General features: G+C 45.3%; 2 protein-coding genes and 1 pseudogene across 3 annotated transcripts; 1 reads left to right on the top strand and 2 right to left on the bottom strand.

The window, feature by feature from the left end:
• Nucleotides 1–9,563: 9,563 nt before the first annotated feature.
• Nucleotides 9,564–268,376, bottom strand: FBXO41 (F-box protein 41). Its single transcript, XM_082268572.1, has 13 exons — nt 268,250–268,376; nt 141,536–142,511; nt 80,364–80,589; nt 71,727–71,809; nt 62,158–62,498; nt 61,391–61,623; nt 46,383–46,498; nt 41,803–41,955; nt 37,579–37,674; nt 32,513–32,631; nt 27,762–27,920; nt 21,819–21,934; nt 9,564–10,814 (listed from the first exon to the last, which is right to left on the bottom strand). Exons 2-13 carry the CDS (start codon nt 142,270–142,272, stop codon nt 10,752–10,754), a joined length of 2,442 nt encoding a protein of 813 aa, XP_082124698.1. The 5' UTR covers nt 142,273–142,511; nt 268,250–268,376; the 3' UTR covers nt 9,564–10,751.
• On the top strand, nt 180,353–182,150 carry LOC309544299 (zinc finger MYM-type protein 1-like; annotated as a pseudogene). Its single transcript has one exon. The product of its transcript is annotated as a zinc finger MYM-type protein 1-like (transcript).
• Nucleotides 268,377–415,348: 146,972 nt separating the features above from the next.
• Nucleotides 415,349–420,512, bottom strand: EGR4 (early growth response 4; the record flags this gene model as incomplete). The annotated part of the gene is given in 3 exon segments (XM_082274409.1): nt 415,349–417,898; nt 420,223–420,460; nt 420,462–420,512. Coding segments are annotated over 3 exon segments (1,581 nt in total). The 3' UTR covers nt 415,349–416,606.
• Between the last annotated feature and the right edge of the window lie 40,174 nt (nt 420,513–460,686).

The raw sequence follows: 460,686 nt of genomic DNA on the forward strand, positions 1-460,686 counted from the left end.
TGGGGCATTGTTGCCGACGCCAGGACATTTTCTACTCTCATTGGCAACAGTGCGGTCCCTCTAAAGTCTGAAGGATAGCAAACTGGCCCTTTTAGAAAGCTTGGTCTGTTTAGAAAGCTTTGAGACTGCAGGTCTAGAAGATACGATGACCTTGTATTTTGATGCATGTTCTCATTTTAGACCATAAACAATAAAAAAAAAATACAGTTTCAAGCCATTAAAATAACCACCAACTATTTTTCATCTGTGGAAGTCACAAATTCCACAGATGCCTCTTAAAACACATTAGCCAGATCTGTGCCCTGAGCTGCAAGAGAACCTCCTGTGCCCAAATCTAACACATTAGCAGAACTTGCCTGAGTCAACAAATTGGAATTGGAATAGCAAAGCCATAAAGTAACAGGTCCCTAACCTATACCTATTAAACCATTGGCAAATAAAAGGTTACACTGTCACATGTCAAGGTTTAGGGTCAATTGCATCTTTGTCTTCTAACATAAATCTTTTTTTTTTTCCAATACATACTACATAGAGAGTTTTCTATAAAAATAAAGATAACAAGTGCTATGTGTTCTACCTAGACAGACATCCATCTAAGGGTTAGAATAAAGGAAAGTAGTGCAGCAGGTACTATGTTCAAGTCTACAGCACTCTCCTCTAAACCTAAAATAGACAATTAATACCAGAAAGGGCACACAAAAGTCAACCTGGAGGTGAGGCTGCAGTAGACAAAAACACCATCCGCATCATTTTAATTTCTCTACTCTCAGCACTGCTTGGAGAAAGAAGCTAGAGAATTCCAGTCAAGCCTCCCCTCTTCTGCTGCCATGGACTTAAGTCCTCCCTGTGGTATTTCAAGATGTTCCAAGACTAGCTGAGAGGTCTAATGCCACCTGTATGTTCTAAGTCCACCCCACAGCTTCCTCTAGGGCAAGTCCTGCACCTCTCTCTCAGGGCACCCTGCTTCCCCCTTTCCTTGTTTCCTTGTTTAATCCTACTTTCCAACTGGAAGTCCACTTTACAGTCCCAGTTACAAGCCTTTCCCATTTCTATACATCAGTTATTCTCAACTGTGGTAGATGTACCAAAGTCCCTGTTTGGTTATCTATGAAGGATTGCATTTAGCTAGGTCAGGGGTCTCTAGACTTTCTACACAAAGGGCAGGTTTACTGTCCTTAAGGCTTTTGGGGGGGGGGGGGGCAGACTATGGCCAGTGGGCATAAACAATGCCGCATCATTGGTAATAATGAGAGAAATAGTACCCCATTGTTGGTACCAATGGGAGGAATAGTGCCCCACTGTTGGGTGTCAGCGGGAGGAATAGTGCTCCATCGATTGTATCATTGGGAGGAATGGTGTCCCATTATTGGTGTTAGTAGGAGTAAAAGTACCCAATTGTTGGTGTCAACGGGAGGAATAATGCCCCATTGTTGGTGTCAGCAGGAGGAATAGTGGCCCATTGTTGGTTTCAGTGATAGGAATGGTGCCCCCAACTATAGTAACAGTGGGAGGAATTGTGCCCCACTGTTGGTATCAACAGTCGGAATAGTGCCCCCCTGTTGGGTGTCAGCGGGAGGAATACTGCTCCATTGATTGTATCATTGGGAGGAATGGTGTCCCATTATTGGTGTTAGTAGGAGTAAAAGTACCCAATTGTTGGTGTCAACGGGAGGAATAATGCCCTATTGTTGGTGTCAGCAGGAGGAATAGTGGCCCATTGTTGGTTTCAGCGATAGGAACAGGGCCCCATCAATAGTAACAGTGGGAGGAATTGTGCCCCACTGTTGGTGTCAACAGGAGGATTAGTGCCCTACTGTTGGTGTCAGTGGAAGGAATAGTGCCCATCGATTGTATCAATGGGAGGAATGGTGCTCAATCATTGGTATCAGTTGGTGGAATAGTACCCCAAGGACCAGGTAAAGGCAAGCAAGTCAGGCCACAGTTTGGACACCACTGATCTAGGTCATGGTAAAGCTAGTAGTAGTCACCTTCAACTGGACTTGTTCTGTTATGTTAATTATGTTTTGTAGTTTATCTAAGCCACCTCTTTCATTACCTTTAAAGCATCTGTACGGGGTTGGCGGCCTTTGAAACCATCTGTCTTCCACATATATTGCCTATTTAATATCTCTACCCCAGCAATTTGACACCAGGTTTCACATTCAGCCAAGTGAATTGAGTGATTAACAAATGCAGACTTCCTGACACCAAGGATGGTATTATACAACCAGAACAGGGTGGTGTCACAACTTTCATCCTGTTCTTGGACAATCAACACCTGTCTTGACACATTCCATGGTGATCAGGTTGAGGACTCTGTGCTACTTGTGTGAAATATAAATGTTGGTGTATGTTCCTGACATTCATTAAAACGGATCCTGGAGAAGCTACAAAACATTTTCAAAATTACAGAACAAATCCATTTTAAGTTGACTACTACTACTAAATGTACCATGACCTGGATAAATGAAAACCTTCACACACAACCAAACAGGTATTTTTGTTTTCTGAACTTTGGGGAGATAAAACTGGCATCCCAGTCACAACATCCAGAAGTCCAATGGACAGTTGGGCATTTACTCCGTGCTTAGTCACACTGGTGGACCTCTGGGACCTTCTAAAAGCTCCTCTCTAGTCTGACCAACCTCTGTATACAGCGTCTGCCCACTAAAAAGTCTCTTACTTTTTTACATTGAGAAGGAGGAAATGGAATTGTTTTAAGCATACCCTCCTGTCCTCCTCCATCACAACTTTGGCTTTAATACATTGAAAACCCCCTGGACACCACCTCTTCACTCAACACACAGGACTAGACAAAGACAGAAACTGTAGATGGCAACATGACTACTTCCTCAGACCCCATTGGCCTGCGCACTCCATGACACTCCATGACACTCCATGACACAACATAGATCATACTGACGTTGCTTGTGGCAACCTCCCAGCTGATGTTCATGTCCATATGAGTACATGCTGCATACATACATTGCATAAGTATGAAGTAAATCAGTTTTTATAATTTCATTAATATGGTAAAATTACAAATAACAAAATATTTTAAAGCTGTTTTTTGGTATCAATGGAGTGGAGCAGGTTCTGGATTTCTGCCAACAGATTTTAGATAAACAAAAATCTCAGGCCAATGTAAGATGTAAGTTTCAAAACTGACTGATGGTGGAAAGGCCAGGCCTCTCTTTCCACTCTCATATGTCTCTTTTTGCTCATCACTATTGCAAAGTCATGCAGCCATCGGCATGTGGTTTGGTAGATCACTGACACTGAAGGGGTCCATGTAAAGACTATGTGGACACCTGAGCAGCACACCTACCGATATAGCCAAAATTATGTGAACGCCCCTTTAAATAGTTCACGTGTTTCCAGTCAAGGGTACTTTTAATACTACAGGATACAAAGACATTTCCAATCTTGTAGACACAGTTTGAGGAAGACCCTTTTTTTCCATTATAACTGTGCACAAAGCTAGCTCCATAAAGACATGGTTTAACTAGTATGGTGTGGATGAACTCAAATGACCTGCACAGAGCCCTGATCTCAGTCCTAGTGAACACAGAGCCCTGACTTTAACATTACTGAACACAGAGCCCTGACTTTAACATTACTGAACACAGAGCCCTGACCTCAACCCTACAGAGCCCTGGCCTCAACCTAACTCAACACAGATCCCTAGCCTTATATGTACTGAGCACAGAGCCCTGACCTCAACACTATTTAACACAGAACCCTGACCTCAACTCTACAGAGCCATAGCCTAAACCTTACTCAACACAGAGCCCTGACCTCCACCCCACTAAACACAAAGCCCTGACCTCAACCCTACTGAACACAGAGCCCTGACCTCAACCCCATCAAACACAAAGCCATGACCTCAACCTTACAGAACACAGAGCCCTGACCTCAACCCTACCGAACACAGAGCCCTGACCTCGACCCTACCGAACACAGAGCCCTGCCTCAACCCTACCGAACACAGAGCCCTGACCTCAACCTTACCGAATACAGAGCCCTGCCCTCAACCCTACCGAACACAGAGCCCTGCCCTCAACCCTACTGAACACAGAGCCCTGACCTCCACCCTACCGAACTCAGAGCCATCACCTCAACCCTAGCAAACACAGAGCCCTGCCCTCAACCCTACTGAACACAGAGCCCTGCCCTCAACCCTACCGAACTCAGAGCCATCACCTCAACCCTAGCAAACACAGAGCCATCACCTCAACCCTACCTAACACAGAGCCCTGACCTCAACCCTACTGAACACAGAGCCCTGCCATCAACCCTACCGAACTCAGAGCCATCACCTCAACCCTACCTAACACAGAGCCCTGCCCTCAACCCTACTGAACACAGAGCCCTGCCCTCAACCCTACCGAACTCAGAGCCATCACCTCAACCCTAGCAAACACAGAGCCATCACCTCAACCCTACCTAACACAGAGCCCTGACCTCAACCCTACTGAACACAGAGCCCTGCCATCAACCCTACCGAACTCAGAGCCATCACCTCAACCCTAGCAAACACAGAGCCATCACCTCAACCCTACCTAACACAGAGCCCTGACCTCAACCCTACTGAACACAGAGCCCTGCCATCAACCCTACCGAACTCAGAGCCATCACCTCAACCCTAGCAAACACAGAGCCATCACCTCAACCCTACTTAACACAGAGCCCTGCCCTCAACCCTACTGAACACAGAGCCCTGCCCTCAACCCTACCGAACTCAGAGCCATCACCTCAACCCTAGCAAACACAGAGCCATCACCTCAACCCTACCTAACACAGAGCCCTGACCTCAACCCTACTGAATACAGAGACCTTAGCTTAACCCTACTGATCACTCAAGTTTTTAATATCAGTACCTGACCTTTATAAATGCTCCTTTTGGCCAAAGGGGCACAAATTCCCACAGGCACACTTTAAAACCATACAGAAAGCCTTTTTAGAAGAGTTAAGGCTGTTAAACCTGCAAAAAAAAGGGGCAGGTCACTGGAATGTCTATAAGGCTCATTTACTGTAGATGTGATGATCCTGAATCCACAAACTCACGCCATTTTACTGTACATGAAGGCATCAGTTACTCCTGCAGAAGTAACACTCACAATCATTCATGTATAAATGGATGCAGACACTGCAGCTTTTCTCACTACAACACCATGACTGCTCAGGTAATAATAATGAAAGCAGACCTTTCCATTTAGAACATGATGAAACAAACAACAGATTTTTTAAAACTGAGAAGAGCAAAAAGCATCAACAAAATTTGCTAAAACCTTAACAATTAGCCTGCTGTGACTGTTTTTTTATTCCAACAAAACTGGAGTTACTCTAAAGCCCCGTACACACGTACCGATGGTCGGCATACAAATGTTCCTCTTTTCTCCCCGGGATGTCGGTGTCTGCTGAAAAGTGCAAAGACAGCACAAGGACAGCACAAGAATTTTGTCCGCCGACTGCAGAAGTGATGTCATGTAATGGTTAACTTTCCCTGTGTTTTCTATTTTCTGAGCATGCCCAGTCTTGCAAATCTGCGGTCTGTCGGCCGAATTGTGTACTGACAGGCGAACAATCGTCCGTTCTGGTGTCGGCATACAAAAATTTTCATGTTTGCAAGAAAGACTTTTGTCCGCGGATTGTGCGCAGACATCTGTCGGAGGCACCATACTAACACGCATACAATCGGCAGATCCTTCGTCCACCGACGTTTGTATGCCGACGATCGGTACGTGTGTACGGGCCTTTACTTACAAGTTCGGTTCTGAACAATTTGTACCATAAGATAGCTGCAATATTGGAAGGTCTGGGAGTATAGGATGTAGCTTTATGATGTTATCTGTCTTCTGATGTCCTTAACTAAGGACCATTACACCTACTTCTCCAAGAGACCCTGTCACTTTTCCCATTCAGGACAAACATTTAGAGCTCACCCCTAGACTACCTTAAACCTATCTTCACAGCACTCTCCCGATGTTCCTTCCTCCATTGCAAGCTTCGCAAAATACCTGGTGACAGCTGGTGTTGGCACTCTGACCTATTGCACTTGGAGTTCTGTTCACTTCCCCAACTCACGTGACTTCCTGTTTGGCCCATAATCCCTTGCTCCCAGCCCATAATTTGCATATATGTCCACTGTAGACCTAGCAGATGGCCTTCTACATGCTCATTCCAGCCCAAAATGTACATGCATGCCCACAGTAATACAATCAGGTGGCCTGATGTTTCCTTGTGCCCAGCCCATAAATTGCATGGCCTCCCATTGTAGTACAATCAGGTGGTCTCCTGTATCCTTGCGCCCATAATGCACGCCTGCCGTATATATTAAAGCTGGATACACACTATACAATTGTCTTCAGATTTTTTTCCTTTAGATTCACCAAAACCATATAATATGAGGACATACCTAAACACTTTCAATTTGAATGCAGTCGGGCCTGCCCTTGCACTACATGAGGGTAAATCTAAAGGAAATCTAACAACAAAAGTTGTATAGTGTGTATCCAGCTTAAAGCCTTGTACACATGCAACGATTATCGGCCGACCAATCGGCCGTCTTTTGTCCAGTGTTGTTGTGTTGGTTGAAATGTGCTCTAGACTGCACACAAATTTTCTTGGCCAACAAAAACCAACTTCAGAAGTGATGTCATGTGATGGTTGACTTTCCATGTGTTTTTTCATCTCTGAGCATGCCCAGTCTTGTTCATCTGATTTTTGTCTGCCGAAATCTGTACTGACTGACGGAAAATCGGCCGTTCTGTTGACGGCCAACAAAAATTTTATAGCATGCACACCAGATTTTGTTCGGCCGAAAAGTCGGAGTCGGTTGTCGGAAGCATCATACTAATCCCGCGTACACACGCAACGATTGTTGGCCGTGAATTTTCGGTCAACGTCCGATCGGCTGATTGTCGGCTTCTTCCGACAACCGACTCCGACTTTTCGGCCGAACAAAATCTGGTGTGCATGCTATAAAATCTTTGTTGGCCGTCAACAGAACGGCCAATTTTCCGTCAGTCAGTACAGATTTCGGCAGACAAAAATCTGATGAGCAAGACTGGGCATGCTCAGAGAAGAAAAAACACATGGAAAGTAAACCAGTACATGACATCACTTCTGAAGTTGGTTTTTGTTGGCCGAGAAAATTCGTGTGCAGTCTAGAGCACATTTCAACCAACACAACAACACTGGACAAAAGACGGCCGATCGGTCGGCCGATAATCGTTGCGTGTGTACGAGGCTTAACAACCCGAAAATCGGCCGATCGGACGTTGGCCGAAAATTCACGGCCAACAATCGTTGCGTGTGTACGAGGCATTAGACTTCAGAAAGTCCCTCTTTTCAAACCTTCATAGTCTTAGCTCATGCCAGGATTCTGGACATCAGAGGGGTTCCGTGGAGACCCTGCATACAAGTTTGGCCACTCTATAGGCAGAAATATTAGGGCCATAGACTTTGCTGCAAATACAGGCTGTAGAGATAAAGGAGACAGTAAACGTACCATGTACTTTTTTTTTTTTTTTTCTTTAACAAGTAATATTTTAGGTCTCCTTCCAAGTTGTTATACCTAATCAGCAAGTCAGTTTACATAAACAGATTTATAAATGACATTTGCAGATATCTATGAAATAACTACAGGTATATTGTACCCAATATGATGTTTGCCACAATATTACTATTGTAGAGACAATATTTTCCTGTGTACCATTCTTCTCCCAATCGGGGTGCAAGATGCTGTTCAGAGCCTGACATGGCACTCGGCTAGAAAAATGTTAACAAAATTCCAAATATTCGAAGCCCCATCTAAGTAGGGGACATTAACTTCTGCTACGATGACCACTCATGGTTCATTTTATTAGGTACACCTATACAGTGCCCATAAAGGGCGGTTGTACTTGGCAAGGATGTAGTGACCTTTAAATCATGCTCAATCATTGTTAAGGGACATAATGTGTACCAAGAAATAATAAGCAAAGCGCTGTCCCTTTGTACCAGTACCACCAGCCTAAACCCTGGACACAGGACATGTACATGCATTCTTGCTGTATACCCCAAATTCTGACCCTGTCGTCTGCCTGTCATGGTAGAACTTTGGACTGGTCAGTCCAAGTAGAGCTTCACCAGTGATCCATTTCAGGTGCCTACTATTGGCTGATTTTTCTGGTATGGTCTTGTACTTCTATGGCTTGTCCTCTTCGAGGATTGATGTGTTCAGCATTCAGATTTGGCCAGAGCCATGTGTGACGGGGCCCCAAAGACGACAAATTATTAAAAATGAAAAACAAAAAAAAAACAAGACCAGCTTTTGCTGCAATACTGAACTTCATTCCAGACATTTCCTCTGCAGTTGTTTTTTTTTTTCTGCCACTAGAGGCCCCTGGTCTCATGGCCATTATTCTTCAGCCCACTTCCTCTGGGCTCATGTCATCCTGGTCATGCCTCCAGCCTGTGACTGGACAGTGAAAGGAGAAGCAGCACAGTGATGAGTTCATCTCTCTGTCGCTCTGCTTTCTCCTCCTATCAACATGCTTCTTGTCAGCACATGAACTGATTGACTGCTTCTTCTTCTCCTCACACTAATGATGATGCACTAATGATTACAGAGCTGTATTAATGTATGTCTTTTATATCAGCCTAGAGTTCAGCTTTAAGGGCGCCCCTGTCACTCACCTCCATCTCAAAGACAATTATTCTAATGTCCATGAAAAGGGTCCATAAGGATTGGGGCACCGTGAATGTAGAGTAAGGAGGTGCTGTGGATGTAGGAGGAAGGGGTGAAGTGGATGTAGAGGGTTTGGGGTGCAGTTGTTGTAAGGGGAAGGGGTGCTGTGGGTATAGGGGAAAGGGAACACTTTGGATGTATGGGAAAGGGTACTGTGGACATATGGGCATTGGTGTAGAGTGGATGTAGGGGGATTGGGATGCAGTGGATGTAACGATATTAGGGTGCTGTGGATGTAGGGGGTTTGGGGTGCAGTTGTTGTAAGGGGAAGGGGTGCTGTGGATATAGGGGGAAAGGAACACTTTGGATATATGGGAAGGGGTACTGAGGACGTATGGGCATTGGTGTGGAGTGGATGTAGGGGGATTGGGATGCAGTGGATGTAATGATATTAGGGTGCTGTGGATGTAGAGGGTTTGGGGTGCAGTTGTTGTAAGGGAAAGGGGTGCTGTGGATATAGGGGGAAGGGAACACTGTGGATGTATGGGAAGGGGTACTGTGGACCTATGGGCATTGGTGTGGAGTGGATGTAGGGGGATTGGGATGCAGTGGATATAACAATATTAGGGTGCTGTGGATGTAGGGGGTTTGGGGTGCAGTGGATGTAGGGGGAAGATTGCTTCCATGGCAATCTTCTACAGGTATACAAACCATGTATACTCTTTTTTTGCCAAGTGCAATTGCTACCTGCATATAAGGCTGTGTAACCAGGCAGCTCTAGGCCCTATGGATATAGCTACACTTGGATGTGGCCTTCTGCACAGTAGTGCTGTAAACAGTGGTTGTTGGTGCAAGTCTAGACTTCTGGCCAGCTTAACCAAGTCCGAGTGTTTTCCTCACCACTTTCTGTAAACTCTGGACACCACAATGCCTACAATCTCGGAACAATGTCTACGATGTCTCTGACTCCAATACCTATTCTTCGTTCAAGGGTAGTTAAATTGCACACCTTCCACTTGTGCTAGAACAAAAGAACCTCTTGACCATCTACTGAACTTCTAGGTGTACCTAATAAAGAAGCCAATGAGTTGAGTGGCTTTTTCTGATGTTTTGAAGGTTGATGGTCCTTTCCAACTTCATGAATGTTTCACCATAAAGTGCTAATGTTCCCATCTGTCACTTGAACCCCAACTATCTGACCAACAGAACACCGTCTGCCATCTATGAAAAATAAGTCGGGTAATGAAGAAAAGAGGTCTGTTATAGCACCATGTACATATGAAGGCCGCAAAGTCCTTGTAGAGAGCTTGACAAAACACTGAATGTATGCATGCTTCACGAAGGCTTCTTGAAAAGTTAGTAAACTGTTTTTCTTGGCTTGTAGCTCCATGAAGACCGAGGCCGTAGCTTTATGTGGATACACAGGATTCTTGAGGGTGATACATTGTATTATATAACTGTCAACAGGTCTTATTGCACTGTAGCTCATTCGGGGCTTTTTGCACGGTGGACAGCCGATGGCCTTCATCCAAAACAAGGCTTCCTCTCTATATACTCTACCTCTGAACATAAATTAACTGGAATACCAACTGGCTTCCATTGATGCTTTTTTTCTTAAATAATAGCATATATTTATATATTTATCTTTAAAATATTGATATATATTAATATACAGATTTATAAGTATATCTCACGTGACAGAAACACAAAGAATACGATCCACACAGACATTAGGAAAATCTCGGAATCGCCTGCAGTGCTACATAAACCGGGGGCAGACCCGTCGGACGCCGCTCATTATTGGGCTGCTGCAGAGAAATTACACTGAAAATGAATGATAAAGACTCTGTCTGAGAACCCTGGAGGTTAGTGTTACCCTTTCGGCGCCAAGGGAGGGGCCCTGTTGGGCGTGTCCCTCTATTGCACTGCTGTAGTCAGATGTTCCAAAGACACTTTCTTGGAAGCAGGTTTTTTGGCAATTGGTCTTGGTGGCACTTCCCATGATGAGACGGCACGGTTCAGTCTAGGTGTCGGAGGAGACTTGAGGATCACAAAGTCTATTTCCTATAAAGCAGGATTAGCAGCCTTCTTCCACCTTAATGTGTAGAATCTTTGAGAAGCCCGGCCTCTTTTTAAGAGCCTAAAATACAGGAAAATAGGGTCACTAAACTTGAACACTGTTACCCATAATTTCAGGCTCCATGTATGGAATCTGGCAGGTTAAAGTGTATGTAAATTATGTAAATCCTAACACTGATTTTTGTTAATTGTTCCATTTTGGTCTGTTTAATATACCATTTAAATAGCAGTTTGTTATACAGTGCCTTGCGAAAGTATTCGGCCCCCTTGAACTTTGCGACCTTTTGCCACATTTCAGACTTCAAACAAAGATATAAAGCTGTAATTTGTTGTGAAGAATCAACAAGTGGGACACAATCATGAAGTGGAACGCAATTTATTGGATATTTCAAACTTTGTTAACAAATAAAAAACTGAAAAATTGGGCGTGCAAAATTATTCAGCCCCTTTACTTTCAGTGCAGCAAACTCTCTCCAGAAGTTCAGTGAGGATCTCTGAATGATCCAATGTTGACCTAAATGACTAATGATGATAAATAGAATCCACCTGTGTGTAATCAAGTCTCCGTATAAATGCACCTGCACTGTGATAGTCTCAGAGGTCCATTTAAAGCGCAGAGAGCATCATGAAGAACAAGGAACACACCAGGCAGGTCCGAGATACTGTTGTGGAGAAGTTTAAAGCCGGATTTGGATACAAAAAGATTTCCCAAGCTTTAAACATCCCAAGGAGCATTGTGCAAGCGATAATATTGAAATATTAAAAAAGAATAGCGCAACCATGCAAAAGAAATGACTATCAAATATGGAGACAATCCATAAATAAAAATGGGGATTTAGTTCCACCATATGGCCATATCGTGCTCAAGCCCACCACTGCGTCAAAGTACCCCATTATCAGTGGGTCCTACACTATCCATAAAAAAGGGGTGAATACAGCCTCTCTTACCCTTGGAGACAACACTCCTTGCTGTGAAGGTGTGCTAATGCACTGCAGGGGACTCCTCCTATATCTACTTGATAGAGGACACCAATAGAGTACAGGTGTGTGTGGGGGATGGGATGCTCAACCTCAGAAGTCTGGTCAGACCGAATACATAATAAACAAGCAAAAAATTGGGGGAGCAAACCCTGAACATGTATATCTAAAGCCGGTGCAGCTATGGATCAAGCAACATGTATATTAAAAAAGAATAGCGCAACCATGCAAAAGAAATGACTATCAAATATGGAGACAATCCATAAATAAAAATGGGGATTTAGTTCCACCATATGGCCATATCGTGCTCAAGCCCACCACTGCGTCAAAGTACCCCATTATCAGTGGGCTTGAGCACGATATGGCCATATGGTGGAACTAAATCCCCATTTTTATTTATGGATTGTCTCCATATTTGATAGTCATTTCTTTTGCATGGTTGCGCTATTCTTTTTTAATATACATGTTGCTTGGTCCATAGCTGCACCGGCTTTAGATATACATGTTCAGGGTTTGCTCCCCCAATTTTTTGCTTGTTTATAATATTGAAATGGAAGGAGTATCAGACCACTGCAAATCTACGAAGACCTGGCTGTCCCTCTAAACTTTCAGCTCATACAAGGAGAAGACTGATCAGAGATGCAGCCAAGAGGCCCATGATCACTCTGGATGAACTGCAGAGATCTACAGCTGAGGTGGGAGACTCTGTCCATAGGACAACAATCAGTCGTATACTGCACAAATCTGGCCTTTATGGAAGAGTGGCAAGAAGAAAGCCATTTCTTAAAGATATCCATAAAAAGTGTAATTTAAAGTTTGCCACAAGCCACCTGGGAGACACACCAAACATGTGGAAGAAGGTGCTCTGGTCAGATGAAACCAAAATCAAACTTTTTGGCAACAATGCAAAACGTTATGTTTGGCGTAAAAACAACACAGCTCATCACGCTGAACACACCATCCCCACTGTCAAACATGGTGGTGGCAGCATCATGGTTTGGGCCTGCTTTTCTTCAGCAGGGACAGGGAAGATGGTTCAAATTGATGGGAAGATGGATGGAGCCAAATACAGAACCATTCTGGAAGAAAACCTGATGGAGTCTGCAAAAGACCTGAGACTGGGACAGAGATTTGTCTTCCAACAAGACAATGATCCAAAACATAAAGCAAAATCTACAATGGAATGGTTCACAGATAAACATATCCAGGTGTTAGAATGGCCAAGTCAAAGTCCAGACCTGAATCCAATCGAGAATCTGTGGAAAGAACTGAAAACTGCCGTTCACAAACGCTCTCCATCCAACCTCACTGAGCTCGAGTTGTTTTGCAAGGAGGAATGGGCAAAAATTTCAGTCTCTCGATGTGCAAAACTGATAGAGACATACCCCAAGCGACTTACAGCTGTAATCGCAGCAAAAGGTGGCGCTACAAAATATTAACTTAAGGGGGCTGAATAATTTTGCACACCCAATTTTTCAGTTTTTTATTTGTAAACAAAGTTTGAAATATCCAATGCATTTCGTTCCACTTCATGATTGTGTCCCACTTGTTGTTGATTCTTCATAAAAAAATACAGTTTTATATCTTTATGTTTAAAGCCTGAAATGTGGCAAAAGGTCGCAAAGTTCAAGGGGGCCGAATACTTTCGCAAGGCACTGTACATTATTTCACATATGTGAGTACACCCCTCACATTTTTGTAAATATTTTATTCTATCTTTTCATGTGACAACACTGAAGAAATTACACTTTGCTACAATGTAAAGCAGTGAGTGTACAGCTTGTATAACAGTGTAAATTTGCTGTCCCCTCAAAATAACTCAACACACAGCCATTAATGTCTAAACCACTGGCCACAAAAGTGAGTACACCCCTAAGTGAAAATGTCTAAATTGGGTCCAAAGTGTCAATATTTTGTGTGGCCAGCATTATTTTCCAGCACTGCCTTAACCCTCTTGGGCATGGAGTTCACCAGAGCTTCACAGGTTGCCACTGGAGTCCTCTTCCACTCCTCCATGATGACATCACGGAGCTGGTGGATGTTAGAGACCTTGCGCTCCTCCACCTTCTATTTGAGGTTGCCCCACAGATGCTCAATAGGGTTTAGGTCTGGAAACATGCTTGGCCAGTCCATCACCTTTACCCTCAGCTTCTTTAACAAGGCAGTAGGTGGTTTGGGGTCGTTTTTATGTTGGAATACTGCCCTGCGGCCCAGTCTCTGAAGGGAGGGGATCATGCTCTGCTTCAGTATGTCACAGTACATGTTGGCATTCATGGTTCCCTCAATGAACTGTAGCTCCTCAGTGCCGGCAGCACTCATGCAGCCGCAGACCATGACACCCTCACCACCATGCTTGACTCTACTCTTTGTACTCCTCACCTGGTTCCCGCCACACACGCTTGACACCATCTGAACCAAATACGTTTATCTTGGTCTCATCAGACCACAGGACATGGTTCCAGTAATCCATGTCCTTAGTCTGCTTGTCTTCAGCAAACTGTTTGAGAGCTTTCTTGTGCATCATCTTTAGAAGAGGCTTCCTTCTGGGATGACAGCCATGCAGACCAATTTGATGCAGTGTGCGGCGTATGGTCTGAGCACTGACAGGCTGACCCCCCCCCCCCCACCCCTTCCACCTCTGCAGCAATGCTGGCAGCACTCATAAATCTATTTCTCAAAGACAACCTCTGGATATGATGCTGAGCATGTGCGCTCAACTGGTCTTGGCCATCGTGCTGCAGCTCAGTTCCAGGATTTGGGCAATCTTCTTATAGCCTAGGCCATCTTTATGTAGAGCAACAATTCTTTTTTATACAGATCCTCAGAGAGTTCTTTGCCATGAGATGCCATGTTGAACTTCCAGCGACCATTATGAGAGAGTGAGAGCGATAACACCAAATTTAACACACCTGCTCCCCATTCACACCTGAGACCTTGTAACACTAACAAGTCACATGACCACCGGGGAGGGAAAATGGCTAATTGGGCCCAGTTTGGACATTTTCACTTAGGGGTGTACTCACTTTGGTTGCCAGCAGTTTAGACATTAATGGCTGTGTGTTGAGTTATTTTGAGGGGACAGCAAATTGACACTGTTATACAAGCTGTACACTCACTACTTTACATTGTAGCAAAGTGCCATTTCTTCAGTGTTACCACATGAAACACATTTACATTCTAAAAATATTTTTAGCAACTATTGAAAATATCTGTTCATGCAGTCTCCCTTCAGAGACTGGGCAACAGGGCAGTATTCCAAAATGATAAAAGTCCAAAACAATCTTCAAGACAACCAATTGCTTGCTAAAGAAGATGAGGGTAAAGGCCAAGCATGTCTCTAGACCTAAACCCTATTGAGCATCTGTGGGGCATCTTCAAATGGAGGGTAGAAGAGCGCAAGGTCTCTAACATCCACCAGCTCCGTGATTGTCATCATGGAGGAGTGGAAGAGGATTCCAGTGGCAACCTGTGAAGCTCTGGTGAACTCCATGCCCAAGAGGGTTAAGGCAGTGCTGGAAAATAATGGTGGCCACACAATATTGACGCTTTGGGCCCAATTTAAACATTTTCACTTAGGGGTGTACTCACTTTTGTTTCCAACGGTTTAGACATTAATGGCTGTGTGTTGATTTATTTTGAGGGAACAGCAAATTTACATTTACTTTACATTGTAGCAAAGTGTAATTTCTTCAGTGTTGTCACATGAAAAGATATAATAAAATATTTACAAAAGTGTGAGGGGTGCACTCACTTTTGCGAGATACTGTATTTGCTGGCCCTGCGTTCTGCAGGCTCCCCCACAAGCTGGGTGGGCTTGTTTAAATGGCCATTAATTGAATGGCTGAGACACAGCAGTGGTGCCATTGGCTTCCGTTGCTGTCTTAGTACATAGGGTTCAATATTGAGTTGGCCCATTATTTGCAGCTTTAGCAGCTTTAACTCTTCTTGGAAGACTGTCCACAAGGTTTAGGAGTGTGTCTATGGGAATGTTTGACCATTCTTCCAAAAGCGCATTTGTGAGGTCAAACACTGATGTTGGACGAGAAGGCCTGGCTTGCAGTCTCCACTCTAATTCATCTGTTGGGTGTTCTGTTGGGTTGAGGTCAGAACTCTGTGCAGGCCAGTCAAGTTCCTCCACCCCAAACTCACTCATCTGTGTCTTTATGGACCTTGCTTTGTGCACTGGTCCAAACCATTTGGTGAAGGGGGAATTATGGTGTGGGGTTTGTTTTTCAGAGGTTGGTTTGGCCTTTCGTTTCAGTGAAGGGAAGTCTTGAGGCGTCAGCATACAAAGACATTTCGGACAATTTCATGCTCCCAACATTGTGGGAACAGTTTGGGGATGGCCCCTTCCTGTTCCAACATGACTACACACCAGTGCACAAAGCAAGGTCCATAAAGACATGGATAAGCGAGTTTGGGATGAAGGAACTTGACTGGCCTGCACAGAGTCCTGAGCTCAACCTGATAGAACACCTTTGGGATGAATTAGAGTGGAGACATTCTCGGCCAACATCAGTGCCTGACCTCACAAATGCGCTTCTGGAAGAATGGTCAAACATTCCCATAGACACACTCCTAAACCTTGTGGACAGCCTTCCCAGAAGAGTTGAAGCTGTTATAGCTGCAAAGGGTGGGCCAACTCAATATTGAACCCTACGGACTAAGACTGGGATGCCATTAAAGTTCATGTTTGCCAAAAGGCAGGCGTAACAATACTTTTGACAATATAGTGTGTGTGTGTATATATATGAGACACACGTAGACTGCAGTTCTCAAGAGATATAATGTTGTATAACAATTATGTTTTTTAGAATTACTGTATTGGATGTTCATAACTATGAATATTGTGACAGGAAGTCAGGTAAATCTGTGGATGTAGTCACAGACAGGAGATACATTTCCACCTGGTTTAGAAAATTCACCAATTACTATAGGGTGTCGGCTGCAAAGGTAGCCAGAACTGGCTTAAGGAAGTTGAAAGGCCTTCAGCTGTTTGGAATGAGGAAGTTAAGGCTTCTATAATTTGTCCAAAGGAAGTCTAAGGATTGCTGCCTCCTGACGCTGTGTGGGCATGGGGAGAGGAGGACAGTCAGATGTGTGCCCCCTGAAAGCTGTGTGAGCATGGGGAAGACCTCCTGGAGCGATGTGCGCTGAGGAGGGTAAAAAGTGTGAAGACTACTCAAGTGTGAGGTCTTGGATCGTTTCTCTGTGAAAAGAAACCAATGGACATTTCCTGTGTGAAGGGGAAATTAATCAAGATTGAAGACTTCTCAAGGTGAGAAAATGAACTATTTCTATGTGGAAGAAATAAATGAACTGTTTGCTATGTGAAGAGACAAGCAAAGGGACATGTTCAATGTGAAGAGGAAAAGGGACATGTTCAATGGACATTTGTTGTGTGAAGAAAAAACATGGACTATTGAGTGTCTGCTGTGGGATCAGCAAAGTTTGCCCAACAGTAGGTTGGAGACAGAATCCGTAGGTAGGTTCCTGTATGTGAGAAGGTAGCCGCCCACAGTGGCAAGGATTTATTTTGTGTTTTACTTTATTTTGGATGTTTTTGAAGCTTGCACTTGTGTGAAGAAAAATTGCATGAATAAACCATACTGTTGTTTGCAACCACTTCTCGGCTATCTCCCTGTGTAACGAATCCCCCCAAGGGGTCATCCACGCCCGCCACCGAGCTAATCAACCTCACATATGGTGGAGGTATGCATTGGGCAGAAGCAGAGATCCCTGCAAAGAAGTGCATATGTTCTATGAACTTTGTCTTGTGCATGAGATTGCACAATCTATGTGTGCAGGAGAGGAAATCCTGAATGAGAGAAAAACTACGTGTTTTAAAGAGACAGTGGTCTCAAAATTTTTGATGAACTTTGTCTGGTGCATGAAACTGCACAAACTGTGTCTGCAGGAAAGGAGAGCCTGCAAGAGAGAGAAAAGCTACTGGCTTTAAAGAGACAGTGGTCTCAAAATTATTTGCTGGACTGTGAAAAAATTTATTGTGGAGTTATTGAAGATGGGGCGGTCAAAACGCCTGAAAGATGCAAAGATAGCTGAAATGAGAGACCGGATTCTATGGATGGAGGGGATGTTACCGCCTGAACGAGCCCCATCCATGCCTGAACGGAGTCTGCTAAAAAGAGAGGTTGTTGTCCCTAGCAACACTGAGGCAAATGCGGATATTCAGCTGAGCTTTGCAGCTCAACAAAAGGCTCACCAAGAGAGCATGGCAGGCTGGAAACAGAGACGCCAGCAGCAAATGGAGGTCATTGGTTTGGAGGAAACCGAGTATGTGTGCAGGGCTGAGCTGGATGCCTTGCAACGGAAAATGGAAGAAAAGGAACACGCCCTGGAGTTGTTTAGTATGGAGCATAGAAACTTGCAGACTCAGGTGTTACAGTGGGAAGAATCCACTGCTCTTCTTTTTTCTGAGTTACAAAAACGTGGAGAGACTATAATGGAGAAAGATGCCATCCTCATGGAAAAGGAAATTGAAATTCAGACTTTGCAGAAGCAAAGTATGCGTGATATGTTGGAGTTGCGTAATCAGCTGGAAAAAAGTCTTCAGTCTTTGGAAGCTACCAAAATAGACCTGCAGGGGGCGCAGAAACAGAATGTCGCTCTGAAAACGACATTTTCTCTCAGCTACAAGGAGAAAAGTTAGAGAGAGGCTAAATTACTGAGTACTGTGTATGAGCTCACCACTTTGAGAAGTGTGGTAGATGAATTGCGTACGGACTGTGAAAGTTGGAAAGATGAAGTCCAACGTGTCCAGCAGCAGCTAAAGGAGAAAGAAGCCTGTGTGGCAGAATTACAGTCTCATTCCCAGAAACTAGCCAATGAGGTGAAGGCTCTTATGCAGGGAAAAGGAGATTCTGAACACAAGAGAAAAAAAGTAGAGGCACAGCTGCAGGAATCGCAAGTCAAGGTGTCAGAAGGTGACCGATTGTGTGCTAAGCTGTCAGAGAAGGCAAACCGACTGCAGGTTGAGTTGGACAATGTCACAAAACAGCTTTCTCAAGCAGACACCAGATCTAGAGAAATTGCCAAAGATTTCTCTATCTTGGAATTGCAGCTGCAAGACGCTCAGGAACTCTTACAGGAAGAGAGGTGTTAAAAGGCTGAGCTTTAGCACAAAGCTCAAACAAATGGAAGATGTGAAAAATGGCGTCCTGGAACAATTAAAAGAGGAGGAAGAAGCAAAGAAAAACCTATCAGAGCAAGTCGCAACACTGCAAGCTCAGATAACGGATATGAAAAAATGCATGGAAGAAAGCGTTGGTTCATTAGAGAATGTTGAAGATGTGAAAAAGAAGTTTGATCAGATGCTTGGTGAGGAGAAGACTGTGTCTGCAAAATATGCAGAAGAACGCGACCGTGCAGAAGCGGAGGCGTGTGATAAAGAGAGCAAAGCCCCGTTCTTGGCTCGCTCCTTGGAGGAAGCTCTAGAGTGTAAGGTTGAACTAGAAAGAGTTAACCAACAGCTGTGTACAGAGATGGACGATTTGGTCAGATCCAAGGATGATGTTGGGAAAAGCGTTCAGGAGCTAGAAAAGTCTAAGCGAGCCTTAGAACAGCAAGTAGAAGAGATGAAGATTCAGTTGGAAGAACTTGAAGAGGAATTACAGGCAACAGAGGATCTGTCCCAAAGAGGGGATAGTGTGCCTGATGCAGTTTATAAAAGGATCAGTGTTTTGGGGTCTGTCCTGAGTGAGCATCAGAAATTTGATGACATGTTGTTTGAAGCACCCCTCTGGATTAAACAGTTCCTTCAAAAACTTCAAGCACTGGAAAATGTATCATTAGAACTTCAGCAAACAAAGGAGCTGTGTAAGAAATGTGATGATTTCTCAGTTCAGGCTGAAAACCTAGTGGAGAAAACTAAGGCAAGTGATATAAAACTTGGAGAAAAAAGCAAACACCACCTAGTGGAGAAAACTAAGGCTGTTGGTGAAAACGTGAAGCAAATGAATACGTGCCTTTCAGGGAATATTTCCAAAATGGAACTGGTGAAAGACAGGTGGCAGAAGTTTGATCGTGATCTTGAGATACATTCCATGTGGAGTTCAGATAAAGAAAAGGAACTAGGTGACCTTGAGCGGTCAAATAGTTCAGCAGAGATGCACTTCAACCAAAGCAAGGAAATGCTAAAGAAGCTACAAGGGAAAAGTAGTGCAATTGCAGAAAGTGCATTGAAGAAACCTGTAATAGACTGTGTTGTTGCCTTTGACCCATATGATGGTGGAAGGAAAGTTGATGAGGTCGCTGGAAAAATGAACAGGGGTCACTTTGAAGAAATGTATGACAGCCTGTTGTCGCAAATGGAAGGCCTTCTGCACAGCATCTTAGAGCAAGCCAAGCTCAAGAAGGCATTTCTTGGAACAAAGCCAAGTGAAGCAGAGGTTCTCAAAGTGTTGTGGAAATCATTTGTTGATTGCAGAGAGAGGCGGCTCAAGAATGTTGAAGACTTTAAGACTAGCACAATTGAGTTGCCTATGGATCACGGTCCTCCTTGGTGGATAAGACAGATGGTTATGCAGGACAAACCTGAGAAGGAGCAAAATGATGCCAAAAATGCAGTTGAAGAATGTGTATATGAGATGAGGGACAAGTTGTCTGACATTTTTGAGAAATCTGTCAATGAAGATGACAGAAACAGTTTCATCCTGAAGCTTGAAGATACAGAGAATTGGCTATATGAAGATGGAGAGGATCAGCCAAAACAAGTGTGTATAGACAAGCTAACGGACTTAAAGAAAGAGCCACCCCTACAAGCATTTCAACAAAGGTTAGCAGTTGTTAATGAACTGGGGAGGGAAGATACTAGGAGGCTTATCAGTGAGAGTCAAGAACAGTGCCTGACACATGCGTGTCTGGAAATCTGTGTCCCAACCCTAGGGTTGAAAAAAGAGGGGGGGGGGTATGTGACAGGAAGTCAGGTAAATCTGTGGATGTAGTCACAGACAGGAGATACATTTCCACCTGGTTTAGAAAATTCACCAATTACTATAGGGTGTCGGCTGCAAAGGTAGCCAGAACTGGCTTAAGGAAGTTGAAAGGCCTTCAGCTGTTTGGAATGAGGAAGTTAAGGCTTCTATAATTTGTCCAAAGGAAGTCTAAGGATTGCTGCCTCCTGACGCTGTGTGGGCATGGGGAGAGGAGGACAGTCAGATGTGTGCCCCCTGAAAGCTGTGTGAGCATGGGGAAGACCTCCTGGAGCGATGTGCGCTGAGGAGGGTAAAAAGTGTGAAGACTACTCAAGTGTGAGGTCTTGGATCGTTTCTCTGTGAAAAGAAACCAATGGACATTTCCTGTGTGAAGGGGAAATTAATCAAGATTGAAGACTTCTCAAGGTGAGAAAATGAACTATTTCTATGTGGAAGAAATAAATGAACTGTTTGCTATGTGAAGAGACAAGCAAAGGGACATGTTCAATGTGAAGAGGAAAAGGGACATGTTCAATGGACATTTGTTGTGTGAAGAAAAAACATGGACTATTGAGTGTCTGCTGTAGGATCAGCAAAGTTTGCCCAACAGTAGACTCCTTAGATAGGTTCCTGTATGTGAGAAGGTAGCCGCCCACAGTGGCAAGGATTTATTTTGTGTTTTACTTTATTTTGGATGTTTCTGAAGCTTGCACTTGTGTGAAGAAAAATTGCATGAATAAACCATACTGTTGTTTGCAACCACTTCTCGACTATCTCCCTGTGTAACGAATCCCCCCAAGGGGTCATCCACGCCCGCCACCGAGCTAATCAACCTCACAATATGTATTTAAAAAAAAAAGTTTTTGAGCTCAATATCGAAAGAATAAAGTCAAATTTTTCTTCAGATACGGAGACGCAATTATTTCCCCACTCTTCATAGAAAGGACACATACGGCTCAATTCACACAGCTAACACATCAGGATAAGTATCTCTATTTTTATGAAAGTGAGCTATTTTGGGTGGTGCCCAATGAAATGTAAAATGGCAGTTACATGGCTATAAATAGCGTGCTTTAGGCTCCTGTGAAAGCTTTGTGAATGGGGACTACAGGCTTCACATTAGGAAAGAGGTCATAGATGAACCGAGTAGCTACCTGTAACTTATTGACCATCTCCTCAAACAGTTTTCGGGCTTCAGGACTGCTTGGATCCTTAAAATAATCCGCAATGCCCACTTGTACCACAATGGACTTCAGGTTGCGACAGACACCTAGAGATATACAGAGTGAGATGCAGAGGTCAGTCACTGTTTAATGGATGCCCATTAACTACCCCCCCTTCATGACCAGGCCATTTTTTGCGATACGGCACTGTGTTACTTTAACTGATAATTGCGCGGTCGTGCGTCGCTGTACCCAGGGGAGGACTGGGCCAGGGGGAAGGGGGCAATTGCCCCCCAGGCCGCTCTGATGCACCATAAAAAGGCTGCACCGCTTATGCCACAAACATGCCTAAAGGATTCCTGGTGAAGAGAAGTAAAAAGTCTCATCCGCTGACCTACTGAGTGCGGGATAAAGATAAGGACAGAGCGCAGCCCCCCCCCCCAGCATGGATGGTATAAACTGTGTCTGAACAGAGGCCAGTTCCATGCACTACTGGAGACTCCCAGATTGAGCTGTCCCAACTCCCCCCAACCACCCCCTGCTGGCCAGGTCAGGAATTTAGAATTGGCTGATGAGTAGAGAGAACCTGGGGCAGAGGTTCAGCCTGGAATGGGGGTCAGGAGGAGGCCGGGAAGAGGGATAATGAGAGTGGGGCCGATTCGCTGCACCATGGGCTTCTGGTTTGTACTTGCCCCCTGGGCCGAAGGTTGCCGGTCAGCCCCTGGCTGTACCCAAATAAAAATGTTGTCCTTTTTTCCCCCCACAAATAGAGCTTTTTTTTGGTGGTATTTTTTATCACCTCTGCAGTTTTTTTTTTTTTTTGTTTTTGTTTTTTGCGCTATAAACAAAAAAACAACCAACAATTAAAAAAAAAAAAAACAATATTTTTTACTTTCTGCTATAAAACATGTCCAATAAAAAAATACCTAACCATCTAACAATATTACAATATATACAAGATGAGAAAGGAGGATAAATGGCAAGCAGCATTAGATTTAGCACAGCAAAGCAAAAGACTGATGTGAATTGGACACTGAAACTACAACTTTCTTCTCTGGGAAACACAGTGCCACCAGCAGGTGACCCAGGTCCTGACACCCTTTTTAAATAAACATACACTATATTACCAAAAGTATTGGGTCGCCTGCCTTTACACACACATGAACTTTAATGGCATCCCAGTCTTAGCCCATAGGGTTCAATAATGAGTTGGCCCACCCTTTGCAGCTATAACAGCTTTAACTCTTCTGGTAAGACTTTCCACAAGGTATAGGAGTGTGTCTATGGGAATGTTTGACCATTCTTCCAGAAGCGCATTTGTGAGGTCAGGCACTGATTTTGGACAGGAAGGCCTGGCTCACATTCTGCACTTTAATTCATCCCAAAGGTGTTCTTTCGGGTTGAGGTCAGGACTCTGTACAGGCCAGTCAAGTTCCTTCACCCCAAACTCACTCATCCATGTCTTTATGGACCTTGCTTTGTGAACTGGTCCAAATCATTTGGTGAAGGGGGGGTTATGGTGTGGGGTTGTCTTTCAGAGGTTGGGCTTGGCCCCTTAGTTCCAGTGAAGGGAACTCTTAAGGTGTCAGCATACCAAGACATTTTGGACAATTTCATGCTCCCAAATTTGTGGGAACAGTTTGGGGATGGCCCCTTCCTGTTCCAACATGACTGCGCACCAGTGCACAAAGTAAGGTCCATAAACACATGGAAGAGCAACTTTGGGGTGGAGGAACTTGACTGGCCTGCAACCTCAACCATGACTGCAACCTCAACCCGATAAAACACCTTTGGGATGAATTAGAGCGGAGACTGTGAGCCAGGCCTTCTCGTCCAACACCAGTGCCTGGCCTCACAAATGCGCTTTTGGAAGAATGGTGAAACATTCCCATAGACACACTCCTAAACCTTGTGGACAGCCTTCCCAGAAGAGTTGAAGCTGTTATAGCTGCAAAGGGTGGGCCAAATCAATATTGAACCCTACGAACTAAGACTGAGATACCATTAAAGTTCAAGTGTGGAAGCGGGATACAGTCTCCTTCAATTAGCTAAGAGGAAAATTTCCTGGCTCATGACCCAGGAGAAATTGGCTAGCATACTACTTGATAAAAAGGACACATTTGAGAAAGTTTGGGAGCCTTGGGCAGTATATACAAACACCCCCCTTTATCCGGGTCATTTATCGTCAGATGCTGGGAATCTCTGATCTGCCTGCACTATCATAACCCCTCCTCCCTCTTTCTCTTCTCCCCTGCCTGATCTAAGACGAGCCTTTCTATCCCTCCTTTTCTTCTTTCCCCTTTCTCGCTCCCCCTTTTTTTTTTTCTTGTTCTCAGTATCCTGAGAACCCTATAAGCATAGACCGCTGTTCTTGGCTGATTGATTGTTGGCCGCACTCTTTCCGATTTTTCACTAATGCACAGATAATGACTGTTATCCATGAGGTCACTTTGGTTTGTTTTACCCCTGGAATCGCTGACACTTCACATTACGGCACTCATATATTTAGCTGTCTTGTGTCCCCCCCCCCCTTTTTTTTTTTTTAATATATTTTCTTCCTCACTTCACGGAATCTCTATGGTTGAAAGCTGGTGGTAGAGGTCCCCCCCCTCTCTCTGGAGACAGTTAGTGATCCCAATGGGGGTCTCCTGGGACTGGGGAGGGCCTTCCCCGCCCCCTATATGATAAAAAATGTCTCCCCCTTTTTTTTTTTTCCTTATGCGGTCCAACATGACTGTTTTGTTCTAACTTCTGCCTCATGATAACATTCTGGTTAAGTTACTATTTGATTGTATTGGTGTTCTCTTGTGATACCCTCATGATCTGTATTGTTCTCAGAATTGATCCTGTTTTTGTTCACTGATTAATGAAAAATAAAAACTTTTTGCAAGAAATAAAGTTCATGTGTGTGTACAGGCAGGTGCCCCAAAATTTTGGGTAATATAGTGTACCCTGTAGAGGCACAAGATGGTCTGACGCGACATGTTCCACATTTAGGGCTCAGGCACTTGGGAGCTTTTGGGTATACAACATAAATTGCAGGCATATTTCTGTTCCTGGGATTAGGCTTGTGACGGTATCAGATTTCCATGCTGCGATTAATTGATTAAGGTTTTGCCACGGTATACGGTATTATCACGGTATTCTATTATTAAATTTAAATTATTAAATTTCCACCTCACTTCAATTTCATTGCTGAATTTAGGGGCTTTGGTTCACTTATGCACATTATTATATAGTCAGTCAGTACAGACTCTGTGAACCAGGCCTAAAATAGGTCATCAAGCAGTGTCTGGCCTAACTGGTGATAACTGGTCCTGGCGCTCGGCTCCGATCCGATGGCCTGGTCATTAAGAGGGCAAATCCTTGTGGTCAAGAAGTGGTTAAACCTGAATGAGGTGTTGTTTATAAATTACTTTACTATTGCTTTAGGCCTGGTTCACATGTATGCGGGTTGGCGGTTCACATGTATGCGGGTTGGCGGTTCACATGTATGCGGGTTGGCGGCCCACATTTACACAGGCATAACAGCCCATTGATTTGAACGGGCTGCTATGCCCTCATTTTCCGCAGAAAAAAGGTGCATGCAGCATTTTTCTAAAATTCAGTGGCCTTGAAATCCATCCTGCTTTTGCACCATGCGACTAACCTGCAGTTCCTGCTCTGGCAAGCTTTCTGCATTTTTTGTATACGTGGGCACGGCATTTAAAAACAGTTTGCGTGTGCAGCAACGGCAGGTAAGTCGCATGGTGCAAAAGAAGGATGGATTTCATGGTCACTGCATTTTTTTAAATTCTGCATGCACCTTTTTTCAGCTGAAAACGCAGGCATAGCAGCTCAAGCCCATTCACATCAATGGGCTGCTATGCCTGTGCAAATGTGGGCCCCCAACCCGCATACATGTGAACCACCAACCCGCATACATGTGAACCACCAACCCGCATACATGTGAACCAGGCCTAAAGCAATAGTAAAGTCATTAATAGATAAAAACACCGGTCCTCCTGCAGGTTTAACCACTTCTGGATCGCAAGGATTTGCCCCTTTAAAGACCAGGCCATCGGATCAGAGCGCCAGGACCAGTCATCACCAGGTAGGCCAGACACTGCTTGATGGCTATATAATAATGTAATGTGGGCTGCTATGCGTGTGTGTGTGTATATGTATATATATATTAGAGCTGCACGATTCTGGCCAAAAGGAGAATCACGATTTTTTAGCTTGGAATAAAGATCACGATTCTCTCACGATTCTCTGTGTAACAAAAAAAAAAAATTGGGTAAACTTTACTGTTACGTTTTTTTTTTTTTTTTTATTCATTAAAGTCTATTAATTGCGTTTGAAAGACTGCTGCGCAAATACAGTGTGACATAAAATTTTACAATAATCGCCATTTTTTTCTGTAGGGTCTCTGCTAAAAAAATATATAAAATGTTTGGGGGTTCTAAGTACTTTTCTAGCAAAAAAAAAACTGATTTTAACTTGCAAGCAACAAGTGTCAGAAAAAGATCCAGTCTTTAAGAGGTTAAACTTCCTTTCTCCCTGGCAGAGGGAAGGAAAAGATACAATGTAATCATTTTTGTTTATAGTTACTGGGAGAGCTGTGTGAGTGAATGAGTCATCCAGCTCACTGAAATGTATTGATTCACAAGTCAGACCCAGGAGCAGAGAAACTCGGTATTTTAAAAATGCCACAATAACAATACCGTGGCTATGCAATACCGCGATATATCGAATTACCGAAAACCGGCATATGTCTACCTGGGATACACAGCAGCTTCATACAGCCACCCATAGTAACGAATGGCTGAGTGTTGCTGTGGACAGGTTTGCACTGCTACTTTGCTACTTGCGTAAACCTGTGCAAGTATACTGCTTTACGCATGCGCGTGTTTACACAAGTAGGTACATACACCCGCCCACAGCTACTGTATTTACAGCCTTTCATTACTATGCTATACATCCCGGGCGTATTTCCATAATTTACTTTGTATGCTCAAAAGCACCCAAGTACATGAGTCCTTACTGGTAAAGGGGAGAGGAGAGCACAATTTCAAGCCCCCCCCAGCCAACAACCGTGTCTGTACCCCCACTTCCCAAACATACTGTCACCACTGCACCTTCCACCAGGGGCGTAACTACAGGGGTTGCAACTGCAAACGGGCCCCATACTCCAGGGGGTCTGTGCGGCTCCCCTGTACATCTGGATAGGAGGGGGGCAGGGGTGGCATGTAGAGAAATCACTGTCCTCCTTTTTCCTCATGTAGCTGCAGGAGGAAAATAGAAGAGATTGGTTCCTCTGTATGCTGCCCCCGCCACTCCTCATATCCAGTTCACTTGTGCTCTGCTGTCTCTGGGCCCCTGTGTGCTCCCCTGGTCCCCCCCCCCTACTGTGCTCCCTTCCCTCCCCTGATGGCTGCTGCAGGGGATGTGTCACAATAGAGAACCAGGAAGGGGGTCAGTAAATATGTAATTTACCAGCTCCTTCCTTTTCTGAATGGACAGAGTCATAGTCAGTGACATTGTAAAAAAATAAATTAAAATTATAAAAAATAATACAATTAAAATACCAAAAAATAAAAACTACTGACACCAGTGGGTGAACTTCCAGGATCCACTTCTGACCGGGCCCTGGCATTCCACCGCCGAGGGGAGGCCCCAAGTTGGCAGGAAGGGGGCCCACTGCAGAACTTGTGATAAAGGGCCTCCGCAATGAGACTGAAGGGCCCCAGGATCAGTGGGAAGAGCCCCAGGCTTGAAGGGAAGGTCCCCGGCCAGGGGTCCGGGGGCCCTTCATGGTTTCTTGCACCGGGGGCCTTGAAGGTTCGAGTTGTGCCTCTGCTTTCCACCACCTCAATCAGCCTGCTGTCACCATCCCAACCTACCCCCTCCCCTTGCCCGTTCTGGACCGGACACAGGTCTGCTAGTACTTACTGTTAAAATGTAGAAGAGCTTTTGGCGTGACCGGCGTGGATGTTAAAACCAACATCTCCAGTCCCTTCAGGCCCTCCCTGCAGACCTCTGCTGCCACCTCTTGGTTGATCTCCGTCACGTGATCCAGCTCGAGCACCTGCAGGCGCATGCAGTTCCGGGCTGTGGGATCACATGATTAACATTCACTTTAAAGTCAAAATACAAGGCAATGTGTTATGTACAAATTTTATAACACTAGAAATAAGTTGCATTTAATCTATTATCAGCAGGTCTAAACCAGCCAAGTTTGGTTTGTCACCTCTTATATCAGGGATCCTCAAACTACGGCCCTCCAGCTGTTGCGGAACTACACGTCCCATGAGGCATTGTAAAACTCTGACATTCACAGACATGACTAGGCATGATGGGAATTGTAGTTCCTGAACAACTGGAGGGCTGTAGTGTGAAGACCCCTGTTTTATATGGTCACTTTTAGTATGCAATATATGAAGCCAACTGATACTGGGTAAAGTAAAAGACTTTCCTGGTGCCTGCATGGCAGCCTACTTGTGATATTTTAAAAAATGCCACCAAAATATGGGGCAAACAAGGACACCAAGCACCCAAAATTCCCAAAGTATTGCTAAAAGTCAATATGAAAAGACCCTCAAAATAAGTATCAGAGTCCATAAATATAGATGAGTTCACTGCATCAGTGGCTTGCAGAGACAGAAGAAATCTCTGTAATACAAGCAAAAAACAGCAGGGGTCACCAACTAAGTGTAGCATTAACCTAGTACTACTAACGTATTTTAATGCTGCACTTAGTTGGCGCCCTCTGCTGTTTTGTACCTGTGATATTCTGTATGCTGCCATGGATAGGCACCAGGAAAGGAAAATTACAGTAAGTATTTGATACAATTTTTTCATTTTTTTGTAGGAACCACTAAAGCTGAACTCCAGGCTAAATTTTTATTGCATCTTATAAAAAGCAATACCCTACTGAATCTCCAGGAATCTTTTGAATACCAGTAGTGGTGCCTGAATAAACCACGGTGAAAGATGACATCCACAGGACTTGATAAGTCTATATTCTGGTGCATAGGACTGATCCACCATCCTTTCCTGTTTAACCATGATACCGCTAACAGGAGCGTCCTCATATAGTCTTTGTAAAGCACTGCCAATGTCCTTACATCAGAGGTGCCTGCAATGGGTGGATCTAGTTTGTGATGCTCCCCGGTTTGTCCCATCTATGCAGATCCTTTCCTCCTCATAGACAGCATATGTCAGTGTTCCACCCATGCGTTACCTTACCTCTTGATGGACAGCATATGTCAGTGTTCCACCCATGCGTTACCTTACCTCTTGATGGACAGCATATGTTAGTGTTCCACCCATGCATTTCCTTACCTCTTGATGGACAGCATATACATATGTCAGTGTTCCACCCATGCGTTTCCTTACCTCTTGATGAACAGCATATGTCAATGCTCCACCCATGCTTTTCCTTACCTCTTGAAGGAGAGCATATGCATATGTCAGTGTTCCACACATGCGGGGGGGGGGGGGGGGGGTGTAAATTATAGCACTAGGTGGTTACTTTAGGAAGGAATTGCAGAAAATTTAGTTCTCTGAGAGTTAATGGGGGGGGGGGGGGGGGATTTGGAAATGATATTTGCACATCTAAGATCCCTTTACCAGGCTGCTGGATATTAAAGGATGGGAACCCTATAGTGACATCACAACAACCTAAAGTGTAACCCTAGGGGGAAAAAAAGCAATTTTTAGAAGTTAGACTGGGCCAGGTTAGTTACCTCTAATGGTTAATATCTAATGTCCGAAGACCTGTTGGGAATACCGGATACATTGTGAGCTTTGATTTTTCTTTTTGCTGCTGCGCCATGGGTATAGTGAGTCATGCGCTTTGCACCTCATCCATTTGTAAGACCTCTTGCATCCTTTGCAATGCAGAAAATATATTCTGTGACTTGATGAGGGTAGACTATGGTATTCATTTGCCCCCCCATCCCCATCCCCTCCACCTTGTCTAATGACAAAATGCATTGTATTTATTTAACAGCATACAAAAGGTTTAATAAATGTATGAGGTGCTGGGTGAGCGCCCCCTATCATTACTCTATGCAAACTCCAGAAGACTAAAACTCACACTGCATCTAGCAAGGGATACAACTGAGTAGGACCACTGATGGGGGGACCACCAGTCCTCCTGTAGGGTGTTCGGGCACACAGTGGGGCCCCAACCGCACGGGGAATCAGTGCGGTTGGGCAGAGGGGCAATTACAGAAGGAAGCCCTGTGCGGCTCTCTGCAGCAGCTGAAAGCCAGTTTCTCCCACTCCTGCCAGCTTTCAGCTACTGCAGGGAGAGACACAGACACAAGGCATCATTCCTGTAATTGCTTCTCCGACACCGATCCCCCCTAACTGTTCTGCCTGCTTCTGACCCTCCCTGCCCTCCCTGTGTGCCCCCCTTTCACTGTGCCCCCCCCCCCTGCAGCGCTGCAGGCTTCCCTGTCCTGTAAAAAAATAACAAATTGTAAAAGAAAATAAAAATAAAAAAATAATAATTAAACATTGTAATAAATAAATTTAAATAAATTGTAAAATAAATAATTGTAAACATTTTCAACCTTTTGTAAAATAAATTATAATTTTTTTTCCTCAATGTAAAAAACAATAAAAAGGGCTAATTCACACAAGTTCACTGTTATGTTTGTGTCCGCCAGAGATGTATAGTAACTAAGTAGAACTACTTCACTACTGTACTTAAGTACCGAAAGGCGGTATCTGTACTTTCCTAGAGTAGAATTTTTTTCCCCTACTTCCACTTTTAATTCACTACATTTTTTCGATGATTTCAATACTTCTACTCCGATATTTTTCTTTGTGCTGCATAGTTACTCGTTACAATTATAAAAATTACCACTGCCAGAACAGTAGATGGCAGGTTTCATGAAGCTCAAAACATGTGTATTATCAGCGCATACGAAAATAAATGCTACTGTATGTATAAATAAAAGCTGCATTTGAAATAATAAAAAACAATATGATGTTCAAACTTTTGACTTCTTTCTTTAATAACTACATAACACAGTACTTGTACTTTTACTTTCAGTACTTGAGTAGCAAAATTTTAAAAAAAACTACTTGCAATACTTAAGTAGAAAAAATGTTGAATACTTTAGTACTTCTACTCAAGTCACTTTTTGATTGAGCACTTGTACTTTTACTCAAGTATGGGTTTCGAGTACTTTATACAACTCTGGTGTCCGCTAATAATGATTTTAGTGTATTTTTTGTGAAAATACTGTGATATATTTGGGGGGGGGGGGGTCCTACCAGGTAGGCTGTACGGGGCCCCTGAGTGTTTAGCATCTCCAGCAGCTCTCTGAATGTTAGGTACCAATCATTAGAGGTAACTAAGCTGGCCTAATCCTAAATAAAAAATCTATACAGTGCCAAACAATTTCATAAACTTACACCAACATTAATTCATCAATCGATACCCAAAAAAGGTGAATATAAAAAACTTTTTGCAGTGTCCAAAAATTAGATCATCAATTTAATTTTTGTCTTATCTTCAATTTTTGTCTTAGCTTCGATAAATACAGCAGCGACAGCATGTACATCAAGGATCCTCTCCAGGCATATAAGCACCGGTCTCAAGCTGTTTCCCCTTGATGATACCAGGGTCCGATCCCAGCTGTGGTAAATAAAGCTCACCCAGGAGCCAATAGATGTTGACAATAGTGTAGTATTTTATTACAACAATGGGCATAAAAACAGCACCAATACAGATTTAGCTGAAGGCCAAACTGTTAAAAGCAAATCCAAGACACACAGAAAGCCGTGCAGTGGAATGACATCAGCAAAGAGTCTCCACCCCGATGTGTTTCGTCCAATTGGACATTTTCAAGTGGTCCCAAACAGCTGGCCCAATCTAACTTCTAAAAATCTTTTTTTTTCCCCTGGAGTTCCACTTTAGTTCACCATTTATCTCAGACATGTTGTTAATGATTTATATTATTTTTTGTCCATTTTGTTGAACATGGGGAGCATCCAGTAAGTTTATCTTGGAAATTCATGGTCATCCAGGAGTTCAGCTTTAGCATGCAGACCTATCCCTCAGTGTTGTGCTGATGCCAAAACACTACATTCTGAGGTTGGTCTTCTGGGTCAGAATAGGTCTTTTATATTACTCTCAAGCTCAATAAATTACTTACAGGATTGCCATGTGAAAATTTCATTTACCCAGGACTCATTTCTTTACTATATAAGATTATGTATATGTTTTGGAATAGTTCATATTCCCATCGCACACCTGGATATAGTCACATCGGTTGTGGGTGCTGCAGCGATCACCAGCTGGACACTGGATCTATCACAGATACATACATATTCGCCAGCACACCAAGGATCTTGCACAGAAGTCCAAAGAAACTTTTTATTGCAAAAGGGTCACATCAGAATAGGTGCAACGTTTCGGAGTCACGCAGGATTTGGTGACATGCCTGACGAAGGGGTCCTGCGTGACTCCGAAACATTGCACCTATTCTGATGTGATCCTTTTGCAATAAAAAGTTTCTTTGGACTTCTGTGCAAGATCCTTGGTGTGCTGGCGAATATGTATGTATATGTTTTATCACCAGAATTTTCCTGAGTTAGTAATAAAATTTTCATAAATAAAAGCGCAAATACAATATAATTTTTATTATTACTAATATCACAGAAGGTAAGTGATGGTTTCTTACCCAGTGAGGACAGCCCTTGCACCCCGCAGCCAGCTCCCCCGACGCCCAGCGCCCTCAGGTGAGGCCAACATCGTCCAATCATCTGCAGGCACCGGTTACTGAAACGCGTAGGCTGTTGGCTGTATGCAGAGGAAGCAGAGGTATTATCAAGTGTATAAGAGTGATAGCAGTGTTTAACAGTATTATTTATTTATGTAATTATTTATTTATTACAGGTACTTATATAGGGCCAACAATGTATGCATTGCTTTATATACTACACTGCTCAAGAAAATGAAAGGAACACTTTGAAAACACATCAGACCTCAATGGGGAAACATATCATGGTGGATATCTATAATGTACACAAGAAAAATTAGGCAAATAGAAAGAGTAGCCTAAAGTACCATATCTGATACTCGGATATACAGTATATACTGATATGGACTGGGTAATGTGTTAGGATCTATACTGTTATGGACTGGGTAATGTGTTAGGATTTATACTGGTATGGACTGGGTAATGTGTTAGGATCTATACTGTTATGGACTGGGTAATGTGTTAGGATTTATACTGGTATGGACTGGGTAAGGTGTTAGGATCTATACTGGTATGGACTGGGTAATGTGTTAGGATCTATACTGTTATGGACTGGGTAATGTGTTAGGATCTATACTGGTATGGACTGGGTAATGTGTTAGGATCTATACTGGTATGGACTGGGTAATGTGTTAGGATCTATACTGGTATGGACTGGGTAAGGTGTTAGGATCTATACTGGTATGGACTGGGTAATGTGTTAGGATCTATACTGGTATGGACTGAGTAATGTGTTAGGATCTATACTGGTATGGACTTGGTATGTGTTAGGATAATATGGACTGGGTAATGTGTTAGGATCTATACTGGTATGGACTCTGTAATGTGTAGGATGGTATGGACTGGGTAATGTGTTAGGATCTATACTGGTATGGACTGGGTAATGTGTTAGGATCTATACTGGTATGGACTGGGTAAGGTGTTAGGATCTATACTGGTATGGACTGGGTAAGGTGTTAGGATCTATACTGGTATGGACTGGGTAATGTGTTAGGATCTATACTGGTATGGACTGGGTAATATGTTAGGAATGAAAGGATGCCACATCGTTTGATGGAAATGAAAAATTAACACCCTACAGAGGGCTGAATTCAAAGGACACCCCGAAAATCAAAGTTAAAAAATGATGCAGCAGGCTAGTCCATTTTGATTAATTTTCATTGCAGCAACTTAGAATGGTACTCAGTAGTTTGGATGGCCCCCAGGTGCGTGTATGGATACCTGACAAAGTCGGGGAATGCTCCTAATGAGATGAGGGATGGTGCCCTGGGGTATTTCCCCCAGATCTGGACCAGGGCATCACTGAGCTCCTGAACAGACTGAGATGGATTGAAACATAATGTCCCAGAGGCATTCTATTGGATTTAGGTCAGGCGAGCGTGGGGGCCATTCAATGGTATCAATTCCTTCACCCTCCAGGAACTGGTTGCATACTCTCATCACATGAGGCCGGGCATTGTCGTGCACCAGGAGGAACCCAGGACCCCCTGCACCAGTGTAGGGTCTGACAATGGGTTCAAGGATTTCATTCTGATACCTAATAACAGTCAGGGTGCCATTGTCTAGCCTGCAGAGGTCTGTGCGTCCCTCCATGGATATGTCTCCCCAGACCATCACTGCCCCACCACCAAACCGGTCATGCTGAATGATTTTACAGGCAGCATAACGTTCTCCACAGCGTCTCCAGACCCTTTCACGTCTGTCACATGTGCTCAGGGTGACCCTGCTCTCATCTGTGAAAAGCACAGGCCACCAGTGGTGGGCCTGCCAATTCTGGTGTTCAATGACAAATGCCAATCGAGCTCCACAGTGCCGGGCAGTGAGCACAGGGCCCACTAGAGGACGTTGGGCCTTTAGGCCACCCTCATGAAGTCTGTTTCTGAATGTTTGGTCAGAGACATTCACACCAGTGGCCTGTTGGAGGTCATTTTGTAGGGCTCTGGCAGTTCTCATCCTGTTCCTCCTTGCACAAAGGAGCAGATACCGGTCCTCCTGATGGGTCAAGGACCTTCTATGGCCCTATAATCTTAAGGATTATAAGAGGTGCATGAAAGTCAGTCAGTCAGACTGGAGGGTGAGTACATCAGACTGGGGGCTGGCTGACTTTCATGCACCTCTTATAATCCTTCAACCTCATTTTTTCTTAATACAGGGATGGAGACGCCGGGCACTACCTGCTGGGGTCTCACTTAAAGTCCCACCTAGCCTTTTGTGTCTATGGCCCTGTCCAGCTCTCCTAGAGTAACTGCCTGTCTCCTGGAATCTCCTCCATGCTCTTGAGACTTTGCTGAGAGACACAGCAAACCTTCTGGAAATGGCACGTATTGATGTTCCATCCTGGAGGAATTGGAATGCCTGTGCAACCTCTATAGCAGTGATGGTGAATCTTGGCACCCCAGATGTTTTGGAACTACATTTCTCATGATGCTCATGCACTCTGCAGTGTAGGTGAGCATCATGGGAAATGTAGTTCCAAAACATCTGGGGTGCCAAGGTTCGCCATCACTGCTCTATAGGGTCCAGGTATGTCCTCATGCTACCAGTAGTGACACTGACCCTAGCCAAATGCAAAACTTGTAAAAAACAGTCAGAAATGAAGAGTAGGTTGAAAAAAATGTTGGTGGCCTCCACTTGTAAAACCATTCCAGTTTTGGAGGTTGTGTCATTGTTGCCCATCTAGTGTACCTCTTGTTAATTTCATTAACACCAAAGCAACTGAAACTGATTAACAATCCCCTCTGCTACTTAACTGACCAGAACAATATCCCAGGAGTTTAATTGACTTGATGCTATACTCTGATTAAAACGTGTTCCTTAATTTTTAAGCATTATATACAGTATATATATATATATATTGTATTAAACCCAAAAACATAAATGTAATAATGCAGCTTACCAATCCTTAAATGTGGTGGCTGCATTCATTTTTTATTGTTAGGATTTCTTTCCTTTGTTTTCACCAGGTATCTCCACTCTGGGTGAAGGAGCAACGGAGACACCCTTGGGCAGCAGCATAGTAAGTTTGGTGGGGGCTAGTGTTTGACTAGCAGATTTAAGTGGGCTTCACTAACAAATGAAAGTCAAACTCCAGATAACAATTTTTACGCAGTTACAGCAAGCATTTGTTTTTTTGGGACAAAGGTTTTACATAAATTAATAAAAGCTGATCATTGTAAGCACCCCAGTCAGTGGTCTCAACCCCCTAACTGCCACTTTTGCTAGACAGCTTGGTCTGATACAGGAAGTGAAAAAATAACAGCAGGATTACCATGTGAAAATAAAAAAAAAAGCCTAAAGAAAGAAAACTAATGCAGCCTCCACATCTAAGAACAGTTAAGCTGCAAAACCTTACACTTTTGTCTTTGGGTTGAATACTGCTTTAAGACAACAAAGCAATACATACATTGTTTTGGGGGATGGAGACATACTAGACTAGACTCTCTTTTGGCAATATTGTTTTGCAAAAGGACTTAAAAAAACCCCAAAAAACTCACACTTGTCAAAGCCGAAAAAAACGAGTTTCCCCTTTATTACATCTTTTGTCTTTTCTCTATAGATTCTAATAAATAATAACAAATAGTAATAAAATAATTTGACTGTAAATAAATATTATACTTTTTTCCCCATTTAAAATGACACTAAAATGATGTTTCTGCATGCAAATGAAAGATAGGCATTTTTTTTTCAATTTTTCACATTTTCTTTTTATGCAACACAAAAAAAAAAAAAAATGAAAAATATATTAACAGCAACAAAAAAAGAAAGAAATAATCAAAAATCAGTGGAAAAGGCTAGTTTCTGGTTGTCATGCTCAGTTTCTGGCTTTGAGTCCCTGATCCCTACTCCCCCCCCCCCCCCATGCATCCCTTGCAGCTCATACATATCCTATCCTCCACTATATTGTCCCTCTGTGCCATCCCACGCCCCCACTATCCCCTCCATACAACCTCTGTATTCCCCCATACACCCCCGGTATTCCAATATACCCTCTGTATCCCTCCATACACCACCGGCATTCCAATATACCCACTGTATCCCCCCATACACCCCCTGTGTTCCAATATACCCTCTGTAGCCCCCCATACACCCCCTGTATCCCCCCATACACCCCTGGTATTCCAATATACCCTCTGTATCCCCCCATACACCCCCTGTATTCCAACATACTCTCTGTATCCCCCCATACTCCAATATACCCTCTGTATCCCCCCATAAACCACGGTATTCCAATATTCCCTCTGTGTCCCCCCATACATGCCCTTTATCCCCCATACATTCTCTGTATCCCCTCCATACACCCCCTATTATTTCCCATACATCTCCTGTATCCCCCATACACCCCCGGTCCTCTCATATATTCCCCCATATTCCCTGTATTTCATTCCATACACCCTCTGTATCCCCCATACACTCTTGTATACACTCCTTGTATTCCCCTCTCACACCTCCTGTATCCCCCTATATACCCATTTTATCCTCCTATACACCCAATTTATCCTCCTATACATTTATTGTACCCCCCTATACACCCCCTGTATTTCATACACTCCCTGTATCCCCATACACCCCCTAAATTTCTTCATGCATTTACCATATTCCATCATTCACCTTTTGTAACCCCCCCCCATACACCCCACTTATCCCCCTCAAGCACCCCCCTATATCCCTATTACACCCCCTGTATCCCTCTACACCATGCATCTACTGTATTCCCCTATACACTCTCTAAATCTCTCCATACACCCCTCATATCTCCCCATTGAACTTCTGTATCCCCCTATACACCCTTGTGTTCCCCCTAACGCTATTTAAACCTCCCTGTACACCCCTACAGATATGCAGATTAGAGCTTCTGACTTTACCCCGCCTTTCCTCATCTCTATACTTGTTTTAGGTCTGTATTGAAGGCATAATAGCCAGGCAACTAAGTATTTTCAGGTTAGCAGTGGCAGCCCCTATTTCTGGTGGTGTCAGGTGACTTCTCTTACCACGGATGTAATGGTGCCACCTGGAGGGAGATGATGTCTCTGCAGCCAGCTCCTAGTGCCCAGATCACCTCGTGACCCACCGGATCCGTGGAGCTCCTGGAAGTGAGATGAAGGTACCAATGGTTAGTGATTTCGAGTTTAAATTATAAAAGTCTCTGAAATATATATAAATGTCATAATGTAATGATGTTAGTTTTGAAGGTTACTTCAATATGTCTCTTTCAAGGATAGGGAAGCCATTTTGCTATGTATTTATATTATTTATTTTTGAACCTTATGTCAGTATGTTGGGTAGAGTTATGTGTCCTACTATAGACTCAAACCATATATATGCAAGAGTGGGTGTTACTTTTATATTTAAAATTACTACCTTCTTGGGACACACTTTTTGCTGACATCGTCTTTACATATATTATAAAAGACAACTATATCTACAGATCAAGCAGAGATGAGAAAAGAACATCCTAGACTCTGAAGACACGCAACACCTCTCTCTCTCCTTTTGACGCATTAAACCTTTCTGTTTTGTACTGTTTTGTTATGTTTTACTTTACTTTAACAAAATAAACAACTTTCCTGATGTATCGTGACAGCTGAGAAGTCTATTTCGAACATCAATAAGAACAAAGACCAGGCAACAAATATACCAGAGCACTGTACAGGGAACTGAATGTACTAAGAGCCGCCAAATGTTCTACTACCATTAGTGGATGTGGTTGGGAATGAAGTCTAAAGCTGAACTCCAGCAGATATTTCACTGCCCAATCGCAGGCTGGAGGTGGGACAAGACCTGTGTTACTGCATCACAGAAAATCAGGACAACTGCCCTGCTAGACAGGGTTGTGTTGTGTGGCAGAGCTGGGTAAATGTCAGAACTGGATGTGCAGGGATACAAATTCTTTGGCAGGCAAAACAGCAGCCACATACACAATATTACACAATAAATGGTAAAATCAGCGCAACAAACTATTCTTGAAATTAAAAGCAGTTGGACAACTTAGGTCATTATTACAACATCCCAGAGATCAATATAAATTACAATAGTGCAGCGCTGGGAAATAGATTAAATGGAAAAAAATGAGTTCATAGACATAGGACACAAAGGCTCCAAACAGTGTAAAGATCTGCATCGAAACAACCACTCCATGGCTAAATCTGTGCAAAGCCTCCACCTCAGAAACTACTAGCCGCTCACCTCAGATATAGGACCCCTGAGTTAACAGGTAGGTCATACACGCCTTCCCTTAAAGGGTATATATCCTTAGCGATGCAGTCATGGATAATCTCCCAATGTAGTTGTAGGGTTCATGTAAGTGTGGCCAAGCATTGTTCAGATAGAAGTATCACATCAGCATGCACAAATAGACTTCCCTTGAAGTTGACATGGAGATGATCACCAGTGACAGGTGGTCCGGTATATGCAAATGAATAAAAGAAATGTAGTGCTCTCACTACATGTAAAACACTTACAAAGCCGGCACTTTAAGTGCAAGTAACGAGCGCTCGGTACAGTCAGATACGGAGAGATGGCCGCTGGTGACGTCACATGACTCCTTCCCGTACGCGTTACGTACCAGAGGCGGGACTTCATCAGCCCCGTCAGTCAGAAGTCCCGTCCCTTGGAATGTAACGCGTACAGAAAGGAGTCATGTGACGTCACCAGCGGCCATCTCTCCATATCTGACTGTACCAAACGCTGGTTACTTGCACTTAGTTGAAGTGCCGGCTTTGTAAGTGTTTTACCTTTGATTACAATAAGTCAAGTTTTTATCGGAGAGCACTATATTTCTTTTATTTATTTGCATATACCAGACCACCTGACACTGGTGATCATCTCTGTGCTAACTTCAAGAAAAGTCTATTTGTGCATGCTGATGTGACACTTCCATTTGATCTATGCTTGGCCACACTTGCCCGGATCCTACATCTACATTGGGAGATTATCCCTGACTGCATCAATAAGGATATATACCCTTTAAGGGCAAGCCTGTATGACCTACCTGTTAACTCAGAGGTCCTATATCTGAAGTGAGCAGCTGGTAGATTCTGAGGTGGAGGCCTCGGACTGATTTATCCATGGAGGGGTTGTTTTGATGCAGATCTTCACACTGTTTGGAGCCTTTGTGTCCTATGTCTATGAACTCCTTTTTTTCCCATTTATGCTATTTTCCAGCACTGCACTGTTGTATTTTATACATACAAAAGTATTAGGACGCCTGCCTTTACACACACATGAACTTTAATGGCATCCCAGTCTTAGTCCGTAGGGTTTAATATTGCGTTGGCCCACCCTTTGCAGCTATAACAGCTTCAACTCTTCTGGGAAGGCTGTCCACAAGGTTTAGGAGTGTGTCTATGGGAGTGTTTGAGCATTCTTCCAGAATCACATTTGTGCTGTCAGGCACTGATGTTGGACAGGAAGGCCTGGACCTTGCTTTGTGCACTGATCCAAATCATTTGGTGGAGGGGGGGTTATGGTGTGGGGTTATTTTTCAAGGGTTGGGCATGGCCCCTTAGTTGCAGTAAAGAGAACTCTTAAGGTGTCAGCATACCAAGACATTTTTGAACAATTCATGTTCCTAACTTTGTGGGAAGAGTTTGGGGATGGCCCCTTCCTGTTCCAACATGACTGCGCACCAGTGCACAAAGCAAGGTCCATAAAGACATGGATGAGCAAGTTTGGGGTGGAGGAACTTGGCCTGCACAGAAACCTGACCTCAACCTGATAGAACACCTTTGGGATGAATTAGAGCGGAGACTGAGAGTCAGGCCTTCTCATCCAACATCAATGCCTTGCAGAAAAATACATTTCTGGAAGAATGGTCAAACATTCCCATCAACACACTCCTGAACCTTGTGGACAGCCTTCCCAGAAGATTCGAAGCTGTTATAGCTGCAAAGGGTGGACCAACTCAATACTGAACGGATACACACTATACAATTGTCTATAGATTTTTTCCTTTAGATTTACCAAAACCATATAATATGAGGTCAAACCTAACCACTTTCAATTTGTATGCAATCAGGCAGGCCCTTGTAGTACATAGTAAAGGTAAATCTAAAGCAAATCAAACAACAAAAGTTGTATAGTGTGTATCCAGCACTTTAGCCCCGGAGGATTTGGCTGCTCAAAGACCAGGCCCTATTTTGCGATTCAGCACTGCGTGACTTTAACGAGCAATTGCGCGGTTGTGCGATGCTGTACCCAAACAAAATTGACGTCCTTTTTTTCCCACAAACAGAGCTTTCTTTTGGTGGTATTTGATCACCTGTGCGATTTTTTTTTTTTTTTGCGCTATAAACGAAAAAAATAGCGACAATTTTGAAAAAATAACAATATTTTTCAATTTTTTTTATATGAAATTCTCAAAAAAAAATTAAAAATCAACATTTTTTAACATTTTATGCCAATTTGTTTTCTGCTACATATTTTTGGTAAAAAAAAAAAAAAATCGCAATAAGCGTATTTTGATTGGTTTGTGCAAAAGTTATTGCGTTTACTAACTACGGGAAAGATTTATGTCATTTTTATTAAACTAGTAATGGCGGCGATCTGCAATTTTTTTTTGTGGGACTACGACATTGCGGCGGACAGATCGGACCCCTGACTGACATTTTTGACAGTTTTGGGGGCACCAGTGACATTACTACAGTAATCAGTGCTAAAAATATGCACTGTTACTGTAAAAAATGACACTGGCAGGGAAGGGGTTAACTTTATTGGTGATCAAGGGGTTAAGTGTGTCCCTAGGGGCGTGATTCTAACTGTTAGGGGGCGTGGCTAGTGAAGTAATTACAGAGACATACGATCCTACATAGCAGGATCGCATAGCCTCTGTTCTTACATCAGGGAGAATGACAGACGGCTGTGTTTACATCAGCCGTCTGTCTTTCTCCCTCTCCTGCGGGAGATCGCAAGTGGCCGGCGGACATCGGAGCCGCCGGTCACACGTGCTGGCTAGGCAGGGAACGAGCGGGGGCGGGAGCGCGCCACGCGCTCGTCCCCTACAGGCTCGTAGGCGAGTGACGTAGTACTATGTCACTTTGCCCAGGAGAGGCTGACTGCCGCAGTAAATAGTCGTGCGGCGGTGGGCAAGTGGTTAAGACTGGGATGCCACCATTAAAGTTCATGTGCGTGTAAAGGCAGGTGTCCCAATACTTTTGACAATATAGCGTATATATTTAATTTGTGAATGTAGATGTAGTGTCCCCCTGCTTCTGTACCTGTATGTGACAGCTTGCAGTGCTCGGCAGTAGCAGCTGGCCAACCAGAGGGAGCGGTCGGTCAGGATGTTGGGACAATGGGAGATTCGCAGGATCAGCAGGTTTCCTCCTGTGGCTTTAAGAAGAGCTTCCAGTCCGGCCTCCAGGCAGCCCCTGTAGATCAGCACACACAGATACACCAACAATCACTATGGCTTTTCATATTAGGAGACACTCAGCAGTCAGGAAGAACCATTTCATATATAATTTCAGCCCGACAGTTTTGTTGGGGAGGTCTTACCTTACTTCTTGTCCCAGCGACAACACTGGCCCTCAGAACTGAAGGGAACATCCCCGGTGGGGACACAATACCACTGCTCCCAACTGTCCCTGATTTCGAGGGACTGTCCCTGATTTGGAACAAAGTCTTTCTGTCCTCCTCATTTGTCCCTCATTTAGGTCTGATCTATATAGTTGTATATAAAATACACTATTTAACTTTCAAAAAATGTTTCCCAGTGCTAAACCTTTCATCCAATTTCTACATTTGTAAATTTTAAAAGCCAATATACAGAAATAGTATTTGGAAAAATAGAAATAGTTTAATAAAAGACCACATAGATGGTCCCAGCGCTGGCCGCCACTGCCCTCAGTCTGGTTGCCAGGATCGCCTGGCATCTAGCAACCAGTGACATCACGTAATGCAGAGAGAGGCCCCAGCGTTCAGAGCGGAGGAGGATGTAATTTCCTCCTCCTCATCCTAGTGCTCAGCTCTGGCATCTAGCAACCAGTGACATCACGTAATGCAGAGAGAGGCCCCAGCGTTCAGAGCGGAGGAGGATGTAATTTCCTCCTCCTCATCCTAGTGCTCAGCTCTGGCATCTAGCAACCAGTGACATCACGTAATGCAGAGAGAGGCCCCAGCATTCAGAGCGGAGGAGGATGTAATTTCCTCCTCCTCATCCTAGTGCTCAGCTCTGCCCACCTTCTCCAGCCTCTGAAGTGGCGGCCCCTTGCTCAGAAGGGGAATGGAAGAGGATTTGAGAGTCTGAGGTGGGGTCGGGGATGGAACCAGTTGGGCTGTCATGAGGGAGCAGGGCAGAGATGCAGGGGCACAGAGGGTGGTAGCTAAGCTGGTGCTGGATGACCCTCAGAGGGATAGAAAGGGGAGAAGGAGGTCACATCCTTAGATCTCAGGGGATCATGCTGGGACTTGCAGTACTTCACTTTTAGGGGATGTGACTTACATGGAAATACAAGTCCCAGCATGAACCCCTTTAGAGCTGAGGACGTTACACCCCCCCCCCCCCGCACTAGTGAAGGACCACATGTCCCAGCATTAACCCCTAGGATCTAAGGTGTTACATCCTTGGATCTCGGGGGTTCATGCTGGAACTTGTAATCCTTCACTTTTGGGGAGGGGGGGGGGGGTTACATCCTTAGATCTCAGGGGTTTATTCTGGGACTTGTAGTCCTTCACTTTTGGGGGATGTGACCCTGCCAAAAGTTAAGGAATACAAGTCCCAACATGAACACCTCAAAGTGGAGGATGTGACCTTCCCACCCAACAACTAGTGAAGGACTACAAGTCCCAACATGAACCCCTCAGAGCTGAGGATGTGACGTTCCCACCCCCCAACTAGTAAATGACTACAAGTCCCAGCATGAACCCCTCAAAGTGGAGGATGTGACCTTCCCACCCCCAACTAGTGAAGGACTACAAGTCCCAGCATGAACCCCTAAGATCTAAGGGGTCACATCCTTAGATCTGAGGGGTTTATACTGGGAGGGTAGCCCTTCACTTTTGGGGGGTCACATCCCTAGATCTCAAGGGTTCATGCTGGGTCTTATAGTTCTTTACTTTTGGGGATGTGACCCCCATAAATTAAGGAATACAAGACCAAGCATGAACCCCTCTGAGCTGAGGATGTGACCCCTCCCCCCCAAATCAAAAAGATGCTGGCTGCCATACAGGGGACGAACCTAGGCACCCCGCAAGAGATGCGGGGAAATTACCCCAGGTGCCCAAGCCAGTGCCCCTGTGCCAGGCAAGTTAGTGGAGCCAAGTTCCGGGCACTAGGTTCCAGGGCTGGTTCATACCATGTTCAGGGAGGGACAGTAGGCTCATACCCTAAGCAACCCATCGGAGGAGGAATAAAGATGTATCCGGCATCGCACATCACGTAGGATACGCAACATACTTAGGATACACTATGGATGTAGGCAGATACTGTCTTTATTCTTCTTCCCTGGTGCTGTGCTGGTCTGCCACTCTCCAATAAGCCCACAGGGGTCTAGGTCCTCCTCTAACAGTAAGGATTTTGTAAAAAAAAATTTAATAAACGGTCGGCTCAGACTAAAATGCCCAGGTCTATTTTTTGTCCCAGTCCGGGCCTGAAGGTGACTACCTACTACTTGCTGAATAAAAGTTCTTATCAAACAAGTTCAATCTGCGCCCTTGCTGAACATTGCTGAGATAAAGCCATTTATACCTACAGACTGGGAGAAACCATGGGGATGATTACTTTTGGTGGGTCTTATTAACCATCATTATTAATATCACTTTCCCATACATCTGTGAACACCAGCTAACATTTCCAATGAAGCTCGCAGTGCAGCTGAAATGCAATCATACAGTGCCTTGAAAAAGTATTCACACCCCTTGAAATTTTCCACTTTTTGTCATGTTACAACCAAAAACGTAAACGTATTTTATTGGGATTTTATGTGATAGACCGACACAAAGTGCCACATAATTGTGAAGTGGAAGGAAAATGATAAATGGTTTTCCAAATTTTTTTCACAAATAAATATGTGAAAAGTGTGTATTTTGTACACTTTTCACCCCCCTGAGTCAATACTTTGTAGATCCTCCTTTCCCTGCAATTACAGCTGCAAGTCTTTTTGGGGATGTCTCTACCAGCTTTGCACATCTAGAGAGGGACATTTTTGCCCATTCTTCTTTGCAAAATATCTCAAGCTCTGTCAGATTGGATGGAGAGCGTCTGTGAGCAGCAATTTTCAAGTCTTGCCACAGATTCTCAATTGGATTTAGGTCTGGACTTTGACTGGGCCATTCTAACACATGAATATAGTTTGATCTAAACCAGTGATGGCGAACCTTGGCACCCCAGATGTTTTGGAACTACATTTCCCATGATGCTCATGCGCTCTGCAGTGTAGTTGAGCATCATGGGAAATGTAGTTCCAAAATATCTGGGGTGCCATGGTTTTCCATCACTGATCTAGACCATTCTATTGTAGCTCTGGCTGGATGTTTCGGGTCGTTGTCCTGCTGGAAGGAGAACCTCCGCCCCAGTCTCAAGTCTTCTGCAGACTCTAACAGGTTTTCTTCTAAGATTTCCCTGTATTTGGCTCCATCCATCTTCCAATCAACTCTGACCAGCTTCCCTGTCCCTGCTGAAGAAAAACATCCCCACAACATCATGCTGCCACCACCATGTTTCACAGTGGGGATGGTGTGTTCAGGGTGATGTGCGGTGTTAGTTTTCTGCCACACATAGAATTTTACTCTTAGGCCAAAAAGTTACATTTTGGTCTCCTCTGAGCAGAGCACCTTCTTCCACATGTTTGCTGTGCCCTCCACATGGCTTCTTAAAAACTGCAAACTGGACTTCTTATGGCTTTCTTCCAACAATCGCTTTCTTCTTCTCACTCTTCTATAAAGGGCAGATTTGTGGAGAACACGACTAATGGTTGTCCTGTGGACAGATTCTCCCACCTGAGCTGTGGATCTCTGCAGCTCCTCCAGAGTTCCCATTGGCCTCTTGGCTGCTTCTCTGATGAATGCTCTCCTTGCCCGGCCGGTCAGTTTAGGTGGACGGCCATGTCTTGGTAGGTTTGCAGTTGTGCCATACTCTTTCCATTTTCTGATGATGGATTGAACAGTGCTCCGTGAGATATTCAAAGCTTGGGAGACTTTTTTATAACCTAACCCAGCTTTAAACTCTTCCACGTACAGTTGGCTCATCCGACCCCCTTCCGTTGGGTGTCGGAATCCTGATACCTGGGGGTGCAAGTGACCAAGCCTCTATCTGCAAACTCTTCCACAACTTCACCTCTGACCTGTCTGGTGTGTTCCTTGGCCTTCATGATGCTGTTTGTTCACTAAGGTTCTCTAACAAACCTCCGAGGGCTTCACAGAACAGCTGTATTTATAATGAGATTAAATGACACACAGGTGGACTCTATTTACTAATTAGGTGACTTCTGAAGGCAATTGGTTCCACTAGATTTTAGTTAGGGGGCATCAGAGTAAAGGGGGGTGAATACAAATGCCCCCCACACTTTTCACAGATTTATTTGTAAAAAATGTTAAAAAAAAACATTTATAATTTTCCTTCCACTTCACAGGTATGTGCCACTTTGTGTTAGCCTATCACATACTGTAAAATCCCAATATAATACGTTTACATTTCTGGTTGTAACATGACAAAATGTGGAAAATCTCAAGGGGTGTGAATACTTTTTTCAAGGCACTGTATTTCAGGCGCTGGGTGCGAGTATGGAAGGTGTTCTTCTGCGGGTCAGCATATTTGAGTCACTAATGGGGAAGCTTATAGGGGAAGCAAAAGGCTCACCTTGTGCTTTTCATGTACTCTTCCTTGGTCTCTTTCTTCCCCCTCTGGCGAGGTTTGAGGTTCTGCATCGTCAGGGAGTGAGTCTGTGTGCACCACTGAGATAGAGTGAGCAGAAACTGTGGGAAGAGCGGGAATGCATTAGAGAGGGTGCACAGAGAATATACATATATCGTTATTAGAGACAAGGCTGTAAAGCTCTAAGGCTGCATTCACATGTTAGCGTATGGATCGCGGGCAGAATCGCCGCGATTCCGCCCGCGGTCCGGAAATCATTGCAAATCGCGGGACGCTTGTGCGTTGCCCGTGATTTGCAATAGCACCCCAAACGCTGAGCGATGTTGCCGCGATTTCCGCCTGCCGAATCGCGGTAACATCGCGCAAAAAAAATCGCGGGACGCATTACGCCCAAAAAAGTACAAGAGCTTCTTTGGAGCATAATGCGTCCCACAATTTTTTTTGCGCAATGTTACCGCGATTCGGCAGGCAGAAATTGCGGCAACATCGCTCAGCGTTTGGGGTGCTATTGCAAATCACGGGCAACTCACAGGCGTCCCGCGATTTGCAATGATTTCCGGATCGCGGGCGGATTTGCGGCGATTCTGCCCGCGATCCATACGCTGACATGTGAATGCAGCCTTAGAGTGATCTCAAGGCTCTCAGAGTCAGTGCATACATGTGCAAGTAGACCCCAGTATTTATTTTTCCTAATTCTTTATTTATACAAATAATAGGCATGTGCAGAGTAAAACAGAACAGAATACAAAATAAAATAATAGAATAGAAAATAAAGGGATAGAATAGAAAATAAAAGAGTACAGTAAAACAGAACAAAATAAAATAACATAATAAAATAGAATAGAAAATAAAGGAATAGAATAGAATGAAAATAGAATAGAATAAAATAGAATATAACCATCTTCTAAAATGTGAATATCAAATAGAATACATTTGAATACAATAGAAAATAATAGAACAGAAAAAAAGAAGAGAATAAAATAGAAAAAAAAGAATGGAATAGCATAGAATTAGCGTAGAATAGAATAAAATAGAAAGAATATAACTTTTTTCTGAAATTCGAATTTCAAATAGGATAAATTCAAATAGAATAGAAAATAAAAGAATATAATTGACTAGAATAGAAAAGAACAGCATAGAAAAAAGAATAGAATAGAATAAAAAGAATATAACCATCTTCCGAAAATTCGAATTTCAAATAGAATAAATTTGAATTTGGATAGAACAGAAAAGAATAAAATAGAAAAGAATAGAATAGAAAATAAAATAATAGAATTGAATAGAATGGAATATAATAGAATGAACACTAGAAAAGAATAGACTAGAATAAACCATAGCATAGAATAGAATAGAAAGAATATAACAATATAACCATTTTCCAAAATTTGAATAGAAAAAAAATGGAATTAGAATAGAATAGAAAAGAATAGAAAATAATATAATATAATAGAATAGAATAAAATAGAATAGACATTAGAGAAGAATAGAATAGAATAAACTATAGAAAAGAATGTTATACAATAGCGCTGATTTACTCACAAATTGCACTTTAATCCTACTGTATGTGGTGACACTACGTGAATTAGCTGCTATATTCCTTTAACACATTTCTCCTTTGTATTACCTTTATATTTATCCTCTCACTCTCTCTATTAGTTAGCACATGGTTCATTACCCCCTAATATTATACAACCATTTTCCGAAATTCGAATTTCAAATAGAATAAATGCGAATTCGAAAAGAATAGGAAAGAATATGTTATAATCGAAAAGAAAAGAATACTAAATAAAATAATAGAATAGAAAAAATAATAGAATAGAATGGAATATAAAAAAATAAAATCATCTTCCAAAATTCCAATTTGGAATTGAGTAAATTTGATTTCGAATGGAATTAAATTCATATGCAATTTGAATGGAATTCGAATCGATTCAAAGTTTCAAAATTCGGACGAATTGAGTTCATTTCGACTGAATTCGGAAAATTTGAATTTATTTGAATTCAAATAAACGAAACTAATTCTGAAAACGAATTAAACATATTAAACTAATTTACCTAAACAAATTTATGTAAATAACAAATTGAGAGGAAATTAAACACATTTTTTTCCGTTCTGCACATGTCTAACAAATAAGTATCCAACAAAGCAATGCATGATAGAACACCTGAAATGTCTCATCACAGGTTATGTGTCATACAAGAATGAGACACACAGAAAATGTTTACAGTATACAAGGTGCAAGAGTACCAAATGAGTTTCAAATACTGTATGCCCGTAAGGAAGGGGTTTTCGGGTACAAATATTTTACTCAATTTTTTAAAGAATAACAAAGAAGCATCCAATCTGCCTGCACAGGGGCATCCAATCTGCCCGCACAGGGGCTTCCAATCTGCCCGCACAGGGGCATCCAATCTGCCCGCACAGGGGCTTGGAGTGGCGTCATAACTCAGAGTAGGACGTCACATCCTGTCAACCAAATAAAAGAAAACAGTGGCATTGGTTGTATGCAAAAAACATAGACAGCTAAAGCAAGATCCAGGAAAATCCGCAAGGATGGCAATGTCAAACCTGGACAGGCTAAATCCCTGAGAGGGATGAAGTAATTACGTACTCAAGGAGTACGAGGTAAGCACAAAGAAAAGAAGGAGGGGATGTGAGCCCCAGGAGTAAGGGGTAGAAGAAGAAGACAAAACGAAAGAGAAAGGAAAGGGGAGAAGAAGAAAGAAGCCAAAAGAAGGAGAGGAAGGACAAAGGGGATATATAGAATCGGGATCGTAAGGAAGGTGTTTTTAAATATGGAGAGGACCCGCTAATGGAAAGAACAAACTTGAAGGTGGGGAGAATAACCTGAATAACGGCTATAACGTTAGAGGAACCTGAATAATGGCTATAATGTTGGAGAGGAACCTGAATAACGGCTATAACGTTGGAGAGGAACCTGAATAATGGCTATAACGTTGGAGAGGAACCCTAATAACGGCTATAACGTTGGAGAGGAACCTGAATAACGGCTATAACGTTGGAGAGGAACCCTAATAACGGCTATAACGTTGGAGAGGAACCCTAATAACGGCTATAACGTTGGAGAGGAACCTGAATAATGGCTATAACGTTGGAGAGGAACCCTAATAACGGCTATAACGTTGGAGAGGAACCTTAATAACGGCTATAACGTTGGAGAGGAACCCTAATAACGGCTATAACGTTGGAGAGGAACCCTAATAACGGCTATAACGTTGGAGAGGAACCTGAATAACGGCTATAACGTTGGAGAGGAACCTGAATAACGGCTATAACGTTGGAGAGGAACCTGAATAACGGCTATAACGTTGGAGAGGAACCTTAATAACGGCTATAACGTTGGAGAGGAACCTGAATAACGGCTATAACGTTGGAGAGGAACCTTAATAACGGCTATAACGTTGGAGAGGAACCTGAATAATGGCTATAACGTTGGAGAGGAAGCACCTCTAGAGGTTGAGGTAGTAAGCAGAGAGGTCTCCAAATTCCAGTGCAGTCAGTTACCAATCAATTGACATGCTCACTTAGATACCCAATTTTCTAAGAAGCAGAGGAGAGGGTCAAAAGAAAACAAAAAGTGTGAATGTACAGAATAAGAATAAGACGGAGGGGGGCGTGTCCAAGATGGCGACTTGAACAGACGTGCCTGCTGTGAGCTCCGAGAGCATTCTATCCTGGCGGTAATCCGTGGCTTGATTCTACTCACCTGTACCCCGCTCCGGCGTTCTGCATGCCCTACAGGTCCTCCGGAAGGTCCCAGAGGGGGAAGAAGCTTCACTTTCCTCCTTCTACAGCCTCACCCGAGATCGCTGCTCCCGCGCGGACTAGGCCACAGCCCGCTCTGCGCTCTACTAACATGGCCACGCAGACGGACCCGAGTGAGGGGGCTGCTGCTAATCCCCCTGGCATCCCGGAGGTGATGGCGGCCATCGTGTCCTGTCAAACGGCCCTCACCACCAAAATCGAGGAGGTTCAGCTGGATGTGGGCTTGCTGAGACAGGACTTTGACAAGATCCGCTCCCGTCTTACCGTGGTGGAACAGCGTGTAGGCCCTGTCGAGGACACCCTTGCTGCACACTCTGCCTCCCTCCGGGTCCTCCGTTCCCGGGTTCGGGCCCTGGAATATCGTGCTGAGGATGCCGAAAACCGTAATAGGCGCAACAACCTCCGGATCGTTGGCCTCCCGGAGGGCGCGGAGGGTAAGTACCCGACGTTGTTCGTGGAAGACCTGCTGAAGTCCCTCTTACCTGCAGCCCGCTATTCCCCGCACTATACTGTGGAACAGGCTCATCGGGTCCCCCCGCGCCCGGGTCCGGAGGGTGCCCCCCCTCGCACGCTGATCCTTCGGCTTCTCAATTTCCGGGACCGGGATGAGACCCTGCGGGCGGCCCGGGTCGCGGGCTCCTTGTCGTTCCAAAATGCCAGGCTGATGATTTTCCCTGACTATACGGTTGAGACACAGAAGCAACGCCGCTCCTTTGATGCTGTGAAGGCGGCTCTCCGTGCCCGAGGAATCAAGTATACCATGCTGTTTCCCGCCAAGCTGAGGGTGGTCGATGGCAAGACCACCCGCTTCTTTGTGGATCCGAAGGATGCCTCGGACTGGCTGGATCAGCTGCCCCCCGGGGGTGAGTACTGCTTTGGGCGTGTGGATGCCTCCCTGGAAGCGACTGCCCTGCCTGTCTTGTGCTGTCCTTGTCCTGCTGAGGTCCTGAGTTCTCACCCCTTGTGCCTGGCGGCCTACCCTGCTGGTCTTTCCTGGACCTGGGGCATGGACTAGCTCCTAGGATTCTTGGGACTGTTGCCTGTTCAGCGATGCTGCGTTACCATCCTCCTGTTTTGCGTGGATTTATTTTTTTATCTGCTCTTCCCCCCTGTTTGTTGGGGTGCAGAATGTCACTAGACCTTTTTTTTTTTTTCCCTTTTGTGTTTCAAGCTGGAAGGATCCTTCTTGTTTTTTTTTTTTTTTTTTGTTTGTTTGCTCTCGGATGCGCCATGCAGCTGCACTGACTTGGTACCTGTTGTGCCTTACACAGCTGAGCTACCCTGGTGCCCGTTGGCCCTTGGTTACATGCCACTTCTTTGACTGGTTGATTGTTGGGGTTTGGGGTTCCATGCCTGCCTCTGGGATGGGGTCGGGCAGGGTGGGGGGGGGGGGAGATCCCAGCCGTTGCTGGTTTTTACTGTTTTTTGTGTTTTTCTAATGTTGTTGCTCTTTATTTACATTGTTGTGTGGCTGCCTGGTGGAGTGGGGGGGAATGTGATTTGTGTGCCCCTTCTGGCGCGGGTGGCGGGGTGGTGGGCGCCCGCCCGCGTGGTGCTATGTCTCTTGTGTCTCTATGGCTAAGGTTGACGTGATATCATGGAATGTGCGGGGGTTGAATTCGGCTGTTAAGCGTTCGCTGGTGTTTAATTTACTACGCCGATTCGCCCCTCACATTTGTGTGTTACAGGAGACGCACCTGCTGAGCTCTCGTGTTTTGAGCCTGAAGCGGGCCTGGGTGGGCGCCCACTACCATGCTACGTACTCTAACTACGCCAGGGGGGTCAGTATCTTGGTTCACAGGTCATTGCCGTTCCACTTGTTGGAGGTCCGGACCGATCCGGCTGGCCGCTATGTGCTATTGCACGCCACTATATACTCTGTACCCTTTGTTATTGTAGGATTATATCTGCCTCCCCCGGTTGACCCCGCATTTCTGTACATGCTTATGCAGCTTGTTATTTCTTATGATGTGCCTAATGTGCTCTTGTTGGGGGACTTTAATCTGTCCCCCACTCCTGATCTGGCCCGCTGGATGTCCATGTTTTCCTTGGTGGACGTCTGGCGGTGCTTTCACCCGTCGGATAGGGAATATACCTGTCACTCGGCCTCCCACCGGACCATGTCTCGTATTGACCTGGCCCTGGCCTCCACCGAGGTGTTGAGAATGGTTACATCTGCCTCTATCTTACCTAGGGGCATATCCGACCATGCCCCCCTATTGCTCTCACTTCGGGTGGCGGATGGGAGGTTGGGTGGGCGTTGAAGGCTGTCCAGGTACTGGATCATGGAGCCCTCGATCTTGGCGGCGTTGCCGGCTGCACTGTCTCAATTCTGGTTGAGTAATGAGGGCCACCCTAATCCTCTGATACTGTGGGATGCCTTTAAAGCATGGTTGCGGGGTGTGTATATGACTCAAATCGCTGCGGCCCGTAGGAGTTCTGTGCAGTCTCTGGAGCAGCTGGAGGCGGCCCTCCCTTCCGCGGAGGGTGCCTACGTGGCCTCTCCGGATGCTGCTCACTATGCCTCCTTCCAGTGCGCACTTCGTGATCTGGCGGTGTGCAGGACTGCTGCCACTGAGAAGTCGCTTCTCTCGACGGCTCAACGCATTTTTGAATATGGTGATAAGAACGGGCGCCTTCTTGCTTGGCGGTCGAGGGAACAGGTTCCGGTCACGCACATTGGTCGGATTCGCCTGTCATCGGGGGTTTTACTGACTGACCTGGGCGACATCAATGATTGTTTTAGTGACTACTACCGTGCTCTGTATGCCTCTAGGGTGACTTATGGCGCTGAGGAGTTGGATAGCTTTCTTGACGGTATTGTGCTCCCTGAGCTGGACGCTGCTGCTAGGAATAGGTTGGATGGTCCCATTACGCTGGAGGAAGTTCAGGTTGCTCTGACTAAGATGCAGTCCGGTAAGGCTCCGGGCCCTGATGGCATTCCGATTGAGTTTTTCTCCTGTTTTCAGGAGCAGCTGGCCCCCCGTGTGGTGAAATTGCTGGCCAGGTTTGCGGACCTGGATGCCCTGCCGGACTCCTTCTCTGAGGCCCTCATTGTGCTTATACTCAAGCCTGGTAAGGACCCTGAAGACTGTGCCTCCTATCGCCCCATCTCCCTGCTGAACGCAGATGCCAAGCTCCTGGCCAAAATCTTGGCTCTTCGTTTGGCATCGGTCATTGAGGATATTGTCCATGTGGACCAGACCGGTTTTATGCCGGGGAAGGGGACGGACATTAACCTCCGACGCCTTTTCCTTAATCTCTCTGCTTCACATCTTAATCTGGGACAAAGGGTGGTGGCGTCTCTCGACGCGGAGAAGGCTTTCGATTCGGTCGAGTGGCCTTACCTATGGTGCGTTCTGCGTCGCTTTGGGTTTGGCCCCAAATTCCTGAGTTGGCTGCGCTTGCTCTACCGTCGACCCATGGCCCGTGTTCGTACCAATGGTGATGTCTTGGGGGCCTTCCCGTTGAGCAGGGGGACGAGGCAGGGGTGCCCTCTCTCACCGGGGCTGTTTGCCCTGGCGCTGGAGCCCTTGGCTACCCTGCTCCGTTCCTCAAGGGAGGTGTGCGGATGGCGGATCCGTCCCCTGGAAGAGAAGGTGTCGCTGTACGCCGACGACACCCTACTGTATTTGGCGGATGCGTCCTCCTCTCTGCGGGCGGCCCTGGATATTTTTGAGTCTTTTGGGAGGTTCTCGGGGAAACGTATTAATTGGAGCAAATCTGTTTTGTTTCCCCTGGACCCGGACGCCCGAGCCCTGGCTGCCCCCTCCCCCTTGCAGTGGGTGAACGAATTTAAATATTTGGGTATTAGGGTTTCTGGGGATCCGGGGGCGTACGTCCCACGTAATGTGACCCCTGTCCTGGAGCGGTTGCGGGCGCGCTGCGCTGGGTGGGCCTCCCTGCCCCTTAACCTTCTGGGTCGTATCAATATCATCAAAATTATTTTTTTGCCTAAATTCCTTTACGTTTTTCGCAAACTCCCGGCCTGGCTCCCCGCCGCTTTTTTTTGTGATCTAGACAGCTGTATCGGCGCGTTTTTATGGGCCGGAGCACACCCCCGGTTGGCGCGTTCTACCCTGCAGCTCCCGGTGGACTCGGGAGGACTGGCCTTGCCGCACTTTAAATTTTATTTTTGGGCAGCTGTGTTAGTTACCGTTCACTAGTGGTTTGCCGGCTCTCGTTCTAATGCTGCGACGTGCCTGGAGGCGGCTTGCCTGGGCTCCTTAGCTGACCTCGGCAACCTGCCCTACAGGGGCGCGGGTGCATACCCCTCTCTTCCCCTCCCCACTATGACTACGCTGCGGGTCTGGCGGGTGGCCAGGGCCCGGTTTCTCCAACCTAACACCTGGTCCCCCTATCAGCCCCTGTGGGGCAATCCGTCGCTCCCTCATCTGCGGATGCTTCCTGACCCGCAGGTGTGGGGCCGGTGTGGTGTACAGCGCTGTGGGCGAGCTACGCTCGCTCCGGGACCTTTAGGGGTCCTTTGCCTTGCCCCGCTGGATAGGCTTCCGTTATCTCCAGTTGCGCCATGCGGTCAGTGCTCAGTTCCCGGTCACCCCTGTCATACAGACTGATCGTCTGGAGGATGTGCTGGCGCAGGCGGACCTCCCTAAGCCCCTTTCTGCCCTATACGCTACCCTGCTTGTTGTAGACTCCCCTGCGTTGGAGCGTCTTTGGCAGAAGTGGTCTTCGGACATCCCCGACTTGGATAGGGAGGACTGGGAGGACTGCTAGGGGAATGGCTCCAGACTGGTCATTGCCTCCAGGGACAAGCTTATTCAAGTCAAGTTCCTACACAGGGTCTATTACACTCCTCAGCGACTGCACAGAATGTTTCCTGCGAGGCCGGCAGATTGTCCTAAATGTTTTACTGCAGAGGGTTCGTACTTCCACATGTTCTGGGCATGCCCACGGGTGGCGGAGTTCTGGGGGGCGGTGTTCGAGGTCATGAACACCCGTCTTCACCTCTCGGTCACGTGCGCCCCGGAGCTGGCGCTCTTGGGCATCCCCGATCAGGTTAGGCGCAATAAGTATTCCCGTTTACTGATTTCTCTATTGCTGTATTACGCTAAGAAGGAGATTGTCCTTCGGTGGGTCTCCCCCTCCCCTCCCACGCTGGTGCATGGGGCTCTCCCAATGTATAAGCTCACCTACATTAATAGGAACTGTCCCCATAAATACGAGAAGGTTTGGCAGCCCTGGATAGATGGCACGGGTTGATCCTCTGTTCTGTTTGATGCTATCTGTCTGTGTTCCATTTGTTTTTCCTTTCTTTTTTGTTTTTTAGTAGACTTGCATCTAGCCCCACCGTGCCTTTTACCGTGTTCTTACTGTTGGATCCCCCACTGTATAGGTTTTGTTGCCTTCGGCACATCTGTTTTTCCCCTGTGGTCTGATGATGTACAGCAGCTACACATGTACTGTATATTGTATATTGTCCTGTGTTTTTTTTTCAATAAAGAGCAACCTTGTTTGTAAAAGAATAAGACGGAGGGGGGAAATAAGGATTAAGGAATGTCCTGCTGGAGAATGCACTGAAGAGGTAGAGGCTTGAGAGAATGCAATCCCCAGAACAGGTTTCCAGATGGACCTTGCCCTCGTCAGAGTAAATGAACATGTTTCAGTAGAACCATGTTTTCGTATATTGCTCTCATCAATTCTGGGCGGTGAGGACCAAATCTTCCAGCTTATTTACATTCTTAACCTTGTTAAGCCACATCCAGATGGAAGGAGGGTTTGGATCCTTCCATTTTAGAGCAATGCAACCTGGGTCCCAAGGCACAATGATGTAGCTATAGAGCAGTGATGGCAAACCTTGGCACCCCAGATGTTTTGGAACTACATTTCCCATGATGCTCACCTGCACTGCAGAGTGCATGAGCATCATAGGAAATGTAGTTCCAAAACATCTGGGGTGCCAAGGTTCGCCATTACTGCTATAGAGTCTGCCAGAAATTCAAGGCGAAGCGACAGTCAGGTGCATCAATATCAAGATCAGAGGCCAGGTATCAGAAGCAAGAAAGTGGGAAACTTGAAAGTAACCCCTCTCAAGAAACTTGTGAAACAGGCCTTCTTCGAAGCTTGGAGGGAAGCTAGAGTTGCCTAAGATGGGGTATAACGGGGATTGACTGGAGGATACCGCGGGGTTAAGACAAGCCAGTGGGGCATACATGGACCGTGGAGCCTATGGTCAGGTGTGTCTTAAGTGATGTCGGTATAGCTGCATAACACCACGGAGCCCTGCGGAGGGGGATGGTACTATACAGTTGTTCAATATGCATCCATAGCTGTAGGTCACTGTGTCTGCACCAGTGAATAACCATCCCTAGATGAGCGGTCTGATAATATTTCAACGGTTCTGGTGCTTCAATGCCCCCATGTAGTTCAGGTAAAGTTAGAAGACGCCGACAAAGTTTGGGTTGCTTATGAGCCCAAATAAACCTGGTAAACTCATCATTCATTTTGTGAAAAAAATGATGAGAATATGAATAGGCAAAACCTGGAAAAGATACAGAAACGTGGGCAAGATACTCATCTTGATAATGTTGCAACGCCCAAACCAAGAGTGTAGGACTTTATGCCATTTATTTAAAAGGGGTCGGACTTTACTGAGTAGGGGTGGGAAATGCAGTGTAAAAGTGTCAAGACAGGACCAGGGGAATGCGAGCACCCAGGTACTTTAACGCTCTAGAGGTCAACTTGAGATTAACGTTTAGTACTACTCCCATAGCTTCTGATTTATTGAAATTAATTTTCAGGTTCAAAAAAGCACTAACGGTGGAGCTCTTCCAAGAGGTTCTGTAGGGAGATATGAGGGTCCTTCAGAGAGAAGAGCATATCATCCATGTAAGCAGATACCTTCTGCTCTGAAGCTCCCACCTGCAGACCCATAACGTCCTCATTCAGCCTAACCCTACTCAAGAAGGGTTCCAATGTGAGGGCCAAAAGCAGTGGCGAGAGGGGGCAGCCCTGGCGGGTTCCATTGGATATAGAGAAAAGGTTCTGAATGCACGCCGTTTGTCTTAACCGGTTGCCGACCACCGCAAGTACATATACTGCGGCGGTCAGCCCCGGCCAGGCAAAGTGACGTATCGGTACGTCACTAGCCTGTCACGTGCTTGTGAGCCAATAGCTGGCGAGCACGCGCCCGCGGAGGCGCGCTCCCGCCCCGGCTCATTCCCTGGGAAGTCCGTGCGTGTGACCGACAGACCCAATGTCCGCCGGTCACTTGCGATCGTCCGCCGTGAAAGGAGAAAGGCAGGCGGCTAATGTAAACAAGCCGCCTGTCATTCTCCCTGTGTAGGAATAGTGATCATACGGTTCTACTATGTAGGACCGTTGATCACTGTTCCTACACCAGTAGCCATGTCCAATCACAGTTAGAATCACGCCCCTAGGGACACACTTAACCCCTCCTTCCCCAATAAAGTTAACCCCTTCCCTGCCAGTGTAATTTTGCAGTAACAGTGCATATGTATAGCACTGATTACTGTAGTAATGTCACTGGTAACCCCAAAAGTGTCAAAAATGTCGGTCAAGGGTCCGATCTGTCCGCCGCAATGACGCAGTACCGCAAAAAAAATTGCAGATCGTCGCCATTACGCGTTAAAAAAAACCACCAAAAATGACAAAAATCTTTTCCTCAGTTAGTAAACGCAATAACTTTTGCGCAAGCCAATCAAAACACGCTTTTTGCGATTTTTTTTTTACCAAACATATGTAGCATAAAACAAATTGGCCTAAAATGTTAAAAAAGTTTGATTTTTACATTTTTTTTGGGGAATTTCATATAAAAAAATGTGAAAAATATTGTTACTTTTGCAAAATTGTCGCTCTTTTTTTGTTTATAGTGCATGATCAAAAAATCGCACAGGTGATCAAATACCACCAAAAGAAAGCTCTGTTTGTGGGAAAAAAGGACGTCAAATTCGTTTAGGTACAGCGTCGCACGACCGCGCAATTGTCCGTTAAAGTCACGCAGTGCCGAATCGCAAAATAGGCACTGGTCAGGAAGGGGGTAAAATCTTCCGGGGCTTAAGTGATTAAACAAAGCTCTCTGAACCGAGTATACATTACATATCCACTGAATCAGCCAGGGTCTCTAAAGTCCACATTGTGCAAAACCACAAAACATGAAATTCCAATTTACCCTGTCAAAGGCCTTTTTTGCGTTGGTATTCGAAAACACACAGAGGGTTTTAGTATGGTTAGCCAGATAAACCAGATTAAGGAGATTGATGGTGTTGTGGTCTGCAGGATACGTTTCCTGGCACCAGGAGGAACTGAGGAGGTGCCAGTGGAGGTATCAGAGCCCGGTTCTTGGGGGACATTGAAGTCTTCTCCCAGGAACAACTCACCTTCCCGAAACTCCATACGAGTGGAAATAGTATTACAGAGAAATGAGTCTTGGTGGAGTTTCGGAGCATATATGGTAGCCAACATCACCTTAACACTGCCAATATTACCCTGAAGAAAGAGGTAATGACCTCCAGCATCTGAGCTCATGTCTACAAGTGTCCAAGGTACACGTCTAGAAATAAATATGAAAACCCCTTGGATTTGGCTTCCTGGTTGGAAACATGATAAATGTAAGGGTAAACCTGTTCTGAAAGAAAGGAAGTCTCCCCGCCTTAAAATGAGTTTCTTGCATAAACGCTACATCAGAGCGCAAAAGTTTCAGATCATGCAGGAGCATCTATCGTTTCTCTGGGATGCTGAGCCCTGTCACAATGAAGGAAGTAAGGCACACCGTGTTCATGACACCACCGACATGCAAAAAAAAAAAAAAAAAAAAAGGGGGGGGGGATCCTGGTGGCCATAATAAAGCATTATGAGCAAACAGGTAAGGCAGCAGAAATCATAGATCAGTTGGGCAGCCAAGTAAAAGTTAAAGGAAAGCTCTTCAAGCATAAATCATGGTAGCATGTCATGGTCCCATGCGCTGCCGCCAGATTGCTCACACACACACCCCCGGTACCGGCGCCTACCCACATGGGCGACCCTCTCCATGTTTTCCGGTCTCTGCTTGCCCATCTTCGGGCCCAGGACCGACATGGTGGGTGCCAATGGCTGGGGGCGAGAAGACGAGAGATCTATGACATCACTTCCAGGTCAGCCTCTCGGTGTCCCCTGTATGTCTCATTAAAGAGGACCTGTCACCTTAAAAAACAAGTTACACCCAAGCACAAAAAAATCTCCCCAAGGCCCCCCACTTTCACATATATATACGTACATACAAATGTAAATGCATGCGTCAGGGGGCGCTTTCACATGAAAACGTTGATTGCGATACACATGTTACATATCAATGCGCACGCCAAGGTGAGATCAATAATACTAGCATCAGACCTCCTCCGTAACACTAAATCGATACCTATAGGGGGCTTTTAAAGCTTCGCCTATAGAAAATATAGGGTACTGAAGTTTGTCGCCATTTCACAGGCACGCGCAAAATTTAAGGTTTGGCATGTTGGGTATCTATTTACTCGGCGCAACCTTGTCTTTTATATTTTACTAACCATTTGACTAATTGATTGCATTTTTTTGCCCCAAAATGCACAAATAGTGTGTTTTTTTACTGAAATTTTACATTTTCTAGACCTTTGCGGTAATATCGTGTGACATACAAAATTGGAACTACCACTATTTTATTCTCTAGGGTGTCTGGTCTTAGAAAATTATGGGTTTTAATATCATCTTCAGGACTAAAATGATTTTTTAAATGTGTGCAAAAAAATGCAAAAACGGCTCAGCAAGAAGGTTAAGCACGTATGTATGTGCGTTTACGTGCGTATGGCATTGAGCATTAAGGCATTCTTCTTGCCAGAATATTAATTTATTTTGGCCATTGGAATATAGTTACACGTATGTGCGTGTTTACGCACATACGTGAGTAAATTATGCTCACAACAAGCTCCTCCCTGTATGCACCTTTTTTTTATATGCCTCTAAATGCTGCACTTAAAATACCGATCTAAGTACTGGATGTACATGGCCACATAGGCTAACATAGAACTTTATTTAGAGGCAAACTAAAAAAAATGTCAGACGCCTCTAACAGCGGCATTTTTTCTGCCCGTGTGCATGAAGCCTGTACTCATTGCTGTACTGCTTATCTCTACGCAGCTGTTTGCATATATTCATAGACAACAATGCATCTATATTAAGATCAGTGTTTTTTTACTCCCGCGTGGAACTCCAGCATACGGGAACTCCAGCATACAGGCTATTCACAGCAGGGGCGTAACTACAGGGGTTGCAATTGCAACCGGGCCCCATGCTCCAGGGGGCCTGTGCGGCTCCCCTGTACACCTGGATAGGAGGGGTGGAGGGGGCAGCATGTAGAGAAATCACTGTCCTCCTTTTTCTTCCTGTAGCTGCAGGAGGAAAATGGAGGAGATTGGTTCTTCTGTATGCTGCCCCTGCCACTCCTCCTATCCAGTTCACTTGTGTTCTGCTGTCTCTGGGCCCCTGTGTGCTCCCCTGCTCCCACCCCCCCCCCCCCACTATGCTCCCTTCCCTCTCCTGCCAGCTACTGCAGGGGATGTGTCACAATAGAGAACCAGGAAGGGGCCGGTAAATATGTAATTTACCAGCTCCTTCCTTTTCTGAATGGACAGAGTCATAGTCAGTGACATTGTAAAAAAATAAAATAAAATTATAAAAAATAATACAATTAAAATACCAAAAAATAAAAACTACTGACACCAGTGGGTGAACTTCCAGAATCGCAAAGGTCACACTTGCAACCGGCCCTGGCATTCCACCACCGTGGGGAGGCCCCAAGATGGCAGGAAGGGGGCCCACTTCAGAACTTGTGAAAGGGTCCCGCTGCAAGACCATAATAAATGGCCCCACAACGAGAGTAAAGGGCCCCAGGATCAGTGGCAAGAGCCCCAAGCTTGAAGGGAAGGGCCCCCGGGCAGGGGTCCGGCGGCCCTTCATGGTTTCTTGCACTGGGGCCCTGAAGGTTCTAGTTATGCCTCTGATTCACAGCATAGTAGTAAAACATCTGGTGCCCAGGTGGCTCTGTTGCCTCATATTTTCAGGTGGGTAGATGCAGGCATCCAACACACCAAAAAGCACCTGCTTTATTTGTTTAGAATACAGAGAGACAAAGAATTGCCCGTAGCTATAGTAGCTGTGGCGCACCCATACATGACAATCCTGCAGCCATGATCTGAGCAGAATCTGACGTGCTTACCTTTGGAGACACCCTGGTGTTCTCCAGGAAAACCCGAGTCCAGACCGCCGGATGTCGGGCCACGAACTTCCAATCGCGGCTGACCTCAGCCGCCCGCAGCAGAGTTTTAGTATCGAGGTAGGTGAATATACAGAACAGCGCTGCCCTCATCTTCAGGATCTCTGGGCTGATGACCTCATTAGCATGAGATGGACTCCCCTTCTCCGGCCTCAACATCCTGCCTTCGCAGCGGCCTAAGGGGGTGTACAAAAATAAGTTTACACTCCAATGAGAATGGATCGGTCTGTAACTGTTATTGCCTGCAGCATTGGAGTTCTAGCTATCCCAGATAAGCTGGCCAATTTATTGGTTTCTGGATCCTGGATCTCAGTCATGTTCCTCCACAGATCTATAGATATATATATACTTTTCTTTCTTTCCTGATCCACATCAGAGCCCCAAGAAAACTCTTACCACTTCCCTTTGACTCCCCCAACTCATCACTTACTTAATGCAGACAATCATCAGGTCACATGGGAGGGTGGGTGCATGCCTTAAATCAGGGGTCCTCAAACTATGGCCCTCCAGTTGTTCAGGAACTACAATCCATCATGCCTAGTCATGTCTGTGAATGTCAGAGTTTTACAATGCCTCATGGGATGTCTAGTTCCGCAACAGCTGGAGGGCCGTAGTTTGAGGATCACTGCCTTAAATGATGCCAATGCTGACTTTAAGAAAGTCTGAGATTTTTTCTCTCCAGTTTGTATAAATCGATGCCCAGGACCCACCTTTTGGTCTGGAGCCCCCTGACGCCCGACCGGAATTGAAATCTGCAGAGCCGATACTCTCCTGCTCCCAGACCTCGGCGTCAGATTCTGTGGTCCGGGACCCGACATCCGAGATGTCCCCTTCTTCCCCCTCGCTATTGCGGTACGGCCGGCGGTGCCAGTTCTGGATGGCTTGGCGCCGCAGCCCTGAGCTGCGGCTATTGTTGTTCCTCTCAAAGCTGCTGTCTCTCTGGTGGTTGTTCCCGGAATAATGGGGATCTAAGGCCTCGTCAATGGCCACCGGTTCCACTCCGTCGCTGTCGTAGCAGCCGGAGCTCTGAGAGACGGTCTTTATTCTTCCTCTGTGAGCGAGACATGGAAAAAAAAAAAAATACTAAAAAACAACTAGGAAATGTTCTCAACACAATATTTTTGCTATAAACTGTTTGTCTGGATAGTTAACAATTACCCAATTTACAGGGGATCAGCATTATAAAAAATCACCATGTCCTAACTATGTACCCATTGGGGAAGACCCAAAAAGGAAGGACACTGGGGACTTTTTACTGGTGCGAAAGGATGAAGAAAAAAATATTTTTTTATGACCTTTATTCACATGTAGTTAATTAACCACTTGCCTACAGTGCACTTTCACCCCCTTCCTGCCCAGACCGATTTTCAGCTTTCAGCGCTCTCACACTTTGACTGAGAATTACTCAGTCATGCAACACTGTACCCATACAAAAACTGTGTCCTTTTTTTCACACAAATAGAGCTTTCTTTTGATGGTATTTGATCAATACTGGGTTTTTTATTTTTTGTGCTATAAATAAAAAAAGACTGAAAATATCGTGAAAAAACGCATTTTTCTTTGTTTCTGTCATAAAATTTTGCAAATTAGTAATTTTTCTTCACAAATTTTGGCCAAAATTTATACTGCTACTTATCTTTGGTAAAAAAAACCCAAATAAGTGTATATTATTTGGTCTTTGTGAAAGTTATAGAGTCCACAAGCTATGGTGCGAATCATTGAAAATTGATCACACTTGATCACACCTGATGTACTGAAGGCCTATCTCATTTCTTGAGACACTAAAAAGTCAGGAAAGTACAAATACCCCCCGAATGACCCCTTTTTGGAAAGTAGACATTCCAAGGTATTTAATAAGGGGCATGATGAGTTTTTTGAAGTTGTAATTTTTTCCCACAATGCTTTGCAAAATGAAGATTTTTTTTTTTTTATTTTTTTTTTTTACAAATTGCCGTATTAACAGGTTATTTCTCTCACACAGCACATGTATACTTGCAACTACACCCCAAAACACATTCTACTACTCCTCCTGAGTATGGCGATACCACATGTGTGAGACTTTTTCACAGCCTGGCCACATACAGAGGCCTAACATCCAAGTAGCAGCGTCCGGCATTCTAGGAGCACAAATTACACATATCATTTCCTGACAACCTATCGCACTTTTGAAGGCCCTGGAGCACCAGGACAATGGAAACCCCCATAAAATGACCCAATTTTGGAAAGCAAACAGCCCAACGTATAATTTTTGAGGCATAATGAGTCTTTTGAATATGTCATTTTTTTCCACAAGTTTTTGGAAAATGTGGAAAGAAAATGAAAACACATTTTTTTTACACAAAGCTGTCCATTTATGCAATATTTCTAACACATCGCATGTACATAGCAAAACTTGCACCCCAAAATACATTCTGCTATTCCTCCTGAGTATGGCGATACCACATGTGTAACACTTTTTCACAGCCTGGCCACATACATAGGCCTCACATCCAAGTAGCGCTTTACACAAAGTTGTCCATTTATCCACTTTAAGACTGGGCCTATTTTTGACACTTGGTGTTTACAAGCTAAAATCATTTTTTTTGCTAGAAAACTACTTTGAACCCCCAAACATTATATATTTTTTTTTAGCAGAGACCCTAGAGAATAAAATGGAGATCGTTGCAATATTTTTTATCACACCATATTTGCGCAGCAGTCTTCCAAATGCGATTTTTTTGAAAAAAATTCACTTTTTTGAACTAAAAAATAAGAAAACAGTAAATTTAGCCCAATTTTTTTCCATAATGTGAAAGATAATGTTACGCCGAGTAATTAGATACCGAACATGTCATGCTTCAAAATTGCGCATGCTCACAGAATGGTGCCAAACATTGGTACTTAAAAATCCCCATAGGCAACATTTTAAAAATTTCTGCAGGTTACTAGCTTAGAGTTACAGAGGAGGTCTAGGGCTCAAATTATTGCACTCGCTCTAACGATCGCGGCGATACCTCACATGTATGGTTTTAACACCGTTTACATATGTGGGCGGGACTTGCGTATGCGTTTGCTTCTGCGCGCGAGCTAACGGGGACAGGGTGCTTTAATTTTTTTTTTTTTTTTTTCCTATTTATTTTATTTATTATGTTTTTATTTTTACACAGTTTAAAAAAAAAAAATGTTTTGATCATTTTTATTCCTATTACAAGGAATGTAAACATCCCTTGTAATAGAAATAGGCATGACAGGTCCTCTTTATTGTGAGATCTGGGGTCAAAAAGACCTCACACCTCACAACTACACTAAAAAAGAAAAAAAAAAAAAATTGTTGAAAGAGGAAAAAAAAAAAGCAAAAAAAAAAAAGCGGCCCTTTAAACCGGTTGCTAGGCAACGTCTTTTGACGTAGCTCCGGTCCTCCAAGACCATAGAGTTGAATGAGGGCCATTTTGCCCTCACTCGACTTCCTGTCTCTGAGGATCCGGGATCGGATAGTTTTCCCCGCTGCCGGCGGGTCCGGTAAGCTGGGAAAACGTCTGGGACGTGGCAGGAGGGGGGCACCTCTTCCCCTGCACCGTAAGGGTAATTCCGCGGCGAATCCGCCACTGGGACCACCCTTATCTGAAAGCCGACCGCCCGCCGTTTCAAAAAATACCGGGGTTATGGGGGCTATCTGCTGCCATAACCCCAGTATTTAGCTTTTAATGGCCGACGCATATAGTCGTTAGGCGGTCAGTAAGTGATTGCATGTATATAGCAAACAGGTGACGATGACTGATGGGGTGACAGGTGACGATGACTGATGGGGTGACAGGTGACAATGACTGATGGGGTGACAGGTGACGATGACTGATGGGGTGACAGGTGACGATGACTGATGGGGTGACAGGTGATGATGATTGATGAGGTGACAGGTGACGATGATTGATGGGGTGACAGGTGACGATGATTGATGGGGTGACAGATGACAATCACTGACGGGGTGACATGTGACGATGATTGATGGGGTGACAAGTGACGATCACTGATGGGGTGTCAAGTGACGATGACTGATGGGGTGAAAGGTGACGATGACTGATGGGGTGACAGGTGACGGTGATTGATGGGGTGACAGGTGACGGGCGATGGTGACTGATGGGTGACAGGTGACGGGCGATGGTGCACGGCGGTACTGATGGCAGTCTTTGGTGACCGGTGAACTTTAGTCTACGTTCACATGTGAGCGTAGCGATCACGGGCAGAATCACTGCGATTCTGCCCGTGATCCAGAAATCATTGCAAATCGCTGGACGCCTGTGCGTTGCCCGTGATTTGCAATAGCACCCCAAAGGCTGTGCGATGTTGCAGCGATTTCCGCCTGCCGAATCGCGGTAACATCGCGCAAACAACGCATGACGCTCCAAAGAAACTCTTGTACCTTTTTTGGGCGTCATGCGATGTTTGCGCGATGTTACCGCGATTCGGCAGGCGGAAATGGCGGCAACATTGCACAGCGTTTGGGGTGCTATTGCAAATCAGGGGCAACGCACAGGCATCCCGCGATTTGCAATGATTTCCGGATCGCGGGCAGAATCGCTGTGATTCCGCCTGCGATCGCTACGCTCACATGTGAACGTTATGGGTGTCAATTTCTGGGCACTGATGAGGTGACTGTTGGGTGACAGGTGACATTGGGGGGGGACTGAGGACTGTGTGGGGACCTTTTATTTGTGTGATTTTACTGTGCTTTTACATTTTACAGGTACACAGAGCAGTAACTCAGTGTTTCTAGCTCTGCTCCCCTCATACTGGAAGCTGTATGAGGAGAGAAGAGCTAGTAACACTGAGTTACTGCTCTTTGTTTACATTTTGTGATCGGCTGTGAATGGATTCACAGCCGATCACATAGTAAACAGTCACTGTCAGTGACTGTTTACTACCGCCGGTGACAGCTGTGTTCCTACGGAACACAGTGCCACCGACATGACCGCGCTGCGCGCTCCCGATCGCGCATGCGCGGTCATCTTGTGGGCGCCTTCATTGTGATCGGCTGTGTCATTGGAACACAGCCGATCACGTGGGAAACAGCCACGCCCATTGGCTGTTTCCCCCCTGCCAGTGACGGGGGGTGTCCCGGGGACACCCCGACACCGGCAGTGCAGGGCGGCGCGCACGCGATCGCGCGCCTGCCCTGCTTAAAGTGCCGCCGTCATATGACGGCGGCCCAGGATAATGGTCGCACCGCTCCGCCGTCATATGACGGCGGGCGGGCGACAAGCGGTTAATGAACACATGTAGCGCACCCCACGTAGGAGCCACTGGTGAATTGGGATCCCCCACCCTGCATAGCCAGGCACACCGAATCTTCACAGTATCCCAGAATCAAGAAACAGTCCAGTGCTTGTTTTTATGTTTTATTGAGGGGATTAAACTTGGATAGGGAATAGAGAGATTATGGGATGCCCACTTGACTGTAGAACTCTTCAGGGACAACTCTCCTATATACAGTCTATATACACTCCCCTTCCTCCAGCACTCGCTTCCAGGACAAAGACACAGACCCAGCTGGAACACTGGCAAAGCACCCAACTAGATCAAGCAAAGGCCCTCTACAGGCAGGGACCCCAGGCCCTTTTGGTTGTGTAGCAAAGTTCAGTGTCCAGCTTACATTCCTCCTGTGGCTACTGATCCCAGCACCACTTCTTTAGGCACTGCCAACCCGCCTGGCTGCAGCTGCCTCTCGCACTAGCCCTCATGGCTACTTCCCACAGTCCTCCCAGACTGCACACTCAACAGTCCACCTGGCTGTCTTCTCATGGAGACCTCCTGGACGTGCTGACTCTCTCTCCTGCTGTCCTCAAACTTGCTTCCGTGCCTCCAGGCAAGGATTCCTCCATGTGTTGTGTAGGATCCCTCCAGCACCTGAGCCCCAGGGCCAAGGTCACTCCCCCCTCCAGACTACAGGGTTATCCTCAAGGGCCTCTGACAGCCTCCTCAGCACTCTATCTCCATCTTCCACCCGACTGCCCCTGCTGGCATGTTCCAGGAGAATTTAAGAGGTACCTTCCCCCTGCCAGCCAACTTAGCCAGGGATTGGATGGCTGGGGCCTTCATCAATGCTCCAAGCAGCCCCTCCTAACCTCCCACCTAATCTTCTGGAAGCTTCTCCAAGGTTCCAGAAAGTAGGGAGAGGTACTGGAGGTGCACAAGAAAAAACAATCAGCGCAAAACAAACCTATAAAAATGTAATAAAGCAGCTGTGCACTCAGGATCAAATGATCAAGTTCCAACAGAAGTCCATAGTAAAATATCAGTGCAGTGCTAATAAATTGAAAGAACAGCTAGATAATAATAAGAAATGAAGGATGGTGCAAGAACACACAACAGTCCCAGAGGGAGATGAGTCGTGCTCATGATACAGTGATACAGTGCAAACAATCCTCCGCCACTGGTAACTCAAGCAGCTCACCCCACTGAAAGACCTCTGAATCAACAGGTAGGTCAAACACCCTTTTCCCCTCCGGGGTAGAAAAGTGAATGAAGATGGGTTTTCCTGCACGCATCTACCACAGTAGAAGGGATATCCAGGGACCATAAAAGACTGAAACAAGCCAATCTGTCTCTCTAAGAAATCCGACTCTAAAATCTTCAATGTATGTCATATGAAAAAGTAAAACATTAATATAGTGCTCTCTGCTCGTATCTCTTTAATAAGGAATTAAAAATGCACTTACAAATCTAGCACTATAACCCAGTACTCGGTAACATCAATGCGGAGGAGAGGAGTTACATGACGTCACCCGCGGTCATACTGGAAGTATGTGTACATACACGCTGCCTTCATGTTGATGTTACCGAGCACTGGGATACAGTGCTAGATTTGTAAGTGCATTTTTAATTCCTTAGTAAATAGATACTAGCAGAGAGCACTATATATATATGTTTTACTTTTTCATATGACATACGCTGAGGATTTCAGAGTCTGATTTCTTAGAGAGACAGATTGGCTTGTTTCCGTCTTTTACGGTCCCTGGATATCCCTTCTACTGTGGTGGATTCTTGCAGAAAAACCCATCTTCATTCACTTCGCTACCTCGGAGGGGAAAAGGGTGTTTGACCTACCTGTTGATTAAGGGGTGTTTCAGTGAGGTGAGCTGCTTGAGTTACCAGTGGTGGAGGATTGTTTTGCACTGAATCACCTGTGAGTTTTACCCAGAAGCACGACTCATCACCCTCTGGGACTGTTGTGTGTTCTTGCACCATCCTTCCTTTCTTATTATTATCTAGCTGTTCTTTGAATTTATTAGCGCTGCACTGATATTTTACTATGGATTACTGAGGTACTGGAGGTGGAGGTGCTGCTTGATGAGTCATTCAGCCTCCCTGAGTCACCCAACCCTGACCCAGATTCAACACAGGCCTGGCTGCCAGCCAAGCCAAATCTACTTACACTAGCAAAACAACGACTACACTAAAGCCCAGTACACACGCGTCGAAAATTGGCAGGGAATTTTCGGCCAAAGTCCGATCTGACGATTTTCGGCTTGTTAGTATGATGCTTTCGACAACCGACTCCGACTTTTCAGCCGAAAAAAATCTGGTGTGCAGACTATAAAATTTTTGTTGGCCGTCAAAAAACATCCGATTTTCATGCAGTCAGTACAGATTTCGACAGGGAAAAATCTGATGAGCAAGACTGGGCATGCTCAGAGAAGAAACACATGACATCACTTCTGAAGTAGATTTTTGTTGGGCGAGAAAATTCGTGTACAGTCTAGGCACAATCCAACCAACAAAAAACCACTCTGGACAAAAGTCGGACGATCGGTAGGCCGATAATCGTTGCGTGTGTACGGGGCTTAACACTTAGCTAGAGGGTTCTACATACATCAGTATTAAAATGAGCACAAAAAAAATCCCTATTAACATAGTGGACACCTCTGTGCTTTATTCGTATCATACACACAGTGTGTGCTGTGTAGGGGGTCTTTATCAACATTGTTAGGGGCATCCTGTGAAACGCGTAGAGACAGTAACAAGGATAAGGACCCCCGACACACACCATATATTGTGTGTTCAATACTGATAAAGCACAGGGGTTTCTATAATGTTAAAGCGGAGTTCCGGGCACAGAAGTCATTTTTTACTAAACATACCCCCGGGACAGTCAGGGCTAGCACATTCCACAATGGCTAGCCTCTGATCTGTCCCGGTTCACACTTACCTTTTAGAAGAAATACTTACTTATAAAATTTCTTCCACAGCGTTTCCATCTCTCTTGTGGGCAGCTGAAGCCGGCGCGGTCCTCTTCTGTGTCTTCTTCCGCGTCTTCTTGTCCCAGAATGCGCCTGCACCGGCCCCTCTCGTCACTTCCGGCGCGGCGCCGCATTCCTCCACAGCTTCTGGGCATGCCCAGAAGCTGTTTAGCAGGGGAATGCGGCGTCGCCCGGAAATGACGAGCGGGGCCGGTGCCGTCGCATTAATTCCTGGGAGCTATGACGTTCAGCTCCCAGGAATCATAGCGAGACAGGAAGTGACGGGGTGAGCCGCGGCTCCGAGGGAGGAAGTACTCTGAGGTGAGTATCTTCGATCTTCAATTACAAGGTAAGTAAACAAAAAAAAAAAAAATAACTATCCAATTCCTTTTCAGGTGAGGTCTACCTAGCGGAGGGGCATCGCTTTAATAGAGATTTTTATTGTGCTCATTTTAATAATGATGTATACCGTGCATCTGGAAAGTATTCACAGTGCTTCACTTTTTCCACATTTTGTTATGTTACAGCTTTATTCCAAAATGAGTTAAATTCATTGTTTTCCTCAAAATTCTACAAACAATCCCCCATAATGACAATGCGAAAGAAGTTTGTTTGAAATCTTTGCAAATTTATTAAAAATAAAAAACAAAAAAATCCCTTGTACATAGCCTTTGCCCAAAACTTTGGTGAAGCTCCTTTGGCACCAATTACAGCCTCAAGTCTTTTTGAAAATCATGCTACAAGCTTGGCACACCTATTTTTGGGCAGTTTCTCCCATTCTTCTTTGCAGGACCTCTCAAGCTCCATCAGGTTGGATGGGGAGCGTCCGTGCACAGCCATTTTCAGATTTCTCCAGAGATGTTCAATCAGGTTCAAGTCTGGGCTCTGGCTGGGACACTCAAAGACATTCACAGAGTTTTCCCATAGCCACTCCTTTGTTGTCTTGGCTGTGTGCTTAGGGTCGTTGTCCTGTTGGAAGATGAACCATAACCCCTATCTAAGGTCAAATGCGCTCTGGAGCAGGTTTTCATCAAGGATGTCTCTGTACATTGCTGCATTCATCTTTCCCTCGATCCTGACTAGTCTCCCAGTTTCTGCCTCTGAAAAACATCCCAACAGCATGATGCTGCCACCGCCATGCTTCACTGTAGGTCTGGTATTGGCCAGGTGATGAGCAGTGCCTGGTTTCCTCCAGACATGACGCCTGCTATTCAGGCCAAAGAGTTCGATGTTTGCTTCATCAGACCAGATCCCATTGGCTCCCGCTGCTGTCAATCAAATCCAGTGACACGGGAGCCAGGGACGGGGCCGTGTCCTGCTGTCTGTGTCAATGGACGCAGCAGCGGGACTTTTGAGCGCGCCCGTACAGGTGCCCCCACAGAAAGTGACTCTTTGTGGGGGCACCCGATGATGCGGAGGAGCAAGGAGGCTCCAGCCGCTGTCTCGGGTCCTCATCGCATAGATTGATAGCAGCTGTCAATCAAATCCACTGACACGGGAGTCGGGGGCAGGGCCGAGTCCTGCTGTCTGTGTCAATGGATGCAGTAGTGGGACTTGTGAGCGCACCCGCACAGGTGCTCCCATAGAAAGTGGCTCTACATGTGGCCTCCCGATGAATGGATGGAGCCAGGAGCGCCGCTGGGGCACCCCAGAAAAGGAGGATCAGGGGGCTGCTCTGTGCAAAATCCTTGCACAGAGCAGATAAGTAAACATTTTTGTTACTTGAAAAAAAAAAAAAACTCTACAATAACTTTAAGTTTGTTTGTCCTTGTACATCGGAAAAAAGTCCACAGTGTCCTTCCCTTTTGAGACTTTTCTATTGGGATAGGTGACAACACTGGAGAAAAATTCAAAGGCTGTACCCAAGTGTTGTCACTGATCCAGAGCAGCCATAATGAACTTCATGGCAGGACTGACTGATATGTTTGGGGTGAAAGAGAGCATTCTATAAAGCAAGGTTTAATGCACGGTGCACAAATCATAAACCGTTCACATTTTTAACCATGGATACACTTTAAAAACACCTGATGATGCTGCTGTTAGTAAGTATTAAATAACAAACTCACCCGATACAAGAGGAAGCTCGCTGATTGGACACAGGATATGAACCGTGGGTGGAGGAACCGGGCCCCTGGTGCCTGTCTATCCTCTAGGAGAAGAGAATAAACACGCAGGTCAATAATATAGATTGATATTCCGCACTGGAAGAATGAAAGAAAAATATATGATTTATTAGAAACAATAACAGTGTGATTTGTGAGATTGTTTGTGATGTGTATCTATCCTATTCCCTGTTATACCTCTGCAGAGGCAATTGAAGCATCCACTATGGCCAAGGTGAGAATGCTTGCTCTATAAGTGCATGATTTTTTTACTGTTAGTCACCTTAGCCATTCAGGGGCACCCATGCCCACATTATGGAAAGTAATTTAGATATTAACACACAGTAAATGAGCTATAAAACAAACCCTCACTCACCTCTCTACCTGCTTGTACTGTGAGGTAATTCATTCTCAAACATCCTTAAGGATAGTTGATCCTAAGGTTGGCTCCATGGCCAATTAGAAGTGATTAATGGCTTTGTGTTCAAGCAACGTGTCACTATGCTTCAGCTGGGCCCCCCTCCAGCTGCAGAACTCCCCTGTACTGTTTATGCCTGCTTCCAACTGCCATACTCATTTGTACCCTCTGTGTATCCTGGTGACTCCAAGTGCACTCTCAGGCCACAGGTGTTTCCAGTCTATGTGTCATCGTGTACCCTTTATGTCCCTTCCAACTGCAGTACTCACCTGTGTCCCAGTGAATCCAAGTATGCTCCCAATTTATGTGTCATCTCAAAACTCCAGTGTGACTCCAAGTGAGCTCAGTCTAAGTGTTATCTCGTGACTCCAAATACATTTCCAATCCATGTGTCATCTCATGACTCCAGTGTGCCCAGTGACCTCAAGTACACTCCCAGTCCTTGTGTCCATGCATAACTCCAGTGTGCCCAGTGATCTCAAGTACACTCCCAGTCCATGTGTCGTTGCATAACTCCAGTGTGCCCAGTGACTCCAAGTATGCTCCCAGTCTATGTATCATCTCATGACTCCAGTGTGCCCAGTGACCTCAAGTACGCTCCCAGTCCATGTGTCATTGCATAACTCTAGTGTGCCCCATGATTCCAAGCACGCTACCAGTCCTTGTGTCATTGCATAACTCCAGTGTGCCCAGTGACTCCAAGTATGCTCCCAGTCTATGTATCATCTCATAACTCCAGTGTGCCCAGTGACCTCAAGTACGCTCCCTGTCCTTGTGCCATTGCATAACTCCAGTGTGCCTAGTGACCTCAAGTAAGCTCCCAGTCCATGTGTCATTGCAGAACTCCAGTGTGCCCATTGACTCCAAGTATGCTCCCAGTCTAAGTATCATCCCATGACTCCAGTGTGCCCATTGACCTCAAGTAAGCTCCCAGTCAATGTGTCATTGCATAACTCCAGTGTGCCCAGTGACCTCAAGTACACTCCCAGTCCTTGTGTCCATGCATAACTCCAGTGTGCCCAGTGATCTCAAGTACACTCCCAGTCCATGTGTCATTGCATAACTCCAGTGTGCCCAGTGACTCCAAGTATGCTCCCAGTCTATGTATCATCTCATGACTCCAGTGTGCCCAGTGACCTCAAATAAGCTCCCAGTCAATGTGTCATTGCATAACTCCAGCGTGCCCAGTGACCTCAAGTACACTCCCAGTCCTTGTGTCCATGCATAACTCCAGTGTGCCCAGTGATCTCAAGTACACTCCCAGTCCATGTGTCATTGCATAACTCCAGTGTGCCCAGTGACTCCAAGTATGCTCCCAGTCTATGTATCATCTCATGACTCCAGTATGCCCAGTGACCTCAAGTAAGCTCCCAGTCCATGTGTCATTGCATAACTCTAGTGTGCCCAGTGACTCCAAGTATGCTCCCAGTATATGTACCATCTCATAACTCCAGTGTGCCCAGTGACCTCAAGAACGCTCCCTGTCCTTGTGCCTGTTATATTCTCCGTGTTGTGAGAGACACAGGACTGGAACAACGGATGTTTATTCAGTACTCACTGTACACTCCAACATGCATTACAGGACAGCTCGGTATATCAATGCATCTCTTCCATGTGTCTAAAATGGCCACTCTGCCCCTTGACCCTTGTCATCATTCCTGGGTGGAGCCAGCCTTAAAGTAACAGTACATGTGAAACCCTTCAGGTATAACAACTTCCATCCATCCCTAAAAAAAAAAAAAAAAAAAACAAAAAAAAAAACACAACAAAACGAGAACAGGCATAAAACAGTAACTAATAATTGTCCTCCAACTCAGGAGATTTACATGGCTTCTTCCGCGTCTGGATGTGAGAACAACTTCCAGGGACGCTACGGGGAGAAAATGGCAGTGTATCACTTTCGGCGGGCCCGTCTAAAGTCTCGTAACCGGTCTTGCAGCTGAAACCGGTCAGGAGGGCGACAGCGTAGTTGAGGACGGGCACCCAGCGACTCGGGGCTGGAGGAAGCAGGGCTGGCCGGAATGCACACCGGCGGGGCCAAGAGGGGATCCCCTAGCTCAGAGGGTGAACAGACCTCTGGACCAGGGCTGGAGGGCTCTGTTGGAGCTGAGTTCAAAAGTTCAGTGTCCCCCCAAGCATCAGTCTCAATGCATCCTGATCTGGTAGGAGCAGATCCTTGAGACACTGAAGGTGCAGCCAATGTCAGGGATTCGGGCAGCTGAGAACGAGGACGCAATTGGTCCACATGCCGTCTGCAAATGGAACCATCTTCCAGGCAGACCCTATACATTTTGGGTCCCAAAGTCTCTGCGACAATAGCAGGAAGCCAACGAGTGTTGGAAGCGCCATAAGATCGAGCCCATACCTTTTTGCTGGGCTGTAAACCGGGGAATCTCGTCGTGTTCGACCCTCTTGTCTTGGGACTGCCGTACATGTTCCTGGACCGTTTGAGGGTGGAGCATGTCCAAAGCAGTCCATGGCTGCCGACCCAAAAGAAGTTCAGCTGGAGTTTTCCCAGTGATTGCATGTGGTGTGTTTCTGTAAGCAGAAAGGAAGGAGTCCAGCTGCTGGGGTGACAGGGGCTGTTGTTTACTTGTAGCCACAATAGCTTTGACATAGCGTTTGAAGGTCTGTACAAACCTTTCTGCTTGACCATTTGTAGCTGGGTGGTAAGGTGCAGTCAACTTGTGTTTGATGTTGTGGGCAGTCAGGAAACTCTGAAACTCCTGGCTTGTGAATTGTGCAATGTTGTCTATGACAATTTCTCTGGGGTATCCAAACATAGCAGCGAGATGTAACAGCATGGAAATCGTCTTAGTCGTCGGATGGGTAACAGGAATGACCTCAGGCCACTTTGAATGGGCATCAATTATAATCAAAAAGGTTTGTCCTCTGATCGGGCCTGCAAAGTCCAAGTGTAGGCGAAACCAGGGAACCGTGGGCCAAGTTCAGGGCTGGACGCACCCTCGAGGAGGGTCTCTCGCAGTTTGTGCACATCCAGCACACGCATTCACATATGTCGTGATATCTGAGTCTAGGTTCGGCCACCACACATAGCCTCGGGCTTTTTGTTTCATACGTGTGCCCCCGGGATGACCAGTATGTAGCAAGGCCAGAATGTGTCTCCGGAGGGTCTGTGGAACGATCACTCGGTCTCCCCATAAAACACAGTTGCCAGCCACAGTTAATTCCAGACGCCTACGGAAGTAAGGTTCATAATCCTGTGTGACAGTTGCAGGCCAACCGTACCGTACCCAGGAGAGTATTGTCTTAAGGAAGGTATCCTTGGCTGTATGGGCTGCTACCTCCCCAGAAGACAAAAAGGACAGGCTGGTGTAACGACAACTCTTGACTGGCAGAGAAGAGTCTGTTAATCTCCTTGGCAGACGGGACATGGCGTCCGCATTAGCATTGGCATCATGGCTGCGATACTGGATTTTGTAGCTATTTGCTCCCAAGAATAGGGCATAGCGTTAAAGACGGGCCGCAGTCGTCTGGGAGATGCCTTTGTCAGGGCTAAAGATCTGAAGGAGTGGTTTACGTTCTGTCAGTATGGTGAATTCCCTACCATACAGGTAAAGATGAAACTTCTTAATTGCCCATATGAGCGCCAGAGCCTCTTTGTCAATGTGAGAGTAATTGCTTTCTGATTTTGTCAAGGACCTGCAGGCGAATGCCACTGGTTTCTCTGACCCATCTGGTAAAACGTGAGATAGTACAGCCCCTAGACCATAGGGTGAGGCATCACAAGCCAAGGTAAGAGGCCTGTGGAGGTCATAGTGCACGAGCAAGCGTGACGCCAACAGTTTTCGCTTAGAAACTTCAAAAGCACGTTGGCATGCTGCCGACCAGTTCCATCTGGAGTGTTTCTTCAAAAGCTTGTTTAACGGAAACAAAGTGTGTGCTAGATCTGGCAGGAATTTGTGGTAATAGTTCAGCAAGCCCAGGTATGATCGCAGCTGTTGGACGTTGGTTGGGGCTGGAGCTTTTACTAAAGCATCAACTTTGGCTTCCGTGGTGTGTATACCCTCTGCATCCACAAGGTGGCCACAAAACTCCAATTTAGGTACCATGAATTGGCATTTCGCTAAGTTCACTTTCAGACCCTGCTCTTGGAGTCTCGTCAACACAAGCTCCACGTTCCGCTTGTGTTCCTGGTCCGTCAGGCCCGTGATGAGCATGTCATCTAACAGGCACTGTGTAAAAGGAATGTCCGCCAAAATCTCATCCATTTTGCGTTGCCAAATGGCTGGGGCGGAGGCTACATCAAACATCATCCGATTGTATTCATACAGTCCCTTGTGAGTGTTGATGGTTAGAAGCTTGCGGGACGAAGGGTGGACCTCAAACTGTAAATATGCTTGCCTGAGATCAAGCTTGGTGAACTATTGACCTCCTGCAAGAGAGGCAAAAATGTCATCTATTCTGGGTAGGGGATACTGGTCTATCTCCAGTTGAGAATTTAGTGCCATGCGGAAGTCTCCACAAATGCGTAAGTCCCCATTCGCTTTCTTTACTGGTACAACCGGTGATGCCCACTGGCTGTGCTCCACCTTTGCGATGACACCTTGTTCCTCCAGCCGGCTTAGTTCAGCTTCCACTCCTGCTCGGAGTGCGAAAGGTACCGTCCGAGCTTTGAAGAACCTAGGCTGGGCGTTGGGTTTCAGCCTAAGTCTCACACAGTCATGCTTTATTTTCCCCAAATGGTTATCAAAGACTTGTGGGAATCGCTGTTTCAGGGATTCCACCCATCCCTCTTTATCTCCTGATGGGGTGGCCACGGTGTTGCAGGGGTTTATGGCGATGTCTGGAGTGAGCAATCCAGTCTCTCGAAAAGAGAGGGGGTCCCCCATGTTCTAGGATATATACTGGCATTCTTTTCGTCTGACCCTTGTAGGATACCTGTACTTTCACGTAACCCAGTGGGTGGAGTATCTGCTTTGAGTATGTCTGCAGTTTGATTAGTGTTGGACGGACAGTTGTTCGGATCAGAAGTTTTCTCCATTGTTTCTGGGTGATAACTGAAACTGCTGCTCCTGTGTCTACGTCCATTTTGAGTTTCTGTCCTTCCACGGTTACCTCTACAGTCATTGCTGAGGGTGCTGAATGCATATGATGTATGTCCAATCTGTGGAGCACTTCCTCATCCTCTGATTCAGATGATGATGTATATCTTCCCACCATATATGCCTTTGTCCTGGGGTTCAAAGGTTGTTTATTTCGCACCTTCTAACTACGGCAGACTCGTTTTAGATGGCCTGCCTTACCACAATTATGACAGAACTGATCCTTAAACCGGCAGACTTTGTGATCATGGTCTGTATTCCCACAACGGTAGCAAGCTGACTCCCGGCTTGGTGAGGGTCTATATTTCCAGTTTGCTGCAGTTGGCTTGACTGCTGTTCTGAAAACTTCCTATTTTACCTCTTCCTTTCTGCTCTGGGGGTTCAATGCCTCCATCACTGAAGCTATCTCAATTGCCTTTGTAAGGGTAAGGTCTTTCTCTGTTAACAGTCTCTTTTGGCTAGACTCACTATTTAGTCCCATGACAAACTTATCCCTCAGTGCAGTTGGTAAGTACTCCCCAAAAGAACAGGTTGAGGCTAGTCTGCGAAGGGCGAGCACATAAGCCTTAATATCTTCACCCGGCTGTTGCTGTTGGTGATAGAACCGGAATCTTTCTGCAATCTCTAGTGGTTTAGGCTGGAAGTGATTTCCTTACAGTGTCAGGAGCTCTGCCACAGTCTTAGTTGCTGGTTTTTCAGGGAAAAGGAGATCCCTAAGAGTGTCATATGTCCTAGCACCAACCACTGTCAGAAATACTGCTACTTGCCTGTCACCTGGGATGGTATTTGCACCAAAATACTGTTCCAGTCTCTCAACCCAGGAACTCCAGGATGTCTGTTCTCCATCAAATTCACTTAATGTCCTGATCAATAACATTTTCCTGCTGGGCTCTGTGGGTGTTTGTATCCAGGTGACCATCCAGAGTTTTTTGTTTTTTCTCACACGGATAGTAACCTTGTAAATCCCATCCTCGTCACCACTGTTATATTCTCCGTGTTGTGAGAGACACAGGACTCTGATCTGGAACAATGGATGTTTATTCAGTACTCACTGTACACTCCAACATGCATTACAGGACAGCTCGGTATATCAATGCATCTCTTCCATGTGTCTAAGATGGCCACTCTGCCTCTTGACCCTTGTCACCATTCCTGGGTGGAGCCAGCCTTAAAGTAACAGTACATGTGAAACCCTTCAGGTATAACAGTGCCATTGCATAACTCCAGTGTGCCTAGTGACCTCAAGTAAGCTCCCAGTCCATGTGTCATTGCATAACTCCAGTGTGCCGCGTGACTCCAAGTATGCTCCCAGCCTATGTATCATCTCATGGCTCCAATGTGCCCAGTGACCTCGAATATCTTCCCAGTCAATGTGTCATTGCATAACTTCAGTGTGCCCCATGATTCCCAGCACGCTACCAGTCCTTGTATCATCTCATAACTCCAGTGTGCCCAGTGACCTTAAGTATGCTCCCAGTCCATGTGTCATTGCATAACTCCAGTGTACTCTGTGATTCCAAGCATGCTCCCAGTCCTTGTGTCATTGCAAAACTCCAGTGTGCCCCGTGACTTCAAGTATGCCCCAGTCTATGTATTACATGTATCACCTCACAACTCCAGTGTGCCAGGTGACCTCAAGTATGCTCTCAGTCCATGTGTCATTGCATAACTCTAGTGTGCCCACTGACTCCAAGTTTGCTCCTAGTCTATGTATCATCCCATGACTCCAGTGTGCCCAGTGACCTCAAGTAAGCTCCCAGTCCATGTGTCATTGCATAACTCCAGTGTGCCCAGTGACTCCAAGTATGCTCCCAGTATATGTACCATCTCATAACTCCAGTGTGCCCAGTGACCTCAAGTACGCTCCCTGTCCTTGTGCCATTGCATAACTCCAGTGTGCCTAGTGACCTCAAGTAAGCTCCCAGTCCATGTGTCATTGCAGAACTCCAGTGTGCCCATTGACTCCAAGTATGCTCCCAGTCTAATTATCATCCCATGACTCCAGTGCGCCCAGTGACCTCAAGTAAGCTCCCAGTCCATGTGTCATTGCATAACTCCAGTGTGCCCAGTGACCTCAAGTACACTCCTAGTCATTGTGTCCATGCATAACTCCAGTGTGCCCAGTGATCTCAAGTACACTCCCAGTCCATGTGTCATTGCATAACTCCAGTGTGCCCAGTGACTCCAAGTTTGCTCCCAGTCTATGTATCATCTCATGACTCCAGTGTGCCCGGTGACTCCAAGTGAGCTCAGTCTAAGTGTTATCTTGTGACTCCAAGCACAGTACATTCCCGATACATGTGTCATCTCATGACTCCAGTGTGCCCACTGACCTCAAGTACGCTCCCAGTCCTTGTGTTATTGCATTACTCTAGTGTGCCCCTTGAATCTAAGTTTGCTCCCAGTCCTTGTATCATCTCATGTCTCCAGTGTGCCCGGTGACTCCAAGTGAGCTCAGTCCATTTGTCATCTAGTGACTCCAGTGTGCCCAGCGAGGAGCTGGAGCTGGAAATGGGACTAGAGCTGTTCTTGTGGATGGAGTGGGGGTGAGACCTGACCTATAAACTTTACCTACCCCAGACTCATGCACTTTGTACGTCATCCAACCTGGATCCATGCACTACGTACGTTACCTACCTCATATCCTTGCACTATGTACATAACCCAAACTGGACCCTTGCACTATGTACGTCACCTTACTTGGAGCCTGTGCACATACTTCTGACTCCCGCACACTGTACATAGGCTCAGGCTTTAAGCCCCTCCCGATGTTAGCGCAATTTTGCCACACTCACCATATGTTGAAGGACTCTACGTGTGCTGGTGTTTGCCTTGCCCCCTACTCCACCCCTATTTTCAGAAAATGTTTTTTTTTTTAATTTCCTAGATATACGTATGCCTATTTGCATTATAACAATTTATTTAGCTTATCGCTTGAAGCTCAGCTTCAACGTTTGCACTTTTTTTCTGCCAATCATCACTTTACACTTTACACATCTGTACACTGGCAGAAATTTTAACAGTGAAATAGGTTGGAATACTTAAAACAACAGCAACTTTCAGCAATAATACAGAGCGTGATGTAGACTGGCAGTGTGTTCATCTACATGGCCATACCTGCCTGGATCCCTGGATGCGTGGCTCCTGTGCTTTGTATCCAGGGATGCTACACCTCCCCAAGCTGCCGTTCGGAGTCGACCCGCAACTACTGATAATCTGCAGCTGCTTCTCGGCCCGGTCCGCTCGATCCAGGAGCTCTTCGATGAACTGTTGGAGGCGCACCTTGGCATTTGCTTCTCGGCTCGCCGTCTCTTTCAGGAACAGGTCGATCTCTACCACCTCCCTGCATGACAGGGCCAGAAAAGAGAGGAGCTGTGAGGATGGTAGTATTTAGGGCATTTGTTGTCAACTTTCGCCTCACCTTAAGTGCGGCCCCTGTCATCACCAAAGGGCCACACATAATATTCAGTGAAAATAATGCTACCAAAAGCTCTCAGAGAATGCATGCATGCAACAAAAGCTGACCAGACATGCTACAGGAGTTGTTGGAGACTGGGACACGTTATATGGGACTGCTTGAGATCCCTTATATGGCATTTCTCTCAGTAAGAAAACATAAAAAGGCAAAATAAATGGACAGTACAACAAAAAGTGAGAGACTGAGAAAGAAATAAACCATTTACCCACTAGAACTCAGTCTAAAGAAGTTCTAGGTACGGAAAACACTAAATTCAGTCTAAAGGAGCCTTGAGGGTCACGCAATATATGCCAAAGGGCCACATGTGACTCCTGGGCCACAGGTTAGGCTTTAGGGATCTAATGTCAGTCCACTCTATTGGTGAGTTCTGGATCTGCACACCTGCTGTGATCATTACAAAGGGTTCCCACCATTGCCGAGCTGAGTTCCTTGGTCTATACACAAGATGTGCATATTATGAGGGGTTCCCACCATCCCTATACTTAGTTCCTGGGTCTGGACACCTGCTGTACTCATTAGGAAGGCTTCCAACCATCTCTGAGCTGAGTTCCTGGGTCTGTACACCTGCTGTGCCCATTATGAAGGGGTTCTATACACAAGATGTGCATATTATGAGGGGTTCCCACTATCCCTAAACTGATTTCCTGGGTTTGTATACCTACTGTGCCCATTATGAGGGATTCCCACCATCCCTGTGCTGAGTTCCTGGGTCTGTACACCTGCTGTGCCCATTATGAGGGGTTCCCACCATCCCCGTGCTGAGTTCCTGGGTCTGTACACCTGCTGTGCCCATTATGAGGGATCCCATCATCCTTACACTCAGTTCCTGGGTTTGTACACCTGCTGTGTATTATAAAGGGGTTTTACTTAATGTTTTTGATTTTCAAATCATAATATATTATGGAAAATGCAGCAGAAAGAGTGGAAGCACCCAAAGGCTATTAATGGGAACAGTGCCAGGAGCTATGTACAAGAGATCTCATTGCCGTAGTCCACAAAACACAGAAGCCAAGTGACTGACTCAGTCTGTTGACATCTAACTTTTGGGTGGATTGACCCTTAAATCAGCCTTTCTCAACCTTTTAACCCCAGAGGAACCCTTGAAATAATTTTTTGATCTCCGGGGAACCCCTGCTGAAAAATAGTTTATCTGTGGTCAGTAAGGAAATGCCCTTTACATTGGAGGTCAGTGGGAAGAATGCCCCTTACATTGGTTTTCAGTTGGAAGAATGTTCCTTACATTGGTGGTCAGTGGGAAGAATGTTCCTTACATTGGTTTTCAGTTGGAAGAATGTTCCTTACATTGGGGATCAGTGGGAAGAATGTTCCTCACATTGGTGGTCAGTTGGAAGAATGCTCCTTACATTGGTGGTCAGTGAGACGAATGTTCCTTACATTGGTGGCCAGTGGGAAGAATGCTCCTTACGTTGGTGGCCAGTGGGAAGAATGCTCCTTACATTGGTGGCCAGTGGGAAGAATGCTCCTTACATTGGTGGTCAGTGGGAAGAATGTTCCTTACATTGGTGGTCAGTGGGAAGAATGTTCCTTACATTGGTGGTCAGTGGGAAGAATGTTCCTTACATTGGTGGTCAGTGGGAAGAATGTTCCTTACATTGGTGGTCAGTGGGAAGAATGTTCCTTACATTGGCTGTCAGTGGGAAAAATGCTCCTTACATTGGTAACCAGTGGGAAGAATGCTTCATACATTTGTGGTCAGTGGGAAGAATATTCTATTAAATGGTTGGTCAGTCAGCCACAGCTCAGGTAACCCTTAGCAACCTCTGGAGGAACCCTAGAATTCAACACAACCCTGGTTGCGAATGGCTACATTAAAAGCTACAACTATTCTAATATTAGTAAAATGTTGTAAAAATCAAAATGACAGTAGATAGGGTCTCAGCCCTACCAGACACATTTTTGAATTCCTCGCCTGCTCTACCCCCTTTCTTTCTCCATCTCTATGCTAAAACGTTCCACTACTTTATTTGCTTCTTTAACTTCCATCATATGACGGATCCTGGTAATACCCACTTATTTTAGACCTATAATCAGTAAACCCATTTTATCGTATACACTGGACTATGGCATTCCTCCCTACGTTCTGGGATGGGAAAGAGGGAGACCTTGTAGCATAAAGTGCGGGATTCAAGTGGCTGAACCCGGAAGAAAGACAGAGAGAGGATGGAAGCACCCAAGTGTTGGAGGGCTTCCTTTGACAGGTAAGTCTGTCATAATGTGCTAATAGGCTGTGCACATTATCTCATAGACCTCTAGGGGGCATATTTAATAAAAAAAATGTGGAGTTTTATATCACTTTAATGTAATATAACACTTTTTATAGTTAAAGTGTCACCAAACCCACATTTTAAAAAACGATCAATAAATGGTGTATTACATGCTGTTCATACTCACTCAAAAACCTGGTTGAACCTGCTGCTCTCTGTCTCCCCCTTCTGTTCATGTCCCCAATTCAGCTAGGGATTTTGCAGCTGTGGTGGCAGCCCTGCACATGCTCCATTTTCAGTGAGTTTCAATGCTGAGCATTTCCTCCCGATCACATCTGAACAGCCCATGTGACTATAGAAAGTGACCACACACAGTGGTAAATGGCAGCCCACTCCCTCCCTCATCCTCCATGCCCACTATCCAGCTAAACACAATGGGGGTGGGATATTACATGTAGGTTAATGGAGGCTTCACCTCCCTCTTATTCTAAGACATAGCCTGGGAGAGTGGGACATAGCCTGTGACTGGCAGAAATCCACCCACGCTGTTTTTTTTATTTTTATTTTAAACATGTGACTAGCAACAGAGGACTAGAAGCTCCTCCTGCTTATTTTTCCCTGCAGACAGGCTGGGAATGATCTCGGTCATATGACATGGATATATTGATTAGGAAACAGGTACTTTTTATAAAAATAACTACAGCGCCATCATCCATATACAGAAATAGAAGGTGGGTGGCACTGATAGATGGCATTGATGTTCAGAACTGATGAGGAGGGCACTGACAGGCTCCCTGAGTACTGATTGGCATCCCTGGTGGCATGGGTGGGCATCCCTGGTGGCTCTAGTGGCACCCCCCCAAGGGTCTGCACTTGTAATCAAAGCTCTGATTACCAGCACAGACCCCCCCTGTCAGGAGAGCCGCCAATCGGCTACTGTCAGGCGCGAGCTGAGGAAAGCCGATCAATGGCACTTCCTATTTACTATGTGACCAGCTGTGATTGGACACAGCTGGTCACATGGTAAAGAGCCTACATCATAGGCTCTTTACCAGGATCGGAGATGCGGTGTATCAGAATGACACACCGCACCACTGATCGCCACTCTGCGCGCCCCCCCTCCTCTCTTTAATCAAGTTTAGTATATGCACCGGTGCTCAGGCTGTCGGCCGCTGTGAGCCCTGTACAGACTGATTCTCAATATGACAGCCCTTCGGTGAAATCCACAAGCAAACAGCCTCTCGTTAAAAAGTACAAAGCATTAATTCCTCGCAAAGGGCCAACGCGTTTCGGCCATTGGGCCTTAATCATTGGCTTATGCCTAACGGTTGAAACGTGTTGGTCCTTTGTGTGGATTTTATGCTTTTCTCTTCTTAAATAAAGGCTACTTGCTTGTGGATTTTAATGAAATGCTGGCATTCTATCGAGATTTAGAAGATACAAGTCCTTGGAAAGGTGAGCTTTCTACCTCCACTTTGCAGGGCAATTTTTTAGGCAACAACAGAGTCGCTTTAGGGTCAAAATTTCTTTTTAACTTTTTTAAAGTTTATTAAAGTCCCAATATCCCCAACCCCTACCCCCTCCATGTACATGTAGGAACCCAAATATTTATATTATCCCATTCCCTTGTTATCTGTCATTTGTTAAGTCCTTTTTAGACCGCATTCACACTGCCGCGACCATAAGTCGCCCCATGTCGGAGCGACTTTTTACCGCGACTTTACAGCGACTTCAGCGCGACTTGTGAATTAATTAAAGCGACTTATATGATAGACGACTTTGTATTTGGCCAATCAGAATATGATGTGTTGTGACCTAATTCCCCTTTTCTGTTTTTTTTACTCATTTCCTCATTGCCCACCAGTGCCACGTATCAGTGTCCACCAGTGCCATGTATGTGTCCACCAGTGCCACTGCCCACCAGTGCCACATATCAGTGTCCACCAGTGCCACTGCCCACCAGTGCAACGTATGTGTCCACCAGTGCCACTGCCCACCAGTGCCATGTATCAGTGTCCACCAGTGCCACTGCCCAAAAGTGCCACGTATCAGTGTCCACCAGTGCCACTGCCCACCAGTGCCACGCATGTGTCCACCAGTGCCACTGCCCACCAGTGCCACGTATGTGTCCCCCAGTGCCACTGCCCACCAGTGCCACGAATCAGTGTCCACCAGTGCCACGTATCAGTGCCACGTATCAGTGCCACAAATCAGTGTCCATCAGTGCCACGTATCAGTGCCACAAATAAGTGCCACAAATCAGTGTCCACCAGTGCCACATATCAGTGCCATGAATCAGTGTCCACCAGTGCCACAAACAAGTGCCACGAATCAGTGTCCACCAGTGCCACGTATCAGTGCCACGAATCAGTGTCCACCAGTGCCACATATCAGTGCCACAAGTCAGTGTCCACCAGTGCCACGTATCAGTGCCATGTATCAGTGCCACGTATCAGTGTCCACCAGTGCCACTTATCTGTGTCCACCAGTGCCACTCACACAGACCAGGCAGAGATAATGGTATATAGCAGGGGTCTTCAAACTACGGCCCTCCAGTTGTTCAGGAACTACAATTCCCATCACGCCTAGTCATGTCTGTGAATGTCAGAGTTTTACAATGCCTCATGGGATGTGTAACTATATAGGAACTGTAGGCATGGCTGCAATGTGGGGAATGCCTGGCTAATCTCTTTCTTCTTCCTGGAAAGTCTGATAACAATTTGCTTCAAATAAGATAAGGTTCCGACTTGGAGGCGACTCCCATTGAAGTCTATTGGCACAAGTCGGATACAAGCCGTCTCAAAGTAGTACAGGACCCTTTTCTGAAGTCAGAGCGACTTCAGTAGTGCAAATTAAGACGACTCTCATTCATTTACATCGCATTTGTTATGACAAGCGACTTGGGGCGACTTGAGGGCACACAAGTCGCCTGACAAGTCGCGGCAGTGTGAATGGAGTCTTACTTTTCCCCTTTATTTTTTTTACTTTTTGGTGGAGGTTGGTAAGGTTGGAAAAGTTTTTTTTGTTGTCGGGAGTGTAGGTAAAATAAATAAATAAATAAATAAAAAATTCCCATAGCTGTTCATCCATCAAAACAACATGTAAATTAAAGGCCCGTACACACGTACCGATCGTCGGCATACAAACGTCGGTGGACGAAGGATCTGCCGATTGTACGCGTGTTAGTATGGTGCCTCCGACAGATGTCTGCGCACAATCCGCGGACAAAAGTCTTTCTTGCAAACATGAAAATTTTTGTCTGCGGACACCAGAACGGCCGATTGTTCGCCTGTCAGTACAGAATTCGGCCGACAGACCGCAGATTTGCAAGACTGGGCATGCTCAGAAAATTAAAAACACAGGGAAAGTTAACCATTACATGACATCACTTCTGCAGTCAGCTGAAGTCTGCAGACAAAATTCTTGTGCTGTCCTTGTGCTGTCTTTGCACTTTTCAACAGACACCGACATCCCGGGGAGAAAAGAGGAACATTTGTATGCCGACCATCGGTACGTGTGTACGGGGCTTAAGTCTGTGCAAAATCAAATGTTTTCAGTCTGTATTCTTTGCAGCCTAAATGTTATGGATTGAAAAAAAAAACAAAAACCAGTGTGAATGGGGAAAATATTATGGCCACAAAATGGACCTAAGGACCTACTTATTTCCTATGATATTTTTTTTTTTTTAAATGCTTATATTTTTTTATATGCTAATATATTTTGCCCCACCCCATTAGATTGTAAGCTCTTCTGAGCAGGGCCCTCTAAATCCTCTTGTATTTTATTGTATTGTATATGTACTGTCTCCCTCTATTATTGTAAAGCATTGCGTAAATTGCTGGCCCTATAGAAATCCTTAATAATAATAATAATAATAATAATAATAATAATAATAATATTTTAATTGTATTATTAATTATTACTTATTAATTATTAAAATTATTAATTTTAAATTTTATATTTTTTAATATGCTAATATATATATATATATATTTTTTTTTTTTAAAGCTACCTATTTTTTTTAAAATGGAGCTACTTATTTCCTTTGATATTTAGAGCTATCTAGTGGCCATAACGCAGTATTTTCTCATTCAAACTTTTTTTATTTTTTTTTCAATGAATAACATTTGTTCTGCAGAGAATATAGCCTAAGAATATTTGATTTTGCCCAACTCGCACAGAATTAATTTAGATGCAGCTTCAATGGAGTAACAGCTTTATGGTTTTTTTTTTTTTGGTTTTTTTAATACACCCCCTGGTGTCTTTCTGCTTATGCTCTAATGTCCAAACATAGTCATATTTATATACAGTACCTCTGACATATTTCATCGTGCTGTACAAAAAGCATTAAGCCAGTCATATCAGTCTGTGTACCAGAGAAGCTTACACTCTAATGTCCTACAACAGTCACACACTATTATTATTATACATTTATATAGCTCTGACATATACCGCAGTGCTGTACAGAGAACACTGAGCCAATCACATCAGTCTCTGTACCAGAGGAGCTTACACTCTAATGTCCCCCCACAGTCACACACTATTATTATTATACATTTATATAGCTCTGACAAATACTGCAGTGTGACTGAGCCAGTCACATCAGTCTCTGTCCCAGAGGAGCTTACACTCTAATGTCCCCCCACAGTCACACACTATTATTATTAGACATTTATATAGCTCTGACATATACCGCAGTGCTGTACAGAGATCACTGAGCCAGTCACTTCTGTCTCTGTACCAGAGGAGCTTACACTCTAATGTCCCCATCACAATCACACAATCTATTACAGAATTGTGTAGCTCTAACATATTCCGTAGCGTTGTACAGAGAACACTAAGCCAGGATTCACATTACAGGGTTAATGCTCCTTCTGTATAAAATGGCAGCACCGGTTGAGTATTTTTAAACCTGTGAAGCACGCGCTCACAACACATACTGCAGGAACACTCTGCCACCTAGGCTTCTTAGTGATATTTTATTCAGACGTAATGAGTCGAGATCCCTCAGTCACCTTCCTTATCTCTTTAAAGGAGAACTCTAGCTGAGCAGTAATACCTTCTAATGGCCATGTATAGACAGGGGTGAATTGATTGTGCTGCAGGCCCTGGGCTGCTTTCAGTCCATGCTTACCCTCCTCACACCATTCCCATGGGCTCTCCTGTTGTGTGGGTCTCTCGGCAGCCACCCATTGTGCCCATGTTATATTCCACTACTACATGTTAGCTAAGATGGCCATGCTGCATATCTGCCAGTTAGAACTCCCAAGTGGCTACTGCAATGAAACTCTAGCTCCATGGGGCTCTAGAAACTCCAGCTCTAAAGGGGACCAGAAACCCCAGCTCCAGGTGGCAATACAGACCTGTATTCTAGGTGGCTCCCGAACCCTAACCATCCCATTTCTAAGAGGTTCTAGAAACCCCACCATCAGAAGTTTCAGAGACCCTAACTCTGGAAGGTTTCAGAAACCTCTGTTCTAGGTGCTTCAAAAGCTCTAGCTTGGGGTTAGACCAGGCTCCAATGGACCTGGAGGTTTACGTTCATTATTTGCACTTGTTGACCACAATTGCTATGTACCATGCCTGTCTTCTCTAAATGTTTGTTATCGTTTCTGCTCTTCCCCATACTCTGTAAAAATGATTTCTTCTTCAATAAACTAAGATTGAACTAAAAAACTCTAGCTAAGTTGGGTGGCCCCAGAAACCTCAGCAATCTTGGATCTAGGCATTTATAAAACCCCCAAGTTCCAGGTTCCCCTCTAACCCCACTACCAGGGCCTTCAGAAACCCCAGAAATGGGTAACTCCAGAAATCTCAGCTCAAGCTGTTGGGGCTCAAAAAAAAAAAAAATTTTTTCAGTAATCCCAGCTCTAGGATGTTCTAGAAACTGAAGATCCAGGTTCTCCAGTAATCTCACCACCAGAGGCGGTTCTAGAAACCCTACCATCAGAAGCTTTAAGAATTCCATCTCTGGGAAGTTCCAGAAACTCCAAGCTCTCGATTGAGTGACTCCAGAAACCTTAGCAATCTTAGGTATAAGCATTTCTAAAATGCATTTCAAAGATCTAGGTTCCACTTTAAACCCACCATCAGGGCATTCAAAAACCCCAGCATCGGGTAATTTCCAGAAACTCCAGCTCTGGGAGGCTGCAAAAACCCTAGCTGCCGGGGCTAACAAAATCCAGCAATCCCAGCTCTAGGAAGTTCTAGAAGCTGAAGATCCATGTTCTCCAGTAACTTTACCACCAGGGGCTTCAGAAATCCTAGTGCCAGGTGAGTCTTGAAAATCTAGCTATAGGAGGCTGAAAATAACCCAGGTGCTTCAAAAACGTAAGCTCCAGGTGGCTCCAGAAACCCCAGCCATCCTTGGTCTATAGCTATTCAGTCGAAAGGATTGCATGAGGACTCGAGGGCATACAATGCGATTGGAGGAGAAGCGTTTTAACCTCAGGCAACGTGGGGGGTTCTTTACTGTTAGGGCTACAAGATTGTGGAATTCTCTACCACAAGAGGTGGTTTCTGCGGGAAGTATGGTGGCTTTCAAAAGACTCTTAGACTTACATCTCAAGGATCAGAACATTCAGGGCTATGTGAGATGATTACAGCCACACACACCTACACAGGTTGAACTGGATGGACTATTGTCTTTATTCAACCTCACCTACTATGTAACTATGTAACTAGGTTCTAGAAACTCCATCACCATGAGCTTCAGGAATCCCATTTCTTGGAGGTTTCAGAAACTCCTGCTCTAGGTGCTTCAAAAGCTGTAGCTTTGGGGGGATAAGGGCTCCTGAAACCCCAGCAATCTTAGCACCATGCATTCCTAAAACTCCAAGCTTCAGGTTCTGCTGTAACCTCGCCACTTGGGGGCTTCAGAAATCCAAGCACCAGGTGACTCTAGAACCCCAGCTCTGGGAAGCTGCAAAGAATCCAGCTCTGGGTGCTTGAAAAGTTCCACTACTTGGGGCTCAAGAAAATCCAGCAATCCCAGCTCTAGACCAGTCTGGAAACCTAAGATCTATGTTCTCCAGTAACCTCACCACCAGGGGCTTCAGAAAAAACAATGCCAGATGATTCCTGTAAAAACATAGCTATACAGTAGGGGTTGAGAAGACCCCAGCTCTAGGGGCTTCAATAACTCCAGCTTCTAAGTGTAGCACTACTCCCGTGGGAGCTGCTGAGAGCGGATTCCCCTGGGTTACCCATAGCAACAACTTGGTAATTCAAAGTACTCTAAGGCTCAGTCAGAAAACAGTCCAGGGGATTTGGGTTTTGTTGTTTTATTGTAGAACTTGGATAGGAGAAGAAGGGATGAGTGGGATACTCCAACTGAAAGAACTATGCACAATTTTAGGACTTCTAACAATGCTGAGTGTGGCAAGGCCGCTGCTTCACCTTGCCACTGAAGTGAAGTAGTTAATAAGCGAACCATATAGTGAATTACTCTTCAGGGCCCAGCTTGGCACCCCCTTTACCCCTACTCTTTAGGGTTCTACTTGGCACCCCCTCTACTCTGGCAATCTGTGTGTGCTGACCTTCTGTCCTCTGTGGAAAGGGGGGTTTTGATCTCAGTTGAGCCCTATAGTCATTTTTTGTCACCGTCCCGAAGATTATGTTTGTGGTTTTGGTGCCTCATGCCAGGTAGTTGGGACTTTATGGGCAAGAGTAAGGCAAATGATATGGTGTAAATCAAACAATTTATAAAATTTTTACAGTATCATACAAGGTTTTTAGTGAATGGGTGAAGGCCCATTGTGTTAACCGTGAAAAAGTATAGAAAGGTAAGTGACAAGTGAAGAAATAGGTGACATTTAACAGGACATTCTGCTCTGTTGTTCCATGTATCTTTGGAACTTGATTCAGAGGAGAGGTCCAATGAGTTATCCGACGCGTTTCGGCCGTACAGGGCCTTTTTCAAGGATATATCACCATTTCTATAAATGACAAATGATATGGATGATGAATCTTGCATAAAATCAAAATAGATTCATGCAATATATTTCATATTTTGTGTGTTACATACGTCTTTTTTTGTCCATTTCATGCATGTATGCCTTTCCCGGATTGCTAAAGATGCTACGGGAACTTGTGCTGCTTCTGAAGTGATATATTACAGTATGAGTTATTTTAAACCTCCTGCTTGGAGGAAAGAATAAGGTTTTAAAACCATAAAACTTATAAAAAAGGGTGCATACTAGGTATGTAAATGTGAATAATGAATAAATAATTTGAGTCATACATTTACTAGGGCTAGACCAATAGCTTTTAGCCTTCTGTCCTCTGACTTCACTGGAGTGGTCCCCCTTTCCTGGGCAGATCCCTTGGCAAGCCCCCTGGTACTCACAGACGCTGTTTTTCCCAGAAGACTCTGCCAGCAGCTCCACCGTCAGTTTTACAGGATTCTTCAGGCTCAGCTCCACACCTGGCTCACTAGGCTGACCGCCTGTGACCACCTTCCTCAGACAGCAGGAGGAGAGACAGCCGTCACCCTCCTCCTGGGACTCTGCTTCCTGCCAAAGACGCCCTGTCACATGTGCCCCCAGCCTTTATGGTCAATCCCAGTATGCACTGCAGTGGTGCCCTCCCACTGGGACTGCCACAAAAGCCTGTTTGCCACTGGATAGGTTTCCTCCACTGTCCAACAGGCTCCCCTATTGGATACAGTGGGTAAACTCCCTCAGACCAAGTGACTCACACCTGGACACATGTAACAGGCAGAACTAACAGATCAGGTTCCCCTGATAAGCAGATGGAGCAATACAATGCTTTTAACCTAGCACCTATCTAGGAGGGTGCTACGTAAGGCTCAAGAAACCCCCTCAATTCCAGCTCTAGTCAGTTCTAGAAACCCTAGATCCAATTTTCCTGTAATATTACCACCAGGGGCTTCATAGTTGACTCCAGGAACCTTAGCTCTAGAAGGCTCTCCGAACTCTATTAACCACAGCTCAGCTCTAGAGGCGGTTCCAGAATCCCCTGCTCCAAAAAGTTCCAGTTGGTATCCAGAATGCCCAGCTCCAGGTACTCAAGGTGATTCCAGAATCCCCATCTCATCTCTGTAACCGCTTATAAGGTACAAAATGTAAAACATTTCCATTTCCTGCATTCCTTTTTCAAGAATGGTACACATACAGAAGGTAGAATCAGAATTGGAACACCTTCACATGGGGGACTTTCATAAAAGGTGGACTAAGATAACTCTATTGATATCCACTAAGATTATAACCATATATCCAAAAACATTCATTCATTTCTTTATTTCAGATATTCAGAAATTTTAAGTTAAAGAAAAACTCCAAAGACTCCCATCAGCAGGTGGCCAGCGAGGCTGGAGGCTCTCATACACATTAAATGGTTGCCTGATCTGAGGGAAACTATTCCGGTCAGGCAACGGTCATCCAACGCCAATGGCTACCTTAACCACTTGCCGACCGCTCACTGAGCTGGTACTGCGGCAAAGTGGCTCGTTATCATCTAGCGACGTAGACCTACGTTGCTGGATCCCGCCCCCTCTCGGCGGCCTCCGGAGGCTCGCTCCCCCTGTATTCAGACACAGCGGGAGGCGGGCCAGGGGAGGAGATGCGGTGATCACCCCCGCTCTTCCCCGATCGTCGGGGATCGAGTGAGGAAATCCGCCCGCTTGTGTAAACAAAGTGGCGGATCTCCTATGTGACAGGCAGGGACAGATTACAGGATTCAGCATAGCTGAACCTACGATCTGTGTCTGTGTCACACAATCCCCTCCCCCCACACACCTCAGTAAGCATGAGGCATACATTTAACCCCTTGATCACCAATAAAGTTAACCCCTTCTCTGCCAGTGTCATTATTACAGTAACAGTGCATATTTTTAGCACTGAAGTAATGTCACTGGTACCCCCAAAAGTGTCAAAAATGTCAGTTAGGAGTCCGATCTGTCCGCCGCAATGTCGCAGTCCCACAAAAAAAATCGCAGATTGCCGCCATTACTAATAAAAAAAAAATAAACAATAAAAATGACAAATCTTTGCCGTAGTTAGTAGCTGCGATAACTTTTGCGCAAACCAATCAAAATACGCTTATTGCAATTTTTTTTTTACCAAAAATATGTAGCAGAAAACAAATTGGCCTAAAATGTTAAAAAATTTAGATTTTTACATTTTTTTTGGGAATGTTATATATCAGAATGTAAAAAATATATATTTTTTTTTTTCAAAAGTAAAAATCTCACAGGTGATCAAATACCACCAAAAGAAAGCTCTGTTTGTGGGGAAAAAAGGACATAAATTTAATTTGGGTACAATGTCACACGACCGCGCAATTGTCCATTAAAATAACGCAGTGCCGAATCGCAAAATATAGCCTGGTCAGGAATGGGGTAAAATCTTCTGGTCTTAAAGTGGTTAAAATACGCTCATTGAGGATTTTTTTGTCAAAGACATGTAGCTAAATACATTTTGGCCTAAATATATGACAAAAATTGAATATATTGGATATTTTTTAACTGTCAAAGTAGAAAATTTTAATTTTTTTCTCAAAATTTTCACTCTTTTTTTTATAAATATCGCAAAAAAAGGAAAGTGCAGAGGTGATCAAATACCACCAAATGAAAGCTCTGTTTGTGGGAAAAAAAGGACTTAAATTTCGTTTGGGTATGGCATTGCATGACCACGCAATTGTCAGTTAAATTCGTACAGTGCCAAGTTGCAAAAAGTGGCCTGGACGTTAAGCAGGAAAATCCTCCGGTGGTAAAGTGGTTAAGGTGTAGAAAAATCCTAACAACGAACTTCTATTATTCGCTCCTCTTTGGTCTGTTACCACTGAAAGCATTTTATTATATTCGTTTGCTAAAGCGACTTGTGCATTCTGCATCTTAATTAGCTCTCTCATTGAACTACAGAAAACCTCCCCCTACGTTATAGAAATGAAGGAGGGATGTACTTCACTTGACTGCACTTCTTCCAGCACCATCAGGTATTTCTCTGTACTTGCAGCACCTTAACCACTTTAGGACCGGAAGGATTTGCCCCCTTAATGACCAGTCCATTTTTTGCGATTCGGCACTGCGGTATTTTAACTGATAATTGAGCGGTCGTGCGACGCTGTACACAAATAAAATTGACGTCCTTTTTGTCCCACAAATAGAGCTTTCTTTTGGTGGTATTTGATTACCTATGCAATTTTTATTTTTTGTGCTAAAAACAAATAAAAGAGCGACAATTCTGAAACAAAAAAAAACAATATTTTTCACATTCTGCTATATAACATTCCCAAAAAATTTAAAATCAAATTTTTTTCATTCTGTTAGGCCAATTTGTTTTCTGCTACATATTTTTGGTAAAAAAAATCCCAATAAGCGTATTTTGATTGGTTTGCGCAAAAGTTATCGCGTCTACAAACTAGGGGAAAGATTTATGTCATTTTTTATATATTTTTTTCTACTAGTAATGGCGGCGATCTGCGATTTTTAGCGGGACTGCGACATTTTGGGGGACAGATCGGACCCCTAACTGACATTTTTGACACTTTTGGGGGTACCAGTGACATTACTACAGCAATAAGAGCTAAAAATATGCACTGTCACTGTAATAATGAAACTGGCAGGGAAGGGGCTATCCCAGGGCTGATTAAAGGGTTAAGTGTGAGCCTAGGGGAGTGTTTTCAAACTGTATGGGGCGGGGCTTGTGAAATGAACATAGAGACCTGTGATCCTATATAGAAGCATCACAGGCGCTCTGTGATCATTTAAGAGAGAAGAACGGACGGCTGTGTTTACAACAGCTGACCGTTCTTCTCTCTCAGCGGGGAACGATCGCGGGTGTCAGGCGACAATTGCGGCCACCGGTCCCGTGGATCGGCTTCTCCGCTTCCTAATGGAGGCAGGCGCGTGCCTTCGGTGGCGCGCATGCGCCCCCAGGAGTGCTCCCGCTAACGGTCGTACTGGTACGGCAGTTCGCGCAGCCGAGTCAGCCTGCCGCATTATATCTGCAGCGGGCGGCCGACAAGTGGTTAAACAAGTTGCGGACCGCCCTCCCGCAATGTACTGTGGACTGGCGGCCTGTTCAGGCAAAGCCCTGTACGTCGCTGCCTGCTTCAGGGTTTAGGGCCCCCCTGCCGACACCTGCTGTGATTGTACACAGCGGGAGCTTGTCAGCAGGTCCCAGCCAAAGATTCATAGCTGAAACCTGCTGATCGGCTGTGACCAATCACTGATCAACACAGGGCTCTGTACAGAGGGAACAATCTCCATCTGTTTTTTAGCCCTGCAAAGCAGGGATAAGAGATAAAGAGATATTAATAAAAATAAACACACATTACACATATTTAGGCACATATTTAACCCCTTGATCACCCTAGATGTTAACCCCTTTCCAGCCAGTGTCATTAGTACAGTGACAGTGTATAGTATTAGCACTGATCACTGTATTAGTGTCACTGGTGACGTCAGTGTCAGTTAGTCATTCCCCCCCCCCCCCCCAGCATCAGTTAGTGTCAAATTGTCCACCACCGTATCACAGTCCCATTATAAATCACTGATCCCCACCATTACTAGTATAAAATTCCTGTATACATACCATAGTTTGTAGACGCTATAACCTTCAAGTTACCCGATCAATATACACTTATTCGGATTTATTTTTACCAAAGACATGTAGCAGAATACATTTTGCCCAAAATTTATGAAGAAATTACATTTTTTTAAATTTGTTATTGGACATGTTTTATAGCCGAAAGTAAAAATATATATATATATATTTTTTCAAAATGTTAGTTTTTTTTCCTGTTTATAACACAAAAAATGAAAAACCCAGTAGTGATCAAAAACCACTAAAGGAAAGCTCTAATTGTGTTAAAAATATATATAATAATTTTGTTTGTGTACAGCATTGCATGACCGTGCAATTGCCACTTAAAGTAGCGCAGTGCTGAATAGAGAAAAAATGGCCTGGTCATGAGGGGTGTAAAATCTTCCAGAGCTGAAGTGGCATAGAGCATGGGGAAATGTGCAAATATTGCTGAGATTTTTATTTATTTTTTTTTTCATTTTGTCCTGAAATTTATTTTAAAACATATAAATACTCAAATAAAATGGACAACATTCCTGGATGAATACTTAAGACATTTCTATTTTTTTTTTTACTAATGCACAAATAAAGGTAACAACATTTTTAGATCAAATTTGATAAAAACAGGCTGTAGACTGAAGCAGTACCATATTACGCCCACTAGATGTCAGCAGCTGTCACAGAAAGACTATATAACAGTCCAATACAGGATATTAGACTTATTGTGGATCTCTTGGGACTGATGTGATCCCAGTGTTATTCACCCCTGTAAACAAAAATGTAAACGTTAGCAGCTACAAATCCTGTAGCTGCTGCCTTTTAAAAAAAATGTCTCTTTCTGGCACATCGCTCCATTGGAAATTCTGAAGAATCATTTGATATTCTTCCCAAATTCCACAATCTATGTGCCAGAAAGAGACATCAGAATTGTCGCTGTCCTCACTTTCCGTACCTGATGACGAATTTTCCCACCAATCGCTATCGCTCAGTTGTTCAAGTAACTCAGTTTCGCTGTCGCTGTTTTCCAGTTCGTCTAAAAGCGGTTTTGCGCAAAAAGAACGCTTTTTGGACGCCATGGTCGTTCTCTATTTTCCAGGCACAAAGCACTGGAAAAGCACAGGCAGGGCACTGGAAAAGTCACCAGGTGAAATCCTGTGGTGAAATGGGATGATACAGTGTAATCCATTAGGATCACAGCTTTCTATCATCTCATTTGGTGTATTTACATTTTTGAATTTACCACCGGTTCCACCCCCCTGCGTCACAGGGAAGGTAACCGGAAGACAGGTGGCAGCATCTGCCGAGCACACAGCGGGAGGAAGGACGGCGGGGGAGGACGGCGGGGGAGGACAGCAGAGGAGGACGGCGGGGGAGGACGGTGGGGGAGGACGGTGGGGGAGGACGGCGGGGGAGGACGGCAGGGGAGGACAGCGGTGGAGGACGGCGGTGGAGGACGGCGGGGGAGGATGGCAGAGGATGAGGGCGGGGGAGGACGGCGGGGGAGGACGGCGGAGGAGGACGGCGGGGGAGGATGGCGGGGAGGATGGCGGGGGAGGACAGTGGGAGGACAGCGCCAGAGGACGGCAGGGGAGGATGGCGGGGGAGGACAGTGGGAGGACGGCGGGGGAGGACGGCGGGGGAGGACGGCGGAGAGGACGGCGGGGAGGACGGCGACCGAGGACAGCGGGGAGGACAGTGAGAGGACAGCGGGGGAGGACAGTGGAGGAGGACGGTGGGGGAGGACGGCGGAGGAGGACGGCGGGGAGGATGGCGGGGGAGGACAGTGGGAGAACAGCGCCGGAGGACGGCGGGGAGGATGGCGGGGGAGGACAGTGGGAGGACAGCGGGGAGGATGGTGGGGGAGGACAGTGGGAGGACAGCGGGGAGGATGGCGGGGGAGGACAGTGGGAGGACAGAGCCAGAGGACAGCGGGGAGGACGGCAGGGGAGGACAGTGAGAGGACAGCGGGGGAGGACCGGGGGGACAGCGGGAGGACGGCGGGGGAGGACAGCGGGAGGACGGCGGGGAACGACGGCGGGGGAGGACGGCAGGGGAGGAGGGTGGGGGAGGAAGGCGGGGGAGGACGGCGGGGGAGGAGGGCAGGGGAGGAGGGCAGGGGAGGATGGCGGGGGATGACAGGGGAAGGTGAGTGTGATTCTGGGGTAATCCCGAGTGTGGTGTTGCCTTTGGTACACTATATGAACCCTGAGCCACACTTGGGAATACCGCTAGGGAGGTTAATGTATAAAAACATCCAACAAAGAAAATCAAGGAGACTTCATGACACACATCAAAGGAGCGTAGTTGACATGTTTCACTAAATGAATTGCTTAATCATAACATGTTACCACTAATGATGTAGTCTCTTAAATAGCCCAAAGTCCGCTGTAAGTAATCAAGTGCTGAACAATCTCGCTCTATACAAATACATTCACTAAATGTTCGAGACACCATAAACACATGTAAAGAAAACATATTAGTTTAAAAAACATGATACATATGTGTAAAATAAACAAAGAATTACAGAGATAGCAAAAAATACTTGTATACAAAACACCCCACTGTGTGACAGTTGGAATATAAATATACCCAGTAAACTCATCTAATAAACGGAAACCATACCTGCACACTGTGGATGAGAACGAGAAAGAAACAAAAAGCTGTACAATATACAATAATATAAAAAATATATATGTGTATATCCAATATGAAAAAATAATGACTTTTCATAGAAAACCTTGAATCCATAACATCATCAAGGAAAAAGAGAGAAAATACCCCATACCCCAGCCTAACCCATGTATATAGCACATATATCAAGGTAACATGGGCATGCATCCAAAAGAATACAGACGAGAACATACCTCCCCCTTACAGGGTGCCAGGCAAGTTACACATATCTTGATATAATATATAGAAAATAATTCCATGTAGTAAATATATGTAAAACCCAAAAATCCGGAAGAACCCCACATACATACATCCAAGACTCCTTACATACCAAGGGCAGATTGACAACTTTCGGCCCAGGGGGCAAATATAAACCAGAGTCCCATGGTGCAGTGACTCGCCCTCCCCCCCCTCCACTCTGCCTCTTCCCGTCCTCCTCCTGACCCCCATTCCAGGCTGAAGCCCTGCTCCAGGTACTCTCTACTCACGGCTGGATCCGGGTTCCCAACCTGGCAAGCAGAGGGCGGTTGGGGGGAGCTGAGACAGCTCTGTTGGGATTGGCCAGGGGAGGAGAGTCCAGTGGGGCATGGAACCGGCCTCTGCTCAGACACAGTTTACACCATCAATGGAGGGGGGGGGCTGTCCTCTGTCCTTGTCTTCATCCCGCACTCAGTAGGTCAGTGGCAGAGACTTTTTACTTCTCTTCACCAGAAATCCTTTAGGCATGTTTGTGGCAGAAACAGTGAAGTCTTTTTACAAGACATCAGAGCGGCCCAGGGAGCGATTGCCCCCCTGGCCCAGTCCTCCCCTGTTACATAGAGAACATGAAAACAAATGTAATAAAAAAAAACAAAAAGGAGAAAAGAGATCCCAGTAATCAGTGCTTGCTACCAGGAGAGTCGCTCTTCTGCTGATACACATTGCATCAATTTCTTTGTTTGCTTGCTGTGCTAAGTCTGATGCTGTTGCCATTGGTCCTGCTCCTGATCTTACTCTATCCCTGCACCCTGCTGCCTTACATCTGCTCCCCTTGTTCCTGATCTCAGTCCTGATTCTCCCCTTCCTTGCATTCCTGGTATTCCCTGTTACCTGTGTTCTTCATCGTGTACATACAGTATATTGTACATATTGTATATAGTTAGTTTGTTGGGCTTCCTGTTAGGTATTTAGGCATTTTGGTTATATGGTTGTAGTTCACTTGTATCTTCACGTTTGCTTGTTTCCTGTTTGCTGGTGCGTGGATGTTTTTTGTTTTACTATTAATAAATTACTTAACTATATATATATATATATATATATATATATATATATATTGTAAGGGATTAGCTCGGTGGCGGGTGTGGATGACCCCTTGGGGGGTGCGTTTTCCCAGAGAGGTAGCCGACAAGTGCTTGCAAACAAACAGTGTGGTTTATTAAATGGTGTTTTCTTCACCAGGCTGTATGCAGCAAAACATCCAAAATAAAATAAAACAGAAAATAAATCCTTGCCTCTCTGGGCGGCTACCTTCTCACAACTGGAACCTGCCTAAGTGTCTGTCTCCAACCTACCGTCGGGCAGACTTCCTTGTCCTACAGCGGACACTCAATAGTCCTTTTATAATAGCTTCACAGGGCAACACAGTCCTTTGTTTCTTTCACATCAACAGTTCGTCTTCTCACCTTTGAGACGTATTCACCCTTGGTTACCGTCCCGGGCACACATCACTCCGGGGGGTCTTCTCCCAGGCCCACACATCCTGTCGGGAGGCACACACTGACTGTCCTCCTGCTCCCAGCCCACATGGCTTCAGGACACAGCTTCTGGAGGCAGCAAACAATAGGAATTTCTCTGAACAAATTATAGAGCCTTAACTCCCTCATTCTGAACAGGTGAAGGCCTTTCAACTTCCTGCTGGCTAGCTCTGTAGCCAACACCCTAAATTAATTAATGGACTTTCTAAATCAGGTAGAAATGTATCTCCTTCCTGTGACTACATTCCCAGATTTAGCTGACTTCCTGTTACATACCCCCCCCTCTTGTTTCAACCCTAGGGTTGGGACACAGATTTCCAGGCACGCATGTGTCAAGCACTGCTGACTCACTGATAAGCCTCCTATTATCCTCAAGCTTCCGGATGAAACTGTTTTGTCATCTTCATTGACGGATTTCTCATAAATGCCACACAGTTTGTCTCTCATCTCATATACACATTCTTCAACTGCATTTTTGGCATCATTTCGCTCCTTCTCGTTTCTGTCATCTTCATTGACAGCTTTCTCATAAATGTCAGACAGCTTGTCCCTCATAACCGTCTGTCCAATCCACCATGGAGGACCATGATCCATAGGCAACTCAATTGGGCTAGTCTTAATGTCTTCAACATTCTTAAGACGCCTCTCTCTGCAATCAATAAATGTTTTCCACAAAACTTTGAGAACCTTTGCTTCACTAAGCTTTGTTCCAAGTAGGGACTCTTGACATCCCTCTGTGACTTGAGTTGCCTCTCCATACAGCTGTACACAATCATTGACTTTTTGTTGTAAAAGGGAATGATCTTCCTTCTTGAGCTTTGCTTGCTCTAAGATGCTGTGCAGAGGATTTTCCAATTGAGACAACAGGCTGTCACACATTTCTTCAAAGTGACCCCTGTTCCTTTTCCCAGAGATATCAATATCATTCACCAAACATTTCATATTCATAGGCAGATCTGAAGCATTTGCACTCATCAACTTCTTAAACTTTTCGCCCTCCTGAGCGAGTCGCAGTAAAGGCCTACTATTTGATTTGATATTGAGTTTATATTTCTTGCCAAACTCTTCACAGAAGTAGCCAACCAGAACATCATCAACTTTCCTTCCACCAACATAGGGTTTAAAGGCAACAACACAGTTGAACCCAGCGATCTGGGTGGTATCCATTATAGACCTCCTCTCTGCATCAGTGAAGAAGCATGGAACTGCAACACATTCTTTTACAGGTTTCTTCAATGCACTTTCTGCTGAACTATTTGACCGCTCAAGGTCACCTAGTTCTTTTTCTCTATCTGAATTCCACATGGAATGCATCTCAAGATCACGATCAAACTTCTGCCACCCGTCTTTCACCAGTTCCATTTTGGAAACACTCCCTGAAAGGCACTTATTCATTTGCTTCACGTTTTCACCAACAGCCTTAGTTTTCTCCACTAGGTTTTCAGCCTGAACTGAGAAATCACCACATTTCTTACTCAGCTCCTTTGTTTGCTGAAGCTCTAATGATACATTTTCCAATGCTTGAAGTTTTTGAAGGAACGGTTTATTCCAAAGGGGTGATTCAAGCCACATGTCGTCACATTTCTGAGGCTCACTCAGGACAGACCCCAAAACACTGATCCTTTTAAAAACTGCATCAGGCACACTATCCCCTCTTTGGGACAGATCCTCTGTTGCCTGGAATTCCTCTTCCAGTTCCTGCAACGGAATCTTCATCTCTTCTAGTTGCTGTTCTAAGGCTCGCTTAGACTTTTCTAGCTCCTGAACGCTTTTCACAACATCATCCTTGGAGCTGATCAATTCTTCCATTTCTGTACGCAGCTGTTTAACACTTTCTAGTTCAGCCTTACACTCTAGAGCTTCCTCCAAAGAGCGAGCCAAGAACAGGGCTTTGCTCTCGTTATCACGCACCTCCGTTTCTGCACGTGCGCGTTCTTCTGCATATTTTGCAGACACATTCTTCTCTTCACCAAGCATCTGATCAAACTTCTTTTTCACATCTTCAACACACTGTAATGAACCAACGCTTTCTTCCATGCGTTTTTTCATAACCGCTATCTGAGCTTGCAATGTTGCGACTTGCTCTGATAGGTTTTTCTTTGCTTCCGCCTCCTCTTTTAATTGTTCCAGGAAGCCATTTTTCTCATCTTCCATTTGTTTGAGCTTTGTGCTAAAACTCAGCCTTTGACACCTCTCTTCCTGTAAGAGTTCCTGCGTGTCTTGCAGCTGCGATTCCAAGATAGAAAAATCTTCCGCAATTTCTCTAGATTTGCTGTCTGCTTGAGAAAGCTGATTTGTAACATTGTCCAACTCAACCTGCAGTCGGTTTGCCTTCTCTGACAGCTTAGCACACAATCGGTCACCTTCTGACACCTTGACTTGCGATTCCAGAAGCTGTGCCTCTACTTTTTCCCTCTTATGTTCACAATCTTCTTTTCCCTGCATAAGAGCCTTCACCTCATTGGCTAGCATCTGGGAATAAGAATGTAATTCTGCCACACAGGCTTCTTTCTCCTTTAACTGCTGCTGGACACGTTGGGCTTCCCCTTTCCAACTTTCACAGTCCGCACGCCATTCATCTACCACATTGCTTAAAGTAGTGAGCTCATACACAGTACTCAGTAATTTAGCCTCTCTTTCACTTTTCTCTTTGTCGCTGAGAGACAATGTCGCTTCCAGAGCAACATTCTGTTCCTGCGACTCCTGCAGGTCTATTTTTGTAGCTCCCAAAGACTGAAGACTTTTTTCCAGCTGATTACGCAACTCCAACATATCAGCCATACTTTGCTTCTGCAAAGTCTGAATTTCACTTTCCTTTTCCATGAGGATGGTATCTTTCTCCATTATAGTCTCTCTGCGTTTTTGCAACTCGACCAAAAGAAGAGCAGTGGATTCTTCCCACTGTGACACATGAGACTTGAGTAGTTCATTTGTTTCCTGCAAGTTTCTATGCTCCATTTTAAGCAATTCCAAGGCTTGTTCCTTTTCTTCCATTTTCCGTTGCAAGGCATCCAACTCAGCCCTGCACACATACTCGGTTTCCTCCAAACCGATGGCCTCCATTGGCTGCTGGCGTCTCTGTTTCCAGCCTGCCATGCTCTCTTGATGAGCCTTTTGTTGAGCTGCAAAGCTCTGCTGAAAATCCGCATTTGCCTGCTGTTGAGCTGCATTTGCTTGCTGTTGAGCTGCATTTGATATAATCAGATGTTTCAACATCTCCTCCATTTTGAGTTTACTTTTCATCTGAGCACACTGCGTCTCCATAGCAGTTTCATCAGTGTTGCTAGGGACAACAACCTTCCTCTTTAGTAGACTCTCTTTAGGCATGGATGGGGCTGGTTCAGACGGCAACATCCCCTCCATCCATAGAATCCGGTCTCTCATTTCATCTATCTTTGCATTTTTCAGGCGTTTGGACCGCCCCATCTTCAATAACTCCACAAACAAATTTTTCACAGTCCAGCAAACAATTTTCAGACCACTGTCTCTTCAACACATGTAGTTTTTCTCTCTCTTGCAGGATCTCTTTTCCTGCGCACACAGTTTGTGCAGTCACTTGCACCAGACACAACAAAGTTCATCAAAAAATTTTTGAGACCGCTGTCTCTTTAAAACACTTTTTTTTTTCTGTCAGGATCTTCTCTCCTGCACACATAGATTGTGCAATCTCATGCACCAGATAAAGTTCATCAAACATTTGCACTTCCTTGCAGGGATCTCTGCTTATGCCCGCATCCTCCACCATATGTAAGGGATTAGCTCGGTGGCGGGTGTGGATGACCCCTTGGGGGGTGCGTTTTCCCAGAGAGGTAGCCGACAAGTGCTTGCAAACAAACAGTGTGGTTTATTAAATGGTGTTTTCTTCACCAGGCTGTATGCAGCAAAACATCCAAAATAAAATAAAACAGAAAATAAATCCTTGCCTCTCTGGGCGGCTACCTTCTCACAACTGGAACCTGCCTAAGTGTCTGTCTCCAACCTACCGTCGGGCAGACTTCCTTGTCCTACAGCGGACACTCAATAGTCCTTTTATAATAGCTTCACAGGGCAACACAGTCCTTTGTTTCTTTCACATCAACAGTTCGTCTTCTCACCTTTGAGACGTATTCACCCTTGGTTACCGTCCCGGGCACACATCACTCCGGGGGGTCTTCTCCCAGGCCCACACATCCTGTCGGGAGGCACACACTGACTGTCCTCCTGCTCCCAGCCCACATGGCTTCAGGACACAGCTTCTGGAGGCAGCAAACAATAGGAATTTCTCTGAACAAATTATAGAGCCTTAACTCCCTCATTCTGAACAGGTGAAGGCCTTTCAACTTCCTGCTGGCTAGCTCTGTAGCCAACACCCTAAATTAATTAATGGACTTTCTAAATCAGGTAGAAATGTATCTCCTTCCTGTGACTACATTCCCAGATTTAGCTGACTTCCTGTTACAATATATATATAATCTGGTCCTAGTTTCTTAAGTGTAGCCATGCAGATCTGGCCATCTCTGCTGTTGGTTCCTGACAGATAGACCCAGTCAGCATCACCAGGTAGTATGCAGAACAGATCAGCAAATCAGAGTTAAGTGAGATGATAGACATCTCAGGTGACAGATGGCCCAAGAATCGGATTTTCAAAGCAGCTGGAACGCTAGTGATGGATCACCAAGTCACCGTCTTAGACCTGTGAACAGACTCAGCCATGTCTCAACCCTACGCATTCCTAACATTTGAGAGAGTCATTGCAGAGTATTTTGAGGACACAAATCTACAGCTGGCAGATGACCTCGAAGCCCAGTGGATCCAACTGGGACAGGCAACAAGCAACTCAGAGAGTTCAAGTCCGCCAGCTTCAAAAGAAGGTGAAGAGAAGGGAATTTATGTGCCAGCACCCATGGCCATGATATGGCCGGAATTCATTGCCGCCTTGGGAGACATTGTGGCAAAATGCAAAAGGGGTATCCCCACCTACACTGAATTTTGCTCTCAGAAGTTGGGAACTGCCTCAAGAATTCAGCCCATGGCTGCAGGGGAAGAGAGCTTTGAGGAATGGATGAAGCAGGATATTCAGACACTGAATGAGTGGGATGCTTAAGAGCATACCTTCTCTCTGTCAAGACCAGGATCTGAACCCACGACCTCTGTTGAGTCCAGCAGTAGCTCTTCTTGCTGAGCCACCTGAGATGCTGGACAGCATCCTGTCTGGACCCTTGGATAATCTTTCAATGTACCTTGTCTCTGGTAAATGCTGAACTCCTTGTTCCTCCCATGAACTTCCTATTTAAGCCATGCCTTCGCACTTCCTGTACGCCAGATTATTGTTCTCTCTCCAGCCGATATTTTCCAACTTAGTATACCTGCAGCTGTCCTTTTTTTCCACTACCACTCATTACCAACCTTTGGCTTGTTTACTGACCACGCTTCTGCTTGATCCCTAACTTCTATATCTGCTGCTGGGCTGATCCTTGAAGACAGTGACCTGGTACTAACGCAGCAAAACCTATCTCCATCATCAGGAGCTCTGGTGAATACTGGTTATTGTTTAGCAGGTCTTTTTTCTCAGAGAATAGGTTCAGGAACTCTTCTCTTTTAAGTCACCCTTCGCCTCTGCCCCTTACCCACCTCCAAGAACCGTTCCTTGGTTCTGCCCCTTACCCACCTCCCAATACCGCCCTTTTTAGAGAATATAGACCCAAGTATTATTTTGTGGCGCTAAGTAATTTGTATGGAATTTGTTAATGATAACAAGAAAGACCGTGAAATAGATCTAGCAACAATGGACACTCCGACTACAATATATCCACCCCAGAAACAATAGACTTCCAACAGCCATCATTAATAGACCCTCCAGCTGCAAGCGACAAAGACTCCTCCCTCAACAGTACATCCCTCCCAGCAACAATTGACCCCCTGCAACATAAGATTCACCCCCAGCAACAATGGATCCCTACCAGCAGCAATAGACCCCCCCTGCAAAAATAGATCCCTTCCAGCAACAAAAGGTTCCTCAGTAGCCAGCATCAATAGACCCCTTCCTCTACAGTACCTCCCTCCCAGCAACAACTGACCCCCAGCAACATACATTATATACATACATTCAGTTCTGGAGGTGCCGGAACTGCGTTCCCCCGCGTTCCCGCTGAAAAAAAGCCCTGTTGTTTAGACTCCGCACCTCAGGTGAGCCCACTTCATCCGCCAGGGTGATCTGCTTGTATATTCACGCAGCTGGTTGGTGGGAGCCTCTCTACTGCTATAGCTACTGGTCTCCGAGCCTGACCATGACACTCTCCTAAAATAGGACAGAAGTTGTCCAAGTACATCAGGTGTCTTGATAAGATCCTATGCCTGTTTTTGAAGAATAGCATACATCCTAAGATAGTAGACATAGTCAGATTGCAACAGGTGCTAAGAGGAGAACAGCCTTTAGACCCCATCATGATCCAGTTGAAAACAGGGGGAGGTAGTGAGAACCTGAAATCCCTGAGTTTATAAGATTGATTTGAGAAGAAGCCATGTAAGCAGAAAAGGAAAAAGGCAAAGTGCAGGAACTTTTAGGGCGAGTTAGACTAGCAAGTGTAGCCAATGTCAACTCAGAAATAGATGTGCTAAAATGATAGAGATGATGACCTTACTAGCAAAAAAGGACACCAAGCAACTTGGGGAGAGGTCAAGAGCTACTCCGACAGAGCAGTCTTTAAGTTTAGTGACCTGCTACAATTCCAAAGGTGTAGGACAGTACAAGTGTGAATGCCCAAGTCCATCAAGGGATGAAAAGAGTCAGTAGAGGTTGAAAAGAAACTAGAGCCAGTTAGGTGCCTGACAACTTTAGCCAGCTTCAGATCATGTTGTGATGCAAGAAATAGGTAGATGTCTGAGCCTCTAAGAAGAGCCTTACCTGACACCTTAAAGAGACAATTGAAGATGCCTGAGTCATTGAGTGTTGTCCATTAATCTCTAAAATGTCATCTGAAACATTGCTTTACGCACTGTGGAAGAAGAGAACAAGTCCAGTCAACTGCTACACAGTGGCGGCCCGCCCATAGAGGGCGCAGGGGCGCCGCCCCCCCCAAACACAAGCAGGAAAAAAAAAAAGATTAAATAAAAAAACAAAAAAAAAAGTTAATTTTTCGCCTACTAGGGGCGCCGGACTTAGTGCTGGGTATGGGGGGGGGGGTGGGGTTTTTGACCCCACCCTCGCCTGGCAGAGGCGCCGATTGGCGCTCTTCTGGGGGTGTGTCGGGGCGCAGAGCAATGCGCCCTGACACACCCCACTTTAACGATGTCCGGGCTGTGATTGGCCCAGAGTCCAGCCTGGACCAATCACAGGAGGACATCGGACCTGGTGAAGTGACGCCTGGGGGCGCGCCGGCATCACGATCACCTTCCGTTCCCGCCCGCGGCCCGACGCAGAGAGAGAGGACTCGGAACGGCGATCGACTCGCAATCAAGAGCAGCGTGACCGGCGTGGAGGAGCTGACAGTCGGACGGATTGGACATCGGAGAGCGAAGAGGAGTGAGTGAGCCATAGCCGCCCGCGGCCAGGACGGTAGGAGACGTCCTGAATCCTGGCTCACCCCACCACAGACCGGCAGTCGACTTCAGGCAGTCCGCAGGCGCAGCCAGGGAGGGTGAGTAGACACATGCCTGTACATTGAGCTGTGCCATCATGCCTGTACATTGAGCTGTGCCATCATGCCTGTACATTGAGCTGTGCCATAATGCCTGTACATTGACCTGTGCCATCATGCCTGTACATTGACCTGTGCCATCATACCTGTACATTGAGCTGTGCCATCATGCCTGTACATTGACCTGTGCCATCATGCCTGTACATTGAGCTGTGCCATCATGCCTGTACATTGACCTGTGCCATCATGCCTGTACATTGACCTTTGCCATCATGCCTGTACATTGAGCTGTGCCATCATGCCTGTACATTGACCTGTGCCATCATGCCTGTACATTGAGCTGTGCCATCATGCCTGTACATTGACTTGTGCCATCATGCCTTTACATTGAGCTGTGCCATAATGCCTGTACATTGACCTGTGCCATCATGCCTGTACATTGAGCTGTGCCATCATGCCTGTACATTGACCTGTGCCATCATGCCTGTACATTGAGCTGTGCCATCATGCCTGTACATTGACCTGTGCCATCATGCCTGTACATTGAGCTGTGCCATCATGCCTGTACATTGACTTGTGCCATCATGCCTTTACATTGAGCTGTGCCATAATGCCTGTACATTGACCTGTGCCATCATGCCTGTACATTGAGCTGTGCCATCATGCCTGTACATTGACCTGTGCCATGCCTGTACCATGATTTCAAAGTCACGCAATTTTTTTTACCGCGTCTTTTGCCGCAAAGCAATACCTATTACTTTTTTCTTTTTGCGCCCCCCCAAAATTTTTGAGCACCAGCCGCCACTGCTGCTACATAACCCGATACTACCAAAGTCCCTGTTGATTTGTGTCCTTGCTTGACCAAAACATTGCAGAGGTAGAGCAGCCCCACACACTGACAATGTCACCATGTAAATCTTTATTCAGCCAAATCAGCATTCCTACAACAGCTCAATCAGGAACCCTTGACGCACCAGCCATTGTGTGTTCTCGCCCACCACAGTACACAAGAAATTTGTTGATCATGAGGACCAACATGGATCTGGTGAAATAGCTATTAGCTTCTGTTACCTACAGATTTGATTCCTCAATAAAGAATGTTTAACCTCATGCTGTGGACAGTGAACAGGTACAAGAGAAATAAACTTCAACAGAGAAAGTGTCACAGAGGATAGAGGTTCCCCGCTGACCTGAGAAGCCTCAGGACAGAAAAGCACATTGGAAGCCCACAAGAAGCAAAATCGAGTCCTGAGCTCTTCCATGGCCCAAACAGCTGGAAATGAAGCAGGAAGCTGCAATGGTGAACAGCCATGTTGGCTATGCATTGTAGCACTGGCAGGCATATGTGAATCACAAGACTGGCAGAACAGATTCACTAATATTGGGCTAAGTAAAGTATTTCTCTTATAGGTATTTCAGCTGTGTGTATGGTTCTTTGTCTGGAGTGCCCCATTAACTATATATATATATATATATATATATATATATATATATATATATTCTCCAAAATTGTTACAGTTTCACAGTTTGCAGATTGTAATTAAAGATTCTTATGTGACAGGACGCTGGCTGCAGGCTTATACACTATCACTATTCCCATTATCCGGCTCAGTGTGGAATTACTGTCGGTCTCAGTAATAAGGAGTAAGATATTCTAATTCTGATTAAATTATATTTTATTCAAGCTGAGTCAGCAGCCTCTGTAGATGAAGCAAGAAGAGACAAGAATCTCTCCCTTGGAATGGAGCCAACTACAGGGATTCCAGGACAAGATGGCGGCTCCACTACTGTCTGCTTTAATAAAGAATTACAGAGCCACTCATATGATAGAGGCTCAAATATATTTTTTCCCCATGATCACTATTTTGATGAATAGATATGTTAAAGGTTATGCCTTTTTTACAATTTGCACTAACTTTTCTCAATCCTGGAGGAACCCTTGAAAATAATCTGGCCATACAGAACCCCTGCGAAAACCAAGTAATGGGGTCAGTTGGAAAAATGCTCCTTACATTGGTAGACAATGGCAAGAAAACTGATTACTTTGGTGGTCACTGGGAAGATTCCTCAATATATTGGTAGCCAATGGGAAGAATACCCCTTACACTGGTGGCAAGTGGGAAGAATACCCCTTACATTGGTGGTCAGTGGGAAGAAAGCTCCTTACTATGGTGGTCAGTGGGAAGTATTCCCCTTACATTGGTGGTCAGTGGGGAGAAAGCTCCTTACTATTGTTGTGGAAATTTTGATTTTAGTTTAAATAGTCATTATGTCTCCCAGTGTCCGTTTTATCGATAATCGCTATTCACAGCGATTATCACTTTAACTGTCATTGTAGGAAAGACTTGCTGGTGAAAATCTTCCAATGGATGAGATGGCAAAATACTTGTAGTAAAGAGAGTCCATCGCATAGGTCTATGTCTGCGGTTCAGGGCCCTGCGCTGCTGAGATAGGTCTGTGATGTGGAAAACTCTTATTTTACCAAGATTAATAGACGTTTCCTTATGGTCGCATTCGATCGGTGTGACTGGGGGGGGGCTGCTGCTATTATCTTATGCAGATAAAACCTCATCAACTGGAACAAATAGAATGGTCACTATCAAAATTGGTTTATATATATGAATCATGTTTGATGGAAACCCACCAACAGGTAATGGACTCATGTTTATGGATTGACATGAATGAACAATGAAAAGCCATGTGCTTTTCTGGCAGTTTAGTCTTTTGTTCACTCTTGTCCATCTATGGGCGTGTACTCCACAGCTTCTATTGTGCTTTTTGAATGTATACGTATCTGTGATTGGTGGCCATGAAGCCACTCCCTGTAACTCACTTACTTGCTGTAAATAAACAAGCCCTGCTCAGAACACATCAGAACTCAGAAGGAGGCACACACACTGATACTCTCACACACACACACACACACACAGACACACACACACAGACACACACACACACACACAGACACAAGCTCACATAACAGCTCACATAACAGCAGCTAACACATCATTCGTCCATGAAGAGACACATAAACTCTCACACACAAACACTAGCTCTTATACACATACACATGCACACACATACATATCCAATGGAGAGAGACCTGGCAGATGGCATCGAAATGATCCAGCGCGTTTGTTCCTTTCTTTATCGCCGAGTGCTTGGTAAATCGTTATGCAAAAGAGCGGGCCATTTGTACTTTTCAGTACAAGCCTATTTATTTTCCACCACATATGGCGAGCTTGGTAGCCCTAACAGTTCCTAGCATTCTCAGCGGACAAACAGGAGGGAAGTGAGTCCAGTTTTGTTACAACAAAGGCACCGTGTGGTAAGACATTTCATTTCAGTTTTTGAAAATTTGTTGTGGTTTTAAACCAAGGCTTACTTTCTTTGTCCGCTGTGGAAGTTAGAAACAAAAGCTTAGCAAAAGAACCTTTTCATTTGCAGCGTTCGCTCTTTTATACAACGATGGGGTTATTTCCTTTTAATATTTGTGGCTAGGGATCAGGTCTGTTACGTTCTCAGTTAATACATCCTGGGGTTGTGATATATGTGTTAAATATTGCCTTGTAACATCTGTTGTAATATATGCTTTGTTCGATGAGATAACAATATATTCCGCAGATTGGTTGGTGTGTGTGCTGGATTGGTTTTTGGCGGGAACTCGTTTATTAGTGAAACTGGTTTTTGCTTTGGACTCTGATGTTTGAATTGAGCATATAGCAGACAGTTTTGGACTGAGTTTCTGTTTTTAAGTAGCAGATTGTATTGTGCAGCCCCAAAACCAGCATTTCCACCAGGATAGCTATTGTCTGAATACAGCTGACCCTGTAAAACCTGTTTTTCCTGTCTTTTGTTGTTGTGTACAAAGAAGCACATGGTTGCTCAAACTCTTTGTTTTGTGCAACTCTTTTGTGTGGGCCATGTGCTCGGATGGCAGCCATTTTGTCCATGTGGTTATGATGTAATTTCCTTTGTGTGGACCATGTGCTCGGATGGCAGCCATTTTGTGATGTCATTTCCTTTGTGTGGGCCATGTGCTCGGATGGCAGCCATTTTGTGATGTCATTTCCTTTGTGTGGGCCATGTGCTCGGATGGCAGCCATTTTGTGATGTCATTTCCTTTGTGTAGACCATGTGCTCGGATGGCAGCCATTTTGTGATGTCATTTCCTTTGTGTGGACCATGTGCTTGGCAGCCATTTTGTTAAATGGAGTTGAGACTCATGTGGCTGAAATGCTATTTTGAGCTTTAAAACATTTTTCTCTTTTTTGGTAGTTTTAAAGGGCAACTTTGTGATGTTATTTTTGCACTGTATTTCAGTTTAAAAGTAATGTTTTTTTCATTTTGATTGAAATCTGGCATCTAGGAAGATTTTCTTACAGGATCATTGCAGTGTTTTTCTAGCTAGCTTTGGTCATCTTTTTGTTCATATTTAGCACAGATATATACATATCCAACCCATCAGTTTTTGTTTTTTGTGTTTTTGTCTGTTTTCAGGGGTAACTATTTTTTTTTTTTTTTGTTTTGTAACTTTTTGGTTAAGCTGTTTTTGTGGTGTATTTTGTCTCATTTTTGTTGTAACTAAGTTTTTTCCGATGATAAGAGTACATTGTGGAGTGACTAATATTGGATTCAGTTTTTTCAGGGTTGTTTTGTACTGAGCTGTGGTTTCTCACAGAGGTAGTTTTCGGTACTGCAGGTTGGATTTTAGGTAGAGAGGTTATATCTTCCAGTGTGCAATCAGTAACCGGCATCTCAATTTAATTTCTAATGCAACATCCAGGAATAGACTGAAGCCAAGGTTTGTATAGGGAGGACTTTCATTGGACTTTCGGGGGTTGTTTGGCTGCACGGGTTAGGTCGAAACGAACGTGTGTACTTTGAGCCGTCTACGTGAAACGGGTGATTGCGACACGCTTGTTTCAGCCTTCAACGTGTGAGGAGTAGATACCGAAACCCGCCCCACATTAGGCCGTGTAAGATAACCGGAAGTTGGGGTACGTGTGGGGGTTGATGAGCTGTATAGCCGTACGAAGCCACCGGGTTGAAGTCTTCTAGCTGACCGGCGCGTGAGTCCGGAAGCAGGCCAACACTGTCAAAGTTGGCACCTGACAGTGTTGCTCCTAAACCAGGTGCAAAGAAAGCGATTCGAATCGTCATGGTTAATGGTTTATCCATGCAATGGGGGGTAACACAGGTCCCCCAGGCTAGCCAAACAGTTTCGCGGTACATGAAGTCTGAGTTTGGGGCTCGGGCCATGAGACCCCTCAGGAAGGGGAATAACCAAGGGAAACAGTTGGTACATCCCTTTTTGGAAGGTGTTTTTGATGTCTGGAGATGGGAGGAGTTCGTTTTTGAATTCAGAACTAGGCTCCAGGCGACAGAGATGCAAAGTGTAGCACAATTGTGGCTTCAGAGATCTATTATGGTCAATCAGCAAGGAGTGCATGAGGCGGGTTCAGTCCGGAAGAACCGCATTATGTACGCTTGGCCTGATGAGATAGCCGAGTACAGCGATCTGGTGAGAGAAGTGGAGGAAGCGCTTCCTGGGCTAACTTTACCAAGATGAGCCAGATCCGCTGACACTGAACCTGTCTCTGCACTTTAATCTCCGTTTTCTTCAGTTCACGGTGCAGACTTTGGTACTGGTAACGCCCTCCCACCTCACAGTGTCTCTTATCTCTCAACAGCCTATCGTAACAGCTGAACCCTCTCCTTCTAACTCTTTGGCAAACTAGAAGTTCATTTAACAGGTCTGCTATGGATGTGGAAAGTCAGGGTACATCAGGCATAATTGTCCTACCAACCCGGCTGGTCCGTGGGGTAAGTGGCAATTTATTCCGGAGGATCCGGAAAATTCAAGGTAGGTATGGTCAGAAACGACTATGACTTATCATAGGGCATTGATAAACCGGTGTCAGCTCACATCCTAGAGGAATTAAAATATCCCCTCCCTTGCCTCGCTGACACCGATGCAGCCAACACGGTTTTAAGATCTCAAAAACCTAGAGGCAAGGTTCCCCTTCCAGGGAAGACAACTCCCACTGTAGGTCTCACAGGCCAGACAGTGTCAGTGACTGAACCTCTCTATTGCAGGCTAGGCCAGCTTTGCAAGGAGAAGCTTGTTTTTTTTTTTTTTAGGTCATTGCATTTCTCTAGGTACCCAACATCTAACCACTCAGAGAATACAGACATTGAAGGACCCCCAAAGTCCTCGTAACCTTAAACGATGCACTATTTTGGAACCCTGCGTCTCTTCTTCCTGTTAAGGATGAAGAGAAGGGGGGAGAAGGCCGTGCAGAAAAATGGTAATTTTCAAAACTTAATCTCGCTTTCTTTCTCTTTTTCTCTCTCTCTCTCTCTTTTTCTCTCTCTCTCTCTCTCTCTCTCTCTCTCTCTCTCATCAATTTCCAACTTTAGTAGGGACAACATGATTGTCTTTCTTTGATGGAGTGGCAATCAGCGGCTGTCAGTCCAGTGAATGAGACCCCCATTAACCTTTTTGTCGATGGTTCCAGGTACTACACCCCAGATGGTAAGACATAGAGATCAGGGGATCAATTTCTATACAGATTTGAGAAACGCTTTTTGGACTGGCACATGATTGTGGTCCTGTCTGGAAGGCAAGAGGGTTCTTGACTAGTTTGGGGAGGTCGGTGAAACGTGCGGGGTTAATAGAGCTGTTCATTGCCTTTTGCTTGCCACACGTGATAACCATTCTGAAGGGAAAGGCTCATACTACTGAGACGACTATGGAAGCCAATGGAAATGCCTTGGCAGATAGAGCTGCTAAGGAAGGTGCTCTGAGCCCTGTGACAGAGGCCCTGATGCTAGCCATCCCCTCTGAAGAAGCTGCAGTCCCAAGCGGAAGTGCAGGAAAAGAGGAGATGGATGGTTTTGGGGACTACACAGGGTCCAGATGACATCTGGTGTCTTGATGGTAAATGGTGTTTACCCAGATCCCTTTTTCCAATGATGGCCCACTCGACTCATTACCTTGGGCACCAGTCAAAGATGGTTATGTGTGCATAGGTGGAGGAGCATTGGATTGGCCCTGGCTTTACTACCGCAGCCAAGAAGGCACCCACCCAAACCGGAATATCCCTTTTAGCGCATTCAGATAGACTATATCACTTTGCCGGGGAACGAGCGTGTTTTGGTCTGTCCGGATGTTTTCTGGGTGTCCAGAGGCTTGGTCCGTGCACAATGCCATTGCCACTGCCACCACGAAAAAGATCCTGTCTGAGATAGTTTGTCGCAAGGGGGCTGCCTGGAACGATCGAGTCAGATCGCGGATCACACTTCACTGGTCAGATCTTTTTAGAGGTATGTACGGCGCTTCAGGGATTAGCGGTAAGGTTGAACGGCTAATTAGAAAGAGCCACGGCTCGAATGTTTTCTCATTGCTCTTTACCCCAACAGGAATGTCCCATGGGTTATCACCCTACAAAGTTTTGTTTGGGAGTCAACCAGAGCCTGGATTGTGCTTTCCTCAGCAGCTGTCATTTTTACATTCTCAGCTGACGGGGTGGGTGCAGTCCTGGCAACGGGAGCTCCAAAAGGTCCATCATAGGGTTCGGGAGTCTCTCCCGGACCTTGACACGATAACCGGTGTACATTCTGTCCAAGCAGGTGACTGAGTAAACGTCAAGGGACAGGATTGGAGCGGAGGAATTACCAGGTTCAGCTGAAAACGCCGACTTCCTTGAGGTTCTGGATCCATGCCGACCACTGCAAAAAGCTGCTCAACTCCATCCAAGAATGATAATGAGGAGTATCGGTTTTATATTTACATATTTAGCAAGTGTGTTTTAGCAAGGGTAATGCATTTTCAGCTGGCCAAGACGGCAAACGGGTCTAATGGCTGGGTGTGCTCCAAACCCCCACCTAGCTATTACACCCCAGCAATGGCAGACATTCGTATCATCATGAAGACAACCAAGAGACACTTGTCCACAGAATTTAATGACACATTCCTAGAGGGTAACATCAGTTATAGTTTTAATGTTAGCTCTGGCTCCTGTTCTTTTCTGGTCAATACAATTTGGGTATCGGGACAATCAGGTAGTCCACGGCTGGGCTTTAATTTTAGTTTTGGCACTGGAACTAGATTTGTAGGATCTACAACCTGTGGGACAGGTATAGCAGTCATCTCACCAATGAAACTCCGGGTGTTTTTACTGTAGGAGAAAATGGGACTAGATTTTCTGTTAGCTTCCAAGGGGGGTTTCTGTAGGGGAAGACTGCTGTTCCGGCATAGCAATAGCAGTGATAAGGTCCAAGCCCATATGGCTAAGGTAACTTCATTGCAAGGCAGAGCCAGAGCTATAGCTAATGAGGGTTGGAATCCTTTTAATGCTTTGGGAGGTTCTGGGGATTTTTTTGTTGGTTGAAGGAAATAGAAGTATATATACTTATGTTGTTCTTATTTCTATTCCTCCTATATGGTCCTGTTTTCTGGTCAACCGAGTCACCAAAGATCGAGCAGATGACCTCGTCCTGATTGCTGAGACGAGACGCCCCAAGATTCCGCCCCTGCATCCGACGCCAAGGACTCCAGCCTGACCGCTGGTCAGCGCATCCCATCATCTCATGCCCTCCCTTCTGAAGTCATCTCCCGAAGAACGGAACCCAAGTGTCGTTTCCTTTCGATGGATTGTTTTTACCCGTTATCTTTTTCTTTTTATAAACTTTTTGAAATGGATTGTTTTTATCGTGGGATTATTTTTATCGTGAGAAGAACTGTTCTGTTTTTTTGGAAGAAGAAGAAGAAGAAGAAGATTCATCAAGGGACACATGGGAGCATATGACAAAGAGGAGGAGCTGTTGTGGAAATTTTGATTTTAGTTTAAATAGTCATTATGTCTCCCAGTGTCGGTTTTATCGATAATCGCTATTCACAGCGATTATCACTTTAACTGTCATTGTAGGAAAGACTTGCTGGTGAAAATCTTCCAATGGATGAGATGGCAAAATACTTGTAGTAAAGAGAGTCCATCGCATAGGTCTATGTCTGCGGTTCAGGGCCCTGCGCTGCTGAGATAGGTCTGTGATGTGGAAAACTCTTATTTTACCAAGATTAATAGACGTTTCCTTATGGTCGCATTCGATCGGTGTGACTGGGGGGGGCTGCTGCTATTATCTTATGCAGATAAAACCTCATCAACTGGAACAAATAGAATGGTCACTATCAAAATTGGTTTATATATATGAATCATGTTTGATGGAAACCCACCAACAGGTAATGGACTCATGTTTATGGATTGACATGAATGAACAATGAAAAGCCATGTGCTTTTCTGGCAGTTTAGTCTTTTGTTCACTCTTGTCCATCTATGGGCGTGTACTCCACAGCTTCTATTGTGCTTTTTGAATGTATACGTATCTGTGATTGGTGGCCATGAAGCCACTCCCTGTAACTCACTTACTTGCTGTAAATAAACAAGCCCTGCTCAGAACACGTCAGAACTCAGAAGGAGGCACACACACTGATACTCTCACACACACACACACACACACACACACACACACACACACACACACAGACACAAGCTCACATAACAGCTCACATAACAGCAGCTAACACATCATTCGTCCATGAAGAGACACATAAACTCTCACACACAAACACTAGCTCTTATACACATACACATGCACACACATACATATCCAATGGAGAGAGACCTGGCAGATGGCATCGAAATGACCCAGCGCGTTTGTTCCTTTCTTTATCGCCGAGTGCTTGGTAAATCGTTATGCAAAAGAGCGGGCCATTTGTACTTTTCAGTACAAGCCTATTTATTTTCCACCACACTATGGTGACCAGTGGAAAGAATGCTTTCCTACATTAAAGTCATTGATAAGAATGCTCCTAACTCTGGTAGTCAATTGGAGGAAAAATGCTCCTTACATAGTGGTAATTGGAAAAATTGCTCTTACGTTGGGAGAAATGCTCCCTACATCGGTAGTCAGTGGGAAGAATGCTCTTTACATTGGTGGTCTTTGGGAAGAATGCTCTTTACATTGGTGGTCTTTGGGAAGACTGCTCCTTACAATGGTGGTGATTGGGAAGAGTGATCCTTACATTGGTGGTCATTTGGAAGAATGCTCCTTGCACTGGTGGTAAGAATGCCACCCTTGTGGACAACTGGGTCATACAGCTGACTATGCTAAGTGGCCTTGTCCCTAGAACTATGCAGTTACCATTGGATCCCAAGGAACCCCCAGCAACCTCTAAAGAGCACTCTAGGATGTCATGGAACTGTGGTTGAGAATAGAATCTATGTTGATGCTGTAGATTTGTGCTTTTATGACTTGCTTGTTAAACCTAAAGTATAAACTAAGCCAAAACTCTGTATGGATGGGGTTATATCTTCGGTCAGGTCTTATCTGATGTTCTTATTTCTGGAGTTTCATCCCCTCCATTTGCCTTGGCGAACCAATGATGTCAGGATGGAAAATCTAACATTTTAGAGTGTCTTTAGAGTAGGGGGTCAAAGGAAAGCTTCCAAAGGGGACACTTGTGCTTTGCCTGTAAATATCAAGACTGGCCTGCCAATCCCACACCTCCATATCAGATCTTTTATTGTCATGGCCAACCTTTGCAGTGACCAATAAGCAGGCTCTGAAGATGGGGGGGGGGGGGGGGGTAGGCAAACTCAGCGCTTCCAAAAATGTAGAGCTTTGCTTAGAACTTCAGCTGCCTATGTTTACCTCACTATAGGTAACTTCTACTTATGTATTTACTGTAACCATAATGTGTTTAAATTGCTTAAGTTTGTGGTGTTTTTAAAGAGGACCTTGCACCTAAATAGCAAGGTGTACTTTTTAATTGCCTCCTCTCCTCCCTCCAGCAAGGAGGAGCTTAGAAAAATATCACATTTTGGGGGAAAAAGTTTGATAATATATTCTCCTGTCATCTGCCCGCTGCGCCTGGGTGAAGATGACCCCTTCCTCCTTCCAGCAAGATCTGGGGAACGTTGTGTAGCTCAGTTCGAAAAAGCTCTAAATAACGTCTCCCAAATGTAGTGTGACAATGTTTGAGCAATCACCAAGCAACAGCACGCATTCTACAAATAAGATCTATTGCAGAGCAAAACACATCAGCTGGAGGAGCTTACGCAGGCTGTGCTTTAACTCCTAGTCAATAAAATTATTTATGCAGGATTATGAAAGGTTAGGGCCAGGGTGGGTTAGGGTTTGGGCTAGTGCTAGGGTTCGAAGAAGCTCTAAATCACAAACATGTCACAGCTTGAAGCTTATATGGAGCTGAGGACTTTCTCCCCACTCCAGTTTGACAGTGCTTGACCAATCACCAAGCACCAGCACCCATTTTAAGACCAAAGTGCTTGACCAATAACCAAGCACCAGCACCTATTTTAAGACCAAAGTGCTTGACCAATTACCAAGCACCAGCACCTATTTTAAGACCAAAGTGCTTGACCAATCACCAAGCACCAGCACCCATTTTAAGATCAAAGTGCTTGACCAATCACCAAGCACCAGCACCAATTTTAAGACCAAGATCTTTTGCAGAGTGAAACATCAGCTGAAGGAGCCTAGGCAAGCCGTGCTTTGACTCATAGTCAATAAAGTTATTTATGAAGGGTGAGGATTAAGTTGGGTTGGCGTAGGTTTGGGTTAGGGTTAGAGTGGGTTAGGGATAAAAGTAAGGGATTAGGGTTAGGGATAGGGCTAGGGTTAGGGTTTGAAAAAACACTAAGTAACATCAAAGTCGTGACTTGAAGCTTACACGGAGATGAAGACTTTATTAATACTCGAAAGGGACAGTGCTTGACCAATCACCAAGCACCAGCCCCCATTCTACGACTAAGATCTATTGTAGAGTGAAACATGTCAGCTGAAGGAACCTAGGCAAGCCATACTTTGACTCCTATTTCATAAAGTTATGTATGCAGGTTTATGAAGGGTAAGGGTAGGTTAGAGTTAGGGGTTTGGGTTAGGGTTAAAGTGGGTTATAATTAGGGATAAGAGTTAGGGATTAGGGTTAGGGTTAGAGTGGGTTAGAGTTAAGGATAATAGTTAGGGATTAGGGTTAGAGAATGGGTTAGGGTTAAGGATAAGTGTTAGGGATTAGGGTTAGAGTGGGTTAAGATTAGGGTTAGAGTGGGTTAGGGTTAAGGATAAGAATTAGGGATTAGGGTTAGAGTGGGTTAGGGTTAAGGATAAGAATTAGGGATTAGGATTAGAGCTGGTTAGGGATAAGAGTTGGGGATTAGGGTTAGGGTTAGGGATAAGAATTAGGGATTAGGGTTAGAGTGGGTTAGGATTAGGGATAAGAGTTAGGGATTGGGGTTAGAGTGGGGTAGGATTAGGGATAAGAATTAGGGATTAGGGTTAGAGCTGGTTAGGGATAAGAGTTGGGGATTAGGGTTAGAGTGGGTTAGGGATAAGAGTTGGGGATTATGGTTAGAGTGGGTAACGATTAGTGATAAGAGTTAGAGATTAGGGTTAGAGTGGGTTAGGATTAGGCATAAGAGTTAGGGATTAGGGATAAGAGTTAGGGATTAGGGTTAGAGTGGGTTAGGATTAGGGATAAGAGTTAGGGATTAGGGTTAGGGATAAGAGTTAGGGATTAGAGTTACAGTTTGTTTAAGATTAGCGATAACAGTTAGGGATTAGGGTTAGAGTGGGTTAGGGTTAAGTATAAGAGTTAGGGATTAGGGTTAGAGTGGGTTAGGGTTAAGAGTTATGGATTAGGGTTAGAGTGGGTTAGAGTTAGGGATAAGAGTTTGGGATTAGGGTTAGAGTGGGTTAGGGTTAAGTATAAGAGTTAGGGATTAGGGTTAGAGTGGGTTAGGGTTAAGAGTTATGGATTAGGGTTAGAGTGGGTTAGAGTTAGGGATAAGAGTTTGGGATTAGGGTTAGAGTGGGTTAAGGGTTAGGGATAAGAGTTAGGGATTAGGGTTAGAGTGGGTTAGGGTTAAGGATAAGAGTTAGGGATTAGGGTTAGGGATAAGAGTTAGGGATTAGGGTTAGAGTGGGTTAGGGTTAGGGATAAGAGTTAGAGATTAGAGTTACAGTTTGTTTAAAATTAGCGATAACAGTTAGGGATTAGGGTTAGAGTGGGTTAGGGTTAAGTATAAAATTTAGGGATTAGGGTTAGAGTGGGTTAGGGTCAAGAGTTATGGATTAGGGTTAGAGTGGGTTAGAGTTAGGGATAAGAGTTTGGGATTAGGGTTAGAGTGGGTTAGGGTTAAGGATAAGAGTTAGGGATTAGGGTTAGAGTGGGTTAGGGTTAGGAATAAGAGTTAGGGATTAGGGTTGGGGCTAATGCTAAGGTTCGAAGAAGCTCTAAGTACCATCCAAGTTGAAGCTTGTATAAAGCTTTCTCCCTACTCCAATGTCACAGTGATTGGCCAATCACCAAGCACCAGCACCCATTCTACTACTAAGAGCTATTGCAGAATGAAACGTGTCAACTGGAGGAGCGGAGGTAGGCAGTGCTTTGACTCCTAGTCAGTAAACTTAATAATACAAGGTTATGAAGGCTAAAGCTGGAAAAAGAGATTATTTGCCTTTATCTTCATCAGCATGGTCCCCCTGGTGACCCAAAGGTAGGTTCCCGATGTGGAAAGGTCTCAGCCTCGGTGATGCTGGGTTATCAGAGCTGCAATGCCGCTCTCTATAAATATAACTCGGAATAAAGGAGGGAATTAGCACCTCTGAGCCTCCTGCGTCATGCAAATAAGGTGAAGTCGCACTCGCCTCGGCTGGGAGGAAATGTCTGGCGTTTATTAACTGTTTCGCAGGAGCAGCCAGTGGCCGGGGTTACCTGATGGTATACAAGTAGGGCAGGTTAAAGGTTCATTCACACTTCCTATGCCATACACGTGTTAGAGTGTCGCGTGCCATTCATCTTCAATTGCACACCAACGCACACATGTGTCACAGCGCAATGCATGGTAACGCACTACGGTACGATGGCGTGCGCTGCAATGATAAAACGATGCATGCCTATCTTTCTTTGCTTGTTGCTGGCCAGTTCAAATGTGTGGGGTTAATGTGCGACAAGCAATGGACCCCAATGGAAAGATATGAATGGGCCTTTAATGCCGAATCACCCTTTTGTTTATGTTGCATTGGTGCGACCCGGTGTCATTTATTTTGAATGCCACTCCACCTCCCCCGTATTGTAGTGCATTGCCATATGTTCCATTCCAAACGTAGCACTACTCCCTTGGGAGCTGCTTGAAGCGGATTCCCCTGGGTTACCCATAGCAACAATTTATAGATTCTTAGTACTTTAAGTGTTTGGCTCAGTCAGGAAACAGTCCAGAGGATTTGTTTTTTGTTGTTTTATTGTAGATTTGGGGATGGGAGAAGGGATGAGTGGGATACTCAAACTTTACATAAAGTTGTGATTCTCTAAAAGGTCCAAAACAAAAAGGCTTAACAGCCGAAACGCGTCGGACGTTACAGACGTTTTCTCCCAGACTTGTGTACAAGCACGGAATACAGAGAAAAACTCTTTAAGTCACCATATCACCTATGTCACATACTTTCCAATCTCTTATCACCTCCTCACCACAGGGTTCCTAAGCCCTGCACAATGTATATACCCTGTACTGTAAAAAGACTTCACTCTAAATTGTTACATTTTTATTATGTTACCTACCTATTTGCCTAAAAAAATCCCAAACCTCTTTGGCCTGAGGCACCAAAAAAATACCTATATTCGGATACTCCAACTTTATGAACTATGCACAACTGAAGGATTTCTAACTAAGTTGAGTGCGGCAAGGCTGCTGCTTCACCTTGCCACTAAAGTGAAGTGTTTAATAGGCAAACTATGTAGTGAGTTACTCTTCAGGGCCCCACTTGGCACCCCCTTTACTCTTACACTTCAGGGTTCTACTTGGCACCCCCTTTACTCTTACTAAGTGTGTGAGCTGACCTTCTGTCCTCTGACTTCACTGGAGTGGTCCCCCTTCCTGGGCAGACCCCTTGGCAAGCCACCTGATACTAACGGACGCTGTTTTTCCAGTTGACTCTGCCTGCAGCTCCACCGTCAGCTTTCCAGGACCCTTCAGGGCTCAGCTCCACACTTGGCTCACCAGGCCGACTGCCTGTGACCACCTTCCTCTGACTGCAGGAGAAGAGACACCTGTCTGCCTCCTCCTGGGACTCTGCTTCCCACCAAAGACGCCCTGTCACATGTCCTCCTGGCTTTTATGAGCAATCCCAGGATGCACTGCGGTGGTGCACTCCCACTGGGATTGCTACAAAAGCCGTGTGTCACTGACTGGGTTTCCTCCACTGTCCAACAGGTTCCCCTATTGGATACAGCGGGGACACATGCAACAGGCATAACTAAAAAATCAGGCTCCCCTGATAAGCAGATGGAGCAATACAACGCTTTTAATCTAGCACCTATCTAGGAGGGTGCTACACAAAAAAAGGCCGTGCCTGCTTTTGGATGTGCTGTGGTGCGTTGGCTGCCCATTTATAATGAAAAGGCTGCCGATAACGTGCAATAACGCACGTGCCTTTATGCAATGCACAAATGCAAATAGAACCTCAAAGCTGAGCTCCAGGAATATGAAAAAAAAAACCATAGGGCTCCCTCCTGCACTGCAAGGAGTCATTTTGATTAATTTTTGCAGGCAGCCCATGTAAGCGTATGAGGGCACGTCGGCTGCACGGACACATCCACACATCTTAAGTTGACAAGCGTGCGGGTGAGCGGCCCCGAGCACAGACAGTGTTCATTTGCTCATCTGCACGCCTGTCAAATTAGGATGAGTGACCGTGTTCATGCAGCCCCTATGTCCCCATACACTTTACATGGGCTGCCTGCATGCAGCACCCGATGGCTCAAGCTGTATAAACAGATGGCCCAATGTATGGTCTACGGGCCTCCGCACCCGTGTGAATGTCTATAGGTCTTTATAGTTTATATAGAATATAATCTATAGGACTCAGTAATGATGGTAAATTCAACAGACACAACCAGTAAGAACTGTAAGAGCTAGTTTACACTTGCTTTGACTTCAACACACATTAAATGCTTGCCGACCACCCGCCGCATATATACTGCGGCAGGCTGCGCAAATCGCCATACTTGTATGGCGATCGTGGGGGCACGCGCCGCCGCAGACGAGCGCCCACCCCCATTAGGCAGCGGGTAAGCTGATTCACGAGGGCCGGCGGCCGCGATTGCCACCCGGCACCCGCGATCGCTCCCCGTGGAGTGAGAACGGCGGTCAGCTGTTGTAAACACATCAGACCGTTGTTCTCTCAGGAATCAGCACAGAGCTCCTGTGATCCTCCTATTTAGGAACACAGGTCCCTGTGTTGATTTCACAAGCCCACGCCCCTCACAGTTAGAAAACACCCCCTAGGCATACACTTGACCCTTTGATCGCCCCCTGAGTTAACCCCTTCCCTGCCAGCGTCATTATTATAGTAATAGTGCATATTTTTTTTTTAGCACTGATTACTGTAGTAATGTCACTGGTCCTCCCAAAAATGTCAGTTAGGTGTCCGCCGCAAAGTCGCAGTCCTGCTAAAAATCGCTGATCGCCGCTATTACCAGTAAAAAAATGAATAAATAAAAATGACATAAATATTTCCCCTAGTTTGTAGACGTGATAACTTTTGCGCAAAGCAATCAATATACGCTTATTGGGATTTTTTTTTTTTTACCAAAAATATGTAGCAGAATACAATTTGGCCTAAAATGATGACAAAATTAGATTTTTATATTTTTTTTATTGGAAAGTTATATAGCAGAATGTGAAAAATATTGTTTTTTTTTTTTCAGAATTGTCACTCTTTTTTTTTTCATAGCGCAAAAAATAAAAATCGTACAGGTCATCAAATACCACCAAAAGAAAGCTTTATTTGTGGGGAAAAAAGGATATCAATTTTATTTGGGTACAGCATCGCACGACCGCGCAATTGTCAGTTAAAGTAACGCAGTGCCGAATCACAAAAAATGGCCTGGTCATTAAGGAGGGAAAATCCTTCCGGTCCAGAAGTGGTTAAAGCGCTTACCACTTAAACTTGCGTTTTGATGCTTCCGTGATGCTTTTCTGAAACTTTAACAACTTCCCTCAAACCGACGTACCTGTACGTCGGCTCAGAGAAGTGGTTAAAGCGGGGTGATATGCAGCTGCAGGCACCCCAGTACCGTTCTTTAGAGTCGGCAGGTCGGCTTTCAGGAGATAACAACCGATGCGGCTCAGCAGCCCCTCGGCCGTTATCCCACCGAGCGAGAGGGGATGCCCCCCCCTCCCGTGGCTCTGCCCGGGTCTCCCGTCCCACAACCAGCTGACACGTCCGCTCCAATCAAGTAACCAATCAAAGGGCCCTTTGAAGAAGTCGTAAATGACGAAACGCGTCAGTGCGTGAACCTTACGGCGACCGGAAGTACCCGGATGACACCGACGGAGGCTTTGGAGGTCTCTGACACCAGCGTGGAGAGGGTGAGCTTGACCGATATCGCCCGCAAGTGCACCCGTAGTACTGACGCCTAGCCAATCCCTGGAGGGGTGTGTCCAGATAATGGCTGGTGGAGGTTTTAAATAGTTTGGGGCCCTGAGAAAATTGTCCTCCCTCCTGAGGGAATGGACCAGTGAGCTGAAAGGAAGAGGGGGTTACTTGCCCCTGGCACCCCTAGGAATGGATGCTGAGTAGCTTAAAATGTGCTGCGCCTATGGACTGACCCTGTTCTTGGAATCTGAGGGTGGAGCCTCATATCTGTTCTGCAAGCTACTTCATGGTCCCCAGCCATGAACCTATAGACTGTTCCAGTTTAGGTTATTTGTCCTGCAAACTATATAAAATATAGACTATAAACTATATAAAATATAAAAAATAAAAATAAATAAATAAAATTGTTTTATATTGTCCTGCAAACTACTTCATGGTCCCCAGCCGTGAACCTATAGATGGTTCTAGTTTAGGTTATTTGTTCTGCAAACTACTCCACGGTCCCCAGCTGTTACCTATAGACTTTTCCAGTTTAGGTTATTTGTTCTGCAAACTACTTCATGGTCCCAAGCCGTGAACCTGTAGACTGTTCCAGTTTAGGTTATTTGTTCTGCAAACTACTTCATCGTCCCAAGCCATGAACCTGTAAAATGTTCCAGTTTAGGTTATTTGTTCTGCAAACTATTTCTTGATCCCCAGCCTTGAACCTAAAGACTGTTCCAGTTTAGGTTACTTGTTTTTCCAAATACTTCATGGTCCCCAATCTTAAACCTAAACACTGTTCCAGTTTATATTATTTGTTCTGCAAACTACGTCATGGTTCCCAGCCTTGAACCTAAAGACTGTTCCAGTTTAGGTTATCTGTTCTGCAAGGTACTTCATGGTCCCCAGCCATGAATCTAAAGACCGTTCCAGTCTTGCTGCATCAGCATTAACAAAATATCTCACGGTCCCCAGCTGTGAGTGAAAGGAAACTGCTCTGCTTAGAGAATTGTCCTCGGAAGACTTATGTTATGTTTGGGGTATTCCGCATCACACCTAATCCCATCCCCAGTTCCTTTAATAAATAAAATCCAGAAAAAGACAAAGACTGATCAATGACCCGGACTGAATGGACTGTTGCTGTGTGCCTGGCTGCCTCTGTACTGTCAAGGGCATAACCTGTCACATCTAAGTGGCCTTTGTGTGGGAGACCTTACATAAAGTTGATCTCTTACAGTGATATCTAAAAATCATTGTACATACCGTACATTTGCTTGAAGAGGTTAATGGACATTCTCTACATCTTCAAAGAAAAGTGCATTTTTCCTCACTTTAAAATAAATAGTAAAAAAAAAAAACACCCTATGGGAATGTCAGCTCCTCAAGTTGAGGTCTGGTCCTCCGAGGCCGAGCTGAGTCTTCGTATTTATAGACATGCCAGGCGATGGTGGTATCTTGGGGCGGTCGGGTGCCTCGGAAATCTACTTTATCATGCATGGCTAGCTCTAGAGTGCCACTAAAATATATAAAAAAATAATGTTCCCTGCAAAGACACTAAATGCTCATCTCTCCTCCTGCTGCCAAAAAGGAACCACTTGGTAACGTATATTCAGAATCCGACACTTCCGGGAGTGTCAGGTGGCATGCTTACCATTGTATGCTGTGGTTTCTCCCATTGACTCTCCTGGAACCAATAGTGACACAGGGGCACACAGATCGAACCACTAAACGCAGCGGGGGGGGGGGGGGGGGGGGGACTGCCCAACACTCCTGGAAGTGTCAGAGACTGAAGGTTCTTCAGGCTGCAGTGGAGATTGGAGGAGGGAGAGGTAAGTATTCTTTCTTTCCTTTCATAAGCCAACCACAGGCCCTGCTACAGAAGACCTCCTTTAGGCCCTGTTGTTCACACTTGGGCATACAGTAGAGGAAACGAGCGTTTCTGCAAATGTGTGAAAAACACACTAAACCGGACAATGCACTTGCAGTGCTATTATTTGTTAATAGAGCCCCAAATGCGGGTAACAGCCGCACATTTGCTGTGCGTTTTCTGCATGACAAAACATGTAACACGCAACGTAAAACATGCTTGGCTCGTGTTCAAAATGTGGTACATGGGCTTCTTTTACCGTGTTTTTGGAGCGGGGGGAGGCCCATTCCAATGAAAAGTACTGTACAAAAAAAAATGTGATGTGGTAGCATCGTTCCAGTGTGAAGCGGAACTCCGAGCTCAAAAATAAAGTTCATAAGGTTGAAAAGAGAGAGAGGGGGAAGAGGGGGAGAAAGAGAGATAGAGAAGAGAGAGGGGGGAAAGAGAGAAGAGAGAGAGGGGGGAGCAAGAGAGAAGAGAGAGAGAGAGGGAGAGAGATGGGGGTAGAGGGAAGGAGAGGGGGGGAGAGGGAAGGAGAGAGAGGGAGAGAAAGAGAGAGAAGAGGGAGAGAGAGGGAGAGGGGGGTGAAAGAGAGGAGAGAGAGAAGGGGGGGAGAAATAGAGAAAGAGAGAAGAGAAGCGAGAGAGGGAGAGAGGGGGAGAAAGAGAGAGAGGGGGGAGAGAGAGGGGAGAGGGGGGGAGAGGGGGGGAGAGGGGAGAGAGAGAAGGGGGAGAGGGGGGAGAGAGACGAGAGAGAGAGAGAGGGGGGAAGGGGGAGAGAGAGGGGGGAAGAGAGAAGAGAGAGAAGGGGGAGCAAGAGAGAAGAGAGAGAGGGGGAAGGGAAGGAGAGAGAGGGAAAGAAAGAGAGAGAAGAGGGAGAGAGGGGGTGAAAGAGAGGAGAGAGAGAGGGGGGAGAGAGGGGAGAGAAAGAGAGAGAGAAGAGAGAGAGAAGGGGCTGAAAGAGAGGAGAGAGAGGGGGGGAGAAAGAGAGGAGAGAGAGAGAGGGGGGGATAGAGAGAAGAGAGAGAGGGGGGAGAAAGAGAGAGGGGGGTAAGAAAGAGAGAAGAGAGAGGGGGGGTAAGAAAGAGAGAAGAGAGAGAGGGGAAGAGAGAGAATGGGAGGAAGAGAAAGAAGAGAAAGAGAGAGAGGGGAGGAGAAAGAGAGAAGAGAGAGAGAGAGGGGAGGAGAAAGAGAGAAGAGAAAGAGAGGGGGGAAGAGAGAAGAGAGAGAGAGAGAGGGGGGAAGAGAAAAGAGAGAGAGAGAGGGGAGAGAGGGGGAGAAGAGAGAGAGAAGAGTGAGAGAAGGGGAGAGAGAGGGAGAGAGAGAGGGAGAGAGAGAGAGGGAGAGAGAGAGGGGGGAGGGATAGAGAGATAGAAAAGAGGGGTGAGAGGGAGAGAGAGAAGGGGGGGGGATTGGGGGAGGGAGAGAAGAGTGGGAGAGAGGGAGAAATAAGAGAGGGGAGAGGGAATAGAGAGAGGGGAGATAGAGAGAGAAAAGGGAGAGAAGAAAGAGAGAGAGAGATTTCCTGCATTATAGGTATTTGGGAGGGTATACTAATCAGTACTATCTGGACAAAGGCTTCTAAAAGAAAACGCTTATGAACGTCGCCAGGTGAAAGTGGCAAAACGGACGTTTTTAAACATCGGTTACTAGCTGCCAAGTTCCAGCTTTCAGAAGAAGTTTTGAAACGTCCCATGTACATGAAGCATGCAAAACGCTGTTTCTTTGGCTTTTTTGGTTCAACAGACATCAACGGAGAAGCTGCAGAAATCATATAGTGCATTTTTCCTGCGATTTTGCAGCGATTTGCATTTTTAAATCTATCCAACAACAAATCCCCCTCCCCCAAAAAAAAGAAAGCATAAAAAACGCAAATCACAGTAAAGTTGCAGTGAAAAAAAATAACGTGGAAAGCAAAAGCTAAAAGCCCTACAGAAATGCTCAAAAGCAACATGCACAGGTGTGAATTGAGCCTTACTGATCTAAAATGCAGTCCATTGTTTACAATGTGCCTGGCACATAAACAAGTGCTGCGTATATTTGTGTTAAAAAAATTTTTTTAAAAAAAATCGGTGTTCTCTGTTAGTTTTTTTGCGCGACGGTGCGCGCATATGCGTGCAAATACGCACATATGAAAATAAATAATAACCACTTGAAGACCAGGCTTCCTTTGGCACTTTGTTTACAAGTTTAAGTCAGTATTTTTTTGCCAGAAAATTACTTATAACCCCCCAAACATTATACATTGTTTCAGAGACCCTAGAGAATTAAATGGCGATCATTGCAATTTTTTATGTTCCACGGTATTTGCGCAGTTTTTTTTTTTTTTTAAATAATCTTTAGAGAATTAATAAACCCAACTCACAATAGTTTCCACAATTTATATATGCGTACGTGACTTACGTAGGCGTTCACTTCTACGTGCGAGCACGGAAGGATAAGAGCGCTTTACATTTTTTACCTCCCCAGTAAAGATTCCCCAACTTCCCAGTACAGACCTGTCCCCCTGCTCCCCAGTACAGACCACCAATCCCCCCAAGTGCAGACATTTCCTTCCAGTACAAAAAAAGACCCACACAGCACAGACCTTCAACCTCCCCCCCCCCCTTTTCCCTGTGCAGACCACAGAACACCCAGTACAGACCTTTCCCCACCAATACAGACTTCTGCCCTCTAGTACAGACTTTTCCTCCACCAATACAGACTATTCCCCTCATGTTACAGACTTTCCCTCCACCAATACAGAGCTCTCCCCTCCTAGTACAGACTTTCCCTCCACCAATACAGAGCTCTCCCCTCCTAGTACAGACTTTCCCTCCACCAATACAGACCTCTCCCCTCCTAGTACAGACTTTTCCTCCACCAATACAGACCTCTCCCCTCCTAGTACAGACTTTCCCTCCACCAATACAGAGCTCTCCCCTCCTAGTACAGACTTTTCCTCCACCAATACAGAGCTCTCCCCTCCTAGTACAGACTTTTCCTCCACCAATACAGACCTCTCCCCTCCTAGTACAGGCTTTTCCTCCACCAATACAGACCTCTCCCCTCCTAGTACAGACTTTTCCTCCACCAATACAGACCTCTCCCCTCCTAGTACAGACTTATCCTCCACCAATACAGACCTCTCCCCTCCTAGTACAGACTTTTCCTCCACCAATACAGACCTCTCCCCTCCTAGTACATACTTTTCCTCCACCAATACAGACCTCTCCCCTCCTAGTACAGACTTTCCCTCCACCAATACAGAGCTCTCCCCTCCTAGTACAGACTTTTCCTCCACCAATACAGAGCTCTCCCCTCCTAGTACAGACTTTTCCTCCACCAATACAGAGCTCTCCCCTCCTAGTACAGACTTTTCCTCCACCAATACAGAGCTCTCCCCTCCTAGTACAGACTTTTCCTCCACCAATACAGACCTCTCCCCTCCTAGCACAGACTTTCCCTCCACCAATACAGACCTCTCCCCTCCTAGTACAATCCTTTCCTCCACCAATACAGAGCTCTCCCCTCCTAGTACAGACTTTCCCTCCAATACAGACCTCTCCTCCCCTAGTACAGACGTTCATTCCACCAATACAGATCTCTCCCCTCCTAGTACAGACTTTTCCTCCACCAATACAGACCTCTCCCCTCCTAGCACAGACTTTCCCTCCACCAATACAGACCTCTCCCCTCCTAGTACAATCCTTTCCTCCACCAATACAGAGCTCTCCCCTCCTAGTACAGACTTTCCCTCCACCAATACAGACCTCTCCCCTCCTAGTACAGTCCTTTCCTCCACCAATACAGAGCTCTCCCCTCCTAGTACAGACTTTTCCTCCACCAATAAAGACCTCTCCCCTCCTAGTACAGACTTTTCCTCCACCAATACAGACCTCTCCCCTCCTAGTACAGACTTTCCCTCCACCAATACAGAGCTCTCCCCTCCTAGTACAGACTTTTCCTCCACCAATACAGAGCTCTCCCCTCCTAGTACAGACTTTCCCTCCAATACAGACCTCTCCTCCCCTAGTACAGACGTTCATTCCACCAATACAGATCTCTCCCCTCCTAGTACAGACTTTTCCTCCACCAATACAGACCTCTCCCCTCCTAGCACAGACTTTCCCTCCACCAATACAGACCTCTCCCCTCCTAGTACAATCCTTTCCTCTACCAATACAGAGCTCTCCCCTCCTAGTACAGACTTTCCCTCCACCAATACAGAGCTCTCCCCTCCTAGTACAGACTTTTCCTCCACCAATACAGACCTCTCCCCTCCTAGTACAGTCCTTTCCTCCACCAATACAGACCTCTCCCCTCCTAGTACAGACTTTTCCTCCACCAATACAAACCTCTCCCCTCCTAGTACAGTCCTTTCCTCCACCAATACAGAGCTCTCCCCTCCTAGTACAGACTTTTCCTCCACCAATACAGAGCTCTCCCCTCCTAGTACAGACTTTTCCTCCACCAATACAGAGCTCTCCCCTCCTAGTACAGACTTTTCCTCCACCAATACAGAGCTCTCCCCTCCTAGCACAGACTTTTCCTCCAATACAGACCTCTCCTCCCCTAGTACAGACTTTCATTCCACCAATACAGACCTCTCCCCTCCTAGTACAGACTTTTCCTCCACCAATACAGACCTCTCCCCTCCTAGTACAGACTTTCCCTCCACCAATACAGAGCTCTCCCCTCCTAGTACAGACTTTTCCTCCACCAATATAGAGCTCTCCCCTCCTAGTACAGACTTTTCCTCCACCAATACAGAGCTCTCCCCTCCTAGTACAGACTTTTCCTCCACCAATACAGACCTCTCCCCTCCTAGTACAGACATTCCCTCCACCAATACAGACCTCTCCCCTCCTAGTACAGTCCTTTCCTCCACCAATACAGAGCTCTCCCCTCCTAGTACAGACTTTTCCTCCACCAATAAAGACCTCTCCCCTCCTAGTACAGACTTTTCCTCCACCAATACAGACCTCTCCCCTCCTAGTACAGACTTTTCCTCCACCAATACAGAGCTCTCCCCTCCTAGTACAGACTTTTCCTCCACCAATACAGAGCTCTCCCCTCCTAGTACAGACTTTCCCTCCACCAATACAGAGCTCTCCCCTCCTAGTACAGACTTTTCCTCCACCAATACAGACCTCTCCCCTCCTAGTACAGACTTTTCCTCCACCAATACAAACCTCTCCCCTCCTAGTACAGTCCTTTCCTCCACCAATACAGAGCTCTCCCCTCCTAGTACAGACTTTTCCTCCACCAATACAGAGCTCTCCCCTCCTAGTACAGACTTTTCCTCCACCAATACAGAGCTCTCCCCTCCTAGTACAGACTTTTCCTCCACCAATACAGAGCTCTCCCCTCCTAGCACAGACTTTTCCTCCAATACAGACCTCTCCTCCCCTAGTACAGACTTTCATTCCACCAATACAGACCTCTCCCCTCCTAGTACAGACTTTTCCTCCACCAATACAGACCTCTCCCCTCCTAGTACAGACTTTCCCTCCACCAATACAGAGCTCTCCCCTCCTAGTACAGACTTTTCCTCCACCAATATAGAGCTCTCCCCTCCTAGTACAGACTTTTCCTCCACCAATACAGAGCTCTCCCCTCCTAGTACAGACTTTTCCTCCACCAATACAGACCTCTCCCCTCCTAGTACAGACATTCCCTCCACCAATACAGACCTCTCCCCTCCTAGTACAGTCCTTTCCTCCACCAATACAGAGCTCTCCCCTCCTAGTACAGACTTTTCCTCCACCAATAAAGACCTCTCCCCTCCTAGTACAGACTTTTCCTCCACCAATACAGACCTCTCCCCTCCTAGTACAGACTTTTCCTCCACCAATACAGAGCTCTCCCCTCCTAGTACAGACTTTTCCTCCACCAATACAGAGCTCTCCCCTCCTAGTACAGACTTTTCCTCCACCAATACAGAGCTCTCCCCTCCTAGTACAGACTTTTCCTCCACCAATACAGACCTCTCCCCTCCTAGTACAGACTTTTCCTCCACCAATACAAACCTCTCCCCTCCTAGTACAGTCCTTTCCTCCACCAATACAGAGCTCTCCCCTCCTAGTACAGACTTTTCCTCCACCAATACAGAGCTCTCCCCTCCTAGTACAGACTTTTCCTCCACCTATACAGAGCTCTCCCCTCCTAGTACAGACTTTTCCTTCACCAATACAGAGCTCTCCCCTCCTAGCACAGACTTTTCCTCCAATACAGACCTCTCCTCCCCTAGTACAGACTTTCATTCCACCAATACAGATCTCTCCCCTCCTAGTACAGACTTTTCCTCCACCAATACAGACCTCTCCCCTCCTAGTACAGACTTTCATTCCACCAATACAGATCTCTCCCCTCCTAGTACAGACTTTTCCTCCACCAATACAGACCTCTCCCCTCCTAGTACAGACTTTTCCTCCACCAATACAAACCTCTCCCCTCCTAGTACAGTCCTTTCCTCCACCAATACAGAGCTCTCCCCTCCTAGTACAGACTTTTCCTCCACCAATACAGAGCTCTCCCCTCCTAGTACAGACTTTTCCTCCACCAATACAGAGCTCTCCCCTCCTAGTACAGACTTTTCCTTCACCAATACAGAGCTCTCCCCTCCTAGCACAGACTTTTGCTCCAATACAGACCTCTCCTCCCCTAGTACAGACTTTCATTCCACCAATACAGATCTCTCCCCTCCTAGTACAGACTTTTCCTCCACCAATACAGACCTCTCCCCTCCTAGTACAGACTTTCATTCCACCAATACAGATCTCTCCCCTCCTAGTACAGACTTTTCCTCCACCAATACAGACCTCTCCCCTCCTAGTACAGACTTTCCCTCCACCAATACAGACCTCTCCCCTCCTAGTACAGACTTTCCCTCCACCAATACAGAGCTCTCCCCTCCTAGTACAGACTTTTCCCCCACCAATACAGAGCTCTCCCCTCCTAGTACAGACTTTTCCTCCACCAATACAGAGCTCTCCCCTCTAGTACAGACTTTCCCTCCACCAATACAGACCTCTCCCCTCCTAGTACAGACTTTCCCTCCACCATTACAGAGCTCTCCCCTCCTAGTACATACTTTCCCTCCACCAATACAGACCTCTCCCCTCCTAGTACAGACTTTTTCTCCACTAATACAGAGCTCTCCCCTCCTAGTACAGACTTTCCCTCCACCAATACAGACCTCTCCCCTCCTAGTTGTAACGCTCCTGCGTTTTTAGTATAGGCTGGATTTACAGCTGCAAAATCTCCACTCAGTAGTCATGTAGAGATGTGTTGAATACCAGATCCAACTCTCCAGGACTCATCACCGTGGGCCTGTCAGCTTCAACATACAGATATATACACACTCAATGAGATGTTCCTGGAGTGATAGTATGTATATGATAGTATGAAGGTGATGTGCTGAAGGGACAGGTGTGAACAGTGACAAGGATGGTAATCACTTGATAGGGTTTGTATAGGAGAGTTCAAGATGGTATTAGGAATGCAGATAGGTTAGTATTGAGTATGCTAACAGGTGGTGAGGACAGCAGATGACAAATACAGGATAGACTAACCCAGTGCAAGGATAGATAGTAGTAGACAGGAGAGCCAGCAATCTATGCAGCAGTGCAGATGATAGATGGTAGTAGGCTGAAGAGCTAGCAATCTATGTAACTGTGCAGATGATAGGATAGTATAGATAGGTAGTAACAGTCCTTAATGTGCATAGGTAGATAGTGCAATAAGGTTATGGAGGGTTCCCCTGCGGGGTACTTATCACTTGTAATGTTAGTAGTTTAGAGAGGTCCAGTAGATGAGGAATGATCCGGTAGCGAGATACAGGGATCAGTAGCGAGGTTCCGGTCTGCTCCAGGTAAAGGGAATGGCTGGAGGTTCCGATCGAGAGAAAGGCTTGAAAGCATGTGGGTAACAAGGCAGGTTGAACGAACAATGTGAGTGAGACCGCCGGCGGTTGAAATAGCCGCTCTGCGACGCTCAGCAGTGACATCATCGTTCTTAAAGGTATATGCGTACCACCTGAAGAGAAAGGTGGGACGCATTACAGAGGAAAGTGGTGATTAAGGGTACCGGAGGTACCAGAATCTTACACTAGTACAGACTTTCCCTCCACCAATACAGACCTCTCCCCTCCTAGTACAGACTTTCCCTCCACCAATACAGACCTCTCCCCTCCTAGTAAAGACTTTTTCTCCACTAATACAGACCTCTTGCCACCCAGAAAGGCTCCACTGTCATGGCAGCCGCTATTTCCAATTCCGGACTACCGCAAAATAGCCACCGGACTACATAAACATAGCCATCGTGCATTACAGTCCACAGGCTTCATCAAAATGGCAGCCCCATTCTAAGAAGATCAGGAGCGGTGTCCATCAATGAACGAAAGGGAAACACTGATTTTAATTTGTAAGCAACAAGTGTCAGAAAAAGGCTTAGTCTTTAAAGCAGAGTTCCACTCAAAAGTGGAACTTCCGTTTTAAGTGGTCCTGACCCCCTGACATGCCACATTTGGCATGTAAGTTTTTTTGATAGGTACCCACTCCCACTTCCGCTCGGGCCGCCTAGGGATAGGGGGGGTTGAATTAAGATTGCGATTTTTTTAACGATTAATCATGCAGCTCTAATTTGTCCTAATAAAAAGATATCCTCTATGTGTTACTTTGTTATCTTAAGTAATGACAAAGTTGTTGCCGAATAATCAGGCCCAGTGTGGATATACAGTATAAAATTTGCTCTGGTCCAGAAAAGCTAAAGTTTTCCGTGTGAAGTTTTAACATTGTTAGCAAAAGAGTCATTTGTATCTCTAATAAAACCCGCAGAGACGGGAGCTGTGACTCAGACTCTGTAATGAAATGATACATTATGTATTCAGAGCATTGTACACAGGGAGCGCTCTGTGACTGGTACCCATCGCCGGGGTACAGATCATCCCAACGTCTCTACAACTCCCTATTGTTTTCTTGCAGTGTCACTCCGAGATCACCACCAAGATCACGACCCCGCTGCTTCTATTGTTTCTGTAAGCCAGCTGAAAGTGTATTTTACTGCAGATAATGTGAATAATGAGAATGTGGAGTAAGGAGGGTCAATTTTTCTGTATTCTGATATAAATTGCCGATTCATACCAAGAACCAAGCAGGGCCTTAAGGTACACAACCTTTGGTGCCCAAAGCAAACCCCCACTGCTAGCATCATCTTTTATACTCTCAATTTACTGGTTCTATATTGGTTAAGTAGATAGCAAAGTTATCCAAATACGTTTCTATGAGATCACTATTTCTATTGCTGATGGGAAAAACATGGTGTTGGTTGATCAGTGCTTTAAGTGGGCCGGAATGCACTGGTACTCAGTACCGCCACTTCCAAATATGGCTCTTGAGCATACCGCCGCCTCTCCGTGTGCCTTAGCATACCAGTACGCTCATCTTGGACATTTGCGCCCTCAATCCCCCCCCCAATAATATTTCCCACTCCAGAGCCAGACCAGTCACCACCAGTGAGTCCCCCTGCTCCCGAGTCCCAGCTAAGGCCAGGGGGGGGTGCTCTGTGGGGACCCTGATGTGGGGTGGGGGGGGGGACAAAATTTATAGGCTATAATAGAGTACCGGCACCTCTTTTGGGCCACCTAAAGCACTGGTGTTGATAACTTTTGTGTTCACAGCTTAATGGTAAACGTGTCTCTGGAGTATGGTTGCCATTCGTCCTCGTTTTACCGGGAACAGCCGTCGTTTTGAGTAATCGTCCCTGGTTGTGGTGAAGTATAGAGGCATTGATAGCATTGACACTTTGACAGCCCAGCTTTGCATTGCAACCGCTGATAATTCAGGCTTCAGGTACAGCAACTTTTACAGAGCAGAGGAAGGTTCCCTCCGAGGTCCTCCTCGGGTCTCTGATGTGCGGGGTCACATGGCTTCCCCTTCACTGTGCCCTGTTGCTGTATGTGGACTCTGGTAAGGGAACATTGGGGAGTGGGGGGAAGATTTGCACTGTGGGGGTCTGTGGTCTGTACTGGGAGGGGGGGTGCCAGGGAGTAATGTTTGCACTTGGGGAGAGGTCTGTACTGGGTGCTTTGTGGTCTGCACTGGAGAGGTCTGTACTGAGGGGAAAGGTCTGTAGTGGGGAGGAAAGATCTGTATTGATAGGGGGAAGTGTCTGTACTAGATGGTTTGTGGTCTGTACTGGGGAGGAAGGTCTGTACTAGAAAGCGAGGTCTGTATTGGTGGGGGGAAAGGTCTGTACTGATGAGAAAAGGTCGTACCAGAGGGAGAGGTCTAAACTTGGAGTCTGTGTTCTGTACTGCGGAGGAAAGCTCTGCACTGGGGAGGAAAAATTGTACTAGAGGACGTGTGTCAAACACAAGGCCCACGGGCCTAATGCGGCCCTCCAGGCCATTTCATGTGGCCCTCGCACCTCTCCTGCAGCTACCCCCTCATCTCTGTTCCTACCTTGTCTCAGCAGTCGGCAGCAGAGAGGAGAACAGAACTCCTCATACAGATTCTGTACCTCTCTGTTCAGCTGCAGCACCACCTCATCTCTACCTCCCCTGGTCTCAGCATTCAGCAAACTCTAGCCCTCCTCTGGTTCTCCTCCAGACATTGCACTTTCTGCTTCCCAGCTCCATTCAAAGCAGCACAAAATAAAGAGGGTACACTGTGATGTAAGGGAGGGTGGGGGACTTTTCACTTCTGATAGTGGGGGCTCTTGACATCTGATGTAAGGTGAGGTGCTCTTGACATCTAGTCTTACAGATACAACCAGCCCTTTGAGGGCACCCATAATGCTGATGCGGCCCTCGATGACATTGGGTTTGACACCCCTGTACTAGAGGAACAGGTTTTAACTGGGGGTCTCTGTTCGGTACTGCGCAGGAGAGGTCTGTCCTGGGGGGAAGAGGTCTGTATTGATGGGGGAAAGGTCTGTACTGGGGGTCTGTGGTCTTTACTGGGTGTTCAGGGGAAGGGCGGGGGTTGAAGGTCTGTACTGTGTGGGTCTGTTTTTTGTACTTGGAGGAAAAGTCTGTACTGGGGGGGATTGGTGGTCTGTACTGGGGAGCATGGGGACAGGTCTGTACTGGGAAGGGGAGGGGGGCTTTACTGGAGAGAAAATGTCTGTACTAGAGGAAGAGGTCTATATTGGTGGGAGGGAAAGGCCTGTACTGGGGATCTGTGGTCTGTACTGGATGCTTTGTGGTCTGTACTGCGGAGGAAAGCTCTGTACTGGGGAGGAAAAATTGTACTAGAGGAACAGGTTTGGACTGGGGGTCTGTGTTCGGTACTGCGCAGGAGAGATCTGTAATGGGGGGGAGAGGTCTGTATTGATGGGGAGAAAGGTCTGTACTTGGGGTCTGTGGTCTTTACTGAGTGTTCTATGTGTACAGGGGAAGGGCGGGGGTTGAAGGTCTGTACTGTGTGGGTCTGTTTTTTGTACTGGGAGGAAAAGATCTGTACTGGGGGGGATTGGTGGTCTGTACTGGGGAGCACAGGGACAGGTCTGTACTGGGAAGGGGAGGGGGGCTTTACTGGAGAGAAAATGTCTGTACTAGAGGAAGAGGTCTATATTGGTGGGGGGAAAGGCCTGTACTGGGGATCTGTGGTCTGTACTGGGGAAGGAGGGGGGTGGAGAGGTCTGTACTGGGGAGTATGGGGACAGGTCTGTACTGGGAAGGGGGGGCTTTACTGGGGAGAAAATGTCTGTACTAGAGGAAGAGGTCTATATTGGTGGGGGGGGAAAGGCCTGTACTGGGGATCTGTGGTCTATACTGGGGAAGCAGGGGGGTGGAGAGGTCTGTACTGGGGAGTATGGGGACAGGTCTGTACTGGGAAGGGGGGGAGCTTTACTGGGGAGAAAATGTCTGTACTAGAGGAAGAGGTCTATATTGGTGGGGGGAAAGGCCTGTACTGGGGATCTGTGGTCTGTACTGGATGCTTTGTGGTCTGTACTGGGGAAGGAGGGGGTTGGAGAGGTCTGTACTGTGTGGGTCTGTTTTTTGTACAGGAAGGAAAGGTTTATACTAGGGGGATTGGTGGTCTGTACTGGGGAGTGGGGGCAGAGATCTGTACTGGAAAGGAAAAGGTCTGCACTATAGGGAGAGATTTGTACTGGGGAGTCTGTGGTCTGTACTGGTGGATGGGGATCTGTGATCTGTATATCTGTTTATACAATGGGTAAAAAATCTGCGCGAAAAAATAAAATAAATATTCTTATAAAAGCTGCCAGCTGTATACAATTATTGACAATAATGTAGAAGTAAAACATATAGAGTTCATAAGCGGCGCTAGAACCAAGGACGCAGAAGGATCCGTCACCAGCTTCAGTGAAAATGAACACCGGAACTCAAGGTGAGAATTTCAAACTGCTTACCAAACATAAGAGAAGAAAACGCCTATCAGCAAATTTCCTTTGATAATCTAAGATCACTTTATATAGGGCGATGAAGCTGAACGTCCAGCACTCCACTTTAGGGAAACAGGGTGATCGAAATCCGACATAAATGATAAAAGAAGCTCATAGTGCAGTAAATAATGATGGAAATAATCTTAAACCAGAGTAGCACATGCAGAAAGACCATCACCAAATGTCTGTGCCGAAGTCACTCAGCACCGCAATGTGTCTATCTTAACCGCTTACCAGACAGACAAACTTTCAAGGCAATGAGACAGTGATGGCTTGGCAAGCTGGATCCACTCATATGACATCGATCATCCCATTAACACAAACATGACAAGTGTATTCAGCGGTTAATCCAGGAAGAGACCAACAGGAACCCAAAAAATTAAAAAGCTCATAGTGTAGTATGTAAATCAATAAGAGGAAGTTTACTGAAAGCTACTTACAATAAAATAGAAGTAAAAGAGCAGTGTACACATTCAGATCAGGATCCGCAGTTCTTGGCGTGTCTTTGATTCTGCGGAAGGGTCAGCTGACGCGTTTCGGCCAATCAGCCATCGTCTGAGGTGATCTGTATATCTGTACTTAGAGGAGGGGGGTGAGAGGTCTTACCAGGAGGAAAAGGTCTGTACTAATATGAGAGGTCTGTACTGGGGGGTCTGTGGTCTGCACTAGGGAAGGAGGAAGTGGGGGGAATCTGTACTGGGAAGAAGTAGAGGTCTGTTCTAGGGGGAGAGTTCTGTATTGGTTGGGGGAAAGGTCTTTACTGGGGGTCTGTGATCTGTACTGGATGACGTGTGGTCTGTACTGGGGAACGAGGGGGGGGGGGGGGGGCTGGAGAGGTCTGTACTTTGTGGGTCTGTTTTTTTCTGCAAGGAGGAAAAGTCTGTACTGGGGGGATCTCTGGTCTGTACTGTGGAGCGGTGGGAAAAGTCTGTACTAGAGAGGAAGGGTCTGTACTAGAGGGAGAGTTTTGTACTTAGAGAGGTCTGCGATTTGTATATCTGTACATGGAGGAGGGAGGAGAGGTCTTTACTGTGGAGGAAAGGTCTGTACTAGGGTGAGAGGTCTGTACTGGGTGCTCTGTTGTCTGCACTGGGAAAGGGGGGCAAGGTGAAGAGATCAGTACTGGGAGGAGAGGTCTGAACTGTGGGGGGGGGGGGGGGGGTCGGTACTGGGAAGGAAAGGAAAGTCTGTACCAAGGGGAGGGGTTTGTATTGCTGGGGTGAAAGGTTTGTACTTGGGGTCTGTGGTCTTTACTGGGTTTTCTGTGGTCTGTACTGGGGTAGATGGGGTTGGGAAGGTCTGTACGGGGGGGGGGGGGAATCGGTGGTCTGTACTGGAGAGCGGGGGAGAGGTCTGTACTGGAGAGGAAAATTCTGTATTAGAGGGGGAGGTCTGTATTGGGGAGTCTGTGATCTGTGTATTTGTACTTAAAGAAGGGGGGAAAGTCTGTACTAGGGTAAGAGGTCTGTACTGGGGGGTCTGTGCTCTGTATTGGGGATAAACAGTCTGTACTGAGGTTGAAAAGGTCTGTTTTGGAGGGGGGTAATGTATTGTATGCACTGAGAGGTATTTGCATTGGCAGTCTTCACCGGGGGGGGGGGGGGGAAGATTTGTAGCAATGGATGGGGTAAAGTAAACTGAACTGCCATTCAGATAAAATTGAATGGACATTGGCAATTCTGAAGCCCAACCACACTCCAGAATTCACCAAAATATGTTTTCCTGCCTCACTCAGACTTCTTATTTTTTTGCATTGTGAAAGGAAAGCTTTTTTTTTCATTAGGAAATGCTGCACTGGTACAGCTCAGGCTAGGGGTGGGAAATGGGAATCAGCCATCGCAGTGCACCTCAGAGAAAGGTTCACCACTAGACCCAGTACCACCGGTTTAATCTTACTGTAACTATACTATGAAGAATTCTGTTATTCTTGTATCGTTATATTGGCCAAATGTTGTGGTTACCCACATTATCACTCCAAAAATAAAGTAAAAAACAAAGATACTTCACAGCACATTTAGAGTTGACCACAGTGACCAGAGAAAGATAAAAGGAAAAAAGTCGAACTAAAAAAAAAATCTAAGGCTGCCATTGTTGGGGTCTTTTTCTGATAATGACAATTATTTGGCTGTCATGCTGATCCAATGACTTCACTTTCTGAGGCACTGACCTAGAAGGAAGTCAGATCTCTGACTTTCAATCTGAATGCTTGTTACAAGTCAATGGCTCAAAAAGTTCTCAGAAGGTCAGCAATGGCAGCCATATTTTTCTCCATTTCCATCGCAAAGTTATAAAAAACAACTCCTCAGATAAATACTCACTGCTGTTTCTTGTTCAGCTCCTGCTCCTTCTGGACCAGGTCCTGCTTGAGGGACGCCAACATTTCCACACTAACGTCAACCTGCCTTGTGAGCTCTGAGGCCCGGTCCTCCAGTTCCTGCTTTTCCTGCCCTAGCCTCAAACTCTCCTGCTTGGCCTTTTCCAGCTCTGAACTTTTCCTCTCCAGCTCCACCTGCAGCCTCCCAACCTGTGTGGCGATCTTCTGCTCCACCTCCTCCGTCAGCTTCTCCAGTCGCTTGTCCACCTCGAGCTTCTCGAAGGCCCTCACCTTCAGCCGTGCTAGGCCTTCTTCGTAGGCCGCATCCACAGCAGCGGAGGCTGCGGCAGCAGCTGCCACAGCCGCTGGTGGCGGGGTGTGAGAAGTTGCCATGGTCGTTTTGGTGAATATCTCTCCAAGTGGGATCTCCACCTCCTGGGTATATCGAGGGGATGTTGGGCTGAATTCCTCAGACTGTACTAGGTCCCGAGTGAACCTCTGCTCTTTGCCTTGGAACGATGTGCTTTCAAAGACTTCCCGGCGGTGGGCTGGGGTCAACAAAGCGGCCTCGCTGGTCAATGGGAAGACGGTAGCATCGCAAATGCTGTTGGTCTTGGACAGAACGTAAAGGGTCTCATAGGTGTGGTTGTATTCCAGGTGGGCCCTCAGTGAGGACAGGCTCCTGAAACGCTTGTGCTCTCCGCACCTCGGACACCGATAAGGCAGGTCCAAAGAGGCCATCCCTCAGCTCCTAATATGGCGACTGTCCTTTAGCCCTAAACAGAGCAGGCAGATAGTAAGGGTCATGGCGTGCCAGGGACTCGGGAGAAGTCAAAGATCGGGGGCAAACACTCTCTTAGAAGGCTTTGGGTCAACGGAATCATCTTCTGTGGTCAACGGTCAGCTCCTCTATTCTGGTATTGAATAAGATATTAAAGCTGGTAAACTTCTGAGACCGTATCATCCAAACGATCACCAGACTATGGAGAAGAAAAAAAGCCATCGTCAGGTACAATGAATGTAGACATTTGTATAAGAAACAATTTGCAACAATAACTTTCAATTCATATAACAGTTTTTTTAAAGCGGAGGTCCGGGCACAAAAACAAACTTTATTTTTTGTGCCCATCCGCTTGGTCTCCTTCACCTGAAAAGGAATTGGATAGTTAGGCATTTTTTTTTTTTCACTCACCTTGTAATTGGAGATAGAAAATACTCACCTATTCTGTACTTCCTCCCTCTGTGCCGCGGCTCCGACGTCACTTCCTGTCTTGCGATGATTCCTGGGAGCTGAACGTCATCGCTCCCAGGAATCAATGCGATGGCGCCGGCCCCGCTCGTCACTTCCGGGGCGACGCCGCATTCTATGCGAAACAGCTTCTGGGCATGCCCAGAAGCTGTGGAGGAATGCGGCGCCGCACCGGAAGTGACGAGAGGGGCCGGTGAAGGCGCATTCTGGGAGAAGAAGACGTGGAAGAGGACGCAGAAGAGGATCGCGCTGGCTTCAGCTGCCCACAACAGAAATGGCAACGCTGGAGAAGAAATGTTAAAAGTGAGTATTTCTTCTAAAAGGTAAGTGCAAACCGGGACAGATCAGAGGCTAGCCATTGTGGAATGTACTAGCCCTGACTGTCCCGGGGGTATGTTCACTGAAAAAAAATTTTCGTGCCCGGAACTCCGCTTTAAGTAGATCTAAGCTAAATGACCAAACTCTCATATAAATTTTACATACATGTTAAAATAGTTTAATAAAAATGTATTCTTTCTAAATCTGCAGCTTTCCCTAAAATAATACCAGGTGATCCTGCCATGAGGATCCTCTTGCAGGCACTTATGTGACAAATTACATTATGGTGTGACAACTGTCTTCTAACTGTGCCCCAAGCTGTCAACCTATCTTAGGCTTTACTGGTGAAGACTACATGTGGCCAAGACACACATTGCTCAACCATGGTCCACTGTTGTCACTATCAGGTAGCTGTTGCAGAGCAAACAATCACTTTGATGGCTGGAGCTCTACTTTAAACAATTAAGCACCACTCCAAACCATTAAAGGACAGCTCTAGTTTCTTTTAACATTTAGGTTACGGTACTTTTAGAACTACAACAATGACTGTAACTTAAAGCATATATAAACCCAAAACAGGTGATTCAGATGATTTTTCTGCTGGATGATAACCTAGAGGTAGAGGTCAAGGGAAGAACCAAGAACATCCTCCAACCCCCTCGTCTTTTGAAGCATTCTTCTATTATTACTAAATTACAGGTGTTCTTTAACCACTTAAGCCCTGGAAGATTTTACCCCCTTCCTGACCAGGGGGTATTTTGCGATTCGGCACTGCGTGACTTTAACTGACAATTGCGACGCTGTACCCAAAACAAAATTTATGTCCTTTTTTTCCCACAAACAGAGCTTTCTTTTGGTGGTATTTGATCACCTGTGCGATTTTTACTTTTTGCGCTATAAACAAAAAAAAGCGTAAATTTTGAAAAAATAATATTTTTCACATTTTTTTATATGAAATTCCCCAAAAAAAAAAATGTAAAAATCACATTTTTTTAACATTTTAGGTCAATTTGTTTTATGCTACATATGTTTGGTAAAAAAAAAATCGCAAAAAGCGTATTTTGATTGGTTTGCGCAAAAGTTATCGCGTTTACTAACAAAGGGAAAGATTTTTGTCATTTTTGTTGTTTTTTTTTAACGCGTAATGGCGGCGATCTGCGATTTTTTTTTTGCAGTACTGCGACATTGCGGCGGACAGATCCGACCCTTGACTGACATTTTTGACACTTTTGGGGTTACCAGTGACATTACTGCAGTAATCAGTGCTATACATATGCACTGTTACTGTAAAATGACACTGGTAGTGAAGGGGTTAACTTTATTTGAGAGGGAGGGGCTGTGTGTGTCCCTAGGGGCGTGATTCTAACTGTGATTGGCTGTGGCTTGAGGTGTAGGAACAATGGTCAACGGTCCTACATAGTAGAACCGTATGATCACTGTTCCTACACAGGGGAGAATGACAGGCGGCTTGTTTACACTAGCCGCCTGCCTTTCTCCCGCTGTCACGGATGATCGTGAGTGAGCGGCAGACATCGGGTCCGCCGCTCACACGCGCGGGGGGGTCCGTGACCGCGTGGGAGCGTGCCTCTGGCGGCGCACGTTCACTCCCCAGAGCCTCACAGGCTAGTGACGTACCTATACGTCACTTTGCCTGTGAGGGGCTGACCGCCGCAGTATATGTACTTGCGGCGGTCGGCAAGTGGTTAAACATCATTTAGATGCCCGAAAGTGCGGCGTTACTGGATACGAATCTATAATCTTATCTATTCTTTGACCCACGTGAACATGCGGAAGTCCCCGCGACAGGCGCTGCTGGGGGAGGCGGTGATGGACGCCCCCAAAGGAGCCAAATTACTTATACGATTTATTTTTGTGGCGGCGAGAATAGTGATAGCAAGGTCCTGGCGCTCGGCAACGATACCTCTTGAAATGTTTAGAGCAAAATTGACTTGGCTGATGATTAATGAACGTTTATCGGCTGTGTTGAACGATAAGGTAAAGCTGTTTGAGAAGGTTTGGCACCCATGGCTGCGATATTTGGAGGGAGACCCCCGGACCGACTTGGGTTGATTGGTACCTCTTGGGCTTCTTGGATCTCTCTGGAGATGGAATGGGGTATGGCACGCACCCCCCCTGGGGGTGGCCCCCTAATTACGCCAGCTGGGCTTTTATGCACTGATTCTGTGTTCCCCATCCCACCCCTCTTTCCCTATCTCTCCTTCTCTCTCTTTCTTTTCTTTCCTTTATCTTTATCTCCCTTCCCCCTCAATGTGTTACCTTAATGGTCCCTCCATAGGGACGATGGTTAATTGCGGCCCTCAGGCCTGAGTTTGTGGGTCCCCCCAACCCCCCTACTCTCTTTTCTCTTAAGATGGTATAAGGTCGGGGATGTTTGGGGTGGGTGGGGTGGGGGGGGGTGCGCATTCTGTGATTGCTTTTATCATGCTTACCCATAACCCCACATTGCATTATTGTGTTTTCAGCTGCTGACGGCCCCTGTCACCATGGACCTTTTTGATACTGTCAGTTTATAATGCTGTTCTCTGTACTTGGGCCTTTTCCTCGCTCTTTCCCATGATCCCCCCCCCCTTTTTCTTCTCTTTTCTACATATATTGTTGTATTTTATTATGAAACTTTCTAATAAAAATTATTGAACTAAAAAAAAAAAAACATAATTTTTAGATGTGAGAGATCTACTAAAATTTAAGAGCTGACATTAAACAAAGGCAGCCAATCACAAAAATGTGTATACATTTGCCTTTAATGGGCAGCCTGAAACTTTTATTAGATAGCTTAGAATAACTGAGCATGGCTTTCATTTTGTGTCATAACCCCAGGGCAGCCATCAGAAATTTTGGTAGCCATCAGAAAATTTAAAGCTCCTTACACAGCTTTAGGCCTGGGCCCCCCTGGGCCTAACCACCTGGCCACTGAATGCCTGTGGGAGGGAGAGGGGGAGAAGTGAGCATTTAGCGGCTGCTGGAGGTAAATGGAGTGATTGGTTCCTCTATATGCTGGCCCCACCGCCCCCCCGGGTGTACAGGGGGCCACACAGGGCCCCCTGGAGCATGGGGCCAGGTTGCAAATGTGTCCCCTGTAATTAAACCCCTGGATAGGGTCAGTGGCAGCGGTGGTGGATGGGATCAGTGGTGGTGGTGAGGGGGGAGCGGGATGATGCCGGCCTGTTACGGCACCAGGCCCCGCTCCCATGCAAGGAGAATTCCTGCACATGCACATGCCTAAACAATAGGCCGTCACTGATATGGGTGGGAATCCAAACAGAGCAGCCATACATCAAAACTAGAAGAAGCAGCGAGCAGCGGGCGCAGCCCCCCCCCCCCCCCACAGTGGGCCCCTCGGAATGCCTGGGCCCCCTACATGTGTATGGGCTGTCCCCCCCTGACGGCGGCCCTGCATAACCCCATTCAGTCCTTGTGTGTGTTGGTGGCAGATACGCTTTAGGAAGTACAGAAGAAGCGTATAGAAATGGACTCTGGCTTACAAAGCTCCAGCTACCATATTAACAGAAGGCAGAGAGACAGGAAGAGGTATGGAGCCTGGTCACCTACCCAGACCAACCAAAAATTGACTCCACCCTTGCCATTCTCAACCAGATATCTGTGAAACCCTATTATTCCTCCAAAGTTGTTAGGGATTCCTTGAACTGTGTCTGAATGACCAGCCATCTGATGGTACCTGCTAGTTCCAGGACCAACAAAACTTGACAGAGCATGCAGCCTGAACCCAATGATCCTTTAGCTGTCTGTAGGATGGCATTCTGAACTACAGACCACCAATGTAGGGGACATTTTTTCCATTGACCTTTAATGCATTGGTTTTAGTAAGAGTTCCCAAGACCTGAAAATTATTTTAGGGGTTCCTCAGGGGAAAACATGTTATGAAAGACTGATCTAACTCAAATAAATATTCCGTCTGGAATGCTTCCAACCTAAATAGGATGACAGCTTAACCATTCTTAACCAGGGTTCCTCGAGGGGTTTTTAGAGAAAGGGACTCTGGCTTACAAAGCTCCGGCTATTAACAAAACGGAAGAGAGAGAGAGAGGAAGAGGTATGGAGCCTGCTCACCTACCCAGACTAACCCAAATAAGACTCCAGCCTGGCCATTCTCAACCAGGTTTCTATGGAACCAAGGTTGTTAGTGGTTCTTGACCTCCCATCTGATGGTGCTGGCATAGTTCCAGGGCCAACACCACTTGACAGAGCCAGGAGCATAATACCAGTTATCTTTTTAGCTGTCTGTAGAGTGGCATTTTGAACACCACTATAGGGGTTTTATTTGTCTTCCTTCCCTGAAAGCTGAAAATTATTTTAGGGGTTCCCCTGGGGTAATTAGGTTATGAAAGATTGATCCAACTCAACAGAAATCCCATCCGGAATTCTGCCCACCCAAATAAGACTCCATCTCAACCACTCTCAACCAGGGTTCAGTGGAATCCTAGGGTTCCTCTAGAGCAGTGTTTCCCAACTCTGGTCCTCAGGGCACAGTAACAGGCCAGATTTTAAGTATTACCTTGGGGAGATGCAGACTAGTATATTGCAATCACTGAGCAGCAAATGATATCACCTGTGATGTATTTCAGTTTTCTTGCAAACCTGGCCTGTTAGTGTGCCCTGAGGACCGGAGTTGAAAAACACTGCTCTAGAGCACATATGTCAAACACAAGGTCCATAAGCTGAATCCGGCCTAACAGGCCTTGTCATGTGACCCTTGTACCCAGTTTTGCAGCCACTACGTGGCGGAACCCTACTCCGCCACCTCTAGCTCTCGCCCTCTGCTCCCCTCTGTTACTTATAAACACTGAAGCTTTGCCCTCAGCTGTTCCCGGATGTAACAGATCCCTGCACGCACTCATGGTGGGGACAGATTTCCAGAGGGAGAGAGAGAATGATCTCCTTGCAAGGCACCATAAACCCTGCACTCTGTACACAGTGTACCCCTGAACTCTGCACTCTGTAGGTAATGCACTCCTGAACCCTGCATTCTACACATAGCGCACCCCTAAACCCTGCATTCTGTATATAGCGCACCCCTGAAATCTGCACTCTGAGCATAGGACACCCCTGAACTCTGCATTCTGTATATAGTGCACCCCTAAACCAGGCACTCTGTGCATAGAACACCCCTGAACTCTGCAATCTGAATGTAGAGTACTCCTGAACCCTGCACTCTGTACGTAATGCACTCCTAAACCCTGCACTCTGTACACAGCACACCCCTGAACTCTGCACTCTGTACATAATGCACTCCTGAACCTTCCATTCTATATGTAGTGCACTCCTAGACCCTGCACACTGTATGTAGCAAACCCCTGAACTCTGCACCCCTAAACCCTGCATTCCGTATATGTTGCACCCCTAAACCATGCACTCTGTGCATAGAACACCCCTGAACTCTGCAGTCTGTATGTAGAGTACTCCTGAACCCTGCACTCTGTACGTAGAGTACTACTGAACACTGCACTCTGTACGTAACGCACTCCTAAACCCTTAACTCTGTACATCATACACCCCTGAATTCTGCACTCTTTACATAATGTACTCCTGTACCTTCCATTCTATATGTAGCGCACCCCTAGACCCTGCACACTGTATGTAGCAAACCCCTGAACTCTGCACTCTGTGTATAGGGCACCCCTAAACCCTGCATTCTGTTCATAGTGCACCCCTAAACCATGCACTCTGTGCATAGAACACCTCTGAACTCTGCACTCTGTACGTAACTCACTCCGAAACCCTGCACTCTGTACACAGTGCACCCCTGAACTCTGCACTCTGTATGTAATGTACTCCTGAATCCTGCATTCTATACGTAGCATACCCCTAAGCCCTGTAATCTGTATCTAGTGAACTTCTGAACTCTGCACTCTGTGCACAGGGCATCCCTAAATCCTGCATTCTGTATAAAGCACACCCCCCGAACTCTGCACATAGGACAACCCTGAACTCTGCACTCTGTACGTAGAGTACTCCTGAACCCTGCACTCTGTACATAATGCATTACTAAACTTTGGACTCTGTATGTAACGCACTCCTGAACCCTGTAAGTAGTGCACCCCAGATACAACCGGCCCTTCGAGGGCAACCATACTGCTGATGCTGACCACAATTAAATTAGGTTCAACACCCTTGGTCTAGAGGTTTGTAGGGGTTCATTGAACTGTGGCTGATTGACTTCCCATTTGATGGTACCTGCATAGTTGAAGGACAAATGCCACTTGGCAGAGCCAGGGGCATGACACCAATTATCCTCTGTATAGAGACATTCTCACCACCACTGGATCAGGATCATACCATGGATACCATATCAAGGATCAGTGCATACCATGTGCCCCAAAACAACTCACCAGCACTTTATCCATCCTAAACTCCAAACAAATTAGCAAATAAAGGACACGATGAATGATTCCAATGAGAAATATGTTGGAGAACGTAGAAATTAAATAAAGGAACTCTCAAATCTCAAAGGAGGACCCCTTGCCTTCCTGACTTTTCACACACGTCGTCCATTGGATTCCCCCCTTTCTAGGGTTGTTGACCGAGTCGCCAACACCTCTTCTCCCTCTCTTTTTTGAGTAGTCCTTTTTGTGTTGGTTACCATAGTCGTAAGTTTAGGCCATCCAGCTAGTCTATCTATGCAGGGTTGGTATGGATGAATATATGTTCCCAGCATGGGTCATCTTTGCCCCGATACACTCCCCTTTCTTCCTTTCCTTTCGCTTCTTTTCCTCCCCCTTCTCTATATCCCCCAGACCTATTGTTTTGTTATTATTATTACTATTCTTATTGTTACCAGTGGGGGACCGTCCATTGGGTGCGCAGGGGCACCGCCCCCCCCATCCATGCATCCGGCCTCCTAATCTACATGCAGGGTGCATGGATTCCAATGGGTTTTTTTTTTATTTTTTAAGGAAGCACGTGATTAGAGCCAGAGGCTCTAATAGGCTTCAAAAAAAGGGTGGGCTCGGGGCGCAGAGCACTGCACCCTGAGCCCACCCAGTTGTGTAACAATAGCGAATGAATATTCGCTATTGTTACACGGATTCTCCTCCTGGTCAATCAGGAAGCGGGTCCTGAGACCCATTTCCCGAGAGAAGCCATGCTATTGGCCAAGGAGGAGAAGATGGGAGGAGACGCAGGGGAAGCCACCGCCACTGCTGCCTGCCCTCCATATGTCAGTCCAGGGTGAGTGAGCAGGCGACCGCGTTATGGTGTGCGGGCTGGGGCTGGAGCTGATGTGGTCCGGGGGGAGGGGGTATGGTGTGCGGGCTGGAGCTGGTGTGGTCCGTCTGCCGCCCACCGTCTCCCCCCCCCCCCCCCCCTAGCCCATGGAGCACCAGCCGCCACTGATTGTTACCATTACTATTGTTATATGTTATATCATGCAGATTCTCTCATCTCAGCTTATCAACACACATGTTACTAATTGCTAAAATTGTAAATTTCGACTGCTGTCGAAGTTGTATACTTTGTATCGGTAAATTATTTAAATAAAAATGTAATTTAAAAAAAAACACGTCGCAGGTGCGTTTTGGCTACATTTTCCATTGCTTTCAATGGGAAGGTGCGTTTTTTGGTGCAGTTTTTATAACTCCACAAAAGTACTCCAAAGATGCTGCAAGCATTATTTTTTTCACCTCAACAGAAGCGCACAGCCCCAGTGCAAACACATTCTTTGATCTTAAAGGGAAGCATTTTTCTTGAGCTTTTCAGGCGCTTTTTTTTAAGGCAAAAGCTCTGAAAAAAACTCAGTGTAAAAAAGGCCCCTAAAGAAACTTCCAGAGACTTTCCCCTCTCACCCTGGACTTCACTTCCATAGAAAAAAAAAAAAAGAGGAAGGCCCCATTCATATTAGGCAATTTGGGATTACGGGCAGAATCAGCGTGATTCTCCCTTCAATTCTATATAATAGCACCCCAAACGCAGTGCAAATCTGCAATTGAATCCGATGAATAGCATAGATGGGCACAGAAGAGTCAGGCTGGGGAGGAACGTGCCAGATGATGCCGGACATCATCCAGGCAGGAAGCTCACAGTGTGCAGAGAAATCAGAGTAAGCCGTTTCAGTGCAGGATAGGAGACGGTACAACTAAATGATGGAGTTCAGCCTTAAAGTGTCTCTAAACTCACATCATAAAAAACTATCAATAAATGGTGTGACATGCTGGTCATACTCATTCAGTCATTATGAGAGGTGGATCCTAAACAGGAAGGGGTGGGACAAAAAAGGGCTTCTCCAGTAGAAGGTTCGGAGATAGGGAGCGCCACCCAAGACCAGCCGGTGCAGGTGCTGAAGAAGGCGGTGAAAGGAGGTGACCCTTGAAGGTGAGGAGCCTAGCCACAGACCCTTCCTACCTGCTAATACATGCCACACCTACCTCCTCCATCTCTCTTTCACCCCCCTCTTCCCCCTCTATCCCCCCCCACCTCTCTCTCCCCACCTCTGAAGAGGTGGAGCTCTAATAGGAAGGGGTTGAGACTAAATAGTAAGGGGTGGTGTTGGATCGTAAACAGGAAGGGGTGGGAGCTCTGATAGGAAGGGGTTGAGCTTAAATAGGAAGGGGTGGGGTTTACACATGAAGGGGTGGATCTTAAACAGGAAGGAGTGGGTCAAATAACGGCTTCCCCAGTAGAAGGTTCAGAGATAGGGAGCGCCACCCAAGACCAGGCGGTGCAGGTGCTGAAGAAGATGGAGAAGGAGGTGACCCTGGAAGGTGAGAACCTAGAGGTGGAGCTCTAATAGAAAGGGGTTAAACCCAAATAGGAAGGGGTGGGGTTGGATCTTAAACAGGAAGGGTTGGGACAAATAAGGGCTTCCCCAGTAGAAGGTTCAGAGATAGGGAGTGCCACCTATGACCTGGCGGTGCAGGTGCTGAAGAAGATGGAGAAGGAGGTGACCCTGGAAGGTGAGAACCTAGAGGTGGAGCTCTAATAGGAAGGGGTTAAACCCAAATAGGAAGGGGTGGGGGTGGATCTTAAACAGGAAGGGGTGGGACAAATAACGGCTTCCCCAGTAGAAGGTTCAGAGATAGGGAGTGCCACCTATGACCTGGCGGTGCAAGTGCTGAAGAAGGCGGTGAAAGGAGGTGACCCTGGAAGGTGAGGAACCTAGCCACATACCCTTCCTACCTACTAATACAACCCCCACCTACCTCCCCCCCTCTCTCTTTCACCCCCCCTCTCTCTCTCTCCCCCACCACCTCTGAAGAGGTGGAGCTCTAATAGGAAAGGGTAGGGTTTACAGACAGAGGGGTGGATCTTAAACAAGAAGGGGTGGGATAAATAACGGCTTTCCCAGTAGAAGGTTCAGAGATAGGGAGCGCCACCCATGACCAGGCGATGAAGGTGCTGAAGAAGACGGAGACGGAGGTGTCCCTGGAAGGTGAGAAGCCTAGCCACAGACCCTTCTTACCTACCAATAAACCTCCCCACCTACCTCCCCCCCCTCTCTCACCCACCCCCCTCTTCCCCCTTTCTCTTACTACCCCTCTCTCTCCCCCCCCCCTCTGAAGAGGTGGAGCTCTAATAGGAAGGGATGAAGCCTAAAGAGGACAGGGGGGGGGGGTTACAAATGAAGGGGTGGATCTTAAACAGGAAGAGGTGGGACAAATAACGGCTCCCCCAGTAGAAGGTTCAGAGATAGGGAGCGCCACTGATGACCATGTGTTGCAGGTACTGAAGAAGGCAGGGAAGGAGGTGACCCTGGAATGTGAGGAGCCTAGACACAGACCCTTCCTATCTACCTATCAATACACTCCCCCCCCCCACCTCTGAAGAGGTGGAGCTCTAACAGGAAGAGGTGGAGCCTAAAGAGGAAGATGTGGAGTTTACAGATGAAGGGGTGGATCTTAAACAGGAAAGAGTGAGACAAATTTAGATGGGGGGAGGGGGGTGCCTGATCTTAGTCTTGCCTAGGGCAGCACAAAACCAATATACACCAGTGGATGTGACACAGCCTGTGACTGGCAGAAATCCGCCCACACCATGTTATTGTCAAAAAATATTAAAAATGTTATTTCAAATACATATTTTGTGACAATTTAAAACTGTTTATTGATAATAATTTCTTTTTACTCTGTATCCCAAAGGCTGTTTTTATATTTCAAACGTGACCAGCTGCAGATAACCTAGAGGCTCCTCCTGCTTCTGTTTCCCTGCAGACAGGCTGGGAGAGAGCTGGGTCATGTGACAGCTGGATATCCATTAGGAAAAATGTACTCAAATTATTTAATTAACCAATTCTCGATCTGAAGATTTTCCCCCTTAATGACCAGGCAATTTTTTGCGATTCGGCACTGCGTTATTTTAACGGACAATTGCGCGGTCGTGCGACGCTGTACCCAAATAAAATTGATGTCATTTTTTCCCCACAAATAGAGCTTTCTTTTGGTGGTATTTGATCACCTGTGCGATTTTTGTGCTATAAACAAAAAAAGCGCAACAATTCTGAAAAAAAAATAAAAATTTTATACTCTCTGCTATATAACATTCCCAATAAATCCCCATAAATCCCCCCAAATGTTTTCATCATTTTAGGCCAACTTGTATTCTGTTACATTTTTTTGGTAAAAAAAAATCCCAATAAGTGTATTTTGATTGGTTTGCGCAAAACTAGGGGAAAGGATTTATGTCATTTTTTTTTTTTACTAGTAATGGCGGCGATCTGTAATTTTTAGCAGGACTGCGACATTGCAGAGGACAGATCAGACCCCTTAAGGCTCACTCTTAACCCTTTGATCACCCCTAGGTTAACCCCTTCCCTGCCAGTGTCATTATTACAGTAACAGTGGCATATTTATAGCACTGATTCCTGTAGTAATGTCAGTGGTACCCCCAAAAGTGTCAAAAATGTCAGTTAGGGGTCCGATCTGTCCGCCACAATGTCGCAGTCCCGCTAAAAATTGCAGATCACCGTCATTACTAGTAAAAAATAAATAAAAATTACATAAATCTTTCCCGTAGTTAGTAGACGCAATAATTTTTGCGCAAACCAATCAAAATACGCTTATTGCGATTTTTTTTTTACCAAAAATATGTGCAGAAAACAAATTGGCCTAAAATGATGACAAAATGTGTTTTTTTAAAGTTTTTTTGGTAATGTTATATAGCAGAATGTGAAAAATATAGTTTTTTTTTTTTTTCAGAATTGTCCCTTTTTTTGTTTATAGCGTAAAAAATAAAAATCGCAGAGGTGATCAAATGCCACCAAAAGAAATCTCTATTTGTGGGAAAAAAAGGACATAAATTTTATTTGGGTACAGCGTCGCACGACTGCGCAATTGTCCCGTGTGCACAAGGTATTACTAGTAAAAAAAAAAAAAAGACATAAATCTTTCCCGTAGTCAGTAGACGCGATAACTTTTGTGCAAACCAATCAAATTACGCTTATTGGGATTTCCTTTTTACCAAAAATATGTAGCAGAAAACAAATTGGCCTAAAATGATGAAAAAATTAGTTTTTTCAAGTTTTTTTTGGGAATGTTATATAGCAGAAAGTGAAAAATATTATTTTCTCTTTTTTTTTTTTTCAGAATTGTCGCTCTTTTTTTTTTTTTTTTTTTTACCAAAAATTGGCCTAAAATGTTAACAAATTTTTATTTAAATTTTTTTTTTTTTTTTTTGGGAATGTTATATAGCAGAAAGTAAAAATAAATATATATATATATTTTTTTTTTTCAGAATTTTCGCTCTTTTTTTGTTTATAGCGTAAAAAATAAAAATCGCACAGGTGATCAAATACCACCAAAAGAAAACTCTATTTGTGGGAAAACAAGGACTTCAATTTTATTTGAGTACAGCGTCGCACGACCGCGCAATTGTCCCGTGTGCACAAGGTATTACTAGTAAAAAAAAAAAGACATAAATCTTTCCCCTAGTTTGTAGACGCGATAACTTTTGCGCAAACCAATCAAAACACCCTTATTGGGATTTTCTTTTTACCAAAAATATGTAGCAGAAAACAAATTGGCCTAAAATGATGAAAAAATTAGTTTTTTCAAGTTTTTTTTGGGAATGTTATATAGCAGAAAGTGAAAAATATTATTTTCTCTTTTTTTTTTTTTCAGAATTGTCGCTCTTTTTTTTTTTTTTTTTACCAAAAATTGGCCTAAAATGTTAACAAATTTTTATTTATTAGCAGAAAGTTATATAGCAGAAAGTAAAAATAAATATATATATATATATATTTTTTTTCAGAATTTTCGCTCTTTTTTTGTTCATAGAGCAAAAAATAAAAATCGCACAGGTGATCAAATACCACCAAAAGAAAGCTCTATTTGTGGGAAAAAAAGGACATCAATTTTATTTGGGTACAGCGTCGCACGACCGCGCAATTGTCCATTAATGTAACGCAGTGCCGAATCGCAAAAAAATGGCCTGGTCATTAAGGGGGCAAATCCTTCCGGTCCAGAAGAGGTTAATATCAGCAATTGTTACATAGTTACACAGTCAGGATGAAAAAAGATACAAATCCATCTGATTAAGGAATAGAATTGGATACAATCCGATGGACTGATTGATGGGGGGAGGGGTCGGCGGTGTCCCTGGAGGTGCCAGAACATACAAGGATCCATGTTCATCACGTACTTCACGTGTTTTCTTCCAGCCTCACGGATGGAGAACGTGTCACACTGTGCGGTTGCTAAGCAGCGCGCGTTCACCTGAATCCTCACGTACCATGGCGGCGTTTCTCACACACGCCGGCCTGTGATTGGATATCACCGGGCGGACTCATTACATGGAGGTTAAGTAAGTAATTGGTGCCGCTGCGGATGATCTGAGACGGCTGCCGATCAGAGCTGCGAGAGCGCCTTCCTGACGCTGCGGCGGAGGCTTTTATGTCTTGTTAGTCTACCCAAGAATCACGGAGGGGGACACGTCTGCGGATGACAATCGCCGCACGCCGCGCACGGCTCGAATAATAACATCCCTTTGCTGCATATCTCTTTTATGTTGAGTGCAGCGGGAACGCGTGTTTTTTTTTTTTTTTTTAGCGTTTGCACTCGCCGCGCACAGGGCAGCCCATCCACTTGAAATGCCCCAAGGAAACCCCGTTCACACCTCAGCGTTTTGTAGCTGGAAGTTCCAAAACGCTAGAAGAGAAAAAAAAAACAAAAAAAAAAATCAATTATTCTCTATGGAGACGGCTCAAATCTTCACTGCAAGTCGCCGGACACTCAAAAAAAGTTCTGAAGTTTTTTTCATAGCTTCAATTGGGCAGATTTGAGCATTTTTGCCAGATTTTTATTTCCACAGAAATAATTGTAATGGCGTCATTTGCGTGTTTTGTCACATGTTTTTGCGTGATTTTATGCTCAAATGAAAAAATTTAACAAATAAAATAGTAGAAATATATGAATAAAAAAATTTAAACTAAATACACAAATCACTATCATAAATGGGAAAAAAATAAAATTAATAATATGCAATAATACATAAGTAAATAAAAATTAACCCCCTAACCTTAAAAATATATTAAATCAATTATTATTATTAATAATATTAATAAGAAATAAAACACCCAAACCTGAACAGAAAATACAAAATAAATTATTATTACTATTATTAATAATATTAATAAAAAAAAAAAACCCAAACCTAAAAAAAAAAAAAATGTAATCAAGTATTATTTCCAATAATAATATTAATAATAAATAAGACACCCAAACCTGAACAAAAATACAAAATAAATTATTATTATTATTATTATTATTAATATTCATTAAAAAAAAACGCCGAAAACCTAAACAAAAAAATTAAATCAATTATTATTTCCAATAATAATATTAATAATAAATAAAATGCCAAAACCTGAACAAACAATACTAAATAAATTATTATAATTATTATTAATAATATTAATAACTAATAAAACACCCAAACCAAAATAAAAACAATATTAAATAAATTATTATTATTAATAATAATATTAATAATAAATAAAACACCCAAAAAATTATTTATTTTCTCTATTTATTATGTGTTAGGGTGTTTAGATATTTATTATTATTATTTTTTTTTTTTTTAAGGGTTAGGGGTTAATTATTTATTTATTAATTTATTAATTAATTAAACAATTGGTACAGTGGTGTAGTGGTTAGCACTTTCCCCTAGCAGCAAGAGGGTCGCTGGTTCGAATGCCAACCACGACACTACCTGCCTGGAGTTTGCATGTTCTCCCTGTGCCTGCATGGGTTTCCTCCGGGTACTCTGGTTTCCTCCCACACTCCAAAGACATGCTGGTAGGTTAATTGGATCCTGTATAGAATTGGCCCTACTATGTATGTATGAATGTGAGTTGGGGACCTTAGATTGTAAGCTCCTTGAGGGCAGGGACTGATGTGAATGTACAATGTATATGTAAAGCGCTGCGTAAATTGACAGTGTTATATAAGTACCAGAAATAAAATAAAAAAATAATAACAAATGAAACACCCAAATAAAAATGTATCTATTTCTTTTTTTTTTTTTTCATCAATTTATTATGTGTTAGGGTGTTTAGTTATTTATTATTATTTTATTTTTAATTTGTTTAAGGGTTAGGAGATAATTATTTATTAAACCTGAACAAAAAAAAAAAAAAACAATTAAATAAATTATTATTATTAACAAATAAAACACCCAAACTCAATTTTTATATTTATTTGTATCTATTTATTATGTGTTGGGGTGTTTAGTTATTTATTTATTATTATTATTTTTTTATTTTTTTAAGAGTTAGAGGTTAAGGTTAGGGGTTAAATATTTATTTATTATTACTTAGTATTCATCTGTTGAATTTATTTATTATTTATTAATGATTTTTATTTATTTGTGCATCATTTATTATTATTATTATTACTATTAGTAGTAGTAGTATTACCACCTTACCCTAGCAAAATAAATAAATAAATAAATAATAATAATAATTATAAATAACCCCTAATCTTAACCACAACTCCTAATCCTCACCCTAACCTAATCAAAACTCTAACCCTTTACCCTAACAAAACAAAAAAACAAAAAAAAAAAAAAATATTAATTAAAAAAGAAACAAAAGCTGATGGAAAACCCTAAAAAAAAATCCTTAGATTTTTAAGGATTTTTTTAGGGTTTTCCATCAGCTTTTGTTTCTTTTTTAATTAATATTATTTTTTTTGTTTTTTTTGTTTTGTTAGGGTAAAGGGTTAGATTTAATCTAGCAACAAATGATAACAGTTTTCTCTATCGGCTGACAAAAAAATACCCGCCAAGGCTCAAGAACCCTATATAAAAACGTGCAAGCCGCCCGTAAAAACACGCCAAAGTCACGCATAAAAAAACACCTAAAAGCCGCTACGCTCAGGTGTGAATGCAGCTTTTCAGGAGCGGAGCGCGGCATTTTTTTCACTGCGCATTTGTAGCGCAATTGCCATGCAGCAAAATGCGCACCCACCTCCCATTAACGAGCAATGGTGCTGCAAGCAGACCATGCATTTGCAGAGCGCTTCCGTTCACTTGAAAGCACTGCGACAAACGCCGATTTTACTGGGACTGAGGGCTCTGGAGAGGAGTGCTGAGACCGGGTGGGCTGTGAGGTTTTCAGTAAGGCATGTACAGCACTCTGCCGGCCCCTCCCACCAGCCATGATCTGCCTGCATTGAATAGAGAAGCACAGAGACCCAGTGATGATGTCACTGGGGTTTAAAGGAATTTAATGAAAATGGAAAGATTTTAATTAAAAAAAATGTCATTATCATGTTGATGGGGGAGGGGACGGGAAGGCAAAAGATAATAAGATGGAACTTCAGCTTTAATAATGTGAAAGGCGTTTCTCTGATTACATCCCCAGAGGAGAGAAAAAGAAAGATCCCAATACTGATCCCCGCTGCTGATCCCCACTACTGATCCCCACTGCTGATCCCCACTACTAATCCCTGCTGCTGATCCCCACTACTGATCCCTGCTGCTGATCCCCACTGCTGATCCCCACTACTAATCCCTGCTGCTGATCCCCAATACTGATCCCTGCTGCTGATCCCCGCTGCTGATCCCCAATACTAATCCCTGCTGCTGATCCCCACTACTGATCCCTGCTGCTGATCCCCACTACTAATCCCTGCTGCTGATCCCCGCTGCTGATCCCCACTACTGATCCCTGCTGCTGATCCCCACTGCTGATCCCCGCTGCTGATCCCTGCTGCTGATCCCCACTGCTGATCCCCACTACTGATCCCTGCTGCAGATCCCCGCTGCTGATCCCCACTACTGATCCCCGCTACTGATCCCCCTACTGATCCCCGCTGCTGATCCCGCTACTAACCCCCGCTGCTGATCCCCGCAACTGATCCCCCTACTGATCCCGCTACTAACCCCCGCTGCTGATCCCCACTGCTGACCCCCGCTGCTAAACCCCGCTGCTGATCCCCGCTACTGATCCCCCTACTGATCCCCGCTGCTGATCCCGCTACTAACCCCCGCTGCTGATCCCCGCTGCTGATCCCCACTACTGATCCCCGCTGCTGATCCCCGCTACTGATCCTGCTACTAACCCCCGCTGCTGATCCCCGCTGCTGATCCCCGCTGCTGATCCCTGCTGCTGATCCCCGCTGCTGATCCCGCTACTGATCCCCGCTGCTGATCCCCGCTACTGATCCCCGCTACTGATCCCCTCTACTGATCCCCGCTGCTGATCCCCGCTACTAACCCCCGCTGCTGATCCCCACTGCTGATCCCCGCTTCTGATCCCCGCTGCTGATCCCCCACTGCTGATCCCCGCTGCTGACATTTCCAGGACCCGAGGGAGACCGGATCCTGCCGTTCATTCTGCAATGAGTCGCTGACAGATCACCAGTTATTATTTCCAGCGAGGCAGCAATGTGCTGCTCCCACCCTCCGGGACCCTCCCCCGCTCCCACCCTCCGGGACCCTCCCCCGCTCCCACCCTTCGGGGGACCCTCCCTCGCTCCCACCCTCCGGGACCCTCCCCCGCTCCCACCCTCCGGGACCCTCCCCCGCTCCCACCCTTCGGGGGACCCTCCCTCGCTCCCACCCTCCGGGACCCTCCCCCGCTCCCACCCTCCAGGGACCCTCCCCCGCTCCCACCCTCCGGGTACCCTCCCCCGCTCCCACCCTCCAGGGACCCTCCGCCATATACAAGACATGTGACTCTACGATCAACACCTGCACAGACACCAGGCTGGAATCCCTCCATACATACAGAATAAGAACAGATACTGAGAATTACTAATAGAGAAGTAGTACTGTGCAGAGAAGTGGGTGGTGTGTTGGGCACAGTGGCGTGCTGCTGGTATATCTCAGGTGTGTGCAGTGTGTGGATTGCTGGCTCCGGGCTGTCAGGGAGGATTTCTCCAATCTTTATCATAATAATATTTATAGACGGGCGCAGAGAGGGGGATGGGAGTCCTCGGGGTGAAGATATTGTGTGTGACAAGCGGGGAGAGGAGAATATAACAATTTATCGCTCTGTCCTTCCTTATCAGCCACAGGGGGGTCCCCTGTCACCCCAATCACACTGACAGAGCGCTGAGCTGCTTGTCTGTACAGTATGGTGGTTATGGGGGGGCTCCTACCAGAATACAGAGAGAGGGGAGACCTGGTCATAGAATTCCAGTGCTCAGAATATTTTATACATCTCCTGCACCCCAATATCTCCTCCATTAACCAGTACAGGCACCCCCTGCATCCCACTATATCTTCCATCGTCCAGTACTGACACCCCCTGTAATCAAATATCTCTTCCATTATCCAGTACAGACACCCCTGCACCCCAATATCTCCTCCATTATCCAGTACAGGCACCCCCTGTACCCCAATATCTCTTCCATTATCCAGTACAGGCACCCCTGCACCCCAATATCTCTTCCATTATCCAGTACAGGCACCCCTGCACCCCATTATATCTTCCATTATCCAGTACAGGCACCCCCTGTATCCCATCCAGTAAGGCATCCCCTGCACCCCCAATATCTCTTCCATTATCCAGTACAGGCACCCCCTGCACCCCAATATATCTCAAATTATCCAGTATAGGTATCCCCTGCACACCATTATCTCTCTCATTATCCAGTATAGATACCCCCTGCACCCCATTATCTCTCCCATTATCCAGTATAGATATCCCCTGCACCCCGATATCGCTCTCATTATCCTGTATAGGTATCCCCTGCACCCCATTATTATCTCTCTCATTATCATGTATAGGTATCCCCTGCAACCCATTATCTCTCCCATAATCCTGTATATACATCCTTTGCACCCCATTATCTCTCTTAGTATCCAGTATAGGCATCTCCTACACCCACATTTTTACTCTTATTATCCAGTACACACATCCCCTGCACCCCATTATTTCACATTACCCAATATAGCCAACCCCTGCACCCCATTATCTTTCCCATTATCCAGTATAGACATCCTCTGCACCCCATTATCTCTCTCATTATCATGTATAGGTATCGCCTGCACCCATATTTTCTCTCTCATTATCCAATATAGACATCCCCTGCACCCCATTATCTCTCCCATTATCCAGTATAGACATCCCCTGCACCTTATTAGCTCTCTCATTATCCAGTATTGGTATCCCCTGCACCCCATTATCCCTCTTATTATTTAGTATAGATATCCCCTGCACCCCATTATCTCTCCCATTATCTAGTATAGACATCATCTGCACCCCATTATCTCTCTCATTATCCAGTATAGGTATTCCCTGTACCCCATTATCTCTCTCATTATTCAGTATAGGCATCCTTTGCATGCAATTATCTCTCTCATTATCCAGTATAGGTATCCCCTGCACCCCATTATCTCTCTCATTATTCAGTATAGGCATCCTCTGCACCCCATTATCTCTCCCATTCTCCAGGATAGACATCCTCTGCACCCTATTATCTCTCTCATTATCCAGTATAGGTATTCCCTGTACCCCATTATCTCTCTCATTATTCAGTATAGGCATCCTTTGCATGCAATTATCTCTCTCATTATCCAGTATAGGTATCCCCTGCACCCCATTATCTCTCTCATTATTCAGTATAGACATCCCCTGCACCCCATTATCTCTCCCATTACCCAGTATAGACTTCACCTGCACTCCATTATCTCTCCTATTATCCAGTATAGACATCCCCCGCACCCCATTATATCTCCCATTATCCGGTATAGACATCCCCTGCACCTCATTATCCCTCTCATTATCCAGTATAGACATCCCCTGCACCTCATTATCCCTCTCATTATCCAGTATAGACATCCCCTGCACCCCAATATGTATATCATTTTCCAGTATAGTCATCCCTTGCACCCCATTTTCTCCCTCATTATCCAATATAGTGTACAGTACAGGCAATTCCTGCACCCCAATATCTCTCTTTGTATAGTGCACATTATCCATTATAGGCAACCCCATGCAGCCCATCATGTCCCACGTTATCCAGTACAGTATACACTACTAGTATCCCCTGAACCCCATTATCTCACAATATCCAATATAGGCATCTCCTGCTCCCCATTATCTCACTTATTGTTCAGTACAATATATAGTGCAGGCACTCCCTGCACCCCATTATCCCTTTCATTATTCAGTATTGGCATCCCTTGTACCCTATTATCTACTTTATTATCTTGTATAGTATATAGTACAACCATCACCCGTACCTCATTTTCTCTCTCATTATGCAGTATAGGCACCCCCTGCACGCCATTATAACCCTCATTATCCAATACCACCGGGGTCCTAAAGACTTCAGACTTAAGATGGCTCTGACTGTGGCCAGTAGGAGTATAAAACCACCCTGGCATCAGTGAGAGTAAAAAAAATCTCAGACTCAGAGAAGTGAAAAATAAGCCCCAGTTGGTAGTTAGTGGGATTAAAAAGTGACATAGTGCCTGTGTTCTGTAGAAGGGGCAATAATATACCCCACCACTGGTGTCAGTGGGAGGAATAGTGCCTCATTATTGGTGTCAGTGGGAGGAATAGTGCCACATTTTTGGTGTCAGTGGGAGGAATAGTTCCCCCTAGTTGATGTCAAAGGGCAGAATCGTGCCCTTTAGTTGGTGCCAGTGGGAGGAATAGAGACCGATCATTAATGTCAATGGGAGTAACAGTGCCCCCTAATTGGTTTCAGTTGAAGGAACAGAGACCCATTATTGGTGTCAGTGAGAGAAAGAATGCCCCCTAGTTGGTGTCAGTTGGGCAGTGCTTTAAGTGAGCCGGTATGCACTGGTACTCAGTAACGCCACTTCCAAATATGGCTCTTGAGCATACCGCCACCTCTCCGTGCGCCTTAGCATACCAGTATGCTCATTTTGGACATCTGCACTCTCAATTGCCCCCCCCCCCCAAGAATATTTCCCACTCCACAGCCAGACCAGTCACCACCAGTGAGTCCCCCTGCTCTGGAGTCCCAGCCCAGGCCAGGGGGGGTGCTCTGTGGGGACCCTGATGTGGGGAGGGGGGGGGGGTATTTATAGGCTATAATAGAGTACCTGCACCACTTTTGGGCCACTTAAAGCACTGAGTTGGAGGAATAGTGCCCCATTATTGGTGTCAGTGGAAGGAATAGTTTCCTCTAGTGGGTGTCAGTGTGAGGAACAGAGGCCCATCATTGGTGTCAGTGGGAGGAATAGTTCCCCATCATTGGTGTCAGTGAGAGGAATAGTGCCCAATCATTGGTATCAGTGGGAGGAATAGTGCCCAATCATTGGTATCAGTGGGAGGAATAGTGCCCCATCATTGGTGTCAGTGGGAGGAATAGTGCCCCATCATTGGTGTCAGTGGGAGGAATAGTGCCCCATCATTGGTGTCAGTGGGAGGAATAGTGCCCCATCATTGGTGTCAGTGGGAAGAATAGTGCCCCATCATTGGTGTCAGTGGGAGGAATAGTTCCCCATCATTGGTGTCAGTGGGAGGAATATTGCCCCATCATTGGTGTCAGTGGGAGGAATAGTTCCCCATCATTGGTGTCAGTGGGAGGAATATTGCCCCATCATTGGTGTCAGTGGGAGGAATAGTGCCCCATCATTGGTGTCAGTGGGAGGAATAGTGCCCCATCATTTGTGTCAGTGGGAGGAATAGTGCCCCCTAGTTGATGTCAATGGGAGGAATAGAGACCCATCATTGGTGTCAGTGGGAGGAACAGAGACCCATCATTGGTGTCAGTGAGAGGAATAGTTCCCCCTAGTTGGTGTCAGTGGGAGGAACAGAGACCCATCACTGGTGTCAGTGGGAGGGATAGTTCCCCCCTAGTTGGTGTCAGTGGGAGGAATAGTTCCCCCTAGTTGGTGTCAGTGGGAGGAATAGTTCCCCCTAGTTGGTGTCAGTGGGAGGAATAGTTCCCCCTAGTTGGTGTCAGTGGGAGGAATAGCACCACAAGGGCTGGATAAAGGCAAGCAAAGACCACATCCAGGCAACCAACAGGCTGCCTTTTGAGGACCCCTGTAATACAGTGTATAGTACAGGCACCCTCTGCACCCCATTATCTATCTAATGATCCATTTGGTTTTGAGTAGATACTATAAACAGGAACAATTATACATTTAGTTTGCTAAAACTGTCATATCATAAACAATGGCCATGTTTTTTTCCATATAATTCTATTTTCACCTTTTTTCTCAGTGCTGCTTATCTCTTCTGCATTGCGTGAGTGTGGCTGATTGTAGCCTCCTCCAGGGGGTGCAACAATGCAGGGGGACCACTGGAATGTTTAGGGTGCCCTTACCTTTCTAGTGTGAGTTTCATAATACTAGTGATTCATTGGTACAGATAAGTCTAATTAAACCCCATTTTTCGAGGATATGGGGACATCAGAGGTTGTTCCGGACGTCTTATGTCTGGTTGGGAGGTTTCCTCCAGAAGCTCCCTGGTCAGGAGAGATAAGGACAGAGCCATATTACTGCCTAATTCCCATCCGCATTACGTGGTGACTGTTCTGCGCAGCCAGGACCGGCTCTACCCTGCGTAGCGCTGGGTCCATTGGACCCAGGCAGAACTTGGAGTGGGTCAGCAAATTGACTCCCAAGATTTTTTTACCAGCAGTTTTGTGGGTCTTCAGTTTGTGGGGTGTTACGGGCGGCATTTCCCCATCTCATACTGCCTACCGTAGTGCAAACTGATGAGTATGAGGAGGCGGAGTGTCTCATTCGGGGAACGTCCCTCACGTGATCATGCTGTGCACAATGACGTCAGACATCAGCGCACTCCATCTCACGCAGGGCAGGCTGGATCTTCTAGGGTGGTGGGCGCGGCAGACACAGGAGTGACAGGAGGACGCAGTGGGTGTTTGGTGGACCGGTCCGGTGGTGAGTTTTGGAAGAAGATAGCAGTATATATAATATTTTCAAAATGTTATATTTATCAGTGGCGGCTGGTGCACTGGGGGCGCAGGCCCCCCTATCCATGCGTCCTAATCTACATGCAGGGCGCCGGACGCATGGATTCCAATGGGGTTTTTTGTTTTTTGAAGCACGTGATTAGAACCAGAGGCTCTAAAAGGCTTAAAAATAAGGGTGGTCTCGGGGCGCAGAGCACTGCGCCCTGAGCCCACCCAGTTGTGTGACAATAGCGAATGAATATTTGCTATTGTCACACGTATCCTTCTCCTGGCCAATCAGGCACAGAAGACTGAGGGGGAAGCCCCTGCTGCTGCTGCCTGTCCACATATCCAGGGTGAGGGGTGAGTGAGCCGGCAATGGGTGTGCTGGCCGGTGTGGTCCGGGGGGGGGGGGTATGGTGTGGTCCATCTGACGCCCCCGGCCCATGGAGCACCAGCTGCCACTGATATTTATATAATTATATAAACTAATGGATGTGGGGGGCCTTTTGTTGGGTGTAATTTTTTTTTGTGGGGGTGGGGGCAGCATTTAATTCTTGGTCCCAGGCAGCACAATGTCTTGGTCTTGGGCCAGCCCTGCATGCAGCATCCAGATAAAACACTCCTCAGCTATTATCACCTGCCGGATACCATATCCATGGGGCGCAGAGGGTGGCAGCCTCTGATCAGCAGCACCCATACTGGTGAAGGTTTCCAATCTGACACATTAGTTGCAATTCCCAAAGACTAATACTTAAAGCGTAACTCCACTTTTGTTAAAAAAAAAAACATCCCCCTCTGGGTGATCTCTGTACATTGCAGGGATTATAACAAACTTTGTTGCCGATTCCTACCTTTTGTTATTCTGTAGAAATCATTGTTTGTTCCTCTGTGCTGAGTGGGTCTAATGGGAGTGGTTTCATAATTATCTATCAGCTGTGGCTGCTGCAGGGCTCTAATGGGGGGAAGCAGCTGGGCCTGCATCCCTTTAGACGTGCTCCTATTGGGAGTATCTCACCAAAAATTAAATTCTTGTTGCAGGGGATGCCAGAAATCTGACTTGTATCTTAGTGCAGACTTCTGGGAAAATTGGTGAGCCAATCACACAAGCAGGAAATTATGTTTCTGGGGGTGTGGTCAGTACACATACAGGCAGTCATATTGGATTGCATTTTCAGAAAAATACAACAGCTGTAGATTGAAATGGAAAGTTCATTTTTAATAACATTCAATTACAATATGATTTATGTTGCAATTGTATACACTATATTTTTTTCCTTTATTTGCTGATTTTTGCAGATTTTTTCGCCCACTAAAGTGGAGTCACCCTTTAACTCTGGTAGGATATAACAGATACAAACTGCAGTAGTCATGTATTCATTAATACATCATGTATTTTTTAATGCAAGCATTGCACCTGATTTGACCTGGAGTCAGTCTATTCCGATTCCTGTACAACAGAGCTCAGACTAGGAGAGGCAGAAGCAGCATAAGGAGCTGAACAGTTGTGCTGCCGTGCTCCTGTGGGCGGGGCATGGCGTTTCCTAGTGGGGACACCGTGAAACTGCACTCGATAATGAGTTTGGAGTCATGTGAAATCAACATTGATGCAGTATTCCAGACTTGCACAGTTAACTCTTTTGTAACCCATGGCCAAACTCCTCACACTGTTGACATTAAGCACTCTGGACCCAGCTACTGTTAGAGAACACCACTTCCCCAGGTGTGCAGCATTTCTGAGCCAGTACCGCCGAATATGTATAGGTCTCCACCAACTTAGCAATCCCGTCACCTTTCTCCCAGCGACATGTCTAACTGTTGCTACAGGATACAGTGAATGCACTATTATGGTAACTCCAAGGTTGCATTCCTCCCAGGGGCTCCGCTATGTCTCTCCTGTAACTCCTGGCTAGATCCCTAGGCACTTGGTGCTGCAAATTCTAAGTAGTGGGAAACCAGCTGCTAGTGAAGGGGCCAGGCTTAACACCCCTTCACTACCAGAGTAACTGTCACCTTTGCCATGTCACCCATTTCCTGGCTGGTTGGCTGCTTTACCAAGTGACAGAGATACAGTAGTCTTGAGCATTGCCATTTTAGCTTCCTCTGGACAGCATTCTGCTTGTTAGACCTCTGTATTGTATCTTCTCTAAAAAGTCACGCATGCGGCCCTATAGACACTTCAGGCCAGGCATTTTAGATGAACAATTAAAGATCCTTTACTGAGGTAGTTACAAGTAACAAGTAACAGTTCCCAAAGACATCTTCCATGCAGTTTCTTATACAAATCTCTCTAGTGCCCTACAAAGTGACTTACATTAGGTAGATGGCTATATCCATACAAGCAATCCTAAAGGCAGGAGTTCATGACAGGCAGTAATGTTCATAACTGGCAGCTATAGGTCCATGAGGGTCCAAAGGTTCTAGAACCCTCATGGAAGCCCACTGGGCTCCCCATACCCCCTGCGGCCAGAAGTCAACAAAGTAGACAACGCTCTATAACCTGGATGATGATGACAGGTTCAGGGAACCACGGAAATCAAACCCGGATGGTGCTCACAAGAAGCCAAATAGATAACACTGCCAGTTGTCCACCATGTGGAGAATAAAGATTAACAATTAAAATCAAAGTACGATGCCACGCTGGAAGCCTGTGGGCGTTAAAGGGCTAATCCTCTCAGGTCCAGTATGCAGAGGTGTATGGGGAAGGCGCCAGTACCCATACACTAGAACATGGATCCTCAAACGATGGCGCTCCAGCTGTTGCGGAACTACACGTCCCATGAGGCATTGTAAAACTCTGACACTCACAGACTATGACTAGGCATGATGGGAATTGTAGTTCCTGAACAACTGAAAATCCCTGCACTAGAAGGTAAACCTAGACAGCACTGAGGGTCAGGCCAAGGAGCCACCGGTGCACTCAAATGACTTCACAGAAAGCCGGGTAGTGGGAGCTTGGGACCAATGATGGATGCCTCACAGGGATCAGGGTGGAATGCAATCTTGTCCGTTGCCAGAAGTGCCCTTTCCTTCTGAGGCTGTCCCTAAACCACATAGCTGGCCTATGAGGAGGAGGGACCTTCGGTGCTCCTGACTGACGTGCACTCTAGGCCGGCGCTTGCCTTGCCTATAGGTAGCCCCTGCCCTGACACTGCCCATGAGGACTAGCAAAGGGGCAGGAGCATTTAAAAAGCAAAAGCCTGGGAACATGGGGGGTAGATGGGAGACACTGTGTTGGAGGTTGGACATGAGAGAGAGAGCAGAGTGGATCCATGCGGGTCCAGGCCAGATCGGGTGGGGTTGGGAAGTTGCAAAAGCCACCAGAGAAGCTGATCATCCTGAGGAGGCTAGTAGCAGAACCTGCAGGCAGACAGACTGGGTTATTTCCACTCCAGAGGAGGACAAAGGGGGCACCTCTCTTCATTGAAGGACATCACTTTGCCCTGCTGCGCTGTGGAACTGGGCGAGAAGATTCTTAAGCCACACAATGCTGCCATTACACTCAAGTCTGTTATTTGCATCCAATTGCTAGAGTCTGGAACAGTTACAGTGTACAGGCCTATATCTTTAGGCACAGATTCTATAACCCAGGGGCAGACTGGCAACTTTCAGCCTAGGGGGCAAGTACAAACCAGAGGCCTGTGGTGCTGCGACTCAGCTGCTCATACTCTCCCTCTTTTTGTCCTCCTCCTTACCCTCATTCCAGGCTGAAGCTCGGCTCCTGGTACTCTCTCCTCACCGGCTGAATCCCGGTTCCCAACCTTGCCAGCAGGGGGCAGTTGGGGGGAGCTGGGACAGCTTGGTTGGGGCTGGCCAGGGAGGAGAGTCCCCAGTGGGGCATTAAACTGGCCTCTGCTCAGACACAGTGCCAGGGGAGGGACGGCTCCAGGAAGAAGGGGGGCCATAACTCAGGAAAGGTTACAAAGGTTGTGGTAGTGGGGGACTCAATTATCAAGAGGACAGAGAGGGAAATCTGTAAGAAAGATCTCGGTAACCGAACAGTATGTTGTTTACCGGGCGCCCGCATTCGGCACATCGCAGATCTGACAGACAGATTGTTTTGTGGGGCTGGGGATGACCCAGCGGTCATGGTGCATGTGGGCACTAATGACAAAGTAAAAGGTAGGTGGAGGATCCTAAAGAACGATTTCAGGGACTTAGGTAATAGATTGAGGAATAGGACCTCCAAGGTGGTTTTCTCTGAAATACTGCCCGTACCTCGAGCCACACAGGAGAGGCAGAAGGAGATTAGGGAACTTAACAAGTGGCTGAGGAATTGGTGTAGGAAGGAGGGGTTCAGGTTCATGGAGAACTGGGCTGACTTCTCAGTCGGCTACCGGCTCTTTAGTAAGGATGGGCTGCACCTTAATGGGGACGGTACAGCTCTTTTGGGGAGAAAGATGGCCACCAAGTTGGAGGGGCTTTTAAACTAGGAGACAGGGGGGAGGGCTCAGAAGTAGAGTCAGTTAGGAGGGAGCAAAGGACTGAAGGCTGTTGTAGGGTCAGCAGCGACAGTAGGTCGACAACGTCAATTGGCGGGTCTGTGCGGGAGAACCTCAGACCAAACAGGAATAAACATAACCGCCAATCACGTTTAACTTCCGTAAAACTAAGAGGGGTATATGCTAATGCCAGGAGCCTAGCTAATAAAATGGATGAATTGGAAATGTTAGTACATGAGGATGACATAGACCTTGTGGGAATAACAGAGACTTGGTTCGACCCCTCACATGACTGGCTTGGCAATATCCAAGGGTATTCGGTGTACCGGAAGGACAGGGTAGGAAAAATAGGGGGAGGGGTATGTCTCTAGGTCAAGAACAATATAAAGGTGATAGAAAGGAGTGACATTACGGATGGGATGAGCATGGATTTAGAATCTGTGTGGGTTGAACTAGATAGGGAAGAAGATAAGGGAAAAGTAGTTGTGGGGGTTTGCTATAGGCCACCTAACCAAGGGGAGGAGGTAGAGCTGGAATTTTTAGCACTAATGGGTAAAGTGGCAAAACTGGGATCAGTCATCGTATTGGGGGACTTCAATTATCACGACATTGACTGGGAAGAAGGGACTGCACACTCACAGAAGGCCCGTCTATTCATGGAAACCTTACAGGATAATTACATGTCACAGTTGGTGGATTCCCCTACCAGAGAAAACGCAGTCCTGGATCTATTGATCACTAATGACCCAGACCTAATCTCGCAGGTAGGAGTCCAGGACAACCTGGGCTCTAGCGATCACAAGATGATCACATTTAGTATAAATAACAATATAACAAGGCAAGTGGGGAACATAAGAACCCTAAACTTCAGAAGGGCAAACTTTCCAAAATTGTACTCATTGATGGAAAGGGTGAACTGGGACCAAACCTTGGGATCACTGACCACAGAGGAAAAATGGGAATGCTTTAGGAACATATTAGGCAAAGGCATCTTGCAGTGCATTCCTATGGGAAATACATTTAGAAGAGACAAAGCCAAACCTGGCTGGCTAAACCGTAGCATTAAAAAACTTATTAGGGGAAAAAAATTGGCCTTCAAGAAATATAAATCAGAGGGCACAGTATCGGCCTTCCAGCAATACAAGGAGGCAAATAAGAAAAGTAAACAAGAAATCAAGATGGCTAAAATCAACTTTGAGAGACAAATAGCGGAGGATAGTAAAAAAAACCCAAAGAAATTCTTTAAATATATCAACAGCAAAAAAACTAGGGCAGAGGATATTGCACACATAATTAACGATGATGGGAGGATGGTTACAGAGGACACTGAAAAAGCAACCGTGCTGAATGCTTTTTTCTCGTCAGTCTTTACACAGGAAAAGGAGGGGTACACTGACCAACCACTATATGGTTAGTAGTAATACACAGGACTTGCCTCTATGGCTAACAGAGGGTGAAATCAGGGAAAGGCTGGATAAACTTAACACAAACAAATCACCAGGCCCGGATGGCGTACATCCGAGAGTACTCAAGGAACTCAGTAAGGTTATATCCAGACCACTGTTCCTGATCTTTGCTGACAGTATTAGGACAGGAGATGTACCAGGGGATTGGAGGAAGGCTAACGTGATTCCGATATTCAAAAAGGGCCAGAGGCATATCCCGGGAAATTATAGGCCTGTCAGCTTGACATCAATAATATGTAAACTTCTGGAGGGGATGATAAGGGACTATATCGTAGAGTTTCCTAAAGACAACAACATCATCAGCAGTAATCAGCACAGGTTTACAAATGGGCGTTCTTGTCAAACCAATCTATTAGCATTCTACGAGGAGGTGAGCTGTGAGCTAGATAGGGGGAGACCAGTGGATGTGGTGTACTTGGATTTCGCTAAGGCGTTTGATACAGTTCCCCAAAAGCGCTTAATTTATAAAATAAGGTCTGCAGGTATCGACAGCAGGTTTTGCTCTTGGATACGGAACTGGCTAAAAGGGCGTGTCCAAAGGGTGGTAATAAACAGCGCATACTCAGACTGGTCTGAGGTGGTAAGTGGGGTCCCCCAAGGCTCAGTCCTGGGACCAACCTTGTTCAATTTATTCATAAACAGCATTGAGGACGGGATCAGTAGTTCGATATCAGTTTTTGCAGATGACACAAAATTGGGCAGGGCAATAACTGCACAGCATGAAGCAGATATCCTACAGAATGACCTGGACAAAATTACGGAGTGGGCAGCGACATGGCAAATGAGGTTTAACGTGGAGAAGTGTAAGGTTTTGCACTTGGGGACTAAAAACATAAAAACACAATATACGTTGGGAGGGGAGCCCTTGGGGGAATCAAAAATGGAGAAGGATCTGGGAGTCTTGGTTGATGATAGATTAGGCAACAGCATGCAATGTCAAGCGGCAGCTGCCAAGGCCAGCAGAATATTAGCATGCATAAAGAAAGGGATGTATTCCAGAGATAAGACTATAATCCTTCCACTTTATAAAACTCTGGTCCGACCGCATCTGGAGTATTCTGTCCAGTTCTGATCGCCAGTCCTCAGGAGGGATGTGTTGGAGCTGGAGAGAGTCCAGAGAAGGGCAACTAAACTGATTAGGGGGTTGGAGGACCTTAACTATGAAGAGCGGCTGCAATCGCTCAATTTATTTTCCCTGGAGAAGAGACGTTTGAGAGGGGATATGATAGCAATTTATAAATATCTTAATGGGGATCTCAGCTTAGAAAAAAAGCTGTTCATTCGAAGGAATTGCATGAGGACTCGAGGGCATACAATGCGATTAGAGGAGAAGCGTTTTAACCTCAGGCAACGAGGAGGGTTCTTTACTGTTGGGGCTACAAGATTGTGGAATTGTCTACCACAGTGGTTCTCAATTCCGGTCCTCGGGACCCACCAACAGGCCAGGTTTGCAAGATAACTAAATTACATCACAGGTGATCTCATTTGCTGCTCAGTGATTGCAGTATTCTAGTCTGCATCCCCCAAGGTAATACTTAAAATCTGGCCTGTTAGTGGGTCCCGAGGACCGGAATTGAGAACCACTGGTCTACCACAAGAGGTGGTTTCTGCAGGTAGTATGGTGACTTTCAAAAGACTCTTAGACTTACATCTCAAGGATCAGGACATTAAGGGCTATGTTAGATGATTACAGTCACACACACCTACACAGGTTAAACTGGATGGACTATTGTCTTTATTCAACCTCACCTACTATGTAACAGTGTACACCATGCTGGTGTGTTCTATGCTCTGTCCTTGTCTTCAACTTGCACTCAGTAGGTCAGCGGCAGGGGCTTTTTACTTCTCTGCCCCAGGAATCCTTTAGGCATGTCCATGGCAGAAACGGTGCAGCCTTTTTAAAGGGCATCAGAGCGGCCCAGGGGGCAATTGCCCCCCTTCCCCCTGACCCAGTCCTCCCCTGCTATAACCCATCCAGTGCTGCAGACTAACCTCCCTACTGTATTTATCAACACTGCCTGCAGGATACCAGAATTCACCTTTTTGCTTCTTTGTTAGGCAGGAGGGACGTATTCAAAGGGACGTATTCCAGTCTAAATCAGTTTCCCCTCCTTTTTTCCAAAGCAATTTCTGTTACCATCTGACATCCTTGAAGTGATAATTTAACCTAATCCAACATCCTTCAAATGATACTCCATCCTACCAGTGTTTATTCAAGGGGAATTCCATTTTTCCATCCTTTGGACAACTCAGTTTTCTTCAAAGAGACTACTGCTCTATTGAGCACCAACGTAAGGACCCCAACCAGCCGGCAGAAGAGTTCTGCATGTGCTTTTGGGGTATGTACTAAAAATTTATTGACTTAATTCCTGAGAATTAAACCCTGACTATTTTTCTCTGAGAACCCGCAAATGAGCTAGCCCAGTGTCGTTATTTCTTTCCTTTGCTCCCTTGAGGAGAAATCTCTCAGTTTGGGAGCTCAGGTTTAAAGTATAACTAAAGGCAAAACTTTTTTTAAAGTTTTGGATAGAGTATAGAAGGATTAGAACCTCTGCCAGGTTTTTATTTCTGCCTGTGCCCCACATTAAGGAGATTAATCCTCTCTATTTGTCCTGTTTACCATTATCATTGAAAGTGAAAGTAAAAGAAAATCCCAAATTTCAGGTTGTGAAATCTTCCAATGGGGACACTAATTCTGGTGATCTGGGGGTCCCCAAGAAATTCCCTTAATTTGCAGGGATTTTCTCTTACTTCCTGTTTGGCTATGGGACAGGAAGTGAAGGGAAGTCTCTGCAAAGGGATACAGATGGCGTACAAAAATCTGACTGAGGTTTTAACCCTCCCTTACTCTATCCAAAATAAAAAAAAAAAAATTTGCCCAAAGTTCTACTTTAAATCTTCAGCCCTGCAGGACGGGTGGGAGTGGCTTAAGGTGGTACTGTATTGCCATTTTGCCAATTATTTTTGTAGCACTGCCCCCTAGGGAGCTGCTGAGATTGGATTCCCCTGGGTTACCCATAGCAACAGTCTGTAAAATCTTAACATTTTGTACTTGGCTCAGTCAATGAACAGTCCAGGGGATTTGGTTTTTGTATTTTATTTGGAACTTGGATGGGATGAGTGGGATACTCCAACTTGACAACTATGCACAAATCTTGAGGACTTCTAACTGTATTGAGTGTGGCAAGACGGCTGCTTCACCCCGCCACTGAAGCGAAGATTTGAAAGATGAACTATTCTTTAGGTTACTCTTCAGGGTCTAACTTGGCACCCCCTTTCTCACTTGCCGTGTGTGCTTGCTTCTGTCCACTGACCCCACTGGGCACACCCAAGGCAAGCTAACCGGTAGTCATAGGCAGGGCCGCTGATAGGCCAGTACAACCGGCCCTGTTGTACCGGGCCCGGAGTCCTCAGCTCAGTAGGGGGGCCCGGCAAAATCTCGCAAAAAAAAAAAAAAAAAAAAGCCTTACTGCATGCATCTTAGGCTGCGCCTGTGTGTGTGTGTGTTTTTTTTTTTCTTTCTATGGCCATAATGGCCCCTCTGCGATGTTGTGTGCTGGGGGGAGTCTGGGACTCTTTTTTCTATTTCGGGCGCCGGCGCATCATGTCATCAGCCCCGCGCCGCGTTCTTCTACGCTGACTGAGAGCAGGGCGCCGTCCGTCCGGCTGAAGTCCCGGCCGCCTGTCTGCACTTTCACTTTGCCTTGAATGTCATTGCCTATGCCTTCTCTGGCGGAGGGATCTCTTATCCTCCGCGGCTCCGCCCACGGCCGGCACTCAGCTCTGCTCCACTCATCCTGCGACGAGAGACAGAGGCTGCCTGTGCTGTGTGAGACTCGTCATTGTGAGTTACTCAGTGAGTGACAGCCAAGCTCAGCTTAGCAGCTACAGCGGTGTAGACTGTAGTAGGCTGTCAGAGGAGAGGAGGAGGCAGCTGGTTTTTAAAGTGTTAGTTTAGCAGTCCAGACAGGAGGAGGACACAAGTGTTTTACAACAGGTGTGTGCTTGAGGGATGGCTTTGGCATGAGGGGGGAGCAGGAGGACACTGTCTCTAGCCGCAGCGCCAGCACATACATGGCATGGGGGGGGGGGCACTGTCTCTGACAGAGACAGTGCCCCCCCCGATGCCATGTATGTGCTGCAGTCAGAGACAGTGCCCTCCCCCCATGCCATGTATGTTCTGCACTGCAGTCAGAGACAGTGCCCCCCCCACATGGGGGGCACTGTCTCTGACTGCAGCTCATACATGGCATGGGGTGGGGGCACTGTCTCTGATGCACATACATGACATTTGCATGGGGGGGCACTGTCTCTGCAGCACATATATCATGTATGTGCCGCAGAGACAGTGCCCCCCCATGCCAATTCCATGTATGATACATGGCATTGGAAGGGGGGCACTGTTTCTGCGGTGCATACATGGCATTAGCATGGGGGGACTGTCTCTGCAGCATATACATGGCATTGGAAGGGTACTGTCTCTGCAGCAGTTACATTGCATCGGCATGAATGCCACTGTCTGCTGCAGAGACAGTAGCATTCATGCCGATGCAATGTAAGTGCTGCAGAGACCGTGCCATCCATGCCGATGCCATGTATGTGCTGCAGAGACAGTGTCATTCATGCCAATGCCATGTAGGTGCTCTACAGCGCACCTACATGCCATCGGCATGGATGGCACTGTCTCTGCAGCACATACATTGGATTGGCATGGATGGCACCATCTCTGCAGCACATGCATTATGGCATTGCATCAATGGCATGGATGGCACTGTCTCTGAAGCACAATATGGCATGGATGTTACCATACACACGACAGAGTTATCATAATGCTGATGATCTTAACCAGTTGCTGACTGCTCCGTAGCAGATTTACTGCTACAGGGCCTTCGCGCTGCACAGGATCATATATATATATATATATATATATATATATATATATATATGAGATTCTACATTTCCGGGTATTGGAGCCGATCACAGACATCCCAAGTCTCCCGCGACTTGCGGGAGTCTCCCACCTTTGGCTGGCGGCTCACGGACACCCGCAACTGCCGTGCGATCTCCCGGCTGCCGCAGGAGACTTAGGATGTCTGCCGAAGGAGAGACCAATGGCGATGGAGCCGAACACTGCAGCCAGAGGATGACGTCACCGCTGTGAGCCGACCGACACTCTGATGGTATGGGATGGCTTGGTCCAAGCATCACACGGCCTTCAGTAGCCGAGTGCGGCCCGTCCCATACCATCGGATTGTCGGTCGGCTCATAGCGGTGACGTCATCCTCCAGCTGCAGCGATCGGCTCCATCGCCGTTGATCTCCCCTCCACCTCTTTGCCTGGACAGAGCCCTTTGTGTGTCTACAAGCGGACCGCTGGAAGTCCCCCACGGTATGTTACACAGTCCACTGGGGTTAGCATTACAAGGTACAGGTTATCCTTTTTCTCCCAGCACTCCCAGACTTTTTTTAGACAGTTGCAGGATTGGCTCCTGTTCGGCTCTATCCACTGACCAGAACACTCGGCTTGTCTTAAAGGGTCAGTGAAGCAGAAAGCACATGACAGTATTATTATTTTAACTGTTTCCCTTGTTCATCTTAATAAACAGTAAGTTGTTTAACTTTATTTGCAATGGCATTAGTATTTTTCATCACAGCCCCAAGCGTCTCCTGGTGAGACTCCCAAGCGACTCTCTGTTATGTGTATTTTCCTAGCATCCTCGTGGTCCCGAGGTTGATCCTCTCTGGCAGCTATAGGCACATGATTATCACAGCGCTTAGTCTCTTTTTTTGGGTTTTAGATACAGGAAGCAGCAGCTCTGCTCTCTACTGCAGCCACTGCTTCTTCCAGAGTACCCGCATGACCAGCATTACCCGCAAGCAGTAACCACCAGCATTACCCGCCAGCAGAAACCGCACCAGCAGTACCCGCCTGCAGTAACCGCCAGCAGTTTTAGAAAAGGTATGTGCATTAGCGTGTGTAAATTGTTACAATATGTTTTTTAATAACTAGTTGTGTTTTGTCATAATATGTCATGTCCTTGTTCATACACGTATGAATAAGGACGACATGACATTTTCTAGCTACCTAAGTCACAGGTACTAGGGGTGCAACTATCCCCCAGCACATAACTGTAAATATCCCAGCATGTGCAGTGTTTCTGACTCCTACCACCATCACCACTTCAAATCACTGAAGTGGTCATGGTGGTTAGAGTGTTCCTTTAATATCTCTCAGAAAAAGTAAACCTCTGTATACTGGTTCAATTTCATTTGAAGTAACCCTCTATATACTGATTCAATTTCATTTCATCATCCTCTAGTTGTGTTAAATTAGTGCGGGGGAGTCGCGGCGCGGTAAGGGCGCGGCGGCGCGTGGGGGTGGGGGGTCGCGGCGCGCAGTGCCACCCCCCTTTGAAATGAGTTTGCCACCTCCCTGAAATTCGTTTTTGCAGGTTGGGATGTCTGCGATCAGCGGGTCCGGCGGACTCGATCGTTCTGTACAGAGGCAGAACGGCAGTGTGCCTATGTAAGCAAGGTAGATCTCTCTTCTGTTTGTGTGGAAGACATTGATTCTGTGTTCCTGGGATCTATGCCTTCCATTAGTAAAAGCACTTCCTCCACAAGAAAACACTTGTCAGGCACACATTTAACCCTTTGATTGCCCTGATGGTACCTTCTTCCCAGCCAGTGTCATTAGTAGTGACCGTGCTTATGTTTAGTACTGATCATTGTATTAGTGTCACTGGTTTCCAAAAAAAAGTGTCAGTTAGGTGTCCGATTTGTCTGCTGCAATATCACAGTCCTGCTATAAGTCACTGATTGTGGTCATTACTAGTAAAAATAAATAAAAAATTCATACATATATCCCCTAGTTTGTAGATGCTATAACTTTTACGCAAAACCAATCTATATACGCTTATTGGAATTTTTGTTACCAAAAATATGTAGCTGAATACATATTGGCCTTAAATTGATGAAGAAATTTTTTTTATTATTATATTTTTTTTTTATTAGATGTGTTTTATGGGAGGAAATAAAATATATATTTTTTTTTATTATTGTTTATAGCACCACCAAATGAAAGCTCTATTTGTGGGGAAAAAAGGACATACATTTTATCTGGGTACAGCATCGTACAGCCGCGCAGTTGTCAGTTAAAGTGGAGTTCCACCCTAATTTTATACTTACCTCCATCTTCTCGCTCCGGGTCACCTGAAAAAGAAATGGATAATCGCATATTTTTTTTTTTTTTTACTTTCCTCGTAGCGAAGAAAATATACTTACCTTACTTCCTTCTTCCTCCTTCCTCGGCCGCGGCCCATCGTCACTTCCTGGCTCTGCAATGATTCCTGGGAGCTGAACGTCATCGCTCCCAGGAATCATTGCGCCTGCACCGGCCCCGACGTCACTTCTGGGGCGCGTGCATCATCCCCTTCTAAACAGCTTCTGGGCATGCCCAGAAGCTGTGGAGGGATGACGCGCGCACCCCGGAAGTGATGGCGGGGCCGGCGCAGGGCATCGAGGGACCGAAGAAGGCGGAAGAAGACGCGGAAGAGGATCTCGCTGGCTTCAAGCTGCCCACATCTGAGATGGCAGCGCTGGACAAGACGTTTTCAAGGTAAGTATTTGTCCTAACAGGTAAGTGCAACCCGGGACAGATCAGAGGCTAGCCATTGTGGAATGCACTAGCCCTGACTGTCCCGGGGGTATTTAAAAAAAAATAAAAATTCCAAATATTAAAGTAACACAGTGCCGTATTGCTAAAAATGGCCTGGTCATGAAGGGGGGTAAATCTTCCAGAGGGCAAGTGGCCTGCCTGTGTTGCTGTTTTGTTATCAAGGCTGCTTTCACATGGGGTGGAATCTGCTTGTTCAATGAGGGATCTGTCCACTGATCCCCCACTGAGCGAAGTGGGCAGATGACAGGTCCGTCTCCACTCAGCTTATGCAGAGCGGACACGACACAGCCCACTCTGCTTTAAGGGAGGCTGGTGTAAACAAACTGGTTATCTGTTTATACCCGACTGCCCTCCAATCTGATCTGCTGGACGAAGGGGAACAAATCCATTTCTGAATTGTTTAGCGGATCAGATAGATATGACCCAAATTTAGGATTCTGGCTGTGGATATTGAGAACCAGAATCATTTCTCCCTGTTTCAGGTCGATCCAAAAATGTATCCACACAAGTCTGGATTTCAGAAGCGCAAGGAGAGGAAAGAGCGAGAGGAAGAACAAGAAAATATAAAGAAGAAAAATCTAATCTTTCACTATTTTAGGAAGCCAGAAACCACCCAGGAACATAATGTTGAACCAGAAACATCCTCAAAACAAGATATGGAACATTGTGAGATGCTCGCTATATCTGAAGATGTGCAAGAAGAGGGTATGCCTGAAATTCCAAGCTGCTCCACTGAAAGTGTTTTACCTGAGGAAAGTGTGTCCTCATGCACCCAGTCTGCTGCAAGTATAGAAGATGCCTCCTCCACTTCATATCCCTTGGAAATTTTGAGCGATTTAGAAACTTCATGCAGCTCCTCTTTTGCCTCAAATTCTACAGGTCCTGTTCCTATAGATTTGTGTGAAATAGATTGGAAAGATCCAGCACTGTGGCCAGAAATTCTTCAAGACAAAGAAAGAGCGCAAATTGTGCTTTCTGGATTGATGACTGAAGAGGAGCTAAAAAAAGATGGCATGTCGTATGACTTTGGACAGTGATGGACGTTCATTTACAGAGTATCTTTTATTTTCAAAATCCTCAAATGGACGCGAGAAGATTTTGAGGGACTGGCTTCGTTGGAGTGATTCCAAACGTGTATTATACTGCATCACTTGCAGAGCTTTTTCTTTGAGTTATTACCATAGGAAGGATGGAAGTATACTATGTAGGAGAGAAGGCTTTGACCCTTCCAAAAACACATGGCATCGACTTTATACAAGATTGCCAGAGCATGAACGTTCTGCTCAACACCGAAAGAACTACTTAAGTTGGCGAACTTTACAGAGGTCCACAGGCGGACAAGGTGTGGACTTTGAGATGCAAAGAAATTTGGCAAGAGAAGCAGAAAAGTTTGCAGCTCTGTTGGAAAGGCTTCTTCATGTTACCTTATTTCTGGCCTCACGGAATTTAGCTTTTAGAGGATGTTCTCAAAGAATTGGAGACATTAATAATGGTAATTTCCTTGGAATTCTCGAACTTGTTGCAAAATATGATAGTGTACTTAGGGAACATTTGGAAAAAGTGAAACATAGCCAGGAAACAGGGAAGCGTCTACCTGCACATTATTTATCATCAGACACGCAAAACGAATTAATCGATGTATGCGGAAGACGTGTTTTGAATGTCATACTTTCTGAAAGGCGACAATCAATTTATTTCTCAGTGATTTGTGATGCAACACCAGATATATCCCATATGGAACAGAATGTTATTATTATACGATATGTGCACAGAGATCTCGTGAAAAGAAAATGGGGCATTCAAGAAAGGTTCCTGGAATTCTTTGATTTCTTTGAGAAGACTGGTGAAGAAATTGCTGAAATGATGCTATCAAGATTGTGTGAACATGGCATCGATGTCAAAGACTGTAGAGGTCAAGGCTATGATAACGGAGCCAACATGTCTGGAAAAATTAAAGGTGTAAAATCCAGAATCCAACAAAAGTATCCAGCAGCCTTGTTTTGTCCATGTGCAGCACACTCATTAAATCTTGTTGGTGTACATGCAGCTTCAAGTTCCCCTGAAATGAAGACCTTCTTTGGGAGTGTAAATAGGCTGTATGTTCTATTCAGCAGCAGTCCTGAGAGATGGAGCTCTTTATTAGATGAAGTTGGTGGTTCTTTACATGGCCTTAGTGACACGAGATGGAGTTCCAGGATTGAAGCAGTAAGGCCAATTGCACAAAAGCTTCCAAGTATTCTGAAAGCTTTGGAAAGAGTTATGGAAAGTAAAAAACTGACAAGTGCTGCACACTCTGAAGCAGAAGGGCTGCTGGATTATTTCTCCTCTTTCCGTGCAATTCTTCTTGCTACAGTCTGGGTTAAGGTCCTGCAAAGTTTTGAGGAACGAAATAAAATCCTTCAGTCAAGGTCTGTATCTATTGACCTAGGTGCAGCCAACATCAGGGCTTTGTCTGAGGAGATGAGGATGCTACGGGATAAGTGGCCAGCTCTACTATCTGAGGCTAAGGTTGTTGCTGACTCCATGGAGATTCCCAAGGAGCTACTGAATGCTCACCAGCTTCGTAAAAAGAAGGCTGATAAAAATATTAAAGATCTGGATGTCGAACATTTTTTCAAAGTCAGTATGTTCTTCCCAGCAATGGATGTCATCATTTCAGAACTGGATCAAAGGTTTAAATCAATGGAAGAAGCTCTTTGCTCCCATCTTGAATCTGAGGACTCTTTCAGAAGAAGAACTAAAAACTTCAACAGAAATGCTGATCTCCACATACTGTGATGACTTTACTGATTCCCTACTAACGGAGCTACAACACCTTCAGAAAATATATGAAGAAACATTTGCCAATCAACTGGGTCCCTTGGAATTATTAAATTCAATTTATGAGCTTCAGCTTGAAGGGATTTTTGGTGAGGTCTGTATTGCCCTTAGAATTTTTGCTACCCTTCCACTCTCCGTTGCAGAAGGAGAGAGAGCGTTCAGCAAGTTGGCCTTAATAAAAAACTATCTCCGTTCAACCATGGGCGAGCAACGTCTGAACAGTCTGGCACTTTTGTCTATTGAGCATGAACTTGCAAGCCAGCTGAATTTTGGAGACCTTATAAATGAATTTGCTGAAGCAAAAGTACGAAGGATGTCTGTTACAAATCTGTAACATCTTTGGCAAAGTGATAAAGGACTAGTGAAACTGGTCAGTGTTTCTTTTTGACCCTGTTGCATCTATTTCGGAGAGGGATTTTGCTGTTTTGGGACAGTGTTAACATTATCAAGTTTGGATACTTCCTTATCACATTCACATTATTTTTTGGGTAATGCCATAAATATGTGTATATATGCAGGCTGTGAATTTGTATATTTTATTTCCAGGGAGGCCGACATTACCACCAAATGGAAGTGACTGGTCAAACTTTCTTTCAGTTTTAACATGTTTAATCTTTTGCTGATCCAGCTTTTTGCTTCAAGATTATTCAACAGCACTCTGAACTTGGGTTGTTTGACCCCTGTTGTTTTTGGGCCCGTTGGCACATGTATGTTTAGTTGTTGCCTACCTTGAAAAACATCTGAAAAAAAAACACTTCAAAGTCACCTGTAACACCCTCTGCTCAGGTATGAATGCAGGCTTTATGGCCACCAGGTAAAGAAAGAGGGAAACAACTAATGCAGCCACACATCTAAGAAATGGTAAGCTGCAGTATAATGTTTGTATTTGGGTTTAATACCCACTTCAAGCATCTTTGTTTTTTGAACAGGAAACTGCTTTTGAACATTTGCTTGACCTGTATTTCAAGTATTATATGGTAGAGTTTTGCACCAGAGTGTCTTAAAGAAGTTTGAATATTACATGTGGTCTAGCAGAGCTCTCCCACCTCATCTGGTGATTTGGGTGGGAAAATGTTTTTCATACATTTTATGTACTATGGCACTTTTATGGGATTTTGGTACAGTAAACTATCTTTAACGAGACCTGGCTTGTTGTTTTTTTTCCCCACCTTTTTCATTTGTTTAATCTCCCTAATTTTTTCAAAATACTGTTTAATTTATTCATTAAAGGTTTTTATTACATATAGATATTAAAGAGGTATGTTCTCATCCTGAAATCAGTATTCCTTTTGGATAATTAAACTTAAAACTGTCTGGAGGAAGGTAAATATCACTTGAAGACAAAACTGCACTTTGTTTAAAGGCGGGGCCTAGGGAGGGGCCGGGGGTGGGGCTGGGATGTGACCAGGGGCGGGGTTGGGGTGGGGCCATGGGTGGGGCTTAGGGGGGCCCCATCAGCTAGGCTGTACGGGGCCCCATGATTTCTATCAGCGGCCCTGGTCATAGGCACTGTTCCTCCTCAGGTCGCTCCGCCTTCAACTCCACCATCACCATCCTGGACCTCCTGGCCCAGCATCACACTCTGGCCCACCAGGCTGACTGCCTGTGACCACCCTCCTTGCTGACAGGAGGAGAGACAGCCGTCACCCTCCTCCTGGGACCTGGCTTCCCGCCCAAAGACACCCTGTCACATGTGCCCCTGGCTTTTATGTCCAATCCCAGGATGCACTGTGGTTGTGCCCTCCCACTGGGACTGTCAGAAATCCTGTGTGTCACTGGCTGGGTTTCTTCCACTGTCCAACAGGCTCCCCTATTGGACAAAGTGGAGATCAAGTGAATCACACATGGACACATGCAACAGGCAAAACTAACAATCAGACTCTCCTGATGAGCAGGCAGAGCCAAAAACTAGGCTTTTAACCACTTAAGCCCCGGAGGATTTGGCTGCTAAACGACCAGAGGGTATTTTGCGATTCGGCACTGCGTGACTTTAACGGACAATTGCGCGGTCGTGCGACGCTGTACCTAAACGAATTTGGCGTCCTTTTTTTCCCACAAACAGAGCTTTCTTTTGGCGGTATTTGATCACCTGTGCGATTTTTTGATCACGCGCTATAAACAAAAAAAGAGCGTAAATTTTGCAAAAATAGCAATATTTTTCCCTTTTTTTTATATGAAATTCCCCCCAAAAAAATGTAAAAATCAAAATTTTTTAATATTTTCGGCCAATTTGTTTTATGCTACCTATGTTTGGTAAAAAAAATCGCAAAAAGCGTATTTTGATTGGTTTGCGCAAAAGTTATTGCGTTTACTAACAAAGGGAAAGATTTTTGTCATTTTTGTTGTTTTTTTTTTTAACGCGTAATGGCGGCGATCTGCGATTTTTTTTTGCGGTACTGCGACATTGCGGCGGAAAGATCGGACCCTTGACTGACATTTTTGACACTTTTGGGGTTACCAGTGACATTTCTACAGTAATCAGTGCTATATATATGCACTGTTACTGTAAAAATACACTGGTAGTGAAGGGGTTAACTTTATTTGAGAGGGAGGGGCTGTGTGTGTCCCTAGGGGCGTGATTCTAACTGTGATTGGCTGTGGCTTCAACTGTATGCAGAGTGATCAATGGATCTACATAGTAGATCCATGTGATCAGCTCTCATACAGAGAGGAGAATGACAGGCAGCTTGTTTACACAAGCTGCCTGACTTTCTCCCTCTCCCCCGCCGATCGCAGAGTGGCCGGCGGCGATCGGGTCCGCCGGTCACACGCGCGGGGGGGTCCGTGACCACGCGGGAGCGGGAGCGCGCCTCCGGCGGCGCGCGCTCGCTCCCTAAACCCTCACAGGCGAGCGACGTAGACCTACGTCACTTTGCCTGTGAGGGGCTGACCGCCGCCGTAGATAGTCGTGCGGCGGTCGGCAAGTGGTTAAGTTAAAGTTAAACATTTATCCCATCAGTGTGTACGTGTTTATCCTTTGTGTGACAGCCAGGGAGTCCCCTGGCCAAGGTATTTTGGTGATGTCAGCATGGGCAACACTCTGCTTAGGGGTCAGTAGTGAACAGGGTACCCAGAATACTCAGCTGCTCCTAAGGGGGTACATAGAGTACACACCACAAATAGTCTTACATATGTTGATTTCCATCCAACACGTTTCTCGGAACAACATTTACTTTTTCAAGTATCCTAGTGCAGTACAAGTAATGAGAATAAAAAAAAAAGAGATTAAAAATGGAAACCTCATATAATAGATTTTTGGAGAACCGTTCTACAAATATCCATTGATGGGATTTGCATTATGTAGATGGAATGTGCTTCCTTGATAAAGTGGATGATGTTCCAAGGAACGTGTTGGATAAAAATCAACATATGCAAGACTATTTGTGATGTGCACTGTATAACAATGATGTTACAAAGGGCTTTAAAGATAAAGGTTGAAGTTAAAGTGAATGTAAACCTTAACAATACCCAGTGCTGTGACTGGTCGGTATCCGGTCTATAAACCAGAGGCTTTGGATGGACAGTTGGATAAATGGTTCTATATTTAGGATGTATCTGGTCTATAAAGCTCTGATGAAGGGGGGACACCCCGAAACGTGTAAGCGGTTTTTTGGAGGTCCACATCCTTCCACGGCCTGCGGCAGCTGAGGATGCTCAGTGGAGACCCCTGGTGGTCCCTCATTGCTTATTGCTTGTGTTTCATAATAGTTTTGTGAGTATAATGTGTATACATGTCTATTACAATAAATTGTTTTAAAGATAATGCGCTAGGCTGGTGCGCCCTCTGTCCATTTCTCTTTTCCTATATTTAGGATCTATCTGGTCTATAAACCAGAGGCTCTGGATGGAGAGTTGGATAAATGGTTCTATATTTAGGATGTATCTGGTCTATAAACCAGAGGCTCTGGATGGACCGTTGGATAAATGGTTCTATATTTAGGATGTATCTGGTCTATAAACCAGAGGCTCTGGATGGAGAGTTTGATAAATGGCTCTATATTTAGGATGTGTCGGGTCTATAAACCAGAGGCTGTGGATGGACAGTTGGATAAATGGCTCTATATTATGGATGTATATGGTCTACAAACCAGAGGCTGTGAATGGACAGTTGGATAAATGGCTCTATATTTAGGATGTGTCGGGTCTATAAACCAGAGGCTGTGGATGGACAGTTGGATAAATGGCTCTATATTATGGATGTATATGGTCTATAGACCAGAGGCTCTGGATGGACAGTTGGATAAATGGTTCTATATTTAGGATGTATCCGGTCTATAAACCAGAGGCTCTGGATTAACAGTTGGATAAAGGGTTCTATATTTAGGATGTATATAAACCAGAGGTTCTGGATGGACAGTTGGATAAATGGTTCTATATTTAGGATGTATCCGGTCTATAAACCAGAGGCTCTGGATTAACAGTTGGATAAAGGGTTCTATATTTAGGATGTATATAAACCAGAGGCTCTGGATGGACAGTTGGATAAATGGTTCTATATTTAGGATGTATCTGGGCTATAAACTAGAGGCTCTGGATGGACAGTTGGATACATTGACTCTATACTTAGGCTGTATTTGGTCTATACAGATGGATCTGGATGAATAAATGTCTCTATCATTAGGCTGTATGTGGTTATTATAGTAGATCAGAAAGGACAGCTGACCCCCCCACCCTTTGGATATGCAGGGATGTGATGATTCATGAATTCCTATACTTCTAAGCAAGCACTGCTGTACTCAACTTGTTCTACCCTATAGCACGGCATGAACTTTGCACAAAGCGTGGAAGAAAAATATATATTAACTTTGATGGAAAAAGCAGCGTGACAAATAAGCCATGTTCATGTATAATCCAACATAAGCCTGTATGTATTAAGAGCTGAGCAAAACTCCCATATCACTGTTATACATTACCGGGAGAATTATGAAGGATTTGGAAAAATGGCCTCAGCAGAGGACCGGCCTTTCATTCTATTAATAGATAATGTAATATGTTCATTTTTCCAGGTGAAATCATTTCTGAATGTGATTTCTATAAAAGTCCCGGGTTATTAATACCGCAGGTTGCCATGGATAGATATTACAGATCCTTCTAAGAGTTTCCAAAGATTTCACAAGACAGTTGAAAAAAGTTAAATAGATATATAGACAGACAGATAGATAGAAATGGGATAGATAAGATAGATAAGATAGATAGATAGATAGATAGATAGATAGATAGATAGATAGATAGATAGATAGATAGATAGATAGATAGATAGATAGATAGATAGATAGATAGATAGATAGATAGATAGATAGATAGATAGATAGATAGATAGATAGATAGATAGATAGATAGACATGGATATAAGTAGATAGATCAGGTAGATAGATCAGGTCGATAAGTCATTTCTGCCAATAGTTGGCGCTCCTCTTCCAGGATAAATGACCAGCTTCCTCTTAGCCCAAGCTCCTTGGACACACTCCTCGGGGGCGGGGTCATAATGGAGCCTGAGCTCACAGTGCTGCCGCAATAAACTCTGCTTGCATCGCATTATGTAATCACTGTTCAGTGCAGAGGAAGGATTTAGGAGGTCTCAGGGGAGGACCTGTGACACCATCAGAAAAGCCAGAAGACCCTTTATTTTCTGTGCACGGGGAGGAGGGGTACCGCCTGCCTCCTGCTCTGCTTCTAACTTCCCTTTGCTTGGCTGTGCTCCTCCTTTTATACTTCAATATTTGTATTGAAGTAATAGGACAATGTCATATAAGGCACAATTATTGAACATTACACATGACGTTGAACATGTTAAATCTAATACAAGTACAGGAATGCGATTCCCTGGAAACATTCATAGACATGGGATCTCCTAACATCACACGGGGAGATCTCAGCATGAAATACTCTTGCTGGAAGTATCAGGAGGGGTAACAAGACAGTATATAAGAATATGGATTATTATTGATATGGACATGTCTACTCCTCTAGGGATTGCCTACATGAGATCTCATTGAACCCTTTCGTTATGTGGTCCTGGTTGGTAATGGTTATGTTACAAGTAAAAATAAAACATAGGGGGTGGGGAAAGAGAGGAAGCTCTATTTGGGTACAGTATTGCACAACCGCGCAATTGTCAGTTATAATAACGCAGTGCCGAATCGCAAAAAAATGGCCTGGTCATTAAGGGGGCAAATCCTTTCAGGTCTCAAAGTGGTTAATAAACTGCCTTCAATTGCAGACAAGTTCATCCTTTTGATCCAAACGAACCAAATGATACAATGTTTAATTTTATCTCAGCACTGAGCCATGTCATTAAAGATCAAATCCAAAAAAAAAGCAGCTTTGATTGCAATACTCATTTTTAATCTGAAGCTGTTCCCAGCAATACTTCATGTCTTCCACTAGGTGTCCTCAGTCTTCCAGGTTTACTCAATCTCATTCAACTCACTTCCTCTGTGTCAAGGCTGTCACAGACCCCGCCCCCAGCCTGAGAATGGACAGTGAAAGGAGAAGCAGCAGAGTGATGAGCTCCTTTCACTGTCACTCACCTCTCTCCTCCAGCACATGAACTGACTGGATCCTTATGATGCTCCTCTCCCATTCTGAGCTCTGCTGTATAGTGGATTTTAAGAGTCTGATAAAAAGTAAAATTCAAATACTTATATAATATATATATATACATTTAATGAATATTTCAAATATATATATATATATATATATATAAATACATTTAATGATTGCCAAGAATAATTAGTGTCTTTCCAGAGCTTTCAGCGGCACCACATGTCACAGCCTTTCGTTGGGATTTTGTTCTATATCCCGGGCGGACTGACCCCCCCCTCACCTCTATAATGAACACACAATACTCTCTGCCTCGCTCATAGCGGGAATATTGTTCCCCTGTAGTGTTTACACATTCTTCATTGGTTGACACACTTTCCCTTTGTCGCCGTGGAAGTTATTAGGTGTTTCCATGGATACCCGCGCTACATGAAATCAGAGGTTTTTTTTTTTTTTTTCAGATGTATTTTATAAGTACTTTTCCTTATTCATGTCCTATTTACATTGTGATCAAAGCCGGGATCGCGGGAAAGGAATGCGTAAAGAGGCCCTTCACCCATCGAACAAACTTCCTCGCCACTCCTCCTCCTCCCTCCCTCCCTCTTACACAATCAGATACTTTCATATTTTGGGAGAAATAGATTATATACTGTTTATTTTCTTTATTAGGGTTGCATTCACACCCGAGCGTAGCGTCTTTGAGCGTTTTTCCAGTGGTTTTTTTGCGCGTTTTTGTGCACGTTTGTAAGTGCGATTTTGAGCTTTGGCATTTTTTTATTGGCCTGTAGAGAAAACTCATCTGTTGCATCATTTGTTGCTAGGTACTTCAGCTTTTTTAGCTTTTCCTTTAGCTTTTATTTCCTTTTTTTATTCATGTATTATTTATTTTTTGTTTTTTTCGTTAGGGTAAGGGGTTAGAGTTAGGATTTGGTTAGGGTTTGGATTCAGAATTAGACCCCGTTCACACAGGGGCAACCTGACCTGTGACCCGCGACCCGCGACCTCGGCGCGACATGCACGGACTTCATATAATTGAAGTCAATGCAGGTCGCCTCCAGGTCGCCCGAAAGTAGTACAGGACCCTTTTTCTAAGTCGGAGCGACTTGTGTCGCTCCTATTAGAACGGGTCCTGTACTAATCTATGGCAGACGACCCACCGCAACTTGTCAGGCGACCAAGTCGCCTGACAAGTCGCGCTAGTGTGAATGGGGACTTAGGGTTATTTATTATTTATTTATTTATTTTGGTTGTTCGAGTGTTAATACTACTACTACTACTACTAATAATAATAATAATAAATTAATAAATACATGTAAAATAAATACACACAAACTAAAATAATTATAAATAAATAATAAATAAATGCAATAAATTATTACTAGGTAATAATATATAAATAATTGAATCAATTATTTTGTTGGGCTGTCAATACTACTACTACTAATAATAATAATAATAATAATAATAATTATAATAAATTAATAAATAAATGTAAAATACACAAATACATTAACATAATTATAAATAAATAATAAATAAATGCAATAAATGAATACTAGGTAAAAATATATAAATAATTAAATAAATTATTTTGTTAGGGAGTCAATACTACTACTAATAATGATGATAATAATAATAATAATAATAAATGAATAAATACATGTAAAATAAATACACAAATAAATACAAATAATAATAAATAAATAAATTCAGTAAATACTAGATAATAAATAAATAATTAATCCCTAACCTTATCCCCAACCCTTAAATAATAAATACCTAAACATCATAACATAAAATAAATAAAATGTATTATTATCAGTATTTTTTTTGTGTTTGGGTGTTTAATATTATATTATTATTATTAGTAGTAGTAGTAGTAGTAGTAGTAGTAGTAGTATTGACACCCTAACAAAATTATAAATTTAATTATTTATATATTATTACCTAGTATTTATTTATTTATTGCATTCATTTGTTATTTATTTATGATTATTTTAATTTAATTGTGTATTTATTAATAATAATAATAATACATAAAAAAATAATGCATAAATAATTATTAACACCTAGAATTAAGAAATATTAAATGCATTGTTATTATTATTATTATTAATAATAATAATAATAATAATAATAATAATAATAATAATATCGATAGTATAATTAATAATAATAATAATGCATTTAATATTTAAGGCTAGGGGTTAATAATTATTTATGTATTATTTTTTATGTATTATTATTATTTATGTATTGTTACACATTATTCATTTATTTTATTTATTTATGATGGTTTTTTATTTGTGTATTTATTTTACATTTATTTATTCATATTATTATTACGGTTTTATGTTTTACATTTTTTCATTTGAGCAGAAAATCATGCAAAAACATGTGACAAAACACACGAATGTGCACAAAAATGTGAAAACGGCTTGTTACCATTAACATCTATGGAAATAAAAACACGCCAAAAAACGGTCAAATCTGCCCGATTCGAGCTACAAATGTTTTTCCTTCTGCGCGTCCACACGGGCAGATGGGGCGCTTTCATATTTTTTTTTTCTTATATATCTTATTTTTGTTCTTACAATGTGCCTTTTCATTTTTTTTTTTTTTTAACCACTTTTAATTCTATTACAAGGAAGGTAATTCCTTGCAATATAAATAAGCATGACAGGTCCTCTTTTTTGAGAGATCTGGGGTCAAAAATACTCCAAATCTCTCTTTAACCTTTAAAAGCAAAAAAAAAAAAAAAAAAAGAAAATGTTTAGCATTACAGAGGCAGTCTAGCGCTAGAATTATTGCTCTCACTCTAACGGTTGCAGCAATACCTCAACATTTGTGGTGTGAACACCGTCTATATGTGTGTGCGTGACTTATGTATGTGTTTGCTGTATGTATTTAAATCAGTATTATTGCCAGAAAATTTCTTAGAACCCCCAAACATTATATATCTTTTTTTTTTTAGCAGAGACCCTACAGAATAAAATGGCAATCATTGCAAATTTTGATGTTACACAGTATTTGCGCAGCGGTTTTTCAAATGCAATTTTTTGGAAATTTTTGTTTTCTTATATATTTTATTTTTTGTTCTTACACCGTGCCTTTTCATTTTTTTTTTTTTTTTAACAACTTTTTTTCCTATTACAAAGAATGTAATCCCTTGTAATAGAAATAGGAATGACAGTTCCTCTTTATTGGGAGATCTGCGGTTAAAAAGACTCCAGATCTCTCCTTAAACCTTAAAAGCAAAAAAAAAAAAAAAAAATGTTTAGCGTTACAAAGGCAGTCTAGCGCTAGAAATATTGTTCTCTCTCTAAAATTCGCAGCGATACCTCACATGTGTGGTGCGAACACTTACTATGTGTGTTGTATGTGTTTAAATCAGTATTTTTGCTAGAAAATTACTTAGAACCCCCAAGCATTATATATATATATATATATATATATATATATATATATATACAGTGGGTAAGGAAAGTATTCAGACCCCCTTAAATTTTTCACTCTTTGTTATATTGCAGCCATTTGCTAAAATCATTTAGGTTCATTCTTCTTCCTCATGAATGTACACATAGCACCCCATACTGACAGAAAAACACAGAATTGTTGACATTGTTGCAGATTTATTAAAAAAGAAAAACTGAAATATCACATGGTCCTAAGTATTCAGACCCTTTGCTCAGTATTTAGTAGAAGCCCCCTTTTGATCTAATACAGCCAGGAGTCTTTTTGGGAAAGATGCAACAAGTCTTTCACACCTGGATTTGGGGATCCTCTGCCATTCCTCCTTGCAGATCCTCTCCAGTTCTGTCAGGTTGGATGGTAAACGTTGGTGGACAGCCATTTTTAGGTCTCTCCAGAGATGCTCAATTGGGTTTAAGTCAGGGCTCTGGCTGGGCCATTCAAGAACAGTCACGGAGTTGTTGTGAAGCCACTCCTTCGTTATTTTAGCTGTGTGCTTAGGGTCATTGTCTTGTTGGAAGGTAAACCTTCGGCCCAGTCTGAGGTCCAGAGCACTCTGGAGAAGGTTTTTGTCCAGGATGTCCCTGTACTTGGCCGCATTCATCTTTCCCTCGATTGCAACCAGTCGTCCTGTCCCTGCAGCTGAAAAACACCCCCACAGCATGATGCTGCCACCACCATGCTTCACTGTTGGGACTGTATTGGACAGGTGATGAGCAGTGCCTGGTTTTCTCCACACATACCGCTTAGAATTAAGGCCAAAAAGTTCTATTTTGGTCTCATCAGACCAGAGAATCTTATTTCTCACCATCTTGGAGTCCTTCAGGTGTTTTTTAGCAAACTCCATGCGGGCTTTCATGTGTCTTACACTGAGAAGAGGCTTCCGTCGGGCCACTCTGCCATAAACCCCCGACTGGTGGAGGGCTGCAGTGATGGTTGACTTTCTACAACTTTCTCCCATCTCCTGACTGCATCTCTGGAGCTCAGCCACAGTGATCTTTGGGTTCTTCTTTACCTCTCTCACCAAGGCTCTTCTCCCCCGATAGCTCAGTTTGGCCGGACGGCCAGCTCTAGGAAGGGTTCTGGTCGTCCCAAACGTCTTCCATTTGAGGATTATGGAGGCCACTGTGCTCTTAGGAACCTTAAGTGCAGCAGAAATCTTTTTGTAACCTTGGCCAGATCTGTGCCTTGCCACAATTCTGTCTCTGAGCTCTTCAGGCAGTTCCTTTGACCTCATGATTCTCATTTGCTCTGACATGCATTGTGATCTGGAAGGTCTTATATAGACAGGTGTGTGGCTTTCCTAATCAAGTCCAATCAGTATAATCAAACACAGCTGGACTCAAATGAAGGTGTAGAACCATCTCAAGGATGATCAGAAGAAATGGAAAGCACCTGAGTTAAATATATGAGTGTCACAGCAAAGGGTCTGAATACTTAGGACCATGTGATATTTCAGTTTTTCTTTTTTAATAAATCTGCAACAATGTCAACAATTCTGTGTTTTTCTGTCAGTATGGGGTGCTATGTGTACATTCATGAGGAAGAAGAATGAACTTAAATGATTTTAGCAAATGGCTGCAATATAACAAAGAGTGAAAAATTTAAGGGGGTCTGAAAACTTTCCGTACCCACTGTATATATATATATATATATATATATATATATATATATTTTTTTTTTTTTTAATCAGAGACCCTAGAGAATAAAATGGCGATCATTGCAATTTTTTATGTCACACAGTATTTGCGCAGCGGTTTTCAAATGCAATTTTTTTGGGATAAAATACATTTTAAATAATAAAAAAAAAAAAACACAACATATAACCCAATTTTCTTGTAAAATATAAAAAAATATAAAAGATGATGTTATGCTGAGTTAAGGGCACTTTCATTTTTTTTTTTTTCTTATATTTTTTATTTTTTGTTCTTACACCGTTCATTTTTTTTTTACCACTTTTAGTTACAAAGAATGTAATCCCTTGTAATATAAATAAGCATGACAGGTCCTCTTTATTGAGAGATCTGGGGTCAAAAAGACTCCAATTCTCTCCTTAACCTCTGAAAGCAAAAAAAAAAAAACAGTTTAGCGTTACAAAGGCAGTCTAGCGCTAGAATTATTGCTCTCACTCTAACATTCGTAACGATACCTCACATGTGTAATGCGAACACCGTTTATGTGCGTGACTTTCGTACACGCTCGCTTCTGCACGTGAGTATGGAGGGCGCTTAAATGTTTTTTGATTTATTTATTTTATGTTTTATTTTTACACTGTCCCCTTTTATTCATTTATTTTTAACCACTTTTCATCCTATTACAGAGAATGTAAACATCGCTTGTAAAAGAAAAAAAGGTGACAGGTCCTCTTTATAATTATTACTCTCACTCTAACATTCGCAGCGATACCGCACATGTGTGGTGCGAACGCCGTTTATGTGTGCGACTTAGGTAAGCGTTCGCTTAAGTGACGGTTCACACTAACGCGGCACGACTTCGGGGGCGACCTGTGAAGTCACGTGCACCGCGACTTGCACGGACTTCATAGAATGAATGTCTATGCAAGTCGCTCCAGGTCGCCCCGAAGTAGTACAGGAACCTTTTTCTAAGTCGGAGTGACTTGTGTCGCTCCTATTAGAACGGTTCCTGTAGCACACAATGGACCGCGACGGACCGCGTCTTGTCAGGCTGACAAGTCGTCTGACAAGTCGCAGTAGTGTGAATGGACACTTAAGAGGGCGCTTTAATTTTAATTTTTTTTTTTCTTATACTGCCTTCTTTATTTATTTATTTTTACCCACTTTTATTCCTATTACAGGGAATGTAAACATCCCTTGTAATAGAAAATAGGGTGACAGGACCTCTTTATGGAGAGAGCTGGGGTCAAAAGACCCAAATCTCTCCTTAACCTTTAAAAAAGATACAATAAATAAATAAATAAAAAAAAAAAATAAAAAAGATCTTTTGCTTTAAAAAACAAAAACAATAAAAAAGGTTTACTTCCACCCTAGACAGGAAATGATACCATGACGTCGCTCCAGTCCTAGAGGCGATCAGAGACGATTTAGTCTCTCGCTGCCTCTGCGACCAGCTGGTGGCACTACAGAGACGGTAAGCCCGAGAGACACCAGCGAGTGGTGGCGGCGGAACCTCCCGCCGCTTTAGAAAGCGATCCATTGGCTAATGAGCCGCTCGGATCGCTTTCATGAAAAAATGAAATAAAATAGGCATCGCACTGTTTTTCTTTTTGTGGTTAATGATGTCCCGAGCATCCTTGCCTCTTTGTGATCTTTCTCTGCTGCAATTTCACTTTTACTTGCAGGTCCCCTCCTCTCCTCTTATTTTGCTTTTTTTGTAATGAATCAAATAAAAAAAAAATGTAAACCAATGAAGGAACAAATATACGGTCTCTGATAAGTGGACCTCAGGAGTCACACCTCGGATGGAAGAGGCCTGGACGTGGCAGGCTGAGCAGAGAAGCGGGCTGAGCAGAGAAGGGGGCTGTGCAGAGGAGCGGGCTGTGCAGAGGAGCGGGCTGTGCAGAGGAGCGGGCTGTGCAGAGCGCTAATTGTGCCAATAACAATTCTAACAATGGACTCAGCTACAGAACTTCATTAGAGAGATTCATGGCTGTATTGTCATTTTATATGCACTCCTCTCACTCAAACCGGCGACGAGCGACTCCAGCAATCCAGCAAGCCAACAATCCAGCAAGCCAACAATCCAGCAATCCAACAATCCAGCAATCCATCTAATTGTGCCAATAACAATTCTAACAATGGACTCATTAGAGAGATTCATGGCTGTATTGTCATTTTATCTGCACTCCTCTCACTCAAACCGACAAGCTACTCCAATAATCCAGCAATCCACCAATCCAGCAATCCACCAATCCACCAATCCAACAATCCAGCAATCCAATAATCCAATAATCCAACAATCCACCAATCCTGCAATCCAGCAATCTAACAATCCACCAATCCACCAATCCTGCAATCCACCAATCCGGCAATCCACCAATCCAGCAATCCACCAATCCAACAATCCACCAATCCAAAAATCCTGCAATCCAACAATCCAGCAATCCAAGAATCCCACAAACCAACAATCCAACAATCCCAACAGTCCACAAATCCAGCAATCCAGAAATCCAACAATCCTGCAATCGAGCAATCCAGCAATCCTGCAATCCAGCAATCCACCAATCCAACAATCCACCAATCCAACAATCCAACAATCTAACAATCCTGCAATCCTGCAATCCAACAATCCAGCAATCCTGCAATCCACCAATCCAACAATCCAGCAACCCAACAATCTAACAATCCACCAATACAGCAATCCAACAATCCAGCAATCCTGCAATCCACCAATCCTGCAATCCACCAATCCAGCAATCCAATAATCATGCAATCCAACAATCCAGCAATCCAGCAATCCAACAATCCAGCAATCCTACAATCCAGCAATCCAACAATCCAGCAATTCAACAATCCGCCAATCCAACAATCCACCAATCCACAAATTCAGCAATCCACAAATCCAGCAATCCAGCAATCCACCAATCCAACAATCCAGCAATCCACCAATCCAACAATCAACCAATCCAGCAATCCAACCATCCAGTGATCCCACAATCCACCAATCCAACAATCCAAGAATCCAACAATCCAGCAATCCAACAATCCAGAAATCCTGCAATCCAACAATCCAGCAATCCAACAATCCAGCAATCCTGCAATCCACCAATCCAACAATCCAGCAATCCAACAATCCACCAATCCAGCAATCCACCAATCCTGCAATCCACCAATCCAACAATCCACCAATCCAGCAATCCACCAATCCAGCAATCCAACAATCCAGCAATCCAGCAATCCAACAATCCAGCAATCCACCAATCCAGCAATCCAACAATCCAGCAATCCAACAATCCAGCAATCCTGCAATCCACCAATCCAGCAATCCTGCAATCCAACAATCCACCAATCCAACAATCCAGCAATCCACCAATCCTGCAATCCACCAATCCAGCAATCCAATAATCATGCAATCCAACAATCCAGAAATCCACCAATCCAACAATCCAGCAAGCCACAAATCCAGTAATCCAAAAATCCAACAATCCAGCAATCCAACAATCTAACAATCTAACAATCCAACAATCTAACAATCTAACAATCTAACAATCCAACAATCCAACAATCCAGCAATCCTGCAATCCACCAATCCTGCAATCCACCAATCCAGCAATCCAATAATCATGCAATCCAACAATCCAGCAATCCACCAATCCAAAAATCCAGCAATCCAGCAATCCAGCAATCCAACAATCCAGCAATCCAGCAATCCAACAATCCAGCAATCCAGCAATCCAACAATCCAGCAATCCAACAATCCAGCAATCCAACAATCCAGCAATTCAACAATCCGCCAATCCAACAATCCACCAATCCAACAATCCACCAATCCACCAATTCAGCAATCCAATAATCATGCAATCCAACAATCCAGAAATCCACCAATCCACCAATCCAACAATCCAGCAATCCAACAATCCAGCAAGCCACCAATCCAGTAATCCAAAAATCCATCAATCCAGCAATCCACCAATCCAACAATCCAGCAATCCAACAATCCAGCAATCCTGCAATCCACCAATCCGGCAATCCAGCAATCCTGCAATTCAGCAATCCACCAATCCAACAATCCACCAATCCAAAAATCCTGCAATCCAACAATCCAGCAATCCAAGAATCCAACAAACCAGCAAACCAACAATCCAACAGTCCACAAATCCAGAAATCCAACAATCCGGCAATCCTGCAATCCAGCAATCCTGCAATCCAACAATCCAGCAATCCAGCAATCCAGCAATCCAGCAATCCAACAATCCAGCAATCCAACAATCCAGCAATTCAACAATCCGCCAATCCAACAATCCACCAATCCAACAATCCACCAATCCACCAATTCAGCAATCCACAAATCCAGCAATCCAGAAATCCACCAATCCAACAATCCAGCAATCCAACAATCCAGCAATCCAACAATCCAGCAATCCACCAATCCAACAATCAACCAATCCAGCAATCCAACCATCCAGTGATCCCACAATCCACCAATCCAACAATCCAGCAATCCAGCAATCCAACAATCCAGAAATCTAACAATCCACCAATCCAGCAATCCTGCAATCCAACAATCCAGCAATCCTGCAATCCAGCAATCCAGCAACCCACCAATCCTGCAATCCACCAATCCAGCAATCCACCAATCCAGCAATCCCCCAATCCAGCAATCCAATAATCTAGCAATCCAACAATCCAGCAATCCTGCAATCCAACAATCCAGCAATCCTGCAATCCAACAATCCAGCAATCCAGCAATCCAACAATCCAGCAATCCACCAATCCAACAATCAACCAATCCAGCAATCCAACCATCCAGTGATCCCACAATCCACCAATCCAACAATCCAAGAATCCAAGAATCCAGCAATCCAGCAATCCAACAATCCAGAAATCTAACAATCCACCAATCCAGCAATCCTGCAATCCAACAATCCAGCAATCCTGCAATCCAGCAATCCACCAATCCTGCAATCCACCAATCCAACAATCCAGCAATCCACCAATCCAGCAATCCCCCAATCCAGCAATCCAATAATCCAGCAATCCAACAATCCAGCAATCCTGCAATCCACCAATCCAGCAATCCTGCAATCCACCAATCCTGCAATCCACCAATCCAGCAATTCAATAATCATGCAATCCAACAATCCAGAAATCCACCAATCCACCAATCAAACAATCCAGCAATCCAACAATCCAGCAAGCCACCAATCCAGTAATCCAAAAATCCATCAATCCAGCAATCCACCAATCCAACAATTCAGCAATCCAACAATCCAGCAATCCAGCAATCCAGCAATCCAACAATCCAACAATCCTGCAATCCAGCAATCTCCAGACCTTTTATTTATGTGCTGAAATAAACTCAACTGAGGAACTGGCCGGATCTGTAAAGGGTCACTCCGCCCATAATCAATGTTTTTGTATCTAGTAACTGTTGGAACAGTAAACCCCCTGGCGGGTTTCTTCTGTATTTTCAGGTTCCCGTGGTGAGGAGAAGTGCAGAGCAAAAACATTTGTTTTGTTTTGATTCGTTATTTACATAAATTCGTTTAATTCGTTACGGGAATTCGTTTTGTTTATTCAAACTTGAATCAAATCGAATTTTCCAAATTTGGAAAATCTGAATCGACTCAAATTCCATTCGAAATTTAATTTATCCTATTTAAAATTCAAATTTTGGAAGATGGTTTCAAGATGATTATATTCTTTCTATTTTTTTTCTAATTTATTCTTTTATTTTCTATTCTCTTCTTTTCTATTCTATTATATTTTATTTTTTTTCTATTCTATTCGGATTTTAATTTATTCTATTTAAATTTTGGGAAATTATTATATTCTTTCTATTCTATCGTTTTTTAAATTCTGTTTTATTCTTTTAGTTTCTATTCTCATCAATTCTGTTCTTTTGTTTTCTGTTCTATTCAAACCTATTCTATTCAAAACCAAATGTATCCTGTTCAAATCTTGGGAAATGGTTATATTCTTTGTATTCTATTCTATTTTTTTATTTCTATTCTATTCTTTTATTTTCTATTCTCTTCTTTTCTTTTCTATTCTATTCTATTAGGATTTTAATTTATTCTATTTGAATTTTGGGAAATTATTATATTCTTTCTATTTTATTCTATTGTTTTTTAATTTCTATTCTATTCTTTTTATTTATTTTCTAGTCAATTCTGTTCTTTTATGTTTTGTTATATTCTAATCTATTATTTTATATTCTATTCAAAATCAAATGTATTCTATTTAAATTTTGGGAAATGGTTATATTCTTTGTATTCTATTCCATTGTTTTTTTTATTTATATTCTATTGTTTCATTTTCTATTCTCTTCTTTTCTGTTTTATTCTATGCTATTCTATGCTAACACCCTCCTATATAACACCCTCCTATATAACACTCTCCTATATAACACTCTCCTATATAACACTGTTCTATATAACACCCTCCTATATAACACCCTCCTATATAACACTCTCCTATATAACACTCTTCTATATAACACCTCCTATATAACACCCTCCTATATATCACCCTCCTATATAACACCCTCCTATATAACACCCTCCTATATAACACCCTCCTATATAACACTCTCCTATATAACACCCTCCTATATATCACCCTCCTATATAACACTCTCCTATATAACACCCTCCTATATAACACTCTCCTATATAACACCCTCCTATATAACACCCTCCTATATAACACCCTCCTATATATCACCCTCCTATATAACACCTCCTATATAACACCTCCTATATATCACCCTCCTATATAACACTCTCCTATATAACACCTCCTATATAACACCCTCCTATATAACACTCTCCTATATAACACCCTCCTATATAACACCTCCTATATAACACCTCCTATATAACACTTTCCTATATAACACCCTCCTATATAACACCCTCCTATATAACACTCTCCTATACAACACGCCCCTATATAACACCCTCCTATATATCACCCTCCTATATAACACTCTTCTATATAACACCTCCTATATAACACCCTCCTATATATCACCCTCCTATATAACACCCTCCTATATAACACTCTCCTATATAACACCCTCCTATATAACACTCTCCTATATATCACCCTCCTATATAACACCCTCCTATATAACACCCTCCTATGTAACACTCTCCTATATAACACCCTCCTATATAACACCTCCCATATAACACTTTCCTATATAACACCTTCCTATATAACACCCCCCTATATAACACCTCCTATATAACACCCTCCTATATATCACCCTCCTATATAACACTCTTCTATATAACACCTCCTATATAACACCCTCCTATATAACACCCTCCTATATAACACTCTCCTATATAACACCCTCCTATATAACACTCTCCTATATAACACCCTCCTATATAACACCTCCTATATAACACCTCCTATATAACACTTTCCTATATAACACCTTCCTATATAACACCCTTCTATATAACACCTCCTATATAACACTCTCCTATATAACACTCTCGTATATAACACTCTCGTATATAAAACCCTCCTATATAACACCTCCTATATAACACTTTCCTATATAACACCTTCCTATATAACACCCTTCTATATAACACCTCCTATATAACACTCTCCTATATAACACTCTCGTATATAACACTCTCGTATATAAAACCCTCCTATATAACACCTCCTATATAACACTTTCCTATATAACACCTCCTATAGAACACTCTCCTATATAACACCCTCCTATATAACACTCTCCTATATAACACCCTCCTATATAACACCCTCCTATATAACACCCTCCTATATAACACCCTCCTATATAACACCTCCCATATAACACTTTCCTATATAACACCTTCCTATATAACACTCTTCTATATAACACTCTCCTATATAACACTCTCCTATATAAGACCTTCCTATATAACACCCTCCTATATAACACTCTCCTATATAACACCCTCCTATATAACACCCTCCTATATAACACTTTCCTATATAACACCCCCTATATTACACCCCCCTATATAACACCCTCCTATATAACACTCTCCTATATAACACTCTCCTATATAACACCCTCCTATATAACACCCTCCTATATAACACCTCCTATATAACACCTCCTATATATCACCCTCCTATATAACACTCTCCTATATAACACCCTCCTATATAACACCCTCCTATATATCACCCTCCTATTTATCACCCTCCTATATAACACCCTCCTATATAACACCCCCTATATAACACCCTCCTATATAACACCCTCCTATATAAAACCCTCCTATATATCACCCTCCTATATAACACCCCCTATATAACACCCCCCTATATTACACCCCCCTATATAACACCCTCCTATATAACACTCTCCTATATAACACCCTCCTATATAACACCCTCCTATATAACACTCTCCTATATAACACCTCCTATATATCACTCTCCTATATAACACTCTCCTATATAACACTCACCTATATAACACCCTCCTATATATCACCCTCCTATATATCACCCTCCTATATAACACCCTCCTATATAACACCCTCCTATATAAAACCCTCCTATATATCACCCTCCTATATATCACCCTCCTATATATCACCCTCCTATATAACACCCTCCTATATAACACCCTCCTATATATCACCCTCCTATATATCACCCTCCTATATAACACCCTCCTATATATCACCCTCCTATATATCACCCTCCTATATAAAACCCTCCTATATATCAACCTCCTATATATCACCCTCCTATATAACACCCTCCTATATAACACCCTCCTATATATCACCCTCCTATATAAAACCCTCCTATATATCGCCCTCCTATATATCGCCCTCCTATATAACGCCCTCCTATATAACACTCCCCTATATAACACTCCCCTATATAACACTCTCCTATATAACACTCTCCTATATAACACCCCCCTATATTACACCCCCCTATATAACACCCTCCTATATAACACTCTCCTATATAACACCCTCCTATATAACACCCTCCTATATAACACTCTCCTATATAACACCTCCTATATATCACCCTCCTATATAACACTCTCCAATATAACACTCTCCTATATAACACCCTCCTATATAACACCCTCCTATATATCACCCTCCTATATATCACCCTCCTATATAACACCCTCCTATATAACACCCTCCTATATAACACCCTCCTATATATCACCCTCCTATATAACACCCTCCTATATATCACCCTCCTATATATCACCCTCCTATATATCACCCTCCTATATAACACCCTCCTATATAACACCCTCCTATATATCACCCTCCTATATAACACCCTCCTATATAACACCCTCCTATATATCACCCTCCTATATAACACCCTCCTATATATCACCCTCCTATATATCACCCTCCTATATATCACCCCCCTATATAACACCCTCCTATATAACACTCTCCTATATAACACTCTCCTATATAACACTCTCCTATATATCACCCTCCTATATAACACCCTCCTATATAACACTCTCCTATATAACACTCTCCTATATAACACTCTCCTATATATCACCCTCCTATATAACACCCTCCTATATAACACCCTCCTATATATCACCCTCCTATATATCACCCTCCTATATAACGCCCTCCTATATAACGCCCTCCTATATAACACTCCCCTATATAACACTCCCCTATATAACACTCTCCTATATAACACTCTCCTATATAACACCCCCTATATAACACCCTCCTATATAACACCCTCCTATATAACACCCTTCTATATAACACTCTCCTATATAACACCCTCCTATATAACACCCTCCTATATAACACCCTCCTATATAACACTCTCCTATATAACACCCTCCTATATATCACCCTCCTATATAACACTCTCCTATATAACACTCTCCTATATAACACTCCCCTATATAACACTCCCCTATATAACACTCTCCTATATAACACCCTCCTATATAACACCCTCCTATATAACGCCCTCCTATATAACACTCTCCTATATAACACTCTCCTATATAACACTCCCCTATATAACACTCCCCTATATAACACTCTCCTATATAACACCCCCCTATATAACACCCTCCTATATAACACCCTCCTATATAACGCCCTCCTATATAACACTCTCCTATATAACGCCCTCCTATATAACACTCTCCTATATAACACTCTCCTATATAACACTCTCCTATATAACACCCTCCTATATAACGCCCTCCTATATAACACTCTCCTATATAACGCCCTCCTATATAACACTCTCCTATATAACACTCTCCTATATAACACTCTCCTATATAACACTCTCCTATATAACACTCTCCTATATATCACCCTCCTATATAACACCCTCCTATATAACACCCTTCTATATAACACTCCCCTATATAACACTCCCCTATATAACACCTCCTATATAACACCCTCCTATATAACACCCTCCTATATAACACCCCCCATATAACACCCTCCTATATAACACTCTCCTATATAACACTCTCCTATATAACACTCCCCTATATAACACTCCCCTATATAACACTCCCCTATATAACACCTCCTATATAACACCCTCCTATATAACCCTCTCCTATATAACACTCTCCTATATAACACTCCCCTATATAACACTCCCCTATATAACACTCTCCTATATAACACTCTCCTATATAACACCCCCCTATATAACACTCCCCTATATAACACTCTCCTATATAACACTCTCCTATATCACACCCTCCTATATAACACCCCCCTATATAACACCCCCCTATATAACACCCTCCTATATAACACCCTTCTATATAACACTCCCCTATATAACACTCCCCTATATAACACCTCCTATATAACACCCTCCTATATAACACCCCCTATATAACACTCTCCTATATAACACTCCCCTATATAACACTCCCCTATATAACACTCTCCTATATAACACTCTCCTATATAACACCTCCTATATAACACCCCCTATATAACACTCTCCTATATAACACTCCCCTATATAACACTCCCCTATATAACACTCTCCTATATAACACTCTCCTATATAACACTCTCCTATATAACACCCCCCTATATAACACTCTCCTATATAACACCCTTCTATATAACACTCCCCTATATAACACTCCCCTATATAACACTCTCCTATATAACACCCTCCTATATAACACCCTCCTATATAACACTCTCCTATATAACACCCTCCTATATATCACCCTCCTATATAACACTCTCCTATATAACACCCCCCTATATAACACCCTCCTATATAACACCCTTCTATATAACACTCCCCTATATAACACTCCCCTATATAACAATAATTCTTTTATGTTTTGTTATATTCTAATCTATTATTTTATATTCTATTCAAAATCAAATGTATTCTATTTGAGTTTTGGGAAATGGTTATATTCTTTGTATTCTATTCCATTGTTTTTTTTATTTATATTCTATTGTTTCATTTTCTATTCTCTTCTTTTCTGTTTTATTCTATGCTATTCTATGCTAACACCCTCCTATATAACACCCTCCTATATAACACCCTCCTATATATAACGCCCTCCTATATAACACTCCCCTATATAACACTCTCCTATATAACACCCTCCTATATAACACCCTCCTATATATCACCCTCCTATATATCACCCTCCTATATATCACCCCCCTATATATCACCCCCCTATATAACACTCTCCTATATAACACACTAATAGACTCGGGATTAGAATAATGGGATCGCTGTGAGAAGGGTGTATTGATCGGTGTGTAGAATCCGGCAGGAAGGAGTAGGTGTCCGAATCGCAGCGTCACACCTCTGCGCTCCACGCCCCGAGAACGGAGACTGTACAGTAAGATCAATACCGCCACATACAGTAAGCGGGAAGTCTGATTGGTTCTAATCTTATATAATAGTCAGAGTTAATGCATCTCAGGTAGGTGATTCATCAGGCCACGAGCTGCTAATTCCACCGGTAAGGAGCACTTAACCCCTCCCCCCCATACACTGAGATTGGATTTGTGAGTTGGATCTTCACGTTGCAGAGATGATTCACGGCGCTGATTCCTCGCTCTGCATATATTTATCACATCACAAATGATCTTTTATTTATGACCGAACTTCACCATCTGAATCAGAGAGTTAAAGCCGCTAAATAAACATTTGAAATTCACATTCGGGATCAGCCTGACCTGCCAAATAATTCTGTCCATCCACTCCTGAGATTTACACTGCTCTGCTGGTGACCTGACTCTTCTATGCTGGAGATATGGAAACACAGCCTGGTCCCCTCCCCACCCCCAGCCTATGACTACTGGTCACCACTGGCCATATGTATAAATGTTGTGGGACGGCGGTGGGGTTTAATGATCTTCTTCCACATACATGTCAGTGTCACTGCTTTGTGCTGGGAGCACACTGTCAGCACACTTGTCATAGTCGGCACAATGTAACTTTGCATATCTCATACCTAAGGGGCCGCCCAAGATGCTGAAAATCTCTGCAGTAGTCAGCGCTACTACAATGATATCCGCCATCTTCCCTGATCCTGAGCCAAGTGCTTGCCGCATTGCACACTGACCACAGGGGGGCAGCACTTCCTCAATTTAACAAACGCCTACTTTTTTCATTAAATACAAGTCATTTTGTGATTGGACGAGAAGGCGATCGTGACATCACTGCCCCTCCAATCAGAAAATGCCTTGTATGTAATGAAATAAAAAAAAACCTGAGTATTCTATGAATGGCGCAGGATTCAGAAACATTGTAACATTTGTGGAGTGAGCAGAAATTGTATCAAAAAGTACAACACAACAAACTGAAACGTCTCAGATCAATGCACAAATATGGGGCTGATAGTTGCGAATTTATAAATGTCCCTGTGTCAGTGGTGTCACTGGAAGGATAAAATGTCCCTGTGTCAGTGGTGTCACTGGATGGATAAAATGTCCCTGTGTCAGTGGTGTCACTGGATGGATAAAATGTCCCTGTGTCAGTGGTGTCACTGGAAGGATAAAATGTCCCAACATAGGAAGTGTCACTACAAGAATAAAATGTCCCTGTGTTGGTGGTGTCACTGGAAGGATAAAATGTCCCTGTGTTGGTGGTGTCACTACAAGAATAAAATGTCCCTGTGTTGGTGGTGTCACTGGAAGGATAAAATGTCCCTGTGTTGGTGGTGTCACTGGAAGGATAAAATGTCTCTGTGTTGGTGGTGTCACTGGAAGGATAAAATGTCCCTGTGTTGGTGGTGTCACTGGAAGGATAAAATGTCCCTGTGTTGGTGGTGTCACTGGAAGAATAAAATGTCCCTGTGTTGGTGGTGTCACTGGAAGGATAAAATGTCCCTGTGTTGGTGGTGTCACTGGAAGGATAAAATGTCCCTGTGTTGGTCGTGTCACTGGAAGGATAAAATGTCCCTGTGTTGGTCGTGTCACTGGAAGGATAAAATGTCCCTGTGTTGGTGGTGTCACTGGAAGGATAAAATGTCTCTGTGTTGGTGGTGTCACTGGAAGGATAAAATGTCCCTGTGTTGGTGGTGTCACTGGAAGGATAAAATGTCCCTGTGTTGGTGGTGTCACTGGAAGGATAAAATGTCCCTGTGTTGGTGGTGTCACTGGAAGGATAAAATGTCTCTGTGTTGGTGGTGTCACTGGAAGGATAAAATGTCCCTGTGTTGGTGGTGTCACTGGAAGGATAAAATGTCCCTGTGTTGGTGGTGTCACTGGAAGGATAAAATTTCCCTGTGTTGGTGGTGTCACTGGAAGAATAAAATGTCCCTGTGTTGGTGGTGTCACTGGAAGGATAAAATGTCTCTGTGTTGGTGGTGTCACTGGAAGGATAAAATGTCTCTGTGTTGGACGTGTCACTGGAAGGATAAAATGTCTCTGTGTTGGTGGTGTCACTGGAAGGATAAAATGTCCCTGTGTTGGTGGTGTCACTGGAAGGATAAAATGTCCCTGTGTTGGTGGTGTCACTGGAAGGATAAAATTTCCCTGTGTTGGTGGTGTCACTGGAAGGATAAAATGTCCCTGTGTTGGTGGTGTCACTGGAAGAATAAAATGTCTCTGTGTCGGTGGTGTCACTGGAAGAATAAAATGTCCCTGTGTTGGTGGTGTCACTGGAAGAATAAAATGTCCCTGTGTTGGTGGTGTCACTGGAAGAATAAAATGTCCCTGTGTTGGTGGTGTCACTGGAAGAATAAAATGTCCCTGTGTTGGTGGTGTCACTGGAAGAATAAAATGTCCCTGTGTAGGTGGTGTCACTGGAAGGATAAAATGTCCCTGTGTTGGTGGTGTCACTGGAAGAATAAAATGTCCCTGTGTTGGTGGTGTCACTGGAAGGATAAAATGTCCCTGTCTTGGTCGTGTCACTGGAAGGATAAAATGTCTCTGTGTTGGTCGTGTCACTGGAAGGATAAAATGTCTCTGTGTTGGTGGTGTCACTGGAAGGATAAAATGTCCCTGTGTTGGTGGTGTCACTGGAAGGATAAAATGTCCCTGTGTTGGTGGTGTCACTGGAAGGATAAAATTTCCCTGTGTTGGTGGTGTCACTGGAAGGATAAAATGTCCCTGTGTTGGTGGTGTCACTGGAAGAATAAAATGTCTCTGTGTCGGTGGTGTCACTGGAAGAATAAAATGTCCCTGTGTTGGTGGTGTCACTGGAAGAATAAAATGTCCCTGTGTTGGTGGTGTCACTGGAAGAATAAAATGTCCCTGTGTTGGTGGTGTCACTGGAAGAATAAAATGTCCCTGTGTTGGTGGTGTCACTGGAAGAATAAAATGTCCCTGTGTTGGTGGTGTCACTGGAAGAATAAAATGTCCCTGTGTTGGTGGTGTCACTGGAAGAATAAAATGTCCCTGTGTTGGTGGTGTCACTGGAAGAATAAAATGTCCCTGTGTTGGTCGTGTCACTGGAAGGATAAAATGTCCCTGTGTTGGTCGTGTCACTGGAAGGATAAAATGTCCCTGTGTAGGTGGTGTCACTGGAAGGATAAAATGTCCCTGTGTTGGTCGTGTCACTGGAAGGATAAAATGTCCCTGTGTTGGTGGTGTCACTGGATGGATAAAATGTCCCTGTGTTGGTCGTGTCACTGGAAGGATAAAATGTCTCTGTGTTGGTCGTGTCACTGGAAGGATAAAATGTCCCTGTGTTGGTGGTGTCACTGGAAGGATAAAATGTCCCTGTGTCGGTGGTGTCACTGGAAGGATAAAATGTCCCTGTGTTGGTGGTGTCACTGGAAGGATAAAATGTCCCTGTGTTGGTGGTGTCACTGGAAGGATAAAATGTCCCTGTGTTGGTGGTGTCACTGGAAGGATAAAATGTCCCTGTGTTGGTCGTGTCACTGGAAGGATAAAATGTCCCTGTGTAGGTGGTGTCACTGGAAGGATAAAATGTCCCTGTGTTGGTCGTGTCACTGGAAGGATAAAATGTCCCTGTGTTGGTGGTGTCACTGGATGGATAAAATGTCCCTGTGTTGGTCGTGTCACTGGAAGGATAAAATGTCTCTGTGTTGGTCGTGTCACTGGAAGGATAAAATGTCCCTGTGTTGGTGGTGTCACTGGAAGAATAAAATGTCCCTGTGTTGGTGGTGTCACTGGAAGGATAAAATGTCTCTGTGTTGGTGGTGTCACTGGAAGGATAAAATGTCCCTGTGTCGGTGGTGTCACTGGAAGGATAAAATGTCCCTGTGTTGGTGGTGTCACTGGAAGGATAAAATGTCCCTGTGTTGGTGGTGTCACTGGAAGGATAAAATGTCCCTGTGTTGGTGGTGTCACTGGAAGGATAAAATGTCCCTGTGTTGGTGGTGTCACTGGAAGAATAAAATGTCCCTGTGTAGGTGGTGTCACTGGAAGGATAAAATGTCCCTGTGTTGGTGGTGTCACTGGAAGAATAAAATGTCCCTGTGTCGGTGGTGTCACTGGAAGGATAAAATGTCCCTGTGTTGGTGGTGTCACTGGAAGGATAAAATGTCCCTGTGTTGGTGGTGTCACTGGAAGAATAAAATGTCCCTGTGTTGGTGGTGTCACTGGAAGGATAAAATGTCCCTGTGTTGGTGGTGTCACTGGAAGGATAAAATGTCCCTGTGTTGGTCGTGTCACTGGAAGGATAAAATGTCCCTGTGTTGGTGGTGTCACTGGAAGGATAAAATGTCCCTGTGTTGGTCGTGTCACTGGAAGGATAAAATGTCCCTGTGTTGGTGGTGTCACTGGAAGAATAAAATGTCCCTGTGTTGGTGGTGTCACTGGAAGGATAAAATGTCCCTGTGTTGGTGGTGTCACTGGAAGAATAAAATGTCCCTGTGTAGGTGGTGTCACTGGAAGGATAAAATGTCCCTGTGTTGGTGGTGTCACTGGAAGGATAAAATGTCCCTGTGTTGGTGGTGTCACTGGAAGGATAAAATGTCCCTGTCTTGGTCGTGTCACTGGAAGAATAAAATGTCCCTGTGTCGGTGGTGTCACTGGAAGGATAAAATGTCCCTGTGTTGGTGGTGTCACTGGAAGGATAAAATGTCCCTGTGTTGGTGGTGTCACTGGAAGAATAAAATGTCCCTGTGTTGGTGGTGTCACTGGAAGGATAAAATGTCCCTGTGTTGGTGGTGTCACTGGAAGGATAAAATGTCCCTGTGTTGGTCGTGTCACTGGAAGGATAAAATGTCCCTGTGTTGGTGGTGTCACTGGAAGGATAAAATGTCCCTGTGTTGGTCGTGTCACTGGAAGGATAAAATGTCCCTGTGTTGGTGGTGTCACTGGAAGAATAAAATGTCCCTGTGTAGGTGGTGTCACTGGAAGGATAAAATGTCCCTGTGTTGGTGGTGTCACTGGAAGGATAAAATGTCCCTGTGTTGGTGGTGTCACTGGAAGGATAAAATGTCCCTGTGTTGGTCGTGTCACTGGAAGGATAAAATGTCCCTGTGTTGGTCGTGTCACTGGAAGAATAAAATGTCCCTGTGTAGGTGGTGTCACTGGAAGGATAAAATGTCCCTGTGTTGGTCGTGTCACTGGAAGGATAAAATGTCTCTGTGTTGGTGGTGTCACTGGAAGAATAAAATGTCCCTGTGTCGGTGGTGTCACTGGAAGGATAAAATGTCCCTGTGTCGGTGGTGTCACTGGAAGAATAAAATGTCTCTGTGTTGGTGGTGTCACTGGAAGGATAAAATGTCCCTGTGTTGGTGGTGTCACTGGAAGGATAAAATGTCCCTGTGTTGGTGGTGTCACTGGAAGGATAAAATGTCCCTGTGTTGGTGGTGTCACTGGAAGGATAAAATGTCTCTGTGTTGGTGGTGTCACTGGAAGAATAAAATGTCCCTGTGTCGGTGGTGTCACTGGAAGGATAAAATGTCCCTGTGTCGGTCGTGTCACTGGAAGGATAAAATGTCCCTGTGTCGGTGGTGTCACTGGAAGAATAAAATGTCTGTGTGTTGGTGGTGTCACTGGAAGGATAAAATGTCCCTGTGTTGGTGGTGTCACTGGAAGGATAAAATGTCCCTGTGTTGGTGGTGTCACTGGAAGGATAAAATGTCCCTGTGTTGGTGGTGTCACTGGAAGGATAAAATGTCCCTGTGTTGGTGGTGTCACTGGAAGGATAAAATGTCCCTGTGTTGGTGGTGTCACTGGAAGAATAAAATGTCCTTGTGTTGGTGGTGTCACTGGAAGGATAAAATGTCTCTGTGTTGGTCGTGTCACTGGAAGGATAAAATGTCCCTGTGTTGGTCGTGTCACTGGAAGGATAAAATGTCCCTGTGTTGGTGGTGTCACTGGAAGGATAAAATGTCCCTGTGTTGGTGGTGTCACTGGAAGGATAAAATGTCCCTGTGTCGGTGGTGTCACTGGAAGGATAAAATGTCCCTGTGTCGGTGGTGTCACTGGAAGGATAAAATGTCCCTGTGTTGGTCGTGTCACTGGAAGGATAAAATGTCTCTGTGTTGGTGGTGTCACTGGAAGAATAAAATGTCCCTGTGTAGGTGGTGTCACTGGAAGGATAAAATGTCTCTGTGTTGGTGGTGTCACTGGAAGAATAAAATGTCTCTGTGTTGGTGGTGTCACTGGAAGGATAAAATGTCTCTGTGTTGGTGGTGTCACTGGAAGAATAAAATGTCCCTGTGTTGGTGGTGTCACTGGAAGGATAAAATGTCTCTGTGTCGGTGGTGTCACTGGAAGGATAAAATGTCCCTGTGTTGGTGGTGTCACTGGAAGGATAAAATGTCCCTGTGTTGGTCGTGTCACTGGAAGGATAAAATGTCCCTGTGTTGGTCGTGTCACTGGAAGGATAAAATGTCCCGGTGTTGGTGGTGTCACTGGAAGAATAAAATGTCCCTGTGTAGGTGGTGTCACTGGAAGGATAAAATGTCTCTGTGTTGGTGGTGTCACTGGAAGAATAAAATGTCCCTGTGTAGGTGGTGTCACTGGAAGGATAAAATGTCCCTGTGTTGGTGGTGTCACTGGAAGAATAAAATGTCCCTGTGTTGGTGGTGTCACTGGAAGGATAAAATGTCCCTGTGCTGGTGGTGTCACTGGAAGGATAAAATGTCCCTGTGTTGGTCGTGTCACTGGAAGGATAAAATGTCCCTGTGTCGGTGGTGTCACTGGAAGAATAAAATGTCCCTGTGTAGGTGGTGTCACTGGAAGGATAAAATGTCCCTGTGTAGGTGGTGTCACTGGAAGGATAAAATGTCCCTGTGTTGGTGGTGTCACTGGAAGGATAAAATGTCCCTGTGTTGGTCGTGTCACTGGAAGGATAAAATGTTTTGGACCTACTAATACAGCCTTCAGTCCCAAGTACTACTTCCACATACTTTGAGCTGGTCCCGCAAGATACAATAATTGCTCCTGCCCCTGAAGAAGTGGGCTGTATCCCACGATACGCGTCGGGCTTATTAGGACGCTAATCATACATATATTGGACTGCACTATTATTGTTATTTATTGCAATTTCTATTATCCACTACCATCAGTACCTGCATGTAACCAGCTTTTATTTACTTCATTTGATGTTCATGTGATTACATTCTGTCTGATTGATATTTGTTAACTTGTATACTTTGTGGATTCTCCTGAATAAACAAATGTTTTGTTACTTTTACCTTGTTATTAATGTTACCCATGTTTCCAGGTTTCATTGTACCCATTGTTGGTTGTCCCCCTCATTCAAAGTCTTTTTCTTTCCTTCCCATTGAATCAGGGATGGAAGTGCCTGGTCATCCATGCACTTCATTTAAAGTCCCAAACCTCTCCTTTTGCACTCTATGGTCTTGGAGGACTGAAGCAATGTCATGACATCACTTCCTGTCCAGGCTGGACACAAATAATATTTTCTTTTAAGCAAAAGATCCAAAAAAAATTTTTTTTTTTTTTTGATCTTTTGCTTTTAATTGTAAAGAAGAGATTTGGGGACTTTTTGATCCCAGATGTCTCCATAAAGAGGACCTGTCACCATTATTCCTATGACAGGGGATGGTTACTAGTGATCGACCGATATTGTTTTTTTTTACCGCCGATACCAATACGATATTTTGGTCATCGGATATCGGTATCGGCCGATATCTGCTGATATTTTCGGACATATATATATATATTCGGAAAAATATATATATTTTTTTTATGTCTACAGGTACTCTTGTGGAGGGATCTGGGGGTCTAAAAGACCCCAAACCCCTCCTCTGCACTTAAAGCATTCAAAACGCCAAATTTGACTGTTTTGAATGCTGTAAGATTTTGAATTCGGCGCCGCCGGTACCTGGAAGTGATGTCATGACATATCGGGAAAAAGTCCATATAGATGTCTCCATAAAGAGAACCTGTCACCATTATTCCTATGACAGGGGGTGGTTACATTTGACCCCAGATGTCTCCATAAAGAGAACCTGTCACCATTATTCCTATGAGAGGGGGTGGTTACACTTGACCCCAGATGTCTCCATAAAGAGAACCTGTCACCATTATTCCTATGAGAGGGGGTGGTTACACTTGACCCCAGATGTCTCCATAAAGAGAACCTGTCACCATTATTCCTATGACAGGGGGTGGTTACACTTGACCCCAGATGTCTCCATAAAGAGAACCTGTCACCATTATTCCTATGACAGGGGGTGGTTACACTTGACCCCAGATGTCTCCATAAAGAGAACCTGTCACCATTATTCCTATGAGAGGGGGTGGTTACATTTGACCCCAGATGTCTCCATAAAGAGAACCTGTCACCATTATTCCTATGACAGGGGGTGGTTACATTTGACCCCAGATGTCTCCATAAAGAGAACCTGTCACCATTATTCCTATGACAGGGGGTGGTTACATTTGACCCCAGATGTCTACATAAAGAGGACCTGTCACCATTATTCCTATGAGAGGGGGTGGTTACATTTGACCCCAGATGTCTCCATAAAGAGAACCTGTCACCATTATTCCTATGACAGGGGGTGGTTACATTTGACCCCAGATGTCTCCATAAAGAGAACCTGTCACCATTATTCCTATGACAGGGGGTGGTTACATTTGACCCCAGATGTCTACATAAAGAGAACCTGTCACCATTATTCCTATGACAGGGGGTGGTTACATTTGACCCCAGATGTCTCCATAAAGAGAACCTGTCACCATTATTCCTATGACAGGGGGTGGTTACATTTGACCCCAGATGTCTCCATAAAGAGGACCTGTCACCATTATTCCTATGACAGGGGGTGGTTACATTTGACCCCAGATGTCTCCATAAAAAGGACCTGTCACCATTATTCCTATGAGAGGGGGTGGTTACACTTGACCCCAGATGTCTCCATAAAGAGAACCTGTCACCATTATTCCTATGACAGGGGGTGGTTACATTTGACCCCAGATGTCTCCATAAAGAGAACCTGTCACCATTATTCCTATGAGAGGGGGTGGTTACACTTGACCCCAGATGTCTCCATAAAGAGAACCTGTCACCATTATTCCTATGAGAGGGGGTGGTTACACTTGACCCCAGATGTCTCCATAAAGAGAACCTGTCACCATTATTCCTATGAGAGGGGGTGGTTACACTTGACCCCAGATGTCTCCATAAAGAGAACCTGTCACCATTATTCCTATGAGAGGGGGTGGTTACACTTGACCCCAGATGTCTCCATAAAGAGAACCTGTCACCATTATTCCTATGAGAGGGGGTGGTTACACTTGACCCCAGATGTCTCCATAAAGAGAACCTGTCACCATTATTCCTATGAGAGGGGGTGGTTACACTTGACCCCAGATGTCTCCATAAAGAGAACCTGTCACCATTATTCCTATGAGAGGGGGTGGTTACACTCGACCCCAGATGTCTCCATAAAGAGAACCTGTCACCATTATTCCTATGACAGGGGATGGTTACTAGTGATCGACCGATATTGTTTTTTTTTACCGCCGATACCAATACGATATTTTGGTCATCGGATATCGGTATCGGCCGATATCTGCTGATATTTTCGGACATATATATATATATTCGGAAAAATATATATATTTTTTTTATGTCTACAGGTACTCTTGTGGAGGGATCTGGGGGTCTAAAAGACCCCAAACCCCTCCTCTGCACTTAAAGCATTCAAAACGCCAAATTTGACTGTTTTGAATGCTGTAAGATTTTGAATTCGGCGCCGCCGGTACCTGGAAGTGATGTCATGACATATCGGGAAAAAGTCCATATAGATGTCTCCATAAAGAGAACCTGTCACCATTATTCCTATGACAGGGGGTGGTTACATTTGACCCCAGATGTCTCCATAAAGAGAACCTGTCACCATTATTCCTATGAGAGGGGGTGGTTACACTTGACCCCAGATGTCTCCATAAAGAGAACCTGTCACCATTATTCCTATGACAGGGGGTGGTTACACTTGACCCCAGATGTCTCCATAAAGAGAACCTGTCACCATTATTCCTATGAGAGGGGGTGGTTACACTTGACCCCAGATGTCTCCATAAAGAGAACCTGTCACCATTATTCCTATGAGAGGGGGTGGTTACACTTGACCCCAGATGTCTCCATAAAGAGAACCTGTCACCATTATTCCTATGAGAGGGGGTGGTTACACTTGACCCCAGATGTCTCCATAAAGAGAACCTGTCACCATTATTCCTATGAGAGGGGGTGGTTACACTCGACCCCAGATGTCTCCATAAAGAGAACCTGTCACCATTATTCCTATGACAGGGGATGGTTACTAGTGATCGACCGATATTGTTTTTTTTTACCGCCGATACCAATACGATATTTTGGTCATCGGATATCGGTATCGGCCGATATCTGCTGATATTTTCGGACATATATATATATATTCGGAAAAATATATATATTTTTTTTATGTCTACAGGTACTCTTGTGGAGGGATCTGGGGGTCTAAAAGACCCCAAACCCCTCCTCTGCACTTAAAGCATTCAAAACGCCAAATTTGACTGTTTTGAATGCTGTAAGATTTTGAATTCGGCGCCGCCGGTACCTGGAAGTGATGTCATGACATATCGGGAAAAAGTCCATATAGATGTCTCCATAAAGAGAACCTGTCACCATTATTCCTATGACAGGGGGTGGTTACATTTGACCCCAGATGTCTCCATAAAGAGAACCTGTCACCATTATTCCTATGAGAGGGGGTGGTTACACTTGACCCCAGATGTCTCCATAAAGAGAACCTGTCACCATTATTCCTATGACAGGGGGTGGTTACACTTGACCCCAGATGTCTCCATAAAGAGAACCTGTCACCATTATTCCTATGAGAGGGGGTGGTTACACTTGACCCCAGATGTCTCCATAAAGAGAACCTGTCACCATTATTCCTATGACAGGGGGTGGTTACACTTGACCCCAGATGTCTCCATAAAGAGAACCTGTCACCATTATTCCTATGAGAGGGGGTGGTTACATTTGACCCCAGATGTCTCCATAAAGAGAACCTGTCACCATTATTCCTATGACAGGGGGTGGTTACATTTGACCCCAGATGTCTCCATAAAGAGAACCTGTCACCATTATTCCTATGACAGGGGGTGGTTACATTTGACCCCAGATGTCTACATAAAGAGGACCTGTCACCATTATTCCTATGACAGGGGGTGGTTACATTTGACCCCAGATGTCTCCATAAAGAGAACCTGTCACCATTATTCCTATGACAGGGGGTGGTTACATTTGACCCCAGATGTCTCCATAAAGAAGACCTGTCACCATTATTCCTATGACAGGGGGTGGTTACATTTGACCCCAGATGTCTCCATAAAAAGGACCTGTCACCATTATTCCTATGAGAGGGGGTGGTTACACTTGACCCCAGATGTCTCCATAAAGAGAACCTGTCACCATTATTCCTATGACAGGGGGTGGTTACATTTGACCCCAGATGTCTCCATAAAGAGAACCTGTCACCATTATTCCTATGAGAGGGGGTGGTTACACTTGACCCCAGATGTCTCCATAAAGAGAACCTGTCACCATTATTCCTATGAGAGGGGGTGGTTACACTTGACCCCAGATGTCTCCATAAAGAGAACCTGTCACCATTATTCCTATGAGAGGGGGTGGTTACACTTGACCCCAGATGTCTCCATAAAGAGAACCTGTCACCATTATTCCTATGAGAGGGGGTGGTTACACTTGACCCCAGATGTCTCCATAAAGAGAACCTGTCACCATTATTCCTATGAGAGGGGGTGGTTACACTTGACCCCAGATGTCTCCATAAAGAGAACCTGTCACCATTATTCCTATGAGAGGGGGTGGTTACACTTGACCCCAGATGTCTCCATAAAGAGAACCTGTCACCATTATTCCTATGAGAGGGGGTGGTTACACTCGACCCCAGATGTCTCCATAAAGAGAACCTGTCACCATTATTCCTATGAGAGGGGGTGGTTACATTTGACCCCAGATGTCTCCATAAAGAGAACCTGTCACCATTATTCCTATGAGAGGGGGTGGTTACACTTGACCCCAGATGTCTCCATAAAGAGAACCTGTCACCATTATTCCTATGAGAGGGGGTGGTTACACTTGACCCCAGATGTCTCCATAAAGAGAACCTGTCACCATTATTCCTATGAGAGGGGGTGGTTACACTTGACCCCAGATGTCTCCATAAAGAGAACCTGTCACCATTATTCCTATGAGAGGGGGTGGTTACACTTGACCCCAGATGTCTCCATAAAGAGAACCTGTCACCATTATTCCTATGAGAGGGGGTGGTTACACTTGACCCCAGATGTCTCCATAAAGAGAACCTGTCACCATTATTCCTATGACGGGGGTGGTTACATTTGACCCCAGATGTCTCCATAAAGAGGATCTGTCACCAAAAAAGTAAAGCGCACAGAAGCGAATGCATGCGGATGTAAATGGTCTTCACAGCACACATGTGAGGTATCGCTGCGCACGTCAGTGAGAGAAATAATTCTAGTGCTAGACCGCCTTTGTAACTCTAGACTGGTAACCTGTAAAGGCGTTTAAAGCGCCACCTATTTTTTATTATTATTGATTTTTAGGTATTGTAGTCTGTCACCATTCCAGGACTGTATGCAATTTTAGGGCTCTTTCACACGGGCGTTCCGTATTTCATTCCATTTTTTTGCGGGTGATATACGGACATAATGCATGTCAATGCGATTGTGGATGTCAGTGGATGACCATGCGCTGACATCCGATTTTCTTCCTTTCAGTTCTGTTCCATTTTTTGGAACGGAACAGAACCCTATTTTTTCTTCCGTTTAAAAAACGGAAAGGAAGCAAAATCGGATGTCAGTGGTGTCATCCGCTGACATCCGCAATGCCCATAGACTTACATTATGTCCGCATATCATCCGCAAATGGATGGGATGATATGCGGACATACAGAGTGGATGACACAAGTGTCATCTGTGTCCGTGCAAAAAAAAAAATTGCCGCAGCGGAAAAGAAAATCGGAGCGGCCGTGTGAAAGAGCCCTTAAAGCGGTTGTAAACCTAAAAAAAAACCCTGCAAGACAAAGGCATAATGAGCTAGTATGCATCACATACTAGCTCATTAGGAATTACTTACCTTAGAACGAAGCCCCGACACGGAACCACCGGACACCGCTGTGGGAGCGGACATGATCCCACGGCGTCTCTTCGGCGGCTCCGGCGCTGTGATTGGCCGGAGCCGCGATGACGTCATTCCTGCGCATGCGCGGGAGTCATTTTCCGGCAGGCTCCCGGCAAGGAAAGCTGAAGGTCCGCCGGACCTTCAGGCTCGGTTCACATATATGCGATGCGGGAAGGCTGCGAATTCGCAGCCTTTTCCCGCATCGCACACGCACCCCCGGCAGTTCACACTGCCATATGCGATACGCTGGGGGTGTCAATGTAATCTTAACGACACCCCCAGTTTGATCGCATATCGCAGTGCGATCGTGCAGTTCGCACAGGATCGGATCGCACAAGTGTGAACCGCTGTGCGATCCGATCCTGATGTGGCTAGAAAAAAGGGTCCTGTGCGTGTTTGGAGCGGCTGCGGTGCGAATTTAGCCATACAAACCGTATGGCTAAACTCGCACCCCACAGCCGATCGCATGTAATGTCGGAGCAGTGCGCTCCAATATTACATGCGAACCCCGCACACGCACAAGTGTGAACCGGGGCTCAGAGCGCATGCGCCGCTCGCGTGAGCGGCTGCATGCAGTGCAAATATCTCCTAAACCGTGCCGGTTTAGAAGATGCACAGTGGTGTAGTGGCTAGCAGCAAGAGGGTCGCTGGTTCGAATCCCAACCACGACACTACCTGCCTGGAGTTTGCATGTTCTCCCTGTGTCTGCGTGGGTTTCCTCCGGGTACTCCGGTTTCCTCCCACACTCTAAAGACGTGCTGGTAGGTTAATTGGATCCTGTAAAAAAAAAAAAAAATTGGACCTACTATGTATGAATGTGAGTTAGGGACCTTAGATTGTAAGCTCCTTGAGGGCAGGGACTGATGTGAATGTGTAATGTATATGTAAAGCGCTGCGTAAATTGACAGCGCTATATAAGAACCTGAAATAAATAAATAAATAAAAAGAAATATTAATTGTACCTACAGGTAAGCCTTATTATAGACTTACCTGTAGTTAAAAGTGGCAAAAAGCGGTATACTACCGCTTTAAAGTGTGACATGCTGGGGGGTGAATACAAACGCAGCCACGCTTTTCACAGATTTATTTATTTATTTGTAAATTTGTAATTTATTTGTAAAGAAAATGTTGAAAACCATTTCTCATTTTCCTTCCACTTCACAATTATCTGCCACTTTGTGTCGGTCTATCATATAAATTCCCAATATAATACTTTTACGTTTTTGGTTGTAACATGACACAATGTGGGAAACTTCTAGGGGTATGAATACTTTTTCAAGGCACTGTATGTATCCAATCTAACCAATCAATGTATATCCAGGCAGCCAGGTCCTTGCACTCTGTATCTGCAGCAACCATCAACCTTCTCTCAACTCCGACTCTAAACCCAGGTGTCGGTTCACACATATGCAATGTCAGTTATCGCATGTGATTCGCACCACACTGCTCTGCAAATCTGTGCAATGTCTGTGCGATGTAAAATTCAGCCATACCGATTGCACGGCTAAATTTGCATTGCATTCGGACCAAAGTCACACAGGACCTTTTTTTTTGGTATCGGATTGCATGGGTGTTCACACCTATGCTATTCAATTCATGTCCAAACTGACAGTTCGCACTGCGATATGCGAACTGATCTGGGGGTGTCAATAACTTTGTATTGACACCCCCCAGCGATTCGCATATGGCATTGTGAACTGCCTGCGATTTGAATGCGGTGTGGGAACCTGCAGTGGATTTGCAGGGTTCCCGCATCACATAAGTGTGAACGGGCACTCAACCTTCTCTCGAATCCGACTCTCAACCGAGTGCCCGTTCACACTTCAGCAATGTCAGACATTGCATATGATTCGCACCACACTGCTCTGCAAATCACATGCGATGTCTGTGCATTGCGGATTCAGCCATACAGATTGCACTGCTAAATTCCCATCACATTCAGACCAAAGTCGCACAGGACCCTTTTTTTGGTCTGCACCAAAATCGGTGTTCACACCTATGCGATCCGATTCCTGTCTGAACTGACAGTCCGCACTGCGATATGCGAACGAATCTGGGGGAGTCGTTAACTTTGTATTAACACCCCCAGCGAATCGCATATGGCAGTGTGCGAGTCGAGTGCAATGCGGGAACCCGCAGTGGATTCGCAGCGTTCCCGTATCGCATATGTGTGAAAACCTTCTCTTCGAATACGACTCTCAACCCTGAGTGCCGGTTCACACATTTGCACGGGAACGATGCGAATCCACTGCGGGTTCCCACATCGCATTCAAATCGCAGGCAGATCCCATTGCCATATGCGAATCGCTGGGGGTGTCAATACAAAGTTAATGACGGCCCCCAAATCAGTTTGCGAACTATCAATTCGGACAGGAATCGGATCGCATATTCTGGTGCGAACCAAAAAAGGGGTCCTGTGCGACTTTGGTCCGAATGCGATGCGAATTTAGCCGTGCAATCTGTATGGCTGAATTGGCATCGCACAGACATCGCATGTGATTTGCAGAGCAGTGTGCTGCGAATCACATGCGATGTCTGACATCACATACAGTGAATGTGAATTGCATCCATTGCAGGCAGTGCGGGGGTCAGGGGGGCGTGCGGCCGGTGGGGGTTGGGGGGGTCTGACTGTACTATAATTAGTAAACAGCCCATAGTGTACACGGCATCTGCTGGCACCGCGCTCGCTCCTGTCAATACGGATGCTTTTTAAGATTTCCCCCCCCCCCGCGCGCTCTCCGCTGTTGCCATGGCAACCATTGTGCTGCCATGTTTACGAGAGTTAACCCCCTCCTGGCTGCTGGCCATCTGCGCGGAGCACAGGCACACAGCCTGGCACCGGTCACTGTTTGTGCGGGCGTACGCCAGAGCTGGCGCCGAGAGCGCGGCGAAGCCCAGGCCAGAAACTGTGTCGTCGTCAGATCGCGGAAGAAATCAAATTAGCAAAAACAGTTTCACCTGCCAACAGATTTCTAGCATGACTCCGGAGGGTGACAACGCTTTATTAGAAACTGCAGTTGCGTGTCACTGCCCCGCCTCCTATACCTGCTATGTGTGCCCTCCACCTCCCTCCCTAGTAACCCCCCTGCCATCTCCCGCCCACCCCATACAAAGGACACGCCCATCGCAGAGGTTGTCACCTCCGGAGGGTGACAACGCTTTATTAGAAACTGCAGTTGCGTGTCACTGCCCCGCCTCCTATACCTGCTATGTTTTCCCTCCACCTCCCTCCCTAGTAACCCCCCTGCCATCTCCCGCCCACCCCATACAAAGGACACGCCCATCGCAGAGGTTGTCACCTCCGGAGGGTCACAACTCTTTACTAGAAACTGCAGTTGCGTGTCACTGCCCCGCTTTATATACCTGCTATGTTTTCCCTCCACCCCCCCTCCCTAGTAATCCCCCTGCTATCTCCCGCCCTCCCCATACAAAGGACACGCCCATCGAAGAGGTTGTCACCTCCGGAGGGTGACAACGCTTTATTAGAAACTGCAGCACCGTGTCACTGCCCCGCCTCCTATACCTGCTATGTGTCCCCTCCCCCCCCCCACTCCCTAGTACCCCCCCTGCCATGTCCCGCCCACCCCATACAAAGGACACGCCATCGCAGAGGTTGTCACCTCCGGAGGGTGACAACGCTTCATTAGAAACTGCAGCACCGTGTCACTGCCCCGCCTCCTATACCTGCTATGTGTCCCCTACACCCCCCCCCCTCCCTAGTACCCCCCCTGCCATGTCCCACCAACCCCATACAAAGGACACGCCCATCACAGAGGTTGTCACCTCCGGAGGGTGACAACGCTTTATTAAAAACTGCAGTTCCGTGTCACAGCCCCACCTCCTATACCTGCTATGTGTGCCCTCCACCTCCCCCCCGCCCACCCTATACAAAGGATGCGCCCATCACAGAGGTTGTCACCTCCGGAGGGTGAAAACGCTTTATTAGAAACTGCAGTTCCGTGTCACTGCCCCGCCTCCTATACCTGCTATGTGTTCCCTCCACCTCCCTCCCTAGTATCTCCCGCCCACCCTATACAAAGGACACGCCCATCGCAGAGGTTGTCACCTCCGGAGGGTGACAACGCTTTATTAGAAACTGCAGCTCCGTGTCACTGCCCCGCCTCCTATACCTACTATGTAACCCCTCCACCCCCCCCTCCCTAGTACCCCCCCCTGCCATGTCCCACCAACCCCATACAAAGGACACGCCCATCACAGAGGTTGTCACCTCCGGAGGGTGACAACTCTTTACTAGAAACTGCAGTTGTGTGTCACTGCCCCGCCTCCTATACCTGCTATGTGTTCCCTCCACCTCCCCTCCCTAGTACCCCCCTGCTATCTCCCGCCCACCCCATACAAAGGACGCGCCCATCGCAGAGGTTGTCACCTCCAGAGGGTGACAACGCTTTATTAGAAACTGCGGCTTCGTGTCACTGCCCCGCCTCCTATACATGCTATGTGTGCCGCCCACCCCATACAAAGGACACGCCCATCACAAGCCTGATTTCAGCTTTCAGCTTGTGCCTGCTGGTGTGTGCTGTATTTACCAAAACAAAGATAAAAAATGGAAAATAAATAAAAATTCCGGGAGCTCTGCACACAAGAGAGAGGTCCCGCCCCTTATATAATGGGGGGGATAATTAATATGCAAACATCATAAAAAAAAAATAAAACAAGAAATAGAAAAGATAAACGCACCCTATGGATTCCGCTAGGCTCCGTTCACATATAGGCATTTCGGATCGCGGGCAGAATTGCCGCGATTCCGAACCATTGCAAGTCGTTGGACGCCCAAGCGATTCCCCTGACTTGCAATGGCACCCCAAACAGGGCGCGATTTTGCTGCAATTGTTGCCCGATGAAACGCTGTAAAATCGCGCAAACAGAATTGCGAGGACACCTGACGCCCAAAAAAAGTTCTTGTACTTCTTTTGGGCGTCAGGCGTCCCACGATCCTGTTTGCGCGATTTTTCTGCGCATCAATGGCAGCAAAATCGCACCGCACTTGGGGTGCCATTGCAAGTCACGGGAATCGCTCGGGCGTCCCGCGACTTGCAATGGTTCGGAATTGCGGGCAGAATCGTGGCAATTCTGCCCACGATCCGAAACGCCTATATGTGAGCCGACCCCTTAGGCCCTGTTCACACCTGAGCGTATTTCAGCTCGTAAAACGCTCATTTCTGAAGTCTCAAAATGCCCAACAAGCAAAATCCCAATCATTTCAATGGCCCCTGTTCACATATGAGCGTTTTGTCGCCTGAAGCTCCAAAAAAGTACGAGCTTCTTTTTTGGATGATTATAAGTGTTTTTGTTGTATGTTAATGCCTGCCTCCAAACAACTGCAAAAAAAACCCTGAAAAATGCCCAAAAAAACGCCTGAAAAACACACAAAAAAGTGCCCGAAAAAGGCCCAAAAAAACATCTGAAAAACACCTGAAAACTATATACTCAGGTGTGAATGGAGCGCAAAATGTTTGTTTATGTGGCAAATGTAACAATTAACCACTTCTGGACCGGAAAGGATTTTCCCCCTTAATGACCAGGCCATATTTTGCGATTCGTCAGTGCGATTTTAAAGGATAATTGCGCGGTCGTGCGACGCTGTACCCAAATAAAATTGATGTCCTTTTTTCCCCACAAACAGAGCTTTCTTTTGGTGGTATTTGACCATCTGTGCGATTTTTATTTTTTGCGCTATAAACAAAAAAAGAGCCGACAATTCTGAATAAAAAAAAAAACAATATTTTTTACATTCTGATATATGACATTCCCCAAAAAAAAAATTTTAATCAAATTTTTCCATCATTTTAGGCCAATTTGTTTTCTGCTACATATTTTTGGTAAAAAAAAAAAAATCCCAATAAGCGGATTTTGAGTGGTTTGCACAAAAGTTATCGCGTCTACAAACTACGGGAAAGATTTATGTAATTTTTATTTATTTGTTTTATTTATTTTTTTTATTAGTAATGGCGGTGATCTGCGATTTTTAGCGGGACTGCGACATTGCAGCGGACAGATCGGACCCCTAACTGACATTTTTGACACTTTTGGGGGTACCAGTGACATTACTACAGTAATCAGTGCTACAAAATATGTACTGTTACTGTAATAATGACACTGGCAGGGAAGGGGTTAACACTGTGGATGATCAAAGGGTTAAATGTAAGCCTAGGTGGTGCTTTCTAACTGTGGGGGGAGGGGCTTGTGAAATGACCATAGAGACATGTGATCCTATATAGAAGGATCACAGGCGCTCTGTGATCATTCCAGAGAGAAGATGTGTTTACAACAGCTGACCGTCCTTTTCTCTCTCAGGGGGGATCAAAGGGTTAAATGTGTGCCTAGGGGGTGCTTTCTAACTGTGTGGGAGATGGGTTTACTGGATGAACACAGAGACCAGTGTTCCTAAATAGGAAGAACACGGGATCCCTGTGTTCATCACTGACAGACCTGCGGTCCGCTGTTCTGTCTCTATGGGGAGTGATCACGGGTGCCCAGCAGCTTCCCCTCTGGCGAATGGGTGCCGCACGCGCCACCGGCAGCACGAGCACGCCCCCACGAGCGTTCTCACAAAGCGAGGTACGGGTACGTCTTTCCCGGGAACCTGCCGACCTGCCATAGTATATGTACAGCGGCTGATCAGCAAGTGGTTATAGAGGAGGTAAACTCTCCAACTCGGATTCTGTTTTTCATCAATTCCATTTTATTAAGCGATTAACAAACAAACATTTTCCTTTATAATCCATCCCCAATCGCGTGTTACTCACTTTTTTGGACATATTTAAAAATCCGTGCCTCCAGTGGTAAGTCGGCGCCATCTTAGATATTGTTTTCTGGGTCAGGCGTTTCAGATTACTTCCGCCCTTTCATGTAGCCCTAGCTGTAATCCCGCGCATGCGCGATCACTTCTTAGCCAAGCCTCGTTCTAGTTCTGATAACCTCCATTGATGCTGCGGCTGATCCCCACTATAGAATGCCGTCCTTTGCCCGGGTTTACACCCAATGTGACATCACACGGTCACATGGTTTACACCCAATGTGACATCACACGGTCACATGGTTTACACTTAATGTGACATCACACGGTCACATGGTTTACACCCCATGTGACATCACACAGTCACATGGTTTACACCCTCATGTGACATCACACGGTCACATGGTTTACACCCTCATGTGACATCACACTGTCACATGGTTTACACCCCATGTGACATCACACGGTCACATGGTTTACACCCCATGTGACATCACATGGTTTACACCCTCATGTGACATCACACGGTCACATGGTTTACACCCCATGTGACATCACATGGTCACATGGTTTACACCCCATGTGACATCACACGGTCACATGATTTACACCCCATGTAACGTCACATGGTCACATGGTTTACAACCCATGTGAGGTCACACAGTCACATGGTTTACACCCCCATGTGACATCACACGGTCACATGGTTTACACCCCATGTGACATCACACGGTCACATGGTTTACACCCCCATGTGACATCACACGGTCGCATGGTTTACACCCCCATGTGACATCACACGGTCGCATGGTTTACACCCCCATGTGACGTCACATGGTCACATGGTTTACACCCCAAGTGACATCACACGTTCACATGGGGTGTAGCAGGAACTTCTGAAGGAAACCGTAGTCTTGCGGTTTTTTAGTGCAGTGCCGCAGGGAGCAGAATTACCATACACGGCATACTCGTCAGCGGACTGACGGCACACAGACCGTGCCGTGAATCAGGGAAGAGTTGCGCATGCGCTGTTGAACGGAACAGATTACAAGACAACTGAGCAAGTAAGGAGACATCTAAATGCAGCGATCATTAGTGTTATTTATGCTGATTTGAATGTGATAACGTTGTGGGGGAGAGTTTACTTCCACTTTAACAGCGTCAGAATCTAAAGATCCCTCAACCCCCCCCCCCCCCCCCCCCCGCATTATCTACTCCACAGTGTTAATTTCGTAGACGAAAATATTTTCGTTGACTAAATTAACACTATTTTAGTCGACTAAAATACGACTAAAACTAAAACAATTCAGACGACTAAGACCTTCAGAGCGCAAATGGTGGCGATCGGCAATTTTTTGCAGGACTGCGACATTGCAACGGACAGATCGGACCCCTAACTGACATTTTTGACACTTTTGGGGGGGACCAGTGACATTACTACAGTAATCAGTGATAAAAATATGCACTGTAATAATGACACTGGCAGGGAAGGGGTTAACATTGTGGGTGATCAAGGGGTTAAATGTGAGCCTAGGGGAGTGATTCTAACTGTGGGGGGGCGTGGCTTGTGAAATGATCATAGAGACCTGTGATCCTATATAGAAGGATCACATGAGCTCTGTGATCATTCCAGGGAAAAGAACGATCAGATGTGTTTACAACATCCGACCGTCCTTCTCTCTCAGCGGGGAACGATTATGGGTGTCAGGCGGCAGTCACCAGCCCCATGCATCAGCTTCCCCGCTACCAGGCGGGGGCGGGAACGCGCTGCCGGCGGTGTGCGCTCGCCCCCTAGCTCCCTGCGCGCGACCTGCGCTTACGGCAGTTTGCGCAGGAGCGGCTGCCTGCCGCAGTATAACTGCGGCGGGCGGTCGTAAAGTGGTTAATACCTGAAATAATAAGATATTATTAGATTTTCATTCCAGGAGTATATAACTAGTTTGAAAATTCTAGAGAAATGTTTAAATAAGACATTACAATTCACCTAAACCTATTCAATTTGTAGTTGACTAAAATATGAGATTTTAGTAGACTAAAATATGACTAAAACTAAAACAGTTCAGATGACTAAAATACGATTAAAACTAAAATAGCATTTTAGTCAAAAGACTAAAATATGACGAAAACTAAAATGGAATTTTAGTCAAAGGATTATGATTAAAACTAAATCGAAATTTGCTGCCAAAATTAACACTGCTACTCCACTCAAATGAAACCCCCCCTAACTAGCTTAAAATTAACCCTGCGTGGAATCCCACACTTAAAACAATCACTCCTGTGGGAGGTGGTGATTCTCCCCTCACATACTTGCCAACTGTCCCGTTTTTGCCGGGACAGTCCCGGCAAATAGGAGCCTGTCCCGGGTAATTTACATTGTCCCGGGAATGTACTTATTTTACACCTTGCCCTTTATTTATATTTCCATATTACATTTTTTGTATGGTCACACCTGAGCACATTTCACACTTTAGAATTGCAGGGAATTGTGATGAGAATTTTACACTTTAGGCAGAAGTAGTGCAGCTGAATGGGAGAATTATTCCAACTCTGCTACTTTGGCCTCAAGTTTAAAATTCCCTTTTCAATTTCCTGTAATTCTCTCTTTATTGAGTAGACCCTATAATCTGATTATAAGTAGGCGGAGACTAATTATGTGCAGTGGGCGGAGCTTCAGGGAAGTGGGTGTGGTAAGTAATTGATAGTTGTGTGCTGCAAAGTGTCCCTGGAAATTTTTTTCAAATGTTGGCAACTATGCCCTCAGAGCCCCCTCCTTCCTACTAACAAAGCCTGCACCAATAACTCCACAATAAAGAGAGTGAATATAAATCTGTCAGGACCCCGAGAGACCAGAACCCCCACCTTAATGTAAACACAGCTGACCGTTCTTCTCCCTGGAATGGTCATAGAGCCCATGTGATCCTTCTATATAGGATCACAGGTCTCTATGGTCATTTCACAAGCCACACCCCCATACAGTTAGAAACACTCCCCTAGGTTCACATTTAACCCCTTGATCACCCACAATGTTAACCCCTTCCCTGCCAGTGTCATTATTACAGTGACAGTGCATATTTGTAGCACTGATTACTGTAATAATGTCACTGGTACCCCCAAAAGTGTCAAAAATGTCAGTTAGGGGTCCGATCTGTCCGCCGCAATGTCGCAGTCACGCTAAAAATCGTAGATCGCCGCCATTACTAGTATAAAAAAATAAATAAATATGACATAAACCTTTCCCGAAATCGCAGATCTCCGCCATTACTAGTATAGAAAAACCAATAAAAATGACATAAATCTTTCCCGTAGTTAGTAGACGCAATAACTTTTGCGCAAACCAATCAAAATACGCTTATTGCGATTTTTTTTTTTTTTACCAAAAATATGTAGCAGAAAACAAATTGGCCTAAAATGTTAAAAAAATATATTTTTATTTTTTTTTATTGCGAATGTTATATAGCAGAATGTAAAAAATATTGTTTTTTTTTTTTCAGAATTGTCGCTCTTTTTTTGTTTGTAGCGCAAAAAAAAAAAAAATTTCAGAGGTGATCAAATACCGCCAAAAGAAAGCTCTGTTTGTGGGAAAAAAAGGACATCAATTTTATTTGCGTACAGCGTCGCACAACCGCGCAATTGTCCGTTAAAGTAACGCAGTGCCGAACCGCAAAATAGGACCTGGTCATTAAGGGGGAAAATCCTTCCGGTCCAGAACTGGTTAAGAGTTAACCACATTGTAATGTGCATCGCAAGTGGAATAAAGTTTGGAAACTGATATGTTGTAATTTCTGCAGAAAGTAAGTTTTTTCTTTTTTTGTCTTCCCCGGTCGATTACGTCACCAGCCCCGACATTGACTCCTGGGATATCTATGTCATCGATCCCAGGAGTCTTCGGGCATGTAATGTGGGCACCGTAGCGAGATTTCCTGAGCGGAAGTGATGCAATCCACGCCATTTTAGAAGAATTGCCATAGCAACCTGTAATTAACAAACTGCGCCCGCATTGTCAAAAATGCGCAAGCGTGAGATCCGGAGGTGCATGCTGGGTAGCCAGCTGCACCTTGTCCCGGAAATACACACGAATGGGCTTCAGATGCCCACATCCTCGATGGCCCCCTGCCTGCTTCCCAGATCATGTCAATTATTACAGATATAAACATAACAAGCATGAAGATAATTAGGAGAGTATCCAAATATAAATGTAACACCCATAGCCAAACTTCAATGGATACAAGCTCCGCCTTCCCTCTTGTGTTCAATACATAAAGATTTCAATGAATCCGTGTACATCATTAATTAGCCATAAGTCTGCAGGAGAATAAATGGTAAATAATGTGCAATCACTCCCATTGGCATGGAAAAATCACCATCTTTAATTTAAATTTTATACAATCCACATACAGGATCTCACAAAAGTGAGTACACCCCTCACATTTTTGTAAATATTTTATTCTATCTTTTCATGTGACAACACTGAAGAAATGACACTTTGCTACAATGTAAAGTAGTGAGTGTACAGCTTGTATAACAGTGTAAATTTACTGTCCCCTCAAAATAACTCAACACACAGCCATTAATGTCTAAACTGCTGGCAACAAAAGTGAGTACACCCCTAAGTGAAAATGTCCAAATTGGGCCCAAAGTGTCAATATTTTGTGTGGCCACCATTATTTTCCAGCACTGCCTTAACCCTCTTGGGCATGGAGTTCACCAGAGCTTCACAGGTTGCCACTGGAGTCCTCTTCCACTCCTTCATGACGACATCACGGAGCTGGTGGATGTTAGAGACCTTGCGCTCCTCCACCTTCCATTTGAGGATGCCCCACAGATACTCAATAGGGTTTAGGTCTGGAGACATGCTTGGCCAGTCCATCACCTTTACCCTCAGCTTCTTTAGCAAGGGAGTGGTCACCTTGGAGGTGTGTTTGGGGTCGTTATCATGTTAGAATACTGCCCTGCGGCCCAGTCTCTGAAGGGAGGGGATCATGCTCTGCTTCAGTATGTCACAGTACATGTTAGCATTCATGGTTCTCTCAATGAACTGTAGCTCCCCAGTGCCGGCAGCACTCATGCAGCCCCAGACCATGACACTCCCACCACCATGCTTGACTGTAGGCAAGACACACTTGTCTTTGTACTCCTCACCTGGTTGCCGCCACACATGCCTGACACCATCTGAACCAAATATGTTTATCTTAGTCTCATCAGACCACAGAAATGGTTCCAGTAATCCATGTCCTTAGTCTGCTTGTCTTCAGCAAACTGTTTGCGGGCTTTCTTGTGCAAAGAGGCTTCCTTCTGGGATGACAGCCATGCAGATCAATTTGATGCAGTGTGCGGCGTATGGTCTGAGCACTGACAGGCTGACCCCCCACCCCTTTAACCTCTACAGCAATGCTGGCAGCACTCATACGTCTATTTTCCAAAGACAACTTCTGGATATGACGCTGAGCACATGCACTCAACTTCTTTGGTGGACCATGGTGAGGTCTGTTCTGAGTGGAACCTGTCCTGTTAAACCGCTGTATGGTCTTGGCCCCTGTGCTGCAGCTCAGTTTCAGGGTCTTGGCAATCTTCTTATAGCCTAGGTCATCTTTATGTAGAGCAACAATTCTTTTTTTCAGATCCTCAGAGAGTTCTTTGCCATGACGCGCCATGTTGAACTTCCGGTGATCAGTATGAGAGAGTGAGAGTGATAACACCAAATTTAACACACCTGCTCCCCATTCACACCTGAGACCTTTTAACACAACAAGTCACATGACACCGGGGAGGGAAAATGGCCAATTGGCCCAATTTGGACATTTTCACTTATGGGAGTACTTACTTTTGTTGCCAGCAGTTTAGACATTAATGGCTGTGTGTTGAGTAATTTTGAGGGGACAGCAAATTTACACTGTTATACAAGCTGTACACTCACTACTTTACATTGTAGCAAAGTGTCATTTCTTCGTGTTGTCACATGAAAAGATAGAATAAAATATTTACAAAAATGTGAGAGGTGTACTTACTTTTGTGAGATACTGTAATAGAAAATAAAAAAATAAAATAGAAAAAAGAATAGAATAGAAATAAAAAACAAAAGAATAGAATAAAAGAGAAAGAAAATATCCATCTTTCGAAATTTGAATTTTGAATAAAATAAATTTGAATGCCAATTGGAATTTTCCAAATTCAGTCGAATTGAATCCCATTCAACCGAATTTGAAAAATTCAAATCGAATTCATAAACTAATCGAATTCTGAAAACAATTGAATCGAATTTGTAAACTAAATGAATTCAAGTAAATTCAATTATTTATTAACGAATCGAAACCAAACACCTATTCTCACGCCACACCGCACCTCAACGCAGCCTTGTGGTGTGAACGAGGCTCATAGACATGCTGCGTTTTTAATGCATCGCGCCACATTACACCTCAACGCATCTTTGTGGTGGGAACGGAGCTCAAAGAAAACAATTATCTTCTATGTGCAATTACATTACGGCTGCATTGGGCAACTCAATGGATATGGTGTTATTGTAATATAATACAGCAAGACTTAGCAGGCTTTTCACAGTGCTATTACTAGGTTGCCACAGTAGGTCTTGTCTCTGTAGACCTCAATGGCTCCACTGGGTGTATCAGCTCATTGGATGCAGTGCAGCTTACAGCAGCCCCGGGAGAGGAGCTGTGCATGCAGGAAAACAGGAAAATGCAGCGCCCTCTACTGTTCACTCCTAGTATAAGCTCATACTTGCCAACTGTCATACTTGCCAACTGTCCCGTTTTTTGCCGGGACAGTCCCGGCAAATAGGAGCCTGTCCTGGGTAATTTACATTGTCCCGCCAAGTCCAGCAGCAAGCATGTGATCAGAGGCTGCGCTCTCTTATTACATGTTTCTGTGCAAACACCCCCCCTCCCCCACCCCCTCATCTCCAGGCATTTATGAAGAGGGTCAGCCAGGTAAAGATATGGATGCCAGGATGGGCAATTAGAGATCTCACCGGCCACAGCATAAGGGACATGCAGCAAGTTTAGCTTACATAGTTGCCAACATTTGAAAAAAATTTCCAAGGACACTTTGCAGCTATCAATTACTTACCACACCCACTTCCCTGAAGCTCCGCCCATTACTCATAATTAATCTCCGCCTACTTATCAGATTATAGGGTCTACTCAATAAAGAGAGAATTACAGGAAATTGAAAAGGGAATTTCAAATGCCAGGCCAACGTAGCAGAGTTAGAATAATTCTCCCATTCAGCTGCACTACTTCTGCCTAAAGTGTAAAATTCTCATCACAATTCCCTGCAATTCTAAAGTGTGAAATGTGCTCAGGTGTGACCATACAAAAAATGTAATATGGAAATATAAATAAAGGGCAAGGTGTAAATAAGTACATTGCCGGGACAATGTAAATTACCCGGGACAGGCTCCTTTTTGCCAGGACTGCCCCGGCAAAAACGGGACAGTTATACTAGGAGTGAACAGTAGATGGCGCTGCTTTTTCCTATTTTCTTACATGAACAGCTTCTCTTCTGTTCTGAGGCTGCTGGGTGCTGCACTGTGTCCAACTGGCTATAAAACTAAGCCGTTCTAGAGGGCATTTTGGTCTGCAAAGACAAACTAGTAAAAACGTAAGTATGGGGCCAGAAGAACGTCAGTTAATGAAAGAGAATAAAAAGGGATTAAAGAGAACCTGTCAGAACTGGGCTAATGCAATATTACGCTACATGGGATCTGGCCAAGCTTGAATCACTCAGGCTGGAGTCTGACCCTTCAGCTTAAGAGTCAAGGGGTCAGAGGTCACCTGGTTTCTGCAATGTAAACTGTCTGAGCTCACACAAGGAAAAGCGAATGAGATGAAAGGGGCACCCTTGGGAAAGGGGGGGAGGGGGGTCACCCAAAATCTGTGACTAATAGGAGTGCCACACAAATGTCCCGGAGTCCATTATATTTTAATGATAAAATCAGTTCATGGCTGCCAACTCGTTTCAGGGGTCCAACTTCCCCTTCTTCAGGGCTACAACAAGACTACAGAGCAGGTGTATGAGAGCGATGTATAGACTGCGGATTACGTATATAAATAAACATTCATTGCACAAGGGTACTCAATACAATGTGACTAGTGTCCATTCACATTGTATTGAGTTTTCTGAGTGTGGCCTATAACACTTTTGGACACAATTTTTAAGCTTTTTAGCTTTTTTGGGACGAGCCGCTCAGCACAATTAATTTTGCTACTAGTATTCACATTTTATGTATTTATGTATTTATTCACTGAATATCTATTCATAAAATTGTTTGTTGGAATTTATTGATATTTTATTCACCATACATATTTATTGATTTATTTATATATATTTATATTTAATATATTTAATATATATTTTTTATATTATTGTTATTATTGTATTATTATTATAATAATCATATTATTATTATTAATATATATACAGTGGGGATCGAAAGTTTGGGCACCCCAGGTAAAAATTTGTATTAATGTGCATAAAGAAGCCAAGGAAAGATGGAAAAATCTCCAAAAGGCATCAAATTACAGATTAGACATTCTTATAATATGTCAACAAAAGTTAGATTTTATTTCCATCATTTACATTTTCAAAATAAAATAGAGGACATCTATGTTCCTGGGTTTGGAGATTTTTCTGGATGCCTGTAACTTGGCTCCCACCAAAATGTTGGCATTCAAGCAATGGTAGCCTGAGTCAGGTGACAGCCGCCATGACAGGTTCCCTTTAATGTATAATAATGGAGGCACTATAAGGACACCCAGTCTGCAGGACAGAAGAGAACATCTAAGGATAAAGGATTAGTGGGAAGAAGGATTATCCATATTGTCCCAGGATTCCTCTGGACTGGTCAGGTCTGTAGAGTGTGGTGGAGTGTCTGAACACCGTCTAATGACCACAGGGTGTGATGAGAAGGCATAATCACATTATATAATTCCCCGGTGAACCATTCCTCTAATACCAGACAGGACGCCGACCGCCGCACTCCGCATAACGCTGAGCAAGACTTTCCTCAACCCGCACACTTCACACTTCCCACACCTTATAGTCTCATATCTTGTGCTGGATACGTTTATTGGCATATCTTATATTGTCATATTTTATATTATTATACCTTATATTATTATATCTTATATTATTATATCTTATATTGTTATATCTTACGTTGTTTCATTGTAGGAAATAGGAAAGGAACGAGGAAAGGAAAGGAGAGGAAAGGAAAGAGGCTAGGAAATAAAAGAGGAAAGGAAAAAGGTAAGGAAAGAAGAAAGGAAAGATGGAAGGAAAGGAAAGAAAAGAGGAAAGGAAAGAAGAAGGGAAAGAAGAAAGGAAAGAGGAAAGGAAAGGAACGAGGAAAGGAAATGGAAAGGGAAAGGAAAGAGGAGAGGAGAGGAAAGGAAAGGAAAGGGGAAGGGAAAGTGGAAAGGAAAGGAAAGGAAAGGAAAGGAAAGGAAAGGAAAGGAAAGGAAAGGAAAGGAAAGGAAAGAGGCTAGGAAATAAAAGAGGAAAGGAAAAAGGTAAGGAAAGAAGAAAGGAAAGATGGAAGGAAAGGAAAGAAAAGAGGAAAGGAAAGAAGAAGAAAGGAAAGAGGAAAGGAAAGAGGAGAGGAAAGGAAAGGAAAGGGGAAAGGAAAGAGGAAAGGGAAGGAAAGGGGAAAGGAAAGAGGAAAGGAAAGAGGAAAGGAAAGGAAAGAGGAAAGGAAAGGAAAAAGGTAAGGAAAGAAGAAAGGAAAGATGAAAGGAAAGGAAAGAAAAAGGGAAAGGGAAAAGGAAAGCGAAAGGAAAGGAAAGAGGAAAGGAAAGAGGAAAGGAAAGAGGAAAGGAAAGGAAAGAGGAAAGGAAAGCGGAAAGGAAAGAGGAAAGGAAAGAGGAAAGGAAAGAGGAAAGGAAAGCGGAAAGGAAAGAGGAAAGGAAAGAGGAAAGGAAAGGAAAGAGAAAAGGAAAGGAAAGGGGAAAGGAAAGATGAAAGGAAAGGAAAGAAAAAAGGAAAGGAAAAGGGAAAGCAAAAGGAAAGAGGAAAGGAAAGATGAAAGGAAAGGAAAGAGAAAAGGAAAGGAAAGAGAAAAGGAAAGGAAAGGAAAGGAAAGGAAAGGAAAGGAAAGGAAAGGGGGAAAGGGGAAAGAAAAGGAAGAGAATTTTTGTATTCCAGTTGTATTTTTGTTGCTTAGATTGTTGAAGCCATTGTGTATAATGAAAACTTCGACTTATGTGTACTCGTATATGTTTAATGGTGATCTTCAATAAAACTTTATTGTATATAAAAAAAAAGAAAGAACATAAAAGAAGATGGTCAAAAAGAAAAGAAATGAAGAAGGTGGTAAGGAAGGAAGGAAGGACTAAAGAAAGAAGGGAAGGGAGAAAGGAAAGAAGGTTTGAAGGAAGGAAAGAAAGAGGTAAGGTGAGAAGAAAAAGAAGGGAGAAAGGGAAGAGGAAAGGCAGGAAGGAGGCTACAGAAGGAAGGAGGGGGGCACGGAAAGAAGGAAAGTTAGAAGATGACAAGAAGAAAAAAAAGAGATAGGATAGAAGGCAGAAAGGAAGGACAGAAGGGAGGAAAGAAGAAAAGAAGTTGGAGGGGGGGGGGGGGTAGGTAGGCAGAAAGGAAGAAGCGAAGGAAGAACGGGGGTGGCAAAGGAGGAGAGAAGAAAAGAAGGAAAGGAAGAGAAGAAGGAAAGGAAGAGAAGAAGGAAGGAATGGAGGGGTTCTATCTCTGATGTAGGCCATGCACACCTCTGGCTGTCTGATGCCATGTTTGGTGTCACTCTCCTCCTCGGTGATCCCATGAAAGGCTCTGTCATGTCCCCGGCGTCTGCTTGGATCGCTTTGAAGAGATTCTATTTAATTATTCCTAAAGAATAAGTGATGTTTGTTCTTCGCAGTCACAGCACAACAACTTATTTTTAGCATTTGTTAATTAAAGCATGTGACAGGGAAGATCAGCACTGGAGACCCGCTGATGGTTTATTCTGAGTCACTGGGTGCCCCCCCCTCTACTGTGCAGCCTTGTAATAGATATTCTGGGGGTACGGGGGGGGGGGGGGGGGGGAGACATCATAGACTTCTCAGCACTGTCGGGATCTGGGATGGGGGACAATGATTGCATATGCATGTATGGGGCACTAGACAGGCCATACTTGAGGGCCTATCCTACCATGCTGGGGTCCAGGACTGTGATACTACTGAAGATACCACCTTCACTGGCTTCCACCACATCATTTACAGCCATTAAACCCGAAACCTCAGATAATGACATAAGAGGAACCAGGAAGAGAAGAATCGTCCCCATCGGGTGCTCAGATCTGCAGCTCTTCGCTCATTATTGGAGCATTTGCTGCAACACGCCATTGTACATCAAAGCATTAAAGTACAATAAATAATGGAGGAGCACAGAGGATTCCACCGTCCTATAGATACACATACAGTATATACAGTATATATATATATATAGATACACATACAGTATATGCAATATATATATATATATATATATATATATATACACATACAGTATATGCACTATATATATATATAGATACACATACAGTATATACAGTATATATATATATATAGATACACATACAGTATATGCAATATATATATATATATATATATATATATATATACACATACAGTATATGCACTATATATATATATAGATACACATACAGTATATACAGTATATATATATATAGATACACATACAGTATATACAGTACAATAAATAATGGAGGAGCACAGAGGATTCCACCGTCCTATAGATACACATACAATATATACAGTATATATATATATATAGATACACATACAGTATATGCAGTATATATATATATATATATATATAGATACACATACAGTATATGCACTATATATATATATATATAGATACACATACAGTATATACAGTACAATAAATAATGGAGGAGCACAGAGGATTCCACCGTCCTATAGATACACATACAGTATATACAGTATATACAGTATATATATATATATATAGATACACATACAGTATATGCACTATATATATATAAAGATACACATACAGTATATACAGTACAATAAATAATGGAGGAGCACAGAGGATTCCACCGTCCTATAGATACACATACAGTATATACAGTATATACAGTATATATATATAGATACACATACAGTATATGCACTATATATATATAAAGATACACATACAGTATATACAGTACAATAAATAATGGAGGAGCACAGAGGATTCCACCGTCCTATAGATACACATACAGTATATACAGTATATATATATATAGATACACATACAGTATATACAGTACAATAAATAATGGAGGAGCACAGAGGATTCCACCGTCCTATAGATACACATACAGTATATACAGTATATACATATAGATACACATACAGTATATACAGTACATAGAAAAAATAAATATTCAGCAAGAAAAAACTCGAGGTATTTTGGTGCACACACCACTATAACAAATTCCTATCCTATCTCCTCCCTTTACATAAAAAAACTGCAAAAATCCCCGAATTCAGGAAAGTGTTCAAAGGACGGGTATGGAGCCCCTGTTCACATTGGCGAGATATCGCAGCCTATTGGCAGCAATGGCACCTTCCCAATTGGTGCAACGCCGACTTTGCTGCGCCACGCCGATTTCCATAAGTGGTTCCTGCGCCACTTTCGGCGAATTCGGGGGCGACTGTGCATAAACCCGCACAGATGTCTTTCAAGTCGCACCCAAAGTCGGACTGAAATGCGGCTTTAAAATTGTGCGAAGTCAGATGAAGTCGCACAATTTCAAAGCCGTGTTCAGTGTGAACGAGAGCAGAAACCAATACAGTGCCTTGAAAAAGTATTCACACCCCTTGACATTTTCCACATTTTGTCATGTTACAAGGTTTTTCATACGAATTTTCCCGTACGACAGAATTCTACTTCAGAAGTGATGTCATGTGTTGGATTGCTTTGTATGTGTTCTTTCGTCTCTGAGCATGCCTAGTCTAGCTCTTAAGATTTTTTTCCATCGAAATCTGTACTAATGAGACGAAAATCGGACGTTGTATTACGGACAACAAAAATTTTATAGCCTGCACATCAGGATTTTGTCAGCCGAAAAGTCGGAGTCGGCTGTCGAAAGCACCATACTAACAATCCGAAAATCGGCAGATCGGTCGTCGGACGAAATTTCCCTTCAGATTTTCTTATCGTGTGTACGGGCCTCAATTGTGAAGTGGAAGGAAAATGATAAATGGTTTTCCACATTTTTTACAAATAAATATGTGAAAAGTGTGGCGTGCATTTGTATTCACCCCCCTTTACTCTGATACTCCTAACTAAAATCTAGTGGAACCAAATGTCTTCAGAAGTCACCTGATTAGTAAATAGAGTCCACCTGTGTGTAATTTAATCTCATTATAAATACAATGAATATGTGAAAAGTGTGGCTGCATTTGTATTCACCCCCCGGAGTCAATACTTTGTAGAACGGCCTTTCCCTGCAATTACAGCTGCGAGTCTTTTTGGGGATGTCTCTACCAAGCTTTGCACATCTAGAGAGGGACATTTTTGCCCATTCTTTGGAAAATATCTCAAGCTCTGTCAGATTGGATGGAGAGCGTCTGTGAACAGCAATTTTCAAGTCTTGCCACAGATTCTCAATTGGATTCAGGTCTGGACTGTGACTGGGCCATTCTAACCATTATTTGGAGACAGGTAGAGTTTTCTTGTGGTGGTATTTGACAACCACTGTTTTTTTTTTTTTTTTTATATATATATTTTTTACTAAATAAAATGAAAAAATAAAGAAATGCTTCCTTTGTTTGTCTTTTTCTGTTATAAAGTAAATAAAAATGTCAGGACAATACAAGCACCCCCAAAATGACCCCCTGTTTTTAAGGATGGACACCCAAAGTTTATCCCATTTTTGCCACAACTTAAAGTAAATGAAGAAACATGCTGGTATTGAAGTGGTTTAAAAAAGACCATTCTGCTTTTTCTATGCTGTGCCGCCATCTTTGAATATCTTGCACATGTGCTGAAGGTCTCTTGCCAGGTCTTTGGGACCCATCGAAGACCTGCGGCACATCTAGAGGCTTCCTGCACATGTGCACACAATGCTGGTATGCGGGGCATTGATTCCTAAGGAGCCTGTGATGCAGGTCTCTGCCGGGTTCTGAAGACCCGTGGTACGTCTGCGCATGCGCTGAATCATGCGGCACGCATGCACCCATCGATATAACTGCCTCCTGGGATGTGTGGCGTAGAAATCTCAGGAGGAAGTGGTGGAGTGCTACATCATTCCCGCCTACAGGGCGGCACTTCAACATTGGAAAACTTATTTTTTTTTTTTTATGTTAGGAATTATTGTCCAATTCTTGAGGCAAGGGGAGGAGCCAGGAGGAAAAAAGTTGTTTTATTGGGTGAAGATCTGGTTCAAGGTGCGCTTAGCTTTTAGTCGCCCACTGAAGCCAAATGTAAGTCTTCCGTTAGGAAGAGAGTTCTCCGGAGGATGAACTGGCATTGTTTTCTCACTGCATTGTGTGCAATGGTTAGATGTCATGGCTATCCCATGTGCACTTCACACAAGAATGTTTTAAAACGTCTGCTCAGAAGTACAGCTCCCCTGGTCGTTCATTGAGCTACTACTACTACTAAAATATGGCTTGAAAAAAAAAAAAAGTTGTTTTTTATTTTTCTTTATTTAGAATTTGTACGTTTTCTTTTTTTCTAGGGTGGGGAAGGATTAAGAGCCGGTTCACACTACCGCGACCTCTAAGTCGCCTCATAAGGGGCGACTTGTTAGCGCGACTTTCAGCGCGACTTCAGCGCGACTTAGCGCTACTTCAGCGCGACTTCAATGATAGACGACTTTGTACGACTTTGTATTTGGCCAATCAGAATATGATGTGTTGTCATTTCCTCATTGCCCACCAAAAAAAAGTTCTTAAAATTGTCGTTTTTGATAGAGAGTCAATTATTGAAAAAATTAAAAAAAAATGAGATTTCTTTGGATTTAGTGTCTAGGGGGTCTAAAAAGTGTACCTGTGAAGTTTCAGCTCTGCAGCATGTCCAGAACCAGAAAAAAAAGGTAATTTTTCTTAGAATTTTTATTAGAGCAGAGTAGTGGCACCGCTCCTGTCACACCTATATGTGTGTATGTGTATATATACATACATGTGTGTGTGTATATATACCCCATACACAGAAGTTCAGATGTCATGCCTGCCTCCAAACACATCCACAAAAAAGACCAATAAACGCCTGAAACAAAAACGCCCAGGTGTGAAAGGAGCGGAGCCCCATCCCTGCTCTACTAATAATTCTAAGAAAAATTATCTTTCTCTTATGGCGGTCACCCTGACATGGATGAGTTCTGTCACCCTGGCATAAAAGGAGCGGAGTCCCATCCCTGCTATATAATACCCTAACTACACTGCATATCCCTATCCTCACACTAAGTGTCCACCAGTGCCACGTATCAGTGCCACGTATCAGTGCCAAGAATCAGTGTCCACCAGTGCCACTGCCCACTAGTGGCATGTATCAGTGCCACGAATCAGTGTCCACCAGTGCCACGTATCAGTGCCACGTATCAGTGTCCACCAGTGCCACATATCAGTGCCACGTATCAGTGCTACGAATCAGTGCCACGTCTCAGTGTCCACCAGTGCCACATATCAGTGCCACGTATCAGTGTCCACCAGTGCCACATATCAGTGCCACATATCAGTGTCCACCAGTGCCATGTATCAGTGCCACGAATCAGTGTCCACCAGTGCAACGTATCAGTGCCACGTATCAGTGTCCACCTGTGCCACATATCAGTGCCACGTATCAGTGCCACAAATCAGTGTCCACCAGTGCCACATATCAGTGTCCACCAGTGCCACATATCAGTGCCACGTATCAGTGTCCACCAGTGCCACATATCAGTGCCATGTATCAGTGCCACGAATCAGTGTCCACCAGTGCCACGTATCAGTGTCCACCAGTGCCACTGCCCACCAGTGCCACTTATCTGTGTCCACCAGTGCCACTCACACAAACCAGGCAGAGATAATGGTATATAGGAACTGTAGGCATGGCTGCAATGTGGGGAATACATGGTTAATTTTCCTTCTTCTTCCTGGAAAGTCGGATCACAAGTCGCTTCAAATAAGATAAGGAGGCGACTCCTATTGAAGTATATGGCACAAGTCGGATAGAGGTCGCTTCAAAGTAGTACAGGACCCTTTTCTGAAGTCGGAGCGACTTCAGTAGTGCCAATTAAGACGGCACTCATTGATTTACATTGCTTTTGTTATGTCAAGCAACTTGGGGCGACTTGAGGGCACACAAGTCGCCTCACAAGTCGCGGCAGTGTGAATGGACTCTATTTTAGTTTATTTTATTTATTTTTGTTTTTTTTTGCTTGTGTTTTTATTTTGACCTTTTTTATATCCTGTTTTTTTTTTTTTATTTCTATGGGGAAAATAGGAGATTGCTTTTTATTTTGAATGTAATTATTATTTGTGTGTTGTCACATAATATTTTTTTTTATTGTTTTTACCCTTTTTATATGCTGTTTTTTATTATTTCTATGGGGAAAATAGGGGATTGTTTTGTATTTTGAATTTAGTTATTATTTGTGTGCTGTCACATAATATTTTTTTTTATGTTTTTACCTTTTTTTATATATTTTTTTTTCTTATTTTTATTTTTTTATTTCTATGGGTAAAATAGGGGATTGCTTTTTATTTTTAATGTAATTATTATTTGTGTGCTGTCACATAATATATATATTTTTTTTTTTTTTTACCTTTTTTTATGTTGGTTTTAATTTTGAATGTAATTATTATTTGTGTGCTGTCACATAAAATTTTTTTTGTTGTTTTTACCGTTTTTTAATCGCTGTTTTTTTTTATTTATTTCTATGGGGAATATAGGGGATTGCTTTTTAATTTGAATGTAATTATTATTTGTGTGCTGTCACATAATATTTTTTTTTCTTTGTTTGTTTTTACCTTTTTTATATGCTTTTTTTTTAAATTTATTTCTATGGTGAAAATAGGGGATTTCTTTTTATTTTGAATGTAATTATTATTTGTGTGCTGTCACATAATATTTTTTGTTTTTTTTTTGTTTTTACCTTTTTTTATGTTGGTTTTAATTTTGAATGTAATTATTATTTGTGTGCTGTCACAAAGATTTTTTTGTTGTTTTTACCTTTTTTATATGCTGTTTTTTTTTTTTTTTTTTTATTCATTTATTTCTATGGGGAAAATAAGGGATTGCTTTTTATTTTGAATGTAATTATTATTGTTTTTACCATTTTTTATACGCTTTTTTTTTTTAAATGTATTTCTATAGGGGATTACTTTTTAATTTGAATGTAATTATTATTTGTGTGTTGTCACATAATATTTTTTTTTGTTGTTTTTACCTTTTTTATATACTGTTTTTTTTTTTTTTTTTATGTATTTCTATGGGGAAAATAGGGGATTGCTTTTTGCCACATGTCCATGATTGGTAAAAACCTGCAACTTATAGCTTTATACTCCTAACATTCACCAAAAACCACCTTCACTTCACCCCCCATTGACTTCATTGCATTTTCCCCAAAATTTAGACATTTTACCAAATCTACCAATTGTTGCCAAAAATTGGCGACGCGTATCAAACAAAAAAAAAAAAACTCCCAGCTCAACATACCAGCCAGCCTGCAAAAAAAAAAAAAAACAAATTATCTTGTCTAAATGTTCACATTGAAAACAGGGGTTTAGTTTGCACACATTTTCAAATACATTTCCAAAAGTATTGGGACGCATGCCTTTACACACACATGAACTTTAATGGCATCCCAGTCTTAGTACGTAGGGTTCAATATTGAGTTGGCCCACCCTTTGCATCTATAACAGCTTCAACTCTTCTGGGAAGTCTGCCCACAAGGTTTAGGAGTGTGTCTATGGCAGTGATGGAGAACCTCGGCACCCCAGATGTTTTGGAACTACATTTCCTATGATGCTCAACTACACTGCAGAGTGCATAAGCATCATGGGAAATGTAGTTCCAAAACATCTGGGGTGCCAAGGTTCTCCATCACTGGTGTATGGGAATGTTTGACCATTCTTCCAGAAGCACATTTGTGAGGTCAAGCACTGATGTTGGATGAGAAGGCCTGGCTCGCAGGCTCCGCTCTAATTCTTCCAAAGGTGTTCTATCAGGTTGAGGTCAGGACTCTGTGCAGGCCAGTCAAGTTCCTCCACCCCAAACTTGCTCATCCATGTCTTTTTGGACCTTGCTTTGTGCACTGGTGCGCAGTCATGTTGGAACAGGAAGGGGCCGTCCCCAAACTCTTCCCACAAAGTTGGAAGGGGGTTAGCAGTGTATTAGATAGCGGGAGGGGAGTCAGCACTGTATTAGATAGCGGGGAGGGGGGTCAGCAGTGTATTAGATAGCGGGGAGGGGGAGTCAGCAGTGTATTAGATAGTGGGAAGGGAGGAGTCCGCAGTGTATTAGATAACAGGGAGGGGGAGCAGCAGTGTATTAGATAGCGGGGAGGGGGGTCAGCAGTGTATTAGATAGCGGGGAGGGGGAGTCAGCAGTGTATTAGATAGTGGGGAGGGGGGTCAGCAGTGTATTAGATAGTGGGGAGGAATCAGCAGTGTATTAGATAGCGGGGAGGGGGGTCAGCAGTGTATTAGATAGCGGGGAGGGGGGTCAGCAGTGTATTAGATAGCGGGGAGGGGGGGTCAGCAGTGTATTAGATAGCGGGGAGGGGGATCAGCAGTGTATTAGATAGAGGGAAGGGGGGTCAGCAGTGTATTAGATAGTGGGAAGGGGGGAGTCAGCAGTGTATTAGATAGCGGGGAGGGGGGTCAGCAGTGTATTAGATAGTGGGGAGGGGGAGTCAGCAGTGTATTAGATAGTGGGGGGGGGGGGGAGATCAGCAGTGTATTAGATAGTGTGGAGGGGGAGTCAGCAGTGTATTAGATAGCGGGGAAGGGGAGTCAGCAGTGTATTAGATAGTGGGGAGGGGGGTCAGCAGTGTATTAGATAGTGGGGAGGAGTCAGCAGTGTATTAGATAGCGGGGAGGGGGGTCAGCAGTGTATTAGATAGCGGGGAGGGGGGTCAGCAGTGCATCAGATAGCAGAGAGGGGGAGTCAGCAGTGTATTAGATAGTGGGGAGGGGGAGTCAGCAGTGTATTAGATAGCAGGGAGGGGGGCAGCAGTGTATTAGATAGCGGGAAGGGAGGAGTCAGCAGTGTATTAGATAGCGGGGGGGGGGGTCAGCAGTGTATCAGATAGCAGAGAGGGGGAGTCAGCAGTGTATTAGATAGTGGGGAGGGGGAGTCAGCAGTGTATTAGATAGTGGGGAGGGAGATCAGCAGTGTATTAGATAGAGGGAAGGGAGGAGTCCGCAGTGTATCAGATAGCGGGGAGGGGGGCAGCAGTGTATTAGATAGCGGGAAGGGAGGAGTCAGCAGTGTATAAGATAGCGGGGAGGGGGGTCAGCAGTGAATCAGATAGCAGAGAGGGGGAGTCAGCAGTGTATTAGATAGTGGGGAGGGGGAGTCAGGAGTGTATTAGATAGTGGGGAGGGAGATCAGCAGTGTATTAGATAGTGGGGAGGGGGAGTCAGCAGTGTATTAGATAGAAGGTAGGGGGAGTCAGCAGTGTATTAGATAGCAGGGAGGGGGAGTCAGAAGGTATTAGATAGTGGGGAGGGAGATCAGCAGTGTATTATATCAGTGGTTCTCAAATCCGGTCCTCGGGACCCACCAACAGGCCAGGTTTGCAAGATAACTAAATTACATCACAGGTGATCTCATTTGCTTCTCAGTGATTGCAGTATTCTAGTCTGCATCCCCCAAGGTAATACTTAAAATCTGGCCTGTTAGTGGGTCCCGAGGACCGGAGTTGAGAACCACTGTATTATATAGTGGGGAGGGGGAGTCAGCAGTGTATTAGATAGCAGGGAGGGGGAGTCAGCAGTGTATTAGATAGTGGGGAGGGGGAGTCAGCAGTGTATTAGATAGTGGGGAGGGAGATCAGCAGTGTATTAGAGAGTGGGGAGGGGGGTCAGCAGTGTATTAGATAGCGGGGAGGGGGATCAGCAGTGTATCAGATAGCAGAGAGGGGGAGTCAGCAGTGTATTAGATAGTGGGGAGGGGGAGTCAGCAGTGTATTAGATAGTGGGGAGGGAGATCAGCAGTGTATTAGATAGTGGGGAGGGGGAGTCAACAGTGTATTAGATAGCAGGGAGGGGGGCAGCAGTGTATTAGATAGCGGGAAGGGAGGAGTCAGCAGTGTATTAGATAGCGGGGGGGGGGGGTCAGCAGTGTATCAGATAGCAGAGAGGGGGAGTCAGCAGTGTATTAGATAGTGGGGAGGGGGAGTCAGCAGTGTATTAGATAGTGGGGAGGGAGATCAGCAGTGTATTAGATAGTGGGAAGGGAGGAGTCAGCAGTGTATCAGATAGCGGGGAGGGGGTCAGCAGTGTATTAGATAGCGGGGAGGGGGAGTCAGCAGTGTATTAGATAGTGGGGAGGGGGGTCAGCAGTGTATTAGATAGTGGGGAGGAATCAGCAGTGTATTAGATAGCGGGGAGGGGGGTCAGCAGTGTATTAGATAGCGGGGAGGGGGGTCAGCAGTGTATTAGATAGCGGGGAGGGGGGGTCAGCAGTGTATTAGATAGCGGGGAGGGGGATCAGCAGTGTATTAGATAGCGGGAAGGGGGGTCAGCAGTGTATTAGATAGTGGGAAGGGGGGAGTCAGCAGTGTATTAGATAGCGGGGAGGGGGGTCAGCAGTGTATTAGATAGTGGGGAGGGGGAGTCAGCAGTGTATTAGATAGTGGGGGGGGGGGAAATCAGCAGTGTATTAGATAGTGTGGAGGGGGAGTCAGCAGTGTATTAGATAGCGGGGAAGGGGAGTCAGCAGTGTATTAGATAGTGGGGAGGGGGGTCAGCAGTGTATTAGATAGTGGGGAGGAGTCAGCAGTGTATTAGATAGCGGGGAGGGGGGTCAGCAGTGTATTGGATAGCGGGGAGGGGGGTCAGCAGTGCATCAGATAGCAGAGAGGGGGAGTCAGCAGTGTATTAGATAGTGGGGAGGGGGAGTCAGCAGTGTATTAGATAGTGGGGAGGGAGATCAGCAGTGTATTAGATAGTGGGGAGGGGGAGTCAGCAGTGTATTAGATAGCAGGGAGGGGGGCAGCAGTGTATTAGATAGCGGGAAGGGAGGAGTCAGCAGTGTATTAGATAGCGGGGGGGGGGGTCAGCAGTGTATCAGATAGCAGAGAGGGTGAGTCAGCAGTGTATTAGATAGTGGGGAGGGGGAGTCAGCAGTGTATTAGATAGTGGGGAGGGAGATCAGCAGTGTATTAGATAGAGGGAAGGGAGGAGTCAGCAGTGTATCAGATAGCGGGGAGGGGGGCAGCAGTGTATTAGATAGCGGGAAGGGAGGAGTCAGCAGTGTATAAGATAGCGGGGAGGGGGGTCAGCAGTGAATCAGATAGCAGAGAGGTGGAGTCAGCAGTGTATTAGATAGTGGGGAGGGGGAGTCAGGAGTGTATTAGATAGTGGGGAGGGAGATCAGCAGTGTATTAGATAGTGGGGAGGGGGAGTCAGCAGTGTATTAGATAGCAGGGAGGGGGAGTCAGCAGTGTATTAGATAGCAGGGAGGGGGAGTCAGAAGGTATTAGATAGTGGGGAGGGAGATCAGCAGTGTATTATATCAGTGGTTCTCAAATCCGGTCCTCGGGACCCACCAACAGGCCAGGTTTGCAAGATAACTAAATTACATCACAGGTGATCTCATTTGCTTCTCAGTGATTGCAGTATTCTAGTCTGCATCCCCCAAGGTAATACTTAAAATCTGGCCTGTTAGTGGGTCCCGAGGACCGGAGTTGAGAACCACTGTATTATATAGTGGGGAGGGGGAGTCAGCAGTGTATTAGATAGCAGGGAGGGGGAGTCAGCAGTGTATTAGATAGTGGGGAGGGGGAGTCAGCAGTGTATTAGATAGTGGGGAGGGAGATCAGCAGTGTATTAGAGAGTGGGGAGGGGGGTCAGCAGTGTATTAGATAGCGGGGAGGGGGATCAGCAGTGTATCAGATAGCAGAGAGGGGGAGTCAGCAGTGTATTAGATAGTGGGGAGGGGGAGTCAGCAGTGTATTAGATAGTGGGGAGGGAGATCAGCAGTGTATTAGATAGTGGGAAGGGAGGAGTCAGCAGTGTATCAGATAGCGGGGAGGGGGGCAGCCGTGTATTAGATAGCGGGAAGGGAGGAGTCAGCAGTGTATAAGATAGCGGGGAGGGGGGTCAGCAGTGTATCAGATAGCAGAGAGGGGGAGTCAGCAGTGTATTAGATAGTGGGGAGGGGGAGTCAGGAGTGAATTAGATAGTGGGGAGGGAGATCAGCAGTGTATTAGATAGTGGGGAGGGGGAGTCAGCAGTGTATTAGATAGCAGGGAGGGGGAGTCAGCAGTGTATTAGATAGCAGGGAGGGGGAGTCAGCAGTGTGTTAGATAGTGGGGAGGGAGATCAGCAGTGTATTAGATAGTGGGGAGGGGAAGTCAGCAGTGTATTAGATAGCAGGGAGGGGGAGTCAGCAGTGTATTAGATAGTGGGGAGGGGGAGTCAGCAGTGTATTAGATAGTGGGGAGGGAGATCAGCAGTGTATTAGATAGTGGGGAGGGGGGTCAGCAGTGTATTAGATAGCGGGGAGGGGGGTCAGCAGTGTATCAGATAGCAGAGAGGGGGAGTCAGCAGTGTATTAGATAGTGGGGAGGGGGAGTCAGCAGTGTATTAGATAGTGGGGAGGGAGATCAGCAGTGTATTAGATAGTGGGAAGGGAGGAGTCAGCAGTGTATCAGATAGCGGGGAGGGGGGAGGCAGTGTATTAGATAGCGGGAAGGGAGGAGTCAGCAGTGTATTAGATAGCGGGGAGGGGGGTCAGCAGTGTATCAGATAGCAGAGAGGGGGAGTCAGCAGTGTATTAGATAGTGGGGAGGGGGAGTCAGGAGTGTATTAGATAGTGGGGAGGGAGATCAGCAGTGTATTAGATAGTGGGGAGGGGGAGTCAGCAGTGTATTAGATAGCAGGGAGGGGGAGTCAGCTATGTATTAGATAGCAGGGAGGGGGAGTCAGCAGTGTATTAGATAGTGGGGAGGGGGAGTCAGCAGTGTATTAGATAGTGGGGAGGGAGATCAGCAGTGTATCAGTTAGTGGGGAGGGGGAGTCAGCAGCGTATTAGATAGCGGGGAGGGGGAGTCAGCAGTGTATTAAATAGTGGGGAGGGGGGTCAGCAGTGTATTAGATAGCGGGGAGGGGGGTCAGCAGTGTATTAGATAGCGGGGAGGGGGGTCAGCAGTGTATTAGATAGCGGGGAGGGGGGTCAGCAGTGTATTAGATAGCGGGGAGGGGGGTCAGCAGTGTATTAGATAGCGGGAAGGGGGGGTCAGCAGTGTATTAGATAGCGGGAAGGGGGGAGTCAGCAGTGTATTAGATAGAGGGAAGGGAGGGTCAGCAGTGTATTAGATAGCGGGAAGGGAGGAGTCAGCAGCAGAGATGTATAGTAACGAAGTAGAACTACTTAAGTACTGTACTTAAGTACCGAAATGCGGTATCTGTACTTTCCTAGAGTAGAATTTTTTTCTCCTACTTCTACTTTTACTTCACTACATTTTTTCGATGATTTCGATACTTCTACTCAAGTATTTTTTTTTTGTGCTGCATAGTTACTCGTTACTTTTAAAAAAATTACCACTGCCAGAACAGTAGATGGCAGGTTGCATAAAGCTCAAAAAAATGTGTATAATGTAATTTGTAAATCAGCGCATACGGAAATAAAGGCTGTGTATAATAAAAGCTGCTATACCAAATCTTTCCAATAAAAAGAAAATATGAAACAAACAAATAAATGGTGCTACAGCGTTTAAAGTGCATCAAGAAACTACTAACAAACACAGGTTAATCATTTGAAATAATAAAAAACAATATGATGTTCAAATGTTTGACTTCTTTCTTTAATAACTACATAACACAGTACTTGTACTTCTACTTTCAGTACTTGAGTAGAATTTTTTTTTCAAAACTACTGGTACTTTTTACTTTTAGTACTTAAGTAGCAATTTTTTTTTAAAAACTACTTGCAATACTTAAGTAAAAAAAATGTTGAATACTTTAGTACTTCTACTTAAGTAACTTTTTCTGCGAGCACTTCCACTTCTACTCAAGTCACTTTTTGATCGAGCACTTGTACTTTTACTCAAGTAGAACTTTCGAGTACTTTATACAAGTCTGGTCAGCAGTGTATTAGATAGCGGGGAGGGGGGTCAGCAGTGTATCAGATAGCGGGGAGGGGGGTCAGCAGTGTATTAGATAGTGGGGAGGGGGAGTCAGCAGTGTATTAGATAGTAGGGAGGGAGATCAGCAGTGTATTAGATAGTGGGGAGGGGGAGTCAACAGTGTATTAGATAGCGGGGAGGGGGAGTCAGCAGTGTATTAGATAGCGGGAAGGGGGTCAGCAGTGTATTAGATAGTGGGAAGGGGAAGTCAGCAGTGTATTAGATAGTGGGGAGGGGGGTCAGCAGTGTATTAGATAGTGGGGAGGAGTCAGCAGTGTATTAGATAGCGGGGAGGGGGGTCAGCAGTGTATTAGATAGCGGGGAGGGGGGTCAGCAGTGCATCAGATAGCAGAGAGGGGGAGTCAGCAGTGTATTAGATAGTGGGGAGGGGGAGTCAGCAGTGTATTAGATAGTGGGGAGGGAGATCAGCAGTGTATTAGATAGTGGGGAGGGGGAGTCAGCAGTGTATTAGATAGCAGGGAGGGGGGCAGCAGTGTATTAGATAGCGGGAAGGGAGGAGTCAGCAGTGTATTAGATAGCGGGGGGGGGGGTCAGCAGTGTATCAGATAGCAGAGAGGGGGAGTCAGCAGTGTATTAGATAGTGGGGAGGGGGAGTCAGCAGTGTATTAGATAGTGGGGAGGGAGATCAGCAGTGTATTAGATAGAGGGAAGGGAGGAGTCAGCAGTGTATCAGATAGCGGGGAGGGGGGCAGCAGTGTATTAGATAGCGGGAAGGGAGGAGTCAGCAGTGTATAAGATAGCGGGGAGGGGGGTCAGCAGTGAATCAGATAGCAGAGAGGTGGAGTCAGCAGTGTATTAGATAGTGGGGAGGGGGAGTCAGGAGTGTATTAGATAGTGGGGAGGGAGATCAGCAGTGTATTAGATAGTGGGGAGGGGGAGTCAGCAGTGTATTAGATAGCAGGGAGGGGGAGTCAGCAGTGTATTAGATAGCAGGGAGGGGGAGTCAGAAGGTATTAGATAGTGGGGAGGGAGATCAGCAGTGTATTATATCAGTGGTTCTCAAATCCGGTCCTCGGGACCCACCAACAGGCCAGGTTTGCAAGATAACTAAATTACATCACAGGTGATCTCATTTGCTTCTCAGTGATTGCAGTATTCTAGTCTGCATCCCCCAAGGTAATACTTAAAATCTGGCCTGTTAGTGGGTCCCGAGGACCGGAGTTGAGAACCACTGTATTATATAGTGGGGAGGGGGAGTCAGCAGTGTATTAGATAGCAGGGAGGGGGAGTCAGCAGTGTATTAGATAGTGGGGAGGGGGAGTCAGCAGTGTATTAGATAGTGGGGAGGGAGATCAGCAGTGTATTAGAGAGTGGGGAGGGGGGTCAGCAGTGTATTAGATAGCGGGGAGGGGGATCAGCAGTGTATCAGATAGCAGAGAGGGGGAGTCAGCAGTGTATTAGATAGTGGGGAGGGGGAGTCAGCAGTGTATTAGATAGTGGGGAGGGAGATCAGCAGTGTATTAGATAGTGGGAAGGGAGGAGTCAGCAGTGTATCAGATAGCGGGGAGGGGGGCAGCCGTGTATTAGATAGCGGGAAGGGAGGAGTCAGCAGTGTATAAGATAGCGGGGAGGGGGGTCAGCAGTGTATCAGATAGCAGAGAGGGGGAGTCAGCAGTGTATTAGATAGTGGGGAGGGGGAGTCAGGAGTGAATTAGATAGTGGGGAGGGAGATCAGCAGTGTATTAGATAGTGGGGAGGGGGAGTCAGCAGTGTATTAGATAGCAGGGAGGGGGAGTCAGCAGTGTATTAGATAGCAGGGAGGGGGAGTCAGCAGTGTGTTAGATAGTGGGGAGGGAGATCAGCAGTGTATTAGATAGTGGGGAGGGGAAGTCAGCAGTGTATTAGATAGCAGGGAGGGGGAGTCAGCAGTGTATTAGATAGTGGGGAGGGGGAGTCAGCAGTGTATTAGATAGTGGGGAGGGAGATCAGCAGTGTATTAGATAGTGGGGAGGGGGGTCAGCAGTGTATTAGATAGCGGGGAGGGGGGTCAGCAGTGTATCAGATAGCAGAGAGGGGGAGTCAGCAGTGTATTAGATAGTGGGGAGGGGGAGTCAGCAGTGTATTAGATAGTGGGGAGGGAGATCAGCAGTGTATTAGATAGTGGGAAGGGAGGAGTCAGCAGTGTATCAGATAGCGGGGAGGGGGGAGGCAGTGTATTAGATAGCGGGAAGGGAGGAGTCAGCAGTGTATTAGATAGCGGGGAGGGGGGTCAGCAGTGTATCAGATAGCAGAGAGGGGGAGTCAGCAGTGTATTAGATAGTGGGGAGGGGGAGTCAGGAGTGTATTAGATAGTGGGGAGGGAGATCAGCAGTGTATTAGATAGTGGGGAGGGGGAGTCAGCAGTGTATTAGATAGCAGGGAGGGGGAGTCAGCTATGTATTAGATAGCAGGGAGGGGGAGTCAGCAGTGTATTAGATAGTGGGGAGGGGGAGTCAGCAGTGTATTAGATAGTGGGGAGGGAGATCAGCAGTGTATCAGTTAGTGGGGAGGGGGAGTCAGCAGCGTATTAGATAGCGGGGAGGGGGAGTCAGCAGTGTATTAAATAGTGGGGAGGGGGGTCAGCAGTGTATTAGATAGCGGGGAGGGGGGTCAGCAGTGTATTAGATAGCGGGGAGGGGGGTCAGCAGTGTATTAGATAGCGGGGAGGGGGGTCAGCAGTGTATTAGATAGCGGGGAGGGGGGTCAGCAGTGTATTAGATAGCGGGAAGGGGGGGTCAGCAGTGTATTAGATAGCGGGAAGGGGGGAGTCAGCAGTGTATTAGATAGAGGGAAGGGAGGGTCAGCAGTGTATTAGATAGCGGGAAGGGAGGAGTCAGCAGCAGAGATGTATAGTAACGAAGTAGAACTACTTAAGTACTGTACTTAAGTACCGAAATGCGGTATCTGTACTTTCCTAGAGTAGAATTTTTTTCTCCTACTTCTACTTTTACTTCACTACATTTTTTCGATGATTTCGATACTTCTACTCAAGTATTTTTTTTTTGTGCTGCATAGTTACTCGTTACTTTTAAAAAAATTACCACTGCCAGAACAGTAGATGGCAGGTTGCATAAAGCTCAAAAAAATGTGTATAATGTAATTTGTAAATCAGCGCATACGGAAATAAAGGCTGTGTATAATAAAAGCTGCTATACCAAATCTTTCCAATAAAAAGAAAATATGAAACAAACAAATAAATGGTGCTACAGCGTTTAAAGTGCATCAAGAAACTACTAACAAACACAGGTTAATCATTTGAAATAATAAAAAACAATATGATGTTCAAATGTTTGACTTCTTTCTTTAATAACTACATAACACAGTACTTGTACTTCTACTTTCAGTACTTGAGTAGAATTTTTTTTTCAAAACTACTGGTACTTTTTACTTTTAGTACTTAAGTAGCAATTTTTTTTTAAAAACTACTTGCAATACTTAAGTAAAAAAAATGTTGAATACTTTAGTACTTCTACTTAAGTAACTTTTTCTGCGAGCACTTCCACTTCTACTCAAGTCACTTTTTGATCGAGCACTTGTACTTTTACTCAAGTAGAACTTTCGAGTACTTTATACAAGTCTGGTCAGCAGTGTATTAGATAGCGGGGAGGGGGGTCAGCAGTGTATCAGATAGCGGGGAGGGGGGTCAGCAGTGTATTAGATAGTGGGGAGGGGGAGTCAGCAGTGTATTAGATAGTAGGGAGGGAGATCAGCAGTGTATTAGATAGTGGGGAGGGGGAGTCAACAGTGTATTAGATAGCGGGGAGGGGGAGTCAGCAGTGTATTAGATAGCGGGAAGGGGGTCAGCAGTGTATTAGATAGTGGGAAGGGGAAGTCAGCAGTGTATTAGATAGTGGGGAGGGGGGTCAGCAGTGTATTAGATAGTGGGGAGGAGTCAGCAGTGTATTAGATAGCGGGGAGGGGGGTCAGCAGTGTATTAGATAGTGGGGAGGGGGGTCAGCAGTGTATTAGATAGCGGGAAGGGGGGGTCAGCAGTGTATTAGATAGAGGGAAGGGAGGGTCAGCAGTGTATTAGATAGTGGGAAGGGGGGAGTAAGCAGTGTATTAGATAGAGGGAAGGGAGGGTCAGCAGTGTATTAGATAGCGGGGAGGGGAGGGTCAGCAGTGTATTAGAAAGCGGGAAGGGGGGTCAGCAGTGTATTAGATAGCGGGAACGGGGGAATCAGCAGTGTATTAGATAGTGGGGAGGGGGAGTCAGCAGTGTATTAGATAGCGGGAAGGGGGGAGTCAGCAGTGTATTAGATAGCGGGGAGGGGGAGTCAGCAGTGTATTAGATAGCAGGGAGGGGGAGTCAGCAGTGTATAAGATAGCAGGGAGGGGGAGTCAGCAGTGTATTAGATAGTGGGGAGGGAGATCAGCAGTGTATTAGATAGCGGGAAGGGGGGGTCAGCAGTGTATTAGATAGCGGGAAGGGGGGAGTCAGCAGTGTATTAGATAGAGGGAAGGGAGGGTCAGCAGTGTATTAGATAGCGGGAAGGGAGGAGTCAGCAGTGTATTAGATAGCGGGGAGGGGGGTCAGCAGTGTATCAGATAGCGGGGAGGGGGGCCAGCAGTGTATTAGATAGTGGGGAGGGGGAGTCAGCAGTGTATTAGATAGTAGGGAGGGAGATCAGCAGTGTATTAGATAGTGGGGAGGGGGAGTCAGCAGTGTATTAGATAGCGGGGAGGGGGAGTCAGCAGTGTATTAGATAGCGGGAAGGGGAAGTCAGCAGTGTATTAGATAGTGGGGAGGGGGGTCAGCAGTGTATTAGATAGTGGGGAGGAGTCAGCAGTGTATTAGATAGCGGGGAGGGGGGTCAGCAGTGTATTAGATAGTGGGGAGGGGGGTCAGCAGTGTATTAGATAGCGGGAAGGGGGGGTCAGCAGTGTATTAGATAGAGGGAAGGGAGGGTCAGCAGTGTATTAGATAGTGGGGAGGGGGGTCAGCAGTGTATTAGATAGCGGGAACGGGGGAATCAGCAGTGTATTAGATAGTGGGGAGGGGGAGTCAGCAGTGTATTAGATAGCGGGAAGGGGGGAGTCAGCAGTGTATTAGATAGCGGGGAGGGGGAGTCAGCAGTGTATTAGATAGCAGGGAGGGGGAGTCAGCAGTGTATAAGATAGCAGGGAGGGGGAGTCAGCAGTGTATTAGATAGTGGGGAGAAAGATCAGCAGTGTATTAGATAGTGGGGAGGGGGAGTCAGCAGCGTATTAGATAGCGGGGAGGAGGAGTCAGCAGTGTATTAAATAGTTGGGAGGGGGGTCAGCAGTGTATTAGATAGCGGAGAGGGGGGTCAGCAGTGTATTAGATAGCGGGGAGGGGGGTCAGCAGTGTATTAGATAGCGGGAAGGGGGGTCAGCAGTGTATTAGATAGCAGGGAGGAGGGGTCAGCAGTGTATTAGATAGCGGGAACGGGGGAATCAGCAGTGTATTACATAGTGGGGAGGGGGAGTCAGCAGTGTATTAGATAGCTGGAAGGGGGGAGTCAGCAGTGTATTAGATAGCGAGGAGGGGGAGTCAGCAGTGTATTAGATAGCAGGGAGGGGGAGTCAGCAGTGTATAAGATAGCAGGGAGGGGGAGTCAGCAGTGTATTAGATAGTGGGAAGGGAGATCAGCAGTGTATTAGATAGTGGGGAGGGGGAGTCAGCAGTGTATTAGATAGCGGGGAGGGGGAGTCAGCAGTGTATTAAATAGTGGGGAGGGGGGTCAGCAGTGTATTAGATAGCGGGGAGGGGGGTCAGCAGTGTATTAGATAGCGGGGAGGGGGGTCAGCAGTGTATTAGATAGCGGGAAGGGGGGGTCAGCAGTGTATTAGATAGTGGGAAGGGGGGAGTCAGCAGTGTATTAGTTAGAGGGAAGGGAGGGTCAGCAGTGTATTAGATAGCGGGAAGGGAGGAGTCAGCAGGCAGTGTATTAGATAGCGGGGAGGGGGGTCAGCAGTGTATCAGATAGCAGGGAGGGGGGTCAGCAGTGTATTAGATAGTGGGGAGGGGGAGTCAGCAGTGTATCAGATAGTAGGGAGGGAGATCAGCAGTGTATTAGATAGTGGGGAGGGGGAGTCAGCAGTGTATTAGATAGCGGGGAGGGGGAGTCAGCAGTGTATTAGATAGCGGGAAGGGGGTCAGCAGTGTATTAGATAGCGGGAAGGGAGGAGTCAGCAGGCAGTGTATTAGATAGTGGGGAGGGGGGTCAGCAGTGTATCAGATAGCAGAGAGGGGGAGTCAGCAGTGTATTAGATAGTGGGGAGGGGGAGTCAGGAGTGTATTAGATAGTGGGGAGGGAGATGAGCAGTGTATTAGATAGTGGGGAGGGGGAGTCAGCAGTGTATTAGATAGCAGGGAGGGGGAGTCAGCAGTGTATTAGATAGCAGGGAGGGGGAGTCAGCAGTGTATTAGATAGTGGGGAGGGAGATCAGCAGTGTATTAGATAGTGGGGAGGGGGAGTCAGCAGTGTATTAGATAGCAGGGAGGGGGAGTCAGCAGTGTATTAGATAGTGGGGAGGGGGAGTCAGCAGTGTATTAGATAGTGGGGAGGGAGATAAGCAGTGTATTAGTTAGTGGGGAGGGGGAGTCAGCAGCGTATTAGATATCGGGGAGGGGGAGTCAGCAGTGTATTAAATAGTGGGGAGGGGGGTCAGCAGTGTATTAGATAGCGGGGAGGGGGGTCAGCAGTGTATTAGATAGCGGGGAGGGGGATCAGCAGTGTATTAGATAGCGGGGAGGGGGGGTCAGCAGTGTATTAGATAGCGGGGAGGGGGGTCAGCAGTGTATTAGATAGCGGGAAGGGGGGGTCAGCAGTGTATTAGATAGCGGGAAGGGGGAAGTCAGCAGTGTATTAGATAGAGGGAAGGGAGGGTCAGCAGTGTATTAGATAGCGGGAAGGGAGGAGTCAGCAGTGTATTAGATAGCGGGGAGGGGGGTCAGCAGTGTATCAGATAGCGGGGAGGGGGGTCAGCAGTGTATTAGATAGTGGGGAGGGGGAGTCAGCAGTGTATTAGATAGTAGGGAGGGAGATCAGCAGTGTTTTAGACGTTGGGGAGGGGGAGTCAGCAGTGTATTAGATAGCGGGGAGGGGGAGTCAGCAGTGTATTAGATAGCGGGAAGGGGGTCAGCAGTGTATTAGATAGCGGGGAGGGGGGTCAGCAGTGTATTAGATAGTGGGGAGGAGTCAGCAGTGTATTAGATAGCGGGGAGGGGGGTCAGCAGTGTATTAGATAGTGGGGAGGGGGGTCAGCAGTGTATTAGATAGCGGGAAGGGAGGGTCAGCAGTGTATTAGATAGTGGGGAGGGGGGTCAGCAGTGTATTAGATAGCGGGAACGGGGGAATCAGCAGTGTATTAGATAGTGGGGAGGGGGAGTCAGCAGTGTATTAGATAGCGGGAAGGGGGGAGTCAGCAGTGTATTAGATAGCGGGGAGGGGGAGTCAGCAGTGTATTAGATAGCAGGGAGGGGGAGTCAGCAGTGTATAAGATAGCAGGGAGGGGGAGTCAGCAGTGTATTAGATAGTGGGGAGGGAGATCAGCAGTGTATTAGATAGTGGGGAGGGGGAGTCAGCAGCGTATTAGATAGCGGGGAGGGGGAGTCAGCAGTGTATTAAATAGTGGGGAGGGGGGTCAGCAGTGTATTAGATAGCGGGGAGGGGGGTCAGCAGTGTATTAGATAGCGGGGAGGGGGGTCAGCAGTGTATTAGATAGCGGGGAGGGGGGTCAGCAGTGTATTAGATAGCGGGAAGGGGGGGTCAGCAGTGTATTAGATAGTGGGAAGGGGGGAGTCAGCAGTGTATTAGATAGAGGGAAGGGAGGGTCAGCAGTGTATTAGATAGCGGGAAGGGAGGAGTAAGCAAGCAGTGTATTAGATAGCGGGGAGGGGGGTCAGCAGTGTATTAGATAGCGGGAAGGGGGGGTCAGCAGTGTATTAGATAGCGGGAAGGGGGGAGTCAGCAGTGTATTATATAGAGGGAAGGGAGGGTCAGCAGTGTATTAGATAGCGGGAAGGGAGGAGTCAGCAGTGTATTAGATAGCGGGGAGGGGGGTCAGCAGTGTATCAGATAGCGGGGAGGGGGGTCAGCAGTGTATTAGATAGTGGGGAGGGGGAGTCAGCAGTGTATTAGATAGTAGGGAGGGAGATCAGCAGTGTATTAGATAGTGGGGAGGGGGAGTCAGCAGTGTATTAGATAGCGGGGAGGGGGAGTCAGCAGTGTATTAGATAGCGGGAAGGGGGTCAGCAGTGTATTAGATAGCGGGAAGGGGAAGTCAGCAGTGTATTAGATAGTGGGGAGGGGGGTCAGCAGTGTATTAGATAGTGGGGAGGAGTCAGCAGTGTATTAGATAGCGGGGAGGGGGGTCAGCAGTGTATTAGATAGTGGGGAGGGGGGTCAGCAGTGTATTAGATAGCGGGAAGGGGGGGTCAGCAGTGTATTAGATAGAGGGAAGGGAGGGTCAGCAGTGTATTAGATAGTGGGGAGGGGGGTCAGCAGTGTATTAGATAGCGGGAACGGGGGAATCAGCAGTGTATTAGATAGTGGGGAGGGGGAGTCAGCAGTGTATTAGATAGCGGGAAGGGGGGAGTCAGCAGTGTATTAGATAGCGGGGAGGGGGAGTCAGCAGTGTATTAGATAGCAGGGAGGGGGAGTCAGCAGTGTATAAGATAGCGGGGAGGGGGGTCAGCAGTGTATTAGATAGCGGGGAGGGGGGTCAGCAGTGTATTAGATAGCGGGAAGGGGGGGTCAGCAGTGTATTAGATAGTGGGAAGGGGGGAGTCAGCAGTGTATTAGATAGAGGGAAGGGAGGGTCAGCAGTGTATTAGATAGCGGGAAGGGAGGAGTAAGCAGGCAGTGTATTAGATAGCGGGGAGGGGGGTCAGCAGTGTATTAGATAGCGGGGAGGGGGGTCAGCAGTGTATTAGATAGCGGGGAGGGGGGTCAGCAGTGTATTAGATAGCGGGGAGGGGGGTCAGCAGTGTATTAGATAGCGGGAAGGGGGGGTCAGCAGTGTATTAGATAGTGGGAAGGGGGGAGTCAGCAGTGTATTAGATAGAGGGAAGGGAGGGTCAGCAGTGTATTAGATAGCGGGAAGGGAGGAGTAAGCAGGCAGTGTATTAGATAGCGGGGAGGGGGGTCAGCAGTGTATTAGATAGTGGGAAGGGGGGTCAGCAGTGTATTAGATAGAGGGAAGGGAGGGTCAGCAGTGTATTAGATAGTGGGGAGGGGGAGTCAGCAGTGTATTAGATAGTAGGGAGGGAGATCAGCAGTGTATTAAATAGTGGGGAGGGGGGGTCAGCAGTGTATTAGATAGCGGGGAGGGGGATTCAGCAGTGTATTAGATAGCAGGAAGGGGGTCAGCAGTGTATTAGATAGCGGGAAGGGGAAGTCAGCAGTGTATTAGATAGTGGGGAGGGGGGTCAGCAGTGTATTAGATAGTGGAGAGGAGTCAGCAGTGTATTAGATAGCGGGGAGGGGGGTCAGCAGTGTATTAGATAGTGGGGAGGGGGGTCAGCAGTGTATTAGATAGCGGGAAGGGGGGGTCAGCAGTGTATTAGATAGCGGGAAGGGGGGGTCAGCAGTGTATTAGATAGTGGGAAGGGGGGAGTCAGCATTGTATTAGATAGCGGGAAGGGGGGGTCAGCAGTGTATTAGATAGTGGGAAGGGGGGAGTCAGCAGTGTATTAGATAGCGGGAAGGGAGGAGTCAGCAGTGTATTAGATAGCGGGGAGGGGGGTCGGCAGTGTATCAGATAGCGGGGAGGGGGGTCAGCAGTGTATTAGATAATGGGGAGGGGGAGTCAGCAGTGTATTAGATAGTAGGGAGGGAGATCAGCAGTGTATTAGATAGTGGGGAGGGGGAGTCAGCAGTGTATTAGATAGCGGGGAGGGGGAGTCAGCAGTGTATTAGATAGCGGGAAGGGGGTCAGCAGTGTATTAGATAGCGGGTAGGGGAAGTCAGCAGTGTATTAGATAGTGGGGAGGGGGGTCAGCAGTGTATTAGATAGTGGGGAGGAGTCAGCAGTGTATTAGATAGCGGGGAGGGGGGTCAGCAGTGTATTAGATAGTGGGGAGGGGGGTCAGCAGTGTATTAGATAGCGGGAAGTGGGGGTCAGCAGTGTATTAGATAGCGGGAAGGGGGGGTCAGCAGTGTATTAGATAGTGGGAAGGGGGGAGTCAGCATTGTATTAGATAGAGGGAAGGGAGGGTCAGCAGTGTATTAGATAGCGGGAAGGGAGGAGTCAGCAGTGTATTAGATAGCGGGGAGGGGGGTCGGCAGTGTATCAGATAGCGGGGAGGGGGGTCAGCAGTGTATTAGATAGTGGGGAGGGGGAGTCAGCAGTGTATTAGATAGTAGGGAGGGAGATCAGCAGTGTATTAGATAGTGGGGAGGGGGAGTCAGCAGTGTATTAGATAGCGGGGAGGGGGAGTCAGCAGTGTATTAGATAGCGGGAAGGGGGTCAGCAGTGTATTAGATAGCGGGTAGGGGAAGTCAGCAGTGTATTAGATAGTGGGGAGGGGGGTCAGCAGTGTATTAGATAGTGGGGAGGAGTCAGCAGTGTATTAGATAGCGGGGAGGGGGGTCAGCAGTGTATTAGATAGTGGGGAGGGGGGTCAGCAGTGTATTAGATAGCAGGAAGGGGGGTCAGCAGTGTATTAGATAGAGGGAAGGGAGGGTCAGCAGTGTATTAGATAGTGGGAAGGGGGGAGTCAGCAGTGTATTAGATAGAGGGAAGGGAGGGTCAGCAGTGTATTAGATAGTGGGGAGGGGAGGGTTAGCAGTGTATTAGAAAGCGGGAAGGGGGGTCAGCAGTGTATTAGATAACAGGGAAGGGGGGAGTCAGCAGTGTATTAGATAGCAGGGAGGAGGGGTCAGCAGTGTATTAGATAGCGGGAACGGGGGAATCAGCAGTGTATTAGATAGCGGGAAGGGGGGAGTCAGCAGTGTATTAGATAGCGGGGAGGGGGAGTCAGCAGTGTATTAGATAGCAGGGAGGGGGAGTCAGCAGTGTATTAGATAGTGGGGAGGGAGATCAGCAGTGTATTAGATAGGGAGGAGGGGGAGTCAGCAGTGTATTAGATAGCGGGGAGGGGGAGTCAGCAGTGTAATAGATAGTGGGGAGGGGGGTCAGCAGTGTATTAGATAGTGGGGAGGAGTCAGCAGTGTATTAGATAGTGGGAAGGGGGGAGTCAGCATTGTATTAGATAGCGGGAAGGGGGGGTCAGCAGTGTATTAGATAGTGGGAAGGGGGGAGTCAGCAGTGTATTAGATAGCGGGAAGGGAGGAGTCAGCAGTGTATTAGATAGCGGGGAGGGGGGTCGGCAGTGTATCAGATAGCGGGGAGGGGGGTCAGCAGTGTATTAGATAGTGGGGAGGGGGAGTCAGCAGTGTATTAGATAGTAGGGAGGGAGATCAGCAGTGTATTAGATAGTGGGGAGGGGGAGTCAGCAGTGTATTAGATAGCGGGGAGGGGGAGTCAGCAGTGTATTAGATAGCGGGGAGGGGGATTCAGCAGTGTATTAGATAGCAGGAAGGGGGTCAGCAGTGTATTAGATAGCGGGAAGGGGAAGTCAGCAGTGTATTAGATAGTGGGGAGGGGGGTCAGCAGTGTATTAGATAGTGGGAAGGGGGGAGTCAGCATTGTATTAGATAGAGGGAAGGGAGGGTCAGCAGTGTATTAGATAGCGGGAAGGGAGGAGTCAGCAGTGTATTAGATAGCGGGGAGGGGGGTCGGCAGTGTATCAGATAGCGGGGAGGGGGGTCAGCAGTGTATTAGATAGTGGGGAGGGGGAGTCAGCAGTGTATTAGATAGTAGGGAGGGAGATCAGCAGTGTATTAGATAGTGGGGAGGGGGAGTCAGCAGTGTATTAGATAGTAGGGAGGGAGATCAGCAGTGTATTAGATAGTGGGGAGGGGGAGTCAGCAGTGTATTAGATAGCGGGGAGGGGGAGTCAGCAGTGTATTAGATAGCGGGAAGGGGGTCAGCAGTGTATTAGATAGCGGGTAGGGGAAGTCAGCAGTGTATTAGATAGTGGGGAGGGGGGTCAGCAGTGTATTAGATAGTGGGGAGGAGTCAGCAGTGTATTAGATAGCGGAGAGGGGGGTCAGCAGTGTATTAGATAGTGGGGAGGGGGGTCAGCAGTGTATTAGATAGCGGGAAGTGGGGGTCAGCAGTGTATTAGATAGCGGGAAGGGGGGGTCAGCAGTGTATTAGATAGTGGGAAGGGGGGAGTCAGCATTGTATTAGATAGAGGGAAGGGAGGGTCAGCAGTGTATTAGATAGCGGGAAGGGAGGAGTCAGCAGTGTATTAGATAGCGGGGAGGGGGGTCGGCAGTGTATCAGATAGCGGGGAGGGGGGTCAGCAGTGTATTAGATAGTGGGGAGGGGGAGTCAGCAGTGTATTAGATAGTAGGGAGGGAGATCAGCAGTGTATTAGATAGTGGGGAGGGGGAGTCAGCAGTGTATTAGATAGCGGGGAGGGGGAGTCAGCAGTGTATTAGATAGCGGGAAGGGGGTCAGCAGTGTATTAGATAGCGGGTAGGGGAAGTCAGCAGTGTATTAGATAGTGGGGAGGGGGGTCAGCAGTGTATTAGATAGTGGGGAGGAGTCAGCAGTGTATTAGATAGCGGGGAGGGGGGTCAGCAGTGTATTAGATAGTGGGGAGGGGGGTCAGCAGTGTATTAGATAGCAGGAAGGGGGGTCAGCAGTGTATTAGATAGAGGGAAGGGAGGGTCAGCAGTGTATTAGATAGTGGGAAGGGGGGAGTCAGCAGTGTATTAGATAGAGGGAAGGGAGGGTCAGCAGTGTATTAGATAGCGGGGAGGGGAGGGTTAGCAGTGTATTAGAAAGCGGGAAGGGGGGTCAGCAGTGTATTAGATAACAGGGAAGGGGGGAGTCAGCAGTGTATTAGATAGCAGGGAGGAGGGGTCAGCAGTGTATTAGATAGCGGGAACGGGGGAATCAGCAGTGTATTAGATAGCGGGAAGGGGGGAGTCAGCAGTGTATTAGATAGCGGGGAGGGGGAGTCAGCAGTGTATTAGATAGCAGGGAGGGGGAGTCAGCAGTGTATTAGATAGTGGGGAGGGAGATCAGCAGTGTATTAGATAGGGAGGAGGGGGAGTCAGCAGTGTATTAGATAGCGGGGAGGGGGAGTCAGCAGTGTATTAGATAGAGGGAAGGGAGGGTCAGCAGTGTATTAGATAGCGGGGAGGGGGGTCAGCAGTGTATTAGATAGCGGGGAGGGGGGTCAGCAGTGTATTAGATAGCGGGGAGGGGGGGTCAGCAGTGTATTAGATAGCAGGGAGGGGGGTCAGCAGTGTATTAGATAGCGGGAAGGGGGGGTCAGCAGTGTATTAGATAGAGGGAAGGGAGGGTCAGCAGTGTATTAGATAGCGGGAGGGGAGGAGTCAGCAGTGTATTAGATAGCGGGGAGGGGGGTCAGCAGTGTATCAGATAGCGGGGAGGGGGGTCAGCAGTGTATTAGATAGTGGGGAGGGGGAGTCAGCAGTGTATTAGATAGTAGAGAGGGAGATCAGCAGTGTATTAGATAGTGGGGAGGGGGAGTCAGCAGTGTATTAGATAGAGGGGAGGGGGAGTCAGCAGTGTATTAGATAGCGGGAAGGGGAAGTCAGCAGTGTATTAGATAGAGGGAAGGGAGGGTCAGCAGTGTATTAGATAGTGGGGAGGGGGAGTCAGCAGTGTATTAGATAGTGGGGAGGGGGAGTCAGCAGTGTATTAGATAATGGGGAGGGGGAGTCAGCAGTGTATTAGATAGCGGGAAGGGGGGAATCAGCAGTGTATTAGATAGTGGGGAGGGGGAGTCAGCAGTGTATTAGATAGCGGGAAGGGGGGAGTCAGCAGTGTATTAGATAGCGGGAAGGGGGTCAGCAGTGTATTAGATAGTGGGGAGGGGGAGTCAGCAGTGTATTAGATAGCGGGGAGGGGGAGTCAGCAGTGTAATAGATAGTGGGGAGGGGGGTCAGCAGTGTATTAGATAGTGGGGAGGAGTCAGCAGTGTATTAGATAGCGGGGAGGGGGGGTCAGCAGTGTATTAGATAGTGGGGAGGGGGGTCAGCAGTGTATTAGATAGTGGGAAGGGGGGTCAGCAGTGTATTAGATAGAGGGAAGGAAGGTCAGCAGTGTATAAGATAGTGGGAAGGGGGGAGTCAGCAGTGTATTAGATAGAGGGAAGGGAGGGTCAGCAGTGTATTAGATAGAGGGAAGGGAGGGTCAGCAGTGTATTAGATAGCGGGGAGGGGAGGGTCAGCAGTGTATTAGAAAGCGGGAAGAGGGGTCAGCAGTGTATTAGATAGCAGGGAAGGGGGGAGTCAGCAGTGTATTAGATAGCAGGGAGGAGGGGTCAGCAGTGTATTTGATAGCGGAAACGGGGGAATCAGCAGTGTATTAGATAGTGGGGAGGGGGAGTCAGCAGTGTATTAGATTGCGGGAAGGGGGGTCAGCAGTGTATTAGATAGCGGGAAGGGAGGAGTCAGCAGTGTATTAGATAGCGGGAAGGGAGTCAGCAGTGTATTAGATAGTGGGAAGGGGAAGTCAGCAGTGTATTAGATTGCGGGGAGGGGGGTCAGCAGTGTATTAGATAGCGGGAAGGGGGAGTCAGCAGTGTATTAGATAGCGGGGAGGGGGGGTCAGCAGTGTATTAGATAGCGGGGAGGGGGGTAAGCAGTGTATTAGATAGCGAGGGGGGGGAGTCAGCAGTGTATTAGATAGTGGGGAGGGGGGGCTGTTCCTCAATCCTGTGGCCTCCCAGCTGGCCTGTCCATGGAGCCTGCGCCCCTCTCCCAGGCACCCCCCCCCACCCAAACAAGGAGTAAGAGAAGGACTAAAGAGAGAGACTACATGGAAGAGAGAGGAAAAGTGAGGGAGGAACAAAGAAAAAGGGAGAGAAAGAACAAGAAATCCGGATAAAAAGATGTAAAAACAACAAGAAGTTAGGATAGAGAGAGATAAAAGGGAAAGAAAGGAGAAAAAAGAGAAGAAGTGGTAAATCCTAAAATGTACCATAAGGGGTTTTAATTCTGTATGAGTGGTAGGGACCCGGATAGTGCTAAATGTCCGCTTGTTAGGGCGCAAATTACTTGCCTTGGGTGCTGCCAACCCACGCTACGCCACTGGGGCTGGTATTAAATAATTTCCAAGGCTGGTTTTTATACCCAGTCCGGCCCTGGTCTTGGTATACTGACGTCTTAAGAGTTCCCGTCACTGGAACTAAGGGGCCAAGCCAAACCCCTGAAAAACAAACCCCACACCATAATCCCCCCTCCACCAAATTATTTGGACCAATGCACAAAGCAAGCTCCATAAAGACATGGATGAGCGAGTTTGGGTCTCAGAGAGTCCTGACCTCAACCAAATAGAACACCTTTGTGATGAATTAAAGTGGAGACTGTGAGCCAGGCCTTCTCGTCTACATCAGTGCCTGACCTCACAAATGCGCTTCTGGAAGAATGGTCAAACATTCCCATAGACACACTCCTAAACATTGTGGACAGCCTTCCCAGAAGAGGTGAAGCTGTTATAGCTGCAAAGGGTGGGCCAACCCAATATTGAACCCTACGGACTAAGACTGGGATGCCATTAAAGTTCATCTGCGTGTAAAGGCAGGCGTCCCAATGGCAAATCCTATGGCATCTCAATGGTCGACGCATTTCGTAATCACATCACTTCCCCAGGGTCAATGCCAACGTCTGGATTTATTAACACCGATGGCACATTCTAGCTAAGATTCATAGGGCAAAAATGTAGAGGGTCACCACAATCAACGCACATACTTATAAGCCAAGAAGCAGGGGATAAGGGAAACATCCCATGAGGGGTTTATTCAAAAAGCTGCGATAATAAAGAACACTTCATTATGAATCGACTACACACGGCTACCTTGGAAGGGAATTTGTGGCTACTCAAAGCAGTATTATACTCCAACAAAGATCCAAAATCCATCTATCCAAGATGAAAACTCCTCCTGTTCAGTCTCCTACAAAAAAATGGTGCCACAACATTGCATATTGGACAGTGAAGGAGCAGCAGCAAACTGATCAGCTCATGCCTCTGTTCACTCCGGTCTCTCCTCCTATCAGCATGTCAGCACATGTTCTTGTAGACATTTGAAGAATCTTACTAGAGCAGCCTATTCATCTCCCAGTCTAAGTTCTGCTATACAGGAGGCCGCTGGTCTAATTCCATTACTTACATTAGTCGCATATAAAAATACATTTGAATGAATAATCGGTGTTATGGGTGACCCGGAGTTCAAATTTTAAACCCAATCACTAAAATCTCATATAAGTTCTCACATGTTCATCTCATTTCAAAAGTTACTGCCAATCCTTTAGCATTTATTTAAAAAAAATTGCTCTGGTGATCCTGCCATAAAATGTTTTGTTTAAACACTTCGAGGTATAAGGTGACAACACTCTGCCCCTGTCTCCCCAAGGCTTTCCTGTGTTGTCACCTTGTCCTGTAAGCGGGCCAATTTCCTATTACACTGGCATTCTGTCCCCACCAGGAAACCTGCCCCGAGAAATGCCATCCAACAATCGCTGGAGCGGGTGCATGCAGATGGGAGGTGGCTGCAAAGAGGTTGCATCAGATCGGCAGAACTGAGATACAGCAGATCAGCAGCTCTGAGTTGCAGGAGATCAGCAGCACTGAGGTGCAGGAGATCAGCAGCACTGAGGTGCAGGAGATCAGCAGCACTGAGGTGCAGGAGATCAGCAGCTCTGAGGTGCAGGTGATCAGCAGCACTGAAGTGCAGGAGATCAGCAGCACGGAGGTGCAGGAGATCAGCAGCAATGAGGTGTGGGAGATCAGCAGCTCTGAAGTGCAGGAGATCAGCAGCACTGAGGTGCAGGAGATCAGCAGCACTGAGGTGCGGGAGATCAGCAGCACTGAGGTGCGGGAGATCAGCAGCACTGAGGTGTGGAACATCAGCAGCACTGAAGTGCAGGAGATCAGCAGCTCTGAGATGCGGGGGATCAGCAGCTCTGAGGTGCAGGAGATCAGCAGCACTGAGGTGCAGGAGATCAGCAGCACTGAAGTGCAGGAGATCAGCAGTAAGGAGGTGCAGGAGATCAGCAGCTCTGAGGTTTGGGAGATCAGCAGCTCTGAGGTGCAGGAGATCAGAAGCTCTGAGGTGCAGGAGATCAGCAGCACTGAGGTGCAGGAGATCAGCAGCACTGAGGTGCAGGAGATCAGCAGCTCTGAGGTGCAGGAGATCAGCAGCACAGGGGTGCAGGAGATCAGCATCTCTGAGGTGCAGGAGACCAGCAGCACTGAAGTGCAGGAGATCAGCAGCACTGAGGTGCAGGAGATCAGCAGCTCTGAGGAGCAGGAGATCAGCAGCTCTGAGGTGCAGGAGATCAGCAGCACTGAGGTGCGGGAGATCAGCAGCACTGAGGTGCGGGAGATCAGCAGCACGGAGGTGCGGGAGATCAGCAGCACGGAGGTGCTGGAAACCAGCAGCACTGAGGTGCAGGAGATCAGCAGCTCTGAGATGCAGGAGATCAGCAGCACTGAGGTGCGGGAGATCAGCAGCACGGAGGTGCGGGAGATCAGCAGCACGGAGGTGCGGGAGATCAGCAGCACGGAGGTGCAGGAGACCAGCAGCACGGGGGTGCAGGAGATCAGCAGCACTGAAGTGCAGGAGATCAGCAGCACAGGGGTGCAGGAGATCAGCAGCACTGAAGTGCAGGAGATCAGCAGCTCTGAGGTGCCAGAGATCAGCAGCTCTGAGGTGCAGGAGACCAGCAGCACTGAGGTACAGGAGATCAGCAGCACTGAGGTACAGGAGATCAGCAGCACTGAGGTGCAGGAGATCAGCAGCACGGGGGTGCAGGAGACCAGCAGCACTGAGGTGCAGAAGATCAGCAGCACTGAGGTGCAGGAGATCAGCAGCATGGGGGTGCAGGAGATCAGCAGCACTGAGGTGCAGGAGATCAGCAGCATGGGGGTGCAGGAGATCAGCAGCATGGGGGTGCAGGAGATCAGCAGCACTGAGGTGCAGGAGATCAGCAGCATGGGGGTGCAGGAGATCAGCAGCTCTGAGCAATCTGGGGTACATGCTAGATCAAAGCTCTGACTATTAACCCCATCATGGCTTTTACAGTAAAGAACCCTTCTGGCCGCCATAGCTGACCCCATTTTCTTCCAGCCTCGTGCTTATCACAGTGGCTGCTTTGCAAATGAAAAGACCTTTTAAAAAAAACAGCTTAGAGAGGATATTAGAACTCGGATGTGACAGGTATTGATTAAACATTCATCCCGGGCGGGGGGGGGGGGTATAAGATGATCCCCCCCCCCCCTCCCCCCATCCCGGTTCTATCTCTAGGATTCTCTGCATCCCAGCGTCTCTCGGGGAAAGTGACATTTAAACGGTTTACACTTGCTGATGTATGGATGGCCTCATTCCAGCACACCTCTCTCCACCATCACCGGCTCTTCCCAGCCCGAGGCTCCACCGCTCTCCTCCTCGGATCTTACCGGACCCCCCCTCCCCCACCCCCCCTCTCCCCTCCTCCCTCCTAATCCCCCCTGATCCCATAATTGACATTATTAGCCGGCGATACATTGTCACCCACCTCTTGCATGTTGCTGGGGGGGTCTCTGGATGCTGCAGAATCCCCCTCCGCCTCTCCTCCCGATAGCAGATCTCACGGCTTCTTCTTCTTCTCGAGCAGCGACGTCGCCGTGGCCCCCCGGGTGACCCCCACCCCTGCAAAAAGGAGGAGGATGGTACATAGGTGTCAATGCAAGACCATTTCTGATCCCCCCTCCCTCCCCCCTCACCAAGGGCAACTGCAAGAATGGCCCTGTCCCTTTTTTATTTTTTTGCAAGCGGCGGGCACTAGGATTGGCACCCTGGTGGACGATGGAGGAAGGCTAATCAGCAACCCCCCCCCCCCCCACACCCACCAGCAGCACCCAATGAGATGGCATGCATGCCAAGGCGGTGGGGTTAGAGCATGGTGTGCCCTGTGCCCGGTGCCTCCATCCGGAGACATGCACTATGATGAGTCTGCAGTGCCTCCATGTCTGCAGATTTTTTTTTTTTTTTAAAGGGTCTCCCCTCCATCATCCTGGCATTAACCCTGCTATGCCAGGCCCTGCTCACCCCAGAGATGCAGGATAACCCCCATCGTCCTGGCATTAACCCTGCTATGCCAGGCCCTGCTTACCCTCAGAGATGCAGGATAACCCCCCATCATCCTGGCATTAACCCTGCTATGCCAGGCCCTGCTCACCCCAAAAATGCAGGATAACCCCCATCATCCTGGCATTAACCCTGCTATGCCAGGCCCTGCTCACCCCAGAGATGCAGGATAACCCCCCCCCCCCCCATCATCCTGGCATTAACCCTGCTATGCCAGGCCCTGCTCACCCCAGTAATGCAGGATAACTCCCCCATCATCCTGCCATTAACCCTGCTATGGCAGGCCCTGCTCACCCCAGAGATGCAGGATAACCCCCATCATCCTGGCATTAACCCTGCTATGTCAGGCCCTGCTCACCCCAGAGATGCAGGATAACCCCCCCCCCCCCATCATCCTGCCATTAACCCTTCTGTGCCAGACCCTGCTCACCCCAGAGATGCAGGATAACCCCCCCTCTCTCCCTCCTATAGGCTCAGATGGCCGCAGTGTCTCCTCTCCTCCAGCGCTGCATGGGGGACCTTCACCGATGCCCAGATGTGCAGACTCAGGGAGCGTCACACAAAACACCCTGCAAACCGCGCGCGCATCACAGCCCAGAGCCTGGGGAAAGGATGGAGTGCACGTCTCCCGCAGGCGCCGGATATTGGCACACCGTCCCTAAGATGGGCTCAGAGGCTGAGCGCTGACCGTGTCTTGTAGAAGGATTCTCCTCCGCTGGAAATGCACCGAGAGCGGTATGAGCAACACCTGCAGGGGGGGCATGCTATAAAGGGACTCACCATGCATGATAAATTACCCCCCCCCCCACACACACACACCTTTTATATCAATTACCCCCCCCCCCCCCCCCCATGGCTGCACCAGTCTGCCAATGGCAGCTCCTGACTATCAATACTCATTAGAGGTCTGGGATCATCATTCATACTCCAACCAGGTCCTCTGCTGTACAACAAATGACATTGTAATGTGTCTGCGGTCTACATAGGAGGCTGGGAAACAGGTGCTCCAAGATGGACCCAAGAGCTGACAATCCATTGGGTAAATGATAGCAAGGTACACAGTCTTCATCATTATCATAAACATCAAATGCAAACCACTACCTTCCCCCCACTGGGAACTGAAAAAGTTACAAGTACTCCAACTCCAAGATGGACCCAAGAGCTGACAATCCATTTGGTAAATGACAGCTTGAAACACAGTTTTCATGATTATTATAAATAACCCCCCCCCCCCCATTGGGAACTGAAATGGTTACAGGTGCTCCAAGATAGACCCAAGAGCTGACAATCCATTGAGTAGATGATAGCAAGGTACACAGTCTGCATCATTATCATAAACATTAAATGCACATCACCCCCTTCTGGATACTGAAAAAGTTACAGGTAGTCCAAGATGGACCCAAGAGTTGACAATCCATTGGGTAAATGATAGCAAGGTACAAAGTCTGCATCATTATCATAACCATTAAGTGCACATCCCCCCCCCCCCCTACTGGATAATGAAAATGTCACAGGGATAGACCCAAGAGCTGACAATCCATTGAGTAAATGATAGCAAGGTACACAGTCTGCATCATTATCATAAATATTAAATGCACGTTACCCCCACTGATACAAAAAAACGTTACAGGTACGCCAAGAGCTCCAAGAGCTGACAATCCATTGGGTAAATGTTAGCAAGGTACACAGTCTGCATCATTATCATAAGCATTAAATGCATGTCAATCACCCACTGGATACTGAAAAAGTTACAGGTACTCCAAGATGGACCCAAGAGCTGACAATCCATTTGGTAAATGACAGCTTGAAACACAGTTTTCATGATTATTATAAATAACTCCCCCCACTGGGAACTGAAATGGTTACAGGTACTAGTGTAAAGATTAGTTACACACCCTCCCCACCATTGAAAACTGTAATGGCTCCAGATGCTCCAAGGTGGATCCAAGAGCTGACAATCCATTTGATAAATGATAGCAAGGTACACAGTCTGCATCATTATCATAAACATTAAATGCACATTCCCCCCCCCCTCACTGGATACTGAAAAAGTTACAGGTACTCCAAGATGGACCCAAGAGCTGACAATCCATTTGGTAAATGACAGCTTGAAACACAGTTTTCATGATTATTATAAATAACCCCCCCCCCCCCACTGGGAACTGAAATGGTTACAGGTGCTCCAAGATGGACCCAAGAGCTGACAATCCATTGAGTAGATAATAGCAAGGTACACAGTCTGCATCATTATCATAAACATTAAATGCACATCACCCCCCCCCCCCCTACTGGATACTGAAAAAGTTACAGGTAGTCCAAGATGGACCCAAGAGCTGACAATCCATTGGGTAAATTATAGCAAGGTACAAAGTCTGCATCATTATCATAAACATTAAATGCACATCACCCCCTCCCCCCCCCTACTGGATACTGAAAAAGTTACAGGTAGTCCAAGATGGACCCAAGAGCTTACAACCAATTGGGTAAATGACATCATGGAGCACAGTTTCCATGATTATTATAAATAACTCCGCAACTGGGAACTGAAATGGTTACAGGTGCTCCAAGATGGATTCAAGAGCTGACAATCCATTGAGTAAATGATAGCAAGGTACACAGTCTGCATCATTATCATAAACATTTAATGCAAATCACCCCTTCCCCCCCTTCTTGGAACTGACATGGTTACAGGTACCCCAAGATGGACCCAAGAGCTGACAATCCATTGGGTAAATGATAGCAAGGTACACAGTCTGCATCATTATCATAAACATTAAATGCACATTCCCCCCCCCCCCCCTCACTGGATACTGAAAAAGTTACAGGTACTCCAAGATGGACCCAAGAGCTGACAATCCATTTGGTAAATGACAGCTTGAAACACAGTTTTCATGATTATTATAAATAACCCCCCCCCCCACTGGGAACTGAAATGGTTACAGGTGCTCCAAGATGGACCCAAGAGCTGACAATCCATTGAGTAGATAATAGCAAGGTACACAGTCTGCATCATTATCATAAACATTAAATGCACATCACCCCCCCCTACTGGATACTGAAAAAGTTACAGGTAGTCCAAGATGGACCCAAGAGCTGACAATCCATTGGGTAAATTATAGCAAGGTACAAAGTCTGCATCATTATCATAAACATTAAATGCACATCACCCCCTCCCCCCCCCCTACTGGATACTGAAAAAGTTACAGGTAGTCCAAGATGGACCCAAGAGCTTACAACCAATTGGGTAAATGACATCATGGAGCACAGTTTCCATGATTATTATAAATAACTCCGCAACTGGGAACTGAAATGGTTACAGGTGCTCCAAGATGGATTCAAGAGCTGACAATCCATTGAGTAAATGATAGCAAGGTACACAGTTGGCATCATTATCATAAACATTAAATGCACAACCCCCCCCCCCCCTCCCTACTGGATACTGAAAAAGTTACAGGTAGTCTAAGATGGACCCAAGAGCTGACAATCCATTGGGTAAATGAGAGCAAGGTACACAGTCTTCATCATTATCATAAACATTAAATGCACAACCCCCCTTCTGGGAACTGAAATGGTTACACGTGCTCCAAGATGGACCCAAGAGCTGACAATCCATTGGGTAAATGATAGCAAGGTACAAAGTCTGCATCATTATCATAAACATTAAGTGCATACCTCCCCCCCTACTGGATAATGAAGAAGTTACAGGTACTCCAAGATGGACCCAAGAGCTGACAATCCATTGGGTAAAAGAGAGCAAGGTACACAGTCTTCATCATTATCATAAATATTAAATGCACAACCCCCCCCCCCCCTTCTGGGAACTGAAATGGTTACACATGCTCCAAGATGGACCCAAGAGCTGACAATCCATTGGGTAAATGATAGCAAGGTACAAAGTCTGCATCATTATCATAAACATTAAGTGCACATCCCCCCCCCCACTGGATAATGAAAAAGTCACAGGGATAGACCCAAGAGCTGACAATCCATTGAGTAAATTATAGCAAGGTACACAGTCTGCATCATTATCATAAACATTAAATGCACATCACCCCCTCCCCCCCCCCCCCCCACTGAATACTGAAAAAGTTACAGGTACTCCAAGATGGACCCAAGAGCTGACAATCCATTGGGTAACTGACAGCATGGAACGCAGTTGGCATAATTAGTGTAAAAATTAGTTACACCCCCCACCATTAAAAACTGTAATGGCTCCAGATGCTCCAAGGTGGACCCAAGAGCTGACAATTGATTGAGTGAATAAAAACATGGAACCCAGCTGGCATCGTTATCTCAAATATTGGGTGGAAACTGGAAACTATAAATATTACAAGTGCTGCAACATGGACCCCTAAGAGCTGACAATCGATCTGATAAATGACAGCATGGAACAATCGAATCGTAGTTGCCCCAGTCCTTAGATGTGGTGGCTGCATTGCTTTTCTATTTACAGATATCTTCATTCCCTTTATTTTTATTTGGTAATCCTGCCAGGAATACACGTCCTGTCCTAGGGTGACAACACTCACTGTACTGTATCTATGGAGGAGCAGAGTTGTCACACTGAGACAGGAAGTGAGGTAGGACTACAGAACACCTTCTGTAGTCCACAGAGGTGAACTTGTCACGCCTGTTAGCAATGCTTGAGACTTCAGCGAGCGTACTACAAGTAATTAGGACGACGTCATTTAGTGACGAAACACGTTGGGAGGAGCCAACGGCGTGTGACGCGTGCACAGACGTGGGGACGCGGCGACTATTTTGTTGGTTGGAAACCAACACTTGTGGTTTGCACAGGAGGAAGATGACGTGCTGCTGCTCGTTTATTTATATGTAAGTTGCTACATTTCTTGCAATAAATGCTTGTGATTATACTACACTATGGGAGGTGTTTTACTTGTCCCCACATGAACTGAGGATATCGCTGGAAGGGAAGCAGAGGAACCACAGGGTGAACCCCCGGGAGGATCTCTTCTGTTATGCCTATCTGATCTGAGATTTCCTGCTGTCATTGACCCTTGTGATTTGGTAAGAGTCTACGTGATTGGATTCTGGTGACGGCTCTTCTTTATCTCACCTATAAGAAGACTTACTGAACACTTCTCTGTGGTTTGGATGTGGACTTTGTTTTTTTATGTTATCGTTTGATTAGCGCTACACTTTTATTTTATTATAGCAAAAAAGGAGAGAAAAAAAGATGGGGCTTTCAGGGCCAATGGGAGGAGGGGGATCATGAATATCACACATTATTTTATTAACCACTTGCCGACCGCTTACTGAGCTGCTACTGCGGCAAAGTGGCTCGTTATCGTCTGGCGACGTAGACCTACGTCACCAGACTCTCCCCTCTCTCGGCGGCGCACACGCACCGCCGGAGGCTCGCTCCTGCTGTATTCAGACACAGCGGGAGTCGGGCCAGGGGAGGAGAGCCGGTGATCACCGCCGCTCTTCCCCGATCGTCGGGGATCGAGTGAGGAGATCCGCCCACTTGTGTACACAAAGCGGGCGGATCTCCTATGTGACAGACAGGGACAGATTACAGGATTTAGCATAGCTGAACCTGCAATCTGTGTCTGTGTCATACAATCCCCTCCCCCCGCACACGCCAGTAAGCATGAGGCATACATTTAACCCCTTGATCACCAATAAAGTTAACCCCTTCCCTGCCAGTGTCATTATTACAGTAACAGTGCATATTTATAGCACTGATTACTGTAGTAATGTCACTGGTCCCCCCCCCCCCCCAAAAGTGTCAAAAATGTCAGTCTGGGGTCCGATCTGTCCGCCGCAATGTCGCAGTCCCACAAAAAAAATTGCAGATCGCCGCCATTACTAGTAAAAAAAAATAAACAATAAAAATGACATAAATCTTTCCCGTAGTTAGTAAATGCGATAACTTTTGCGCAAACCAATCAAAATACGCTTATTGTGATTTTTTTTTTACAAAAAAATATGTAGCAGAAAACAAATTGGCCTAAAATGTTAAACAATTTAGATTTTTTTTGGGAATGTTATATATCAGAATGTAAAAAATATTGTTTTTTTTTTCAAAAATTAAAAATCGCACAGGTGATCAAATACCACCAAAAGAAAGCTCTATTTGTGGGAGGAAAAAAAGGACATAAATTTAATTTGGGTACAATTGTCCGTTAAAGTAACGCAGTGCGGAATCGCAAAATATAGCCTGGTCAGGAAGGGGGTAAAATCTTCCGGTCTTAAAGCGGCTAAAAATACGCTCATTGAGAATTTTCTTGTCAAAGACATGTAGCTAAATACATTTTGGCCTAAATATATGACAATAATTGAATATATTGGATATTTTTTAACTGTCAAATTAGAAAATGTCAATTCTTTCGCAAAATTTTCGCTCTTTTTTTATTAATATCGCAAAAAATGAAAAGCGCAGAGGTGATCGAATACCACCAAAAGAAAGCTCTGTTTGTGGGAAAAAAAGGACGTAAATTTTGTTTGGGTACGGCGTTGCATGATTGCGCAATTGTCAGTTAAATTCGCACAGTGCTGAGTTGCAAAAAGTGGCCTGGACGTTAAGCAGGAAAATCCTCCGTTGGTAAAGTGGTTAAACATATGTTAAAAATGGTCATCAACAAGGCAAAAAGCCATGCATAACATATAAAAGAAACAAAGAAAAAAGAACCGATTGTGTAGAAATAATTTCCCATACGGGAATGCCGATACATGGTATCAGATGGTGATATTAGGAATCTCTGGTGGAGCACGGTCTAAGAGTCCCCAGCAAGCCGAACGCGTTTCGCACAAGGCTTCCTCAGGGCCAGAGAGACCAAGACAGACCGATATTTCCCACTGTGAATTGGAGCATGGCGGGCAGAACAGACTAGCGGACCAATCGATCGGGCTGACCTGCGATAACAGGTTGCCGCAGTGATGCCCTCAAGATAATGTCAAAATAATGATACTGTGGTCTTCAGGGTATGAAGCTTGCACTTATACTGGGAAATCTCTCCAACCTAATGCCAACGTGGCATTGGTAGCTGCTTAGTCTACCACACTACCAGCATACAAGCAGCTTAACCACTTAAGCCCTGGAAGATTTTACCCCCTTCCTGACCAGGCCCTATTTTGCGATTCGGCACTGCGTGAATTTAACGGACAATTGCGTGGTCGTGTGACGCTGTACCCAAATGAAATTGACGTCCTTTTTTTCCCACAAACAGAGCTTTCTTTTGGTGGTATTTGATCACCTGTGCGATTTTTACTATTTGCACTATAAACAAAAAAAGAACGTCAATTTTGAAAAAATATCAATATTTTTCACATTTTTTTATATGAAATTCCCCAAAAATTTAAAAATCAAAATTTTTTAACATTTTAGGCCAATTTGTTTTCTGCTACATATGTTTGGTAAAAAAAAAACGCAATAAGCGTATTTTGATTGGTTTGCGCAAAAGTTATTGCGTTTACTAACTACGGGAAAGATTTTTGTCATTTTTATTGTTTTTTTTTTTTAACGAGTAATGGCGGCAATCTGCAATTTTTTCTGCGGGACTGAGACATTGCGGCGGACAGATCGGACCCTTGACTGACATTTTTGACACTTTTGGGGGTACCAGTGACATTACTACAGTAATCAGTGCTATACATATGCACTGTTACTGTAAAAATGACACTGGCAGGGAAGGGGTTAACTTTATTAGTGATCAAGGGGTTAAGTGTGCCCCTAGGGGCGTGCTTCTAAATGTAAAGGGGTGTGGCTAGTGATGTAACTACAGAGACATGCGATCCTACATAGCAGGATCGTGTAGTCTCTGCAGTTAGCCCAGGGAGAATGACAGGCGGCTTTGTTTACATCAGCCTCCTGCCTTTCTCCCTCTCCAGCAGGAGATCGCGAGTGGCCCGGCGGACATCGGGTCCGCCGGTCACACGCATGGACATGTCAGGGAACGAGCGGGGCGGGAGCGCGCCTCCGGCGGCGCGCGCTCGCCCCCTAGAGGCTCACAGGCTAGCGACGTCACTTTGCCTGTACGGGGCTGACCGCCGCAGTAAATGTACTTTCGGCGGTCGGCAAGTGGTTAAGTTGGAGCATCACATTAGGCTTATACATATCCTCATAAATTTAATAGCGTAAACAGAGCCAAATACTCCAACTATATATGATCCAGTAACAGCATGAGGCAGGTAAGTTCAAAATAGGTTCCCCATGATCAATATATAGTAGCCGCCAACCCCTGCAATATAAGGTGAGCCTGAAATGTGCCCGGGATCCCGACTGCCTGCCTAAGAGTGGACTTTGTTTTTCATGTTATTGTTTGATTAGCGCTACACTTTTATTTTATTATAAGTATTTAGGAGGCCACTAGATTTCTGGCAGGATCTAGAGATTTTTTTTATTTTTTTTGCATTTATGGAACAGATACGGGATAACAAAACACTTTTATTTAGGAAATTCAACAGACCAAAAGGAAGCAAATAAGCCGAGGGCCCATTCACACTGGCACCACGCGATATAACCTACAGGTGCATCTCATAAAACTAGAATATCATCCAAAACCGTCATTTATTTCAGTAATTCAATTAAAAAATTCAAACTCATATATTTTATATAGATGCGTTACACACAGAGTGATAGATTTCAAGCATTTCTTACTTTTAATTTTGATGATTATAGCTTACAGCTAGTGACACCCCAAAATTCACAATCTCAGGAAAATTAGAATATTACATCTAAAGACCAATAAAAAAAAAAAGGATTTTTTTTTTTTTTTTTACAATATTAACGTTGTATATTTCAAAGTAAAAGGATCATTTATACTAAAATATAAAAGAAAAAAAAAAAAAGTGTATGCAATGATGGAGCTCAGGCATGACCCCACCAGTTAGGACAGTGAGACCAATAAAAATATAAATAATATGAATAATTCAATTCAAAAAGTCAAACTTATATATTTTATATAAATGCGTTACACACAGAGTGATAGATTTCAAGCATTTCTTACTTTTAATTTTGATGATTATGGCTTACAGCTAGTGACACCCCAAAATTCACGATCTCAGGAAAATTAGAATATTACATAAGACCAATAAAAAAAAAGGATTTTTTTTTTTTTTTTTACAATATTAACGTTGTATATTTCAAAGTAAAAGGATCATTTATGCTAAAATATAAAAGAAAGAAAGAAAAAAAAGCTAAGGCACGACCCCACCAGTTAGGACAGTGAGACCAATAAAAATATAAATAATATAAAAAAAGGATTTTTAATACAGAAATGTTGGCTTACTGAAAAGTATAAAAAAACAAAAAAAAAAACAAAGAAATCCTGCGCTAAATGTGTAACATTCCCATAATGTGATAAACAATATGTGAATAGATAAGCAGCTCACACAGACCTATAGAAAAAAGTCCAAACAATATACAAAATAAACGTGTAGCGCTTAAATTAATGTGTAAAAAGTGAGTCTTAAATCACTAGACACATGATTCTAAATTAGAAATATGTGAAAAAAAGTCCATCAAAGTCCATATATAAGACAAAACCAAAAAGAATCCAAGAAAAACTTTTGGAGGAGAACCACAAGTCCCAGCATGCAGATGGAAATGTTAATCCTCTCCCGACAGACGTGGGAGCAGAGTGGGTGGAACCATGGGCGTCCGCAGAACTTTTTTCAGGGGGGGCATCATTTTAAGGTCACCCATGCCCATCCCCTTTTTAACAATGTCATGAAGGGGAAGGGCTTAGTCATTATACTTATTTTGAGTATTTATTTAAAAAAAAAAATTGATCTTGTTCCCTTAAAGCATGTTATACAGCACAGTGCTTGTGCTGTGTAATTTCCCCCCCGTATTACCTAAAATACCCGGCTGATGTCCTCCCCTCTGTAAACTGACCACGGTATACCATGGCTGCTGAGCCCTGACACCATGGTCAGTCTATGTGCCTCCATCATCTGCAGCCCTCCTGTCCTCCTCTGTCCTCTCTCTCCCCTCCCTCCCTGCCTGTCTGTCTGCTCCTGTGTCAGTGCCCCCCTCCTCCTGCTGCTTTAGTTTCATTTAAAGTTTTGTATCCTGTCTACAGTCTGTTTAATAATCCTGTGTGCCCCTGTGTATGTGTTTTATATGTGTTTTATAAAAATAAGCCGTTCTTTACAAGTTTTCAGAGCGCCAATCGCCGCTCACATGACCCGCCGACTCTCCCTTCCCTTCCCTCCCCCCCTCCTCTTCCCCTCCCAACTGACGACAGCGAGGAATCCTCGCCCCACCCGCTGCAGGCATCTGTGAGACGGGGAGAGGGGAGAACCTGACGGGTCACGTGAGCGGCGCTCGGCACTCTAAAAACTGGTAAAGAACGTCTTATTTTTTGAAACACAGACACAGGGGCACACAGGATTATTAAACAGACCAGACAGGATAGTATAAAGTGGCTTAACAACCACTTTAAAGGGAAAGTTGAGATTCCGGGGGGGGGGGGGGGGGGCATCGGACGCCCATGGGTGGTACCAGACGCTAGGTCACCACGCCCCCAAGCCGTCTTCTTCATGCAAACGCTGCAGTGTTCAGTTCTGCTGATATTTGGAGACTTTTTGACATGCCTGATTACCTTTGTTTTATGTAAGTGCACTACTTTTCTAATAAATGCTATATTTGAAACAATATTACGCTATGTACTATCTGTTACTCCTTAAGGCCCCTTTCACACTATTGCGACGCAATTTTACCGCGATTTCGCGGCGTGATTTTTGCCGCGATTTGGAAAGCAATGGCAAGGCTATATGCCTCAAAACACATTAAAATCGTGGCAAAGTAGTGCAGGAACTACTTTGAAGTCGGTGCGACTTCAAAACGCACTGATATGAATGGGGCTCATTGAAAATAATGGAAAACGACTTGTCATGCGATTTTGCAGTCCAAAATCGCGGGACAAGTCGCACTAGTGTGAATGGGGCCTTACACATGCGGCTCCTATGTGCCCTATCTGCCAGTATACCTGAACAGCCGTGTTTGGTGCCCGGTGGTCTACTATCCCTTACAAGCGCAATTTGGATTCTCCATTAATTTGGGTGGCCAACAGCCTCTGGTAAGCAGCCAATTGCTTCTGTTTGTACTCCACTGGTGGCTTCTTCTCGTATGTCGGGAGACATTAACATTTCCATCTGCACGCTGGGACTTGTAGTTCTCCTCCAAAACACAAGTTTTTCTTGGATTTTTTTTGGTTTTGTCTTATATATGGACTTTGATGGACTTTGTTTTTCATATATTTCTTATTTAGAATCATGTGTCTAGTGATTTAAGACTCACTTTTACACATTCGTTTAAGTGCTACATGTTAATTTTATATATTACTTAATCACTTGCCGACCGCCGCAAGTACATATACTGCGATGGTCAGCCCCTCACAGTCAAAGTGACGTATCGGTACGTCACTAGCCTGTGAGGCTCTGGGGAGCAAGCGCGAGCCGCCTGAGGTGCGCTCCCGCGCGTGTGCACTCGCGATTGTCCGTGACAGCGGGAGAAAGGCAGGCGGCTGATGTAACCAAGCCGCCTGTCATTCTCCCCGGTGTATGAATAGTGATCATACGGTTCTACTATGTAGGACCATTGGTCACTGTTCCTACAGCTCAAGCCACATCCAATCACAGTAAGAATCACGCCCCTAGGGACACAAATAACCCCTCCCTCTCAAATAAAGTTAACCACTTCACTACCAGTGTCATTTTACAGTAACAGTGCATATGTATAGCACTGATTACTGTAGTAATGTCACTGGTAACCCCAAAAGTGTCAAAAATGTCAGTCAGGGGTCCGATCTGTCCGCCGCAATGTCGCAGTCCCGCAAAAAAAATCGCAGATCGCCGCCATTACTCGTTAAAAAGAAAAAAAATTACAAAAATCTTTCCATTTGTTAGTAAACGCGATAACTTTTGTGCAAACCAATCAAAATACGCTTTTTGCGATTTTTTTTTTACCAAACATATGTAGCATAAAACAAATCGGCCGAAAATGTTAAAAAATTTTGATTTTTACATTTTTTTGGGGGAATTTCATTAAAAAAAATGTGAAAAATATTGTTATTTTTGCAAAATTGTCGCTGTTTTTTTGTTTATAGCGCATGATCAAAAAATCGCACAGGTGATCAAATACCACCAAAAGAAAGCTCTGTTTGTGGGAAAAAAAGGACGTCAAATTCATTTAGGTACAGCGTCGCACGACCGTGCAATTGTCCGTTAAATTCACGCAGTGCCAAATCGCAAAATACCCCCTGGTCAGGAAGGGGGTAAAATCTTCCGGGGCTTAAGTGGTTAAAAGCCTGTCCATGTACAGTATAGAATGCACTCAATACTTGGTCGGGGCTCCTTTTGCATGAATTACTGCATCAATGCGATGTGGCATGGAGGCGATCAGCCTGTGGCACTGCTGAGCTGTTATGGAAGCCCAGGTTGCTTTGATAGCGGCCTTCAGCTCTTCTACTTTGTTGGGTCTGGTGTCTCTCATCTTCTTAACAATACCCCACAGATTCTCTATGGGGTTTAGGTCAGGCGAGTTTGCTGGCCAATCAAGCACAGTGATACCATGATCATGTGACCAGGTATTGGTAGATTTGGCAGTGTGGGCGGTGCCAAGTCCTGCTGGAAAATGAAATCAGCATCTCCATAAAGCTGGTCAGCATAGGGAAGCATGAAGTGCTCTAGAATTTCCTGGTAGAGGGCTGCGCTGACTTTGGACTTAAAACACAGTGGACCAACACCAGCAGAAGACATGGCTCCCCAAATCATCACTGACTGTGGAAAGTTCACACTGGACCTCATGCAACTTGGATTCTGTGCCTCTCCACTCCTCCTCCAGACTCTGGGACCTTGATTTCCACCTAAAATGCAACATTTTCCACAATCCATGATGATTTGGGGAGCCATGTCATCTGCTGGGGTTGGCTCAGTGGATTTCCATTCATTTGCAGTCAGGGTGACCACACAGGAAGTCAAAAACAGTCACTCAAACACGACAAATCATTCAATAATAAAAAAGACAACCAATCTCCCCTAAAGCGAAAGTTTAACCACTTCAGCTCCAGAAGATTTACCCACCTTCATGACCAGGCTATTATTTGCGATACGGCGCTGTGTTACTTTAACTGACAATTGCGCGGTCGTGCGACGCTGTACCCAAACAAATTAGAGATTTCTTTTGGTGGTATTTGATCACCTCTGCGGTTTTTATTTTTTGTACTATAAACAAAAAAATTCCAGAAATTTTGGAAAAAAAAACAATATTTTTGCTTTCTGCAGTGAAATACACACAATAAATTAAAAATCGAATTTCTTCATCAATTTAGGCCAAAATGTATTCTGCTACAGTATCTCAAAAAGTAAGTACACCTCTCACATTTTTGTAAATATTTTATTCTATCTTTTCATGTGACAACACTGAAGAAATGACACTTTGCTACAATGTAAAGTAGTGAGTGTACAGCTTGTATAACAGTGTAAATTTGCTGTCCCCTCAAAATAACTCAACACAGCCATTAATGTCTAAACTGCTGGCAACAAAAGTGAGTACACCCCTAAGTAAAAATGTTTAAATTGGGCCCAAAGTGTCAATATTTTGTGTGACCGCCATTATTTTCCAGCACTGCCTTAACCCTCTTGGGCATGGAGTTCACCAGAGCTTCACAGGTTTCCACTGCAGTCCTCTTCCACTCCCCCATGATGACATCACAGAGCTGGTGGATGTTAGAGACCTTGCACTCCTCCACCTTCCATTTGAGGATGCCCCACAGATGCTCAATAGGGTTTAGGTCTGGAGACATGCTTGGCCAGTCCATCACCTTTACCCTCAGCTTCTTTAGCAATGCAGTGGTCATCTTGGAGGTGTTTGGGGTCGTTATGTTGGAATACTGCCCTGCGGCCCAGTCTCTGAAGGAAGGGGATCATGCTCTGCTTCAGAATGTCACAGTACATGTTGGCATTCATGGTTCCCTCAATGAACTGTAGCTCCCCAGTGCCGGCAGCACTCATGCAGCCCCAGACCATGACACTCCCACCACCATGCTTGGCTATAGGCAAGATACACCACACACGCTAGACAATATCTGAACCAAATAGGTTTATCTTGGTCTCATCAGACCACAGTACATGGTTCCAGTAATCCATGTCCTTAGCCTGCTTGTCTTCAGCAAACTGTTTGCAGGCTTTCTTGTGCATCATCTTTAGAAGAGGCTTCCCTCTGGGACGAAAGCCATGCAGACCAATTTGATGCAGTGTGCGGCGTATGGTCTGAGCACTGACAGGCTGACCCCCCCCCCTTCAACCTCTGCAGCAATGCTGGCAGCACTCATACGTCTATTTCCCAAAGACAACCTCTGGATAAGACGCTGAGCATGTGCACTCAACTTTTTTGGTCGATCATGGCGAGGCCTGTTCTGAGTGGAAATCTGTCCTGTAAACCGCTGTATGATCTTGGCCACCGTGCTGCAGCTCAGTTTCAGGATCTTGGCTATCTTTTTATAGCCTAGGCCATCTTTATGTAGAGCAACAATTCTTTTTTTCTGATCCCCAGAGAGTTCTTTGCCATGAGGTGTCATGTTGAACTTCCAGTGACCAGTATGAGAGAGTGAGAGCGATAACACCAAATTTAACGAACCTGCTCCCCATTCACACCTGAGACCTTGTGACACTAACGAGTCACATGACACCGGGGAGGGAAATGGCTAATTGGGTCCAATTTGGACATTTTCACTTAGGGGTGTATTCACTTTTGTTGCCAGCGGGTTTAGACATTAATGGCTGTGTGTTGAGTTATTTCCAGGGGACAGCAAATTTACACTGTTATACAAGCTGTACACTCACTACTTTACATTGTAGCAAAGTGTCATTTCTTCAGTGTTGTCACATGAAAAGATAGAATAAAATATTTACAAAAATGTGAGGGGTGTACTCACTTTTGTGAGATGCTGTATGTATCCTGTACATATTTTTCACTAATTTCATTAATTAATAAAGCTTTCAGTTTGTTGGTGGGGTTTTCTTTAAATTTTTCATATGTGTCTGTGTCTGAAATCAGTCGATTAAGTTCCTTTATGTAGTCCTCTTTGTTAACCAGTTCCCGACCGCCTACCGAAGTTTTACTGCGGCAGGCTGGCTCTCCTGCACGAACCGACGTAGCTCTACGTCCCGCAGAGTGTTGGGATGGGGGGGCGAGCAGGCACCGCCAGCGGCACACTTCTGCCCCCACTAGGCAGCGGGGCCGGCAGCCGTGATCGCTCCCCCGCTGAGAGAGAAGGACGGTCGGCTGTTGTAAACACATCTGACCGTTCTTCTCTCTGAAATGATCACCGAGCTCCTGTGATCCTTCTATATAGGATCACATGTCTCTATGGTCATTTCACAAGTCCCTCCCCCATACAGTTAGAAAGCACTACCTTAGGCTCACACTTAACCCTTTGATGAATAGAGATACATATCAACCAGTTCTAAACTGGAATGATTTTCCCCCTTAACCACTTCCCGCCTGCCCCATAAGCAATTGATGGCGAAATAACACCGGCATAGCATAACACCCCCCCCCCCCCATACATGAACCAAGGCTTAATGCTGGGTAATAAATATACTTTATTAACCAGTCTCACACACTATATATACAACACAGGGACACATCTCCCCATCCTGACCAGGTCAGGGCCCCTGATTACATTATCATGTAGATGAGATTGAGTACAGAAAGAGAATCAGTCTGAACCGATTATCTAGCCCTCGGGACAGAAGTTCATTAGCAATTAACAAGGAGACACACAGCACACCTTAATATACAAACAATAGGAAGATCACCAAGGATAAAATCATTTTTTTTTTTTGCTAGAAAACTTCTTAGAACCCCCAAACATTATATATTTTTTTAGCACAGACCCTAGAGAATAAAATGGAGGTCATTGCAATATTTTTTATCACACCGTATTTGCGCAGCGGTCTTCCAAACACAATTTTTTTTTTAGAAAAAAAATTCATTTTTTAAATAAAAAAATAAGAAACCAGTAAAGTTAGCCCAATTTGTTTTCCATAATGTGAAAGATTATGTTACACCGAGTAAATAGATACCCAACATGTCATGCTTCAAAATTGCGCACGCTCGTGGCTTGGCGACAAACTTTGCTACTTAAAAATCCCATAGGCGACATTTTAAAACATTTCTACAGGTTACCAGATTAGAGTTACAGAGGAGGTCTAGGGCTCAATGGCGCTTTTCCACTGCATGGAACCGAACGGTTCGGCTCGCTTTTCTGCTTTTCCAAAAAAAATATATATTTTTCACATTCTGCTATAAAACATTCCCAAAAAAAATAAAAAATTTAAAAATCAAATTTTTCATCATTTTAGGCCAATTTGTATTCTGCTACATATTTTTGGAAAAAAAAAAAAAATCCCAATAAGAGTATTTTGATTGGTTTGCGCAAAAGTTATCGCATCTACTAACTACGAGAAAGATTTATGTCATTTTTATTTAATTAATTTTGTTTACTAGTAATGGCGGCGATCTGCCATTTTTAGCAGGACTGCGACATTACAGCGGACAGATCGGACCCCCTAACTGACATTTTTGACACTTTTGGGGGAGACCAGTGACAGTACTACAGTAATCAGTGCTAAATAATATGCACTGTTACTGTAATAATGACACTGGCAGGGAAGGGGTTAACACCAGAGGCGATCAAAGGGTTAAATGTGTCCCTAGGGGGTGCTTTCTAACTGTGTGGGGAATGGGCTAGCTGAATGAACACAGAGACCTGTGTTCCTAAATAGGAGGATCCCTGTGTTCATCGCTGACAGAACAGCGGTCTGCTGTGTTTACAATGGCAGACCGCTGTTCTGTCTTCATGGGGAGCCCAGCGGATATTGGGCTCTCCAATGTCCGCTGGGCTGAATTGCTGGTCCGTTGGTTGTTAAGGAGCGAGCCGGGAAGCTGGCGGCCACATCTTTAACAACTGATGACTCATCAGCTGTCAGCAGGCTTCCCCGCTGACAGCTGAAATGTAAAGAAAAGAATGCTGGCAATAGAACAAAAAAAAAAAACAGTGTGGGGTCCCGCCAGCTTACTGCCCCCCCCCCCCCCCCGTGGCCAATCGGCATTAGCCGTCCCGTGAAGCAACGTAATTTCGCAGGAGAGAGCCGACCTGCCGCAGTAAAACTACGGCGGCTGGTCGGCAAGCTGTTAACTAGCACGCCCCCTTCTGTTATTTTCTGTAGTAGGTGGAGCCTACTGGGCCCCTCCCACAGCTCTGCTCTCTGCACAGGCTATGTATGTTACTATGCTACTTTTACAAGGTAATATCTGGGTTTTCAATGGCATTTGGTGCACACAAAGTATTTGATATTTTTTGTGGCTATTGTGGATATTTGGATTCAAGTTTTTGCGCCCGGAGTTCTGCTTTAACTGTAATAATTTACCGGGCGCCAGAAAGGCGTTCAGTCTTATTAGGTGCTTTCATGGTAAAAGCTGGGGGAGGGGGGGGGGGGAAGCTTTAACAACACCTATTGAATGGCATTTATGTACTTACCTGTCCCTGAATGCGCACTCACGGCATGCTCTGTAATGAGGGGATTTGTAGGCTATTGGAAGTCTTTGTGAGCGGCGGATGAAAGGAAAGCTGCATTAAATCCAAGACATGGAAGAAGAGGAGAGGAGAGCCGACTCCCAGCCTTTCCCCGCTCACCTCATTCATTCCTACATAATTAATCCTTTTGTAAATTGGGACTTTGGAGCTATGTACTAAATACCGTACATGGATCTGAAGTTCCAATGCAACAAGCAGCGAGCAGGCAGGCATGTATAGCAGACAAGACATGCAATGCCCCTTCCTGCAGGCTCGCTGTCATCTCCAGCGCTGTGCATGCGCAGCTCAGCTTACAGTGCCAGCGATGGCTCTCTGTGTGCCTGAATGATTGCGTCCTGTGCATGCGCAGCTCAGCTTACAGTGCCAGCGCCGGCTCTCTGTGTGCCTGAATGATGGCCTCCTGTGCATGTGCAGCTCAGCTTACAGTGCCAGCGACGGCTCTCTGTGTGCCTGAATGATGGCCTCCTGTGCATGCGCAGCTCAGCTTACAATGCCAGCGCCGGCTCTTTGTGTGCCTGAATGACGGCCTTGTACGCATGCGCAGCTCAGCTTACAGTGCCAGCGCCAACTCTCTGTGTGCCTGAATGATGGCCTCCTGCGCATGCGCAGCTCAGCTTACAGTGCTGGCTCTCTGTGTGCCTGAATGACGGCCTCCTGCGCATGTGTAGCTCAGTTACAATGCTAGCACTGGCTCTTTGTGTACTTGAATGACGGCCTCCTGTGCATGCACAGCTCAGCTAATAGTGCCAGTGGTGGCTCTCTGTGTGCTTGAATGACGACCTTGCGTGCATGCACAGCTCAGCTTACAGTGCCAGCGTCGGCTTTCTGTGTGCCTGAATGATGGCCGCATGCGCATGTGTGGCTCAGCTTACAATGCCAGCGCCGGCTCTTTGTGTGCCTGAATGACGGCCTTGTACGCATGCGCAGCTCAGCTTACAGTGCCAGCGCCAACTCTCTGTGTGCCTGAATGATGGCCTCCTGTGCATGCGCAGCTCAGCTTACAGTGCCAGTGCCGGCTCTCTGTGTGCCTGAATGACGGCCTCCTGTGCATGCGCAGCTCAGCTTACAGTGTCAGCACCGGCTCTCTGTGTGCCTGAATGACGGCCTCCTGTGCATGTGCAGGAGAGACGTCATCCTGCATCGGCCAATGAAGATGCCCAAAGTCTGGCACACAGGATTAGATGCAGGTGCTGCAGAGGGACAGGACCTTCGCAGGAACAGTGAGTATCTCCCTCCCTTTAGTTCAGCTTTTAGCCTCGGTTCACTCTAGAATGCGGTGCGGGGAACCCTCGGTCCATGCACCTTTCCCGCACTGCGTTCATAACGCACTGCCCTTGCGGTCTGTAGTGGATGGAAGTGCAATGTTAACGACACCCCAAAAGCAGGTGACAAACATGATACGTTTGCCTGCACCGGATGGCGTGATGCAAAACTTCCATGTGATCCGGCTGCAGTGCCTTTCTAAAATGTGGCGCATGCACTACTGTGCTGCAATTTGAGCTCATTCTAAATGATAGGGTTCAAATTGCACCCCACTGAATCGCATGTGAATTGCACAGGAATGCGGAGCGCTTCATCTGAGAGTCAGACAATTCATAAAGGGAACCAGGGCTTAGGGCCGGTTCACACCACAATTTCTGCCTTCCAGGTGCGTTTCTGCATGTCTGTGATTTGATGCATTTCTGTGTGTGTGTTCCCCTCCCCCCCCCCTTCTTTAGTTAATGACATGTGCGTTCCGGTGCGTTTTTTGATGCGTCCTGGTGTGTTCTGCGAGTTCCAGATGCATCCATACAGAAAGAATGCAACATGTTCTACTTTTGTTGACTGCACTGAAACACACTGCACTGCTGTGAACTGGGGCCACTGGAATACACGGGAAACACTGTACATGCGTTTTTGACGCAGATTAAAAACGCACGCTGAGGGCAAGTTCACACCAGAAAGCGTTGCATCCCAAGCATTCTGTTTCCTGCACCCCACTTACGATCTGCAGCGGGTGTCGGCGTTAACCTAAAAACACCCCTAATGCAGTGCGTTTGCCTGCACCAGATCGCATGGTACAAGGGCCACTGATAGGGGGGGACCACCAGCCCTCTTGTAGGGGGCCCGAGCAGACGGGGGGGGCCACACAGAGAGGGGGATTAGTGATGGACAACAAATACAGAAATCTTCCTCCAGCACCTGAATCTGATCTGTCCCTCTCCCTGCTATCAGCATTTATCTGCTGAGAAAGAAACAGTCGTCCCTCACTAATCCCCCTCCCTGTGTGGCCCCCTTCCAGCACTGACTCTAATGTTATCTCTGCTCAGGAGTTTATTTGTAACTTTGTTTCTCTCTCTCTGTCTCTCTGATCACTGAGCTCCAACTGCCCATCCTGTATATTTTTCTCATCTCATCTTCATTTTCATTTAACATAGTTTTTTTTTTTTTAGATTTAGCAGGAATTATGCGAGTTATGTTATATTTGTGTCTAATAATAGTGATTTTGTTGTAATTTTAGCTAAAATATACCTTTTAATATTTTCTTGGGGTGGCCCTGCCAGGTAGTCTGTACGGGGCCCCGCGATTTCTAACAGCAGCCCTGCATGGTACAGTAGTGCCATGAAATCTGGTTGCTGTGCGTTTTTTATAGTAGAGCATGCACTACTTTTTTGTGCATTCTGGCTCAATTCAAATGAATGGGCTTAACTGCTTCCGGACCGTCCACCGCCGATTTACTGTGGCAGGCTGGTCCTCCTGCGCGAAACGACGTAGACCTACATCAGTCACGCGCCTGCTGCTAGGGGGCGAGCGCGCGCCGCCGCCCCCACTCAGCAGCTGGGACTCCGATGCACGGGTCAGGTGCCTCCTATTGCCGCCTGACCCCGCTGAGAGAGAAGAACGGTCAGCTGTTGTCAACGCAGCTGACCGTTCTTCTCCCTGGAATGATCACAGAGCACCTGTGATCCTTCTATATAGGATCACAGGTCTCTATGGTCATTTCACAAGCCCCGCCCCCATACAGATAGAATCACTCCCCTAGGCTCACATTTAACCCCTTGATCACCCACAATGTCAGCCCCTTCCTTGCCAGTGTCATTATTACAGTAACAGTGCATATTTTTAGCCCTTATTACTGTAGTAATGTCACTGGACCCCCAAAAGTGTCAAAAATGTCAGTTAGGGGTCCGATCTGTTCGCCGCAATGTAGCAGTGAAAATGGTAGGCTGCAGTATATCTGTAGACCTGAAGGTGGCACTGTGCTGTTTCTTACAGGCGGATATAAGACCAGTCACCCAGCATAAAATGAGGGAGCCGAAATGGCCGGTCTTTATTACAGGAAACTCCTGTGTCACCTCTGAAAGTTTGAAACAGAAACGTTTATCTTCATGGATTTAATAGTAAAGGGAAAGAAAATTTTTAGCATTTTAAAAGGAAAAATATGATTTTTAATGGAAATGGAATAAAGGATACATTGTATTCTGAAGGAGCAGATATGCTCTAATGTATGTCAACTATTATTACAGCAAGAAGAATCTATAATTACGCGTTATCCAGCAAACCCGTTACTATTTCTCAAAGTACAGCTAACAGCCTTAGATTGTAAGCTCTAACGAGCAGGGCCTTCTGATTCCTACTGTATTAAAGTGTAATGTATTTGTACTGTCAACCCTCAAGTTGTAAAGCGCTGCGTAAACTGTCAGCGCTATAAAAATAATAATAATAATATTAATAATAGGCACAAACAGTATTTCTTGATCCTCAGTAGTTATACAAAATGGCCATTAGGTGGCACTGTTTAACCTGCAGAGCAAAAACTGCTGATACACCATTGGAATGATTTATAAGTCAGGAAGCTGTACATTTACCGGTACTTCTCTTAAGCTGGCCATACACTAGACGAAATATTGGGCGAACTCATTTTCGAGAAAAAAAAAAAATTGGCCGTGAGAGCAGACGATCGTGCTATCATGTAATGACTGAATTTTCGAACGATAAATCGTTCAATGGACATAAATGAACCCGTTTTTCGTTCAGTTTGTCTCATATACCTAGTTCAAACAGGTCGGCCGAGAAACAAATTAACCTTTCAATTTATCGTTCATTTATCGTTGGGTCGGCGGATTTTTTTTAAAACTGTTCCTTCAATTTTTCGGCACTGAAAAGTTAAAAACGATTTTCTATTTGTGCCCATTAACTGCACAAAAAAGGAACGATCGGACAAAATGACAGATTTTCGAACGATCTTTTGGCTAGTGTATGGCCAGCATTAGGCTGCATTCACACCTGAGCGTAGCGTCTTTGAGCGTTTTTCCGGCATTTTTATTTACGTTTTTTTATGCACAATTTTTGCCTGTTTATACAGTATGTGCGGTTTTGCACGGTTTTCTACAGCGTTTTTGAACTCTGGCGTTTTTTATTAGGCAGTAGAAATAACTATCATCTATTGCAACATTTGTTGCTAGATTTTTCAGCTTCTTTTTAGTTTTTCCATCAGCTTTTACTTCATTTTTTATTATTATTATTCATTTATTTATTTATTTTAGTGGCCGCCACCAGCAGACTAGGGATCAATGTATTTCTGTATTGTTTAATCGATTCTTTAACATTAAGGAGTAAACACACCCATGGATCGCCCTTAACCGGTTGCCGACCGCCGCAAGTACATATACTGCGCCGGTCAGCCCCGGCCAGGCAAAGTGACGTACCGGTACGTCACTAGCCTGGGAGCCAATAGAGGGCGGGCGCCTTCCCGTCTCGGCACGCTCACGGACACCTCCGTGCGTGTGACAGGTGGACCCGATGTCCGCCGGTCACTCGGCGATCGTCCGCTGTGAAGGGAGAAAGGCAGGCGGCTAATGTAAACAAAGCCGCCTGTCATTCTCCCCTGTGTAAAAGCACTGATCTAACGGTCCTGCTATGTAGGACCGTTAATCTCTGCTGTTACACACACAGCCACTTCCAATCACAGTTAGAAGCACGCCCCTAGGGACAGACATAGTCACTGCATCTCTAATAAAGTTAACCCCTTCCCTGCCAGTGTCATGTTTATAGTAACAGTGCATATGTATAGCACTGATTACTGCAGTAATGTCACTAGTACCCCCAAAAGTTTCAAAAATGTCAGTCAAGGGTCCAATCTGTCTGCCGCAATGTCGCAGTCCCGCAAAAAAAATCGCAGATCGCCGCCATTATTCGTTAAAAAAAAATGACAAAAATCTTTCCATTTGTTAGTAAACGCAATAACTTTTGTGCAAACCAACCAAAATACGCTTATTGCGATTGTTTTTTTACCAAACATATGTAGCAGAAAACAAATTGGACAAAAATTTTAAAAAATTTTGATTTTTACATTTTTTTTGGCGGGGAATTTCATATAAAAAAAATGTGGAAAATATTGTTATTTTTGCAAAATTGTCGCTCTTTTTTTGATTATAGCGCATGACTAAAAAATCGCACAGGTGATCAAATACCACCAAAAGAAAGCTCTGTTTGTGGGGAAAAAAGGACGTCAAATTCGTTTAGGTACAGCGTCGCACGACCGCGCAATTGTCCGTTAAAATCACTCAGTGCCGAATCGCAAGATTGGCCCTGGTCAGGAAGGGGGTAAAATCTTCCGGGGCTTAAGTGGTTAACCTCAGTTCCTACTATATCTTTTATTAACTGCCTGATCTTTTGCCAATATTCCACTGCCATCTTGGGGCATTCCTACCATATAGGGGTCATTGTACCAATCCGGGGGCAACCCCCGCCAACACATAGGGGATTCTTCTGGTTGTATTTTGTTTACTTTCTCGGGGGTTATATACCACCTCACCAGGCTTTTATAATTCAGCTCTATTGAGCTTATATCCGTTGTTACCTTATGGACTGCTTCCACTACTTTCTTTATTTGTTGGGTCTCCAGATGTCTGCCTAATTCCTCTCCCCATTTTCTAATAAATGGGGGCACCTCAGGTCCCCCCATTCCTATAAGCATTTTATATATCTTAGAGATGTTATGTTTTGCTTCTGTCTGTTCCGCAAACAGACGTTCAAAAGGGTGTAAGTCCGCTCCCGATCTAATTGGTTGAGATAATTTCATAATAAAATGTCTTAACTGGAGGTACCGCCATTCATTCAATTCCATCACATTCTCCTCTTGTTTCAAACCCTCATATGTATATATTTTCCCCTTATTTAATATACCTTTTATTTGTGCCCCTTCATCTAATATCCACTCACCGAACTGTTGTTTGTTCCCTGGAAAAAAATAATTTGTCCCCACTAGTGCCATTAACCAGCTCTGGACCGGAAGGATTTGCCCCCTTAATCACCAGGCCATTTTTTGCGATTCGGCTCTGTGTTACATTAACGGACAATTGCGCGGTCGTGCGACGCTGTACCTAAACGAATTTGACGTCCTTTTTTTCCCACAAACAGAGCTTTCTTTTGGTGGTATTTGATCACCTGTGCGATTTTTATTTTTTGCGTTATAACCAAAAATAGAGCGACAATTCTGAAAAAGAACACTATTTTTTACATTCTGCTACAGAACATTCCCAAAAAAAAAAAAAAAAAATTAAAAATCGAATTTTTTAACATTTTAGGCAAATTTGTTTTCTGCTACATATTTTTGGTTAAAAAAATCGCAATAAGCGTATTTTGATTGGTTTGCGCAAAAGTTATCGCGTCTACTAACTACATGAAAGATTAATGTAATTTTTATTGTTTTATTTACTAGTAATGGTGGCGATCTGCGATTTTTTAATGGGGCTACGACATTGCGGCGGACAGATCGGACCCCTGACTGACATTTTTGACACTTTTGGGGGGACCAGTGACATTACTACAGTAATCAGTGCTAAAAATATGCACTGTTACTGTAATAATGGCACTGTCAGGGAAGGGGTTAACCCAGGAGTGATCAAAGGGTTAAATGTGTACCTAGGGGAGTGATTCTAACTGTATGGGGGTTGGGCTTGTGAAATGATCACAGAGACCTGTGATCCTATATAGAAGGATCACATGGGCTCTGTGATCATTCCAGAGAGAAGAACGGTCGGCTGTGTTTACAACAGCTGACCGTTCTTCTCTCTCAGCGGGGAGCGATCGCGGGTGGCCAACGCCAATTGGAGCCGTCTGCCCCGTGCACCGTAGTCCAAGCTGCCGAATGGGGGCGGGAGCACACCATCGGAGGCGCGCGCTCGCCCCCTAGCTGCAGGCGAACGACCGACGTATACCTACGGCGGTTCGTGCAGGAGGGCTGCACTGCCGCAGTATTTCTGCGGCGGGTGGTCTGAAAGCGGTTAAAAGTGAATAGTATTCCCACTTGGCCAACCTATATATGTAATCCCCTACCCTAAAAAGATTCCCAGTCAAATCAGGTGTCTTCCCTCCCATCTTTCTGTATTTATGTGGTACCTAACTATTATTACCCAAACTTGTTTCACTCATTGTGTTCTCTATTGTGACCCCGGCTTTTTTACTTTTTTTTTTCCCCCATTCTACTAACTCTGACAATATTAGTGCATTATAATATTTTTTGAAGTCTGATGCTGCTAATCCTCCCTGTGCTTTATCTCTACATAAAAATTTGTATTTAATCCGTGGGATTGGGATGCGGGCTCTGAGAAATCACGGATCACCCCTGTTGTAGCTTCTTCTCATCATGTGACTTGCTACAAAGTTACAATGTTGCAGTCTAATCACTGGTGTAGGGCTGTCACCATCTCCCTGATAGGGGGCCTAGCAGTGGCGGCTGGTGCTCCATGGGTGGGCAGACGGACCACCCCGTACCCCCCCGGACCACACCAGGCCGCACACCTCCCCCCCCCCCGGACCACAGCGAGACAGGACACAAGACAGGACCCCCCGCTCACTCACCCTGCCTGGATATCTGCAGCAGCAGGCGGCGGAGGCTTCAGCTTCTTCCCCCGGTCTTCTGCATCTCCTCCTCCATGCTCAATGGCATGGATTCTCTTTTTCGGCCAATCGGGAAACGGGTCTCAAGACCCACTTTTTGATTGGAAGATAGAAGAAAAAGAAATTTGGACTTTATTGACAAACCTTTGCCTGGATTTACCAGGGTCTTAGGCATATGAGGTGTACCCACCTCGCCTTCCTCTGTTTGGATTTGAAGGCCGTGGGGTCTTCTTCCATCTGGCCCCTCTATTATTTCGTTACGGGGTGTCCATGACAGGGTGTCCATGATCCTATCATGACCTATGCAGTTTGCTCCAACCACAACGTACTGACCCCCTCGTTACTCGTTATAGCCTACCAGGCCCAGTCCATTACAAAGTTTTATCACCTGAACCTCTTTTCAGATGTTTGCTTACACTACGTGCTCCAGAGGAAGCTTACTATGTTAAGCGAAACATGTAGGGCAACTGGGATTTAACTCAACATCTGTTTATTCACATTGTACAGACGACCTCGCGAGACGGTTACCATCCCTCTCTATGGCCGCCTTATGAATACAGGTTACTTTGTGATATATGTGATTGTTGTTACAATTATTACCTAGTAGGCTGTGCGATTTTATTTGCACACCGTTTTGAGGCTTTGCCGCCTGATTTTATTGTAAGTAAACTGTATGTCTGCTATTTTGTATATTTCTTTTCTGTCTTCGTTATAAATGTTTTCCTGTGATTTTTCAATAAAAATATACATTTTTAATACCGGTGCCAATAAAGTCCAAATTTCTTTTTCTTCTATCTTCCAATTCCATTATCAAGGATGTGGCACCGGTAATTATCCCTTTTACGCCTAGGTACCCTGCGACCTAGGAGCGCATATACAAACTATTTGATATCCACTTTCTGATTGGCCAGGAGGAGGATCTGTGGGACAATAGCGAATTCTCATTAGCTATTGTCACACAACTGGGTGGGCTCGGGGCGCAGTGCTCTGCGCCCCGAGCCCACCCTTTTTTTAGCCTGTGAGAGCCTCTGGCTCAAGTCACATGGTTAAAAAAAAAAAACAGCCCCATTTAACTCCATGCGTCTGGCGCCCCGCATGTAGATTAGGGGGCCGGACGCATGGATGGGGGCGGCGCCCCTGCGCCCCCAATGCACCAGCCACCACTGGGGCCCATTACATTTCTTTGCCCAGGAGTCCATGATGCTGATAAGGTGGTAGTGCATTGGGGTAAGGGAAACCAAGGAAATGCATTGACCTGTCTGCAGAAGACTGATGGCATCATCCCAGGCTAGGAAGTCAATGACTGGAGCTCAAGGATTCATTTTTTTGATAAAGAATGGAAAATGACACTGTTGTGATATATTGTAACATGTCAGGAATATATTCATGGAGACTTGAGACTTCAATTGTGCATCTCTCTGACCCCAGGGGTTGACGGCATCCAAATGGATAAAGTCCTATCACGTCTTTTTCTGTAATGGGGGGTGCGCCGGTACACCGTGCGCTAACCATCCGCCCGTCACGAGTAACAGACGCCACATGTTCTTCAATAGATGTGCTTCTAAAGTTTTCATTTTTTTTTTTGTTTTTCATTTTGACTCATTTGGAAACGTAAAACAGCTGAACACCCAACTGAATGCCGACCTGCAATTTCTCAGATGTATGATTTGATTAATAATCGCTATAATTGTTAATTACTATGATTAATTACTTTTCTGTATATTACGAGGATGAATTGCGGTGGCTGGTGGTTTCTACATGGCAGGTAGCACGCATGAGTGATTCGCAGGAATAATTGCTTCAATTAAAAAGAGCCTCTTGTAGTGTATAAGTGACGTCAGATGGGACATTTTGTTTAAGGGTCAGTCCACCCAAAAGCAGCTGGAAAGTCAATAAGGGAAAGAATTATCAGTCACATCCTTTACTATATCAATGATACATTTTTTTTTTCTTTCAACAACGTTTGTTGAAATTTTTAAGGTACATACATGTAAGGGACAAAGAAAAAGCAACATGCCACCAAGGCATGTTGCCTTTATAAGTGCAAAAATCACAAGAATAATATCGCTGGAGGTATAAAATAGTGCAATAACATTGTTGCCCTGTTGCAGTAGAATTATGGCATAGACACAAATGGATGGGTTTATTTATAATAGGTGAATTGGAGGAGTCATATTGGGCCATTTACAGTAAGAATCAACCTTGAGCCATGGAATTGGATTCAATATGGAGCCCTTGAGTATGAGTCCATATGGAGCCACTGAATTGGAGTTCATTTGGAGCCATTGAATTGGAGTCCATATGGAGCCATTGAATTGGAGTCCATATGGAGCCATTGAATTGGAGTTCATATGGAGCCATTGAATTGGAGTCCATATGGAGCCACTGAATTGGAGTTCATATGGAGCCATTGAATTGGAGTTCATATGGAGCCATTGAATTGGAGTCCATATGGAGCCATTGAATTGGAGTCCATATGGAGCCTCTGAATTTGAGTTCATATGGAGCCATTGAATTGGAGTCCATATGGAGCCACTGAATTGGAGTTCATATGGAGCCATTGAATTGGAGTCCATATGAAGCCATTAAATTGGAGTCCATATGAAGCCATTGAGTTGGAGTCAACATGGAGCCTTTGAGATGGAGTCAATGTGGAGTCATTGAGTTGAAGTCAATGTTGAGTCAAGATGAGGCAACTGAGTTGGAGTCAACATGAGGCCATTTAGTTGGAGGTAATATGAAGTCCTTGAGTAGGAATCAATGTGGAGCCCTTTAGTAGGAGTCAATATAAAGCCACCGAGCAGGAGTTAATATGGGGCCATGGAGCCATTGAGTTGGAGTTAATATGGAGCCATTGGGTAGGAGTCAATATGGAGTCATGGAGTTGGAGTCAATATGGAGTCATGGAGTTGGAGTCAATATGGACCCATTGAGTTGGAGTCACTATGAAGTAGTAGGTGAATTGGAGTCATATTGGGTCATTTACAGTAGAAGCCAACATGAAGCCATTAAGCTGGAGTCAACGTGGAGTTGGTGTCAATATGGAGTCACTGGAGGAGTCTATATGGAGCCACTGAGTAGGGGTGAATATGGAGCCATTGAGTAGGAGTCAATATGAAGATATTGAGTTGGAGTCATGAAGAACTATTGAGTAGGAGTCAATATGGAGCTACTGGGTAGGAGTAGATATGGAGCATCTGAGTAGGAGTCAATATAGAGCTATTGAGTTGGAGTCATATGGAGCCATTGAGCATTAGTCAATATGAAGCTACTGGGTAGGAGTCAATATGGAGCTACAATGTTGGAGCCATATGGAACCATCCAGTTGGAGTCAATATGGAGCCCCTGGATAGGAGCCAATATGGTGCTATTGTGTAGGAGTCAATATGGAGCCATTGGCTAGGAGTCAATATGAAGCCATAGAGTTGGAGTCAATATGAATCATGTTAAGCAGGTGACACACCCAGGCTTGAGGTGAGTAAAGGACAACCTGGGCTCAGAGGAAGTGTGTTGAAGGATGCTGGCCATCAAGACATCTAGTAGCAGAAATCTGTGGTGGAAAAATCTCTATATTGAAGATTACACTACAGCAAAATCTAGTTTGATTATTGTATCTTAATTAGCTATTCATTTTTATCAAGTTATTTATGGCTGGAAGTTGGCTTTAACTCCCGAGGATCCACCAAACAGTGAAGAATTCATTTTGGGTGGACTGATCCTTTATATTTCTGGGTTGGAATTGCTTTGTCACAAATCTTATTTCCCTCTGATTTTTCAGGATTCTTTGGGCCTGAAATGCACACGTATATTTATATCGCTCTGGCAAGTCTTCCTCCCCTCTGGAAGCCGATAAACATATTATCAGGCATTGTTCTTCCTCCAGCGATCTTAATGACATTTCATCATAGCAAGAGGCTCCATAATGAATTATTCACATCTCTCTCTATTAAATCTCTCTCAGACTGGATACGAATCGCACAACTGCAAATTAATTAAGGCTGCGCTACGGGAACGTTTGCACCGGATTACAAAAAAGGCGAACAAACAAACAAACAAACACAATCTCGCCGTGTTTCCAAAACAGCGGATAGAAAAAAAAAAAAGGTTACAATATTAAAGGAGACTTCAGGTGATCCTCTACAGGAGATTCAGATAGTCAGGTTGTGTGCACAGCGTCTCTCTATTCTGATCTCGAGCTGCAGCATGTGCCTATGTAACCTATACAAGGTCCAATGAAGACACCAGACAAAAAGGTGGGAGTGCAAATGATTTTAATATATGTCTGAATTCATTAAAAAACATAAAACGTTCAACGCGTTTCGGAGGGCCAGAATTTATTCTTCAGGGCTTGTGTATTATAAGTCATTGAGAGGAATAAAAAATGGCACTGTATGGGATAAATTGTTTGTAGTATCAAAGTTACAATTAACCAAGAACAGTCTGTAAGCAAATTGCATTCTGCTGACTGGCTGCTACTGGTTAATTGTGCCATTTTTTGAGGCCTCTACTCATGGTATTCAAGGGAGATAATATTGGGCCCTCGAGCTGCATTGGCTGTTTTATTCTTAGGCCTTTTTGTCTGGCGCTCATAATGGACTTTGCATGTGTAGATCTTTATGGTGTGTCAGGACCAGGATCTGAACCCACAACCTGTGCTGTGTTTGGTAGTAGCTCTTCTTGCTGAGCCACCTGAGATGTTGGACACCTCCCTGTCTGATCTGTTAGAACCCTTCTGCATTGCTTGTCTCTGGTGAACCTTGAACCCTTTACTCCTCCCATGAACTTCCTATTTAAGCCATGCCTGTGCACTTCCTGTGTGCCAGATGACTGTGCTCTCTCCAGCCAATATCTCACTCTTGTCACTCCATATTTTTGCTACCACTTGTTACTCGTTACCTTAGCTTTTTTCTCGATTAACGCTTCTATTTGATCCCAACCCGCAATGACTTGTTACTGATCTTTGGCTTGTTCCTAGACTCTGCTTTCATTTGATCCCAACCTGCAACTACTTGTTACTGACCTTTGGCTTGTTCCTAGACTTTGCTTTCATTTGATCCTAACCTGCAACTTCTTGTTACTGACCTTTGGCTTGTTCCTAGACTATGCGTCCATTTGATCCCAGCCCGCAATTACTTGTTACTGACCTTTGGTTTGTTCCTAGACTCTGCTTCCATTTGACCTCAACCCGCAACTACTTGTTACTGACCTTTGACTTGTTCCTAGACTCTGCTTTAATTTGATCCCAACCCACAATTACTTGTTACAGACCTTTGGCTTGTTCCTAGACTCTGTTTCATTTGATCCCAACCCACAACTACTTGTTACTGATCTTTGGCTTGTTCCTAGACTCTGCTTTCATTTGATCCCAACCCGCAACTACTTGTTACTGACCTATGGCTTGTTCCTAGACTCTGCTTTCATTTGATCCCAACCTGCAACTTCTTGTTACTGACCTTTGGCTTGTTCCTAGACTATGCGTCCATTTGATCCCAGCCCGCAATTACTTGTTACTGACCTTTGGTTTGTTCCTAGACTTTGCTTCCATTTGACCTCAACCCGCAACTACTTGTTACTGACCTTTGGCTTGTTCCTAGACTCTGCTTTTATTTGATCCCAACCCACAATTACTTGTTACAGACCTTTGGCTTGTTCCTAGACTCTGTTTCATTTGATCCCAACCCACAACTACTTGTTACTGAACTTTGGCTTGTTCCTAGTCTCTGCTTTCATTTGATCCCAACCCACAACTACTTGTTACTGACCTTTGGCTTGTTCCTAGACTCTGTTTCATTTGATCCCAACCCGCAACTACTTGTTACTGACCTTCGGCTTGTTCCTAGACTGCTTTTATTTGATCCCAAACTGCAACTACTTTTTACTGACTCTTTGGCTTGTTTACTGACTATGCCTGTGCTTGATCTCTACCTGCCCCCCCCCTCCTGCTGCCCTCCGGTCTCGCCCATGCGATCGGCGAGCTGGAGAATGAACCCACCAGTGGCGGAAGTGTACCATAGAGCTGATGGTCCCCGGTCATCTCTATGACTATTCTGACTCCAATTGTTGTAATAGTGACGTGTCCCTTGCTGAGACCTATTCCTGGCCTGTATAAGCAGATATAATCATCGCGGACAATCATTATCAGATAGCTGAACTCACCAGACACCGTTTCTTTCCATCCATGTAGGTTTTATTGCAAGCAGTAGGTATAGCAGACAACAAAATGTAGCAGATGATTGAAAGATGGTATCTGCAAGTCGAAACACAGTAATGTGTTTCCGGATGCGAGCAGATTGTATGCAAGGCCTAGACAAATATGGCCATCTCTATTCTCACAAGCATAAAGAAGCAGGAACAGGAAGTACATCACAGGTGGGAGAGAACACTGAAAGGATAGACAGAAAGCAAGTACAACAACAGTAATAACCACAAGATGGCAGTATAAACCAATTATAATGACATTACCACAAACATGCACTATATTATATTTTACATATTGGTGTAACAGCACATTGACTCTCTGTGGCCGGAAGCGACTTCATGACGTCACTTCCTGCATTGGCATATGAAAAAACAATGCCGTTTTTTTCTTGTTAGGAAGCCTGAGATGTTTTTTTTTTTTTTATCTCAGGCTTTCCAGCCTAGGGGAGAGATCTGGGGGACTTATAGACCCCAGATCTCTCCATAAATAGGACCTGTCATGCACTGTTCCTATTACAAGGAATGTTCTTGTAATAGGAATAAAAGTGATCAAAAAGTAAATAATGAAAGAGAAAATGTAAAAAAGAAAAAAAATGAAATAAAAAAAAAAATTAAAGTGCCTTCTTCCCTGCATGCTCGCACACAGAAGCGAACGCATATGTAAGTCGCACCCGCATATGTAAACGACATTCAAACCACACATGTGAGGTATCGCTATGAACGTTAGGGCAATAATTCTAGCACCAGACCTTCTCTGTAACTCTAAACAGGTAACCTGTAAAAAAATGGTAAAGCGTCACCTATAGAGATTTTTAAGTACCGAAGCTTGGCGCCATTCCACAAGTGTGTGCAATTTTAAAGCATGACATGTTAGGTATCTATTTACTCAGTGTTACATCATCTTCCACATTATACAAAAAAATCGGGCTAACTTTAGTGCTTTGTTTTTTTAATCATAAAAGTGTATTTTTCCCCAAAAATTCACGTTCGAAAAATTGCTGCGCACACGGAAGTGTCCATGATCAGGGTAAAGGGCCAATGACAGCGGCTCTTTACCACTTGTCAGCAACATGGCGCATGTCCAGTTCAGCTCCTCCCCTCTCCTCACACTGATCAGTACAGTGTGTGAGGGGAGGAGGGAGCCGGTGCAGCAGTGCATGTGGGCTGGATCTGAAGTGCCCACAGTACTGATATGTGCCCATTAATGCCTCATTAATACTCCTCCATGGCTCATCCATGCCTTATTCCTGCCCATTCATGCCTCATTTATGCTTCATTCATGCTCATTCATGCCCATCTATGCCTCATTCGTGCCCATCCATGCCTCATCCACGCCCATCCATGCCACATTCATGCTCTTCCATGCCTCATTCATGCTCATCCGTGCCTCAATAATGCTTATGCATGCCCATTCATGCCTCTTTCATGGCTAGTCTTTGCAGCATCCATGCCTCATTCATGCTCCTCCATGCCTCATTCATGCTCATCCATGCCTCATTCATGCTCACCCATGCTCATTCATGGCACATCCATGCCTCTTTCATGCTCATCCATGCCTCATGCATGCTCACTCATGCCACATTCATGCTCATCCATACCTCATTCATGCTCATCCATTCCCCATTCATGCTCATCCATGCCTATTCATGCCCCATCCTTGCTTCAGCCATGCCTCATTCATGCTCATCCAATGCTTATCCATGCTTCATCCATGCCTCACCCATGCCCACCCATGCCTCATCCATGCTTATCAATGCCCAGCCATGCCCATCCATGCCTCATTAATGCTCTTCCATGCCTCATCCAGGCCCACCCATGCCTCATCCATGCTTATCAATACCCAGCCATGCTTCCCATCTATGCCTCATTCGTGCCCATCCATGCCTCATCCATGCCCATCCATGCCACATTCATGCTCTTCCATGCCTCATTCATGCTCATCTGTGCCTCAATAATGCTCATGCATGCCCATTCATGCCTCTTTCATGGCTAGTCTTTGCCTCATCCATGCCTCATTCATGGCTCATCCTTGCAGCATCCATGCCTCATTCATACTCATCCATGCCTCATTCATGCTCATCCATGCCTTATTCATGGCTCATCCATTCCTCATTTATGCTCCTCCATGCCTCATTCATGCTCATCCATGCCTCATTCATGCTCATCCATGGCACATCCATGCCTCATTCATGCCCATCCATGCCTAATCCATGCCCACCCATGCCTCATGCATGCTCATCCATGCCTCATCCATGCCACATTCATGCTCATCCATGCCACATTCATGCTCACCCATGCCTCATTCATGCTCATCCATGCCCCATTCATGCTCATCCATGCCTATTCATGCCCCATCCTTGCTTCAGCCATGCCTCATTCATGCTCATCCAATGCTTATCCTTGCCTCATTCATGCTTATCCATGCCTCATCCATGCCCACCCATGCCTCGTCCATGCTTATCAATGCCCATCCATGCCTCATTAATGCTCATCCGTGCCCATCTATGCTACATCAGTGCTCATCTGTGCCCATCCATGCCACATTAATGCTCATCCATGGCACATCAGTGCTTATCCGTGCCACATTAGTGCTCATCCATGCCACATCGGTGCTCATCTGTGCCATATCCGTGCGACATCTATGCCACATCAGTGTTCATCCGTGCCACATCAGTGCTCATCTGTGCCATATCTGTGCCACATCTATGCCACATAAGTGTTCATCCATGCCACATCTATGCCACATTGGTGCTCATCCATGCCACATCAATGCCACATCAGTACTCATCCATGCCACATCAATGCCACATCAGTGTTCATCCATGCCACATCTATGCCACATTGGTGCTCATCCATGCCACATCAATGCCACATCAGTACTCATCCGTGCCACAGCCATGCTACATTAGTGCTCATCTATACCACATCAGTACTCATCCATGCCACATCAGTACTCATCCATGCCACAGCCATGCTACATTAGTGCTCATCTATACCACATCAGTGCTCATCTGTGCCACATCCATGCCATTACAGTGCCCTTCAGTGCCTCACAAAAGTGTTATAGGTAGTCAGGAAATTAGATTTTAATTTTATGTCCCTAGAACACCTGACGGTGCTCCCTGCATTTTGGGTCTCTGTATGTGGCCAGGCTGTGTAATAGTTTCACATATGTGGTATTGCCATAGTCAGGAGGAGTAGCAGAATGTAGTTTGGGGTGTCATTTTTCGCTATGTACATGCTATGTGTTAGAAATATCCTATAAATGGACGATTTTGTTTAAGAAAAAATATGCTTTGATTTTCTTTCCACATTTTCCAAAAACCTGTGAAAAAAAAATGACATGTTCAAAAGACTCATAATGCCTCGTGGAATATACATTGGGGTGTTTGCTTTCCAAAAGGGGGTCATTTTTTGGGTGTTTCCAATGTCGTGATGCTCCAGGGCCTTCAAAAGTGTAAGAGGTAGTCAAGAAATTAAATGTGTAATTTTTGCTACTAGAACGACTGACGGTGCTCCACGACCCCTGCCTTGCTAAAGAAGCTGAGGGTAAAGGTGATGGACTGGCCAAGCATGGCTCCAGACCTAAACCCTATTGAGTATCTGTGGGGCATCCTCAAACAGAAGGTGGAGGAGCGCAAGGTCTCTAACATCCACCAGCTCTGTGATGTCATCATGGAGGAGTGGAAGAGGATTCCAGTGGCAACCTGTGAAGCTCTGGTGAACTCCATGCCCAAGAGGGTTAAGGCAGTGCTTGAAAATAACATATATATATTATAGATAAATTAGATGATATATAGATAGATAGATAGATACCTCATGAATGTACACATAGCACCCCATACTGACAGAAAAACACAGAATTGTTGACATTGTTGCAGATTTATTAAAAAAGAAAAACTGAAATATCACATGGCCCTAAGTATTCAGACCCTTTGCTCAGTATTTAGTAGAAGCCCCCTTTTGATCTAATACAGCCAGGAGTCTTTTTGGGAAAGATGCAACAAGTCTTTCACACCTGGATTTGGGGATCCTCTGCCATTCCTCCTTGCAGATCCTCTCCAGTTCTGTCTGGTTGGATGGTAAACGTTGGTGGACAGCCATTTTTAGGTCTCTCCAGAGATGCTCAATTGGGTTTAAGTCAGGGCTCTGGCTGGGCCATTCAAGAACAGTCACGGAGTTGTTGTGAAGCCACTCCTTCGTTATTTTAGCTGTGTGCTTAGGGTCATTGTCTTGTTGGAAGGTAAACCTTCGGCCCAGTCTGAGGTCCAGAGCACTCTGGAGAAGGTTTTTGTTCAGGATATCCCTGTACTTGGCCGCATTCATCTTTCCCTCGATTGCAACCAGTCGTCCTGTCCCTGCAGCTGAAAAACACCCCCACAGCATGATGCTGCCACCACCATGCTTCACTGTTGGGACTGTATTGGACAGGTGATGAGCAGTGCCTGGTTTTCTCCACACATACCGCTTAGAATTAAGGCCAAAAAGATCTATTTTGGTCTCATCAGACCAGAGAATCTTATTTCTCACCATCTTGGAGTCCTTCAGGTGTTTTTTAGCAAACTCCATGTGGGCTTTCATGTGTCTTACACTGAGGAGAGGCTTCCATCGGGCCACTCTGCCATAAAGCCCCGACTGGTGGAGGGCTGCAGTGATGGTTGACTTTCTACAACTTTCTCCCATCTCCTGACTGCATCTCTGGAGCTCAGCCACAGTGATCTTTGGGTTCTTCTTTACCTCTCTCACCAAGGCTCTTCTCCCCCGATAGCTCAGTTTGGCCGGACGGCCAGCTCTAGGAAGGGTTCTGGTCGTCCCAAACGTCTTCCATTTGAGGATTATGGAGGCCACTGTGCTCTTAGGAACCTTAAGTGCAGCAGCAATCTTTTTGTAACCTTGGCCAGATCTGTGCCTTGCCACAATTCTGTCTCTGAGCTCTTCAGGCAGTTCCTTTGACCTCATGATTCTCATTTGCTCTGACATGCATTGTGATCTGGAAGGTCTTATATAGACAGGTGTGTGGCTTTCCTAATCAAGTCCAATCAGTAAAATCAAACACAGCTGGACTCAAATGAAGGTGTAGAACCATCTCAAGGATGATCAGAAGAAATGGAAATATAAATATATGAGTGTCACAGCAAAGGGTCTGAATACTTAGGACCATGTGATATTTCAGTTTTTCTTTTTTAATAAATCTGCAACAATGTCAACAATTCTGTGTTTTTCTGTCAGTATGGGGTGCTATGTGTACATTCATGAGGAAGAAGAATGAACTTAAATGATTTTAGCAAATGGCTGCAATATAACAAAGAGTGAAAAAGTTAAGGGGGTCTGAATACTTTCCGTACCCACGATAGATAGATAGATAGATAGATAGATAGATAGATAGATAGATAGATAGATAGATAGATAGATAGATAGATAGATAGGGATTATTGATCAATTGATGGATATATAATATATAGATATATTATAGATAGATAGATAGATAGATAGATAGATAGATAGATAGATAGATAGATAGATAGATAGATAGATAGATAGATAGATAGATAGATAGATATGGATTATTGATAAATTGATGGATAGATTATATATAGATATATTATTGATTGATAGATAGATAGATATGTATTATTGATCAATTGATGGATAGATTATATATAGATATATTATTGATAGATAGATAGATAGATAGATAGATAGATAGATAGATAGATAGATAGATAGATAGATAGATAGATAGATAGATAGATATGGATAATTGATCAATTGATGGATAGATTATATATAGATATATTATTGATAGATAGACAGATAGATATGGATTATTGATCAATTGATGGATATATAATATATAGATATATTAGATAGATAGATAGATAGATAGATAGATAGATAGATAGATAGATAGATAGATAGATAGATAGATAGATAGATAGAGATTATTGATCAATTGATGGATAGATTATATATAGATATATTATTGATAGATAGATAGATAGATAGATAGATAGATAGATAGATAGATAGATAGATAGATAGATAGATAGATAGATAGATAGATAGATAGATAGATATGGACTATTGATCAATTGATGGATAGATAGATAGATAGATAGATAGATAGATAGATAGATAGATAGATAGATAGATAGATAGATAGATATGGATTATTGATAAATTGATGGATAGATTATATATAGATATATTATTGATTAATAGATAGATAGATAGATAGATAGATAGATAGATAGATAGATAGATAGATAGATAGATAGATAGATAGATATGGATTATTGATCAATTGATGGATAGATTATATATAGATATATTATTGATTAATAGATAGATAGATAGATAGATAGATAGATAGATAGATAGATAGATAGATAGATAGATTCTGTTTCTCTCCTGAGGCTGCTGTGTGCTGCACTGTGTGTCTTTTGCTTTTAAAATCATGGCAAGGTGATTCTAGCCTAAAGCCCCGTACACACGTACCGATTGTCGGCCGTAAATATTCGGCCGACGACCGATCGGCCGATTGCAGGCTTGTTAGTATGATGCTTCCGACAGCCGACAGCGCATTTTCGGCCTAAGAGAATCTGTCGTGCAAGCATTAAAATTTTTGTTGGCCAACACCAGAAAGGCCGATTATTCCAGTCAGTACAGATTTCGGCCAACAGACAGCAGATTTGCAAGACTGGGCATGCTCAGAAAAGAAAAAAGACAAGGAAAGTTAACCATCACATGACATCACTTCTGCAGTCGGCTGTTGTTGGCCGACAAAATTCGTGTGCAGTCTTTTGCAGTTTTCAACAGACACGACAGCCATGGACAAAAGACGGCCGATCGTTCGGCCGACGATCAGTACGTGTGTACGAGGCTTAATTTTTGTTGTAGCTGAAGAACCTTTGAAGTACCTGGTGAAATCTGGTGTGGAAGTGGGCGGGGCCAGAATGGCGCAGCAAAGTAAAGGATAAATGTAAGAGAGGAAATGAACGCAGTGTAGAGTGTTATAAAGGTGAGCAGAGGACGGCTCTGTCTGTACTTTCTGCTCAGTAGTACACCTAATTTATCTCGTTACCGCTTAATCCGATCTTCTGTGAAGCCCATCAGCCATTAACCCCTTGTGGTCCCCAGCTTGGCCCGGATGCACAGACCGCAGCGAACATGAATAATCCGCGCCGGATGTTTATATTATATGACAGGAGGCACTCCAGACAGAGGACAGTACGTACGCTGAATGTAGGTGACTGGACCTCGCCGCTAAATGAATGGGTCAGCGCGCTTGTCATTAATTTTCTCCGCCAGAAGCCATCACCGGGATGACTAAGTGCAGCGCTGATTAATGAGCAGATTGGTGCACGGCGATCGATGGAAAAACACAGAGCGTCACACATCTGATAGGAACCTCTTATATAAACTCACTCACTTATATAAACCACAAGTCAAGGCACACAGCAGAAGACAAAAAGAGAGCACACCGGTCTTCTGCAAAAAAAATTTCAATAAAGAAAACTTTATTGGCTAGATTCACACCTATGCAGTTTGCAGTCGGTCCGCTTTGCATTGCATGTTGCGTTTTTAATGCGTTTTTGTGTTGGACAATACTGTAGCTCCCAACTGTCCCTGATTTCGAGGGACTGTCCCTGATTTTGAGGGACTGTCCCTGATTTTGGAACAAAGTCCCTCTTTCCTCCTCATTTGGGGCTTCGGGAATCATTTTCAGGCAAGTGCCCGGCATGGACCTTCAGAGCGCATGTGCCGCTAGCGTCAGCGGCTGCATGCAGGGCAAATATCTCCTAAACCGTGCAGGTTTAGGAGATATTAATTGTACCTGCAGGTAAGTCTTATTATAGGCTTATAAATAAAGAAAATCTTGCACTACAAATAATCACACCCTTTTGAAAAGGAATCAAAAACCTAGTGTGCAAAAAAAAAAAAAAAAAATATATATATATATATATATATATAGATATATATATATATCTATATATATATATATAGATATATATATATATATATATATATATATATATGCCGCAACTTATATAAACACAAATTGAAAATTAGTGAGAGAACAAACATAACACTAGTTGCGCACAACAGCCATTGTAAAATAAATATAAATAATGGTGCATCAATAAACTGTGCCCAAAAAGTTCAAAATTTAATCCACAATAAATGTGATGGATATGACAATCCCAAAAAAACAATGAATAATATCAGTGAAAATGTAAAAATGTAAAAAATGAGTCCAAAATATTATTATTATAGGCTTACCTGTAGGTAAAAGTCACAAAAATGAGTATACTACCACTTTAACTACTCTTTTTTTTTTTTTTTTTCTACAATTCTCCTTTAACCACTTCAGCTCCGGAAGATTTTACCCCCCTTAATGACCAGGCCATTTTTTGCGGTTCGGCACTGCGTTATTTTAACTGACAATTGCGCGGTTGTGCGACACTGTACCCAAATACAATTGATGTCATTTTTTCCCCCACAAATAGAGCTTTCTTTTGTTGGTATTTGATCACCTCTGCGGTTTTTAGATTTTGCGCTATAAACAAAAAAGCAGCGACAATGTTGAAAAAAAAAAAAACACAATATTTTTTACTTTCTGCTATAAAACATTCCCAATAAAAAAAAATCAAAAAAATCTAATTTTTTTTATCAGTTTAGGCCAATTTGTATTCTGCTACATATTTTTGGTAAAAAATATCCTAAAAGGCGTATTTTTATTGGTTTGCACAAAAGTTATAGCGTTTACAAACTATAGGATAGATTTTTGGACTTCTTGTGTTTTTTTTTTTATTTTTATTAGTAAAGGCGGTGATTTTTAACGGGACTGCGACATTGCGGTGGACAAAATCTGACACTTTGTGACACTTTTTGGGGACCAGTGGCACCAATACAGTGATCAGTGCTAAATAATATGCACTGTTACTGTATAAATGACACTGGCAGGGAAGGGATTAATACCGGGGGTGATCAAGGGGCTAAGTGTACTCCCTAGATGTGCTTACTAACTGTGGGGGGGGGGGGCGCTCTGTGGCAGGCACACAGAGATCGATGTTTCAGCTTAGCTGAGACACACAATCTCACTGTGCCTGTCTGACAGGAGAGCCGCCTGCTTTGTTTACATAGGCAGATGGCTCTCCTGTCAGTTTCGGTGGCGATCGAGCCCGCTCCTCCCACGGTCTGCCAACCACGGGAGCGCGGCTCCAGGGGAGCGCACGCGCCCTGCCGAGACCACGTGCACATAATCACGTAGATCTACGTGATTATGCGCAGCCGAGCCGCCCTGCCGCATAAATCTGCGTGGGGCGGTCGGCAAGTGGTAAAGGGGGCGTGACAGGGGTGGCCCATTCCTATATACGTTTGCTAATAGGTGTCCCTCGTTCCCATCTCAGAGAGTTGGGAGGAATGCAATACAATAATTTTGCAGGGCAGCATTGGAAGTCTGTTTTCAGTGGGAGGTGTTTGCAGTCAAGCATGGCCAAAAAAAATGCTGGCCGCAACCGCCACTTTTTAACCCCCTTAAAACTACATGCAATGCACGCTAGTCTGGGGTCCAAAGGGAGTTGAAGCAGGATGGTGGGGAGGAAATACAACGCCTCCCCTCTGGGGGGCACGCAATTTTAGTCTTGCCTAGGGCAGCACAAAACCAGAATACACCACTGATGGTGGTTCCAGGAAATTCTCTGCTCCTAATTACTTTAATTAGATTCCTGGTTAATTTCCCAGAAAGGGGATCCCCTCTGTTCACTGGCAACTTTATTATCAAACCCACTCTTCCACTTAGCAAAGGTTCTAGTTCTCTTATTTACCTAAAGGTTTAGTGCACCATCCTGTTTGCGGAGGGCCATTTGCCTTATTCATTAGTGTAACCACATTTTATGAATGTAGCTCCATCATAGCAGGAATTATGGATTAGGTAAAGAGTTTAGCTGAAGTTCAATCTTAGGTTAAAAAAAACTCCAACTCACAGAAGTAGATTTACTTTTGGACACATTGTAGCTTTCTAGTAGCAGCCTGTAGTGGGTGGAGCCTGTTCTGCTATCCTCTCTGCACAGTGGTGATGTCACGGTTGCTTTTAATGTAATGTAACCATTTAACCAGATGCCGACCGCCACACGTACATTTACTGCAACAGGGCGGCCGCTCCAATATAGAATCATGTACAGTACCTGTACGTGATTCTGCACTTCCGGGTCTGGGGCACGCACACGACCTGCTTCTTCTGTGATTGGACTATAGAGCACCTCTGGAACATTATGTTTTGGTCCATCCGACGCCACCAGGTTGTACCTCAGTCTGTTCAGGAGCTCTGCGATGTTCATCTGCACCTGGCGATCGTTTGGGAGACAGGCAGAATGGCAATCTGTAAACAAGGCAGGTCGCCGTTCGGTGACAAGGGAAGACAGAGATCCTGTGTTTCTGCTAAGCAGGAACATGAATCGCTGCCTTCTCACAGTAAAAGCACCTCCCCCACACAGTTAGTAAGCACTCCCTAGGAACACATTTAGCCCTTTGATCACCCCCGATGTTAACCCCTTCCCTGCCAGTGTCATTAGTACAGTGACAGTGCATAATTTTTAGCATGATCACTGTATTAGTGTCCATTCACACTACCGCGACTTGTCAGGCGACTTGTCAGCCTGACAAGTCGCGGTCCGTCGCGGTCCATTGTGTGCTACAGGAACCGTTCTAATAGGAGCGACACAAGTCGCTCCGACTTAGAAAAAGGTTCCTGTACTACTTCGGGGCGACATCGGAGCGACTTGCATAGACATTCATTATATGAAGTCCGTGCAAGTCGCGCCGGAATCACGGTGCATGCAACTTCACAGGTCGCCCCCGAAGTCGTGCCGCATTAGTGTGAACTGGCACTTAGTGTCACTGGTCCCCAAAAAAGTGTCAGTTAGTTTTAGAATGTCAGCCGCAATATCACAGTCCCACTTTAAGTCCCTGATTACCGCCATTAATAGTAAAACAAATAAATAAATACAAAATCCAAAAATATTTCTCATGTTTAGTAAACGCAATAACTTTTGCCCAAACCAATCAAAATACGCTTATTGGGATTTTTCTTTTACCAAAAATATGTAATAGAATACAAATTGGCCTAAAAGGATGAAGAAATTAGATTTTTTAAATTTTTTTTTTTATTGGATATGTTTTATAGCAGAAAGTAAAAAAGTTTTTTTTTTTTTTCAAAATTGTAATTTTTTTTTGTTTATAGCGAGAAAAGAAAAAACGCAGAGATGATCAAATACCACCAACAGAAAGCTCTATTTGTGGGAAAAAAAGGACATCAATTTTATTTTGGTACAGCGCTGCACGACTGCGCAATTGTCAGTTAAAGCAACACAGTGCCGAATTGCAAAATATGGCCTGGATCATGGGGGGGGGGGTTAAACCTCCAGTAGCTGAAGAGGTTAAGGTGGTCACTGGTTTTCAATGCTGGGACAAGGTCATCTAGAGCCCAGGGTGAGCATGCCAAAATGTGCCCCCCCAAGATGTATGAGCATTATGTGACAGCGAATATCCCCTCCCTCCCAAAAAAAATCAAGCACTAATTTGCATGCTCACCCCCTAAGCAACATTTTCCCCTCCTCCCAGTACAAATCCAACCCCTCCGATGAAATCATCCCTCCCAGCACAAAGTTTTGACCCCCATTCCCCCCAGCTCAAATCCTCTCTCCCCATATGCCCCTAGCACATACCCCCCTCGCCCTCACCCCCCCCCCCCCAAACAAAGTACTCTTCCCCTACTCCAAAAAAAAAAGAAATTCCCCCTCCTAGCACAAAATCTCTCATCCCTCTCCAAATCCCCCCCTTCCAGTTAAAGTTCCCCTCCCTCAATTTCCCAACCTAGCAATAATCCCCCCCGCACAAATTCCCTCTACTAGCGCAAATAACCCCCAATCATCCTTACTAGCACAAATCCCCCCACCCCAGCACAAATCCCCCCCCCCCCCCCCAAAACAAAAAATAATTTTTCCCCTCTACCATTTTACTTTATAGCACAAACCCCCCAAATCCTCCCTCCTTCCTTGAATCCTCTTCCTTCATCCCCCCTCCCAACACAAATCCTCCCAAATCACCGCTCCTAGCACACCTCCCCAAATTTTCCCTCCTAGAGCAATTCTTACCCCCTGCCGACCCCCAAATTCCTTTTTTCAAGACAACAACCCCACCCCCCCCCAGTCTCCTTGTTGTGCCCACCCACCTCACATGATACCTCATTGCCCAGGGCAGCCGCCCCTCCTGCCCAACCCAATGATTGCTGTAGCAGCCTCCTGCACTCTTCATCAGAAACCAGTATGACAGGGTGACAACGCAGGAGCACAGTTGGGAGACAGGGACAGAGCGTTGTCACCCTATAACAGAAAATCCCTGCATGGGGACCTTAATGGCAGGATCATCAGGGATTATTATAATGAAAGCTGCCTATTTTTAAATATCGGAAACAATTTTTAATCAAAGTACAGCATCAAGTCAACTAAACTCCTGGGGTATTGATCTGGTCAGTAGCAGAGGGGGTTGTTAATTAGTTTCAGCTGCTTTGGTGTTAATAAAATTAGCAAAAGGTGCACTAGATGGGCAACATTGAGACAACCTCCAAAACAGGAATGTTTTTACAGGTGGAGGCCACTGACATTTTTTTTTCTCTGCTCATCTTTTCTGACAGTTTTTTCACTAGTTTTGCATTTGGCTAGGGTCAGTGTCACTACTGGTAGCATGAGGTGATACCTGGACCCTATAGAGGTTGCACAGGCAGTCCAACTCCTCCAGGATGGCACATCAATACATGCCATTGCCAGAAGGTTTGCTGTGTCTCCCAGCACAGTCTCAGGAGCATGGAGGAGATTCCAGAAGACAGGCAGTTACTCTAGGAGAGCTGGACAGGGCTGTAGAAGGTTCTTGACCCATCAGGAGGACCGGTGTCTGCTCCTTTGTGCAAGGAGGAACAGGATGAGCACTGCCAGAGCCCTACAAAATGACCTCCAGCAGGCCACTGGTGTGAATGTCTCTGACCAAACAATCAGAAACAGACATCATGAGGGTGAACTGAGGGGCCCAATGTCCTCTAGCGGGCCCTTTGCTCACTGCCTGGCACCATGGAGCTTGATTGGCATTTGTCATTGAACACCAGAATTGGCAGGTCTGCCACTGGCGCCCTGTGCTTTTCACAGATGAGAGCAGGTTCACCCTGAGCCCATGTGACAGTCGTGAAAGGATCTGGAGAAGCCGTGGAGAACGTTATACTGCCTGCAACATCGTTCAGCATGAATGGTTTGGTGGTGGGTCAGTGATGGTCTGAGGAGGCGTATCCATGGAGGGACGCACAGACCTCTACAGGCCAGACAATGGCACCCTGACTGCCATTAGGTATTGGGATGAAATCTTTGGACCCATTGTCAGACCCTACACTGGTGCAGTGGGTCCTGGGTTCCTCCTGGTGCATGACAATGCCCAGCCTCATGTGACGAGAGTATGCAACCAGTTCCTGGAGGATGAAGGAATTGATACCAATTAATGGCCCCCACACTCGCCTGACCTAAATCCAATAGAACACCTCTGGGACATTATGTTTTGGTCCATCTGACGCCGCCAGGTTGCACATCAGTCTGTTCGGGGAGCTCAGTGATGCCCTGGCCAGATCTGGGAGGAAATACCCCAGGACACCATCCATCATCTCATTAGGAACATGCCCCGACATTGTCAGGCATGCATACAAGCCCATGGGGGCCATAAAAACCATTTTGAGTTGCTGCAATGAAATTTCAGTAAAATGGACGAGCCTGCTGCATCATTTTTTCACTTTGATTTTCGGGGTGTCTTTGAATTCAGCCCTCTGTAGGATGATCATTTTCATTTCCATCAAATGATGTGGCATCCTTTCCTTCCTAACACATTACCCAGTCCATACCAGTATAGATCCTAACACATTACCCAGTCCATACCAGTATAGATCCTAACACATTACCCAGTCCATACCATTCTAACACATTACAGAGTCCATACCAGTATAGTCCATACCAATATAGATCCTAACACATTACCCAGTCCATACCAGTATAGATCCTAACACATTACCCAGTCTATACCAGTATAGATCCTAACACATTACCCAGTCCATACCAGTATAGATCCTAACACATTACCCAGTCTATACCAGTATAGATCCTAACACATTACCCAGTCCATACCAGTATAGATCCTAACACATTACCCAGTCCATACCAATATAGATCCTAACACATTACCCAGTCCATACCAGTATAGATCCTAACACATTACCCAGTCCATACCATTCTAACACATTACAGAGTCCATACCAGTATAGTCCATACCAATATAGATCCTAACACATTACCCAGTCCATACCAGTATAGATCCTAACACATTACCCAGTCTATACCAGTATAGATCCTAACACATTACCCAGTCCATACCAGTATAGATCCTAACACATTACCCAGTCTATACCAGTATAGATCCTAACACATTACCCAGTCCATACCAGTATAGATCCTAACACATTACCCAGTCCATACCAATATAGATCCTAACACATTACCCAGTCCATACCAGTATAGATCCTAACACATTACCCAGTCTATACCAGTATAGATCCTAACACATTACCCAGTCCATACCAGTATAGATCCTAACACATTACCCAGTCCATACCATTCTAACACATTACAGAGTCCATACCAGTATAGTCCATACCAATATAGATCCTAACACATTACCCAGTCCATACCAGTATAGATCCTAACACATTACCCAGTCTATACCAGTATAGATCCTAACACATTACCCAGTCCATACCAGTATAGATCCTAACACATTACCCAGTCTATACCAGTATAGATCCTAACACATTACCCAGTCCATACCAGTATAGATCCTAACACATTACCCAGTCCATACCAATATAGATCCTAACACATTACCCAGTCCATACCAGTATAGATCCTAACACATTACCCAGTCTATACCAATATAGATCCTAACACATTACCCAGTCTATACCAGTATAGATCCTAACACATTACCCAGTCCATACCAGTATAGATCCTAACACATTACCCAGTCCATACCAGTATAGATCCTAACACATTACCCAGTCCATACCAGTATAGATCCTAACACATTACCCAGTCTATACCAGTATAGATCCTAACACATTACCCAGTCCATACCAGTATAGATCCTAACACATTACCCAGTCCATACCAGTATAGATATTCAACATGAGATTTTTTCTCCCAATGAGATCGGATGTGTTTTCAAAGTGTTCCTTTCATTTTTTTTGAGCAGTATATGTTGAAGATTAAATTAGAGTTTGACCACTGGGATTTTATTTACCCTAAAAATTAAATGATGTTTAAATCATGCACACCTCTCTTCCATATGGTATCAACATTGACCGCGGATCTGTGGTAGTACTTCCCCAACCTTTAATAAAAAAAAAAAAGAGGGTTAGCTGCCCATTTTCAAACCAGAGTTAATTCAGCAAGTGTAGGGTTAATGGCGGGATTATTTGGGACTTGCAAGGACTTGGAGCTATGTATGTCTACTTGAGAACAGGCTTTGTTCCGCACGGCGGTGCGCTCTTTCATTCAGGCTTTAGCAGCGTGCCGTGTACCGGATAACCTCTGGATGGCGAGCAGCCTATTATACAACGGCTATAAAAATATCTTTAATGCCGATATATTACTCAGATCCCTCCCCGCTATTAAGAATATAGAGAGACGCCAGACCAGGCATGGCTTAACCCCCGTGTGGTCGGGCTTAACGTGTCCTGTAACACCACCTCTCAGCTCTGAAGAGAAGTTATTGTCCAGTTATACAAATTCATAAATGCAACTTTATAATCATTAATACATCATGAAAAATATTTTTGAAGCAATGAAAGTACCTTAACCACTTCAGCCCTGGAAGGTTTTACCCCCTTAATGACCAGGCCATTTTCTACGATACGGCACTGCATTACTTTAACTGACAATTGCGCAGTCGTGCAACGTTGTACCCAATTAAATGTATGTCCTTTTATTTCCCCACAAATAGAGCTTTCTTTTGGTGGTATTTAATCACCTGTGCGATTTTTATTTTTTGCTCTTTAACCACTTAAGCCCCAGCCCTATTTCGGACACTTTTTGTTCACGCGTTAAAACCAGTATTTTTTCCTAGAAAACTACTTAGAACCCCCAAACATTATATATATATATATTTTTTAGCAAAGACTCTGGAGAATAAAATGTCGGTCATTGCAATATTTTTTATCACGCGGTATTTGCGCAGCGGTCTTTAAAGCGCCATTTTTTTGGAAAAATTTTGAAAAATCACATTTCACTAATTTTAAAAAATACTAAACAGTAAAGTTAGCCCATTTTTTTTGTATATTGTGAAAGAACATGTCGCGCCGAGTAAATAGATACCCAACATGATACGGTTTAAAATTGCGCATCCCCCCCCCCCCCCGTGGGATCGCGACAAACTACGGTCAATAGAGATCTCAATCTGCGACGCTTTAAATTTATTTAACGGTTACCAGTTTAGAGTTAGAGTGTAGCTCTTTTTTTTTAATTATTGCTCATGCTCTGGCAATCGCGGCGATACCTCACATGTGTGGTTTGAACAGCGATTTCATTTGCGGCTCGACTTCCATATACGTTTTTTTTTGTGCGCGAGCTAATGGTGACGGGGGCGGCTAAATTTTTTTTTTTTTCCCATTTATTTTATTTATTTTTTTAACTTTATTAAAGTTTTAAAAAAAAAAAAAAATCTGATCACTTTTATTGCTGTCACAAGCAATGTAAACATCCCTTGTGACACCAATATGTAGTGACAGGTACTCTTTATGGAGGGATCGAGGGTCTAAAAGACCATAGACCCCTCCACTACACTTCCCTGTATGCAAAACGCCGAAAGCGGCATTTTTGCATACAGCCGTTTTTCAAATTTGCCGCCTTTTGCAGCACAGTAACCCGGACGTGACGTCATGGACGCCGCCTCCGGGTTACGTCATCGGAGACCCGATCGATGCCGTTTCCGGCATTCATCGGGACTCCATCCAGCCGGCGGACGTGCAAAGCCACGGAACGTCCCCTCCCGCCCCCCCCCCCCCCGGGTACCGATCGAGCGGCTCCCGAGCCGCATCGGTTGGTACCGACGGAAAGCCGACCGTCGGCTTCAAACCACGGTACCGGGATGATACCTCTAGCTAGAGACATCATCCCGGTACACTACCGCAAAGTTTACTGACGTAGCCCTACGTTAGTATGCGGTAAGTGGATAAACAAAAAAAGAGCAACAATTCTGAAAAAAAAAACATTTTTTAATTTCTGCTATTAAACATACAGTATCTCACAAAATTAAGTACACCCCTCACATTTTTGTCAATATTTTATTCTATCTTTTCATGTGACAACACTGAAGAAATGACACTTTGCTACAATGTAAAGTAGTGAGTGTACAGCTTGTATAACAGTGTAAATTTGCTGTCCCCTCAAAATAACTCAACACACAGCCATTAATGTCTAAACCGCTGGAAACAAAAGTGAGTACACCCCTAAGGGCTCTTTCACACAGGTGGACTGTTCAGATCCGCCTGTCTGTTTTTTGGGCGGATCTGAACGGTCCCCCCATGCATCTCTATGGGGCAATGGATGTCAGCAGAGACATGTCCGCTGACATCCGATCCGATCCATCAAATCTAGACGGATGGAAACCCTATTTTCCATCCGTCCAGCGGATCGGATGGGATCGGGTGAGAACGGAACGACGGTCCATTCCCATCCGATTCCCCCATAGAGATGTATGGGTACCTGACAGCTGTGTCTCCGCACAGAGCGCGGAGAACACCTGTAATTCTACTGCTCAGCGGGGTATCGGCGGATCGATCCCCCGCTGAGATAAACAGAGTCCGTCCGACAGACAAACTGTGTGAAAGGGCCCTAAGTGATAATATACAAATTGGACCCAATTAGCCATTTTCCCTCCCCGGTGTCATGTAACTCGTTAGTGTTACAAGATCTCAGGTGTAACTGGGGAGAAGGTGTGTTAAATTTGGTGTTATCGCTCTCACTCTCTCATACTGGTCACTGGAAGTTCAACATGGCACTTCATGGCAACGAACTCTCTGAGGATCTGAAAAAAAGAATGGATGCTCTACATAAAGATGGCCTAGGCTATAAGAACATTTCCAAGACCCTGAAACTGAGCTGCAGCACGGTGACCAAGACCATACAGCGGTATAACAGGACAGGTTCCACTCAGAACAGGCCTCGCCATGGTCCACCAAAGAAGTTGAGTGCACGTGCTCAGCGTCATATCCAGAGGTTGTCTTTGGGAAATAGACGTATGAGTGCTGCCAGCATTGCTGCAGAGGTTGAAGGGGTGGGGGGGTCAGCCTGTCAGTGCTCAGACCATACGCCGCACACTGCATCAAATTGGTCTGCATGGCTGTCATCCCAGAGGGAAGTCTCTTCTAAAGATGATGCACAAGGAAGCCTGCAAACAGTTTGCTGAAGACAAGCAGACTAAGGACATGGATTACTGGAACCATGTCCTGTGGTCTGATGAGACCAAATTAACCTTTTTGGTTCAGATGGTGTCAAGCGTGTGTGGTGGCAACCAGGTGAGGAATACAAAGACAAGTGTGTCTTGCCTACAGTCAAGCGTGGTGGTGGGAGTGCCATGGCCTGGGGCTGCATGAGTGCTGCCGGCACTGGGGAGCTACAGTTCATTGAGGGAACCATGAATGCCAACATGTGCTGTGACATACTGAAGCAGAGCATGATCCCCTCCCTTCAGAGACTGGGCCGCAGGGCAGTATTCCAACAGAACGACCCCAAACACACCTCTAAGATAACCACTGCCTAACTAAAGAAGGTGGAGGAGAGCAAGGTCTCTAACATCTACCAGCTCCGTTATCTCCGTTAATGGTGGTCACACAAAATATTGACACTTTGGGCACAATTTGGACATGTTCACTTAGGGGTGTACTCACTTTTGTTGCCAGCGGTTTAGACATTAATGGCTGTGTGTTGAGTTATTTTGAGGGGACAGCAAATTTACACTGTTATACAAGCTGTACACTCACTACTTTACATTGTAGCAAAGTGTCACATGAAAAGATAGAATAAAATATTTACAAAAATGTGAGGGGTGTACTCACTTTCGTGAGATACTGTATCCAATAAAAAATGTAAAAAATCAAATTTCTTCATAAATTTAGGCCAACATATGTTCTTCTACATGTTTTTGGTAAAAAAAAAAATCCCAATAAGTGTATGTTGATTGGTTTGCGCAAAAGTTATTGCGTCTACAAACTATAGGATATTTTACATGGCATTTTCTTTTTCTTTCCAGTAATGGCGGCGATCAAAGATTTTTAGTGGCACTGCGACATTGCAGCGGAAAAATCAGACACCTAAGTGACACTTTTTGGAAACCAGTGACATTATTACAGTGATCAGTGTTAAAAATATGCACTGTACTGTACTAATGACACTGGCAGGGAAGGGGTTAACATCAGGGGTGATCAAAGGGTTAACTGTGTTCCTATTTAGTGCTTGCTAACTGTGTGGGGTAGGTGCTCTGACTGGATGGAGATAGTGATGGGTGTTCCTGCTTAGCAGGAACACAAGATCTCTATCTACCCCCCTGTCAGAAGGGCGATCTGCCTTGTTTACATAGGCAGATTGACGTTCTGCCGCTCTGGGGATCAATCATTGGTGGCCAGTGGACATTTGGTCCGCTGGACCCACTGATTGGCATCCCCTGTGTTCAATCAGCGTGTAATCGTGCCTCTAGCGGCACGCACGCTCTCCTCAGTGTTGCGTTTCACGCAATAGAGCCAACCTGCCACAGGAAAAGTGCGGTAGCTGGCGCCGGCAAAAGGTTAACCTGACCTGGCATCAGCCTCCTGCAGTCCTTGTACAGCAGGGCTAGACTGTGAGAGAAAGAAGCAGTACACAAAGCCAATCAGTTCATGTGCTGACAAGAAGCATGCAGATAGGAGGAGAGTACAGAGAGGTATGCTCATTACTGTCCTGCTTTTCCTTTCACTATCTAGTCACAGGATGGGGGCTGGTCCGGGATGACCTAGGATCAGAGGAAATAGGTTAAATAATGCTGGCTATCAAACTGAGGACATGTCAGGGATACCAACTACAGGGATGACCACATTTACATAGCTACACTGAGGAAACTGGGACCAGACTATATATGATTTAAGCTTTCACTGTCCAATCACAGGTTGGGGGCTGGTCCGGGATGACCTGGGCTCAGAGGAAGTAGGTTAAACAATGCTGGCTGTCAAACTAAGGACATGTCAGTGATACCAACTACAGGGATGACCACATCTGCATCGCTACACTTAGGAAACTGGCACCAGACTATATATGATTTAAGCTTTCACTGTCCAGTCCCAGGATGGGGGCTGTCTGGGATGACCTGGGCTCAAAGGAAGTAGGTTAAATGATCCTGGCTATCGAATTGAGGGCATGTGCGGGATACCAACTACAGGGGTGGCCAGATCTGCATAGCTACACTTAGGAAACTGGGACCAGACTATATATGATTTAAGCTTTCACTGTCCGGTCACAGGATGGGGGCTGTCTGGGATGACCTGAAGCACAAGGGAACAGTAGAGGAGTAACTACTGTAAATACCCTCCCAGCAGTCAGCACCAGGAGGGTATTTATTTTTTTGTCACTAAATGTCCTGTCAGGACCTGGATCACCTGCGGGTGGCACTGTGGTACCCTCAAAGGAGTTTTGTAGTTCCAGTGTTCACCAGCAGGTGTCTCCCAGCAGCCAAAGACACCTGCTGGTGAACACTGTAACTACAAAACTCCTTGCGGGCAACCACAGTGCCACCTACAGGTGATCCAGGTCCTGACAAGACATCTAGTGACCGAAAAAATTACTGCAAGGGAAATATTGCAGCAAAAGCTTGTATTATTTTATCATTTAAATGGCTATTTATTGTGTTCTTGTTTTATTTGGCTCAAGCTCTGCTCTAAAGTGATATCTGAATTTTATTTGTTGATTTTCCTTATCTATATTAGTCTAATTTTGGTTTGTATGTTAGGCTAAATCTTGTCTCTTACATACAGAAAGCATGCTGTAGTAACATGTCATTAAAAGCTGCCTTGGCAGTGCAACCCTCTTCCCGGTGACCATACACATAAAAGGGGGAAGTATGGAAAAATAAAAGTAATTTTTTTTAGGACGGGTCCTATGTAAGGAAGGTTGGGCAGCCTGTGTCTATATGACTCTTTGTTTAATTGTTGCTATGAGAATTACGCCCCTCCCTTCGCCCCCATTGACTTCAATTGTATTGGCTGCTAAATTTGGGTTTCGCTAATTTTTAGTTTTCAATGACCCCTAGGAATCAAACCCAGGCCTTGCATTAAAGTGTATGTAAATACAAAACTTCTTTTGTTTTTTTTTTTAAGACAGGGATCGTGAAAACCCCTGTCTTATTTTATTTTTTTTGTCTGTGACCCCCACAGGGAGATTTCCTTTTACTTCCTGTTTCAAAGACACAACAGGGGAAATCTTTCCAAAGTGAAGGTAAATCCTCCCTTAGGCTAGGTTCACATTGTTGCCACTGTGACAGCACACGTGTGTTAGGGCTTATTCACGTTAGTGGTTGGGGGGTGGTAAAACCCCATTGGCGAGCCACACATTTATTACCCTACAACAACTACATGCTTTATCTGAAGAGTCAGTGGCCAGGGGTGTACACATGCCACAGATGTAATGCTTTGCCCTATTGCCATGGCAAGAATTACACCCTCTGTCGCTTTACCCAGACATAGTGCCCACCAAACGCAACCCATTCAAGTGAATGGAGCCGATCTGCAAGCATCCTGCAACTGTGTACATTGCATGCATTTGTGGGGATCAATGGGGTTAAAGTAGGCAGTGAGGAGGCGATGCCACGCCTCCTCACTGCCTATCAAATGCCCTCTGAAGAACGATCTCAATGCAGATCGCTCTTCAGAGAACATCGCTAGTGTGAAAGAGCCCGTGAAACGTGCATGCAATGTTTCTCCATGCTATTGTGCTGCATTGCAACAAGAAGGTGCGATGTGGTGCCAAATATTGATTTGACTTGGGTTTTTTTCTGTTAATGCCCTATGTAGGTTGCTAATTAAAGAATAAAAAAATATTAATTTTGGTGTATTTAGCAGCATGCTCACTTTACAGCATTTGCCGAAAACTACTATAGTATACTACTATACAGTATACAGTACAAGATGATGCTTGCTTGCAGTTCCTTAGCTTTCCATTAGGTGGCAATGTCGAACAGCTGTAAATGATGCTGCAGCTGACCTGTCAATCAGGGTGACATCCTTCATTGTCATCCTGCAGCTTCCATCCATCTCTCCTCTAGTCCATGGCTGCCAGGCCTGAGAACACTCACAGCTACTGTATCGGGTTTAATGTTTAACCGCTCTTCTGTTTACAAGTATTTCCTGTTCTTGGCTAAGAATTCCAAATATGATATCTGCATTTAAATTGTGGCCCCCAGGGTGTCGGGTCCAGGGTCTTTAGCCAGCACAAAGCTTAAGGTCCCTTCTTTCTCTGTTAGTCCTCCAAATCATTGGTATGAAGTACAAACTTTCCCAACTTAGTCCTTTGCTGAATAGTTAAAGGGTCACTCCACCTGAAAGGGTTATTCAATTGTTGGTGCGGCTTATTGGGCCTGTCTTTTGATATTTTTTGGAAACTCCAACAGTGAGATTTCCTTGCCATCAATTCTGACTCCTCTTGTAACATTCTCCATTATATAAAATAATAAAAACCCAACAGAGATGGTGGGAGCCCTTCATAATGGGCACAGCAGGTGCACAGACCCTGGAACTCAGCATAGGAATGGTGGAACCCCTCATAGTGGATATAGCAGGTGTGAATACCCGGGGTACTCAGCACAGGGATGGTGGGAACCCCTCATAATGGGCACAGCAGGTGTACAGACCTGGGAACTCAGCACAGGGATGGTGGGAACTCCTCATAATGGGCACAGCAGGTGTAAAGACCTATGAACTCAGCACAGGGATGGTGGGAACCCCTCATAATGGGCACAGCAGGTGTATAGACCCAGGAACTCAGCACAGGGATGGTGGGAACTCCTCATAATGGGCACAGTAGGGGTACAGACCCCAGAACTCAGCACAGTGATGGTGGGAACTCCTCATAACGGGCGCAGCAGGTGTATAGACCCAGGAACTTAGTGCAAAGATGATGAGAACCCCTAAAAGTGGATATAGCAGGTGTGAAGACCCAGGACCCAAGCACAGGGATGGCGGGAACCCCTCATAACAAGCACAACAGGTATACAGATCCAGGAACTCAGCACAGGCATGTTGGGAGTCCTCCATAATGGGCACAGCAGGTGCACAGACCTGGGAACTCAGCACAGGGATGGTGAGAACCCCTCATAATGGGCACAGCAGGTGTACAGACCTGCAAACTCAGCAGAAAGTTCTGACAAATAGAGTCTTGAAAAATTAGAAGAAACTGTCAGAGGGTCTATCTCTCCAGCATCCACCAAACACTGAAATATCAGTCCCCCCCCCCCCCTCCACCCGATGGAATAGAGTATCCCTTTACAATCTAGTAACTCAAGAACCAGGCCAAGGAGAACTCACCACTGGCACCCCCTTGTGAAAAAACTAGCCAGCAGGTGACTCACCCCGCCACACTCCACTTGTAGCTGAAATTACCCCTATGGGTGCATGGGCCCTTTAAAACAAGAATCTCTGCACTGTGCATTATTATATTGATCAGCCTCTGCTTCCTGACATGTAATGGAGGTCTTCGATGATTGTCAGCATCATAGAAAGGATGTCAGATTGGCCGTTAGGACACTCTAATGTCCCTCCACAGTCACACACTATTATTATTATACATTTATAAAGCTCTGACCAGAGGAGCTTACACTCTAATGTCCCCCCACAGTCACACACTAATATTATACATTTACATAGCTCTGACATATACCGCAGTGCTGTACAGAGATCACTGAGCCAGTCACATCAGTCTCTGTACCCGAGGAGCTTACACTCTAATGTGGATGAATAAGACAGTGCTAATGATACCATTACTTGTTTAAAGATCTTTTAGAGACACAATATACACAAAGGCCCCTTCCTGCTGCCATTGTTCGGTGGGTTCCCCTCTAAGGAGTTTTATTCCTGGAGGAATATTGATGAGGAATTTACCCCCCAGTTCCAGTCTGATGATGGACACCCCCAAGTTATACATTAACCTCAGTGCTGAATCCCCCAGCTGGGCAGACCTGGGCTTCTGGAATAGGGACAGGAGATGGATTAGGGACAGATTAAAGTTTAACCCAGTCACTCTGGAAGGTGACAGTGACAGGGAGAGAAAAAAGATGGATGTGCAGCATTACAGCATTCATCACAATGCAAGAGTGGAAGGAAATGTACAGGATTGTAATACTAGTAATTACTTCTACAAGGATATTGTGCTATATATCAAAATGATATGTCAAATATTGTTTACAATGTAACAATATAATCTACAACATAATAATACAATCAACAATATCAATATCATTTACAATATGCTGTAATAATACAATATAACAATAACAATATAATCCACAATATAATAATATCATCTACAAAATGCTGTAATAATACAATATAACAATATAATCCACAATATAATAATACAATCTACAATATAATAATATCATCTACACTACAATATAACAATATAATATACAACATAATAATACAATCAACAATATCAATATCACCTACAATATGTTGTAATAATACAATATAATCCACAATGTATTAATACAATCTACAATATAACAATATCATCTACAGTATGATAATACCATCTGCTATATACCAATATCATCTACAATATAATAATGCAATCTACAGTGTAACAATATCATCTACAATATAATGATACAATCTACAATATAACCATATAATTTACAATATAATAATATCATCTACAGTATAATAATACAATCTACAATATAATAATGTCCTATACAATATAATAATACAATCTATAATATAATAATATAATCTACAATGTAATAATGTCATATTCAATATAATAACACAATCTACAATATAATAATGTCATCTTCAATATAATAATACAATCTATAATATAATAATATAATCTATAAGGTAATAATGTCATCTTCAATATAATAATACAATCTACATTATAATACAATACAATAAAATGATCTACAATATAACAATATCATCTACAATATAATAATATCATCTACAATAAAATAATACAATCTGCAAAATAACAATATAATCTACAATTAAATAATACAATCTACATTATAATAATATCATCTACAATATCATACAATATCATACAATTTTATACAATATAACAAAATCATCTACGATATAATAATACAATCTGCAATAAAGCAATATTAGCTACAATATAATAGTACAAAGTACAATCTATTCTAGAATATAATAATATAATCTACAATATAACAATAAAATGTACAAAGTAATAATATCATTTAGAATATACTTTAAAACAAAAAGAGAAACCAGCACACTCAGTCATATCACTGCTGTAAAATATTACTTACAGTATATCTATAGATCAATTATGTCATTCCTTTACTATATTTTATATCTATAAATTAGTGATGTCACCCCTTTACTATATTTTATATCTCTAGAGTAGTGATGTCACATCTTCATTATATTTTATATCTTTAGAGCAGTGTTGTCATTACTTTGTTATTTTTCATATCTATAGAGCAGTGACATCAGGCTTTAATTATTAGTCATATTTGTGAAGTAGTGATGTTACTCTTGTCAAATTTAACTTACATCAAATATATATTTTTATGAAAAATTACACTAAAATTAATGTTAGTGCAAACAAACATAATATAATACCAAATTTAAAAACATAAAAGGTTAGGCTGCGTTGAGTAAATAGATACCAAACAGGTCATGCCTTAAAATTCCGTGTGGTTAAGAACCTATTATACCCAAAATTCTCATTGGGTGCCCTTTAAAAACATTTACAAGTAATCAGCTTGGAATTAACTGTTAATGATGCCTCTAGAATTATTGAATAATTTCTCTCAATCATTCATGACAATACTTCAACAGTGTGGCCCAGTTCATGCTTACATGTGTGCCCTTCGCTGTGAATCGAGGTGTGTACAGGGATGAGAGGCAGGCTTTTATAAAAAAAATATATATATATATATATATATATATATATATATATATATATATATATATATATATATATTGTATATATTTTGTTATTTGATTACAATTATTTTTTTTTATTTTTTCATTTAACTTTATTGCTATCAGAATGGGTTCCCAAGCTCTGTTGTGATAGCATGGGCAGGTGACAATTAGCTGCATCCTCTGCTACAGTAGTCATGAATGACAGCTGTGAGCCCTGAAGTGACATACAGTACATGCCGCTTCCGGGTTCATTGGACAAAGGGAGGGTTGGGGATTGTACTGTATTGCAGTGGGGGAACAGACACTATTTTATTTTTATAGTGGGGAATTGGGACACATGCAACGCATTAGTGTATATCAGGGGTCTTCAAACTATGGCCCTCCAGTTGTTCAGGAACTACAATTCCCATCATGCCTAGCCATGTTTGTGAATGTCAGAGTTTTACAATGCCTTAATGGGATGTGTAGTTCCGCAACAGCGGGAGGTCCGTAGTTTGGGGATCCCTGGTGTATATGGTCCTCAAACGTTTTTTTGCATTAAAAAGGAATTTCAAGTAGAAATCCAGTTCTTTCCAATGGGACCGTTCCCCATCTATGCTCTGCAGTTTAGTGTGAAAGGGAAACGATATAGGCCCTTCACGTCTACATGTGTGGGAAGGGAATCCAACCTACAGGGAACTCAGATCAGGTTGAAGTTCAGGATCTCTAGACATGGAGCAGACACGGGGTCACCAGAAGTCAGACACCAGTCTAGATATCCATTCTCACCTGGTAAATGGTTAACACATAAGTCTGGTCCTACATGCACTGAATGGGGGGCAGTGACAAGGTGATCACGTGCGGCATTGCGGGCTTACATCACACTCTTTGTGTCTTCGCTGTCCCAAGTGTCTGCCTGTGATTTACAACCCCCAGATCCCCCCCAGACCTCTGACAACAAGGAAATGTCCCTCACTAGAAAGTATCAAAGACAGACGGTTAATAATTATTACAGAATCAACAGCAATGCTAATTACATCTGTGTATCCACTTCCCCGTACAATTTACATTGACCCATGGAGCAGGCTGACCAATGTAGGATGCTGACTAGCGATCGACCGATATCATTTTTCAATGCCGATACCGATATTTTGGTCATCGGATATCGGTATCGGCCGATATTGACCGATATTTGCCGATATTTTCGAACATTTAAAAAAAATGTATTTATTATTATTTTTTTTTTTTTTACAGGTAGTCTTGTAGAGGGATCTGGGGGTCTAAAAGACCCCAAACCCCTTCTCTGCACTAAAAAGCATTCAAAACGCCAAGTTTGGCTGTTTTGAATGCTCGCATTTTTTTTAATTTGGCGCCGAGTACCCGGAAGTGATGCATGACATCACGTCTGGCTTATTACATGGAGACCCGATCAGAGCCGAATGTGGCTTTAAATGGGTCTTCTCTTTGGCGGCCGTGCAGGTAGGATGCCCGGGTCTCCCGGTGGGACGGGAGACCCGCGTGAGCCGCGGAAGATGGCAGGAGGGGGGAGACGTCCCCTCCCGCTCCTTGTAATACAGCCGAGTGGCTTCTCAGCCCCATCGGCTGTCATTACAAGACAGCCGACTGTCGGCTATGGACGATGGTACCGGGGTGATGCCTCTAGCTGCAGACATCACTCCAGTACATGCACTTTCCCGAAATATTGCCAATATCGGTACCCTCAGGGGCCGACTCCGATATATCGGGGAAAGTGCATATCGGTCCCCAATATATCGGTGTTGTCGATAATTGGTTGATCCCTAACGCTGACATACTCCATATACTTAAAGATGAATTCCAGGTATGGATATTGCTACTTCGTTACATTGATCCAGCTTGGACCAATGTAACTATGTAAATACCTTACTTGTGGGATCCATCTAAAACAGCCTTTCTCAACCTTTTCAACACAAAAAATACCTTTCTGGTCTCAAGAAACCCCTCTAAAAAAATAATATATCTACAACTCATGATACATTAGTGTGATGGTCAGGGGGAAGAATGATCCTTGCACTTGTGGTCATCTGGAAGAATTACCCCCTTACAGATAGCTAACAAGATTAATTGTGTTAGTGGGGTCCCCCCATTGGACTCAAATGCTAGCTCGCCCCTAGCCTCCGGAGGTGCTATTCTGCCTTTGGGATTTCAGAGGGGTGCTGCACCACCATCCCTACTGGATTTGTATTTAGTGGTGCACCGAAATTTCGGCAATCAAAATTTTTGGCCGAAAATGGGTCTATCCCATTTCGGCCGAAAACGGGTCATATATGCCAAAAATGAATGGCCGCGCGCAGTCGGTGTCCTCCAACTTCCGTTTGCACTGCCATCCAGAGGCGAAAGTCTTGGGCGCTCCAACCTGCTCTTTGCGGTGTTTATGGTGAAGTGTGGAAATTTTTGGAGAAGAGCGGAGTATGTGCCTTGTACTGTATGGGAATGCTCGGTGTGCGGTAGGAGCACCGGGTGTTCCAGGAATGGGGGAGAGCCCGGTACCCTGCTCCTCGGCTCAGGTGGTGATGAAGACGGCGGAGGGGATTCCGGTGTTCCAGTACCCGGAGGAGGCGGACCTGGAGCTGGATGGTGAGTGTTGGGCTGATGTAATGAGCCAAGTACAGGGTGACAGCTGGGAGCTGTTCCAGGGAGAGGACGGACCACTGCAAGTACCGGCTCGGCTCTACTCGGCCCTGCTTGGCCCAGTTTGCTTTTCCACTGCTGGTACCGCATGGTACGGTGTTGGAACGGTTCTGTACGGTACGGTATGGTTTGCTTTTCCACTAAAGTAGTACTAAAGTTAAGTGGGTGGGATAACAACGATTCTCTGACCAATCAGTGGCTAGTAGTGACTGCATGCAAAGGATTGTGGGATATGGTACCGGGTATGGTACCTCTTGGAATCACAATCGAGGTGGTACTGTTTTTGAGAACCATACCGTTCGGTTCCATGCAGTGGAAAAGCGCCGCCGTACCGTACCGTACCGAACCATTCCTACACCGTACCATGCGGTACCAGCAGTGGAAAAGCACAAAAGCGAGCCGAACCGTTCGGTTCCATGCAGTGGAAAAGCGCCAACACTGCTCACAACTTCTCTAATGTCACTTCTAATGGCAGTCTTGGGATTTACTCTTCACATTTCTTCATAACAATCAGAAAAAAGTCATATTTAATGATAGTCACACCAGAAGTTTAAATCTGTATTTTTACTAGAAAATTACTGTTAACCCTCAAACATTATTAATTTAATATTAATAAAATGATAGAAAAAAATATTTTAAACTCATTTGGGGGAAAAAAGTATTTTTCGGTTTTCGACCAAGGGCATGCTGAATTTTCGGTTTCTGTTTCGGCCCAGAATTTTTATTTCGGTGCTTCCCTATTTGTATTTATTTTATATTCTAGAAAATGTAAGAGGAGGAGCTGGGAATGCACAGAGATGAGTGCATACACCCAAAGTTCCCAGATGGGCAGAACCACAGCTTGGGAATTATGGCAGGGAAGTCTACTGTTGCAGTCTACTCTAGATGTGCTTGTCTTGCAGAGAGGTCCGAAGAAATGTTTTTCTCTTTGACACACACTTTAAGTGATTTGTTGTCCTATGCCAGACGGTCATAGAAGGAGATTTATGACACTTGTCTAGAGCAGTAAAGTCTGGTCTCGTGTCTGCTGTCACCTCCATGCAATTAGCCTCAATAATAAGTGAGAGTTCTATCAATAATTAGCCACCATATTGTCCACCACAATCATCTTCCTTCCTTCTACATCACATTGTCACATAAAAGTCAATCATTGGCCATAAAAAGGTCTCACTGAGCCTGTTGCTTCATTAAAGTATCATTGGGTGCCTAGAAAGAGAATTGAGCATCAAGTTTAAAGTTGATCTTCAATGGTGTGGCCATTTCCCTGCCCCTCAATTGTTTTTCTGGTGACAACTGTAAAAGTTTGGTTTTCCCATCACCTTTTTACCATGACAATGGTCACCAGGACAAAAAGAGAAGGTGGGAAGGACAGACCTAAAACATCCAGAACAAAAAAAAACGACTTAAAATACACTTTAAGGTATAGATAGCAATTCAAGGCCAGAACAACCCAGAGCAACATAATAAAGATTGAGGGAAAATCTTCCAATGGGAAAGAACTGACCACCATGAGATGCACTCATTCTTTGGGTTACCTAGTACCTACTGATTTATTGGTTTTAGTGGCTGTGCAGATCTATTTTTCTTAATATATACAATAGATATAGACAAATCCATTAGGAGCCCTAAGCACTTGCACAGGGGAGGACTGGGCCAGGGGGCAGGGGGGCAATTGCCCCCTGGGCCACTTGATACCCTATAAAAAGGCTGCACCGCTTCTGCCTAAAGGATGCCTAAAGGATTCCTGGTGAAGAGAAGTAAAAAGTCCCTGCCGCTGACCTACTGAGTGCGGGTTGAAGACAAGGATAGAGTGCAGGCCTCACACTCCCCCCCCCCCTTAGCATGGTTGGTGTAAACTGTGTCTGAGCAGAGGCCGGTTCCATGCCCCACTGGGGACTCTTCTGCCCCAATCGAGCTGTCCAAGCTCCCCCCAACCTCCCCCTGCTGGCCAGGTCGGGAACCCGGATTCAGCCGGTAAGTAGAGAGTATCTGGAGTAGGGCTTCAGCATGGAATGGGGGTCAGGAGGAGGATTGGGTGAGTGGGAGGGGGGGCGGGGGAAGGAAAGTGGGAGTGGGGCCGAGTTGCTGCACCATGGCCTTTGGCTTGTACTTGCCCCCTGGGCCAAACGTTGCCAGTCTGCCCCTGTTTTTCATCAGTTATCTGGGCCTAGAGTGGTATCCATGGAATGTAGCTGCTGTTCCAGCCTGTGTCAGAATATCTGGACAGGTATAAAAGTGTCAATATTTTTTTTTTTTTAAATCTTTTTTATTGAGTTATGCACAAAAAAACACAACAACAAAAACAGAACAAAACTTGGTGCGGGAAAAACTCTTCAAGGAGACATGTACTGGTGTGCTGCCCGCCACAGGCGGGGTCAATACAGTAAACAAGCATAGTCATACATTATGTGTCAACAACTAAACTGTAACACCGCTACTACATATCAGTATTCAAATGTCAGGACATAGAAAGCACCCAACTGCAGCAGCCACGCCAGGGCGACCGTACAGAGAGACCGTGAGCTAGGGGCCCATGGGCCATCAGAGCAGCAGTGCGGAGGAAGACTCCTCGAGCCAGCGTGTCCACACCCTGTCATATTTCTTGGGGCAACCTCTATGGCAGTATGTATCACGATACAGCGGGATGGCGGCGTCTATCAGAGTCCTCCATTGAGGAATCGTGGGGGAGGATCTCTGTTTCCAGCGGAGGGCAATATTTTTCCTAGCGTAGAAGAGTAAAAGTCCTAGCAAAGTGCGATCTGCCACCCTCGGGACAATGTCATCCAGGAGACCCAGAAGACCCAGTCGAGGAGACGGGGCAACCGGGACCCCCAGGACAGCAGAGGACACCGCAAACACCTTAGACCAGTATGGTAGAAGTTCAGGACAGCGCCAGAAGATGTGTATAAAATCACCCGGTGCATGGCCACAACGCCAGCACTCCGAGGAGTGGGAGGCATGTATCTTATTCATGCGATGTGGGGTAAGGTAGGCCCTGTGGACAATCTTGTATTGCACTAACCGGTCCCGAAGAGAGACCAGAATAGCGAAGGGGGAGTCCCAGATGTGCAGCCAATCCACCGAGTCCAGGTCCGGGACGTCCCGGGCCCAACGTGCGTGAAGGCCAGAGAGCTCCGGAGACGAGACACGGAGGAGATGAGCATGTAGCACCGACATCGCTCGTGCAGAGCAATCGTGACGCAGCACCCTCTCCAGATCTGACTGCACCAGCTGGGAGTCTGGGCCAGAGAATTGAGCTCCAAAAGCATGAGACAGCTGTAAAAAGTGGAAAAAGTAGGAGGACGGGAGATTACGATCCGAAGCCAACTGCGCAAAGGAGGGAAGGGAGAGACCACCCGTGAGGTCCGAGATCTTCTTAATGCCGCGTCAAGCCCAAAGAACCGGGTCCGGCAGTCCATACAGGTGGGGCAGGGAGGGGTTGAGCCACAGGGGGGCGTTGGGGGAGACAGCGGCGTCCGGATAAGCCTCCAACAACAACCCCTGCCGCCAGGCCCGGAGTGTCGTTTTCATGGAGGTAGTGAGACTGTGAGGGGCCCGAGGACCCCTGAAGAGCAGATGAGTCAAGGCCTCCACTGATCCCAGCACCGCGGCCTCCACCACAACAGCGGAATTAGACGCTTCTGGGCCCAACCACCACCCCGCGGTGACCAACTGAGATGCCAGGAAATATTTGTGGCAATCAGGGAACGCCAGTCCCCCCTGTGACAGAGGGCGCATAAGCGTAGCAAACTTGTACCGGGGAGGACTAGCGCCCCAAAGAAAGCCAGAAAACAATTTGTTAAGTTGACAAAAAAAAGACCTCGGAATCCAGCAAGGGGAATGGCGAAACAAGTAGGTAAGTTTAGGGAGAACCTTCATCTTTACAAGGTTAATCCTACCCAAGAGAGAAAGGGGAAGGCGCTCCCATGCCCTTAATCTGGCCCTAAGGCTCAGTACAACCGGATCTAGGTTGAGAGCAATGAAGTCCATCGGATCCCGAGACACCCGCACCCCAAGGTAGGTGAACGTCTCCACCCACTGCAAGGGCAAATCCCGGGGGGCCCCAGTCTTTGCCCCAGGGTCAATGGCCAAGAGCTGTGACTTGGACCAGTTCACCTTCAGGCCCGATACAACTGCAAAGGAATTCAACACCCGCAGGGCTCCCCCCAGGGAGGGACCAGCATCGCCCAGAAACAGCAGAAGGTCGTCCGCGTACAGGGCCACCCGCTCCTCCAGCCACGCCACCCGTAAGCCCTGAATGTGGGGGGAGACGCGGAGCGCCTCCGCCAACGGCTCCATGGCAATAGCAAATAAGGCCGGAGATAGAGGGCAGCCCTGCCGCGTACCCCTCGACAAGGGGAACACCGAGGATAGCCTGCCGCCGAGACGGATGGCCGCCATCGGTGACCTGTAGATGGTCTGGAGCCATGCGATAAATCTCAAAGGGAAGCCCATGCGCCGAAGAATCTCCCACAGGAAGAGCCACTCCACGGAGTCGAATGCCTTCTCTATATTGAGCGAGGCCACCACCCTGGAACCAGAGTTAGTATGCCGGGCCTGGAGATTAGTGTACAGTCTGCGGAGATTGACGTCCATGGATCTGTTGGCCATAAAACCGGTCTGGTCCTGATCAACAACCGAGGGAAGTAGAGGCTGCAACCTGGCCGCTAGCAATTTAGTAAGTATCTTCAGGTCATTATTGAGCAGCGCAATCGGCCTGTAGGAGGCACATAGCTTGGCATCTTTGGGAGCTTTATGAATAAGAATAATGTGAGCCTGCGCCATAGAGGGCGGAAGGGACCCCGCCGCCAAGCAGTCATTAAAGAGGGCGGCCAGCAGAGGAGCTAAAATGTCTACGTGGGCCTTATAAAATTCGATAGGTAGGCCGTCCGGGCCCGTTGCCTTGCCCCTGGGGATGGAACATATTACCGCCTGAACCTCCTCCGCTGAGATCGGTTGGACCAGACCTGTGCGCTCCCGGTCAGACAACCAGCCCAGGGCGATGGGGTCCAAAAGGGGGACCAGATCCCTCGGGTTGAAGTCCGGCGGGAGGGCAGTGGAGTAGAGCCCGGCATAGAAGGAACGAAACTCCCCAAGGATGGCCTCCGGGGAGGTGATGGACTCGCCCGCGGAAGACGTGAGCTCCGGGACCAAGGTCGAGGGAGCAGCATGATAAGACATTGTCGCTAGCAGTTTACCATTACGATCACCTTGCTCGAAGAATTGCTGGCGCGACTGGTACAGGGACAATCGTGTCACCTCGGAGTGGTGAAGGTGAAGATCGCGCCTGGAGGTCTGCAGATTCTCAAAATTGGCGGGGGACGGGTCCCGCTCATAGCGGGCGGAAGCCTCCCCAGCCGCCATCTCCAATGCCGTGACCTCAGCAGCCTGTTGCAACCTCACCGCCTTGATGGCGGACATATAATGTCCTCTAGTGAAGGCCTTAAAGGCATCCCACACCATGTCCGGGGAGGAGGTGCCCACATTCACATCCCAGTACCCCCGCAGAACGGAGGGGGTTTGGGCCAGAATATCAGGTTGCTCGACCCACTGGGCTCCCAGGCGCCACATAGAGCCATTACGGGCACAGCCAGAGCGCAGTTTGACCAGCAGGGGACTGTGATCAGACAACCCGCTGGGCAAATACGCCACCTCCTCCACGTCAGACAGTAAACTCGGGTTAGCAAAAGCGTAATCAATTCTAGAAGCGGTTTTATGGGTGGTGGAGAAGCAGGAATAAACTCTCTGCGAGGGGTACTTCCACCGCCAAACCTCCTGAAGGCCCGCCGCCTCCGCCCACCGGGGAAGGTCCCCGGGGAACACCTTGGGGGCCAAAGGCCGGTCCAGGTCAGGGGAGAGAATGGCGTTAAAGTCCCCAAGCAGAAGTAATTTGGCCGGGTGATAGCCAGACACCTTGTCCAACACAGTATACAACACTTCAGACTTAAAAGGCGGAGGGACATAGATACCCGCCACAATGTAACGTTTTTGCCAGATAGTCAGAACTAAAACCACGTATCTGCCGTGGGGGTCCGTGTGAACTACCTCGACCACCCCCGGCAGAGACTTGCTAAGAAGGATAGACACCCCCCTAGCGTAATTTGAGTAAGATGTGTGGAAGGCCCGCTGAACCCACGGCCTCCTCAAGGCCTGCAGCTTGCCGCCCACCAGGTGCGTCTCCTGTAAGACTAGAATAGAGGGGTTATGTGACTTAACATATTGAAAAAGGAGCGCTCTCTTGAATTTCGAATTCAAACCACGGACGTTCCAAGAGAGCACCGAGAAGGTGCTTTGCTTAGAGAGCGCCATAAGCTAAGGGGGTATAGGGGTGGCCCGCAGCAGCGGGCCACCAAACATGGACCCACACCTGGGGGGCAGCAACAGCACCAAGCATTCCGCACCAAAAAACAGGAAAAGAAAGCAAAACATATAGTAAAACAGAAAACATGTAAACAGTCCCCGAGCCAACATGGCTCACCCTACCGTCCCCCGCAGCCCCCATAGAAAAAAAAAAAACTCAGGGGGAGTGGGGGCGGTCTATACCCAAAACACCACTAGAAGTGGAAAAAGAAAAACAAGTAGGGGCAGCGCAGAGCGTCAACCCCTAGAGTTTGGCACAGTCACAGTTCACAAAAAAAAAGTCCAAAAAAAAAAAGGGGGAAGAAAAATAAAAATGGGACCGGACGTGGGGGTGCACCACAAAAAAAAACAAGAAAAGGAGGGGGGCACCCCTAGCAGGCAATCCCGAGCAACAGCAACAATAGAAACAGTTCCTTGTCCAGAGAGAAAAAAAACCAAAGAAAGGGGGGTAAGGCACCTCAGGGGGATAGTGCTCCTGGTAAGTGGGCATCCAACAGATCGGGGCAGGCAGCAGTTCCACAGCAGGGAAGGTAGAATACAAAGATGGAAGGGAGGCAAGGATATGGGGAGCAGGGCACCGATACCTGTCACCATACTGTCAGTGGAGATGCGTCCACGGAGGTCATCCAGCAGCCAGAAGGGAGACTAACGAGCATCCAGCCAGGCAGCCGCCTCCTCCGGGTCTTCGAAGAATCGGGCCCGATCTCCATCAACGACTCGAAGCTTACTGGGGTACAGAAGGCTGTATTTCAGGCCCTTGTCCCGCAGCCTCTTCCGGATGTCTGTGAAGAGCCGGCGTCTACGCTGAACCTCTGGGGAGTAATCCGGGAACAACAGGATTTTTGCGTTGTCATAGCGGAGGTCCTGTTTAGCACGGGCAGCGGCCAGCAGGCGGTCCCGGTCACGATAGTTCAGCAGGCGCAGAAGAAAGGGCCTCGGCGGAGCGCCAGGAATCGGAGGGACCAGAGGCACCCTGTGCGCCCTTTCCACGACAAAGGTAGGTGGCATGTCGGTCAACCCCAGCAGGGAGGGGAGGAAGGATTCAGCGAACTCCGCGGGCCTAGCTCCCTCGGCCCGCTCCGGCAGGCCCAGGATCCGGATGTTGTTACGCCGGAGCCGGTTTTCGGTGTCGATGGCTCGGTCCTGCAGCGCCTTGACCTGGATCTGGAGGGCGTGAAGGTCCCGCGAACCAGCGTGGGTAGAGTCTTCAAGGGTGGAGATGCGGTCCTCTGCCTCCGACATCCGGCCCCGGAATTTATCAAGATCGTGTCGGATGAGACTGATGTCGGTGGCCAGGTAGTCGATCTTGGTCGTCAGGGTATCTTTGCAGGCCTTAATAGCCTCCAGGATGTCCGAGGGAGAAGGGCTGGTAGACGCTCCCGGATCCGCCTCCGTCTGAGTGCCCGCCGACATCTTGGGAGAAGGAGGCCTCGTGGCCAAGATGGCCGCCGCGGGACCAGAGGACCGCGATGAGCTCCCGGAGGATTTGGCCGAACGGAGCTTTCCCGGGGAAAGCGGAGGAGCCCGCGCGGTGCTCCCTGCCCTCTTGGACCCCAGGGTGATAAGAAGGGTGAAGTTAGATGGCTAAATGGATGCCGATGATACTGAAAGGATGATGCGAGGAGCGGAGCTCAAACCTGGTGCGTCCTCTCTGCTTCACATCCCGGCCACGCCCCCCAAAAGTGTCAATATTTAAGCAGTAAATGATTGCTGATAATTCATCGATTGACAAATGATCGATGATTTGGCGAACATTTGATGCTCCGTAGGGTCTGCATTTGAGAAGCACCTCTACATTCATCCTTGCCTTTGCTGGATGCTACATTGTTTTCTCAAACTCTAGGTTTCAGGTTCTTCAGCGCTGACCAACCTCCATTGCATTTGCTGTATTCCAGTGGTGAATTATTGATTTTAGCAGTAATCCACCAATGACTCCTTAGATCTCACCTGCTTGATCATAGGCACACACATTTAATGTATATTCCATCCAATATAGGTGAAAATATTTAACCCAAAGAATTATTCCCAATAGTGGCTTCACAATTCTTTATTGGACACAACATATCTCAACGGGGATAGGCTACGTATTCTGTTCTAAGGAAAGTCCCAGTTTTGAGGGGCATCCCAAAAGTTCACGGGCCAACATGGAAGGAGTGACCGCACAGACATGAAGCTTTATCATCACACAAGCTACTTTTCCAGATCATCAGACAATGTTGCATGTGTGCTATATAGTTTTTGTGCACTCCTTGCAAACCATTGTCACCCCATGTAGTTGTAGTTTAAAATGGAGATAATAGAAGAAGATGGCTCAGAGTGTTCCATCAGCAGACAAAGTGATGGTGACAGTCTACTGGGATTCCGATGGTGTGCAGCGGCAATTCAGGAGACCGGAGCCATCACTTTGCCCACGGGCCATCTTCTTCCACTTTCTCCATTTTCAACTCAATTACAGGGGGTGCCAACTGTTTGCGAGGAACGCACGACAACCTGTATAGTGCACATGCACCATTTTCAGCGCCAGACATCTAGAAGAGAAGCTTGGTGTGGTAATAAAGTTTAATGTCTATGTGGATACTCCTTTGTATTGGGCTGTGAACTTTTCAATAGTGGCTTAACAATGCTTTATTGGACACAACACATCACAACGGGGCATACGCTACGTATTCTGTTTTAAGGAAGGTCCTAATTATGAGGAGCATCCCAAAAGTTCACAGCTCAACAGAGAAGGAGTCACCACATGGACATTAAACTTTATTATTGCACTCAGCAACTCTTCCGAATGACCTGCATTGAAAATGGTGCATTTCTTCCAAACAGTTGGTACCCCCATAGTTGAGTTAGAAAAGGTGAAAGTGGAAGAAGGCTCGGAGTGTTCAATCTCAGGGCAAAGTAATGTGTGCATCAGCAATTCCAGAAGACAGGCACCATCACTTTGCCCAATGGAGCACTCTGAGCCTTCTTCTTCTACTTTCTCCATTTTCAACTCAACCATAGTGGCGGCGCACATTTGCTCTGGATGAGATATACTGAGGACAAGTGGTAATAGATCTACCCGTGGAAGAGATCTTCCGTGAACCTGGTGATCCTCCTATTATTTACCTATTGGGACTGAAAGCTGGGACCACAGGTGGCCCCCTCCATATTGAGACCTGCGTGGGCCTCAAATGCTGGCCCTGTCCCGGATGGCTCTTCGGTCCTGAGGTGTCTACCAATACCTGCAAAGTGCTGATGATTCAATACTATGATTTAATTGAGTATATTTCCACATCTTAATGCCCTTTGAACACAATTAGATGATAAAAAAAAAAAAAAAAACACAAATTGTGATTTGTTGTATCTCCTCCTCATCCTCTGAGGCACTCTGAGCCTTCTTCTTCCACTTTCTCCATTTTCAGTAGTTTCATAGTATTAGAAGTATGTCCATTGAGCATAGGAAACAATGTGATCATAAGAAGCGCACCTGTCTGGCATCTGATCAAAAGGCCCGGCAGTATGGATCCAGGACCACAAGGTAAGGGAAGACCCCCCTGGGACGAACACGGGAGACTGACCAAAAACCAAGGCAAGACTGCAAATATGGGGTACTAATATCTGAGATGCCAGACAGGTGCGCTTCTTATGATCACATTGTTTCCTATGCTCAATGGACATACTTCTGATACTATGTTATAGACCTACCAGAAGGTTTTCTTTGACATATATATATACTATGCTATGTTATATATTTACTGATATATTAATTATACATGCTAATGGTTCTCTTTCCATCTTAGCGTTTTCATTTGATATATGTAGTGAGAACCCCCAAATACCCCTGAGGAAGCGGCTATACGGCCGTGAAACATGTCGGGTTAAAAATTTGTGGGCAACATCGTTTTCTGCACAGATATCACTCTTTGGATGGTAAAATGGGTATACTGTAATCATTACTCACCCCTGTGTAGGATCCGATATCTACCTATATCAATACATAATGAATATGGCTGTAAACTGCAATTGTTTTTAATATTACAATATGCTTTATTGTTGTTGTATCCTGTAATATACAGTATACATTTTACATACTTTTCTTGTTGTTTTCAATAAAGAACAAATCTTTTTTATTTCTGCTTCCTTATTCTCTATATGTACCTAGCACCCCAATTCAAAAGTCCCCCTTTTCAGACGCCCAACCTCCTCTTTTTTCAACAGTAGTTTCATAGTGTTAGAGTTACAGGGAGGGTTAGTGTTAGAGTTACAGTGAGGGTTAGTGTTAGAGTTACAGGGAGGGTTAGTGTTAGAGTTACAGGGAGGGTTAGTGTTAGAGTTACAGGGAGGGTTAGTGTTAGGGTTACAGGGAGGGTTAGTGTTAGAGTTACAGGGAGGGTTAGTGTTAGAGTTACAGGGAGGGTTAGTGTTAGAGTTACAGGGAGGGTTAGTGTTAGAGTTACAGGGAGGGTTAGTGTTAGGGTTACAGGGAAGGATAGTGTTAGAGTTACAGGGAGGGTTAGTGTTAGAGTTACAGGGAGGGTTAGTGTTAGAGTTACAGGGAGGGTTAGTGTTAGAGTTACAGGGAAGGATAGTGTTAGGGTTACAGGGAGGGTTAGTGTTAGGGTTACAGGGAGGGTTAGTGTTAGAGTTACAGGGAGGGTTAGTGTTAGAGTTACAGGGAGGGTTAGTGTTAGAGTTACAGGGAAGGATAGTGTTAGGGTTACAGGGAGGGTTAGTGTTAGAGTTACAGGGAGGGTTAGTGTTAGAGTTACAGGGAGGGTTAGTGTTAGGGTTACAGGGAGGGTTAGTGTTAGGGTTACAGGGAGGGTTAGTGTTAGAGTTACAGGGAGGGTTAGTGTTAGAGTTACAGGGAGGGTTAGTGTTAGGGTTACAGGGAGGGTTAGTGTTAGAGTTACAGGGAGGGTTAGTGTTAGGGTTACTGGGAGGGTTAGTGTTAGAGTTACAGGGGGGGTTAGTGTTAGGGTTACAGGGAGGGTTAGTGTTAGGGTTACTGGGAGGGTTAGTGTTAGAGTTACAGGGAGGGTTAGTGTTAGAGTTACAGGGAGGGTTAGTGTTAGAGTTACAGGGAGGGTTAGTGTTAGAGTTACAGGGAAGGGTTAGTGTTAGGGTTACAGGGTAGGTTAGTGTTAGAGTTACAGGGAAGGTTAGTGTTTGGGTTAAACAAAGGGTTAGTGTTAGGGTTACAGGAAGAGTCGGTGTTAAAACTTACCTAAAGGGTCAGTGTTAGAGTTACAAGTAAGATTAGGGTTAGAGTTACATGCTAGGGTTACAGGGTGGGTTAGTGTTAAGGTTACAGGGAGGGTTAGTGTTAAGGTTACAGGGAGGGTTAGTGTTAAGGTTACAGGGAGGGTTAGTGTTAGAGTTACAGGGAGGGTTAGTGTTAGAGTTACAGGGTGGGTTAGTGTTAGAGTTACAGGGAGGGTTAGTGTTAGAGTTACAGGGAAGGTTAGTGTTAGAGTTACAGGGAGGGTTAGTGTTAGGATTACAGGGAGGGTTAGTGTTAGAGTTACAGGGAGGGTTAGTGTTAGGATTACAGGGAGGGTTAGTGTTAGAGTTACAGGGAGGGTTAGTGTTAGAGTTACAGGGAGGGTTAGTGTTAGAGTTACAGGGAGGGTTAGTGTTAGAGTTACAGGGTGGGTTAGTGTTAGAGTTACAGGGAGGGTTAGTGTTAGGGTTACAGGGAGGGTTAGTGTTAGGATTACAGGGAGGGTTAGTGTTAGAGTTACAGGGAGGGATAGTGTTAGAGTTACAGGGAAGGTTAGTGTTAGAGTTACAGGGAGGGTTAGTGTTAGAGTTACAGGGAGGGTTAGTGTTAGAGTTACAGGGAAGGTTAGTGTTAGAGTTACAGGGAGGGTTAGTGTTAGAGTTACAGGGAGGGTTAGTGTTAGAGTTACAGGGAGGGTTAGTGTTAGGGTTACAGGGAGGGTTAGTGTTAGGATTACAGGGAGGGTTAGTGTTAGGATTACAGGGAGGGTTAGTGTTAGAGTTACAGGGAGGGTTAGTGTTAGGATTACAGGGAGGGTTAGTGTTAGAGTTACAGGGAGGGTTAGTGTTAGAGTTACAGGGAGGGTTAGTGTTAGAGTTACAGGGAGGGTTAGTGTTAGAGTTACAGGGAGGGTTATTAGTGTTATGGGGTGGGATCATATTAGAGCTGCAGGGAAAACTATTATTGGGGGTATGGGGAGGGTTAGTATTAGTTGTAGGATTACAAGGTTAGTGTTAGGGTTACAGGAGGAGTTCGTATTAGGGTTAAATGAGTAATTGATGCTTTAACTAAGGGGTAATCCTGAAATTAGAGGGAGGCTCAATGGTAGGTTAGTGTAACAGGAATTGTTAGTTTTAGGGTTATAGAAATTGTTAGGGTCACAGGGTTCATATTAGTATGAAGGGGAGGGTTCTTGTTACAAGGATGGTTAGTGTTAGTATTACATGGAGAGTTAGGGTAATAGGGTTTATGTTCATTTTAGGGTTATAATAGAAGTCAGTGTTAGGGATACAAGAAGGGCTAGTGTTAGGTTTACCAGGGTGGTAAGTGTAAGGATTTATATTGGATTTACAGGGACTGTTGGTGTTTGGATTACAGCCAGGGACAGTTTCTTTTAGCATCTGAGTCTGATGGATCATTCGTTTTGGAGTTCCAGGGAAAGTGTTAGAGTTAAATGGCACCTTAGTGTGAGGGTTATAGGGGCTGTACTGGAGGATTAGTGTGAGAATTTTGAAGAATATTGATACAAATTCAAGATGGTTGAAGGTTCCTAAATTTAAATGAATAGAAGATTATAGAAACCCTTTATAAGTAGAATTTCTCTGGATTGGACCACATGTCATACACATGGGAAATAGATACAAATCTCCAGTCCCGGGGAATTGCAAATGAAGTCTATTCCTAATTGAAAAGCTTCAGATAGCACTAAATGATGACTTAACGCTGGATATTGGAGGTTTTTCTGATGGCCCTGAGGATTTTATTTCTGATGATCGATGACAGTATGATTTCCCCATGTCTATAGTCCTCTGAGCAGGTCTATTCCAGGATGAAGATTGATCTCTAAGCCCAGGGAGACTGATGAGGAATCTCCCTTCTGCTTAGAATGGATACCCCAAGTTAACCATTAACCCCGGCCCTGAGTCTCCCCACATTGGAATAGGATGGTGGAAGATGGATCAGGAGGGAGATTGGAGCTGGATTAAAAATTAACTCGCCCACTCTGAAGAGTGACAGGGTCTATGAGGAGTGATAGGACACTGTAGTGATGGATGGGAGCAATTGTGGGATTCATCACTGCAGCCAGGAGATCCCGAAAGAAAAGAGACTCGGCGGACCAGAAGAATTTAGCATGTTTTTGATTCATTTATACTTCCCGAAAACTTCCCAAACACTTCTCAATTAAAGTAATGCAAACCCAAGATTGGATAGAGATAAATATAGGATGCAAGATCTACTAAAGGGTCATTATATAGCATGAGCTTACACTCTAATGTCCCCCCACAGTCACACGCTAATATTATACATTTATATAGCTCTGACATATACCGCAGTGCTGTACATAGGACACTGAGCCAATCCCATCAGCATCTGCACCAGAGGAGCTTACACTCTAATGTCCCCCCCACAGTCACACTTTATTATTATTATTATTGTTATACATTTATATAGCTCTGACATATACCGCAGTGCTGTACAGAGATCACTGAGACAGTCACATCAGTCTCTGTACCAGGGGAGCTTACACTCTAATGTCCCTCCACAGTCACACTTTATTATTATTATTATTGTTATACATTTATATAGCTCTGACATATATTGTAGTGCTGTACAGGAAATACTAGTTTCTGCATCAAAGGAGCTTACACTCTAGTGTCCTCCTACAGTCATACACTATTATTATTATACATTTATATAGCTCTGACATATACCGCAGTGTTGTACAGAGAACACTGAGCCAATCACATCAGTCTCTGCACCAGAGGAGCTTACACTCTAATGTCCCTCCACAGTCGCACACTATTATCATCATTATTATTATTATTATTGTTATTATACATTTATATAGCTCTGACATATATTATAGTTCTGTACAGAGAATACTAGTCCTCTAATTTCTGCAGCAGAGGAGCTTACACTCTAATGTCCCACCACAGTCACACACTATTATTATACATTCATATAGCTCTGACTTATACCGCAGTGCTGTACAGAGAACACTGAACCAGTCACATCAGGCTCTGCACCAGATGAGCTTACACTCTAATGTCCCCCCCACAGTCACACACTATTATTATTATTATTATTATTATTATTATTATTATTGTTATTATACATTTATATAGCTCTGACATATATTGTAGTGCTGTACAGAAAATACTAGTTTCTGCATCAAAGGAGCTTACACTCTAGTGTCCTCCTACAGTCATACACTATTATTATTATTATTACACATTTATTATACAGTTATATAGCTCTGACATATACCGCAGTGCTGTACAGAGATCACTGAGACAGTCACATCAGTCTCTGTACCAGAGGAGCTTACACTACAAAGTCCCCCCACAGTCACACACTATTATTATTATACATTTATATGGCTCTGACATATACCACAGTGCTGTACAGAGAATACTGAGCCAATCACATCAGTCTCTGCACCAGAGGAGCTTACACTCTAATGTCCCTCCACAGTCGCACACTATTATTATTATTAATATTGTTATTATAAATTTATATAGCTCTGACATATATTGTAGTTCTGTACAGAGAATACTAGTTCTCTAATTTCTGCAGTAGAGGAGCTTACACTCTAATGTCCCACCACAGTCACACACTGTTATTGTTATTATTATTGTTTTACATTTATATAGCTCTGACATATATTGTAGTGCTGTACAGAAAATACTAGTTTCTGCATCAGAGGAGCTTACACTCTAGTGTCCTCCTACAGTCATACACTATTATTATTATTATACATTATTTATATAGCTCTGACATATACCGCAGTGCTGTACAGAGAACACTGAGCCTGTCACATCAATCTCTGCACCAGAGGAGCTTACACTCTAATGTCCCCACAGTCACACACTATTATTATACATTTATATAGCTCTGACATATACCGCAGTGCTGTACAGAGAACACTGAGCCAGTCACATCAGTCTCTGTAACAGAGGAGCTTACACTCTAATGTCCCCCCACAGTCGCACACTATTATCATCATTATTATTATTATTATTGTTGTTATACATTTATATAGCTCTGACATATATTGTAGTTCTGTACAGAGAATACTAGTTCTCAAATTTTTGCAGCAGAGGAGCTTACACTCTAATGTCCAACCACAGTCACACACTGTTATTATTATTATTATTGTTATACATTTAATAGCTCTGACATATTGTAGTGCTGTACTGAAAATACTAGTTTCTGCATCAAAGGAGCTTACACTCTATTGTCCCCCTACAGTCACACACTAATATTATTATGATTATTATACATTTATATAGCTCTGACATATACCGCAGTGTTGTACGAAGATCACTGAGCCAGTCATATCAGTCTCTGCAGCAGAGGAGCTTACACTCTAATGTCCCCTACAGTCATACACTAATATCTTACATTTATATAGCTCTCACATATACCGCAATGCTGTACAGAGAACATTCGGCTAGTCACATTAATCTCTGCACCAGAAGAGCTTACATTCCAATGTTCCCACCACAGTCACGCACTTTGCAGCTAAAAGGGGAGTAGTTGGGGGGAGGGGGGCAGTAAACTGTGGCTCAACCATGTGTGTTTACTGCCCCCCAACCACTAGTGTAGACAAGGCCTTGGGGTGTAACATTAGCCCCCGTTCACATGGGCGCGATTTGACAGGCCTATTGTCGGCAATGGCACCCAATCAGTGCAACGCCGACTTTGCTGCGCCGCACCGATTTCCAGAAGTAGTTCCTGCACTACTTTTGGCGACTTTGGGGGCGACTTCAATGTACAACTGTGCATGAGCCTGCACAGACATCTTTCAAGCCCCCCACTGAAGTCGGACTGAAATGCAGCTTTGAAATCGTGCAGTGAGTTCACATGAAGTCGCACGATTTCAAAGCAGTGTTCAGTGTGAACGAGGGCTGAAACACAGTTGTATTCTTCAACCCCCAGACCCTCCAATCACCCCCCCCCCCCCACATTTACCTGAATTGCAAGGTGCTTCTCACTGCAATAAAGACCCGCACAGCTGCATCCACTCACAGGGATCTGTGAAGGGGAGGACTACAAGTCCCACCTGCCACAGGCTGCGCCGGCATACGCATGATGATGTCACCACAATTCTACTGCAATCATTATTTCCTCCAGCCCCATTAGAGAAGGTCCATATCCAGGACCATCTTACCAAATGGGCAGGCTGGGAAGTTGCCCGGGGGGCCCCACTTGCCCAGCGACCCAGCCCCAGCCCCAGCCAAGCATTGGTCCTGATTCTCATGTGCAACCTGCAACCTGCTGCTGAACTTAGCAGTTGTCAAGCGCCCGTCGGCCCTGCACTGCTGTCATGCCACTTGGGCCATGGAGGGGGCGCCCACAACTGCAGGAATGCCTGTACGCCTCCACGGGAACAGACACACACAGGACAGTCGAGTCTGACTCCCGTTCGTGTGTGTGTTTACCAGACCCAGCCGCGGATCTTGGAAGCTGTCAGTAGCCTGGCACTGCTGGACCAATAAATATCGCCTTATCGATAATTAGCATTTTCATTCTCGTGGGTGATTGTGTAGGCGGGGCCATCTTTAACGCAGGGCAGAAGGGGCAGCTGCCCTTGGCCCAGTCATTGTTGTGGGGCCCAAAGCAGCTGCCTCTTGATCCCGCACATAGTTGATAGGTGGATTCGGGAGGGCCCAAGAAAATGTTTGCCCAGGGTCCAATCAATAATAAAGACTGCCCTGGGTGGGGCCCCAGTGCACTGCATTGCCCGCAGCCCTTTAATGATCTCAACCACTTCCCGACCGCCCGCCGCAGTTATCCTGCGTGAACCGACGTGGGCAGCGGGGACTCCAATGCAGGGGGCAGGAGGCTCCGATTGCCGCCTGACACCCGCGGTCGTTCCCAACAGAGAGAGAAGAACGGTCGGCTTTTGTATACACAGCCGACCGTTCTTCTCCCTGGAATGATTACAGAGCGCCCGTGATCCTTCTATATAGGATCACAGGTCTCTATGGTCATTTCACAAGCCCCGCCCCCATACAGTTAGAAACACCCCCTAGGCTCACATTTAACCCCTTGATCACTTGCTGTGTTAGCCCCTTACATGCTAGTGTCATTAGTACAGTGACAGTGCATATTTTTAGCACTGATTACTGTAGTAATGTCACTGGTCCCCCCAAAAGTGTCATAAATGTCAGTCAGGGGTCCGATCTGTCCACCGGAATGTTGCAGTCCCGCTAAAAATTCGCAGATCGCCGCCATTACTAGTAAAAAAAAAAACAATAAAAATTACATAAATCTTTCCCGTAGTTAGTAGACGCGATAACTTTTGCGCAAACCAATCAAAATACGCTTATTGTGATTTTTTTTTTACCAAAAATATGTAGCAGAAAACTAATTGGCCTAACATGTAAAAAAATTTTTGATTTTTTTAATTTTTTTTTTGGGAATGTTATATAGCAGAATGTGAAAAATATTGTTTTTTCAGAATTGTCGCTCTTTTTTTGTTTATAGCACAAAAAATAAAAATCGCAGAGGTGATCAAATACCACCAAAAGACAGCTCTATTTGTGGGGAGAAAAGGACGTCCATTTTATTTGGGTACAGCGTAGCACGACCGCGCAATTGTCCATTAAAGTAACACAGTGCCGAATCACAAAATATGGCCTGGTCATTAAGGGGGAAAATCCTTCCGGTATAGAACTAGTTAAGATGGCACTGCCCATATCTCCATACATACCTGGCGCTGGGATGTAAAGAAGTACATTGCATCTACGAAGCACTGAACACGGTTGCAATGCTCTGCAGGCTAGAATGAAAAAAATGTAATAATTGCACATTTTTTATTTTATTAATGTGAGTGCATTTGTTGCATTTTTGCCTGTAAAGCATAATGTGGGATAATTACTTCTGTAAAGTATCACTTGAAGTATCAAAGGAGTTCCAGGGGCCATTGGAACCTGCAATCTTGTGGCCCTTTTGTGTTTTCCAGAGGGAGGGCTGGAGGCTGTGTGATGTGAGGCCCCCTGCTGGCTCCCTCCCAGAACTGAATAGGGCTCAGCGAGGAGTCCTGCACTGCAGAAAGGTGCAAATAAGCCATTGTTACTAATTGAGAGATGGGGAGGCTATTCATCATGAACACTAATACAGCTGCTGCATGTCACAGGAACACTCACTACAAAGTGGAAAAACTTGTCACAGGAGCTGGCAACGCCGGGCCCTTCCAGAGGAGCCAATATGTGTTTGTGTACGGACAGCGGGGGGCCCAGAACACAAGCAGCCCCTACCTGGGAGAGGATCAAAGCCGGGCTAAAGTCTTTTGGAAGATTGTTACAATGTTATACATAAAGGGGAAGAATAGAGCGGGGTAACCATTAACTCCGACCCCGGGCATTCCAAGCCACAGCTAGTCCCCATTCCCCAATCCAATCCTCTGGCCCTTCTTTCTGTTTGGCCAGATTTGTGGTCTTTCCTTCGCAAAGAAAAAAAACTCGTATTCAAAACATTCCTTTAATTTTGTGAACATTTTTAAGTGACAAAGAAAATCGAAGGAGAAGAATAAAGAAAACATTTTTTGAACGGTGAATTTGGTTTTCAATTGGGGAAAGTCGGTGAATTTGGTTTTCAATTGGGGAAAGTTCCTCGGAAGGGTCCAAAGATTTATGACGTGGTCACATGGTAAATATACAGCAACATTTTGGAGCCTCCCAGGGCCCCTTCGTCAGGCAACCTTGCCTGACAAAGGAGCCCTGCGAATCCCTGAAACGTTGCTGTATGATACCCATGTGACCATGTAATCGATTTTTGGACCTTGCCTGACAAAGGGGCCCTGCAAAACCCTGAAACGCTGTTGTATATTTACCATGTAATAAATCTTTGGACCTTGCCTGATGAAGGGGCCCTGCGAAACCCTGAAACGTTGCTGTAAATTTACCATGTGACCATGCAATAAATCTTTGGACCTTGCCTGATGAAGGGGCCCTGCGAGACCCTGAAACTTTGCTGTAAATTTACCATGTGACCATGTAATAAATCTTTGGACCTTGCCTGATGAAGGGGCCCTGCGAGGCCCTGAAACGTTGCTGTATATTTACCATGTGACCATGTAATAAATCTTTGGACCTTGCCTGATGAAGGGGCCCTGCGAGGCCCTGAAACTTTGCTGTAAATTTACCATGTGACCATGTAATAAATCTTTGGACCTTGCCTGATGAAGGGGCCCTGCAAGGCTCTGAAACATTGCTGTATATTTACCATGTGACCATGTAATAAATCTTTGGACCTTGCCTGATGAAGGGGCCCTGCAAGGCTCTGAAACATTGCTGTATATTTACCATGTGACCATGTAATAAATCTTTGGACCTTGCCTGATGAAGGGGCCCTGCGAGGCCCTGAAACTTTGCTGTAAATTTACCATGTGACCATGTAATAAATCTTTGGACCTTGCCTGATGAAAGGGCCCTGCGAGGCCCTGAAACTTTGCTGTAAATTTACCATGTGACCATGTAATAAATCTTTGGACCTTGCCTGATGAAGGGGCCCTGCAAGGCCCTGAAAGTTTTCTGTAAATTTACCATGTAATAAATCTTTGGACCTTGTCTGACAAAGGGGCCCTGCGAGGCCCTGAAACTTTGCTGTAAATTTACCATGTGACCATTTAATAAATCTTTGGACCTTGCCTGACGAAGGGGTAGGGTTGCCCCCTCATCCCTTTAATCCAGGACACATATTAATTACACAGGTTCTGAGGCTGATATAATGCAGATAAGGCACCAAGGGAATTTAATTACCACCTTAATCAGCCACAGAAGCTGTGTAATTATTGTGTGTCCTGGTTTAAAGGGATAAGGTGGCAACACTACGAAGGGGTCCTGCGAGGCTCTGAAACATAGCTGTAGATTTACTATGTGACCATGTAATAAATCTTTGGACCTTGCCTGATGAAGGGGCCCTGCGAGGCTCCCAAACATTGCTGTATATTTACCATGTGACCATGTAATAAATCTTTGGACCTTGCCTGACTAAGGGATAGGTTTAATTACCACCTTAATCAGCCACAGAAGCTGTGTAATAATGTGTGTCCCTGTTTAAAGGGATGAGGTGGTAACCCTACGAAGGGGCCCCGCGAGGCTCCGAAACATTGCTGTATATTTACCATGTGACCACATAATAAATCTTTGAACCTTGCCTGATGAAGGGGCCCCGCGAGGCTCCAAAACATTGCAGTATATTTACCATGTGACCACGCAATAAATCTTTGGACCTTGCCTGATTAAGGGGTAGGGTTGCCACCTCATCTCTTTAACCACTTAAGCCCTGGAAGATTTTACCCCCTTCCTGACCAGGCCCTATTTTGCGATTTGGCACTGCGTGTCTTTAACGGACAATTGTGCGGTCGTGTGACGCTGTACCTAAACGAATTTGACGTCCTTTTTTTCCCACAAACAGAGCTTTCTTTTGGTGGTATTTGATCATCTGTGCGATTTTTTGATCATGCGCTATAAACAAGAAAAATAGCGACAATTTTGCAAAAATAACAATATTTTTCACATTTTTTTATATAAAATTCCCAAATAAAAATGTAAAAATCAAAATTTTTTAACATTTTTGGCCAATTTGTTTTCTGCTACATATGTTTGGTAAAAAAAAATCACAATAAGCGTATTTGATTGGTTTGCACAAAAGTTATTGCGTTTACTAACTAAGGGAAAGATTTTTGTCATTTTTGTTGGTTTTTTTTTAACGAGTAATGGTGGCGATCTGTGATTTTTTTTGCGGGACTGCAACATTGCAGCAGACAGATCGGACCCTTGACTGACATTTTTGACACTTTTGACATTACTACAGTAATCAGTGCTATAAATATGCACTGTTACTGTAAAAATGACACTGGCAGGGAAGGGGATAACTTTATTGGGGAAGGAGGGGTTAAGTGTGTCCCTAGGGGCGTGTTTCTAACTGTGCAGGGATGTGGCTTTACATGTAACAGCACAGATCAACAGTCCTTCATAGCAGGACCGTATGATCAGTGCTGTTACACACACAAGAATGACAGGCGGCTTTGTTTACATTAGCCGCCTGCCTTTCTCCCTTCACAGCGGACGACCGCGAGTGAGCGGCGGACATCGGGTCCACTGGTCACACGCACGGAGGTGTCCGTGAACGAGCCGGGGCGGGAGCGCGCCTCCGGCGGCGCGCGCTCGCTCGCCCCCTATTGGCTTACAGGCTAGTGACGTACCCATACGTCACTTTGCCTGGCCGGGGCTGACCACCGCAGTATATGTACTTTCGGCGGTTGGCAACCGGTTAATCCATGACCCTTATGAATTACACAGGTTCTGAGGCTGATATAATGCAGGTAAGGCACTAAGTGAGTTTAATTACCACCTTAATCAGCCACAGAACCTGTGTAATTAATATGTGTCCTGGTTTAAAGGGATGAGGTGGCAACACTACGAAGGGGCCCTGTGAGGCTCCGAAACGTTGCTGTATATTTACCATGCGACCAGGGGCGGACTGAGAACCCTCAGGGCCCCCGGGCAAAATAAATCAAGGGCCCCTTTCAGGCCCCACCAATGTTCTGCCTCCAGACACACCCTTGTCACACCTCCATCTACACCCACACCCCGCCTCCAGCCACACCCACAATAAAACAACACAACATAGCCGCTCTTATACCTGGGCCAAGTTTGCTCCTCTTACCTTAATTACAGTTGCTGGCTGGCAAGCTGTGGTCCTGTGGCTGGCAATGGCAGGCTTGCTGGCTGGCTGTGGCTGGCACTGGCAGGCTGGCTGGCTGGCAGGCTGTGGCTTGGTGGCTGGCAGGCTGTGGGCCTGTGGCTTGCTGGCTGTGGGCCTGTGACTGCACTTGCAGGCTTGTTGGCTGGCAGTCTGTGGCTTGCTGGCTGGCTGGCAGGCTATGGCTTGCTGGCTGTGAGCCTGTGGCTGGCAGTGGCAGGCTGGCTGGCAGGCTGTGGCTTGCTGGCTGTGGGCCTGTGGCTGGCACTGGCAGGCTTGCTGGCTGACAGGCTGTGGCTTGCAGGCTGTGGCTGGCTGGCAGGCTGTTGTTTGCGGGCTGTGGGCATGTGGCTGGCACTGGCAGGCTTGCTGGCTGGCAGGCTGTGGTTTGCTGGCTGTGGGCCTGTGGCTGGCACTGGCAGAATTTCTGGCTGACTGGCAGGCTGTGTCTTGCTGGCTGGCTGGCAGACTGTGGCTTGCTGGCTGTGGGCCTTTGGCTTGCTGGCTGTGGGCCTGTGTCTTTCTGGCTGTGGGCCTGTAGTGGGAGGAGGAGAGGGGCCTGGCTGCTGTCGCTGCTTCAGTGTGAGGAGGGGAGCTGGAGAGGGGCTCGGCGGCTGTCGCTGCTTCAGTGAGGGTAGGAGTGGCCCAGGCTAGCGCTGGATTTCCATGGTGTCCTGTGTGCGGGGGCGTGTCGGTGTCGCATACTGATGTGACATTGACGTGCCCCGCCTCCACAGCCGGGTAATGGTCGGTAACCTCACCGGAGACGAGTTCCTGGATGCCTGCGATTGCGAAGGAGTGCCCTCTTCATCTTCTTCAATCCCTGCTTCATCCCTCGATCCCTGGCGGTTTCTGTTTGATGTGAGTAGTTCTTGTAACATATGGCCTCTATGTGAAATCCAGCTCCACTCAATGGTCTCTCCTCTGAGGAATAATGTGTACATTTGCATTATCCCACACAATTTTAATAAAAATACATGATTCATATATTTTTATTAAAATTGTGTGGGATAATGCAAATGTACACATTATTCCTCAGAGGAAAGACCATTGAGTGGAGCTGGATTTCACATAGAGGCCATATGTTACAAGAACTACTCACATCAAACAGAAACCGCCAGGGATCGAGGGATGAAGCAGGGATTGAAGAAGATGAAGAGGGCACTCCTTCGCAATCGCAGGCATCCAGGAACTCGTCTCTGGTGAGGTTACCGACCATTACCTGTATCACCACCTGTGGAGGCGGGGCACGTCAACGTCACGTCAGTATACGATGCCGACACGCCCCCGCACACAGGTCACAATGGAATCCCAGCACTAGCCTGGGCCCCTCCTCTCACTGAAGCAGCGACGGCCACCGGGCCCCTCCCCTCCTCCCACTACGTATAACGGTGAGTTAATTCTTTACTGGGCGGCGGGCCCCCTTGCCGGCCGGGCCCTCAGACCACGTCCGAAGTGCCGACCGCTCAGTCCGCCCCTGCATGTGACCATGTAATAAATCTTTGGACCCTTACGAGGAATCCTTGGTGTGCTGATGACATTTCTTTACTTTGAGTATCCACGGTTTTCAGCCTGTGATCATTGCAGCACTCAACAGTCTTAGTCCGTAGGGTTCAATATTGATTTGGCCCACCCTTTGCAGCTATAACAGCTTCAACTCTTCTGGGAAGGCTGTCCACAAGGTTTAGGAGTGTGTCTATGGGAATGTTTGACCATTCTTCCAGAAGAGCATTTGTGAGGTCAGGCACTGATGTTGGATAAGAAGGCCTGGCTCTCAGTCTCTGCTCTAATTCATCCCAAAGGTGTTCTATTGGTGTGAGGTCAGGACTCTGTGCAGGCCAGTCAAGTTCCTCCACCCCAAACTCACTCATCCATGTCTTTATGGACCTTGCTTTTTGCATTGATTCAAATCATTTGGTGGAGGGGGGAATATGGTGTAGGCCCGTGGGTATTATAATCTAATATATCAAATATAATAAATCGAATCTAATAAAGTTTGAAATCAAATGAGTTACATTTTAATGCATTATTTCTTTAGAAATAAGACAGATTAGTAAAAATGGCGCATCCTATCAATTATTAAAAAAAAAATATCAATAAATACAGCTGCCATCAGATTTGGTATGTACCAAATAATTAACTAGTATTACTTTTGAAGCGCTGTTATGAAACAATCGTGTTCTCATGTGTTGTTGTGTGTTAAGGCCCGTACACACGTGCAGATTGTCGGCCGAAAATGTTCGGCCGCCGAACGATCGGCCGATTTTTGGCTTGTTAGTATGATGCTTCCGACAGCCGACAGCGCACTTTCGGCCAAAAAGAATCTGTCGTGCAAGCATTCAAATTTTTGTATGCCGACACCAGAACGGCCGATTGTTCGCCAGTCAATACAGAATTCGGCCGACAGACAGCAGATTTGCAAGACTGGGCATGCTCAGAAAAGAAAAAACACAGGGAAAGTTAACCATCACATGACATCACTTCTGCAGTCGGCTGTAGTCGGCGGACAAAATTCTTGTGCAGTCTTTTGCACTTTTCAACAGACACGACAGCCCGGGGACAAAAGACGGCCGATCGTTCGGCCGACGATCGGTACGTGTGTACGGGGCATTAGTGTTATATTCTGTGCTCAAACGCAGAAGACATAAAAAGCGACTTTTTACACATAGGTGAAAGATTAAAAATTCCCATACTTTCTTGTATTTTTCCAATCACCATGTGTACTAATGTAAAAAAATCCATAAAGAAATCCATGTGAAAAAAGGTAAAACACACCTATTTAAATATTTATAAAAATCAATATTTAAATATTTAAATATTCATAAAATAATGATAAGTCTAAAAAAGTCCATAAAGAAGTCCATGTGAATGTGCAGAAAATTATTAATATTGTTAAAAAATACAAAAAATTGTGATCCAAAAATGTGATGCAAACAATCAACCAGTGTCACCGATGTGAAAAGATCCCAACACAGAATCCAACAGTGAGTGCAATGGCCGCTCACCTCAATAATGAATAAATAGGGCATTTATCATAGATGTAGAGGAGTATTATATCTATGATAAATGCCCTATTTATTAATTATTGAGGGGAGCGGCCATTGCACTCACTGTTGGATTCTGTGTTGGGATCTTTTCACATCGGTGACACTGGTTGATTGAGTGTTTGCATCACATTTTTGGATCACAATTTTTTGTATTTTTTAGCAATATTAACCACTTAAGCCCCGGAGGATTTGGCTGCTAAAAGACCAGGGGGTATTTTGCGATTCGGCACTGCGTGACTTTAACGGACAATTGCGCGGTCGTGCAACGCTGTACCTAAACGAATTTGACGTCCTTTTTTTCCCACAAACCGAGCTTTCTTTTGGTGGTATTTGATCACCTGTGCAATTTTTTGATCATGCGCTATGAACAACAAAAAAGCGTCAATTTTGCAAAAATAACAATATTTTTCACATTTTTTATATGAAATTCCCCAAAAAAAATGTAAAAATCAAAATTTTTTAACATTTTCGGCCAATTTGTTTTATGCTACATATGTTTGGTAAAAAAAATCGCAAAAAGCGTATTTTGATTGGTTTGCGCAAAAGTTATCGTGTTTACTAACAAAGGGAAAGATTTTTGTCATTTTTGTTGTTTTTTTTTTTAACGCGTAATGGCGGCGATCTGCGATTTTTTTTTTTTGCGGTACTGCGACATTGCGGCGGACAGATCGGACCCTTGACTGACAGTTTTGACACTTTTGGGGTTACCAGTGACATTTCTACAGTAATCAGTGCTATAAATATGCACTGTTACTGTAAAAATACACTGGCAGTGAAGGGGTTAACTTTATTTGAGAGGGAGGGGCTGTATGTGTCCTAGGGGCGTGATTCTAACTGTGATTGCTTGTGGCTTGAGCTGTAGAAACAGTGATTAACGGTCCTACATAGTAGAACCTTGTGATCACAGTTTCTACACAGGGGAGAATGACAGGCGGCTTGTTTACACTAGCCGCCTGACTTTCTTCCTCTCCCCCGACGATCGCTGAGTGACCGGCGGACATCGGGTCCGCCGGTCACACGCGCGGGGGGGTCCGTGATCACGCGGGAGCGGGAGCGCGCTGCCGGCGGCGCACGCTCGCTCCCCAGAGCCTCACAGGCTAGTGACGTACCCCTACGTCACTCTGCCTGTGAGGGGCTGACCGCCGCAGTATATGTAATTGCGGCGGTCGGCAAGTGGTTAATAATTTTCTGCACATTCACATGGACTTCTTTATGGACTTTTTTTGACTTATTATTTTATGAATATTTAAATAAATGTGTTTTACCTTTTTTCACATGGATTTCTTTATGGTTTTTTTTACATCCATTGCTATTTTATTAACATTCAACCATGTGTACTAGGTGCTCCATAATCTTCTTATAAAGTAAATAAGTGCTCTTAGATAGCGTTCCACCATCTTTATGTGAAAGGGCCACTCACCAGATATTCGAGGGCCACCAGGACCCAAATCACGTGATGACAAACAGCTCCCAGGATGCAATGCAAAGGTGGAAGTGATGTCGGTGGCCGTGGCCACAGAGGGGGGAGAAGGAGGAAGTACAATCCAAAAATGCCCTGAAAATAAGGTAAAGGACCCCCGAAAAAAAATTGAAAATGCCCAATTGTTGATCAGCATAGCGAGCACTCCAGGAATCGCTAAAGTTGCAAAATAGGCCGGAACTCCACTTTAAGGGAGCAAATCCTTCCAGTTCAGAAGTGGTTAAAGATTACAAATTTCCATATTTTCTTATATTCTTCCAGTCGCCACGTGTGATAAAAATAGGTGCTCCATATTCTTCCTATAAAGTAAATAAGTGCTCTTAGATAGCATTCCACCATCTTTATGTGACAGGGCCACTCACCAGATATCCGAGGGCCACCAGGACCCAAATCACTTTAAGGCTCGGTTCACACTGATGCGATGCGGGAAGGCTGCGAATTCGCAGCCTGTTCCCGCATCGCACACGCACCCCCGGCAGTTCACACTGCCATATGCGATCCGCTGGGGGTGTCAATGTAATCTTAACGACACCCCCAGTTTGATCGCATATCGCAGTGCGATCGTGCAGTTCGCACAGGATCGGATCGCACAAGTGTGAACTGCTGTGCGATCCGATCCTGATGCGGCAGCAAAAATGCCTCCTGTGCGTGTTTGCTGCGGGTGCGATGCGAATTTAGCCATACAAACTGTATGGCTAAACTCGCACCGCACAGCTGATCGCATGTCATGTCGGAGCAGTGCGCTCCGACATGACATGCGAACCCCGCACACGCAGTAGTGTGAACCGGGGCTAAGTGTCCCTCCTTATACCCCAGAAACAGTTTATGTAACTTCCAACCAAGATCTTCCAAAACCCCTAGAATTGCCCACCTGGGCTTCATTTTAGGAGGTCTGGATATCAAATCCACAGCATGGCATTGGATGCCAGAAGTTCCCCAGAATACAAAATGTGACAACAAATGATTGTGCAGTAACGTTTTATTATAATAAACAAGCAAAAAATTGGGGGAGCAAGCCCTGAACATGTATATCTAAAGCCAGTGCAGCTATGGACCAAGCAACATGTATATTAAAAAAGAATAGCGCACACATGCAAAAGAAATTACTATCAAATATGGAGACAATCCATAAATAAAAATGGGGATTTGGTCCCACCATATGGCCATATAGTGCTCAAGCCCACCACTACGTCAAAGTACCCCATTATCAGTGGGTCCTACACTATTCATAGAAAAGGGGTGAATCCAGCCTCTCTAACCCTTGGAGACAACACTCCTTGCTGGGATAGATGTGCTAATGCACTACATGGGAGTTTTATTATAAATAGATATAGAACAGTAGGTGTCAACTCACATTTGTTTGCTCCTGTAAGCGGCACCCACTCAACAAGCCTGGATTATTGGAAACACCGCTCCTTATCAGCGTTCGTTCCTCCAGGCTGGACGTGACGAAACCGGAAGTGATGTCGCTGTACTGGACCTCAATGCATTTCGCGATATCAGGTCATCAGGAAATCACGGCTTCCTGATTTTAACAAAGTAGCCAGGGGAGGACTGGGCCAGGGGGCAATTGCCCCCGGGGCCACTCTGATGCTTTGTAAAAAGGCTGCACCGCTTCTGCCCCAGACATGCCTAAAGGATTCCTGGTGAAGAGAAGTAAAAAGTCCTCACCACTGACCTACTGAGTGCGGGATGAAGACAAGGACAGAGCGCAGGCCTCCCCCCAGCATGGATGGTGTAAACTCCAAGCTGAAGCCGGTTCCATGCCCTGCTGGAGACTCTCCTCCTCCAGGCAGCCCAGACCGAGCTGTCCCAGCTCCCCCCAACTGCCCCCTGCTGACCAGGTCGGGTACCGTGATTCAGCCAGTGAGTAAAGAGTACCTGGAGCAAAACTTCAGCCTGGAATGGGGGACAGGAGGAAGCCGAGAAGAGGGAAAGTGGGAGCGGGGCTGAGTCGCTGCACCATGGACTTCTGGTTTGTACTTGCCCCCTGGGCCGAAAGTTGCCAGTCAGCCCCTGAAAGTAGTATACTGTGATGTACTGTACCTTTTGCCTTCTCACCCAACATAAGTACCTGACCTCACAAATGGGCAACAAATTCGCAGACATGCTCCAAAATCTTGTGGATGAACTTTCCAATGGCGCCTGTAGGATGTTAAAGTGGAACTTCACTCCCATTTTTTAAGGGACCAAAAGTAATGGGACAATTGGCTGCTCAGCTGTTCCATGGCCAGGTGTGTGTTATTCCCTCATTATCCCATTTACAAGGAGCAGATAAAAGGTCCAGAGTTCATTTCAAGTGTGCTATTTGCATTTGGAATCTGTTGCTGTCAACTCTCAATATGAGATCCAAAGAGCTGTCACTATCAGTGAAGCAAGCCATCACTAGGCTGAAAAAACAAAACAAACCCATCAGAGAGATCGCAAAAACATTAGGTGTGGCCAAATCAACTGTTTGGGACATCCTTAAAAAGAAAGAACGCGCCGGTGAGCTCAGCAACACCAAAAGACCCGGAAGACCACAGAAAACAACAGTTGTGGATGAGCGAATAATTCTTTCCCTGGTGAAGAAAACACCCTTCACAACAGTTGGCCAGATCAGGAACACTCTCCAGGAGGTAGGTGTATGTGTGTCAAAGTCATCAATCAAGAGAAGACTTCACCAGAGTGAATACAGAGGGTTCACCACAAGATGTAAACCATTGGTGAGCCTCAAAAATAGGAAGGCCAGATTAGAGTTTGCCAAACAACATCTAAAAAAGCCTTCACAGTTCTGGAACAACATCCTATGGACAGATGAGACGTACATCAACTTGTACCAGAGTGATGGGAAGAGAAGAGTATGGAGAAGGAAAGGAACTGCTCATGATCCAAAGCATACCACCTCATCAGTGAAGCATGGTGGTGGTAGTGTCATGGTGTGGGCATGTATGGCTGCCAATGGAACTGGTTCTCTTGTATTTATTGATGATGTGACTGCTGACAAAATCACCAGGATGATCGTGGGTGTCAGGCAGCTGTCAAAGCCGCCTGACACACGCATCGGCTTCCCCGCTGACGATCGTGGGCGGGGCGCGCCGGCGGCGGCGCATGCTCGCCCCCCAACTGTCCCCAGGCATACAACATACCGATACGTTGTTTTGCCTGTAGGAGCCAATCTGCCAACGTACATATATAGTACCCGGTCGGCAAGTGGTTAAAGTCCCAAAACCTCCCCCTTTATTTTTCCAATTTTATGTGGAGCAGCGCCATACCCAATTTTTATAATTAGTCCTATTTTAGTCTTTTGACAAAAATGCCATTTTAATTTTAGTCCTATTTTAGTCATCTGAATTGTTTTAGTTTTAGTCCTATTTTAGTCAACTAAAATAGTATTCATTTAGTCGACGAAAATATTTTAATCGACAAAATGAACACTGCTGTGCACAGCACAGTGATGATGTCACCGCTATTTTTTTTTAAAAGGTAATATCGGGGTTTGCAAAGGAATTTGGTGGATTTATATCATGTGGCTATTTAGGAATTTATGTAAATTAATATATTTGGGACCCCGGGGGGGGGGGGGGGGTTTGCAGCACTGTAACTGGCGCATGCTGGATATTGAAATGGCAGATTGATGCCGGGGCAGTGAATTTTCGCACGTCTGTCTCTGCGGGTCACCTCCTTGGCATCAGTGCAGGAATGCGCTGCACATATGGCAGTAAAATTAGGCGACGCTCCTCACGTCAGTAATGTAAAGGTTAACTGACATAGCCGCAAAAAATCTCATTTCTTGGAATTTTTTTTTCTCCTGTCTTTGTTGTCATGGTGATTTGATTTGACTCGCACTTATCATGATTTAAGTCTCTTTCCCAGAATGCAGCGCTCTCTCCCTCGCACTGTCACCCGGTGCTACATATGTGTCTGAACCTGTCATTAGAAGTCACTATCACTTCAATGCAGGAATGAGATTGCAGCGTCTGCGGTGGCGGCTCCCCTTCTATTCTCAGGTCACGGGGGCCCCTTGGATTCTGAGGACCTGGGCACGCTTGTATGGAGGTGACCGCTACCGTACGGGGCCAGAGCGGATCCTCCTGGGTGTGGCCTCAGGCTGACCTCCGACCTTACCTTCAGTCTTGCACAGTTGTAGCGGCTCCTCTCCTGCACTGAAACGGCTTCCTCTGATTTCACTGCACACTGTGAGCTTCTCATAATGTGCATTAGAAGGTGCAGCTAGTCATAGAGAACCCCGTCTCATTTCCCTGGTCCGCCCCTTTCCTTCAGCTCTGTCACTCACGAAGGCTCAGCATCACATATGGGAGTAGGGTTGCCACCCGTCCAGGATTCACCCGGACAGTCCAGGTTTTGAATCATGTGTCCGGGTTTTAGTCGGCTTATTCGGACTGGGCTGTGTCTCTCTCGCCAAGTAACCAAGATAGTCACCAATCTCTTGCCATCCGGGAGCTGTGATTGGCTGTCTGGGTGCCGGTTCCACATCACTGAAGGGTGGAGTGATTGTGTCAGCAAGAGTAATTTGGCCACACCCACTGTTCACTGTGGCGCAATATGAGCGCCACAATACTACTTGCTTGGAGCACCCAGAGGTGTCACAGGCCTTTTATAATTCTAGAATGTTACTACAAAAAAATATATATTTGCCCTGTGCAGCTAAAGTGTTTGGGTTTGGTTAAAAAAAAAGTGGCAACCCTAAGTGGGAGCTACAATACAAATACAGCCTGCCTACAAATACAGCCTGCCTGCCAATACAGCCTACCTACAAATACAGCCTGCCTACAAATACAGCCTGCCTACAAATACAGCCTGCTTACTAATACAGCCTGCCTACTAATACAGCCTGCCTGCAAATACAGCCTGCCTGCCAATACAGCCTGCCTACAAATACAGCCTGCCTACAAATACAGCCTGCCTACAAATACAGCCTGCCTACAAATACAGCCTACCTACAAATACAACCTACCTACAAATACAGCCTGCCTACAAATACAGCCTGCCTACAAATACAGCCTGCTTACTAATACAGCCTGCCTACTAATACAGCCTGCCTGCAAATACAGCCTGCCTGCCAATACAGCCTGCCTACAAATACAGCCTGCCTACAAATACAGCCTGCCTACAAATACAGCCTGCCTACAAATACAGCCTACCTACAAATACAACCTACCTACAAATACAGCCTGCCTACAAATACAGCCTGCCTACAAATACAGCCTGTCTGCAAATACAGTCTGCCTACAAATACAGCCTGCTTACTAATACAGCCTGCCTACAAATACAGCCTGCCTACAAATACAGCCTACCTACAAATACAACCTACCTACAAATACAGCCTGCCTACAAATACAGCCTGCCTACAAATACAGCCTGTCTGCAAATACAGTCTGCCTACAAATACAGCCTGCTTACAAATACAGCCTGCCTACAAATACAGCCTGTCTGCAAATACAGTCTGCCTACAAATACAGCCTGCCTACTAATACAGCCTGCCTACAAATACAGCCTGCCTACAAATACAGCCTGCCTGCAAATACAGCCTGCCTACACCTGCCTACAAATACCGGCTGCCTACAAATACAGCCTGCCCGCAAAAACAGTCTGCCCGCCAATACAGCCTGCCTGCAAATACAGCCTGCCTGCAAATACAGCCTTCCCACAAATACAGCGTGCCACAAATACAGCCTGCCTACAAATACAGCCTGCCTGCAAATACAGCCTTCCCACAAATACAGCGTGCCTACAAATACAGCCTGCTTGCAAATACAGCCTGCCTGCAAATACAGCCTGTCTGCAAATACAGCCTGCCTGCAAATACAGCCTGCCTGCCAATACAGCCTGCCTACAAATACAGCCTGCCTGCAAATACAGCCTGCCTGCAAATATAACCTGCCTGCAAATACAGCCTGCCTACAAATACAGCCTTCCCACAAATACAGCGTGCCTACAAATACAGCCTGCCTGCAAATACAGCCTGTCTGCAAATACAGTCTGCCTACAAATACAGCCTGCCCACATATACAGCCTGCCCACAAATACAGCCTGTCTGCAAATACAGCCTGCCTACACCTGCCTACAAATACCGGCTGCCTACAAATACAGCCTGCCCGCAAAAACAGTCTGCCCGCCAATACAGCCTGCCTGCAAATACAGCCTGCCTGCAAATACAGCCTTCCCACAAATACAGTGTGCCTACAAATACAGCCTGCTTGCAAATACAGCCTGCCTGCAAATACAGCCTGTCTGCAAATACAGCCTGCCTGCAAATACAGCCTGCCTACAAATACAGCCTGCCTACAAATACAGCCTGCCTGCAAATACAGCCTGCCTACAAATACAGACTGCCTACAAATACAGACTGCCTACAAATACAGCCTGCCTGCAAATATAACCTGCCTGCAAATACAGCCTGCCTGCCAATACAGCCTGCCTGCCAATACAGCCTGCCCGCAAATACAGCCTGCCCGCAAATATAACCTGCCTGCAAATACAGCCTGCCCGCAAATACAGCCTGCCCGCAAATACAGCCTGCCCGCAAATACAGCCTGCCCGGAAAAAAACAGCCTGCCTACAAATACAGCCTGCCTGCAAATACAGCCTGCCTACAAAAACAGCCTGCTCAGTCATAGTTATGACTAAGCGAATGTAATTTTGTGAAACGCGTCAACTATGCCTGTCCCCTGTCTCTGATTTTTGTTATCATGGATTTTTGGAATCTTCAATAAACAGATTTTATTCATCTGCAAATATTGCAGTCCCAAATTGCAGGACAAGTTGCACAAGTGTAAAAGGGGACTTACTAAAAGTTTTAGGAAAATCCACTTTTTCAGGCTTACTTTAAGGCCTCTTTCACACTTGCGTGAATTTTGTTTGCCATGATTGCACTGCGATTATGACACAATTGTGACTGGACTTGAAACAATGCCTATGTCTTTGGACCTCAAAACACATTAAAATCAGCCCAAAGTAGTGCAGGGACTACTTTGAAGTCGTTGCGACTTGAAGTCGAACAGCTATGGATGGTACTCATTGGAAATCATGGAGTACAACTTGTCATGTGACTTTGAACTCCCAAATCGCAGGACAAGTCGCACAAGTGTGAAAGGGGCCTAAAGGATTCTTCATGTAGTTTCTTGTTGCCAAATGATAGAAAAAAAAAAAATGGCCTGGTCACATTATCCAGTACACAGAAAACATAATATAAGAACCTTGTACTGCAGATGAAAAGGAAAGATCCGCTTTTCGGTCTCATTCACACGAGCGTGGTGTTCCGTACATCTGTGCAGAGAGCTAAGTTCACCTACTTGGGGGGGGGGGGGGTGCTCCATGCAGATCTGCACCGATCTCCAAGGACACCCCTGAGTCCCTACATCTGTGCGGGACTCATGCATTGATTTTTCCATGCGGCTACATGGATCACCTGAGCTTCCCGTGCGGGTGAACACGTCCCTCTGCACAGGTGTATAGATCAGTATGTCAGTGTGAATGAGGCCTAAGAGGAACGTGTGCTAGGTACACTCCAACACTGCAAGGTATAGGGGATTGGTATCCCAGTATGGAATCCGCTCACATAGGAGGGTCTCTCATCCTCTATCCTCCTCTGTCTCTCATCCTCTATCCTCCTCTGTCTCTCATCCTCTATCCTCCTCTGTCTTTCTCAACCTCTGGCTTCCTCTGTCTCTCTCATCTGCTGTCTTCCTCTGTCTCTCTCACCCTCTGTCCTCCTATAACTATCTCATCCTCTGTCCTCCTCTAACTCTCTCATCCTCTGTCCCCCTCATCCTGTGTCTTCCTCTGCCTCTCAAATCCTCTGTCCTCTGTCCCTCATCCTCTGTCTTCCTCTGTCTTTCTTAACCTCTGACCTCCTCTGTCTCTCAGTCTCTGTCCTCCTCTGTCTTTCATCCTCTGTCCTCCTCTGCCTCTCTCATCCTCTGTCTCTCTCGACCTCTGTTCTCCTCTGTCTCTCTCGACCTCTGTCCTCCTCTGTCTCTCTCAACCTCTGTCCCCCTCTGTCTTTCTCATCCTCTGTTCCCCTCTGTCTTTCTCATCCTCTGTCCTCTTCTGTCTCTCTGATTCTCTATCCTCCTATGTCTCTCTCATCCTCTATCCTTCTCTGTCTTTCTCAACCTCTGTCCTCCTCTGTCTCTCTCATCTGCTGTCTTCCCCTGTCTCTCTCATCCTCTGTCCTCCTCTAACTCTCATCCTCTGTCCTCCTCTAACTCTCTCATCCTCTGCCTCCCTCATCCTCTGTCTTCCTCTGTCTCTCTCATCTTCTGTCCCCCTCATCCTGTGTCTTCCTCTGTCTCTCTCATCCTCTGTCTCTCATCCTCTGTCTTCCTCTGTCTTCCTCTGTCTCTCATCCTCTGTCTCTCATCCTCTGTCTCTCTCATCCTCTGTCTGCCTCTGTCTCTCTCATCCTCTGTCCTCCTCTGTCTCTCTCATTCTCTGTCTCTCGACCTCTGTCCTTCTCTGTCTCTCTTGACCTCTGTCCCCCTCTGTCTTTCTCATCCTCTGTCCTCTGTCTTTCTCATCCTCTGTCATCTTCTGTCTCTCTTGTCCTCTGCCCCTCATACATGTCCGCCTCCTTCCTTTGCTCCTTTCCTCCCTCTAGATTCCCCTCTTTTTCTATATTTGTATACTCTTCCTAGGATATCCCAGCACCAGTAGCGCACACACATGCACACACAGACACCTATCCCAGCTCTGGTTGTTAGTGGCAGAGAAGGAAATGAGCTCCTTGTTAAGATGCACTGTGAAGTGATGACAAACGAGGACAATTTAATTTAGGAGTGTCCTCCAGAAATAGAACCTTCACACCACCACTTCTCCATCTCCACCCAGACACCAACACCACCCCGAAGCACAGCGAGGGATCTTAGCTGCACAGAACAAATACTCGGTGTTCACACTTGTATTAATACTCTGTACTTCCCTTCAGTGCCGGGACAAGGTCATCCAGTGGCCAGGGCAAGGATGCTGTGCCCCCCCCCTTCCCTTAGGGTTAGGGTCAAGGTGCCCCCCCCCATCCCTGCAATAAACCATTGCGCCCAGGGCAAACCTCCCTCCTGTCCACCCCTTTTCCCGGCCCTGCTTACCTTATAAGATCAGAAGGTGCCTTTGATACCCTAAGCAACCAATCAGGTTCCAGCTGCTTCTTTTGTAATCAATTCTAGACAAAGGAAGACTAGAATTGGTTTGATAGAGTCAATGCTTATTCTCCCTCTCTCAGGTGAAGGGGAATGTGCATGTGTGTCCGAAATCAGAATTCATTTTTTTTTTTAGGGTTTGGTAGAAGTTTGGAGTAATGGGAAGAGCTTCCACAATATGGCGCCCCCTGTGGGCAGAGCACTGGGATACCTAAAGTGGACCTTGCAATATCTTTACAAGCCTGCGTGAATAGATCCCTTATGTGTCACAGCTTACATCGACACAGTGCTGGGACAAGGGCATCTAGAGCTCAGGGCCAACATTCCCAACTGCACCTCCCCCCCCCCCAATGTATGAGCATTATGTGTCAGCAAAAATCACCCCACAAAAACACTGAGCACTAATCTGCTTGCTTACCCCAAAGCGTAAATTCCCTCTCCTCCCAGTACAAATCCACCCCCTGCTACAATCCCCCCTCCCAGCACCCAGCACAAATCTTTGCGCCCCATCCTCCCAGCTCAAATGCCCCCCCCCCCAAATAAACAAAAATTTACACCACCTACCACAATTCCTCTACCCCTAAAATGTCCCCTCGTAGTACACATCGTCCCCCCCCCCCCAACACACAAACACACACTTACTTCAAATTCCCCCTTCCCAGCACAAGTCCCCCTCAACAATCCCCCCTCCAAGCAAAAATCTTCCCCACATGCCCCCTCCCAACACAAATCCCCCTAAATCACCACTCTTAGCACCCCCCAGCAGTGCCGGGACAAGGTCATCCAGCGCCTGGGCAAGGATGCCAAACTGCACCCCCCCTTCCCTTTGGTTTAGGGTCAAGACGCCCCCCCCCATCCCTGCAATAAACCATTGCGCCCCAGGCAATCGTCCCACCTGCCTACCCCTTGTCCTGGCCCTGCCCCCCAATGTCTCCTCCAATAACAATATTCACCCCCTGCGACCCCCCCAAATCCCCCATTCCAACACAAATGCCCTCCCCCCAATCTCCTTGTGGCATCCACCCACTTCACGTGATACCACAGTGTCCACGGCAACTTCCCCTCCTGCCCACCCCTTGTCCTGGCCCTGCCCCCCAATGTCCCCTACAATAACAATACTCACCCCCTGCCACCCCCCCCCCCCAAATTTCCCTTTCCAACACAAATGCCCTCCCCCCAATCTCCGTGTGGCATCCACCCACTTTACATGATAACACAATGTCCAGGGCAACCGTCCCTCCTGCCCACCCCTTGTCCCGGCCCTGCAGCAACAATATCATTTTTCAAACAAGCTGTACCCCTTATCAATACAAAACTCCAATCGGTTACTTTGCCTAGGCTGTGGTGATGTCATCAGTCTGCTGCAGGCAGGAGGAGCCTTTTACTTTGTCTCCTATCTAGGTGATCAGACTGCATTGAAAACATTGAAACTTTGTAAGGCTCGATTCACACCCATGCATGTTGCTTTTGAGTGCTGTTTCTGTAGTGCTTTATGCTGTGCTTTCCACATTTTGTTTACCACGGTTTTGCAGCGATTTTATCGCAAATTTGACACGATTTTAACACGTTTTGCATTTGTTATGCTTTTTTTTAGGGGGGTGTGAATGGAGCCAAGCTGCAATGTAAGGGGCCAATCTGTGTCAGACATAGCCAAGAAACGCACAGGATTTACATTAAAGCAAAAAAGAAAGGGCTCACCAGCTTAGCGCATTACTCTAATACACCATTTACTGATAAAAACATAATTGAAAAAACTGTGAACTGCAAGCTCATCAAAATCATCATAGACAATATTGCTCACACAACCATATGTGCACCTTGGGAAGATGCCACCTGGATCTATTCGTCTTACATGTTTCGAGGAGTATCCCCCCTTCATCAGGACCTAGGCTAGGCTGGTGTGCCCTTTCTTTTTTGCTTTTGTAGTATTATGATATTGGGGCATCACCAGTCATATGGGCAGCACATGGCAATCTTTTTCCATACTTGCAGAAGTGGTAGAGAGGGAGGCATCGGGGGTCCAAATACCACACTTGTGTGCAGGAGGTTGTTCTTACTGTCTATGGGATTTACATTGTGTCATCTTGGTCCGGATAGTAGATTCCGATCTTGAATAATGCCCGAGTAAAGAAGGTGCCTTAGGGACATAAAAGCAGATGCAGACATTGTCAGAGTGAGTACTGTGATCCCTATGAGAGGTAATACAGTACCTTGAAAAAGTATTCATACCCCTTGAAATTTTCCACATTTTGAAATGTTACAACGCTCAAAACGGCGCATAAACACAATTAAAAATGTTGTTAAAAGCACGTTTTTAAAGCAGCAGTTTCCTGCCAGCAATCTGATGTCCAGAAAGACTTTTTTGTACGTCCTGAGTGAATGGAGCCATGGGCGTCCGCAGGTAGGGGCAAGGGGGGGCAAATGCCCCCCCCCCCCCCTGGAATCTCAACTTCCCCTTTAAAGTGGCTGTTAAGCCACTTTATACCATCCTGTCTGGTCTGTTTAATAATAATGTGTGCCCCTGTGTGTTTGCATTTTGAAAAATAAGCCGTTCTTTACCAATTTTTATAGCGCCGAGCGCTGCTCATGTGACCCATCGGCTCTCTCCTTTCCCCCGTCTGACAGCTGCCTGCCGCGGCCGGGGCCGAGTATTCCTTGCTGACGTCAGTCGGAAGGGGAGGAGGAGGGGAGGGGGAGTGGAGGAGAGAGGCGGCGGGTGACCTGAGTGGCGATTGGCGATCTGAAAACTTTTTATAAAACACAGACACAGGGGCACACAGGATTATTAAACAGACTGTAGACAGGATATTAAACTTTAAATTAAAATACAGCAGCAGGAGGGGCACTGACACAGTAGCAGATAGGCAGGGAGGTAGGGGGGGAGAGAGGACAGAGGAGGACAGGTGAGCTGCGTATGATGGAGGCACGTAAACTGACCATGGTGTCAGGGCTCAGCAGCCATGGTATACCGTGGTCAGTTTACAGAGAGGAGGACATAACCAGGTAGGATCAGACGGGTATTTTAGGTGATAGAAGGGGCCAAATTACACAGCACAAGCACTGTGCTGTATAACATGCTTTAAGGGAACAGGATCAGTTTGTTTTTTTTAGGTTAACAAATGCTTTAAGATTATGTGATTATGTGCCAATTTGAGCATTTTTCAGCATCCGTGTTTTTGGGTATTTTTCTAAAATGACACCAGCTTATATTTAGCTCAGCAATGTAAAAAAACGCTGAACGCTGATAAAAGCGCGTTTATGCACGTTTTTCATCATTTTATGGGGTCAGAAGAACTGCTCTTGAACACGATTTTAGGGCATTCAGACAACAGCCCATAAATTCCCCTGCTGATAAACTTCAAAAAACGTCCATGTGTGCATGGACATAGGATAATATAGAGGGGAGTTTAAGGGCTGTTAAAAAAAACACCCAAACTCACAAAAACGTGAGTTTATCAGCTGCACTGTGCATGAGGCCTTTCACATTACTTTGCATGTGGGTACCTAAAGTGGGACTTTAGTCAGAAAATTAAGTCCTCCTAGATGACTTCAGGCTGGTCCATTTTGCAGGTATACAGGTGCATCTCATAAAATTAGAATATCATCAAAAAGTTAATTTATTTCAGTAATTCAATTCAAAAAGTGAAACTCAATAATTTTATAAAGATGCTTTACACACAGACAGGGCCGGTGCTACCACTAGGCAAACTAGGCGGCCGCCTAGGGAGCAGTTATGGCCAGTGCCACATTCCTCTACTGTCACCTCCTCATCCCCGGTGGATGTCACCTCTAGAGAGAGGGGAACTTTGTATATGAAGGGGGGTGTGCAGGGTTAAAGGGGGGCAGTGTGTATAGGAAGGGGGTGTAGGTTTAAAAGGGGGCAGTGTGTGCAGGAAGGGGAGCAGTGTGTACAAGAAGGGGGGGTGTAGGGTAAAGGGGGGCAGTGTGCATATGAAGGAGGGTAGGGTTAGAGGGGGCAGTGTGTATATGAAGGGGGTGTAGGGATAAAGGGGGGCAGTGTATATATGAAGGGGGTGTGGGGTTAAAAGGGGCAGTGTATACAGGAAGGGGAGTGTAGGGTTAAAAGGGGGGTATAGTTTTTTTTTTGGGGGGGGGGGGTGCAAGTAGCTGGTCTTGCCTAGGGTGCAAAATAGTCTAGCACCGGCCCTGCGCACAGAGTGATATTATTCAAGCATTCCTTTCTTTTAATGTTGATGATTATGGCTTACAGCTAGTGAAAACCCAAAATTCAGTATCTCAGAAAATTATAATATTACATAAGACCAATAAAAGGATTTTTAATACAGTCTGTCAATGTACAGTATGCACTCAATACTTGGTCGGGGCTCCTTTCACATGAATCAATGCGGCGTGGCAAGGAGGCGATCAGCCTGTGGCACTGCTGATGTGTTATGGAAGCCCAAGTTGCTTTGATAGCGGCCTTCAGCTCATCTGCATTGTTGGGTCTGGTGTCTCTCATCTTCCTCCTGACAATACCCCACAGATTCTCTATAATGGTTTAGGTCAGGCGAGTTTGCTGGCCAATCAAGCACAGTGATGCCATGATCATGTGACCAGGTATTGACAGTTTTGGCAATGTGGGCGGTGCCAAGTCCTGCTGGAAAATAAAATTTGCATCTCCATAAAGCTGGTCAGCAGAGGGAAGCATGAAGTGCTCTAGAATTTCCTGGTACAGGATTGCACTGACTTTGGACTTGATAAAACACTGTGGACCAACACCAGCAGAAGACATGGCTCCCCAAATCATCACTGACTGTGGAAGCTTCACACTGGACCTCATGCAACCTGGATTCCGTGCCTCTCCACTCTTCCTCCAGACTCTGGGACTTTGATTTCCAAATGAAATGCAAAATTTCCACAGTCAGTGATGATTTGGGGAGCCATGTCACCTGCTGGCGTTGGTCCACTGTTTTTGATCAAGTCCAAAGTCAGCGCCGCTCTCTACCAGGAAATTCTAGAGCACTTCATGCTTCCCTCTGCTGACCAGCTTTATGGAGATGCTGATTTCATTTTCCAGCAGGACTTGCTTTTCCAGCAGGAAAAGCTGATACCCAGGGGTGCCTTTCAAGGTATTACATTTTGTTTGTATCAGATCAGTCTAATGCAGCCTTTCACAACCTATTTACCCGAGGAACTGTGAAATTGTTTTCAGGTCTCGAAAAAAAAACCTTGCAAAAGTCAATACATTGATTTTTAACGGGTAAAAATTCCCCTTATATTGGTTGGTAGTGGGGAGAATGTCCCTCCTTTCAGTAGTGGTCAGAATGGCACCCTACAAACAGCTAAAGATCATTGGTGTCATGCTGCTGGCTTTGCCAAGTGACATGGACCCTTATGGTGGCACCATCAAATGTAAGGAAGCCAATCTGCCACAGCTCAAGAAACCCCTAGCAACCTCTGGAGCAATCTTAGGGTTCTACAGGACCCTGGCTGAGAATAGCTTATATAATATATATTTACTAAAAAAAAAAAAAAAAAAAAAAGGTCTTAAAAAGCCCTAACTATAAATGAATATGGAAAATGTCTCATCAATTCTTAGAAAGAAATAGAACACCTACAAGATGTTTTTTTAAGCAGTGTGTGCTCTGAGTGTATCATCTCACTGTTATCTAATGGAATGAATTTATAAACTGTATTCAGCAAAATTGGAATTATGAATGTCTGCACAATATGTGGGGCAAAGCAATATGCAGTATAACCCAATCCTGGGCACTCAGTGATATGCACTCTGGGTTCTCGCAACACCCAAGACCAACAGCAACACAAGAACCCAACACTGGTTTCAGGTACAAGGTTTCAGGCTTCTTTTCTCAGCAACATCTGACCAGTGGCGGCTGGTCAATGTGGGGTGCAGGGGCGCCGCCCCCCCCAGGCAAAAAAAAAAGGTGTTCCTTTAATGGCAACAGGGCGCCGGGCAACACTGCTGCTATGGAGAGGGTGGAGAGGGGTGGGAGTTTTGTGGTCATGTGCCTGTTTTTGTTAAGCTTGATTGGCGGCCCTTTAGATTGTGCTCAGGGCGCAGAGCTCTGCGCCCTGAACACTCCCACTTGCAATTCTGCATCCTGTGATTGGTGGACGTCTGACGTCATAGGGGCGGTGCTCGGGCGTCACCTTCACTGTCTCTGCTTCCCGGCCTGAGCCGGCTCAGACGTCTTTGTCTCACTCTCTGCTGCTGCTTCAGGAGGATCGGACGCCGTCGCGGAGTGAGAGGACCCAGAGCCTCAGCGTTCCCGAATCCCGACCCGACCGAGTATTAATAGCTGCTGCTGTGCCTGACTGTAAGTGACTCCTCTCTGCATTGAATGGGGGCACACTGATCTCTCTGCATTGAAAGGGGGCACGCTGGTCATTCTGCATTGAATGGGGGCACGCTGGTCATTCTGCATGGAATGGGGGCACGCTGGTCATTCTGCATGGAATGGGGGCACGCTGGTCATTCTGCATTGAATGGGGGCACGCTGGTCACTCTGCATTGAATGGGGGCATGCTGGTCATTCTGCATTGAATGGGGGCACGCTGGTCACTCTGCATTGAATGGGGGCACGCTGGTCACTCTGCATTGAATGGGGGCACGCTGGTCTCTCTGCATTGAAAGGGGGCACGCTGGTCTCTCTGCATTGAAAGGGGGCACGCTGGTCTCTCTGCATTGAAAGGGGGCACGCTGGTCTCTCTGCATTGAATGGGGGCACGCTGGTCTCTCTGCATTGAAAGGGGGCACGCTGGTCTCTCTGCATTGAAAGGGGCACACTATACCTTGATTACTGAAGGCCCCTTTCACACTTTTGTCGGGACTATTGGGGGGTTGATTCAAATAATAATAGGTAAAAAGAAAAATGATTTTAAAAGCCATGTATTTCATATTATGCATAAGAGATTCTGAATGGTGCTGCCTGGCGTCCATCTTGTTTTCAGGGTGAAACAAAGTTCATATATACTTGTTAAACAAAATGTCTCTCACAGGCTTACAAAGGGTCTATGGTTTCAACAGAGATCTTTGTATTTCTATGTAATCGTAAATAAGATCCCTTTTGACATCTCGATCAGATAAAACTTAGTCAGTCTGACGCTATGTTAAGGGGGGATATCTCAGTCTGTCTATAAGTATATAACAATGGACAATACCCCAGTATATTCTAGCAGACATTTAAAGATGAACCATATAAGTTTTTATAGATACATTATCATATGTGAGAAGATATTAGCCATAATTATGTCATTATATTATGTAAGGCATATACATATATATTTAGGAATGTTATATCACATTTTGGGTTTATATTCTCAGTAATAATCTTACTTAGAATTCTTTTTCTAATAAGTGTAAGGACATATGTATCTCGTCACTAGTTGCCTCATTTCAGAGAAGTCTAGTCTAAGTGCTCAAGGTGTTGTAAATCCTACAGGCCAGACATCTTAATTGACAGTGTAAGACATGGTCAAAGAAGTAATGGCTATTCACTAGCCAGAGGTCAGAGAGGTCATCAGATAAGGACACGGTGGTAAAAGTGTTAAATACAAAATCTAATGAACGGTACAATACTGCCCTCTGGAGGCGAAATACCAGGTGCAGTCTTGAGATAATTTGAGATATTCCAATATAAAAATATGATATTGTGTTAAATAATATAATTATTGGAATGGCATTACTTGCCCAGGTGAATTATGGAGATACAGGTGGACATTTATGTATGTGCTGGGAGTCTAGACAAAGTTTTATATGTGTTATATGATTAATCTTGCATATAGAGAAATTTTTATTATCCAAGTATGGGGTTAATTATAAAAAGGGTGTGTCTCTGACCTCACTAGTTTAGGTATAGAATATCCTGACCAATTGGGATAATGTTTCATCCCTCTGGGTTTTACTTATGGTAATTTTTATAGCTCTTTGTTCTTACCATATAAAAGACCAACCCAGATGAGAGATAGGACACACATTACATTACACTACTGACAACACACCTCACACTTACACCACACACGTTATTACATTTTTCAATAGACTCATCCAGACATACTCCCTGATCCACATCATTCATCTGAAACTTGGAGGAAACTCCTCCCTCACTGGCATCCATCTTAGGACTCTGGTAACACCATCTTAAGTGTGGTAATTATGCCTTGCTGTATTATTTGATTTTATTCAACAATTGTTTATTCTTTCCTTATATGTTTTATATTGCATATTTAAGGGTAATGAGATTACAATCCCAGCCGTATAAGCCATAGTAGATTTTTCTCTAAAAAGCTGATTTTTGTTTTTATACATTTTTATTAATATCAGATTTCATGCATTATTTGCAATTTTAAGTCTTCCGTTTTGCAAGGCTTATTCTCATTCCTTCTGCAGTGGAATGACTTTGGGCCGTGTGATTCGCAGACCATTGTAGTCTGTTTATATAGAACATTAATTTATGGCTTATACTATACCTGGGAAGAAATGGTAATCTTGCTGTCGTTTTACTTTGGTTTCACTTTCACTTTATTTCATTTTGTTTTGGTTTTAGTTTCACTTTGTTTTAGTTTCACTTTCATTATTGAGCTAAACATCACAGTGCATTGATTATTTGAAGTTAGCATTTTTATGTAGAAGTTATCTTTTTGTGTCACTTCCTGTTTGATCATATATTGTGTTTACATGTCTTGAGAATAAATATTTTATATATATTCCACGCTGTAGACTGTACACACTAAGATTGGTATATGCTTTTAAAAAGAAATTAATCAATTAAAAAGAATTCACGACATTGATTTATGGCAATAGGTGAAGACTCTCCTTTTTCACAGATCTTTGCTTATTAACCATAAATAAATACACTGCTATATTCAGAGCAGTATAAATATTCTGACATAAGTACGAGCGCAAGATATTTATTATTAAATATTCTTACACTTTTGTGACCTCAAAGTCACGCAATTTTTTACAGCGTTTTTTGCCGCAAAGCAATGCCTATTACATTTTTCTGTTTGCGTCCCCCCCCCCCCCCCCAAAAAAAAAATTTTGAGCACCAGCCGCCACTGCATCTGACCCCAATCTCACAGCTTGGATTTTGGGGACAAGAATTTGGGCAGGAGCATGTCCTTATCACGCTCCTCTTGTCAATCTGTAAAGGTTGTCCTCATGGGTATATTCAGAACAATTACCCAATTTATGTCTCTCAAAATGCCAGAAGCTTACCCAGAACTTTTCCCAGTAACTTCTCTCTCTAAAGTCACCCAATATGGAGGCTCTAACTTACACTGTAGGGCTAAAAGTCTCTGGACTCCTGACTATCACACATATATCAACTACATGGACATCCTATTCCAAAACCATCGGTGTGCATATATATAGTTGGCCCACCGCTGGTGACTTTAAAGTGGATCCTTACTGCATCTGAGCACCACAAACCAAAAACACTATTTAATACATTTTTAATATTTAAAGCAAACTCTCCCGTCCATCCATGTCTCCATGCTTTATCTTGTTGAGAAATCGCTTTGAAAAACACCGCCCTAGCATTTCTGGCCGTGGCCATCTTGAGTAAGGGCAGATGATTCATGTAACATTTACTTCCTGAGATCCACCTAACCTTAGCTCAAGCATGCATGCAGGAGAGTGTGCTTAGCTTAGAAAAACCCTCCTCCTCTCCTCTCCTCCTGAAGACTCCTGGGATGTATGACACCATTTGCCTAGGCAAGAAACCAGGAAGTAACTGAAGAAATGTAAAAAATAAAATAAAACGTTTAAAACAAGGAAACATGATACTTTCCTATCAGCTTACTGTTAGCAGCATGAGGATTAAAAATAATCAATGTTGACTGGGAGAGTGCGTGAAGTTCTATTTTAACATCCTACACACATTGGGAAGGTCTTCCACAAGATTTTGGAACATGTCTGCGAATTTGTTGCCCATTTGTGAGGTGAGGTATAGGGATGATCGAATGGTTCGGGTCGACCATTGGTTTGACCCGAACATTGACTGTATTGCTGAAAAAGTTCGGAATTCGGCAACCAGAACCGACCAAAATGCAATGGGACAGGAACTGGGCTTTAAAAGCCCGTGATTGGACCAGAACCATCAGTAAAAGCCAATTGAGGGGGCAGGAGAATGCTAGGAATGTGATTGGAGTGACTAGGGGGTCCAGAGGCCAATCAGTAGTGAATACGCCCCCCAGTATAGAACATAGCCCTGCCAAATCTCTAGCACTGTAATACAGGGGCTGTGGAAGAGAGTGGAAGCAGTTCTGTTACTTCTGCTTCAAAGTGTCATTTAGCAATTATTAGTGTGAGGAAAGGGATATGCAGTGTAGTTAGGGTGCTATTTTCCACTATAGTTAGATTCAATAATCTAGTTTCTGTAGGGAAAGTGTTAAGTGTCAGGGTGACCGTAGTGTAGTGTAGTGTAGGGTGAACCTACTCTGACTGCTATGGCAGGGTGACCAAACTCTTCCATGTCAGGGTGACCGCCATAGAAAAAAGATTGTTTGTCTTAGAATTGCAGTAGAGCAGGGATAGGGCTTCGCTACTTTCACACCCGGCCGTTTTTGTTGCAGGCGTTTATTGGGCTTTTTTGTGGACGTCTTTGGAGGCAGGCATGACATCTGAACTTCTGTGTAAGGGTATATATATACACACACACATGAATGTATATATACACATACACATATATAGGTGTGAAAGTAGCAGAACCCTATGCCTGCGCTAATGAAATTATTTGCAGGCATAGGGCTCCGCTCCTATCACACCTATATGTGTGTATGTGTATATATACATATAAGTGTGTGTGTGTATATATACCCCTATACAGAAGTTCAGATGTTATGCCTGCCTCCAAAGACGCCCAAAAAATGCACAAAAAAATGCCTGCAACAAAAACGCCCAGGTGTGTTGTTGCAGGCGTTTTTTGGGCATTTTTTAGGGTTCAGGGCTCTGTGCAGGACATTCGAGTTCCTCCACACCACAGTTCTCAGACCATGACTTTACGGAGATAGCTTTGTAATGGGGAAACAGAAAATTGCCTAAACTTGTGTCACAAATGTCTTTATATGCTGTAGCATTAACAATACCTTGCACTGGAAAAACCTGAACACAATAATTTGAATGGGTTTCCACATACTTTTGGACTATGGCCTATTACACCTTATTAGCAGAGCATGTTTACATCACAGTATGCTTCTTTGTTTAAATCAGGCTCAGATCTACTGTATTTCAGATGATTTAGTTGCCCCCTTTCCAAGACCCCTCTGTCCTTTTTTTCACAATGTGATGCCCAGAACTTTCTGGTGATTCTGGCCTGATGTTGCTTTATTCAATTTGTTCAACATTATTCTGTTATTAGACATTGCTATAGATCAGGGCAGGGGCATAACTACTGGGGTTGCAGGGGTTGCAATTGCAACCGGGCCTGAGCGGCTCCCCTGTACACCTGGATAGGAGGGGGGGGGGGGGGGCGGGGGCAGCATGTAGAGAAATCACTGTCCTCCTTTTTCCTTCTGTAGCTGCAGGAGGAAAACGGAGGAGATTTGTTCCTCTGTATGCTGCCCCCGCCACTCCTCCTATCCAGTTCACTTATGTTCTGCTGTCTCTGGGCCCCTGTGTGCTCCCCTGCCCCCCCCTACTGTTCTGCCCCCCCCTCCCACTGTGCTCCCTCCCCTCTCCTGCCGGCTGCTGCAGGGGATGTGTCACAATAGAGAAGCAGGAAGGAGTTGGTAAATATGTAATTTACGAGCTCCTTCCTTTTCTGAATGGACAGAGTCATAGTCAGTGGCATTGTAAAAAAATAAAATTAAATATTAAAAAATTATACAATTAAAATACCAAAAAATAAAAACTACTGACACCAGTGGGTGAACTTCCAGGATCACAAAGGTCACACTTGCAACCGGGCCCTGGCATTCCACCACCGTGGGGAGGCCATAAGATGGCAGGAAGGGGGCCCACTGCGGAACTTGTGAAAGGGTCCCGCTGCGGGACCGTAATAAAGAGCCCCGCAACGAGAGTAAAGGGCCCCAGGATCAGTGGGAAGAGCCCCAGGCTTGAAGGGAAGGGCCCCGGCCAGGGGTCTGGGGGGCCCTTCATGGTTTCTTGCACCGCGGCCCTGAAGGTTCTAGTTACACCTCTGGATCAGGGCCAGTTTACTGCCTTTCAAACTTCTATACAGGACGTGGTAACTAGTGATGAGCCGAACACCCCCCGGTTCGGTTCGAACCAGAACACCGCGAACAGAGGAAAAGTTTGTTCGAACAAACTAACCCTATTGAAGTCTATGGGACTCGAACCTCAAAATCAAACGTCCTCATTTTGAAGGCTTTAATGCAAGTTATTGCCCCAAAAATGTGGGGGTCCAAGTCCTGACCTGGGGAACATGAAGCAATGAAAAAAATAGTTTTTAAAAATGATCATTTTTAAAGGAGCAGTGATTTACTGATTTTAATGAGGCTTAAAGTGGAACTATAAATATGAAAAATTTCTTGAAATATCGTGCCTGGGGGGTCCCCTGAATGTGCCTGTAAAGTAGTGCATCTCTATGATGTATATAGCCTGCTGTAGCAATGCTGACATTTCTAAAGCAAAAAATGTCATATACCAATATACATACAAATTTCAAATCGCATGTACTTGTCACACAGGTGCAGAAAAATTGGGCCTTTGCTGTAGGTGGTGCCTGAACACCGTAACCAAGGCCTTGCAGTTACTCTTGCTGGGTGCTCTTGAGACTGTGTTGAGACATGTATTGATGTTCCATCCTGTAGGAATTGGACTGCCTGTGCAACCTCTATAGGGTCCAGGTTTCGCCTCATGCTACCAGTAATGACACTGACCCTAGCCAAATGCAAAACTAGTGAAAAACGGTCAGAAAAGATGAGTAGGGAAAAATAATTTCAGTGGCCTCCACCTGTAAAACCATTCCTGTTTTGGAGGTCATCTCATTGTTGCCCATCTAGTGCTCCTGTTGGTAATTCCATTAACACCAAAGCAGAGAAAACTGATAAACAACCCCCTCTGCTACTTAACTGACCAGATCAATATCCCAGGAGTTTAATTGACTTGATGCTATACAGTATCTCACAAAAGTGAGTAAACCCCTCACATTTTTGTAAATATGGCTGTGTTGAGTTATTTTGAGGGGACAGCAAATTTGCACTGTTATACAAGCTGTACACTCACTACTTTACATTGTAGCAAAGTGTCATTTCTTCAGTGTTGTCACATGAAAAGATAGAATAAAATATTTACAAAATTGTCCTACCTATCCCTACGCACCTGCAGTGCTACTTACAATTCTACCTCCTCCTCTCCTCTTCCTTTCTCTGTCGGGGTCCCCCAAGGTTCTGTTCTTGGACCGATCCTTTTCTCAATCTACACCTCCTCTCTGGGTCAGCTGATTGCCTCCCATGGCTTTTAATATAATCTCTACGCTGATGACACCCAAATCTATCTCTCCACCCCTCAGCTCACTCCTTCAGTCTCCTCACGCATCACCAGCTTACTAACAGATATATCAGCCTGGATGTCACATCACTTCCTCAAACTCTACCTATCCAAAACCGAGCTCATGATATTTCCTCCCCCACGGTCCTCTTCCCCTGATTTCTCTGTTAACAGCAACGGTGCAACTATCAACCCGTCCATCCATGCCAAGGTCCTAGGTATAATCCTGGACTCTGAACTATCCTTTCGGCCACACATCCAGTCACTGTCCAAAGCCTCAACCTCCGCGACATCTCCAAGATACGACCCTTCCTAACCAATGACACCACAAAGCTTCTAATCCACTCCCTGGTCATCTCCCCTCTCAATTACTGCAACTCCCTTCTCATTGGCTTACCTTAAATAGACTATCCCCCTTCAGTCCATCATGAACGCTGCTGCCAGGCTCATCCACCTTGCAAACCGCTCTGTGTCTGCTACCCCTCTTTGTCAATCCCTCCATTGGGTGCCACTCAATCAACAAATTAAATTCAAGTTACTAACCATAACTTATAAAGCCTTCCATAACTTGGCGCCCAGCTACATCACTAATCTGGTCTCAAAATACCAACCAACTCCTTCTCTTCGTTCCTTCCAGGACCTCCTGCTCTCTAGCTCCCTTGTAACCACTTCCCATGCTCACCTCCAGGACTTCCCCCGAGCTTCTCCCATCCTCTGGAATGCTCTACCCCCATCTGTCCGACTATCTCCTACTATGTCTACTTTCAGACAATCCCTGAAAACACATCTCTTCAGAGAAACCTATCTGGCATCCACCTAACAACTGTACTTTTATTTTCTCCATCAGCCCATCCCCCACAGTTATTACCTCTTGTATCTCTTGACCCTCCACCTTAGATTGTAAGCTCTAACAAACAGGGCCCTCAGATTCCTATTGTATTAAAGTGTATTGTATTTGTACTGTCTACCCTCAAGTTGTAAAGCGCTGCGTAAACTGTTGGCGCTATATAAATCCTATATAATTATGATAATAATAAAAATGTGAGGGGTGTACTCACTTCTCTGAGATACTGTATATCTCTCTCTCTCTATATATATATATATATATATACACACAGTATATAGATATATATATATACATATACATATATATATATCTATGTATATATATATATATATTATATATATATATATATATATATATATACAGTGGGTACGGAAAGTATTCAGACCCCCTTACATTTTCACTCTTTGTTATATTGCAGCCATTTGCTAAAATCATTTAGGTTCATTCTTCTTCCTCATGAATGTACACATAGCACCCCATACTGACAGAAAAACACAGAATTGTTGACATTGTTGCAGATTTATTAAAAAAGAAAAACTGAAATATCACATGGTCCTAAGTATTCAGACCCTTTGCTGTGACACTCATATATTTAACTCAGGTGCTTTCCATTTCTTCTGATCATCCTTGAGATGGTTCTACACCTTCATTTGAGTCCAGCTGTGTTTGATTATACTGATTGGACTTGATTAGGAAAGCCACACACCTGTCTATATAAGACCTTCCAGATCACAATGCATGTCAGAGCAAATGAGAATCATGAGGTCAAAGGAACTGCCTGAAGAGCTCAGAGACAGAATTGTGGCAAGGCACAGATCTGGCCAAGGTTACAAAAAGATTTCTGCTGCACTTAAGGCTCCTAAGAGCACAGTGACCTCCATAATCCTCAAATGGAAGATGTTTAGGACGACCAGAACCCTTCCTAGAGCTGTCCGTCCGGCCAAACTGAGCTATCGGGGGAGAAGAGCCTTGGTGAGAGAGGTAAAGAAGAACCCAAAGATCACTGTGGCTGAGCTCCAGAGATGCAGTCAGGAGATGGGAGAAAGTTGTAGAAAGTCAACCATCACTGCAGCCCTCCACCAGTCGGGGCTTTATGGCAGAGTGGCCCGACGGAAGCCTCTCCTCAGTGTAAGACACACGAAAGCCCGCATGGAGTTTGCTAAAAAACACCTGAAGGACTCCAAGATGGTGAGAAATAAGATTCTCTGGTCTGATGAGACCAAAATAGAACTTTTTGGCCTTAATTCTAAGCGGTATGTGTGGAGAAAACCAGGCACTGCTCATCACCTGTCCAATACAGTCCCAACAGTGAAGCATGGTGGTGGCAGCATCATGCTGTGGGGTGTTTTTCAGCTGCAGGGACAGGACGACTGGTTGCAATCGAGGGAAAGATGAATGCGGCCAAGTACAGGGATATCCTGGACAAAAACCTTCTCCAGAGTGCTCTGGACCTCAGACTGGGCCGAAGGTTTACCTTCCAACAAGACAATGACCCTAAGCACACAGCTAAAATAACGAAGGAGTGGCTTCACAGCAACTCCGTGACTGTTCTTGAATGGCCCAGCCAGAGCCCTGACCTAAACCCAATTGAGCATCTCTGGAGAGACCTAAAAATGGCTGTCCACCAATGTTTACCATCCAACCTGACAGAACTGGAGAGGATCTGCAAGGAGGAATGGCAGAGGATCCCCAAATCCAGGTGTGAAAGACTTGTTGCATCTTTCCCAAAAAGACTCCTGGCTGTATTAGATCAAAAGGGGGCTTCTACTAAATACTGAGCAAAGGGTCTGAATACTTAGGACCATGTGATATTTCAGTTTTTCTTTTTTAATAAATCTGCAACAATGTCAACAATTCTGTGTTTTTCTGTCAGTATGGGGTGCTATGTGTACATTCATGAGGAAGAAGAATGAACTTAAATGATTTTAGCAAATGGCTGCAATATAAAAAAAAGAGTGAAAAATTTAAGGGGGTCTGAATACTTTCCGTACCCACTGTATATACAGTGCCTTGCGAAATTATTCGGCCCCCTTGAACTTTGCGACCTTTTGCCACATTTCAGGCTTCAAACATAAAGATATAAAACTGTAATTTTTTGTGAAGAATCAACAAAGTGGAACGAACTTTATTGGATATTTCAAACTTTTCTAACAAATAAAAAACTGAAAAATTGGGCGTGCAAAATTATTCAGCCCCCTTAAGTTAATACTTTGTAGCGCCACCTTTTGCTGCGATTACAGCTGTAAGTCGCTTGGGGTATGTCTCTATCAGTTTTGCACATCGAGAGACTGAAATTTTTGCCCATTCCTCCTTGCAAAACAGCTCAAGCTCTGTGAGGTTGGATGGAGAGCGTTTGTGAACAACAGTTTTCAGTTCTTTCCACAGATTCTCGATTGGATTCAGGTCTGGGCTTTGACTTGGCCATTCTAACACCTGGATATGTTTATTTGTGAACCATTCCATTGTAGATTTTGCTTTATGTTTTGGGTCATTGTCTTGTTTGAAGACAAATCTCCGTCCCAGTCTCAGGTCTTTTGCAGACTCCATCAGGTTTTCTTCCAGAATGGTCCTGTATTTGGCTCCATCCATCTTCCCATCAATTTTAACCATCTTCCCTGTCCCTGCTGAAGAAAAGCAGGCCCAAACCATGATGCTGCCACCACCATGTTTGACAGTGGGGATGGTGTGTTCAGGGTGATGAGCTGTGTTGCTTTTACGCCAAACATAACGTTTTGCATTGTTGCCAAAAAGTTTGATTTTGGTTTCATCTGACCAGAGCCCCTTCTTCCACATGTTAGGTGTCTCCCAGGTGGCTTGTGGCAAACTTTAAACGACACTTTTTATGGATATCTTTAAGAAATGGCTTTCTTCTTGCCACTCTTCCATAAAGGCCAGATTTGTGCAGTATACGACTGATTGTTGTCCTATGGACAGAGTCTCCCACCTCAGCTGTAGATCTCTGCAGTTCATCCAGAGTGATCATGGGCCTCTTGGCTGAATCTCTGATCAGTCTTCTCCTTGTATGAGCTGAAAGTTTAGAGGGACGGCCAGGTCTTTGTAGATTTGCAGTGGTCTGATACTCCTTCCATTTCAATATTATCGCTTGCACAGTGCTCCTTGGGATGTTTAAAGCTTGGGAAATCTTTTTGTATCCAAATCCGGCTTTAAACTTCTCCACAACAGTATCTCGGACCTGCCTGGTGTGTTCCTTGTTCTTCATGATGCTCTCTGCGCTTTAAACAGACCTCTGAGACTATCACAGTGCAGGTGCATTTATACGGAGACTTGATTACACACAGGTGGATTCTATTTATCATCATTAGTCATTTAGGTCAACATTGGATCATTCAGAGATCCTCACTGAACTTCTGGAGAGAGTTTGCTGCACTGAAAGTAAAGGGGCTGAATAATTTTGCACGGCCAATTTTTCAGTTTTTTATTTGTTAACAAAGTTTGAAATATCCAATGAATTTCGTTCCACTTCATGATTGTGTCCCACTTGTTGTTGATTCTTCACAAAAAATTACAGTTTTATATCTTTATGTTTGAAGCCTGAAATGTGGCAAAAGGTCGCAAAGTTCAAGGGGGCCGAATACTTTCGCAAGGCACTGTATATACATATACATAGATATATATATATATATATATATATATATATATATATATATATATATATATGTATAAGGAAAAATAAATAAAAAATCAAATGCAATATTAAATTAATAATTGAATAAAAATATATTAATAAAAAAGTAAAAAGGATGAATTATTAAAAAAATAATAAGACAAATCACCTGCTTCTCAATTGCGACGATTTCTCTTCACTTCCTGTCCCATAGCCAAACAGGAAGTGAGAAGAAATCCCTGCAAATTAAGGCGATCTATTGGGGCCCCCCAGGTCACCAGAACTAGTGTCACTATTAAAAGATTTCCCCTCAATTTATTTTCTAATTTGGGATTTTTTGACTTTCACTTTAAATGATAATGGTAAACAGGACAAATAGAGAGAGTGAATCTCCCTAATGGGGGCACAGAGAGCAATAAAAACTGTCAGGGATTCTAATTAGTGATCGACTGATATCAGATTTTCATTGCCGATACCGATATTTTGCCCATTCAATATCAGTATTTTTATACTTGACAGGTACTCTTGTGGAGGAATCTGGGGGTCTAAAAGACCCCAAACCCCTCCTCTGCACTTAAAAGAATTCAAAACAGGCAAGTATGGCTGTTTTGAATGCTGTAATTTTTTTAAATCTGGCGCTGAGTACCCTGAAGTGATGTCATGACATCCCTTCCGGGTTTTTACATGGAAACCCGATTAGAGCCGAATGCGGCTTTGATCGGGACTTCGGCGGCCGTGCAGGTAGGATGCCTGGGCCTCCTGGTGGCAAGGGAGACCCGGGCGAGCCGAGGAAAGCGGCAGGAGGGGGGGGGGACATCCCCTCCCGCTCCTTGTATTGACAGCCGAGCGGCTTCTCAGCTGGATCGGTTGTCATTACAAGTGAGCTGACCGTTGGCTATGGACGCCGGTACCGGGGTGATGCCTCTAGCTGCACTTTCCCGAAATATCGGCAATATCGGTAACCTCCGGGGCCGATTTCGATATATTGGGGAAAGTGCAGATCGGCCCTCGATATATCAGCTTTGCCGATAATCGGTCGATCCCTAGTTCTAATCCATAATTTTTAAAGGGTGCCTTAAGACTGTCCATAATTTTTATTGGGGGCCTCGACACTGTCAATCATTTTTAAAGGGCGCCTTGACTAGAAAAAGTGAAGTGAAATCTGCATTTACAACTTTTTTTTACTTTTTTTGGAAGAATATTTTTCCAAAATGTTTGTGGTGTCTGCAGTGAAGAAGCTTGTCCGTGATGCTGATCCTGTGTGCTCATGCCTCTTACAATCACACGCAATGCAGTTTGCGTCACCTGTGAACCCCTTGAAGCATCCAGACGATTTGGGGATATTGTTGATAAAGATAGGGTACATATTGTTTATGTGAAGCTCTCATGCATCAGCTCCTAAGCTTGACGCACGCTGAGCATCGGAATCTCTGCGCGCTGGGCTGTGAAAAGTTATTCAATAGATTCCACTTCTGGTTTGCAGAAATAAATAACATAATAGTAAGACTTTTGTTGCAGCTTATATAAAGGAATCTCTCATTTACGTCTTTCCCATTAAAATCTCTGCTTACTGCCAGAGAACCTCTGTAATTGTCGGGGAGGCTGGTTGGTCGTCAATGACACATCCAATACATGACAATAATTATTGAGGGTGTCCTTGTACTTTATCTATCCAAAGCGCTCTCTCTCTCCCTCTCTATGTCTTAACCACTTAAGCCCCGGAAGATTTTACCCCCTTCCTGACCAGGGGGTTTTTTGCGATTTTTTACTGCGTGACTTTAACGGACTATTGCGCGGTCCTGCGACGCTGTACCTAAACAAATTTGACATCCTTTTTTCCCCACAAGCAGAGCTTTCTTTTGGTGGTATTTGATCACCTGTGCAATTTTTTGATCATGCGCTATAAACAAAAAAAGAGCGTCAATTTTGCAAAAATAACAATATTTTTCAAATTTTTTTATATGAAATTCCCCAAAAAAAAAATGTCGGCCAATTTGTTTTATGCTACATATGTTTGGTAAAAAAAAAATTGCAAAAAGCGTATTTTGATTGGTTTGCGCAAAAGTTATCGCGTTTACTAACAAAGGGAAAGATTTTTGTCATTTTTGGTGTTTTTTTTTTTTAACGAGTAATGGCGGCGATCTGCAATTTTTTTTGCGGGACTGCGACATTGCGGCGGACAGATCGTACCCTTGACTGACATTTTTGACACTTTTGGGGTTACCAGTGACATTACTGCAGTAATCAGTGCTATACATATGCACTGTTACTGTAAAAATGACACTGGCAGGGAAGGGGTTAACTGTATTTGAGAGGGAGGGGTTAAGTGTGTCCTAGGGGCGTGTTTCTAACTGTGATTGGACATGGCTACTAGTGTAAAAACAGAGATCAACGGTCCTACATAGTAGAACCGTCTGATCTCCATTTTTACACAGGGGAGAATGACAGGCCGCTTGTTTACATTAGCCGCCTGCCTTTCTCCCTTCCCGGTGAACGATCGCGAGTGACCGGCGGACATCGGGTCCGCCGGTCACACGCACTGACTTGTTAGGGAACGAGCCGGCTATTGGCTCACAAGCCAGTGACAGGCTAGTGACGTACCGGTACGTCACTTTGCCTGGCCGGGGCTGACCGCCGCAGTATATGTACTTGCGGCGGTCGGAAAGTGGTTAAAACCCCTCTCACTTTCACAAATTTAAAATTTAAAGTGTAAGTTCACTTGTACGTGTTTCCTAAAAAGCCCCCATGCACCATAGTGTCCCCAGTATATTAAAGGAGATGTTTGGGGTGGTTGGTAAAAAAAATAAACATACATTCTTACTGATGTCGCAGCTATCCCACATCAGCTTTAAGCCCAAAAAAATTGAGCAATCACATGACTGCTGATGGTTTAGTTCTTGGTCTGCTCAGAGCGGAGATTAGTGACTGTCAGTCACCGCTCTCCGCTCTGCCCCTCCAGGGCAGAGCGGAGTACAGAGAGAGCTGAGCTGAGCTGCAGAGAGGATCCGGTGTGCCGAGGACCAGCGAAGTTGAGGGGGCCCAGTTTGAGGGTTGAGGGTCTGCCTAGCTGAGAGGGGACCACTCTGGTGAAGGTCCAAGGGATCCAGGAGCTAGCTAGCTGTAAAGGGGGTGCCAGTGTGACCCTGAAGTGTCAGAGGGGGTGCCTAGTGAGAGGACCCTGAAGCGTCAGAGGAGGTGCCTAGTAAGAGGACCCTGAAGTGTCAGAGGGGGTGCCTAGTGAGAGGACCCTGAATGTGTAAAGGGGGTGCCAGTGGTTGGGCCCTGAAGTGTTAAGTGTACAGCGTGCAGTGTGCAGTGTACAGTGTTAAGAGTTGCAGCAGCACCAGCAGTTACAAGGAGCTACCTCAGTCAGTGAAGGGCTGGAGGGAGCTGTTCACAGGACTTTTGAGCTAAACAGAGAGTCAAGAGTCAAGTCTTACTACAGTCCAAGTTCTTTTGAGTTAACCTGAGGGTTAAAAGCTAAGTTCTAGCACAGTCCAGCAAGACAGCATTTTTCAAGCGCCAGTAAGCGTTGGTCGGCATTCAGCTGGCGTCAAGACAGCGCTGACAGGCATTTTTCTGCAAAGTGTCCCAGTTTTTACCTAGTTGAGCCAGAGGAGTATCCCATTCATTCCTTCTCCCATCCCCATTATCAAATAAACAAAACAAACCAAAGATGCCGGAATGGTCATTGTCTCCAATCTCACACTTGGGTATTCAGCTTAAATGGGCTGAAGGTGTCACCGGTAACACATCAGGCCCAAAAAACTGCTACATATATATATACAGTCCCTTGCGAAAGTATTCAGCCCCCTTGAACTTTGCAACCTTTTGCCACATTTCAGGCTTCAAACATAAAGATATAAAACTGTAATTTTTTGTGAAGAATCAACAACAAGTGGGACACAATCATGAAGTGGAACGAAATTTATTGGATATTTCAAACTTTGTTAACAAATAAAAAACTGGAAAATTTGGCGTGCAAAATGATTCAGCCCCCTTAAGTTAAAACTTTGTAGCCCCACCTTTTGCTGCGATTACAGCTGTAAGTCGCTTGGAGTATGTCTCTATCAGTTTTGCACATCGAGAGACTGAAATTTTTGCCCATTCCTCCTTGCAAAACAGCTCGAGCTCAGTGAGGTTGGATGGAGAGCGTTTGTGAACAGCAGTTTTCAGTTCTTTCCACAGATTCTCGATTGGATTCAGGTCTGGGCTTTGACTTGGCCATTCTAACACCTGGATATGTTTATTTGTGAACCATTCCATTGTAGATTTTGCTTTATGTTTTGGATCATTGTCTTGTTGGAAGACAAATCTCCGTCCCAGTCTCAGCTCTTTTGCAGACTCCATCAGGTTTTCTTCCAGAATGGTCCTGTATTTGGCTCCATCCATCTTCCCATCAATTTTAACCATCTTCCCTGTCCCTGCTGAAGAAACGCAGGCCCAAACCATGATGCTGCCACCACCATGTTTGACAGTGGGGATGGTGTGTTCAGGGTGATGAGCTGTGTTGCTTTTCGCCAAACATAACGTTTTGCATTGTTGCCAAAAAGTTTGATTTTGGTTTCATCTGACCAGAGCACCTTCTTCCACATGTTTGGTGTGTCTCCCAGGTGACTTGTGGCAAACTTTAAACGACACTTTTTATGGATATCTTTAAGAAATGGCTTTCTTCTTGTCACTCTTCCATAAAGGTCAGATTTGTGCAGTATACGACTGATTGTTGTCCTATGGACAGAGTCTCCCACCTCAGCTGTAGATCTCTGCAGTTCATCCAGAGTGATCATGGGCCTCTTGGCTGCATCTCTGATCAGTCTTCTCCTTGTATGAGCTGAAAGTTTAGAGGGACGGCCAGGTCTTCGTAGATTTGCAGTGGTCTGATACTCCTTCCATTTCAATATTATCGCTTGCACAGTGCTCCTTGGGATGTTTAAAGCTTGGGAAATCTTTTTGTATCCAAATCCGGCTTAAAACTTCTCCACAACAGTATCTCGGACCTGCCTGGTGTGTTCCTTGTTCTTCATGATGCTCTCTGCGCTTTAAACGGACCTCTGAGACTATCACAGTGCAGGTGCATTTATACAGAGACTTGATTACACACAGGTGGATTCTATTTATCATCATTAGTCATTTAGGTCAACATTGGATCATTCAGAGATCCTCACTGAACTTCTGGAGAGAGTTTGCTGCACTGAAAGTAAAGGGGCTGAATTTTGAAATATCCAATACATTTCGTTCCACTTCATGATTGTGTCCCACTTATTGTTGATTCTTCAAAAAAAATTACAGATTTATATCTTTATGTTTGAAGCCTGAAATGTGGCGAAAGGTCGCAAAGTTCAAGGGGGCCGAATACTGTATGTATATATAACTATATATATATATATATATAGTTATATATGAAATATATGAAATATATATATATATATATATATATATATATAATATATATATATATATATATATATATATATATATATATATATATATATATATATATATATATATATAAATATATATATATATATGAAATGTGCCATTTTAGGAAATCTGTCTACTACTACCCGGACTACTGTACAATCCTAGAACAGGGGAGGTCAGCCATGAAATCACCACCCTATTAGTTTCATTCTCTCCCTGTCTTCCACCACCTCTCCCTCCAGCCACCTAACAGTTACATATAGAAACCTTTGCCATTTAAACCCTTCTCTTCTCTACTCTGCTACTGACCACCTCTATGACCTCTAACCACCTCTAACCCACATCTTCAATTTCTCCCTCTTTTCTGGCATCCTCCCCAACTCTCTAAAACATGCACCAGTCACCCCCTTAATTAAAAAGCCATCAATGGATCCCACCAATCTTAACAACCTACACCCCATCTCATTGCTCATTTTTCCCTCCAAACTCCTTGAACACCTGGTCTACAATCATTTCATTTTAAATAAGCTTCTTCCTCCCCTTCAGTCTGGATTTCGCCCTCATCACTTCAAAGAAACTGCTCTCCTAAAACTCACAAACGATTTACTAACAGCAAAAACCAATGGTCACTATTCCGTACTCCTACTTCTGGCCCTTTTGGCTGCCTTTGATACAGTTGACCTCCCCCTCCCCCTCAAAAAACTTTACTCCAATGGTCTCCATGACTGTGCTCTTCATTGGCTCTCATCCTACCTATCCCACCGCACCTTCAGTGTCAATACTACCTATTCCTCTCCTCTTCCTTTCTTCGTTGAGGTCCCCCAAGGTTCTGTTCTTGGACCTCTCCTATTCTCAATCTGCAACTCCTCCCTGGGTTAGCTGATAGCCTCCTATGGCTTTCAATATAATTTCTACCCTAATGACACCCAAATCTATTTCTCTATCCTTCAACTCACAACATCAGTCTCCTCATGCATCACTAATTTACTTACCCACATATCAGTCTGGATGTCACAACGCTTCCTCAAACAACCTGTTGAACTGTCCAAAACCGAGCTCATATTATTTCCTCCCAGAGGTGCCTCCTCCCCTGACTTCTCTGTCAAGATCAACTGCTACATAGGCTATCCCCCCTTCAGTCCATCATGAATGCTGCTGCCAGACTTATCCACCTTACCAACCGTTCAGTGTCTGCCACCCCTCTCTGCCAATCCCTGCATTGGCTGCCACTCACCCAACTAATTCAATTCACAAAGCTATCCTCAACTCAGCCCCCAGCTACATCACTAACCTAGCCTAATACCAACCTATATCGTTCTCTTCATTTCTCCCAAACCTCATGTTCTCTAGCTCCCTTGTCACATCCTCTCATGCTCGCCTTCAGGACTTTTCCCTACCCTCTCCCATTCTATGGAATTCCCTACCCCAGTCTGTCCAACTATCTCCTACTCTGTCCACTTTTAGGCGATCCCTGAAAGCTTGTTTTCTTCAGAGAAGCCTATCCTGCGCTCAGCTAACAACTGTACTTTTATCAGGGGCGTAACTACAGGGGTTGCAGGGGTTGCAATCGCAACCGGGCCCCATGCTCAAGGGGGCCCATGTGGCTCCCCTGTACACCTGAATAGGAGGGGCGGCGGGGGCAGCATGTAGAGAAATCACTGTCCTCCTTTTTCCTTCTGTAGCTGCAGGAGGAAAATGGAGGAGATTAGTTCCTCTGTACGCTGCCCTTTGTACACTTCTTCTATCCAGTATACTTGTGTTCTGCTGTCTCTGGTGTCTCTGGGCCCCTGTTTGCTCCCCTGGTCCCCCCCCCCTTCTGTGCTGCCCCCCCTTCAGAATTCTCCCTTCCCTCACCGTAATAAAGGGCCCCGCAACTAGAGTAAAGGGCGCCAGGGGTCCAGGGGGCCCTTCATGGTTTCTTGCACCGGGGCCCTGAAGGTTCTAGTTACGCCTCTGACTTTTATTTTCTCCATTAGCCCATCCCCATAGGTATTATTTTTTGTATCACTTGGCCTTCCCTTTTAGATTGTAAGCTCTGATGAGCAGGGCCCTCTGCTTCCTCCTGTATTGAATTGTATTGTAACTCTACTGTCTGCCCTCATGTTGTATGCACTGCGCAAACTGTTGGAGCTATATAATTCCTGTATTATAATAATAATAATAATCTGTGCAGATGTGGCACCAGGAGATAGGCAACGGAAGAGTAGGAAAAGATGTTGCTTGGACAGCATACTTGGTTTGAACAGGTCTTAACGTAATTCCTTATATCCTAGCAAAGAACTGCTCACAGTATAAGTGGGTACGAATCATAGATTCTCTGGATGTTGCAATGTCCGGAGAGCTTGGAATCATTGGATGAATGAACAAGTGACACCAAATGCTGAATAAGCAGGATACACTATCTTTTCCATTCTGTCTCTCTTTATACTTCCTTTCTCCCTTACTTTAACTTCCACTCTCGCCATACCTCCTCTGTCTCCCCATCTCTTTCCCTCTCTCTCCGTTCATCCTCTTCCCCCCCCCCCCCCCCTATATCTACCACTCTATCTTTCTCCATACCTCCTTTTTCCCTCCCTATATCTACCACTCTGTCTCTCTCCATACCTCCTCTCTCCCTCTCTATATTCACCACTCTTCCCTCTCTATATTCACCACTCTATCTCTCTCCATACATCTTCTCTCCTTCCCTATCTCTTTCACGCTCCTTCCATACTTCCTCTAGCCCTTCCTATATCTTTTCCCCCCTCGCCCATCTTTTTCTACTTTCTTCTCCACTATCTCTCTCCATACCTCCTCTCTCCCTCTCTATCTCTTTCAATTTCTCCATACCTCCTTTCTCCCTTTCTGTCTTTTCTACATTTTCTCTCTCTTCATACCTCAGTCATCTCTCCTCCACTGCCTTCCTCTGTTACTTATTTCTCCCTCCCTATCTCTTCCCCTGTATCTCCATATCTCCTCTCTTCCCTCTCTCTCTCCATACCTCATCTCTCTCTTTCTCCATACCTCATCTCTTCAATCTTTCTCTCTCGCCATACCTCATCTCTTCCATTACTTTTTCTCTCCATCCCTCCTCTATCTTTCTACATACCTCCTTCCTTCCCTCTATCTTTCTCTACCTCCTCTCTTCCCTCTATCTCACTCCATACTTCCTATTTTCTTTCTACGTCTCTCCATTCCTCCTCTCTTCCCTCCATCTCTCTTCATACTTCCTCTGTTCCCTCAATCTCTCTCCATACTTCCTCTCTTCCTTCTTTCTCTCTCCATTCCTTCTGTCTTCCTTTTATCTCTCTCCATACTGCCTCTCTGCCCTCTACCTCTCTCTATTCCTCCTCTCTTCCCTCCATCTCTCTCCATACCTCCCCTCTTCCCTCCATCTCTCTCCATACCTCCCCTCTTCCCTCCATCTCTCTCCATACCTCCCCTCTTCCCTCCATCTCTCTCCATACCTCCCCTCTTCCCTCCATCTCTCTCCATACCTCCCCTCTTCCCTCCATCTCTCTCCATACCTCCCCTCTTCCCTCCATCTCTCTCCATACCTCCCCTCTTCCCTCCATCTCTCTCCATTCCTCCTCTTTTCCCTCTATCTCTCTCCATACTTCCTCTATTTTCTCTATCTCGCTCTCTTCCTCCGCTCTTCCATCTCTCTCTCTACTCTCTATACCACATCTCTTCCATCGCTTTCTCTCTCCATTCCTCCTCTCTACCCTCTGTCTCTCTCCATTCCTCCCCTCTTTCCTCTATCTCTCTCTATACCTCCGCTCTTCCATCTCTCTCTCTATACCACTTCTCTTCCATCTCTTTCCATTCTTCCTCTCGTCCCTCTGTCTCTCTCCATACATCCTCTCTTCCCCTCTATCTCTCTATTCCTCCTTTCTTCCCCATTTCTCTCCTCCTACCTCCTCTCTTCTCCTCTATCTTTATATACCTCCTCTCTCTCTCACTCTCTCTTTCATTGTCTCTATATACCTCCTTTATTTCCCTTTATGTAGCTCTCTCGACATCTGTCTTCTCTCTGCCTTTCCTTCCTTTCTACTCAAATTCAAAAAAGCTGTAATGGCAGGACCAAGACATGTTAGCAATGTCACTGCGATTGAAGAGATATTATGGGATGGATAGGGGGATGAAAGAAATGACTCCTAGGACATTATTAGGGATAAAGGATAATTTACCATGAACAGAAGTCCAAGAACTTTATCAGGGCAAGGGGAAATATATAGAGGACAGGGCTGAGTCTAGGAAATTGATTTATAATCTAAACCCAGATAGCAAGGATAACTTGCCACAACTTTGTGGCAGTGTTGAATTGTAAGTGTGTTAAGTTGCTGCACATTTTCACTAGCACGTTGTACACTTGCAGAGCACTTAAAGAGGTTGTAAACTCGTTATTTTTTTTTTTTTTTACACCCTGCAAGAGAAAGACATAATGAGCTAGTATGCATCGCATACTAGCTCATTATGCAATACTTACCTGAGAATGAGCCCCCGCCGTGCCGCTCACTCACCTCTATGACGGGCGACATGTCCAGTCGCCCGTCTTCCGGGATCGCGGCATCCGGCCATCTGATTGGCCGGAGCCGCAGCGACGTCACTCCCGCGCACGCGCGCGAGAGCCGACAGTCACGGCACGGAGTTCTGAAGGAACGGCACGATCGGCCGTTCCTTAGGAGCGCATGCGCCAGTGATGTCACTGGCGGCATGTAAGGTAAATATCTCGTAAACGGTGCATGTTTAGGAGATATTTACAGTACCTATAGGTAAGCCTTATCATAGGCTTACCTATAGGTACAAGTTGTAGAGGAGGGTTTACTTCCTCTTTAAAGCACTAGTTCTAGTTGACACTTTTCCAATTTGTAGCAAATTTGTATGGCAAGTCTCTATCAAGAGCAAAGTCGCAGGGGTGAGTCTACAGCAAGAGCTCTGCAAGTCTACAGCAAGAAAATTCAGCCATAGTAACCCCTGCGGTGGGATGACTATTGCACAACATAACTGAACCCAAACTTGCAGCAGACTTGCAGAATGTTTGCAAAGAAACTGCATCTGCTACAATTGTGCAACAATCTTGTGAGGCCTGGAAAGTCTAGCAATAGCTTAGCAAGTTATTTTCAAAATTACAACACATTGCTGTCTGGGTAGTTTCTCATGTACCTCTCAGTCTTAAACAGTAGCTTACAAAATAGATGTGGCTCTTTGCTTGCCTTTATCTGGCCCTTGGGCACTATTTTGCCCACAGATACCAACAATGGGGAACAATTCCTTCCAATGACACCAACGATGGGGCGCAATTCCTCCCAATGACACCAACGATAAGGCACAATTCCTCCCACTGACACCAACGATGGGGCACAATTCCTCCCAATGACACCAACGATGGGGCACAATTCCTCCCAATGACACCAATGATGGGGCGCAATTCCTCCCACTGACACCAACGATGGGGCACAATTCCTCCAAATGACACTAACTATGGGGCACAATTCCTCCCACTGACGCCAACAATGGGGCACAATTCCTCCCACCGACACCAGTGATGGGGCACAAGCCCTCCCACTGACACCAATAATGGGGCACAAGCCCTCCCACTGACACCAATAATGGGGCACAAGCCCTCCCACTGACACCAATGATGGGGCACCATTCTTGCCACTGACACCAACGATGAAGCATTATTTATTTCCACTGATGTCGGGACTATTTCTACTCCCACTGGCCGCAATCCGGCCTCCCTAAAGTCTGAGGGACAGTAAACTGGCCCTTTATTTAGAAAGTTTGGAGACCTATTGTCATGGTCTTACCTTCTTGCTGTTCTCCTTCGTTTGACATGTGCTGGCGGCCATCTTGGTTTCTGGGTTTCTTGTAGCCTCCCACCCTGCGGCTCCTCCTTCCCACTGGGAGGAGCTGGATACCTAGCTCATATATATATAGGAGGTCTGTGGCTTCAGTTCCCTGCTTGGTCCTCCTGTGTTCACATGCTACTAAGACTGCTGCTACTTCTGGTTCCTGTTCCTGGCTTCGTCTGACTACCCTGCTGGTTCCTGATCCTGGCTTCGTCTGACTACCCTGCTGGTTCCTGATCCTGGCTTCGTCTGACTACCCTGCTGGCTCCTGACCCCTGGCTTCGCAAAGACTCTGCATCGGTTTCGCCATCCGTTTGGACTTTTGCTTTATAGCTTGTTTTTCAATAAAGCTTTCTTATTTTCACTTATCTGTTGTTGTACGTCTGGTTCATGGTTCCGTGACATTAGGACCAAGCCATGAATTCTGACGGTACAGGGCCATCCTCGCTACCCACGCTGGTTGCCAGACTTGATCAGCAGGATCACCTGTTGGGTCGGTTCGCCGTGGTGTTGCAAACTCTGCTTGAACGCACGGTACCACAGGCCACGAATTCTGACGATGCAGGGCCATCCTCACTACCCACGCTGGTTGCCAGACTTGATCAGCAGGATCACCTGTTGGGTCAGTTCGCCGTGGCGTTGCAAACCCTGCTTGAACGCACGGTTCATTTCGCTCCCGTTGCCGATGGGTCGGTTGTCGCTCCTGGGTCCGCTCCTACTGCCGCTCCGGTTGTTGCGCCAGAGTCTACCCCGACACCTGTTGTTGCGCCTGCGGTGTTTCGGGGTATGTCCGGTTCTGCCCCCCTTCCACAGCGCTTTGGGGGAGAGCCAACTCAGTGCCGAGGTTTCCTTAACCAGGTGGGCATTTATTTCGAGTTGCTGCCACATGCCTTTCCTACTGAGAGATCAAAGGTGGGCTTCTTAATCTCGCTGCTCTCGGACAAGGCCTTGGCCTGGGCCAGCCCTTTATGGGAGAACAACAATCCGGTGGTTGCCGAGTTTTCCGGTTTTGTTGCTTCTCTTCGGAAGGTATTCGATGTGCCGGCTCGTGCTGCCTCTGCTGCGAAGCTCCTTATGTCCATCAGACAGGGTTCACGATCCGTAGCTGAATACGCCATTGAGCTTCGTACCCTGGCAGCAGAGGTGGGCTGGAATAATGAGGCTCTGGTCGCTGCTTTCTCTCATGGTCTCTCGGATGCCTTGAAGGATGAGGTTGCAGCTAAGGACCTACCAGTGGAGCTCGAGTCTTTTATTTCTTTCCTGATTTTGATTGACACCAGACTCAGGGAGAGACCTTCCTTTAAGGAGAGTCTGCGGAGGCCTCCTAACAGATTGGCGCCTACCTTTGTTGTCCCACCCGTGCCTCCCTCTCCTCCCACGCCTCCTGGGGATGACTTGTCTGGGGGTGAACCCATGCAGCTGGGGTTTGCTCGCCTGTCCGAGGGGGAGAGGGTACTCCGGAGACGCGAGGGCCGATGCATGTACTGTGGTCTCGGTGGGCATTTTCGGTTGGCATGTCCGAACCGTCCAGGGAGACGCTCGCACCTGAGATCCTGTCGGGGGCAGATCTTGGGTGGAGTCTCCTCGTCCCCGGTTTCCCGTGTTGACAAACCACTGATCACTGTTGTCCTTTCCTGGGTCGGGGGCTCGGTGACGACCCAGGCGTTGGTGGACTCTGGTGCTGGTGGTTTGTTCATTGATAGTGTGTTCGCTGCCGCCAATTCCATTCCTCTGCAGGCTCGAGGTTCTCCTCTGGCTCTTGAGGCGATAGACGGCAGACCCCTTCTGCCGCCACACGTGACTCATGAGACCCTTCCAGTGGGGTTAGCCATTGGTGCCGTCCACAGAGAGTCGGTCTGCTTCCAGGTTATTTCTTCTCCACACTACTCGGTGGTCTTGGGGTACCCCTGGCTCCAGGAGCATAATCCGATTTTCGATTGGAGATCGGCCGAGATCCTCTCGTGGTCACCGCAGTGTGGGGCTAGTTGCATCCATGGGCCTGTCAAGTTGCTGTGTACTTCCTCGGACTCTCTGTTGCCCCCTGAATACGAGGAGTACCGGGATGTATTCGATAAGGTGCGCGCGGTTGCCCTACCTCCGCACCGCCCATACGATTGTGCCATCGAGTTACAATCTGGTGCCGTTCCTCCTCGTGGCAAAGTCTATCCACTGTCGGTAGCGGAGAATGAGGCCATGGAGGAGTACGTGAGGGAGGCGCTTTCTCGTGGACACATTCGCAAATCCTCGTCCCCGGCAGGGGCTGGATTTTTCTTTGTGAAAAAGAAGGGCGGTGAGTTGAGGCCTTGCATCGATTACAGGGGTCTCAATCGCATCACGATCAAGAACGCTTACCCGATACCCTTGATTTCCGAGCTGTTCGATCGCCTTAAAGGGGCCACGGTCTTTACCAAACTCGACCTGAGGGCGGCATATAACCTCGTAAGGATCAAGGCGGGCGATGAGTGGAAGACCGCGTTTAACACCAGGACCGGTCATTATGAATCCTTGGTTATGCCCTTTGGGCTGTGCAATGCGCCCGCAGTCTTTCAGGAATTCATCAACGATGTTTTCCGTGACCTGTTGCAGCAGTGTGTGGTGGTCTACCTGGATGACATCTTGGTATATTCTGAGTCCATGGAGACCCACATTCTGGATGTCAAACGAGTGTTGCAACGGTTACGAGAGAACAAGCTGTTCGGTAAGCTTGAGAAATGCGAATTTCACCGATCCCAGGTAACCTTCTTAGGTTACATCATTTCCGCTGAGGGGTTCTCCATGGATCCTGAGAAGGTTTCGGCTGTCTTACAGTGGCCCCAGCCCAGTGGTCTTCGCTCCCTGCAGCGCTTTTTGGGCTTCGCCAATTATTATCGGAAGTTCATCAGGGACTTTTCCATGCTAGCCAAGCCTCTCACGGATCTGACCAGGAAGGGCAGTAATTCCCAGGTCTGGCCGCCCGAGGCCATCCGAGCTTTTGAGGCTCTAAAGTCCGCCTTTGTGTCGGCTCCGATTCTGTCGCATCCCAACCCTGGGTTGCCCTTTGTCCTCGAGGTGGACGCGTCTGAGACGGGAGTAGGCGCCCTTCTGTCTCAGCGTAGAACACCAGAGGGTCCTCTGCTTCCTTGTGGGTTTTACTCCCGGAAACTGTCTTCCGCGGAGTAAAACCCACAAGACTACCAGATTGGTGACAGGGAGTTATTGGCCATCGTGCAGGCTCTTAAAGAATGGAGGCACTTGCTCGAGGGTTCGGTGGTTCCGGTCCTCATCCTGACGGACCACAAGAATCTGACCTACCTCTCTGAGGCCAAGAGATTGACACCACGTCAGGCCAGATGGGCTCTGTTCTTGTCACGTTTTAATTACGTGGTCTCCTACCTACCCGGTTCCAAGAACATCAGGGCTGATGCCTTATCACGGCAGTACTCCGACCTGTCCAGGGAGGAGTCGATTCCGACTTCGGTCATACCTCCGAATCAGATCCTGGCTGCCATTCGCACCAGCCTGACCTCTCCCCTGGGTGAGCAGATTTTGGCGGCTCAATCTGGTGCTCCCTCTGGGAGACCCAACGGCAGATGTTTTGTGCCTGAGGAGTTGCGCACTCGGTTGTTGCGAACCTACCATAACTCCAAGACCGCGGGGCATCCTGGAAAGAATCAGCTGTCCTGGGCTGTTTCACGTCTGTTCTGGTGGCCTTCCCTACGTTCCGACATCGCCGCATATGTAGCGGCATGCTCCGTTTGTGCCCAGAGTAAGTCCCCTCGGCACCTTCCGTTGGGCCTTCTGCAACCCTTAGCCACCGGGGAGCGCCCATGGTCACACCTGGGGATGGATTTCATTGTGGACCTCCCTGCATCCCGAGGCCATACGGTCATTCTCATGATTGTGGATCGGTTTTCCAAAATGTGTCACTGTGTTCCTCTCAAGAAGTTACCCTCTGCACAGGAGTTGGCCACGATTTTTGCCAGGGAGGTCTTCCGGTTGCACGGTTTGCCCAAGGAGATTGTGTCGGATCGGGGGAGTCAGTTTGTGTCCAGGTTCTGGCGCGCCTTTTGCTCCCAGTTGGGGATTCATCTCTCCTTCTCCTCGGCCTACCACCCTCAGTCCAATGGGGCCGCAGAACGTTCCAATCAGGCCTTGGAGCAATTCCTTCGTTGCTATGTCTCCGATCACCAAGACAATTGGGTTGACCTCCTGCCTTGGGCTGAGTTTGCCAGGAACACGGCGGTGAACTCTTCCTCTGGGACGTCTCCCTTCATGGCCAACTATGGGTTCCAACCTGCTGTGTTACCGGAGGTATTCTCTCCCCAGGATATTCCGGCTGTGGAGGATCACCTTTCCGTCCTACGTGCTTCTTGGGTACAGATCCAGAAGTCCCTTGAGGTCTCTGCGCGGCGCCAGAGACTCCAGGCTGATCGCAGACGAGCGCCTGCTCCTTCCTACCAGGCCGGAGACCGTGTATGGTTGTCCACCCGCAACCTCAACCTTCGAGTGCCCACTCCCAAGCTGGCGCCTCGCTTTGTTGGTCCCTTCCGAGTGCTTCGCAGGGTAAACCCGGTAGCCTATGCCCTTGCGCTTCCTCCTGGCATGCGGATCTCCAACGTGTTTCATGTCTCCCTGTTGAAGCCTCTGGTGTGTAATCGTTTCACTTCCTCGGTTCCTCGGCCTCGTCCGGTCCGAGTGGGCAATCGTGAGGAGTATGAGGTGAGCAATATCCTGGACTCACGCCTGGTCCGCGGTCGGGTGCAGTTTTTGGTTCATTGGCGTGGTTATGGTCCAGAGGAGCGTTCCTGGGTTCCCTCCGCAGATGTCCATGCTCCTGCCTTGCTCCGAGCCTTCCACGCACGCTTCCCTCAGAAACCGTTCTTTACTCCGCGGAGGAGGGGCCCTTGAGGGGGAGGTACTGTCATGGTCTTACCTTCTTGCTGTTCTCCTTCGTTTGACATGTGCTGGCGGCCATCTTGGTTTCTGGGTTTCTTGTAGCCTCCCACCCTGCGGCTCCTCCTTCCCACTGGGAGGAGCTGGATACCTAGCTCATATATATATAGGAGGTCTGTGGCTTCAGTTCCCTGCTTGGTCCTCCTGTGTTCACATGCTACTAAGACTGCTGCTACTTCTGGTTCCTGTTCCTGGCTTCGTCTGACTACCCTGCTGGTTCCTGATCCTGGCTTCGTCTGACTACCCTGCTGGTTCCTGATCCTGGCTTCGTCTGACTACCCTGCTGGCTCCTGACCCCTGGCTTCGCAAAGACTCTGCATCGGTTTCGCCATCCGTTTGGACTTTTGCTTTATAGCTTGTTTTTCAATAAAGCTTTCTTATTTTCACTTATCTGTTGTTGTACGTCTGGTTCATGGTTCCGTGACACCTATTATCTTCAACATGTTGTAATATATTGTGCAACCACTGTCACTGTTGGTTTCTCTTCTCTTAGTATAATGTGGAGATTCTATTGTTCTTCTACAGAAGTGAAGTATGGGATGAAAGCCGAGATCCTCTGGAAGTAAGTGCCTGTCATTGAGGAGTATATGGGGCACCATAGCAGCAAGTGGGCCCCATCTTCTGGCACCCCTGGTCACATCACTGGCACAGTCTACTTTCCTTGAACTTGTAGGTCTGCCTGTGCCACCCCGATTAGAATTTTAGACCGTGGGCGCTGTCTGTACAGGCTTAGGGTCCATGTCTTTGGAGTCTTGTGACATCACCGGGTACGAGGTCAGTTTGTAGTCTATACTCTCTCCCTATCTCTTCTACTCTCTTCTCGATCCCTATATCTCTCTATCCCTCTCCCCCATTTGAATTTTCCATCAATGAAAAGGTGTTTAAGTGCTTTTCAGTACATAAGCCTTCCCACACAGACAACCCCCCTTCCATGCCCATATACATAGCTCACCAGCAGTGTATGGTGATTGGCGGTTTGTGCAGTAAAGGGGCTGATGCGGGTGGAGAAGCCGCTCGTTATTCCTTAGGGTAAAGATGCGGAATACAATGTGACTGACATCAGCAATAGGCAGGGATCAGCCAAACACAACAATTAGTCGCTTTACAAGTGTGCTGTTGCTAAGTAGAGCATGGGGACAGCTAGCGAGCGCTGGAAATATCATCTACTGTATATTCCACGCTCATGGTGATATGTTAATATTGTCGAAGAATTCTAATGAGCACTATTTATACGGAAAATAGCTACAGAACATAACTTTTTTGTTGTTTTAGATGCTTTATAACACTTTCTGGGAAAGCAAACTTTTGCTTTTTCCAGGACTCTCACTATGTTACAATGGGAGCTGCTCAGTCCATCAACATGATGTGATTGTGGGTGGAAACACTAAAAGACATTGTACACTTTTTCAATGTTTTTTTATTTTTTTTACTAGGTATTGGTGTCGTTATTCTATATTCCAGCCTTTATCAAACTTTTTGTAACATGGGGAAAACCTTGAAATAACTTTCCAGGCTCAAGGAACCTCTGCTAATAATAACTACTGTATGTCTACAGTTCAAAGTATGTTAGTGTGATGGTCAGTGGAAGGAATACTCCTTACCTTTGTGGTCATTGGGAAGAATCCCCCCTTACAGATAGCTAAAAAGATCAATGGTGTCATTAGATACTCATCTGAGAGGCAGAAGTTGCTCATTACTCAAGGAACCCCTGGAAACCTCTGGAGGAACCATAGGGTTTCACAGAACCCTGGTTGAAAAGGCTGCTATATTCCCTGTGATAATTGTTGGAAGGGGGGATGGCGCACTGCGGTGTAAAAATTAGCCATACTGCATAAATAAAAATTACTGGCAAGAAAGTGTTGATGAAAAAGTGTCATGAAAGTTTTAATGGGTAGGAAAGAGAATTAAAATAACAGCCAAACCAGTCCTGGAGTCTCCGGTATCTCCCTGGGGTGCTGTGGGAATCCCATGGTGTGGGAAGCAGGACGATCCAGACCCAAAGATGGTAAACAGGAGGGGAGAGGTGGTGTGTAACCCCAGAGGTGCAGGGGGACGTCAATACGGCTGGAGAGGACCTTGTAGGTACTGTGTGCGGCCGCTACACAGACTAGGAGCCGGATCCACCGCAATCGCCGGAACTGCCGCCTGGATGTCATCACCGGAAGTGACGACCGGAACTCCGGTGGAGCGCTTGGCCGGATGTGGGGGATGAAACGCACGCTTGTGGTTGCCGCAACTACATGTTTCGCGCGCATGGGATTTGTCCAGTCATTCCCTGTGATGTTCATTTGCCTTACCTTGTAATATGGGTTTACATGTTGTGAATGCAGTGTCCCAAGTTTCTTGCTTGTCCTTATTCGCCGAAGGGACAGGAAACTTCTTGTTCTGGATCACGACGCAGCGTCCAACCCAAGCCTCTTCATTTTCTCTGTATTGCATCACCAGGGGCTGACTTGCAACTTTCAACCCAGGGGGAAAGTACAAACCAGAGACCCATGGTGCAGTGACTCAGCCCCCCTCCTACTCTCCCTCTTCCCGGCCTTCTCCTGACCCCCATTCCAGGCTGAAGCTCCGCTCCAGGTATTCTACTCACCGGCCGAATTTGGTTTCCAGACCTGGCCAGCAGGGGCGGTTGGGGGGAGCTGAGACAGTTCGGTCAGGGCTGGCTGGAGGAGGAGAGTCTCCAGTGGGGCATGGAACCGGCCTCTGCTCAGACACAGCTTACACCATCCATGCTGGGGAGAAGAGGGCTGCCTCTGTCCTTGTCTTTATCCCACACTTAGTAGGTCAGCAGTGGGGACATTTTACTTCTCTTCACCAGTAATTCTTTAGGCATGTCTGTGGCAGGAGCGGTGCAGCCTTTTTATGGGGCATCAGAGTGGCCCAGGGGGCAATTGCCCCCATGGCCCAGTCCTCCCCTGTGCATCACAAATTTTGTGAGCTCTCCGTTAATTGCTCTGCCTGTTTATGTCTTTGTCAGATCTAATTACTGTGTAGCTCTCATCTGCACCAGCACTAGACTGATAGACCCAGAGATTGTGAGATATATTGTTTCTTCACAGGAAGTGTAAGTTCTCACACCACAGACAGAGGTTATGCATGCCTTTCTCAACCCTTTCAACACAGAGGAACCCTTAAAATAACTTAACAGTCTCATGGAACCCCTGCTATAAATTACTATAGGGGTGCCTTGGCAAAATGCCTAAAAATTGCCCCAAAATTGTATACAAGCCGGTGGTTGGATTAAACCTGCCTTTTAGTTTCGTTTTCATTGTACACCATTACAACCTTCTAGCTGCCAACCTCCTAACGACCAATGGTATCATCAGTTGAAAAGTAGGCTGTCAATAGCCTGCATATCATCCGTGTTTGACCCTCCCTTGCCTTTCTCCATCAGCTTTGGGGTCTCATTGGCTTTGGGGATCTCAAAACTGAGGAAGATGAGAAACATTGGAATACTAGTCAGTTTAAGTTTGCAAAAGTGTATTTGCTTTGAAGATTAAATCACCTCTAATGTTGGGTGTCCTACGTGTATTGATGTTGCTGCATTATGAAAATCTATTAGAATGGGGCACCCTAAGACTGTCCATAATTTTGGAGGGTGCCTACTGATTGTTTATAATTTAATAAAATAATTTATAATTTTAAAGGGTACCTTGACTGAAAAAAGGTTGAGAAACACTGTTAAGCAGCTCCTTCTAACCTCCCTTCCATTCTTCTGGAAGCTTCTCCAAGATTCCATAAAGTAGGGGGAGGTACCAGAGGTGCTGCTTACTGAGTGATCCAGCTTTGCGGTGTCACTCACCCTGACCCAGATTCAACACTGCTCTAAGCAGCTCCTTCTAACCTTCCTTCCATTCTTCTGGAAGCTTCTCCAAGGTTCCAGCAAGTAGGGAGAGGTACCAGAGGAGCTGCTTGCGTAGTCATCCAGCTAGAAATGTTCCACATAGAACGTGGAAAAAAGAAAAGGTTATATGGTGGATGTCAAATGAGGCAGTGAGTCTGAATAGCAATTCCTTAATTATTTAATTGAATGAAGGCATGTATAATACATGGACCAGCAACACTGAGATATTATGTACAAAGTAGCGACATAAAACACAGAAGACAAGACTGACTAACATGTAACAATAAATGAAAAATGCAAAACCGGCCGGTGAAAAAAGAAAATATTCCTGACATGCACTCAAAAATTTCCGTATAGAGCGATCCCTACTGGATCGGAGTATGTGTGCCTTGACAGATTCCTGTCGGAAGCTCGGATTTTGTAAAGGACGGAAGTCTAATGACTAACAAATTCAATGAGTGATTGCTGGCATGAACCGTGAAAAAGGACATGTGCAGATGTACCAATCAAACAATTGACAGTTCCTGGAGAAATGACTTGATCAGTTAGATGAATTAAGGGTGACATGCATCAGGCTCTGATAATTGTGTAGTCATATCTGTTGGAATATGAGCAATGTAAAGCAGTCTGTTGGCTCTTATTTAAAGGATTGATTGGATCAATTGCTGATTGCACGTTAGGGAAGGTGCTAGATGGAAGACATGATTTATTTTCTAAAACCTTCTGCTAAATCTGCCAGGTAGTAGCTTATGTTAAGCTGGCACATCAATTATCCAAATGGATGAATAGCGGCAAATGGATCTGCTTCTTTGCGATGGAATCGCTGTTCATAATTTACAATTACAGTTTGCAAAAGTGTATTTGCTTTGAAAATTAAATCACCTCTAATGTTGGGTGTCCTACGTGTATTGATGTTGCTGCATTATGAAAATCTATTAGAATGGGGCACCCTAAGACTGTCCATAATTTTGGAGGGTGCCTCCTGATTGTTTATAATTTAATAAAATAATTTATCATTTTAAAGGGTACCTTGACTGAAAAAAGGTTGAGAAATACTGCTCTAAGCAGCTCCTTCTAACCTCCCTTCCATTCTTCTGGAAGCTTCTCCAAGATTCCATAAAGTAGGGGGAGGTACCAGAGGTGCTGCTTGCTGAGTGATCCAGCCTCGCTGTGTCACTCACCCTGACCCAGATTCAACACTGCTCTAAGCAGCAGCTTCTAACCTCCCTTCCATTCTTCTGGAAGCTTCTCCAAGGTTCCAGCAAGTAGGGGGAGGTACCAGAGGAGCTACTTGCTGAGTCATCCAGCCTCCCTAAGTCACTCACCCTGACCCAGATTCAACACTGCTCTAAGTAGCTCCTTCTAACCTCCCTTCCATTCTTCTGGAAGCTTCTCCAAGATTCCATAAAGTAGGGGGAGGTACCAGAGGTGCTGCTTGCTGAGTGATCCAGCCTCGCTGTGTCACTCACCCTGACCCAGATTCAACACTGCTCTAAGTAGCTCCTTCTAACCTCCCGTCCATTCTTCTGGAAGCTTCTCCAAGGTTCCAGCGAGTAGGGAGAGGTACCAGAGAAGCTGCTTGCTGAGTCATCCAGCCTTCCTGAGTCACCCACCCTGACCCATATTCAACACAGGCTTGGCTGCCAGCCAAGCCAAATTTTACCTACACTGGAAAAAAAACAAATTACACTAGCACCTAGCTAGAGGGTGCTACACATAGGAAATACCTAGGTAAATTGATGTATACACACTAGATACATTTTGAAATTCATTATGATGCGTCAACATGCATTTGGCATTTTCATGCGTTTCCATTACTTTCAAAGTCATACAAAATCATACAAATGTGTTTTCAGTTCATTTGCACCATAGGAACTGGATATTCTTGAAATGTTTCTCCACCTTCGCATATCCTGTAAAGAAAAACACACGTAAAGCCCGCGCTAAGAACGCGCCAGGTTTTTCGTACCGCTGCATGCGCCAAGGTGGGAAAAGGGCCCTTGTGTCTCCGCAGCATTTATCAGGGCTGCGCGGGTTTTTTCGTGATATGATGCAGAGATCTGTAGGCTGTTCGTATTTACCGACTGTACCGAGGCTCGCCATTGTTTCACACAATACAAGTTCCCAGTGGTGCAATTCAGCTAATGGTTTTACTTTAAGTAGCTGAAACTGCGTGAAAAATTTAACTTCTCTGCTACCGACAGAAGCCGGCGAGGATTCGGCGTACAATTTGCCGTCCTGATTAGAGGGAACCCACTGCGTATTTTCAGCGCGCATATAATTTGAGTTTTTATGGAGTAACCCGACCACTTTAGCTGCAGCGGCGGCGTACCGCATACAGACCGGAGCTATTGTTACTTAGCAGCTATGGACCTATTGATTGCCAGCGGATTTGTCACTATTAATCATACTATAGTGATACATAGATTGTATTTTAAGAGATAAAAGAGACTTTCTTGACCACTGTAATCAGCCGTAAACCATAATCTACAGATTTTACTTTCAACATTTTTAACCTGTTGCCGCCTGTGTAACAGATACACTATATTACCAAAAGTATTGGGACGCCTGCCTTTACACACACATGAACTTTAATGGCATCCCAGTCTTAGTCCGTAGGGTTCAATATTGAGTTGGCCCACCCTTTGCAGCAATAACAGCTTCAACTCTTCTGGGAAGGCTGTCCACAAGGTTTAGGAGTCTGTCTATGGGAATGATTGACCATTCTTCCAAAAGCGCATTTGTGAGGTCAGGCACTGATGTTGGAGGAGAAGGCCTGGCTCGCAGTTCCTGTTCATCCCAAAGGTGTTCTATTGGATGGAGGTCAGGACTCTGTGCAGGCCAGTCAAGCTCCTCCACCCCAAACTTGCTCATCCATGTCTTTATGGACCTTGCTTTGTGCACTGGTCTAAATCATTTGGTGGAGGGGGGATTATGCTGTGGGGTTGTTTTTCAGGGGTTGGGCTTGACCCCTTAGTTCCAGTGAAGGGAACTCTTAAGGCGTCAGCATACCAAGACATTTTGGACAATTTCATGCTCCCAACTTTGTGGGAACAGTTTGGGGATGGCCCCTTCATGTTCCAACATGATTGCGCACCAGTGCACAAAGCAAGGTTCATAGCAACATGGATGAGTGAGTTTGGGGTGGAGAAACTTGACTGGCCTGCACAGATTCCTGACCTCAACCCAACACCAATAGAACACCTTTGGGATTAATTAGAACAGTGATTACGAGCCAGGCCTTCTCATCCTACATCAGTGCCTGACCTCACAAATGAGCTTCTGGAAGAACAGTCAAACATTCCCATAGACACACTCCTAAACCTTGTGGACAGCCTTCCCGGAAGAGTTGACGCTGTTATAGCTGCAAAGGGTGGGCCAACTCAATATTGAACCCTACGGACTAAGACTAGGATGCCATTAAAGTTCATGTGCGTATAAAGGCAGGCGTCCTAATACTTTTGGTAATATAGTGTATGTGTGACAAAAAAGTGGGAGGGTCTTAATGCCCAAGCTCTGTGCATATGCCTCGTTGGGCGGCCGATGTTTCTATGCTGAGAGTGTGCATATAAATGTAAAGAACTATTTAAATTGACGGTTCTATAAAGGTACCTGTAACAATAAATAAACAAAGGCAAATAGACTGTACACTGTACAAGGGCAGTGGCACTCTGCAAGGGCATTTGCTTCAGAAATTAGTAAATAAGGGGGGGAGTTCTGCTGACTTCCATCATCCAATCATGTGCAAGCAAAAATGCTGTTTTTTTTTTTTTTTTTTTTTAATTTCCATGCATGTGATTGGCTATTCTTTGCAAAGTGGGGCTTCAGCTAATTTACTAAGTTCAGGATCACATGCTCTTTGCAGAGTGCAACTGCACTTGTACAATGTACAGTCTATTTGTCTTTAGCAAATCAATCCCATTATGTCCCACTGCCTGTTTTAACCCTTGAAAGCCCGCAGCCACCAAATATAACCTGTGGTAGAATTTTTGCTGTGGGCCATGTCAACTTGCAGCTGGTCGGTAAAACTGTGCTTTAACTGCTTATTTTTACAGCCCCCCCCTGGCTGCTTTTGTAAATGGATCAATACCCTGTGTCTGTGTCACTCCCTGCAGCAGCTAAAAGCTGGAAGGAGGGGAGAAACTGGCTTTCAGCTGCTGCAGAGGGCCGCACAGGTGAACCTTCAGTAATTGCCCCTCTGCCCGACCGCACTGATTCTCCCTGCTGTTGAAGCCCCCCTGTGTGCCTGGGCCCCCTACAGAAGGACTGGTGGCCCCCCCTATCAGTGGCCCTGGACGCCCTTCCTTCTAGGATGTCCATGTCAGTCATCCCAGCAGTGGCGGCCGGTGCGTTGGGGGCGCAGGGGCGCCGCCCCCCCCCCCTATCCATGCATCCGGCCCCCTAATCTGCCGGACGCATGGACTTCAATGGGGCTTTTTTTTTTTGTATCACCTGATTAGAGCCAGAGGCTCTAATAGGCTTTAGCAAAGGGTGGAGCCAGGGCGCAGAGCAGTGCGCCCCGAGCCCACCCATTCTGTGACAATAGTGAATGAAAATTTGCTATTGTCACACGGATCCTCCTCCTGGCCAATCAGGAAGTGGGTCTGAAACCCGCTTCCTCATTGGCCGAAAGGCAAAAACCATGCCATTGGCCGAGGAGGAGGCGGGAGGACTGAGGACTCGAGGAGACATGGGGACTGAAGAGAAGCCGCTGCCACAGGTAAGTGCACTGGTCTCTGGGGGAGGGGGGGGCTTGGCACGCTGATCTCTGCATTGAAGGGGGCACAGTGATCTCTGCATTGAAGGGGGCACGGTGATCTCTGCATTGAAGGGGGCACGGTGATCTCTGCATTGAAGGGGGCACGGTGATCTCTGCATTGAAAGGGGGCACACTATACCTTGATTACTGGAGGCCCCTTTCACACTTTTGTGACCTCAAAGTCACGCAATTTTTTACAGCGTTTTTTGCCGCAAAGCAATGCCTATTACATTTTTCTGTTTGCGCCCCCCCCCCCCAAAAAAAAATTTTGAGCACCAGCCACCACTGCATCCCAGGAGAGAGTTTTACTGTCAGGCTCATGTGGGCCGTGGGATTCGGCACATGTGTCGCAGGTTATTTTGGAAATCAGCGTAGACCCACAACACATCTGTGTGCTGAAGGTACTAAGACCACAAATATCGGTGCCATTCACATGCATGTGCAGACATCCCCACGTGTGCATATGTGCTGCAGGTCTTTGCCAGGTCAGAGCCTTTCGGCACATCAAAGATGGCGGCATGGGGAAGGAGGGGGCAGAGCGACAATTTCAAGGGGGACTGAAGTTCCTCTTTATAGCCCTCTCACACTAAGGTGCCTGAAAACTGCCTATAAAACGCTAAACGCTTTTGCAGTGCCTTTGCCGCGCTTTTTAGGCGCCTTTCAGACACTTTTGAAGCGCTTCTTGTTCATTTCAATGGAGAGAGGTGCTTGAAAGGCGCTTGAAAACTGCTCATAAAACGCTCATAAAACGCTGAGCGCTTTTGCCACGCTTTTCAGGCGCTTTTGAAGCGCTTCTTATTTATTTCAATGGAGAAGGGTGTTTTGCGTTTAAAAAAGTCTCTGACCCTTTCCAAAAACACAGAGGCACAAAAATGCATTAATGTGAACGTGTTTTCATAGGAAGCCATGTTAAAAAATTGTCCTGCATTATTGCAAAAAGCACGAAAAAATGCATTGGTGTGAATGGAGAGTTAGAAATGGTGCAGCTTTTGGGGAAATATCAGGGAAAAGCTACAACTTCAGATTTAAAATTATGAAAAATATTTTCCATATAATTAATAACACAAAAAAAAAAAATGTGACCTTACTGTAAGTGTCGGTTCACTTTTGTGCGATGCGGGAACGCTGCGAATATACTGCGTGTTCCAGCATCGCATCCGCATCCCTGGCAGTTCACACTGCCATATGTGATACGCTGGGGGTGTCAATTAAGAGTTAACGACACCCCCAGATAAGATCGCATATCGCAGTGCGATCTGTAAGTTCGCACAGAATCGGATCGTGTAAACCACCATGCGATCTGATTCTGCTGCAGACCAAAAAAAAAGGGTCATGTGCGTGTTTAGTGCGATTGCGGTGCGAATTCAGCCATACAAACTGTATGGCTGAAATTTGCAGCACACAGAGATCGCATGTAATTTAGGAGCAGTGCGCTCCGAATTACATGCAATCGCTGTAATCGCACAAATGTGAACCGGCACTAAATGGTAACCCTGGTTTATTTACAAAACCACCTCTAATGTGTAGATTACAAATATATATTTTTTTATTTATTTTATATTTATTTTTTAATTAATTAATTTTTTTTTTTTTTTTTTTTTTAGACTCGGTCCACACTATCGCAGCCTGACAAGTCGCGGTCCCTCGCAGTCCATTGACTGCTACAGGAGCCGTTCTAATAGCAGCGACACAAGTCGCTCCGACTTAGAAAAAGGGTCCTGTACTACTTCGGAGCGACTCGCATAGACATTCATTATATGAAGTCCGTGCAAGTCGCGCCGAAGTCGCGGTGCACGGGACTGACAAGTCGCCTCCCAAAGTAGTGCAGAGTCGTGTCGCCATAGTGTGAACCGACTCTTACCACCATTTTGTTTCCTTCCACTAAAAGTTTGTATCCAAAAAAAATATATATATTTTTTTTTATATATAATTTGTTTGATGTACCCAAATGTTGATTTTTTGTTTTTCCCTTTTTATCACCAATTTATTTTTTCTATCACCTGGTTTCAAAAGCAATTTTTTTTTCTTTTTAGATATGTAATTTCTCTTTATGTATATAAATATACTATGCATATATATACATTTTTATATTGATATTTGAGTATGTAAAATATACCATTGTTATTTATTTATTTTTTTTATTGTTTTTTTTTATTGGTTGAGCCAGATGGACTTGTGTCTTTTTTCAACCTGACTAACTATGTACAGTAACTATGTAACTATGCTTCTCCTGTTACTTTAAAATAATCTCTTTTTCAAAAAAACTTTGTAAACAGAAAAATTGCAGTTTTTGAAGCAATCATCATTTGAAACAATCTATTATTATTTGATATGCTACAGTGTTACAACTCCTGCATAATTCAAGAGTTACAGTATATAAATAGCAATACACATGTTATATTTAAATGAGTATTGCTATTTATTTTTTTTATACTACTCATCCATTTTACCAATTGCCACCCACCTTAAAGCGGAGTTCCACCCGAAATTTATACTTACCTCCATCTTCTCGCTCCCGGTCACCTGAAAAACAAATGGATAATCGCAATTTTTTTTTTTTTTTCACTTACCTTTTAGAGAAAATATACTCACCTTACTTCCTTCTTCCTCCCCTCGGCGGCCACGGCGATTCGTCACTTCCTGGCTTTTGCAATGATTCCTGGGAGCTGAACGTCATAGCTCCCAGGAATCATTGCGCCTGCACCGGCCCCGACGTCAGTTCCGGGGCGCGCGCGTCATCCCCTTCTAAACAGCTTCTGGGCATGCCCAGAAGCTGTGGAGGGATGACGCGCGCGACCCGGAAGTGACGTCGGGGCCGGTGCAGTGCATCGTGGGACCGAAGAAGGAGGAAGAGGACCGAAGAGGACGCGGAAGAGGATCGTGCTGGCTTCAAGCTGCCCACACCTGAGATGGCAGCGCTGGAGAAGACAATTTCAAGGTAAGTATATCTCCTGAAAGGTAAGTGCAACCCGGGACAGATCAGAGGCTAGCCATTGTGGAATGTGCTAGCCCTGACTGTCCCGGGGGTATTTTTGTAAAAAAATGTATAACCAGGGTGGAACTCCGCTTTAAAGTGGTTATATAGACAAGACATGTTTTATCTTGATGCAGGGAATGCATTAGGCTACATTCACATGTGGGCGTAGCGGATCGCGGGCAGAATCATCGCGATTCTGCCCGCGATCCGGAAATCATTGCAAATCGCGGTACGCCTGTGCGTTGACCGTGATTTGCAATGGCACCCCAAACGCTGAGCGATGTTGCCACGATTTACGCCCGCCGAATCGCGGTAACATCGCGCAAACAAAATTGCGGGACGCATGATGCCCCAAAGAAGCTCTTGTACCTTTTTTGGGCGTCATGCGTCCTGCGATTTTGTTTGCGCGATGTTACCGCGATTCAGCGGGCGGAAATCGCGGCAACATCGCACAGCGTTTGGGGTGCCATTGCAAATCACGGGCAACGCACAGGCCTCCCGCGATTTGCAATGATTTCCGGATCGCGGGCAGAATCACCGCGATCGCCCACATGTGAACATAGCCTAAAGGTTAAAAAAAAAAAACATCTCACTGCTTGTTCCTCCCCCACCCCCCTAAATACTTACCTGGGCCCATATAAATCCAGCACTGTGGCCATCTGCAGAGGTGCTGTTCTCTGTTCCTGGTCTCACAGAACAGATCAAAAGCATTTGGAACCATTGGCGCCTGGTGCTGTCAATCACATCCAGTGAGCGGTGGGTGGGGCTGAGCTGTGTGCATCTATAGATGTGCAGAGTCTGGCTAATGTACCCACATAGCAAGAGACTTGTCATGGGGGGCACCCGGAGGAGCAGACAGTGCTGACAGGGGACCCCAGAAGAGGACATAAGGGGCCACGTTATGCAATGGTATTGCACAGGGCAGATAAGTATAAACCACTTTACTTGAAATGACTTTACAATCACTTTAAGACCTTATTCATAAAAAGATCACTGACAGGCATACTTAACCCATCAGCAGCAGCTCCTGCTGGCCCTTTGAAAAGTTTTAAAAGATAGGAGGTGCAGTTTCTAACCATGTGACCACTGAGATTGGCTGTTGTAGTGGTCCCATGACCAGGGACCTAGATCTAAGGCCAGATTTAGACCTTGGAGGGCCTGAGACACTTCAGATTCTGGGGGTCCCTCAAAGTGCTCTACAGTGCCGGGACAAGGTCATCCGGCGCCCAGGGCAAGGATGCCAAACTGCCCCCCCTTCCCTTAGGTTTAGGGTCAAGGCGCCCCCCCATCCCTGCAATAAACCATTGCGCCCAGGGCAACCGTCCCTCCTGCCCACCCCTTGTCCCGGCCCTGGCGATCTATATATGAAGTCTCTCGGCCAGCCTGCTGCAATATGGACGCGGCACAATGTGGCTCCTGCCTATAATGATATGAATATTTTCTCCTTATTGGATCTCTAGCTTTAAACCCCAAATTATATTTGGTAGCTAGCTATATGTTTTATTAAATCCTGTGGTCTTTGCCCTTATGGTTGAATTTGCACTTACCTTTGTTTGGGGGCCTGTGAGCTCCCTTTTCCTGCGTATATGCTTTGCACACTGTTGAGTACACCATTAGAGGCTCTGTGGCATGGCCGACAAATTATAGTCTGGAATTTTTTATTAAGGGTGTATACCGTATATACTTTTTGAGAAAGCCTGCTACACATCTGGATCCTGAAGAAGCCCGAAGTGTGGGTGAAACGCGTCGATCCATTGCATTGTAGGATGTGCTGTAATACACCTTTTAGATATTGTATTCTCACATGTTGTTATTACTATCGTGTCTTTAATAAAATTTTTATTTTTATAATTTATATTTTGTCTGTTAGTCTTTGGCCACATTAAAATCCCCATTCTCCTCGTCTACAGGGTCCTTTGTTTGGCGTTTTTGGTTTTGAATTTATAGGCTATTGTGCCGATACTTTTTTGGATAGATAATTACTCTCCATCCAATTTCCATAGACGCTCTATATATGGTTCCCTTGAGCTGCCAAAATACATATATATATTTTTAAAAGATAGAACATACCAGTCCAGAGTAAAAATGTTTACAGATGATGGCTGGCAAAATACCACTTCCCAAGAAGTTATAATTTTTTTTATTATTATTATTATTATATATTTTAGAATAATTTATTATTACTTTTTTTATTATTTCACATAATGGTTTTATATTATTTTGTATAGAGACCTTTTGCCCCTTATAAATCCAGCACTGCCTAGACCACCAGCTCCTGATCATAAATGGTAAACAGTAGCTGTCAATGACATCTCGGTCATTGTGCTGCAAGCATGCAGTGGGTTGAAATAAAAAAAATAAATAAATAAATAAAGTTTAAATGATCAAATCAGACTATAGCTCCCCTTTAGTAGACACATTTTGATTGGCTTATCAGGTATGAACTTCTGAATTCAGCTCCTCCACTCTCCAACCCAACCTATTTTTTTTTAGTTGGTTTGTTTATTTAAAAGGTGTTTTATTTTTTATTTTTTTACCGGTACTTTTTTGGATAGATAATTAATCTCCACCCAATTTCCATAGATGCTCTATATATGGTTCCCTTAAGCTGCCAAAATTTTTTATTTTTTTTAAAGATACAACATACTAGTCCAGAGTAAAAACTTTTACAAATGATGGTTGGCAAAATAGCACTTCCCAAGATACATTTCATTAGAAAAAGTTATTTTTTTTTTTTATTATTATATATTTTAGAATAATTTATTATTACTTTTTTTTTTATTATTTCACATAATGGTTTTATATTATTTTGTATAGAGGCCTTTTGTCCCTTATAAATCCAGCACTGCCTAGACCACCAACTCCTGATCGTAAATGGTAAACAGTAGCTGTCAATGACATCTCGGTCACTGTGTTGTGAGCATGCAGTGGGTTGAAATATCTTAGAATTATAAAATCAGACTCCCCTTTAGGAGACACATTTTGATTGGCTTATCAGGTATGAACTGATGAATTCAGCTCTCCAGTCATACCTATTTTTTTTTTTTTTAGATGGTTTGTTTATTTAAAAGGTGTTTTTTTTTTGTTTTTTTTTAAACCCATAGCTGTTAATTTATTGACAATCTGGTAGAAGCACAGTTCAATGTATAGCCACCACATGCCACCTCACCATTACACTTCTTTAAACTTGTAGGACATCCCATTCCAAAACTGTGGGCAATTAGCCAACAGAGCATATTTTAGGACAGGTAATGATGTTGAACAAGAAGACCTGGTTTGCAATTTGTGGTTCAAGGGTGCTCAGTAGGGTTGAGGTCAGGGCTATGTGCTCAGTAGGGTTGAGGTCAGGGCTCTGTGTTCAGTAGGGTTGAGGGCAGGGCTCTGTGTTCAGTAGGGATGAGGTCAGGGCTCTGTGTTCAGTAGGGATGAGGTCAGGGCTCTGTGTTCAGTAGGGATGAGCTCAGGGCTCTGTGTTCAGTAGGGATGAGCTCAGGGCTCTGTCTTTGGTAGGAATGAGGTCAGGGCTCTGTCTTTGGTAGGAATGAGGTCAGGGCTCTGTGTTTGGTTGGTTGAGGTCAGGGCTCTGTGTTTGGTTGGTTGAGGTCAGGGCTCTGTGATTAGTAGAGTTGAGGTCAGGGCTCTGTGTTCAGTAGGGTTGAGCTCAGGGCTCTGTCTTTGGCAGGAATGAGGTCAGGGCTCTGTGTCCAGTAGGGTTGAGGTCAGGGCTTTGTGTTTGGTTGGTTGAGGTCAGGGCTCTGTGATTAGTAGAGTTGAGGTCAGGGCTCTGCGTTCAGTAGGGTTGGAGTCAGGGCTCTTTGCAGGCCATTCGAGTTCCTCCACACCAAACTCATCAAACCATGTCTTTGTGGAGCTGTATATGTACAAAGGGACACAGCCATGCTGGAACATAAAAGGTTTTTCCCTAAACTGTTACCACAAGCTCGAAAGAGCAATCTTCTAAAAATGTCTTTGTATGCTATATCCTTTATTGGAAACACCTGAACTTTAACATTTAGATAATGTTCCACATCATTTTGTCCAATAAATTCACAAATTAAACCAATTTCATTATTTTTCTTTTTTCATGTTGGGGGGGGAAAAAAATCAGGAACCGCCCAAATTACATAGATAACCCCCAATGAGAAGATATAACTACCGTCAAAAGTCATTATTTGATTGCAACTGTACTTTATTATTATAATTCACAGCAATTTGTGCAATTTAAGGAGACACCAAAACATTTTTTGTGGGACACAGCCAACTTTATTTCTTTGAAAAAATAGACAATTTCTTTTTCATTTGAACAACATTTTTTTCCCTTTACAAAAATGATAAATTCGACAGAAGCTGACAGAGAAACTTCAGCAGTGTGTACAAAGAAAAAAAAAATACAAGCGTATATAACAGTTCTTGTTCGATCTAAAAATAATTCAAAAACCATCTGTGTACAAATCTCAAGACAGTCCTCTTACAGCAGCGAGAAAAAAAAAGAATCATAGAGTGTTTGAATCAGTTTTGTACAATAGCAGCATCAATCACAGACTGGAAACCAGCTTACTAAGTGCCTGACAACAAAGGAGTTAGGGGGGAGGGGGAGGGGGGGTTAAAAAGTTCATATTACCTACAAAGGTTTCCTTCAATAGTGTAAGGAGTCCATATATATATATATATATAAATAAGTCTTTATATGACGCCAAAGGTCATTTCATGCATTGTTCATTGTACAGTCTATCAAACCATAGAACTTGGCTTGCTTCTTTCCTCTGCTCCTTGTACTCGTTTATTGGCTTTTGACTGCAGGCTTAGGTGGGAGCTGTTTGGCTCGAAGGTGCTGAACCTTCTCTAGAGCTTGGTTGGTAATGTAGTCATCGGTGGCATCATGTCCAATCTAGGCCACAAGGGTATGGCATTGACTACGGGTTTATTCAGGAGCTGTCCACGTCTGTGGTGCTGAACTAAGCTCCAGAACTTGGTTGGTAATATAGTCATAGTGGCATGATGTTCCACCTGGATCACAAGTGTTTGGCATTGACTACGGGTTAATTCTGGAGCTGTCCACATTTGTGGTGATGAACTAAGCTCCAGAACTTGGTTGGTAATATAGTCATAGTGGCATGATGTTCCACCTGGATCACAAGTGTTTGGCATTGACTACGGGTTAATTCTGGAGCTGTCCACATTTGTGGTGATGAACTAAGCTCCAGAACTTCCTTGATACTAAAGTTGTAGAGACATTTTTATATGAAGAGAGGGCTTGTTAAATAGCACCTAGATCATACGTAAATGGCAGACTACAGGCATTTTGGGGAGCTGTCCACCTCTGAAGTAAGCTCCAAAACACAGCTGGCCATATAGTCGAGGTAACAGCTATTAAACAGTGCTTAGATGATACATTGAGGTTTACAGTTATGTATACATCACGCTGTAAAGATAACAGAATACTGAGCCATGCAGGTGACAGCCGAGCTACAAATCAGGCTAGGTCATCCAGAAGAGTACTGGGACTAGCTGGCCGACATGTTGGAGGCAACATCTCCAAGGTAAAAGGTGAGCTCAGACCAAATGAAGACTTTGTTTGCTTCACAGGGTAGGATAAGACAAGCCCATTGAATAAAAGCCAAGGCCCTTAAGCTTCTCCTCAGTCCTGGCCTTCTGCTTCAAGTGGACCTTGCTGTGTCGCTTCTTTTCGTCGCTCCTGGCAAACCTCCTGCCACAGAGGTCGCAGGAGAAAGGCTTCTCCCCGGTGTGGGTCCTAATGTGGGTGGTCAGGTGGTCACTGCGGCTGAAGTTCCTCAGACAGATACGGCACTGGAAGGGCTTGTGCCCAGTATGGATCCTCAAGTGCCTGTTGAGCTCGTCTGAACGGGCAAAGCTCCGGATGCAGTTCTCCACTGGGCAGGCAAAGGCCTTCTCATTGGGTTTGGGTCGGAAGCATTTGGCTGGAAACTTATTCCGTCTGTACTTCCTCCTGGGCTCTGCCAGGGGGTTGCTAGAACTGGGTGGAGGAATGCCATCAGCTGTTGGGGAAAGTCCCAGAAAATCTGTGGAGATGACTGGAGAAGATTGAATGGTCTCCTCTGTGTTCAGCATCCCTGGCATCTGCTGGTTGACTTGGTACTTGGCATTGAGTAAAATCTGAGACTTTAAGTCAATCTTGGTCTCAGCAAAGTCACAGGGGGAGGTCTGGAATGCCTCTGACTGGCAGGTGAAGTCCATAGTGTTGTACATAACTGACTCCTCCACCACACCATTAATATGAGGCTGGCAGCAGGCAGACATCATATTTTCTACCTTAGACTCGAGTGGGTGAAACACAGTTGAGGAGTTTTCAGAGGGCAAAAATCCCTCCAAGGGGTAAGACGTTACGGCAAAGTTCTGAGACGCCTGGGGCTCCCATTGAGCATTAAATGAATCCAGGGCAGGCGAGATGGGAGACAAGTCCATTTCCTGCTTGCTTGGCATATTTTTAGACTCAAAGAAACATTGGTTGGTGCAGGAATTTGCCAGGTTGGGGGAGCTGGGAACCTGATGGAGGTCCTCTGTACTACTGAAGGCAGAATACAACTGGTTGGGGTACCCTTGCTGGATGGAAATGTTCAGGTTGGGCTGGGAGTAAAGGTCCATATGATTCTGTAGGGCCTCAGGAATGGAATACAGTGCTTCCTGCCGGTGGACTTTGTGTGGTGCAGAGAAAGGTGACAGACCCAGGATGCCAGACATCAAATTAAAGAGAGCCTCCTGCTCATGGGAGTGCTCGGGTCCTGTCTCAATGAAGAAGCTCCCGGAGTAGTTCAGAGGGAGGGGTGGGGAGGGCTGACTGCTCAAGAAGAAGTAGTCAGGATTATCATCATTGGATAGATTCACAAACGTTCCTGAGGGACAAAGAAAAAAGAACTGAGTAAGTATGATGCTTTGCATCTTCCCCCACCATACATATTTGTGGCATTTAACAGATCCAACATTGTTTAGTCATCGCAATGAATAACCTATTCCAAAATAAAAATGCATCTACTGTCCTCCTTTCCCAAAATCTGAAACCAGAGCTCTAAGGGTTCAAGGAGAAATCAGCAAAAAACATACCTTTCAATACAGTTAAGCCCCCCCCCCCTCCCCACCCAAGCAATGTGCCTGCTTTACCCCTACAAAAATTATTTTTGCTGTATCCCAATTCCACTAAAAAGAGCCCAAGCTGCCTAAACACCTCCTCTACCCCTACTGGTGTGTGAAACAAGACACTCTATAAGTTGTCAATCAACTTCAGGTAGGAAGTGCTCCAAGCCTTCGCTCTGTTTTAAAGGGTCAATCCCCCCAAAACCTGATATTTCAGGACTCTATTGATGAGATCAATGATGCACTGAGTTCTTTTGCCAACCATAAGGGTTCTCACCATCCCTGTGCTGAGTTTCTGGGTCTCCCCATCTGCTGTGTCTTTTAAGATGGGCTCCTAGCATCCTTGCACTGAGTTCCCCAGTCTGCCAACCTACTGTGCCCATTATGAGGGGATCCCGCCATTCCTGTGCTGTGTTCCTGGGTCTGTACACCTGCTATGCCCATTATTAGGGGCTCCCACCATCCCTATGCTGAGTTCCTTGGTATGTACACCTGCTGTGCCCATTATGAGGGGCTCCCACCATCCTTTTGCTGAGTTCCTGGGTCTCCCCACCTGCTGTGCATAGGGGTTCCTACTATCCCTGAATTTGGGTTCCCCGGTCTGCCCAACTGCTGTGCCCGTCATGAGGGGCTCACACCCCTCCTGCACTGAGGTACTGGGTCTGCACACCTCCTGTGTCAATTATGAGGGGCTCCCACCCCTACTGCACTGAGTTTCCAGATCTGAATATCTGCTGTACCCATCACGAGGGGCTCCCTTCTCTGCCCACCTGCTGTGCCCATCATTAGGAATTCCCACCACTCCTGCACTGAGTTCCTGACTCTGTACATCCAATGTGCCCATTATGGGGGGGCTCCCACAACTCCTGCTCTCAGTTCCTGGCTCAGCACTTCTGCTGTGCCCATCAAGAGGAGTTCCCTGGCTCTGCACACCTACTGTTCCCATCATAAGGGGCTCCCACCAGCTCTGCGCTGAGTTCCTGGCTCTGCACACATGCTGTGCCCGTTATGAGGGGCTCCCACCATCTCTGTGCTGAGTTCCTGGCTCTGCACACCCGCTGTTCCCATCATAAGGGGCTCCCACCAGTTCTGCGCTGAGTTCCTGGCTCTGCACACCCGCTGTTCCTATCATAAGGGGCTCCCACCATCTCTGTGCTGAGTTCCTGGCTCTGCACACCCGCTGTTCCCATCATAAGGGGCTCCCACCAGTTCTGCGCTGAGTTCCTGGCTCTGCACACCCGCTGTTCCTATCATAAGGGGCTCCCACCATCTCTGTGCTGAATTCCTGGCTCTGCACACTTGCTGCTGTTCCCATCATAAGGGGCTCCCACCATCTCTGCACTGAGTTCCAGGCTCTCCATGCCCGCTGTTCCCATCATAAGGGGCTCCCACCATCTCTGTGCTGAGTTCCTGGCTCTGCAAGCCCACTGTTCCCATCATGAGGGGCTCCCACCATCTCCACACTGAGTTCCTGGCTCTGCACACCCCATTATGAGTGTCTCCAAGATTCCTGGACTCTGTTCCTGGCTTCACCATCATGAGGGGTGGGGGGGTACCCACCATCCCTGTACTGAGTTCCTGCATCTGCACATCTAATGCACCCATTATATGGGGCTCCCACTATCCTTGCTGGACTCCTTATAGAAAAGGAGCTAAAACACACAACACCCAAAATTCCAAAGGGGAGGAACACTGGAAATCATAGCAGAGGGATCTTGCTGATGAAAAACCAAAGATATAAGTCAGGGACTGGCTCAGCCCACCTGAGCCATCCCTTTTTGGGTGGACTGACCCTTTAAGTGACCAGTGCACATGAGCCTGATTTGGAATTGCAGCTGGTGAGCCAAAGTTGACAACTTAAAAATAAAAATAAAAATTGCATTCTTCTATTAAATATCTCATTTAGTAGAGGAAAGTGTTAATTTCCCACGCGCGTATCGTAGACAGCGCGGCGACCAAGGAATTTATCGGATTTATTTTTAGCTCCTCTATCCTCCATACACAGATTAATAAAAAAAAAAAAATAGATCCAACCCTCCAACATGCAACAAAAAAAATAAAATAAAATAAAAAATCCTCTTCTTACCTTCAGTAAGGTGAGACCCTGGGTCCTCCCTGTTCTGGGGGGCTGGTGGTGACCCCAATGCTGGCTCCCCTTCTTCCTTCAGGTCACAGTCCTGGTGGAATTTGGGGTAGTCCTGGCAGGAGGGCTCCATGTTTCTCAGCTGCATGGATGGAGGATGCTCTCCCTCTTGTAGTTGGATGCTGCAGGCTTGGGCTGTGTGCAGAGACTGTCTCCATGCTCCGGCCCCGCTGCCTCCTTTATATATGCGGCAGGCGCTGCCTCTGATCTTCCGCTGCTGGGGAGCTCTCCATTTCAGGAGTCTCCAGTGATGCGGCCGTGACGTAAATGCCCATATAAGGAGACAGGATGTAGCTGGGGGACTCCCAATAAGGAGATCTCTTGTTGTGACGCCTCGCGATGGGCTGCCTCTCCTTTCCTCTCTCCCTCCCTGCTCTGCTTTTTATAAAACCTGTGCAGGAAAGTTGTGAATTCGTGAGCAGCCATGGAGGATGTCCCCCCAATCTTCATTACAGTTCATTGCAGGTTTATGCTGCTTTCATTTCCCCTGGTTCAACCCTGATATTTTTTTCTTGTAATTTTTTTTTTTTATATATATATATATGTATATACATATATATATATATATATATATATATATATATATATATGTATATGCATATATATATATATATAGGGCTGTTTTCTCAGAAAAAAATTGCAGAAACTCAACCACGACCCCCCCCCCCCCCCCCCCAAAAAAAAAACCCTCCCCAAACTGGTCAAGATTTCACTAACAGTGGGAGGGTCTCTACGGGGCAACAAATACCAGGAGTGCATTATATATAGAGAGAGTGCAGAGTTTGGTGGGGTTACACACAGAGTGCAGAGGTCAGGGGTGCACTACACACAGAGTGCAGAGTTCAGTGGTGCACTACACACAGAGTGCAGAGTTCAGGCGTGGGCTACAAGCAGAGTTCAGGGGTGGGCTACACACAGAGTGAAGAGTTCAGGGGTGCACTACACACAGAGTGCAGAGTTCAGGCGTGGGCTACAAGCAGAGTTCAGGGGTGGGCTACACACAGAGTGCAGAGTTCAGGCGTGGGCTACAAGCAGAGTTCAGGGGTGGGCTACACACAGAGTGCAGAGTTCAGGGGTGGGCTACACACAGAGTGCAGAGTTCAGTGGTGCACTACACACAGAGTGCAGAGTTCAGGCGTGGGCTACACACAGAGTGCAGAGTTCAGTGGTGCACTACACACAGAGTGCAGAGTTCAGGCGTGGGCTACACACAGAGTGCAGAGTTCAGGGGTGCACTACACACAGAGTGCAGAGTTCAGGCGTGGGCTACACACAGAGTGCAGAGTTCAGTGGTGCACTACACACAGAGTGCAGAGTTCAGGCGTGGGCTACACACAGAGTGCAGAGTTCAGTGGTGCACTACACACAGAGTGCAGAGTTCAGGCGTGGGCTACACACAGAGTGCAGAGTTCAGGCGTGGGCTACACACAGAGTGCAGAGTTCAGGGGTGCACTACACACAGACTTCAGAGTTCAGGGGAGCACTACACACAGAGTGCAGAGTTCAGGGGTGCGCTGCACACAGAGGTGTCCTTTTATGAACGGGTGAATTTTTTTCTCCATTGGCTTCTCTACAGTTCTCCGGGGAAAATGATCACATCTGGCACCCCTTTTATGAATGGGAGAACTTCAGTTCGCCCTGGGTGATCAGAGGAGAACGGTTTTCTCGGAGATCTGTGTAGAAGTCAATGGGGCGTCTGTAATCTCGTGAGACAAAGCGAGATTACCGTAGTATGAAAATCCCTGGCGCGCTTTAACAAGCAGAGATAAATTATCACTGCTGAGTACACCAGGTTAATAAATAATAGTCCCCTTACATATATATATATATATATATATATATACACTGAATACACACACACATACATTGTATATATATATATATACACATTAAATAGATATCTACATGTATGTGTGTATATATATACATGTATATATATACATAAATATGGCAGGGGGACATGATTACTATGTTGGGGGGTCTGAACGAGGAAAAAGGAAGTCTATAATCTTCCTTTTTCCCCCTCAGTTCTCCCCCGATTCTGTCTTCACTCCCCGCTTCACAAGCTCCAAGCTGGTGAACCCGGGAGTGTGAATTCTGACCCAGATCGCCAGTGAAGTGCGGGGATCGCAGCTTCATAGTCTGGCCATTTCTGTGTCAGTCAATGACAGAAGAGATGATCAGCGGAGAACATGTTCTCCCCCGATCATTTCTGTTTCATAAACTGAGAATGATCGGAAATGAGCTGTGATCAGCAGGATCACTGGTCATCTCCGTTTCATAAAAGGACACCAGAGTGCAGGGTTCAGGGGTACACTACACACAGTGCAGAGTTCAGGGGTACACTACACACAGTGCAGAGTTCAGGGGTACACTACACACAGTGCAGAGTTCAGGGGTGTGCTACACACAGTGCAGAGTTCAGGGGTACACTACACACACAGTGCAGAGTTCAGGGGTGGGCTACACACAGAGTGCAGAGTTCAGGGGTGCGCTACACACAGAGTGCAGAGTTCAAGCGTGAGCTCCATAAAGAGTGCAGAGTTCAGGGGTGCGCTACACACAGAGTGCAGAGTTCAGGGGTGCGCTACACACAGAGTGCAGAGTTCAAGCGTGAGCTCCATAAAGAGTGCAGAGTTCAGGGGTGCGCTACACACAGAGTGCAGAGTTCAGGGGTGCACTACACACAGAGTGCAGAGTTCCGGGGTGCACTACACACAGAGTGCAGAGTTCAGGGGTGCGCTGCACACAGAGTGCAGAGTTCAGGGGTGCACTGCACACAGAGTGCAGAGTTCAGGGGTGCGCTACACACAGAGTGCAGAGTTATGGGGTGGGCTACATACAGAGTGCAGAGTTCCGAGGTGCGCTACACACAGAGAGCAGAGTTCAGGGGTGTGCTACATGCAGAGTTTGGGAGTGTGCTACATATACAGTGCAGAGTTCAGGGGTGCACTACACACTGAGTGCAGAGTTCAGGGGTGCACTACACACTGAGTGCAGAGTTCAGGGGTGCACTACACACTGAGTGCAGAGTTCAGGGCTGCACTACACACAGAGTGCAGAGTTCAGGGGTGCGCTGCACACAGAGTGTAGAGTTCAGGGGTGCGCTGCACACAGAGTGCAGAGTTCAGGGGTGCTCTACACACAGAGTGCAGAGTTCAGGGGTGTGCTACATGCAGAGTTTGGGAGTGTGCTACATATACAGTGCAGAGTTCCGAGGTGCGCTACACACAGAGTGCAGAGTTCAGGGGTGTGCCACATGCAGAGTTTGGGAGTGTGCTACATATACAGTGCAGAGTTCAGGGGTGCACTACACACTGAGTGCAGAGTTCAGGGGTGCACTACACACTGAGTGCAGAGTTCAGGGCTGCACTACACACAGAGTGTGGAGTTCAGGGTAGCGCTACAAGCAGAGTGCAGAGTTCAGCTGTGTGCTACGTGCAGAATTTGGGAGTGTGCTACGTATACAGTGCAGAATTCAGGGGTGCACTACACACAGAGTGCAGAGTTCAGGTGTGAGCTACACACAGAGTGCAGAGTTCAGGGGTGAGCTACACACAGAGTTCTGGGGTGGGCTACACACAGAGTGCAGAGTTCAGGGGTGGGCTACACACAGAGTGCAGAGTTCAGGGGTGCATTACACACAGAGTGCAGAGCTCTGCCTTCTTCCACTGCTGCTTAGCTCTGCATCCCCATCCACACCTCACTTGTACCCCTCTTCTTCTCTAGTACTCTAGTCTCACTTGCAGGGAGATCATCCAGTGGGGGTGTCAGCATCTGCACTGCAACCCAGGCACGGGCATCTCCTTTGTCCCCATACTGCACTTGGAAAACACAGGAAGCCAGATCTCTGCGTTTACAAGTGATTGTGATGAGCAGGGAGCGGAGGTCATGAGCCAAAGTTCCAGCTGTAAAAAAGCCCTGTATATATATATATATATACAGTATATATAATTCTTGCACAGTGCATGCATTCAATGGGTTGGGATTGCGTTCATCCTCATGATTGGATGCAGCACACTCCTATATGGGCTCATTAACGTGCTTTTCAAACTTTAGGCACCATGGACGCCCATTAATGTGCTTATTACGTTGAGATGCATTATTGATGCTTTTTGCATGCATTTTTTATGCTCTTGCTTTGCATTTAGGGCCCTTTCAGGCTGAATGCAGTTTGATGCATTTTGAACAACTACATAGACAACTGCCTAGAAAGCCCAAAATCAAGGTAATGCTATGGGCATACAGTATCTCACAAAAGTGAGTACACCCCTCACATTTTTGTAAATATTTTATTCTATCTTTTCATGTGACAACACTGAAGAAATTACACTTTGCTACAATGTAAAGTAGTGAGTGTACAGCTTGTATAACAGTGTAAATTTGCTGTCCCCTCAAAATAACTCAACACACAGCCATTAATGTCTAAACCGCTGGCAACAAAAGTGAGTACACCCCTGAAAATGCCCACATTGGGCCCAAAGTGTCAATATTTTGTGTGGCCAGGGCCGGTGCTTCCACTAGGCAAACTAGGCAGCCGCCTAGGGCGCATTGCCACCTAGGGGCGCAGCCAGGAGTCGGCACTCTCTCTCATCATGAATTCTCCATCATGAATGATTATTGTGAGCTGAGGGGCGGAGGTGGGGGGGGGGGGAAGAAGGGACAGCGGAAGATGCCAAGTGTCTTGGGCAGTGGTGGAACTACCAGGCCCTGGCTTTACACTACTGTTGGAGGGGCCCCAAAAGGCAAGAAGGGAGCCCCCCAGAGTGCTGCCTGCATGATGATCCTCTTCAGGTGGAGCTGAGCGGCAGTAAGTGACTCTCTGCACTGAGCTGGTGGGCAGCCGTTTATTTCCCTGGGTTGGTATTAAGCAGGGAGCGGAGGAGAGCTGAACCTGAGTCGGAGCTCGGCACTGGAGGGCGGAACCTTTACTGGGGCAGAAGTGACAAGGCACCAGAATGGTCTGAGGAGGTTGGTGATGAAGGACGTGTGGAGCTCTCTAACTGCTACTTTTCCCTCCACCAGGAGCCACAGCGTTTAACAGGGGTTCGGGGTCACCAGGTGTGCCATGAGGAATTGGGGTCCCTGGGTGTGCCATGGGGGATTGGGGTTCCCAGGTGTGACACAGAGGAACATCAGGGTCCCCAAATGTAACAGGGAAAAACATCAGGATCTGACATAGAGGTACATCGGGGTCAGTGGGTATGACCGCATGAAATGGAGTAATATTGGGGTCCCAGGGTGTGACATGGAAAAACATCAAAGTCCCTTGGTGTGACATGGAGGGACATTAGGGTCCCCAGGTGTGAAATGGAGGAATATGGGGGTCACTGGGTATGACAGCATAGCATGGAGGAACCATCAAATCAGGGTCACATAGAGGAGTTTTTAACCCCTTCCCTTTTTTTTTTTTTTGGGGGGGGGGCGCAAGTAGCTGGTCTTGCCTAGGGCATAAAATAGTCTAGCACCGGCCCTGTGTGTGGCCACCATTATTTTCCAGGACTGCCTTAACCCTCTTGGGCATGGAGTTCACCAGAGCTTCACAGGTTATCACTGAAGTCCTCTTCCACTCATCCATGATGACATCACAGAGCTGGTGGGTGTTAGAGACCTTGCGCTCCTCCACCTTCTGTTTGAGGATGCCTCAATTGGGTTTAGGTCTGGAGACATGCTTGGCCAGTCCATCACCTTTACCATGAGCTTCTTTAGCATTGCAGTGGTCATCTTGGAGGTGTGTTTGGGGTCGTCATGTTGGAATACTGCCCTGCGGCCCAGTCTCTGAAGGGAGGGGATCATGCTCTGCTTCAGTATGTCACAGTACATGTTGGCATTCATGGTTCCCTCAATGAACTGTAGCTCCCCAGTGCCGCCAGCACTCATGCAGCCCCAGACCATGACACTCCCACCACCTTTCTTGAGTCCAGGCAAGACACACTTGTCTTTTTTATTCCTCACCTGGTTGCCACCACACGCTTGACACCATCTGAACCAAAAAGGTTAATTTGGTCTCATCAGACCACAGGACATGGTTCCAGTTATATTATGCCCTTAGTCTGCTTGTCTTCAGCAAACTGTTTGCAGACTTTCTTGTGCATCATCTTTAGAAGAGGCTTCCTTCTGCCATGCAGACTAATTTGATGCAGTGTGCGGCGTATAGTCTGAGCACTGACAGACTGACCCCCCACCCCTTCAACCTCAGCAGCAATGCTGGCAGCACTCATACGTCTATTTCCCAAAGACAACCTCTGGATATGACGCTGAGCACGTGCCTGTTCTGAGTGGAACCTGTCCTGTTAAACCGCTGTATGGTCTTGGCCACAATGCTGCAGCTCAGTTTCAGGGTCTTGGCAATCCTCTTATAGCCTAGGCCATCTTTATGTAGAGCAACAATTCTTTTTTTTCAGATCCTCAGAGAGTTCTTTGCCATGAGGTGCCATGTTGAACTTCCAGTGACCAGTATGAGAGAGTGAGAGCGATAACACCAAATTTAACACACCTGCTCCCCATTCACACCTGAGATCTTGTCACACTAACAAGTCACATGACACCGGGGAGGGAAAATGGCCAATTGGGCCTCAATTTGACATTTTTACTTAGGGGTGTACTCACTTTTGTTGCCAGTGGTTTAGACATTAATGGCTGTGTGTTGAGTTATTTTGAGGGGACAGTAAATTTACACTGTTATACAAGCTGTACACTCACTACTTTACATTGTAGCAAAGTGTAATTTCTTCAGTGTTGTCACATGAAAAGATATAATAAAATATTTACAAAAATGTGAGGGGTGTACTCACTTTTGTGAGATACTGTAGCTCACATCATTGCATTGTAGTTCAGCACAGTTAAAGCGGTTGTATAGTTTTTTTTCCTCTGCAAGGTAAAGTCATAACGTGCTAGTATGCATCTCATACTAGCACATTATGTGAAACTTACCTTAAAATGAAGCTGTGCCAGCGCTGCGATGTCAGAGCTGCAGGGGTCTCATCTTCACCCGTCTTGCTTCTGGGTTTTCGGACTCCGGCTCCTGCAAATGAGCACAGGAGCCACCATTCACGGCACAGGGCTCTGGAGGAAGGGCACAGGTGGCCGCTCCTTCAGAGCGCATGCGCCAGCAGTGATGTCACTGGTTGCATGTAATCTAAATATCTCCTAAACGGTGCATGGTGCTCAAAAAGTATTAAAAGTCCTTAGTGAAAGTGAATCTTCAAATTCGAAGGTGCAAGTGCTCAGGCTTGATTGGCCGTATCATCGGTTTCTAGCCACGAGTGAGTGAATAAATTGGATCACTTACCAGGTCTAGTGGGTCCTATATGCCATATGGCATTAGAACCATTCGAGTTTAGTAGCCCCCTGGGCTAAAATAGGTTTCCCCTTTGTGGTCCTATGGGCTGGTCACGGCTCCTTTAGGCTCCGGGGTAAATGATCAAGTGTGGTAGAGAAAGGAAAAAAGAAGGCTCCAAATAGTAGAGTAGTATTAGGATTCGAAATGTTTATTACCCATATGTCGGGTTCAAATGCAGAACAAAAGTAAAATATCACTGGTGGTCAGCGATGCGGGCTGCGTGTCCTCCTCGCGGAATGGCAAGCTAGCTTACAGCTTGCGTTCCACCTACGTGACGTGATGGCGCTATGCGGTCCAAACTGACGCGTTTCGTCACTTCCGGTGACATCTTCAGAGTAAAGGAAATTTACTTCCCTTTTTAAAAAAAAAGGTAGAGCAAGCTGCATTTTTCTGCACTGTAAATGCAGGAAACGTGCTACAAATGGGCTTCAAACACACCGCACTGCACCCCTTTAACCACTTAAGCCCCGGAGGATTTTCCTGCTAAACGACCAGGGGGTATTTTGCGATTCGGCACTGCGTGACTTTAACGGACAATTGCGCGGTCGTGCGACGCTGTACCTAAACGAATTTGACGTCCTTTTTTTCCCACAAACAGAGCTTTCTTTTGGTGGTATTTGATCACCCGTGCGATTTTTACTTTTTGCGCTATAAACAAAAAAAGAGCGTACATTTTGCAAAAATAACAATATTTTTCACATTTTTTTATATGAAATTCCCCAAAAAAAATGTAAAAATCAAAATTTTTTAACATTTTCGGCCAATTTGTTTTATGCTACATATGTTTGGTAAAAAAAATCGCAAAAAGCGTATTTTGATTGGTTTGCGCAAAAGTTATCGCGTTTACTAACAAAGGGAAAGATTTTTGTAATTTTTGTTGTTTTTTTTTTTAACGTGTAATGGCGGCGATCTGCGATTTTTTTTGCGGTACTACGACATTGGGGCGGACAGATCGGACCCTTGACTGATATTTTTGACACTTTTGGGGTTACCAGTGACATTTCTACAGTAATCAGTGCTATACATATGCACTGTTACTGTAAAAATACACTGGTAGTGAAGGGGTTAACTTTATTTGGGAGGGAGGGGCTGTGTGTGTCCCTAGGGGCGTGCTTTCTACTGTGGCTTGAGCTGTAAGGACCCTGATCAACGGATCTACATAGTAGATCCGTGTGATCAGTGTCTTTACACCGAGGAGAATGACAGGTGGCTTGTTTACACAAGCTGCCTGACATTCTCCCTCTCCCCCGCCGATCGCCGAGTGACCGGCGGACATCGGGTCCGCCGGTCACACGCTGCGGGGGGGGTCCGTGACCACGCGGGAGCGCGCCTCCGCGGGCACGCGCTCGCTCCCCAGAGCCTCACAGGCGAGCGACGTAGTCCTACGTCACTCTGCCTGTGAGGGGCTGACTGCCGCAGTAAATATACTGTGAGCAGTCGGCAAGCGGTTAAGTGTCCATTCACACCATCAACTGCATATATAAGCATGTTTTTTACTGCATGTTTACATGCGTTTGAAGCGCGCTTGACATGCGCTTTGCATTTTTTGTTGCTGCATTTGCATTGCAATCTTCAATACCTTTTTGGGCTTGGTTTTCTTGGCTTAAAGAGGGATGGTACAGTGCATTTGAAGTGTGTTTGTCGCAGGTTACCTGCATTCGCAGTGCGGAAAACGCAGCATGCTCTATTTTTTTTAACTGTGTTGAACTGCACTGCAATGGTGTGAACTATGCCCATAGGATTACCCGGATTTTGGGCTGTCTATTCAGTTGGAGTGCAGTTCAAAATGCATCCAACTGCATCCAACGTCGTTCGGTGTGAAAGGGCCCTAAGCCAAGAAAGCCCAGCCCAAAAACATATAGAACAATGCACTGCAAACGCAGCACAAAACGCACGCAAAACTCATTCAAGCACGTGTTAAGCCCCCCTCAAATGCATGTAAACATGTCGTCAAAAACGCGCGGTTATGAGCAGTGTCTGCTGAGAATGGGCCCTACACAACGCTTCCCACACTCTGCGTTGGTTTTCTATTGTATGGATTCTTGTATTATTATCTATTCTAAAGCTCAGTTCACACTTCTGCTGTGGGTGTCGGAATCGCATTGGTTCCCGCACCCGCATTGGAAACCAACTGCTCTTTGGAAACACGCAGGGTGGCCTTTAATTCTGAATATCCCACACATGTAAAATCGCAGTGGTCCAAAAAGACCATGCGATTTCCCTGCAGCCACATTTTGGGAAAGGTGCAGGCACCTTTTTTTTTGTTTTTGCGGAAACCCGGGCACGGCAGCCCGTCCATTTGAATGGGGCTGCCATGTTTGTGCAAACGCCGCCCGCAAAAATGCATAGGTGTGAGCCTAGCGTTAGGTCTGATTTAGACATGTAAAGATATTTGAGTGCCCATTAGCGCACCTAATGTGTATAGGCCTGCAACCATTGTGGACAACACTGGGCGCTGCGATTCTAACAGTTTTGACAGACGTTCGTGAAAGTTTCAAAGACGCTCATGAAATGCCGGATTTTTTATTCTAAAGCTAGCCGAATGCTGCATGTGTGGGGGTGCAATTAACAAATAATAGCACTGCCATGTGTCTGCTAAAGGGCATTTCTGAATGTGTCAGGAAAACGTGTGATTTTACATGCATACCCAAAACGCATAAGTGTGAATGTAGGTTTTGTGAGTGCACATTTTTGCGCTCTTTTTTGTGCATTTTTTTTGCACTACCCGCACTGAAATGAATGGGCTGCTCTATGCACAACAAATGCACTAAAGTAACTCATGTACTTTTTTGTGGAGATGTGCGATATATGGACCACCCATGATTATCAGCCAGAAATAGGATTATCGGTCTTTTGCCAATAAAAAAAAAAGGTGCTGATAATGGCATGCTGTGTCCTATAGACTTCAATGCAAAATCGCATCCCAATAACTTCAATGCAAAATCAGCCCGTATTGACTTCAATGCAAAATCACGTCCCATTGGCTTTAATGCAAAATCACGTCCCATTGGCTTTAATGCAAAATCACGTCCCATTGGCTTTAATGCAAAATCACGTCCCATTGACTTTCATGCAAAATCACGTCCCATTGACTTTCATGCAAAATCACGTCCCATTGACTTCCATGCAAAATTACCCGCTATTGACTACAATGCAAAATTGCATCCCATTGGCTGCAATGCAAAATTGCATCCTATTGACTTGCAAAAGCACCCCCTATTGCCTGCAATTCAAAATCGTGTCCCTTTAGCTTCAATGCAAAATCCCATCTCATTGACTTCAATATAAAAACACCCCCTATTGACTGCAATGCAAAATTGCGTCCCATTGACATCAATGCAAAATCGCATTCCCATTGACTTCGATGCAAGATCGTGTCCCATTGACTGCAATGTAAGATCGCGTCCGATTGACTTCAATGCAAAATTTCGTCTGATTGAATTCAATAAAAAAAAACACACCCTATTGACTGCAATGCAAGATCGCATCCCATTTACTTCAATGCAAAATCGCATCCGGTTGACTTCAATGGAAAATCTCGGCTGATTGACTGCAATGCAAAATCACGTCCCATTGACTTCCATGCAAAATCACCCCCTATTGACTACAACGCAAAATCGCGTCCAATTGGCTGCAATGCTAAATTTCATCCCATTGGCTGCAATGCAAAATCGCATCCTGATGACTTGCAAAAGCGCCCCCTATTCACTGCAATTCAAAATTGTGTCCCTTTAGCTTCAATGCAAAATCCCATCTCATTGACTTCAATGTAAAAACACCCCCTATTGACTGCAATGCAAAATTGCGTCCCATTGACGTCAATGCAAAATCGCATCCCATTGACTTCGATGCAAGATTGTGTCCCATTGACTGCAATGTAAGATCACGTCCGATTGACTTCAATGCAAAATTTCGTCCGATTGACTTCTATGAAAAAAAATCACGTCCCACTGACTGCAATGCAAAATCACCCCCTATTGACTGCAATGCAAAATTGCGTCCCATTGATGTCAATGCAAAATCACATCCCATTGACTTCAATGCAAGATCGCGTCCCATTGACTGCAATGTAAGATCGCGTCTGATTGACTTCAATGCAAAATCTCATCTGGTTGACTTCAATGCAAAATCACATCCCATTGACTGCAATACAAAATCACATCCCATTGACTTCAATGCAAAAACACCAGCCACGTTAATTAAATACTTTTTTTTTTTTTTAAAAAACTGTTTCGGTTTAGGTTTTTGACCACGTGCATCCTGATTTTTGGGTTCCGGCACCGGAATTTTGATCTATTTGCACGCATTTTTGCGCAAATGCGCGGAAATGTATTTTCATATTCTTGTTTTGTGCATTATGTAAATGGCCATTTGCGCACACTTCTGCGCAGTTGTGCGTATTTGCGCGCATGAGGCGTAAATTACTGACCAAAAAATGCAGATTTTTCTAGTTTCCCATAAAGCTAAACTACACTGCAGAGTGCAGGAGCATTATGGGAAATGTAGTTCCAAAGCATCTGGGGTGCCAAGGTTCTCCATCAATGAAGGTGAGCGGCGCTCTCTGGTGTTGCTGAGATTTTGGGTAATGAGGTAACGGTGCACGGTGCCCCCGGGCTTCCTCGGTCTATCCCTCTGAATTATTCAGCATTGGACTCCCGATCAGATCTGTCATCCTCATCCCCTCCCCTTTATTTGCACACCAATAGCACTGACACCGACCAGAGAAATGGCCGAGGAGCAACAAAGAGACGCAGGCTGCAAACATCTGGACAAAAGGCAACTGAAATGTAACATTGTATCCAATGAGGATCCTCTGCATCCTGTGCATGCGCTTATCTCTATGTTATGAAAGTAATATGCAATTCATTTTTTGTATTTTTTGTAGTCAAGCTCTGTGCAACTGTTGTCCTTATTTACATTCTGTATAATAAGTATGGGGAAAGCCAGGGTAACCCCTTCAATACCGGGCACTTTTACCCCCTTCCTGCCCAGGCCAATTTTCAGCTTTCAGCGCTCTCACACTTTGAATGACAATTACGCTGTCATGCTACACTGTACCCATATGACATTTTTATTTATTTTTTTTTTCACTCAAATAGAGCTTTCTTTTGGTATTTAATCAGCCTTGCTTTTTTTTTTTAACAAAAAAAAAAAAAAAAAAAACAGACCGAAAGTTTTTTGAAAAAAAAAAACGTTTTCTTTGTTTCTGTTATAAAATGTTGCAAATAAGTAATTTTTTTTTCCTTCACTGATGAACACTGATGAGGCTACACTGATGGGCACTGATAGGTTACACTGAAGGGCACTGATAAGACTGCGACGATGGGCACTAATGGCCACTGTTAGGCACTGATATGCTAGACTGATGAGCACTGATAAAGGGGTACACAGATGTGCACTGATAGGTTGCACTGATGAGGCTGTACTGATGAGGGGGCACTGATAAGCTGTACTGATGGGCACTGATTGGTTGCACTGATGGACAGTGATAGGTTGCACTGATGGGCACTGATGTGGCTGCACTGATGAGGGGGCACTGATAAGCGGCACTAATAAGCTGCACTGATAGACACTGATGAGCCATCACTGATGGCCACTGATAGGCTGCACTGATATGCTGCACTGATGGACACTGATGAGGTTGCACTGATGAGGGGGCACTGATAAGCGGCACTGATAGACACTGATGAGGCAGCACTAATGGGCACTGATAAGCTGCACTGATGGGCATGGATAAGCTGCACCGATGGGCACTTATAGGTTGCACTGATGGGCACTAATGAGGCTGCACTGATGAGGTGGGAAGGATAAGCGGAAATAATAAGCGACACTGATGGGCACTGATAATCTGCACCACTGGGCACTGATAAGCTGCACTGATAGACATTGATGAGCCATCACTGATTGGCACTGATAGGCGTCACTGATATGCTGCACTGATGGGCACTAATATGCTGCACTGATGGACCCTGAAATGCTGCACTGATGGACACTGATGTGCTGCAATGATGGGCACTGATGTGCTGCAATGATGGACACTGATAAGCTGCAATGATGGACACTGATATGCTGCACTGATGGGCACTAATATTCTGCACTGATGGACACTGAAATGCTGCACTGATGGGCACTGATGTGCTGCAATGATGGACACTGATAAGCTGCAATGATGGACACTGATATGCTGCACTGATGGGCACTAATATTCTGCACTGATGGACACTGAAATGCTGCAATGATGGGCACTGATGTGCTGCAATGATGGACACTGATAAGCTGCAATGATGGACACTGATATTGCTGCACTGATGGACACTGATTGGCACTGATGAGATTGCACTAATAATCAGTGCTCTGATTATTAGTGTAAATGTCCCCTGTCACAGGATCGCCGGTTATCAGCTTTCCTCTCCTCTGACAGTGACAGCGCTGAGGAAAGGAAATGCCGATAACCTTCATTTGTTTACATGTGATGAGCTGTGATTGGACACAGTGATGCACACCCGAGGGCGCGCGGGGGGCGGAGTTCTATGAAGATGTCAATAGACCGCCTCCCAGAACTGGATGACTATGCTGTAGATGTCATTCGGCTATAGCGCGGTTGACAAGTGGTTAAAGTAGGCATCTGTCAGCAGTATAAGGGCCGGTATGGACGGACGTTTGAATCAAACGCGGCTTTTTTCCATTTGAACGCAGCGCTGCTCGAACGCACGCTCCGGAATGTGAAAAGCAAGCTGCAATTTATTCTGTTTTTCCTTCATTCCAGACTTCAGTATTACATTCTGCATCCCAAGAGATGCAACGCAGGTCTGACACCGCCTCTAAGCAATCCTCTGAACTAGGGGGGTCCAAACAACGACCTGCAGCTACTCGTCCTGTGTTTGTGCCAAGCGTTTCTATGGTGAAGGTAGGACGGCCGCCAGCACCATAGCAACCAGGGATGCTTATCTGCCAGGAGACACGGTGTTATTTGTTGCTATGATGCTGACAGCCTGCCTGACTGCACCATGGAAACGCATGATGCTAATCCAGGACAGCGGCATCCAGGGCCTCCCCAGCACTTAGAAGAGGACCTGCTCCTTCTTCTGCCCTCAGTCCAGATCTGCTTAATCTTGTGCCTTGTTCCATGCATAAGCATGTGTGCAGAGGGTGTGCCAGGTGTGCCTGGGCACACCCTAATCACTACGTGCGGTGCCAATCTCCCCTCTTGGCCAGGCTTCCCCTGGTGTTGCACTTCCCCACCGCAGTTCTGTTGCAGGGAATGTTTCAGAATGGAGAGCAGGGGAAGTTAATGGCCCCTTTCTTTTCTAAATAAACACAGTGGACTCACTCACTCTGTTCATTCATAACTGAAGCATAGTAAACGGTGTTTACTATGCTTCTGTTTGTGAATGAACAGGAAGCCGTTCAGCACAGAGCACTTCCCATACATTCACTGTCCAGTGCAGCTGAGGCTGCAGAGAAAGACATGAGTGTTTGAGATTTGGGGTGCACACCCTAATGCACTACGCTGCACACCCCTTTGCTGCCATGCATGCTGTGGTTTAAGGTAGGACAGGGGGACTGAGGACTCTGGTGTGAAGGGAGGTCTTTAATGTAAAACGGGCTCTGATGTATAGGGGGATGTGCCAGCAGGGTTCTATTGTGAAGGGGAAACTCTGATGTGAAGGTAGCGGGGGGTCTTATGTGAAGGTGGTGGGGGGGCTCTTATTTTAAGGTAATGGGGGGGGGATCTGATGTGGAGGTGGTAGGGGGAGGGGTGCACTTTTTTTAAAGTGATGGGGGGGGGGATCTGATGTGAAAGGGGAACTCTGATGTGAAGAAAGAGGCACTGATGTGTAAGGGGGGGCTCTTATGTGAAGGTGGTAGGGGGAGGGGGCTCTTATTTGAAGGTTATGGGGGGGGGGGATCTGGTGTTAAAGGGGAACTCTGATGTGTCAGGGACTCTGATGTGAAGAAGGGGGCACTGATGTGCAATGGGGCTCTTATGTGGAGGTGGTAGGGGGAGGGGGGCTCTGATTTGAAGGTGATGGAGGGGGGGGGGGATCTGATGTGAAAGGGGAACTTTGATGTGTCAGGGCTCTGATGTATAGGGGGGATCTGATATGCCAGCGGGGTTCTGATGTGAAGGGGAAACTCTGATGTGAAGGTAGTGGGGGGGGGTCTTATTTGAAGATGATGGGGGGGGGGGTCTGATGTGAAAGGGGAACTCTGATGTGTCAGGGACTCTGATGTGAAGAAGGGGGCACTGATGTGCAAGGGGGGCTCTTATGTGGAGGTGGTAGGGGGAGGGGGGCTCTTATGTGGAGGTGATGGGGGGGATCTGATGTGAAATGGGAACTCTGATGTGACAGGGGACTCTGATGTGAAGAAGGGGGCACTGATGTGCAAGGGGGGCTCTTATGTGAATGGGGGACTCCGATGTGTAAGAGTGGCTGTGATCAGGGCTGCTGTTAGAAATCACGGGGCCCCACGCAGGCTACCTTATTGGGCCCTACGGCCGGAAGTGCCTGAGGACAAAGATTTATCAGTCCCTTTCTTAGGAGCCTCAGTTGCAAAGAAAAATTCATTGGAAGCACTCTGAAGCTTCCTGGTCATTCACAAACTGAAGCATAGTAAACACAGTTTGAATGGATACAGGAGTGATTGGTACTGATCACTCGCTGTGTTCATTCAGTGAGCGATATATTTACCAGCCCTTTACCCCGCTCTCCATTCTGAAACATTCCCCCTGTGTTCCCCCAGCAGCTGCTGGCAGGAGAGAAGGGAAGCTGGCAGTTCTGCAGGGTAAAGGGGCACACCTGACAGCAAAGGGAGGGGGGTGCAGGAGCTAGAACTGCTTCCCTACAGTGCAGCCAGAGGGAGAAACTGGCAGAGTTGTACAGGAAGGCAGAAGAGGATTGGTGTCTGCATAAAGACAGTACAGCCGGCCCTCCTACTCAGCAGGTGCCCCCTTTTGAACAGATGGGGCCAGAGCCCAGTCAGGGCTGTCCTTAAGGCAGGGCAAAAGGGGAAGCTGCCCCGGGCCCAGTCATTGTTGTGGGGACCAATGTAGATGCCCCTTGAGCCCACACTGCCCGCAAAAAGTTGATAAGTGGATTTGGGAGGGCCCAAGAACAGGCGGAGGGCCCAGGGAGGGTCAAATTGATATTAAAGATGGCTCTGAGCCCAGTAGAGGAGGGCTGGCTGTACTCCTTATCAGCAGCCATGGCTGTGATGTGATGGGGAGGCTTCTGATGGGAAAGGGGGAACTTTTGATGTGATGGGGATTTTCCGATCGATAGTTATTTCCTAGATCATGTTTTTTCATTCATTAAAATTTTATCAATTAATTTAGAAAAACTGATTTTTGTTTTTTGTTTTTTTGGTTTTTACCATACTGGGTTTTTCTACCGGTCGGCATATCCATTTCCTGCGATTCTGTAAGTCTGAATCTTTGGATTTAAGTTTTGAAAAGTTCAACAACAACTTGAGTGGGGTGGTGGAGTCTCAGCCACGTTTTTATTGTCGTCTGATCCTTCACAGAAGGCCATGGGGATTTGCTGAGTTGTGTTTGATGTGCGTTTACTTGGAAAAAAACGTAGAACGTAGGAAAGCAACCCCCTAAATCCCCAGCAACCAATCTGTGGCCCTGGGGCCACTTGCAGCCATCCCAAACCTATTGTGTGGCCCTCTGGGCCCCCGCATACATAGCCTGTGTTCTCTGTACTTAGGAGCAGACTAAGCCAGTGAAGAGAAATTCTTTAGACTGGACTCTGCTGGTTGTATAAACGGCTTCTACTACAAACTCTTATTTCTTCTTCTACTACAAACTCTTATTTCTTCTTCTACTACAAACTCTTATTTCTTCTGTGCCGCTCTTCATTTTCCTCTTTTCATGTTCTTTCCTGATCGTTTTTAATGGGACTTAATTAGAGACAGAGTTGTATAAAGTACTCAAAACCCATACTTGAGTAAAAGTACAAGCGCTCGATCAAAAAGTGACTTGAGTAGAAGTGGAAGTGCTCGATCAAAAAGTGACTTGAGTAGAAGTACTAAAGTATTCAACATTTTTTGTACTTAAGTATTGCAAGTAGTTTTTTTAAAAATTTTGCTACTCAAGTACTGAAAGTAAAAGTACAAGTACTGTGTTATGTAGTTATTAAAGAAAGAAGTCAAAAGTTTGAACATCATATTGTTTTTTATTATTTCAAATGCAGCTTTTATTTATACATACGGTAGCTTTTATTTTCGTATGCGCTGATAATACACATGTTTTGAGCTTCATGAAACCTGCCATCTACTGTTCTGGCAGTGGTAATTTTTATAATTGTAACGAGTAACTATGCAGCACAAAAAAAAATATCGGAGTAGAAGTATTGAAATCATTGAAAAAATGTAGTGAAGTAAAAGTGGAAGTAGGAGAAAAAAATTCTACTCTAGGAAAGTACAGATACCGCCTTTCGGTACTTAAGTACAGTAGTGACGTAGTTCTACTTAGTTACTATACATCTCTGATTAGAGAAGTATCAGATGTGATAGAAGATGTGGTAGAAGTCATCGTTAGGGCCGGCTCACATTGGTGACACGAGGCTTGAATGCGATTTGAGGTGCAGTTTATGCAGTGCAGGAGCTGTGCGATTGTCCTGGGATTTAATGCTGTGCATTTTCGGATGCAATTTCAGGTCTTGGGACTGGGGGGGCTATTACTATTACTGCTATTCCTACTAGTACTACTATCTCTACTGTTGGTACTACTACTACTGCTACTTCTACTAATACTACCACTACCACTATTACTACTACTACTGCTATTACTACTACTGCTACTAATACTACCACTACCATTATTATTACTACTACTGCTATTACTGATACTGCTACTAATACTATTATTACTACTACTACTACCTCCCTCTACTGTTGGTACTACTACTACTGCTATTACTGATACTGCTACTACTACTATTATTACTACTACTACTACCTCCCTCTACTGTTGGTACTACTACTACTGCTATTTCTATCACTATTACCACTATTACTACTACTGTTATTACTACTACTACCACCTCTACTGTTTGTACTACTACTATTGGTATTTATACTAATAGTACCACTATTACTACTACTGCTATTACTACTACTACTGTTGGTATTACTACTACTGGTATTACTACTACTACAATCTCTACTTTTAGTACTACTACTACATTTACTAATACTAGCACTACCCTTATTACTACTACTTCTACTGCTATTACTACTACTGCTACTACTACTATTATTACTACTACCTCCCTCTACTTTTGGTACTGCTACTACTGCTATTTCTACTACTATTACCACTATTACTACTACTGTTATTACTACTGCTGCTACTACTACTGTTATTACTACTACTACTACCTCTACTATTGGTACTACTACTTCTGCTATTTCTACTACTAGTACCACTATTACTACTACCGCTATTACTACTACTGCTGCTTCTATTACTACTACTGCTGGTATTACTACAATCTCTACTGTTGGTACAACCGCTGCTATTAGTACTACTGCTGCTGCTACTACTGCTATTAGTACAACCGCTGCTATTAGTACTACTGCTGCTGCTGCTACTACTACTATTGTTGCTGCTATTACTACTACTAATATTATTACTACTACTACCACTGCTGCTACTACTACTACTACTGTTATTATTACTACTACTACTACCTCTACTGTTGGTACTACTACTGCTATTTCTACTACTACTACCACTATTACTACTACTGTTATTACTACTACTACCTCTACTGTTGGTATTACTACTACTGCTACTTCTATTACTACTACTGCTATTACTGCTACTGCTATTACTACTACTGCTCCTGCTGCTATTACTACTACTGCCGTTATTACTACTGCTACTGCCGCTATTACTACTACTGCTGGTATTACTACTACTGGTATTACTACTACTACAATCTCTACTATTGGTACTTCTACTGCTATTTGTACTACTGCTGCTACTACTACTACTGCTGCTGCTTACCACATCTACTACTACTGCTATTAGTACTACTGCTGCTATTACTACCACTACTATTGCTACTACTACTGTTGCTGCTATTACTACTACTACTACCACTATTACTACTACTGCTATTACTACTACTACTGCTATTTCTATTACTACTATTGCTACTACTACTGTTGCTGCTATTACTACTACTACTGCTATTACTATTACTACTGCTATTACTACCACTACTATTGCTACTACTACTGTTGCTGCTATTACTACTACTACTGCTATTTCTATTACTACTATTGCTGCCTCTATTACTACTACTACTACTACTGCTGTTGTTATTACTACTACTACTGCTGCTGCTGCTATTACCACTATTACTACTACTACTGCTGCTGCTATTACCACTACTACTACTACTACTGCTGCTGCTATTACCACTACTACTACTACTACTGCTGCTGCTTTTACTACTACTGCGGCTCTTAGTACTACTACTGCTGTTATTTCAAACTCTGCTGTTACTACTACTACTGCTGCTCCTGCTATTACTACTTCTACTATTACTGGTATTACTACTACTACAATCTCTACTATTGGTACTACTACTGCTATTAGTACTACTGCTGCTGCTACTACTACTACTATTGCTACTACTACTGCTGCTGCCATTATTACTACTACTACTATTACTACTACTACTATTACTACTACTGCTGCTGTTATTACTACTACTACTTGGAGATTGTAAAATGCACCTTATGGCACCTATAATACCATTACATGAGATTTTGGAAACGTTTCCATTGCAGTCTGTGGGCCGCACACTTACATTTCATCACACTAAAGTAGCCCCAAATTCTAACTGCACTGCATAGATGGAATGACCACCATTGGAATCCATGTCATTTCTATGGTCATGCGATTCTGTGTGACTCCAGTGACATCAGAAATTGCACTAGTAGTGTGCACCAGGCCTTAAAGGGATTGTAGGGAGCAGAAATGTGATTTGTAAGGTGGTAATAGCAGTGATCTCTAGCAGTCTCATGTGTCCCCATCCTATGACATGTTCCCAGCCCCCAACAACTCCTGCATTATATTTGCAGTCTTTGACCTTCTCCATGTTTCATGTCTGCGGCATGTAACAGGTTTCTGTAGCATTCCATTCACTGGATATAATGTACGGCCCTGGGAAGATGTCAGGGGCCACACTTGAGGGCCCCTCCATGAAGTAAAGCGGCCACCATTGCCCAAAATCTTTCCATGGACACGTGGCACAGCCACAGTATCTGAGGCCGCCATTAATTTGATTAAGGTATATAGCGATGCCAGTGATTGGTAATTGGCCAATGACAGCTCAGCATTAACAGACAATATAAAGAGAGGTTACTTCTATACTGTGGGGACACGAATGTTATTTCAACCAAAAGGAAGGGGACCCATTGGAGGGTGACAAGCATGGCAGACCCTCATCCTGTCCTATCCTTCAAAATCACTTTGTGTATTGAGCAAGCAGAACCTTTAATTGAATGAGCCTCTATTGCCACCTCCTGGTTGTAAGAGGTACTGCAGTTTTTTCATAAACTGAAAATTCCTTAGGTGACCTGTGAGCCATACAACTCAAGAGTATCTGTAAATTAAAACAATTGATCACACCCATTCTCAGTAGATCGCTGTGCCAAGGTGAGTAACCACAGTCTGTACAGGAGATTGTCTATAGGTGAATGGATGTAAATAGGCAGAACTATCTGCGTCTCCCTGATTGGATTAGATCTAATGGTTTAAACTCAAGCCATTGCCATAGAATGGGGCAATGTTAACATGTATCAAAGGTTTTTATCTCTGTATGTGACCCCACTGGAAGATCTTCCTTCGCTTCCTCTCCCAGTGACATTAGGGCAAGAAATGGGGAAAGCGCTCCCCCCAATGTGTTGCGGCCATGGCACATGTACAGCCCTGAGCAGCTGCATTTCCTTTTTTAGGTGGATGGTTGGTGGGATGGCAATACGACCACCCTCTGTCCACCCATATAAACCTACCGCTTGCATATAGTAAAGTGGAACTAATCTCCCACTTTAATAGCTCCCCCCCCCCCCCCCCCCCGAAAAAAAAAAAGCAGAACTAAAGATTTTTTTTCTTTCCTCTTTAATTTTTTTCAATTTTTTTGGTTGTTAGCTTCACTCAACCACTGGGTTTTACCACCCCCCCCCCCCCCTAGTGTGAAGGAGCCCTTAGCGTCCCCCTAGACCAGTGGTTCTCAACCTCCTGCCCACTAACAGGCCAGGTTTGCATGATAAAGGAAATACATCACGGGTGATATAATTTGCTGCTCGGTGATTTCAGTATTCTAGTCTGAATCTCTCCAAGGTAATACTTAAAACCTGGCCTGTTAGTGGGTCCTGAGGACAGGAGTTGAGAACTACTCTCCTAGACCTAAATGAGAAATTAGCCCTTGTAGTGTGGATGCATCCCCATTGCAAGGGATAACTTTCAAATGTGAAAATCCTCCAGTGCAGTGGGGCTGCGTCCTCCCTGCAAGGGTTGACTGCCCATTTTAGGGGACAGGAGAAGCGCTCTTACCTGATCCTCACCTCCCACAGCAGATGGCACCCCCACCCCCTTCCTCTGGCGAAGGACTGCCCAAGTTTTTCCTTTTTTTTTCTATTATTTTTGGATTGTATATAAAAAACTTGAGTCCAGTGTCTTTGTCCCCCAGGAAATTTCCTGCCCCTTCTTGTCCCGGTGACACCATCACAGCAAAAGAAAGTTGGAGGAAACCTGGAATCGCTCTCCGCCGCACTACTGAAAAATAAGAAAATAAGTGTTATTTCTTGCTCTGTTACCCTACGTTCGCACCTATGCGGTTTTTAGTGCGTTTTTCAGTTTGTAGAAACGCACTACAGTCCATTTAACATGGTTTCCTATAGTCCGCGTTCACATCTATGCGTTTTTCAGCCAGTGCGTTTTTGGAAAGGGTCGGGGACTTTTTTCCCCATAGCAGATTGTATTTTGCATGTAATAGATTTCAATGGACCTGCACCAAAAACATAAGTGTGACGTCAGCGACCGCTGCATGCTGGGCTGCCGACATCACAAGGGATCAGGCCGCCGACATCACAGGGGGGCGGGCCGCTGACATCACAGTGGGCAGGGCCGCCGACATCACAGGGGGCAGGGCCACCGACATCACAGGGGGCCGGGCCACCGACATCACAGTGGGCCAGGCCGCCGACATCACGGGGGGCCGGGCTGTCGGCATCACAGAGGGCAAGGCCGCCGACATCACAGGGGACCGGGGCACCGACATCACAGTGGGCCGGGCCGTCGACATCACAGGGCGGCTGGGCCGCCGACATCACAGGGCGGCACGGCCGCCGACATCACAGGGGGGCCGGGCCACCGACATCACAGGGGGCAGGGCCACCGACATCACAGGGGGCCGGGCCACCGACATCACAGTGGGCCAGGCCGCCGACATCACGGGGGGCCGGGCTGTCGGCATCACAGGGGGCAAGGCCGCCGACATCACAGGGGGCCAGGGCACCGACATCACAGTGGGCCGGGCCATCGACATCACAGGGCGGCGCGGCCGCCGACATCACAGGGGGCAGGGCCACCGACATCACAGGGGGCCGGGCCACCGACATCACAGTGGGCCAGGCCGCTGACATCACGGGGGGCCGGGCTGTCAGCATCACAGGGGGCAAGGCCGCCGACATCACAGGGGGCCGGGGCACCGACATCACAGTGGGCCGGGCCATCGACATCACAGGGCGGCTGGGCCGCCGACATCACAGGGGGGCCGGGCCACCGACATCACAGGGGGCCGGGCTGCCCACATCACAGGGGGACAGGTCGCTGACATCACGGGGGGGTGGGCCGCCGACATCACAGGGGGGCGGTGCCACCAGGTGAAGTCACAGGTGATGTCACATGGCATAGCAAATAGACCGTGGGAGCGCTCCTCATTACCCCATACTCATTTACACAGGGAGAGGGGGGTCAGTATCTGTGGGCCCCCATGTTAAAGGTGGCTTCCAGATTCCGATAAACCCCCTGCCCGCAGACCCCTGACAACCACAGCCCAGGGATGTGGGGAAGAGGCCCTTGTCCCCAGCAACATGGGGACAATGTGCTTTGGGCCTAGTATGGATTTTTTTCTGATTTTATTTTGCTGCCAATTTTTTTTTTTACATTAAGCTGTCAGTGGAGAACCCCGCTGACAGCTGACAACTCATCGGTTGTTAAGGACGCAGCGGCCGGCTTCCCGATCCGCTCCTTAGCAACCAGCTATACACAGTGTGTTAAAGAGAAAAAAAAAATGCAAAACGCAAAATGCATGAAAACTACATGCTAAAACACAACAAAAAGCCGGGTTTAAAAACACATTATGTGCAACCACATAGATGTGAACCTAGACCTAGGGCTTGTTTACACAAGCTTCATCCTATGAAGAGTTATCTACAGTGGATTGCTTGTCAGAGGGCATTTGACCAGCAATGAGGAGGCATCATGTCACCTCCTCCCTGCCTGTTTTAACTCCGAAAAAGTTGCACCAGTTGAATGGGTCGCTTTGAAGAGAAACTTCCCGACAAATGCGACAAGAGGTCATTTTTGCCATGGTAGCTTGGGACCGCAAATCTAAACATAGTCTTAGGACTTATTTTTAAATTAAATTTATTTCAAATTTAAATGTATTTGTTAATGTACTTTTCAGTATCTCTTCCAAAAGATGGTTCTACAGAACCCTGAAGTTCAGCGAGCTCCGATTTACTGCTTTAACAAGCAGAAGTGAGATCAGCTGGAAGCTGAGCGCCCCCTTGTGGAAATTGGGAGGCATGAGCGGCAGTTTAATCTTTAGAAGTATTTTTAGGACTATTAAAATTTAAATGTCATTTTTTTTTTTAATGTAGATTCTTGGTGGAAGATGTTTAGTTTGCTAAGGCTGACCATACATTATACAAATTTCTTATTCAATTTCCTTTAGATTTATCTTCAGCTGTGTAGTGAAAGGGCCGGCCTGATTGCATATGCCTTGGAAGCGTTTAGGTTTGACCTCATATTATATGGTTTTGGTAAATCGAAAGGAAAACAGTGGAAGAAAATTGTATAATGTATGGCCACCTTAAGGCGAATGACTGCCAATTTTTTTAAAATACTGTTTTCGCTTTTTTTTTTTTGTTACTTTGTTGCTTCTGATCTGCTGCAGTCTCTTTGCAGTCACCCCCTGTCTCCATGCAATCTAGCAATGACTTGAGTGACATTTCACAAGGCAGGTTTCCCTATGGTCAGTGACATAGCATGGGTTGCCAGTGCCTGGGGCTTTCCTCAGCTGCCACAAACTCAGCAGGAGCTCGCTGCTCGCCCTCCTCAACTCCGCCCATTCAGACCGAGAACCACCCAGCAAGACCAACCTACACAGCCTAAGAGGGAGCGTGCCACTGACAGAACCAGAATGGGAGTGTGCATTGGCCAATTTCCCATTTCTTCTCACCCCAAATCCTTACTAATTTTGCTCCCTTTAAAATATTGCACCCAAGGGCAACCACCCCTGTGGGCCCGCTACGTTACGCAGGGCTGCTGATGAGGGGGACTACTGGTCCTCCTTTTACGGGCTCAGGACCCATCAGTTCAGCAGGGGGGGGGCCAGCAGCAGGAGGATTCGATCATGGAAAGGAGGGGGTGACCAGTGCAGTAGGGGGGATTTATAGGAACCAATCCTCATTAGGGTAACCACCCCTTTTGGCCCCCTATGTTACACAGGGCCGCTGATAAGAGAGTACCACTGGTCCTCCTGTACGGGGCTCAGGCCCCTTGAGTTCAGCAGGGGGGGCCCGGGCAACAGGAAGATTCAGATCGTGGAAAGGAGGGGGTGACCAGTGCGGCGGAGGGGAATTTACAGGAACCGATTCCCTGTGGGCCCCCTATGTTACACAGGGCCACTGATAAGGGGGTACCACTGGTCCTCCTGTATGGGGCTCAGGCTCCATCAGTTCAGCAGGGGGGCGCGGGCAGCAGGAGGATTCGGATTGTGGAAAGGAGGGGGTGACCAGTGCAGCGGTGGGGATGTACAGGAACCAAACCCCCAATAGGACAACCCCCCATGGGCCTCCTATGTTACACAGGGCCGCTGATAAGGGAGTACCACTAGTCCTCCTGTACGGGGCTCAGGCCCCAATAGTTCAGCAGGGGGGCCTGGGCAACAGGAGGATTCAGATTGTGGAAAGGAGGGGGTGACCAGTGTGGCGGGTGGGAATTTACAGGAACCGATCCCTTGTAGGGAAACCAACCCTGTGGGCCCCCAAGGTTATGCAGGGCCACTGATAAGGGGGTACCACACGTTCTCCTGTATGGAGCCCAGGCCCCATAAGTTCAGCAGGGAGGCCTGGGCAGCAGTTGGAATCGGATTGTGAAAAGGAGGGGGTGACCGTTGCGGTGGAGGGGGATTACAGGAACTGATCTCCTGTAGGGCGACCACCCCTGTGGACCCCCATGTTATGCAGCGCCACTGATGAGGGGGTACCACTGGTCCTCCTGAATGGGGGAAAGCAGGGGGCCCTAGCAGCAGGAGGAATCAGATCACGGAAAGGAGGGGGTGACACCGGTGTGGCGGGGGGGGGGGGGGGATTACAGGAACCGATCTGCTGTATGGCTCTCCCTGCAGCAGCTGAAAGCTGGCTTCTCTACATCTCCCTTCCACTGGCTCTTAGCTGTTGCAGGCAGGGGCACACAGGGGATTGGTTCCCGTAATTGCCCCCCTCCACACTGATCACCCCCCCCCGTCCATGCTCAGATTTCCCCTTCACCCTGCTGCTCAGACGCCTCTGTAGGTAAAAATGTCCCTGACCCTTTCCAAAAAAACGCAACCCGCTGCGGGCAAAAAAGTCCCTGACCCTTTCCAAAAAATGCACCAAAAACGCAACCTTCTGCGGGCAAAAAAAGTTCCTGCCGGTTTCCAAAAAAAACACACTTGTTGAAAACGTAAAGATATGAACGTGGCCCATAGGAAATGATGGTAAGGTAGGATCCACACCTATGCGTCTGGCAATGCGTTTTTTAGTTTTACCGAATCCATCACAATCCATTAACCATGATTTCCTATGGGTCACATTCACATCTGTGCATTTTCAACTGCTGCGCTTTTTTGAAAAGGGTCAAGGAGTTTTTTTTTACCTGCAGCAGGTTTCAGTTATTGGTTCCCTGGACTTGAATAGAAACGCAGGAGAAATGCATAAGGAAGAGCAAGAAGCAAAATCCCATTCATTTTAATGGCCCCTGTTCACATATGAGCGTTTTGTCTCCTGAAGCAAAACGCCTGAAGCTCTAAAAAGTATGTGAGCTTCTTTATTGGCAGATTACAAGAATTTTTGGTCAGATGTCAATGTCTGTCCCCAAACACCTGCAAAAAATGCCTAAAAAAACACCTAAAAACGCCTGGAAAAACGCTAAGTCGTGAATGGAAGCTAAAAAACGTTTTTTGATGCAATAACACTGCATTTTTACTGGTTTCTCATGCATAACAACTGACACCTCCCCAAAACACATCAGAAACGCATTAAAACCGTGTCAGAAAAGTGTGTAAAAAGCCGCAAAACTCACTGTGAAAACGCATCAACAGAAACCTGCATAGGTCCAAACATAAGTGTGCGCAGGGGGTGTGCCGGGGGTGCCTGGCGCGCCATCACACACTACCCACCCCGCTCCCCGAGTAACCCATCCTATTTTATCAGCAGCGCTGCTCGCTGCATCTTCTCCCTGTCATTGCCCAGCGCGGCTTTCTGTCTGTGAGCTGGGGGCGGGGCCACAGTGCTGTGCCGATCCAGTTATCGGCAATCTTATGAGTGAGATAATGAGACACCGGATCGGCACTGCCCAGCAAAGCCTGCTACATGAACAGGAACCTGGATGGGAGAAGGGAATAGTGGGGTACCCCACCTGGAACTCTCATCCCCCCTCTCTCCCATCCCTCTTCTCTCACCCCCTCTCTTATTCAACACCCCCCCACCCGCCCCGCCCCCTCACTTTCCCTCAGTGCACTAAGTGTGAATGTGTAAATATATATATATATATATATATACAGTATCTCACAAAAGTGAATACACCCCTTACATTTTTGTAAATATTTTATTCTATCTTTTCATGTGACAACACTGAAGAAATGACACTTTGCTACAATGTAAAGTAGTGAGTATACAGCTTGTATAACAGTGTAAATTTGCTGTCCCCTCAAAATAACTCAACACAGCCATTAATGTCTAAACCGCTGGCAACAAAAGTGAGTACACCCCTAAGTGACAATGTCCAAATTGGGCCCAATCAGCCATTTTCCCTCCCCGGTGTCATGTGACTTGTTAATGTTACAAGGTCTCGGGTGTGAATGGGGGAGCAGGGGTGTTACATTTGGTGTTATCGCTCTCACTCTCTCATACTGGTCACTGGAAGTTCAACATGGCACCTCATGGCAAAGAACTCTCTGAGGATCTGAAAAAAAGAATTGTTGCTCTACATAAAGATGGCCTAGGTTATAAGAAGATTGCCAAGACCCTGAAACTGAGCTGCAGCATGGTGGCCAAGACCATACAAGGGTTTAACAGGACAGGTTCCACTCAGAACAGGCCTCGCCATGGTCAACCAAAGTAGTTGAGTGCACATGCTCAGCGTTATATCTAGAGGTTGTCTTTGGGAAATAGATGTATGAGTGCTGCCAGCATTGCTGCAGAGGTTGAAGGGGTGGGGGGTCAGCCTGTCAGTGCTCAGACCATACGCCGCACACTGCATCAAATTGGTCTGCATGGCCGTCGTCCCAGAAGGAAGCCTCTTCTAAAGATGATGCAGAAGAAAGCCCACAAACAGTTTGCTGAAGGCAAACAGACTAAGGACATGGATTATTGGAACCATGTCCTGTGGTGTGATGAGACCAAGATAAACTTATTTGGTTCAGATGGTGTCAAGCGTGTGTGGGGGCAACCAGGTGAGGAGTACAAAGACAAGCGTGTCTTGCCTACAGTCAAGCATGGTGGTGGGAGTGTCATGGTCTGGGGCTGCATGAGTGCTGCCGGCACTGGGGAGCTACAGTTCATTGAGGGAACCTCGAATGCCAACATGTACTGTGACATACTGAAGCAGAGCATGACCCCCTCCCTTCAGAGACTGGGTCACAGGGCAGTATTCTAACATGATAACAACCCCAAACACATCTCTAAGATGACCACTGCCTTGCTAAAGAAGCTGAGGGTAAAGGTGATGGACTGGCCAAGCATGTCTCCAGACCTAAACCCTATTGAGCATCTGTGGGGCATCCTCAGAGAGGGTTAAGGCAGTGCTGGAAAATAATGGTGGCCACACAAAATATTGAGACTTTGGGCCCATTTGCACATTGTCACTTAGGGGTGTACTCACTTTTGTTGCCAGCAGTTTAGACATTAATGGCTGTGTGTTGAGTTATTTAGAGGGGACAGCAAATTTACACTGTTATACAAGCTGTACACTCACTACTTTACATTGTAGCAAAGTGTCATTTCTTCAGTGTTGTCACATGAAAAGATAGAATAAAATATTTACAGAAATGTGAGGGGTGTACTCACTTTTATGATATACTGTATATATATATATATATACTGTATATATATATATATATACTGTAGACATACAGTATATACACACACACCCATGTGTGTTTTAGCTTTGGGGTGCAATAGGCTGCACACACCAGCGGGTGTGACCCTAGCCTAAATGAAATGTAATGCCTTTCTGCAAAACTGAACACGCACTGCAAAATGCATAGGTGTGAACCTAGCCTTAAAGTGCATGTCCATTTTTTTCTTTGATCCATTTATAAGAGGTTGAGAGTAGTGATCGACTGATATTGTTTTTTTTATGCCGATACCGATATTTTGGTCATTGGATATCGGTATCGGCCGATATTTTGGACATTTAAAAAAAATTTTTTTTTTTTCCACAGGCACTCTTGTGGAGGGATCTGGGGGTCTAAAAGACCCCAAATCCCTCCTCTGCACTTAAAAGCATTCAAAACACCACGTTTGGCTCTTTTGAATGCTCGCATTTTTTTTACTTTGGCGCCGAGTACCCGGAAGTGATGTCATGACATCCCTTCTGGGTTTTTTACATGGAGACCCGATCAGAGCCGAATGCGGCGTTGATCAGGTCTTCTCTTCGGCAGCTGTGCAGGCTGGTTGCCCGGGTTTACCGGTGGGACGGGAGACCCAAGCAAGCCGTGGAAGGTGGCGGGAGGGGGGGGGGGGGAATGTCCCCTCCCGCTCCTTGTAATGACAGCCGAGCGGCTTCTCAACCGCATCGGTTGTCATTACAAGACAGCCGACCGTCGGCTATGGGCGCCGGTACCGGGGTGATGCCTCTAGCTGCAGGGATCATTCCGGTACAACCACTTTCCGAAATATCGGCAATATCGGTACCCTCAGGGGCCGATTCCGATATATCAGGCAAAGTGCATATCGACCCTTGATATATCGGTGTTGCCGATAATTGGACGATCCCTAGTTGAGAGGTTCGGAAACTCCTAACCCTTTCCTTCCCTATACTAAAAAAAAAAAAAAAAAGACTTTATTGTGTAGGAGAGATTTTACACACCTTTTGTTGCGTTGTCCCCTGAATAGTAAATGCGTGAAATCTCAGTCAGGTGAGGTCACATGCAACAGAAAACCCCTGACTCTAAGCTTCTAAATCTTCCCCGCCAAACAAACACATTTTATTTGTTGTCTGTGTCCCCATTGGTGGGACTTTCTTCACTTCCTGTGGTGTTTTTACCTGGACAGGAATTAAGCAGCCATAAGAATGCAACAATGTTTACAAAAAAAAAAATAATTAAAAATCTTGGTCCGGAGTTGTGCTTTAATTTCCAGTTCGGCAAAGTTTATCATCATAAGAGGCATTACAGGATTTTTGGAATCTCAGGGAGACAATACAGAGAGAATGCTGATATCTGACAGGTGACAGGAAAAAACTGCAGCTTTCTATCTCCATATATAGATCCAGCCAGGAATTCCCGAGCCGATGACACAGCCTGACGCCTCGGCACCCAGCAAGATGCTGCTCAGCGGTGTTCCCTGCCTCGTGTCTGCTACAGATGGTGAGAGGCGGGGGGGACCGTGGGAGGAACGGGAGATAATCACCCAATACAAATTTCCTGTGTGGCCTATCTATCTGCTGCGCTCTTCTATCCAGGGAAATCCCTTGACACTGTTTCCAGGGGGTGAGGTGAGGATTAAACAGGACCTGTGCTGCCCCAAGAGGACGGTGACTCTGCCTACTCAGCAACTGCCTTATCCCTGGTGGTATGAAACAGATGGTAATTGCTAGCTTAGTCTCAAATCACAAAGCTAACATACCTGGATAAGTATCCTTATTTTCAAAAAAGTGACAGTTGTTTTCAGCTTAGGCTTTAAGACAGTTGTCTCAATTCTTAAAGCTAACATACCTGGATATGTATCCTTTTTTTTTTAAAAAAAGTGACAGTTGTTTTCAGCTTAGGACTTAAAGCGGAGTTCCACCCAAAAGTGGAACTTCCGCTTTAGGGAGTCCTGACCCCCCGACATGCCACATTTGGCATGTCATTTTTTGGGGGGGGGAGCGGGTACCTAGTTTTGACAGGTACCCGCTCCCACTTCCGCTCGGAGCGCCGCGGCGCCCTGAGCGGAAGTTCTCCTCTCCCCCTCCCTCCCTGCAATCTTCTGGGACACGTCAGAGGTCCCAGAAGATTGCCGGCCAATCACGGCGCGCAGCGCGACTCGCGCATGCGCAGTGGGCACCCGGCTGTGAAGCCGCAAACTGTAACAGCCGGGTGCCCACAGCAGTGATGCCGGCGCCGTCGGAGAGGATCGAGGCTTCCGGCGGCCGCATCGCTGGACCGTTGGACAGGTGAGTAAATGGCTGGAACTCCGCTTTAAGACAGTTGGGCTCAATTCTTAAACCTAACATACCTGGACATGTATCCTTATATTCAGAAAAATAAAGTCACAGTTTTTTAGCTTCGAAATCAAGACGTTTCAATTCACAAAGCTAACACACCAGGATAAGTATCATCGTTTTCACAAAAAGTGACAGTTATTTTTAGCTTAGTAATTAAGACAGTTGGCTCTATTCTTAAAGCTAACATACCTGGATAAGTATCCTTATTTTTTTTAAAAAAGTGACAGTTGTTTTCAGCTTAGGACTTAAGACAGTTGGCTCAATTCTTAAACATAACATACCTGGATATGTATCCTTATTTTCAGAAACCAAGTCAGTTATTTTCAGTTTAGGAATTAAGATGTTTCAATTCATAAAGCTAACACACCAGTATAAGAATCATCATTTTCACAAAAAGTGACAGTTATTTTCAGCTTAGGAATTAGGACAGTTGGCTCAAATCCTAAAGCTAAAATACCTAGATAAGTATCCTTATTTGCACAAAAAGTGACAGTTATTTTCATTTTAGAATTAAGACAGTTGGCTCAATTCTTAAAGCTAACATAGCTGGATAAGTATCCTTATGTAGCATTGTCCCCGTAGAGCTTGCTGTATGATGACTTGTTGGGCCTCCTCTGATTACCAGCAGACAGTCACTTAGGGGACAGTTCACACATCCATCCTTACTCCTGATGGCTCGTTACACAATAAACAGTCAAGGGGTGTTGGTTTTTAGTGTTTATTTTGGAATTTGGATGGGAGAAGGGAATAGTGGGATACTCCAACTGGAACTATTCACAGTAGATAAGGACAACTCTCACTTGGCCTCACCAGGTTGTTAGTGGAAGCAGTCACACTGCTTTAACCATACTGCCACGTGTATGGAAAGGGTTATATCCCCTTGCTGTCTCTCCTGCAATAGACTTGGTGAACTACATTAACTTCAGGACACTCTCTAGCATCCCCTCTACTGACACCCGTCCACTGACTCCTCTAGCTGCAGGGGTGGCCCACCTTAGGTCAGGCCCCTTGACACAGATCTGTACTTACTGTATGCAGAATCAGATCCTTCCAGTGTCTCCCTTTCAATCAGCTTTATAGGACCTCCAGGTTCAGTTCCTCTCTGACTCTTTAGGCCCTCAGATTGACTACTTGAGGCCACATGGCAACTTCTACAGAGGAGGAGGCAGATGCCCCCTCCCTCCGGGTCTCCACTCTCCAGCTGAAAGACCCCAAGCATATGTGCTCCTGGTATTTATACAGTATCCCAGCATGCACTGAGACACTTTCATCTGCCATTTACCAGGGCTGTACTAAATGCCTGTGCACTCATTTGTCAGGTTTCCTCCCACTGTCCAATATGCCTCCCTATTGGACCAGTGTGAAACACTGCAGACAAACTGAGTTGCACCTGAGCACATTGAGCAGACTCTGCTCTCTGGTAGGCAGAGAACAATATAGATTTATCTGCAGCCCCTCTGGTAAGTAAACAGGATCCAAAACTATACTCACTCTCTCTACTGCTACAGCCTCCCCCTGCCAAAATGAGCCATGTCCTCACTGGCTCTGGGCATCCGCCCCTACAAAATACCTATACAAAAATGTACATGGAGTATCCCACAAACTTGGAAAGGGGGAAAAAGGGAAATACCATATGCACAGGGCCATGGGGCATACCATATATGTGGCCAGTGAATACAATAAATTAAGTGAAAAAATATATATCTCTGCTGTACAATGTTTACACATTTACACATAAGAAGGTACCAGGTGCATTTAGACCAATGCACCCCCCGCCAAACAAAAATCTGTCTGACAGGTAAAGGCTAGATATTCCTAACTAACTAGGCTACAAGCAACGTCTGTACATATATACAAATGAACAGTGAATGGCCTTTCCAAGGCCAGAAGATCCTCTGCAAGTCCCTCTCAGTAACCAGGGCACTGATTCTTTCCTATCCTAGTCAGACCCACAAGTTATGATAAAGAAATGTGGAGACCACCCGACTGGTGTTCACAGTGTCCTTCTCTTTGTTACACCGACGCAACACATCCTCTCCTGGCAGCAAGCTATTATTGCTGGAGCCTGAGCAAAACTTGCTTTACTTGTGGGTGTCTGTAAGAACTCTTCAAGGGAACCTTCACTTTGGCATCCCTCTCTCTGAAGAGGTGATGAGCAAGCTACCTTTCTCTCACAAGGCAGAAACTTGCACAAAGTTTCCTTCAAGATCACTCTGGCCCATTGACCCAAAGGATCTTCTCGAAGTGTCCTTTAAACAAAGTATCTTTGCAAAGTGTCCTTTTCTCTGTTCCGGATTATCCTTGCCCACTGGCCCAAAAGATCTTCGCAAAGTGTTCTTTAACCACTTTACCACCGGAGGATTTTGCTGTCTTCCGTCCAGGCCACTTTTTGCGATTCGGCGCTGTGCGACTTCAACTGACAATTGCGCGGTCGTGCGACGCCGTACCCAAACGAAATTTACGTCCTTTTTTTCCCACAAACAGAGCTTTCTTTTGGTGGTATTTGATCACCTGTGCGATTTTTTGATCACGCGCTATAAACAAAAAAAGAGCGTCAATTTTGCAAAAATAGCAATATTTTTCACATTTTTTTATATGAAATTCCCCCCCAAAAAAATGTAAAAATCTAAATTTTTTAACATGTTTGGCCAATTTGTTTTATCCTACCTATGTTTGGTAAAAAAAATCGCAAAAAGCGTATTTTGATTGGTTTGCGCAAAAGTTATTGCGTTTACTAACAAAGGGAAAGATTTTTGTCATTTTTGTTGTTTTTTTTTTTAACGCGTAATGGCGGCGATCTGCGATTTTTTTTCGCGGTACTGCGACATTGTGGCGGACAGATCGGACCCTTGACTGACATTTTTGACACTTTTGGGGGTACCAGTGACATTTCTACAGTAATCAGTGCTATACATATGCACTGTTACTGTAAAAATACACTGGCAGTGAAGGGGTTAACTTTATTTGGGAGGGAGGGGCTGTGTGTGTCCCTAGGGGCGTGATTCTTACTGTGATTGGCTGTGGCTCTAGCTGTAAGGACACTGATCAACGGATCTACATACTAGATCCGTGTAATCAGTGTCTTTGCTGCCTGACATTCTCCCTCTTCCCCCGACGATCGCCGAGTGGCCAGCGGACATCGGGTCCGCTGGTCACACGCGCGGGGGGGTGCGTGACCGCGCGGGAGCGGGAGCGCGCCTCCGCAGGTGCGCGCTCGCTCCCCAGACCCTCCCAGGCTAGTGACGTTAATTAACGTCACTCTGCCTGGCAGGGGCTGACCGCCGCAGTAAATCTACTTGCGGCGGTCGGCAAGCAGTTAAAGAGGAAGTAAACCCTCCTCTACAACTTGTACCTATAGGTAAGCCTATGATAAGGCTTACCTATAGGTACTGTAAATATCTCCTAAACATGTACCGTTTAGGAGATATTTACCTTACATGTCGCCAGTGACGTCACTGGCGCATGCGCTCTGAAGGAACGGCCGATCGTGCCGTTCCTTCAGAGCCCCGTGCCGTGACTGTCGGCTCTAGCGCGCGTGCGCGGGAGTGACGTCACCGCGGCTCCGGCCAATCAGATGGCCGGATGCCGCGATCCCGGAAGACGGGCGACTAGACATGTCGCCCGTCATAGAGGTGAGTGAGCGACACGGCGGGGGCTCGTTCTGAGGTAAGTATTGCATAATGAGCTAATATGCGATGCATACTAGCTCATTATGTCTTTCTTTTGCAGGGTGTAAAAAAAAAAAAAAAAAAAAAACTCAAACGAGTTTACAACCTCTTTAACCACTTTACCACCGGAGGATTTTGCTGTCTTCCGTCCAGGCCACTTTTTGCGATTCGGCGCTGTGCGACTTCAACTGACAATTGTGCGGTCGTGCGACGCCGTACCCAAACGAAATTTACGTCCTTTTTTTCCCACAAACAGAGCTTTCTTTTGGTGGTATTTGATCACCTGTGCGATTTTTACTTTTTGCGCTATAAACAAAAAAAGAGCGTTTATTTTGAAAAAATAACAATATTTTTAACATTTTTTTTATATGAAATTCCCCCCAAAAAAGATGTAAAAACCAATTTTTTTAAAAATTTTTGGCCAATTTGTTTTCTGCTACCTATGTTTGGTAAAAAAAATCGCAATAAGCGTATTTTGATTGGTTTGCGCAAAAGTTATTGCGTTTACTAACAAAGGGAAAGATTTCTGTCATTTTTGGTGTTTTTTTTTTTAACGCGTAATGGCGGCGATCTGCGATTTATTTTGCGGGACTGCGACATTGCGGCGGACAGATCGGACCCTTGACTGACATTTTTGACACTTTTGGGGGTACCAGTGACATTACTGCAGTAATCAGTGCTATATATATGCACTGTTACTGTAAAAATGACACTGGCAGGGAAGGGGTTAATTTTATTGGAGAGGGAGGGGTTAATGTATGCCTGGTGCTTACTGACGTGTAGGGGGGGAGGTGACTGAGTGAGTCATGGACAGATCGGATGTCCAGCTATGCTGAACAGTCCGATCTGTCACTCCCTGTCACTATGGAGATCCGCCCGCTGTGTTTACACACAGCGGGCGGATCTCCAGACTCGATCCCCGACGATCGGGTAAGAGCAGCGGCGATCGCCGCTGCTCCTCCCCTGGCCCAACTCCCGCTGTGAATGAAAACAGTGGGAGCGAGCCTCCGGCAGCGCGCAAGCGCCGCCCAGAAGGGGGAGTGTCTGACGACGTAGTACTACGTCGTCAGACGATAACGAGCCACTTTGCCGCAGTAATATTACTCTGAGCGGTCGTAAAGTGGTTAAACAGAGTATTTTCGCAAAGTGTCCTTTCTCTGTACTCCTCCTTAGCAACAGTAGTGGCCCAAGGCCAAAAAGATCTTCACAATGTGTCCTTTAGCAGGATGTCTCTGTAAACTAGAGGTTTACTCCCTCTAGGTAGAAGCCCCTGGCTTTACAAGGAGAAGTTCTTTGTGGCAAAAGTTCTTTCTCCCAGGTGAATAAACTGTGGTAGTTTCGCTGACTCCCATCTTCTCTTGCAAGGATAGAAGGGAAGGTGGATTTGGGAACAGGGCTCGTAGCCCTAACAGCAGATTTAGTATCAAAGAGACTCTTCAGGCACTCTAGCCACTTTGTAACTCTTTCCAACAGTTACAACAAATTCTTCGGGCTTTCTAGCCCCTTTGTAATTCAACTTCCACTTTTTTTTTCACAAAAAGTGACAGTTATTTTTAGCTTAGGAAATAGGACAAGATGTCTCAATTCTTAAGCTAACATACCTGGATATGTATCCTTTTTTTAACAAATGTGACAGTTATTTTCAGCTTAGGAAATAAGACAGTTCGCTCAATTCCTAAAGCTAACACACCAGGATAAGTATCCGTATTTTCACAGAAAGTGACAGTTATTTTTAGCTTAGGAAATAGGACAAGATGTCTCAATTCTTAAGCTAACATACCTGGATATGTATCCTTTTTTAAAACAAATGGAACAGTTATTTTTAGCTTAGGAATTAAGACAGTTCGCTCAATTCCTAAAGCTAACACACATTGATAAGTATCCTTATTTTCACAGAAAGAGACAGTTATTTTCAGCTTAGGAATTAGGAAAGTTTGTTCAATTTTTAGCACACCTGGATAAGTATCCTTATTTTCACAAAATGACAGTCCAATGACATTTTTAAAATTTTCGAGACAGGAAGGGATGGGAGGGGAAGGGTTAGAACCTCGGTCATTTTATTGTCGCCTGAGAGAATTGTTTTATAGCGCAGAAAACCTGAGATTTTAAAATTTATTTTATATTATTATCATCCAATAGTACGGTGGTGTAAATATTGAGAATCTGATGATTGGGCTTCCAGCTTCTACACACCAAAAGATTTCCACCATCATCTTGGGGTTGTGATTGCTGTGTATCAATCTAGAATTGAAGCACCACACTGTGGCCAGAGACAAGTGTATTCCAATGGCAGACCGCTTACAAAGCCAACACGTTTTGGGGGCTGTGGCTCCACCCCCTTCATCAGAGGTTAACCGGTCACTCCAACCTGCTGAGTTTTAATATGATGGTAAGGTGACTGGATGTTGCAGCAGTTATCCTATAACCTCCACTTAAACTTTGTTTTTTTTACAAAGCCAACACGTTTCGGGGGGCTGCAACTCTGCTTCCTTCATCAGGACATGACCCTTCACTACAATCTGCTCTCTGTGGAATTCTATTGGATGATGGTAAAATTTGCTGAAACACGTAGTTAGGTTTACACATCCAACACATTTCGGGTGCTGCAGTTCCACCCCACCTTCATCAGGGCTTGACCTGTCCCTCCAACCTACTCCCTGCTAATTTAATTTGTGATGGTTAGATGACTGGATGACGCATCAGGCCTCCTATAATCTCCACTGCAGCATTTAGTTTACAAAATCAGTGCGTTTGAGGGGTTGCAGCTCCGCCCCCTTTATTTAGAGCTAGTCCAATCACTCCAATCTGCTCTCTGTTGAGTTCTATTGAATGGTTAGATGACTGGATGTTGCGTTTTGGGAGCCTCAGCTCCACCCCCTCCAGCAGGGCTTGAACTGAACAGATAAGAATCACTTCAACCTATTCCCTGCTGAGTTATGTTATGATGGTTAGATAACTGGTTGCTTCAGCAGTCCTTCCATAATCTTAACTGAAACATCCAGTCATGTTTACATAGCCAACACGTTTCGAGGGCTGCAGCTCCACCCTCTTTATTAGGGCTTGACCTGTCACTCTTACCTGCTCCCTGCAGAGTTGTGTTGTAATGGATAGATGATTGGATGTTGCAGCAGTCCTCCTCTAACCTCCCGTGCATCATCCAGTCATCTAACCATCACTAGAGAAATCAGCAGGGTGCGGTCTAGAGCCCTTCTGAAGGGGGCGGGGCTGCAGTTGCCAAAATGCATTGGCTTTGTATAGATTACTGGATGTTTCAGAAGAGATTAGCCTCAACCAGTCAGCCAGCCATACAATAGCATTAAGCAGGGAGTAGGTCAGAGGGATTGGTCAAGCCCTGATGAAGTGGGTGGAGCTGCAGCACCCGAAACATGTTGGCTTTGTAAAAATGACTGCTAAAGCAAAGGGTGAAGGGGGCGGAGCTGAAGTCCCTGAAACGTGTTGGATTTGTAAACAGTCTGTCATTAGAATTATTTAGAAAGTGAAAAAAGTAGAAAATATAATGAAATAAAAAATAAAAAGTGACTTATAGTCATCTGGAGCAGCAACTCAGCTGTGGGATATACACAGTAAAAAAAGATAAAGGTGTAAAGGAGCTGCGCTAAACCCGCTTATAATTAGTGTAACATTCAAGAAAATATATATCATTTAAAAAGTGGTGCAAGCATTTAACCACTTCTGGACCGGAAGGATTTTCCCCCTTAATGACCAGGCCATATTTTGCGATTCGGCACTGCGTTACTTTAACTGACAATTGCATGGTCGTGCGACGCTGTACCCAAATAAAATTGATGTCCTTTTCTTTCCCCACAAATAGAGCTTTCTTTTGGTGGTATTTGATCACCTGTGCGATTTTTTTTATTTTTTTTTTGGCACTATAAACAAAAAAAGAGCGACAATTCTGAAAAAAAAAAAAACAATATTTTTCACTTTCTGCTATATAATATTCCCAAAAAAAAACTATTTAAAAATCTAAATTTTTTAACATTTTAGGCCAATTTGTTTTATGCTATATATTTTTGGTAAGAAAAAATTTCAATAAGCGTATTTTGATTGGTTTGTGCAAAAGTTATCGCATTTACTAACTACAGGAAAGATCTATGTCATTTTTATAGTTTTTTTTTTACTAGAAATGGCAGCGATCTGCGATTTTTAGTGGGACTGCGACATTGCGGCGGACATATCGAACCCCTAACTGACATTTTTGACACTTTTGGGGGGAGCAGTGACATTACTACAGTAATCAGTGCTAAAAATATGCACTGTTACTGTAATAATGACACTGGCAGGGAAGGGGTTAACACAGTAAGTGATCAAGGGGTTAAATGTGTACCTAGGGGCGTGTTTCTAACTGTATGTAGGCGTGGCTTGTGAAATGATCATAGAGACCTGTGACCCTACATTGAAGGATCACATGGGCTCTGTGATCATTCCAGAGAGAAGAATGGTCAGCTGTGTTTACAACAGCGGACTCTCCTCTCTCAGCGGGGATTGATTGCGGGTGTCAGGCGGCAATCGGAACCGCCTGCCCCATGCATCGGAGTTCCCGCTGATGAGTGGGGGTGGGAGCGCGCCGCTGGTGGCACTCGCTTGCCCCCTAGCTACATCAGTTCGCGCAGGAGGGCCGCCCTGCCGCAGTATAACTGCGGTGGGTGATCGGGAAGTGGTTAAATAATAATCCCAATATGCCATAGTCCCAAATCAAAAATATTCAGTCCTTGTGGGTGAAAAAAAGCGACAAAAACACCCGTGAACAAAAAGTAGAAAAATTAATCCTCCGGTGTAACGATATCGGATCACCTCAACCTCCACCTGACAAATTGCACCCTTACTGAACCGTATTGACCCCCCTATCACTGAGGGTCAAATCCACTTGTGGCTACTACCCAGCCAGGACCTTTAATCTTGCCATCCAGATAGATAGGCCTCTAGAACTCCTCAAGTTTCCCAATGGATGGAAAGGGCAATGATGGGTGTGCGGCCTGCAGCTCCCTGAAACTCGCAAGTGCCGCGCGATATCCCGGCTGTCAGCTGAGCTGTCAGAGCGAGGTGATGCTTCCTGTATAGTTCCGGCTCCGTCCTGACAGTCGGAGTCACAGGCGGAGTGATATCAAATGCACTCCGCCTAGGGTTTAGACTGTTAGGACTAACCAGTAGAGGAAGCATCGGCTCTGCAGCATGCTTCCTCCAGCGCGGCGCCGCTCCTCACAGTCTCGCTTCGTTGAAGTCGTTATGTGTCTCGAGCCAGCATTTCCTGCCAGCAGTATACACCAGCGACACCAGCCAGCAGTACCCACCAGTGGTACCAGCCAGCAGTACCCACCAGCAGTATCCACCAGCAGCACCAGCCAGCAGTGCCAGCCAGCAGTACCCACCAGTGGTACTCACCAGCAGTACCCACCAGCAGTATCCACCAGCAGCACCAGCCAGCAGTGCCA

The sequence above is a fragment of the Pelophylax lessonae genome, assembly GCF_965119305.1.
Source record: "Pelophylax lessonae genome assembly, chromosome: 1".
Lineage (NCBI taxonomy): Eukaryota > Metazoa > Chordata > Amphibia > Anura > Ranidae > Pelophylax > Pelophylax lessonae.

What these genes read in the sequence shown, in the direction of transcription:
- FBXO41 (XM_082268572.1), bottom strand. Translation starts at nt 142,272, where the DNA reads ATGGCCTCTTTGGACCTGCCTTATCGGTGTCCGAGGTGCGGAGAGCAC. An exon ending in GCATCCAGGGATCCAGGCAG is followed by an intron (nt 71,810 to 80,363) that starts GTATGGCCATGT and finishes CTCTTCTCCTAG; the next exon opens with AGGATAGACAGGCACCAGGG. An exon ending in AGGGGGCTCCAGACCAAAAG is followed by an intron (nt 61,624 to 62,157) that starts GTGGGTCCTGGG and finishes ACACCCCCTTAG; the next exon opens with GCCGCTGCGAAGGCAGGATG.